At 60.6% G+C, this 532960-nt stretch overlaps 32 protein-coding genes, 1 long non-coding RNA gene and 2 other non-coding genes across 69 annotated transcripts; 19 read left to right on the top strand and 16 right to left on the bottom strand.

The window, feature by feature from the left end:
- Nucleotides 1–2318: 2318 nt before the first annotated feature.
- On the bottom strand, nucleotides 2319–34683 carry LOC103346677 (golgin subfamily A member 6-like protein 2). 3 transcript variants are annotated; one of them, XM_051827973.2, is made up of 6 exons: nucleotides 33020–34683; nucleotides 26952–27072; nucleotides 24725–24986; nucleotides 4558–4649; nucleotides 4083–4223; nucleotides 2319–3928 (listed from the first exon to the last, which is right to left on the bottom strand). In XM_051827973.2, exon 1 carries the CDS (start codon nucleotides 34650–34652, stop codon nucleotides 33582–33584), a length of 1071 nt encoding a protein of 356 aa, XP_051683933.2. In that variant the 5' UTR covers nucleotides 34653–34683; the 3' UTR covers nucleotides 2319–3928; nucleotides 4083–4223; nucleotides 4558–4649; nucleotides 24725–24986; nucleotides 26952–27072; nucleotides 33020–33581. The 3 variants fall into 3 exon arrangements, with proteins under 3 accessions (XP_051683933.2, XP_008251183.2, XP_008251185.2); XM_008252961.4 differs by lacking the exon at nucleotides 26952–27072 and adding an exon at nucleotides 26012–26136; XM_008252963.4 differs by lacking the exon at nucleotides 26952–27072.
- A 10794-nt stretch (nucleotides 34684–45477) lies between these two features.
- On the bottom strand, nucleotides 45478–48599 carry CFL1 (cofilin 1). Its single transcript, XM_051827941.2, has 4 exons — nucleotides 48370–48599; nucleotides 46329–46636; nucleotides 46162–46238; nucleotides 45478–46079 (listed from the first exon to the last, which is right to left on the bottom strand). Exons 1-4 carry the CDS (start codon nucleotides 48370–48372, stop codon nucleotides 45967–45969), a joined length of 501 nt encoding a protein of 166 aa, XP_051683901.1. The 5' UTR covers nucleotides 48373–48599; the 3' UTR covers nucleotides 45478–45966.
- A 2076-nt stretch (nucleotides 48600–50675) lies between these two features.
- MUS81 (MUS81 structure-specific endonuclease subunit) lies at nucleotides 50676–55532 on the top strand. The gene is made up of 16 exons (XM_070068367.1): nucleotides 50676–50947; nucleotides 51032–51161; nucleotides 51292–51395; nucleotides 51736–51897; nucleotides 51990–52058; nucleotides 52138–52223; nucleotides 53065–53202; nucleotides 53339–53434; nucleotides 53518–53639; nucleotides 53719–53816; nucleotides 54076–54192; nucleotides 54286–54381; nucleotides 54487–54615; nucleotides 54707–54810; nucleotides 55200–55283; nucleotides 55373–55532. Exons 1-16 carry the CDS (start codon nucleotides 50813–50815, stop codon nucleotides 55437–55439), a joined length of 1737 nt encoding a protein of 578 aa, XP_069924468.1. The 5' UTR covers nucleotides 50676–50812; the 3' UTR covers nucleotides 55440–55532.
- Nucleotides 55533–55721: 189 nt separating this feature from the next.
- On the bottom strand, nucleotides 55722–62203 carry EFEMP2 (EGF containing fibulin extracellular matrix protein 2). The gene is made up of 11 exons (XM_051827938.2): nucleotides 62032–62203; nucleotides 61649–61760; nucleotides 61384–61432; nucleotides 60687–60893; nucleotides 60116–60238; nucleotides 59700–59816; nucleotides 59464–59583; nucleotides 57992–58111; nucleotides 57791–57917; nucleotides 57359–57554; nucleotides 55722–56206 (listed from the first exon to the last, which is right to left on the bottom strand). The coding sequence occupies exons 2-11, from the start codon at nucleotides 61757–61759 to the stop codon at nucleotides 56045–56047; spliced, it is 1332 nt and encodes a 443-aa protein (XP_051683898.1). The 5' UTR covers nucleotide 61760; nucleotides 62032–62203; the 3' UTR covers nucleotides 55722–56044.
- A 5315-nt stretch (nucleotides 62204–67518) lies between these two features.
- Nucleotides 67519–72635, top strand: CTSW (cathepsin W). 2 transcript variants are annotated; one of them, XM_070068311.1, is made up of 10 exons: nucleotides 67519–67676; nucleotides 67905–67989; nucleotides 68828–68941; nucleotides 69320–69474; nucleotides 69567–69669; nucleotides 71493–71573; nucleotides 71644–71769; nucleotides 71912–71976; nucleotides 72049–72258; nucleotides 72337–72635. In XM_070068311.1, the coding sequence occupies exons 1-10, from the start codon at nucleotides 67590–67592 to the stop codon at nucleotides 72445–72447; spliced, it is 1137 nt and encodes a 378-aa protein (XP_069924412.1). In that variant the 5' UTR covers nucleotides 67519–67589; the 3' UTR covers nucleotides 72448–72635. The 2 variants fall into 2 exon arrangements, with proteins under 2 accessions (XP_069924412.1, XP_069924408.1); XM_070068307.1 differs by having other exon boundaries at nucleotides 71912–72258.
- On the bottom strand, nucleotides 72630–76271 carry FIBP (FGF1 intracellular binding protein). The gene is made up of 10 exons (XM_070068304.1): nucleotides 75894–76271; nucleotides 75613–75811; nucleotides 75402–75528; nucleotides 74551–74651; nucleotides 73923–74056; nucleotides 73593–73701; nucleotides 73456–73519; nucleotides 73134–73220; nucleotides 72952–73049; nucleotides 72630–72737 (listed from the first exon to the last, which is right to left on the bottom strand). Exons 1-10 carry the CDS (start codon nucleotides 75976–75978, stop codon nucleotides 72668–72670), a joined length of 1074 nt encoding a protein of 357 aa, XP_069924405.1. The 5' UTR covers nucleotides 75979–76271; the 3' UTR covers nucleotides 72630–72667.
- A 978-nt stretch (nucleotides 76272–77249) lies between these two features.
- Nucleotides 77250–78875, top strand: CCDC85B (coiled-coil domain containing 85B). The gene has a single exon (XM_070068341.1). It carries the CDS (start codon nucleotides 77403–77405, stop codon nucleotides 78009–78011), a length of 609 nt encoding a protein of 202 aa, XP_069924442.1. The 5' UTR covers nucleotides 77250–77402; the 3' UTR covers nucleotides 78012–78875.
- Nucleotides 78791–84360, bottom strand: FOSL1 (FOS like 1, AP-1 transcription factor subunit). Of its 3 annotated transcripts, none has more exons than XM_002709251.5 (4): nucleotides 84151–84346; nucleotides 81546–81743; nucleotides 80005–80112; nucleotides 78791–79727 (listed from the first exon to the last, which is right to left on the bottom strand). In XM_002709251.5, exons 1-4 carry the CDS (start codon nucleotides 84250–84252, stop codon nucleotides 79314–79316), a joined length of 822 nt encoding a protein of 273 aa, XP_002709297.1. In that variant the 5' UTR covers nucleotides 84253–84346; the 3' UTR covers nucleotides 78791–79313. The 3 variants fall into 3 exon arrangements, with proteins under 3 accessions (XP_002709297.1, XP_069924420.1, XP_069924426.1); XM_070068319.1 differs by lacking the exon at nucleotides 84151–84346 and adding an exon at nucleotides 83710–83865; XM_070068325.1 differs by having other exon boundaries at nucleotides 79533–79727; nucleotides 80005–80107; nucleotides 81546–81740; nucleotides 84151–84360.
- On the top strand, nucleotides 83776–84819 carry LOC108177955 (uncharacterized). Its single transcript, XR_001794646.3, has 2 exons — nucleotides 83776–83914; nucleotides 84585–84819. It is a non-coding gene; the product is annotated as an uncharacterized lncRNA (long non-coding RNA).
- Nucleotides 84820–100612: 15793 nt separating this feature from the next.
- Nucleotides 100613–102620, bottom strand: C1H11orf68 (chromosome 1 C11orf68 homolog). 2 transcript variants are annotated; one of them, XM_002709240.5, is made up of 2 exons: nucleotides 102430–102620; nucleotides 100613–101896 (listed from the first exon to the last, which is right to left on the bottom strand). In XM_002709240.5, the coding sequence occupies exons 1-2, from the start codon at nucleotides 102540–102542 to the stop codon at nucleotides 101140–101142; spliced, it is 870 nt and encodes a 289-aa protein (XP_002709286.1). In that variant the 5' UTR covers nucleotides 102543–102620; the 3' UTR covers nucleotides 100613–101139. The 2 variants fall into 2 exon arrangements, with proteins under 2 accessions (XP_002709286.1, XP_017202338.1); XM_017346849.3 differs by having other exon boundaries at nucleotides 100613–101988; nucleotides 102430–102559.
- Nucleotides 102621–102724: 104 nt separating this feature from the next.
- DRAP1 (DR1 associated protein 1) lies at nucleotides 102725–104743 on the top strand. Its single transcript, XM_051854862.2, has 7 exons — nucleotides 102725–102979; nucleotides 103165–103237; nucleotides 103321–103414; nucleotides 103505–103624; nucleotides 103716–103809; nucleotides 104188–104276; nucleotides 104519–104743. The coding sequence occupies exons 1-7, from the start codon at nucleotides 102938–102940 to the stop codon at nucleotides 104631–104633; spliced, it is 627 nt and encodes a 208-aa protein (XP_051710822.1). The 5' UTR covers nucleotides 102725–102937; the 3' UTR covers nucleotides 104634–104743.
- A 20795-nt stretch (nucleotides 104744–125538) lies between these two features.
- TSGA10IP (testis specific 10 interacting protein) lies at nucleotides 125539–134108 on the top strand. 4 transcript variants are annotated; one of them, XM_051854824.2, is made up of 8 exons: nucleotides 125539–125735; nucleotides 126757–126893; nucleotides 126995–127683; nucleotides 127784–127931; nucleotides 130360–130530; nucleotides 133382–133481; nucleotides 133602–133690; nucleotides 133973–134108. In XM_051854824.2, the coding sequence occupies exons 1-8, from the start codon at nucleotides 125607–125609 to the stop codon at nucleotides 134091–134093; spliced, it is 1584 nt and encodes a 527-aa protein (XP_051710784.2). In that variant the 5' UTR covers nucleotides 125539–125606; the 3' UTR covers nucleotides 134094–134108. The 4 variants fall into 4 exon arrangements, with proteins under 4 accessions (XP_051710784.2, XP_069924396.1, XP_069924395.1 ...); XM_070068296.1 differs by having other exon boundaries at nucleotides 125541–125735; nucleotides 133563–133690; XM_070068295.1 differs by having other exon boundaries at nucleotides 125540–125735; nucleotides 130363–130530; nucleotides 133382–133690.
- A 959-nt stretch (nucleotides 134109–135067) lies between these two features.
- SART1 (spliceosome associated factor 1, recruiter of U4/U6.U5 tri-snRNP) lies at nucleotides 135068–148067 on the top strand. Its single transcript, XM_051854812.2, has 20 exons — nucleotides 135068–135446; nucleotides 136624–136681; nucleotides 137983–138038; nucleotides 139023–139149; nucleotides 139237–139342; nucleotides 139599–139676; nucleotides 139758–139857; nucleotides 139941–140080; nucleotides 140203–140409; nucleotides 140986–141110; nucleotides 141192–141328; nucleotides 141405–141532; nucleotides 146012–146185; nucleotides 146273–146383; nucleotides 146472–146559; nucleotides 146935–147025; nucleotides 147135–147270; nucleotides 147518–147607; nucleotides 147692–147813; nucleotides 147983–148067. The coding sequence occupies exons 1-20, from the start codon at nucleotides 135134–135136 to the stop codon at nucleotides 147999–148001; spliced, it is 2406 nt and encodes an 801-aa protein (XP_051710772.1). The 5' UTR covers nucleotides 135068–135133; the 3' UTR covers nucleotides 148002–148067.
- Nucleotides 148068–155085: 7018 nt separating this feature from the next.
- On the bottom strand, nucleotides 155086–158111 carry EIF1AD (eukaryotic translation initiation factor 1A domain containing). 3 transcript variants are annotated; one of them, XM_051854871.2, is made up of 7 exons: nucleotides 157568–158111; nucleotides 156940–157113; nucleotides 156516–156624; nucleotides 156325–156433; nucleotides 156191–156241; nucleotides 155691–155835; nucleotides 155086–155374 (listed from the first exon to the last, which is right to left on the bottom strand). In XM_051854871.2, the coding sequence occupies exons 2-6, from the start codon at nucleotides 157024–157026 to the stop codon at nucleotides 155712–155714; spliced, it is 480 nt and encodes a 159-aa protein (XP_051710831.1). In that variant the 5' UTR covers nucleotides 157027–157113; nucleotides 157568–158111; the 3' UTR covers nucleotides 155086–155374; nucleotides 155691–155711. The 3 variants fall into 3 exon arrangements, with proteins under 3 accessions (XP_051710831.1, XP_051710838.1, XP_051710828.1); XM_051854878.2 differs by having other exon boundaries at nucleotides 156354–156433; nucleotides 157568–158089; XM_051854868.2 differs by lacking the exon at nucleotides 155691–155835 and having other exon boundaries at nucleotides 157568–158050.
- BANF1 (barrier to autointegration nuclear assembly factor 1) lies at nucleotides 157860–159448 on the top strand. 5 transcript variants are annotated; one of them, XM_070068288.1, is made up of 3 exons: nucleotides 157860–157937; nucleotides 158786–158924; nucleotides 159019–159448. In XM_070068288.1, the coding sequence occupies exons 2-3, from the start codon at nucleotides 158802–158804 to the stop codon at nucleotides 159163–159165; spliced, it is 270 nt and encodes an 89-aa protein (XP_069924389.1). In that variant the 5' UTR covers nucleotides 157860–157937; nucleotides 158786–158801; the 3' UTR covers nucleotides 159166–159448. The 5 variants fall into 5 exon arrangements, with proteins under 5 accessions (XP_069924389.1, XP_069924379.1, XP_051710861.1 ...); XM_070068278.1 differs by lacking the exon at nucleotides 157860–157937 and adding an exon at nucleotides 157989–158008; XM_051854901.2 differs by lacking the exon at nucleotides 157860–157937 and adding an exon at nucleotides 158076–158183.
- Nucleotides 159449–166240: 6792 nt separating this feature from the next.
- CST6 (cystatin E/M) lies at nucleotides 166241–167504 on the top strand. The gene is made up of 3 exons (XM_002709243.5): nucleotides 166241–166480; nucleotides 166930–167055; nucleotides 167355–167504. The coding sequence occupies exons 1-3, from the start codon at nucleotides 166241–166243 to the stop codon at nucleotides 167436–167438; spliced, it is 450 nt and encodes a 149-aa protein (XP_002709289.1). The 3' UTR covers nucleotides 167439–167504.
- A 10-nt stretch (nucleotides 167505–167514) lies between these two features.
- Nucleotides 167515–175744, bottom strand: CATSPER1 (cation channel sperm associated 1). Of its 5 annotated transcripts, XM_070068256.1 has the most exons (13): nucleotides 174926–175742; nucleotides 174073–174853; nucleotides 173205–173417; nucleotides 172474–172587; nucleotides 172204–172357; nucleotides 171914–172005; nucleotides 171513–171656; nucleotides 171374–171437; nucleotides 171188–171260; nucleotides 171026–171086; nucleotides 169940–170015; nucleotides 169663–169755; nucleotides 167515–169564 (listed from the first exon to the last, which is right to left on the bottom strand). In XM_070068256.1, the coding sequence occupies exons 1-13, from the start codon at nucleotides 175574–175576 to the stop codon at nucleotides 169084–169086; spliced, it is 2997 nt and encodes a 998-aa protein (XP_069924357.1). In that variant the 5' UTR covers nucleotides 175577–175742; the 3' UTR covers nucleotides 167515–169083. The 5 variants fall into 5 exon arrangements, 3 of the variants coding, with proteins under 3 accessions (XP_069924357.1, XP_051710737.2, XP_008271712.3); XM_051854777.2 differs by having other exon boundaries at nucleotides 174073–175743; XM_008273490.4 differs by having other exon boundaries at nucleotides 169386–169564; nucleotides 169663–169777; nucleotides 174073–175734.
- A 5581-nt stretch (nucleotides 175745–181325) lies between these two features.
- Nucleotides 181326–188233, bottom strand: GAL3ST3 (galactose-3-O-sulfotransferase 3). Of its 4 annotated transcripts, none has more exons than XM_051854845.2 (3): nucleotides 188137–188233; nucleotides 184914–185150; nucleotides 181326–182651 (listed from the first exon to the last, which is right to left on the bottom strand). In XM_051854845.2, the coding sequence occupies exons 2-3, from the start codon at nucleotides 185036–185038 to the stop codon at nucleotides 181475–181477; spliced, it is 1302 nt and encodes a 433-aa protein (XP_051710805.1). In that variant the 5' UTR covers nucleotides 185039–185150; nucleotides 188137–188233; the 3' UTR covers nucleotides 181326–181474. The 4 variants fall into 4 exon arrangements, with proteins under 4 accessions (XP_051710805.1, XP_051710789.1, XP_069924352.1 ...); XM_051854829.2 differs by having other exon boundaries at nucleotides 188004–188143; XM_070068251.1 differs by lacking the exon at nucleotides 188137–188233 and adding an exon at nucleotides 186832–186971.
- A 2177-nt stretch (nucleotides 188234–190410) lies between these two features.
- SF3B2 (splicing factor 3b subunit 2) lies at nucleotides 190411–208994 on the top strand. 2 transcript variants are annotated; one of them, XM_051854795.2, is made up of 22 exons: nucleotides 190411–190609; nucleotides 190727–190773; nucleotides 190887–190964; nucleotides 192391–192630; nucleotides 192798–192848; nucleotides 193722–193839; nucleotides 196397–196506; nucleotides 196805–196901; nucleotides 197112–197203; nucleotides 197595–197810; nucleotides 197919–198056; nucleotides 198198–198278; nucleotides 198421–198648; nucleotides 199081–199230; nucleotides 200269–200358; nucleotides 200450–200557; nucleotides 201267–201374; nucleotides 201615–201757; nucleotides 201862–201963; nucleotides 208152–208251; nucleotides 208332–208517; nucleotides 208789–208994. In XM_051854795.2, exons 1-22 carry the CDS (start codon nucleotides 190477–190479, stop codon nucleotides 208858–208860), a joined length of 2688 nt encoding a protein of 895 aa, XP_051710755.1. In that variant the 5' UTR covers nucleotides 190411–190476; the 3' UTR covers nucleotides 208861–208994. The 2 variants fall into 2 exon arrangements, with proteins under 2 accessions (XP_051710755.1, XP_051710759.1); XM_051854799.2 differs by having other exon boundaries at nucleotides 190428–190609; nucleotides 192801–192848.
- A 1005-nt stretch (nucleotides 208995–209999) lies between these two features.
- On the top strand, nucleotides 210000–366284 carry PACS1 (phosphofurin acidic cluster sorting protein 1). 3 transcript variants are annotated; one of them, XM_070068218.1, is made up of 24 exons: nucleotides 210000–210558; nucleotides 318114–318201; nucleotides 331634–331723; nucleotides 332282–332407; nucleotides 338174–338318; nucleotides 338492–338583; nucleotides 338660–338740; nucleotides 342630–342689; nucleotides 343484–343644; nucleotides 345174–345267; nucleotides 353363–353443; nucleotides 355498–355613; nucleotides 355706–355841; nucleotides 356657–356761; nucleotides 357255–357361; nucleotides 358714–358868; nucleotides 359070–359180; nucleotides 359941–360043; nucleotides 360383–360425; nucleotides 361968–362010; nucleotides 362235–362370; nucleotides 363513–363739; nucleotides 364954–365073; nucleotides 365161–366284. In XM_070068218.1, exons 1-24 carry the CDS (start codon nucleotides 210209–210211, stop codon nucleotides 365274–365276), a joined length of 2886 nt encoding a protein of 961 aa, XP_069924319.1. In that variant the 5' UTR covers nucleotides 210000–210208; the 3' UTR covers nucleotides 365277–366284. The 3 variants fall into 3 exon arrangements, with proteins under 3 accessions (XP_069924319.1, XP_069924334.1, XP_069924327.1); XM_070068233.1 differs by lacking the exon at nucleotides 210000–210558 and adding an exon at nucleotides 210780–211216; XM_070068226.1 differs by lacking the exon at nucleotides 210000–210558 and adding an exon at nucleotides 308066–308196.
- A 7931-nt stretch (nucleotides 366285–374215) lies between these two features.
- On the top strand, nucleotides 374216–382046 carry KLC2 (kinesin light chain 2). Of its 4 annotated transcripts, none has more exons than XM_051841492.2 (16): nucleotides 374216–374390; nucleotides 375008–375246; nucleotides 377220–377450; nucleotides 377537–377606; nucleotides 378475–378697; nucleotides 378849–378936; nucleotides 379048–379149; nucleotides 379238–379411; nucleotides 379524–379623; nucleotides 379823–379872; nucleotides 379965–380032; nucleotides 380375–380483; nucleotides 380565–380720; nucleotides 380777–380919; nucleotides 381073–381130; nucleotides 381260–382046. In XM_051841492.2, exons 2-16 carry the CDS (start codon nucleotides 375019–375021, stop codon nucleotides 381341–381343), a joined length of 1884 nt encoding a protein of 627 aa, XP_051697452.1. In that variant the 5' UTR covers nucleotides 374216–374390; nucleotides 375008–375018; the 3' UTR covers nucleotides 381344–382046. The 4 variants fall into 4 exon arrangements, with proteins under 4 accessions (XP_051697452.1, XP_051697451.1, XP_069924299.1 ...); XM_051841491.2 differs by having other exon boundaries at nucleotides 374972–375246; XM_070068198.1 differs by having other exon boundaries at nucleotides 374218–374390; nucleotides 380795–380919.
- Nucleotides 382047–382579: 533 nt separating this feature from the next.
- RAB1B (RAB1B, member RAS oncogene family) lies at nucleotides 382580–389070 on the top strand. The gene is made up of 6 exons (XM_051841497.2): nucleotides 382580–382729; nucleotides 384227–384299; nucleotides 384533–384628; nucleotides 384707–384802; nucleotides 387423–387554; nucleotides 387664–389070. The coding sequence occupies exons 1-6, from the start codon at nucleotides 382716–382718 to the stop codon at nucleotides 387856–387858; spliced, it is 606 nt and encodes a 201-aa protein (XP_051697457.1). The 5' UTR covers nucleotides 382580–382715; the 3' UTR covers nucleotides 387859–389070.
- Nucleotides 389071–389914: 844 nt separating this feature from the next.
- On the top strand, nucleotides 389915–394851 carry CNIH2 (cornichon family AMPA receptor auxiliary protein 2). Its single transcript, XM_051841496.2, has 6 exons — nucleotides 389915–390108; nucleotides 393233–393301; nucleotides 393697–393744; nucleotides 393866–393978; nucleotides 394059–394202; nucleotides 394295–394851. The coding sequence occupies exons 1-6, from the start codon at nucleotides 390028–390030 to the stop codon at nucleotides 394320–394322; spliced, it is 483 nt and encodes a 160-aa protein (XP_051697456.1). The 5' UTR covers nucleotides 389915–390027; the 3' UTR covers nucleotides 394323–394851.
- A 297-nt stretch (nucleotides 394852–395148) lies between these two features.
- YIF1A (Yip1 interacting factor homolog A, membrane trafficking protein) lies at nucleotides 395149–398773 on the bottom strand. Of its 2 annotated transcripts, XM_051841494.2 has the most exons (8): nucleotides 398521–398773; nucleotides 397399–397610; nucleotides 397169–397273; nucleotides 397007–397085; nucleotides 396255–396312; nucleotides 396005–396160; nucleotides 395794–395887; nucleotides 395149–395351 (listed from the first exon to the last, which is right to left on the bottom strand). In XM_051841494.2, exons 1-8 carry the CDS (start codon nucleotides 398549–398551, stop codon nucleotides 395205–395207), a joined length of 882 nt encoding a protein of 293 aa, XP_051697454.1. In that variant the 5' UTR covers nucleotides 398552–398773; the 3' UTR covers nucleotides 395149–395204. The 2 variants fall into 2 exon arrangements, with proteins under 2 accessions (XP_051697454.1, XP_051697455.1); XM_051841495.2 differs by lacking the exon at nucleotides 396005–396160 and having other exon boundaries at nucleotides 398521–398757.
- A 2753-nt stretch (nucleotides 398774–401526) lies between these two features.
- Nucleotides 401527–406058, top strand: TMEM151A (transmembrane protein 151A). The gene is made up of 2 exons (XM_051841498.2): nucleotides 401527–401775; nucleotides 403688–406058. Exons 1-2 carry the CDS (start codon nucleotides 401701–401703, stop codon nucleotides 405017–405019), a joined length of 1407 nt encoding a protein of 468 aa, XP_051697458.1. The 5' UTR covers nucleotides 401527–401700; the 3' UTR covers nucleotides 405020–406058.
- Nucleotides 406059–420174: 14116 nt separating this feature from the next.
- On the bottom strand, nucleotides 420175–422775 carry CD248 (CD248 molecule). The gene has a single exon (XM_008253749.4). The coding sequence runs from the start codon at nucleotides 422735–422737 to the stop codon at nucleotides 420446–420448; it is 2292 nt and encodes a 763-aa protein (XP_008251971.3). The 5' UTR covers nucleotides 422738–422775; the 3' UTR covers nucleotides 420175–420445.
- A 9267-nt stretch (nucleotides 422776–432042) lies between these two features.
- On the bottom strand, nucleotides 432043–438039 carry RIN1 (Ras and Rab interactor 1). 3 transcript variants are annotated; one of them, XM_051830624.2, is made up of 10 exons: nucleotides 437195–438039; nucleotides 436888–437068; nucleotides 436682–436796; nucleotides 436527–436599; nucleotides 436339–436430; nucleotides 435506–436246; nucleotides 435047–435352; nucleotides 434673–434804; nucleotides 434371–434522; nucleotides 432043–433652 (listed from the first exon to the last, which is right to left on the bottom strand). In XM_051830624.2, the coding sequence occupies exons 1-10, from the start codon at nucleotides 437278–437280 to the stop codon at nucleotides 433209–433211; spliced, it is 2322 nt and encodes a 773-aa protein (XP_051686584.2). In that variant the 5' UTR covers nucleotides 437281–438039; the 3' UTR covers nucleotides 432043–433208. The 3 variants fall into 3 exon arrangements, with proteins under 3 accessions (XP_051686584.2, XP_051686585.2, XP_069924254.1); XM_051830625.2 differs by lacking the exon at nucleotides 436888–437068; XM_070068153.1 differs by lacking the exon at nucleotides 436888–437068 and having other exon boundaries at nucleotides 436527–436796.
- A 140-nt stretch (nucleotides 438040–438179) lies between these two features.
- BRMS1 (BRMS1 transcriptional repressor and anoikis regulator) lies at nucleotides 438180–445492 on the bottom strand. Its single transcript, XM_051830628.2, has 10 exons — nucleotides 445355–445492; nucleotides 441945–442083; nucleotides 441777–441867; nucleotides 440717–440844; nucleotides 440552–440631; nucleotides 440375–440471; nucleotides 439694–439786; nucleotides 439029–439093; nucleotides 438827–438866; nucleotides 438180–438650 (listed from the first exon to the last, which is right to left on the bottom strand). The coding sequence occupies exons 2-10, from the start codon at nucleotides 442081–442083 to the stop codon at nucleotides 438643–438645; spliced, it is 741 nt and encodes a 246-aa protein (XP_051686588.1). The 5' UTR covers nucleotides 445355–445492; the 3' UTR covers nucleotides 438180–438642.
- Nucleotides 442090–445883, top strand: LOC103347314 (uncharacterized). Its single transcript, XM_070068171.1, has 3 exons — nucleotides 442090–442777; nucleotides 444891–445030; nucleotides 445281–445883. Exons 1-3 carry the CDS (start codon nucleotides 442215–442217, stop codon nucleotides 445835–445837), a joined length of 1260 nt encoding a protein of 419 aa, XP_069924272.1. The 5' UTR covers nucleotides 442090–442214; the 3' UTR covers nucleotides 445838–445883.
- Nucleotides 445749–447706, bottom strand: B4GAT1 (beta-1,4-glucuronyltransferase 1). Its single transcript, XM_002724345.5, has 2 exons — nucleotides 446519–447706; nucleotides 445749–446363 (listed from the first exon to the last, which is right to left on the bottom strand). The coding sequence occupies exons 1-2, from the start codon at nucleotides 447572–447574 to the stop codon at nucleotides 446172–446174; spliced, it is 1248 nt and encodes a 415-aa protein (XP_002724391.1). The 5' UTR covers nucleotides 447575–447706; the 3' UTR covers nucleotides 445749–446171.
- A 392-nt stretch (nucleotides 447707–448098) lies between these two features.
- TRNAS-GCU (transfer RNA serine (anticodon GCU)) lies at nucleotides 448099–448180 on the top strand. Its single transcript has one exon. It is a non-coding gene; the product is annotated as a tRNA-Ser (tRNA).
- Nucleotides 448181–455705: 7525 nt separating this feature from the next.
- SLC29A2 (solute carrier family 29 member 2) lies at nucleotides 455706–464537 on the bottom strand. Of its 3 annotated transcripts, none has more exons than XM_051830621.2 (12): nucleotides 464406–464537; nucleotides 464092–464173; nucleotides 463012–463172; nucleotides 460796–460935; nucleotides 460421–460555; nucleotides 459933–460030; nucleotides 459717–459801; nucleotides 458014–458150; nucleotides 457792–457897; nucleotides 457606–457706; nucleotides 457103–457302; nucleotides 455706–456575 (listed from the first exon to the last, which is right to left on the bottom strand). In XM_051830621.2, exons 1-12 carry the CDS (start codon nucleotides 464492–464494, stop codon nucleotides 456464–456466), a joined length of 1446 nt encoding a protein of 481 aa, XP_051686581.2. In that variant the 5' UTR covers nucleotides 464495–464537; the 3' UTR covers nucleotides 455706–456463.
- A 3618-nt stretch (nucleotides 464538–468155) lies between these two features.
- Nucleotides 468156–468262, top strand: LOC127484957 (U6 spliceosomal RNA). The gene has a single exon (XR_007912155.1). It is a non-coding gene; the product is annotated as a U6 spliceosomal RNA (small nuclear RNA).
- Nucleotides 468263–485520: 17258 nt separating this feature from the next.
- Nucleotides 485521–502026, top strand: NPAS4 (neuronal PAS domain protein 4). 2 transcript variants are annotated; one of them, XM_051854808.2, is made up of 10 exons: nucleotides 485521–485875; nucleotides 486175–487081; nucleotides 492672–496844; nucleotides 497524–497675; nucleotides 497852–497954; nucleotides 498047–498314; nucleotides 498496–498605; nucleotides 498896–499031; nucleotides 499152–500587; nucleotides 501280–502026. In XM_051854808.2, exons 3-10 carry the CDS (start codon nucleotides 496670–496672, stop codon nucleotides 501306–501308), a joined length of 2409 nt encoding a protein of 802 aa, XP_051710768.2. In that variant the 5' UTR covers nucleotides 485521–485875; nucleotides 486175–487081; nucleotides 492672–496669; the 3' UTR covers nucleotides 501309–502026. The 2 variants fall into 2 exon arrangements, with proteins under 2 accessions (XP_051710768.2, XP_051710766.2); XM_051854806.2 differs by having other exon boundaries at nucleotides 485521–487081.
- Nucleotides 502027–512279: 10253 nt separating this feature from the next.
- On the bottom strand, nucleotides 512280–514713 carry MRPL11 (mitochondrial ribosomal protein L11). Its single transcript, XM_002709252.5, has 4 exons — nucleotides 514499–514713; nucleotides 514092–514281; nucleotides 513861–514020; nucleotides 512280–512548 (listed from the first exon to the last, which is right to left on the bottom strand). The coding sequence occupies exons 1-4, from the start codon at nucleotides 514619–514621 to the stop codon at nucleotides 512443–512445; spliced, it is 579 nt and encodes a 192-aa protein (XP_002709298.1). The 5' UTR covers nucleotides 514622–514713; the 3' UTR covers nucleotides 512280–512442.
- Nucleotides 514714–532960: the final 18247 nt, after the last annotated feature.

Genomic DNA, 532960 nt, shown 5'->3' with positions numbered 1-532960 from the left:
GCGGGTGAGAGACCCACCTGGGGGACACAGCCATGATAATCTCAAAAAACTCGACTTGGAGCCGGCACGTGGCACAGTGTAGGGCAGGGCCTGCATCTCCTGTGGGGTACCTGGTTCCAGAGCTGGCTACCCCACTTCTGCTTTGGCTTCCTGCTAACGGCGCACCCTGGGAGGCAGCAGGCGGTGGCCCAAGGACTTGGGTCCCCGCCACAGACGTGGGTGACGCAGGCTGAGTTCCAGGCGCCTGCTTTCAGCCTGGCCTAGCCCTGGCTGTCACTGGCACTTGGGAGGAAACCAGCATACGAAGGATCTGTCTGTCTGTTCTCTGCTCTTCAAATAAAAATTATAAAATATATGTTTAAGAAATCAACTCCCTGTCACTCGTGACGAAGTGGGGCTCATGGTGGAGAATGCTGACAGCTTAGTGAAGCGCCAGGGCCCAAGCAAGGGGCACTGCTCGGGGCCAGGCACCAGCCCGATCCACCAGCGTCCTCCAGCCTCGGCCCTGCCGGCCGGGGGCCAGGGCATCCGCCCGATAGGCACGGCCATGGGCAGTTACAGGGTCCGAGCTTGCCTGCATCCCCGGAGGTCCCCAGCAGGCTCCGCCCAAAGGTGGGGCTTCTGTGGCACCTTGCGCCCGTCAGGTGAGCAGGTTAACCATTCCCCTGCTGCTTTGAAAAGCCCTTGTAAAAGTGCATCAGAGGAAACTGTTTTCACGCTACCTATTATTAGCTCCCGGAACGGCTGCCTGGGGGTGAGGAGGGACCGAGGGGCTGACCTGCCGTTCACCCTGCTGCTGGAGATAAGGCCGCGGCTGTCACACACAGGAACACAGGAATGACAGCTCCAACCAACAGCACCACGTGGGACAGCGCCCGTGGCGCCCTGTCTTTCTCGGGACACCACCTCCGGGCAGTAGACGGAGACCCTGGCGGGGGAATCTGGCCTGACCCCAGTGCGGTGAAGACTTGGGGGCACCCTCCCTGGGGCAGCTCAAAGTACTTAAGACTGCGCTCTTGGAGCGAAGGGAAAAGGCAGAGCCTTCTCGTTTCACCACGACAAACCAGCCACGAACCAGCCTCCACGCACCCCTCACACCGGGGGAAGGTACAGAGCTCAGAACGCGGGCTGGGCCTCGGGGCCACAGCGAATGAGAGCGACTTTGACTTTTCTGTCTGGGGCGGGTTGGTCCTCAACGCCTCCCGGGGGCAGTCCCTGGTGGTCTGACAGCTCAGAATGGTTTCCAGATGTGGGCTGACCTTGAACCCCCTGCTCTGAAAGGGGACCGAGGCACGCACTGCGTAAATAACAGACGCGCACTTGAGCAATTAGAGGAGGAAAGCTGTCGGCTCAGTGGTTTGGAAGGCTGAGGTGTGGTTGGCGGCATTCTGTGCATTTTCTCTGGGGCTGAGACGTGCACACAGTCACAAACAGGACTTTAATGAGCTTATAAATCTGGAGTGACTCCATCTCACACGAGCGGGGCTGCGTGGGCCCCGGGTTCCCTCCCAGAGGCCACCCGACCACTTCCCCTGCGCCTGCTCCGCCACGCCCGCCCCCCGGTTTATTCCTCTACCCAGCCAACTGCAGACAGCTTGACTCGCATCCCGAGCCTCACACCGGGGAACGATAATGACCGTGGCCAAGCACGCCGGCCGGCGTTCGCCCGGTTCCTGTGCTCCTTAGCTACCGGAAACGCCTGCTGAGCAGAGCTGCCGCCCGAGGCTCGCGCACGCTTCCCCAGGAGCTGGCTACTTGTCCTGGTGAACCTTCTGCAGCTCACGGTCCAAGCACGCTGACCTTGGCAGTCGCCGCTTGCTCTCCCGCTCTGGCTTTTTCTGTCCACACTATGTCTAAGCATGAATTCAATTCAGCTTCAAAGAAATTGGCACACAAACAGTGTCAACAGTGTCTTGCTGACAGGGTGAGACTAACACAGGAAACGCCCCCTGCCGCCGGCCCACGGCCCAGGCCCAGGGCCCACGCAGGACAGCAAGTCTGTGACCGCCTGCGGGCTGCTGGCAGCGTCCGCCCGGGGCTTTGTCCACAGTTTCTGAGACGCCTGTGGGGATGCCGCCTCGCCAGAGCCCGCGCCAGTCTGAAGGCCACACTGCAACAAGCCGGCAGCGGACCTCCGCTCGCCTCCACGGCTCGTCCTGCCTCCTTAGGTGCCCTAGGGCTCCGTGGTGAACAGGCCCGCGCGGAGGTCTCGGGCGGGGAGACCACTCCTGCAGAACGGCAGGGTCCCCCCCCCCCACCGGCAGAGATCATCTTTCCCCAGAATTTGCCTCCATCCCTTCCCCCACTTTCTTCTCATCTTTCTTTTTATTCCCAAAGTCTACCACCTACACTACAAAGAGGTAGACAGGGGCAGCCATTGTGGTGTAGCAGGTTAAAGCCCTGGCTGGTAGCGCCAGCATCTCATACGGGCACCAGTTCGGGTCCCGGCTGCTCCACTTCCGATCCAGCTCCCTGCCAGTGCACCTGGGAAAGCAGCAGAGGATGGCCCAAGTCCTCAGGCCCCTGCACCCAAATGGGAGACCCAGAGGAAGCTCCTGGCTTCAGATCAGCTCAGTTCTGGCCATTGTGGCCATTTGGGGAGTGAACCAGTGGATGGAAGACCTCTCTCTCTGTCTCTACCTCTCTCTGTAACTCTTTCCAATAAATAAAATAAATCTTAAAAAAAAAAAAAAAGGTAGACAACCATTTGTGTCCTGATGCATTGAGAATTCATTACGGTTTCACAAAAACAGGTACCTGTTACCAGAGTGCTCACATTGCAAGGGCAGCAGTGGAACCGGAAGCGTGCAGACCTGCGCGCGGGGGCTCGGGGACCCCAGCTCTGCCTCCACACGCAGGCCAGGTCTTCCTGGGGCTGCTGCCAGCCCTCTTGGGTGAGCTCTCAGGACGGAGAACGGTCGGCAGTCTGACTCGTGCACTCACAAAGGGCCGGCGTGTTTTCTCGGTCTCAGAACTCGAGAATGTCCCAGAAAACAGAGGCCACCGCTGGAGGCCTCCCGGCTGGAGTCCACACTCCAGCCTGCTCTCCTGGGACCACCAGGGCCACCCAGGAGGTCACTGACCGACCACCGCGCACGTCCAAACAGGGCTGTAGAGCAGCCCGGCCACAACTCCGCCCTGTTTCCACCCCACGTCACCTGAGACGCCTCAGCAGTAAACGAACGGAACTTCCCTACTTATTCTGCACGCGAGGTGGACAAGCAAACTGGCCCTTTCTGGATTAAAAAGTAATAATTCCAAAAGAAGATTTACGGTTAAAATTAAACCACGGTCAAAAGCCATTAGGGCCTGGACTTTGGACGCGTGCCAGGGAGGACAGCTCCGGGCACCTTCCCGAGCGAGCAGAGGCGCACCAGGTGCAGGAAACCCTGACCAAACGACCACATCAAAAACCTCAGTACAACGCTGAAACCTGTTCAGCCACGGCGCCTCGACGTTGGGAAAGCGAAACCAGCTGTGGGTGGGGTGGGGCCGCTGCCAGGCCGGCCTGCCCGGGACACTGCTGCGCCCACGTGAGACGTGAGGCCGCCCCGCCGCGCGGGCACTGCGCCTGCGGGGGGCCTGGGGGGCCGCCCCAGTTGGTTATTCCAGTGTGATTAAGGAACAATCATCTGGGAAAACAGAAGCGCATGTTAGTAGGGCAGGAAAAGCCCCCGGGGGCTGCAGCCCGGAGTCCGGAGTCCGGAGTCCGGGAGCCTTGGAGTAAGGGCGAGTCTGGCGGAGCGGCCCGCGGCCAGCTTCGCAGCGCCCCCTCCTGGAGGCGGGCGGGCGGTGCCGGCCCTAGCTTGCTGGCCGGCAGGTGCTTCCCGCCGGGGCGCGACTGCCCTCTGCTGCCCGCACGCTGCCCAGCCGTGCCCGACCCGGGCCGGGCGGTCCAGGCGCGACCATCAAGCCTCAGTCGCCGCGTCTGTGAAGTGGAAGAGACGGTGACAGGGTCAGTCCTTGCGTGCGCACGAATGCAGTGCCGCCGGGTCCCTGTTCCGCCCCGAGAGAAGCCCCTTCACCTCCCCAGGGGCTTTCCCTCCAGCGTCCCCGCACCGCGTGCACAACGATCAACACACCAGCCGTGCCCCTCTGAGCGCGCTTTCGGGGGCCTTATGACTTCGCCAATGCAACCGGACGAACATGTGAAAAGAGAAACGTCACAAACGTCCTGAACGTGGCTTCCAAAGCGATGTTTCTTACACGTACACATCATTAATCTGAAAGGAAGAGAGCGGTCTCCCATCGACGGCTGGTTCACTGCCCGAGTACCCCAACAGCGGGGCCGGGCCAGGCTGCAGCCGCGAGCGGGGGCTCAGTGCGGGTCTCCACGTGGGGGCAGGGCCCCGCTCCCTGGGCCGTCACCTGCGGCCTGCAGCTCCACACCGGCAGGGAGCTGGAATCGGGCACAGCTGGGCTTGAGCGCAGGCCTAACCACGCAGGCTGTGGGCGTCCCAAGCAGCGTCTCAGTGCCGCGCTAACCTGCTGCCCCATCATTTAGACTAACCTCCCGGCAATTACCCCGCCGACGAGTCCGCGGATGCGGGGACCGACCTGTCATTGCCACAGCCGTCTGGGGTGGCACCTGCTCCCCGGCAGGAGCTCGGAAGTAGGTGCTGCGTAAGCACTCCGATGAATCACTGGAGCTGGCAGAGGCCATCCAGAAACAGAAAGCACAAAATTAGATATGGGGAAGTCTGCTCCAGCAGGCCTAACAGAGCAGTCTAGAAACGGAAGGGCAGAGTGATGGAGGAGCTTTGAAGCCGGAGAGAAGTGGCAGTTGCTACTCTGAGATGGCGATCATACGGCATGTGAATTTCACCCCGACAGTAAAAGGGCAGAACTGTGATGTAGTGACTGTGATCCCCGCTGATTCGGACACTACGAATACCCAGTGACGTCACCCTAAAGAGGGTGACTTCTAGTGCGTGAAGGTTCACACAGATGTTCTCACAAGCCTCCCACAAGCCTTTGGACTTGCAGACAAGGAAAACGGGACCGCGGGTCACTGCACGACTTCTGCTCCTCACACCGGCCAGGCACACGCCCCACTGGAGGCGCCGCCCTGGACGACTTCCGGGAACAGCCACCAGCCCCTCTCAGGCCCTCTGGGCTCTGCCTCCCAGCCGCCCTATCAGAAAGGCACCGCTTGGGCCGGTGCAGTGGTGCAGTGGGTAAAGCCGCCGTCTGCAGTGCTGGCATCCCATGTTGGCGTGGTTCAAGTCCCGGCTGCTCCACTTCTGATCCAGCTCTGCTATGGCCCGGGAAAGTAGTGGGAGATGGTCCAAGTCCTTGGGTCCCTGCACCTGTGTGGGAGACCTGGAAGAAGCCCCTGGCTCCTGGCTTGGGATAAGCACAGCTCCGGCCATTGCAGCCATTTGGGGAGTGAACGAACGGATGGCAGACCTCTCTCTTTCTCTGTCTCTACTTTTCTGTAACTCTATCTTCCAAATAAATAAATAAATCTTAAAAAAAAAAAGAAAGAAAGAAACTATAGCACAGCAGGTTAAAACCCCAGCTTGCAGTGCCAGCTTCCCAATGGGCGCCAGTTCAAGTCCTGGCTGCTCCACTTCCAATCCAGCTCTCTGCTATGGCCTGAGAGAGCAGTAGAAGATCGCCCAAGTCCTTGGGCCCCTGCACCCACGTGGGAGACCCGGAAGAAGCTCCTGGCTCCTGGCTTCAGATCAGTCCAGCTCTGGCCGTTGTGGTCATTTGGGGAGTGAACCAGCGGAATGGAAGACCTCTCTCTCTCTCTCTCTCTCTGGCTCTCTCTCTCTCTGTAACTCTGTCTTTCAAATAAAAAATGAAATAATTCTTTTAAAAAATAAAAGAGGGCCGGCGCCGTGGCTCACTAGGCTAATCCTCCGCCTGCGGTGCCGGCACACCGGGTTCTAGTCCCAGTCAGGGCGCCGGATTCTGTCCCAGTTGCTCCTCTGCCAGTCCAGCTCTCTGCTGTGGCCCAGGAAGGCAGTGGAGGATGGCCCAGGTCCTTGGGCCCTGCACTCGCATGGGGGACCAGAAGGAAGCACCTGGCTCTTGACTTCGGATCAGTGCAGCACGCTGGCTGTAGCGGTCACTTGGGGGATGAACCAAGGGAAAAAGGAAGACCTTTCTTTTTGTGTCTCTCTCACTGTCCAACTCAAAAGAAAGAAAGAAAGAAAGAAGAAAGAAAGAAAGAAAGAAAGAAAGAAAGAAAGAAAGAAAGAAAGAAAAGCCCCGCCTTGTGGCGGTGTTGCCTGGTGGGTGGTGTGGTAGCGCAACAGGTTAAGCCGCGGCCTGTGATGCCAGCATCCCACATGAGCACTGGTGCAAGTCCAGGCTACCACACTTTCTTATTTATTTATTTATTTATTTATTTTTTGACAGGCAGAGTGGATAGTGAGAGAGAGAGACAGAGAGAAAGGTCTTCCTTTTGCCGTTGGTTCACCCTCCAATGGCCGCTGCGGCTGGCACACCGCGCTGATCCGATGGCAGGAGCCAGGTGCTTCTCCTGGTCTCCCATGGGGTGCAGGGCCCAAGCACCTGGGCCATCCTCCACTGCACTCCCGGGCCACAGCAGAGAGCTGGCCTGGAAGAGGGGCAACCGGGACAGAATCCGGCGCCCCGACCGGGACTAGAACCTGGTGTGCCAGCGCCACAAGGCGGAGGACCAGCCTATTGAGCCATTGCGCCAGCCTTATTTATTTATTTTTTTGACAGGCAGAGTGGACAGTGAGAGAGAGAGACAGAGAGAGAAAGGTCTTCCTTTGCCGTTGGTTCACCCTCCAATGGCTGCTGCTGCCGGTGCACCACGCTGATCCGAAGCCAGGAGCCAGGTGCTTTTCCTGGTCTCCCATGGGGTGCAGTGCCCAAGCACTTGGGCCATCCTCCACTGCACTCCCGGGCCACAGCAGAGAGCTGGCCTGGAAGAGGGGCAACCGGGACAGAATCCAGCACCTCGATCGGGACTAGAACCCGGGGTGCTGGCACCGCAGGCAGAGGATTAGCCTAGTGAGCCACGGTGCCAGCCGCTCCACTTTCTTTTTCTTTCTTTTTTTTTTTTTTAAACGGGAGTTCCATTAGTTTTTTGACTAACTTTCTTTCTTTTCTAAGATTTATTTATTTGAGGGGCCGGTTCTGTGGCATAGCGGGTTAAAGCTGCCACCTGCAGCGCTGGCATCCCATATGGGCGCCGGTTCAAGTCCTGGCTGCTCCTCCTCTGATCCAGCTCTCTGCTGTGGCCTGGGAAAACACTGGAAGATGGCCCAAGTGCTTGGGCCCCTGCACCCATGTGGGAGACCCAGAAGAAGCTCTTGGCTCCTGGCTTCGGATTGTAGCAGCTCCGGCCGATGCAGCCATCTGGGGAGTGAACCAGCGGATGGAAGACCTCTCTCTCTGTCTCTGCCTCTTTCTGTAACTCTTTCAAATAAATAAAATAAATCTTGAAAAAAATTATTTCTTTATTTGAAAGGCAGAGTTACAGAGAGGCAGAGGCAGAGAGAGAGAGAGAGAGAGAGAGAGAGAGAGAGGTTTCTTCCATCCACTGGTTCCCTCCCCCAATAGCTGCAACAGCCGGAGCTGCGCTGATCTGAAGCCAGGAGCCAGGAGCTTCTTCCCGGTCTCCACTTTCCGTCCAGTTCCGTGCTAAGGCCCCTGCTAAGGGAGAAGCCACAGAAGAAGGCCCCTGCCACCGTCGTTGGAGACCCAAATGAAGCTCTTGACTTCCACGCCCGGCCCAGCTCAGACCGTTGCGGCCATTCATGGAGTGAACCAGCGGATGGAAGACCTCGCTCTGTGTGTCTTTCTCTCCCTGCAACTCTGCCTTTCGAATAAATCTTTAAAAAGGAAGGGAGGGAGGGAGGGAGGGAGGAGGGCCCTACTACAAGAGCCCCAGCTCCACTCCCTCTCTCCTTACCTCGCTTGATTTTTCTCGGAATCCTCAGAACACACTGCATGTGCCCGTGAATTTCGGTGTGTCAGGGCAGGGCTACCTGTCAGTTTTCCTTTCTGTGAGAGTCCTGACATCTGGCGGGCGCCTGACAGATAACAGGCGCCGTGAAGCCAACGAAAAAGCGGTTGAACTCTCCCACGAACTGGGCAGCATCTTTTAGGGCTTTGAGACCGCACTACAAAAATGAAACTATAATGTGACTGTGGTAAATACCAGTTGTGAGCGCCGCCCCAAAGCGCTGCCTAGTCCCCGGGTCACTCCTGCGTGTGCTCCTCTCACGCCCAGCGCGGGGCATCTGTCTGCTGTGCTAACACCTGGGGGACGCACAAGGGCTTCTGGCAATACAAGCGAGCACAAAATAGCTGGCCGCAAGACACGTCCAGGTCCCGCCCGGGGTGTGTGCCCAGAGTTAGGCGTCTCTGAGGGGCAGAGGTAGGAGACTGTGCAGAGCAGGGCTCGGAGTCCAGGCAGCAACAGAGCGTGGCCTCCAAGAACCCAGAGCCTGGGTAGAAGTGGCTCCTGCCCCAAAGCCGTCTGCAGCGCTAACCCTGGAGGATCAGTGCGCGTGCCTGGAGAGCTCGCAGGGCTGGGCTCTCCTGAGCTGGGTCAGCGTGGTCCGCCTGGAGGGGTCACCTCGAGGGTGGACCGAGAGCCGCCAAGGCCCAGGGCCACTGCAGAGGAGTGCCCAGGGCCACCGCAGAGGAGTGCCCGGGGCCTCTGTTCACACCCCGCAGCAGCATGAGTCGGGCTGGAGGAGCCGTCCCCTGCAGCTCCGGCTCGGCTCGGCTCCTCGCAGCTGTTGGGACCTGTGTCCCTAAGGCACACACACTCACAGACTCAAACGTGTCACCGTCCATCTGGGCCGTCCGTGGCCATGGGGGGTTACTGTTACATCTTAAATAGAACAAATGTTCAATATGACAAATGTCTGCTTGCCAGCCTGGACTCCACATTTTAAATGAATAGCACAGAAACATTTTTCCAACCTTTAATAAAACATAACACTTTCTAGAACTGTCCTGAAACTCAATTTCTGTAGGAAACTCCAAGCTTTGTAAACTGTGGTCCATTCCCAGACATGCACACACACATTTTCCCCAAAACTTCCTTGTAACATGTCCAAAGTACATATCTCAAATTCAAAAGCAAATTTTTCATTAAAACAAATTAAACCAGCGGCCAGTGTTGTGGCATAGAGGGGGAAAGCTCCTGCCTACAGTACTGGAATCTCTTATGGGAGCTGGTTCACGTCCCGGCTGCTCCACTTCTGGTCCAGCTCCCTGCTTATGGCCTAGGAAAGCAGTGGAAGATGGACCAAGTGCTTGGGCCCCCGCACTCACGTGGGAGACCCGGATGAAGCTCCTGGCTTCTGGCTGCAGCCTGGTCCAGCCCTGGCCATTGTGGCCATTTGGGAAGAACTCTCTCTCTCTCTCTCTCTCTCTCTCTCTTTCTCTCTCTCTCTCTCTAGCTCTGCCTTTCAAATAAATAATAAATCGTAATAAAATTAATTTTTTTGACAGGCAGAGTGGACAGTGAGAGAGAGAGACAGAGAGAAAGGTCTTCCTTTGCCGTTGATTCACCCTCCAATGGCCGCCGTGGCCGGCGCGCTGCGGCCAGCGCACCGCGCTGATCCAATGGCAGGAGCCAGGTGCTTCTCCTGGTCTCCCATGGGGTGCAGGGCCAAGCACTTGGGCCATCCTCCACTGCACTCCGTGGCCACAGCAGAGAGCTGGCCTGGAAGAGGGGCAACCGGGACAGAATCCGGCGCCCCGACCGGGACTAGAACCCGGGTGCCGGTGCCGCGGGTGGAGGATTAGCCTGGTGAGCCGCGGCGCCGGCCCCTGTGCTTCTTTCAGGAACGACAGCCTCACTACCTCGTGGCCCTCCTCCCGTGGGGATTTCGCTTTTCTCGATTCCCGAAGTATGAAGCAAAAAGCATCCAGAGCCAGACGCAGCTAAAACTCCAAAGCCATCAGTGCAGGCCTGGGCGTAGCAGGGACAGCGCCTGGCGCAGCCTCGTGACCAGTGGCCTCGCACAGCAGAGATGCAAACTCAGGGCCCTGTGGAGGTGGCAGGGCCCCAGGAGCCAGCTGGGGCAGAGGGAGGGGACGCTCTGGCCGGGGGGAAGCACAAGTGCCCTGACGGGGGACCCCAGTGAGGGCATGCAGGGAGGGGGGCAGCTCTTCCGATTTTTTCAGAAAAGCCAGAAATCCACTTTTTATGTGAATGTTTAGATTTTTAAGTATCAATTGGTTCTAAAAATGGCTTAAAAATACTCTGTGGGGACTGGCGCTGTGGCTTAGCAGGTGAAGCCGCCACCTGCAGTGCCGGCACCCATAAGGGCACCAGTTCAAGTCCCGGCTGCTCCACTTCCGATCCAGCTCTCTGCTGTGGCCTGGGAAAGCAGTGGAAGATGGCCCAAGTCCTTGGGCCCCTGCACCCGTGTGGGAGACCTGGAAGAAGCTCCTGGCTCCCCGCTTCAGACTGGTGCAGTTCCAACTATTTCAGCCAATTAGGGAGTGAACAGCGGATGGAAGACCTCTCTCTCTCCAACTCCGACTTTCAAATAGATAAATAAATCTTTTTAAAATATACTCTGTGGGTGAGTGTGATGCTGAAGTGCCAGAAGCGTCACAAGGTGCTGCCGCCTGTCCAGGCCCCTGCAGGTCCCCTGCCCGCTGCCCCGCAGGCGGGGCGTCCCGGCACTTGGCCCTGTGCCGCCCCTCCCAGCTCAGAGCGGGTGCTCCCAGGGCCCGAGGGCGGATGTGCCTTGCATGAAGTGTGGGTTGCTCCAGCTGTCCCCCCTGTCCCCATCAACCTCTCCAGTCCACCGGAGCCCCCCCACCCCAGACCTTCCTGCCGCTCCCACCACCAGCTCTCCCTCTCCCCTGGCATCAGCACTGTCCCAAGGGAGCTGTAGCCGCTGTCAGCACCCTGGCTCTGGCCTGGTTAGCACATTGTAGCCCTGGGCCTGCTGAACTTGCCCTCAGAGGCTGGCACCAGGCTGGGCTCAGGGTGACACGGGGGACGGCGTGGAGGGCCGGGGAGCCGCTGGAACAGCTGTGAGGCCGGGGGCTGGCAGGGGCACTGGGAGCCCATGTGGACTCAGCCCTGGGGGTGGGAGCGGCGGCACACAGCCAGGGCCCACCCCGGGGCCACGCTGGGAGGGGCACAGAAAGCCCTTCGCTTGCAGAGCCCACAGGCTGGGAGCGAGCGGCCAGCGGCCAGCGGGGCCCGTCCCTGCCAGACAGGCCCAGAGGTTTACTGTGAGTTTTCTAAGCTTTGATGACGTGAAGCTCCAGGCTGAGGACGCTGCTGCACACTGCAGCGACGCAATTTTCGGTGTATGTATGTAATATTTAAGGTTGGAAAAAACAAATCTCAAAAGCAAAGATATTAACTCTTATTAGAAAAAAAGGACAAAAAAAAGCCAAAGCATGATGCGTTTTGTCAGCCTTAAGTGGGCTCCACACCTGCGCGGTGCCGGGACTGCCGGGCGGCGAGCGGCGGGGGGAGCGGGCCTCGGTGGGGGCTGGCGCTGGCGGGGCGGCTTCCCACTGCGTGGTTGGTGTGGATGTGAACGCCTACGCTTCCACTATGTATAAAGTGCTGTGTGATTCAGCTTTTTTTACTTGCATTTCTTTTTTGGTTGGCTCATTAACAAGACAAGGTGACACCATTAAAGCTGCCTCTGCCATTCAAAAAATAAATAAATAAATAAATAAATAAATAAATAAATAAATAAAATATACTCTGGGCTAGCACCATGGCTCACTAGGCTAATCCTCCACCTGCGGCGCCGGCACACCAGGTTCTAGTCCGGGTCAGGGCGCCGGATTCTGTCCCGGTTGCCCCTCTTCCAGGCCAGCTCTCTGCTGTGGCCAGGGAGTGCAGTGGAGGATGGCCCAAGTACTTGGGCCCTGCACCCCATGGGAGACCAGGGAGAAATACCTGGCTCCTGACTTCGGATCGGCGTGGCGCCGGCTGTGTCAGCCATTGTTGGGGGGTGAACCAACGGCAAAAGGAAGACCTTTCTCTCTGTCTCTCTCTCTCTCACTAACTCTGCCTGTCAAAAAAAAAAAAAAAAAAAAGCTATCAATCAATGATAGTTTTTAAAAAAAATACTTTGTGGGCTAAACACAACACGTTCATGACCCGAGGTGGCACCTGACTCTGAGCTCTGGCGGGCTGCAGGTGACTCCAGGGGGCTCCAGCCCCAGCCCCAGGACTCAGTAGCTGCTTCCTGGGGCGGTCACTCCACCTCCGAGTCACCTGGTGCTGGTAATGCCGGCAGCGGCAAAGCGGCCGCACAGGGAAGAAGGGTTCAAATCCTAGCTCCAGCACGTGCCGCCATTCCCCTTAGCTGAGGCGCTTCGACTGACCCCTCAGGCTCCAACCTCCTCACCTGCAAAATGTGGATAATAACGCAATCCCCCCATGGCGCTGCTGGGGGATTATGAGAGACAATGCATCCACGTGGGAGACCAGCACTGAGCCCTGGCTCCCGGCTTCGGCACGGCCCAGCCCTGCAACCGATCTGCGGAGTGAACTGGTAGATGGGAGATATCTCTTTCTCTGCCTTTCAAATAAACGAATACATACGGGCCGGTGCCATGGCTCAACAGGCTAATCCTCCGCCTAGCGGCGCCGGCACACCGGGTTCTAGTCCCGGTCGGGGCACCGGATTCTGTCCCGGTTGCCCCTCTTCCAGGCCAGCTCTCTGCTGTGGCCACGGAGTGCAGTGGAGGATGGCCCAAGTGCTTGGGCCCTGCACCCCATGGGAGACCAGGGTAAGTACCTGGCTCCTGCCTTCGGATCAGCGCAGTGCGCCGGCCGCAGCACACCAGCCACGGCGGCCACTGGAAGGTGAACCAACAGCAAAAGGAAGACCTTTCTCTCTGTCTCTCTCTCTCACTGTCCACTCTGCCTGTCAAAAAAAAATTTAAAAAATAAAAATAAAAAATAAATACATAGGTAAATGAGATAACACATGCAAAGTGGCCTGGCAAAGAAAGCAACTATGGGCCGGCGCCGCGGCTCACTAGGCTAATCCTCCGCCTAGCGGCGCCGGCACACCGGGTTCTAGTCCCAGTCGGGGCGCCGGATTCTGTCCCGGTTGCCCCTCTTCCAGGCTAGCTCTCTGCTGTGGCCAGGGAGTGCAGTGGAGGATGGCCCAGGTGCTTGGGCCCTGCACCCCATGGGAGACCAGGAGAAGCACCTGGCTCCTGCCATCGGATCAGCGCGGTGCGCCGGCCGCAGCGCGCCGGCTGTGGCGGCCATTGGAGGGTGAACCAACGGCAAAGGAAGACCTTTCTCTCTGTCTCTCTCTCTCACTGTCCACTCTGCCTGTCAAAAATAAAAAAATTAAAAAAAAAAAAAAAAAGAAAGCAGCTACGACACGGGCCAGCTATTGCTGTCTGCGTTCCCTGGTGCCTTGCTCACCGCTCAGTCACTGTCAGCCAATCCCTTAAACTCTTGGAATCCATCCCCTTTTTATTTTCACTCTCTCTGCCCTACTTTATGACCTTGTCCTCACTGCCGTGGACGGCTTTGTTATAACGATCCGTGACGCAGCTGTAGCTTGGATGTAGCTTGGTCCCCACAGGTCCTGTGATGGGGGCTTGGTGCCCAGGATAGCAGTACCGGAAGGTGGTGGGACCTGGTGGGGGGTCCTAGGTCGGTTGGGGGTGTGCCCTGGAAGAGGGTTAAGTACTTCTGTGGGGCCCTGGTTAGTTCTCATGAGAGGATTGTCATAAAAGCCGAGCCTGTGGCCTGCATCGTGGCACGGTGAGTGAAGCTGCCATCTGTGACGCCAGCATCCCATATGGGTGCCAGTTTGAGTCCCAGCTGCTTCATCTCCCGTCCAGCTCCCTGCTAAAGCGCCTGGAAAGCAGTGGAAGATGACTCGAGTCCTTGGACCCCTGCACCCATGTGGGAGACGTGGAAGAAGCCCATTACTCCTGGCTTTGGTCTGGCTCAGCCTTGGCCATTGGGAGCGAAACAGCAGATGAAAGATTCTCTCTCTCCCTTTCTCTGTAACTCTGCCTTTCAAATAAATTAAATCTAAAAAAAAAAAAAAAAGTCTGAGCCTGTCCCCGCCGGCAGTCTGTCTCTGGATTCTTGTCTGAGACGAGGTCCCTCACTCCCACCCTCGCTCCCACACCCCTCCCCCATCACCATCTGCCACAAGGGAACACAGTTGCGAGGCCTCGCTGGAGTGCAGCCAGGGCCAGCATCACACTTCTGATAAACCCCTTCTATTCCATAAGTGGCCTGCTTCACGTACCCTGCCGTAGTAACACGGGACTGCAACCCTCCCCGCCGCCTCCGCACGGAGCACCCTTAGTAAATCAGCTGCACCCAGCTCATTCCGCCTATCGACACGATAAGCTATCTACGTAATACACGGAGCCAAGGGTGTCATTCTTCCCGTCACGCACACAGCAAAGTCTGAGTCCAAGGCAGGCCCCAGCCTGGCTCTGGGCGCCCCACATTCACCCTCTCCCAGCGCCGGCAACAGTCTCTCGGCCCCACCCACACCGAGCTCCTCTCAGCTTTTCCTGAGCAGGCAGAGAACTTCCGGCCACCCGTCCCTGGAGTACAGTCTCTGCTCAGAAACGCCGTCCCCCACGCCGCCTGCTTGCCCCTTTCTCCCGCCTGTAGTGGACTCTCCCCTGTGAAGGCGTCCTACCCTCGCTGGTCCGGGCCGGCCCCCTTCCTCCAGGGCTCCAGCACCCTCAGCGCCCAGGGCTCTGCTGGCCGCACCTAGCATGCGGAGATGTGCTCGCTGAGACAGCAGGCCGGGGTAAGAATCTGGCCCTCCCTGTTGGTATCCCCAGCCGGCATGCCATCAGTGCTCAATGTTTGCTGACGCAATTAATGAGGACATTTTAAGAAAAGCAAAAAAAAAAAAAAAAAAAAAAAAAAGGTAATTTTTTTTGACAGGCAGAGTTAGACAGTGAGAAAGAGAGACAGAGAGAAAGGTCTTCCTTTGCCGTTGGTTCACCCTCCAATGGCCGCTGTGGCCGGCGCACCGCGCTGATCCGATGGCAGGAGCCAGGTGCGTCTCCTGGTCTCCCATGGGGTGCAGGGCCCAAGCACTTGGGGCATCCTCCACTGCACTCCCTGGCCACAGCAGAGAGCTGGCCTGGAAGAGGAGCAACCGGGACAGAATCCGGCACCCCAACCAGGACTAGAACTGGGGTGCCGGCGCCGCAGGTGGAGGATTAGCCTAGTGAGCCGCGGCACTGGTCCAAAAAAGGTAATTTTAACACATCCTGCTGCAAGAAGCAGAGCTCTTTGACCCCCCAGAGAAAAGATAGAACATGATAATAAAAATATATAGTTCTGGTTCTGGATCAAGATGGCGGGGTAGGGAGGGAGCTGCTGCTCCAGTCTAGAAGAAGAGAGTTTAACAAAAGTGGGGAGAGTGTGGTGTTAGGGAAACGCAGGGGAAACCCCACACAAATCAGAGGAGCACAGGGGCATACGTGGAGGGTGAGGACACACAGCGCAGGACCCCAGCAGCCGAGAGCCTCCACACAGCGTTGCAGAGTGCGGTGAGACCAGACTGCCGCAGCCCAGGCCACCGGCGAAAAAGCTTCAGGAAGAGCCCAGAGGGAATCCAGTTTGGAGCCCCGTGGGTGACAGTGTACCTGCCAAACTAGAGGAGAAAAAACAAAGTGGGGGGCACGTTTTCTCTCTCCCCACCACCCTGCAACTGCATCCTGTAACAAGCTGGCAGGGGCAGGTGCCATTTTGGACGTATGTGACAGCTGTGCCAGCTGTGCCAGCACGTGTCCACGCCCAGCAACCAGCCAAGTGGAGACTCCTGAGTCTGGTGGGGAGAACAGACGGGGCTGGGTGCTCCTGACTGTGGGAGGCTTGTGTGCCGGGACTGTGAAGACGCTGACGCGGCGTGGGAGGACTCAGGGTGCAGCTGGGACTTTGGGCAGTCACTGTGTGAGGTTCCACACGCTCAGGCTCCCTGGTTCCCCGGCGACGGACACTGCTGGGGAATCTGAGTTCACACTGAGGACCGCACAGATCCTTCCTGTGGTCCTGGGGCAGAACGGACGAATGATACACCCACTGGGGCTGGCACCCAGGAACGATACACCCACTGGGGCTGGCACCCAGGAACGATACACCCACTGGGGCTGGCACCCAGGCACTGGTCATCTTTTTTTTTTTTTTTTTTTTTTTTGACAGGCAGAGTGGACAGTGAGAGAGACAGAGAGAAAGGTCTTCCTTTGCCGTTGGTTCACCCTCCAATGGCTGCCGCGGCCGGCGCGCTGTGGCCAGCGCACTGCGCTGATCCGATGGCAGGAGCCAGGAGCCAGGTGCTTTTCCTGGTCTCCCATGGGGTGCAGGGCCCAAGCACCTGGGCCATCCTCCACTGCACTCCTGGGCCACAGCAGAGGGCTGGCCTGGAAGGGGAGCAACTGGGACAGAATCCGGCGCCCCGACCGGGACTAGAACCTGGTGTGCCGGCGCCGCTAGGCGGAGGATTAGCCTAGTGAGCCGCGGCGCCGGCCCATCTTTGAGGAGAGGAGCTCAGCTGAGTCTACGCCAACAGACAAGAACAAACCTCCCCTCTGATTAAAAAAAAAAGAGAGAAAGAGATTTGCCACACCGAAGCTGGGTGTGTCACCTCAGATGTGCCCCTCACCCTGGTGCACTGAGCAGAGCCCCTTGGCCACGCCTACCACACACTTGCAGGTGTTCCCTGAAAGCAGACATCCCACTAGTCCACATAGATATAGTCCAAAGATAAAAGCTGCCACAGCGAAAAAACAAAGAAGAAACCAATGAGTATCTCCACAAACGCCAAATAACAAACACCAATTCAAGAAACAAGAATAAGGAAGACAACATGACGCCCCCAAAAGAACGCAGCAGTTCAGTACCACATTGTGAAGATGATGAGGTGGAAGAAATGCCGGAAATGGAATTCAAAAAATGGATCATAGGATTACTTAGAAGTAATCAGAAGCAAATACACGAACTAATCAAATCCATACAAGACATGAAAGAAAATTTTTCCCACAAAATTGAGATCTTAAAGAGAAATCAAAATGAAATCTTAGAAATGAAGAATCCAATAAAACAAATACAAGGCAGTGGAAACAAATACAAGGCAGTGAAAAGCCTTAACAACAGAATTGGTGAAGCAGAAGAAAGAATATCTGACTTAGAAGACAAAGCACAGGAAATTACACAGTCAGACCAAACACAAGAAGAAATTAGAAACCTGAAAGCCACTGTTGGTAATCTACAGGATACTATCAAATGACCCAACACATGGGTTCGAGAAGTTCCTGAAGGCGTGGAAAGAGAGAAAGGATTAGAAGGCCTTTTTTAGTGAAATAATAACAGAAAATTTCCCTAATTTGGAGAAAGGGACATCCAAGTGCAGGAAGCACATAGAATTAATAGATATGACCAGAAAAGATCTTCACCATGACACATTGTAATCAAACTCTCCACAGAAAAACATAAAAAAAATTCTAAAATGTGCACGAGAGAAATGCCAGATTACTTTCAGAGGATCTCCAATTAGACTTCTCATCAGAAACCCTACAGGCCAGGAGAGAGTAGTGAGATACATTCCAAGTCTTAAGAGAAAAGAACTGTCAACCCAGAGGATTATACACTGTAAAGCTTTCATTTATGGGAGCCAGCGCCGTGGCGCACTAGGTTAATCCTCTGCCTGCAGTGCTGGTATCCCATATGGGTGCCGGTTCTAGTCCCGGTTGCTCCTCTTCCAGTCCAGCTCTCTGCTGTGGCCCAGGAAGGCAGTGGAGGATGGCCCAGGTGCAGCGCCGGCCGTAGCAGCCATTAGGGGAGTGAACCCGTCCAGCCCTGCAGAATATGCTTAAGGATGTACTGCACACAGGAATACAGAAACATGGTCATCACTACAGAAGAAAGTAAAGGAAGGAAATCTCCCAATAAAAGCACAAAGGAAATCCAAAGTAAAAAATAGGAATATTTATGGGAAAATGGCAGGGCATTTTATCAACAGGACTATTTATCAATAGTCACCTTCAATGTAAATGTCCTCAACTCTCCAGTTAAAAGACACAGACTAGGGGCTGGTGCTGTGGTGTAGTGGGTAAAGCCACTGCCTCCAGTGCCAGCTTCCCATATGGGTGCCGGTTCTAGTCCTGATTGCTTCACTTCAGATCCAACTCTCTGCTGTGGCCTGGGAAAGCAGTAGAAGATGGCCCAAGTCCTTGGCCCCTGCACCTGGGTGGGAGACCCAGAAGAAGCTCCTGGCTCCTCACTTTGGATCAGTGCAGCTCTGGCTACTGCGGCCATCTGGGGAGTGAACCAGCAGATGGAAGACCTCTCTCTCTCTCTCTCTCTCTCAGCTTCTCTGTAACTCTGCCTTTCAAATAAAAAAAGGCACAGACTGGATGAATGGATTAAAAAAACAAAACCCATCTATTTGCTGCCTACAAGAAACACATCTCACCAACAAACATGCATGTAGACTGAAAGTGAAAGAATGAAAAAAGATACTCCATGTTAACAGAAACCAAAAAAGAGCTGGTGTAGCCATCCTAAAATCAGACAAAATACACTTTAACACAGAAACTATTAAAAGAGTCAAAGAAGAGCACTATATAATGACTAAGGGATCAATTTAACAGGAAGATGTAACATATATGCACCTAATTACAGGGCGCCTGGCTATTTAAAACAAATGTTAAGGGATCTAAGGGAGACATAGACTCTAAAACAATAGTAATGGGGGATTTCAATACTTCACTTTCAGCAATAGACAGATCAACCAGCAGAAAATCAGCAATGAAACAGCAGAGTTAATCGATGCTATAGACTAAATGGATCTAACAGATATCTACAGAACTTTTCATCCTACAGTTACAGAATACAGATTCTTCTCAGCAGTGCACAGAACTTTCTCTAGGACTGACCACATGCCAGGCCATAAGTCAAGTCTCAGCAAATTCAAAAGAATCAAAACCATACCATGCATCTTCTTGGACCACAGTGGAATGAAGCTGGAAATCAGCAACTCAGGAATCTCTAGAGCATATGCAAACACATGGAGACTGAACAACATGCTCCTGAATGCACAGTGGGTCATAGAAGAAATCAAAAGAGAAATAAAAAAATTTCTGGAAGCAAATGAAGATGACAGTACAACGTATCAAAACTTATGGGATACAGCAAAAGCAGTGTTATGAGGAAAGTTTAGGGGCCGGTGCTGTGGTGCAGCAGATAAAGCCACTGCCTGCAGTGTGGGCATCCCACGTAGGCGCCAGTTCACGTCCTGGCTGCTCCACTTCTGATCCAGCTCTTTGCTATGGTTGGGAAAGCAGGGGAAGATGGCCCAAGTCCTTAGGCCCTGCACCATAGAAATAAAAAAGAATCATCAGAAATTACTACAAAGAGCTGTAGGCCAACAAACTGGGAAACCTAGAAGAAATGGAAAAAATCCTGGACACATACAAACTAACTAAATTGAGCCATGAGGACATAGAAAACCTAAACAGACCCAGTATCAAGGTGAAAATTGAATCAGTAATAAAAACCCTTCCAACAAAGAAAAGCCCAGGACCAGATGGCTTCACTGCTGAATTCTACCAATTAAAGAAGAACTAACTCCAATTCTTCTCAAGTTATTCACAACAATTGAAAGGGAGTGAATCCTCCCAAATTCTGTCTATGAAGCCAGCATCACCTTAATTCCTAAACTCGGAAAAGATACAACAGAGAAAGAGAACCACAGAGCAATTTCCCTGATGAACATAGATGCAAAAAACCCTCAACAAAATTCTAGCCAATTGAATCCAACAACACATAAGAAAGATCATTCACCCAGACCAAGTGGGATTTAGCCCTGGTATGTGCAGATGGTTCAACATCCGCAAATCAATCAATGTGATACATCACATTAACAAACTGAAGAACAAAAACCATATGATTATCTCAATAGATGCAGAGAAAACATTTGATAACATTCAACACCCTTTCATGATGAAAACTCTAAGCAAATTGGGTATAGAAGGAACATTCCTCAACACAGTCAAGGTAATTTATGACAAACCCATGGCCAGAGTCCTATTGAATGGGGAAAAGTTGGAAGCATTCTCAATGAGATCTGGAACCAGACAAGGATGCTCACTCTCACCACTGCTATTCAATATGGTCCTGGAAGTCTTAGAGCCATTAGGCAAGAAAAAGAAATCAAAGGGATACAAATTGGGAACGAGGAAGTCAAACTATCCCTATTTGCAGATGACATGATTATATAGAGAGAGGATTCAAAAGATTCCATCAAGAGTCTATTGTAACTTATAGAAGATTTTAGTAAAGTATCAGATATAAAATCAATACACAAAAATCAACAGCCTCTGTATACATAGACAATGCTACGGCTGAGAAATAATTTATAAAATCAATCCCATTCACAATAGCTACCAAAACATCAAATAGTTTGGAATAAATTTAACCAAGCATGTCAAAGATGAGAATTATAAAACATTAAAGAAACAGAAGAAGATACAAAAAATGGGAAAATCTTCCGTGTTCATATTTGGACGAATCAATATCATCAAAATATCCATTCTTCCAAAAGCAACTTATAGATTCAATATGATACCAATCAAAATACCAAAGACATTCTTTTCAGATATGGAAAAAATGAAATTTTTTAAAAGGGGGGGGTTGCTGGCATTGTGGCGCAGCGGGTTAAAGCCCTGGCCTGAAGTACCGGCATCCCATATGGGCTCCAGTTCTAGTCCCAGCTGCTCCGCTTCCCATCCATCTTTCTGCTATGGCCTGGGAAAAGCAGTAGAATATGGCCCAAGTCCTTGGGCCCCTGCACCCACATGGGAGACCCAGAAGAAGCTCCTGGCTCCTGGCTTCAGATCAGTGCAGCTCCAGGTGTTGCGCCATCTGGGGAGTGAGCCAGTAGATGGAAGACCTCTCTCTCTCTGTCTCTACCTCTCTCTGTAACTCTATCTTTCAAATAAAAATAAATATTAAAAAAAAGAAAAAAATGATGCTGAAATTTGTATGGAAACACAGGAGACCTCGAATAGCTAAAGCAATCTTATACAACAAAAACAAAGCTGGAGGCATCACAATACCAGATTTCAAGACATACTACAAGACAGTTATACTCAAAACACCCTGGTACTGTGGTACCAGAACAGATGGATAGACCAGTGGAACAGAATAGAAATGCCAGAAATCAGTCCAAGCATCTACAACCAACTTATATTTGACCAAGGAGCTAAAACCAATTCCTGGAGCAAGGACAGTCTCTTCAACAAATGGTGCTGGGAAAACTGGATTTCCACATGCAGAAGTATGAAGCAGAACCCCTACCTTACACCTTAGACAAAAACCCATTCAAAATGAATTAAAGACCTAAATCTACAACCTGATACCATCAAATTATTAGAGAACACTGGGGACCAGCAGGATACTGGCACAGGCAAAGAGTTCTTGGGGGAGGGCAGCGCTGTGGTGTAGTGGGTAAAGCCACCGCCTGCAGTGTCAGCATCCCAGATGGGCACCGGTTCGATCCCTGGCTGCTGCATTTCCAATCCAGCTCTCTGCTATGGCCTGGGAAAGCAGTAGAAGATGGCCCATGTGCTTGGACCCCTGCACTCACGTAGGAGACCTGAAAGAAGCTCTTGGCTCCTGGCTTTGGATTGGCGCAACTCTGGGTGTTGCGGCCAGTTGGAGAGTGAACCAGTGGACGGAAGACCTCTCTCTCTGTCTGCCTCTCTTTCTCTCTCCTTTTCTCTCTGTGTAACTCTGATTTTCAAATAAATAAATAAATCTATCTTTAAAAAAAGAGAGAGTTCTTGGAAAGACTCCAGAGGCACAGGCAATAAAAACCAAAATTAACGAATTAGGATTACATCAAATTGAGAGGCTTCTGTATTGCAAAAGAAACACTCAAGAAAGTGAAGAGGCAACCGACAGAATGGGAGAAATTATTTACAAACTATGTAACTGATAAAGGATTAATAACTAGAATACATAAAGAGATCAAGAAACTCCACAACAACAAAATAAACAACCATGTTAAGAAATGGGCAGGTGCTGGCTCTGTGGCTTAGTAGGTTAATCTTCCACCTGTGGCACTGGCATCCCATATGGGTGTTGGTTCTAGTCCTGGCTGCCCCTCTTCCAATCCAGCTCTCTGCTATGGCCTGGGAAAGCAGTAGAAGATGGCCCAAGTGCTTGGGCCCCTGCACCCACGTGGGAGACTGGGAAGAAGCACCTGGTTCCTGGCTTTGGATCGGCGCAGCTACAGCCGTTGTGGCCAACTGGGGAGTGAACCAATGGAAGGAAGACCTTTCTTTCTGTCTCTCCCTTTCACTGTCTGTAATTCTACCTGTCAAATAAATAAATAAAATCTTTTAAAAAAGGGAAATGGGCAAAGGACTTAAACAGACATTTTTCAAAAGAGGAAATCCAAATGGGGGCCGGCGTCACAGCTCAATAGGCTAATCCTCTGCCTGCGGCGCCGGCACCCCGGGTTCTAGTCCCGGTCAGGGCGCCGGATTCTTTCCCGGTTGCCCCTCTTCCAGGCCAGCTCTCCGCTGTGGCCAGGGAGTGCAGTGGAGGATGGCCCAAGTGCTTGGGCCCTGCACCCCATGGGAGACCAGGAGAAGCACCTGGCTCCTGCCATCGGATCAGCACGGTGCACCGGCCGCAGCGCTTCGGCTGTGGCGGCCATTGGAGGGTGAACCAACGGCAAAAGGAAGACCTTTCTCTCTGTCTCTCTCTGTCTCACTGTCCACTCTGCCTGTCAAAAAATAAAAAAAAAATTAAAAAAGACATGGAATCAACCCAAATGCCCATCAACTGAAGACTGGGTAAAGAAATTATGGGATATGTACTCTATGGAGTACTACACAGTAGTAGTATTTGCAACAAAATGGATCAATCTGGAAAACATCATACTTAGTGATATAAGCCAGTCCCAAAGGGACAAATATCATAGGTTCTCCCTGATCTGTGATAACTAATAGAGCACCTAAAAGGAAACCTGTAGAAGTGAAATTGACACTCTGAGAAGCAATGACTTGAATAGGCCTTGTCCTGACTGTGAAGGAAAGTTTTTTTCCTTTTTTCTCTCTTCTTCATACTATTTGTTGAACTCTTCACTTAACAAGTCCATTGAAAATAGATCTCAGTAAAAGTTAAGTGTGTGAATAAGAGAGGGAGGAGGAAGTTTACAACTGTTAAGCTGTATAGTTCTTCATACATTCCTACGGACTTACTTCTAAGGGTACAGTTTAAAAACTTGCCATGGGACCCCAAATTCCATTAAGCTGGGTGGTAAAAATGCCATATTAAGTGTTAAAGTGATCATATAGATAGGATTAAGCATTAAAGGGATCATATAAATAAGATCAGATAATAGTTAGAATTAAACAGGAGCATGTTCCAACACAGTAGGCTCATAGAATGACAACCACTTTATATAGCACTTTGACCTCAGAATCAACCCTTAAGGTATTCTGGTCTGGCTGAAAAGCCCATGAGAGCATTTCAGGTATGGAAAGCCAAGACACTGGAAAAAAAATGTCCTACAGGAAGGATCTCTGTGAGAGAGACTCCAGTGGAAAGAAGTGGCCATCAAAGAAAGATGTATTTTTCTCTGAAGGGAGAACTTCCACTTTGCTTATGGCCTTGTCTAAATACTGATGGAGACTGTGGATCCAAAATCTTCCATAGCCTAGGCAGCTCATGCCGAGAGCCTCAGGTGATCACTGACATCATACATAAGAGTGTTAATTATTAAAAACACCAGGAGTCACTGTGCACTTACTTCCCATGCAGGACTTGTCTTCAATGAGTTGTATTATGAGAATTAACCATAAAATTTGTTCTCAAACAGTTTTTTTGTGCGTATATGTGCAAATTTTTGAAATCTTTACTTAGTATAGAGTTGGTCTTCTGTGTATAAAGTTAAATGAACATGAATCTGAATGGAGAATTCGATGGAATGGGAGAGGGAGGAGGAGGGATGGGAGTGGGGGAGGAGGGGCGGGTATGGTGGGAAGAATCACTATATTCCTAAAGTTGTACTTATGAAATTTATACTCATTAAATAAAAGGTTTCTTTGGGAAAAAATATATATACAGCTCTTGGAGCAGGCAGTTAACTGTGGTGCAGAGGTCAAGCCACCACTGGAAGTGCCTGGAATCAGATCCTGCCTCTGCTCCCGATCCATCCGATCTAGCTCCCTGATAATGCACCTGGAAGGCACCACATGATCGCCCAAGTGCTTGGGTTCCGGTCACCCACTGGAAGACCCAGATGGCGCTCTTGGCCCTGGTTTTCTGGCCCAGCCCAGCCACCAGCATCAGGGAGTGAACCAGTCAATGAAGAGCTTGCTCTCTCTCTCTCTTGTTCTCTCTCTCCCTCTCATTTTGCCTTTCAAATACATAAATAATAATATTTTTGAAAAAAAAATATATATCTTGCTTCCTCTCTCCCCTTGTGATTCACACACACACCACCACCACCACCACCACCGCCACCACCACCAGCACGTGCTGCTATCTGCCATGTGGCCCTCACCAGAAGCACATGCAGGTGCTTAGATCTCCCTGATGGTAAGCTAAATAAACCTCTTTGCTTTTTAAGTGTAAAAAAATAAATAAATCATAAGTTCACTCAGGAGTCCTCAATTTGCTGGAATGTGTGCATTTTGGTTAATTTTAGTAGGAAAAGGTATTACGTACATAAAGCTCTAGCTACCTAGATCATTGAAAATCTGCACTTACGGGGCATTGTTACGTCTTGATCTTCACTTTTCTCTGTAGCCTCCGTGGACTGACTCTAGTATCCCCTCTAAGCGAAGAGCACATCTGATGGTTTGGTTCACAATTCGTAAACTGTGTGGTGCAATCGGAGAGACTTTCACACAACTGAGACTGCCCAGGTCTCGACCCCGTGCCCGTGCAGGCCTCTGTAAGTGATACGCCAGCTCCTCGGCTCTGAGTTTCCAGAGGAGGCTAGGAGTGATGATCTTGGGAAAGCAGAGATCTGGGAAAGAAAAAAGCATCATTGTTTTTTGACGTTTATGTTCTTAAAAGCTCACCGTGGAGGCACTCATCAACAAGCACTGGCTGGATGAATGGAAGGGTTGGTACGCAGCCCCACTCCCTGCCCCCAGACAGGCTGAAAGCCTGCTTTGGCAGGCCAAGAAAACTGAGTTCCAGGCCAGCACCGTGGCTCAATAGGCTAATCCTCCACCTGTGGCGCCGGCACACCAGGTTCTAGTCCCGGTCGAGGCGCCGGATTCTGTCCCAGTTGCCCCTCTTCCAGGCCAGCTCTCTGCTGTGGCCAGGGAGTGCAGTGGAGGATGGCCCAGGTGCTTGGGCCCTGCACCCCATGGGAGACCAGGAAAAGCACCTGGCTCCTGGCTCCTGCCATCGGATCAGCGCGGTGCGCCGGCCGCAGCGCGCCAACCACGGCGGCCATTGGAGTGTGAACCAACGGCAAAAGGAAGACCTATCTCTCTGTCTCTCTCTCTTACTGTCCACTCTGCCTGTCAAAAAATAAATAAATAAAAAAAATAAATTTTAAAAAAGAAAGAAAACTGAGTTCCAGGCTGGTTCAGGACAAATGGAGGGGGCAGTTAAGCTCAGTGGTTTGCACTGTGGTCCCTGGGTCAGGCTGACGGAGCTCAGGACTGGCCCTGGTAGTCTCTAGTTGGTAGAGTTGACAGAGCAACATGCAAATGCTAGGAGCTGCTAGCAGGATTAAATGATAGAGAACATGTAAACTGCTTGGCACTTCAAGTTACTCTGCTTAAGAGCTGCTCTGATTAGTGCGAGAATTCAGTGCCCATTAGCAATCCCCAGCATTGGTCAGAAAGACCCCACTAGCAGGCTTGAGCCATCTGCGCCTCTCCTCACAGCTCCTCCTCGCGCTCCCAACATCTCCACCTCACTGTCTAACCGCGGGATCCGAGTTCCCAGAGAAGGGACAGCCAAGCAAGCAGTCGACTCCCAGTCAATGCAGAAGCGGAAATGTCAGAGCGGGGGAGGAGACAACAGGCCACCTACACAGACACTGGCCGTGCCACAGCTCCCGCACCAAAGGAGACCCAGACTCCCAGCAGCCGCGCTGGAGGGAGGAAGCCAGGAGCGCATCTTCAAGCTGCAGAGGGGGAATTCGGTGCCTGGACACCCTGCAGGACAGCACAGAATGAAGACATTTTCAGGTGTTCGAGAATTGAAAAAGTGTGACACATTCTAACAGGAAATTATACAGAATTTTTTTAGTTTATTTCTAAAGATTTATTTATTTATGTGAAAATACATGCACACACAGAGAGAGAGAGAGAGAGAGAGAGAAAGAGAGAGAGAGAGAGATTTTATCCACTTGCCCACTCCCCAAATGACCACAATGGCTGGTGCTGGGTCAGGTCGAGGCCAGGGGTCTAGAACTCTGTCTGGGTTTCTCACATGAGTGGCAAGGGCCCAAGTACTTTGACCGTTTTCCATTGCCTTCCCAGATGCATCAGCAGGGAGCTGGATGGGAAGTGGAGCAGCCGGGACTCGAACTGGTGCTTATATGTGATGCCAGCATTGCAGGCAGCAGTGTGACCCACTATGCCACAATGCCAGCCCCTAGTACAGCAATTTGACAACAGATGTCAAATAGTATTGAGACCAGTAAAGTCACTAAATGTTATGGACTGATTCAAAATCTCTAAAAAATTTGAGAGGGAGGGAGGGAGGGAGGGAGAGAGAGAGAACTCACATCTTCTGGTTCACTCCCCAGATGCACTCAACAGCTAGCCTGGGTCAGGGCTGAGGCTGGGAGCCAGAAACTCAATCCAGGCCTCCCATGTGGGTGCTCGGACATCAACTACTTGTGCCATCGCTATACCTCCCAGGGCCTGCATTAACAGGAAGCTGGAATCAGGAGCAAGAGCTGGGAATCAAACCCAGGACATGGGGAGCCAAACCACTAGGCTGAACACCTGCCCTCAAAACTTACCTTTCAGTTTCATTTTCCACAAACTCTCTGAAGTATCCTCATATGTACTGTGCACCTACTGAGCTGGCTGCACACTGGACCAGAGCAGGCCACCACACATCACTGCCTTCATGAAAGTCACCTGCCAGTGGGCACAGATAGTAAACAATCACAGGAAAACTGAACAGACAGGGAGAACCCGGGGCCTCTAATCCCAACTTCCAGTTGAACAAATGCAGGAACTACAGTGATAGGAAACTGGACTACACACACGATTGGGCGTAGTCAAATGTGGGACACCCGTGAGATTCCCCTCCCTCCCTCTCTTTCCCTCCTTCTCTCTCTCTCTCTCTCTCTCTCTCTCTCTCTCTTTCTTTCCTTTTCTAAGCAGAGACACAGTGTCCCTACCTGCTGCTCCACTGCCCAAATGCCCACAATGGCTGGGACCGGCCTGGCTGAAGCCAGGACCCAGGAACCCAATCCAGGTCTCCCACGAGGCCAACAACAACTCAATTGCTTGAGCCACGACCTGCTGCCTTCCAGGATCTGCACCAGCAGGAACCTGGATTGGGAACCAGAGCCAGGACCCAACCCAGGTGCTCTGATCATGTCCCTGGCCTGAATTCTTAAAAGGAGTCAAAGATGCTAACAACACAACAAGAGGGTGGCTCATGTAGATTAAAAAGAATTAATAGGGGTGGCCCCCTGGCCTAGACACAACCTCAGCAACACGGTCGTGCGACCATCCCTCAGACACACAACAGGAGAATTCTCGGGAGAAACCAGAGTCCTGCAAGGTGGTCTACAGACGGGATATCCAGTGACCATCCACTGTTCCAGCGTCCACAGTGCGAGGCCCATCAGACAGACAGCCCCTCCCTCCAAGGGCAGAGGTTCCACTCAGCACTGCTTGATGCCACGCTCCTAACATGAACAGGCAGCCAAAGGTCAAATGTCCAAGAATAGTCACCCCATAACACACACATACACACAAAACAGAAAAAAAGTGGAAGGAAATTTAGGGAAAACGGTCTGAAAACACAAGATTTGTGAATGGGAAAAACCTCAGAACGCTGAGAACATGTATGTGAGCTAAGAAGTGTCATGTACATAAACAAGAAGCCATCAGTGAACAAACCAGTTAACATACAAAAATGCAGTATCAAGAATAAGAGATAAAGTTAATGAAATTGCTTAGGGAGTAGAACAGAGAGAGGGAAAAAAGGAGAAGGAAGGAGCTGTACGTCTGGCTCCACCCTGCCCTAGTAGAGCCACAGAAAACAGGGCGAGGATGCAGGCTGAGCCACCGAGAGGCAGCATGCAGGAAACTGCACAGAGCAGGAAAGTGGTACATCTGTAGGGTCAAAACTAAAACAACAAGTGGGGCGGGCACTGTGGCACGGTGGGTCAGACCCGCCTGGGACACCGGGCTCCCACATCACTGTGCCTGATGCAGGTCTGCTGCTCTGCTCCGATCCGGCTGCAGCTGGTGTGACCCTCAGAGGCAGCAGGTGGCGGCCAGATGCTTGCGTTCTTGCCACCAACATGGCAGGCCCGGGTGGACTTCTAGGCTTCTGGCTTTGGCCTGGCCCAGTTCTAGCCACTGCAGGCATTTGTGGAGTGAGCCAGCAGTTGTGAGGGCTTTCATTCTCTCTGTGTATCACTCTGCCTTCAAAATAAATAAAAATCAATTAACTTTAAAAAAAGGGGAACTGATATTGTAGCACAGCAGGTTAGGCCACTCCTGTGACACTGGCATCCCAAATGGGCACCGGTTCAAGTCCCAGCTGCTCCACTTGTGATCCAGTTCCCTGCTAATGCACCTGGGAAAGCAGAGGAAGATGGCCCGAGTCCTTGGGCCCCTGTACCCAAGTAGGAGACCTAGATGAAGCTCCTGGCTACTGGTTTTGCCCTGACCCAGCCTCAGCTCTTATGTCCACTTGGGGAGTAAACCAGCAGATGGAAGACCTCTCTTCTCGCTCGCTCTCATTCTCTCTGTAACTCTGCCTTTCAAATAAAGAAATATTTAAAAAAAGAAAAAGGCCGGTGCCATGGCTCAACAGGCTAATCCTCCGCCTTGCAGCGCCGGCACACCGGGTTCTAGTCCCGGTCAGGGCGCCGGATTCTGTCCCGGTTGCCCCTTTTCCAGGCCAGCTCTCTGCTGTGGCCAGGGAGTGCAGTGGAGGATGGCCCAAGTGCTTGGGCCCTGCACCCCATGGGAGACCAGGAGAAGCACCTGGCTCCTGCCATTGGATCAGCGCGGTGCGCCAGCTGCAGAGCGCCGGCCACGGCGGCCATTGGAGGGTGAACCAACGGCAAAGGAAGACCTTTCTCTCTGTCTCTCTCTCTCACTGTCCACTCTGTCAAAAAAAAAAGAAAGAAAGAAAGAAAAGAAAAAGAAAAAAGAAAGAAAAGAGGGGCTGGAGCTGTGGCGGGTAAAGCCACCGCCTGCAGTGCCGGCATCCCATATGAGCGCCAGTTCAAGTCCTAGCTGCTCCACTTCTAATCTAGCTCTCTGCTATGACCTGAAAAAGCAGTGGAAGATGGCCCAAGTGCTTGGGCCCTTACACCTATGTGGGAGACCCAGAAGAAGCTCCTGGCTCCTGGCTTCAGATCAGTCCAGCTCCGGCCGTTGCAGACATCTGGGGAGTGAATCAGCGGATGGAAGACCTCTCTGTCTCTGCCTCTGACTCTGTAATTCTGGCTTTCAAATAAAATCAATAAATATTAAAAGAAAAAAAGAAAAGCTCAGTACTACAAAACCACCTCCCAATAAAAAATTTTTAAAAAGGATAAAATTGCTTAGGGAGTAGAACAGAGAGAGGGAAAAAAGGAGAAGGAAGAGCAACACTTATAAGTTAATACATAATGTGGGAGGGGAAGCTGGTGCTGTGAATTAGTGGGTAAAGCTGCCACCTGTGGCACTGGTATACAATATGGGTGCCAGCTTGAGACTGGCTGCTCCATTTCTGATTCAGCTCCCTGATAATACACCTGGGAAAGCAGCAGATGATGGCCCAAGTGCTTGGGCCCCTGCACCCACATGGGAGAGCCAGATGAATCTCTTGGCTCCTGGCTTTAGCCTGGCCAAGCCCTGGCCATTGTGGCCATTTGGGGAGTGAACCAGTGGGTGGAAGTGTTCTCTCTCTCTCTCTCTCTCTCTCTCTCTCTCTCTCTCTCCTTCTGTCTTTCCCACTCCATAACTCTACCTTTCAAATAAATAAATCATAAAAAAAAGATAAAGGAGGCTGCCTTTAAAATTCAAGGGAGGGACCAGTGCTGTGGCACAGAGGGTTAAAGTGCTGGCCTATGCAGCACTGGCATCCCATATGGGCACCAGTTGGAGTCCCAGCTGATCCACTTCCAATCCAGCTCCCTGATAATGCACCTGAGAATGTAGCAGAGGATGGCCCAAATCCTTAGGCCCCTGTACCCATGTGGGAGACCTGGAAGAAGCTCCTGGCTCATGGCTTCAGATCAGCCATTTGGGGAGTGACAGCAGATGGAAAACCTCTCTCTCTGTGTGTCTCTACCTCTCTCTGTAATCCTGTCTTTGAAATACATAAAATAAATCTAGAAAAAATTCCAAGAGAAAAATATTTCCAATCTAGAATTTCATACCTAGCTAAACTACCAAATATGAGCAAAGAATCAATGTTTTTGGACAGACACAATGTCATAAAGCTTAGTTCTCATGATTAGTTTCTTTTAAAGCTATTGAACGATGCAGCTGACAAAAGTGAAGGATAAAACAAGAAAGGGGAAGAAGATCTAAGATCCAGAGAGAAGAAAATCTAACACAGAAGAATGGAAAGCAGTGGCAAGAAGCCCTAGGAGGCAGCTATGAGGCAAGTGCAGAAAACAACTCTTCCACATCAGATCCAGCGGAGGAAGGGCTCCAAGATGGAAATTATCACCACCACTAACAACAACAACAAGAATTGAGAGAGACCGTCTGTTAGATTTGACCAGATGCACAAAAACACAGCAAGGGGGTAATAGATATCTGGAAGGCTTTGGTGAAAATTAGCCAAAGGTATGTGGAAAACTTGACAATTAAAAACCATGAGGCTATTTCAACGTGATCTATTACTTGCGCTGTGTTAGGCTATGATCAATCAACTTTCTGCTGCCTGGAAATTCTGTGTGCTTTTATTAAAAGTACAGAATGCAAAAGGTGGTAAAGCTCTCCGATCATCCGCACTATTGACGACTTTCAGCCACCACTTCCCCCCCTCCACAGGAAACAAGCCCACCTAAGAACCTGAATCTTGACGTTGAAATCTTGACAGTAAGTACATCTTCCCAGGGATGACAGGAGACGGACTGCATGAGGGAAGCTTGGAAATGCACAATATCAGGATGAATAACTAGAAGTCAATGGAGTCAGCACTGTGACGCGGTGGGTAAAGCCACGGCCTGCAATGCCAGCATCCCATCCGGGTGCCAGTTTGTGTCCTGCTCACTCCATTTCCCATCAAGCTCCCTGCTAATGGCCTAGAAAAAGTGGCGGAAGATGGCCCCTGCCCCCCATGTGGGAGACCTGGATGAAGCTCCAGGCTTTGGCCTGGCTCAGCGGTGGCCACTGTGGCCATCTAGGGAGTGAATCAGTGAGTAGAAGATCTTTCTCTCTGTGTCTCTCCCTCTTTCTCTGTGATGCTGACTTTCAAAATAAATAAATGTTTTAAAAACAAAAAAGAAAGAAACTGAAGGATGGAAACACGCAGTACAAGCAACTGAGATAACTTCAGATGGGCATAAGCCATGCCAACCAGATGCAGACATGAGCGGACATTGTGGAAGTGATCACGGTTAAGTGATTAAAATTGCGGAGCTCAGAAATTATTCTGGACCCAATTATAGGGCTAGTGAAAGGAAAGATCAGTGAGGATGAGCTGGGTCCAGGTATATGGAAGGTTAATAGGGATCAACACTGTGGCACAGCGGGTTAAGCCACAGCTGGCAACACTGGCGTCCCACATCGGGGTGCCAGCTCAAGTCCTGGTTGCTCTGCTTCCAATCCAGCTTCCTGCTAATGAGCCTGGGAAGGCATAAGTTGATGACCCAAGAACTTGGGCACCTGCCACTCACATGGGACACCAGGACGAAAGTTCCTGGCTCCTGTCTTTGGCCTGATCCCAAGACCTGAATGCTGCGGACATTTAGGAGTGAATCCAAGGGAGGAACATCTGTCTGTATCTCTCTTCTCTCCACTCTCTTTGTTGCTCTGCCTTTCAAATAAACTTTTTTTAAGGACTTATTTACTGGGGCCCATGCTGTTAAGCCTAACCCTGCAGTGCTGGCATCCCATGTGGGCGCTGGTTTGAATCCCAGCTGTTCCATGTCCAATCCAGCTCCCTGTTAATGTGCCTGGGAAGGCAGCAGAGGATAGCCCAAGTACTTGGGGCCCTGCACCAATGTGGGAGGCCTGGAAGAAGTTCCTGGCTCCTGGCTTAGACCTGGCTCAGCCCTGCTGTGGCCATTTAAATAAATTTTAAAAGTTCATGAGAACACCTATTGTGAAAGAATGACGTGTGGGTTTCAAAGTTTTTTAGAACTAAAATAAACTTATTTAATTCCATTTCCCCATGAACTTTTTGAGGAACACTTCTGTGAATGCAGAGCCCTGCAAAAAGACATTAAGACTGCAAAACTGGCTACACAGGGGAGGAGTGTAAAGCATAGGCAAGAAAATAGTTTTAAAAACCAACAAACATGGCCAGCACGGCAGCTCACTAGGCTAATCCTCCGCCTGCGGCGCCGGCACCCCGGGTTCTAGTCCCGGTCGGGGCGCCGGATTCTGTCCCAGTTGCCCTTCTTCCAGGCCAGCTCTCTGCTGTGGCCCGGGAAGGCAGTGGAGGATGGCCCAAGTGCTTGGGCCCTGCGCCCCATGGGAGACCAGGAGAAGCACCTGGCTCCTGCCATTGGATCAGCGTGGTGCGCCGGCTGCGGCGGCCATTGGAGGGTGAACCAACGGCAAAGGAAGACCTTTCTCTCTCTGTCTCTCTCTCTTCTCACTGTCCATTCTGCCTGTAAAAAAAAAAAAAAAAGAAAAAAAAAAGAAAAAAAACACCAACAAACATAATTACCACGGTGGGATATGGCTTCTTACGGCTTTGTCTTCACTTCCTGTTCACTTCTCTCCTCTCGCTTTGTCACTTTGGAGGCTGTCCTTCCGGGTTCTCTTTCTGGAGTTTTGCTCACTTGAGCCTGCACCTGCTTCCACAACCCTCAATAGCGATCCTTTATCCGGCTGTGAGTCTCCATTTCTCACTGTGCGTTCTCCTACATCTACATCCAGCATGTTGTAGGTGAAATCTTTCTAGTCCCTTCTAAATGCATCTCTCAAATGCTGCCCTGCCAGCCCCTCAGCTGTTCTCCACTGATCTCCTTCTGCTCCCCGGGGCTCCCACGTCCTCCTGGGCACTCCAGCTACTCCGCCTCCGTCCTTGCGGTCCTCATGCCCTCTCCCTTCCGTTAGGCCCAGACCCCTTCCCTCTCCTCTCCACGGCTCCTGGCGCGGCAGTGGTGCTTGGTTCTAATCTCCCCTTTCCATCATTCAGTTCTTCCCTGTGTCTCCTTCCCTGTGTCTGCCACTCGTGGGCATCTTCACCTCTAGCGTCTCTCTCTTCCGTAGAAACAGACTCATCGCTAATCTCCGCGGGCGCCCAGGACCTCCTCCTCCGCTTCCGCCGCCCCCTCGGGCCCCTCCAGTTCTTCATCGTGCCCCGCACTTTCAAAAGGAGTCTCCATCTGGTCCTCGGTCACTGCGGGCCCCCTGCCACCGGGCTCCTCCTGCGCGCCCCCCGCTCTGGCGCCCTCCAGCTTCTCTCTGCTGGCCAGCTTCTTCCCATTGGATCCCAGCTTCTCATTTCCAGTGGCTCGCAGATCTTCTCCACTAATCCCCAGCTTCTCTCCACTGGACCTCGGCCTCTCTCCGCTTGGCCTCAGCTTCTCTCCACTGGACCCCCGTTTCTCTCCTCTGGACACCAGGCTCTCTCCTCCACTGGACCTCAGCCTCCCTCCACTGGACCCCCGCTTCTCCCCTATGGACACCAGGCTCTCTCCTCTGGACCTCAGCTTCTCTCCTCTGGACCCGCGGCTCTCTCCTGCACTGGCTCGCAGCCTCTCTCCACTGGCCCGCAGCTCCGTCGCATCCTGACCCAGTTTATATCCTCCGGGCCGCAGGTCCTCCCCGCTGGTCCGCACTTGGTCCGCAGTAGGCCTCAACCTCTCCTCGAACCCAGACCCGCTCCGAGGCCCGGCCGTTGCCCTGGCGCCCCTGGACGGGGCCCCTGTTGGGGGCGCGCCCGCTTGCTGTCCCCAGAGCCGCCGGGGGCTGCCCTTCTCCACGTCTGCAGGGCGCGTTAGCCTGGCGTCCATCCTCTCGGGACTGCGGCTCGCCTTCTCCCCACCCTCCGCCCTCCAGTCCTCGTCCCGAGGCTTCCGCGTGCTTCTGCCCAGGAGCTCCAGTCTCTTCCCGATCACGATGAGCCCGTTCCAGGGCACCCACACCCTATCTTTCGGCCGCTGTTTCTGCGCCCTCCTCCAGCACAGCCCCCGAGGGGAACGCCCGCGGGCTGTGGCCGGGTCGCGGGCCTCGTCGCCCGGCCTCGTCCCGCTACCCTGCTTGCCCCGCGGCTCCTTCGAGCTCTGGCGCGAATACCTCAGCAGGAGCCCCTTCTCCACCGACATCGCCCCTCGGCTGCGCCTCTGGTCCATCGCCCCCACCCCGGCTCCCCATTCCCCCACCCTCGCCCTCCCCGCCCGCCCCCGCCCGCCGCCCCGCCCACCGCCCGCCGGGAGCGCGGCTGGGCTGCTGCGCACGCGCGGGCGCGCGTGGCCGTTGGGAAGCGGGGCCCGGAGCCCAGACTCGAGGGAGTCCGTCCGCCGGGGGCGCGGGAGGCACGGCACGCGGCCTCCTCGCCTTTAACACCGGAGCCCAGCCCTCCGCCATCCCGACTCCGGGCGCGCTCTCGGCTGCCGGCTGCCTCTTACAAGCTGGGGCCCGGGCGCAGAACGACAGGCGTTGCAGCCAATGGCGACGCTCCCTCGACCTGGTACCCAATCAAAAGGCGCGGCTGCGGAGGGCCCGCCCCCGCCTCCGGGTGACTTCCCGCGCGGCGCGCGGGGCCGAGGCGGGGCGCAGCGTCTCCGTCCGCTGGGGAAGTCCCCGCGCGTGTGTGCGGCAGCGCGGGGGTTCCTGGGGACGGCGGGGAGTGAGGGAGGGCGAGGGGAAGAGGAGGACGTGGTCCGTGCGACCGCCGCCTCGGGAGGGCGAGGGGAAGAGGAGGACGTGGTCCGTGCCGGCCGCCGCCTCGGGAGGGCGAGGGGAAGAGGAGGACGTGGTCCGTGCCCGGCTCCGCCTCGCCCCTGGTGCCGGTGGCCGGGGCCTGGCACGGTTCCAGACCGGAGAGGCAGAGCGTGGAGTTTGGAGGGCCGGAGACACGAAGCGTGGCCCGCAGGGGAAGCCTTGGGATGCCCGCATCCGTGCAGGCCCCAGCGCTGCAGCAGGTGCAGTGTCCGGTCAGCGCTCTGGGAGGTGATGGGTCACGTGGTTGGGGCTCTGTCCCCCATGGGAAGACCTAGACTGAGTGCCGGACTCCTGGCCGCGACCTGGCCAGCCCTGGCCATCGCTGGCGTTTGAGGAGTGAACCAGCAGATGGGAGATCCGTCTGCCTCTCTCCGTGTCTGCGCTTTCAAATAAAAATAAATATAAACGTTAACAATATGTACACACATGTAATGCTTATAGCATATATACGAGAATATTTCAAAAAGTTCTTGGTGGCACAGCGGGTTAAAGCCCTGGCCTGAAGCACCGGCATCCCACGTGGGCGCTGGTTTGAGTCCCGGCTGCTCCACTTCCAGTACAGCTCTCTGCTGTGGCCTGGGAAAGCAGTGGAGGATGGCCCAAGTCCTTGGACCCCTGCCCCATGTGGGAGACCTGGAAGAAGCTCCTGGCTCCTGGTTTTGGATCAGCACAGCTCCAGCCATTGCAGCCATCTGGGAAGTGAACCAGCGGATGGAAGACCTCTCTCCCTGTCTCTTCCTCTCTCTGTAACTCTATCTTTCAAATAAATAAAATAAATCTTAAAAAAAAAAAAAAGTGCTTGGAATGGGCCCGCGTTGTGGCACAGTGGGTAAAGCCACCACCTGTGACTATGGCATCCAGCGCTGGTTCGAGTCCCAGCTGCTCCACTCTGATCCAGCTCCCTGCTAATGCGCCTGGGAAAGCAGGGGAAGACGGCCCAGTGCTGGGGCCCCTGCACCCGCGTGGGACACTTGGAAGAAGCTCCTGCATCCTGGCTTCAGCCTGCCCCAGCCCCAGCCCTAGATGTTGTGCCCATTTGGGGAGTGAACCAGCAGATGGAAGATCTCTCTCCCTGTCTCTTCCTCTCTATAAGTCTGCCTTTCAAAGAAATAAAATAAATCTTTTAAAAAAAAAAAAAGTTCTTGGAAAATGGAAATAAAAGGCAAATTTATTTTGGTGCAAAAATTGTTTAAATTCATGCACAGTTTCTCAGAATATGCATTTTCTGGTTTTCCTTAAGTTGTATTTATTTATTTTAAAGGCAGAGTGACAGGGAGGGAGGGAGAGAACATCGATCCGCTCTTTCATGTCCCAAATGCTTGCAATAACCAGGGCTGGGACAGGCCGAAGTCAGGAGCCAGAAACTCCATCCAGGTTTCCCACATGGCTGGCAGGGACCCAAGCTCTTGGGCCATCCTCCACTTCCTTCCCAGGAGCGTTGGCAGGAATTTGGATTGGAAGGGCCAGGACTCGAACCAGCACTCTGATATGGGAAGCCTGTGATGCAGGTGGTAGCTTAACCCATGGCACCACACACCAGCCCCGTGTTAGGACTCTCCTCATTATGAAATGCCCCCTTTATTTTGGTGGGGTTGTTTTTCTTCCCGCCTACTTTGGCCACAGCAGCTTTCTTTGGCAGGCTGTGCATGGTGTCTATTGTCCCATCATTTTATTTCAACCTTTTTGTGCCCTTATATTTCAAGTATGTCTCTTTTAATAGAATATAGGTGCTTTCTTTTCCAAAATACAGTCTGACCATTTGTTTTTTAATTGTAGGATTTAATTCACTCGTGCTATTGTAATTACTAATACAGCAGGCTCCAAACTTGCCAACTTGCTTTTTAATTTTCTCTTTGGCCCACTCAAGTATTTTATATTACTTATTTTCTCCTCTGTTATGCTTTTATTTCTTTTTCACTGTTCTTTTAATATTTCTATATTTAAAGGAGAACCTTAGCGAAGACAATGCTTAACTCAAAAGGTAAGTGGTTTTGGGGCCGGGGCTGTGGCATAGCAGCCTGCAGTGCCGGCATCCCATATGGGCGCCAGTTCAAGTCCCAGCTGCTCCAATTCTGGTCCAGCTCTTTCAAAAAAAAAAAAAAAAAACTTAAAAAAAAAAAAAGATAAGATAAGTGGTCTATCAGAGCGTGTGGCTTCTACGAAAGCCGAGGTATACCCATCATCTCTACAGCTCAGCACCCTGTATGATGACAGCAGTAGCAACAGCACTGATGTGATAGCCGACACTGTATTCACCGTATAGTACCTGCGGCACTGTTGCAAACATTGTATCTGAGGATACTTCAAAATGTTTGTGGAAAATGGAATGAAAAGAAAAGTTGGGGCGGTTAGCCTAGTGGTTAAGACACTGGTTGAGATGCCCGTATCTGATACGGGCGTGCCTGGGTTCCGTACGCAGCTCTGGCTCCTGACTCCAGTTTCCTGCTAACTCAGACCCTGGGAGACAGCAGTGATGGCTCAAGCAGTTAGGGTCCTGCCACCCACCATGGAGACAGAGTTCCTGGCTCCCAGCTTCAGCCTAGCCCAGCCCCGATCCTTCTGGGCCTTTGGAGAGCGAATCAGAGGATGGGAGCTTTATCTATCTGTTATTCTCTCTCAAATAAATACAGAAATGAAAGTTTTAAAAATAAGTTATTTTTGGGGTTGGTGCCGTGGTTCACTTGGTTAATCCTCCACCTGCGGTGCCAGCATCCCATGTGGGCACCAGGTTCTGGTCCCAGTTGCCCCTCTTCCAGGCCAGCTCTCTGCTGTGGCCCGGGAGTGCAGTGGAGGATGGCCCAAGTGCTTGGGCCCTGCACCCCATGGGAGACCAGGAGAAGTACCTGGCTCCTGGGTTCGGATCAGCGCAGCAAAGGCCGGGGCAGCCATTTGGGGGGTGAACCAATGAAAGAAGACCTTTATCTCTATCTCTCTCTCACTGTCTATAACTACCTGTCAAATAAAAAAAAAGTTATTTTGGTGCAAAAATATTTTAAATCCATATGCCCAGTCTTCATAAAGGTCATGGAAAATGCAATTTATGAGAGGCTGGTGTTGCTGCTGAGTGGGTTAGGTGGTGGTTAAAATGCCCCCATCCCATTCTGAGTGCCTGCTCGAGTCCCGGCTTTCAGATTCACAAAAGAGTGCCGGTTCGAGTCCTGGCGGCTCCACTTCTGATCCAGCTCCCTGCTAGTGTGCCTGGGAACACAGCAGATGACCCAAGTGCTTCAGCCCCTGCCACCAACACGGGAGACCAGAATGGAGTCTCTCTCTCTCTTTCTCTCTCTCTCTCTCCCCTCTCTCTGTCAGTTTGTTTCAAGCAAAAAGAAAAGCTTGTATGAACAAATTCCAACCAGATTACATAAATTAGGTGAAATGGATAAATTTTTTTGAAAAACGCAACTTCCCAAAAGTGAAACTGGAAGTAGAAAGATGTGGGTGGGGCTGTGCTGTGGCCTAGTGGGTTGAGCTCCTGCTTACGTGCGTGGGAGGCAGCAGGTGAGGGCCTAAGAACTTGGGCTCCGGCCACTCACACGAGAGGCCTAAGTGAAGTTTCGGAGGCCTGACTTCCGCCTGGCTGTTGAGGGCAATTTGGTAGTGAACCAGCAGATGGAAGACCTCTTTCTTTCTCCCTCTCCCTCTCTGTCACCCTGCCTTTCAAATAAATAGATCACTGCAACCTAGGAGTAGGGTTGGCATGGCGGCACAGCAGGGTAGCTGCTGCCTGCGGCACCTGCATCCCACATGGGCTCTGATTCAAGTCCTGGCTGCTCCGCTTCCAACCCAACTCCCTGCTAATGCCCCTGGAAAAGCAGTGGAAGATGCCCAAGTATTGGGGTCCCTGCCACCCATTTGGGACCCAGAAGAAACTCCTGGCTCCTGGCTTTGACTCTCTCTGCCTTTCAAATAAATAAATCTTAAAAAAAAAAACTAGGAATAAACACAACAAAATATGTGTAACGTTTTCACAACTACAAAATATTAATAAAAAAAGACACCGTTAATTGAAAAGCTATCCTATGTTCATAGATTGGAAGCTTCAATTTTGTAAAGTCTATTTGACCACATTGATTTATAGATTTAATGTAATCTCAGTCAAAATCCCAGTAGGTTTTTTGGGGGGAGTGGAAATTAACGTGCTGAGTTTATGTGGACATGCAGAGGATCTATGATACCCCATAGAAATGTAAAAGGGGTGACTGCGTTGTGGTGCAGTGGGCTAAGCCGCTGTTGTGACACTGGCATCCCGTGTGGGCGCCGGTTCGAGTCCCAGCTGCTCCACTTCCAATCCAGCTCCCTGTTAATGCACCTGGGAAGCCAGCAGATGATGGCCCGAGTGCCTGGGACCTTGCAACCCAAGTGGGAGACCCAGATGGAGTTTCAGGCTCCTGGCTTCGGCTTGGCCCAGCCCAGTCATTGTGGCCATCTAGGGAGAGAATCAGTGGATGGAAGATTCTCTCTCTCTCTCTCTCTCTGTAATTATTTCTTTCAAATAAAACAAATCTTAAAAAAAATAAATAAAAGGCTCTTTTACACCCACATGAAAAAGCTACAGGTACAAGCTTCCAGAAAACAGAATATCTTCATAACCTTGAGACAGGCAAAGCTTTCTTCAACAGGCTACAGAAAACCTTCACAGTAAAAGGCTGATGAGCTGAGTTGTAACATTTGGAACCACTAAGAGGGAGAAAAGCAAAGCCTATAGGAGGAGGAGGTCCTGGCAAAACTACAGCCTTCAGAGGCTCCTCTCCGGGAACCAAGAGTTCCTACAACTCAGCAGGGAAAAGATGGTCTGGTTTGAAAGAGGGAGCAGAAGCACTTGACAAAACCAGAGTGCAGGTGGCTGATAAGCAGGGAACGTGCCGTCCAACGTCGTTCCTCGCGGGTAACCCAAGGAGAGCCCTCCTCGCGGGTAACCCAAGGAGAGCCCCTGCTGCTCCGTTACCTCCCCTCCCCTACCGCGGCGAAGCAGGAGGGACTCACAATCGCAAGGCTCGCCGGGATGTGGTGCAGCTGGAGCGGCCGTGTGGTGCCGGGGCTCTGAGTGGGTTCAGCCACTTGGACGACCGTCTGGCAGCTTCCGCTAAAGCATCTTCCACACGCGCCCGCCCTGTGCCTTAGCGGTTCTCAGAGCCGTCAGACGTGACATGAGAATGTACCAGGCGCACACAGTGTTCACGCCAGCTTTATTCATAATACTGGAAATTCGAAATAACCCAACAGACCATGCTCAGTGCAGTGGATGCATAGATTATGACCTAATCATGTAATAGGACACGGTCTCCAGGTCCCTGCCGATGTGCCTGGGAAAGCAGCAGCAGATGGCCCAAGTACTTGGCCCCTGCCACCCACAGGGGAGACCAGGGCGGAGCTCTTAGCTCCTGGCTCGTCTGGCCCAGCTCTGGCTGTTGTGGCCATCTGGGGTGCAAACCAGCGAACGGAATATCTCTGTCTCTTCCCCTCTCTCTGTAACTTTTTTTTTTTTTAAAGATTTATTCATTTTGGGGCCAGTGCCATGGCACAGTAGGTTAATCCTTCGCCTGCGGCGCCGGCATCCATATGAGCGCCGGCATCCTATATGAGCGCCGGTCCTAGTCCCGGCTGCCCCACTTCCGATCCAGCTCTCTGCTGTGGCCTGGGAAAGCAGCAGAAGATGGCCCAAGTGCTTGGGCCCCTGCACCAGCATGGGAGACCTGGAAGAAGCTCCTGGCTCCTGGCTCCTGGCTCCTGGCTTCGGATTGGCACAGCTCTGGCTGATGCGGCCATTTAGGGAGTGAACCAACGAAAGGAAGATCTCCCTCTCTGTCTCTCCCTCTCACTGCCTGTAACTCTACCTCTCAAATAAATAAATAAAATCTGTAAAGAAAAAAAAATTTATTCATTTTATTTGAAAGGCAGAGTCACAGAGAGGCAGAGGCAGAGAGGCATCCGCTGGTTCACTCCCCAGAAGGCTGCAATGGCCGGAGCTGCGCTGATCCGAAGCCAGGAGCCAGGAGCTTCCTCCGGGTCTCCCACACAGGTGCAGGAGCCCAAGGACTTGGGCCATCTTCCACTGCTTTCCCAGGCCATAGCAGAGAGCTGGATCAGAAGTGGAGCAGCCAGGACTCAAACTGGCGCTCATGTGGGATGCCGGCACTGCAGGCGGCAGCTTCACCCACTATGCCACAGCGCCAGCCCCTCTCTGTAATTCTTTCAAATAAATAAATAAATCTTAAAAGAAAAATAGTGAATGGAATGGTTTCAGCAGCCCCCGGAGGGAGCCCCTCCCTGTTTAAGCCTGGAGAGGCAGCCAGCAGGGGCAGGGCTGGGCAGGTAGCTCAGACAGCATGCGGGCTGGGAATCAAGAAAGGAGATTCCCATCCGGGCTCAGGCCCTGGACCTGGCCCCGGCCTGGGCCCTCAGGAGGCGAGCACCTTGTCTAGTCTCATGCCTGACGCTCCCGACCTAGCCATCCTGCACCCACCATCTCATGTAAAACCAAGGACCCCTGAGCCCCAGCCGGGGTCTCTCCTGGAGTATGGGGTTGGGGGGCCGGGAGGCTGGATGGGGGCACGAGGCTCCCCCAGGCCCTCTAAGGCCAGACTTTGGGGCTTTGCAGAAGCTGCCAAGGCTGGGCAGTGGGACAGCTCCATGGCGCAGGAAGGCCTTACCACAATGAAGCAGGCGCTGGCCAAGCCCCAGGCCGCCAGGATTTCTTCCTGACCATCCCCCTGCGTCTGTTTAGGGGCCTGACCACTGGTCCCAGGACTGCTGAGCAAGACGGGAGTTGGGGGCAGGATCACAGCCAAGGAGGGCCCCCAAGCACCTGCCGCCCCTGCAGGGAGTGCCTGGCCACCTGGAAGACACCTGGGGCCAACCAAGTCTTTCTGTGGCCCAACCAACTCTGCGACAAGACCACGATTTTTTGGAATATGGCCAGGATGTGAGCTGCCCCAGAGGTCGGGGTCTGAGACGGGGGGAGGGGAGGCTGGGGTATCAGGGCTGGAGAAGGGGCTGCAGGTAGGCCCTAGACCACCTCAGGGAGCAATGGGAGGGGCTGGAGGGGCCCAGGCCTGCCCCCAGCACAGGCTGCATGTGCGGGAAGGAGTGCAGTAGGCGGGGTTCTGAGAATGGTGGTCTGCGGATGAAGCCTTCATCGCCAGCATGGCGGGGCTCAAGGGACACCCGGGGCCTCACATCAACAGCAAGAATTGAAGCCCAAGCTGGCTGGGGGGCTGGGGGAAGCTGGCAGCCCAGCCTGAGCAGGGCCCTGTGCGGCCTCCTCAGGAGGTGGGCGGCTCCTTTGAGCACAAGGCCCTCCCTGCCCGTGAGCAGGGCCACGTCAGGCACTCCCACGAGTGAATGCAGGACCCCCTGCCCCCTCTCTGCTGGTCCCACTCTCTAGGGGAAAGAGAGCAGGGAGTGCACAGGGCTGCCCACGGCCAATGCCAGGGGCAGGGCTTGACACGCAGTCCTAGGGGCTCTGAGCAGGTGTTGTTCCCCGACCGGCAACGCCGAAAGCCACAAAGATGGCTTCGCACCCCTTTCCCCCTTCACCCACCTGCAGTACTGGGTCTGCCCACGAGGGGTTGCTCCGTGGATGTCAGCTCCAGGGGGGAGGGCTACGGAGGGGGGCTTGCACTGGCCCCAGGCCCCTGCCCAACTCCTCCCCACTGCTGCATAGGTGCTCCCTCAAGCTGCCTGACCGCTCTGCAGGGCTGAGGGCAAGTACTGCCTCCCGGCCCGAAGGTGCCCCCAGTGAGCCCTGGGGGCCAGAGGAGGACGCTGCAGGAGTCCTGTGAGCCGACTGGTGGTCAGCACTGTGCCCTGGGCTCACCCTGCAGGCTGGTTTCACAGGAGTGGGGACAAGGACGCAGCGCCAGGTGTGTGTGGTGAGGGCGCTGGTTTCAGGCGCACTGCTTCAAGCTGTTGACATCCTGCCCAGGTGCACACTTGCCATGCCTAAGAAAGGCGCTGGTGGCCCCAATTGGTCCCAATCCTCCTGTCCCTTGGACCACATCTTTCCCTGCCCAGGGCCCTTCTAGAACCACCCAAGACACAAAGCCCAAAGTCCTTAGCTTGCACGGCGGGCCCCTGGCCACTGCCTCCCCTCTCTGCTTTGCCCAAGAGCCCTCAGGCGCCCTACGCACACCACACCTGCAAAGCCTCCAACTCCACCCCTGGGATCCAGGCCAGCTGCCGCTCAGGCCTTCCCCTGCCCACCACGTCAGGTGGTCCCCATGGTATCTGCCTGAAGATGAAGGCGGACGGACCTCCCACACCCCTGGCCCCTGCCTCCTGACACACAAGCTGGAAGGCCTGGCGGCCTCTGAGGAGCACCTGAAGCTATGGACATGACACGTGCAACTCAGGCAGCCAAGCTGAGGGGTGGCCCCAGGCAGCCTAAGCAGAGGCCCCTGGGATAGGACAGCAGTACCTGCGGTCACGGGCACTGGCTAACAAGTATGCCAACGAGGCACCAGGAACCAGGGGCGCCTCCAACACCGCTCAGACGGCCAAGCAGCCCCTTGGCCCCTCCAGCCTGTCACGGGTGACCACTTGCCCTGCAACGTCCACATACCTCAAGGGCTGCTGGACCTCTTCCCTCCGGAACCCTGCTGAGCTTGCACCAACACACCCAGGGGGGCTCCGAGGCCTCCACAGCTCCCCCAGGCACCTGTGTGTCCACGGCAGGGAGGGGCCGGCCACCCAGGAGCAGCCTCAGCCGAGGTCAGACCCGTCTTGGGCCAGTACCCACCCCTTTTCTCTGCTAGCCATGTTGCTGCCGTGGGGAAGACAGGGCAGGGGACTTCAAGGCCCACTCTGCAGACCAGCTCGCGGCTCCTCCACCACTCCCTGATCGCCCTAAAGGGGGAGCCTCGAGCAGGCAGACCCAGACACCAGACCTCCCTCCAGGACACCCCCTTCCCCCCAGAGGCCACTGCACACCCTCACCCTCAGCCCACTCTCCTAGACCAGGCCCAGGCCCACCCCTCCATAGGTGACAGGCCCTACGAGAGGAATAAACAGGGCAGCACAGGCACCACACTTGGCCACGGCCAGCAGAGCCCCTAGGGGCCTTGGCCTTGGAGTTCACTGCCACCCTCCTCACCCTCTGCCAGGCTACTGTGCAGGGTCTTGGCGACTTCCCGTTGGAGGTGGGAGGGGCAGCCCCCTCACCCGGGGCCGCAGGCTCCTTGTGCTGAGGTGCTCAGACACCAGGCCGTCTTCAAGGGTTGCTTCTACGGTGAGCCGGCCGCATTCACACAGATCCCCAATTCTCCAGCTGGGAGAACTGAACTCCGCCTGCCTGAGTGGTCAGGAGCCAGCTCCAACTCCAAGAAGCCTTTCAGTTCCCGTCCCTTCCGGGAGGGGAGGGGGTTCAATGGCTGCAGCACCGCACCCCACCCTAGGGCCGCACTTCTTGGCTGCCTTTGCCTGCCGGGCAGTGAAAGCCCAAAGTACAGGCTGCAGACAGCACACAGCCCAGAGCCCCGGCAACTCCCTTCTGATTAAACACAGGGAGGTGAGGCTTCCGGTACCCAGGTCTGAAGTCCTGAGCTCCATCTGACCAGCCCCACCCAGGATGGACTCCAGCCACCTGCACAGGGAAGGCCAAAGGCTCACCTTGGCCTGATTCACAGCGGCCATGGACCTGGCCCTCATCAATGAGTCAGCTGTGCAGGAGACAGGAGCCGGGCTGTGCGGTGGAGGAAGCAGCTCAGGCCCCCCGGGCAGGACTGGACAGCACACCAGAGTGGCCCTCACTGCCCAGCACAAGCTGCACAACCAACCAGGCCCGGCTCCAAGCCCCCTCGAGTGCGGGTCCTCACAGCGCCAGCAGCAGACACACCCTGGCCTCTGCCACCCCAGAATGGCCCACCCGGCAGCCCTAAGCCACCAGCACGAGGAAGGCGGCGACCGTCAGGCATCTCAGACCCTGGGGCTGGGAATGCTGTCATGGGACAAGGTACAGATGCCGCTCTGTCCTCGAGGTCCTGAGGCAGTCTGAGCCCTCTGGACTCCCACAGCCTGTTTCAGAGGCTGACCCCTTGCTCGTGTGCCTGGAAGACAGAAGTGGCTCCAGTCCGTGGGTTCCTGCCACCCATGGAGCCGCCTCGGATGGAGCTTCTGGCTCCTGGCTCTGGCCTGATCCGGCCCTGGCACTTGAGGAGTGAACCAGCAGATGGAAGATCTGTCTGCCTGCCTTTCAGATAAATCATCTTAAAAAAAAAAGAGAGAAGGAAACCCTTGTTGTTGTTTTCGTTTTTTTTAATCGAAGGTCCCTTACTGGTCCTGCTTCCGTGGACGTGAGTGGTCGAGTCGGGGGCGGGGAGGTCATCTCCACAACATTCCATTTATACACAGAACTACAGACGAGCACAGTCACTACTGTGGTTAGAAGTTGGCAGCACGGGAAGGGAACGGGATAGGCAGGGGTAGGGGTGTCGTTAAAAAAAATACAGGACTCCCCCAAACTGGGGTGCCGGGGGGGGGGGCTTGGTCTGTTTCAACCCAAGAGGAATCAGAAAATCAAAAGCAGTTTGGGGCGGCCAGAACCGTCAGGGATGGGAGGGGGAGGAGGGTCCAGGGGGAGGGGGGCTGTTTGGCAACTGGGGCGAAGGAATTGCCCTCCCCCTGCTGGAATCCCCCCAGCCCCTCCGGCCTGGCAGGGAGGGGGCAGCCTGCAACCCCCAAGGGCAGGTCTGGGGCTGTCAGATGCGCCGGGCGGGGGCTGGGGGCTCACAAGGGCTTGCCCTCCAGGGAGATGACGGCGCTGCCCCCCAGCTTCTCCGCCAGGGTGCAGCGGTCCTTCACCTCCTCGTAGCAGTTGGCTTGCAATTCATGCTTGATTCCTGTGGGGAGGGGGCATCTGTGAGCGGAGGCAGGGGCCGGCTCCCGGCTCCCGGCTCCCGGCAGCCCAGGCCCGGCCCTCACCTGTCAGCTTCTTCTTGATGGCGTCCTTGGAGCTGGCGTAGATCATTTTGCTCTTGAGGGGCGCACACTCGGGGGCCCTGGAGAGACACGAGGCAGGAACTCGCGGCCCGCACCGCCCCTCCCGGCTCCCGGCTCCCGCGGCGCCGCCCTCCCGCAGCCCCGCTCACCAGAAGATGAACACCAGGTCCTCCTTCTTGCTCTCCTTGGTCTCGTAGGTGGCGTCGTAGAGGGCGTAGCGGCAGTCCTTGTCGGGCAGCATCTGCACGAAGGTGGCGTAGGGGTCCTCCACGGTCTGGCCCACGTCGCCCACCAGGATCTCCTTGCCCTCCTCCAGCACGATGTTCTTCTTGTCCTCGCTCAGGCAGAACAGCACCGCCTTCTTGCGCTTCTTCACCTCCTCGGGCGTCGACGACTTGCGCACCTTCATGTCGTTGAACACCTTGATGACGCCGTCAGAGACAGCCACGCCGGAGGCCTGCGAACGGGCGGGGGGCGACTGCGTGAGAGGCCGGAACGCCGCCCGGGGCCCTCCCAGCCCACGCCCCGGGCGGTCACTCGGCCTGGACAGCCCAGCGCCCTTCCTGCTTTCCACGGCCCCGACGGTGAGGACCCGTGGGAGCAGAGCCTCTGCCGAGGTGCGGGTCCAGAGAGGGGCTCCGGGCCGCCCAGTCCTGCTCCCGGCACCGTCTCGGCCCTGAACAGAGCTGCCCACCGAGCCCGCCAGAGCTGAGAGGGGGCCCAAACACTTCAGCCCCCGCCTCCTCTTCAGGAGGCGACCAGGCCCCCAGGACGTCGGCAGGAGCGCCCACGGAGGCCCTGCCGTTCCAGCAAGTGGGTCAGACAGAATGCAGGCACCTGCTTCCCGACTGGGGTCTCTCCCAACCAAGGCAGGAACCACAGCCCCCAGCCTCTGCGGGTGGCCAAGGGCCCCAGAGGCCACGGGAACGAATCGAAGGAGTGCAGTGGCGGCACCCCACACGGGAGCGCTCGCTGCCCAGCCAGCTTCCTCCCTACGCCCGCAGGGGCAGAGGACGGCCCAAGTGCGTGGGCCCCTGCCACCTGCGCAGGACCCCAGGACGGCGTGTCGGGCTCCCGGCTCCAGCCTGGCCTACACCCGGCTGTGGCGGCCGTTTGGGGAGGGAACCAGCGGATGGAAGACCTCCCTGCCTTTCAGATAAACAAATATTAAAAAAAAAAACTTAACAAGCCAACTGCGGCGCCCCAGGCCCCCGAGAGCTCTGCATCAGGCCCGGGGCGCCCTGGCCAGGAGGGGGAGCGACTGTCCACGATGGGGAAATCTGCACCCCCCAACTGCAGAGGAAGCTGGCCACGTGACCCAGCCGCTTCCGGAGTGGGCGGGGAGAGGACACCGAGAGCCCCGGCCCTCTGCCCAAGAAAACCTCGAATCCGAGGGGCAGCGGCGCCTCCAGGGCCCTCCGTTCCCCGGAACCGCCAGCAGGGCCGCTGGCCTGCCGCCCAGGGCCGCCCCGGCCTGTCCGCCGCCTGCCCAGGGGACCTCGGTCCCCGCGGCCGTCGGGCCGGACACAGGATGCGGGGTGGTTTCCAGGCGGCGCCTGCCTGGATCACTTCCCTAAACTCGGCTCCCTCTTCCGGGCCCAGCCGGGAGAGCCGAAGCCCCGGTAGCCCAGGGGGGCTGCCGCGACCCCCGGCGGCCGCGACCGCGCGTGTGCGCACGCGCCGGCCGGCAGCGCCGCTCCAGCTCGCGCCCCGGCGGGACCCCGCGCCGAGCCGCGCGCCGCAGGCCCGCAGCCCCAGCCACCTGCTCTCGCCGCGGGAGGGGCGCGGGGCCGGGACCGCGCCAGGGTGGGGTGGGGCGCGCGCGCCTGCTGCCTCGCCGCCCCCGGGGCCGGGCTCGGGCGCCGCGTGCTCCGGAGGGGCGCGCGCCCCCGCGAGACGGCGCGCGACGCCGGCGGCTCCGCGAGGGGCGCGCGCCCGCGCCCCCTCCCCCACGGCCGCGGCCCGCGCGGGCGCAGCAGCGCGGTGGGGGAGGGGAGGCCAGGGGGCGCGCGAGCGACGTCCGAGCCGGCCCTTCGCGGCGCCCACGAGCGCGCACGCGCGTCCCGGCGCCGCCCGCCTCCCGGGGCGAGACCCCCTCATCCCGCCCGGGGCGCTCGGGGCCGGGCTGCAGCTCCCGCTCCGCCGTCGCCCTCGGCCGCCTCCCCTCGGCCGCCGCGGCCTGCCGCTCACCATGTTTCCGGAAGCGAGAGGAAGATGGCAAGGGGGCAGAAGGCGGAGGAGACGAGAGCCGCCGCAGCTGCTGCCTGGACCCGACTGAACGCGGCCTCTCCCGGCCCCTTCCGTTTAGTAGGAGCCGCACAATGAGGGGCGGGGCGGGCTTCCGGCGCTCCCTCGCGGGGCCGACGGGAAATGGAGTCCGCGCGGCCGGCGGGCGCGCCGAGTCGCCCGCCGGCTCCCTCGGCCGGCCCCGCGGTGCACGCCGGGAGGTGTAGGCCGGGGCCGCGAGGGGCGGGGCCTCCGCGCGCAGCGCGCGCCCATTGGCCGAGCGTCCCAGGAAAGGCGGGCGCGCTGGCGAAGTGACCCGAAAAGGATCCCTCAGAGGCTCCAGATCCCGGCGCGGGACGGGTGTCTGGAGACCTCGGGTCTGCGGCGGCCGAGGGTGGCGGGGGGCGTTGCTTTCCCGACAGGAAGCGGCTGTTCGCTGGGCTGGGACCCGGCCCTACACCGGGAGAATCGGCAAAGCTGCGCTCGTCCCCAGAGAAAAAGGCGGATGCGGCTCCCACGGCAAAAAGAATAGAAAACACAGGGGAAGCCGCGAGGACTCTGTGTGGTTTATTCATTTATTTTCAGGTGTTTTGCAAATTCAGGGCTGTCAGGCGGTGAGGAGAGGAAACGCGTGTGAGGCCAGACTTGGGCCTGGCTCTCGGGTGCACAGGTGCACGGTTTAACGCGGGCAGAGCCGAGGCGCGAGCGAGCGAGCGAGCGGGAGAGCAGAGCTCCGGAGGATGTCCTCGGCCCGGGCCCCCACCGCGGCCCCCGAGCAGGGGCGCCTGCCGCGGAGCTCCGGGGACCAGGCCGCGGCCGCGCCCCGCCACCCCCGGGCGCCCCGCAGCTTCCCGGGAGGGGGAGGGGGCCGCAGTCGCCCTGGAGACGCGCTCGCGGCCGCCCCCGGCCGCGGGATGCCCTAGATGTCCTTATTAGGACATGAGCCTGGCGGGGGCGGAGCCGGCCGCGGCGCCGGCTTCGGGCTCCTTATAAGGCCGTGCTGGGAGGGAGGCGGGCTGGGCCCCGGCGCCCGCCCCTCCGGCCCTCTCGGGGGGTCCCGGGCCCCGCACGCCCCTGCTTGGGGTTCGCCCGCTCTCGACCTGGGACTGCTGCGGACGCCAGCAGGGCCCGCTCCCCCTCCCTGCGCCGAAGCACCTGCTTACGTGTCGCTCAACCTGGGCCCACCGAGTTCCATCTCCAAACCTCGCTGGGGGAAGGGGGTCCCGCGCCTCCACCGAGCCCCCGAGCCGGGGAGCCTCAGCCCCGGAGCGGCTCACGTGCGCCCCTCTGGCCGCCACACCTGCCGGGACGCACACAGCGCCTCTGCTCTCACCCCAGTCCGCCCAGCTAGGGCTTCCGCCGCCGCACACCCCAGAGCCCCTACCCACAGAGGCACCTGCGCTCCGCTGTCCCCCGACCCCAGTCTCCTGGAGTCTCCTCACGCCCCCTCCCACAGATGCACCTGCGCTCCGCTATCCCCCGCCCCCAGTCTCCTGGACTCTCCTCGAGCCCCTATCCACAGATGCACCTGCGCTTCTCTGTCCCGCGCCCCCAGTCTCCTGGACTCTCCCCGAGCCCGTACCCACAGAGGCACCTGCGCTCCGCTGTCCCCCGCCCTTCCTGGACTCTTCTCGTGCCCCCTATCCACAGAGGCACCTCAGAGGCACCTGCGCTCCGCTGTCCCCCGCCCCCAGTCTCTTGGAGTCTCCTCACGCCCCCTCCCACAGAGGCACCTGCGCTCCGCTGTCCCCCGCCCCCAGTCTCCTCGAGTCTCCTCGAGCCCCCTCCCACAGATGCACCTGCGCTCCGCTACCCCCCGCCGCCAGTCTCCTGGACTCTGCCCGAGTCCCCTCCCACAGAGGCACCTGCGCTCCTCTGTCCCCCGCCCCCAGTCTCCTGGAGTCTCCTCGAGCCCCCTCCCACAGATGCACCTGCGCTCCTCTGACCCCCTACCCACAGATGCACCTGCGCTCCGCTATCCCCCGCCCCCAGTCTCATGGACTCTCTCTGAGCCCCCTCTCTGCTGCCCCGCTCCGCCGGGGTGAGGCAGGGCCTGGCGGTCCTCCTCGCCGCTAGGGGCGCTGTCCGCCCTCCTCCGAGGGCGCGTGGGGCCCCCGCTCTCGAATCCGCCGTGGGAGGAAGGGGCGGGTCGAGGCTCAGGGGCCTGGGCGGGGCGCGCCCGAAAAGCCGGCCGCGGCCGGGCGGGGGCACCGAGGCGAGAGGTGGCCGCGGCTGCGCTGGGCTCCGGCCACTGAGGGCCGCGCGGGGGCGGGGAGGGCGGCGGGAGGCGCCTCTCGGGCTGGGCCACGTGACTGCAGAGGTTCCCGCCCTCAGTCCCTACCCCGGCCAGGTGTTCGAATCCAGCCACAGACCTGGCGGCGGCCCGGCCCCGCGGGCGCCGGGGCTCATGGCGGCGCCGGTCCGCCTGGGCCGGAAGCGCCCGCTGCCCGAGTGCCCGAACCCGCTCTTCGTGCGCTGGCTCACCGAGTGGCGCGACGAGGCGGCCAGCAGGGGGCGCCGCACGCGCTTCGTGTTTCAGAAGGTGGGTGCCGGGGGCAGGTGCGGGCCGAGCCGGCAGGCGGGACCGACCTGCCCTGACCCGAGGCCTCCCGCCCGCCTCCGCCAGGCCCTGCGCTCCCTCCGGCGGTACCCACTGCCCCTGCGCAGCGGGAAAGAAGCTAAGATCCTGCAGCACTTCGGAGACGGGCTCTGCAGGATGCTGGAGGAGCGGCTGCGCCAGCACCGAGCGTCCGGCGGTGAGCGCCCGCCGCGATGGCCTGGCTGCGGGCTCGGGCTTCCGCTCGCCCCGGGGCTGGCGGGTCTCCAGGCTGCACCCCGGGACCCTCAGAGCTGCGGTGCGGGGCTGACGCTCTTACGCTCCCGCAGGCGGCGATGGCGATGGCGATGGCGATGGCCAGGGCTCACCGTCCGGAGCGAGGAGTCCCCCCGGCGAAGGGCCGCCCGCCCAGGCCCAGGCCCCTCCCGTGGCAGTGAGAAGGGGGGGGGAGGGCGCAGGGGGAGCCGGGCACTAGGGGCTTGGGGCGTTAGCAGGCCTGAGTCCGGCTCTCACCACGGCTGCCGGGCTTGGGGCGAATGACACCCTGTTAGTGCTTTAAGCTGTAAGTTGGGATGTTGGGAACAGCTGGCGACAGCTCCACGCTCAGCCACTTAGGGAAGCCACGGTGGGGTCCTTGCGCGGGCAGACTTCAGTGGGAGGGGGATCTGGGGGGCAGCAGGTAACTCCCAGCCCCTGCCACTGCTCCTGCCGCCCCCCCCCCGCCTCTGCCCCGATTTCTAGGGGGTCGACCCCCCTCCCGGCCCGTTTTACAGGTGGGGCAGCCGTGGCTTGGCCGGGGGCCTGGCTCCCTTTCCCAGTCCCCCTCTGCCTTTCAGGCCTCCGCGCAGCCCCAGGCCGGCGGCTCCGGTGGCTACTGGCCGGCTCGGCACTCAGGGGCCCGGGCGGTGCTGCTGCTGCTGTACCAGGAGCACCTGGTGCGTGCCGGGCCCCCGGGAGGGGGACGGGCACGGGGGCGGGCGCGGAGCAGCCGGCGCTGAGCCTGCCCCCGCGTGTCTGCTGGCCGTAGAACCCCGAGGGCCGAGGCTTCCTGACCAAGGAGGAGCTGCTGCAGCGGTGCACTCAGATGGCCGCCAGGGTGAGCCCAGGGCGCGAGCGCGGGGCCTGACCCGCGTGGCAGCGCCGCGGCGCTCTGAGCGTCCCCTCCCACCGCACAGGTCACTCCCGGGAGCTCGCGGTCCTGGCCAGCGCTCCGCTCCCTGCTCCACAAGAACCTGGTGCTCAGGGCGCACCAGCCAGCCAGGTGCGGGACACGGGAGGCGTGGCGGGGCGGGGGCGTGGGGGGCAGTGAGCATGGTGGGGGGGCAGTGGGCGTGGCGGGGGGGGACAGTGTGCATGACCCGGGCAGTGAGCGTGGCCGGGGACAGTGAGCGGGGCGGGGCAGTGGGCGTGGGGGAGACGGTGTTCGTGGTGGGTGGTGGGCGTGGCAGGGGCAGTGGGCATGACCCGGGTGGTGAGCGTGGCCGGGGACAGTGAGCGGGGCGGGGCAGTGGGCGTGGCAGGGGTGGGGGGGACAGTGTGCATGACTCGGGCAGTGAGCGTGGTGGGGGGCAGTGGGCGTGGCGGGGCAGTGGGAGTGGTGGGGACAGTGAGCGTGGTGGGGGACAGTGAGCGGGGCAGGGCAGTGGGCGTGGGGGGGGGCAGTGAGCGTGGCGGGGGCAGTGTGCGTGGGTGGCAGTGGGCGTGGGGGGGACAGTGAGCGTGGGGGGGCGGTGGGCGTGGGGGGGCGGTGGGCGTGGCGGACTCCCGTGGGCTCCCAGCAGTTCCCAGACCTGATGCGGCGGCTGGGGAGTGTGGGAGTGAAGGAGGCAGGGGCGGGTGAGGGCAGCGGGAGAAGCGGTTCGAAGGCCTTAGAGTGGTGAGCGGGAAGATGAGGGAGGAGTGCGTGCCAGAGGGTGCATTTCGCAGACCTGGGAAGTGGCACCGGGCAGGGGTGGGAAGGCGGGGGCAGGAGCGGGAAGGTGGGCACAGGGAGCCGCTGGGCTTGTTTGCGGGAGGCCAGCCCGGCGCAGCCCAGCGTGGGGCAGGCGAGAGCCTGCCAGGGGCCAGGGAAGAAGGCAGAGCTGTGTTGTGTCCCCTCCCAGGTACTCGCTCACCGCGGAGGGCCTGGAGCTGGCCCAGAAGCTGGCTGAATCGGGACCGCGCTCGGTGGACGCGGGCGTGGGGCCCGAGCAGCCTCCCGGGGAGGAGCCGGCAGTGCCAGGGGCGGCCCCGGCTGAGCTGTGAGCAGGGGCAGGGGAGGAGGGGGCCTGGAAATGAAGCCGCCGCCCCGCCCTGCTCTGTCGCCTGCAGCTGAGCCGGGGCGCTGGGGGCTCTGGCCTCCAACACCACCTCTCTCCCCCTCCCCCTCCCCCGTAGTGGCGCCAGCGCGGGGGGTGTCCAGCAGGCAGCGCTGGAGCTGGGGCCCGGGGAGTACAGGGTGCTGTTGTGTGTGGACGTTGGTGAGACCAGGGGGTGAGTGAGGCGGGGCAGCCTGGGAGCCGGCGGGGGGAGGGGATGCTGGCCTGCCCTGACCTTGGCCTCCTCTGCACCACCAGGGCGGGGCACAGGCCCGAGCTACTCCGAGAACTCCAGCGGCTGCGTGTGAGCCACACGGTGCGCAAGCTGCACGTCGGGGACTTTGTGTGGGTGGCCCAGGAGACCCGGCCCAGGGACCCAGGTAAAGGTGGGCAGGTGTCAGAGGCGGGGCCAGGCGGGCAGGGGACGCGCCCCCGAGACGCTCCCTGGCTTCTCCGCAGCAAGGCCAGGGGAGCTGGTGCTGGACCACATCGTGGAGCGCAAGCGGCTGGACGACCTGTGCAGCAGCATCGTGGACGGCCGCTTCCGGGAGCAGAAGGTTCCTTGGCCTCCGCACACCCCGCCCGTCCCTGCCCAGGGGCCGCCTCAGCGGGGTCAGACCCCCGCGGTCCCATCCGGACGCACGGCAGCAGCCCAGGGTGCCCAGCCCTGCGGTCTCCAAGGAACCAGGCCCGGCCGTCTGGGAGTGGAGTCTGACGCTGATTTCCACAGGGACTCCGTGGAGACCAGGGCAGGCGGAGAGGGCCCAGGGCACAGTGTCCATGTCTGACCCTCCCCGCCCCACCCCTGCCTTCCAGTTCCGGCTAAAGCGCTGCGGCCTGGGGCGCCGGGTGTACCTGGTGGAGGAGCACGGCCCGGCCCAGAACCTCAGCCTCCCAGAGAGCACGCTGCTGCAGGCCGTCACCAACACCCAGGTGAGCGGTGGGGGGGGCCGCCGGCCCGTGCCAGGGGCGCCTGGGCCCGGGGCTCGGGCGGGAACCTCCCTGCCTCTCCGTCCCCTCTGCTAGGTCATTGACGGCTTCTTCGTTAAGCGCACGGCGGATATCAAGGAGTCGGCGGCCTATCTGGCCCTCATGACTCGGGGCCTGCAGAGTCTGTATCAGGTGAGCTGGCCACCTGCCTGCCACTGCCCGTACCTGGGCCCCCACGTGCTGCGGGGCGCTGGTCCCTGAGGGCTGCCACCTGGCCTCAGTGCCGCCTTCTTCTAGGGCCACACCCTACGCAGCCGCCCCTGGGAGCCCCCCGGGGACCCGGGATCCGAGACCAGGCCCAGCCCGAACCCCCTGTGCTCACTCCTCACCTTCAGCGACTTCAACGCTGGAGCCATCAAGAACAAGGTACTGCCTCCGCGCACTCGGCTCCTTCTTGCCTGGCCCCGCCCCCCCGACACTGCCCCCGCCCCCTCTGACACCGCCCCCGCCCCCCCAGGCCCAGTCCGTGCGAGAGGTCTTTGCGCGGCAGCTGATGCAGGTGCGTGGAGTGAGTGGGGAGAAGGCAGCGGCGCTGGTGGATCGATACAGCACCCCGTCCAGGCAGGTGTCCACGAGGGCCCCCGCCCTCCCCACGCCCAGACCAGTTCAGCTAACACCTGGGGTTGGGAGGGCCTGGCTGTGTGGGCCGTGTAGACCCAGGATGGACGGATCCGGCTGACCCCGGGGATCTTGCAGTGGGCAGCGGGCCCCTGGGCGCTGGGGGAGGCCACGGGCGGGAGGGAGACTGGGTGCAGGGGGTGGGGGAGGCCGCTGTGGGAACTTTGCTGGTTCTGCCCCGTGTTCCCCAAGGAGGGGGGCAGGTGGGACGGAGCGGGACCTTGAATGCCAGGCGTGGGAAGCTCACAGCCTCCCGCCAGCAGGCCCAGAGCCTTCCCGGGTGGGCCAGCCATGAGGTCAGCCCTCGCCCCCTCCCCCCCCCCCCCCCGCAGCCTCTTGGCCGCCTATGATGCCTGCGGCAGCCCCAAGGAGCAGGAGATGTTGCTCAGCACCGTCAAGTGCGGGCGTCTGCAGAGGTGAGGCCAGGAGGCGGGGCGCGGCAGGGGCGGGGCGGGGCGGGGCTGCCCTGGGCCCAGGGGGCCCTCACCTGCCCCTCTTCCTGCAGGAACCTGGGGCCTGTTCTGAGCAGGACCTTATCCCAGCTCTACTGCAGCTGCGGCCCGCTGACCTGAGCTGCGCCGGGAGGCAGAGCCCCGGCTCCCTCCCTCCCTCCCTCCCAGGCCTTTTAACCAGGGCCTCGGGCCACAATAAAAATGAAGTCTGCAGCCTCGGTGTGTGGGGGGCGCGTGGGCCCAGCAGTCGTTAGAGCGAGTCCTCCAGGCCTGGGGCTCCCGGGCCTGGGGCCGCAGTGCGCGGCGACCTTGACCTGGTTTGCAGGAGCGGATGGTCCCTGAGCAGAGTCCCGCTGCTGCGAGGTTCTCTGGCTTGGGAAAGAAGAGTGGAAGACCACAGCAAGCAGTTGCCTCCTTTATAACTTAGAACACAGGCCCAGGGAGCGGCGAGGGCTGTCCGAGGCCTGGCCCGGAGCTGGGACTGGGCCCGTGGCGCTGTCCGTCGTGGGGGGGGGTGTCCGCAGGTCCCTGCAGGGGGCCAGCCAGGCCTACTGCACTTCAGTCTGCACATTCCCCTCCTTCCCTCTGGGGGCAGCCCCGCCCCTCCCCGGCGGCCTGGGCCAGCAGGGCTCCTCCTTTGTCCCTTTATTGCCTGTCCCTCTCTGCCCCTCACAACGGCATCTTGCACGTGAGCGGAGCAGTCACCCCGCGCCCCCACCCGCCCCTCAGAAGGCGTAGGCCCCCACGAAGACGGTGAGTCTCAGCACGGAGCTGGCCCGGTAGCTCATGAGGGAGTTCATGGTGACCATCTCCAGGTCCAGCACGTACTCCCGGGGGCCTGTCACCGGCCGGGCAAGGACCAGCATGGCGCTGACATTGTTGATTTGCTGCAGGGCACACGGGTTGGGTCAGCCTGGATTCCGGGACCCTGCTCCAGTCACCGTCTCCCCTCCCCTCCTGCCCTCGGGGAGCCACAGGTGCCCCCCCCCCCCCAGCCGGTTCTGTCCAACCAGGGCTCAAGGCCAGGTGTGACGCTGCGGGGTGGTGAGGCCTTTGGTGACTGGAGCGGGCAGACTCCCCTTTGAAGCACCCACTTCCCAGAAATAAAAAAAAAAAAAAACTGGCAGGCGCAGTGGCACAGCAGGTGAAGGCCCTGCGGGGGGCACCCGCGTCCCACAGGGGAGTGCCTGGCTCCGGCTCCTGCTAGTCCCCCCGGAGACCTGAGTGCACGGGTTTCTGCCGCCCATATGGGAGACCCAGAGGGAGTTCCTGGCTTCTAGCTTCAGTCTGGCCCCGCCCTGGCAGTTGCAGATATGTGGGGAGGGGGTGAACCTGCAGATGGAAGATTCTCTCTCTCTCCCTCTAACTTCAAATAAATAAAGTTTAAATAGCTGGCGTGCCGTAGCAGGAAAAACAGCTGCCTATGACGCCGGCATCCCATATGGGTGCTGGTTTGAGTCCCGGCTGCTCCGCTTCCAGTCCAGCTCCCTGCTAATGCGCCTGGGAAAGCAGTGGAAGGTGGCCCAGGTGCTTGGGCCCTGCACACATGTGGGAGACCCGCATGAAGCTCCTGGCTTTGGCCTGGCCCAGCCCAGTGGAATATCTTTTTCTCTGTGTGTCTAACTCTTTCAAATAAATAAATCCTTAGAGGGAAAAAAAATGAATAAGTAAAACCCAAGCACGGACCGCAGACACACCGCACACGAGGGCCCTGGCTTGAGACTTGCGCTGCTCTGTGGACCCCCTCACCTACAGCCCCACCAGCAGGGCTGCATCCTCTGGCCCCAGACCCCTGCACGAGCCCCCAACACCATTCCCTTGTTTTATGGGTGAGGAAATTGAGGTCGGATGGTAGACACCATACCAGGCCTAACCCCCTCCCCCCTCCCCCCGCCCCGGGGAGCAGCCCCACCTCCCTACAGAAGCCCCACCTCCCCGGGGGCGGGGCATGGCACGGAACCACGGGAACGTCTCCCACTCCAGGCCCACTCCAGGCTTCCGGAATTCAGCCGAGGGCTGGGGGTGAGGGAGAGCCTTACCCTGATGTAGAAGTCTCCCTGTGAGTTCCCGGCGCGGATCTGGAAGGCGTTGTAGGCGCCGGGGTAGACAGACGTGGCCTGGATCTGGAACACGTCGGCAGGGACGCTGCGCTCGGAGGTGATGCTCATGTAGCGGTGCACGATGGACGAAGGCTGCTCTCGACACAGGGGATTGGAAGCCGGACAGAGGCAGCGGCTAGAGACCCCAAGGCGCGGGACACAAATGAAGTCCTAGCTCATCTTCCCAGGCCCCCACCCCGGCCCCGAAACTTCGCCCACCTGCTCCATTCCCCTGGAACTGTGGGCAGGGTTTAGCCATGAAAGACTACAACTCCCATCAGCCCTTGTGGGCACTCATCCGCTCAAGCGGGCAGCAGTCCACCCCAAAGCCTTCTGGGTGTTGTAGTTTCTGCTGGCACAGCAGGGACTCACTTGTCTGACACTTGCACGTAGGGCTCCACGCAGCGGTTCGTGTCCACGCAGCGGTAACCCCCGTGGAAGTTAACACAGGTTTGGGCCTCAGAGCACTGGTGTGCACCGGACTCACACTCATCGATGTCTGCGGGGAGGGGGCAGAAGCGTCAGGCCGCCAGCCCCCGACGCCCCTGCCTGCCCCACCTGGGCAGGCCGTACCTTGGCAGAGGCGTGAGGCCATCAGCTGGTAGCCTTGCGGGCAGTGGCAGGAGAAGCGTCCCGGCTCGTTGACACAGCGGTACTGGCAGAGGTAGCTGGAGTAGCTGCACTCGTCGATATCTGCGGAAGGCTGGGGGTGAGGACCCCGGGCCCGGGGCAGGCCTCACGGGTCAGCCCCACAAGGCTTACTGCCAGGGCCCATCACGTGTCGGGCTGAACGTGGGGAGGCAGAGATGAGACAAGGCCCTCCGCCCCAGTAAAGGGCAACAGGGGTCACAGAAGGGCTCCCAGTCCTGCCCCTGGACGGCCCGGCCCCACGACAAAGAAGCTCAGGGCGTCTGCAGGCTCAGATGGACTTTGGGGAACCCCGCTTCCCCTGCCTTTAGAATGAGTGAATGAGGGGCTGGCGCTGTGGTACCGAGGATAAAGCCGCCACCTGCAATGCTGGCCTCCCATACAGGTGCCGGTTCAAATCCCGGCTGCTCCACTTCCGATCCGGCTCACTGCCAACGCCCCTGGGAAAGCAGTGGACGATGGCTCAAGTGCTCGGGCCCCTGCACCCATGTACGTGGGAGACCTGGGTGAACTTCCAGGCTCCTAACCCAGCCTGGCCCAGCCCTGGCTGTAGCGGCCATTTGGGGAATGAACAGCAGATGGAAAATCTCTGTGTATATACCCTGTGTGTGCATAACTGTGCCTTTCAAATAAACAAAAATATGTTTAAAAAACTTGCACAGGTCAGACTAGAGGGATCATGAGGGACCTAGTTTGCAAATCCTGAAACCCCCCAGGGGGCTACACATGCAGACCATTTTCTTTCTTTCTGTTTTTTATTTCATTTTCATTTTATTTGAAAGGCATAGAGACAGAAACCTTCCATTCGTAGTTCACTCCCCAAAGAGCTGCAACAGCCGGGGGTCAGGGAAGCCCAGAGCTCAGTGCAGGTCTCCCGTGTGAGTGACAGACACCCAGCTACGGCGGCTCCACCTGCTGCCTCCCAGGGCACCAATTAGCAGGGAGCTGGGACTGTGAGTGGAGCTGGGCTCGGACTCAGGTATTCAGGTACGAGGCATGGGCAGCTCAAGCAGGGTCTTCTCCGTCCTCTCCAACACCTGTCCTGGGCCCACGTTTCCGCAGGCCCAGGTAGGTAAGGAGGTGCACTGTACGGGGCAGGTTCTGGAGAAGTGACAGTTCGTCTTGGGGCACTGCGGCTTCCACTGTCCTCGTCCCACTTAACCCTTGAGAGGACCCCCCCTACGGCAGGGAAACAGGCTCAGACCAGCGACTGCCCCTGTGCGGCCTGACCCCCGTTCCAGCACTCCTGAGCCTCTCTGTCCTCCGTCCCAGGCTGGGAGTGCCCTGTGGCCAGCCCGGGGTGCAGCACCCTGCAGGGGCGCGCGTCCGTCCACAGTGGACGGGACGTGGGGGCACCCTGGCCGCCGCTGGGGGAGCCCGCGCAGGGCTGAGCTCACCGCTGCAGGAGAAGCCGTCGCGGTGCAGCTCGTAGCCCTGGTGGCAGCGACACAGGAAGGTCCCGTAGGAGTTGAAGCAGCGCTGCTCACACGGGGCGCCCATGTCGCACTCGTTCACATCTGGGGGTGCCGGGACAAAAGCAGAGGGGCAGTCTGGGCTGGCCGCCAAGGGCGCTCCCCCAGCTCATACCTCCCAGCCCCGGGGGCCCCAGGAGCCCGGCCTGGCCCAGCCTCACCCACACAGGAGCGGTTGTTGGGCCCCAGCTGGAAGCCCGGTTCGCACTGGCAGCGGAAAGAGCCGGGCAGGTTCACACAGCGGTGCTGGCAGTAGCGGTAGCGGCACTCGTCAACGTCTGCGACGGCGGCGGGGAGGGAGGCCGCGGAAGGCGCCAGTCAGTGGGGCCCCCACTCGAGGCCTCACTGCCCACAGACCCGGATGTCTCTGGGCAGCTGGACGGGGCCAGCCAGCCAGAGGACGCACGCACGCACAGGCACACACACACACACACATGCGCATGCGCACACACACGGTGTCCATGCAGTCCTCTGTGTCTGATGGCAGGAAGGCAGAGGGGGCCGGGGGCTGGGGTGACGCCCGGGGGTGGGCTGGAGTTGGGGGCTCAGGAACAGACAGGCTGCTGGCCGCACTCACCCACACACTCCGGCCCGATCTTGCGGTAGCCATCCGGGCAGGTGCACTCGTACGAGCCAGGCAGGTTGTGGCAGTCCTGGCTGGGCCGACAGTCGTGCAAGGCCTGCGCACACTCGTCCACATCTGCAGCAGACACCCCTGAGCCTCCGCCTGGGGTCGCTCACGCCATCCGGCGAGGCAGGCACCCAGCGTGGGAGGACGCAGTCCAGAAGCCACCACGAGGGCACAGGAGACCCCTCCCACCCGCCCACCAGCCTGGGAGGCAGCAGGAGACAAGGCTCTGTCCACACCCTCAGCCCCCAGCGACCCTGATCCCAGGACACCCCCCGCCAGGGCCCGCGGCTTCCAGGGGTGCAGTCCAGATCAAGGCTCCTGCAGGGTCTCTGCAGCACGTGAGGGGAGGGTCCCCTGGGACTGGCCCCGGACACAGCGAGGGCCTGGATGAGGGGCCGGGCAGCCCCTGGTGGCCCCCAGGAGCCATCAGTAAGGGCTTGGAGCAACGCAAGAACGCGAGCCCAAGTTGCGAGAAGCGTGGCGACAGCATGGGACGCCCGGGCCCAGAGGGACTCACCCACGCAGCTCTCCTGTTCGTCGGGCTCATAGCCTGGCGGGCAGGAGTTGGGGTGCTGAGCGGGGGGCACAGGCGGCGGGGGGCCCTCGCCGTGCAGGTCGTTGATGACGGAAGCGGAGCGCGGCAGACACAGGTAGCCCCCGTAGTGATTGATGCACTTCATCTCGCCCTTGCAGGCCTCGGGGATGGTCAGGCACTCATTCACATCTGCGGGAGGCGGCCTGCTCGGCACAGCCGGTCCCGGGAGGGGGGCCGGCCCCGGGCGGGGCGGGGGGGGCGAGGCAGGAGCCCGCTTGGCCCTCCCTGAGCTCCACAAGCTGAGGCAGCCTGGTGTACCCAGGACCCCTCCCCTCCACACGGCCCCGCCACAGGCTGGAAGTGGGGAAGGGGTTGCCACTGCTGCCCCCACGCTGCCTCCAAGGGGGTCCTGGCCCTGGCTCAGCCGGGCAGTGATCTGCAGCCCCCCCCCCCCCCGTGGACACCGCCCTCCCAGGTTGCGATGGGGCAAAGCCTTCCATGGGACCAGCTGCTCCGGGGCTCCCCCAGTGGCTCTCCCATCTACCCCGGGGGGGGGGGACAGGGTTACCGGGGTTCTTGGAGAGGGAGGGGCCGCCCTGCCCTGCTGGGCTGGGTAGAGCACAGGCCCCCTGGGCTCTGGTCCCTGCTCCTGGGGGGCTGGTCCCCCTGTCACACTCACCCCGGCAGTGCTGGCTGTCTGGGTCCCACTCATAGCCATCGGTGCATTCCTGGAAGGAAACCGGAGGCTGCAGTGGTCACCCAGGGTCCCCTCCAACTGGCCAGGCCAATAGCAGGGCCTGAGCCTGGGCCACCCTCCCAGTCTGTTCCAAACAACGGCCCCCAGCTGCTCTACCGGCCGGGCTGGGGGGGCGAATCTCCCCCAAGAACAGCCTCCGGGGACCCTGGTCTCCCAGTGGTAGGCCACCCGCCCCCGCTGTCCCCACCGTGTAGCTGTCCGGTTCCTCGGAGTCCTGCGGTGACGCTGCCCCCAAGAGCAGCAGCAGCAGCGCCCAGAGCAGCAGAGACCCAGGGAGGCAGGAGGCGAAGGGGAGCATCCTGCGGCCGGGAGGGGGCGGGCGGGTCAGGGGCCTCTGCCACGGCCGCCCCATCCCCCCGCACCGGGCCCCGGCCCCGCCAGCTCCGGCTCAGGTCCGAGCCTGGGGCCCTGCAGCCCCGCAGGACCCGGGGCCCACTCGTTTCGTAGGCCCGGGTTCCGGGCCCACTCCGCCCCCGCCCGGTTCCCTGGCGGTGCGGGCCTCTCGGCCCGGCGGCCGCCGACTCTGCCGAGACTCCGGCCCGCGCCCCCCTCCCACGGGCCGCCACTCACTCGGCCGCGACGCCCCCGCGGCTCCGGCGGCTCCAACAGTGCCTGCGGGCGGACGGACGGGCGGACGGCGCAGCTCCCTGGACGCGCGGCCCCAGGAAGCGCCCCCCGCCCGCCCGCCCGCCGCGGTGCGGCCCACCCCGGCGCCTCCGCCCGCCCTTCGGCGGATTCCTGAGCCCGCGCCAGGGGGAGGGACCCCGACCCCCCGCTTCTCCGCCCCCGGCCGGCGGCCGCAGGCCCCCGCCCGGTCCCCCGCGGCGCCTCCCGGAGCCGCCTCCCGGCGCCGGGCCAGGGTCCCCCAGCGCTCGATCGTGGTGCCATGGACCTGGATGCCAAGCCCCCAGACTCACTCGGGGGGGGGGGCAGGCCCTCATCAGAAACGTCATCCCGCGCACCTGGCTGCTACCTACGCGCGCAGAATTCCTTTCTGCGCACCCACTGCTCAGTCCCGCACCCCCAGACCCTCATTCTGAGCCTCCCCGAAGGTAGGATCCGAGGCCCCACCCAGCCCTGGGGCCTCCATCCCCTCACTCGACCCCCCCAGAATTGTATTCTGTGCCCCCAGACCGTCACTCCAGACGTCCCCAAAACTTCACCCCGGGCCCCCGACCCTCGCCCCGGCACGAGACGCTCCCGGGTCCCGGGAGCAGAGCTGCCCATCTCTCCCTTCTACCCCCCCCCCCGCCCCGCCATCTCCCGCCAGGTGGTCCCTGCGCTCCTGCACGGCCTCCCCCGCCCCCGCGCTCAGCCCTCCAAGCCGAGGTCGGGGGCGGGGGCGCAGGTCCCTTTTGGCCCCAAATGAATGGCAGGCCCCCGCGAAGCAGGGACAGGGTGCACTCGGGGGCCAGGGACGCCAGGCTCCGGTGCCAACGCCTTCGCGACCCTCCTCTCGCCCGCGCCCCCCACTCGGCTTCCGACCCCTCCCCCAGCGGAGGGCGTGGCCGGGGCGGAGCCCGGGAGGGTTCGACTCCCAGGAAGGGGCGGGGCTTCGCGCTGCCCACGTCTCAGGGCTGGGCCAGACGGGAAAGGGCCGCGTGTGCAGGGCTCCCGGCACCCCGCAGGCTGCGAGAGGGAACAGTCGGGTCTTCCCGTCCCTTCCCCATCCCTGCTTGACCCCCCGATCGCCCCCAACTGACCCGGTGGGGCTCAGGCTGATGCATTCCTACCACCTGCCCAGGGGCTGGGGCAAGAAAGCCCGAAGTCCGAATTCTTGAAAACCAAGCGTTCACGAGTGTTGGCGAGGGTGCGGAGAACTCGCAGCCCTCCTAGGCTGCAGCTGCTAACATCATCCGGCTGTGTCCCCAGATGTTACCAGGCAGGTTCGCTCCCAGGTATGCGCCCGGGAGACTAGACGGGCGACAGGTACACACCCGCCCCGGGAGACCGGACGGGCGAAAGGTACACACCCGCCCCTCCCCAGAGACTGGACGGGCGACAGCTACTCACCGAAAGTCTGCTCATAGCAGCACCGCGCTGCGGGCTTCAGAGCGCTGGAATGTAGCAGCAACCCCACCAGGGTCAGTCAACCAGTGGGTAGCACACCCCCACGTGGAGGGTTGTCCAGGCGTGAGCAGGAACCCAGCCCGACACAGGCTGCCAGGGGGCTGAGCCTTGGACACCTTGCACTCAGCGAGAGGGACCAGACAGGAGGGCCACACTGTCCACTTGTAGGAAGTGACCAGAACAGGCAAGTCGATCCGGACAGAAACCAGATTAATGCTGGTTGGGAAAGTGGGGGTGACTTGGCGATATACGACTTCTTTAGAAAGAAGGACAATGCTCTGAGTGTAGTAGTGAACGCTTGCATCCACGCAAATATACTAAAAACCCATGCACACTTCGTAGTGTGTGAATCACAGATCAACACAGCTGTTATTGAAACAGCACTAGCTCCTGGCCGTGGCGCCGTGGTGCCGTGGTCCCGCGGGTTAGGCCGCCCCCTGCAGTGACTTCAGTTCCCTGTGAGCGCCGCACCAGTTCCCGTCCTGCCTGCTCCGCTTCTGACCAGCTCTCTGCTGTGGCCTGGGAAGCAGCAGAAGACAGTCCAAGCGCTTGGGCCCCTGCACCTGTGTGGGAGACCCGGATGAAGCTCCAGGCTCCCGGCTTTGGCCTGGTCAGCCCCATCTGGGGAGTGAACCAGTAGATGGAAGATCCCCCCCACACACACACCCTGTAACTCTGCCTTTCTTTTTTTATTATTATTATTTTAATTTTTTTTAAAAGAATAATCCTTTTATTTTAAGATTTATTTATTTATTTGAAAGTCAGAGTTGCACAGAGAGAGGAGAGGCAGAGAGAGAGAGAGTTTTTTTGTTTTGTTTTGTTTTTTTGTTTGTTTGTTTGTTTTTGACAGACAGAGTGGACAGTGAGAGAGAGAGACAGAGAGAAAGGTCTTCCTTTGCCATTGGTTCACCCTCCAATGGCTGCCACAACCGGCGCGCTGCGGCCGGCGCACCGCACTGATCCGAAGCCAGAAGCCAGGTGCTTCTCCTGGTCTCCCATGGGGTGCAGGGCCCAAGCACTTGGGCCATCCTCCACTGCACTCCCTGGCCACAGCAGAGGGCTGGCCTGGAAGAGGGGCAACCGGGACAGAATCCGGCGCCCCGACCGGGACTAGAACCCGGTGTGCCGGCGCCGCAAGGCGGAGGATTAGCCTAGTGAGCCGCGGCGCCGGCCCTCTGCCTTTCAAATAATAAATAAATCTGAAAATAACACTAGATCCTGATTCTCAAGAGCTAACCATTCCAGGCAGCTGCACAGAGCTGGGGCCGTGGTTCTGCCAAGCCAGGGAAGGCACCAGTGTCCCGGCTGAGGGAGGCCGAGAGACCTGGCCCGGGGCAGAATCTGAACTCAAGTCTGGCCGACGCGGGGACTCCAGGGCTCTCTGCCCCAGGTCAGAGCATCGAGGGCACAGTCTGAAGGCGCACTGGGTGCTAGCCAGGTGCTCCACGAGGTTCCCCCCTCCAGGCCAGCCCCTCCTGAGAACAGCCACTGCCACTTCAGAGCTGGGAGCACAGGCCCAGCGGGAATGGCTCAGTGCACCGTTCATGACTCAGACTTGAACTTGAACCTCCATCTTGGTGCTCTGCAGGCCCAAGTGAGCCCACCTCTTGGAAGCGGCTCTGCAGAATGACCCTCCCAGGCTCTGGGGGCCCAGGGATCGGCCCCGCCCTCACCAGCTCTGCACTGGGCCCCTCCCAAGCCTCACCCTGTTGGGGGTCTCTCCTAAGAAGTCGGGCACTCCTCCTAGGTGGGGAGGCCTCTGGGTACCAGCCAGGAGCTGTGAGGGAAAGACTAAATTAGGGGCTGCTGCTCGGGCGTAGTGGGCTAAGCTTCCACCTGTGGCACCGGCAGCCCATATGGGCCTGGTTGCTCCTCTTCCGATCCAGCTCTCTGCTATGGCCTGGGAAAAGGAGTAGAAGATGGCCTGCCAGCACCGCGGCTCACTAGGCTAATCCTCTGCCTTGCGGCGCCGGCACACTAGGTTCTAGTCCTGGTCGGGGCACCGGATTCTGTCCCGGTTGCCCCTCTTCCAGGCCAGCTCTCTGCTGTGGCCCGGGAGTGCAGTGGAGGATGGCCCAAGTGCTTGGGCCCTGCACCCCATGGGAGACCAGGAGAAGCACCTGGCTCCTGGCTTCAGATCAGCGCGGTGCAGCGTGCCGGCCGCGGCAGCCATTGGAGGGTGAACCAAAGGCAAAGGAAGACCTTTCTCTGTCTCTCTCTCTCTCACTGTCCACTCTGCCTGTAAAAAAAAAAAAAAAAAAAGAGAGAGAGAGAGAGAGAGAAAAGAAGATGGCCCAAGTCCTCAGGCCCCTGCACCCACATGGGAGACCCGGAAGAAGCTCCTGGCTCCTGGTTTCAGAATGGCCCAGTTCCGGCTGTTGCGACCATTTGCGGAGTGAACCAGCAGATGGATGACCTCTCTCTCTCTCTCTAATTCTACCTAAATAAATTAAGAACTAAATAGACCCTGTGCTAGGCACCAGGGACCAGCACTGGCTAAAGGGACCAGGACCACCTGGCCTCCCAGAGCTCACGTTCAGGGGTGGGGGGGAGGGGATCACAGGGGACGTCTCCCGCACAAGACAGGTGGTAGGACGCTGCTCCAGCTCTGCAGGACGACCCAGGGCCTTAATCACAGGCCACACACAGCACCAGACTGGCTCGCGGCCTGAACCTGGCGTCTGGATAGAACCACGGGGCAGTCTACCCATTTCTTTTGAAAATTTTTATGTATTTACTTGAGGGACAGAAAGAGTGCTACCATCCCCAGGGCTGGGCTAGGCCACAGCAGGAGCCAGAGGCCCAACCCAGGTGTCCTGGTGGGCGGCAGGGCCCAGCTGCTTGAGGCGCCCCTGCTGCCTCGCGGGTGTGCGTCACAGGAAGCCGGTGCGCAGCCCGGGCACCTACGGGGGAACGCAGGCCTCTTCAAGCAGCGCCGTGACCGCTGAGCCCGCTGCTGGCTGCGCCCTGCCCCGGCACCCTTCAGCACAGGCACCCCTGCCTTTTGTCAAACAGAGGAGTCCCTCGGCTTAGGACAGGGCGCGCAGCCTGGCAGCTCAGGCTGGAGCGTCCTCCCCCTCCCCCCTCTCTCTCTCACCCGGGGAGCCCTAGGCAGACACCCATCTCTGCTGTCAGAGGACACTTCCCCCGGCATCCGCTTAGCACCAGCAGCAGTAACAGGTGCCCCTCCACGTGCTGCTCCCTGGACTTGCCCTTCCCTGGGCAAAACCCCTGACAAACAGCTCTGTCGACCAACGCCCCCACCCCAAGCCTGCTGCAGGCCCTGTCTCGTCCTGGGCACTCGGACACAGGCGTACTGGACACGCCGTGGCATGGCCATTGGGAGCCTGATGCCACACGGGCTATGCAGGTTACACTTGGGGAGCAGAGGGTGCAGTGGCGCAGCGGGTTAATGCCCTGGCCTGCAGTGCCGTCATCCCATACGGACGCCGGTTCTAGTCCTGGCTGCTCCACTTCCGATCCGGCTCTCCGCTGTGGCCTGGGAAAGCAGTGGAAGATGGCCCAAGTGCTTGGGTCCCTGCACCCACATGGGGGACCTGGAAGAAGCTCCTGGCTCTGGACTGGCTCAGCTCCGGCCATTGCAGCAGCCATCTGGGGAGGGAACCAGCGGGTGGAAGACCTCTCTCCCTCTCTGTCTCTCCTCTCTGTCTACTTCTCTGTCTCTACCTCTGTCTTTAAAATAAATAAATAAATTTCCAAAGGAGGCGGCCCTTGAGCTGACTGCACTGGCTGCCCGGGGGCCTCTCTCAGTTGTCAGGGGCCTGTTGGCGCTGGCAGCCCCCACACTTCCTGCCACTGCTGGCTTAGGATCTGCTTTCCTGGCCCCCAAAGGCAGCTTTGGGGTGTGGGCCGGGAGGAGGGGACAGGCAGGAAGGGAGGGGGGGCGGGGACTGAACAGCTCCTGTGCTCTGGGGTCCCCCCACCCCCACCCCGACCCCAGCCTGCCTCCCCCTTGGTGGTTTCCCCAGCTCCGCCCTCCCCACCTCTCTGACTTGGTCTGCGGGGCTTCCTGCCCAGGCACTCCGGGCTGCACCACCATGGCACCAGCTGCCCAGCTCCCCTGCTGCCTCCTGGCCCTGTGGGTGGCAGGCCTGGTCCAGGCCAAGGATGCCCTCGGGGCCCAGGTAAGAGTGCCCACCAGCCCTTCTCCCCCTCCCCCGGCAGTTCCATGCTTGGGGTCACCGCTCCAGGAACAACCAGGCTGCCATCCCTAGTCTTGGGTGGCCGAGGCTGCCTCGCCCGCTGCCCAGGCTCACGCAGGGGACGGAGGCAGCTGCTGGCTGGCCCAGCCCAGTCCTTGCAGGGCTGGGATCCCAGCACCTCACCCCTTTCTGCCCTCGGCTCCTCTCCAGGACCCCGGTCCCCAACCACTGGGGCTGAAGGAAGCCTTCACGCTGTTCCAGATCCAGTTCAACCGCAGCTACGCGAGCGCCGCAGGTATCCCGGGCACACACCTCCGGTCCGACCCTTCCCCCATTCAACAGATGGAAAAATCGATGCTCAGGATAGGGAACTGGCTGCGCCAAGGGCTCTGAGCAAGACGGTGGCAGGGCTGAGGGCGCACTTCCTGGTTTCCTGGACACACGAGTGGGTACAGGATGTCTTTGCTCTGAACCTGGGAGCAGGTGGCAGCTCCAAGACCACTTCCCTGTCACTCCAGGCCGGGGGAGGGACCACCACTCACCCATGCAGTCTCAGCGGACATCCAAGGATACCCATTTTGTCCTCAAGACGGGGACTTCCTTCTCCCCCAGCCCCCAAAATGCCAGCCCTGCTCCTGCCCTCTCACTGGATAGCGCCCCCACCCCGTAAGGGGGTCTGCGGGGGCTCTCAGTCCAGGCTGCCCCATCCTCCCCTCCCCCGCCAGGTGGGGGCTCACACCTGCAGGGAGAAGTGTGAAGAGGAAGCTGCCCACCTTTTCCTTTTAGTCACCCTGCCCCCATGCCCCCCACCCGCCTTAGCCGCAGGCTAGGCGACTCCTGCCTCTGGGAACTGACCCCGGGTGGGCTTGGTGCCCCTTCCTTAGCCTGGGCGTCTGCAGTGGGTGCTGTGAGGCCTGACCCCGGGGTGGGCTTGGTGCCCCTTCCTTAGCTGTGTGTCTGCAGTGGGTGCTGAGGCCTGACCCCGGGTGGGCTTGGTGCCCCTTCCTTAGCTGTGTGTCTGCAGTGGGTGCTGAGGCCACAGGAAAAGCCCCAGTGGGGAGGGCGCCCAGGCAGCGGCCACTTCCTGCCGCGAGGGCCCTCAGCCAGTCTTGCACAGCCCACATTTGGTCTAGAGCACGCTCGCCGCCTGCACATCTTCGCCCACAACCTGGCCCGGGCTCAGCGGCTGCAGGAGGAGGACCTGGGCACAGCTGAGTTTGGGGTGACTCGGTTCAGTGACCTCACAGGTACTGCGGCCCTCCTGGCCCACAGGTGGGGGGCGGGGAAGAGAGCCTCCCCCAGGGCTACCACAGATGGACAGAACAGGCCTTCTACCGTCGCTTCCCTGGGAGGGACCCTAAGGGCCAGAGGCCTGGGTGCTTGTCCCAAACCCCAGAGCGCAAGGGCGGGGACTCCGCTGGCCCGCTGCCCAGTGCAGCTTGGGGCCAGAGGCAGGAGGTGCGGGGAAAGGCCGGCCAGAACGTGGCCTCTCTAGGGCCACGCTTCTCGCCTTCCTGCCTCCCAGAGCATCATGGGACGGACCCAAGTGGCAAGGATGTGGCTGGCTGGAGAGGGAGGGACAGACTACGGAGAAGGGGTCAAAACCGTGACCTGTCTGTCCGCAGAGGAGGAGTTTGGCCAGCTCTACGGGCATCAGAGGGCAGCCGGAGGGGTGCCCAGCGTGGACAGAGAGGTGGGGTCTGAAGAGCGGGGGACGCCGTTGCCCCCCACCTGTGACTGGCGGAAGGCAGCCGGCGTCATCTCGCCCATCAGGGACCAGGTGTGTGCCCCCTGGCGGCCCAGCCCGACCTGAGGGGCGGCAGAGGGCAGGGCCTGGACGCCACTCCCCGGCCCCCTCCTCTTCCCCGCCAGAAAGACTGCAAATGTTGCTGGGCCATGGCGGCGGCGGGCAACATCGAGGCCCTGTGGGCCATCGGACACAGCCACAGCCACTCAGTGCAAGTGTCGGTGCAAGGTAGGGCGGGGCACGGTGACGGGGAGGGCGTGGGCCATCAGCCACAGCCACAGCCACTCAGTGCAAGTGTCGGTGCAAGGTAGGGGCGGGGCACGGTGACGGAGAGGGCGTGGGCACGTACACACAGCCACTCAGTGCAAGTGTGGGTGCAGGGTAGGGCGGGGCACGGTGACGGGGAGGGCGTGGGCACGCACACACAGCCACTCAGTGCAAGTGTGGGTGCAGGGTGGGGGGGGCATGGTGATGGAGAGGGCGTGGGCCATCAGCCACAGCCACTCAGTGCAAGTGTGGGTGCAGGGTGGGGGGGGCATGGTGATGGAGAGGGCGTGGGCCATCAGCCACAGCCACTCAGTGCAAGTGTGGGTGCAGGGTGGGGGGGGCATGGTGATGGAGAGGGCGTGGGCCATCAGCCACAGCCACTCAGTGCAAGTGTGGGTGCAGGGTGGGGGGGGCATGGTGACGGAGAGGGCGTGGGCCATCAGACACAGACACTCAGTGCAAGTGTGGGTGCAGGGTAGGGCGGGGCATGGTGACGGGGAGGGCGTGGGCACGCACACACAGCCACTCTGCAAGTGTGGGTGCAAGGTAGGGCGGGGCATGGTGACGGGGAGGGCGTGGGCACGCACACACAGCCACTCTGCAAGTGTGGGTGCAAGGTAGGGCGGGGCACGGTGACGGAGAGGGCGTGGGCCATCAGACACAGACACTCAGTGCAAGTGTGGGTGCAGGGTAGGGCGGGGCATGGTGACGGGGAGGGCGTGGGCACGCACACACAGCCACTCTGCAAGTGTGGGTGCAGGGTAGGGCGGGGCATGGTGACGGGGAGGGCGTGGGCACGCACACACAGCCACTCTGCAAGTGTGGGTGCAAGGTAGGGCGGGGCACGGTGACGGAGAGGGCGTGGGCCATCAGACACAGACACTCAGTGCAAGTGTGGGTGCAAGGTAGGGCGGGGCACGGTGACGGAGAGGGCGTGGGCCATCAGACACAGACACTCAGTGCAAGTGTGGGTGCAGGGTAGGGCGGGGCATGGTGACGGGGAGGGCGTGGGCACGCACACACAGCCACTCTGCAAGTGTGGGTGCAAGGTAGGGCGGGGCACGGTGACGGAGAGGGCGTGGGCCATCAGACACAGACACTCAGTGCAAGTGTGGGTGCAGGGTAGGGCGGGGCACGGTGACGGAGAGGGCGTGGGCCATCAGACACAGACACTCAGTGCAAGTGTGGGTGCAGGGTAGGGCGGGGCATGGTGACGGGGAGGGCGTGGGCACGCACACACAGCCACTCAGTGCAAGTGTGGGTGCAGGGTAGGGCGGGGCACGGTGACGGGGAGGGCGTGGGCCATCAGCCACAGCCACTCAGTGCAAGTGTGGGTGCAGGGTGGGGGGGGCATGGTGATGGAGAGGGCGTGGGCCATCAGCCACAGCCACTCAGTGCAAGTGTGGGTGCAGGGTAGGGCGGGGCATGGTGACGGGGAGGGCGTGGGCCATCAGCCACAGCCACTCAGTGCAAGTGTGGGTGCAGGGTAGGGGGGGGCATGGTGACGGGGAGGGCGTGGGCCATCAGACACAGCCACTCAGTGCAAGTGTGGGTGCAGGGTAGGGCGGGGCATGGTGACGGGGAGGGCGTGGGCACGCACACACAGCCACTCAGTGCAAGTGTGGGTGCAGGGTAGGGCGGGGCATGGTGACGGGGAGGGCGTGGGCCATCAGACACAGCCACTCAGTGCAAGTGTGGGTGCAGGGTAGGGCGGGGCATGGTGACGGGGAGGGCGCACACACACACACACACACACACACACACGTCGCCCCCTCCTGCACCAGAGATGCTCGACTGTGGCCGCTGTGGTGACGGCTGCAAGGGCGGCTTCGTCTGGGATGCGTTCATCACGGTCCTCAACAACAGTGAGTACCCGCCGGGCGGGGAGGGGCGGGGGCACGGGGGAGTCTCCCGCTCTGTCCCCTCCTCGTGCAGGCGGCCTGGCCAGTGAGAAGGACTACCCCTTCGAGGGCACCGTCAGAGCCCACCGGTGCCAGGCCAAGAGGTACAAGAAGGTGGCCTGGATCCAGGACTTCCTCATGCTACGTGACGACGAGCAGAGTGAGCGAGGCGGGCAGGCGGGCTGGCGGGCTGGCGGGCGGGGCCTGACGCAAGTCCTCACCGACAGGGGGCGGGGCGGGGCCGGGGAGACGCCCCAGCCGGGAGTGGGCAGGGCCTCACGCACCCCACCCTCTGCCCTCAGTAATAGCCCAGTACCTGGCCACGCAGGGCCCCATCACCGTGACCATCAACCGGATACTCCTGCACGTAAGGGGGCGAGCGGGGGGAGGGGCGCCCAGGACAGGTGGCCCCTTGCTGACCTCTGCTCCGGCCCCACAGCACTACAAGAAGGGTGTGATCAGGGCCACGCCCGCCACCTGCGACCCCCGGTACGTGGACCACTCTGTCCTGCTGGTGGGCTTTGGCCGGAGCACGGCGGAGGAGGGGCAGCAGGCGGAGAGGCTGCGGTCCCCGTCCCGCCCCCGCCCCCGCCACTCCATCCCCTACTGGATCCTGAAGAACTCCTGGGGGCCTGCCTGGGGGGAGGAGGTGAGCGTGATCGGGGGGGGGAGGGGGCGGGGCGGGGGCGGGGCAGAACCCGTGCCCTGACGTCGCCCCGCCTCCTAGGGCTACTTCCGGCTGCACCGAGGAAGCAACGCCTGCGGCATCACCAAGTACCCGGTGTCGGCGCGCGTGGACCGGCCCGTGAAGAAGCACCCGGTCTCCTGCCCTCCGTGACCCGCCGGCCGCCCCGCGCCTCTCAGCCTGCGGCTGCCCCTCCCCCGCCCGCCCGAGGCCCCGCCCCCCTCCAGCTTCAATAAAACCAGGGCAGCGCAGTGGGCACGCGCAGCGCAGCGGCTCCCTGGCCCCAGGTGCACACCCTGCACAGCCCGGGCTCCTGCCTGCGAGCCACAGCAGTCTGCAAACTCATGGCAACTTTATTGTCGGCGCCGGGGGCTCAGTCATGGTAGAGACGCAGGAGGCAGCCACGCAGGGTGCTCATGTAGCGGTCCCAGAGGGCCTGGTGCCTGTGACGGGACAGCCACAGGACAGCTGACGTGCGCCCCTCGCCCTGGACGCAGTCGGCCTCAACTGATTCATTATGGCCCCAGTTTACATACGGGATCAGAGGGGTTAAGTAACCCCCCCAAGGCCACACAGCCTCTCAGGGGCGGGGCTGGGACTCTGAGCCACAGAACTCCCACCCCCAGGAGGGCTGGGCCTGGGGCCAGGCTCTCTCACCGGAAGCCATCCAGGGAGTGGACAGACGCCGAATACTGGTTGAGGAAGACCCGCACGTCACTCAGCGGCCAGTGGTCGGAGCGGCAGGGTTCCACGAACTGTAGGCCCAAGGGAGTATTTGGCGCCGGGCAGGCCAGGCCAGGCCAGGCCGGGGGAGGAAGGCGCGGGCGGGTTCTGCTGACCTTCTCCACGAGGTCTACGAACAGGTCCCTGACGTCCTTGTTGTGGGTCAGCTTGGCGGCCACGTGCACCAGCCCCCGGGACAGGTTCTGTGGGCGGGGAGTCTGGGAGTTCTGCCCTCTGCCCAGGAGCTGGGGGCTGGGCACAGAGGCTGGGGGAGGGGCAGCCCCTCCCTCCGTCAGCCCAGTCCCGCCCCAGGAGCCGGGCCCCCGCAGGCGGGCAGAGCGCGCAGCAGCGCCACCTGCCGGTCCGTGTCGGACAGAAGCAGTGCGCCGCAGGCTGAAGACGCCCTTGCAAGGGACAGGGGCTGGGTGGGCCACAGACCTTGAAGTTGGCTTCCATCTCGGAGAAGACGCTGAGCTTCCCCCGGAGGGCGGTGCACACCAGGCTGCAGGACGACCGCGTCACGCCCAGGGCCACCGCAGCCCCCCCTCAGGCGCCGCCCGGGGACCCGGGGTCACCTCTTGTGCAGGTCCAGGAGGTCCTTGTCGGCCACTAGCACCTTGAGCTCCTTCAAGTCCTGGAGAAACTCCTTGTCCAGGTCCATGTCCATGTCATCCACCTGGGAGTCTGCGGGAGGCCCAGAAGGCAGAGATGCGGAGGGCGAGAGCACGCTGCGCCCGCCTCACCCCTGCCTCACCGCGGAGTCCGGGGGGGGGGGGGGAGGGGCGGCCCCCCGCGTGCGTGGGTGGGTGGAGGCTCCAGGACCGCGCGGGGACCTGGGGACCTTCGGCGGACGGCAGGCAGGGCGGCGGGCCCCGGCAGGTGGGGACCAGGGCGGCGGGGCTCACCGACGGCTCCGAGGGTCCAGTTCTGGATCATGAGTTCCGCACAGAAGGCGAAGTCTCCGAAGCTGAGATACTGCAGTTTCTTCTTCCCCGTCTCAAAGCGGTTGTTGGCAAAGAAGACGATGGCGGCGTAGTCCCTGCACGGAGCGCAGGGCGGTGCCCTCGGGGCTGCACTCCCTGCCAGCCCTCCCTGCCCAGGTCACTCCCTGCGGAGCCGCAGCCATGGCGGGGGTGGGGGACAGCATCAGACCCCCGGGGGCTCGGTCCGATCCAGAGCGCAGACCGGAAGTGGGAGCACAGCCAGGAGGTCACAGGTCACAGCCATGGCGGGGGGTGGGGTGGGGGACAGCATCAGCCCCCCGCAGCTGAACCCTGCTCGGTCCGATCCAGAGCGCAGACCGGAAGTGGGAGCACGTCCCCCAGCCCCAGCACAGCGAGGAGGTCACAGGTCACAGCCATGGCGGGGGGTGGGGTGGGGGGAGAGCTCAGACCGGAAGTGGGAGCACAGCGAGGAGGTCACAGGTCACAGCCATGGCGGGGGGTGGGGTGGGGGGAGAGCGCAGACCGGAAGTGGGAGCACAGCGAGGAGGTCACAGGTCACAGGCGGGGGGGGGGGGGGCTGGCCCCTCACCTGGCCAGGCGCTCGGAGACCAGGAAGTGCTGCTGGATGTTGTCCGCCAGGGAGCCCCGCATCTCCTCCACCACCTTGAAGACGCGCTTGAAGTTGTCGAACTGCAGGGGGCGGGCGGGCCGGGGCTGAGCGAGCCACCCACTGGCCCCTCCCCCCTGCCCCCACTGGCCCCTCCCTCTCCCCTCTGCCTGCCCCCACTGGCCCCTCCCTCTCCCCCTCCCTGCCCCCACTGGCCCCTCCCCCCTGCCCCCACTGGCCCCTCCCTCTCCCCTCTCCCCGCCCCGCCCATCAGTTCTTCAGTGAACTAGTCTCCGTTAGTTAGTCAGTCGCCCATCCACGGCAGGCTTATCAGCTTCCGCCGTCTGGCCCTGGACAAGCGCGGACCCGCTCCTGTCTGAGTTCCAGCCCACGGGAGACACCACGCTCCCGGCTAAGCCCCAGGAACACGGGGAGCTCACAGGAGACACCAGAGAGGCAGCGGAGGCCCAGGGGCAGGGCTCTCCCTGGCACGGCTGAAAAGGCCGTGGATCCTTGTCCCGGGTGTTCGTGGGCCGAGATCAGTGCCCTCCAGGGAAGGGCAAGGTGAGCGGGCTGGGGACGCATGCGTGGCCCGGACGACAGGCGAGCCCGAAGGCCAAGGCCAAGGCCGAGGCGGGCAGGAGGCAGTGGGAATCAAGGTACAGGGTGGCGGGAAGCCACCGTCAGACCCGGGCTTCCCTAAGGATCACCCTGGCCACAGGGTGGGGAACGGCTTGGAAGGGACAAAAGGGGGCGGGAGACGCCAGTGTGAGGCCGGGGCGAGGCCGCGTGGGCGAAGGCGGGGCGCACCGGCTATGGGGGTCGCTGCCCACCTGCCTGCGGCAGCTCTTCAGGGTGATGCCCGTCTTGGCGCTGATGTCATCCAGGTCCTTCTTGGTGCCCTTGGACAGCTTCTTGCCCAGAACCTCCCGCACGAAGGCCTCGTCGAAGGCGTAGTACCTTGTGTGAGCAGAGGGCACCCTGAGCCCTGGGGGGGGCTGGCAGGCCGGGGTCCCGCCCCTCTGCCTGGCCCGGGGCGCGCACCTCTCAATGAGCAGCGCCTGCCGCGAGGGCGGGATCTGGAAGATGAGCTGGTGCAGCAGCTTGGGCGGCGCGTGCAGCAGGCGCTCCAGCATGTGGAAGGTGCGGTAGTGGTCCATGGTGTCGCTCTGCAGCACGGCCGCCGTGGCGCCCGTCTGCTCCAGGATCCCCGAGCGCACCCGCAGGGCCACCGCATCGTTCACTGCGGACCGGGCGCCGGCATCAGCTCCCGCCCTGCCGGCCCCGACCTCCAAACCTCGGCCCCGGGCGGGCTCCCCGCAGACCTGAGTAGCCGTCCAGCCAGAGGCGATACACGTCCTCGTCGATGAGGGTCGTGTTGCCCACGAAGATGTCCAGCTCGCTGGTCATGGCGGTGCCCCGGCGGGCGCACGGGCCGGGCGCGCCCCCGCCGGGCCACTTCCGGGAGCGCCGCGATGACGCTCCGGGTACCCGGAAACTTAGCAGGGGACCACTTCCGGGGCGGAGGCGTTCCGGGCGGGGCGTGGGGCGGCCCCGCCTCCCGCGGGCTGGGCGAGTGCGGGGATGCCCCCGCGACTTCGGGATTTCGCAGGCGCTGGCCGGGAGGGGCCCGCGTCCCGCGCCCGGCCGCACTGCCCGCCCCGCGCGAGCCCTAGGCCGCCGCCGCGCCTCCCGGAGCCCCCTGGAAAGTTCTGGCGGCTCCCCACGCTGCCCGTGTCCGCGACCCTGCTTCCCCGCGTCCGAGACAGCCCCCACTCCCGCCGGCCGTCCTGGCCTGGCTCCTCGCAGGCCTCGCCCCCCCCCCCCCCCCCGCATTCAGTTCTGCCTCGCCGCCTCCTGCCTCCCTCACGCAGGCTGCCCCAGGCCCGGCTCTGGGCGCCGTCCGCCCCGCTCGCCCACGCCGCCGCCTCCAGCCCCTGCCGCAGCCTGAGCGATCGCTTTAAATGCGACTTCTCCAGCGTGACTCCGCGGTTCAGCTTCCGTGCCGGCCCGTGGAAGCGGCTGGCTTCCACCCCCCACCCCCCACCCACTTCCTCCACACCTGCCGTGCAAGAAAAACCAAAAACAACGTGAGGCCGCTCTCACGGTGCCAGGGCGGCCAGGCCGGCGCCCCCGCCACGGTGTCCTCTCTCTGGGCGCCTCGGGGTCCGTCTTCCGCAGGGCTCTCAGACCCCTCTGCTGGCCTTTTGCCCCCCGGGAGGGTCAGCGCCTCGGTTAAGCCAAGTCTACACGGACCTTGCACAGAAAGACGATTTATTGGACCAATAGGCGAGCCCCTGTGCGCCCCCTCCCCACCCACGGGCAGGAAGCGCTCCTCGCGAGCGAGGGGAGACTCGGGGTCTCCAGGACTCGGCAGCGGAGCTCCGCGAGCGCGGGGGGGAACCGGGAGGCCACCGCGTGGGGTTGCGCGGGAGTCGGGGACAGACGCCGGAGCCCAGGTTCGAGCTGGCGCAGAGACCCGGAGCTCGGAACGGAGAAGCGCCCGAGACGCCGCTCCGAGGGCGAGGGTCCCGGGGCCCCTCCTCCGCCGGGGTCGCCGCGCCGCCGGCCGCCGTGGGCGGGCGAGCCGAGCGCCGCGGCCCCGGCCCCGCCCCGTTCCGGGGAGGCGGCCCCGGATTGGCTGCCCTCCCCTGACGTAGCGCGGCCCCGCCCAGGCGCGCGCCCCGCCGCGTGCACACCCCCGGGTGGCTGCTGCAGCCTGCGCTGCCTCGGCCGCTGACCGCCGCCGGCCGAGCGGGAGCCGCAGCCGGGCCCGACGCGGGGCGCCTGGGCCGCGGCGGCCGGCGGGCGATGCTGCAGCGGCCCGAGCAGCCATGGAGGCCGAGACCGGCGGCCTGGAGGAGCTGACGGACGAGGAGATGGCGGCTCTGGGCAAGGAGGAGCTGGTGCGGCGTCTGCGGCGGGAGGAGGCGGCGCGCCTCGCGGCGCTGGTGCAGCGCGGCCGCCTCATGCAGGAGGTGAACCGGCAGCTGCAGGGTCACCTGGGCGAGATCCGCGAGCTCAAGCAGCTGAACCGGCGCCTGCAGGCCGAGAACCGCGAGCTGCGCGACCTGTGCTGCTTCCTGGACTCGGAGCGCCAGCGCGGGCGCCGCGCCGCGCGCCAGTGGCAGCTCTTCGGGACCCAAGCATCCCGGGCCGTGCGCGAGGACCTGGGCGGCTGCTGGCAGAAGCTGGCCGAGCTGGAGGGCCGCCAGGAGGAGCTGCTGCGGGAGAACCTGGCGCTGAAAGAGCTGTGCCTGGCGCTGGGCGAGGAGTGGGGCCCCCGCAGCGGCCCCGGCGGCGCGGGGGGCTCCGGCGCCGGGCCGGCCCCCGAGCTCGCCCTGCCCCCGTGCGGGCCCCGCGATCTGGGCGACGGGAGCTCCAGCACCGGCAGCGTGGGCAGCCCCGATCAGTTGCCCCTGGCCTGCTCCCCCGACGACTGAAGGCGCCGCTTCCTCCACGTCGACGCCCACCCGGGTGGCTTCGCCGAGCACCGGGACTGCTGCTGACCCCAGGAGCTGGACGCCGCCCCGGCTGCGCACCAGGGGCCTCGGGCGTGGCCCGAGAAGCCCCGGCACGGAGAAGGGCCCCTGGCTCTCGCTGGCGGGGCGGCAGGGGGACGGGAGGCCGGAGCGGAGGAGCTGGCTGCGGGTGGGGGGGTGGCTAATAAACCGGGACCGAAGCGGAGCCCGCCGCCTGGGCAGCGTCTGTTGGGACTCGCGGGGCTCGGGACCGGGTACCCTTCCCTTCCGACGCGACCGCAAAACTGAGGTGGCCGACTCCCCTACCCACTCGAGTTTGGGGTGGGAATGCGGGACTCTCTCCCCTCCCCCAGTCCAGTGCCGGGACAGACCGGGATCCGGCCCCTGAAGTGGCTCCTGCTCCCTTCCTGTGCAAGACAATGGGGCAGGAAGCAGGTGTTGGGGGCCTAGAACCCACTTGGCCGCGTCTTGAGGATGGACGCGGGGGTGGGGTGGGGGTGGAAGAGTGCCTCCCCCGTGGCACATGCGCCAGCTCTGTTGGCTCCCAGGGGAGAGGGACCGATAACCCCCCCACCTTCACCCCGGAGCACCCCGTTCTCTCCGTGCTGGCAATGAGGCGCCGGCGTCAGATAAGACAGGATCCAGAAGTATCAATTTGTCCAAGGTCACGGGGCCAGTCTGTGGGGCGGAGACCCACACCCAGGGCTGGCGACTCTGGGCCCAAGGACACACCCCCCAGACCAGAGCTTCAAGCCTTTTATTCCATGTTGGCAGGTTTGTATAAAAATACTCTCTTCTGGAAAATAAATAGCAGCTGCCCCTCCCTCTGGAGGCCTGGATTCCCTGGGGGCTAAAGGCTTCTCAGAGGGGGGCTACAGGTGAGCTCGTCACAGAAGCCCGTGGTACACACCTCGTGGACTGTGCGGGCCGGAGGGGTCGGCCCGTGGCCGTGCGCTGCTGGCAGTGGGGCTGGTGAGTTAGTGTTGTAGGCTGGGAGACAGGCTCCCTGGACAGTGTGGGGGGTGGGTGTGGGCTCCACAGGGCCCCTAGGGGGTCATACAAAGTCTCTCTGGGTTTTTCTGACAGATGGGAGATGTTTGGTCTGAGATTTGGTGCAAATGTGCTCGGTTTCACCTGGGGGGATGGAGAAGCGCGGCGAGGGCCGGGCGGTCCAGGCCAGCTGGACCTGGGAACGGGGCGGGGGCTGGCGGGGGAGGAGATGCCTTCTGGGGTGGCGCCTTGCAGGAGGGGGGCTGGGCTGCCTCACAAGGCCAGGAGGGTTGGGGAGCCCAGGGGGTCTGAGGAGGGATCCCCACTGCTGCTGCTGCTTTTGCGATGGGCGGAGGAGCAGGGCTCAGGGGTGCTGGGGTAGGTGAAGACCAGGCTGGGGGTGAAGGGAGTGAGGGAGGGCGTGGTCATGAGCGTGGGGGTGTGCAGTGCCTCGGGCTCCAGCACGGGCCCCGGGGAGAGGGAGATGCAAGGGACTGGGCGGCAGGGGGCGGGCGGGCTGCTGGTGCCGCCGGAGCCGCCTGGGTCGCCGCTGTCCTGGGCTGCTTCTGGGATTTTGCAGATGGGGCGGTGGGCTTCCAGCACCAGCTCCAGGCGCTCTTTCTGCTTCTGCAGCTCCTCAATCTCCCGCTGCAGCGCGGACTTCTCGTCCTCCAGCTTGTCCGTCTCCTGGAGAGGTGGCAAAGGGGAGTAGGGAGGGTGAGGGCGGAAGGCCCCGTGGCCCCCGCCGGGGTGGGGCGTCTCCAGCACGGCTGGACTGCAACTCCCGTGAGCCCCTGGGAAAACATGGGCACAACTCCCATGAGGCCTGGGGTGGCTCAGACAGGCTGCTGGCTGGACTTGGGCTCAGTGCTGCTTCTCCCAGGACTGTCCCGGGAGAGGGACAGCCAGGGTGCCCATGAGGCTCAGGGGGACCCTGGGTGCCCCCACAGGGGTCAGCGCTCACCGCCTGCAGGAAGTCGGTCAGTTCCTTCCTCCTGTTCCTGCACTTGGCCGCGGCCAGCTTGTTCCGCTCCCGCCTCACTCGGCGACGCTCCTCTTCCTCTGGGCTGATCTGGGGGGTCGGGGGGGAGGCGGCAGTGAGACAGACCCCGGGTCACTGCTGTGACCTTGCCCCCTCCAGGGGTAAGCCCCTGGCCATGTGGAGCCCCCCCACCCCGGTCTGTGATTTGAAGACCACTGCACCCACACTGGTTCCCCGTACTCGGGTGCTGCGTAGCAATGGCCAATTCCCACCTCTGCCCTAGCTCTAGTGCTCACTCCTGCTCCCACAAACCTCAGCTTCCAGGGCTCAGCTGGGCGCCCCGGGCTACAGGACACCTTCCTGCCCCCATTCCCTGGGGTGGGCTTTTCCCTTTGCAAGGGGCACCCATCCTTCTGTGTTCAGACTGCCACGTCTGTCCCCCAGGATCTGGAGTGCTGGAGGGGCTGAGCACCCACGGAAGTCGCAGCTTCGGGGGGACCTGACCTCTGTGCAGCTCAGCCCCGCCTTCCAGGTCAGGACTTGAAGCCCGGGGGCCGAAGGGGGCGGGGAGACATGACTTGCGTACGGTTCCAGCCACTGGGTGAGAGGCCAGTGAGTGGAGACCACGCCCCCAAGAGGACCCCTGGCAGCACCAACCTGGGAGTACCTAGGACAGGGCTGAAGGAAGCGGCCACGGGAGGGGTCCGCTGGCTGGCTTCAGCCCTTCTGTCTCTGGCCACCTGTTCCTGGCTGGTCTCACACCTTTCTCAGGACCCTGAGCTCCACCCCGGCTGCAGCGCGAGCTTTGCCGGGACAGCCCTCTCTCCACCGTGGTCCCATGTAGCAAACACCCAGGGAGAGGAAAGAGCCGTCTGTTCAAGCCCCTCCTTCCGTTCCTTTATTTGGGTGCGGACTCGGGGGAGGCGGACAGCTCAGCAGCCTCTACCTGGACCCTTCCCCGAGCGCCCAGGGAGACGTGTGGCCTGGTGGTCACAGCTGGGCAGACCCGGGCCGGTTCTCACTACTGCGTGATCTCGGGCAGGTGCCGGACACCTCCGTGCCTGCACTTCTTGGCTAAGGGATGAGGAGAGGCAGACACGCAGGAGGCAGAGGGTCCATGTCCGAGTTAAATGAGACGGGAAACAGATCCAGGGAGGAACTGAAGGGACCCCTCCCACTGCTGCTGCAGCTGCACTGCCTAAGCCCACCCTCTCCGTGCACGGCAGCCCATGGAGACCCTCTCGCCTTCCCCCCCTCCCCTTTGGCTCCTGCCAGCCCCTGTGCCTGGACTGTCCCTCCCTTCATCTCAGCACGTGCAACCCTGCGCCGCCTCCTCCAGGAAGCTTTCCCTGGTGCAGAGGTGACCTTTTTTGCCCTGCGGGCCTCCCCAGCAGCGCCCATCACCTCCTCCCCGGCAGTGGCCCTTCCTTCCCCGGCCGGTCTGAGCCCATGCTCTCCGCTGTGGCCAGAGCATGCCTTTGGCACACTGGCATGCCTGGGCACCCAGAACCAGCGCCCCTCACCTGTTCGCTGGGCCGGCGACGTGCTCCTGGAGGCGGCCCCAGAGCCTGGATGACTCCTGGCCTGGGCTGTGGGGGGCTGTACTGGGGGTAGGCCAGAGGCCTGGCGTAACTGCCGGGCCCCAGGAAGTGAGGCTGCACCATCCACTGCACCTCCTGGCTGCCACTCACAGCGTTGATGCTGGGCACGAGGTGGAACTTCTGGGGGAGAAGGAACGGAGGGCCAGGGTGAGGTCTGCGTGGCTCAAGGAGGTCCGAGCAGAGAGACTCTCCCGCCGTCCACCCTCCGTGCAGATGCCGGTTCTGGGAGACCAGAAGGAGCCCGGCTTGGCAGCCAGAGACACTGATGGGTGGCAAATCCCTGCTCACGAGCTGTGTGACTGTGGGCAGGGCACACAACCTCTCTGCTCACTGCCAGACACCTTCCTGGCCACAAACACTGACCCATGTGCTTGGCACAGCAGGGGCTCCATTTGCAGAAGCTGGGCTCTCGGCCCCTCCTGTACCCATCCCCCTGGGGGGACAAGGACAGCCCCGGAGCGCCTGCGGTGGCTGCGAGAATGGGGCGAGGGAACGGGGGAGACACTGCTCAGCTCTGCTCAGCCACTGACAGGGGACTCAGCGAGCTATTTCATCCCCGTGTGCCTCAGTTTCCCATTTTGCTGTTATCACAGAGGAGGATCGCAGCATTTCATTGATGCTAAGAAGTCTAGCAGCCGGCGTTGTGGTTGTGGACATAGTGGGTAAAGTCCCTGCCTGCAGTGCCAGCATCCCATACGGGTGCCGGTGCCGGTTCCGGCTGCTCACCTGGGAAAGCAGTGGAAGATGGCCCAAGTGCCTGGGCCCCTGCACCCATGTGGGAGACCCAGAGGAAGCTCCTGGCTTCAGATCAGCTCAGCTCTGGGTGTTGTGGCCATTTGGGGAGTGAACCAGCAGATGGAAGACCTCTTTGTCTCTGCCTCTCTATAACTCTCTTTCAAGTAAATAATTTTCTTAAAAAAAAAAAAAAAAAAAAAAAAAAAAAAAAAAAAAGGAAGTACCAAGCCGGCGTCGCGGCTCACTAGGCTAATCCTCCACCTTGCGGCGCCGGCACACCGGGTTCTAGTCCTGGTCGGGGCGCCGGATTCTGTCCCGGTTGCCCCTCTTCCAGGCCAGCTCTCTGCTGTGGCCAGGGAGTGCAGTGGAGGATGGCCCAAGTACTTGGGCCCTGCACCCCATGGGAGACCAGGATAAGTACCTGGCTCCTGCCATTGGATCAGCGCGGTGCGCCGGCCGCAGCGCGCTGGCCGCGGCAGCCATTGGAGGGTGAACCAACGGCGAAAGGAAGACCTTTCTCTCTCTCTCTTTCTCACTGTCCACTCTGCCTGTCCAAAAAAAAAAAAAAAAAAAAAAAAGGAAGTACCATCTAATAAGCTCTGAAATCAGACACACCAACTTAAACAACTTAGTGACACCAAATAATTGTGGATCTTTTACTCCACGGGGTCTTAGATTCCACGAAATACGGTAACGGAGGTGCCCAGTGCCCAGCGCCCAGCACAAGGCTGGCATGGCTGTCAGTGCTTCCAGTGCTAACTGGGACCCTTCTCTTTCTACCAGAAATCTGAGGACTGGGCTGGGATGGGGGCGCCTTGTTCTGGAAAAACTGGGTTCCAGCCCTCCGGACGGGCCCTGGGTGTGGGCGCCTGGTCGGCCGGGAAGCGCCCCGCAAGCCCAGGCAAGTCCTCGCAGTGCGAGCCCAGCGGCCCAGCGACCCCAGTTCCGGGCCCGCGGCACTGCCGGCGGCGTCCCCAGCTCCGGAGTTTGTCCGGGCCCGGGCCACTCGGGGCCAGGAAGGGAGGGGCGCCGCGGGTGACTCAGCCGCCGTGACTCGGCCGCCGTGACTCGGCGGAACGGACGCCGCGCCTTCCCTCCCCTGGCGACACGTGCTCGCCGCCCCTCGACAGGAAATGGGCACCTGCAGCTCCCCAAGTGCCCCCAGCCTGCAGTGGGCGCCGTTCGGTGCCGAGGGCAGGGGCGCGCGAGCTGTCCCTGGCGTCCGCCCCGGCACCTGGCCCAGTCTCTGTCTGAGTCCTTCCGCCACGGGGTGGACAGCCGGCCACCGGGAGCCCAGAGGGTCCCACCGCCCCGGAGCCCGGCTGCACCGCGCAGAGGAGGGGGCTGGAACCTGACGTCGCGGTAGACGGGGGCGGACACACAGGAGGTCACCGACAGATCCCGCCTTCCTGCTGCGTCCAGGGGTTCCCGACGTATCCCAGGCGCGGGATGCCAAGGGGGAGACGTCTGCTGACCGCCCGGGGCTGGGACATAGCCCGGACGTCATACGTCCCTTCCGAGGCGGGCGGGACGCACAAATGAGCAGTGGACCGCAGGTAAGAAAGAAGGTTCCCGGGAGGGAAGAGCCGGCGGCAGGGAACGAGGGGGCGGGCGCGCGTCCCTCTGGGTTCTGGGGGCAGCTGGCCCCCGGACTGCGGAGAATGGGCAGAACCCGCGGTCCCGGCCCCAGGCTTCGCCGCTTCCACAGCGGGGCGCGCGGGGACTGCCTCCGGGGTCCCAGGCGCCGTCCCCCCGCCCTGTCCCCAGGGACCCCGGTGTGCCTCCCTCTCACCTGCGGGGCCGCCGCCTGCGCCGCGGCGGGGGGCTGCGGGGGGCCTCCGTACGCGCCGCCGGCCCCGGAGCTCGGTCCGGGTTCCCCGAAGTCTCGGTACATGCCCTGGGCTGGCGGCTGCTCCGCGCGGTCCGCGTCGGAGGCTTGCGTTCTGACTCACGCGCACCTCGCGGAGTCTTCGTTTTATGAATGAAAAGTTGTGGGGCTGAGCCGCCGGGACCGCGGGGGGCGGGGCGTGCGCGGCGGCGCGGGTCCCCGCGGGGCTCCACCTCTCCGGACGCGCCGCCCCGTGCCTGGGCGCCCTGGGCGCCTCGACACCGCCCACCGTTCCGGGGGGAAGGGGCCGCCGAGGCGTCCCCCGAGCAGCCGCCGCGCCGGGGCCGCCCCTCTGACGTAGCTGCCCATACATGGTGCGGTTTCCTCGCCGCGCCCAGGTGCGGCCGAGGATTCCCCCGCGGACTTACGCACCTGCCGGGAGCCTGCGAACCCGCTCGACCTGGGCCGGCCTCGGCGAAATAGAACGAAGCCGACGCGTAGCAACCTTGCCACGCCGGGGAGGCTGGGATGAAGAACGTGGACCCGCTGGAAGCCGCCAAATGGATGAGAAAAAAAAAGAAAAAGAAAAAAAAACCACACGTGGTACCTAATTCTGGCTCTCACGATTTGCTGGAGGCCACGTGATGCTCCTCTGCCGCTGCTGTCCCTAGGCTCCAGGGGGTAAATGACAGGCCCCGCCGAAGTGGTGGGGTATCTTAACTCCCCCCCCCCCGCAAAGCAGCTAGCGCTGTGACCGGTCCACAGACAAAATGTATTATTTGGGGCGACCGCAGGAGCGACCACAAGTGTGGATCCAGAGCCCCCGCAGGCAGTGGGCGTCTCTCGCGGGACGCAGGTGTCTTGCGGGCAGCACCCGCTGCGGGCTGGGCGGGGGAGCCAGCCTTGCGTGGAGCGCTATGCAAGATCTGCCATGCTAGCGTCGGGCGTGCTTGGAAGAGAGGGTCAGCCATCACGCCCGGTGTTCCGAGGGGGAAGCCGGGACCGAGAACCGCCCACGGAGGTCACTGAGTGGCCATCGCCGTTAGCCCAGCTCGGCCAGGATTTTCCAAGGCTTCGCAGAGGCAGAATGTCAGTGCCAGGAGGAGCATCCCGACACACATTCCTGGCGTGCTCCCATTGTAGAGATGGGAAGACTGAGGCCGAGAGGGAGAGCGAGCGAGCGAGAGAGAGAGAGTGTGAGCAAGCGAGCGCGCTCGGGGCTGTCAGTGCCACGGAACTGGAGCCGGAGGACTGGGCTCTCCGGCTGTGCCCCCCGCTCATCAGCGGGCAGCTCTGCTTCTGTTCCCAGGCCTGCCTTGGGAACAGCGGCTGGGGGTCTACCGGGGCTCTCAAGGGCTCAGAACCAGGAGACCACCCTGGCCGGAGCGACCATTTTCTGTCTGGGATCCAGGAGCTGGCTCCACCGCCCCTCCCTCGCCCTGGTGCTACTCAACTCCTGGCTGCCCCTAAAAAGAAAAAGAAGCCACAGCCCCTTCCCAGAATGAGAAGTGCAGGTGTGTGTGTAGGGGGGCGGGGCGCAGGGTCTCACGGGGTCCCTGGGTTCTCCCCCTGGGTCACTCACAGGGAAACAGCGTGACTGCGTCTCAGGGCTGTTGGAGGTACAGGCTTAGCACCGCGCAGGGCGGGCGTTTGACAAACAGCAACAATGAAACGCGCGCGCCGCAGGTGACTGAAAAGCCCCAGGGCTGGGAGCCTTGGCACTCTGGTCACACACACACATACACACACACACGTGCGCCTGCACACACACACCGAGTGTGGACGGGTCAGGGGTGACAGCTGGCCGAGCAGGGGCTCAGGTCTCCGTGTGTGTGTGAGTGTGTGTACGTGACAAGTCTGGAAGTCCCTTCCTGCTCCAACGGTCGGTGGAGCCACAGGAGGGCCTGTGCGAGGAGGCGGCACATTCCAGGCCCCTCAGTCACCCCGCCCCGCTCTGGCCACAGAGACGTGCCCGCGCCCTGAGTTCACCAGCTCCTGCCCAGGGGAGCCAGGAGAGGGGGTGGGGGCACTGGGAGGCTGGGAGGAGGGGTGCACGGGGAGGCCCGAGAGGCCCCGCCGCTGTCTCTGGGCTGCCCCGCGGGCCTGGCTCCGTCCCTCTGTCTGTGGGAGCCCCGAGAATCCCCACCTCTTGGGGCTGCAGCGAGGTGAGGGGAGGCGACAGGGCGGGCGAGGCTGGGGCAGCCAGCAGGATCCGTGCCGCGGGGGGCGTGGCAGGCGATGTTTATGTTTTCCAATTCCCGTTCTCTTTTTAAATTGAAGTTTACTTTCTTAATGGAGGTCAAGTTCACATAACATACAATTAACCGCACTGCAGCGGCCATCAGGTTGTGCAACCACCACCTCTCTCTTGTTTCAAAACTTTATCGCTGCAGAAAAACACCCCGTACCTATTAAGTAATCGCTCCAATTTTCCCCGGCTCCCGTTCCCGGAGAACCGGGAACCTGGATCTGACGAGCCTGAGCAGCTCCTGTCAACAGAGCTGCACTCGGCGACATTTGGGGTCCAGCTCCTTCCAGCTAGCGAGCTGTCCTCAGGGCTCGCGAGTTGCCGCGTGGGGTCAGTGCTCGGCCCCCCGATGGCTGAGGGATGCTCCCCGCCACGTCTGTCACACGGTTCACTTACGCGGCTGGACCTTGGGTCTCCTTGTGGGTGGTGGTGACCGTTGGTACTGCATGGCCCCAGAGGCAAGCTGTCTGTGGCTCTGTGTTCAATTCTCTTGGGTGTGAACTTGCCGGCTCACATGGGGACCTTCGGCCAGGCTGTTGGAGAAAGCTCCCCACCGATGTACGTTTCCACCAGCAGCGGGTGAAGGTGTGAATTTGCCCAAACCTTTGCTCACCCTTATTATTTATTCCCCACGTGCTTCTTGGTCTCAAAGGATACAGTGTCTGTTTTGGACGGAGGTGTTCTCACGTCCTTTCCCATTTGTGATTGGATTTGTGTGTGTGTGTGTGTTGAGGTTGTATCAGCTGTTTATGTATTCTGGATAATAAAGCCTTAACAGGTATCTGAGTGGCAAATGTCCCCCCCGCTCCCCCCCCCCCCCACCGTCAGTAGGCAGTCTTCACATTTGTGACAATGGCCTTCAGGGCAGGAAAGCTGAATGTTGGGGCTGGTGTGCAGTTCCGTGGGCTACACCTCCACTCGAGACACCAGATCTCATATCAGAGCACCGGTTCGGGTCCCGGCTGCTCCACTTCTGGTCCAGCTCCCTGCGAAAGCGCCCAGGAAGGCAGCAGAAGACGGCTCGAGTACTTGGGCCCTGCACCCACGTGGGAGACCCAGATGGAGTTCTAGCTTCTGGCTTTGCCTGGCCCAGAACTGGCTGCTGTGACCATCTGGGGAGAGAACCAGTGGATGAAAGATCTCTCTCTCTCTCTCTGTTTCTTTTTCTCTCTTTGTCACTCTGCCTTTCAAATAAATAAATATTTTCACAAAAGAAAGTGCAAAGCTTAATTTTTATGAGCACATTATGTGTTTTTCTTATTATGTGACATTCTTATTTCTTTGAACTAATACATAATTGTACATGTCTGTGGGGTACAATGTGGTATTTCAGTACCCACACATGGCGTGTACTGACCAAATCAGGAATCAGCATTTTCCTCTACACATCATTTCTTTCTAAAAAGATTTTATTTATTTATTTGAGAGGCAGAGTTACGGAGAGAGAGAGAGAGAGAGAGAGAGAGAGAGAGAGAGAGAGAGAAGTCGTCCATCTGTTGGTTCACTCCCCAGTTGGCCACAATGGCCAGAGTTGTGCCAATCCGGAGCCAGGGGCTTCTTCCAGGTCTCCCACGGGTGCAGGGGCCCAAGGACTTGGGCCATCGTCTACTGCTTTCCCAGGCCACAGCAGAGAGCTGGATTGGAAGAGGAGCAGCGGGGACTGGAACCGCACACGCAGACGGAGGTTTAACCTTGTGCGCCGCAGAGCCGGGCCCAGATCACGAAGGCGGACCCTGTGCTTTCCTGTTTCCGGTGTCAGCTCCTAAGCTTTGGTCGCGGATGAACCGGGAGTGTGACATACGGTGACGCGCACCCAGCCACATGCTCAGCTCAGCGGCCTTTTCGGTACCTGTCAACTCACCCAGCCCCCACCACTGGCACCAAGACAGGGGGCTCCCGGGGCTGTGAGGGCTCCTTGTGCCGCCCCCGCTGTCTCCCCCACCCACAGCTCACCGCTAGCATCACAGCTTAGTCTTGCCTCTTCAATTTCATATAAATGGAACCTTCTGATTTAGTACTCTTTGGGGTCTGGCTTCTTCTTTTTAATGAATTGATTCATTTGAAAAAGGAGAGAGAGAGGGAGAGAGAGAGAGGATCTTCCATCTGCTGATTCTGTCCCCAACAGTTGTAGTGCAAGCCAAGTCTCTCATCTGGGTGACAGAGACCCAGGAACTTGGACCTGCTGCCTCCCTGGGGTCACAGCAGTAGGAAGCTGGAATCGGAGCAGAGCCGAGACCCAGCCCCAGGCGCTCCAGCGTGGGATGCGGACGTCTCGAGTGGTGTTTCAGCCGCTACCCCAGAGCCATTTACTTACCCCAGCAACACCCCTGTGAGATAGATATTATAATATTGTGCCCATTTTCAGGACTGGCACGTGGCGTAGTGGGTAAAGCCACAGCTTGCAGTGGCGGCATCCCGTATGGGTGCCAGTTCAAATCCTGGCTGCTCCACTTCTGATCCAGCTCTCTGGTACGGCCTGGGGAAGCAGTAGAAGATGGCCCAAGTCTTTGGGCCCCTGCGCTAGTGTGGGAGACACAGAGGAAGCTCCAGAATCCTGGCTTCGGATTGGCACAGCTCCAGCTGTTGCGGCCATTTGGGGAGTAAACCAGCGGATGGAAGACCTGTCCTTCTCTCTCTCTCTCTCTCTGCCTCTCCTCTCTCTCTGTAACTCTGATTTTCAAATAAATGAATAAATCCTTTAAAAAATATTGTACCCATTTTATAGACGAGTAGCTGCATGCACGGGGGAATCAAGCCGCCTCTCAAAGCCCCACAGCTGAGGAACAGAGCGCCCCGAATCCTTCACGTAGTCGTCCAGGTCTTCCCAAACCCGGTGGACCTTGGGTGGCCCTCCAGCCGCACCCTCGCTCTCTCTGCCCCAGCCTGGCTGGCTGTTGCAGGCAGTGCTCCTGCCTAGGCGTGCCCCCCTCCCCGCCAGCCCCCAGTGACCACAGCCAGGTAATCCCTCGTGCGGGAAATCCAGCCGGGTAATCCCTGGGGCTATGCAGGAGACTACCTCTTCTCCCTGCTCAGAAAAATTGTTAAAGATTGTACATTTTGGAGATAGAAGAGGAGTCTTTCAAAAAAAAAAAAAAAAAAAAAGGTCATGAGAGATTGACCAAAAAGGTAAATTTACCTTTGGTGCAAAACAAACGTTGAGGGGCCGGCGCCGTGGCTCACTCGGTTAATCCTCTGCTTGTGGCGCCAGCACACCGGGTTCTAGTCCCGGTTGCCCCTCTTCCAGGCCAGCTCTCTGCTGTGGCCCGGGAGTGCAGTGGAGGATGGCCCAAGTGCTTGGGCCCTGCACCCCATGGGAGACCAGGAGAAGCACCTGCTCCTGGTTTCAGATCAGCGCACTGTGCCGGCCATAGCGGCCATTTGGGGGAGTGAACCAATGGAAGGAAGACCTTTCTCTCTCTTTCTCTCTCTCTCTGTCTGTCTATAACTCTACTTGTCAAAAAAAAAAAAAAAAACAACAACTCTGAAATCCATGCCTGGGGCCAGCACTGTGGTGTAGCAGGTAAAGCTGCTGCCTGCAGTAACTGCATCTCATATGGGCGCCGGTTCGAGTCCCGGCTGCTTCACTTCCAATCCAGCTCTCTGCTATGGCCTGGGAAAGCAGTGGAAGATGGCCCAAGTGCTTGGGCCCCTGCACCCTCCTGGGAGACCCAGAAGAAGCGCCTGGCTCCTGGCTTTGGATTGGTGCAGCTCTGGCCATTGTGGCCAATTGGAGAGTGAACCAGCAGATGGAACCCCACCACCACCACCCTGTAACTCTGAGGGTCTTCAAAAAATTCATAAAAAACTATGCATGGATGTCAAATATTTCTTTGCCAAAATAACCTTTTTAAATTCATTTTCCATGAACTTTTTGGCTTTTTGAGGTATCCTCATGTCTGTGTGCGTTTGTCCCTACACCAGTATCTGTGTCTGTGTTTCTCAGCTTGGCAGCCATAAAAGGAAGTCAGGAGAAGAAATTCCTTTAGACACCAGCACTGTGGCACAGCCGGTAAAGCCGCCTTCGATGCCTGCATCCCATACGGTTGCCGGTCCGAGCACTGGCTGCTCCACTTCCAATCCAGCTCCCGGCTAGTGCTCCTGGGAAAGCAGTGGAGGATGGCTCAAGTGCTTGGGCCCTGCACCCATGTGGGAGACCTGGATGAAGCTCCTGGCTCCTGGCTTCAACCTGGCCCAGTCCCAGCTGTTACAGCCGTTTGGAGAGTGAGTGAGCCAACGGATGGAAGATCCGTCCCTCTCCCTCTCTCTGTAGCTTTGCCTTTCAAATAAATAAATTATTTTAAAAATCAATTCTTTTATATTTAAATTTTTTTCCTTTAGAATATTACCTTTTAATTATATCTTTTCAGAATTAATTAATAATTTTACTTGAAAAGCAGAGAGAGAAAGAGATATTTCTCATCCGCTTGTTCTCTCCCCAAATGCCCCCAACAGCTAGGGCCTAGAACTCTGTCCAGGTCTGCCCACGGGGGACAGAGACGCAAACACTCGAGTCTTCGTCTGCTGCCCCCGGGTGCCCACTAGCAGGAAGCCGGGACGGAGAACAGAGCTGGGACTGGAACCCAGGTCCTCCAATACAGATGCGGGCACCCGAGGGGCATCTATCCATGGTTCTAAACACCCACTCAAGCTTATTTTTAAAGGCTTAGTATTGATCTGAAAGATAGAGCGAGAGAGAGAGAGAGTGAGCGAGCGAGCGAGAGGAGAGTGGGGGGAGAGAGAGGGGAGAAAGATTTCTCTGAGCTGTTTCACTCCCCGGGAAGTGAAGCCAGGAACTCCACCAGGGCCCCTGGCTTTTTTTTTTTTTTTTTTTTTTTTTTTTTTTTTTTTGGGTAAAATGTAACATAAAATGCACCTGAGCCATTTTTATTAACATGTAATATTTATACACTTCCATGGTGTCGCTCCCCCTCTTCGTGGAGGAACGACACAGGACCCTGCGCTGTTCTTTTGTCTGCTCGGCCCTCCCCGGGTTTGCTGCTGGTTCTTCCCAGGTTGGCTACTGACCCTTCACCTCCGTGGAGGGGCGGGCCCCCTGCCACTTTCCCCGCTTCCGCGGGGGAGCGGCACACCGCCGGCCGGCTCTCTCGGGGGCTGCACAGGTGTTCCCTCAGATAGATGTTCCCCTTAGATGTTCCTGGTGCATGCCGTCTCTCTCCTCCTTTATAGTCCTCTTCCACCAATCCTAACTCTGCTACCCACACGCCGAGCACGCTGCTCTCCTCCAATCAGGAGCAGGATCAGCTCCTGCAGGTTATTGGCTGAACTGGAGGCAGCTGTGTAGAAGCTGTTTACTCCTCTCCCAGCGCCATATTGTGGGAGAGCAGATGCATAGAATAAGTCTTAATTCCAGTAACTTAGTCTAGTCCGAGTTGCTCCCAGTTGCTCCCCACACATGGAGACAGTGTAGCCTTTCACAAAGGCACCGAGCTGTGCCGGCGCCGTGGCTCACTAGGTTAATCCTCCGCCTGCGGCGCCGGCACACCGGGTTCTAGTCCCGGTTGGGGCGCCGGATTCTGTCCCGGTTGCCCCTCTTCCAGGTCAGCTCTCTGCTGTGGCCAGGGAGTGCAGTGGAGGATGGCCCAAGTGCTTGGGCCCTGCAACCCCATGGGAGACCAGGAGAAGCTCCTGGCTCCTGCCATCGGATCAGCGCGGTGCGCCGGCCGCAGCGTGGCGGCCATTGGAGGGTGAACCAACGGCAAAGGAAGACCTTTCTCTCTCTGTCTCTCTCTCTCACTGTCCACTCTGCCTGTCAATAAAATAAAAAAACAGAGGCACCGAGCTGTACTGTGCAAATCAAGTCATTAGCACTTTCATTTCCTTATTATTTTCTTAATATTTCAAGTTCCTCCCTGTATTTGAAATCTTTAATTGCATTTCTTATATATTTTAAGGTTTATTTATTTGAAAGGCAGAGTTACAGAGAGAGAGAGATCGAGAGAGAGAGAGAGATCTTCCATCTACTGGTTCACCCCCCAAAGTGGTCACAAAAGCCGGAGCTGAGCCAGTCTGAAGCCAGGAGCCAGGAGCTTCTTCCGGGTCTCCCACTCAGGTGCAGGGGCCCAAGCATATGGGCCTTCTTCTACCGCTTTCCCAGGCCGTAGCAGAGAGCTGGATCGAAAGTGGGGCAGCCGGGACTCGAACCCGCGTCCATATGGCATGCCGGCACTGCAGGCAAAGGCTTAGCCCACTGCACCACAGCCGGCCCCTTCTGCTGCTGCTGCCGCAGCCTGCTTGCAGACCTTGGGAGGCAGCTGTGGTGGCGCAGGGACCCGGTTTCTGTGCACAGTGGAAGAACCATACTGAGTTCCCCCTCTCAGCCTCCGCCTGGCCCAGCTCAGGCTGTTACGGGCACTGGGGAGTGAACCTGCAGATGGGAGCCTCCTCTTTGCCTTTCAGATTAAGAAAAAATAAATGTGTGGGGCCAGCATTGTGGCAAGTGGGTTAAGCCGCTGCCTGCAGCACCAGCACCTCACACGGGCGCTGGTTGAAGTCCCGGCTGCTGCACTTCTGGGTTCAGCTCCCTGCTAATGGGCCTGGGGAACAGGAGCAGATGGCCGAAGTGCCTGGGCCCCTGCGCCCACATGGGGCACCCGGAAGAAGCTCCTGGCTCCTGGCTTTGGCCTGGCCCAGCCCTGGTCATTGTGGCCATTTGGGGAATGAACCAGTGGATAGAAGATCTCTCTCTCTCTCTCTGTAACTCTGCCATTCAAATCGATAAAATAAATCTTAAAAAAAAAAAAAAAAAAAGCATTTTAAATGGAAACTGAGAATAGTGTATAACAGAACTCTCTGTCCTGTCTTTAAAAAAAAAAAAAAAAAACAAACCCAGAATTCACACGTGGTGAATGTTCTGGCCATATGTCTTCACTGATCTGGTGTTTAGCCCAGCAGAACTATTCCAATTAAGAGACAGAACGTTTTATCCCTCCCCCGCCAGCTTCTCTCCTGCTCCTCTGCCGTCATCCCCCGTCCCCACTGGGGAATCGTTTAACAACGTCTGTTACCATAGTTTTTTTGTTGTTGTTGTTGTTGTTTTTTTTAAATCAAGATTGATTTGGAAGTCAGAATCACAGAGAGAAAGAGGGAGAAACAGAGACAGAAATCTCCCATCCGCTGGTTTACTCCCCAAATGGTTGTAACAGCCAGAGCTGAGCCAGGTGGAAGCCAGGATCCAGGAGCTTCTTCCGGGTCTCCCACATGGGTGCAGGGCCCCAAGCACTTGGGCCATCTTTGGTTGCCTTCCTGGGCCATCAACAGGGAGCTGGATCAGAAGTGGAGCAGCCGAGCCGGCGCCGCAGCTCACTAGGCTAATCCTCCTCCTTGAGGCGCCGGCACACCGGGTTCTAGTCCCGGTCGGGGCGCCGGATTCTGTCCCGGTTACCCCTCTTCCAGGCCAGCTCTCTGCTGTGGCCAGGGAGTGCAGTGGAGGATGGCCCAAGTACTTGGGCCCTGCACCCCATGGGAGACCAGGAGAAGCACCTGGCTCCTGCCATCGGATCAGCGCGGTGCGCCGGCCGTGGCGGCCATTGGAGGGTGAACCAACAGCAAAGGAAGACCTTTCTCTCTGTCTCTCTCTCTCACTGTCCACTCTGCCTGTCAAAAAAATAAATAAATAAATAAAAGAAGTGGAGCAGCCGGGACACAGACCAGAGCCCATGTGGGACGCCAGTGCTGCAAGCAGAGGTCTTACCCGCTACGCCTCAGCGCGGCCCCCTGGGTTTGTTTTGTCTTCTTTAGAACCTCCCAGTGGTGGAGTCACACAGCCTGTGTGTTTGTGGCTTGTGCCTGTGAGCTTCCCCCTGGTGGCTGTGTGGTGGGCGCCACTTCCTGGTCACGGCTGGGCAGTGCCTCTTGTGTGGTGCAGCTCCGTGTCCGCCGCGCGTCTGAATCAACTCAATCCAGAGGGGAACGGCAGGTGAAGCCGCCGCGCGATGCCTGCACCCCGTGTTGGCGTGCTGGTTCTCCCGGCTGCTCTGCTTCCAGTGCAGCTTCCTGCTAATGCTCCTGGGAAAGCAGCGGACGGTGACCCAGTACTTGGGTCCCTGCCGCCGTGTGGGCGCTCCTGGACCAGCTGTTGTGGCCATGGAGGAGGGGATTCCTCCCAACTCGAGCGGGGTGAGTTGGGGAGGCTTCCTGGCAGAGGAGGACTTGAGGTTGGGAGACACGAGGGGCTGCGGACAGCGGACACAGATCCTCGGCGGGGGGCCGGGGCCTGGGGCACACGGTGGGGGTGTGCAGGGGCGGGGAGCTGGACGGGTGCGCTAGGAGCTCGCTGTGGGCGGGGGGGGGGGTGAGCGGTGGTGAACGGGGCAGGGGCTGGAGTCTGGGGAGCAGGGGCGGGCCCCCTGCTGGACGTGGAAGGACTTCCTGGCCTGGCCATCCAGGGCTCTGCAGGGCAGCTGGAGGATCTGTTTGGTGGATCCTGGGCTGACCAAGGACCAGGGGCCACGGTCGGCCTAGTGATGCTGCCGGACCCGGCTGTCACCAGGAGCCCATGGCTGCGCTGCTTCTGATCCCCACATGTGCCTATGCCTCAAGCCACCCTACTGACCCCACAGGGCCGAGGAGGACCCTGAGTCCAGACAGGGAAGGGGGGCTCCCCACTGCTCGTCTGGGGCACCCTGCCCTGCGCCAGCCACCTCTCCCACCCGAGGTGGTGGGGCCAGCATCACGGTCACGGCCAGGACTTCTGTTCTGCTACGTGAGTTTTGGGCAGTCCCTCTCACTGGGCGCGGGGAGGCTCAGATTCTCCGTGTTGGTCAGTGGTTCCTAACAGCACAGGCTTCCGGGCCGGTGATGTGGCAAAGTGGGTAAAGTTGCTGCCTGCAGTGCTGGCATCCTGTATGGATGCCAGTTTGAGTCCCAGCTGTTCCACTTCCGATCTGGCTCTCTGCTATGGCCTGGGAAAGCAGTAGAAGATGGCCCAAGTGCTTGGGCCCCTGCACCCACATGGGAGACATGGAAGAAGCTCCTGGCTCCTGGCTTTGGATCAGCTCAGCTCCAGCCAATGCAGCCATCTGGGGAGTGAACCAGCAGATGGAAGACCTCTCTTTCTCTCTCTCTCTCTGCCTCTGCCTCTCTGTAACTCTGCCTTTCAAATAAATAAATGAATCTTAAAGACAAACAAACAAACAAACAGAGGTTTCCAGGGAGACCCGTGAGGTGTGGGGAAGACCTGTATCTGCCACGGTCAGCACTCCGGGGGTAGGGTAGGTCTCCAGTGTGAGTTCTGCTGTCAGCTGGCCTGGGTTTGTTTTAAGGATCTATGTGTTTATTTATGTGACAGAGTGGCAGAGAGGGAGGGAGACGAGAGACAGAGAGAGAGAGAGAGGTCTTCTATTGCTGGTTCACTCTCCAATGGCCCCAGCAGCTGAGGCTGATCCGGGCTGAAGCCAGAAGCCTGGAACCCCATCTGGGCCTCCCGCACGGCTGGCCGGGGCCCGAGCCCTCTGCCCATCACCGCCCGCCTCTCAGGCGCATTAGCAGGGAGCTGGATGGGAAGTGGAGCAGCCGGGCAGTCTGATAGCGGATGCCAGTGTGGGTGCAGAGGCTTAACCGGCCGCTCACATGCCAGGCCCTGTTTGCCTGGGCTTGGTGACTTGGTAACCTGGGCGATGCCCCGAGCTTCGTGACTTGGCTTTGGCGTTTGAGAAAATGATGTGCCTGCTGGGGGGGGGGGGTTGTCGGGGGAGCAAACGAGGTAAGGCATGCAGAGCACTTAGCACGGGACGGGTGCAGCTGGGGAGCAGGAAGCGGTGGGTCTGTCCCAGGGGCTTCAGGAACCGGCTCTGTTCCGACTGCAGCTCCTCGGCCCTTGTGTGGCAGCAGTGGACAGCCGGGGTCCTCGGGTCCCCGCCGCCCACGTGGGAGACCAGACTGAATTCTCAGCCTGGCCCAGCACTAACCCTGGCCATCCCAGGGTAGTCGCAGCCTGTCGGCCAGTTCTCGGACGCCAATTGGCCCCTGACTGCGACTCCCCACCCTTCCTGTCCCCCAGGCTCCTGGCAGCCCAGCCAGCTGCCCTCATGGGTGCCAACTGCTGCCCTGGGCCAGGAGTGGGATGAAACGCTCATCCGGGGATGAAAGGCAGGCGGGCCTGGACTGCGCCAATAAACCGCCCCACCCGTGTTGGGAGGACCTCCAGGCCGCGGTGTAAACTGAGTCATGGGGGGCCAGGGTGAGTCACGCAGCCTGGGAGCGGGAGCCAACTGGGGCAGAGCTCGCCTGCGTGGGGCCCTGGTCACACCCCAGGGCGCCACCGAGCTCGGCTTCCGGCACCCAGCAGGCCCCTGGCTCAGGGCCCACGGTAGCAGGGCTTCCCCGGGCTCCCTGGGGGACAGGAGCCTAGCGGTGGCACCCCAGTGCCCGCGTGCGTGCTTATCTGTATATACACACACACACACACACACACGTACATGCACATGGGCGTGAGGTTGTGTGTTGAGGCCGGAGGAGGGGGGCAGACAGGAAAAGGAGGCTGGAGGGGGAGGAGGGAAGGATTGGGGTTTGGAGGGTGCTCCGCTGCCCCCTCCTGGCCTCCGCGGGTGTGGCGGGCTTCCCGCGGGCACCAGCCTCTCTGCCAAGCTCAGCAGAGGCCGGCCTGTTCCCTCTTCTAGGGTCCCCCCAGGAGCAGGGTTGGCACCCGAAGTTGGGGAACTTGTCCCAGGGAGGCCTGTGCCCTCTGTTTTGTCTAAACCCACTGCACGCAGTGCTGGTCCTTGATTAACTACTTTTTAAAAATATTTTCTGGAGCCAGCACTGTGGCTTAGTGGGTAAGGCCGCCACCTGCAGTGCCGGCATCCCATACGGGCACCAGTTCCAGTCCCGGCTGCTCCACTTTCCGTCCAGCTCTCTGCTGTGGCCTGGGAGAGCAGTAGAAGATGGTCCAAGTCCTTGGGCCCCTGCACCCACGTGGGAGACCTGGAGGAAGCTCCTGGCTCCTGGCTTCGGATTGGCTCAGCTCTGGCCATTGTGGCCAACTGGGGAGTGAACCCGCGGATGAAAAACCTCTCTCTGCCTCTGCCTCTCTGAAACTATTTCAAATAAATAATTAAAAAACAAAAACAAAACAAAACACTGTTTTCTGCCAACACCAAAGCGTGACAGGGCGGCCATCACTCTGCCGTCTTTCCCCGGGCAGCTGTCCCCGCCCTCTGCCAGCCTTCGTCCTGCGTCTCTCGGTCCAGTTTCACTTTACTCCACCCAGAGCCAGAACCCAAACCAGATGGGCTTGGTGGGTTTCTCATCTGGGTGCCCTCGAGTTTACCCCTCGGCACCGGGGGACGCGCGTCAGAGGACGGGGAGTTTCCCTCCGGGGCTGAATCAGCTGTGTGACCCAATCCTGGTCCCTGCCAGGGCCCCTCCCAGCCGGCGGGAGTGGGGAGCAGCTGCCCCGCGGGGAAAATCCCCCGAGCCCAGCCAGAGCTCCAGCCGCAGGCTTCTCCCACTCCGCTGTTTCCTGCCCCCCCCGGGGGGCTGGGGGTCCCATCCGGAGCTTGGGGTGTCAGGCAGAGATCCTCCCAGTCTCTGACAACCCCTCTGGGGGCCTCGGCCCTGGGGTGGGGGGTTCACAGTGTGTGACTGGCGGGGGGGTCCGTTGTCTTTTCTTGGTTCTACACCCTGGGGCCAGGCGGGAAGGGGCTGGCCCAACAGAGCAGAAGCCCCTGCCAGCCTGGGGTGGGGGGGCTGAGGGGTCCCTGCCGTAGACGCGGGAGAACACGGTTGCCCGGGCTGGCTTCGTTCTCTGCAGGGACAAAGGGGAGTGTCAGTGTCGGCACAGCCTCTCCCCGGGGTCCCGAGGACCTGGCCTGCCTGCTTTACAAGGCCGGCATTCGAGTCCCGGCTGCTCCGCTTCCAACCCAGCTCCCGCCTAATGCGCTGGGAAAGCAGCGGATGCTGAGCCCCTGCACCCACGTGGGAGAGCCAGACGGAGCTCCCGGCGCTGGCTTCTGCCTGGACCAGATGTTACAACCATTTGGGAGTGAACCAGCAGACGGAAGAGCGCTCTCTGCCTCATTCTGCTTTTCAAAGAAATACATAAAAAAAAAAAAAAAAAAAAAAAAAAAGGACCTAAGCCATTGCTGCACCCATTTATCTCTGCAGCCGCTGAGCCGGGAGCCCCCGATGCTTCACGTGGATGGGGAGCGGGTGGGCGGCGCATCCGAATGGCCGCGTGCACATGTGGGCTCTGCCACTCCAGCTCTGTGACCTCCAGCCAACGCGGAGCGTCTCTGGGCCTGTTTCCTCTTCTGCAGACGGCAATCACAACAGGGCCAGGGGAGCACAGCCGAGCCGGTGACGGAGCACAGCACAGCGCCCCCTCCTGGTTACGCACCAGAGGCGGACACCGGGCCTGCAGGCAGACAGCGACTCGCCCGCTCACTCATCTACCCAAGACTGTTTAGGCGGCACCTGCACTAGGCTGGGCCCTACACCGGGTGAGGAGGAAGCCCCGGAAGACGGAGCTCAGCCACACTCAAGGGCCCCCCCATACAGAGACGAGAGCCATGGTGGCCAGCAGGTATTGTGGGAGCCCGGGGGTGTGCCGGCCACCGTAGGGGTGAAGACACCAAGCCAGTGGCTCTGAGGCATGGACTCAGCCAGCCAGAGTCGGGCGTGCCAAGTCGGGGCTACAGCAAGAGCCAAGGCACAGTGACAAAGTGACAAAGACCAGGATGCGCAGGAAAACCACAGGCAGCTTGTGATTCTGGAACAAGGGTGAGCGGCCAGCGGGCAGCGAGGCAGGCGGGGCAGGCGGGGGCCGGGCCCGAGCTGTCAGTAGTTTCATCCGTTCTCTGGACAGGTTTTGGAGAGGCTGCGCTGGCCCCGCACTCCACTAGGCTCTGGGGATGGGGCTGAGGCTGACACACAGCCCCTGGCCATGTGGCTTCGGGGCCAGCAGGGACTGGCCCTCACTCGAGCGGTTCCGAGGAGCCCAGTCCTGAGTGACACTGCCTGGCAGGTGTCCAAGCACAAGGCGCAGGGCTGCATGCCTGGGGCTGTGCCGAGTGCCAGCTGGCTTCAGTGCAGTGGGCGCAGGCACAAACGGGCGCCCAAGGGAGACTGGGGGCCTGCCACGGAGGGCCCAGGAGAGTGGGCTTTGTCCTGCAGGCTGCAGGGAGCCGTGGGGGCCGGTGGGAGACTGTTGTGGGGGTCTGGAGATGCAGAGGCGTGGGCTCAGGCAGGGGACAGCGTGTGACCGGCTCATCATGGAAGCAGTGCTTTGTGGGCTGGGATCGCAGTCCGGTCAAGTGCAAGGCCCCCACGGCCCGAGGGAGGCAGGACGTCAAGCTGGCTCTAGGGACTTCCCAAGATCGGGTTGAGGGGGACTTGGCCTGGGGACAGAGTGGGTAGGAAGCTGGGGAGGGGGCTGAGCCAGGATCGCATGACTCAGCCACTTCCATCCAGTCAGCCCAGTGGCATCTCCGCGCCTCTGCTCCAAATTCCAGCTTGCTGAGGCGGCGGGAGGCTGAGTCAGCTCTGGCACAGTGTCCCAAGGGGCTCCTGGCCCCCGCCGAGGCGGGGCTGCAGCGTGGAGAGTGCTCCCAGCTCGTCGCAGCTCAGCAGGCAGGGCTAGGCGGGCCACGGGAGCGGATGCACGGTGGCTGAGGGGCTCACCTCGTGGGGGCACTCAGCGGGGTCAGGGCCTCGCTCTCGCTCTGCCGGACACAAGTCCCAGCGCCGAAGAGGCGTTCCCCTCCTGGCTCAGCTCCCCTGACCACAAGAGAGTCCACATCTCCCCGCGAGGGGCCGGAATCGCTCTGCGGCGGCCCGGGCTCCCACATCGCTGGCTGCCCAGGTGCCCAGTGTAGGCGCTGGAACCCAGCCCACGCCCTGCTCCGGCCAGGACTGCCACCACCAGGTGCCACACACAACAGCAGCCGGGGCTGGGCGAGGCTGCTCAGACCTGCCGGAAGCACGGCGCGCTGGCTTACTGGAAGCCACCGAGGGACTGGTTCTGCGGTTCTGCTCCGCTGGGGCTCCCGGGGGAGCCAGGGCCCGGCACCAAGGCCTACCGCGTCAACGGGGTGCAGGAGGGGGCGGGCGGGAAGGCGGCCAGCTGGGTATGTGCGGGTGGGGGGTGTGTGTGTCCTGGCCCCGCCGCTCCCAGCAACCACAGCAGGTAACCACCCAGGTTTTGGAAAAACACTCAGGACACAGACCCAGGCTGGGTTTTATTGAGATGCCAGGAGCAGGCACGTGTCTGGTAGCTGGGAAGAGAGGGAGGTGGCAGAGGGGGCGGGCCGTGTCCGTGGTGCACATCCCCTCTCTGCCCGGGGATGTGGGCGCAAGGACCCTCCTGGCTAAATGGCACGCTCACGCCTGCGGGCCCTGGCCCCCGCACTAGAGGCTCCACGGGGCGGGACTGGAAGCACTGTGTTCCCCGTGAGAGGGGGGAAGGAGAGCTGGCGAGTGCAGGCGGAGGGGAGGTGCGGCGGGGCTCTCTTCTTGGGTGTCTGCACCCACCCCGTGGCCCTGGGCTGCAGGGCGGAGCTGCGAGGAAGAGGGAGGCCCAGGCCCGCCCCCTGGGGGCCGGCGGCAGCCAGGGCACAAGTCCAAGGGGACCGGAGATGCAGGCGGTTGTTGGGCGACCTTGTCCTCAGAGCTGGGGGCGTGGCTTTCTCGGGACAAGGAGGACGAGGCCGGGCCGCCCGGGCGGGGGAGGCCAGGGCGTGGTCACCCCGCTAGGTCAGCTCCACGTTGTTGGCGCGGTCCAGCACGCGGGAGCCGCGGGCCCCGCCCCCGAGCTGGAAGCGGCTCTCGTAGAGCGTGGGGCACAGGTGCCAGCGGTTGGCGCGGTAGATGCCCAGGTAGGTGTACACATCGGGCTTGTAGGTGAGCAGGCACTTGATGCCCGCCGCGCGGATGGCCGAATCCGCCTCCAGGACGCCCAAGCGGTCCGTGAAGTCGTCCGTGTAGACGCAGATCACCTGGCGCCCCCCCTCCTTGGCGCGCGGGCTCACCTTCGCCACCTGCAGCCGGCCCTCCACGACGGCCCGGGCGACGCCGGCCCAGGCGTGGTCCAGCTTGAAGCCAGGGCTCAGGTGCATCAGCCACTTCCCCGACAGCACGCGGTGGGCGATGGCGAGCTGGCGCAGGGTGCCCGGCGTGACAGGCCGGCCGCTGCTCTGCAGAGCCTCCCAGGCCGCCTGCAGCCCCTGCACGTCGCCGGAGTTGGGGGTGTAGCCCTGCCCGTACACGGCGATCCAGCCCACGGGCTCGGCGTTGGGCGACCCGGGGTCCCCGTAGCGGGTGACTTGCGACGGCGGGTACTTGGCCAGCCAGGCATCCAGCTCGGCCGCAGGCGCGGTGCGGGCATCGAACACCAGCCAGGGGTCCATGTCGGCGGCCATGGCCTCAGCAGCCAGGTGCTCCGCGGTGAAGCCGTCCTCCCGGCCGCCGGGAGAGTCCTCCTCCTCCAGCTCCTCACCTGGCTCCATCCTGCCGGGAGGGAACCCCGTCAGAGCAGCGCCGCGCTAAACCGTGTGGCCGGCCTCGGTTGCCTCGTCTCTACAATGGGACAGCTGCTGGCTCTGCTGGGACAATCAGATGCCCCAGGTGGAGAACGCCTACCTGAGCCTCGGTGCCGGGGGCGCTACTACTCCCCTTGGCGCTCCCGCAGCACACCGGTTGCAGGGCAAGGGGCAGGGCCCACGCAGGAACGCAGGTGCGGGAGCTCCGGCCTCAGCTACCCCCGGCCAGCGGGGCCGGGCGTGGAGGGAGAGGCAGGGAAGAGGAGGTTCACGCAGCCCCCGCGGCGGGCCCTGGAAGGCCGGGCCTCCCTGGGGGCGTTACCGGGCCCACTTCGAGGCGAGGACCTCGAGGCCCCCAGACGGCAGTGACCGGTCGGAGACGAACGGGGCAGTGCTAGGACTCGAACCCGGGCCTGTCCGGCCAGCCGGAGGGGCCGACGCGCCCACCGCCCGAGTCGGGGCTCTGCCCCGGGCCCGCCCCGCTCGCCGCCCCGCAGTCACCTCCGGCCTTCGCTGCGTTCCGCGCCGGCCCAGCTCCGGGTCCGGTTCCGCTCCTGCCGGGGCTCCGCGCCGCCGCCGCGCCCCGCCCCCGCCACGGCCGCCGCCGCCGCCATCTTAGCGCCCCGCCGTCTCAACAACAACTTTATAGACAAGCGCGGCCACAGGGGCGGGGCCGCCGCGCCGCATCCGCCGCGCTGCGGGGCGGGGCCGGCGCTGCGGGGGCGGGGCCGACCCCGGGGCGGGGCGGGCCTGCGGGGGCGGGGCTAACGTTCGCAGCTGGGGCCTTGGGGCGGGCGGGAGCGGCGGAGACGGGAGACGCCTGGGAGACGCCAGGGGGGCGGGCGCTTGGGCGCAGCGAGCGGCGTTGAGCGGGCGGCGCTAGGACCCTGCCGGGGAGCGGCGGCGCCAGGACCCGGGGGAACCGCGGCGGGCCGGCGGCGAGCAGGCCCGGGCGCCCGGAGGCTGCGGGCGGCGGCGCGGGGCCCGGCGCGGCGAGAGAGGCCCGGAGATGCCGAGCAAGAAGAAGAAGTACAACGCGCGGTTCCCGCCGGTGAGCACGTGGCGGGGCCCGGCGCGGCGGAGGCTCAGGGTCCGGGCCCCGCCGCGGGGGTGTGGGGGGCGGGCGCATCGCGGTGCTCGTGGTGGTGGTGGGGGCTTGGCGCCCCGCCCCCTTTCTCCCGGGACCCCCACCCGCCGCAGCGGGCGGAGGGGGTCCGAGCGCTGTCCGCCCCGCAGGCGCGCATCAAGAAGATCATGCAGACGGACGAGGAGATCGGGAAGGTGGCGGCGGCCGTGCCGGTCATCATCTGTATCCTTGGGGGCGCCGGGCGGGGGGCGTGTGCGGGCGGGGGGCGGCCGCCCGGCGCCCGCGTGCTCCTTGACGCCCCCCAGCCCGGGCGCTCGAGCTGTTCCTCGAGTCGCTGTTGAAGAAAGCGTGCCAGGTGACCCAGTCCCGCAACGCCAAGACCATGACCACGTCGCACCTGTGCGTGGCCCCGGCGCCGGGGGAGGGCGGCGGGCGGCTGCGGGGGGCGGCCCGGCCGCGGCGTCACCCCCGGTCCGCCGCCTCCCGCAGGAAGCAGTGCATCGAGCAGGAGCAACAGTTTGACTTCCTCAAGGACCTGGTGGCGTCGGTCCCCGACATGCAGGGCGACGGGGACGACAACCACATGGATGCGGACAAGGCGCCTCGCAGGTGCGGGCCGGGGCCGCGGGGGCGGGCGGCGGCGGGCGGCGGCGGGCGGCGGCGGGGGACCTCTGGGCACACGGACCGTGCCTCCCCCAAGGGGCCGGAAGCCGGGCAGCGGCGGCCGCAAGAACGGAGGCGTGGGGAGCAAAGGCAAAGACAAGAAGCTGTCGGGCACAGACTCGGAGCAGGAGGTGAGCGCGGGCCCCGGCCTCTGCCCTGCCCTGGTCCCGTCCTTCCCCGCGGCCACTCCCGGGCCTCAGCTCCCCAGTGACTGCGGCCACTCCCGGGTCTCAGCTCCCCAGTGACCCGGGTCTCAGCTCCCCAGTGACCACGGCCATTCCCGGGTCTCAGCTCCCCAGTGACCGCGGCCACTCCGGGTCTCAGCTCCCCAGTGACCCGGGTCTCAGCTCCCCAGTGACCACGGCCATTCCCGGGTCTCAGCTCCCCAGTGACCACGGCCATTCCCGGGTCTCAGCTCCCCAGTGACCCGCGGCCACTCCCGGGGTCACAGCTCCCCAGTGACCCATGGCCCGTCCATGCCTTTGCTGGTCACCCCCTAACCCCCGCAGGATGAATCTGAGGACACAGATACTGACGGGGAAGAGGAGACCCCGCTGCCCCCTCCCCAGGCCAGCCACCCCCCTGCCCACTTCCAGAGGTAAGCAGCCCGGGGCACCGGAGGAGGCGCGCGGGTCCCCTGGGCTGGCTGTGGCGAATGTGGGGGGTGGGAGCACAGTGACCGTGGGCTTCAAGGCCAGGGACCCCAAGCTGACCAGGGGTGGTGGGCGGAGCCTGGGCAGCTCTGGGCCCGCCCCTTTCCCTGGGGCTTGGCCGCCATTGGTGCAGGGGGTGGTGGGCAGGGGCCTGAGCCGGGCTTGTCTACCCCGCTTCCTCCCGCAGCCCCCCAGCTCCCTTCACGCCCTTCGCCTCGGCTCTGCGCTTGCCGGCTGTGCCCGCAGTGCCCCCTGGCCCCTCGGCGCCTGGCGCGGAAGATGAAGAGGACTACGACTCCTAGCGCCCTCTGCCCCAGGCCGGCCTCCCCTTTTACTTGGTTTTAGTTGCTTTGGGGGGAGGGACAAGGTGGAGCTGTTCTTAAATTTATTAAAAAAAAAAATAACAAAAGGACTGTCTGTGTCGGTGGCAGCCTCTGTCTGGGGCTCGTGGCTGTCTGCCCGCCCGCCCCCACCTCTCTTCCCCTGGGCTGTGGCGGGGGCAGCAGCGGGCCAGGCAGTGAGTGGCAGAGGTCCAGTCTGGGGAGCTGGAGGGAGGCCGCCCGGCGAGGTCTGGGGCCTCTCGTGCTGTGTGGCCCTGGGCGTGCTTCTGCCCTCTCTGGGCTGCCGTGTAGGACCCAGCACAAGGGAGGGGAGGTGTGCGAGGCGGTGGAGGGCCTGGAAGGCAGCTCCTGGGTGGGACGGTGACGTCCTCTGTCCGTCCACGGGTATGTCTGAGCAGGCAGGGAGCTGTGGTGCCCACAGGGCCGGCGTGGAGGCTGTGGGGAGTGGCAGGTAGGAGTGGCTCGCCCAGGCCTCCTGGAGCATTTTTGTCCTAAAAGGCTGGAGCCGCCAGGCTGTGGGTCCGTCTGGTCTGGACAGGATCACCGCCTTCCAGGGAGGCGTTTGGAGCCTGGGGAGAACGATGGCGGCTTGACCGCGGGAGGGGCTGTGTTCAGGACACCCCCCGTCCCTTCGCAGTGGCTCTGCTGCCGCCAGCGGCCTCGCCCTGCTCGATGGGCTGTGGGGGTGCGGAGGGCGGGTGTGTGAGTCCGGGGCAGGTGACCGAAGGAGACAGAGCGGCCAGGCCAGGCCAGGCCACCCGGTTGTGCCGGGAAGGAGAGGCCAGCTGTCAGATGCTTGGACGCCAACAAGGAGGTGGTGGCTGGGAGCAGAGGTGCTCCGTGCTCCAGGCCTGGGCTCGTGGACGGGGCAGGCGGAAGCTCCCAGGTGAACAGAAGCAGCACGGGTGTTTGTTTTTAAAGACTTGTTTGTTTGAAAGGCAGAGTTACAGAGAGGGAAAGACAGAGAAGGGTCTGCCATCTGCTGGTTCACTCCCGAATAGCCCAGGACTGGGCCAGGCTGCAGCAGGAGCCAGGAGCTCCACCTGGACCAAGCGCCCGGGCCATCCTCCATTGCTTTCCCAGGTGCGTTAGCGGGGAGCTGGATCAGAAGTGGAGCGGCCGGGGCAGGAGCTACAGCTGGTGTTACAGGGGCAGCCTAACCCCCTGCGCCACGGCGCTGGCCTGCAGGGTTTTGTTTTTTAAGACAACAGAAATGCAGGCTTCTAGAGAGAGAGAGAGGGCCGGAGGGAGTGGAGTGGGTCATGAGGAAGGAGAGACAGGGAGTGGCTTCCGTAGGAGGCGGAGGTGATGAGTTATCTGGGGTGACGCTGAGGGCCGGGGGAGCAGATGGTCTAAGGCAGCGGGAGGGTGGACGGTGAGCGGTGGAGCGGCCGGCGGTGGCACTTGCTGGTGTCCCTGTGTCCTTCCCAGGCGCCCTCTTGCCTCCTCCCCCAGCCTGCAGCGTGTACAGCTGCCCCCACTCCAGGTCCTCAGCCTGGCCAATCATAGCATCCCTGCCGCGGGGATCTTGCCTGGGGGGCCTTGGGCGGGGCCCTCGGGGAAGGGTGGTGGTTGTTTTTTTTGTTTAAGGATTATTTGGTTCACTCCCCAGATGGCCACAGTGGCTGGGGGTGGGCCAGGAACTCCATCCGGGTTCTCCATGTGAATCCAGGGGCCCAAGCCCTTGAGCCACCCTCTGCTGCTTTCCCAGGCGTGTTAACAGGGACTTGGAGCGTTCTGATGGGGCGCACCCATGTCACAGGTGGCGGCTTAACCCACTGTGCCACACCGGCCCCTGGGGAAGGGTTTTGACAAGACCCCTGGCAAGGATGAGTGGCGGCCAGTCCGGCACAACATGGGCCAGAAGCTGCTGGAAGCCGCCCACCGGCCCAAGGGGGCGATCCTACCTGCAGACGAAGCCAGCTCAGGGCGCAGAGACGAGGCATTAGTACCTGCATCCAGTGTGGGCCGTGCGCGCACCCTGGGCTTCTTAGCCCCCTGAGCCGTTGGGTGTCTGTCGCTCTTAAGGGAAAGAGGCCCCGTGAACCCCAGGACCCCCCCCCCCCAGCCCTGGGAGCAGAGTTCTTTAGCACCAGGGGGTGGAGGGGTCCTTGTGTCTCCAGGGAGGAAATCTTGCCTAGTGTGCATGAGGTCAGGGTTGGGAGAGGAGACCCCGGGCGGGGAGGGGGCCTGTTGCTGGGCCGCGCAGTGGGGACTTGCACCAGGCGGGTCTCAGGTGGTGGGGGAAGGCCAGGGGCTGGCATCAGGCAAAGGCCCAGGGAGAAGAAACAGTGGCTGCGGGGAGCAGCTGGCCTTAGACAGAGTGTGTCAGACTGGAACGGCTAGAACTAGGCCCTGGGTTCAAATCCTGGCTCTTCCACTCAGCAACCTTAGGTGCCGTGGCTTCTGACTGCCACAAATGGAGCCAGTTGCTACCTACCTTCATCATATACAGACGGCCCTGTGGGAGAGCAGGCTGGGTACACCTGTAGGGGGCGTAGCTTGCTGATAGAACAAATATCAGGTTCAAGTGCAAGCTTGTATCTGGTCCCAGGAGGTTCATCTGATCAGCTGGGATCACTTCTCCAAGGGGACTTCAGGGTCTAGGTTCTTTTTTGTTGTTGTTGGTAAAGATTTATTTTATTTATTTGGAAAACAGATTTACAGAGAGAGGTAGAGACACAGAGCAAGAGGTCTTCCCGGGAGACCAGGAAAAGCACCTGGCTCCTGGCTCCTGCCATCGGATCAGCGCAGTGCGCCGGCCGCGGTGGCCATTGGAGGGTGAACCAACGGCAAAGGAAGACCTTTCTTTTCTTTTTTTTTTTTTTTTGACAGGCAGAGTGGACAGTGAGAGAGGGAGACAGAGAGAAAGGTCTTCCTTTGCCGTTGGTTCACCCTCCAATGGCTGCCACGGCCGGCGCGCTGCGGTCTGCGCACCGCGCTGATCCGATGGCAGGAGCCAGGTACTTATCCTGGTCTCCCATGGGGTGCAGGGCCCAAGCACCTGGGCCATCCTCCACTGCACTCCCTGGCCACAGCAGAGAGCTGGCCTGGAAGAGGGGCAACCGGGACAGAATCCGGCGCCCCGACCGGGACTAGAACCCGGTGTGCCGGCGCCGCTAGGCGGAGGATTAGCCTAGTGAGCCGCGGCGCCGGCCAAAGGAAGACCTTTCTCTCTGTCTCTCTCTCTCACTGTCCACTCTGCCTGTTAAAAAAAAAAAAAAAAAGAGGTCTTCCCTCTGCTGGTTCGCTCCCCAAATGGCCTCAACAGCGGGACTGGGCCAATCCGAAGCTGTGAGCTTCTCCCAGGCCTCTCACATGGGTGCAGGTGCCCAAGCACTTGGGCCATCCTCTGCTGCTTTCCCGGGGCAGGGTGTCGGGGGGAATTAGTAGGGAGCTGGATCGGAAGTGGAGCAGCCAGGACTCGAAGCAGTGCCAATGCCGGCACTGCAGGCGGGGGCTTTAACCCGCTGGGCCACAGGTTCTTAGGCCCTGTCGTCCTCAGCCCGTGTCTCCCACAGTCACTATGGCAGGGGCGAGCTCAGAGCCCAGGGAGGCGTTTGGGGGCTGGGACTGGAAGCAGTCCAGGGCCTCTGCCCCACTCCCACCCGTCACCGGCTAGGACTGACTGGTCACAGCGTCCCAGCCGAGCCAGCCTGGGGTGGCCCGCGGCCAGGTTCAGTGGCAGGACCTCGCAAGCCACTGGGACGTGCCCAGCTTTGGCACGTGTGGAGTTCGGCCTCCGGCGTCAGAGGGCAGGGGCCGGAGGAGACGGTGCACCTGCTTGGGCGGGGCCTCTGGGTGCCTCCTGGGAGTGAGGGAAGATGGCTTCTCTCCTGTAGCAGCCCTGGACTCGGGGAAGGCGCAGCCTCTCAGTGCCTGCTCTGTCGCGCTCAGCAGGGGAGCCCGGAGCCCAGCCCTATCTGAACATCCCAACAGCCCCGCGAGGCAGCCCCCAGCCCTGCCTGTGTGCGGGGTGCGGCCAGTGCGTGAAGTGGGCAGCTCTGGAGGCCCGGGCAGCAGCGAGGGACCGTGACCCACCGTCCCCTCCTCGGCCCCAGCAGCCCCGGGGCAGGATTCAGTCTGCAAACATTTGCTGAGCCCAACCGTGGTTACTCAGATACGCCAGCTCCGGGCCGCCCACCAGAAGCTGAACCCAGAAGGGCTGATGCCACTGGGTGCTGGGGAGGGGGCGGCCCGTGGCCACCTTCCCCCGTGGCCCAGTGATTCCACCGAGAGTACACACGGGGCCTCTGCGCTTGGGCTTGAAGCTCTCGGATGTCGCACGGCAGCTGCCGCAGGACCGGGAGCTGGCCAGGAGCGGCACGCAGGAGCCGCCTGGAAATGTTCTGTAGCTGGGACTGGGCGAGGGTTCCGGGTTTTGCACACTCATCACTGTGCTTTTGTAGTATGCTCATAAGAGGAGTGGTTACTTTGTATCTACCTGGCCCTCCCTCTGCTGTTGCAGACAGTGGCCATTCTGTGAACAAGACATTCTTGGAGTTTCTTTCTGAAAAGGGAGAAACATAAATAGGACAAAGCATAAATAGGACGTGGGATGGGCGCGGGGTGCTGGGGGAACGAGGCGTCACGCGGGAGGAGTGGGGAGACCAGGCCGGGAAGGGTGGTCCCGCCTTCTGTGCCAGGCTTGGGAAGACTCCAATGTGGCAAGATGAAAAAAAAATCTTTATTTCATTTATTGAGTTTCATTTTGTTTGTAAGGCAGAGCGACAGAGACAGACAGAGGGAGATCTTCCACCCACTGATTCGCTTCCCGAACGCCAGCAAAGGCCGGGGCTGGGCCACGCTGAAGCCAGGAGCCTGGAACTCCCCGGGGGCTCCAACATGGATGGCAGGGGCCCAGGTGCTGCGTTAGCAGGAAGCTGGACTGGGGCCCCAGCCAGGCACTCTGACGAGAGACGCAGCCACCATCCCGATCAATGATTCAAGCCACTGAGCCAGGTGTGGCGAGATTGGTGGAGAAACCCAGCCAGCGAGCGAGAGCAGGCCCCACAGCTCTGTGGGGAGGGGGCTCGGGGGCGGGACCAGCAAGGGCAGGGCCGGGGGATGGCACAGGATTCATCAAGTTCCTCTGGGGCTCCCCTGGCGCCGCTCCCTCACCCGTGTCCTGGGGCCCGACGCAGGAGCCGCCAGCCCTGGGTTCCGGGAGCGTCCATGGGGCACTGGCAGCCTCTCTGGGCCCCAGAAGCCTTGTGGAATGGGAGAAGGAGAAGATGTGGGGTTCCTATCACACCTGGTCAGGGTGCTGCCTGACTTGGAGGCCCCAGGGGCCAGGGAGGTGGGGGAGGACAGTGGAGGGAGGGGTGACTTGGCCCTGTCCCCGCCAGCTGGAGGTCAGCCATCTGACCGCCTGGCAGCTGCTCCAGGCTCTGCTTCTGACATCTGCCAAGTGGGGCTGTGCCGCCGCCCTGGGCAGAGGCCGGGTGCACCGTGCAGCTCATTCTCCTGCCCTTGGGAGCTCCCAGTGTCCTCTCTGCACCCTGTGCCCTCCTCTCGGTGGGGCGGGGTGTCCTCATCAGCTCCTCTATAAATGAGACCGGGGCTCCCGGAGCGCAGGGGCCGGCAGAGTTGGACACAGGTCTGTGTGTGCGTGAGTGGCGCACCCCCCCACTCCCCGTCTTAGGTGCAGGGGCGCTCAGCGCCGGGACATGGACCTAAGATCTCAAGTTCCTGCCCCTCTAGCTGCAGGTGCACAGTGGGGGATCCCTCACCCCCCGCCCCCCTGGGCGCTGCACCAGGCCTGGCCTCACCTCTCCTTGGCACAGGACCCTTGGTGACCATGTGACCAGACTCTCCTGGGGACGCCTTGTGGCGGGGGAGTGGGCTGGATGTGTGACCTCCATCTTCATTAGGAGAGCGAGCTTATCTTTTTCTCTGAACTTGGTGCCTTCCTATTCCATTGTGTGTGTGTGTGCACGCGGGCGGGCGGCAGGGAAGAGGTCAATGACAAAGGAAAGGGAGTTCCCCATGTCCCCTGCTCAGCAGAGGGGCAGGAGCAGAGGCCAGAGGCGGCCCTGCTGGTGAGGCTGTGGCCGGGGGAGTGTGGGTGCCTGTGGCCATTCCAGGGGAACTGTGGTAACACGTCCCTGGCCGGTCCACTCTGAGTACACCCCTGACAAGTGCAAAGACGTGTCCCAGAGTTGGTGACCCCCCCTAGGTGCCCACCACTGGGGAAGGCTGGGCCGGGAGCTGCAGGGGCTGAGCGAGAACCGTCCGAGGCAGATGGCACAGGCGCCGTGCTCGTCCCCAGCACCGGTGTGTTCTTGGGCAAGTGACTTACGCCGTCTCCAGTTTCCTCACCTGGACAAGGGCACCTGTAACTGTACCTCCCTCAGGGATGTGGTGAGATGAGGTGGGGCAGACGGCGGGGTGGGGGTGAGGTGGGGGCGGAGCGCAGGCCAGGGAAGTCAGCTTAAAAGAGAAGCTTTAAAAAAAAGATTAATTTGTATTTAGTGTGGAGAGAGATCTCCCATCCCAGGGTTCACTCCCCAAATGGCCAAAGCCAGGAGACTGGAACTCCATCCGGTCTCCCGCCCGGGTGCAGGACCCCAGGCCGTCTGCTGCTTTCCCAGGCGCATCAGCAGGGGGCCGGATGGGAAGTGGAGCAGCCGGGCCGTGAACCGGGTGCACCACGACCTCGACACCGGCTCCCCTGCCCAGTGAAGTCAGAGAGAGGCTCCTTGGGGCCCTGTGGGTGCGCGGAGGATTTTCTGCACGCTGTTAAATCCGCGTCTGTGGCCCGCTGCCTTCCGGGATGGGCTGAGTGCATTGCTGGTGTTTTCTGAGCACCCACTCTGTGCCAGGCCCCGTCTGGGCGGGGGAGGGGCGCATGGAAAAGCCCTGCTCCAGCCCTGCCAGGCGCACCGTGGACAGACGGGCGGACACGGAATGTTAGGAAGGAAATGACAGAGTGGGCACGGCACAGAGAGGGATGGCACCACTGCGCTAGACTGTTCTAGAAACCCAGGAGGCCAGCGTGGCGAGGCGGCAGCTGCTGCTGAGCCCCGCCCCTGTGCCAGCCTGGTGGTGGAGGGGCGAGGCGGGCAGAGGCCTTTTTTCTCTGCCCCCTGCCCCGGTACCCAGGGGTTGGGTTTTCTGGGTCTTACTTAGGCCTTTTTGGGGTTCCTGGCCTTCCCCCCACCCTTCTCTGGTTTTGTCTGGAGTCACATCCGACACCCAGAGGAGCCGATCCTCTTGGGAGACAGGAGCCCGGGCCTTGTTTCATCCCGCACCCCCGCCCCATGCCCCCGCTGCACTCGTGCCACCCCCACGGATGGCACGTCCGGCGCCCGGAGGAGGCGCGCACGCCGGCCGGGAGTCTGGGTCTCGGCGTCACTCCCTGTTTCAATGCTGTCGCCACCCCGGGGCAGTGTGTGACCTGAAGCAGCACCCCAGCCCCTGCGGGCAGCAGTTACCGTAAGGACGGGATGGTAATTACAGAGACCTGCAGGCTGCGGCCTTGGCAATCAGCGGTGAACGGCCCCCTTCTCCGGCGCCTTTGACCTCTGTTTTCCTGTGTCGTTACCGTGCGCACAGTCCGCAGGCAGTGGGCCCACCCCCACTGTTGGGTCACCAGGATGCTCCCAGCCCCCAGCCGGAGCTCCGAGCCGCACGACCCCCCATTCTCTCCTCCTCGCGGCGCCGGTGTGCACGGATCTGATGGATCTGAGAGGCGCACATGGGTGGATTCAGGCGTTGTAGCCCCTGTGACCAGCGGCCCAGACCATGTCTCTGTCCCCTTGACTCTGGGCGGCAGAAGCGGCAGAGGCGGGGGCTCCGGGCACCGGCAGGGGTCCTGTGCCAGCTGAGAGCAGTTGCTTGCTGCTCGGAGCCTGGTTCTCCCGCGTCGTTGGTGGGAAGGGGTGAGGTCAGTGCAGCTCCCTGCCTCGGCCCCGGAGCCCAGAGCCCCCCTCTGCTTTGAACTCCCCAAGCTGTTTTTTGGAAAGTTTATTTATTAGGGGTGGGCACCGTGGCGCAGTGGGCTAAGCTGCCCCCTGAAATGCTGGTGTTCCATATGGCGCTGCTTTGGGTCCCGGCTGCTCCACTTCCCATCCAGCTCCCTGCCAATGCACCTGGGAGAGCCGCAGCAGACGGAACAAGTGCCTGTGCCCCTGCCCCCGCGTGGAGACCCGGAAGAAGCCCTGGCTCCTGGCTTCAGGTTGGCCTGGCCCAAACCTGACCTTTGAGGCCACGTGGGGAGTGAACCAGTGGATGGAAGATCGATCAATCAATCGATCAATCTTCTACATATGCACACACAGAGAGAGATATATTTAGGAGTCTCTCACTCTGCCTTTCAAATAGATAAATATATATTTTAAAGTTTTTTTCTTAATTTTTTTTTTGACAGGCAGAGTGGACAATGAGAGAGAGAGACAGAGAGAAAGGTCTTCCTTTTGCCGTTGGTTCACCCTCCAATGGCCACCGCGGCCGGCACACCACGCTGATCCGAAGGCAGGAGCCAGGTACTTCTCCTGGTCTCCCATGGGGTGCAGGGCCCAAGCACTTGGGCCATCCTCCACTGCACTCCCGGGCCACAGCAGAGAGCTGGCCTGGAAGAGGGGCAACTGGGACAGAATCCGGCGCCCCGACCGGGACTAGAACCCGGTGTGCCGGTGCCGCAAAGCGGAGGATTAGCCTAGTGAGCCGCAGCGCTGGCTTCTTTACTTCATTTTATTTATTTATTTATTTACAGGCAGAGTGGACAGTGAGAGAGAGAGAGACAGAAAGTTCTGAAAGAGGGGCAACCAGGACAGAATCCGGCACCCCGACCGGGACTAGAACCCGGTATGCCGGTGCCACAGGCAGAGGATTAGCCTATTGAGCTGTGGCGCCGGCCCCATTTTATTTATTTTTAAATATTTATTTTATTTATTTAAAAGAGAGAGTGGGAGACAGAGAGATATCTTTCCTCTGTTGGTTCACTCCCCAAATGGCCACAATAGCCAAGGCTGGGCTAGACCAAAGCCAGGAGCCAGGAGCTTCTTCCAGGGCTCCCCACTTGGGCCATCCTCGGCTCCCTTCCCAGGCACATTAGCAGGGAACTGGATTGAAAGTGGAGCAGCCGGGACTAGAACTGGTGCCCGTATGGGATGCCGGCACTGCTGGCAGTAGCTTAACTGGTTAGGCCTCAATGCCTGCCCATATTTTATTTATTTATTTATTTATTTTTATTTATTTATTTTTTTGTTTTGACAGGCAGAGTGGACAGTGAGAGAGGGAGACAGAGAGAAAGGTCTTCCTTTGCCGTTGGTTCACCCTCCAATGGCCACCACGGCTGGCGCACCGCACTGATCCGATGGCAGGAGCCGGGTGCTTCTCCTGGTCTCCCATAGGGTGCAGGGCCCAAGCACCTGGGCCATCCTCCACTGCACTTCTGGGCCACAGCAGAGAGCTGGCCTGGAAGAGGGGCAACCGGGACAGAATCCAGTGCCCCGACCGGGACTAGAACCCGGTGTGCTGGCGCCGCAAGGCGGAGGATTAGCCTAGTGAGCTGCAGCGCCGGCCTTATTTATTTCTCTAAAATTTATTTATTCATGTTTGTTTGAAATGCCGAGTGACACACACACACACACACACACAGAAAGGGAGAGAAAGACAGAGATCTTCACTCCTCGAATGCCAGGACCGGGCCAGGCCAAAGCAGGAGTTACTCAATCCAGGTCTCCCACGTGGGTGGCCCCTTGATGTGCATTAGCAGGAAGCTGGGTCAGAAGCAGAGGCAGGTCTTGAACCAGGCCCTGGGATTCGGGGTGTGGCGTCCCCAGCAGTGGCTAAACCTGCTGGGAGCACAGCACCCCCCCCCGTGGTCTCCCCACGCCCTTCCCGAGCTCGGCTGAGGGTGAGAGTTGTGTGTGCGCATGTTTCCTCGCCCACTGACCTGACTGTCTCCAGGGCAGGACTTGTCTGCCTGTGGTCAGACTCTGGGTTCCTCCAGGCCGCCTCGAACCACAGCCCCACCCTTGGAGAACAGGTGTCTTTGCAGCGCCCGGTTCCCTCCCTCCCCACTGGTGGTCTGTCAGCGGTCTAGGAGTGGCCGTGGGACTCAGGACAGGACATGTCCCAGTCCTTCCTGGGGTCTCCTACATGTGGGAGGATTCCTCTCCCCACACCCGTGGCCAAGGGTAGCAACCAGGTGCCACCTGCAGCCGCGTTCCCTGGGACCCGATGACCACACAGCGCCAGCTGGAGGCGGAGTCACCCACCGCGGGAAGCGGCTGGGTCCCGTGACCCAGCCAACACTGAGGTCAGGAGTATCCCTGCCTTTTTAAGATTTAGTAAAATAGACTGACCATCTGTTGTATCTCTTTTGGCTTACGTTGTTTGTCCATCTAATGCCAAAGGGACCTGACTCCTACAAGGCGTCTCTGCATTGGCAGAACGACTGGAATTCATTTGCGTGTCTGCCTCTTTCCCAGACTCCCTGGTCGGCTTACAAGAACTGGAAAAATACAATACCATACCATACCATACCATACCATACCATACAGACGTGGAGTCTCAGGAATGAGCAACTATGGGGCCGGCATTTGACCCGGCAGTCAGCCGCCGGCTGGGGCGCCGGCGCCCCCTACTGGACGGCCTGGTCTCACACCCCGCTCTGCTCCCGACTCCAGCTTCCTGCTAGTGTGCAGCCCGGGAGGGGGGGGCAATGGTGAGGGCCCAACTGCGTGGCCGCTGCTGCCCACGTGGGAGACCTGGGTGGAGTGTCTGGCTCCCAGGTGCAGCGCTGGCCGTGGGCCCTTGTAGGCATTTGGGGAGTGTGGGAGCCTCCTCCTCAAGAAATAAAAGGGGCTGGCCGGCGCCGCGGCTCACTAGGCTAATCCTCCACCTGCGGCGCCGGCACACCGGGTTCTAGTCCTGGTCGGGGCGCCGGATTCTGTCCTGGTAGCCCCTCTTCCAGGCCAGCTCTCTGCTGTGGCCCGGGAGGGCAGTGGAGGATGGCCCAAGTGCTTGGGCCCTGCACCCCATGGGAGACCAGGAGGAAGCACCTGGCACCTGGCTTCGGATCGGTGCAGCGCCGGCCGTAGCGGCCATTTGGGGGTTGAACCAACGGAAGGAAGACCTTTCTCTCTGTCTATCTCACTGTCTAACTCTGCCTGTCAAAAAAATAAAATAAAATAAATAAAGGAGCTGGCACTGTGGTGCAGTGGGTAAAGCCGCCGTCTGCAGTGCTGGCATCCAGTATGGTCGCTAGTTTGAGTCCCGGCTGCTCCACTTCTCATCCAGCTCCCTGCTAATGCGCCTGGGAGAGCAGTGGAGGATGGCCCAGGTGCTTGGGGCCCTGCACCTGCGTGGGAGACCCGGAAGAAGCTCCTGGCTCCTAACGTGGCCTGGCCCAGCCCTGGCCGTTGAAGCCATTTGAAGCATGAATCAGCAGATGGAGAATTTCTGTCTCTTTCGCCCTCTGTCTGCCTTTCCATAAGTAAGTGAGTAAGTGCATCTTTTTTAAAAAGTGTGAAAATAGGAAGGAAATTAAGAGGAGGAGCAAGAACACACACACACACATAAATGTGCAACCATGAAGATCTGTAAGGTGCTTTACTAACTGAATATCAAATTAGGCTTTGAGCTTCCTGGCAGCCAAAGCAAAAAAGGGAGATACTGTAATGTGGCTTGTGTGTTTGAGAGAGAGAGAGAGAGAGAGAGAGAAGGGGAGAGAGGGAGAAGGGGGGAGAGGGAGAAGGGGGGAGAGAGAGAAGGGGAGAGAGAGAAGGAGAGAGAGAGAAGGAGAGAGAGAAAGAGAGAGAGAGAAGGGGAGAGAAGGAGAAGGAGAGAGAGGGAGAAGGAGAGAGAAGGAGACAGAGAGAGAAGGAGACAGAGAGAGAGAGAAGGGGGGGAGAGAGAAGGGGGGAGAGAGAGAGAAGGAGAGAGAAGGAGAGAGAGAGAGAAGGGGAGAGAGAGAGAGAAGGAGAGAGAGAAGGGGAGAGAGAGAGAGAAGGAGAGAGAGGGAGAAGGAGAGAGAGGAGAGAGAGAAAGAGAGAAGGGGAGAGAGAGAAGGAGAAAGAGGGAGAGAGAAGGGGGAGAGAGAGAAGGGGAGAGAGAGAGAAGGAGAGAGAGAGAAGGAGAGAGAGGAGAGAGAGAAAGAGAGAAGGGGAGAGAGAGAAGGAGAAAGAGGGAGAGAGAAGGGGGAGAGAGAGAAGGAGAGAGAGTGAAGGGGAGAGAGAGAGTGAAGGGGAGAGAGAGAAGGAGAAAGAGGGAGAGAAGGGGAGAGAGAGAAGGGGGGAGAGAGAGAGAAGGAGAGAGAAGGAGAGAGAGAGTGAAGGGGAGAGAGAGAAGGAGAGAGAGAGAGAAGGGGAGAGAGAGAAGGGGAGAGAGAGAGAGAGAGAAGGAGAGAGAGCAGGAGAGAGAGAGAGTACAAGTGGAAGCAGCGTCCACCTAGCTTGTACCTTCAGAAGGGGCTCTGAGAAGGGGTGGCTGAGTGGCATGGTGGAGGCCTAGCCCGGCCGATTGCCAGCCGAGTCCCCAGGGAGTCTCACAAGCGCTTGGAGAGCAGCCGGGGACGCACAAGGCCGGAGACCGCGGCTGCTGCTTCCCCGTCGGCCCTGCCCTGAGCCCTCGGAGCTCGTCACGGTCGGTCACTCCCTTCTCTTAGGAGCAGTTTCTCCTCCCGGCTGGGAGCCCCTGCTCTCTGGGCCGTCGCCTCTCCCACTGGCTGCTCTGCTCTGGTCCTAGGGCTGCAACTCCCTGACCTCTCACTCTCTCTCTCCCTCTCTCTCTCTCTAAGATTTATTTATTTGGGGCTAGTGTTGTGGTGTAGTAGGTTGAGCCTCCGCCTGTGGCGCTGGCATCCCATATGGGCGTCAGTTCAAGTCCCAGCTGCTCCACTTCTGACCCAGCTCCCTGCTAATGCACCTGGGAAGGCAGTGGAAGACGGCCCAGGTGCTTGGACCCCTGCGCCCACATGGGAGACCCGGAAGAAGCTCCTGATCCTGGCTTCAGATCGGTGCAGCTCCGGCCACTGTGGCCAGCTGGGGAGTGAACCAGCAGACGGAAAACCTCTCTGTCTATAAGTCCACATAGCAAATAATTAAATTAATTTTAAAAAAGAAATTACTTATTTACTTGAGTGACAGGTGGGGGAGAGAGAGAGAGAGATTTTCTTCATTGGTTCACTCCCAAAATGCCTGCAACAGCCACGGTTGGGCCAGACTGAAGCCAGGAGCCAGGAACTCCACTGGGTCTCCCGCATGAGAGACAGGAACCCCAGCACTTATGTCGCCTTCCGCTACCTCCCGGGCACTTTGGCTGGAAGCTGGAGGGAAGTGAAGTGGCCGGGACTCACGCCAGGCCCTGGGATACGGAAGGCAGGCGTCCCAGGCAGTGGCTGTGGGGGCCCCCAGCGCTGCCTCTCCCCAGCGCCTCCAGCGGCAGGCCCAGGCTCCGCCTCCCGCCTCCTCCTCCTCCTCCCCGTCCTCCCTGTCCTCCCCTCCTCCAGTCCTCTGGACGGCAGGTCCTTCCTACCCTGGGCCCCCACGTTGATTTCCCGCGGCTGCCTGAGGCGGGGAAGCCATGCCTGTTTGTGCCCCGTTTCGGAGGTCACTAAACATCACGAAACGCCCAGGGGCAGGCACCGTGTCCCTCCAGAGGGCCTGGGCCCCACCCCGCCTCCTCACCGTGCAGCTCCAACAGCAGGTGCAGACCCCGGGAGGGCGCAGCAACACGGAAACCTGGATTGAGTTCCTGGCTCCTGGCTTCAGCCTGGCTCAGCCTTGCCTGCCGGGGGCATCTGGGGAGTGACCCGATGGATGGGGGCTCTCTCTGTCCATCTGCCTATCCGTCTGTCCCCTTCCTTTCCAGTAAGTGAACACAAAACAAAAAGCCTGGTGTTGTGTAGAAGCCGCATCTCTGAACCTGACGTGGGAGGAGACGTGCGGTGGGGGCAGGGAGGACACGCGCGAGCCCAGGAGGCACCTCCGTGATGGACGCCTTCCGCGGGCTGTCTAACTCGTTGCTTGGCCTGCGGGTGTCCGAGGCTTCTCTGTGGATTCTTCCTCGACTCAACTCTAGGAAGCGGCTCTGGTGCTCCCTTGCTTGGCACTCGTGGTGCTGGGTGCCCCAGCAGGGTAACAGGTGCCCCCTGGGCAGCCCCAGGGCCGCCTGGACACCTCTCGCCAGGCTTGGGGTGAGAAGGCAGCCCCCAGACCTACTCCTGAGGACGCTGCCAACAGCAGGATTTCCTAAGTCAGCCTCGGCACCAAGCTCCCTTCAAAATCCACCCTCAACCCCCTCACGCTGGCAACGAGGGTGGTGACTCCGGAGTGCAGCCTGGGCCAGTGCTGTGGCGTAGCAGGCCCCGCCACCGCGTGCGACGCCAGCATCCCATCCATATCCGAGCGCCTGCGACAGTCCCGGCGGCTCCGCTTCTGATCCAGCTGCCTGCTACTGCGCCTGGAAGAGCAGCGGAAGATGGCCCAGTGCTGGGGCCTCTGCACCCACGTGGGAGACCTGGATGGGGTGCCAGCTTCCTGGGTTCAGCCCAGGGCCCAGCCCTGGCCATTGTGGCCTTTTGGGTGGTCAGCCACACAGAGGCGGGAGGGAACCGGACCCCTCCCCTTCCCGGTGGGGAGCTGCTCTTCCACTGCCTACACGTCACCTGCCCAGCTTCTCTGGTCTTTGGACTCCAGGATCTAAGCCAGCCTGCCTTCATTCCACTTTCTTTTTCTTTGTTTGTTTGTTTGTTTGTTTTTTAATATTATTTATTTGAAAGGCAGAGTCACAGAGAGGCAGAGAGAGAGAGGGGTTCCCTCCTTTTTTTAAGATTTACTTTAGGGGCCACCTGCAGTGGCAGTATTCCATATGGGTGCTGGTTCAAGTCCCTGCTGCTCCACTTTTTCTTTTTTTTTTTTTTTTGACAGGCAGAGTGGACAGTGAGAGAGAGAGACAGAGAGAAAGGTCTTCCTTTGCCGTTGGTTCACCCTCCAATGGCCGCCGCGGCTGGCGCGCTGCGGCCGGCGCACCGCGCTGATCCGATGGCAGGAGCCAGGAGCCAGGTGCTTTTCCTGGTCTCCCATGGGGTGCAGGGCCCAAGCACCTGGGCCATCCTCCACTGCACTCCCGGGCCACAGCAGAGGGCTGGCCTGGAAGAGGGGCAACCGGGACAGAATCCGGTGCCCCGACCGGGACTAGAACCCGGTGTGCCGGCGCCGCTAGGCGGAGGATTAGCCTAGTGAGCCGCGGCGCCGGCCCACTTTTTCTTTTTTAAAGATTTATTTGAAAGACAGTGTTACAGTGAGGGGTAGAGACAGAGAGAGAGAGATCTTCCACCCCCTGGTTCACTCCCCAGATGGCTGCAACGGCCAGAGCTGCGCCGATCCGAAGCCAGGAACCGGGAGCTTCTTCTAGGTCTCCCACATGGGTGCAGGGGCCCAAGGACCTGGGCCATCCTCTGCTGCTTTCCCAGGCCACAGCACAGAGCTGGATCAGAAGTGGAGCAGCCGGGACTACAGGGCTTTAACCCACTGTGCCACAGCACCAGCCCCCGCTGCTCCACTTCCGATCCAGCTCTCTGCTGTGGCCCGGGAAGGCAGTGGAGGATGGCCCAGGTCCTTGGGCCCTGCACCTGCATGGGAGACCAGGAAGAAGCTCCTGGCTCCTGGTTTCGGATTGGCCCAGCTGCAGCCATTGGGGTCATCTGGGGAGTGAACCCATGAATGGAAGACCTCTCTCTCTCTCTCTCTCTCTCTCTCTCTCTCTCTCTGCCACTGCCTCTCTGTAACTCTGCCTTTCAAATAAAATAAGGCAGAGTTACAGAGAGACAGAGGCAGAGAGAGAGGTTTTCCATCCACTGGTTCACTCCCCAGTAGCCTCAATGGCAAGTCAAAGGAAGTCTCTTTATAATCTTGAAAAACCAGGGAATGTTATAATAATTGCAAACTAGTAAACATAAAAGCTTAAGCGAAATGAACGCCTTTCTAGAAAATGGGAAAAGCCCAAACTGGCACAAAAATATAAAAAAGTCGGTGGATCCGTAGCCATTCCAGAATTCCAGTCTGGTCCGACGTGAAGGCGCCCAACAGAGATGCTGCTGTTTATGGATCTCTATCATTTTATTTTCAAGAGATTTATTTATTTATCTGAAAGGAAGAGTGACAGAGAGGTGAGGCAGAGAAAGAGAGAGACAGACAGACAGATCTGCTGGTTGACCCCCCAGATGGCCTCAGCAGAGCTGGCCAGACTGAAGCCAGGAGCCGGGAGCTCCATCCGGGTCTTCCACGTGCGTGGCAGGAACTCACGCACTTCAGCCCTCGTCTGCTGCTTCCCGGGAGCACTAGCAGGGAACTAGATGGGAGGGGTTTTTGTAAATTTTTTTTAAATTTATTTAAGGGGGCCGGTGCCGTGGCTCACTTGGCTAATCCTCCGCCTGCGGCGCCGGCATCCCATATGGGTGCCGGATTCTGTCCCGGTTGCCCCTCTTCCAGGCCAGCTCTCTGTTGTGGCCCGGGAGTGCAGTGGAGGATGGCCCAGGTGCTTGGGCCCTGCACCCCATGGGAGACCAGGAAAAGCAGCTGGCTCCTGGCTTCAGATCGGTGCAGCGCCAGCTGCACCCCATTTGGGGGGTGAATGAATGGAAGGAAGACCTTTCTCTCTGCCTCTCTCTCTCTCTCTCTCTCACTGTCTATCTGTCAAATAAAAAAATTTATTTAAGGTGTACAAATTTCAGGTACATCATATATACAGCCTTAGGGTGGACGGGATGTGTGACGGCGGGAATCCCACCAGCGCGCTGAGACAGGATGCGGCACGCTGAGCGGTGCCTTCGCCCGCTGCACCAGTGCCGGCGCCGCCGCGTTTTTAACTTTCATGTATTTGAAAGGCAAAGAGACCGACAGGTGAGATCACCCATGTGCTAGTTCACTCCCCAGAAGCCTATACCAGCCAAAGCCGGATCCAGGCACTCCGTCCGGGCCTCCTGAGTGGCTGGGAGAGACCCAAGGACTTGGGCCGTCGTTCGCTGCCTTTCCAGGGTGTGAATTAGCAGTGGGGCCGGGACTCGAACCCGGGCGCTCGGGTACGGGATGCGGGCTTCCTGAGCAGCTGCTGCCCCAAGCGCCCAGCCCAGAGAGGCTCCACCAGGCAGGCGTTCGAGAACAGGCGGTTCTGTCTCCTCGTGTTGTTGTTCTAGAAGCCAGAGAGCTTCCTCCTGCATCCAGTTCCTCCCTCGTCCAAACCAGACAGGAACAGAATCCGGAAGACGGAGGGATGCACAGCGCTCGCTACGGACGAAGCCGCCCAGCAGCAGAGGAACAGAATAAAATGCAGGCAAATGCTCCACCTAGGGGCGAGGCAGGGCCCCGGGAGCCTCCCGGAACACAAACCCCGGGGGAGCAGTTGTGGCTGGACGCCGTGGCCGGGAAGGGTTTCTGTTCCAGCAAGGCCCTCGGAGGCCATCGGGACAGCCCAGTGACTGCTTCCCAGAGACAATGCACTCCTGCAAATCAGTGCGGAAGAGACCGGAACGCAGCTGAGATGCGGCCCGCTGGGGAGCACTCGCCCAGGGAATCTTCAGTTACAGTTACAGTGAGGTTCCATCCCCCACCCAAGGTTTATGTATTTATGTATTTATTTATTTATTTGAAAGGCAGAGTTAGAGAGGCAGAGGCAGAGGGAGACCTTCCATCTGCTGGCTCATCCCCGATGGCTGCAGTGGCTGGGGCTGGGCCGGGCAAAGCCAGGAGCCGGGAGCTTCCTCCGGGTCTCCCACAGGGGTGCAGGGGCCCAAGCACTTGGGACATCCTCCACTGCTTTCCCAGGCTATCGCAGGGAGCCGGATCGGAAGTGGAGCAACCGAGACTCGAACCTGCACCCATATGGGATGCCGGAGCTGCAGGTGGAGGCTTAGCCTACTGTGCCGAAGCGCCGGCCATGAGTCAGATTTTCAGTGGGTCAAGATCACCATGTAGGGCCCGGCTTTGGGTTAGGACCCCTGCAGCCCTCACCGGAGTGTGTGCCTTCCAGCTCTGCCTCCTGATTCCAGCTTCCTGCTAACGCAGACCGGGAGGCAGCAGTGATGGCCAAGGCGGTGGCTCCCTGCCACCTACCTGGGAGACGAGCCTGTGTTCTCAGCTCCTGGCTTTGGCACCGGCTATGTGGGCATTTGGAGGGTCAATCAGCTGGCACCACTGGCAGAGGATTAGCCTAGTGAGCCACGGCGCCGGCCCAGTAAATATATATATACATATATATATATATTTTTTTTTTGTGGACAGGCAGAGTGGACAGTGAGAGAGAGAGAGGCAGAGAGAAAGGTCTTCCTTTGCCGTTGGTTCACCCTCCAATGGCCGCCGCAGCCGGCGCACCGCGCTGATCCGAAGCCAGGAGCCAGGGGCTTCTCCTGGTCTCCCATGGGGTGCAGGGCCCAAGCACTTGGGCCATCCTCCACTGCACTCCCGGGCCACAGCAGAGAGCTGGCCTGGAAGAGGGGCAACCGGGACAGAATCCGGCGCCCCGACCGGGACTAGAACCTGGTGTGCCAGCGCTGCAAGGCAGAGGATTAGCCTAGTGAGCCGTGGCGCCGGCCCAGTAAATCTATTTTGTAAAAAGAGAATCGTCCAGGGGCCAGCACTGTAGTGTAGTGGGCTAAGCCTCTGCCTGCGGCGCCGGCAGACCATATGGGTGCTGGCTTGAGACTGGCCACTCCACTTCCGATCCAGTTCCCTCCTAATGTGCCTGGGAAAGCAGTGGAGGGTGGCACAAGTGCTTGGGGTCTTTGCACCCACGTGGGAGACCTGGAGGAAGTTCCTGGCTCCCGGCTTTGGACTGGCCCAGCTCCCACCATTGTGGCATTTGGGGAGGGAACCCACGTATGAAAGACCTCTCTCTCTGCAACTCTACCTCTCAAACAAAAAACAGAGTCTTTTTTTTAAGATAATTATCCAAGTAGTTTATTTTAAAAATTACTTATTTTCACTTTACTTGAAAGGCGTAGAGACAGGAAAGGAGACAGAGTGATATTCCATTCCTGTTTTACTCCCTAAATCCTCAGAGCAGCTGGGGCTGGGCCAGGCAGAGGCACGCTGGGAGCCCGAAACTCAGTCCAGGTCTCCCACTTGGGTGGTGGGGATCCAAGCACTGGAGCCGCCAGCTCCCGCCTCCCAGGGTGTGCGCCGGCAGGAAGCTGGGAAGGCGAGCACAGCGGCGCCCAGGACTGGGTGCTCTGGTCCGGAACACGGGCGCCCGAGGCGGCGTCTGCCTGCGGCCAGATACCCGCCCCCCCCCCCCCGACTGAGTGGTGGGTATTTGCATCTGCACCAGGTGCCAGGGATCAGGGCTGAGATGTGCCCTGGCGGGAGGGGGAGGCAGCAGGTGCACCCAAGGCCGTCAGCAGGCTGCGCTGAGGGGGGAGAAGAGGGAAGACCGCCCAGACCTGCCCGCCGCCAAGGGGCAGTGTTCAGCTGGCCGGGGAAACCATGGGCCGAGTTTCAGAAGGGACTCAGCTCTGAAAAGAGAGCAGGCTACATGTGTGTCCTCCCCAGAGCCCCCGTGGGTGACATTCGGCGGAGACAGACGGCAGGGGGCATGGCTGGCCCCGCAAAGAGCGGACTTGGTGCATCCGGGTGATGATCTTCGTCTGCAGCACAGCCAGGGCCAGTGAACGGGTGTCCCGCGGTGGATGTGGTGCAGGACGGAATGAGAGCAGTCGAGGGCGGCAGTGACCAGGGTCCCCTCTCACGGGGCCACGCCCTGGCTAATTAGTACTAGCAACTCTTTTTTTAAAGATTTGTTTTAGGGGTTGGCGCTGTGGCGCAGCAGGTTAACGCCCTGGCCTGCAGTGCCGGCATCCCATATGGACACCGGTTCAAGACCCTGCTGCTCCTCTTCCCATCCAGCTCTCTGCGATGGCCTGGGACAGCAGTAGAAGATGGCCCAAGTCCTTGGGTCCCTGCACCTGCATGGGAGACCTGGAGGAAGCTCCTGGCTCCTGGCTTCATCAGTGCAGCTCTACCGTTGCGGCCAATTGGGGAGTGAACCATCGGATGGAGGACCTCTCTCTCTCTCTCTCTGTAACTCTGACTTTCGAATAAATAAGTAAATCTTTAAAAATTTTTTGTTTTATTTATTTGAAAGGCAGAGGGACAGAGAGGTCTTCCATCCACTAGTCCACTCCCCAGATGCCCGCAACAGCTGGGCTTGAGCCAGGCTGAAGTCAGGAGCCAGGTCTCCCGTGTGGGTGGCAGGGGCCAAGTCCCGGAGCCATCGCGGCTGCCTCCAGCCGCAGACCAGCAGGGAGCTGGATTGGAGGTGGAGCTGGGACGGGAACCCAGCAGACGCTCAGGTGATGGGAGCGTCTCAGGCAACCTGCCAGCCCCCTGCGCCACAGCGCCTGGCCGCTGTCCTCACCGCCGTGCAGCCCGCTTTCCCAAGCCTCGCCCTGTGATCGCGCAGCAGACCTCTGAGCCGGGCCCACGGCCCAGGTGCAGGAGCAGCAGTCACAGAGCCTGCAAGGCCGCTCCCGGGGGGCGGCGCGGGGGCCTTGTGGGGGTTCACATCCCAGGGCTTTGCTCGGCACTGCCGAGAAGGCTGGGGTCAGATTTCGGGGCCGAAATTCCTCCCAAGGCCTCCTCCCTGCAGCCTGCCTGGGCCTCCAGAGTGACCCAGTCCTGGGGTCCCTTTTGCGGATGGACGGGGAAACACAGGCCGAGGCTACGGCAGGAGAGCCGCTCACACAGGGTCCGTGGCGGCGGCGGGCTGTGGCACTGGTCCTGTGGGCCTCCAGGCCTGGGTCGCTCCTCAGCGTCCAGCTGAACTGTCCCCTGGCTGGCCGTGGTCCTCACCTACCCTGGAGGACCCCTCCCTGAGGTCCCTTTAGCCAGAGCGCTTGAGACGGGCTGGGAGCGGTTGCCGTGGAGATGGCCGGAAGGACAGTTCCACGCTGTGGTGGACGTGGGGGTGGGGACGGGACAGGACACCAACATGCTCCACACCCACCCACAGCTGGCCAGGCCCTCACCCGGGAGACCGGGCCAGGACCCTCGGTCTCAGGCTCCAGGGACGGCCACGAGGCTGCTTGACCTTCTGTCCAGCATCCCCCAGGCAGAGCAGGTGAGGGGCCCCGTGGGGGGGGACTTCCAACTGCCCAGAGGCAGGCGGGCACTGGGCTCAGGGGCCAGGACTGGACTGAGGCCCCAGGGGAGGGGTATGAGGGGGTGGAGGAGGGGCACAGGGTGACTTCGGGGTGACGGTGTGATCCAGGGGACATGGACCCCGCAGGAGAGACAGGTTTCCGGGATCGGACGGGACGTCAGAAGAGCTGTCCACTCGTTACACTGCTTCATCTGACGAGGTCTTTATTGCTTATTTAGTGTTCATTCTCTCAGTTTGTTCACTGATTTTTCAGTTTTAACTGAGATGGAATAATTGGGCGTGTTTCTGGGGCACACCTGGGCATCGGCACACCCACCCCTTAAACGGTCCTCATCCCTCTGCCTTGGGGACTCGTGAACTCCTCCTGGCTGGGGACAGATGGCACGGGGCTGGGTCCCGGCTCCACGGCTTCCCAGCCATGTGTGCTCACGGTGAGACCTGGGTCCCGGGCGTGGTTAGATGCGTTCTGCGAGAAAGGCCCGAGCAGGTGGCAGGAGCCTCATCAATGGCAGCCGTTGCTATTTTTTTCAAAGATTTATTTTATTTATTTGAGAGACAGAGTGACAGAGAAAGGTAGAGACACAGAAAGAGGTCTCCCATCCACTGGTTCACTCCCCAGATGGCCACAGTGTTCAGAGCTGCGCCGATCTGAAGCCAGGAGCCAGGAGCTTCTTCCAGGTCTCCCACATGGGTGCAGGGGCCCAAAGACTTGAGTCATCGCCCACTGCTTTCCCATTAGCGGAGAGCTGGATGGGAAGAGGAGCAGCCGGGACATGAACTGGCGCTCCTATGGGATGCCGGCGCTGCAAGGCAGGGGTTTAACCCACTGCGCCCCAGCCCCAGCCATTGCTAGTTCAATAGGAAGACTTGAGAGTGGTGATGGGTCTCAGAGGGGCCCAGTCAGGGTGTGCAGGGGAGGAGAAGGACTCCAGGGATGTGTAGAGGTGGCCTCCCCTCTCCCCACCCCGTCTTGGTCCAGGGGAACCCCAGGAGCGGCGAGGGCGCCCCGGTTCGCAGCCTGCTGCAGAGGTCTCAGAGCGCGAGGCAGACGTCCAAGAAGGACCACAGGCCCCGGCGGAGGAGCAAGAAAGCCCAGAGCTGCGCGGAGGCCGAGGAGTAAGGGGCAGGGGCGGGCTGGAGGGGGGCTGGCGGGTGGGCGTGGCTCGGACCCGGACCCGACCCTGACCCGACCCCCGCCCCGCCCTCTCCCTCTTCAGTGTCTTCGCTGCTCCCCGGAAACCTTCCTTCCCCTTCCAGTGGGCCTGGGAGAGCTTCATTACAAGTGCCTCCGCGGGGTCCCAGCCCAGCGGCCCCTCGGCCCCCGGCCCCCACGCCCCGCCCTTCCCCCAGCTCAGGTCCCGGCGCGGGTCCGTGGCCAGCCTCCCGGACGCCCTGGGCTTCTGCCAGAAGATGGAGGTGCAAAGCCCTGAGAGGAGGCAGCAGCAGCTGGGGGCCTGGAGCCCCTCGCCTCAGGGCAGAGGGGAGAACCCAGGGCTGGAGGTGCCCAGCGAGCGTGCCCTCTGGCCGACGGGGAAGCCGGCAGGACCCGCGCTGGAGTGGGAGGGGGAGGCCATGGGCGCCGAGGAGGAGCCCGAGAGGGACCTGAGCCCCCGCCAGCTGCCCCAGCTGCCCCGCAAGGGGCTGCTCTCCGAGGAGGACCAGTGCTCAGAAATGACGGAGGAGGACGAGGACGAGGAGCTCGGGGCCCCCCACAGGAGGAGGGCCGGGCCCCTGACAAAGGGGCAGCACCCTGGGGACCCGCAGAGCTGGAGCCAGAGCCGCAGGAGCAGCCCCAGCTCCGGCCACCTCCCCGGGGCCCAGAGGAGGAGGCGGAAGGCCCGGGAGCTGGAGGGGCCCTGGGACCTGGAGATGCTGCGTAGGCAGCTGCAGCAGAACCTGGACTGCGGTGAGCGAGCGCGGGGCTGAGCCCTGGGGCTGGGCTGGGGCTGGGCTGGCCCCCGCGGGCCGGGACGAGGGTGGGCCCTGATCTGGCCCCACCGAACCAGGCCCCCAGAGGCAGCCCTGGAAAGCTCTCCAGACCCCCGTCCAGGCCTCTGACCGCAGCGGGAAGGCACACGTGCTGGGAGATGACGAGACGTTCCCGTCTGCCAGCCTCCCCAATCGCACCTTCCACAAGCGACAGGAGGCCACCAGGTGCGGAGAAAGAGCGGGGAGGGCGGGGAGCCGGCAGGAGCCAGCTCTCCGGGAGCCCCCGGCCGTCCTCCCCGCCTTCGCCTCTTCATTCCCACCCTGTGTCCACCAGTCTTTCTGACAACCCAACCACCGTCGGCCATCCGTCGGCCCGCCCACCCACTGATGGCATCCAGTCAGCCACTCCCTCACCCATCTCTCTGTGAACTGTTTGTCCACACAGGCCGCTTTGCCTCCATCCCCTGCCTCGTCTTCCCGCCCTCCTTAACCCATGCATCGTGTGATTCACGCAACACAGACTGAGCACGCGCTCACGGGCCTCGGGGTTTGGAGATGGACTCTGGGCACCCAGGGCCCGGGAGAGAGGGCTTTGGGCAGTTATGTCCGTTCGGTCGGGTAATTGCTCCGCGTGGGCCTGGACAGGAGACTGGGAGCGGAGGGGTGTCCTGGGCTGTGAGGGGTGGTTGAGATGAGGGACAGGTGGGAGTGGCCATGTGGAAGGAGGGAGGAGGTGCCTCTGGGAGGGATTGAGAGGCGGGCTCACAGGCCCTGGGCACTGCCAGGGATGGGGAGAAGTCCCCGATTCTTTTTTTTTTTTTTTAATTTAATTGACAAATAAGAATTGCGTACAATTGCAGTGTACAGCAGGATGTTTGGAAATATATGTGCTGTGCATTCGTGGGAGATGCCGCTAATTCTGAGTGAACTCGCCCGCTTATGCCGCGTGTGCTGAGAACGGGGGAGACTGGCAGGTGCACGGGGCACTGCCGTTAGGCGCAGTCCCCCCCTTCTCCCGCACACTCTGCAGCTCACTCCCTGCCCACGGAACTCCTGCACCCTTTGGCCAAAGTTTCTCCGACACCGGCAACCTCTTCCGGTTCTGCTTTCTTGTCCTTGGTGTGCTGTTGTCCTGTGCCCGGCTTATCCTACTCACGTCATGGCCCAGAGCTTCTTCCATATCGCTGCAGAGGGCAAGAGCTCCTTTGCGTCTATAAATCACACTTTCTTAAGTTTTTTAAAAAAATGATTTTCATTTATTTGAAAGGCAGAGTGACAGAGTGAGGCAGAGAGAGAGAGAGAGAGAGAGAGAGAGAGGGAGAGAGAGATCTTGCTTCTACTGTCCACTCTAAAATGCCAGCGCTGGGCCAGGCCGAAGCAGGACCGGGAACCTCGTCGCCGTCCCCCGTGTGGGTGGCGGGGACCTCAGTACCTGAGCCGTCCTCTGCAGCTTCCCCAGGCGCGTTCGCCAGAAGCTGGATGGGAAGCCGAGTGCTGAGATGAGAGGACTCTGATGTGGGATGCGGGCGCCGCAAGCCACACCGCCGCCTCCTTCGCGCACAGTTTGATTGGGTCGTTCGACTCCTCGGTTTGCTTGCTGTGCCATAGCTTTCTGCTTTGAGGAAATCTCCTTTGTGTATTTGTGCTTTTGTTGTTTATGCTTTTGGGGACCATCTAAAAAATATCGTAACTTGGGGCCAGCACCGTGGCTCACTAGGCTAATCCTCTGCCTGCGGCACCAGCACCCCAGGTTATAGTCCCAATCAGGGTGCCAGATTCTGTCCTGGTTGCCCCTCTTCCAGGCCAGCTCTCTGCTGTGGCCCGGGAGTGCAGTGGAGCATGGCCCAAGAGCTTGGGCCCTGCACCCCATGGGAGACCAGGAGAAGCACCTGGCTCCTGGCTTTAGATCAGCACAGCGCCAGCCGTTGTGCCCATTTGGGGGGTGAACCAACGGAAGGAAGACCTTTCTCTATGTCTCTCTCTCTCACTGTCTATCTGTCAAATAAATAAAATATAAAAAAGATTTTAAAAAATGTGCAGCTTGAGATGGGAGATACCTGTGGGTAGTTAGGGACCGTGTCTCTGGTTGTGGCCTCCTTGATGGACAAGAAGGGGGTGAGCGTGAGGCTTGGGGAAGAACGTTCCGGGTCTGTCCAGCTGCTGTGTGCTCAACTGTCCACAACCTTTACCCATCCATGTGTTCTTCCACGCCCCATTTTGTTCTTATCACCCACCTGTCCGTCCGTCCGTTCATCCAACTTTGCCTCAAACGCAGGCACGACCCCCGCTCCCACGGGATCAGGAGGTCAAAGAGAAGCCCAAGATCTGGCCCCTGCACTCCAGGAGAGCTGCTTTGCCACGGGCCCAGGCTGCCCAGGGGCTCCAGGGCCCGAGAGGCTCGGAGTCGGGGCTCCCTGCTGGCCGGGTGGGCCGGAGGCTTTGGGAAAGTGACCCGGGAAAGGCCTTGAGCCGGGGCTGAGGGCTGGGCTGCCAAGGGCCACCTCTATGTCATCAGAGTTCCATGACAAACCCCACTCCCCAGAACCCGGGTTCTCTGGGCCCCCGGCCCCTGCTCCAGCCTCCCCCACGCCCCACCAGCCCCCTCTCCCCCTGGACGGCTCCTACCTTTCTCTCTTCCTTCTCCCTGCCCAAGAAGCCTGCTGCAGGCCTGGGAGCGGCAGCAGCAGGAGGAGCGGCGCCAGGCTGAGCTGCGGCGGGCCCGGGAGCAACGGGTGCAGCAGCAGGTGGCCCGCTGCCTGGCCACCTACGGGTCCCGCGCAGGCCGGAGGCCCTTGGCCAACCAGCGCAAACTGGAGGAGCTGAGGTAGGCAGCCTGGGCTGAGAGGGCTGGGTGGCGGGGAACGGCTGGGGCTGGTTGGGGGTCGGATTCCAGAACCCAGCGGACCCAGCCCTGACCACACCGGAGAGCAGTCTGATGGCTTCTAGTCAACTCTAATCCCTCCGCCGCCAAAGGCTCACGGTGAAAATCGTGTAGGCGCCAATGACACTTTCCCATCCTGTTTTCTGATCTGCAAGGCCAGATATGCTTGTCATAAAATATGGAACTGGTTACCGTGGGACCTGCACGGCCCCTGTCGCCCTACTCCTGAGCCAGCCGTTGCTCACGGTCAAGTGAGAGCCATCTGTTGTATTCTCTTCCTAGCTTTGTCTAAGAAGTGAACTCACAAGTCAGGCAAATTTTTATTTCCTTACTTGTCGGAGAGACAGATCTCTCATCTGCTGGTTCACTCCTCCAATGCTTCCAGCGGCCAGAGCGCTGGAGCCAAGACCCAGAACTCAGTCCAGGTCTCCCGTGGGGGTAGCAAGGACCCAAGCATTCGAGCCATCAGCTGCCTTCTCAGGGTGCACACTAGCAGGCAGCTGGAATTAGAAGTGCAGCCAGGATTCGGCCCAGGCACACTGATGTGGACGCTGGCTCCCAGGCGTTCTTAACCAGTGAGCTAAATGCTCACCCCGATTGTATCATTTTTAAAGGTTCACGCAAAAATGATTTCATTTTATTTGAAAGGCAAAGAAAGTGAGAGAGGGAGAGAGAGAGAATTTTCAATCTGCTGGTTCACGCCTCAAGTGCAACAGTGGGGCCGGGCCAGCCTGCAGGCAGGAGCCGGGACTCCCTCTGGGTCTCTTGTGGGTGGCAGGGACCTAAGTACTTACGCTGGCACCTGCTGCCTCCAGGCGCACACTAGCAGGAACCCTAACCCTAACCCTAACCCCTAATTATACCATTATTTTTTGAAGATTTATTTTATTAATTTGAAAGGCAGAGTTAGAGAGAAGGAGGGGCTGGCGCTGTGGCATAGTGGGTAAACCCACTGCCTGCGGTAGCGGCATCCCATATGGGCACTGCTTTGAGTCCCAGCAGGCACTCTGACATCCCAAGAAAGGTCTTAACTGAGACAAATGCTCACCCCTACAGTTATCTTTTAAAAAAAGGTTTGTTTTTTATTTACTTGAAATGCAGAGTTAGAGAGAGAGAGAGGTCTTCCATCTGCTGATTCACTCTCCAAATGGTTGCAACAGATGGGGCTGGGCCAGGAGCCAGGAGCTTCTTCCTGCTCTCCCACACGGGTATAGGGGCCCAGGCACTTGGCCCGTCCTTCCCCTGCTCTCCCAGGCCGTTAGCAGGGAGCTGGACCAGAACTGGAGCAGCCGGGTCCTATGTGGGATGCCGTTGTCACAGGCAGAGGCTTAACCTACTACACCACAATGCTGGCCCCTAATTATACCATTATTTTTTGAAGATTTATTTTATTAATTTGAAAGGCAGAGTTAGAGAGAAGGAGGGGGGGAGGGGCTGGCGCTGTGGCATGGTCGGCAAACCCACCGCCTGCGGTAGCGGCATCCCATATGGGCACTGCTTTGAGTCCCAGCTGCTCCACTTTTTTTTTTTTTTGACAGGCAGAGTGGACAGTGAGAGAGAGAGACAGAGAGAAAGGTCTTCCTTTTTGCCGTTGGTTCACCCTCCAATGGCCGCACGGCCGGCGCACTGCGGCCGGCGCACCACGCTGATCCGATGGCAGGAGCCAGGTACTTCACCTGGTCTCCCATGGGGTGCAGGGCCCAAGCACTTGGGCCATCCTCCACTGCACTCCCGGGCCACAGCAGAGAGCTGGCCTGGAAGAGGGGCAACCGGGACAGAATCCGGTGCCCCAACTGGGACTAGAACCCGGTGTGCCGGCGCCGCAAGGCAGAGGATTAGCCTATTGAGCTGCGGCGCCGGCCCCAGCTGCTCCACTTCCGATCCAGCTCTCTGCTGTGGCCTGGGATAGCAGTGGAAGATGGCCCAAGTCCTTGGGCCCCTGCACCCAGGTGGGAGACCTGGAATAAACTCCTGGCTCCTGGCTTCGGATCAGTGCAGCTCTGGCTATTGTGGCCAGTGGATGGAAGAAGACCTCTCTCTCTGTCTCTACCTCTCCTTCCCTCTCTGTGTAACTCTGACTTTCAAGTAAATAAATAAATGTTAAAAAAAAAAAAAGAGATCGTCAAGTGGCCTCACAGGGATGAGCCAGACTGAAGCCAGGAGCTTCATCCGTGGGTGCAGGGGCCCAGGGACCTGGGCCATCTTCTGCAGATCTCCAGGTGCATTGGCAGGGAGCTGGATCGGAAGTGGAGCAGAGACTGGAACTGGCGCCCATACGGGGTGTTGGCAGTGCAGGTGGCGGATGAACCCGCTGCGCCACAATACTGACCCCTAAATGGATCTTTTAATGGGCTTTTCCATGAACTTACTGAAGTACTTCTGTGTCACAGAGAACGCTAGCCACCTTCCCCACCCCCTGTGCAGCACAGTGAATAAAACTGAGCCCAGACAGGGGCCTTGCCCAAAGTCAACATCCACAGCTTCCGCCCAGAGCTGCCGTGAGGGGCCCAGGGCTGCGTGGTGGGGACAGGGAGGCTGTGCACACTGGGCAGTGAGTGCCAGCCCCTCCCTTGGGAGTGGTCTGGAGGCCATCCCAGCCCGGCTGTACAACCCACAACTTATGTCTGGCCTCGGAGGAGTCCCTGCACCTCCCCCCACCCCAGCCACCAGCAGATCGGGGCACTCATTCCTGCCCTGGCTGACCCGACTAGGCGCCCAGGGCCAGGCAGGAAGGCCAGGGCGGGGGCACGGGCCGTGTGCACGGAGAGCCGCCCCAGGCCCGTCTGTCCCGCAGGCGGCAGGAGCGGCAGCGCTTCACGGAGTACCAAGCCGAGCTGCAAGGCATCCAGCATCGGGTGCAGGCCCGGCCCTATCTGTTCCAGCAAGCCATGCAGGTGAAGGCTGTGCCGGGGCGGGGCAGTCGGGGAGCCCCGGGCCCTGGAGTGCAGACCGGGAGTCCCTCTCCGTCCCCCCAGGCCAACGCCCGGCTCACTGTGAGCCGGCGCTTCTCCCAGGTGCTGTCGGCACTGGGCCTGGATGAGGAGCAGCTGCTGGCTGAGGCCGGCAAGGGCGGCGATGCGGAGGGCGCCTCCCGGAAACCCAGGTGAGGCCGCGGGGCCAGGGCAGCCACGCTGAGGCCCAAGGGGCAGGGCCTCGCCCAGGGACACAGCAGCAAACAGGAGGCCAAGGCAGGCTGGGCGGGGGCCGCGTGGGTCACCCCACGTACACGGTTCAGGGCAGGGACCGTGGGCCACTTCACAAGCCAGCGGGGACTTGAGGAGGGGCGGTCGTCCACCCAGGGCCGCACGGGAAGCCAGGACGGCTGCCGGGCTGGGACGCACGTGGGAGTGGGAGCTGTGCTCAGCGGCCGCTGTCTGTCTTTAAGGAGCCACAGGTCCGCGGAGACGAGCAGGCAGAGCCCAAGGATGGAGCCCCCCGGAGGCCAGCCTGACAGGCACCTGACCCCCAGCGTGGACCTGGCGAGCGGTCCCCGAGATAAAAATTAAAGGTTTTGTGGCAAACTCAGCGTGGGGGTCTGTGGTGGTGGTGGGGAAGCCGCCAGTGGGAAGGATTGGCTCTGTCCCCACAGCCCTGGCCCTGCTCCCCAGTGGACGTCTCGAAGAGCAATGGCCGTTTCTCTCTATTCCATCTCCCCCATATGTCCTGGGGCCAGTTCACGAGTGACCAGGGCACAACGGACGCGGCCTTTAAGGCTACTTCCCTGAGCAGCTCACAGCAGAGGTTCAAAAACAAGGCCAGCACCGGCACCCCGGGTTCTAGTCTCGGTCGGGGTGCCAGATTCTCTCCCGGTTGCTCCTCTTCCAGGCCAGCTCTCTGCTGTGGCCCGGGAGTGCAGTGGAGGATGGCCCAAGTGCTTGGGCCCTGCACCCGCATGGGAGACCAGGAGAAGCACCTGGCTCCTGGCTTTGGATCGGCGCAGCACGCTGGCCGTAGTGGCCATTTGAGGGGTGACCCAACAGAAGGAAGACCTTTCTCTCTGTCTCTCTCTCACTGTCTAACTCTGCCTGTCCAAAAAAAAAAAAAAAAAAAAAAAAAAAAAAAAAAAAATCCAGCTCAGCTCAGCTCAGGGACCCGTGCAAAGGCAGCGCTCGCTGCTTACAGCGCCCAGAGGCTGGGCTGCCCGATGGGGCCGAGATCCCCGGAGTCCACTGGAATGGACCACCTGCCCAGGGCCGGCCCTGAGGGGCTTCCAGCTCCGGGGCGCTGGCTTAGATGGCCTCTAGGTCCCTAACATTCTGCGATCCCGTCTCCTCCAAGCTAATCCTGCGCCCGTAAGGGGCGCGCGCAGCGGGAAAGCCAGCGAGCTGAGCGCCGCTCGGCCCAGGGCTGGCCGCCAGAGCCCCGTCGGGATCCGAGCCCGTCCCCGCCTTCCCATGAGCCTCCGGGGCAAGCGCCAACGCGCACGCCGGAAGCGGCCGCTCTTGGTTTCCGGCAACAGGACAGCGGCTGCCGTGCGACCCGGAAGTGTTCCCATTTTGCGTCGTCGGGGCTCGGCGGCTGCCCGGCTCCAGGCGGACGGACCACCATGGGGTCGTCAAAGAAGCACCGTGGGGAGAAGGAGGCCGCCGGGACGACGGCGGCGGCCAGCACTGGGGGCGCCGCCGAGCAGCCGCCGCGCCATCGGGAGCACAAGAAGCACAAACACCGGAGTGGAGGCGGCGGCAGCAGCGGCGGCGAACGACGGAAGCGGAGCCGGGAGCGCGGGAGCGAGCGCGGGAGCGGGCGGCGCGGGGCCGAGGCCGAGGCCCGTAGCAGTGCGCACGGGCGGGATCGCAGCCAGGCCGAGCCCTCGGAGCGGCGCGTGAAGCGGGAGAAGCGCGATGACGGCTACGAGGCCGGTGAGGGGCGGGGCGGGGCCCCGGGAGCCCGGCAGTGTCCGCGGTGCTGCCCGGGGCTCTGGGCTCAGCAGTGAGCAGAGCCCCCGACCGGCCATTCGGGCCTGGGCTCGGCTTTGTCCGCTCAGCCCCGTGAGCACGCAGGTTCTCGTTTTGCGGGGTTCCGTGTTGGGTGGACGGAAGCGTGCGGTCTCAGCAGGTGGCTCGCTGGCGCGCGGCGCGCGTGGGGTTCGTGGTGGAGACCCCAGGCAGTGAGGCATGAGGTCGTGGCCAGAGGTCGGCAGGAGGGCTGGCGGGGGAGGGAAGCTGCCCCTGCGAGGAGGGAGTACCGGGACCCGGTGGTTGGGGGAGGGTGACAGAGGCGGGCAGGGGGTGATGCCCTGGGCTCTGAGAGTGCGTGGGGGCACCGAGAGGGTCTAGGAAGCCCCGGAAGCCCCCTGCGAGGGTGTGGCCAGCGGCGGGGCCAGGGCTTGGGGAGTGCTGGGGTTTTAGTAGCGGGCCCAGGAAGATGCCACAGAGGAGATGAGTCGCCCAAGGGTCGGGGACACCCGGAAGGCTCGTGTCGGGGTGCGTGGGGCGAGAGTGTGCTAGGAGGAGGGGGTGACACGAGGCGGGGGCCGGGGTGCAGGAGGCAGCTGTGGGGTAGAGGGGGAGGGTGGGGGGTGCGGGGAGGGCCGGCTCACGGTGCCCAGCTCCCTCCTCTCCGGGGTTCACCTGGGGCTGGAGGAGGCCCCAAATGCTTTGCGCCTGAGCCCCACATGCAGCGCAGAACAGACACTGTTTGCTCCTGACCGCCTGGGTGGCACCCGGGACACGGCCGCGTTGCGGCACCACCCCCGCCCCGTGGGGGCGGCCAGACCCCGACATGACTGCCCGTGCCGCAGCGTCAGGGCTGGTTGGTCTTGCCCTCGGTTACGATGTGGCCGGGGCAGGGGCAGGGGCACAGGGGATAGAGAAGCAGAGAGGGCAGAGGGAGGGAGGGAGGCAGGACGTGGCCGTCTTGGGTGAGGAGGGGACGTAGGAGCAGAGCTCTGGGAGCCCGCCGGGCCGCTGCCTTCTGCCGGCTGATAGACCCTGGGGCACGTCCGAGCTAGCGGGGCCGGCTCCTTGGCCCGGCAGCCCCCGAGCCCCGCAGCCCCGCAGCCCCACAGCCCCTGAGCCCCGCCGCTTGTCGTTCCAGCTGCCGGCTCCAAAACCAGCTCCGGAGATGCCTCATCTCTCAGCATCGAGGAGACCAAGTGAGAGCCCTGCGTCTGCCGCAGCCCTGGGCGGGCAGGGGCTCCCCCCCAGGGTGGGCAGGGGCTCTCCCCCTGGGCGGGCAGGGGCTCTCTCCCAGGGCGGGCAGGGGCTCTCTCTCAGGGCGGGCAGGGGCTCTCCCAGGGTGGGCAGGGGCTCTCTCCCTGGGCGGGCAGGGGGCTCTCTCCCAGGGCGGGCAGGGGCTCCCCTAGGGCGGGCAGGGGCTCTCTCCCAGGGTGGGCAGGGGCTCGCTCTCAGGGCGGGCAGGGGCTCTCTCTGGGCAGGCAGGGGTGCCCCCGGGCGGGCAGGGGGCTCTCTCCCAGGGCGGGCAGGGGCTCTCCTCCTGGGTGGGCAGGGGCTCTCTCCCAGGGCGGGCAGGGGGCTCCCCCTGGGCAGGCAGGGGCTCTCCCAGGGCGGGCAGGGGCTCTCCCAGGGTGGGCAGGGGCTCTCTCCCAGGGCGGGCAGGGGGATCTCTCCCAGGGCGGGCAGGGGCTCTCCCAGGGCGGGCAGGGGCTCTCTCCCAGGGCGGGCAGGGGGCTCTCTCCCAGGGTGGGCAGGGGCTCTCTCCCAGGGTGGGCAGGGGCTCTCTCCCAGGGCGGGCAGGGGCTCTCTCCCAGGGCGGGCAGGGGCTCTCCCAGGGTGGGCAGGGGCTCTCTCCCTGGGCGGGCAGGGGGCTCTCTCCCAGGGCGGGCAGGGGCTCCCCTAGGGCGGGCAGGGGCTCTCTCCCAGGGCGGGCAGGGGCTCCCTCCCAGGGCGGGCAGGGGCTCTCTCTGGGCAGGCAGGGGTGCCCCTGGGCGGGCAGGGGGCTCTCTCCCAGGGTGGGCAGGGGCTCTCTCCCAGGGCGGGCAGGGGCTCCCCCAGGGTGGGCAGGGGCTCTCTCCCAGGGTGGGCAGGGGCTCTCTCCCAGGGCGGGCAGGGGCTCCCTCCCAGGGCGGGCAGGGGCTCTCTCCCAGGTCGGGCAGGGGCTCTCTCCCAGGGCGGGCAGGGGGCTCTCTCCCAGGGTGGGCAAGGGCTCTCCCCCCGGGCGGGCAGGGGCTCTCTCCCAGGGCGGGCAGGGGCTCCCCCAGGGTGGGCAAGGGCTCTCCCCCCGGGCGGGCAGGGGCTCTCTGCCCGAGCTGACTGCTGGGAGAGTGTGGGGTCACCCAAGGGCCAGAGGGAGGTGGCGCTCACTGGTTGGGGCAGCCAGGCCTAGGGTCCCCGTTCCCTTCCCAATGCCCTGGACGGCCTGGGTCAGGCCAAGTGGGACCCTCAGGCTCACGCGTGCCCCCTTTGACGGCCGCTAACGCGTGTCTCTTGTCCTCAGTAAACTCCGGGCGAAGCTGGGGCTGAAACCCTTGGAGGTCAATGCCGTGAAGAAGGGTGAGTGCAGGGCGGATGCTGTGGCACAGCGGTGCCTGGGCGTGGCCTGGCCCCCTGGTGCCGGGGAGGCAGCAGGTGCTGGCCCACGCGGGGACGAGGATGGAGCTCCGGGCTGTGGCCCGGCCCAGGCCTGGCTGTTGCAGGCATCAGGGGAGGGAGCCAGCAGATGGAAGACTCTCTCTGTCTCTCTGTCTCTCTCTGTCTCTCTCTCTCTCTCTGTGTCTCTCTCTGTCTGTCTGTCTCTGTCTCTGTGTCTCTCTCTGTCTCTCTGTCTCTGTGTCTGTCTCTGTCTCAGTCTCTCTCTTTCTCTGTCTCTGTGTCTCTCTCTCTGTGTGTCTCTCTGTGTCTCTCTCTGTCTCTGTGTGTCTCTCTCTGTGTCTCTCTGTGTCTCTCTTTGTCTCTGTCTCTTTCTCTGTCTCTGTGTCTCTGGTTGTGTCTCTGTCTCTCTGTCTGTCTCTCTGTCTCTGTCTCTCTCTCTCTCTGTCTCTGTCTGTCTCTGTCTCAGTCTCTCTCTGTCTCTGTCTCTGTCACTCCGCCATTCAAACAAGTAAATGAAGTCTTGAGGAAGAGAGAGCGAGTGTAGAGCCGCCAGGGCTGACGGGGCCTTTAGGAGCGGGGAGGCCACCCCGCAGGGCACCTGAACAAAGTCGGGCGCTGGAGCAGAGTCAGCGCCCCCTGCTGGCCTGCCGTGCCGCCACAGCGGGAGCCTGGGCTTGGCTTGCGGGGGCAGCGGCCGTGGGTACTGTGACAGGGCAGAGGGACATGCGTGGTTGCCCCAGGCTGCCCGGGCCGCGGGAGGTCAGGGGTCCTGACTTGTTGTGTGGGTGGCATGGGAGGGGGGGATGAAGGGGGGTGGGGAATGAAGGATCCTCCCCTCCCTTGCCCCTCCCGGCCCCTGAGCTGGCAGGGGGCAGGGTGAGTGGCTCCCTCCTCTCCCCACCAGCCATGGGCAAGCATAGCCTCACGTCTGGGCCCCCCTTCCAGAGGCGGGCACCAAGGAGGAGCCCGTGACAGCCGACGTCATCAACCCCATGGCCTTGCGGCAGCGCGAGGAGCTGCGGGAGAAGCTGGCCGCTGCCAAGGAGAAGCGGCTGCTGAACCAGAAGCTGGGGTGAGGGGCGCCGGCCGGGGGCGGGGGCGGGCGGGGGCGCGCCGCGGAGCGGGCTTGGGCTCCCCCGCATCACCTGCTTCCCGCCAGGAAGATAAAGACGCTGGGGGAGGACGACCCCTGGCTGGACGACACGGCGGCCTGGATCGAGAGGAGCCGGCAGCTGCAGCGGGAGAAGGACCTGGCGGAGAAGAGGGTGAGCGCCGGGCGCCCTGGGGGCGGAGAGCGCGGCTCAGAGCCCAGCCCGTCCCGGCTTCTCAGCGGCTGGCCTGCAGGGCTTCCCGCCTGACGGGGACAGCCTGGCCCGGGTGCTTTCTGGGATGCGGGGCTTCCCGCCTGACGGGGACATCCTGGCCCGGGTGCTTTCTGGGATGCGGGGCTTCCCGCCTGACGGGGCCCGGGTGCTTTCTGGGACGCGGGGTGGCCTGAGGTCACGCCCCCCCGTCCCGCAGGCCAAGCTGCTGGAGGAGATGGACCAGGAGTTTGGCGTCAGCACCCTGGTGGAGGAGGAGTTCGGGCAGAGGCGGCAGGTGAGGCGGGGGCGCCACCAGCGTGGTGCGGGGAGCCCAGGGCGGGTGCAGCCCCCGCCTCAGCCAGCCCTCCCCGCTCAGGACCTGTACAGCGCCCGGGACCTGCAGGGCCTCACCGTGGAGCACGCCATCGACTCCTTCCGGGAGGGCGAGACCGTGATCCTCACCCTCAAGGACAAAGGTGAGTGGAGCGGGTGCCCGGCTGCCGGCATGGGCGCCGCGAGCCCGGGGCAAGCGTGAACGCGGCCCCTCTGCCCGCCGCAGGCGTGCTGCAGGAGGAGGAGGACGTGCTGGTGAGCGTGAACCTGCTGGACAAGGAGCGGGCGGAGAAGAACGTGGAGCTGCGCAGGAAGAGGCCCGCCTACCTGCCGTACGCGGACGAGAGCGTCGACGACCTGGCCCAGGCACGTCCCGGGGCCGGCGGGGCGGGGGCGGGGGCGGGGGCGGGGGCGGGCGTCTGAGGGGCCGTGGCTCTGTGGCTCCCCGGGAGCCGGGCTGGTCCCAGCTGGTGCCTCTTGCGTTGCAGCAAAAGCCTCGTTCTGTCCTGTCCAAGTACGACGAGGAGCTCGAGGGCGAGCGGCCGCGCTCCTTCCGCTTGGAGCAGGGCGGCACGGCCGACGGCCTGCGCGAGCGGGAGCTGGAGGAGATCCGGGCCAAGCTGCGGCTGCAGGCTCAGTCCCTGAGCACGGCGGGGCCGCGCGTCGCCTCCGAGTACCTCACGCCCGAGGAGATGGTGAGCCGGGAGGATGGCCCGGGGGCGGTGCGGGGTGTCTGGCTCTGGGGAGGAGCCGGGAGGGTGGCCCGAGGGCAGTGAGGGTGTCCGGCTTGGGGGTGAGCCGGGAGGGCGGCCTGGGGGCAGTGCGGGTGTCCAGCTCGGGGGTGAGCCGGGAGGACGGCCCGGGGGTGGTGCGGGGTGTCCGGCTCGGGGGGAGCCGGGAGGGCAGCCTGGGGGCGGTGCGGGTGTCTATGGAGCCTCTGCCGTCTGCCAGCTGGTGCCTGGGTTGAGTCACTTGGCTGGGCGCGGGTGCCCGCCTGGCCCGGGGGTGTCAGGAGCTGCTGCCTCGGGCTGCTGCCAGGGCGGCGGTAGCGCTCGGAGGGCCGCATGGCCGGGGCAGTGGCGCGTGGACTGTGGGCCGGCTGCCGCGTGTCAGCCCTGGCTCTCCCACTCAGGAGCTCAGCGACCCTGGCTTTTCCCCCACAGCTGCCCCACGCCCCTCCCGTGGGGGCAACATGTAGGGGCAGCCCTTTCTTGTCCCGGGCAGCCCTCCTCACCTGCCCTGCCTCACGGCTCGCTCCGCCCCGCCCACAGGTCACCTTCAAAAAGACCAAGCGGAGGGTGAAGAAAATCCGGAAGAAGGAGAAGGAGGTGGTGATGCGGGCGGATGACCTGCTGCCCCTGGGGGACCAGAGTCAGGACGGGGACTTCGGCTCCAGGTGGGCCGGGACCCGGGTCAGGTGCAGTGGCTGGGCTGGCCCAGGGGCGCCTGCTCACTTGCAGGGTCCTCCTGCCCCCAGGTCACGGGGCCGGGGTCGGCGCCGAGTGCCTGAGACAGAGGAGGAGGCCCCGGGGGAGGAGGAGGAGAAGGAGCCGGTGCCCCCGCTGCCGCCGTCGGACGACGCGCGCGTGGAGAACATGGACATCAGTGACGAGGGTGAGGGGCCGGCCGGGAGGGCAGGCTCGGGAGCCCGGGCCCCGGCGGCGCGCTGAGCGGCTTGTCTGTGTCCCAGAGGAGGGCGCCCCGCCCCCCGGCTCCCCGGTGCTGGAGGAGGACGAGGCCGAGCTGGAGCTGCAGAAGCAGCTGGAGAAGGGGCGGCGGCTGCGGCAGCTGCAGCAGCTGCGGGACAGCGGCGAGAAGGTGAGGCTGGGCCGGGCACGCGGGCACGCGCATCTGGGGCGGGGCAGCAGTGCCCGCGGGCACACACCTGGGTCGGGGGCGGCAGTGCCTGTGGGCACGCGCATCTGGGTCGGCGGCGGCAGTGCCTGTGGGCACACACCTGGGTCGGGGGGCGGCAGTGCCCGCGGGCACACACCTGGGTCGGGGGCGGCAGTGCCCGCGGGCACACACCTGGGTCGGGGGGGCGGCAGTGCCTGTGGGCACGTGCATCCGGGGCGGTGGCGGCCGTGCCCGCGGGCCCACCCCCAGGCTCTCCTGCTCCGAGCTGGGTTCTAGATTTCCGCAGCGGTCACCAGCAGGGGCTCGCTCATCGGCGGCTCCTCGCCGCTCCCCGGGCGACCGCTGGCCGAATGCCTGCCGTGTGCGTGCCGCTGAGCAGGACGGCACAGGCCCCTGGCCGTTAGCTCCTGGACTGTGGGGACAGCAGGGGCCCTGTGCACGCGGGGTGAGCAGAGTGGTTCCTGCAAGCGGCGAGAGAACCAGGGTGGGAGCGCACGGCCGGGGCTCGGGGGTCTCAGACCAGCATTCAGGGACGGACGTTGAGGGGTGACGTTTGAACTGGGACGTGTGTAACACAGGGGAGCAGCTTTGCAGTGACGTGGGTGGAGGCGGCGGGGACATACCTGGCTTCCCGGGCTGGAGCAGAGTGAGCGCGGTGGCGCTGTGAGCTGAGGTGTGGTCATCGCTGGCCTGCGTGGGCGCCCATGTGTGTCCACAGCACACCGTGGGAAGGGGCTGTCGCCTCTCTCATTGGGGAGGAGACGGCCACAGAGGTGTCGGGCCGTGCAGGGTTCCGTGGTGGGGGTCCTGAGCGAGACCAGGCTGGAGGGAGCCGCGGTGGAGGAGTCGGGGGCAGCAGCGAGGGCGACTTCTAGAGCTGCCGAGGGCGGCTCCTCCGTGGGGCCCTGGGGGCCGGGGGGGGGGTGCAGGTGGAGGAGTGAGGCTGGCGGCTCGGGAGGGCGCTTCCGACGGGGCTGGGCGGACTTGGCATGGACGCATCGGGTAGTGCACGGGAGGCCCGAGGCTGATGGCCGCGGTGGGGCCGCCGGGCTGCGCAGCCCGAGACGAGGCGCGGGCGAGTGCTTCTGCTGGGGCGAAGTTGCAGACGCCGGGACACGTCACTCTGCCGCCTGGCTCTGAACTCACGGTGTTGCCCTCGCAGCCGTGGCGCTGCGCAAACGCCAGCCCCACTCACCGCCACCCCAGCCGGCCCGGGAAGTGTCGGGCGGTCTCCGCGGGACCCGGCTGAGGTTCCGGCCCTCACGGGCATGTTCTTTGAGCGATGGAGATTCTGGCGTTTGCCGGTGCCAAGGCAGGAGAGGGACAGCTTCGTGGTGGGAGGGAGATTCGCAGGCAGGGGCGCGGGGACGGCGGGGCTGAGGCTGGGGAAGCTGGGGAGGCTCAGGTCAGCTTGTTCTGCTTCCCAGTGAAGACCTGGCAGATGGGAGGGGTGCGGAGGCGAGACGTGGCCCGGCCTGGGGCCTGGGCAGGGCTGGCGGGAGGCTGGGGGGGATCCCTGTCCCCAGGGGCGTGGGCCCACGTGCGAGACGCTGATGGCATTCCTGGCTCTTGGCTGTGGCCTGGCCCAGCTCTCTCCCTCACGCTGCTCTTCAAATGAATCTGTTTTAAAAAGAGGGGAGGGGAGGAGACGGGGAAACGGTGGGGTAAGAAGGGAGAGCCAGTGACAGGCTGGCCAGGGCCTGGGCGGGAGGAAGCAGGCGCAGGCGTGGAGGTGGTGACCGGAGGACGGCTGGGCCTTGGTGGGCGCACAGTGACGCGCAATGAGCAGAGGAGGCCGGGAGGAGCCCGTGTGACTTCCTGGCCCCCAGGGGGTGTGGCCAGCACCTCCAGGGGGCACTGTGGTCAGTGTCTTGGGGCCGCTTCATCAGGGCAGAGAGTGGAACACCTTGACCCCTGCTCTCTCCTGCCTCCCACACTGTGCTGACCAGGAGCTGGCGTGGGGCTGGCGGGGCTGGACTCTGCCGTCACAGCCCTGTCACTCCTGACGGCAGTCGGCAGCACCTGGAGCACGAGTCTGTCTCCCGCAGGCAGCTGTGATCCGGGCGAGGGCACGAGGGTCAGTACGCGCCGTAGCACCAGTGGAGGGCTGGGGCGAGGCAGAGGTCTTACTTGAAATAGGGTGGTCAGGGAAGGCCTCCTGGAGGAGGTGACTGTTGACCCAGAATCTAAGTGAAGCAGCCTCGTGGTATCCTAGGGGAGGGTCCACGCTGAGAGAGTGCCTTCGCTCCCCAAGGCTGGGGCAGGAGTGGCCATGCGGCTCAAGGAGCGATGGCCGGAGCGCTGTGGGTGTGCAGTGTTCGCCCTCATCGCTGTGGGTGTGCATACGCTGTCCTGGGCGGTCAGCACGCGGGGACCACACAGCCCCGGGCTGCACGGAGGAGCAGTCCGAGGCGGCAGGGGCGTCTGCACGTTCTGCTTTTTAAAGACCTGGAGACAAGGCAGGCATTGGGGACCAGCTGGGAGGCAGGGCGACGCCCAGGCGGGAGGCGAGGCCTGCGGTGTAGGCCTGCGTGCGGGGAGAAGTGCTGGGACCCGCAGTGCCCTGGGGGGAGGTGACAGTGTTTGCCCAGGGGTCACGTGGGGTGTGTGAGAGAAGCTGAGGAGGGTTCCCAAGACAGACTCGCACTGCTGGCTAACCCGGGCCCTTCCTGGGATGGGCAAACCTTCCCTGGGGAAGGTCAAGCGTGTGGTTTGGTCAAGTTCGCGAGGCCTCTCTATGGGGCAACACCGTGTAGGCAGACGGAACTGGAGGAAGGCAGGGACTGGAGTGCTGACCGCGTGTGCAGACAGCGGTGACGTGGGGCGGCTGGGACCAGGGCCGCGTGTCGGGCCTCGAGAGCGGCTGAGAGGGTAGGTGCGCCTTGTCCCTGTGTGCCTGCGCATAGGCTGCAGACAGACGGGAGTGAGTCCCTGCCTCGGCGCTGTCGCAGAAAGGGTTCTGTGTGACTCGCAGAGGAACTCACCGTCTAACCTTCAAACTTGGTATTTGAGAGAGAGCTCCTGCCTGCAGGCGCGCTCTCCAAGAACTTGGGGCTGGGCCAGGCCGAGGCCCGCAGTCAGGAACTCAGTGGGGCTCCCGTGGGGGCAGGGGAGGCCGCTGCCTCCCAGGGCGCAGTCGGCAGGAAGCTGGAGTCGGGCAGAGCCAGGACTCGGCCCCCGGTGCCCCAGTGTGGGGGTGGGCATCCCAGGCAGCATGGGAACTGTCAGGCCAGTGTCCGTGGTGGCCCTGGGTGGCGCAGTCCTCGTCCTCTGCTGCCCCGCCTCCTCGCCAGTCCCAAGCCCTGAGCCGTCCGCCCTTCCCCGTGCAGGGCGGCCCCGGGCACCTGTCCCTGCGGCTTTGCCTTCAGGGCTCTCCCCAAATGACTGCAGCGGCCCAGAGCAAAGCCGGAACCCAGAACTCCATCCGGGCTCGCCGTGGGCGGCTGGGGTGCGAGTACTGGCGCCTGCTCTGCCCTCGGGCACATTGGCAGGGGCTGGCGCAGCAGCAGAGCGGCCAGCGTTCTCACAGCTCTCGGATCCAGGCCGCCGGGCCACGGGGCAGTGCGCGACGCTGGCCCCGTTTTATTATTGAAAAGCTGTGCATGTGTTAGATGTGCCCTTTCATGTTCATGGTGTTCATTAAAAAGTAAACGTAGTGAGAGTGAAGGGGCCGGCACTGCGGTGTAGCGGGTAAGGCCGCCGCCTGCAGTGCCGGCATCCCAAATGGGCGCTGGTTCGAGTCCTGGCTGCTCCACTTCCCATCCAGCTCCCTGCTGTGGCCTGGGAAAGGCTCCTGGCTTCAGATCCGCGCAGCTCCGGCTGTTGCGGCCACCTGGGGGGTGAACCAGCGGATGGAAGACCTCTCTGCCTCTGCCTCTGTGGCTCTTTCAGATAAATAAATAGGTCTTTGTGGGGGGGAAGTGAAAGGAAGGGGGTGCAAAAGTGGATGTAGTGTCTAGAAGCTTCTCCGAGGAGTTTGTGGTCACGGGAGCTGGGGGTTTAGAGAGGGGAGACCCTAGGGGTCCTCCCTCGTGTGTGTGCGGCCGAGCATCTGCCGTGCCAGGAGGGGGGCAGAAGGTGTGGTGCCCAGGGTGGGAGCAAGAGGCCAGACTGGGAGTCGTGAGTGGCAGGATGGCCGCCGTGCGCCCCGGGGGGGGGGGGGCTCTGGAGGAGGGGCTGTGGGAGTTCGTCAGGGGAGGGGCGTGCAGGATCCTGGATTAGTTCAGCGTAGGCGGCCACGGAGGGCTGTGGCGCAGAGCAGCGGCCCGGTGCACAGGTGGACGGGAGGAGGTGCACAGGTGGACGGGAGGAGCGGCCAGTTGGAGGCGTGTGCGTGGTGGGAGTGGCCTGCTGCCATGAGGGCGGGCCTGTGGGTCCCTTGGTCTCTATGGCGTCACCCCAGGACCTTCTGGGTTTGCCCACAGCCGCTCCCTCCCCCAGGTGGTGGAGATCGTGAGGAAGCTGGAGTCTCGGCAGCGGGGCTGGGAGGAGGACGAGGACCCCGAGCGCAAGGGCGCCATCGTGTTCAACGCCACCTCCGAGTTCTGCCGCACCCTGGGCGAGATCCCCACCTACGGGCTGGCCGGCAACCGCGAGGAGCAGGAGGAGCTCATGGTGCGCCCGGGCCTGCTCTGTCCCCGGGAGGGGGCGGCCGGCGGGGCGGGGCGGGGCTGCCCGGCTGACCTGCACTTCCGGCCCCAGGACTTTGAGCGAGACGAGGAGCGCTCAGCTCACGGCGGCTCCGAATCCGACGGGGAGGAGAACATTGGCTGGAGCACGGTCAACCTGGACGAGGAGAAGCAGCAGCAGGACGTGAGGGCGCTGCCGGGGAGGGCGGGGCCCTGGGCTGGGAGGGGTAGGGGCCCGGTGCTCCGCTCACCCCCACCCCGTGCTCCCCCAGTTCTCTGCCTCCTCCACCACCATCCTGGACGAGGAGCCCATCGTCAACAGAGGCCTGGCCGCTGCCCTGCTCCTGTGTCAGAACAAAGGTGGGCCCCGGAGCTGGGGGGTGGGGCTGGGAGGCCCTGGGTGGCGCGGTCCTGTCCTCTGCTGCCCCCCCCCCCCGCCGCCGCCTCCTCGCCAGTCCCAAGCCCTGAGCCGTCGCCCTTCCCCATGCAGGGCGGCCCCGGGCACCCGTCCCTGCGGCTTTGCCTTCAGGGCTCTGTCTGGGAGGAACGGGGGCGGGGAAACGGCGGTGGCTTTGGCTTGGACACGGGTCAGCACCCAGGTGGCCGGTGGCCCTGGCACGGGGCTGTTTTCAGTTCTGTCTGTAAAGCGGGCCTGACGCCCTGACCCCCCCCGGCGCCGGCTCCCCCAGCTGCCCCGAGGCTGCCCGTCCAGAGCCTCACGGCCTCTGTCCGCAGGGCTGCTGGAGACCACGGTGCAGAAGGTGGCGCGGGTGAAAGCACCCAACAAGTCCCTGCCCTCGGCCGTGTACTGCATCGAGGACAAGATGTGAGCGGGCGGGCGCGGGGGCGGCGGCCGCGGGCGGGCGCGGGGGCGGCGGGTGGGCTGCGGGGGGCGGCGGGGGCTCACGCCGAGGCCCCGCCCCCGCCGCGCGCAGGGCCATCGATGACAAGTACAGCCGGCGGGAGGAGTACCGGGGCTTCACCCAGGACTTCAAGGAGAAGGACGGCTACAAGCCAGACGTGAAGATCGAGTACGTGGACGAGACGGGCCGGAAGCTCACGCCCAAGGAGGTGAGCGGGGCCCTGGCCCACGGGGTGGGGGTGACCCAGTGAGCTGTCGGGACCTCTGCCTTCCGTGGGCAGCGCTGGGTCCCTGCACCTGTTCGGCCCCACGCCCCCCCCCCACACCCCGCCTGGGTCCCCACGATGCCGGGGCCTCGCCCACCCCCTCCACAGCCTCAGCCCAGCGCGGGGTGGCCCTGTGCCTGTGGAGGCGCGCCAGGCCCCTGCAGCTGCCCGCCACGCCCTGTGTCCCCAGGCTTTCCGGCAGCTGTCCCACCGCTTCCACGGGAAGGGCTCGGGCAAGATGAAGACGGAGCGGCGGATGAAGAAGCTGGACGAGGAGGCGGTGGGTGCAGGGTGAGGGCGGGCGGCGGGCGGGCGGCGGGCGGGCCCCGCCCCGGGCCGCGCGCTGACCTCGGCCGGCCCACAGCTCCTGAAGAAGATGAGCTCCAGCGACACGCCGCTCGGCACCGTGGCGCTGCTGCAGGAGAAGCAGAAGGCCCAGAAGACGCCCTACATCGTGCTCAGCGGCAGCGGCAAGAGCATGAACGCGTGAGTGGGGCTGGGGGGCGGGGCCGGAGGGGCAGAGGGGGCGGGGCCGGAGGGTGGGGCCTGGGCAGGAGGGCGGGCGGGGCCAGGGCCGGAGGGTGGGGCCGGGGCGGGGCCGGAGGGCGGGGCCGGGGCACCTGCCCCTCTGCTGACGCGCTCGTTTCTCTCGCAGGAACACCATCACCAAGTGAGGCCGGCCTCCCCCCCCCACCCCCCCACCCCCCCCCGTAGTAAATAAAGCTCCCTCCTTATTTTTCCTCCCTGGTCGTGGTGAAGGTTCCAGGGCTCCGCTGGGCGGGGGGTGGGCCGGGCCGACCCCAGGGCGCAGTGTGAATTCCCCGAGCCCCTCCGCGCCCTACCGTGCAAGTGGGGGCTCCATGGACTCCCGCGTTTGTTCACGCATTCACGCGTGCACCTGGAAGCGAATGGGGCAGGTCCCCGGACCCCTGGGGTATGCAGTCTGGCCTCTGCCAGGGAGACCCGGCGGTCGGCGGACGCCAGTGTGAGAGCGAGAGAAGGGCGGGATCCCTGCTGGGCTCCTCCCCGCGGGGCCAGCCCGCCTTGGGGGTCCTGGCGCCCCCGGCCCTGCAGGGCCAGCTTTCTGCTACGGGGGGAGGGTGTTTTCAGACTTGGTGCCCCTGGCCTCCCAGGCTGCACAGGCACCGCCCAGTCACCCTGACCCGTGTCCACAGGGCAGCCCAGGGACTGGGCTCTGCGGGGCGGAGGGGCTTCCTCCCCCGCGGGGGTGTCCACCCACGGTGACTCCGCGAAGGGGTTCCTTGGAGCCCGGAGTCCACGGGCAGGTGACGGCGCAGACGCCCGTCACGGCCCTGGTGGTTCACCGCTCCCCGTTAGCACAGGCAGCCGGATTTGAACACGTAACATGTCGTCTCGGGATGGGAAGATCTGAGGACCAAGTGCGCGTCCCTGACAATGACGACTGGGACCGGGGCCCACTCTGCGGCCAGGTCGCCACTCGCACTCCCGGTCCCCACTCAGGCCTGCTGCTGCTTTTCCCGCCAGACCCTCCCTCGGTCTCGGGCCTGGCACCTGCTGGGTGTGCGTGGTGTCCAGCCGCGTCTCCAGCTGGGGAATTCGGTGTTGGGGACGGGCAGTCCTGGTGACCCTGGTGTGGCGATGGGCCCTGGCTGAGAAAGCCGAGGCCTGCCCTACAGCTGTGGTGGGCCCAGCAGACCACTAATGCCGAGGAAGCAAAGGGACTTCAGACACCTTCAGAGGCCCCCTCCAGGAAGCCCCCCCGGGCTGCCAGTGTCTGCTGCTTTCCACCTCCTGAGCCCCAGGCCAAGGACTCGCCCTACTCTGCCCTGAGGGACTCCAGGCAGAGCCTGCCCCTGGTGGGGCTAAGGACCACCACCACCGAGTGCACCAGGAGCCCGAGACCCCAGGGCAGGCGGGCCCCGGGGGCAGTGGGGGCAGGGCCTGGACAGGGCTGCCTCCTCGCCTCAGGAAGCGCCCCGGCCACAGAGTCCCGTGTTCTCTGCAGAATGGGCCGTGGACAAGGGCCCTGGACGGCAGAGTGGACTCTGCTCCTCACTGCTGACACAAGTGTTACTGAGTCCAGGGGCACAAACCAGCCAGGCCGCTGGGCCTGGGCCTGACAGGTGGGCGCCCCTCTGACCCCAGAAGCCTGGCCACACAGCTGCTTCCCACAGGCCTGGGTCCCCCTCATTGTGGGGTCCTGCTCCCTCTGGGCTGTGCCCCCCTCTGCCTGGCTCCCCCAGCCCCTCAAGCCCCAGTGGCCACACCCCAGCCGGGGGCTCCCGTCTGCTGTGGCTGACCCTCACGATGGAGTGAGGCCTGCTGCGCACACAGGGCGGGGAACCTGCCTTCACCCAGCCTGGGCAGAGTCTGCCCCTTCTCCCCGTGTAGGGGACCCGCATTGGGGTGCAGACCCAGCCCCTGGGGAGCACAGCCTGGGGCTGTCCTTAGGGTTGGCTGAGGTTGGCCCTGGTGAAGAGAGAATTCTCAGATGTCCAACACCTGCTGAGGGGTGTGAGGAAGGAGGGTGATGAGGGAAGCGACAGTCACCTTCCCGAATGCTGTGGAAGCCTCGGCTGGACACCCACCCCACCCCCCCCCCGCAGACCAGCAGGGCCTCTGCCTCCCGCCTCCCGCCTGGCGTACTCTCCCTGCGGGCAGCACTCCCATCCCAGCCCCTCCCCGCTGTAGCGTGCAGCTGCGGTGACTTGGGCCTGCCTCCCCCAGGCCTGTGGGGAGATGCTGAGCTGCAGGTCTCAAGGTTTCCAGTTGCTGCCAGGGGCTGCCGACACCTGGGGGCCCCTTCTCTGACTGGCGCTGTAGTGGCTTGGCAAACCCTCTCATTTCAAAGGCCGCCAGCCAAGGTGGCAGAAGGTTCAACCCAGGGGGCTGCAGCTGGGCCTCCCCACCTCTGGCCCCTTGCAGCCCCTGGGACTGGCCAGCCCAGTGGGGCGGAGTGGCCTCAGGGCAGCTGCAGGGGCGCCCGTGTCTCCGCCCTGCAGCGGGGACTCCTCCCTGCGCCTGCTGGGGTCAGTCCTTGCAGAGGCCGCAGCTGCTCCAGGTTAGACTGGATGGACGCTGAGTCCCACTCCAACCCCAGATAGCTGGGCAGGGCAGCGGCCTCTCCCCACCCCCGCCCCATTCTGGGAAGGGGTGCGTTCCCATGGCAGAGGGTTCTAGCTGTAAATGGACAAGTCTGGGCCTTTCTCCGTCCCCTCACGGGAAAGCAGGGGCGTGGACACTACAGAGCGCAGTGCCGGGGACAAGCAGCCCGCCTCCGTCAGGGTGCTGGGCTGCAGCCCACAGAGGCCACGTGGCGGAGAGACACAAGGGGAGGTTTTCTGGGGAAAAGGGGGTTTATTAGGTGAAATTCAGACTCAGGGCCAAGCTTCTAGATGCGGTGTCCAGTGAGGTGGGGACTCCGTCCTCAGAGGAAGGCGCACAGCCCGAGCACAGGAGACAAACTCCGTGACCGGGAAGACAGCTCACCAGGCCAGAAGCGAGCAAACACCCACCGGCGGGGGCTGCAACCCCAGCACGCACACGCGGCCCCCTACCTGCCTGCCTGCCGTGGGACAGAGCCCTGTGGTCAGCTGCGGCTCATCCAGCCCCCTGGCCCCAGCCCCGGCCTTCCTGACACACGGAGGGGTCCCCGTAAGGACCACGTGTAAACTGGAGCTCACAGAAAACAGCGGCGGAGCAGGCACGGAGACGACCGTGAGGGGAACAGCAGGCCGCGGCCAGCTCTGCCTGGAGGGGTCTGCACGTACAGGGACCCAGGGGAACCTGGGAACAGCAGGCCGCGGCCGGCCTGCCTGCAGGGGTCTGCACGTACAGGCAGCCCCCATGAGACTGCTCCAGAGTTTCATGTATGAACAGGTGATCATGGGATGACATAAATGACCAAACTTGACAGAAACCCTCAGTAGCCCGAATGCCACAGAATCTAAAGGCAGAGACCCGCCCCTAGAGAGGCCACCACCAAGCGCAGGTATTTTATAAACACATTCCTGCGCAACACACCCGCTACTCAAGCCTGAATAAACTGATGGAATGTCTAAACCATCTGCTAGGCCAGCATGAATGCCGACGTCGGTGACAGGACAGAGGGGCCGATGCTGTGGGTGGCACACTAAGCCACTGCCTGTGGAGCCGGCCTCCCACACGGATGCTGGTTTGAGTCCCGGCTGCTCCACTCGCAACCCAGCTCCCTGCCAAAGTGCCTGGGAAAGCGGTGGAGGGTAACAAAGTCCCTGGGCCCCTGCACCCACGTGGAGACCCAGAAGCAGCTCCTGGCTTCCGCCTGGCCCCGCCCTGGTCACTGCGGCCATAAGGGAAGTGAACCAGCACGTAGAAGACCCTTCTCATTTTCAAATTATCTCAAATAAATAAATTTTAATAAAACAGGAGAGGCTCGGTGTTCAGCTCAGAGGCTGCCGACCCCAGCCTGCTGTGACACACACCTGGGGCAGTGGTGATGGCTTGGCGACGGGTTCCTGCCAGCCATGGGTTTGCGTCTGGCAAGTGGCCCAGTGCGTGGAAGCTCTCTTTCTGCCTCTCAGATAAGGAATCAACTTTTCAAAACATGAAATTAGGGGCCAGCATTGTGGCTCAGTGGCTTAAGCCGCCACCTGCGACACTGGCATCCCACATGAATGCTGGTTCGAGTCCCGGCTGCTCCACTTCCGATCCAGCTCCCTCCGGTGTACCTGGCGAAGCAGCAGGTGACCCGAGTTCTTGGACCCTGCCACCCACAAGAGACCTGCTGGAGTTCTGGTTGTCTGGCTTCAGCCTCGATCAGCCCCTACTGCTGCACCATTTGGGGAGTGGACCAGCAGATCTTTGTCTCGCCCTCTGTCACTCTGCCTTTCAAATACATCTAAAAAGAAAACACTATCCATGGATTTCAAAAAAATTTTGCACCAAAATGAGACCCTTCATCTGCTGGTTGACTCTCCAAATGTCCATAACAGCTAGGGTTAGGCCAGGCCAAAGCCAAGAGGCTGGGACTCTCATTCAGCTGTCCCAAGTGGGCAGCAGGGGCCCAACCGCTTGAGCCATCATCTGCTGCCTCCCAAGACAGACACTGGCAGGTGGCTGGGTAGGAGGGGGGAGCCGGGACTTGAACCTGGCACCTCCAATCCTGCACCGAAAGCGCACCCCAGTCTTCCGTAACATCCGGAAGCACTCGTGTACACACACGCACTAAATCACACTAAGCAACAGGGAGTGGATGAGGCGCAGCTCGTCAGTACAGGTTCTTAGCACGCTGGATGCCAACACATCCTGTGGCGTGACCCCCAAGTCTGCCCCTCCCCCGAAAAGGCCAAGTCAAAATCGAACAAAAACCGACGACGTCCTCAGGAGAGCAAGGGGCAAGCTTCTGGCACCAGGGAGGAGGCAGACACTGCCGGCTTCAGCCGGTGCGCGACATCCCCGAGGCTGCTACCGGCAAGGGTTCTCTCCAGCGCTTTTCTTCCGGCTCAGAACACCACGAACCCACCCGTCCCAGAGGCCCAGGCCCAGTCCCACTGCAGCAGAATCAAGGCGGGGCAGGGCTCAGGCAAAAACGTGGCTCCTTGTTTTTGGCTACTTTTTTTTTTTTTTTTAAGATTTATTTATTTGAAAGAGTTACAGAGAGGAGAGGCAGAGAGGTCTTCCGTCTCATGGTTCACTCCCCAATGGGCCACAACGGCCGGAGCTGCGCCGATCCGAAGCCAGGAGCCAGGAGCTTCTTCTGGGTCTCCTACGCGGGTGGCGGGGCCCAAGGACTTGAGTCACCTTCCACTGCCTTCCTAGGCCACAGCAGAGATGGACAAGAAGTAGAGCAGCCGGGTCTCGAACCGGCGCCCATATGGGATGCCGGCACTGCAGGCCAGGGTATTAACCGGCTGCGCCACAGTGCCGGCCCCAAGGCTACCATTTCTTAACGACATGTGAGCTGCGGTGGGCACGACCCTCCACGGCAGCGGGATACGGCAGACGGGACGGAAGTTCTGAAATCGACACCTACAGGGACTGCGGGCAGTGCCGAGTGTCCTGCTCAGGCTGCTAATCCCGGACATGAGGTCGACTAGTGGCCTTCCAGCCTGGCGAGTGACTCGGGTGTGGACAGTGACGGGTTCACCCAGGGTCAGGGTTCAGATGACAGAGTGCAGGAGGCTGGGAGCAGAGGGAGTGCAGGAGGGGGCGGGGCACGGGGCGCAGTGGAGCGAGGCCGGGGTGGAGGACACACCGCTCAGGTGTTGTCGCTGTAGGGAACCCTCGGGGCTCCCGGGAGTGCCCAGGGCTGCAGGCAGCAGGCCCGACCAGAAGACAAGGGCCTTCCTTAGCGCTGGGCTAACAAGGACCCAGGGAGCAAACCGCTGGACGGCTCCGTCACGGGCGCAGAAAATGCACCAGCTGAGGTGATGGCCATGCTGGGAGGTGGACTTCAGTGAAAGAGCAGCGACTAGGTCAACGCCCGCAGGGCACAGCCACAAAGCTCTCAAAACGCGATCGGGGCCGGCGCTGCGCAGAGCAGGTGACACCACCGCCAGCAGTGCCGGCATCCTGTATGGGCGCCAGATCAAGACCCGGCTGCTCCACTTCCGATCCGGCTCTCTGCTGCGGCCTGGGAAAGCAGTGGAGGATGGCCCAAGTGCTTGGGCCCCTGCACCCCCTGGGAGACCCGGAAGAAGCTCCTGGCTCCGGATTGGTGCAGCTCCGGCCCTCGTGGCCACCTGGTAAGTGAACCAGTGGATGGAAGACCTCTCTCTCAAATAATTAAATTAAAAAAAAAAAAAAAAAAAGTGGGGTAACCTGGTTCACCGACCGCCAGTGGGCAGAGATGGTCTGAGTAGCCACAGGCGGCCTCTGACCCCGGGCCCCGGAGCTGAGGCGCCAAGTCCGTGAGTGAGGACGGCGCCGTCCTCAGGTGACAGCAAGTTCGCAGCAACATCAGGAGTGGGTGTGGCCACTGAGAGGGAGGCACCGAGTGGGTGTGGCCACTCAGAGTGAGGCCTGGTGCTACTGCGTTCAGCTGCCACCTGGGACGCGTGCGCCCGCACGGATTCCCTGGCTGCAGTCCGGGCTACTCTGCTTCTGACCCCACCTCCTGCCAAGGCACCAGGAGGCAGCAGCTAGCGCCCAAGCACCTGCGTTTCTGCCGCCCACACAGGAGGCCTGGCCTACCCGTAGACGTTGCAGACATGTGGGGAGTGAACCAGCAGATGGGGGTCTGTCCGCCTCTCCCTCCCCGACACTGCCTTTCAATCAACAAACCTTAAAAAAAAACAAAACAAAAAAAAAAAACACAGAAACAAAAAACCTTATGGATACAGAGATTTGCTGACCACACTACATGTTCTGAAGGTTACAGTTAAGGGTGGGACGAAGATGGGATCCAAACAGGGGATGTCCAAGGCACCATGGCCTGAGCGCTCGTGTGGTAAAATGGCCACACAGGCAGGGACGTGGCTCGCACGGCACCAGGGCGCTCATCCCGAGTGTCTCTCGGAGGCGGTGGGGACCAGCTCCTCGGGCCGCAACCCTGAGAGCCTGCATCAGTACCGGCGGCAAACAGCGCATCCAGTGCAGCCGGTCCCCGTGGTTACACGGCGCGAGGAGGCAGCGCCCAGGGCCTGGCGCTTTCTCAGCGTCCCAGGAGAGAGAACAGAGCAAATAAAGCCCTCAGGAGACTTCGGCCATTTGCCATTTCTTTCCCACCCAGCGGCCAGAGGGTCTCCCCCGAGACTGCATCCAGTCCCCCCCGGCAGAGAGCCACTCAGACACCAGTGCAGGTCACCGCCCACCGGGGGTTTAATTCGCCTGCGAGAGAATCGGTGAGAGAGGGCGCCTGCCTCTCTCCCATCCAGGGCACCTGGAATGTCCAAGCCCAGGGGAGCCAGGGCCTCGTCCCTGAGCAGCGGAGGGCGGTCCCTGGCCTCAGGCCGTCTCCTCGTCTTCACTCTCTTCCTCGCTCTCGTGGTACTGCCTGCGGTTGGTGTTGACGAAGAGGTCAGAGTCGTCTTCAGAGCTGGACTCCTGCGAGTGCGGCTCGGCTGGGAGTTCGGGCTGAGTCTGTCTGTGGGCGGAAGAGGACACTCAGCCCAACATCTTCGGGGAAAACCATTCTGCAGCCAAGAAGTCCCACAAAAGGAAGACCACCGGCCCACCAAAGCACAGTGCTGCCTTGAAGACCAAGGGGAAAGACGGGGTCACAGCAGCAGTGGGAAAACCCAGGGCACCTGGCTTCCCAACAGCGACACACCCACCTATCACTCCACGCATGTGGGGCTCTCCCCCAGCACCCCGTCACGGGGGAAAGAAGCTGTACTTTCCCTCAACAGCACCAGCGTGAACCCTGTTTGTTTCCCCCACCCTAAGGCTTGTCTTCTTACCCCCCGAGATTTATCTGAAAGTCAGAGCCACAGAGACAGACATCTGGTCACTCCCCAGATGGCTGCCGCGGCCGGGCTGGGCGTCATCCGGACTCCCACGTGGGCCACCTTCCACTGCTCTTCCCAAACCCCTAGAGGAGCTGCACTGAAGGGGAGCAGCCGGGACACAAGCTGACATCCATGAGGGGGGCTGCCCGCCAGGCCACACGGGAGGGGGCTGCCCACCAGGCCTCACCCCCCCCCCCCCCCCCCCGCCCACACGGGAGGGGTCTGCCCGCCAGGCCTCGCCCCCGCCCACAGGGGAGGGGTCTGCCCGCCAGGCCTCACCCCCCGCCCACACGGGAGAGGTCTGCCCGCCAGCTCACACGGGAGGGGGCTGCCCGCCAGGCCTCACCCACCCCCCGCCCACACGGGAGGGGTCTGCCCGCCAGGCCTCGCCCCCGCCCACACGGGAGGGGTCTGCCCGCCAGCTCACACGGGAGGGGTCGCTTGTTTCTCACCTGCTCCTGCTGTTGCTGTGGTCCTCCGCCACTGCAGAGAAGGCCTCCGGCCTGTGCCAAGGGAAGGACCAGGGTCAGAGCGGACGAGGCAACGTCTCGCCGGGCCCGTTCCCTAGCGCGGTGGCCCCGCCTACCATCGCCCCTCCCTCTGCAGGGAGCGCACGTGGTCCTTGCAGAGCACGAAGCAGATCTCAGCCTTCACTTTCTCGCCCTCCTCGATGGGGTCGACGATGAGAAAGTCTCCTGGGGCGGAGCAGGAGAGCCGTCAGTCCTGCCCCTCCGGGAAAGCCTCGGCCGGCTCGGCCGCCGCGGGGCCGCCCCTCACCTCTCTTGATCCAGATGTTCTTCCGGTACTTGGAGGGCATGCTGACCAGGAAGCGCTGCCCCTGGGCCGTCTCCACTTCGTGCAGGTTGTTCCCGGGGGTCCGGAGGACCTGGTCCGGGAAAGAGCAGGCACCAGTCTGCCTCACCAGAGCTCACAGCCCGCGAGCCGCACGGCGCCCTCCTGCACCCACGGGCCCAGGGCGGGGCGGGGGCCCAGGGCAGGGCGGGACGGGGGCCCAGGGCAGGGTGGGACGGGGGGCCCAGGGCGGGGCGGGGGGCAGGGCGGGACGGGGGGCAGGCCGGGGCAGGGGCCCAGGGCAGGGCGGGACGGGGGCCCAGGGCAGGGCAGGGCGGGGCGGGGCCCAGGGCGGGGCGGGGGGCAGGGCGGGACGGGGCCCAGGGCGGGGCGGGGGCCCGCCGCTCACCCTCACGATCTGCTGCTGCTCCGAGGGCACCACGGGCTCCCCCAGCAACTCCTTCACCACGTGCTTCCTCTTGGTGGCCTGAGACATGCTGGGTCCTGGCCAGGGCGGGCAGGGCCGCAGACAGCGCCAGATCCCCCGGACTGGCAGGCTCCGGAGCCAGGACGCGACGTGTTACTGAGGGGAGAGCGCCGTGGTGAGGGGCCCTGACGCCTACCTGGCTGCCTTCGCTTCCCTGGGCCCCAAGAGTTGGCTCAGATCGTCAGAGGGCGAGATAACGAAAACGGCCCGGAGCAGCCGCGGAAGGTGGACTCCTGTTCCCTTCGACGCCGGGATGACCACACAGCTGCGCGCGGGGTCCAGAAAAGCCATTCCGCGCCCTCTCCGGGCGGTGCCGTCCTCAGCACGCAGGCACGCCCCGGTCCAGCGCCGCTGGGCACGGACGAGGGGGCCGCGGCCCTGGCCAGCCGCACCTGCCGCACCTGGGAGCTGGCCAGGGGGCGGGTCCGGGTACCACGAGGCTGGGGGCACTCCGACCTCCGACGTGCCGCCTGCAGCTGCCGCCCTCCCCCCACCCCGTCTTCCTGCCCCTCCAGCTCGGAGGACAGACCCTCGGATAGACCAAGCTTACTTTCCGGCCCTCGCTTTCCGGGTGCTGTCCGAGAAACCCCCACGTCGCCAGGCTGGACGCCCACACTTCAACGCTGAGCCGACGAAAGCACACAAGCAGCAGCTGCCGGCCGTCAGACAGCGCCGTCCGCTTGTGCTCCGGCCCCCGGCGTCCCCGGTCCCCGCAGTCCAACTCAGTCCCTTCCAGGAACTGAACTTCCGCCGTTCCCCCGGAAGCCGTCCGCTCACCCGTCCCCTCCCTCGTCCGTCCCTCTAACTCTTCCCCTCGCCAGGTCAGTCAAGCCCAAGCCCTTGCGTTCCGCGTGTCGGGCAGCAGAGAGAAAGTCTTCCCCCGACAGTCCTCTCCCGCACGCCAAGGAGAGGCCCGAGAAGTGAGGCGGCGGGGACGAGCCGGCTTCCCGCGAGGGGGCGTTAAGGACGCCCTGCAGGCTCGGGACATGGGGTGGGGGGCGCGTCTCCACTCTGTGGCTCGGAGGGGATAGACGCGCCCAATTTGGCTATTTTTTAAGGCGGCCCCCGAGGCGACCCGGAAGCGGAAGTCGAAGAAAGTTCTAGTGGCTTGAGCGGCGGGAGCGGCCGGGTGGCGGGAGGAGCCGTTGCGGGAGCCGGAGCTGCCGGTGCGCGCGGGCCGCGGAGCAGGGCCGCGGCTGGGGGCCGGAGGAGGCGCGGGGAGGCGGGCGGGCCCAGGCGCCGCGGCGGGCCGGAGGACGCGGCCCCGGGCCGGCCGGGCCGCGCAGCGGGCGGGCGGCGGCGCGTGGGAGCCGTGGAGCGCGGCGGGGGCGGGGCGGCGCGCGCCGGGGGGCGGGGCCGGCGCGGCGGCGCGCGCGGCGTGGACGCTGCGGGGCTGCGCGTTCGCGCGGCGAGGGGGCTGCGGCGGCCGGGTGGGTCAGGGCGCGGCGTGCCACGTGACTGTCCGGTCCCAGGCGGGGTCAGCGGCTTTGCCCAGCCAAGGTCACAGGAGGAGTGGCAGCTCCCGGGCCCGGGAACCCGCGCGCGCCACCTGTTCGGCCGCGAGAGTGTTTCCTTCTGGGATGTCGGCAAACCCCGCTCCCGCGGGAAGTGGGCGGGGTCCTCTGGAGTAGTGGCAGAAAGACCCCCCCCGGACCCCCGTTCTCTCATCGGGGAGATGAGCCGGGGGGACTCGCCCCGCGGCTGGCCTGGCTGCCCCTCCGCGTGAGCTGCCCGCAGGCCCTAACCCGGCTTCTCTTGGGATTCCCAGATTAAGCCCGAGCAAGATGACGACGTCGCAAAAGCACCGGGACTTCGTGGCGGAGCCCATGGGGGAGAAGCCGGTGGGCAGCCTGGCCGGCATCGGCGAGGTCCTGGGGAAGAAGCTGGAGGAAAGGGGGTTCGACAAGGTGCGGGGTGGCCGCCGGGCCGGGGCGGGGCCTGTGACCCTGAAGCCGGAGGAGCGGCCCGGGGGCACTGGCCGTCTCTCCCTGTGTTTTGCAGGCCTACGTGGTCCTTGGCCAGTTTCTGGTGCTAAAGAAAGACGAGGACCTGTTCCGGGAGTGGCTGAAGGACACTTGTGGCGCCAACGCCAAGCAGTCCCGGGACTGCTTCGGGTGCCTCCGGGAGTGGTGTGACGCCTTCTTGTGAGCCGCCCGGGGAGCCCCCCGGCCCGGAGTCTGCAGCGGAGGGGGCTCGGCCCTGTGCGCCTCATGGGAAAAGGTTGTTCACCTGCGACGCCCGCCGCCCGCCCTCACCGTTGCCACGGCTCCGGAGCTCACTCCTGCATGCCGCTCCCCGCAGTCCCCTGCCGGTCCCACCGCGACCGCGGCTTCCCGCCCCTCCCGCACCTCCGGTCTGTTTGCCGTTTGGCTCCCTGTGTGGCAGAACCGTCACTGTCCTGTTTTTAAATCAATAAAGTCAGTGGCCTTCACCGTGCTCCGTGTGTCGCGCAGCGAGTGGGCCGGGAGCCGCGGCCCCCCGGGGGTTCGCTGGGTCTCGCACTCCTTATCGGCGAACACCGAAACTGGCAGCCGCCCCGGCCACGTGGGCCTCGGGCAGGTGCCGCCGAGTGTCCCAATCCCTGGGTGACGTGGGAGAGCGTGGGCTGACCTCTGCCTGGGAGTCAGACAGGTTGTGTCGGAGCAGCTGTCTGTCAACAGCCAGGCTCGGCAGCACCTGGTGGAAAAAGCAGTGGGAGTCGGGTGCCAGGGAGAGGGTGGACCGGGTGTGGGAGAGCACCTGCCAGTCATCACGGCACCCGCCCCAGCCTCTGTGTGCCCTGTCACCTTTAGGAGGGGAGCGAGTGTGGGCGTCACAGCCGAGTTATACTTGGACTGTGTTTCAGCCCTGATTATTTTTGTGGGGTAGGGGGAAGGTACAGAGATCTCCCATCGAATGGCCACTCCCTGAATGCCCCCAGCACCCAGGCTTGCGCTAGGCTGAAGCCAGGAGCCTGGAACTCAACCTGGGGCAGGGAACCAAGTACCTGCATTGTCACCTGGTGCATCTGTACAGACCAGCGGGGGACCAGAGTCAGCGGAGCTGGGGCTGGAGCGCTGGCCCTGTGATTCGGTGCTGGCATCCCAGTTGGCGTCAAAGCCAGTTAAACAGAGAGGAGAGGCAGAGAGAGAGGTCTTCCATCTGATGGTTCACTCCCCAGATGGCTGCAATGGCCGGAGCTGTGCTGATCAGGAGCCAGGAGCTTCTTCTGCGCCTCCCACATGGGTGCAGGGGCCCGAGGACCTGGGCCACCTTCTACTGCCTTCCCAGGCCACAGCAGAGAGCTGGATTGGAAGTGGAGCAGCCGGGTCTCCAACCAGCGCCCATATGGGATGCCGGCGCTTCAGGCCAGGGAGTTAACCTGCTGCGCCACAGCGCCGGCCCCAGAGTTATTAATTTTAAAGGCAGAGGGACAGAGAAAGGTCTGGACCAGACCTGAAGCTAGGATGTTTGTCACTTTCCAAGTGGCCACAATGGCCAGGGCTGGGCTCTGTCCAGGTCTCCGACACGCGTGGAGGGGCCCGAGGACTTGGGCCTTTCTCCGCTGCTTTGCCAGACGCGTTGGCAGACCTGTATTGGAAGCAGGCGGCTGGGCCGTGACCTGTCACTGATGCGTGCTGGCATTGCAGGTGGCGGCTTAACCCGCGGTGCCTCAGCGCCGGCCCCATGTGGACCAGACCTGAAGCTAGGGTGTTTGTAGACATCGTTTTCCTCCGCAGTGATGAGTTTTCTCATTTACAGGTGAGAGACCTGGGAACCTGGGACCCAGGCCAAATGATTTGCCCTGGACTTAGTGGGGAAGTAGACAGGCTTGGACTCAAGATGAGTCGGAAGCCCTGGTGCCTGGAAGCTTCTCAGCCTCAGTTTCCCCTCTCGAGGGTGGTTGTAGGGACCACATGGCACGCTGACTGCCAGTCGTGGCTATGCCAAGCCGTGTCTGCGAGGAGCGGCTTACCGAGTAAACAGATCAGGTTTCTCGTGAGGTGCGCGCGGTAGATACTAAAATCCAGTGTAGAGGCCGGTGCTGTGGCCCGGTGAGTTAAGCCACCACCTGCAGTGCCGCCATCCCATATTTGTGCTGGTTCAAGTCCTGGCTGCTCCACTTACGATCCAGCTCCCTGCTAATGCGCTTGGGAAAGCAATGGAGGGTGGCCCGAGTGCTTGGGTCCCTGCACCCACGTGGGAGACCCTGAAGAAGCTCTTGGCTCCCCTGTTGCAGCCTTTTTTTTGGGGGGGGGGTTTGAGGCAGCAGGTGGAAGCTGACTCACCTTTCTCTATCTCTCTGCCTTTCAAATAAATAAATCTTTTTTTAAAAATCCAAATATAAAAATCAGGATAAGTTTTAAATGCTTTTTAATAATATTACAAGAGGGATGAATCTGAGAGAGAGTTGAGATTGTCTATGAACGTCGGGAACTTCTGTTCACCTAGAACGTCACGTGAAGAGACAGCCCAGCGTGGGGGAGGATGTCTGCAGTGGGATCTAGACGGCCACATCCGGTCACAAGCGGAGCTTCAGCCCAGACGCAGGCGCAGAGTCCCTGGGTTCGAGTCCCGCCGCCGCCTCTTCCGTCCAGCTTGCTCGGGCAGCAGGTGACGGCTGGAGAGCCTGACCCCTGCACCCACGGGGCAGACGGGCACTGGGGTCTGGGCTCCTGGCTTTGACCTGGGCCGCCCTGGCTGTTGGAAGCATTTGGGTGGGGAGTGAGCCAGCGTGCTGAAGCGCTCCGTCTGTCTCTGCCGTGGAAATAAAATGAAGACAAGTGAAAAGGCAGGTAGTGCAATAGCAAAGTGGGGAAAGCGGAGACAGCCTGACAGTGATACGCAGGGGAGAAGGGTCGGTTTTTCGAGTAATCGAATACAGATGCCATTGACAGCCACCCCAAGCCACACAGCACCAGCCGTTGGTGGGAAATGGAGCAACAGGAACTGGGATCAGGTGGGAGTGGAAGTTGGTATGAGCACTTTGGGAAAACAGCCGGGTGTTACTTAGTAAAACAGACACACCCTGTGAGCCAGCAATTCCTCCAAGGAGCTCCTGAACACCTGCGCCGGGGCCCTGGGCGTGCTCACAGCCGCATTCCTCGGGCACCGCTGCTGACCCCCGGTGGGTAGCACAGCGGGCCTCCCAGTGGAGCTGCAGGGCCGGAAAGCGGCCAGGTGGCTGTCAGGGCATCGGGCATCTCAGCGGAGCGAGTGAAACCAGAGGGCGTCGCGGGGCCGACGCTGTGGCACAGTGGGCTAGGCCTCCGCCTACAGCGCTGGCATCCCGGTCCCAGCTGCCCCTCTTCCGATCCAGCTCTCTGCTAATGGCCTGGGAAGGCGTTGGGCCCCTGCACCCACATGGGAGACCTGGAGGAAGCTGCTGGCTTCAGATCTGCCCAGCTCCGGCCGTTGCAGCCATCTGGGGAGTGAACCAGTGGGTGGAAGACTCTCTCTCTATCTCTCTCGTAACTCTACCTCTCGAGTAAATAAATAAAATGTTCAAAGACAATGGCTTGGTGGCTTCCCATGAAGTGTATTCTTGCTTAGGGGTCCCTCCCTAGGTGATAAAGCTAACAAGGAAACGCGTTATTGCAAAAGTCAATAGTGGTGGGAAGAAGCCGCGATTCCCGTGGGGAGGGAGGGGCCGCGGGCGGAGGCAGCGTTTCCACTCTCCGCCTGCCGCTCGGGGTGGCAGCGCCGTCATCCTGTTCCGTGTCCTTTTCTAGAAGACTCTAAAGTGCAGTCCTGGGGATGGAACAATTTTGCACCAAGTCAGGAACTAGGCCTGTCGGCAGGGGGAGGGGAGCGCGGGGCTGGGACCCCCCGGGGATGCTGGCTCGTGTCCTGATGCTCCGGGGCTCCGGGGGTTCCACTCTGCGAGGCCATGGAGCACCCTCCTCCAGGAAGCCCACCTGGCTGCCTGGCCTTGCTCCTTGGCTGAGGCGCGGGGACCCTGTGGCACACTGCGTCTCGTGCCGCCTCTTCCTCCTGTGTCATCCCAGGCCCACCGCCGGGCCTGCTGCCTCGCGTCTTCTGGGCGTCGAGGCAGAGGCTGTGACAGGAGGCGCCCCACACTGTTCCTGGGTCAGTCCTGGGGCAGCAGGGGACAAGGGACATCTGGACTAGATTCTCAGGGCCAGCCCAAGCCAGCCTGTAGGCCAAAGGCACCACCGCCTGGAAAGCCGGCCAGGCAAGTGGGGCGGGTGGTGAGGCTGCCCAAGGGCTGATTTAAGCGTCGGCCGCAGTGCCACCGGCTCCTCTGGGGGCACGGGTAGGGCCAGGAAGTCAGCAGTTAGGGGCCCACCCCTCGGCTGCCCCAGGCCAGAGCGTGTGGCCCCTCAGCTTGTCTGGCAGTGGGTGCTCAGATCCCACCGAAAGCTTGGGGTGAACCCAATGCAGGCACTCGGGGGACCTGAAGGGCTCCCACCCTAGGAGAGGAAGCGGGGGGGGGGGCTGCCTGGACAACTCAAGCCCCAGACACCTCCAGACAGCCTGCAAGGACCCCCTCCCAGCATGGCGCTCCCTCGGGGACCGGGCTCTTCCTCCGGTCACTCCCAGCCTTGACTGACGATGACCTTGAAGACCCAGCCAGCCGTGGTTTGCGCGGTTCCTCCTCCACTCCGCAGGGGCCTGGGGTGAAGTTGGTTCAGAGCTGTGGGCGTCAGTCCCTGTCGGTGGTGAAGTTCCCACCGAGCCCCGGGCACTCGGGAGCCCCACTGCAGGGCGAGCGCTGTCCCTGTCGCATCTCGGCTGTCCTTGTCCCGAGGGGATGTGTCAGGACAGGAGAGGGAAGTGCCCTGTCTAGCTGAAGGCTCAAGGAAGAGGGTTCTAGAAACAGCAAGAAGGCCTGGAGGGCGGGGTCCTGGGGTTAGGAGGTGTCGGGGCGTCTGAGCCGCAGGTACACTGCCGAATGCGCCTGCCTCGAGCTCACGGCTGGCCCAGGCCGCCTTGCAGAAGCCAGAGCGGGCAGGGTAGGATGTGCCCAGCCCTGGAAAAGCACCCCCCCAGGACACCGTGCCCCCAGCAGACTCGCACACCAGGACGTTGCTGGCACATGGGTACCCCTGCAGGCCTCAACGCCACCTCCTCCCTGTGGGAAGAGGTGCCCATCACGGCTTCTGGGCTGTTGTGAATGGGGGATCTACGTGGGGGCCCCGGGGCTCAGCAAGAGCCTGGCGGTCTTTCGTTCCCGTCCCGCTGCTCCACGTCCTGCTGTGTGACCTCAGACAAGTGTCCTGACTTCTCTGTTCACCTGTCACCTGTCTCCCCCACCGCTTCCCCGGGTGCCATCCCAGACCTCTCGCCCTAGCCCGCCTCGGCTCTCAACTCAAGGTCCCCGCCTGGCCTCGGCCTCCCGGTGAAGCCAAGCTCAGGTCAGCTGTCCCACCGCCGGGGTCTGCTTTCACGACAGACACTGAACCCGCCGCTGGATGACAGTGACTGCTCCTTGGAATCCTCGGGAGGTGACGGCCTGTTGTCCATAGCTGGGCCAAGGAGGGCAGGGGGCAGGTGGCTGGACTCTGGGTCCCCATGGAGACATCATTTCCTGTTATGGTCCAGGGATTCCAAGTAGCCCAGGAAGGGGGGGGTGGTGGTAAACAGAGTGCCTACTCATGTCATGATGACAGCTCCGGCAGTTGTTTATCAGGGACTATAAACCACTGTCTCTGGCCCGCGCTGTGGTGTAGCCGGTAAAGCCGCCACCTGCAGTGCCGGCATCCCATATGGGCGCCGGTTCAAGTCCCGGCTGCTCCACTTCCGATCCAGCTCTCTGCTGTGGCCTGGGAAAGCAGCAGAAGATGGCCCAGGTCCTTGGGCCCCTGCACCCGCCTGGGGGACCCAGAAGGAGCTCCTGGCTCCTGGCTTCGGATCAGCACAGCTCTGGCCATTGTGGTCATTTGGGGAGTGAGCCAGCAGATGGAAGACCTCTCTGCCTCTCTTTCTCTCTCTATGTAACTCTTTCAAATAAATAAATAACTCTTTAAAAATAAATAAACAAGCCCACAGTCCCTTCCAAGCCCCAGTTAAGACCCCCTAGGGATCCAAGCACTGGTAAGATTTTCGTGCCCCGAAGATAAGAAACGTGTCATGAAATGCACAAGGTGGGACAGAGTGAACACACGGGCGGAGAAGTCCAACAAGGGCCAGACTTCGCAGGGCTGGTCTTAAAGAAGCTTTTACTCATTTTACTCATGCGGAAGTCAGAGGGAGGGAGTGAGGGTTCTGTCTCACGTGCTGGCTGAGCTCACTCTCCAAACGCCAGGCTGAGGCCAGCAGCAGGGGGCTCAATTCCGGTCTTCCATGGGCTGCAGGAACCGAACCCTGAACCATCACCTGTCGCCTCCTGGGTGTGCATGAGCGGGAAGCTGGAACTGGGCGCCGAGCTGGTGCCTGAACCCTCCACTCTGGCACGGATGTGGCTGTGCCGACTGCCCGCCCCCGCCTCCGATGCTGTTTTTCAGACGCTAATAGTGGGATTCTCCCCAAACAGCCGTGGGTTGCTGCTTTCCCGCCACCTCTGCAGCACACGCCGTGCGCCCGTGGGAGACCAGAGGCCGGGACAGGCCTGGCACCGCGCCTCACCCGTCCCAAGTCAGCGGGTGGCACAGCTGGCCTACAGCCCCATTCATCCCGGCAGCTCTTGGCCTGTGGGCACCGTCTGGTTTCGGCCACAGATGTCAGGGACGGCTGCCTCCGTGTCACCAGCTAGTGTCCCTGGGCACGTCTGCTCGGCGTCCCTTCTGTGTCCCGAGTGGGCGCAGAGGCGAGTCCCACGGCTGTAAACAGCCGGGCTCAGCAGGTGGCCTCTCCTACCCACCTGCTGCTTACGTAGCACCCAGCTGTATCAGCTCGTGGGGCGCTCACAACAGCCATTGTACAGTGAGCGGGTAGGGGACGCCCCCTCCCCAAGGTCGCCCAACTGGGACAAAGTGACAGCCCTCGCTGAGCCCCCCCCCCCCCCCCCCGCGGAGGCGCTTGTCCTCTTCCCAAAGAGCGGGAAAGCGTGGGGCATACGGGGGTCCCCCGGACCTAGGGTGCCCCCCAGGCCTCATCGCGCAGGGTCCCCTAGAGCCTGGCAGGACACGGACGCCCAGAAGGTGCCAGCAGCCTCCCGGCTCCCGCCCCCCCACCCCCCCGGCCTGCGGGGGCGCAACACGGGCGGCGGGCGGGGCCGGGCGGGGCCGCGGAGCGCGTAAAAGCCGCGCGGGCCGCCGGCAGGGCACTGACTCCGACGGCCATGGCGCGTCCGAACCTCGCACTGGCCATGGGCCTGGCCCTGCTCGCCTTCTGCCTGCTGGCGCTGCCCGGGGACGCCTGGGCCTGGCCCCGGGAGCGCAGAACCGGAGAGCGCCAGAACCTGTCGCCCAGCGACCCGCAGGTGAAGAAGGCGGCGCAGGCGGCCGTGGCCGGGTACAACATGGGCAACAACAGCCCCTACTTCTTCCGCGACACCAAAGTCATCAAGGCGCAGAGCCAGGTGAGGAGGGGCCGGTGGCCCGGGCCGGGAGGAGCCGGCGACCCCCGCGGGGGAGGGGCGCCCGAGGAGCAATCCGGCGCGGCTTTTCCTGCGCTGTTTAACAACAAACGCGTGCCCGACATCCACGGGGCGCGGTCTCCAGATTTCAAAGGCAGGCGCCAGCCCTGTACTGCACAACGGAGCCCCCCCTGCTCCCCCGAGTCCCCGGCGGGGTGGGCTGCGGCGGAGGGGCTGCAGACGGGGCAGTGGACAGCGCGCCCCGCACTGGCAGCCCAGGCTAAGGGAAGGCGTGCGCAGGTGCCAAGCCTCTGCCTTTCCCTCTGGGTACCCCCAGCAGCGCGCCCCCTCCCCAAGGCTGCATTGAGGCCAGAGCAGCCAGTGGGTCCCGGACGCTGGGAGGCCGGGGAGGGGGAGCGAGGTGGCCACTCCTGACCTGCGGCCATCCCCAGCTGGTGGCAGGCATCAAGTACTACCTGACCATGGACCTGGGCAGCACAGCCTGCAGGAAGAGCATGGTCACTGGAGACCACGTGGACCTCACCACCTGCCCCTTGGCTGCAGGGGTAGAGGAGGAGGTAAGAGCCCTAGCCCCCAGTGCCAGCCCCTTCGGAGCCCAGCCTGCCCTCGGCGTGTCCATCCTGAACTAGTCAGGCTGGCCAGGCCTGGCTGAACCTGTCTGACCCTCTGCTGACTCAGCCTCCAGGCCAGGATGGGGCTGGGGAGGCGGTGGCGGCGCAGTGGCTGGGGCTTCCCAAGGGTGCGGAGTGGAGGGAGGATGTGGGCTGTGCAGCAGCTGCAGACCCGGGGTCCTGGGGGCAGTGACTGCCGGGGGGCAGGGGAGGGCTGAGCCTGTGTCCCCGTGCTCGCTCCGCAGAAGCTGCGCTGTGACTTCGAGATCTTGGTCGTCCCCTGGCAGAACTCCTCCAAACTGCTGAAGCAGGACTGTGTGCCACTGTGATGGCCGCGGGCGGGCGGCCGCCGAGGGCAGCTCCGGCCCCGGCCACAATAAATCCCCAGCACGCTTCCTGCCTTGGTTTCTTTTCTTCTTCTTCTTCTTCTTCTTTTTTTTTTTTTTAAGGATTTTATTTATTTGAAGGCAGAGTTACAGAGAGAGAGAGAGAGAGAGAGAGAGAGAGAGAGAGGGGGGTCTTCCATTTGCTGCTTCACTCCCCAGATGGTCGCGGTGGCCAGAGCTGTGCTGATCTGAAGCCAGGAGCCAGGAGCTTCTTCTGGGTCTCCCACAAGGGTGCAGGGGCCCAAGCACTTGGGCCATCTTCCACTGCTTTCCCAGGCCACAGCAGAGAGGTTAGGAAGTGGAGCAGCCAGGACACGAACCGGTGCCCATATGGGATGCCAGCACCGCAGGTGGCGGCTTTACATGCTTTACAATGCTGGCCCTGCCTCGGTTTCTTCTGTGCACTGCGCGCCCCCACTCCCAGGGCTGGCAGCAGCCTGTGTCCTCTGCCTTCGGTCGACAGGGCACCCCCCAGAGGCGGTGCTGAGGGTGCAGCCCCAAGATCTGCAGCCCCTCAATCATTCCACCATCAGACGCACAGACGCCCAGGGGTCTCAGGGGCGGGGAGTGGGCACAGCTCGGAGGCATGAGGCTGGCTCCCAGCCTGGGAAGACTCCCTGCTGCCTGGGGCCCACCTCCGGTAGGCAGAGGGACCGGGAGAGCGAGGACAGCACCTTGCTTCACCCCAGGATGCCACCCCCAATACCTTATCCCCCTTAGGAGGGGCTTGATGGGGAGCCCCAGGGGGAGCGAGCTCCGTCTGCTAGGGGCAGGGGGGATGGGGGACAGACCCAGGCGAATGTCGCTTACAGAAAAAAAGCTGCAAGGTTGTGAACCTAAACTTGTGACTGCTGCCCCCCAACACAGCGCAGCCCCGCCCACCACCCTCAGCAGACAGACAGGGGCGGAGCAAGAAGCCCCCCAGGTCTACCCCCACAGCCTGAGGGGAGCAGGTGTTCACCCTCCAGCTGCCTTCACCGGGCAGTGCACAGGAAGGTGGACCTTCTCTGGGGAGGAGTGAACCCTTCAACACAGCAGTCAGACATACACAGACCCGCCACGGACGGGGACACGCACCCCCCCGCCACGGACACACCACGGGAGAGCGGGAGGTGTCGGTCAGCAACCCCACCCCACGTGCATTTCCTCTGGGCCATCTATTCCTGGGCCCTGGGGTAGCCTCCCCCCGGGGTGGGGGGGGGACAGGGTGTGGGGGTGCTGCTCCTGTCCTCCAGCCGGGAGGAGGGGACGGCAAGACTGTCCCGAGGCCCCACTCCTGCCTCTGGGTGGGCCTGCCCTGGAGGTGAGAGGCCAGGGCCCACCACGTGAGAGCCCTGCCCCGGAGGGGCGCCCCCAAGCCAGGGCTGGACCCTGCCTGCTGGGCAAGCCACGCCACCGCCATCCCCGGCCAAGGGCACAGGGGCTCTGGGCGTCCTGCCTAAGCTGGAGCTGTGAGTGGGGGGAGCTCCTTTAGGCCCTGGCGCAGGTGGTGCTGGGAGCAGCCCCCAGCCTCATTTCCTGCTGCTCCCTCTCCACGAGGCTGCCCCCGCCCTCCCTGCCAGCCTGTCCCCACTGGGGCTCTTGTAGTCTATGCCCAGGCAGGGCAGGGGCTGACCATGACCTCTGACCTCTGGGTCCGTGATATCCCTGGTGAGCAGCACCTTACACTGGATCTGGGGTCCTGGCAGGCCCGAGTTCCTGGGCTCTGAGCCCCCCCATGCCTGGGGCCCAAGACCCTGACAATCCTGCGCTGTGCCAGCCTGTTCCTTGGCTCCTGACCGCCGGGCAGGTTTCTGGCGTACCGCGCCTCCCAGCGCAGCCGGCCCTGGGCCTGGCCCTCTGCCTGCGTCACCCTCCCTCGGCCTGGCCAGTGAGGACACGCACAGCCACTGGGGCTAAAACCCTGTTGGGACTGTTGGGACGCCCGGCCTGGGCCTGCAGGGCCTGGACAATCGTGCCAGCAGATCTGGGACCCGTCCCGGCGGCCTCTGGCTGGGCAGCTTGGAGAGGCTGACGTCCATGTGTCGTGTCCCCCTGCCGGCTCACTTCCTGAAGTCCTCTTCTCCGGCCTGCAAGGGGAGGGGGGAGGGGGCTGAGCCAGGACTGCCCGCCCCAGGGCCGCCTCCCCTGACCACTGCTCCCCGCCTCCGGGGCCTGGCGGCCTCACCTCGAAGGCGGTGTCCACGATCTCATCGATGACGGACGCCTGGGAGCGGAACTTCTGCTGCTGCTGCTCCACGCCGGCCACCAGCTGCAGGAACTGGAACAGCAGCTGCCGCTGCCTGCGGGCGCGAGGGCCAGGGCTGGGCTTTCTCGCCCGCCGGCCGCCCCTCCCCCACATCACCCTAGACGCCCCCCCTCTTTCCAGTTGGTCTCCTTGGCCAGGGTAAGGAGGCCCCGAGCTGCCCCCGCCCGCCACGCCCTGGCACTCGCCCTGAGCTCACTTCTCGGTCAAGGTCCCGAACTTCTTCTCCAGCAGCTGCTTCTGCATGGTGCCTTCGCTCCGGATCTCCTTGGGCTCTGGGGGAAGGGCAGGGAGGCCCGTCACCAGCACTGTGACGGGAGAGGGGTGCAGGGAGACGGTGAGGGGACGCCGCTCAGCGGCAGGGCAGGTGCTGCTCGCGAGGGCACGTGGACAGCGGGCAGTCTGCACGTTCCTTTGCCCGTCCAGCTTCCCTTCCCTTGTCTTTGGGTGAAAGTGTCCCCGGTTTCCTTGGGAACCACCCTTCTACCCCTTCTCAGCCCTGGGGGACTGTGGCTAAGGGCTGGCCCAGCAGAGCGGCCCTGCAGGGATTGGCTCGGATCTGGTCATGTGATTCAACCGAGAGCCAGGGAGGGTCAGTTTCTGGGACGCAGTGAACCCTGTTTCTGCGGGGAGGGCAGAGCGGTAAGGAGCTCCAGTGCCGGTCATCACTTGAATCCTGGATCCAGCCAGTCCTGCAAGCCCACGCCCCATCAACTTGCTATGAACCTCTTTTCCAGTATCAGCTGGTCTGCGCTGGGTGTCCAGCCCAGGTGGAGGGCACGGGTGCGGGGCAAGGGAACCCCGAGGCCCTCGGGCCCCAACAGTCCTAACGGTGGGGTGCTGGGGTGCAGACTCTAGGGTCCTGAGACTCCCCAGGCAGGAAGCCAACCAACGGGCTCAGAATCAGAAAGTCAGCGTGTGGGAGAGTGAGTGTGTATGGGAACGCTCATCTCGGTGGAATCAGCCAGGCGACCCTGGACAGCGCAGCGGCCACAGGGCCCGCAAAGGCACCTGGCCCCATCCTGTGGCAGAGCACGCGCTGTGGACTTCACGAGTCATTGACGGAAATGGGTGGGGGCGGGGGAATCACCATCGGGCCAAGCAGTGGCTCACACATGGATCTCTCATGACCGGCTTTGCGGGCCTGGGGAGGGTCGCCCCAGAGCCCTGAGAAGCAGCTGGGAACTCCACTGTGTCTGGCTGTGGAAGGAGGTGGGGGGCTTGGAGAGACCCCGCTCTGCTCCCCAGTTGGACCAGGTAGGGCCGAGGCGGGGAGGGCTGGTACCTGCTTGGCGGAGCTCCGTCAGGGAGTCATCCAACAGGTTCTCCTGGATCCGGGCCGCCCTCTGGGGAGAAGAGGCCTGGGTCCTACTGGCCCCAAACCGCCCACCCCCCACGGCAGCTGGCCCCCTCCTTGTGCCCTCCCGATGGGGTCCCTGGGCAGTACCTCCTGCCTCACTTTCTCCAGGCCTTTGAGCAGAGCCATCTGGAAGTTGTCCACCAAGACAGCAATCACCAGGCTGCAGAGGGGTGGGGGTGGGGGACGTGCTCAGCAGGGAGAGGCCCGGCTCCTGCCCTGGGCTCCATGGGGCCCGAGGGGTTGGGGGGCCCGACCTGGGGGGGGGGCGCTCACTTGAGGAAGATGAAATACTGGATGATGATGTAGACCATGAGGATGGGGATGATGTACCAGGCGCCTGGGGCGGGAGACGGGGGTCACCTGCCAGCCGGTGGCCGAAGCCTCAGGGCGTGCCAGCCAGCCCGTCACGCACCCTGGGCCCGGTTGTCCATGTAGATGAGGGACCAGTCGTCCAGGGTGAGCATCGTGAAGAGGGTGAAGAGGGTGCTGAAGATGTTCTGGAAGCGCTTGGGGTCCGACTTGCGGAAGAGCGCGCGCAGGACCACGGAGAAGAGGACTGGCTGCTCAGGGCCACCGTGGCGCTCGCGGGCCCCGCCCCTTCCCCGCGCCCCGCCCCTTCCCCGCGCCCCGCCCCCAGCCCGCCAACCTGCCCCCAGCCCGCCAACCTGCGCACAGTGCTCACTCGGGACCTCCCCACCCCGCTCCCTGACCCCACCCCGCCAACCTGCCCACAGTGCTCACTCGGGACCTCCCCACCCCGCTCCCTGACCCCACCCCGCCAACCCCCGCCAGGCCGCCCACAGTGCAGGATACAGAGGCAGGTGAACATGAGAACGAGGATGGCCGTGATGGACGGCAGGGAGCGGGCCAGGGTCCCTGTCACCTCGTGGAGGCTGGTCAGGAAGCTGTGGGCACAGGAGGAGAGGGAGGCTGGGGCAGCTCGGGAGGACCCTCGAGTGGCCACAGCTGATTCTGCCTTGAAGATGAGGAGACGGGTGGGAGGCAGTGGCCTCCCCTCCCCCACCCCCAGGAGGGGCATCACCGATTCCCGGGGGCTCAGGCCGTGGGAGTCCCCCACCCCACCCCCGGCGGGACTGGCTGACCTGAGCCTGCGCAGGACCCTGATGGCTCTCAGGGCCCGCATGCTCTTGAAGACCTTGAGGATCCGGAATAGGCTTTGGTGGTAGAAGGAGTAGGAGAGGGGGTTGAGCTGCATGAGCGTGAAGTCCAGCACGGCCACCATCATGATGCAGAAGTCTGGGGGGCAGGGCGGGCACCTGAGCCAGGCCGGCTGCTTCCAGGGCCCTCTCTGACCCCCAGCCTCCCCTCCCCAGGCAGGTCAGCAGCCCCCTCCCGGCCCCCTCCTCACCCACCCAGGTTGTTCCAGAAGTCATGGAAATACGAAAAGCCCAGGGCGATGATCTTGAGCAGAGCTTCCACCATGTAGATGCAGAGGAAGATGCAGTCCAAGATCAGGAAGTGCCACTCTGTGGGGACAGCAGGGGCTCGCTCAGGGCCACTGCAGCCCCCCGCCCTCCCCCGGCCTTGGCCCTCACCACGGGGTCCTCACACAAGTCCTAGGCTTTCCCAGGCTCTGCCCTAAATTGCTGTGTGACTTAACCACTCTGTGTCTTGGTTTTGTCTGCAGTCCCCTGGGCAGACTTGGGTGTGGGCGGTGAACACATTGACACAGTGCCCAGAGCAGAGCCTGGGATAGTCGGCTTCCGGCCGGTCCTCTCCTTGACCAGTCCGCGGGGTGGTAGGGGCCAGCCCTCCCAGGCTGTCCACTCTTACCCGTGCAGGGCCTCCTCCTTGAGGGTCTCTGCCCAGACCCTGGGCTTCCCACCCAGAGCGGCCTTTTTCCAGAACAGGTGCGCCACCTGTTGGCCGCAGCCGCGAACGGCAAGCCTCCCGTTGGGCGGCGGGGTTTTTAGTTCTATGGCCAGGGAACCCTAACCAGCCTCATTGGAGACTCGGACACTCCTTCCCAGGGGTAGGGAGCAAGCAAGCCGGGCTCAGTCTCTTGGGACTGGGTCAGGCCTCAGGAGGTCTCGGAACAGCATCATGGACCTCCTGCACGTGAACAGGGCTCCCTGGCTCTTACCACCCCGGATCTCCACTTCGGCGAAGGTCTGGGCCACGAGCATGATGGTGTTGAGGCAGACGACCAGGAAGATGAACGTCTCAAAGGCCAGGCAGTGCGTCAGCTTCCAGAGCATTCTCTGGAGGCCATGGAAGAGGACTATCAGTTTCTCGTACCACCACTGGAAGCAGTTCTCCAGTTGCAGCTTCTTGCGGCTCCGTGGGGTCCGGCGGGCTGTATGGGGCCGGAGGAGCAGGTCTGTGCAGGCGCGCCCAGACGGGGTGGGGCCCAGTGTCGTTCCACTGTCCACTCCCTGGGGTCCTGCGCTGCTTTGGGGGCCGCAGGCTCAACCCCTTCCCATGCCTCATCTCAGCTTGTCTGGAATTTGGAATCAGCTTAAGCAGACTTGGGGGTTGCCACCAGCACACCTCCATGCCTGTCTTTGCCCGTGTGGCAGCTTTGGGCAAACCGGAGCTTCCAAGCCACTCGAAGCAAAGCCTCCCTCGCCCTCGAAGAGCCTGCCCAACCCCCGTCTCCTCGTGGCCGCCTCTCCTGCCTGCGGCCAGTGGGACCCTCTCCGCCCTCTCGGGAGACTTGGCCGGGAGCTTGTAGCCATCGTGGTTCCCTGTTCTGACGTGGAGGACCCAGGGCCCTGCCCCCAGAGGGCCTGTGACAGCCTAAGTGGCTGCTCCCAGCCTCAGGGCACCGTCCACTGGAACCAGCGCTTGTGAAGGGGACGTGCGGGCGAGCCAAGTGGTGAGAGAACGAAGGCACAGCTCCACTTAGGGCACAAGGGCCGGGCCGGCGAGCGTGGGCGGGACGCCTGTGGGGTCGGACCTCGACAGTTGCCGAAGGGGCAGGGGTGGCCCGGGGCGCAGCACAGACTCACTTTTGCGCTTCCGAAGTTGTTCGTTGTCTTCCGTGTAGCTCTCCGAGTCTTTGGAGGTGCTCTCCTGGGAGAACTCCACCTTGCTGGAGCCGGCCACGTGGGACGGAGCTGTGCTGTGGCCAGAGCTCCACCTGTGCACGTGGGCGTGGGGGGTGGCCGGATGAGAGAGGGAGGAGGAGCCCTGGGAGGTGCCAGGGACAGACTGGTCGGAGGGGCTCCACAGGTAGTCCCTGTGGCGGGGGTCGCTGTGTGGGTGGTCGTCGGGTTGCCTGGGACGCTGGTGCTTGCTTCTGTGGTGGGGCCACTCGCCGTGGGGGTGCTCAGGGGCGTGGTGCTCCCGGTGGTGAGGTGTGCCGTGGTGGGAGGACCCGTCCAGGGAGGTGCGGGAAACGTTGTCTCCGTAGCGAGGGTGCCGTCGGTGCGGGGAGCTGTCATGGTGGTGGGGCCTGGCGTGCTTGTGGTGGAACTCCTCTCGGTAAGAAGGCTCACCGTGGTGAGGCAGCCCTCCACGGTGGCCGTCCTCAACGTGGCGGTGGGGCCCACCGTGGTGAGGGGGCTCGGCGTGGTGGTGGGGCCCGCCGTGGTGAGAGGGCTCGGTGTGGCGGTGGGGCCCGCCGTGGGGGTCAGGCTCGGCGTGGCGGTGGGGCCCACCGTGGGGGTCAGGCTCGGCGTGGCGGTGGGACCCGCCGTGGTGAGGGGGCTCGGCGTGGCGGTGGGGCCCGCCGTGGTGAGGGGGCTCGGTGTGGCGGTGGGGCCCACCGTGGTGAGAGGGCACAGTAAGGTGCTGGGGCCCGCCGTGGGGGTCAGGCTCGGTGTGGTGCTGGGGTCCGCCATGGTAAGGGGGCACAGTAAGGTGCTGGGGCCCACCGTGGGGGTCAGGCTCAGCGTGGTGGTGGGGCCCACCATGGTGATCAGAAACGGCATGGTGATGGGGCCCACCGTGGTGGCCGGGCTCAGTATGGTGGTGGGGTCCACCATGGTGACCAGGCTCGGTATGGTGGTGGGGTCCACCGTGGTGAGGGGGCACAGTAAGGAGGTGGGGCCCACCGTGGGGGTCAGGCTCGGCATGGTGGTGAGGCCCACTGTAGGGAGGGGGCACAGTAAGGTGTTGACGCCCACCGTGGGGAGAGGACTCGGCATGGTGGTGATGCACCCTGTTGCCATGGTATTGGTCATCATCAGAGCTGTCCTCAGAGTAGGAATGGTGGGAGGGGGCAATGCTACGGGAGGGGCTCAGACCAAGGGATGTGGGATGGTGGGCCTCCCGGGGGGCATGATGGGAGAAGGCACGATCGTCTTGGTTGTCTTGGAACTCACGGGGGTGCCGCGGTCCGCCGTGAGGACGGGCTAAGCCGCGGTGCTGAGATGCTCCCCAGTGGTGGTGGGACTCGTGGTGGCGGAGGGCCCCACCGTGGCCTGGCCTGTGCTGTGGGGGTGACGAGTGGGGACGAGTGAACACACCCCCGCCGTCGGGGTCTGCTTCATTTTGACCCTTTTCAGACATTGAGCGCCGATCCGGGGCTCTGCTGGGACCTCGGCACGAAGAGAACTCAAGCCTGGGGTGCAGCAGGCCCCTGTCTGGGTTCTGCTTCTGTCGCCGTCGGTTCAATGCTGGCCGTGGCACGGGGTTCCGGGAAGACCTGACCACGCCCCCGGAACTCCGCCCTTTGTGATGTCAGCAGTAGGCCTGCTCCTGCAGGCCAGAAGCAAGGGTGACTGTGTTTGGGGAAGCGTCCTTCCCCCTAGGATCTGCAGCCGGGCAAGGATGTCTGCTCTCACCACTTTTTTTTTTTTTTTTTTTAAAGATTTTTACTTAGTTGATAGGTAGAGTTACAAACAGTGAGAGGGAGAGACAGAGAGAAAGGTCTTCCATCTGCTGGTTCACTCCCCAAAGGGCAGCCTCAGCCAGAGCTGCACCGATCCAAAGCCGGGAGCCAGGAGCTTCTTCCGGGTCTCCCACGTGGGTGCAGGGGCTCAAGCACTTGGGCCGCTCAGCACCTGGGAGACGGCCCGTTTCCCACAAGCCACCCACTCTATCCGGCTTCCGCTCCTCTTCCTCCTTGCCCTCCAGGGTGAACGCGTCCTTCTCGGCAAGCATCCGGATGGGGTCCCTCGTGAATTTCTTGGTCAGGTCAAGCACACGGGAAGGCGCTGTAGCTGATGGCAAAACTCCTGGGTGTTCCTGTTGAATTTTTGGAATGCATCCTAGATCTGGTCCTCGAATCCACCCCTGAACATTTCGTCAGCTTTACCCAATAAGACCTCCCTGAAATACTGGGGAGACAGGTACCTGTGTGAGGCACGCTGGACTTGGGGCCAGGAAAGCTCACCATGCTGGGGGCCTCCATCTGCAGCTTCTGCCTCAGCACACGCGTGCTGCCCCCTGCAGGTGTGTCAGGAGACACACATGTGATCTCTCATTGCCACGGCCACCTTCTGTGTCTGCTGGCCAGTGTTTTTTTTTTTTTTTTTTTTTAAAGATTTATTTATTTAAAGGCAGTGTTGCAGAGAGGCAGAGGCAAAGACAGAGAGAGGTCTTCCATTCACTGGTTCACTCCCCAAATGGCCACCGCAATGGCCAGAGCTGGGCCAGTCTGAAGCCAGGAGCCAGGAGCTTCTTCTGGGTCTCCCACGCGGGTGCAGGGGCCCAGCGACTTGGGCCATCTTCTTCTGCTTTCCCAGGCCACAGCAGAGAGCTGTATCAGAACTGAAGCATCCAGTACTCGAACCTGCACCCATATGGGATGCCAGCACTGTGGGCGGCAGCTTTACCCGCTTTGCCACAGTGCCAGCCTCTCTCAAAGATTTATTTATTTATTAGAAAGGCAGAGTTGCAGAGAGAGAGAGAGAGAGAGAGAGATCTTCCATCTGCTGGTTCACTCCCCAAGTGGCTGCAAGAACCCGGGCAGTGCCAGGCCCAAGCCTGGAGCCAGGAGCTTCTCCTGTCTCCTTTGTGGGTGGCAGGGGCCCAAGGACTTGGGCCATCTTCTTCTGCTACTTTTTCCAGGCCATTATCAGGGATCTGGTCCGGAAATAGAGCAGTTGGGACATAAACCAGTACCCATATGGGATGATGGGGTCACAAGTGGTAGCTTTACCCACGATGCCACAGTACCAGTGCCGGGTCAATTCTTGGTTGTGTGCCAGAATCAAGGACTGGGTGGCCTTAGATCCAATTCCATCTGCTGCATAATGGATTTGGCAAATGTGGCCACGTCCCCAGCCTCAGACTGGGCTTGAGTGACCACATCAAACCCTGGTACAGCGCTAGGGGGCAGAGTGCTTCTCCAAACCGCAGGCAAGGACCGTGGAGGAGGAACCTGGAGAGGCTCCTGTCACCAAAGCTGCCAACAGTCTCACTGCAGTGGCTTTTTTTTTTTTTTTAAGAAAGTTTATTTATTATTTGAAAGGCAGAGTGACACAGAGAGAGAGAGATCCATCTACTGGTGCCTTCCCCAAATGCCTACAACGGTCGGGGCTAGGCCAGGCTGAAGCCAGGAGCTACAAGGAACTTAATCCAGGACTCTCCACATGGGTGGCAAGAACCCAAGTAACTGAATGATCTCTGCTGCCTCCCAGGGCACGCATTAGCAGGAAGCTGGTGGACTGAAAGCAGGAGTGGGGGTGGGAGGGGGAAGCATTGTGTGTTAAGCCAAAGCCTGCAACACCAGCATCCTGTATGGTCGTTTGGTTCCAGTCCTGGCTGCTCCACTTCCAATCCAGCTGCCCGCTAATCTGCATGGAAAAGCAGCAGAGGATGGTCCATGTGAGAGACCCAGATGAAGCTCCTGGCTCCTAGCTTCAAGCTGGCCCAGGCCCGGCCATGAAGCCATTTTGTGGAGTGAACCAGTAGACGGAAGGTCTCCATCTTTCCCCATCTCTGTAACTCTGCCTTTCAAATAAAAATAATTAACAAAAAGCAAGGAAAGCAAGCGGGGCCAGGGCTCAAACCCAGGCGCTGATATGGGACGTGGGTGTCTCAAGTCGTGTCTTAGCCTGTGCAAAACAACGCCGGCCCCTTCCATTTGCTCCGGACCCTTCGGGCCGCACCCCTGTTTCTGGATGGAGACTCAAACAGACACGGTCGCACACGTGGGCCAACCCACACGTCTAAGCAGGACATGGAAGAACCTGGCGCTGGCGTATTTCTGCCAAGATGGCCCTGGCTGCCATCTTCACACCCGTATGCACTGTCTGTGTCTGGAGGCCCTTCCCTGCCTTGTTCTCAGCTGCTCAGGGAGCCTCGCCGGGCGCCGGGCAGTCCCTCCCGGCCTTCTCTTTGCTGCCCGAGGCCCTGCACAGCTCTGTCTGGTGGTAAAAGCCCAGGCTGCTGCTTGTGTTCCCTTCCTCAAACGCTTCATTCCACCTCCCAGACAACTCCAGTAATGGATGTGCTAACCCACACGCGTAAAACGCCCCGAAGAAGCCACAGGTGCCGCCTCGGGCGCACTTCCCTGCGCCAGGCCCTGCGCCGTGTGCCTCCGCTCAGCTCACACAGGGAAACTAAACTGTCCATTTCACAGGGGAGAAGGGTGAGGCTCAAAGGCCACGTTCAAAGCGTACCCCCCGGTAAGTGGCAGAACCAGACCCGATGGTGAGCCCTTGGAGGCAGGGACCACCTTTCACCTCCCACCAGAGCTCCGGAACCCCGCGGGCAGGCACAGAGTGGGCAGCACCAAGTGTGTGCTGGTGGCGGGAGCCCGTCTGCAGGGCACCGGGTGGAAAGGCCTGGACCCGGGAGTTCGGGGCCCCTGTTTGGCTTTAACGTCTGCTCTTGCTCCCGAGCCAGCCGGAAAGCCTCTCCCAGTGCCTGAGGCTGCCGACGGGCCCTGATGCAGATTCTTCTGAGTCCGGCGTCAGGTTCTTGCCGAACACAGCAAGGTTTAGAAAGGAGGGCCGGTCGGTGAGCCGTCCCGGAAGGCAGGAGTGGCCCAGGCCACAAGGGCAGAGCTCAGTGTCTCGGGTGGACCAGGGCGAGCTGAAAGATGTTGTGGCAGCCGCGGGGGCAGGGGTGGGGGACAGCGGCTGCCAGACCCCTTCTCGGCCTGCCTTTAGTTAGAGAACTAGCAAGCGTCTTTCCTGCCACTGAACGTCAGAAACCAGAAACTGAATCGCGCTTTCCGGTGCCCTCTCCTGGTGAGCAGCAGGGGGCCACACAAACAATCCCTTTTCTCGCACAGGGAGCGTCACGTGACCTGCCAGCCAACGAGGCTAAGTCTACTGCCCCGCGGGTCAGCCACTGTCTCTGCAAAAAGTAAGATGGAGGGCCGGCGTCGCGGCTCACTAGGCTAATCCTCCGCCTTGCGGCACCAGCACACTGGGTTCTAGTCCCGGTCGGGGCGCCGGATTCTGTCCCGGTTGCCCCTCTTCCTGTCCAGCTCTCTGCTGTGGCCCGGGAGTGCAGTGGAGGATGGCCCAAGTGCTTGGGCCCTGCACCCCATGGGAGACCAGGAGAAGCACCTGGCTCCTGCCATTGCATCAGCGCGGTGCGCCAGCTGCAGCGCGCCAGCCACGGAGGCCATTGGAGGGTGAACCAACGGCAAAGGAAGACCTTTCTCTCTGTCTCTGTCTCTCTCTCTCACTGTCCACTCTGTCTGTCAAAAAAAAAAAAAAAAGAAAAAAAAAAAAGAAAAGAAAAAAAGAAAAAAGTAAGATGGAGAGGAGCTGATCCAGTACCAGGACAGCTTCAGAGTCTGGGCTCCGTCGGGCTGCGCCCCTTTTGTTGTTGTTATTATTATTATTTTAAAGATTTATTTATTTATTTGAAAGACAGTGAGAGAGAGAGAGGGAGAGAGAGGATCTCCCAGCCACTCCTCCAATGGTCTCAGGGCCAGGCGCGGGCCAGGATGAAGTCAGGAGCCAGAGCTCCGTCTGAGTCTCCCAGATGGGTGGCAGGGCGCGGATACTCGAGGCACAGCGGCAGGGCGCTGGTAGGAGCGCGGGACTTGGGGCTCTCACCAGCACTCCGACACGGGCTGCAGGTGTCCGAACGGTGGCCCAAGCCGCTGTGCCACAACAGCTGGCCTATCAGCACCCTCCTACCTTAATGGCAAATGAGGGGCAGGCGCCTGGGCTGACAGAGCAGGGACGCTGTCTGTGGGACTCAGGCTCAGCTCCTGGCTTTGGGTCCCGAGTCCCACCACGGCAGACCCTGGGAGGCAGCAGTAACGGCCCAAGCGGCTGGGTTCCTGCCACCCGTGCGGGAGACCCGGATGGAGTCCCTGGGGCGTTATGTGTGCGTGTGTGTGAGCATTTGGGGAATGAGCCGATGGACGGGTGTGCTCTTTCTGCCTCTTTAATCAATAAATGGACATGTGAAAAAAAGGTCAAACCCTAGTGGCCTCTTTCTAGCTGTGTGGCCCTGCCGCCACTCATCCTCTCCAAGTTTCCGTTCCCTTCCCCAGAGAACGGTGCTCACCCCCTAGGATGTCTGAGCGGGAAACAGTGCCTGCACACAGACCGTTTTAGCTGTTTGTACCACTCACCCAGACCGTGAGCAAGAGGTCCCTGTCCCTGCTACGCTGAGGGAGTGAGACACCCGTGGGGACGTCGCGGACACGCAGGGGAGGCACGATTCCGAGTCCTCACCCCCGCACCGGAGTGGCCTCCTTCCAGCCTCTGCTCTGCCCAAGCAGCTGGGTTTTGCTGCAGCCCCTCCAGTCTGGCCTGTTCACTCGACCTCCCCTGGGAGGATGGAGGCCCTGTCTGTCTTGCTCACCTGCGCCCCACATTACAGTAGCCTATGAATGAGGAACAACTGGGCAGTGCCCGGCCAAGGGGATCCACCGAGGGGTGTGGGCCCCTGGGAGGGAGAGCAGAGGCGCCTCATGGGGTCTGGGCGCGTCCTCACGGCCACAGCTGCAGCTTCTCCTTAAGCTCAATCGTGGACAACCGTGCCCTCCAGGACAGACACGCAAGCCACCCACTTCAACGACGTTTTATTAAAAAAGAAAGAAAACCCAAACAAACAAACAAAAACACCCAACCCCAGAACTCTGATTCTGGGCGTCCGGGAGCAGCTTAGGTCTATGGGGGAGGGTAGAAACGTGGAAGAGACGGGGTGGGGTGGGGGGGCTCTGAGACCCCCGGGGAGCCACAGCCCGGCCAGGCCGACAGCGAAAGCTGGGTCTCCCCAGGGACCTGGGCTCAGCCACTTGGAGACACAGGTGACGAGGGCTCAGCCCCCCGGAAAAAGGCAAGGGTGGGCGGTTCTGGACAGCCCACAGAGCTCCCGTCACAGCCACCAACCAGCTGGGACGGAGCGGGCGGCCCTGGGCTCCGCTGGGCCTGGGGGCGTCCTCCGGGGAGGCGGAGGGCTAAGTGCTCACTAGGGAGGAGGACGCGCCCCCAGACTCTCGGCAAGGAGCCCCGATGGACGCTGCCCCAGACGGGACTCGGGGGCTCAGGGGCCCTGGGGCCCGCGGGGCAGCGCCCGGAGGGGCCGAGGCGGGGGGTGGTCCAGCACGGGCTCGGGGCGCGCGCGCGCGCCTCCCCGGCGCTTCTGCTTCCGCAGCAGGTAGTTCGAGTACTGCACTTCGGGCATGGCCAGCTTGAGGCAGGCCTCGGTGGCCGGGCCCGCGCCGCCGCCGCCGCCGGGCAGGTCGTAGCCCATGATGTCCACCTTGCGGCTGGGCTGCCACGGCTGCAGCTGCTTGGTGCGGATCTGCGCGGCCGGCCGCAGCACGGGCTCGTCGCCGAAGCAGCGGCGCAGCAGGCGCTGGCGGGCCTCGCGCAGCTCGCGCGCCTCGCGCTCCACGCACGCGCGGCCGGCGCGCGCCACGCGGCGCCAGAAGGTGGCGTTGAAGTGGTCGTAGAGGCCGGCGTCCAGCGCGTTCCAGGCGCGCGCCGCGCGCGCCAGCGCCGCGGGGATGGCGGCCAGGCGCGAGCTGGCGGCGCGCGCGTTGAGCTTGGCGTAGAGCACGTCGTCCAGGTCCCAGGCCAGCAGGCGCCGCAGCAGCACGAGCGACTCGTCGAAGTACTCGGCGATCATGACGAGCGAGAAGACCTCCTCCACCTGGCGGATGAGGCCCGCCAGGTAGGCGGCGTCGTCGCGCGGGCTGCGCTCGTTGTCGCCGCCCAGGTCGTAGGCCAGCGTGTTGTGCGCGAACATGGCGAAGTGCTCGCCCGCGCGGTAGTAGGCCTCGGGCGCGCGCAGGAAGGCCTCGAGGGACGCGTTGGGCACGCGCCGGAAGGCCGGGCAGTACTGGTTGTAGTAGCTGAAGAGCGACTCGAACATGGCGGCCGGCTCGCGCAGGATGGTGACATAGACCGTGCCGGGCGGCATGAGGCGCGCGAGCTCGGCGCGGTCGAAGCGCAGGTGGCTGGCCAGCACGTGCGGCGGCCGCGTGGCCGGGTGCACGAAGTGCGCCGAGAAGTTGCGCGGGTAGCAGAACTGGTGCTCGCAGCTCGGGTGCGGCAGGGCCACCGTCAGGTTGTGGCGCTCGGCGAAGCGGAACAGGATGTTCTGCACGGTCGTGCCCGCCGTCTTGTGCGTCTTCAGGAAGGCCACGGTCAGGTGCTTGGGGCGCGGCGGCGAGTCGCGCAGGGGCGGGCAGCTCAGGGGGAACAGCTTGGGGTACCTGCGGGACCCACGGGAGATGACAGGTGGGGTGGGGTGGCCGCCAGCGGTGCAGCGAGCCCCCGGGCGGCCCGTCCTGGCTTTACCCAGGGCCTGGGGGACACGGCCTCGCCCCCCGCCCCCATTCCCGCTGGCCTGGAACGCGTGCCCTTGCGACTTCCCCTCCCCTTGAATCTGGGGCTGTCGCGTCTAAGGAACAGCACAGGGCGAAAATGGCCGGACACCCCTTCCGAGATGGCGTCAGAAGACGGCCGTGGTTTCGAACTGGGCGCCTCTCGCCCTCCGCGGGCTAACGCATGCCGGGGAAAGCCAGCTGCCCTGCGGGGAGGAACCCCTCCCGGGAGGTCCCACGCCGCGGCACCCCCAGGAAGCTGGGGCCGTCAGTCCCGGACCCCGCGAGCCAGCCTGGACAGGGCGGACGCCTGGTCCGCGGTTCCCAGTGAGGCACACCTGCGCTCACAGAAGCTGCGAGGTGGCGAGAGTTTGTTCTCGGCTGCCCCGTAAGGGACTTCATTCACGCAGAAGTGGACACCAGAAGCCGCGAGGGCCCTCGGAGATCCGGGAGGAACCCTGGTTACAGATGTGGAGACTTGGCGCGCGTGGAGAGAGAGGCCACGGAAAGGCTGGGGCGGCTCGGTCACCGGATTCTCATTTTCACTTGTACTCCGGCACCGGGGGCTTTCTTTCTTTCTTTTTTTTTTTTTAAATATTTTTATTTATTTATTTATTTTTTGACAGGCAGAGTGGACAGTGAGAGAGACAGAGAGAAAGGTCTTCCTTTTGCCGTTGGTTCACCCTCCAATGGTCGCCGCGGCTGGCCGGCATGCTGCGGCTGGCGCACCACGCTGATCCGATGGCAGGAGCCAGGTGCTTCTCCTGGTCTCCCATGGGGTGCAGGGCCCAAGCACTTGGGCCATCCTCCACTGCACTCCCTGGCCACAGCAGAGAGCTGGCCTGGAAGAGGGGCAACCGGGACAGAATCCGGCGCCCCGACCGGGACTAGAACCTGGTGTGCCGGCGCCGCAAGGCGGAGGATTAGCCTAGTGAGCCGTGGCGCCGCCCACCGGGGGCTTTCGTTACCGGTTACGTGTTTCCGTGGTCACTGGACAGTTACTGGTGGCCAGGCACAGCTCCAGGCTCAAGGTCCAACCGTGTCCGCAACAGATAATGGCCCCAACCTCCCACCACTCTCCTGTCCCCCCTTCCTCAGACAAGCTGTTTGGGACCCCTGGTGACCTGCGGGGTCCCTGTGTGCTTTGCTCTGCTCTCCTGTTTCTCCCCCGTAAGGAGGCCAACTCTAAGCACACTGAGAACACAGAGAGCGCCTGTCTGGGTGGTTTGGGCTCGGGGCAGTGTCCACCGGACATCACTCACAGACCAGCTGGTCCTCCGGCGGGGGGCCTGGGCCCGTTCACGGCATTTTCAGGGGCAGACCGTACAGAGGGTGGGGAGACGGGGGCCCGGGGGTCTGCTGGGTCTGCACAGAGCCAACAGCAAGGTCAGGGTTCCCACGAGCCATCACACCGCACCCTGGCGCAGGGTGCCGGGCTGGGTCACACGTGCCATCATCCCGTTTTATAGAGGAGAAACTGGGGCCCAGAGGAGGAGCAGCCTCGCCTGGCGCCACAGAGGCAGGCGCCGCGAAGCCAAGGGAAGACCGGCTGCTGCGAGTCCCAGCCAAGTCTGCCCAGCCGTCTGCAGCCGGGAGCAGTCGCGTGGCCTTTTCAAGGAAGACCGGACACTGCCCGCAGTGCGCGTGGCTCTGAGGGTTGTGTGGGAAGCACTTTCGGAACAGGGGAAGCAGCAAAGTCCAGAAGAAGGCCTCTTCTGGAAAGTACCAGAATGGGAATGGCAGGGGCCGGCGCTACAGCGTAGCGGGTAAAGCCACCGCCGGCGGTGCCGGCATCCCATATGGGTGCCGGTTCAAGACCCGGCTGCTCCTCTTCCCATCCAGCTCTCTGCTGTGGCCTGGGAGAGCAGTGGAAGATGGCCCAAGTCGCTGGGCCCCTGCACCCGCGTGGGAGACCTGGACGAAGCTCCAGGCTCCTGGCTTCAGATTGGTGCAGCTCCGGCCGTGTGGCCATTTGGGGAGGGAACCAGCGGATGGAAGACCTCTCTCTGTCTCTGGCTCTCTCTCTCTCCTTTCAAATAAATAAATAAATCTTAAACAAAACAAAGCACGGGAAGGCCAGCTGCCAGTTCCGAGGCCCCCGCGGCCTGGAGCCCTTCCCTGACCCGTGACGCGGAGCCCCGGCCCACTTACCAGCTGAGCTGCGCCCCCTGGTGGATGAGGAGGCTCACGGAGCTGCACCCCAGCACCAGCAGCAGGATCTTCCTGCGACTCATCAGCTTGGTGGCCTGCTGCAGGCGCTGGAGGACGGGCGGCATGGTGAGGCGCTCGCCCCGGCACCAGCCAGGGCCTCGCTAGCCAGGGCTCCCTCTGCCAGCACTCATGGGGGCTCCTGGGGCTCTGGTAGCAGGGCCAGTGTTCCTGAGCGGCCTGGCAGGAGAAGGAGGCAGACAGGTTTGCCCTGGGCAGAGGAGATGGGCTCCGGGCCCCGGCAGGACTGTGGCGAAGGCGAGCTGCCGTGGTGGGGTGAGCGGAGAGGCCAGGGCGGATCGGGTTCCTCCCTCCCGTTACAAGACCCTGTCTCCTCCCTGCTCCAGATAACCTGGTCTTGGGTGGAATTACAGGGCTGGGGTGTGGCCAGCGCTCAGCCCCAGCCCTGTCCCTAACTCCTCTGTCTCCTGGCCATTGGTATCTGCTGCCCATTAGACTGGCCTCAACGTGGAGCTTGGCTCCGGGTCCCCTCCTCCGGGACTGACACAGAGCACACCTCCGGGTGCGGGCTTGCTGCATTTGCTGGGTCACTGCACGTGGAATCCCCAGCACACGCGTGACACGGGCGCTAGTCCCACTTTACAGGTGAAAGCGGGGCCCCGGGAGGCGAAGTCGCAGCAGAGCGGGGCCTCAGATCCGCTCTTGCGTCAGAGACCGTGCCCAGAGCCGTGTGCTGTTTTCATGGAGAACCGACCTCTGCTTCCCAGCCGGAGCCCCCCATCTGGGCTCTTGCCCTTGGAGCCCAAGATTGATAAGTCCACGAGAGAGAGAAAAAAGGGGGGCCCTTGAAATCCTGGAACTCAATCTGGATTCCCTCCCCAGACACCTGAAACCCGGGTGGCCCCGGGAGGTGCCCCGCCAAGCGATGGGCTGGCCGCCTGGGGCGGGGGCGGGGCGGCACAGAGGTGGCTCCTGCCAGCCGCCGGCCGGTCTCCAGGCGAGCCTTCCTCCCAGGTGAGTGGTGGTGTGGTGGGGGAGAAGGGCCCGCTTTCCGGCCGAGGCTCAGGGGAGCCCAGCCCTTGGCGGTCCAGGTGGAGGGTCCGCCTCTGCAGCCGTGCCTGGCCTGGGCCGGGGTGGGCTCTCGGCTCCTGCCGAGGGCGTTTCTCCTAGTCCCAGTCAGGTCCTCACACACACTCCTCTCCAAAGGGGAAGTAGGGCACCTGGGCCCCTGGAGGGGTGAGGTCACGTGAAAACCGTGACCGTCACCTTCCCCTGGGCCCTGGGCTTGGCTGCTTTAACCCCGCACCCCCTATTAATCCTGGATTACATTTAACCTGTTTGGGAGGAAAGATGTCCGGGCCCTGCCTTCCCTTCCCTCCAGGCCCCGCTGCCTGGACTTCTTCACCAGCCTGCAGACGAACTTAATCCGCCTGGAGCCCAGGGGCTGTAGGGTACGGCCACAGAGGGCGACCAAGGGCACAGCAGAGGAAGCCCCTGCAGGGCTTTCTGGGGCCATGGAGGGCTGACTGGCCTTGGGGGCCGCGGCGGGAGGAAGTGGGAGCTCTGGCCCTCGCAGGATGCACGGCTTTTCCCTTTGTTTCTCATCCGCCCGGTGGACTTGGTGAGCAGACGGAGTTTCCCGGGGAGGGGGGGGGCGAAGCCTGTTCCCACCTGTGCTAACCTTGCTGAGCCCACCCTGCTTCTCAGAGGAGCCTGGGCCAGCCCAGGAGGGCCGGCCTGTGGGCTGCACCCGCCTGTGGGCCTGCTGCCCGCCTCCACCCCACTCCTGGACCTCCCACACTCCCCTCTGTGGCTCAGCCCTGGGGAGCTGGCCGGAGACTGCCTGAGGTCCGCCTGGGAACTCCCTGGACACCAGGCCCTGCTGGCGGGCGCTGCTTACTGCCGGCCGTCAGCGACAGGCTGCTCCGCTTCTGTGTGGGCAGAGTTCTCTTGGGGCAGCTGGCACCAGCCCGCGGCTGGCAGTGCCCCTCGGCCGGCCCCTCGGCTCCCCGTCGCGCTGTTTCTGTGCTGCCCTCCAGGAGCACACGGAACATTTTCTCCATGACAGACCTCCAGGTATTCGGGAGCAGTAACCCTGTCTCTGGCTGGGGCCGACATTCCAGGTCCCCGGGGGAGGGGGGGCACTGCGTGGACGCTGGAGGAGGCCGGCCTGCCCTCTGCCTTCCTCAGCGAGCTCACTCCAAGATGCCTCTGTTGGAGATGCCCCGGGGACGGTGGCCACGGGGGGCCCTGGGGCTGAGTGGCTGGGCTGTGTGGGCCAGGCCTTGGAGCAGTGGCCCTGGGCTCGCGCCGGGAGACTTGAGACTACTCCATCTCCCGGGTTTTCTCCGCGCAGAGAGGTCCCTCAGCTGTCCCCGGCAGGTCAGGACGCCAGGCTCATCAGCACGCCTGTGCTAATTTTAGTCCAAGCCGTCCACCTCGGGCAGCCACCGGCTTTGCACATTGCTTCCTTTTTCTCCAGGGAAATAGGAATGGCCGGCCAGGGCTTTCAACACTGGCCTGGAAGCCCACCTGCTCCCAGATGAGCCCCTCCCACTCTGTCCAGGCCAAGCTCCGGGCATTACGGGGCGGGGGTGCCTTGGCCTGGACCACCTGAGCAGAGCTCTTGACCCGGACACTGCATCCCCACCTGACCGAGGGCACAGCCCGCTGCCCAGGGAAACTGACCCAGGGCTGGAGGGGAGGGGCCAGGAGAGCCGAGCTCCTTCCACCCCCATCCCTGGTCCCCAGCCCCCTCTTCCTCTCGACCACCCCCACATCTCCGCCTCCAGATCCCCTTTATCCTACTCTCTCCGTCACTACCCACCCCCACCCACCCCCTTCTTTCAATTGCATCCTAGCCTCCCCCAGGGATGCGGCCACCAGGATCTGGTCCCCTTAGGGGATGGGCTAGAGTCGCCCCCGAGCCGGTCTGCGGCTCTCCCCAGGGGCACAGCGCCCCTCCGCACGCTCCCCGGGCTCTCTGCCCCCACCACGCTCTCCCGCCTTCCTCACGGCCCCCATCCCTGTCCGGTCCTCGTCCAGCCCCAGGCCCGCCACTGCAGTACTCACGCCGCGCCTGCGGGCTCTGCCTGCGACCCGCCTTGCGGGTGGCCGCCGCTACCTCCCGCCCCTCGTCCCGAAAGCCGCACCGGGTCCGAGGGGGCCCGGGCCCTGCGCGCCGAGTGCCGGTCGCTCGGCTCACCGCGCCTGCATGGGATCAGGTGGCGGCGTCCGCTCGGCTCCGCTCCTCTCGGCTCTGCCCGCCCCCCGCCCCCCATCGCACACCGGAGGCGGGGCGGGGGCCGGGCCGCGCAGGGGTGGGGGGAGGGAAGGGGAGGGGGCTCCGTTGGCTCGTGGCTGCCAGTGAACACCCTGCGGGCGGCAGAATCTTTGCATGCAGGCGTCTTGCTCGGCCAGCGTTGTCCGTTGTCCGAGGTGGACAGCTCCTTTATCTCAGCAGAGGAGGGGACTGAGCCTGGTGGGAAGGTGTCTGCTCCCGCAGGGCTGCGCGTCCTTGGGTGCCGGTGCTCCCGGTGCGAGGGGCGCCCTTCTGCCGGCCGAGCTGGGCGCCGGTGCTCCCTGCAGAGCTGGGCAGCAGGTGCAGTCACGGGCGCTGTGCTGCCACCCTCCTCTCCTCCCCACACCTCCAGCCTGCTCTGGCCCTGTCCACCCCTCCCCTTCCAGCCTGTCCCCCTGACGCAGCTTCCTGCTGCTCGCCCAGCACTGCAGGCCCCTCGAGGACTCCTGACCAGGGGGTTATGCGCCTGGGACCCCAGCCCCGAGAGCCCAAGTTCAGCCCTGCTTCTCCGTGCAGCCCCGGGTGGACAGGCAGCACCTCCCCTGTGAGGGGCTGTGCTCTGAGCTGCAGGGGTGCTGAGGAGGCGCCACCTCTGTCCTTAGCTCTCCACCTGGGAGCGGCAGCAGCTCCCTGCAGGGTCGTGTGGTTGGTGTGGGCCCCTGCTTCCTCTTTTGCTTTGGGCCTGTAAGGCCGGGATCCTGGGCTGGGCTGGTTTCCCCCTTGCGGGCCCACACGGGCACTAGGAGAAGGGCAGAGTCAGATCGCCGTGGCCGCAGTTTGGCCCCGGGGACACGCACGTCAACTCCTTTTCGCCGCCCGCCCCTCCTCTCTGCATCCCGGGGCTGTTGGGGTAAAACCAGGCCGCCTTGGTGTGTCCCCCGGCCCCCGCTCTGTCACCAGCAGCCCTTCCTCTCCTGCCCAGAGATCCCCCTTCCCGACAGTGGAGGCACGTGGCTCCGTGCCTGCAGCCTCAGCCGACCTGCCCCGGTGGGCTCTCCGGTTACAGGGAGCAGAAAGAACCTTCCCTCAGGCCGGGAGGGGTTCTGCCTGAGTGGGCTGATGTGCCAGAGAGAAGGGCACCGCTTTTTTTTTTTTTTTTCCCTGTGCTGTTGTGACTTCCCTGGGACTGGCAGCAGGAGCCGTGGGCTGGTGACCTAGTGGGTGGGAGGGAGGGGTGTGAGCCAGGCTCCCCCGGCCCGGTGCTTTGCTCTGCCCCCAACCCTCACCTTCTGGGCTGTGCTCCCGGCTCCCAGGTATTTCTCACTGAGGACAGTTAAATGCAGCTGGGTGGAGAAAGGATCTGAGGGTGTGTGTGTGTGCGCGCGTGTGGTGAGACCCTTTCGTGAGTCTTCCTGTCACTCAGCACAAGGACTCACACAGGCCCTGGAGACGCAGAGCTGGTGGCACAGGTGGAAAGTGAAATGCAGCCGATGGGGCAGCGCAGTCAAACGTGGAAGCTGGGCAGGCAGGGTCCCCTGCTCGCCTCTCCGTGAGCTCGGCAGGGGATGCCAGCGGAGTGGGGCTGACCAAGACCAAAAAAGATAACAAGTGATGTCGCTGAAGATCCGCTCTTCCGGTCACCTTTATTGGGCGCCCCTTGCACGCCAGGGGCTGCAGCCGTTGGATCAAGCCCCGACTCGTCTTTTTCAGGCGGATGTAAGTGCAAAGACCAAGACTTGAACAAGATGGAGCAGATTTGAACGCATTACGAGAACTCCAGGAAAGCCGGAGAGGGCGGGCCTGGAAGATGTGAAAGGGGCTTGGGTGGCAGCGAGCGCTCCACTCCGTCCGTGCGGGCCCGGGCAGACAATCGGCCCGACCTTCCGCTCCCGCCGCGGAGCGAGTCCCTCGGGACCCCCTGGGAACGCAGGCACTCAGGCCTCTCACGCTTGGCCCGGGAGTCGAGCCAGAGGCTGGAAGCCTGCGCTCGGGCGGGCGAGACGCAGAAAGCACTCCCTGGGGCCGGGACTCGCCGCCCGCGCGGCCCCGCTCCGGGCGCCGCAGCCCAGGTCTGCGCTCCGCGTCGGAGCCGCGGCCTCAGTGTACTACGACTCCCAGAAGGCTCGGCGGCCTCAGTACTACGACTCCCAGAAGGCTCGGCGGCCGGCCGGCGAGTCACGTGACAAGCCGAGCTCCCTCCGCCGCCGAGAGGACGTGGCGTGCGGCGCTGCCGGAAGTTCCGGGAAGTAGGCCCCGAGGGCGGCCGGAGCTTCCGGGCTGGTCGCGCGCCTTCCTGTGGCCAAGATGGCGGCCGAGCATCCCGAGCCTCCCAAAGGCGAATTGCAGTTGCCGCCGCCGCCGCCTCCCGGGCACTATGGCGCCTGGGCTGCCCAGGAGCTCCAGGCCAAGTTGGCAGAGATAGGCGCTCCGATCCAGGGTGAGGGCTTGGAGGGGCCGGGAGGGCACCGAGGGTCCGTGGAGACGCGGAGCCCGGTTACCCGGGAGACTGGGGGCGGGGGCGGGCCCGCGCCGCTGACCCGAGCCTCGCCCGCAGGGAGTCGCGAGGAGCTGGTGGAGCGGCTGCAGAGCTACACGCGCCAGGTGAGTGCCGGCGGCCGAGGGGGCCCGCCCGGCGTCGTGGTGGCCGGCCCCGGCGCGGAGGAGTCTCTGGCTCCCTGGTGGGCCGCCCTGGAGCCTCGCTCTCTCTCTCGCAGACGGGCATCGTGCTGAACCGGCCGGTCTTGAGAGGGGAAGATGGGGACAAAGCCGCGCCCCCTCCCATGTCGGCACAGGTAAGGGGGCGCCCCCTTCTCTCGCCTGCGTCGGGCTGCCGTGCGGAGGTGGGAGCTCCGGGTCCGGCCCGCTTCCCGGCGTCCGCGCCTTCGAGTTCTGGCCCCGGGGGTTCCGCTTGAATGCGGCCCGCCCCGCGTGCTGCCGTGTCGACCTCTTGGCCCGCCCCGCGTGCTGCCGTGTCGCTGTGCGAGACTGAACGCGCGGGTGGACTCTGCAGAGCTCGCAGCGCCTGGCACGCCGGTTGTCTCCCGTCCGTCACTTATGCAGGATTTGATGCTTTTCCTCCAGAGAGTGCCTCTGACCCATGGCTCTGCACTCCTTCAGCGGCCTTTGTCTCGCTCTTTCTTTTTTTTGACAGGCAGAGTGGACAGTGAGAGAGAGACAGAGAGAAAGGTCTTCCTTTGCCGTTGGTTCACCCTCCAATGGCCGCCGCGGCCGGCACACCGCGCTGATCCGATGGCAGGAGCCAGGTGCTTCTCCTGGTCTCCCATGGGGTGCAGGGCCCAAGCACCTGGGCCATCCTCCACTGCCCTCCCTGGCCACAGCAGAGAGCTGGCCTGGAAGAGGGGCAACCGGGACAGAATCCGGCGCCCCGACCAGGACTAGAACCCGGGGTGCCGTTGCTGCAGGTGGAGGATTAGCCTAGTGAGCCGTGGCTCTTTTTAAAAGTGTCTCTTTTTAAAAGGTTTATTTATCTACTTGGAAGGCAGAGTTAGAGAGACGGAGGTCTTCCATCCGCTGGTTCACTCCACAAATAACTGCAGTGACTGGGGCTGGGCCAGGCTGAAGCCAGGAGCCAGGAGCTTCCTCTGGGTCTCCCACGTGGGTGCAGGGGCCCAAGCACTTGGGCCATCCTCCACTGCTTTCCCAGGAGCACTAGAGGGAGCTGGATCGGAAGTGGAGCAGCCAGTGCTCAAACCAGCTCCTGTAGGGGATGCCGGCACTGCAGACGCTGGCTTAACCCGCTGTGTCCAGCGCTGGTCCCTCAAGTGTCCTGGAGTCGTGTGGAGCAGCTGTGTTCGTGGTATTTTTCCGTGGAGACAGTCGGTAGCTTTCTTTGGATGGTATCCCAGAGAACTTCCCGTTCTCTTCCAGTGCACAGAGCAGTCTCTTACAGAGCAAGAAATCACGTCTCTGTCTTTTTCCTTGATTTTGAATATTTTTTTACTTATTTATTTGAGAGGAAGGTTTATAGACAGAGACCGAGAGAAAGGTCTTCCATCCGCTGGTTCACTCCCCACGAGCCTGCACCCATACGGGCTGCTGGCATCACAGGCGGAGGCTTAGCCCACTGTGTCCCAGCACCGACCCCAGGATCTCGTCTGACTTGGAATCCCAGTGCCTGGCTCAGAGCAGGCTCCCAGCGGATGCTGGCAGAGGGCGTGGGCGAATGCCTCCTGGCTCACGATCGCATTTTCTCCACAGCTCTCTGGGATTCCCATGCCACCGCCACCCATGGGGCTCCCTCCTCTGCAGCCCCCTCCACCCCCCCCTCCACCCCCACCAGGCCTTGGCCTTGGCTTTCCCATGGCCCACCCACCAAATTTGGGGCCCCCGCCTCCTCTCCGCGTGGGTGAGCCGGTGGCGCTGTCGGAAGAAGAGCGGCTGAAGCTGGCGCAGCAGCAGGCGGCACTGCTGATGCAGCAAGAGGAGCGCGCCAAGCAGGTAGGGCGGGGGAGCCTGGGCCTGGCCTCGTGGGTCCCTGCGGAGAGAGTGGGCTCGGGGAGTTGGCGCCGGGACCAGAGGCAGAACCAGGCCGCAGGCTGGCGGCAGAGCTGGGGCAGGCGGGCCGTGGGGAGTTGTGCTGGTGTGAGCTTGTTTTCTCTCTTAAGCAGGGAGATCATTCACTGAAGGAGCACGAGCTCTTGGAGCAGCAGAAGCGGGTAATGCCCCCCTTCCTGACCTTTGACCTCACGGTCCAGGCCTTGGCTGTCACTTAACCGTGCTTAGTGTGCAGGACGAGAGGCACCGTTCGCGTTTTCTTTGGAGGCTGCCTCATCCCCAGCTAAATTCCAGCATCTCTTGAAGAATTCCGTTGTTCCTCAGCCCACAGGTTGGCAAACCACAACCTGTGGCCTGTGTCTGTCTGAGCTGTGAGCTGAAAATTTTTTTCCTATTTGTAAAGGGTTGTTGTAAGAAAAGCCCAAATCAAGAATGTCTAGCAAAGTCCTCACAACAGCCCGTGGAGGCTGATGCCCACTGGTCCACCACTAGTCCACACGACGTCCCCTTAGGTGCCTTGGAAAGGTACCCTTTGCGTCAGACGTGGGGTGACTGGTGGACTAAGTTTGGGAGTGGGGGCGAGATCTCGGGCCCCAGAGGTGCGCTGTGCCAGGTGTTCCCCGACGGGTTGCTCCGGAGTGTTGGGAGATAAGCATGAGAAGCAGCGTAGGTAGGGAAACGGACGTGACGTGCTGTCTCTGCTGGTTGTACCGTCTCAGAGGGTGGACTTCAGAGTTCCTTCCGAGTAACTCAACTTTCGGAGATAAAACTCTTCACTGCGACAACGGGAGGCACTGTCGAGCCGACTGTTGACTTTGTTGCTAGGGGCCGCGTGTCCGGGGCTTTTCTTAGTGTTGTTTTCAGGGATTTCCCATCCTGGATCAGGAGCGTGGGGGGTGGAGGGGAAGTCAGACCCCAAGTGGTTTCTGAGTGCTCTCCGTGGGCCCCTGGCCCAGCCAGGAGACTGCCTGTGCCAGGGGCTGCCTGCCAGACAACGTCTCAGCAGCGTCCCCGCTTCCACCTCCCTGCCGTAGGCAGCCGTGCTCCTGGAGCAGGAACGGCAGCAGGAGATTGCCAAGATGGGCACCCCAGTCCCTCGGCCCCCACAGGACATGGGCCAGATGGGCGTTCGCACTCCTCTGGGTCCTCGAGGTAAGAACCGGGAAGGGGAGGACAGGAAGGTGATTTAAGAGAGGTTTCTTTCCTTTTTTTTTTTTTTTTTAATTTGTTTATTTGTGTGTCAAAGTTGGCGGAGCGGGGAAGAGGTCTTCCATCCGCTGATTCACTCCCCAGATGCCTGCATCGGCCAGGGTTGGGCCCCTGGGCCAGGCTGGAGCCAGGAGCTTTATCCGGGTCCCCCACATAGGTGCAGGGGCCCAGACACTTGGGCCGTCTTCCGCTGCTTTTCCCAGTCCATTAGCGGGGAGCTGGATCGGAAGTGGAGCAGCTGGGACTAGATCCGCTGCCCGTATGGGATGCCCGCGTTTCAGGTGGCAGCTTTACCCATTATACCACAGTGCTGGTCCAAAAAGTTTTTTTTTTGTTTGTTTGTTTTGTTTTGTTTTTTTTTTGACAGGCAGAGTGGACAGTGAGAGAGAGAGAGAGAGAGAGAAAGGTCTTCCTTTGCCGTTGGTTCACCTTCCAATGGCCGGCGCAGCGCGCTGATCCGATGGCAGGAGCCAGGTACTTCTCCTGGTCTCCCATGGGGTGCAGGGCCCAAGCACGTGGGCCATCCTCCACTGCACTCCCGGGCCACAGCAGAGAGCTGGCCTGGAAGAGGGGCAACCGGGACAGAATCTGGCGCCCCGACCGGGACTAGAACCTGGTGTGCCAGCCGCCGCAAGGCGGAGGATTAGCCTAGTGAGCTGCAGCGCCGGCCCAGGAGTTTTTAAAACAGTTTTTAAGGGCAGTCACCCACTTCATGAACACAGTCAGCCCTTTGTGTCTGCTGGTTCCATAACCACTTACTTGACCACAGATGGAAAATAACCAGGAAAAGTTTTGAGTGTCACTAAGCAATGTGTCTAAACAATACAGCAACAGTTTACGTAGTGTTTACATCATGTTACACGTTGTAAATCTTCAGAGATGACTTAAAGCACACAGGAGTCTGTGCATGGGTTACATGCAAATGCTACACCACTGTACGTGGGGAACGTCAGCGTCTGGCTTTTGGTGTCTGCGAGACCGCTGTGCATGTGACACAGAGAGGGCTGCTGTCGTGAGTGGGCAGTTCAAGGCGTACTCACAACCCGAATATACCCCCACAGCCCTGCCCGGACCAAAACCCAAACACCCTAGGCTCCCTTCCAGTTTCCCTGAAGGGTACCCAGCACCCTGACTTGTAGCAAGGAAATACTTCTTTTTTTTAAAGGTTTATTTTATTTATCTGAAAGACAGAGTACACAGAGAAGGTGAGATAGAGAGAGGTCTTCCATCCGCTGGTTCATTCCCCAGATGGCCGCAATGGCTGGAGTTGAGCTGATGTGAAGGTCTCCCATGTAGGTGCAGGGGCCCAAGCACTCAGGCCATCCTCTGCTGCTTTCCCAGGCCACAGCAGAGAGCTGGATCAGAAGTAGAGCAGCAGGGACTCAAACTGGCACCCATATGGGATGCTGGCGCTTCAGGCCAGGGATTTAACGCGCTGTGCCACAGCGCTGGCCCCAAGGAAGTCCTTTTTTTTGACAGATAGAGTTAGATAGTGAGGGAAAAGGACAGAAAGGTCTTCCGTTGGTTCATCCCCCAAATGGCCGCTACGGCTGGAGCTACGCCAATCCGAAGCCAGGAGCCAGATACTTCCTGGTCTCCCATGTGGGTGCAGGGCCCAAGCACTTGGGCCATCCTCCACTGCCTTCCTGGGCCACAGCAGAGAGCTGAACTGGAAGAGGAGCAACCATGATTAGAACCCGGTGCCCATATGGGATGTTGGCGCCGCAGGCAGAGGATTAACCAAGTGAGCCACGGTGCCGGCCCCAGGAAGTCCCTTTTTATTTGAAAGTCAGAGTTACAGAGAAGTAGAGACACAGAGAGAGGTTTTCCATCGCTGGTTCACTACCCAGATGGCCACAACAGCTGGAGCTGTGCCGATCTGAAGCCAGGAGCCAGGAGCCAGGGGCCAGGGGCCTCTTCTGGGTCTCTCATGCAGGTACAGGGGCCCAAGGACTTGGGCCATCCTCTACTGCTTTCCCAGGCCATAGCAGAGAACTGGATCATAAGTGGAGCAGCTGGGACTAGAACCGGTGCCCATATGGGATGCCAGTGCTCAGGCTAGGGCTTTAACCCGCTGCGCCGTAGTGCCTGCCCCAGGAAGTCCCTTTTTAAAAGTGTTTTGTTGGGCCGGCGCCGCGGCTCACTAGGCTAATCCTCCGCCTTGCGGCGCCGGCACACCAGGTTCTAGTCCCGGTCGGGGCGCCGGATTCTGTCCCGGTTGCCCTTCTTCCAGGCCAGCTCTCTGCTGTGGCCAGGGAGTGCAGTGGAGGATGGCCCAAGTGCTTGGGCCCTGCACCCCATGGGAGACCAGGAGAAGTACCTGGCTCCTGGCTTCGGATCAGCGTGATGTGCTGGCCGCGGCGGCCATTGGAGGGTGAACCAACGGCAAAAGGAAGACCTTTCTCTCTGTCTCTCTCTCTCACTGTCCACTCTGCCTGTCAAAAAAAAAAAAAAAAAGTGTTTTGTCTTTGCTCACGCTGAACTTTCTCCCCTCCCTCAGCTGCTGCCCCCGTGGGCCCGGTGGGTCCCACTCCAACTGTTCTGCCCATGGGGGCCCCCGTTCCTCGTCCTCGTGGTCCCCCACCGCCCCCTGGGGATGAAAACAGAGAGGTGAGACGCATGGTCTCTCTCGGGACAGGAGAGTGGGGGCTGGGGGGGCTGTTTCTAGAGTTTCCGAGGGGGATTCTGTGGGAAGAGGGGGACTTCAGTTGTTGGGGGAGGGAGAGGTCCTGTTCAGAGCATTGTGGGGGAGGGCAGAGGCGTCGGGGGCGGGTCCGGGGCGGAGTTCTGGGGTTTCCTCTGAGTGCAGCCCGTGTCGCCCGTCTACTGCCCACGTCACCTGGCGGCAGCCTTTCACTCAGGAGGTGGGCGTTGGAGGGCAAGGGCCCTCACTGGGTGTCTCCGGCAGATGGAGGACCCCTCTGTGGGCCCCAAGATCCCCCAGGCTCTGGAGAAGATCCTGCAACTGAAGGAGAGCCGGCAGGAGGAGATGAGCGCGCAGCAGGGTGGGTGCCGGGCCTTGCGGGGCGCAGCAGGGTGGGTGCCGGGCCTGGCGGGGCGCAGCAGGGTGGGTGTCGGGCCTGGCGCGGCGCAGTGGCGGGGCCTGGCCAGCGCGACCCGTCCTCCCTCCCTGCCCCTGGGGGGCTTGGTGCACGCCTGCACTTGGTAAAGAGGTGACTGAGCAGGGCCCTGATCGCCACCCTCCCCCCTTGCAGAGGAAGAGGAGATGGAAACAGACACTCGCTCGTCCCTGGGCCATTCGGCCTCCGAGACCGAGGAGGATGCAGTGTCCACATCCAAGAAGGAGGTACGGGGCGGAGCTGGCCTAGAAGCCGGGTGTGGGCACCGGAGCAGCCCCCGGCGCGGTGTCCAGTGAGGGCTGGCCACTGTTGTGGGTTCTGTCCTGAGCCTCTCCCGGGTCTTGTTCCATCGCCTTGCGTCTCTTGGGTTCCTCGTGTCTGCTCACTGTGCTTCACGGCTAGGGGAGCTGTGCCTCGAGGGTACAGGAGCGTCGCAGGGGCACGCAGCCTGAGCGTGGAGGGCTCTGGAGTCACTCTCCCGGCCTCTGCACCACGTGCCTGGGGTCGCCCCCTGGGAGAAGCCAGCCTGAGCTGCTGGGGGAACGGTGGGGGTCAGGGCTTGGGGGTCAGACATGGTGATTGGTTTTCTCACCTGGTGGCTTTTCCTCACCGTGATAGAAAAACCGGAAGCGCCGGAACCGGAAGAAGAAGAAAAAGCCGCAGCGCGTGCGGGGGGCGCCCTCGGAGAGCTCTGGGGAGCGCGAGAAGGACTCAGGCCGGCCGCGCGGCTCGGACGCCCCGGCCGCTGACGTGGAGATCGAGTACGTGACCGAAGAGCCCGAGATTTATGAGCCCAACTTCATCTTCTTCAAGAGGATTTTTGAGGCTTTCAAGGTAGCGGGAGCGGCGCAGCCGGAGGGGCTGGGCGGGTGAGACCGGGCTGGGAGGTCTGGCCGGGGCGTGGGCCCCGCACTGGCCGTTGGCGTCCTCTGCCCCCCCCAGCTCACCGATGACGTGAAGAAGGAGAAGGAGAAGGAGCCCGAGAAGCTGGACAAGCTGGAGAACGCCGCCGCCCCCAAGAAGAAGGGCTTCGAGGAGGAGCACAAGGACAGCGACGACGACAGCAGCGACGACGAGCAGGTCGGGGCCTGGCCGGAGACGGCGCGCGGGGCCCATGGGCTGACCTCTGCCCGGGCTCTGGGAGCGCAAGTCTTGGGGTGGGCTGGGCCCTTAGATTCCGTCCGAGGGCCTTGCTCACGCGTGATGACTGTTCCGTGGCAGGAGAAGAAGCCAGAAGCGCCCAAGCTGTCCAAGAAGAAGCTGCGTCGCATGAATCGCTTCACCGTGGCTGAGCTCAAGCAGGTGAGGCCGGGAGAGCGTGGGAGGAGGCCCAGGAGGGCGCGCGGGAGGCCCGGAGACGTGGGTGTGGGTCCTCCACGGAGGAGGAGGGAGAGCCTCGGACCCGAGAGCTGCGCCCCCAGAGGGCCTCGTGTGCGTTTTGCAGCTGGTGGCCCGGCCCGACGTCGTGGAGATGCACGATGTGACGGCGCAGGACCCGAAGCTCCTGGTGCACCTGAAGGCCACTCGGAACTCGGTGCCGGTGCCGCGACACTGGTGCTTCAAGCGCAAGTACCTGCAAGGCAAGCGCGGCATCGAGAAGCCCCCCTTTGAGCTGCCGGACTTCATCAAGCGCACAGGCATCCAGGAGATGCGGGAGGCCCTGCAGGAGAAGGTGAGGGCCTTCTCCAGAACTGGAATCCAGACCCCGCCCGCGGCCGAGGGTCCCTCCTCCAGCATAGGAGTCAGCACTGCACAGCGCGGGCGGGCGGCGGAGGGGAGGGAACGGGCCAGGCAGCTCCTCGCTTCCTCCCCGGGTCCTCACCAGCGTGCGCTTTGCGGCCGCACAGTCCTAGTGCGAGGGGGTGACTTCTGGCAGGGACAGCCAGCACGTGGCTGTGGTGTGGAGGCCCGTGCAGTGCTCGGCGGGCCTGCCTCCTGATGAGCTCCGTTCCGCTTCTCTCGAGCCAAGTCGTGAGCCTGGGTTCTTGGTCACGGGGCCCAGAGCTCAGGCGGCCTCGTGTGCAGCTTACCCCATGGTGGGGTTGAATAGAGAGGGTTTGCTGACTTTCAGATGAGACAGAGGGCGTCCTCTGCTTTCTCATAGGAAGAACAGAAAACCATGAAGTCAAAGATGCGGGAGAAGGTTCGGCCCAAGATGGGCAAGATTGACATTGACTACCAGAAGCTGCACGACGCCTTCTTCAAGTGGCAGACGAAGCCGAAGCTGACCATCCATGGGGACCTGTACTATGAGGTTGGGGGGCTGGTGGCAGGGCTGGGCCTTGGAGTCATGACTGCGTAACCTTCCGGTAGAAGGTGTTAGCCCTGGGTCGGTGGTGCCACAGTCTTAGTCTCAGATGAGACGGAATCTGAAAGTTATTTTTATGTATTTTTTACAGATTTATGTTACTTACTTGAAAGAGAGTTACAGAGATGGGGAGAAACAGAGAGAGGGATCACTCTTCTCTCTGCTGGTCCACTCTCCTAATGACCTCAACACCCAAGGCTGGGCCAGGCAAAGCCAGGAGCGAGGAGCTTCTGGGTCTCCCATGTGGGTGCAGGGGCCCAAGCACTTGGGCCATCTTCTTCTGTTTTTCCCAGGCCATTAGAGAGGGCTGGATTGGAAGTGGAGCAGTCGGGTCTCGACCTGGCGCCCATATGAAATGCTGGCACTGCAGGCGGTGGCCTTACCTGTTGTGCCGCAGCACCTGTCCCGTGACTTGCACTGCTATGGAATGCTGGCATCACAGACAGCAGCTTAACCCACTCTGCCACAAGCCTGGCCCACAGCCTAGCCCTGGACTTTGAACTTTTAAAATCAGGTCATTTGGTGGGAAAATGCAGACCATGTCTTTGGAGTGGTTATAGTTAGAGTGGTGTGTTGGCGTAGGGACAGAGGGGCCAAGTGGTGGGTGATTTTCAGGAATACTTAATGTCAGAAGTGTGAGAAAAGTTTTCTTCTTTTCTGGCCTTGAAGTAGCGATCCACAGTATGGGGGTTTTGAAGGCTTTTGGGCTCATCCTGTTTAAGGCCCTCAGATGGGTGAGGAAGGTGCAGGCTGGCCACGTTGTCACCGTGGTCAGGGAGGCCCTGAGCGTCTGGCCTTGTGCTTGTTTCTTGCCCTTGCTGGGGAGCGATGTGATGAGAGTCAGGGTGGGAGCGGGCAGCGGTCCGGCGGCCTGGGATTCTGTGTCTGACGTGGTTGGGGCTTCTCTGCTCTCCTGGCCTCTCCTGCCATGGAGCTCAGTGCGTGCGTGTGTCCCCGCAATAGCAGCCTTTGCTTGATTCCCAGGGGAAGGAGTTCGAGACGCGACTGAAGGAGAAGAAGCCTGGTGACCTGTCGGACGAGCTCAGGATTTCCCTGGGGATGCCTGTGGGACCAGTGGGTGTCGGTCGGCTGGGGGGCGGGGCGGGGCGGGGGCGGCAGAGCAGCGCAGGGTAGGCAGACGCTCCCCTGTTCTCTCATGCTGCAGAACGCCCACAAGGTCCCGCCCCCGTGGCTGATCGCCATGCAGCGGTACGGACCACCCCCATCGTACCCCAACCTGAAAATCCCCGGGCTGAACTCGCCCATCCCCGAGGTGAGTGTCGTCCCTTCTCGGTCTTGGCTGCCTCTGCTTGTCTGCTTGTCTCACGGAGGGGGTTTCTGTGTCCTTCTCCTCGTCTCCACTCTGGTTATAAAACAGAAAGGAAGTAACAGATTCTACTGGTTTAAAAAAGCGACACGCTCACGATAAAGTGTTCCCTCAGCATTAGCAGCCCAGAGGTGAGCCGAGCGGCAGGCTCGTCACCAGACGCGCCCAGGGCTTGTAGGACACGTGGTGAACTCACGGCCGTGCTTGTGCGGGCGCGCGCCGGGCTCCCCCGTCTGCTGCTGCGGCGAGCGCAGAAACAGCCACACCGACTGACCGAGGCGGCGCGTTCCCTGTGCCTCGCACGTGCGTCGTAGGCAGGCAGCTCCGATTTCATCTCAGCAACAGCATGACATTTCAAAACGGCAGTAAATTAAAAAAAAAAGTGAGGCCATTGAAGTAAAAAAGTGGCGTTGCTAAGCTTCAGATGAAATTGGAGGTACCAGTGCCGGAGGCCGCCCTCGCCTCGCCGTGCAGGGGAGTGTCCGGCCTGTGCTGTCTCTCTGACCGCCCTGTGCCGCCGTGGGGCCGCGGATTCGGTTCTCCACACTGTTTCCGGACTCCTGAGCGCACGTTCAGTCCTTGGAAGAGTGACTGCTCTAGGGCTGCGGCGGTCTCGAGCTCAGCGGTGGAGCTGACTGTGCCCCGCGTCTTGCAGAGCTGTTCCTTCGGGTACCATGCCGGCGGCTGGGGCAAGCCCCCAGTAGACGAGACCGGGAAGCCGCTCTACGGGGACGTGTTTGGAACCAACGCTGCTGAATTTCAGGTACGGGCCGGGTCCCCGCAGGCCTGAGGGTGCTGGCTGGAGGCAGCCGCTATAGCTCAGTACCCTGGTGCTGGGTGTTCCTCAGAGTGAAGAGGGGGCGCGTGTTCTGTGCTGCAGTGAGAGTGCGCTGTGCCCAGCTCGGGTCAGGGGCTGGCTACTTGTGCCCCTCCCACTCACGACAGCGTGGCACGCGGTAGCACTTAGTGAACCTTTGTCGAATGACTGAGTGATCTCTCCTAGACCAAGACTGAGGAAGAAGAGATTGATCGGACCCCGTGGGGGGAACTGGAGCCCTCAGACGAGGAGTCCTCGGAGGAAGAGGAAGAGGAGGAGAGCGACGAAGACAAGCCAGATGAGACGGGCTTCATCACGCCGGCAGACAGGTGGGCGCAGCGGCCCTGCGGGGTGCGTCCCCGCGGGCTCCCTCCCCGCGGGCTCCCTCCCCGCGGGCTCCCTCTTGGCCCTGCGCTGACTCCTCTCTCCTCAGTGGCCTCATCACCCCAGGAGGGTTCTCGTCGGTGCCCGCTGGAATGGAGACCCCCGAGCTCATCGAGCTGAGGAAGAAGAAGATCGAGGAGGCGATGGACGGGTGAGTGGAGCGGGCAGGCTGGGGCGGGGGGAGGTTTCTCTTCCTTCAGCTCTGGGCCAGCGGGCTGCCTCCGCCGCCCCCGCCCCCCCCCGCCCCCCCCCGCCCCTTCTGTCAGCGTCGTCGAACACCAGCTCTGGGCCAGGCTGTCTGTGGGCAGCGGGGAGGCAGCGTGAGGGAGGCCGTCGAGGGAGCCGGCCGTCGAAGGTCGTTTCAGATGTAGATGAGGGTGCTGGGGCCGAGGAGCCCGGTAGTGGCTGTGGAGGGGTGTGGTGGGAGGTAGTGGCTGTGGAGGGGTGTGGTGGGAGGTAGTGGCTGTGGAGGGGTGTGGTGGGAGGTGGACTTTGGGAAGACCTCATTGAGAAGGGGGTGTGGGAGCTGAGACGGCTGCAGATGGCCTGGGGCCGGAGGTGTGTGCTGAGGCCCCAGAAGCACAGCTGTGCACAGGCCGGGGTCTCGAAGCTCTGAGCTGTGGAGACGGAGTCCGAAGTCTTCCCCATTTGGCCCCTTTACCGAGAAGCGACCTCTCGGACCTCTGCGCAGCTCCCTTTGTCCTGTTTGTCTGCCTTTCGGGCTACTGAACAGTTTACTCCGCTTGGCTCTGTGTCACCTTTGCTGGCTGATGAGCTGACCTCTGTTGTGAGTTTCCGTGGTTGCTCATCGTTCCCACCCGCGTCGTCATCTGCCAGAGGCTCCGCACAGCAGGGCTGGCTTCTCTCCTGGCCTTTTACGCTGCTGTCGTATGTTTTACGTTACGTGTGCTATAAATCCTGTACTAGCACATGGCTGTTATTTCTGTTTATATGCTCAGTTACATTTTTTAAATATTGCCTTTTTAAAGGATTTATTTATTTATTTGAAACTTGGAGTTATAGAGAGGCAGAGGCAGAGAGAGAGTGTGAGATCTTCTGTCGGCTGGTTCACTCCCCAAATGGTTGCAACAGCCGGAGCTGGGCCGATCTGAATCCAGGAGCCAGGAGTTTCTTCTGGGTGCAGGAGCCCTGGGGCTTTGGGCCATCGTCCACTGCCCTCCCAGGCCACAGCAGAGAGCTGGATCGGAAGTGGAGCAGCCGGGTCTCGAACCAGCACCCATTTAGGATGCCAGCACTGCAGATGGTGGCTTTACCCGATATGCCACAGCACCGGTCCAATTTTATACTTTCTTTTTCTTTTTTTAGATATTTATTTATTTGAAAAGTAGAATTAGAGAGGTAGACACAGAGAGAGAGAAAGAGAGACAGATCTTCTGTTCGCTGGTTCACTCCCCAAATTGCTGCCGTGACTGGGGCTGGGGCTGAGCCAGGCTGAAGCCGGGAACAACTTCTGGGTGCAGGGGCCCAAGCACTTGGGTCATCCTCTGCTGCTTTCCCAGGCCTTTACAGGGAGCTGGATGGGAAGTGGAGCAGCTGGGACTGGAACTGTTGCCCATAAGGGATGCTGGCGCTGCAGGTCAGGGCTTTAACCTACTGTGCCACAGCACTGGCCCGTGGTCAGTTATCTTTTAGTGAGATTTAAATAACAACCATAGCAACCATAATTGTTGATAACATTTTCAATGTTCTTCCATTTCTTTGTGTGTATCTGGGTTTCTCTCTGGTATCATTTTCTTTTTCTTTTCTTTTCTTTCTTTCTTTTTTTTTTTTCATTTTCCTTTTAGTTGAAGGGTTTTCCTATAACATTTCTTGTTGTGGGTCTGCTGGTCACAATTTCATTCAGCTGAAAGAAATTTTTTTAAAAATAAGATCTATTTATTCATTTGAAAGGCAGAGTTACAGAAGAGAGGGAAAGACAGAGTTCTTCTGTCTGCTGTTCACTCTCCAAATGGCCGCAGTGGCCAGGGCTAGATTAGGCTGAAGCCAGGAGCCTAAACTCTATCCAGGTCTCCCACATGGGAGACAGGGACCCACGGACTTGGGGCATCTTCTGCCTTCCCAGGTGCATTAGCAGGGGGAGCTAGGTCGGAAGTGGAGCAGCTGGGATATGAACTAGTGCCCAAATGGGATTGCAGGTGTCACAGGCAGTGGCTTAACCTGCTGTATCACACACTGGCCCTGAAATCATTTTTCTTTATTGGAGATGCAGAGAAAGACACACATACACACACAAGATAGAGAATTCTCATCTGCTGTTTCACCCCCCAGATGCCTACAGTGGCCGAGATTGGACCAGGTGGAAGCTGGGAACTGACGACCCAGTTCAGGTCTTGTCTCCCAAATGGGTATCAGGAGCCTCATGATTTGAATTGTTTCCCTGCCTCCCACGGTCTGTATTCGCAGGAAGCTGGAGTCTAGCCAGAGCTGGAGCTGGGTAGCAAACTCGAGTATTTCAATTCGGATGCAAACATGTTAACTGTTAGGACAGGTACTTACCCCTCAGCTTTGGTAGTCTTGAGTTCTTTACTTGACCTTTTTCTTTTCTTTTAAAGATTTAGTTTACTTATTTGAAAGGCAGAAATGACAGAGAAGGAACAGAGCTCTTCATTTGTGGGTTCACTCCCCAAATGGTTGTGGGACTGGGGGGCTTGTGGGGCTGGGCCAGGCCAAAGCCAGGAGTCCGGAGCCTCATCCAGGTCTCTTATGTGGCTGGCAGGGGTCCAAGTACTTGGGCCATCTGCTGCTGCCTTCCAAGGCGCATTAGCAGGGAGCTGGATCAGAGGGGACTTGGGACAGTTGCTCCAGTATGTCACAGGTGGTGGCTTAACCCGGTGCACATCACTGGCCCCTTGACTTTGCTTTTGGCAGGTTGCCGCCAGGTCTAAGGCTCTGGGCTGTGTTTTCCTCTGCGTGCTTTCAGGATGTTGCTCTAGCATCTTGCATGGTTCAGTGTGGGGGAGCTCGCATCCTTCCATCAGTTCCTTTGTACATGACGCATTTTTCTCTGGCTGCTTTTAAGATTTTTTTCTTTTTCAAAAATTTGTTTGAGAGGTAGAGTTACAGACAGAGGGAGGGGGAGACAGAGAGAGTCTTCCATCTGCTGATTCACTCCCTACATGGCCGCAGCTGGGCTGAACTGAAGCCAGGAGCTGCCTCTGGGTCTCCCACACAGGTGCAGGGGCCCAAGCACTTGGGCCATCCTCCACTGCTTTCCCAGGCCACAGCAGGGAGCTGGACTGGAAGAGCAACTGGGACATGAACTGGTGCCCATATGGGATGCCGGCACCACCGACAGAGGCTATGCCACAGCGCCGGTCCCTGCTTTTAAGATTTTATTTCTGGGGCCAGCGCCGCGGCTCACTAGGCTAATCCTCAGCCTTGCGGCGCCGGCACCCTGGGTTCTAGTCCTGGTCGGGGCGCCGGATTCTGTCCCAGTTGCCCCTCTTCCAGGCCAGCTCTCTGCTGTGGCCAGGGAGTGCAGTGGAGGATGGCCCAAGTGCTTGGGAGACCAGGAGAAGCACCTGGCTCCTGGCTTCGATCAGCGCGGTGTGCTGGCCGCAGCACGGCAGCCATTGGAGGGTGAACGAACGGCAAAGGAAGACCTTTCTCTCTGTCTCTCTCTCTCACTGTCCACTCTGCCTGTAAAAAAAAAAAGATTTTATTTCTGGTTTGGAGCCTTGGTGTAGTTTTCTTCACTTGAGATTTGTTGAGCTTCTTGGATTTGTGAGTTTACTCTCATAGTTTTTTTTAAATTAATTTTGGGGACATTTGGTCATTATTTCTCCAAATACTTCTAGTGTTCTCTTTCTCCTCCTTAGGAATTGCAGTTAGACGTCTCTTGGGTCTTGTGAAGTTGTCCTACTAGACGCTGACATTCTGTTCACTTTTAAAGAAATAAGAAAATTTTCTTTAAATGTAGAAAGGTTTTTATTACTGTGTCTTCAAGTTTAACATTTTCTTCCATAATATGTATTCTGACATTAAAACATGTAACATTTTTCTTTTTTTTTTTAAGATTTATTTTATTTATTTGAAAGAGTTACAGAGAGAGGTAGAGAGAGAGAGAGAGGTCTTCCATCTGCTGGTTCACTCTCCAGATGGCTGCAATGGCCGGAGCTGCGCTGATCCAAAGCCAGGAGCCAGGAGCTTCTTAGGGGTCTCCCACGTGGGTGCAGGGACCCAAGGACCTGGCCATCTTCCACTGCTGTCGCAGGCCACAGCAGAGAGCTGGATCGGAAGTGGAGCAGCCAGGACCTGAAGCGGCGCCCATGTGGGATGGCGGCACTGCAGGCCGTGGCTCTACCTGCTGTACCACAGCACTGGCCCCTATGGGTTGCGTTTTCTTGTGTCTTTGCATGCGTGATGGTTTCTGTGAGATGCACCGTTGTTGGGTCTGGACTTCCGTGTTCCCATTGGCGTCTCACTGTGTCAAGGCCACACTGGATCCTCTTCGTAAGGGGCACATGTCTCCTGTATCTGCGGCCTCACACCCTGGGAGTCGGGTTTCCGTCTGGCGAGTGGCGCCAGCGCTCCTCGCATCCTGAGTGGGCAGCAGGCTCCGTCGGCACTGGTCTTTTCCGCTGGGGCTTTGCTTAGCCTGGTCCTTTCCTCGTGCGTGTGCTGGACCTCTGTGGGCCGAGTCCTCTCCCGTTCTCAGTCTTGGGGCCTCTGGCTGCCCTGGACTCCCTGGACTCGGAGCTCCATTCCCCGAGCTCAAGGGGTCCTCTTAGCTGTCCCAGGTCTCCTCTGGGTTCCGTGGCTGGAAGCTCAGGGCAGGTACCGGGACAGCCGAAGGGTTAACCTCGCTTGTTTCCTGTGCCGGGAGACTCTTTGGCCTTCACGGCTCCACGTCTAGTGTCTTGAAAGCTACTTGTGTTCATCTCCTTTTCATTATTAAGTGAAACGTACTAAGAGAAGAGGTTTATTTAGCGCACCGTTGTAGAGACCAAACGTTGCAGACCCAGCTGCCCATTGCTTCTGCCTCTGGTGAGGGCCTGAGGACGGTGGTATCCGGCGGGGCCGGGGTGGGCTTGGGGATCTCACTGCAAGACAGGAAGCCAGAGGGGGCACCGGGGGTGCGGCTCTGGCTTTTGTAACAGCTCAGTCTTTCCAGCGCTGACTGAGGGGTACTGCTTCATCTCTTCGGGGGGCAGCACCCCCACACCTCGCACTTTACCATTTCTATACTGCCAGACCAGGGACCCCGCCTCCTTGGGGAGCACACCACCACCAGGCTGTGCACCCCTGTGTATTTTGTCCAGTTTCTGGTGGTTTTTGGCATCAGCTTCGGGATAAATCTGGTGGCTGCTTCTTGTCGGGAGGCAGAAGTCGAGCTTCGCATGTTCAAGGAAGAAAGCAGACGGTGCTCTGGATAGCAGCGCGGAGGGATTTCCTAAGGACCAGAGTATGGACCCTTCAGGTCATGGTAGCATTTTTTAAAAAAAGATTTTATTTATTCATTTGAGAGGTAGAGTAATAGAGGCAGACAGAAAGGTCTTCCATCGCTGGTTCACTCCCCAAGTGGCTGCAGTGGCCGGAGCTGGGCCAGTCCGAAGCCGGGAGCCAGGAGCTGCTTGTAGGTCTCCCACGCGGGCACAGGGGCCCAAGCACTTGGGCCATCTTCCACTGCTTTCCCAGGCCACAGCAGAGAGCCGGATCAGGGGAGAAGCAGCTGGGCCTTGAACCGGCGTCCATGTGGGATGCCGGTGGCACAGACAGAGGCTTAGCCTACTATGCCACAGCGCCGGCCCCTAGGTCATGGTCACGTTTTATTCCATTGATAATCAGCAACCTCACAGGATTTGGAGCAGGAGTGCCAGGATCTGAATTCTGTTCAAGGTGTTCACTCTGGCTACTGTGTGGAGAAATCGTCACGCCTTCTGGGGGAGGGAGGTGGAGAGGCCGTGCTCGGGGTGGCGGTGGCACACCAACTCCGTGTTCTGGCTGTGACCCTGGCTGTGCTGTGTTGGCTGCCTGCGCCGTGTGCTCAGCTCCAGACGGTGCCCGCCAGCCTCTTCCCTGCCGCCAGCCTCCCTGCACCAGCCGCCAGCCTCCCTGCACCAGCGTTGCCTGTCTGATCCTCAGCCCCTTGGTGTGAGGTCCTGGGTCTGACCCCCTCACCTGGTCAGGGGCCTCTTGGTGCCTCCGCCCCTTCCAGGCTGTATCCCCTGGCATCGGCACCGCAGCCCCACCTCCGGTTCTTCTCTTCATGGGCCTCGGTGAACCTGAGGCTGTGCCCCCGTGTCAGAGCCCAAGGTGCCGTCCCTCCCTGAGACCCTCTAGCCCCTTTGCCGGGCTTGACTGCATTTTCCCCTGCAGAAGTGAAACGCCTCAGCTGTTCACCGTGTTGCCAGAGAAGAGGACAGCCACCGTCGGGGGGGCCATGATGGGGTCGACCCACATTTACGACATGTCCACGGTGAGCACTTGGAGGACACTGCTGGGGGGCTGGGAGAGGGGGCTCCGAGACTGGAGAGGACAAGGCCCCATCTCTCGTAGGTCATGAGCCGCAAGGGCCCGGCGCCTGAGCTGCAGGGTGTGGAAGTGGCCCTGGCGCCTGAGGAGCTGGAGCTGGACCCCATGGCCATGACCCAGAAGTACGAGGAGCACGTGCGGGAGCAGCAGGCCCAGGTGGAGAAGGAGGACTTCAGCGACATGGTGGCCGAGCACGCCGCCAAGCAGAAGGTGGGGCTCGGGCTGGGGCGGCCGCCGTGCGGGATGGTGCCCTCTAGTGGTGAGGGCGGGCACAGGCTTCCGTAGGCTCTGGCAGGCGGCCTCTAAGGATGGTGGGACCAGGCGGGAGGGCAAGGGTCCTGCACGTGGGAGAGGGTGGGACCGGGGTCCAGAGTAGCGCTCCTCCCACGGACTGCTGCCTGCGTCAGGCTGCCCACCCGCACCCGTGTGGTGGCCAGGTGGACGTGTAAGCTGCTGTAACCGGCTTCTCTCTCTCCTGTAGCAAAAGAAGCGGAAAGCCCAGCCCCAGGACAGCCGCGGGGGCAGCAAGAAGTACAAGGAGTTCAAGTTCTAGCCCCACCCAGCCCCCCTCTGGCCCTTTTTCTGGATGCCCGGCTTCACGCGTGGGTCCCTGCAGTCCCCAAGGGCTTGTCATTTCATGTTCCTATTTTAGACCTGTTTTGTAAATAAAGCTGTTTCCCAAGGAAAGAGATGACTGTAACACTGCTGATGCGCCCTCCCTCCAGGACTGAAATGGCCCCCTCCTGTAACCCCTGGGCTACCCGCCGCCAGGCTGCGCACCTGCACCAGGTGTTGCAGGTGAGACCATGAAGCCAGGCCTGTGCCGAGCGGTTTCCCAGCGCCCCTCCCCCCTGCAGGAAGGCTCTGGGCCAGGGCCTCCGGGTCCTGGTTCACCTTACTGCGTTGTCCTTGGGGAGTAAAAATAGGCAGCTTAGCGCCCTGGCGGACCGGGAGGTGACCGGGGTGGGAAGTAGGCCAGGTCAGGTGTGGCCAGAAGGCCGTGTGCTACCTGTGTCTGAATGGGCCCCGGGTTCCAGCGACCTCAGCGCTGCGATGGGGCAGGTGTGCAGGGAGGGCCGATCAATGGGTTTCGTGCTGGCGCAGCCCCTGGCCTGAGAATGCTTCCTAGGTGTGAGTGCAGGCTGCAGGCCGGGTCCTCGGCGGGTCCTCGGCGGTCCCTCGGGCACAGGGCGGCCAGCAGGAGCAGAATTCAGATCCACTAGCAGCGAGGCTCCTTCCGGGAGGGGAGCTGGGCCCAGCTGGAGAATTAGCCCTTGCCGGCCTCGGGGCGGGAGCTGCCCGGCGGGCGCCCGCGGTGGTGGCCGGCGGGCCTCGGGGCTGGGTGCGGGAGCCCAGGTGCGTGGCTCGGCGCCGGGAGAACCGGCTCCAGGGCGGCGCTCGCCCGCGGCGGCCTCGGTCCCCGCTGCGCACCCCCGGAGGGCCCGCGGCGCGCTCCCGCGGCAGCCCTCCCACCCCCGGCCGGGGCCGCGCCCCGGAAAAGCGGGGCTTCCGCTGGCGGGGCGGGGCGCGGCGGGCAGGAGAGCGCAGGATTGGGGCCGCCTCGGCCTCGCCGGGAGCGCGCGCAGCCCGCGGACCCGGGCCGCGCGGCGAGGGCGCGCGCCGGCAGCCCGCCCCGGCGCCCCGCCCCGCCCGGGCACGCCCACCCAGTGTCTCGGCGGCGCGAGCCGCAACAGGCGGCGGCGGGCGAGCGCGAGGACCGCGCGCCGCGAGGCCCCGCGCGTGCGTGCAGACTCGCTGGCGGCTCGCGCTCGGGCGGCGGGCTGAGGAGAGGCGCCGAGCCCCCGCCGCCGCCGCCGCCGCCGCCGCCGCGGGGGGAGCCCGGGAGCCGGCCCCCAGTCGCCTCGGTGCCCTCACCCCGCGCCGCTGCCGCTGGCCCAGCGATGGCGGAGCGCGCAGCCGCGGGCGGTGGTCCCGGAGGCGCCGGGGGCGGCAGCGGCCCGCGGGGCTCTGGGGTCGCCCAGTCCCCGCAGCAGCCGCCGCCGCCGCCGCCGCAGCCGCCGCAGCAGCCGACGCCCCCCAAGCTGGCCCAGGCCACCTCGTCGTCGTCCTCCACCTCGGCGGCGGCTGCCTCGTCCTCGTCCTCGTCCACCTCCACCTCCATGGCCGTCGCGGTGGCCTCGGGCTCCGCCACTCCCGGCGGCCCGGGGCCAGGCCGCACTCCCGCGCCGGTGCAGATGAACCTGTACGCCACCTGGGAGGTGGACCGGAGCTCGTCCAGCTGCGTGCCCAGGTGAGCGGCGGCGGGGTGGGGCCGCGCTCCGGTCCCGGCGCCCCGGGGGCGCCCGCTGCTCCCCGGATCCGGGGACCCGCCCTCTGCGGCCGCTCGGGGCGCCGGTCCCCGCCGGGGGCTGAGCGGACGCGGCCTCGCCGGCGCCCCCGGGCTGTCCGCGCGCGGCGAGGGCTGGTCTGGGTCTGGCTTCGCTGGTGTGCTCGGCGTGGGCCGGAGCGGCTGACCCTTCCGGCTTCTGGTTGGCCTTGGCCGCACGCAGCCAGCGCGGGACTCCCTGCGTTTGTAGTTTGGGGTCCTTTCGCGTACGTTTCTCACCGCCTGCTCCCGGTAGCAACTTGGTCACCGGTGCTTCGTGCGCGAGATCACGGCCTGGTGCCTGCGCGCCGGCCGCTCCCCGGTCGGCTGGACCCGTCTGGAGGGAGACTTTCCCGGGCCTGGGGACGCTGTCGCGTTGTCACCTCTAAGCCGCGGTGGCCGTGTTGCCTGGGCGGTCTTGGGCTCTCTCCCTGCTCTTTATCCGGCCTGGGCAGACGCGCCGAGGGGGCCTTGCCGCCTCCACCCTCGGCTGTGTTTTGCACGGTTATCGAGTGTAGAAAGGGAGACGCCGAGCAGTCCTGGGTCCACGGAGCCCCTCCCGCCGCCACTTCCCTTCGCGGAGGTAAACACTGCGCTGTTGAGCTCATCGGTTCCCTTTCTTCTTTTTTTTTTTTTTCTCCCAGCCCTCGTTTTACTATGTATATGCATCTCAAAATAGTATTTATTTCAGTTCTGAATGTTTTCTGAAGTTTCTATAAATGCTGTCGTACTGTCAGGTACCTCCGAAATGTTCTTGGAAAAAATGGAATTAAAAGATGATTTTGGTGCGAAAAACAATGTTGAAATCCATGCATGTGAGGAGTCTTCAAAAAGCTCATGGAAAAAGTGCATTCTAAAAACTAGATATTTGAACTTTCTTTTTGCAAATACATATTTAGATAGATATACATGAGGTTTGTTTATTCTGAATGGCAGAGTAACAGAGAGGGAGAGACGAGATCTTCCGTCCGCTGGTTCACTCCCCAGATGGCCGCCACAGCCAGAGCTGGGCCAGGCCAGCGCCAGGAGCTGCGTCCGGTCTCCCACATGGGTGCAGGGCCCAAACACCTGGGCCATGTTCCAGCTCTCGCAGGGAGCTGGATCAGAAGTGGAGCAGCCGGGATGTGAACTGGCGGCCGTATGGGATGCCGGCTGTACCTGCTGCGCTACGACGCTGGCCCCTGTTTGTGTGCTTTTTAAAAAGAAACATGAAGATATTCAGACTCTATTTTTTTTTTAATGTTTTTAATTTATTTACTTATTTGAAAGATAGGATGGAGGAGAGAGAGAGAGAGACAGAGAGAGAGAGAGATCTTCCATCTGCTGGTTCACGTCCCACAGGGCTGCAGTGGTCAGGGGTGGGCCAGGCTGGAGCCAGGAGCCAGGAGCTGCATCCCGGTCTCCCACACGGGTGCAGGGCCCAAGCACCTGGGCCGTCCTCCACTGCTCCCGCAGGTGCGTGAGGAAGCTGGCTAGGAAGTGGAGCAGCCAGAACTGGTCCTCTGATAAAGTGCTGGGGGCAGCTTAGCTCACTGTGCCACAGTGCCGGCCCCTAAATACATCTTTTCAATCTACTTTGCATGGACTTTTTGGAGTCCCTCGTGTGTGTTCTGTGACTTCAGTGTTTTCTGGTTTTTAATGCTGGGTCGGTGTTAAGCTTGTGAGTGACTGTTGTGTGGCAGCTGTGGTTTCACTACCGGGCAGTGTAGTGTGCAAGAACGGCTCACGGTTCGCAGGAAGGAACGTGGGGTGAGCCGTGGCCTGCGGGGTGCAGATCTGGAGGCTCCCTGGGCAGTGCCAGCCTCTCTCCTGCCTGTGGTCTTGTGTTCCAGTGTTCACTGATTGACACTTGGTTTTTCCTCTGCCCTTCCTCAGGGAAATCAGGATCCACATTTGTTTAGTTGGCTTTGGCCAGAGCCCCAGCACAACACCGGGCCCAAGGGAGAGTCACTGAGGGATGCCGTCCTGTGGCTCCCGAGAGCCTCTCTTTGTCCTTCTGTGTCCAGCAGGCCCGTTTGTGCAGAAGCGTCGGGTCCGACTCTCTCGGACATGAGACCACGGTGTCCCTTTGCCTGCGGGTCCCGGTCGGTCACATCTGTCTCTCTGGTGACATTTGGACAGTCGCCTCCAGTAGCATGAGCCGGCTGATAAGAAGTTGCAGCAGAGGGGCTTAGGTGACAGTCCCCAGTCGCCGCTGCCCTGAGATCCCGGTCACTGAGATCCCGGTCACTGCAATGGATTACCAGCCCGAGAAGCAGCCGGGGAGCCTGCCAAAGTGGCTGGTTGGGTTGCCACACGCAGGGAGCCTGCAGCTAGGGCACCGTTCCTGGCCGCCCCGGGGTGGGTCTGTGGTCCTGCTCTGCTTCTCCAGCCGGTGCCCGTGCCGCCCTTGGGCTCCCTGGAGCCTGCTGCTGTGTCTTCAGGATGGAACGGAGCGCCCTGCGGCCTGCTATTGGCCCTTCCGATGGTTAGAGTCTCCCGGTTGATTGCAGGTCTCCCGGGAGTACTTGTTCGCGTTGCTTAGACTCTGTTGGCAACTTGCAGCGCTCTGTGGGTGCAGGGTTGGTGTTCTCGTCCCGTGTAGCTGTAGCAGACACAGACGTGTGAGCAGTGGACACTGAAGGAGTGCGACAGGATTGTGGCCCTAGGGGCAGGTCCTATCCTGCCCTGTGCATCCTTATTCTATGCGTGCGGATGTTACGGCCGGCGTCTCTACCTGTGCCGAGAACTGGGCGTGCGCAGTCAAGTGTTAGGAAGGCCACTTTTCTTAGTGCCGGTAGAAATAGCATTTGCTTTAGGAAAAAAAAATACTGTTTCCTTTATTGGGTATTTAAATAAGGGAGGCCTGTGGCTGCTGCTCAGGTGTGCTTTCCTCTAACGTCTCCCGAATGCCTCCAGAATCACGCAGGTGCCGGGAATCACGCAGGTGCCGGGAATCACGCAGGTGCCGGGGCTCTAGGACTTGGGCAGCTTCTGCTGCTCTCCCAGGTGCATTAGGGAGCTGGATCGGAAGTGGAGCAGCCAGGACTCAAACCGGAGTCCATATGGGATGCCAGCACTTCAGGTGGCGGCTTAACCCGCTGTGCCACAGCGCTGTTCATTATTATTTTTAAGATTTATTTATTTGAAAGTCAGAGTTACACAGAAAGAGAGGCAGAGAGAGAGAGAGAGAGGTCTTCCATCTGCTGCTTCACTCCCCAGATGGCCATAACGGCTGGAGCTGTGCTGATCCAAAGCCAGGAGCCAGGAGCTTCTTCCGGGTCTCCCACGTGGGTGCAGGGGCCCGAGGACTTGGGCCAGCTTCTGCTTTCCCAGGCCACAGCAGAGAGCTGGATCGGAAGTGGAGCAGCCGGGACTAGAACCAGTGCCCATGTGGGATGCCGGCTCTGCTGGCGGCAGTTTTACCTGCAGCGCCACAGCATTTTAAAGTCTTCATAGGTGAATAGCAAACCACAGTCGTCTTAAAATAGCTGAACTATTGTATTCATTGCCGTTGTCACCAGCTTTTAAAATGAAAGATGAGCGCAGTGCCCTTGATCAGGAAGTCAGACACTTCAGGAGGAAGGCGAAAAGAAGCCGGTTCCGTCAGCTGTGAAACGCAGTTGGTGTTCAAGATTCTGGGGGCTGGCGCTGCGCTGCAGTGGGTTACAGCTCTAGCCCACAGCGCCAGCGTCCCATAGGGGCAGCAGCTCGAGTCCCGGCTGCCCCACTTCCGATCCAGCTCCCTGCTAACGCGCCTGGGAAAGCGGAGGACCAGCCCAAGTGCTTGGACCCTGCACCCACGTGGGAGACCAGAGCAGCTCCTGGCTTAGGTCTGGCCTAGCTCCAGCAGTGCAGCCATTTGGGGAGTGAACCCGTGGATGGAATCTCTCTCTCTCAAACTTTGCCTTTGAAATACAGGAGTGAAACCTTCCTGGGCAAAAGCGTTGGGCCTCTGGAAGGTGGGCGTCGCTGAGTGAGGGTGCGGGGAGGTACTTCCCTGAGGGCTGCCGGGGGAGCAGGACGGCACCAGCAGGCCAGGCCCAGGCGTTGCTCTGTGTTCCGGCTGCTCACCAGGACGGGCTCTTCCTCCTCCTTGTTTTTGCGTTGATGAAGCAAATGTAAAACAGGATATACGGAGGCAGTGGAGAACGCACTTCTTAAATGAGAGCTACAGAGTAAGCGTAACGGAGGCAAGAAGAAAGCTGGTGGCCTCTCTGTTCTTTCCCCAGCAGTGAAACCTTGAGAGCATGTTTGTGCCTGAGGAGATCGGAGTTTGCGTGGTGAGCGTTGTGATGGCATGGCCTCTCTGTCAGGGTAACGCTATCCTCTGTCCCTGCGGACGCTCAGATTCCGCAGGTTAGAATGACTTTGGCAGAGGCCGTTTCACACGTATTGACTTACAGATCTCCTGGACACATTAGTGGTTATGTGATTTCTTTTTAAGCTGGTTTTCCAATTTTTTTTTTAAAGATTTATTTATTTATTTGAAAGGCAGAGTTACAGAGAGGTAGAGTCATAGGTGGGGCAGGGGGTAGGTCTTTCCTCTGCTGGTTCACTCCCCAAATGGCCACATCGGCTGGAACTGGGCCAGTCTGAAACCAGCAGCCAGGAGCCGCCTCCAGGTCTCCCACATGGATGCAGGGGCCCGGGCCATCTTCTGCTGCGTTCCCAGGCCACAGCAGAGAGCTGGATCAGAAGTGGAGCAGCCGGGACTGGAACCGGCCTATGTGGTTTGCTGCACCACAGCGCTGGCCCCAGAGTTTTCCAGTTCCTAAGCTAGGCCGTGAGCTGCCAGTGGGAGGTGTGAGCTGGAAATGTGTGGGCCCCCCCCCTCAGGCAGGTGTCCCTGTGTTGGCCTGGACGTGCAGGTATCGTAGGTCAGGAAGGTGTGGCGGGTCCTCGGCCTGGCTGTGTCTGTCCCGTCCTGGACGCCTCCGAGGGTCTACCACTGTCTGAGACTGACATGCAGTGAGTGTTGGCTGGTTTCCCAGCACGAGGTTTAGAGTGGAATCCAGGGCTTCCAAGTAAAATCAGAGTTTGAAGTTGGCCTTTCAGAGGCCTGCGCAAGGTGGTTGGGTTCTAGGTTGGGGAGCGCCGTCGGGACCCGCCTTCTCTGGCGCAGATCGGAGAATAACCAGGACAGCCCTCGCTCTTAGCCTCGGCGCGGAGGCACCGGCTCCAGGCGTCGCCCCTCACAGACGGATGCTGCGCAGCCTGCCCGGGGGGGGGGGGGGGGAACCAGGGAAAGGCCCGAGTCGCAGCTTGGGGACTCCCCTCAAGGGCGGCTTCTGGCTTCTTTACCTGGGAAAGCCCAGCAGAGAAGCGAACAGATGACAGGTTGTTGTTGCTTAGCTTATATAACTTGTGGAGGATAGTTTTGTTTTCTTTTTAAATGCTCCTTTGGACCTTTAGTTGTGCGTTTTAAAGCTGTGCTGTTGGAGCCAGCGTTGTAGCATAAAGCTTGCACCTGCAACAGTGGCATCCCATATGGGCTCTGGTTCGAGACCCGGCTGCTCCACCTCCAGTCCAACTCCCTGCTAATGGCCTGGGAAAAGCAGCAGAAGATGGCCAAAGTGTTTCGGTCCCTGCCACCCACGTGGGGGATACAGATGAAGGTCCTGGCTTCAGCTTGGCCCAGTGCTGGCCATTGCTACCACTTGGGGAGTGAACCAGTGGATGGAAGATCTCTGTTTCTGTCTCTGTCTCTCCCTCTCTGTCTCTGTCACTCTTTCAAAATAAATAAATAAATCTTAAAAAAAAGATCTGTCTAATACAGTAGCCACTAACCACCTGTGGCTGCTTAGATTAAGTAAAATAAAACTTTAAATTCACTTCCTCAGTTGCAGTAGCCCCAGTTCACGTCACATGAGTGGCATGTGGCTAGTGGCTTCCATTGCATGCACTCTCTCTCTTTTTTAATGTTTATTTTCATCTACTAGAAAGGCAGACTGTCAGAGATTTTACATCTGCTGGTTCACTCCCCCGCATGCCTGTAGCAGGCAGGGCTGGGAGAGCCAGGAGCACCATCCAGGTCTCCCACGTGGGTAGCAGGGCCCAGGTACTTGTTCCATTACCTGCTGCTTCCCAGGTCCATTGGCAGGAAGCTGGATTGGAAGTAGGGTGGCTGGGGCTCAAACCAGGCACTGTGACAGGGATGCAGGCGTCACAGGTGGCGACCTAGGCTGCTGTGGTTGGCTCCCACCTGGGCCACAGGAGGCCCTGTAATACCTCACTGTTAGGAGAGAAAATGGCCCGCGTGTTTCTTCCATTAATATTCGTGGTTTCTGGAGAAAATATCTGCAAACTATTCATCTGACAAGGGATTCCTATCTAGAACGTATAAGGAACTCAAACCACGTAACAGCGGAACAAATAGTCTGATTAAAAATGAATACACATTTCTCAAAAGAAGACATACAGGTGGCTGGCAGGTGCACAGAGAGACGCTTGACATCACGGTTGATCGGGGAGATGCAAGCAGAGCGCACAGGGAGACGTCAGCTCGCCCGGTCACCAAGGCTGTCATGCAGACGACAGTGTGGCAAGTGCTGGCAAAGGCGGGAGAAGGGGCCGCTAACCCACGACCGTTGGATGGTGAATTAGGGTGGCCGTCTGGAGAACGGTGTGAAGCGCTGGAAGTGGAAGTGCCGTGACCCAGCAGTCCCGCGAGTGGGCGTCTCTCCGGGGGAGGGGCTCAGCCCGTGGAGACGCCCCACTCCCTTGTGGTTGCAGCACGGTGCACAGCTGCCGAGGAGGGAATCAGTCCAGATGGTCATCAGCAGGTAGAAGGCCGAAGAGAACCTGCTGTACACGTGCAGCGAAGTGTTCCGTCAGGCAAGAGTGAAATTCTGTCATTTGCAGCAGAATGGATGAAATTGGAGGCTGTTATGTTGCGGGAGAAGTTGGGCAGGGAAAGACAGATACTGCGCGTCCTCACTGCCATGTGGGAGCTGGAGAAGTTGATCTCGGGAGCAGTGGCTGCGAGCTGGGGGGTGGAGGAGAGGGAGGGAGGGTTAACAGGTGCCAGGGTGCAGGTGGGTAGGAGGAGCAACGCAGCAGAGTAACGGCGGCCTACAACTGTTAAATACAAGTTTCAGAAGAGAGGCCTTTGAATGTTCCGAACACAAAGAAATGGTGAATTTAGATTAAGGTGGGGATATGCTAATTTACCCTGCTCTGATTGTTACACGGTGTATACATGTGTCCATGCCACACCATGCCCAGTAAATAGGTACCATTGCTATACATCTGTTAAAAACTGACTCGCTCTGTCTTTCCCTCTCTCTCTCTAACTCTGCCTTTCTTTTCTTCTTCTTCTTCTTCTTTTTTTTTTTTTTTAAGATTTATTTATTTACTTGAAAGTCAGAGTTACAGAGAGAGAGAAGGAGAGGTAGAGGTAGAGGTAGAGAGAGAGAGAGAGAGAGAGAGGTCTTCCATCCGCTGGTTCACTCCCCAACTGGCCATAATGGCTAGAGCTGGGCCAATCTGAAACTAGGAGCCAGGAGCTTCTTCTGGGTCTCCCACCTGGGTACAAGGGCCCAAGGACTGGAGCCATCTTCTACTGCCCTCCCAGGCCACAACTGAGAGCTGGATCTGAAGTGGAACAGCCGGGACTTGAACTGGCGCCCATATGGGATCCCGGCACTGCAGGCGGCAGCTTTACCCGCTACACCATAGCACCGGCCCCTTTTCTAATTCTTCTTCTTTTTTTTTTTTTTTTTTTTTTTTTTAAATTTGAAAGAGCTACAGAGAGAGAGCGAGAAAGGGAGAGAGAGAGCCTCTATCCGCTGGTTCACTCCCCAGATGGCCACAGTGACTGGGGCTGGGTCAGGCTGAAGCCAGGAGCCAGAAACCCCAGCCAGGTCTCCCATGTGAGTGGCAGGGGCCCAACACCTGGGCCATCCTCTGCTGCCCTTCCTAAGCCACCAACAGGGAGCTGGTGCAGAAGTGGAGTGGTCAGGACATGAACTGACACCCACATGCGATGCTGGCATAGCAGGCAGCGGCCTAACCCACTGTGCCCCTAACTCTGCCTTTTAAATGCATACATCCATACATATATACATTCATACATACGTGCCCTGAAAGAGTTGTGGGAGTTTTGTGTGTTTCTTTTTTTAATTTTTTTTTAAAGACAGAGAGGGGGAGGGGGAGGGGGAGGGGGGGGGAGGTCTTTCATCTGCTGATTCACTCCCCAGTTGGCTGCAACAGCTGGAGCTGTGCTCATCCTAAGCCAGGAGCCAGGAGCTTCCTCCGGGTTTCCCATGCGGGTGCAGGGGCCCAAGGACTTGGGCCATCTTCTGCTGCTTTCCCAGGCCATAGCTGAGAGTTGGATTGGAAGTAGAGCAGCTGGATCTTGAACTGGCACCCATATCCGATGTCGGCACTGCAGGCGGCAGCTTTACCCGCTACGCCACAGTGCTGGCCCCCAAAATGATTTTTTAAAAAAGATTTGTCAGACAGTTACAACAGCTGGAACTGGGCTGATCTGAAGCCAGGAGCTTCTTCCAGATCTCCAACATGGGTGCGGAGGCCCAAGGACTTGGGCCATCTTCTGCTGCTTTCCAGGTGCATTATGGAAAGTGGAGCAGCCCGGACTCGAATCAGTGCCCGTATGGGATGCCGACACACCAGGTGGCAGCTTTACCCACCACACTACAATGCTGGACACCGAAATTATTTTTAGATAATGGGATTGTGTGATTTTAATGTTTGTCCTCATTTTTTGGGGGTACTTTCTTTTCTTTTTTCTTTTTTTTTTAAGAAGAGACAGAAAGGTCTTCCTTCCATTGGTTCACTCCCCAAATAGCTGCAATGGGTGGAGCTGTGCTGATCGGAAGCCAGGAGCTAGGAGCTTCTTCCTGGTCTCCCACGCGAATGCAAGAGCCCAAGGATGTGGGCCATCCTCCACTGCTTTCCCAGGCCATAGCAGAGAGCTGGATCAGAAGTGGAGCAGCCGGGACTAGAACTGGTGCCCATATGGGATGCCAGCGTCGCAGGCGCAGGATTAACCTGCTGTGCCATGGCGCTGGCCCCAAGGGGTAATTTCTAAAACTTGCGTAATAGCTGTATTGCAGACTAGTAAGTTATTTTTACAAGACTTATTTATTTGAAAGGCAAAGTAACGCACACACATGCGCACACACACAGTGACACACAGGTTGATCTTCACACCTGCTGGTTATGCTCCAGATGGCTGCAAAGCCAGGTCTGCGTCAGGCCAAAGCCAGGAGCCTGGAACTGCACCGGGTCTCCTGTGTGGGTAGCAGTGGCCGTAGCACTTGGGCCGTTCTCTGCTGCTTTCCCAGGTGAATCAGCAGCCGAGGCGGCTCCGGGGTGGGGTGGGGTGGTGGTGTTGGAAGTGCGGCTCACCCTGCTGCGTCGCTGTGCCGGCCTCGGTAAACGTTGTTTTACGGATCTTGACTCTGAGCACAGCACACTAATCACAACTGAGGTGTCATTCAGAGCAGTGAACTTTATGACTTTCAGGTTGTAATAAAGCTGTAAAAAAGTGCGTGTTGAATGAACACTGGGTGGGTGAGAAACGGGACCAGATTTGCACTGCGTTCACCGTCGTCTTCCTGGGTTCTGGAATTGCTTGTTCATCTTGATTGATAGTGAATGGAGAGTGTCCTGGACATTCTGCCCTGTGCATGGGTGATGACAGTGCGTTTGACGGTAGATTTATTTGTTTAATGGTTATGCAGACTGTTTTGAACTGTGAAGTTTTTTAGGTGGACTAAAGGTTAGAATATTCTGGGTTTAATTCTGTCTTCTGTTTCTCTGAGCCTGGGCACTGTCCTTCCTCCTGTCAGAGACGTCTCACCCTCGCTCTCCCAGCCGAGCCTGGGCGCTGTCCTCCCTCCTCTGAGAGACGTCTCACCCTCGCTCTCCCAGCCAAGCCTGGGCGCTGTCCTCCCTCCTCTGAGAGACGTCTCACCCTCGCTCTCCCAGCCGAGCCTGGGTGCTGTCCTCCCTCCTGTCAGAGACCTCTCACCCTCTCCCAGCCGAGCCTGGGTGCTGTCCTCCCTCCTGTCAGAGACCTCTCACCCTCGCTCTCCCAGCCGAGCCTGGGTTCATCCTTCAGCCCGTTCAGTACTTTGAGCTCTGTGAGCTGGAGTTGCACGAGGCTGTACCGGGTTATCGGCAGAAACGCTCTTTAGAACTGTGTGCGCCTTAGAGATTCACTCTGTGTTTTCCAGTGACCGGGTATGAAGGAGGGGCGGGTCACCCTGGTTCCGCCGTGACGCTACCCCTGGCTCGTGGACGGTGTCCGTGCGTCTCAGAGCCTCGCCGAGAGCAGGCTCTCCCTGGCACACCTTGGGAACAGTCGGCAAATCAATTGTCTCAGGGATTTTAGACTGGTTTCTGTGCTTAGATTTAGAAAAGCGTTTTTTCAGTTGTTCAAAACGTGTTTGTGTGTATTTCAGTTTTCTTTTGTTAAAAACATTCTTAGTAGAAGCTTTTTTAAAATAGTTTAAAACACAAAGGGCTTAGGCCATCAGTCATCGTTTGTTAGATGCCTCCCTTCCTTGTTTAAACACTCCAGATGGCTGAAGGGCTTAGGAAGCTTTTCTCCTCTGTTTTCTGGCACCTCCCACACACACTGCATCTACCAAAGTACTACAGAAAGTTCATGGAAAAATGGAATCCAAAGGTAAGTTCATTTTGGTGCCAAAAAAAGAAAGCATCCTCGTCGTGCATCTGCCGTCCTCTGCCGCCGGTCTTGCAGAAGGCAGCGCCCGGCGACGGTGGAGAACAGGTCACATCTCCTCTCCTTCTCCCCATGACCTTTCAGCCAGCCAGCAGGTGCTGGGGTGTGTGCCCGTGAAGCCCTTGATTTCGGGAAGTTCACGTTAGGGGCGGAGGGGGAGGGGATAGGAGAGCCGTCAGACAGCTGTCCGTCACGCTCAGGAGAGCATCGCGAGGTGGCCCCTTAGCTTCTGCTGCCCGCCCTCCTGTCCTGGGCTCTGCGCAAGCTGTGCATAGGCGTGGTGCCCTGCCTTAAGGTTTTTTTTGTTTGTTTGTTTGTTTTTTTAAGATTTATTTATTTGAAAGGTGGAGTTACAGAGAGGCAAAAGCAGAGAGAGAGAGAGAGAGAGAGAGAGAGAGAGAGAGAGAGATATCTATCTATCTATATCTATCTTCCATGTGCTGGTTCACTCCCCAGATGGCTGCAGCAGGCAGAGCTCGGCCAATCTGAAGCCAGGAGCCAGGAGTCTCTTCCTGGTCTCCCATGTGGGTGCAGGGGCCCAAGCACTTGGGCCATCCTCCACTGCTTTCCCAGGCCACAGCAGAGAGCTGGATCAGAAGTGGAGCAGCCAGGTCTCGAATTGGCACCCATAAGGGATGCCAGCACTGCAGGCAGTGGCTTTACCCAGTACGCCACAGCGCCGGCCGTCTGAAGGCTTTGGCACTTCCCTCTATCTGGGAGGTTCTTCCTGGATCGGCACGTGGCTGCCCCCGGGTGTCACTCAGATCTCTGCTGGCCTACCTGCCTCCAAGGAGGGCTGGCCTCACCTGCACAGCCCATGCTGGAAGTCCCTAAGGCTTCTTCATGTTACTTTTCATTGTCTGCAATAAATGTGTTCATTTATTTAGTGACTTCAAGTACACTTGTCAAATTAGTGACGCTGATTTTTCATACGGTGCCTGTTTGTCGTGGTTGTTGAACAGGTATCTTCCCGTTCATCCATTTCAGGAATGTGTGTTGAGGTCTCCGTGCCCAGCACTGATGCGGGTGCCGAGCAAGCAGAGACAGACCGATGAGAATGTGCGTTCTCTCCCAGAGTCTGTGTTCTGGCGGTGGCAGCCAGGTGGTGGACAGGCAGGTGGTTAGGTCTGTGCTGAGTGGCCGGATAGGAGGACAGAGTGGGGAGGGCTCTGTGGATGGGGCTGGTGGGGGTGGCATCTGAGCTGATGCCCAGCGGGCTGAGGGCTGCAGTCTCCGTCAGGGGCGGGTGCTGCGAGTCCCCCTCTCAGAAGGGGAAACCGAGGCCCCAGGAGGGAAGACAGTTTTGTTAGGACCACACAGCTTAGAGGTGCGTGGAGCTGGGGCTTGTGTGGCACCCCAGGTCCTGTCTGGTTCTCGTGGTTGAGGGACAGCGTGCAGGAGCCTTGGTGAGCTGCTGTGTGCCCTACAGGCGGGTGGAGGCTGTGGGGCGCAGTGGCTGAGAGCGTGGCTTCTGAATCCACCGTTTGACATTTGTGTGACCTTGGGCAAGTTACTGAACCTCTCTGACGCGTCCATTTTCTCCTCTATAAAGCGGACACAGTGACTACCCCATCTCAGGGTTGTCATCAGGATGAAGTGAGACTCAGACGTGGTGGCTGCGTATGCGGCCCGCAGGAGCGCTGAGTGAACATTAGCTGTGACTGCTGCTGTCTTTCCTGCCAGTTCCATTTCTCTGTCCCCCCCCCCCCCCCCCAATGAAACCTGCTTTCTAGGATCAGGGAGATCAGTCACAGGCTCATCTCAGGCACGGATCCTGCCACCCCCAGGCCGATCAGACCAGAAAGTCAGAGCGAAATATTTTGGTTTTGTGAAGCAGCGCCCGGGCAGGATCCTGTTTCTACATCCTGCTGCTTTGTGAGCGGAAGCCCGGTGCAGGTCCCGCCTGCAAACCACAGCTTTGTTTTGAGCCGGCTTCACATGACAGCGTCCCTGTCGCACCTGCTGACTTCTTAGCCCTGCGTCGGCAGCCAGAGAGCAGCGGAACTGCCTCCCAGCCGCTCATTGCCAGTGAGAGCTGACAGCTCTTGGAAAGCGGATACTCAGAGTTGGTATCTGTATCGTCTTTTCTCAAGTTTTTCTTTTTGTGCCTCAAAAACTGGTATTCCACTCTCAGAGGAGAAATGCGAGGCGTTTACAACCCCACCCGAAGCGCGTGGACTTCTGCGTGTGTGCTTTCTCCTCTACAGATGGGACTGCTCGTCTGCTCATGAGTGTGTAAACCCACGTGCCTTCCTGGGAGTCTGGGTGTGATGAGGAATGGGGTCCTTGGTGTGGATGTTGGGGCTTAGGGAAGAATGAGGCATGTGGGATAGAATGACTTACTTTTTTTTTTTTTTTTAAGATTTATTCATTTATTTGAAAGTTAGAGATACAGAGAGGAAGAGGCATAGAGAGAGAGAGAGAGGTCTTCCATCTGCTGGGTCACTCCCCAGATGGCCGCAACAGCTGCGACTGGGCCAATCCGAAGCCAGGAGTCAGGAGCTTCTTACGGGTCTCTCATGTGGCTGCAGGGGTCCAAGGACTTGGGCCATCTTCCACTGCTTTCCCAGGCTATAGCAGAGAGCTGGATCGGAAGAGGAGCAGCCGGGACTCAAACCAGTGCACATGTGGCGGCAGCTGGAGGCTTAACCTAAAACGCTGGTCCAATGTTTACTTTTTTACTTCTGTTTTTCTTTGCCCGAGTTGCTGTCAGCGTGCTCTCTTAAATGGACGGAAGAACCTGATAGTTGAAAATGTTAAGAAGGAATTGGGGGACGGTGTTGTGGCCCAGCGGGTTAAGCCGCCACCTGCAACACTGGCATCCTATATCAGAGCGCCCGTTTGAGTTCTGGCTGCCCCACATCAATCCAGCTCCCTGCTGATGTGCCTGGGAAGGCAGTGGCTGACGGCCTGAGCGCGTGGGCCTTTGCCACCCACGTGGGAGACCCACATGGGGTTGCTGACCCCTGGCCCGGCCCTGGCCCGGCAGATGGAAGAGCTTTCTCTCTCTCCCCCTCTCTCTTTGTAACTCTGCATTTATTTCCAAAAAATGAAAGTGAGTGGGCCCTGAATATGAGGCAAGAAGTAACCAGCAGAATAATCTGAAAGCTTTAGGGTCAGGGTCAGGGGTGTTTTTGGGGTGAAGAAGAAAAATGCTTGCTTTTCTCTTGGTCTGGATTTTGCTGTCCTGGTTGGGCCCGGGAAGGTGTTTAATTTCTGAAATCTTAGGGAGTCAAAAATCCTGTCGAAGAGACATTGAGAGATACAAAGCAAGTTTTGTGTTGGGGTTGGAGCGCTGCAGTATGCCTGGTTAAATTTGGTTGAGCCCCTGTGGGCAAGTCATTTTTTTCCCCTGATATTTTAAAGTGAGGATACTTAGTTTTTTTTTTTAACCTCACTGATTTGTTATGAAGGGAAGAAAACGCATATAAGGTATTGGAGCATGTGTTCATGGAAATCACTCACATCTTTGGGTAGTGTCAGTGAAACCATGAACATGACAGTGTATATTTCCACCACAGTAGCCCTGATTCTTATTAGTCATCATTTGTGTTGTCTTCACAAGTAGGTTTTTTGTTTTTGTACTCTGAGCTCATAGACAATGGAATGTGCCAGTGTATTATACTGTAGGCCTATTGTTGAATAAAATTGACACCTCAAAATGGAAAAATGTGGAATGCAGTCCAGCATTCTGTCCTCTCTGGCGTGCACCACTTTTACTGTGGATGAAAGTGCATAAGCAGCTCTGAGACCAGGGTCCTCTGGGAACATGGACACTCTTGTGGCTGTTAATGGGTTTAATTGTACTTCCTCTCTGCCACCAAAATGTGCCATAAATTTGTTTATGCCCTTGCCTTTAATGGGGAGAACTGTTCATGGAATGTGTGTAATAGTATTATTGCTTTGTTTCTATTACTTGGAGACTCCTCTGTCTTTCCCTTAAAATAAACACGGAAAAGGATTGCCCGTTAATCCCTTTGGCCGAGTTTCCCTTCTTTGGAGAAAAAGGAAGGCATCATCTCACTGCGGACGCGAGCTGGGGCTGGACGCGGGCACGGCCTCCCCCATCTCGGCTGGGGCCGTGCCCTGTTGACTGACGTCCACGAGGGCTGACCGGTCGGGCGGCCTCAGTGTGGTGAGGCTTCATGTTCTTAAAGTCCATTTAAGTGAACATTGTAGGAGAATGTTTAGGGTGAAGGCTCCATCTGGTTTTTGTCCTTTATGTATTTCCTCCTATTATTATAACTGCTGTAATATCTTTAGATGCCAGAAATGCCTTGACTTTAACATTTGATTTCTCATTTGGCCTTACCCCTCTGTCTGGGTTTGGATAAGGCCGTGCAACTTCACCTCCCTCTGCCTGGTTCACTCGTTTAGTCAGAAGACACTGAGCATGGACGGGTTATGTGCCAGTCACTGTAAAATGTGCCGGAAACAAAACGGGCAAAGGAGCTTGCCTCCTATGGACCCAGCCGGTGGCAGATAGTGAACGAGTGAGTGAGCCAATGGTAGGGTGGGGTCGGTGGACAGGAAGTGAGAGTGTTACAGTTTTAAACAGTGGTCTAGAAAGCCCTCAGAGACGCTGGGCAGGCCACATGGGGACGTGTTTATGCCAAGTGCATTTTATGGGAAGGACCTTCTTGGCAGAGAGAACAGGAAGCGCTGGTGGGTTCCAGGAACATCCATGAGGCCACGTGGCTGAAGCCAAGTGACTGAGGGAGAGGTAACAGGAGATGAAATCAGAGAATTAAAGGGACAAATCTTGTAGGCCGTTAGGGGACTCTGGCTTTGACCTTGAGTTAGACTAGAAGCCACTGGGGTTCTGAGCCAAAGAAGAGACGTGACAGCATCTTCCATCTTGCCTGCCGCCTGGGCTGAAAGCCTGTGGGATGGGTGGCTGTTGTGATGAGCCCAGGGGAGCTGAAGTTGGCCTGGGAGGGGTGGGTGGAGCCGACAGAGTGGTCAGATCCAGGGTAGGTTTTCAAGCCTAAAGACTTTGCTTATGGACTGGATTTTTTTTTTTTTTTTTAAGATTTATTTATTTTGAAAGAGAGAGAGGAAGAGACACAGATAAAGACCTCTGTTTTCTGGCCACAACAGCCAGCACTGGGCCAGGCTGAAGCCAGGAGCCAGGAGCTCCATCCAGGTCTCCCACATGAGCGCAGGGCCCCAGATACGTGGGCCACCTTCCGCTGCTTTTCCCAGGCGCGTCAGCAGGGAGCTGGGTTTGAAGTGGAGCAGCTGGGACTCGAGCGGGTGCCCATGTGGGATGCTGGCGTCACAGGCGGCAGCTTTACCTGCCACGCCACAGCCCTGGCCCCAGCGAATTGGATTTGAGGTGTGACAGAAGCCAAGGATTTAAGGGTGACTCCAACATTTCATGTCACTTCTTTGTGTCTATTTTCTGTTTTCTTGTTAAAAATCATTGTCGACTGTTGTCATCTTTTTGTCCTGGTGACTTTATGTGGGAACAGGATCTGTCCAGCAGAGCTCTTGAAGGAGTTTGTTTCCACTTCGGCTAAGTTGTCATTAAGTGCAAATAAATTTGAGAGTTCATCGGACGGTGAAATGACCGATAGGTTGGCTTCTGATCTGTTGAAACCTAAGTGACTGGTTCTATGCTGCAAGCCGTGACGGAGCTGTCGGAGCAGCTGTGTCGGCGTCTCTGGTTGTCTGCTGCTGCCCTTGCTCTCTGCTGTCTCCTCTGGTCCTGGCTTAGTTGACGGCTTTGGAAGAGGGATCTATTGCAAGAGCCACTGGGTACTGTAGCCTGTGTCCTTTGCCACCCAGTGGAATTGGAGAGTCAGATCCACACTAGCGAATGGCTGGCTAGCTGTGGTGGACAGACCGTCTGCGCTCCCCAGGGGCTGCTCGGTAAGGAGGAACCCTGCTGCAGAATGATAGGATTTGTGTAATCTTGAAGGTGGAGCTATTTTGAAAAGTGACAAAAATAATGGAGCGCTTTGCTTGTGAATGCCACTCGGGCCCCTCTGGATTCAGAGGGAGAGGAGGAGGACCCGGATTCCACTTCTGAGCCGTCTTTCCCTCTCGTTCTGCTCCCCGGGGCTGCGTCGAGCCGCCGGTGGATACACGTAGGTGATTGCTCTTGAAAATGGCGCTGGGTTCGTGTTCTCACGGTTTAGCGGTGTGTCGCTTGGGAGTCGGATGATGTGAGCAGCATGAAAGGACAGTCACCAAGTTCCAGAATTAGCGTCCTCGTTACAGTTTTCATGCTGGGTCGATGGTTTGTAGCTGATTCTCTGTCTTACAAGATCCAGACCCTGTGGCCCCTTTTCTGTCCTGAAACGAGTTTCCCAGATAATAAAACAGAGTGCCGTCCCTGCGACGTGGAGGAAGCCGGAGGGAGCTGCGATACCTCCCTGCGACGTGGAGGAAGCCGGAGGGAGCGTCGTGTGTGATAAAACCTGCGTTTCTGTGTGTGGATGCTCCCAGCATGCTAGCACAGCCGTAGCTTTTTCTCTGAACACGATGCCATCAGTAGAGACTGACACAGGTACGTCGCGTCGCTGACTCGGAGAACGTGGCAGCACCGTTGGTGGCGGAGTGGTTTTCTAAAATGGCAAATGAGTCTTCTTAAAGTTCTGTGGAAAAGCAAGTGCCGTCTCTCACGATGCACGTCAGTGTGAAGCAGTGAGACAGTGCTGTGTGTCCCGGGAAAGGCTCGCAGGTCTAGGCTGAGATCACTGAGAGCCGTGTTTACTCCCTGTGGGTCTCCTGCTACAGAGCTGAGGAAGCCTAAACGTCAGGCTCTTCATTGCATAGGCTCATTCTTCAGTCCTTTTTTTTTTTTTTTAAGATTTATTTACTTATTTGAAAGGAGGAGTTGGAGAGAGAGAGAGAGAGAGAGAAATCTTCCATCTTCTGGTTTAATTCCCAAATGGCCACAACGGCTGGAGCTGGGCTGATCTGAAGCCAGGAACCAGGAGCTTCTCCTGGTCTCCCACCTGGTACAGGAGCCCTAGCACTTGTTCTGGCTTCTGCTGCTTTCCCAGGTGCATTGGCAGGGAGCTGGATTGTAAGTGGAGCAGCCGAGACGCAAACCAGAGCCCATACAGGATCCCAGTGCTGCAGAGGGCAGTTACCCTGTTCACCGCCAGCCCTTCCGCCGTATTCCTGTAGAAACAAAGGCAACAGACGTCCTGTTAAAGTGTCATGTATGCTCAGGAGAACACACATGGTAAATTCAGCTTGATGAATTTTTATTAAAGATTTTGTTTTTATTTAAAAGGGAGAGAGGGGAGAGACAAATCTTCTTTCCCTTGGAGCTACTGGTACCCCAAATGACACCCATATGGGACGCTGGTGCTGCAGGTGGAGGCTTAACCCGTGGTGCCACAGCGCTGGCCGCAGGAGCCAGCATCTTAGAGCTCCATACAGGTCCCCCACATGGCAGGGGCCTAAGTACTTGGGCCATTGCTTGCTGCTTTCCCAAGTGCATTAGCAGGGACCTGGATTAGAAGTGGAGGGGCTGGCGTTGTGGCATAATAGGTTAAGCCTCTGCCTGCGGTGCTAGCATTCCCTGTGGTGGCCGGTTCAGGTCCTGGCTGCTCCTCTTCCATCTAGCTCTCTGCTAATGGCTTGGGAAAGCATTGGAAGATGGCCCGAGTGCTTGGGCTCCTGCACCCACATGGGGGACCCAGAAGAAGCTCCTGGCTTCAGATCTGCCAGCTCTGGCTTTTGCAGCCATTTGAGGAGTGAACCAGCAGATGGAAGATCTCGCTCTCTGTCTCTACCTCTCTCTGTAACTCTGCCTTTCAAATAAATAAATAAATCTTTAAAAATATAAATAAAGAAGTGGAGCAGCCAGGATTCAAACCAGTGCCAACCACAGCTTGATGAATTTTTACAAGTTGAGCATACGCAGCACCCACAGCAGGAGACAGAATATCATCCACACTCCCAGCACATGACTGCCCCTTTCTGATCACCGCCTCTCCTTGACTCCCAGGAGAGCTAGCACCCTCCCTCCCAGCAGCTCGAGTCACCCGTGCCGCGCTTGGACTCGGTTCGGTGTGTGCGTTTGTGGTTCGGTTCTCTTGCTCCGCGTCGTGTTTATGGGGCCCGTCCACGCTGTAGTGCGTAGTTGTGTTACGTGTGGTTGTTGCTGTGTACCATTTCACGGAGTGACCAGACTGCAGGTCCTTCAGCCTCGGCTGACGACCAGGCGGGAGACTCCAGCGTGGAGCCGTTAGGAATGGTGCTGAGCCGCACCCTCTTCCCGTGCCTGCTGCCGGACCTGAGCGCGCCTTCCTCCTGAGTGGGTGTCGGGAGTGGGTTTGCCGGGTCCTGGGTTCTGCAGTCTCAGGGGGTTCCTGTTGCCCCCCGCCTCTCCTTTTCACTCCTGTTGGGACAGCAGGAGGGGTGCTGCGTACTTGCTGCTCCGCTAGCTGTCTGGAGAGCCTCTCCCGTGAGTTGTCTGTCGGGGGCACGTGCCCAGTTTTCTCTCTTAGGTCGTCTTCCTTTTAGAAGTTCGTTTCCCCATACAGATCTTCTCAATCTGGCGTTTTACGCAGTGTGCTGCTTTATCATTGCCTGGCAGAGTCTTGGCCCTTTATGCTTCCTCAGAAATTTTAGAGTCAACTTTTCAGTTTCCTTAAAAACGTTTTTTTGGTGGGGATTTTATTCAGGATTGCATTGGATCATGGAGTGAATTGGAGAGGCAGTCTTGAAGGTATTGGGTGTTTCAGTGGTAGTTTCTTGTTTATCGGGATCTCTGTAACCGGGTTTGTGCTTTGGAGTATGGACATATGCTGTATCTTTCTCTAGATGCTTCCCTAGTATCTCGTATTTCTAAATACCAGAGCTGATTTTGTAGCTGTCATTTTATATGCTTTTTTTTTTTTAAGATTTATTCATTTATTTGAAAAGCAGAATTACAGAGAGGCAGAGAGAGAGAGAGAGAGAGAGAGAGGTCTTCCATGCGCTGGTTCACTCCCCAAATGGCCACAATGACCAGAGCTGGGCTGATCGGAAGCCAGGAACCAGGAGCTTCTTCTGGGTCTCCCATGAGGGTGCAGGGGCCCAAGCACTTGGGCCATCTTCTACTGCTTTCCCAGGCCACAGCAGAGAGCTGGGTCGGAAGTAGAGCAGCCGGGTCTTGAACCGGTGTCCATACGGATGCCGGCACTGCAGGTGGTGGCTTTACCCGCTACGCCACAGCGCTGGCCCCTGTATGCTCTTTCTTAGGGAGAACACTTTTAACTGTCGTGTGTTCTTTAGGCCCAGTGAAGCCTGATTCTGTCCCTGGGAGGAATTCTTTCACTCACGTGGACGCGGGAAGTCACGTGGGAAGCCCATCATGCCTTGGTTGTGCAGGACTTGGGGGCTGCACACCTGCGGGGTGGCTTTTCTTGCCGCTGTCTGCCCTGTGACCGTGCGGGAAGTACCCGGAGCCCTCACCACCACCCTCCTGCGCCTGAGATCTGCTCAAAGACCTCTCCCCTTTTAGAGCCCACAGGTGTCTGAGTGTCTTCAGCAGTGTGCGCTTTGCAAGCCAGCAGGTTGGCCTGTTGCTCCCTTAACCTCCCCGACTGTAAGAGCTGGCTGAAGACCGCTCCTCCCTGACTTGCGTTTGCAGGCCTCTTGGGAGCACAGTGGAAACAATCGGAGGCAGAGGCTCGAATCCTCCCTCTAGCAGGGAAAAGAAAGCTTTGTGATTTGGGATCAGTCACCTTTGAGCCCCGTCTTCTCACTAGACTGGAAAGAAGTAAAAGTAACTGTCTAACTGTGGGTGGGACACGTGCATCCTCTCAGAGTGCGTGGTTCAAGTCCCAGCTCTGCTTCTGATTCCAGCTTCCTGCCAAAGTGCACCCTGGGAGCAGCAGGCGATGGCTCAAGCCGTTGGGCCCCTGCCACCCGCGTGGGAGACCCAGTGGAGCTCCTGGCTCCTGGCTTCGTCCTGGCCCAGTCCTAGCCGCTGTGGGCACATTTGGGATTGAACCAGCAAGTAGGAGCTCTCTCTATCTCTTTGCCTTTCAAATGAAATAAATAAAGAATTATAAAAGAATGACTGCCTGGCTGTGACTCAGTAGTTGGGAGGAACAGAAGTGCCTTGGTGTAGTATTTGCTGGGACTGCCCGAGAAAATGACCAAGGTGAGGCCTGGGCTGCCCGGCGTGCAGCCACCCAACCCGCAGAGCGCAGTGTCCCTCAGAGTGTGAGTGCTTGTAGGAAAGCAACAAGAACGCGCTGTTGGGGTTCCTGTGTCTTAACTCTGGTTTTGCACATGAAAGCAGGCAAGCCACTCACTTTCCATTTCGTTCATTGTCTTACTGCTAGAAACGCTTTGAAGACTAACGCGAAATCACTCAGCAGTTTACCTTCCGTAGTGAAAGGCACCATGAATAGGGGGATGTGTTCCTGTAATGCATTCCTCACCGTTGTTCATTCATTGTGGCTTTCCCTGCAGCCACTGGACTGGGAACCCCTGGCCTGCTCGTGGATAGAAGGGTGAGGAAGGGGCTTGCTCTCGTTGTGACTTAAAAAAAACTTTTTAAAATTGTTTTGTTTTTTATTTATTTGAAAGAGTGAGAAGCAAGTCTTCCCTTTTGTTCACTCTCCAACTGCCCACAACATTTGGAGCTGGGCCAGGCTGAAGCCAGGAGCTCAGAATGCCATCGAGGTCTGCTGTGTGGGTAGCAGGGGCCCCAGTTACTTGAGCTGTCACTGCTGTCTCTCGGGGGTGCATTCGCAGGAAGCTGGAGTTGGGAAGGAGCCAGGACTTGGACCCAGGCTCTCCGAGATGGGATGTGGGCATCTTAACTGCGGTGCCAAGTGCCTGCCCCCATTGTTTATATTTTCAATTAAAGCTATACCAGCGTTTTAGGGAGTAAGTAGTTCAAGGCTTATTTAGAAAACTGTTTAGGGGCCGGTGCTGTGGCACAGTGGATTAATGCTCTGGCCTGAAACGCTGGCATCCCATATGGGTGCTGGTTCTAGTCCCGGCTGCTCCTCTTCTGATCCAGCTCTCTGCTATAGCCTGGGAAAGCAATAGAAGATGGCCCAAGGGCTTGAGCCCCCGCACCTGTGTGGGAGACCCAGAGGAAGCTCCTGGCTCCTGGCTCCTGGCTCCGGATCGGCTCAGCGTTGGCCGTTGTGGCCATTTGGGGAGTGAATCATCAGATGGAAGACCTCTTTCTCTCTCTCTCTGCCTCTCCTCTCTGTGTAACTCTTTCAAATAAATAAATAAATCTTTTTTTTTTTTTTAAAAGAAAACAGTGTTTAAATTATTTGCTGAAATTCTAGCTGTGAAAGCTTGGCTTTTTTTTTTTTTTAAAGCATTGTCCCATTCTCCAATATAACTTTGGTTAGGTTTATTATAGTTTTTATTGTTATTATTATTTTCCCCAGAAACCTTTTATTTAAGGTATATAAACTTCATGAATTTCATAAATACAACTTTAGGAACATAGTGATTCTTCCACCCTACCCACACTCCCAACCTTCTTCCTCCTGCCTCTCCTATTCCCATTCTTATTTTTTACTAAGATCTATTTTCATTTAACTTTATACACAGAAGATTAGCTCTATACTAAGTAAAGAGTTCAACAAATAGTGTGACAGAAAAAAAAAAATTGTTCCTCAACAGTTGGGTTAAGGGCTGTTCAAAGTTGTCACATCTCAAAGTGTCAATTTTACTGCTACAAATTGCCTTTCAGGTGCTCTGTTAGTTATCACAGATCAGGGAGAACATACGGTATTTGTCCTTTTGGGGCTGGCCTATTTCACTAAGTATGATGTTTTCCAGTTGCATCCATTTTGTTGCAAACAACAGGATTTCTTTTTTTAGCCGTTGTGTAGCATTCCATGGTGTACACATCCCATAATTTCTTTACCCAGTCTTCAGTTGATGGACATTTGGGTTGACTCCATACCTTAGCTATTGTGAATTGAGCTGCATGTTATTATTTAAATATTTATTTTATGTATTTGAAAGGCACAGTTAACAGAGAGGGAGGGAGGGAAGAAGGGAGAGAGAGAGAAAGAGAGATTTTTCAAAACCCCCCAAATGGCCACTGTAGCCAGGACTGGGCCAGGCTGAAGCCCAGGAGCCAGGAGGGTCTTCCAGGTCTCCCACGTGGGTGCAGGGGCCCAAGGACTTGGGCCATCTTCCATTGCTTTCCCAGGTGCATTAGCAGGGAGCTGGATTGGAAGTGGAGCAGCTAGGACTTGAACGGGTGTCCATATGAGATGCCAGCATTGCAGACAGTGGCTTTACCCGCTGTGCCACAACACTGGCTTCATGTTATTAGTGTGAAAGGCAAGTCACTGGGGAGTCCTGTAGAAAATGGTAATTTTTCCTTTCCTGACCAACTTTTTATTTTCCCTTCCATTAATAATTAGCTTTTTGGTTGTGTTTAATAATAGCTGATATTAATTGGGTCCATATGTTCCAGGCGCTGATCTAGTTGGGTGTTAACTCGTTTAGTGGTGAGAGAGATGCGGAGGTCCAGAGAGGTTAGCTGGCTTGTCTAGCAATGCAGCATGGCCAGAGATCAACCCTTGGCGGGGCAGCTCCACCTGTGAGCTCTTAACTGCTGTTAGAGCCAAACTCTCAGGGCCGGCGCTGTGGCACAGTGGGTTAAAGTCCCAGCCCACAGTGCTGGCATCGCACGTGGATGTCACTCTCATGGATGCTGGTTGGAGTCCCGGCCGCTCCACTTCCGATCCAGCTCCCTGCTGCTGCGCCTGGGAAAGCAGCAGTGGATGGCCCAAGTCCCGGGCCCCTGCACCCGCGTGGGAGACCCAGCGGAAGCTCCCGGCTCCTGGCGTCAGCCTGGCCCAGCCCCGGCTTTTGCAGCCATTTGCGGGTGAACCAGCAGATGGAAGGGTCTCGTCTCTCCCTCTCTGTCTCTCTGTAACTCTGCCTTTCAAATAATAAATCTTTAGAAAGAAGAGCTTTTTTTAAAGAAAGCTAAACTTTGAGTTTTCTATTAATATGTACTAAAATATTGTTTATTGAGGCCAAATTTAAGTGCCCTGAAATCCACAGATCTTGGGTTTATACTTTGATGAATTTTGACAAACATGTACATCCCTGGAACACACACACACACACACACACACACACACCCCACCCTGCTGTTCTGGTTTCTGTTGCCACAGCTTAGTGTTGTCTGTCTTGGACTTGGGGGAGATGGGATTGTGTCTGTGTTCTTGTGTGGGCGTTCTCTTGCCAGTTTCATACGTGGTGTCCTGTGTGCCTATTCTGCGTTCTTTTATATTCCCAAACAGGAGTCCTGGTAATAAACTCAACCGTGGGTTTAAACCATATGAGGTTGTTTGCGGCTTCTGGCTTCTGTGAACAGAGCTGCGAGCATTCTTGAACAAGTCTTTGTATGAATACACATTTGCTTCTTTGGGGTAGGTGTGTAGGAGTGGAATGCTGGCTCTCAGAGTAGGCGGGGAACTGCCAGTTTATTCAGAGTGGTTTTATCGGTTTACATTCCGGCTAACTGTGGTGGACAGATCCCTACACACTTCTCCTGGTGTTCAGTATCCCGTCCCCTGGGTGTGGGTGGACCTGTGGCTTGCTCCTTACCAGTGGCGAGTGGCAAAGGTGATGGATAGACATGGGTCCCATCTTGCAGGCAAACGCTCCCGGCTGGTTTTGGGGAAGCAGGTTGCTGTGTTGTGAGTTGCTGATGGAGACGCCGTGGGTCAGGAGCGGAGGGCAGCTTCCAGCCCACAGCCACAAGAAACTGTGGCCTCAGTCTAGCAGCCCTCAGGAACCGAGCGCCACCGCCGCCATCTGACCTGGGAAACAGGTCCTGCCCTGCCGAAGCCTCAGAGGACCCACGGCCCCCGCACCTCACCAAGGATCCAGCTCCGCTGTGCCCAGCCTGCTAACCCACAGAGCCTGCGAGGTAGACAGTGTGTGGTTCTGGGTGCTGGTCAGTTTGTGGTAACATCGTTACGCAGCGGTAGGTAACTAATCCTGATGCAACGCCCAAGTTCCCGTTGCTCGGTGTCTCCGCCAACACCTAGTTTTGTCAGGTTTTTTGTTTTTGTTTTTGTTTTTTGTTTTTTTTCCATTTTAGCTGTGCTAATAGTTCTGAGATGGTAGCTCCTTGTGGCCTTTTAAGGTTTATTTATTGAATTTGAGAGTGACAGGGAGATGCAGTCCACGTGCTGGTTCCCTCTCTGACTTAGGCAGGACTAATGCCGGCAGCTCCAAGTCCGGTGAGGAACAGGATATTGGCATAACCTCAGAGTATACAAGATACTCACCAGTTACCAAGGGGAAACAGTGACCTTACCTGGGAGAAAAGCATTTGCTGGCTGGACGCCAGGGGCTGCGCCGGCTGAGGCTGAGGTCCCAGAACTCACCTGGGTCTCCCACGTGGGTGGCAGAAGCTCAGGGACTTGAGCCTCCTCATGAGCGTTAGCAGGAAGCTGTATTGAAACAGGAGTAGCTGAGGCCGGCGCCGCGGCTCACTAGGCTAATCCTCCACCTGCGGCGCCGGCACCCCGGGTTCTAGTCCCGGTCGGGGCGCCGGATTCTGTCCCGGTTGCCCCTCTTCCAGGCCAGCTCTCTGCTGTGGCCCAGGAAGGCAGTGGAGGGTGGCCCAAGTGCTTGGGCCCTGCACCCCATGGGAGACCAGAAGCACCTGGCTCCTGCCTTCGGATCAGTGCAGTGCGCCGGCCGTAGTGGCCATTTGGGGGGTGAACCAACGGAAGGAAGACCTTTCTCTGTCTCTTTCTCTCTCACTGTCTATAAGTCTCTCTCTCTCCCTAACTCTGCCTGTCAAAAAAAAAAAAAAAAAAAAAAAAAAAAAAAAGAGAGAGAGAAAGAAAGAGGACTTGAACTCTGCTTCAGCATGGGACGCGGGAGTCCCAAGGGGTGGTTTAACTTGCTGTGCCACATGCCCACTCCTCTCTGTGGCTTTATTTTGCATTTTCCTAATGACCAGTGGCACTGAAGACCCATTGAAGGGCTATTTGGATATCTTCTTTTGTGACATATTTGTCCAAGTTTTCTGCTATTTCTGAAATTGGTATGTTTGCTTTGTTGTAATCTGGCACATTCCACACCAGGTTCCTTATCAGGTAGGGGTGTGGTGCCGGTGTGTGTGCCGGTGTGTGTGCCGGTGTGTGTGCCGGTGTGTGACTGGGAGGAGCTTCCATATCCCCCACACGCCACACAGGTTCTCAGGCTGCTGCCATTTCCCTGTTCCACGTTCTTCTTTCTAAATTAGTTTTTCTGAGCCATTTGAGAACCAGTTACACACGTGGTGCCCTGTTACCCGTCAGGATGTTGGTGTTTGTCCCCCCGTCAAGGGAGCGCTCACACGGTCACTGTGTACCCTCTTAGTTAGCAGCAGTGAAGCCCTCTGGGCCAGAGCAGGCCTGGCTCCGAGGTGAAGACGCTGCCTTGGACGCCCACGCCCGCGTTGCAGCACCAGGGCTCCAGTCCCAGCTGCACTCGCACTTCCAGCTTCCTGCTAATGCGTGCCCCGAGAGGCAGTGGGTGATGGGTCCCTGCCACCCACCTGGGGCACCCGGACTGAGTTCCTGGCTCCCAGTCTCGACCCCTGGCCGGGAGCCATGGCGTTCATTTGCAGGGAGTGAACCAGCACGTAGGAGCTCTCTGTCTGTCTCTGTTTCTCTCTGCCTCTCAAAACACAAACCCTGGGCTGACGGTGTGGCGTAGCAGGTTAAGCAGCTGCCCGTGATGCCAGCATCTCCTATGGGCACCCGTTGGAGTCCTGGCTGCTCCACTTCCAATCCAGCTCCCTGCTAATGCACCTGGGAAAGCAGTGGAGAATGGCCCAGGTGCTTGGGTGCCTGCACCCGTGTGGGAGACCTGAGGAGGCTTCCTGGCTTCTGGCTTCCCCGTGGCTCAGCCCCACTGTTGCAGCTGTGGTTGGAAGATATCTGTGTCTGTCTGTCTGTCTGTCTGTCTCTCTCTTTACTCTGCCTTTCAAATAAATAAATCCTATATTTGAAAAATATTTATTTATTTGAAAGGCAGAGTTACAGAGAGGCAGAGAGAGGGAGGGAGGGAGGGAGGGAGGTCTTCCATCTGCGGGTTCACGCCCCAGATGGCTGCCACATGTGGGATGCAGGCACAAACGCCTGCCCTCCTGATTCATCTTGACGATTAAACCACTCCAGATCTGGCCATGGGAGCCTTGCAAGCTGTGTGTTTCTCTTTTACATGTGATTGTCCTTCTTGGAACACCTCCTAATGTTCTAGAACAAGGCATTCTAGTCTCCTGTTTTCCTCGCCCAGGCTCTGGAACGAGCTCTCTGTCAGCCAGTCCCGGGCCTCGTGGTGCAGGATGGCGCTTAGGAAGCAGTGCCTGGAGTTTGTACGCTCACTGCTGTGGGCGCTCGCCTTCCAGGTGTCCCATCAGAAGAAGCTAGAAGATGCAAGTCTGTGTGTATACTACGGCACACACCTACGCATGCTGACCTCCCTGTTTCTGTGTGTATCTTTACAAACCATGCTAACTGCCGTCTTCAGTTCCATTGTAACACTTGGGGTTCTCTCCAGCCTTACCCCCTTTTGTGTTCGTAAGTATCTTTTCCGAGAGAGAAGGCTGGTGTTGCTTATCTGCAGTATGGCTAGTCTGTGTGGTCATTGAACCTGCTCTTCCAGCCCCCCTGCTCCCCTCCATCTGCCCGCAGCCCCCGCCCCTACCACAGCACCCTGCGGTTGCGTCACAGCAGGTGGGACCCCATGAACTTAACCGTCGGGGTCTCAGTGAGAAGTGAGAAGCAATCCAGTTTACTCTGCAAAAATCTTTTTTTTTTTTTTTTTTTTTTTTGACAGAGTGGACAGTGAGAGAGAGCGACAGAGAGAAAGGTCTTCCTTTACTGTTGGTTCACCCTCCAACGGCCGCTGCAGCAGGCGAGTTGTGGCTGGCGCACCGCACTGATCCGAAGCCAGGAGCCAGGTGCTTCTCCTGGTCTCCCATGGGGTGCAGGGCCCAAGCACTTGGGCCATCCTCCACTGCACTCCCTGGCCACAGCAGAGAGCTGGCCTGGAAGAGGGGCAACTGGGACAGAATCCGGCGCCCCGACCGGGACTAGAACCTGGTGTGCCGGTGCTACAGGTGGAGGATTAGCCTATTGAGCTGCGGCGCCAGCCGCAAAAATCTGAAACCATGTTTGTCCCGTTATCCGTTGTATGAGATGCCTCTCCAAGGCTCCTTCACTTTACAAGGATGGCCGTGTTCCGTGTTCCAGCTGCAGTTTGGGCGCAGCTCAGCGAAGACCTTCACTTCTCCCTGCCGCCCTCAAAGGCAGGAGGAGTGGCTCCAGGACGGGGGCTGGACTCCGCTGCGGCTTGCGAACTCTCCTGGGCCTGGCAGCCGGTCATCTCACGATGCTGGCTGTTGACTGACGTCCACTAAGGCTGTGTCTGAACATGCGCAGGGACCTTTCTCTGTGACCGTTTGGCTTCCTCACAGTATGCTGGCTGGGTTCCCAGGGCAAACACCCCAAGGAGAGAGAGTCGGATGGAAGCTGAGTCGCCTTTTCTTGAGGCCGCGCCGTGCCATTCCCACTGTGTGTGCACTTGGTGGAAGCAAATCCCTCGGGCCGGCTGCATTCAAGGGAGGGCAGGTGTGTTACCACCTTTCTGTGCTGACTGTTTAATAATTTGTGACATGTTTTAAAGTTGACGCAGTGTTTTCAGTGAATTTGTGAATGGGTGGAAGATTCTTTTGTTTGTACAGTTGATTTGTTGAATACTTTCAGTTTATTTGCTTTTTTTAAGTTACAGAGAGGCGGAGGCAGAGAGAGAGAAAGAGGTTTTCCTTCCGCTGGTTCACTCCCTAAATGGCCACAACTGCTGGAGCTGTGCCAATCCAAAGCCAGGAGCCAGGAGCTTCTTTCGGGTCTCCCACATGGGTGCAGGCACTTGGGCCACCCTCCACTGCTTTCCCAGGCCAGAGCAGAGAGCTGGATTGGAAGTGGAGCAGCTGGGACTCAAACTGGCACTCATATGGGATGCTGGCACTGCAGGTGGTAGCTTTACCTGCTACATCACAGCGCTATCTCTCAATTTATTTGCTTTTAAAAGTTTTAAAGCAGGGTGAGTGCCATGGTATAGTGGGCTAAGCCTCCACCTGTGATGCTGGCATCCCATAAGGCTGCTAGTTCATGTTCCGGCTGTTCCACTTCTTCTTCTTCTTCTTTTTTTTTTTGACAGGCAGAGTTAGACAGTGAGAGACAGAGAGAAAGGTCTTCCTTTACCGTTGGTTCACCCCACAAATGGCCGCTGCAGCTGGTGCGTTGCAGCTGGTGCGTTGCGGCCGGCGCGCTGCACCGATCTGAAGCCAGGAGCCAGGTGTTTCCTCCTGGTTTCCCATGCAGGTGCAGGACCTAAGCACTTGGGCCATCCTCCACTGCCCTCCAGGGCCACAGCAGAGAGCTGGACTGGAAGAGGAGCAACTGGGACAGAATCTGGCACCCTGACCAGGACTAGAACCTGGGGTGCCGGCAGCGCCGGCCAACTTTTTTTTTTTTTTTTTTTTTTTTAGAATTATTTTATTTATTTGAAAGAGTTACAGAGGGAAGTAGAGCCAGAGAGAGAGAGAGAGGTTTTCCATTTCTCTGGTTCACTCCCCAAATGACCGCAAAGGCCAGAGCTGAGCTGATCCAAAGCCAGGAGCCAGGAGCTTCTTCTGCATCTCCCACATGGGTGCAGGGGCCTGAGCACTTGGGCCATCTTCTACTGCTTAGGCCAGAGCAGAGAGCTGGACGGGAAGTGGAGCAGCGGGACTCGAGCCGGCACTGATATGGGATGCCGGCACTGAGGCTGGGGCTTTAGCCCAGGCTGAGGAGGCGCCCACGCAGAATCAGGGAAAGTGTGCAAGTGAAGGGCTGTGGCCATGTCTGTGGAAGGGAAGTTGAAGCATGAGTCAGGGCAGAGAGACCTCATGGGATTTTCCAGTGAGGATGGCCTTGCGTGCCTTCCTCTGTTTCGGGTTAACAGTGTGGGAGTGGTTGGTTTGGACCACGTAGAACAGGGTCTGCAGGAGCCGGCATTGTGACATAGCGGTGCTGGCATCCCATATGGGCACCCGGTGCCTGCGCCCCTGCACCGCAGGGAGACCCGGAAGAAGCTCCCGTCTTCGGATCGGCGCAGCTCCGGCCGTTATGGGTGTTCGGGGAGTGAACCAGCAGATGGAAGACCTCTCTCTGTGTCTCTGCCTCTGCCTGTCTGTAACTGCCTTTCAAATAATAAATAAATCTTAGAAAAAAGAAAAACAAAAACCAGGGTCTACAGACTGCTCTTGTTAGCTGGTGCTTTCTGGACAGAGCTACTCCTGTTCCTTTGCACCATTGTAGACTTGGAACACAAAGTCCCTGTGACCTGCAAACCCCAAATATTTACTATCTAGCCCTTTATAGAGAAAGTTTCCTCTCCCTGATCTAGAAGAAACCGGGCCCTGGGTTCAGTGCTGTCAGAGGAGCTACGTTGAATGTGTTGAGTAGAAACAGCATGGTTTTGTGATAGACAGGAGTCAGAAGCCGAGTTTTGTTTTGCTTTGTCTTTATCAGGAAGTCAGTCCCTTGCTTAAGATTCTCTGCTTGTTTGGTTATCAGCTGATCTGATCTCTGTGTTGTCCCTTGTATCTTCCCTCCCTCCCTCCCCCAACTAGAAAGCAAGCTCCACAGAGTTGAAGGTCTTTGTCTCTCTCTCTCTCTCTCTTTTTTTTTTTTATACAGGCAGAGTGGACAGTGAGAGAGAGAGACAGAGAGAAGGGTCTTCCTTTTGCTGCTGGTTCATCCTCAAATGGCCGGCGTGGCCGGCGCACCGCGCTGATCCAAAGGCAGGAGCCAGGTGCTTCTCCTGGTCTCCCATGCGGGTGCAGGGCCCAAGCACTTGGGCCATCCTCCACTGCACTCCCGGGCCACAGCAAAGAGCTGGCCTGGAAGAGGGGCAACCGGGACAGAATCTGGCGCCCCGACCGGGATTAGAACCCGGTGTGCTGGCACCGCAAGGCGGAGGATTAGCCTAGTGAGCCACGGCGCCAGCCCTTTGTCTCTTTTGTTCACTACCCTCTAGCCAGGGCTTGGGCCAGTGACAGAAACACAGTAGGTACACAGAGAACAGCTGTCGCATAAATAAGTGAGCAGTCTTCTTGCTCCTCTCCTGCCTTAGCCATGCGGGGAGCTTCAGAAAGCAAGCCTGGCGTGTTTGTAGGTGTCGATGTCACGCTGTAAATCTGTTGTCACGTGCCCCTAAGTTGGGAGAATTGTTGGGTGAGTGCAGTGGAGCGCTGGGCAGCAGTGAGAAGCAGAGGTCACGCGGGTCGGCCCCGTGTGGGAAGGTGGTCGCAGTCTGCCTCTGAGGTGTGGGTGAAGGTGGACGAAGCCGGGGAGATCTCGCGGAAGTGAAATCGTTGTTTTAAGACGGTGGAGTTTTGGGTAGCTTCTCCTCTCCGAGATTTCCTTTAATACTAGTGCTTACTCACCTTTTCGATAGTGATTTTAAAAACCATGTAACCTTTCCGTGCCTCCCCCCCATTCTGTATACCACACCGGGACCATAACCTTCCCTGCGGACGACTGGGAACAGCCACCGCGGCGACGCGGGGAACGCGGTGCTGTTTCGCTTTGTGCTGTGACGCATGCCTGTTAGACTCCCAGCAGGGAGTGTGCAAAAGCCCTCTTACTTGAGATGGAAACTGAACAGACGCAGAGGCAGGGCTGGTCTGGGGAGAACGTGTGATAGCTGGGCTTTCTCAGAGCAGCGTTCCCCCCTGCCATCCGGCCGGCGTTTCCCTGGTGCCCTATAAAGGCAGCCTTTTCTAGTGAATGCAGTCACATTTGGTTTTCTTCCCATTTTTTTAATTTTATTTTTTGAGAGGTAGAGTTCTCACTGCTGGTTCCCTTCCCAAATGTCCTCATGGGGCCGGGCGGGCTGAGGCTTCAGCTGGGAGCTGGGGCTTCAATCCAAGCCCCCGTGTGGCTGGCAGGGGCCCAGCTGCTGCTGCCTCCCGGGTCCGCATCAGCAGGAGTTAATCAGGAGTGGGACCTGGTGTCCGGCCCAGGCTCCTGAGTGGGTGCAGGTGTCCGGCCCAGGCACCTGAGTGGGTGCAGGTGTGTGTGTGTGTTTTTCTTTTTTAAAGATTTATTTATTTACTTGAAAGGCAGAGTGACGGAGAGAGGGACAGATAGAGAACTTTCATTTGCTGATTCACTCCTCAAATGGTTGTAACAGCCAGGATTGGGCCAGGCCAAAGCTAGGAGCTAGGAGGAGCTTCATCTAGGTCTCTCCTAGGGGTACAGGGACCAAGGATTTGGGCATCTTCTGCTGCTTTCCCAGGTGCATTAGCAGGGAGCTGGGTTGGAAGTGGAGAGGCTGGGACTCGAACTGGCGCCCTTACGGGATGCTGACCCCAGGGGTACTCGATTCCCCCTTCAGCAAGAAAGGACAAAAACATCTTTTCTTCCTTCTTCCGTGGCATATCTGAGGTAGTTTGGAGAGTTCAAGAAAATGTTTTGAGTACAAAGAACAATAGATTAGCACAGAGAATGCTGCAAGTTTTTATTTACTTATTGGTTGGAAAGGCAGCGTTAACAGAGAGGCAGAGAGAGGTCTTCCATCCACTGGTTCACTACCCAAACGGCTGCAACAGCCGGCTCTGGGCCAATCCGAAGCCAGGAGCCAGGAGCTTCCTCTGGGTCTCCCACGCAGGTGCAGAGGCCCAAGCACTTGGGCCATCTTCCACTTCTTTCCCAGGCCACAGCAGAGAGCTGGATCGGAAGTGGAGCAGCTGGAACTGGAGCAGCACCCATATGGGATGCTGGTGCTATAGGCCAGGACTTTAACCTACGATGGCACAGTGCCAGCCCCTGCAGCCAGTTTTAGAACAGTCCCCAGGGGCCGGTGTGGAGCCACGTTAGGTACCCAGGTCTCGTAACGAGTGTCTGTCCAGTGCCTGGCTCTGCTACTGACTCGGGCTGCCTACTCGTGAAGACCCTAGGAGGCAGCTGTGATGGCTCAAGTAATTGAATTCTAGATTGAATTCCTAGCTCAGCTCCAGCCGTTACAGGCATTTAGGGCATGAACCAATGGATGGGCATGGTCTGTCTTTGTCTCCCTCTCAAATCCACAAATAAGAATAATAAAACAATCGGCCTCACAGTGTATGACTCGACACACACCTCTCGGCACTACAGCACTCACACTGGACGCCAGGTGTTCTCTCTAGAGCTGCAGACAGGGCAAGGTCTGCCCCAGTCCTCTGAAGCTAGAGTTAGGTTTCTCGTGACTCGTGGACAGAGCAGGACGTGGCTTATAAAACATGTGAGCAGGCTAGTTGTGAGACTGAACCTATTCAAGAGTTACTCTGTGGGGCCAGCGCTGCGGCGTAGCAGGTAAAACTGCCGCCTACAGTGCCGGCATCCCATATGGGCGCTGGTTCGAGACCCAGCTGCTCCACTTCCGATCTGCCTCTCTGCTATGGCCTAGGAAAGCAGTGGAAGATGGCCCAAGTTATTGAGCCCCTGTACCCACGTGGGAGACCTGGAAGAAGCTCCTGGCTCCTGGTTTCGTATGGGCCCAGCTCCAGCTGTTGCAGGCATTTGGGGAGTGAACCATCAGAGGGAAGACCTCTCTCTCTCTCTCTCTCTCTGTAACTCTTTCAAATAAATAAATAAATCCTTTATTAAAAAAAAATATTTATTTATTTATTTGAAAGAGTTACGCAGAGAGAGCAGAGGCAGAGAGAGAGGTCTTCCATTCGATGGTTCACTCCCCAATTGGCTGCAACGGCTGGAGCTGCGCCGATCAGGAGCCAGGAGCCTCCTCCAGGTCTCCCACGTGGGTGCAGGGGCCCAAGGACCTGGGCCATCTTCTACTGCTCTCCCAGGCTATAGCAGAGAGCTGGATTGGAAGTGGAGCAGCCGGGTCTTGAACTGATGCCCATATGGGATGCCAGCACTTCAGGCCAAGATGTTAACCCACTGCACCACAGCGCTGGCACCAGTAAATCTATTTTTTTTTTTAAGAGTAGCCCTGTAAGCAAGCTTGTTTTGATACTTGCTGCACCCTCTGTGCCAGGTTTCTCTGTCGTTCTTGGTATGCAGAACGTGAACTCCGCTGCTGTCTCAGTCATATCGAGGAAGAACCAGGAGAGGATTTGTGGCAGGCTGGTTTCATGGAGAGGGTAGGAGGTTGTCGGCAGACGTACCCACAGCTCGCCGCGAGCAGCACGTCGAGTCATCGCATGTGATGGGGGAGGGGTGGTGCTCCTACAGCTCCGGCCCAGCCCTGCTCCCCACTCCTTCCTGTGTTCAGCAGAGGACTTTTCATGCCCCATTGAAAGCTACGGATTTTTTTCCTGGTTTTCTTTTCCTTCACAAGTTAGGTTGAACCTTTGGTTTCTCTCTGCACCTCCTGGCCTTCCGCAGAGGCGACTCCTGGTGCTAAGTGAAAGCTGTTCCTGTCGGAGCCCACTGTTTGCGGCTAATAAGGGACACGGGAGGGAAGTTGTCAGGCAGCACTGGCACGGGTTCTGGAACCGCAGTTACCGTCAGCGTTCTGCGAGGTTCCCGCTGTGTCAGTGGCACAGGGAGACGTCGTGGCTCCGAGGATTCCTTACACAGTACGCCAGTATTTCTTTTTCCTTCTCAGGGGGATACAAATAATGTTAAATTAAGTCTGTTTTGGTTGCCATTCACTTTGAACCCATCTGGTTTTCCTGCGGGTGCTCAGCTGTGTTTCTGCGAGTGGACTGCTTTCTCTAAGCGCGTGGAGGTGGAGGGAGGAGCCTTTTCCTACCTTAGGCTCGTTGGTGGTTCACGGTCTTGGTCTTCAGGTACTCAGGAAGCACGCGCTACCTGCCTCACTGCTTCATGCTGCCTTTGCTACTACCAGCACGCCAGCCAAACGCATCCTGATTCTACTCTTCTATAGTGACGACGACTGTCCTTAGTTTATTTTAGTTTTTATTTGAGAAGCAGAGGAGAGAGCTCCTATCGGCTGGTGCCCTCTCCAGATGCCCCGTAGCTAGAGCTGGGCCAGGCTAAAACCATGCGCCGGGTCTCAGAGCAGGGCTCCCACAGGGGTACCAGGAGTCAACCCTGGCCGCTCTGGTGGAATCTGGTGCCCCACCTGTCAGGCCAGATGCCGCCTGACCTTAATGGCATGTCTGCTCCGGAGCACGGTCCACAGAGAACTGCGAGTCCGGGGGTGTTTCCTCTGATCCTTCTCTCTCTCTCTCTCTCTCTCTCTCTCTCTCGCTTCTTTTCCTAGACAGTGTTCTCTGAGGGTTCTCGTCCTCGAGCTGTAAACTCTGCAGGTGGGTGACCTGCTGGCGTGCAGGTTGACTATTTTCAACGGCTTTTATAGTTGCGCACTGGAGGCTTTTAAAAGGTTAGAAATGCCTTTTGCTGTTAGCCGCCTTCTGGCTTTTTATTCCAGGCTTGCTTGTTCATTCTTGCATCTTTCCTGTGCCCTCCATCGAGCGCTTGCTGCGCGTTCCCTGTGTGGCTGGGTCGTCTTGACGGGCCTCGCGGACTGTCTTGTCTCCTCCTTTGCCCATCCTCACGGGAGTGCTTTCTCATGCCGGTAGTGAGGTCCGTTTCCCCGGCTCTGGAGTTTGGCACGGCTTGGTCTGTCACAAAGGCCATTATTAAAATGGGGAGTAAGGTGATCCCCTCCCCTTTCTCGTGGTGACTGCAGAAATGGGGGCCTCTGGACAGTGCAGTTCCACGAGATGGGAGAGGGCCCCACCATGGCCGCACTCAGAAGCGGCTTACTGAGATGTGATTTACGTTCTACGCCGTCCGTCCGTTTAAAGTGTTCACGTCTGTGGTGGTTAGAATATTTGTGGTGAGGCATATGTACTTTTGAGTTTTCGAATACATTTTTTATAAAGATAAAATTAATGTTAGTGATTTGTTTAAAACACATCTAAACTATTTCAAAGTAATTAATATGATAATTTTCCACTGCTTCAGTTTTTAAATTTAAGTTCATTAAAATTAAACAAAATTAAAATAATTTTTTTCTAGTCACCCTAGTGTTCTTGTTCTGGGCGCACTCACCACACCTGGCCAGTGGCTGCCCTGCCAGACTGTGGCTACGTAGTGCGTCAAGAAGACTCTGCGGCCGGCGCTGGTGGTGGGCGCTGAGTGCGGGTTTGCCCACTGGTGAGCAGTCTGTCTTGGAACATGCGTGTCTCACAAGCATGTGCACAAGCGTGGCTGCTTCTGGGAACGGCAGAAGAAGATGTGAGATCTCGCGAGTCCTGAAGAGAACCACGGACTGGGGAAACGGACCTCACTACCGGCAGCGCCAGCTGTCGCCGTATGAGAAAGCACTCCGTGAGGATGGGAAAAGGAAGGAGACAAAACAGTCCACCAGGCTCCGTCAAGACGACCCAGCCACACAGTGATGCTAGGTGGAAGGACACAGGAACCGCGGGGGAGGGCGGGCAGCAGCTCCCCGGTGGTCTCGGGCTCCCCAGGACCCGCACAGTCGTCCCCAGTACCTGGACCCCTGAGTTCATGTCAGGCACTGGGTCCTCTCATTCCGTGGAAATACGCTAATGTTGGCTTTCGTGTCTGGTTTGTCCAGTGGAGCCTTCCGGTGCCTTCCAGGCCTAGCCTGCTCTCTGGCCTCTGTGTGCTCATCTTTTCTTCCAGAAGCTGCTACAGACAGCTGGCACGTCTGAGAGGCAGTGGCAGCTGGCGGTGTCCAGAGACGGCAGGGTGAGGGCGCAGAGCAGACCCGCTCGACTGGAGCTGAGTCCCCACCTGAGGCCCACCGTGGCGGCATCTGCGGCTCTCGGGCAGTTTTCCTCTGAGGCTGAAGATCATTTGTTGTCTTTAGATGCACAGTGGATTCTCTTAACGATTTGTTTACTTATTTGAAAGGCAGAGAGAGGAGAGACAGAGAGTGGAGAGCAAGCTCCTATTCCCGTTTCATGTCTGCACACACTCGTTACAGCCAAGGAGAGGCCGGCCGAAGTCAGGAGCCTGGAACTCCGTCACCTTCTGCGTGAGCAGCTGGAACCCAAGAACTTGGGTCAGCACCTGCTGCCCCCAGGTGCGTTAGCCGGAAGCTGGCCTAGCAGAGCAGCTGGGACTGGGCTAGCAGTCCCTGTGGGTGCAGGCGTCCCGGGCAGCACCTGCTTTTGCCGCCCCATCAGCCAGGGTCTGAATGTGTTTAGGTATTTGGCTTACTCAGGATATCGCAGAGCAACTCCCGCTCACTTGAGTGGAAAATTGGATTAGCGAGGCTTTGAAAACCATTAGGCTAAAGTGGGCCTCAAGAGCTTGTGACCCCCACCTGCCTTCAGGGTTGAGTTCAGACTGCTCTTCCCGGGGTTCTCCCTCTGGCTGCGGACCTCGGGCTCCTGTGCCTCTGCTGCCGTCAGGAGTAGCAGGGCCCAGTGCCGGGAGCCTGGGCTTTAGTGAGGCTGCAGCATCACTCCTAGTAGCTACCCGGTGGAAGTAACAGAAATGATAATTAGCTGATGCGGCAGATACACGAAATAGGGTCCATCAGATGGTGAAGTCTCATTTGGCTTCAGAAAGGAACGAACCGCTGATGTGTGCTGTGACGTGGATGAACCTTGGAAATCTGTGCCACGTAGAAGGAGCCAGACACACCTCGTCTCATGCTGCTGTGGGAATTGTCTGGAACCGCCAGATCCGTAGGGTCAGCAGATGAGCTGCTGCGTTTGCCGGCGCTGGGAGTGACCGTGGGGACGGGGTTTCTCTTTGGGATGATGGGGCTGCTCTAAAATGGCTTGTGGTGCTGGTTGCACAACTCTGTGGATGCACTAAAAATGACTGAATTGTGCATTTTAAGTGGATGAATTGTATGACATGCCAATTACATCTCGATGAGATTGTCTTTTAAAAAAGAACTGGCAGGCAGAAGTGCTGGGCAAGTTCTCGGTAATGTTAGTTCTCTTCTCCATGTTGGTTTTACCTGCCCTTTCTTCATTGCCTTTCAAAATTAAAAAGAAAGAAAAGGAGCTGGCGTTGGGGCATAGCAGGTAAAGCTGCCACCTGCAGAGCCAGCATCCCACATGGGCACCAGTTTGTGTCCCGGCTGCTCCCCTTCTGATCCAGCTCCCTGCCCACGGCCTGGGAAACGCAGTGGGAGATGGCCCAAGTGTTTGGAACCCTGTAGCCCCTTGGGAGACCAGGATGAATGAAGCTCTTGGTTGCTGGCTTTGACCTGGCTCAGCCCTGGCCACTGCGGCCCTCTAAGGAGTGAATCAGTGGATAGAAGGGATAGTCCCTCTCTCTCTAGCTCTGTCAAATATATCTTTAAAAAGAAACAAAAGCTGTATTTCTCTGTATTAGTCCAAATATCAGCTCTTTCCTGACCAGTCTAACCAATCATGCTTAGCATTTTAGAAAATTATTTATTTTCATTTTATTAGAGAGGAAGGGGGACTGAGAGATCGTCCATTGCCGGTTCACTCCCTGAATCTCCGCGACAGCCAGGGCCCAGCCCGACTGAAGCCAGGAGCCTAGAGCTCTGTCTGGGTCCCCCACATCGGGGGTGGAGTCACAAGCGCCTGAGCCATCATCTGTGCTTCCTCCCAGGGTCTGTACTGGTCGGAAGCTGGATCAGAGGTGGAACAGAGCTCTTGGTTCTGCCCTCGACTCCAAAACACCTTTTTCCTTCCATGTGACCATCTTAGTAACTGGTACTATCAACTACCTCCTTGTCTACGCCAGTCTTTACGACTTACCCTAGAGTTCTGCCTTCTATTCCCACTCCGTCCAGTCCCCGCACAACTGTTGATCCTAACCCTTCCCCACCTCCCGTGTTTCCTTTGCTCTCCCTGTCTTCTCCCAGCCGCCCCACGCCATCGCCACGCATGACCTGCCCCCACCCTCTCCCTCAGTGCTTCCTTGCACACAGCAGGGTGGACTCTGATGTGCAAGCCTGCTTGGTTTACTCTCCTGCCCATACCCTCTCTTCCTGGCCCGTGACATTCTGTCCGGCCTCTGCCCTCCCCTCTGCGCCGTGCCCCTGCACTCCTGTGACATGCCCTGTTTTCTGCTCCTGGACTAGAAGTGCAGTCCCTCCTGGGCCTCGCACTCCCTTTGCACGGATGCCTTGATCTCAGTGAGTTTCGGAGCTGCGTGCTGGGTGCCACTCGGGGCTCAGCTCAGACGGCTCAGACAGGCCTCCGGTCACGCCCTCCTGACTTCCCATCGCGTCCCCCTGAGATGACCTTGTTTGCTTGTTTTGTTTGTCCCCCTCCAAAGGACGTAAGTTTTATAGGGAGGGGTCGTCACCCTGTCCCCGGTACTTGAACTCTCCCTGGCATGTGGCAGATTCTTAGTCTGTCTGTGAAGCAAGTGATGGCTTTTCCCCGTGGGCCTGGGCCCCTGTGGAGGGCTGGAGCTGCGTGAACTGAGGGTGCGTGGGTACTGTTGAGTTAGGAAACACAAGTCATCAAAGGCCTGCTGACAAACTTGAACATAATATCCAGAAACTATCCATGAGCACACTGTGGCCATACAGTGGAATATTATTTAGCCACAAAAAGGAATGAAAGACTGATATGTGGGTATGGTGTGGATGAGCCTTGAAAACATTATGCTAGGTGAACGAAAGCCTTACACAAAAGAGTATATACTTAGGATTTCATTTTATGGAATTCCAGAAAAGACAGATTTAATCTATATCAGCAAACTGACAGAGAAGTGGTTAACCAGAGCCAGGACAGGAGAGGATTAATGGGGATGGAACACAAACTCTCAGAGTTGTAGAAATGTTCTCTCTCTTGAATGTGGGAGTTGTACAGCATATGAATTTATCAGAACTTACTGAATGTAGGATTAAGATGGGTCCATTTCATTGTAAACTGTATTTTTTGGCCAGTGCTGTGATGCAGTGGGTTAAGACACTGCCTGCAACGCCATCATCCCATATGGGCGCTGGGTCGAGTCCTGGCTCTGCTTCCCACCCAGCTGCCTGCTGATGCACCTGGGAAAGCACTGGCGGATGGCCCACGCCTGGGGAGACCTCGATGAAGTCCTGGCGCCCTGCTTCAGCATGGCTGGGCCCTGGCCGTTATAGCCACTGGGGGAGTGAACCAGCAGATGGAAGATCTCTCTGTCTCCCTCTTTATAGCTCTGCCTTTCAAATAAATAAAATATATCTTTAAAAAAAAAACCCTACATTTCAGAATTTAAAAAAACCCTGAAAGCAGCCCGGTGCGTTGAGCTGCGCCTTGGTTTCCCTCTGCCTGCCTGCCTGCCCACCTGCTGACTCGCCCAGGACCTTCCTGCGTTCCTGTCTTCCTGTTGGTGCCCTCTCCCCGGTTAGCAGAACCTCTTCCTGGTCGAGGTGTTGCTGCTTGTCTTCAGGTGCGCGGTGGGAGCTTGCTGTCGAGGCTGGTCGGGTTTCAGTACCAAAGAGTAAGAGCTTCCCACGGAAGTGCGGCAGTTCTGCAACAAAACAAGAAAAAAAGTGTGCAGTGCATAGAGCTTCATAGGAAGATGTGAGAAACGTACGTTGGTGAACTTCCAGCCTTTTGGGTAGGGGATTTGCCTGCTGTGACGTTCCTGTCCCTTCAGAAACCTCGGCTCTAGACTCCTGTTGTCCTCGTGGGAGCTGCGCGAGGCGTCTGCGCTGTGGTGGACGGAGCTGTGGCTGCGTCCGAGCAGGTTCGCACCCGGCATTACAGCTGATTGGTGTGAAGCCCAGCTTTCACCTTCAGACTCCCCTCCTTTGCTTCACGTAATCATCCCGTTCCTTCTTCCCTTACCGGGAGGACAGTGGTAGGTGAACACAACCTGGGGACATTCTCAAGCAGGGGTCGGGCGTGCCTGGGGTCCACTCCTGACCCCAGGCTCTGACTCCAGCTTCCTGCGGTGTAGACCCTGGGAGGCAGCAGTGATGGCTTAAACGGCTGGGTTCCTCCCACTCACGGGGGAGACCTGGGGTGAGCTCCCAGCTCCCAGCTCTGACGTTGCACGCATTTGGGAGTGAACCACTGGGTGGAAGATCTGTCTACCTGTTTGTCTCTTAAAAAGAAAAAAGACAACTCAGCAATACGTAAGGTATAACGTGAACATTCCCCTGACACTCTCCAGTCCTCTCCCCTCCCCCATGGTGCAGAGTGAGCACAGACACACACAGCCTCCCCCACCGTGCAGAGTGTGACACACACACACAACACACACACAGCCTCCCCCACGGTGCAGAGTGAGCACAGACACACACAGCCTCCCCCACCGTGCAGAGTGTGACACACACACACAACACACACACAGCCTCCCCCACGGTGCAGTGTGACACACACACAGCCTCCCCACAGTGCAGGGTGTGACACACACACAGCCTCCCCACAGTGCAGGGTGTGACACACACACACAGCCTCCCCACAGTGCAGAGTGTGAACACACACACAGCCTCCCCACAGTGCAGGGTGTGACACACACACACAGCCTCCCCACAGTGCAGGGTATGACACACACACACAGCCTCCCCACAGTGCAGGGTGTGACACACACACACAGCCTCCCCACAGTGCAGGGTGTGACACACACACACAGCCTCCCCACAGTGCAGGGTGTGACACACACACACAGCCTCCCCACAGTGCAGGGTGTGACACACACACACAGCCTCCCCACAGTGCAGGGTGTGACACACACACACAGCCTCCCCACAGTGCAGGGTGTGACACACACACACAGCCTCCCCACAGTGCAGGGTGTGACACACACACACAGCCTCCCCACAGTGCAGGGTGTGAACACACACACACAGCCTCCCCACAGTGCAGTGTGACACACACACACAGCCTCCCCACAGTGCAGTGTGACACACACACACAGCCTCCCCCACAGTGCAGGGTGTGAACACACACACACAGCCTCCCCACAGTGCAGTGTGACACACACACAGCCTCCCCACAGTGCAGGGTGTGACACACACACACAGCCTCCCCACAGTGCAGGGTGTGACACACACACACAGCCTCCCCACAGTGCAGGGTGTGACACACACACAGCCTCCCCACAGTGCAGGGTGTGACACACACACACAGACACAGCCTCCCCACAGTGCAGGGTGTGACACACACACAGCCTCCCCACAGTGCAGGGTGTGACACACACACACAGCCTCCCCACAGTGCAGGGTGTGACACACACACACAGCCTCCCCACAGTGCAGGGTGTGACACACACACAGCCTCCCCACAGTGCAGGGTGTGACACACACACAGACACAGCCTCCCCACAGTGCAGGGTGTGACACACACACAGCCTCCCCACAGTGCAGGGTGTGACACACACACAGCCTCCCCACAGTGCAGGGTGTGACACACACACAGCCTCCCCACAGTGCAGGGTGTGACACACACACACAGCCTCCCCACAGTGCAGGGTGTGACACACACACACAGCCTCCCCACGGTGCAGGGTGACACACACACACACGCAGACACAGGCACACTTTGCATAATGGGGATCCTGCAGCAGCTCAGCTTGTGCTTTTCCTGTAACACCACGTCCTGGGGTTTTCCCCGGCTGCACCTACTGGTCTGTTTCACACTGTTACAGGCTCTGTTGTGTTCTGTAGAATGCGTAGCAGTGTTTTTTTTTTTTTTTTAATTAAAAAAAAATTTTTTTTTAGCTAAAACCACTAAGTGGACATATACTCTATTTTCTGTTTGTCACTGTCAAAAAGTGAATTTAGACTAATGTAAATAATTTGTTTTTGAAGTTTGCAGTTTCTTATTCAGTTATATAATTATTTGTACTACATTTTATTTATTTATTTATTTTTTTGACAGGCAGAGTGGACAGTGAGAGAGAGAGACAGAGAGAAAGGTCTTCCTTTTGCCGTTGGTTCACCCTCCAATGGCCGCCGCGCCAGTGCACCGCGCTGATCCAATGGCAGGAGCCAGGTGCTTCTCCTGGTCTCCCATGGGGTGCAGGGCCCAAGCACTTGGGCCATCCTCCACTGCACTCCTGGGCCACAGCAAAGAGCTGGCCTGGAAGAGGGGCAACCGGGACAGAATCCGGCGCCCCGACCGGGACTAGAACCCGGTGTGCTGGCGCCGCAAGGCGGAGGATTAGCCTAGTGAGCCGCGGTGCAGGCCTGTACTACATTTTAAACAAAATACATAGTATTGAGACAGCACTGTGTTTGGGGAGGAGGTTGGCTGTGAATCCCTGTGGTCGTGAGCTCTGTCGCCCATGCCCCGTCAGGGCTGTCAGGTGTGGGCATGCACTGCAGAGGCCCAGGGGCGTCCCACGGCCTGGACCTGAGTCCCACCAAGAAGCCTTGCTCCTGGAGGCTGCAGCCCAGAGCTGGCGTCGACAGCTGTGCTGGGGGCGCTAGGGCAGCCCTGTCCCGTGGACTCGGGGGAGTGTCTTCCTTCTCTCAGTCTGAAATGCTGTTGGTGCGCTCCGCTGTGGGGCTTCCTGCTAGCCTCTGCCGGTGTCCGGCTGTTGCTGGTTCATCACACTCAGAGTGCTGGAAACAAAGCAGCAGCCGGCTTCTCAGGTTGTCTTGCGGCGTTCCCGTGGAGACCGTGGATGGGGGATTCTGAAGGCTAAGCAGAGTTCGGAGCTAACTTCAGGCACGCGGGTTGAGTGGCTCGGAAGCCCACGTGATAGAATGCATTTCCTCACTCAGCGTTCTGGCGGATAGTGGGGGTGTGGGAGGCTGACATTCGCTGTAACCGCAGCAGAAGGGCCGGAGCTGCCTTCCTGTTGGGTCTGGCTGCTTGCTGAGTTATGAAACAGTCTCACCCCGTTTCCTGTCCCGCAGCCGACCTCGGCGTCAACCTCCCTCCCCTCCTCCCCTTCTTCTCTGGGCTCTGGTCTGCCTTTGCAGTCTGTGCACCTGCCGCAGGAAGGTGTCCCTGCTTCTCTGAGGTTTAGGTGTCTGGCTTTAAGCAACAGAGGCAGCCTGTCACCTCTGAGCGTTATCCTTCTGATTTATTCTGCTTAGGTGGATTTTCAAAAAAACTTTTCCTCTATTTAAGAATGGTCTTGGCAAGAAGTTGGAAATCCCAGAAGCCCATTGCAAAGGAGGGAAGACGTCTGCGTGGGGGCAGGGAGAGCCTCTGTCGTCCTTGGCGTGTGGTTAGACAGCAAGGCAAGGCGCCAGGGGTAAGGTGGAGGGGCCCAGCGAACGCGGGGGCCTGGGCCCTTGATTCTGGCCACTGACTCCTCTGTCTCATGTCAGTCAATAGAAATCAAGTTTCCTGTGTGTCTGAGTGACACTGTGTGATAGAAGGGTCCCAGGGCCCACTGGGAAGGTGTTGTTAATTATGTAGCATCGCCTGTTGCCTGTCTTAAACGCGACAGATCCTGGAAGGGCTGCCTTGCGTGGGTCTGGGAGTTCGGCTCCACCAGACCTCAGAGCGGCAAACAAAACCGAGGAGCATCTCTGTCCTCGTAAGCTTAGATGCTAACTGAGGACAATTTCGAGGCTGATTCTAAGACGATGCAGTCTGTAGTGTATTAGTGACAAATACTGGGCGGGAAAGTAAACAAGACAGGAAGTTTCGCGCTGGGCTGTGGCTTCATTGTTATTGTAACTGGCTTCCTTTTAGAAAGGGCACATATGAAGGGGGGAGCATTTGGCCTGGGGTGGGCCACGCCACTTGGGACGCCCTCCGTCCATCATCCGAGTGCCTGGTTAGAGTCCCGGCTCTGGGTCTGCTCCGGATCCAGCATCCGGCTGATCCACACCCTGGAGGCAGCTGGATGCTCAAGTCCGTGGGTCTCCACCGCCCACATGGGAGACCCACCTGAAGCGCTGGAATCCTGGCTTTGGCCTGGCCCAGCCCCAACTATGCTGGGCATTAGGGAGTGAGCCAGAGGGTGGGAGATCTCTGTCTCTCGTTTCTCTTTGCCTTTTAAATATATTGGAAAAAACTATCATTTTATGTGTTTGAAAACATTTTTCTGAGTAGGATTCCAGACAAAGAGACCCCAGCATAGAAGAGATAGAAGAGGGGGCGGGCGCTGGGGTGTACTGGGGAAAGCCACTACCTGCAGTGCTGGCATCCCGTATGGGCGCCGGTTCTAGTCCCAGCTGCTTCACTTCCGATCCAGCTCCCTCCCAATGCACCTGGGAAAGCAGCGGAGGATGGCCCAAGTGCTTGGACCCCTGCACCCTTGTGGGAGACCCAGATGAAGCTTCTGGATCCTGGCTTTGGATTGGCCTGGCTCTGGCCTTTGCGGCCATTTGGGGAGTAAACCAGTGGATGGAAGATCTCTCTCTCTCTCTCTCTCTCTCTCTGTCTCTTTCTCTAACTTTGCCTTTCAAATAAATAAATAAAATCTTTTTAAAAAAGAAGAGATAGAAGAGGATCATCCCTCCAGCCCTCTCCATGATTAAAAGATATTTCTCTCCTCTTTTATGCTTCACGTGGTAATAATGTGGTAGACTTTCCCACACAGAGTTTCATATTGTATCCAGTACTCTTTTTTGGGGGTTTTCTCTAAATTATATGAAGCCATCATTCACTTTGAAGGCTGGCGTTTGTGGGGGGCACTTTTTGCATGTTTGTTCTGCAGAACCCCAGGGTACCCTGTCGCCGTTTTGGAGATTCTGTGGTCTTTCTAAATTTGTGTTCAGAGCGTTCCTGCTGAGTTAGTGTAAACAAGATAATCAGATGCCTGGCCTTGAGGAGGGTATATGTAGAGAGAACAGACTGAGGGGTGGTGCGTGTTTATGGATGAACAGTGTAGATTGTAAACAGATGCAGGAAGTGGGTGAGCCCCTGCTTTAACCCCTTCCCTGCGTGCCACCGAACTGGCCATCAGGACCCTGAGCTGACGCCTGGTGTCTGCATAGAGCTAAGAATCCTGAGTTGATGTGCTTTATTTTCCTTGTCAAATAATTTTTAAACTATTTAAAATTTTTATTTATTTCCTTTTTTAATTATTTATTTATTTGACAGAGTTAGACAGACAGAAAGGTCTTCCTTTTTTTTTTTTACAGGCAGAGTGGACAGTGAGAGAGAGAGACAGAGAGAAAGGTCTTCCTTTGCCGTTGGTTCACCCTCCAATGGCCGCCACGGCCGGCGCACTGCGGCTGGCGCACCGCGCTGATCCGGAGCCGGGAACCAGGTGCTGCTCCTGGTCTCCCATGGGGTGCAGGGCCCAAGCACTTGGGCCATCCTCCACTGTACTCCCGGGCCACAGCAGAGAGCTGGCCTGGAAGAGGAGCAACCGGGACAGAACCCGGCGTCCATATGGGATGCCGGCGCCACAGGCGGAGGATTAACCAAGTGAGCCGCGGCGCCGGCTCCTTTATTTTCATTTTATTTGAAAGACAGATGCAAAGAGACACAGAGGGATCTCCCGTCTGCTGGTCCACACCCCAAATGCCACAGCAGCCAGGGCTGAGCCAGGCTGATACGGAGTCCAGAATTCCTCTGGGTCTCCCCACGGAAGGCAGAGACGCGCATGCTTGAGCCATCATCTGCTGCCTCTCGGCGTACGCACTAGCAGGAAGCTGGATTGGGAGTGGAACAGCCAGGATACAGGCATCCCAAGTGGTGCCAAACCCCGTCCCTCAAGTGCTCTTTTCTTTCTTCCTTCCTCCCTCCCCTCCCTCCGGAGATGCTGGATCCCTCGTGGGTAAGGTACCAGTAAAAGGGTCTCCACGCGAGCTGTTCCTTCACGTGGCCTCGAGGCTGGAGCGGCTGTGCGGCCTTCATGACATGGAGGTTGGGCACGTTCTTGTCCGCCAGCTCTGGGTGCCCAGGCAGGTGCACATCCTTTTTAGCTACCGTCACCCTCTTCTTAAAGAGGAGTTCATAAATGGCAAGACGATTCTTCCTTTTTTTTTTTTTTTTTTTTGACAGGCAGAGTGGACAGTGAGAGAGAGAGAGACAAAGAGAAAGGTCTTCCTTTGCCGTTGGTTCACCCTCCAATGGCCGCTGCGGCTGGCGCACCGCGCTGATCTGAAGCCAGGAGCCAGGTGCTTCCTTCTGGTCTCCCATGGGGTGCAGGGCCCAAGCACTTGGGCCATCCTCCACTGCACTCCCGGGCCACAGCAGAGAGCTGGCCTGGAAGAGGGGCAACCGGGACAGAATCCGGCGCCCTGACCAGGACTAGAACCCGGTGTGCCGGCGCCGCAAGGCGGAGGATTAGCCTAGTGAGCTGCGGTGCTGGCCATCGTGCCCTCATTTTCCTTGGCTGTCTCCTGACTCGATAGTATGTCTTTGATTTAATGTAGGGCCAAACTCTCTGGCCCACTCCCTGTTTTGTGTAGCCCATAAGGCATACCTTTCTAAGTGGTTTAAAAAGGTCCAAAGAATAATAATATTTGGTGACATGTGAAACTTACTTGAAATTCAAGTTTATTGGTCCATGAAGTATTGGAATGCAGCAGCCACACACAGGTTTGTGCATGGTCTGTGGCTGCCTTCTCCCAAGGGAAAGCAGTCAAGCCGTTGACCCCAAGATCTGATGGTCTAAATATTTTGGCCGTTAGTAGAAAGTTTGTGGATTCCTGCTTTAATGCTTTCAATTCCTTACTGAAATGCAGGAGGCCAAAAAGTGATTGTGGTCAAAAGGCCTGCATGCAGTCTGTTGTGTGTAGTTAGCTGGTGGCAAGTGACGCACAGGCCGTGTGACGCTTCTCTCCTCGCTAACGTGCAGCGCGAGCACACAGCACGGCGGCAGGCATTCAACTCTGCCTTGTTTTGTTTGATTTGAAGATAGTGTCGAGGAGTGTTTTAATGTTTCTCAAAAAAGAGTATCTGGTACGAGCCAAGATGATTCCGGAATGTGTTTGGCAGGAGAGTAGGAGACACAAGGTCCTCCAGGCCTGGGGACTGTGAGCGGTGAAGGACACAGGCCCTCCTGAGCCTCCCTGCAGGTGTCTGTAGCTGGCGGCGCTGACCGGGGACGGCGCTCGACCCCCCCAGGTAGCTGTCAGCTCAGCAGACGGCTGCAGGTGCGTGGGGCGGGCTGTGTGTCGGTCCCGGCCCTGCCACTTTGCCCCAGTGACCTTGTGCAGCTCATCTGAGTGCTTGGGGTGTTGTCAGCGCATCTGAAAGTGTGGCTATAAAAATGACCTCATAAGAGTGAAATGAGATCATGTTCTTAAAACTCTTGGCACTAATAGGCATTTAATGTAATATAACTGAAAATTATTGTTTGTGAACTTACTGTATATCATAAGGCATCTTAAAAAGCAAAGATCTCCCCATTGTTTTAATGAGTGATTAATAATAGTCCTTTGGGGGCCAGCACCTGTGGCTCAGCAGGTTAATGTCCTGGCCTGAAGCGCAGGCATCCCATATGGGTGCCAGTTCGAGTCCCTGCTGCTCCTCTTCTGATCCAGCTCTCTGCTGTGGCCTGGGAAAGCAGTAGAAGATGGCCCAAGTCCTTGGCCCCCTGCACCCGCTTGGGAGACCCAGAAGAAGCTCCTGGCTCCTGGCTTCAGATTGGCTCTGGCCGTTGCGGCCAATTGGGGAGTGAACCATCGGATGGAAGACCTCTCTCTGTGTAACTCTGATTTTCAAATAAATAAATCTTTAAAAAAAAAATAATAGTCCTTTGGAGTGGGTGTTGTGTTGTAGCAGGTTAAACGTCCGTTTGGGATGTCTGCATCTCACATTGGAGTGCCGTTTCAAGTCCTGGCCACTCTACCCCCCCCCCCTTTTTTTTTTGACAGGCAGAGTGGACAGTGAGAGAGAGAGAGACAGAGAGAAAGGTCTTCCTTTGCCGTTGGTTCACCCTCCAGTGGCTGCGGCGGTGATGCACTGCGGCTGACGCACCGCATTGATCTGAAGCCAGGAGCCAGGTGCTTCTCCTGGTCTCCCATGGGGTGCAGGGCCCAAGCACCTGGGCCATCCTCCACTGCACTCCCTGGCCACAGCAGAGAGCTGGCCTGGAAGAGGGGCAACTGGGACAGAATCCGGCGCCCCGACCGGGACTAGAACTGGGTATGCCGGCGCCGCAGGCAGAGGATTAGCCTAGTGAGCCGCGGCGCCGGCCCACTCTGCTTCTGATCCAGCTCCCTGCTGATGTGCCTGGAAAGGCAGCAGAGGATGGCTTCGGCCTGGCCCAGCCCCAGCTGTTTGGGCCTCTGGGAAGCAAACCATTGGATGGAAGCTCCGCTCCGCCTTTAAAATAAACGTTTTTAAGAACATTAGGACAGCCATTCTATTTTTTTTTAAATGGCCCGTCAGTTGTGATTTAGTTCATTTATGTATTTGCTGGTAACTGGCTTCCACTCTAGCTGGTAAGTTCTAGCTCATGTTTTAATTTGAATTAGCATGTGGATCCTAAGTCTGGCTTTGCAAGCACATTCGTCATTTTGCTGTGCTGTGAGCAGGTGTCACGGGGAAGAGCGTCATGCGTTACCTCATCTTCCCTCCGTGCTGACTGCTGTCTTCCTGTCTCCCCGTTCAGTGACTGAGTTGTGTTTGGGTAATTGTAGTTCTCCACTGGCAGGTTCAAGTCCATTGGAAGCATAGTTTTGATGAGAAGGCAGACTAAGAAGTTCTGTTTGCTGAACACAGTTTCTGGTGGTTTAAAGGAAACATGCTTACAGACAATACTGGATCATTAGAACACAGTAATTTTTATTTTTGAGTAATTTTCTTTGATACCCTTTATACCAGTGTATTGAATACCAATTCTATATTTTATGAATTTTAAGCAAATTCAACTTATGAAATATTAGTGTGTATGATTTACTGGATGAAAAATGACATGGGGTTCCTAAAATAGCCAGCTTTCCTGATAGAACCAACATAATACTGCATTCCGTGCACCTGTCCAGGGTCGTGTCCACGCATCGCAGGCTGGGCACTGTGTTAGAGGGTGGGCTTTGCAGCCTGCAGTTCAGAGCACGGCTGTGCTACGTACACACTAGGTGTGTGCTCTGGGCCTGCCCGTGTCTCGTGGGGATAATGACAGGGTCGCTGTGAAGTTGTTGGCCTGGTGCTGCGGCACAGGAAGTGCTCCCTTGTGTCCGTTGCTGGGGGCTTAGACGGCCATGCAGGGCGTCACTTTCTGTGGATGTGGGATTGAACCTTCCCGTCTGCCCAGTTTTTTTCTCCTGTCTGATCTCCTATTGCAATCATAGTGAACCAGTAGTGGTCCCTCGAAGGTTGTGTGGCCTGCTTCCCCTCAACACTGTCTGCCAAGGACACCCTTCTCTGTTACGTGCTGTGTCCGCCAGGCTGTGAGCTCCTGAGGGCCGGCGTTCGGCTGTGTGGTGGCAGCCACGACGGAGCAGTCTCGGGGCAGTGCCGTCCGGGGGAAGATAGCGGTGCGCACAGTGCCCTCTTTGTCACCGCTGTCTGTCTCCTCCAGGCCTGAGAGATGTCGGGTGGGAGGCAGCTCAGTGAGGCGGGGAGGTGCCCGCAGGTTCAGCCGCTCGCTGCTTCCGTTTCCTCAGTTGCAAAATGGGAATAAAATAAGCACTTTCTTTTTTCTTTTTAAAGATTTATTTATTTACTTGAAAGAGTTACACAGAGAGAGAAGGAGAGGCAGAGAGAGAGAGAGAGAGAGAGAGGGAGGTCTTCCATCTGCTGGCTCACTCCCCAGTTGGCTGTGACCGCCGGAGCTGCGCCGTTCCAAAGCCAGGAGCCAGGAGCTTCTTCCGGGTCTCCCCACGGGTGGGAGCAGGGTCCATCTTCTACTGCTATCTCAGGCCATAGCAGAGAGCTGGATTGGAAGTGGAGCAGCCGGGCCTCGAACTGGCGCCCTTATGGGATGGTAGCACTGCAGGCAGCGGCTTTACCGGCTATGCCACAGCCGACCCCCAAATAAGCACTTTCATAGACTGGTGTGAAGTAGACTGTGTCTCAAGCTGTCAGCTTCTAACCGGCGTTTCTGAAGTGAAGCAAGACCGCGTTCCTGGGAATAACTCCTAGGTCCTTGTTCTTTATCTGTCCTAAAACCATTGTTGTGTTTGAAGGACAAGGACAGTCTTTTGTTTTGCCTTCTCACTTCTTCATTCGTTTTGATTGTAAAGATCAGATTCTGCCTTTCATTGCTAAGTTTCTCAGTGTATCGAACTGTGTCGGTCCATAAGCGTTACCAGCTAGAAGACTGTCGTCATCTTTGAGAAACAGAAAAGCCAGCCCAATGACTTAAACACACAGACATTGATTAGTCCAGGTAACTGGAAGTCTGGGGTCGGGTGGTTCCAGGGCGGGGTAATTGAGCAGATTAGCAAAGACAACAAGGGCCCAAGTCGGTGTCAGCTTCCTGCCCCGCTGTTCTCGGTTCAGGCTTGTCCTGGCTGGCTCCCACGGTCTCGGGCCGTCTGCTGTTGCACTTCAGGTGTCACGGGCAGGCTGCGGAACCTCCAGCTGAGAAGAGGACTTCTTCCATACCTCTCTGTTTCTCTGTCGGCATGCTGTGGTTTCCACCCCTTAGCCACTGTGACTGACCCCGCCTGTGCACACTGGGGTCTGGTCAGTTCTTTTCTGAAGGCAGCATTGCTCCGTAGACACACAGACCTTGTCGCACTCAAGTTTCTGTTTATAGCGTCACTTGCTGCAGTGAAATTCTAATATTTGAAGTATTTTGAACTTCTTGCTTAGCATTTAGTAGCATTTGATTTCATAGTAAAGAAAGTATAGGGGCTGACCCTGTGGTGTAGTGGATTAAACCGCTGTTTGCAGTGCCGGCATCCCATGTGGGTGCTGGTTTGAGTCCTGGCTGATCCACTTCCGATCCAGCTCTCTGCTGTGGCCTGGGGAAGCAGTGGAAGATGGCCCAAGTGCTTGGGAGACCAGGAGGAAGCTCCTGGCTCCTGGCTTCAGATTGGCGCAGCTCCAGTTGTTGGGGAATGAACCAGCGGATGGAAGACTGACTCTCTCTCTCTTTGCCTTTCTGTAGCTCTTTCAAATAAATAAATAATTTTTGTTAAAAAAGGAAAGAAAATATAAACCAAAGAAGTAAGTGGAATCTGAGAAATCGTTCTGTCCCGTGCAGTCCGCAGAGGTTCTGGATTCAGATAGTTTCCCAGGGTCGGAGAGCCAAGTCATTGTAGGTAATTCACAGTGAATGAGTGTACATGTTAGTCACGGATTCAGGCGGAGCCACCCTGCGTCCTGGCCTCTGATCTCAGCGCTAGCCAGTACCTGACGGGGCCTGTGTCAGCACAGCGCAGCCAGCTGGGATGGTCTCGGAATCCAAGCACTGAAGAAAATTACCCTCGCTTGAACTCGCTGGGCGGCTTTCGCGCGCTTCTCGGGTGTTTGCCTCCCTTGCCCTCTGTGTGTGTCCGTGTCCAGACCTGCCAGGCGCTCTGTTTCTCATGCTCTGCTTTCTGACCACCGTCACAGCTGCAGTCAGTGGTCGCGGGGGGACACAGCCGTGGCCTACTGGGAGGCACCCCCGGTCTGGGGCTTGCTTTGCCCTTGCCTGGGGTAATCGGGGTGTTTCTCGCTCTGAAACACGTTTGTGTTAGTCGGGACGACTCAGCGTTGGCAGACAGGTAATCCCTGAGCCGGTAAATCCCAGTGCAAGCAGAAAACTGGGTCTTACTTTCCTTAATTGGAGCCTGGCTTAGAATCAGATATCGAACGGCAAAGAAAGCATCAGCCATTACAACAGGAGCTTAAATCACTGGTCTGTCCATATTTAGAATTTCCTGCAGTCACTTCCACTCTATGTGACACCGAAATCCTTTGTGGTTGTCTGCTGCCGAAATGAATCTGTGACCCAGCAACTGTAAATGCCTTTGATGCCACAGGAGAGTCTGAGAATTCTTAATTTAATGTGTGCTTGTCCTGGGGGGGGCGGGGGTGAGGGAGCGCTGTGTCCTTCTGCATCAAAGGTTTGTTGCAGAGGCCTTTGCTTCTGGGACTTGGGTTTACTGGCCGCGATTCTTGGCAGAACAAGTGTCGTGTTGGAGCTTTTATCTGGAGGCGGGAGGACAGAGCGGGGCACAGCGGTGCGCGGGAGGGAGGTGGCCGGCAGCCGGGGGCCCATGCTGCAGGTGCGGAGGGCTGACTTCCTCGGCCCCTCTCGGCGACAGCGGCAGGCCTGGCCTTACCTGTGAGGAGGCTGTCCTTGCCCAGCCCAGACACCACGGGCGTCTCTCTTTACTGTAACCGATTCTTGTTTTCTTAGTCATTATGCAGCAGTGTCCTGGCACAGAGAACAGGTGGTCACTTTATCGGGCCCGCGGGCTCCCGTCTGCACTGACCAGGGGCCTTTCTGCGACAGGCTCCCAGTGTGCAGACGCACACCTCCCTGGAGGGCAGGGGGCACTGAGTGGAAGTTCTCCTCAGCCTTCCGAGTCAGCGGTGATTGCTCACTTCGGATTCGCTGCTGCCGTTTCTTCCTGTTGGGAAGGGCTGCTGCTCACTGGAGGGAGGCGGTGAGCGATGAGAGACCGATGGCGGAGGTGGAGCAGGGCCTCTCCCTCAGCGGTCCCTGAGCGCCACCGTGCAGGGCACCTTGGGGCGGGTTGAGTGGAGGTGTCCACTGAATGTCTCCTCCCAGGGAGTCTGACGTGCAGTGTGTGAGTGTGTAACCAGATGAGTGACAGGTGTGATGTGCCGGCACAGCCGTCCCTCGATGGCCGGGGATTGGCCCAGGACCCGCAGAGGATACCAGTCTGCAGATGCCCAAGTCTGTGTATGGCCCGTGCCGTTTCCCACGTTTCTACATCGCCCGAGGTTACTTATACTACCTAACGCCACAGAAAAAGCTGGATAAACAGTTCTGCATTCTTTAGGGGATGGTAGCAGGAGAAAAAGTGTACATTTTCAGTAAAGACATGCAATTTTTTTTCTGAATATTTTCAGTATGCAGTTGGCTGAATCCTTAGGTGTGAAACCCACAGGCGGGGAGGCTGGCTGTGTTTCAGACGGTGACCCGGGGCGTACTCGTCCCTTTGTAGGGACAGGGTGGTCCAGAAGCAGCCTGCTGAATGGGGCTTGATGGCCTGTGACGCTGTCCCGTGTTATATGGCCCTACCATAGTGAACCAGGAGTGCCTATTGTCGGTTGACTGGGGGAGAAGGGGAGTATTTTTCAGAAAGAACGTGGGACGTTGCACATGTGTCCTGACAGATGGACACAGTGCCAGCCATGCAGCAGCCTCGCTGATTAAAGTGGACCCCAAACCTGGTAGATCCCCTGGGTCCTGCCGCAGAGTTACAGGAGGTGCCAGGGACAGAGCCACGGTAAAGGATTTCTTAGCCAGTTGCCAACGGCACGAGCCCCCTGGGACACACCAACCAGCGTCTCCATAAATAAATCACAGCGGGGCGTCTTTGTAGATGAAATAGACTTAGGAGGTGGATGAGCCGGTAGTCACAGGCGGCTCAGATTCAGGGAAGACGTGAGGCAGAAAGTGTGGGAAATGTAGATGTGGATGTTGATGGCGTTACAACACTTAGTGTTAATTGTTGTACTTGCGGAAGTGGCCCGCCGCCGTGGCATCCGCATCAGAGCACCGGTTCCAGTCCTGGCCACTCTGATCCCACTCCCGCTCCCTGCTGATGAACCTGTGGCTTGGTGTTTGATTCCCTGCCGCCTGTGTGGGAGATCTGGATGGAGTTCCTCGCCCCTGGCTTTGGCCTGCCCCAACCCTGGCTGTTGTGGCCATGGGAGAGTGAACCCAAGGATATAAGCTATCTCCCTCTGTTTGTCTCTGTTTTGGGGGTCCCATCAGTGGTGGGAATGTTGCATGCTTTTACCGCAGGGTGGTTTTGTGGGAGTACATTGAAACTCACCAAACTGATCATTTAAAACAGGTGTACTTAGCCGGCGCCGCGGCTCACTAGGCTAATCCTCCACTTAGCGGCGCCGGCACACCGGGTTCTAGTCCCAGTCGGGGCGCCGGACTCTGTCCCGGTTGCCCCTCTTCCAGGCCAGCTCTCTGCTGTGGCCCGGGAGTGCAGTGGAGGATGGCCCAAGTGCTAGGGCCCTGCACCCCATGGGAGACTAGGAGAAGCACCTGGCTCCTGCCTTTGCCAGCCACGGCGGCCATTGGAGGGTGAACCAACGGCAAAGGAAGACCTTTCTCTCTGTCTCTCTCTCTCTCACTATCCACTCTGCCTGTCAAAAAACAAACAAACAAACAAAAAAAAACCAGAAAAACCACAGGTGTACTTTATTACGTCATTATACTATAATACTGATTTATTTATTTATTTATTTATTTATGGGGCCAGTTCTGTGGCTCACTTGGTTAATCCTCCACCTTGTGGCATCCCATATGGGTGCCAGGTTCTAGTCCTGGCTGCTCCTCTTTCAGTCCAGCTCTCTGCTGTGGCCTGGGAGTACAGTGGAGGATGGCCCTGCACCCACATGGGAGACCAGGAGGAAGTACCTGGCTCCTGGCTTCGGATCGGTGCAGCACCGGCCATAGTGGCCATTTGGGGGGTGAACCAACGGAAGGAAGACCTTTTCTCTCTCTCTCTCTCACTGGCTATAACTCTACCTGTCAAATAAAAAAATTAAAAAGAAAGATTCATTTATTTTATTTGAAAGGTAGAGTTACAGAGAGAGAGAAAGAGGCAGAGGCAGAGAGAGAGAGAGAGAGAGAGGGGGACCTTCCATTTGCTGGTTTACTCCCAAAGTGCCTACAACGGCTGTAGCTGGGCCAATCCAAAGCTAGGAGCAAAGAGCTTCTTCTGGGTCTCCCACGTGGGTGCAAGGGCCCAAGGCCCATCCTCCACTGTTTTCCCAGGCAAATTAGCAGGGAGCTGGATCGGAAGTGCAGCCAGCCAGATCTCGAATCAGTGCCCAAATGGGATGCCGGCACCACAGGTGGCGGCTTTACCCACTGTGCCACAGCGCCGGCCTCTATAAAGTTGATTTAATGTATTGAAATGTCATATTGTATTCCCATACATGTGTACAATTATTTTGTGTCAATTTAAAAAACATATTTATTTATTTATTTGAAAGGCAAAGTGACAGAGAAGTGGGGGGGGGGGGGCGGAGAGACACACGGAGAGCGAGAGAGAGAGAGATATCTTTCATCTGCTGGTTCACTGTCCAAATGGCAAGGTTGGGCCAAGAACCTGGAAATCCATCCAGTCTCCCATGTGGGTGGCAGGGGCCCAAGTACTTGAGAACATTCAATGGCTGGCTCTTAGGATGCACATTAGTAGGAAGCTAGAATTGGGAGCGGATCCAGGACGTGGGCCTCCCAAGCATTGTCTTAGCCACTGCACCAAATGCCCACCCCCAATCTTTTCTTAAAAAAGCAGATATTCTTTTAAAAAAATTCTGAGTATCTGAGTAAGAAGGGTTTGTGTTTTGTACACGTGGTATCGAATTGGTCACTTCTGAGTTTGGTGGTTCCAGCCCTGCCAGGCAGCAGGCATTATCTGACTCGGGCTGCCTCCCCCTCCACGCCCCCCACTCCACGTAAAATTTGCCTTCATTGTTCTCACCTCCGACTCTGCTGCCAGTGTCTCCAGCGTGTCCTCGCAGCTGTAAAGCCGACGTGAATTCTGTGAGATGTTTCTTTAAGCCTCTGTCATCCTAGAGGCCATGCATTTTGATGGGAGGAGACATGCTGTCAGGCAGACACCTCCCATTTATAATGTTAATTTATTGAACATTTGTGTTGTAATAGTCAAGATCTAAGTTGAAAACGATTCAGTTAGATTCTAGTTTGTTTGTTTGTTTAAATCTTAATCTGCCAGCCAGCCAGCCAGCCAGCCAGCCAGCATTTGTTGCATTGGTCACTGTGCGCAGAGTTCTGGGCTTGTGAGGATGCGTGTGGTCCAGTCCCAGCCCGAGGATGACGGTGGCCGTGTGTGCAGAGCGCCGTGGCAGAGGTGGTGCAGCAGCCGGAGGTGGCGTGTTTGTACCGTGCGTCCCGAGGCTCCCTTCCTTGCCCGACCGAATGCAGCGGTCCCCAGGGTGTGAGGCAGTGTGGGAAGGAACCTTCCTGTCGCCCCTGTAAGTGGGCCTTTGTCTTGCAGATCTCACGTGCCCTTGCGCTTTTCCCACTCTTCGTTTCATGGAACACTGCGTCGGCTTTGCGAGGCCCCTCTCGGTTTACTGTTCCCACCACTGTCGTTTCCTTCTCTCCCACCACCCGTCCACGCCCCACTAGCATCTTCTCTGATCGTTAAGTCATCCTTGGGTGTGCGTATCCCTGTGGGTGTTCTCTGTGAGTTCATATAGGTAACGTAATTCTCATTCTGATCCTTTCTGATTTAAGCTGTCACTTCTGTTTCTGTTGTTTCTGTGTTGGCTAGTGCGTTGTGCTGTGCACCTGCCTGTCCGTCCCCCAGTGCTGTGGGGGGAGCCTCACCCGCGTGCCCCTTGTCCCTCTCACTCACCTGCCTGCCCGTCCCCTAGTGCTGTGGGCGGAACCTCACCTGCCTGTCCGTCCCCCAGTGCTGTGGGGGGAACCTCACCTGCCTGTCCGTCCCCCAGTGCTGTGGGGGGAGCCTCACCTGCCTGTCCGTCCCCCAGTGCTGTGGGGGGAACCTCACCTGCCTGTCCGTCCCCCAGTGCTGTGGGGGGAACCTCACCTGCCTATCCGTCCCCCAGTGCTGTGGGGGAACCTCACCTGCCTGTCCGTCCCCCAGTGCTGTGGGGGGAGCCTCACCTGCCTGTCCGTCCCCTAGTGCTGTGGGGGGAACCTCACCCGCGTGTCCGTCCCCTAGTGCTGTGGGGGGAACCTCACCTGCCTGTCCGTCCCCTAGTGCTGTGGGGGGAACCTCACCTGCCTGTCCGTCCCCCAGTGCTGTGGGGGGAACCTCACCTGCCTATCCGTCCCCCAGTGCTGTGGGGGAACCTCACCTGCCTGTCCGTCCCCCAGTGCTGTGGGGGGAGCCTCACCTGCCTGTCCGTCCCCTAGTGCTGTGGGGGGAACCTCACCCGCGTGTCCGTCCCCTAGTGCTGTGGGGGGAACCTCACCTGCCTGTCCGTCCCCTAGTGCTGTGGGGGGAACCTCACCTGCCTGTCCGTCCCCTAGTGCTGTGGGGGGAGCCTCACCCGCGTGCCCCCAGGTGCCTGCAGGAGAGCTTTCCTTGCCGAGCAGCAGCTAGTGTCGCTGTTGGCCCACAGGGTGTGCGCCTGCTTCGTTTCACTAAGTGCTGCTTGGGTGGTCTGTTTACGTTCCCACACCAAGCGTGACACTTCCTACCTGGCCTTTAAACTTGTCAGTTTGGCAGGTGTGCAGCGTGTTGCCTTGTTTGAGCCCGTTTGTGTCTCAGTGAGGATGAGGATTTCTGTCTATACTAGTTAGTCTTTGGACTTTCCTGCCATATTCTTCCCCGTCTTCCTAATGGAGCTCCCTCTCTGTCCTGGCGAGCAGCCGGGCCAGCCGTGGGAGCGGCAGATGTCTTGTCCCAGCCCCCACCTGTTGACTCTGTTCAGTGTCCATCCTCTGGTCCTTTTTGACACCGGCATTTACTCTGTGCTTTCTTGATGTCTTATGTAAGAAACATTTCCTTGGGACTGGGAGCGTGGTACAGTGGGTGAAGCCCCGACATGCGATGCCAGCATTCTGTATCCGTGCTGGCTCATGTCCCAGCTGTTCCACTTAGGCTCCAGCTCCCTGCTAGTGTACTGGGGAGAGCAGCTGGAGGAGGCCTAAGCACTTGGAACCCTGCCCCCGTGTGGGAGACCTGCTTCAATCTGGCCCATCCGCAGCTGTTGCGGCCATGTGGGGGGGGGGGCAAGAGATGGGCTTCCTGATCCCTCACCCCGACTCCACCACTCACTCACGCACTCTCGGTTTTTCTGCCTTTCAAATAAAATGGAATCTTTGAGAATCCTTTCTCGTTCTTGGGCACTAAGACGTTGTCCTGTTTTCCATCGAGTTAGGTTTGTATGTGTCTCTCACACGTACATCTCCAGCTTGTTCTTCCAGTGATGCGCAGAATTGCTCGCCCACTACCCGCCTGGCACCCTCACCTGCACATCTGGTAGATGTCTCAGGCTTGGCAGACTGACACAGGTCTCTCTATCCTGTCCCTTCTCCATTAAACAACTGTTTTTCTGCCACTTAACATTCTGCCAAGTAAATGGCACCACCGTCCGCCCAGCTGCTCCGTCAGAACCTGGGCATCGTCTTTGCTGCTTTGCTTTTTCCTGTCCTCCCTGCCCAGTGCATCAGCAGGTTCTGTGCGTTCCCACTCCAGAGTGTCCCGTGCATGGCACCCCACTGCCACCTGATGCGCCCCTGACCCCACCCCACCACCTGTGCTCAGCTCCAGCAGACGCTTCCTTCCTTGAGCCCCACAACCTTTTACTTGTTAAAGATTTATTTGTATTTATTTGAAAGGCACAGTTAAGAGTTCAGAGAGAGAGAGAGAGAGTGAGAGTAAGAGAGGGGCGGGGGTGTATCTTCTGTCTGCTGGTTCACTGTTGTGGGCCAGGGCCAGGCCACAGCCAAGAGGCCCGGCCACCGCCTGGGTCTCCCGTGGCAGGCGCCCAGCTGCCTCCCAGGATGCGCGGGAGCAGGAGTGCTGGCGCGGAAGTGGAGCCAGGACGTGAACCTGGGCACTCCGATAGATGTGCAGCACCGTAGCCCACTGGGCCGCTCTTCCAGCCCAGCTCTGTGAGCGTTAACGCACGGTAGTCAGAGAGCTCCCCTTTCTCGCTTAGAAGAAACCTCTGGAAATCTCCAGCCACAGAATACAACACGAGCTCCTGCGTGGCCTGTCCCTGTGTGTCTGTCCAACCTCCTCTCGCTCTGCTCTGGCCACATAGATCTGTTCTGTAGCTCACACCAAGCCTGTTTCTTTATTATTATTATTATTAAGACTGACTTATCTGAAAGGCAGAATAACAGAGGGAGAGAGACATAGAGATCTTCTGTCCTCTGGTTTGCTTTCCAAATAGCCGCAAGAGCCAGGGGCTGGGCCAGGCTGAAGCCAGGAGCCAGCAACTCCATCCTGGTCTCCCACAAGGATGGTAGGGGCCCAAGTCTTTGCGGCCATTAGCAAAAAGCTAGATTGGAAACTGAGTAGCCAGGACTTGAACCAGCACTCCAGTAGGGGATGCTAGCATTGCAAAAGTGGCTGTGTAACGCAGCCACCGTGCCAGGACACCTGCCACCCCCAACCTGTTTTTCCCTCAGGGCATCTGCTTGCAGCCCCTGGACTGGAATGGTCTGCTTCTGGCTGTTGCTTTCTGGCTCTTTCTCGCATCGGTGTTAGTCCCTCCGTGCAGCCTCCCTGACCAGTCAGAGTGAATGAGGACCCCCTCTGTCAGTCTGTCTTGTGTTTGCGTGATCATTGGTGTTCTGATGTTAATTCAGTCCGTGGCCGCCTCGCGGCAGCTTTGCAGCCAGCCTTGTAGAGCTGGGCAGTGTGTCTCCCGTCCTCGATGTGTCGGTTCTTGGTTCTTGCACAGCACTGTGTCCGTGCAGGGCTGGGTAGCCGATGGAGGGATTTTGAGGGAGGGAGTGGTTTCAGAGGCAGTGCCGCCCGCCCGGGGAGAGCCGCTCCCTGTTCCTCAGTGCATTTCTGTTTTGGATTTGAATTTGGCTCTGCCGGTTACCGGTTAGAGACCTCAAGAGTCACTTACCTTCCCTAGATGCGATTGTTTTCACGTGCGGAGTGGAGATAATAACACATACAGGGCCAGTGTTTGAGGAGGAATCCACGAGGGGGCAGATGAAACTGCCCCAGAAATGCAGCCGGCACCTGTATTCTTTTTTTTTTTTTTTTAAGTATTTATTTTCTTGAAAGTCAGTTACAGAGAGGCAGAGGGAGGGAAGGAGAGAGAGAGAGAGAGAGAGAATGAACCAACTCCATCCTGTGGTTCACTCCTCAGATGGCTGCAACGATCAGGAGCCAGGAGCTTTCAGGCCTCACGCTAGCGCCCAGACCCGAGCACTCGGGCCATCCCCCACTGCTTTCCCAGGCCATAGCAGAGAGCTGGATCAGAAGTGGAGCAGCTCGGACCTGAACTGGCGCCCACATGGGATGCCAGTGCTACAGATGGCGGCTTTACCCACGACGCCTCAGTGCCAGCCCCAAGACGCCCTGTAAGCCTCGCCCAACCCTCCCTAAATTTTTTTTTTTTTTTTGACAGGCAGAGTGGACAGTGAGAGAGAGAGACAGAGAGAGAAAGGTCTTCCTTTGCCGTTGGTTCACTCTCCAATGGCCGCCGCTGCAGCCGGCGCACCGCGCTGATCCTATGGCAGGAGCCAGGATCCAGGTGCTTTTCCTGGTCTCCCATGGGGTGCAGGGCCCAAGCACCTGGGCCATCCTCCACTGCACTCCCTGGCCATAGCAGAGAGCTGGCCTGGAAGAGGGGCAACCGGGATAGAATCCGGCGCCCCGACCGGGACTAGAACCCGATGTGCCGGCGCCGCAAGGTGGAGGATTAGCCTATTGAGCCACGGCGCCGGCCTCCTCCCTAAATTTTGAGCACTCACTGTCTACCCTGGGCCAGCTCCTCAGCACCAGGGGTCAAAGCAGAAGCAGGGCCAGTGTGTGGCACAGCAGTTTAAGCTGCTATTTGTGACACTGACACTCCATGTCAAAGCACTGGTTCGAACCCTGGCTGTTCCGCTGCAGTCCAGCTCCCTGCTAATGTGCCTGAGGAGGACCCAAGTGCTCGGACCCCTGCGACCCACTTGGGACTCCTGGATGGAGTCACAGGGGTCCAAGCACTTGGGTCCTCCTCAGGCACATTAGCAGGGAGCTGGACTGAAGTGGAACAGCCAGGGATTATCCTTTAACAATGGAAGTCCAGTTGATCTTCTCCCGAACCTTCTCCCAGTGCCATTGTCCTGACTAACGGTGTCCCCAGACGGCCTGAGAGGAAGCCTGGCCACCGCGTCGTCTTCCTCTTGCCCATCTTCTTGGGGAGTCGTCCCCTTCCCACTGCACCCCCTTGCTCCTGCGATCAGCTCGCGGTGCTGAGCTGATCCTTTCTTATCCCCTTGGTGGGTTTCTTATTTCCTCTGTTTATTGCCCTCTCACCTCAGAAATGCCTTGTTTTGCCACCCCGGTCATCCTTTCTGTTTTGAACTAAAAACATTCCCCAGGGGCTGGTGCTGTGGCATAGCGGGTTAAGCCACAGCCTGAAGCGCCGGCATCCCATGTGGGTGTCAGTTTGTGTCTCAGCTGCTCCACTTCCAGTCCAGCTCCCTGCGAATGTGCTTGGGAAAGCAGTGGAAGACAGCCTGGGTCCCTGGGTCCCTGCACCCACGTGGGAGACCTGGAAGAAGCTCCTGGCTCCTGGCTCTGGCCTGGCCCAACCCTGGCTGTTGGTGTGTTGGTGGCCTTTTGGGGAATGAACCAGCAGATGGAAGACTTCTCTTTCTAGCCCCCCCCCCCCCCCAACTAACTCTGTCTTTCAAATGAATCTTTAAACAAACAAACAAACAAACAAACAAAAAAACCCACAGTCATGGCTAGGAGGTGTTTAGTGTACGGAGGAGAAAGGAGTCGCTGGATTTGGAGGAAATGAGATGCCGGAGCCGTGAGCGGCGGGGCGTCCTGCGGGGTCCCCAGCTGTGCCCCTCTGGGCCTTCTCCAAGGGGACTCGGGTCCTAACAGGTTTTCCGTTTTCTCTGCTCCGTGAGGGACTCGCGTCCCCGTGGTGCTGATGCCTGGTCCTGCCGTGTGCCGTGGGGCCGGCAAGTGCTGCCAGGCCACGCTCGCCACTGCTGCCGCACTCTGCCCGGCTGACACACCATCGAGCTGCCGGAATGCAGCCCGTTGAGGTGGGATTCTTGTAGTAGTTCTTTGTGCTTTTAAACACATACCTGGACGGTAGTGAGAGGTGTAGACGCGTAGACATCTCTTGTGGATCATGTGGCTTTACAGCCGACAGCTGTACCGCCGAGACCCCGTGCCTAACCTGCAGCCCTGACTGCTCTCTTGCACAGCTGTGCTTTTGCTTTTCATAACTGAGGAGCCTAGCAGAGGAGCGAGGATGACAGGGACTGCCTAACCCCAGCACCGCCAAGAAGCTCAACACTCTGGAGTCGGGTGCCATGACTCAGCACGGCACCCGTGCCCCTCCCCCAGCCCCGCCCCAGAGTGCACTGGGCTCATAGAAAAAGTTAAGGATGATGCGCACCGTGGTTTCCGGCCTTTCTGGAGTGGGAGCTTAGTGAGAGCTTATTTGATTTCCTGTCCTAGACTTGATGTGTCTTTGGGATAGAATTGCTCAGTTTTAGAGTCTGAAGCAACCTCAGCAGTGGTCTGTCAGGCACAACCCATCCTCCACGTGCTGGCCGTCTAGCCTTGGCCAAGTGCTTGCACTCAAGAATTCTGCCGCTGCATCTGTGGACTGCTCTGATGCTGGAGAGTCCTGCATGTGCAGGTGAAAATGGACTCTTGGGAACTTCCGTGAGTTCTCCTTTAGCCAGGTCTGAGCCAGACCGAAGCCAAGAGCCTGGAACTCCATCCAGGTCTCTTACGATGGTTACGGGGGCCCAAGTACTTGAGCCATCCTCCACTGCCTCCCCCGGTCATCAGTAGGAAGCTGGATTGGAGGCGGAGTTCTCCAGGTAGCACTGTGACATGGGATGCCGGCATCCCAGGCAGTGACTTAGCCTGCTGCACACAGTGTCAGCCTCCGGCTTGGTGTTTCACTCCCACTGGGATCTTGGATGGCAGCTCCCAGCCTCCCCGTGTCTGCAGGACAAGTTTTGCGCATTTTCTCTTGGCTTATTGAGCTTGTTTCTTCTCGATTTTGGAAGAGGGTGTGTGTATATATATATTTTTTTTCTCATTTTACATGCTATAGAGATCTTCCTCCCTCGGGTTCACTCCAAATGCCTGCATCAGCTAGGGCTTGACCAGGCTGGGATCCAGAACTCAGCCTGCCCTCCCATGAAGGTGGTGGGAACTTGGCTACGTGGGCCAGTGTGCACTGCTTCCCCGGCACGCTAATGAGGAGCCGATTGCCAAGGCAGTAGCCGTCATTCCTGAGCTGAGAGTTTGTCTCAGTTTTAAATTTGTCTTCAGGGCTTGTTTATGGTGGTGCTGGTCTTGCCTTTTTTTCTTTTTTAATTTTTAAAGATTCATTTATTTGAGAGAGAGAGAGAGAAAGATATTCACTCTCCAAATGGCCACAATGTCTGGGGCTGATCCACGCTGAAGCCAGGAGCCTGGTGCTCCATCCAGGTCTCCCGCAAGGGTGGGTGGGGTCCAGATACTTTGGGCCATCTTCTGCCACTTCCCCAGGCACATTAGCGGGGAGCTGGATCGGAAGTGGAGCAGCTGGGACTCCAGAATGAGGTGCCAGCATCACAGGTGACTGCTTACCCCTCTGTGCCGGCGCTGACTTTTCTTTCATTTTTGTTTTAAAATATATTTATTTATTTGAGAGGTAGAGTTACAGACAGAGAGGAGACACAGAGAGAAAAGTCTTCTGTTTGCTGGTTCACTCCCCAAATGGCTGCAACGCTGGAGCTGGAGTGATCGGAAGCCAGGAGCCCAGAGCCCCCTCCGGGTCTTCCACGCAGGTGCAGGACCTTGGGCCATCCTCTACTGCCTTCCCAGGCCACAGCAGAGAGCGGGATCAGAAGTGGAACAGCTGGGACTTGAACCAGCCTCAATATGAGATGTTGGCACTGCAGGACTTGGCTTTACCTGCTACACCATAGCACTGGCCCCCTTACATAGATTTTTTTTTAATTTATTTATTGGAAAGGCAGAGATAAAGAGAAGGGGAGAGAGAGAGAGAGAGAGAGAGAGAGAGAGGTCTTCCATACGCTGGTTCACTCCCCAAATGACCTTAACCGCTGGGGCTGGGACAGGCTGAAGCCAGGATCCTGGAGCCTCTTCTGGGTCTCCCACAAGGGTCAGGGGCCCAAGCACTTGGGCCATCTTCCACTGCTGTCCCAGGTGCATTAGCAGGGAGCTGGATTGGAAGAGGAGCAGCTGGGACTTGAACTGGTACCCTTATAGGATGCTGGCACTGCAGGCGGAGGCTTAGCCTTCTATGCCACAATGCCATCTCCTACATAGATTTTTTTTTCTAAAATTTACTTATTTATTTGAAAGGCAGAGTTACAGAGAGGCAGAGGCAGAGAGAGAGAGGTCTTCCATCCATTTGTTCACTCCCAAAATGGCTACAACAGCCAGAGCTGGGCTGAAGCCAGAAGCCAGGAGCTTCTTCCGGGTCTCCCACGTGGGTGCAGGGGCCCAAGGACTTGGGCCATCTTCTTCTGCTTTCCTGGACATAGCAGAGAGCGCTGGATCGGAAGTGGAGCAGGCGGGCCTGGGACGAGCACCCATGGTGGGATACTGGCACTATAGGCGGCAGCTTTACCTGCTATGTCGCAGCGCTGGTCCCTGGATTTTTTTTTTAAATGTTTGTTTAAATCTTTGACCCATCTGGAATTTGTTTTGATATAAGATGTGAGGTAGGGGTTCAAATTAACATTTTTTTAAGCTGGCTACCCAGCGACTCCAACACTCTATTGAATTACTCACTTCCTCTCTCCAAATTCAAATGCCATTTTATTAAATTTATGACATACTTTTGGATCTATTCCCAGAATTTTTCTTATGTTTTGCTGCCAAGCAAGTTATCACACTGTCTTCTATTTCTGTTATTGAAAATTTTAGCCCCAGTGTAAAAATGTTTAGCCTGGCGTCTGGTCACACCTTGGTCTGCGACTTCTCACATCAGCTGCCTCCTCCTTTTTGCCTGATGCTGGTTGATGAAGCCTGATGACCTCTGATGTCATTGTCCAGGTCATTAACTGAACAAAAAAATGACAGAACTGATGGCCAGTGTAGGGCTGTCCTTTGGACCCCAGTGGTGAGCCGTTTCTCTTTCCCGTATTAGAAACACAACACAGTACGTTAAGGCTTAGGATACCAGGTTCAGTGGCAAGACTGAATTTGGGCATCCCTTCCATTCCTTGTTTCTGAAGCTTCAGTGTGGATGGGAGTCACCTGTGAACCTTGTTAAACTGCAGATTCTAATCGAGCAGGTCTGGAATTGGCCGAGATTCTGCAATTGAAGATTGATTGATTGATTGATTGATTGATTTAAAAGGCAGAGTTACAGAGAGGGAGGTCCTCCATCCACCAGTTCACTCCTCAGATGGCTGCAACGGCCAGAGTTGTGCTGATCTGAAGCTAGGAGCTGGGAACCAGGAGCCAGGAGCTTCCTCCGGGTCTCCTACATGGGTGCAGGGGCCCAAGGACCTGGGCCATCCTCCACCGCTTTCCCAGGCCATAGCAGAGAGCTGGATCAGAAGTGGAACAGCTGGGACACTAACTGGCACCCCCATGGGATGCCAGCACTGCAGGTGGCCGCTGTACCCTCTACGCAAGAATCTGCAATTCTGATAAGGGCCTGGGCCATTCTGTTGCTGCTGGAGCCCCCTAGAGGCATCTTGAAGGACTGAGGTGAAGGTGAGTTAGAGGAGGTGCCCTGGACGTGGAGTGCTCGAGACAGCACAGGGTCTGTGCACCTGCTGGCTTGCCTCTTCCTGGTCTTAGCTCTTAGGTTATGTTTCCTGCAGTTGTGGAATCACTGTGGGGAACCTACTAGATAGGGTGCAGGGAGGCCAGCTCCTGCTCTCTATATTTTTATTTTTAATTAAAATTTTTAAAGGACTTCTTTTTTTTTTAAGATTATTTATTTATAAGGCAGAGTTACAGGAACATAGAAGGAGAAACAGAGAGGTCTTTCATCTGTTGGTTCACTCCCTAAATGGCCAGGAGCCATTCCCAGGTCTCTCATGTAGGTTCAGGGGCCCAAGGACTTGAGCCATCCTCTGCTGCTTTCCCAGGTACACCAGCAGGGAGCCAGATCAGAAGTGGAGCAGCTGGGACTTGAACCCACACTCGTATGGAATGTTGGCATTGAAGGCGGCGGCTCAAACCTCTGCACTGTGACGCCGGCCCCTCTCTGCATGTTTAGACTGTTCGCACCTGCTCCTGAGGCACAGGACCGCATGAGAGGCACTGAAAAGGAGAAGTTGTGACTTTCGGATTGATTTCCTCAGTAAGTCCTGTTGTGAAACCAAAGCTTACGGCATGAGGGCTTTATAGCACTGTTCACCTGTAGGTTTTGATTTGCTTTGGATAGTAGTGGCTAAGCCCAGTATCGGCAGTGGTTACTCAAGTGGTGCCAAACCGCAGGAAAATCCTGCTTGCATTTGATAAAACCAGCTCCTCCTCTGTACCGAAGACAATGGTAATGCGGTTTTCACTCAAACTCCAACTGTTTTGTGTAGTAAAACTGTAATTGAAACTACACCATAGGCCTGTGCTTTTCAGACTCGTGTGTGTGTGAGAATCTGAGCTGGGGGCGTGGGGATGGTGTTCGGCACAGTGGTTCAATGCCCACTTCCACAGTCCAGCGCTGTGATGTAGTGGGCTAAGCCTCCGCCTGCAGTGCCGGAATCCCACACAGGTATCAGTTTTTGTGTACCGGCTGCTCCTGTTCTGATCCACCCACGTCTCTGCTATGGCCTGAGAAAGAAGTGGAAGACGGTCCAAGTCCCTGGGCCCCTGCATCCACGTGGGAAACCCAGAAGCAGCTCCTGGCTCCTGGCTTCAGATCAGCTCAGTTCTGGCCATTGTGGCCATCTGGGGAGTGACCCAGGGGATGGAAGACCTCTCCCCCTTCCTTTCTGTAACTCTGCCTCTCAAATAAATAAATAAATAAATTCAGTCTTAAAAGAGAAAAAGAAAACACCACTGTGATCCAGTGCTTGGTTCCCTGCCACCTGTGGGAAAGACCTGGGTGGGATTCCTGGTTTCTGGCTTCAGGCTGGTTCAGCCCCTGGCTGTTTGCAGGCACATGGGGAGTGGACCAGTGAATGAAAGACCTCTGTCTGTCTCCCTCCCTTTCAGATAAGATTAAAATAAATTTTAAGAAAATTTTAAATAGCAATAAATTATATATACATAAAGGAATCTCCTAGGGACCTTACTAAAATGCAGAGTCTGACTTGGTCTGGGCAGAGCCTTGGCCTGCATCCTGACAAGCTGTGGGTGCTGAGGCCACTTCAGGTCGCAAAGGCAAGGAGACTGTCTGCTGGTCTCAGGTGGAGTATCGGTGTTCTGGCTAAGGGTGCTTGGAGAAGTTCTTCCTGGGTTTTTCATCAGCAAACAGGAAAGAATGCTTTGTGCGTGCCTGACCCAGTGCGGTGACACGGCCTGTGGTAGATTTGGAGCATCAGCAGCTGCCGCGCAGGCACCGCTCACGCTGTGCAGTGAACAGTGCGCGGCTCAGAGAGGACAGCTAGGAGAGGCAGAGAGCTCCAGGTCTTCCATCCACTGGTTCACGCCCCAGATGGCTGCAGTGGCTGGAGCTGTGCCGATCAGAAGCCAGGAGCCAGGAGCTTCTCTCAGGACCTTCTCCCACGCAGGTGCAGGGGCCCAAGGACCTGGGCCACCTTCCACTGCTGTCCTGGGCCACAGCAGAGAGCTGGACAGGAAGTAGAGCAGCCGGGACTCTAACCGGCGCCCGTATGGGATGCTGGCACTGCAGGCGGTGGCTTTACCTGCTGTGCCGCAGTGCCAGCCCCTTCTGTTTTGTTTCTTAGAAACCCGTGGATTGAGGTGGGTGGCGCAGCGCCTGGGCTGCTGCTTGGGACACTTACCCCTTAGCAGAGTGTCTGGCTCGAGTCCTGGCTCTGCTTCCATTCCAGCTTCCTGTGAGTGTGCACCCTGGGAAGTAGCAGGTAATGGCTCATGGACTTGGCCCCTGCCACCCACGTGGGAGACCCCGGTGGGGTTCCTGTGGCTTCCTGGCTTTGGCCTGAGCCAGCCCCAGCTGTTGTGGTCATCTGGGGAGTAAACCAGCAGACGGAAGCTCTCTGCCTGCCTGCCTTTCTGTTTGTATCTCTGTCTCTCTGCCTTTCAAATAAAGTAAAAATAAATTAAAAGTTTTTGTAAAAAAATGAAACTTGTGAGTAGGCAGTACATTAACATGGTTCAAAAATGAAAAACTGGGCAGGCGTTGTGGCACAGTGGGTTAGGCCCCTGCGTGGGATACCGCATCTCACATTGGAATGCTGCTTTGAGTCTGGGCTTGTCTGTTTCCAGTTCAGCTTCCTGCTAATCCACCTTGAAGGCAGTGGATGGTGGCCCAGATACTTGGGTTCCTGCCATCCCGAGTGGGAGACCAGGATGGGGCTCCTGGCTCTGGCCTGGCCCAGGCCTGGCTGTTGCAGGCATCTGGGGAGTGAGCCAGTGGTTGGAAGACCTCTCTCTCTTGCTCGCTCTCTTCTGTCACTCTGCCTTTCAAATAAATAAAGGAATCTTTAAGAAAGAAAAAATTCAAAGATATAAAAATGTAAAAAGTGAGTCATGACTTCACCTTAATTCCCCACTGCTCAGTTCCTGACCTTCCTTGACCTTAACCCTACCAAACCAGTGAAGTGCTTTGTTAGCTTTTTGTGTGTCTTTCCAGATGTTTTTATGCATAGGCGAAGAAATATGACTGTTCAGTTGTGCTTCAGAAAATTCATGGAAAGTAGAGTTTAAAGATGTTTGTTTTTATGTGGAAAAAAAAAACCAAAAAACAAAATCCATGCATATAAGAGTCTTCAAAAAGATCATAGAAAAATGAGTATTGTGAAAAAATACGAGGCCAGAGTCGCGGTGCAGAGGGGAAGCCAGCACTCGCAATGCCAGCATCCCACACTGGAGCACTGGTTCCAGTCCCAGCTGCTCTGCTTCTGATCCAGTTCCCCGCTGATGCACCTGGGAGAGCATCGGAGGATGGCCCAAGTGCTTGGCCCTGCACCCACATGGGAGGCCCAGGTGGAGTGCCTGGCTCCATCATCCCTGAGCCGGTTTTTGCCTGGCCCAGACAGCTGTTGTGGCCATTTGGGGACGAAGCAACAGGTGGAAGATCTCTCTTGGCTCTATGCCTTTCTAATTAATAAATCTTTCTAAAAAAGAAAGGGAATAATGGCCATCAGATGAAAACATGAGGTTTTTCTCGAATTCAGAGCTGTAGACGCAGAGTGGGAGTGGGGCTCCTTGGGGGAAAGGGGCAGTCCGGGCAGCTGCCACCCAACACTGCTTCTCCCGTGAGCACAGCCCGATGAATGCCGTCCAGGGTTTTACCTTGCATACGCTTACACATTAGCCACCTTCCCTGGAAAAACCCAGAATCCATTGATGGTGTCTGTGCCTGGCATGAAAATGAAGTGTCGCCCACGACAGCAGCTGCGCCGTCATTCACAGGTGGGCCAGATGGGTCCATCTAGGAGGCGGACTGAAAGAGGCCGGTTTTCCAGATGCAGCCTTCCGAACCGAAGTCAGGTGGTGCTGGTAATGAAAGTGCCGAGCAGGAGGAGTGAGCTGCCTCCCAGGCGCTATTAGATTAGGGTGTTGTCGGGAGCCTTGCAATTGAGTTACCTCCTTGAAATCCATCCCGCCTTATCAGTGAACTGTACCTGTAATGGACTGGGCTTGGAGAGACTGTCTGGTGTGCATCTGTGGTGTTTTCACCACCGCCCCCCCAACCCCCCGGGCCAGGAGGGGCGTCCCTTACTCCATGTCTTGAGGCTGCGTGGCTGTTTTGCTTTCCTGGGAAGGTGTTGGAGACCAGGCACAGCGCAGAGGGTCATGGTGGCTTCCTGGCCAGTGTGCCATGTGTCTGTTGTGCTGTCATGAGCCCGGGGGAAGAAATGATTGGGGACGTTTGCCCTGACTTGATGGGCAGTGGCCTGGGAAGCTGTTTGCCGTTGAAGAATTCTGGGGGAGGGAGTTTAAACTTTAAAGGTTTATTTATTTGCTTGAAAGGCAGAGTTACAGAAGGCGGGGGGGAGGTCTTCCATCTGCTGGTTCACTCCCCACATGGCCACAGTGGCTGGAGCTGCGCCGATCTGAAGCCAGGAGCTTCTTCCGGGTCTCCCACGCAGGTGCCGGGGCCCAAGTGCTTGGGCCATCTTCTGCTTCCCCAGGCCATAGCAGAGAGCTGGATCGGAAGTGGAGCAGCCAGGACTTGAACTGGTGCCCATATGGGATGCCGACCCTGCAGGCGGTGGCTTTACCCACCACGCCACAGTGCCAGCACCCCCTCCCCCTTTTGGTTGATTTTATTTATTTGAAAGCCAGAGTTAGAGATCAATCTTGTTTGCTAGTTCCCTCCGCAGATGGCTGCAATGGCCAGGGGTGGGCCAGACTAAAGTCAGGAGCTCCATCCGGGTCTCCCACATGGGTGCAGGGCCCAAGCACTCGGGCCTCCTCCACTGCCCTCCCAGCCATTGGCCGGGAGCTGGATCCAAAGTGGAGCGGCCAGGACACGGTGCCCACAGGGGATGCTGGCATCGCAGGCAGTGGCTTTACCTCTCTGCCACAATGCCAACCCCAGGAAAAAAGCATTTTAAAATGTTTCTTGAGTGCTGTTGCAGTCCGTTTAGGGCGGGTTGTGTGGAATCCATGCTTTGCCACAGCTTAGAGTGTCACCATGGTAACAGTATTGAAAAATGCCTTTAAGTTTTTGAGGTGCACAATCACAGAACTCTTTAATGAGTCAGGAAGTCTTGAACATGGTTCCTGTTGGCCTCTTGGACAAGTGACTGTGTTCGGCTGCTTCTTGGGCTTGGTCTTCATGGAAGAAGAGCACTGATGTTAACAGTAGAATCTGCCTGCTGGATGTCGAGAGCTGGACAGAGATGTGTGCACTTGCAGGAGGGTGAGCTGCCGGCCTGAGCCGCTTCGTCACAGAGAGCGATTGTGTCACGTTGAGGGAGTGAACAAGGGCTTTCAGGGCAGGGAAAAGGGATCCTGGGTGTGTTACTTGTACGAGTACTCGTGGAAGGCTGGCGGCTGACCGCCTTCCCTCGGGCTTGGCAACAGCGTTCATAACTTCTGGCGACTTTACATGCCAGCCAGTAGAGGAAACACAAAATAGTCGAGCAGTTGTGTTTTTTCTAAGAATCAAGGCAAAACCCTCTGGCGCTTAGATAAGACTTGAAGGAAACAAAGGCACTTGGTTTTTCCCACCTGGTAACGTTGTTTCAGCCCCTAAAAATGTTCTGTTCTGCTTTCTCAAGACCTGGAGCGCTAGGCGGAATGGCTCGGGAAGACAGTGGTGTGCAGTGTTCACCCTCTTCACCCTGGGGTTGGCCGCGCCGTCGGCCGTGTGAGTGACGACGTGCCGGAAGAAGGAGGGGGACTTAGAATAGCCGAGGACAGATTAGGATCCTTGCCGAGTGAGAAGGCTGGCACGTCGCTCCCCCAAGCCAGCAGTACCAGGCAGCACTATCACACGGCCGTCAGGGGCTCTGGAGGTAGAGCGTCTATGCAAGCTGCAAAACTGAAAGGCGTTCAGCACGAGGAGCCGTGAGCTACGGGTGAGAGTAATGGGGACGTTGACAGTTTGTATTACATAAAAAACATTTTATATGAAAGGCAGAGCAACAAAGTGGGGCAGGGAGAGAGAGACGGAGACGGACACCTTCCATCTGCGCGTTCACTCCCCAAATGGCCACAGAGACGGGGGCTGGGCCAGGTGGCAGCTGAGAACCTGGAACTCCGTCTGAGCCTCCCACGTGGGTGACAGGGGCCAAAGTTCTGAACCATCTTCCGCCACTCTCCAGGCACTCCCAGGTATGTTAGCAGGGAGCTGGATGAGAAGCTCAGCGGCCAGATCTCTGACCAGCCCCGCATGCACCGTGCTGGCCCCGAGTCTGCTACTCCTGCCTGGGGTTGCTCCCATCTGCTCTTGCGGTAGGCGTGTCACGGCGGTGCTGGCCACGAGAGCGAGGCGCTTGCCTGCCGGCGGCCGCTCACTGGATACGGAGCAGAGACAGACAGCCCTTGCCCAGCCGGCACTGCAGTGAGAGCAGAGCCTCAGTGGCAGATGGATAAGGAGGCCGGCCTACCTGGTGGCCTGAGAGATGGTCCCAAGAGGGTCAAAGCAGCTTAACACAGATCTTAGAAGTCCGACAGCCACAGAAGGATTTGCAGAGCTGTGCACACCACCCTGGCTGTCACATATGCCCTAGGACGGAAGAAGTGCCAGCTGCCCACGTATCCCTGGCTGTTGAGGAAGCCGCGTGAATGCGTAAAGGGGGTGCAGAGGGCCCTCCAGAAGTTAAAGTTGGAGTAGGCCTGAGGACCGCCTGACCTGTGTGCTCCCCAACCCCGGCACACGTGGGCAGATTGGAAGCCTGGCACACTCGAGATGTGTGAGGGCAGCCCTGAGCCACTCCCGGGCTGACTGTTAAGCTGTGTAGACACAGGGACAGGCCCAGCAAATCAGGCGTAAGGAAGAAGAGGAAAGAAACTGAGCAGCCTCACAGGGCCACGCCGGGGTCGGGGGAGTAGGTGCTGTGGATTTAGGCCAGGCAGGGTCCAAAACAAACACAACCAGGGCCTTCACGCAGCGTTGTAACCCAGAGTTGCTACGACAGTAAGACTTCCAGCTTTTAACAAAAAAATTATGAGAGAAATAGGAAAAAGTGATTCCTATTCAGGGGAAGTAATCAAGGAAAACCGTCGAGTCTGGCTGTTGGACTTAGCAAAGTCTTCAACACAGCGATTAATATATTCAGTGTTTAAATATTTAAAGACTAGTATAATGACAGAGACTCAATAAGTAATATCAATAAAATGGAGGCTGTAAAAAAGGCCCAGATGCAATTCTGGAAGGGAGGAAATCGCGGTAATTAAAACGAGAAACGTGCTCCAGGGATTCAGCAGCATGTTTGAGATACAGAAGAAAGAGGCGGAAAACTCAGAGATCTACAGAAATTATCTAGTCTGAGAATGCAGAGAAAAATTCTACAGGCCTCAGAGATGTGTGTGACCTTGTGCCACCAGCATTTGTGCTGTGGGAACCCCAGAAGGAGAAGAGAAGAAGGGGTAGAAAAAAACAGAAGTCATGGCCGGAGAGAACCCCAGGTAGGATTACTACTGTGCAGTCACAACGAGTTACTGAACGCAAAGACAAAAAGAGTGTCTGGAAGGCTGACTTCTTACCAGAAACAGTGTAGCACAGAGGCAAGGGAAGGACATTCACAGGGCTGAGAGCAAAGGCAAACCCGGGCATTCCCAGATAAGCAGACAGAGAACTTGTTACTAGCAGGTCTTCAGTTCAAGAAATAATGAGAGGTCCTTTTGACTTAGAGGAAAATTCTGCCTGTGGGCAGTAATTTAAATCCACAAGAAAAAATGAAGAACACTAAAACTGCTGCATATCTCAGTGAATGTTAAATCAGTAGATGGTGCGTAAAACTAGCTGAGGCTGCGCTGTAGCTGAGTGTGGTTGGCATAACCCATTTGAAAGCCAGTTGTGGGGCTGACGCTGTGGCATAGCAGGTAGAGCTGCCGCCTGCAGTTCCAGCATCCCATATGGGCACCGGTTCAAGTCTTGGCTGCTGCACTTCCGATCCAGCTCTCAGCTATGGCCTGGGAAAGCAGTAGCAGATGGCTCAAGTCCTTGGGCCCCTGCACATGTGTGGGAGAACAAGAAGAAGCTCTTGCCAGCGCCGCGGCTCACTAGGCTAATCCTCCGCCTTGCGGTGCTGGCACACCGGGTTCTAGTCCCTGTCGGGGCGCCAGATTCTGTCCCGGTTGCCCCTCTTCCAGGCCAGCTCTCTGCTGTGGCCCGGGAGTGCAGTGGAGGATGGCCCAAGTGCTTGGGCCCTGCACCCCATGGGAGACCAGGAGAAGCACCTGGCTCCTGGCTTCAGATCAGCATAGTGCGCTGGCCATTGGAGGGTGAACCAACGGCAAAGGAAGATCTTTCTCTCTGTCTCTCTCTCTCACTGTCCACTCTGCCTGTCAAAAAAAAAGAAAGAAAGAAAGAAAGAAAGGAAAGAAAGAAAGAGAAGAAAAGAAAAGAGAAGAGAAGAAAAGAAAAGAAAAAAAAAAGGAAGAAGAAGAAGAAGAAGCTCCTGGCTCCTTGCTTCAGATCGGCGCAGCTCCGGCCATTGCAGCCAACTGGGGAGTGAACCAGCGGATGGAAGACCTCTCTCTCACTCTCTTCCCCCTCCCCCGCCTTTCCTTCTCTCTCTCTGTAATTTTGCCTTTCAAATAAATAAATAAATCTTTAAAAAAGGAGCCAATTGGGCAGTAGTCATTATAAATGTGTTTAATCCTTCAGACTTAGCACTTCCAGCTCTGAGAATTTATGTGATGAATATACTCAACCTCCATTTTAAAAAAAGATTTATTTATTTATTTGAAAGGCAGAGTTACATAGAGGCAGAGGCAGAAAGAGAGGTCTTCCATCTGCTGGTTCAGTCCCCAAATGGCCACAAAAGCCTGAGCTGCGCCAGGAGCCAGGAGCTTCTACCAGGTCTCCCATGCAGGTGCAGGAGCCCAAGGACTTGGGCCATCTTGTACTGCTTTCCCAGGCCATAGCAGAGAGCTGGATCAGAAGAGGAGCAGCCGGGACTTGAACCCGCTATGCCACAGTGCTGGCCCCTCAACTTCCTTTTTTATTTTTTTAATAATTTTTTTAAGATTTTTTTTTTATTTGACAGGTAGAGTTATACACAGTGAGAGACAGACAGACAGAAAGGTCTTCCCTCCACTGGTTTACTCCCCAAATGGCCGTCATGACTGGAACTGCGCCGATCCGAAGCCAGGAGCCAGGTGCTTCTTTCTGGTCTCCCATGGGATGCAGGGCCCAAGGACTTGGGCCATCCTCCACTGCCTTCCCGGGCCACAGCAGAGAGCTGGACTGGAAGAGGAGCAACCGGGACAGAACTGGTGCCCCAACCGGGACTAGAACCAGGTTGCCAGCGCCGCAGGCAGAGGATTAACCAAGTGAGCCACGGCACTGGCCCTCAACCTCCTTTTTTAATAATGAAAAACTGTAAACAAGTCACTTGTCTATTAGGAACTGATTACGTGGCCACATACAGCAGGACAGGCCTTGTGGTACAACCAAGTGCCTGGGTGGATGCTGGGGACACCCACGTCCCATGTCAGTGCCGGCTCCTCCGCTTCCTGCGGATGCACGAGTGCTTGGGCCCCTGCCACCCATGTGGGAAACCCAGTTGGAGTTCTGGCTCCTGAAAAACAAAGTCAGTCTATTATCTTCTAATGTGGAGAGTTGGCCAGTTAATGTAAATTGCAAAGCATGAGTAATATAACCCACGTGTTAGAAAGATGGAGAAGCAAGAAGTATACGTTCCAAAGTCAGTACAGATAGAATGCACATACAAACCCTCACTCTCACATGCCTGCACACACATGTATACTCTCCCCCACACTCTCCCCCACATACCCGCACCCCTCCACACACACACGTGTAGGTACACACACAGACACACATTCATTCTCTCACATGCCTGCACACACATGTATACTCACACACACTCTCCCCCACATAGCGCACCCCTCCACACACACACGTGTAGGTACACACACAGACACACATTCATTCTCTCACATGCCTGCACACACATGTATACTCTCATACACACTCTCCCCCACATAGCGCACCCCTCCACACACACACGTGTAGGTACACACACCCCTCCACACACACACGTGTAGGTACACACACAGACACACATTCATTCTCACATATGCCTGCACACACATGTATACTCACACACAGTCTCCCCCACATAGCGCACCCCTCCACACACACACGTGTAGGTACACACACCCCTCCACACACACACGTGTAGGTACACACACACATTCATTCTAACACATGCCTGCACATATACTCACTTCTTTCCCCCTGAGATCTGCTGTGGGGGGTTATAGTTAGGGATTCTTCCACTCTATTGTGTATTTCCAAAATAAATGACTGCGACAGCCGGAGCTGGGCCAGGCCGAAGGCAGGAGCCTGGAACTGCATCTGGGTCTCCCACGTGAGTGACAAGGACCCAGGCACTTGGGCCGTTCTCAACTGCCTTCTCAGGCGCATAAGGACGCTGGATTGGAAGCAGAGCAGGGGCAACCTGAATTGGCCCTGATAGGGGTGCTGGCCATGCACGTGGCGGCTTAGCCCAGCGCGCCACAACACTGGCCTGCCCACACACACTGTTGTTGTTTTTTCTTTGAAGATTTATTTATTTATTTGAAAGGCAGAGTTAGAGAAGCAGAGAAAGAGACAGACATAGAGACAGAGAAAGGTCTTCCATCTGCTGGTTCATTCCCCAAATGGCCACAATGGCCAGAGCTGAGCTGTGCCAATCCAAAGCCAGGAGCCTGGAGCTTCTTCCAGATCTCCCACGTGGGTGCAGGGGCCCAAGGACTTGGGCCATCTTCTACTGCTCTCCCAGACAATAGCAGAGAGCTGGATCAGAAGTGGAGCAGCTGGGATTTGACCTGGCACCCATATGAGATGCTGGCACTGCAGGCGGTGGCCTTACCTGCTACACCACAGCACTGGCCCCAACACACATGCATTTTTAAGCAGCAGCTCAGGGCCAGCGCTGTGGTGCAGTGGGTTAACGCCCTGACCTGAAGAGCCAGTATCCCATAAGGGCGCCAGTTCGAGACCTGGCTGCTCCACTTCCGATCCAGCTCTGTGCAATGGCCTGGGATGGCAGAAGATGGCCCAAGGCCTTGGGCCGTTGCAGCCACATAGGAGACCGGAATAATCTCCTGGCTCCTGGCTTCAAATCAGTGCAGCTTCGGTCGGTCGTTGCGGCCAACTGGGGAGTGAACCAGCGAACAGAAGATCTCTCTCTCCCTCCCCACCCCCTCTCTCTGCCTCTCCTCTCTCTGTAACTCTCACTTGCAAATAAGTAAATAAATCTTAAAAAAAAAAAAAAAAAAAAGCAGCGGCAGCTCCTAGCATGACGCTAGTTTCGTGCTTTTGAATTGTGAGCTGAGTAGATCAGATTCTCGGCCCATGAGCAGATGAGTGGTTTGCATCTGCTCCACCTCCTGCGTTGCTCCTGCTCACTTTTGTGCCTCAGTTTGTTTACATGTCTTTTTAGTGAATTGTGAAATCCTTGGGGAGAAGCCTGACCTTACTCAGTGCTCTGAGCCCCCTCCCGTCCTCTCTGCTCCTCTCGTGTACTGCTTTGCACACAGCAGGCCATCGCAAATATCTAGACCTAACTAGAAACATAAAGCGGCAGATGTCCCGTGCAGTCGCTGGAATCCAGTACCGTAATGTGCAGTGTGGCTGGAATCCTGTACCGTAATGTGCAGTGTGGCTGGAATCCTGTACCGTAATGTGCAGTGTGGCTGGAATCCTGTACAGCAGTGTGCAGTGTGGCTGGAATCCTGTACAGCAGTGTGCAGTGTGGCTGGAATCCTGTACAGTAGTGTGCAGTGTGGCTGGAATCCTGTACCGTAGTGTGCAGTGTGGCTGGAATCCTGTACAGCAGTGTGCAGTGTGGCTGGAATCCTGTACAGCAGTGTGCAGTGTGGCTGGAATCCAGTACAGTAGTGTGCAGTGTGGCTGGAATCCAGTACAGTAGTGTGCAGTGTGGCTGGAATCCTGTACAGCAGTGTGCAGTGTGGCTGGAATCCAGTACAGTAGTGTGCAGTGTGGCTGGAATCCTGTACAGCAGTGTGCAGTGTGGCTGGAATCCTGTACAGCAGTGTGCAGTGTGGCTGGAATCCTGTACCGTAGTGTGCAGTGTGGCTGGAATCCAGTACAGTAGTGTGCAGTTGCTGGAATCCTGTACAGTAGTGTGCAGTGTGGCTGGAATCCTGTACAGTAGTGTGCAGTGTGGCTGGAATCCTGTACAGTAGTGTGCAGTGTGGCTGGAATCCTGTACAGCAGTGTGCAGTGTGGCTGGAATCCTGTACCGTAGTGTGCAGTGTGGCTGGAATCCAGTACAGCAGTGTGCAGTGTGGCTGGAATCCTGTACAGCAGTGTGCAGTGTGGCTGGAATCCTGTACAGCAGTGTGCAGTGTGGCTGGAATCCAGTACAGCAGTGTGCAGTGTGGCTGGAATCCTGTACAGCAGTGTGCAGTGTGGCTGGAATCCTGTACAGCAGTGTGCAGTGTGGCTGGAATCCAGAACAGTAGTGTGCAGTGTGGCTGGAATCCTGTACAGCAGTGTGCAGTGTGGCTGGAATCCTGTACAGCAGTGTGCAGTGTGGCTGGAATCCTGTACCGTAGTGTGCAGTGTGGCTGGAATCCTGTACAGCAGTGTGCAGTGTGGCTGGAATCCTGTACAGCAGTGTGCAGTGTGGCTGGAATCCTGTACCGTAGTGTGCAGTGTGGCTGGAATCCTGTACAGCAGTGTGCAGTGTGGCTGGAATCCAGTACCGTAGTGTGCAGTGTGGCTGGAATCCAGTACAGCAGTGTGCAGTGTGGCTGGAATCCAGTACAGTAGTGTGCAGTGTGGCTGGAATCCAGTACAGCAGTGTGCAGTGTGGCTGGAATCCAGTACCGTAGTGTGCAGTGTGGCTGGCTGACCTCCTGACACGTGCTCCTTCTTTTTCCTTCCCCCAGAATAACCATTGAAATCATCAAAACAAAAGCAAAACAAAACAAAAAAAAAAACTCACTTTTCTCCTCTCCTCCGGTCGTAAGTGTAGAGTAGATTGAATTCTGCTGACTTCCGGACGGGAAGAATTCAGTTTCTAGGAACAGAATTGCTGTTTCTGGCTAGACTACTCTTCTCCTTTCAGTTCATGTTGTTTCCTTTTCGTTAAGAAACAGTCCCAGGCCTTTCTGCCTTTGCCGCATCACTTTATGAGGTGCAGTGTTTGAATTGGTTGACATAGTAAATTTCTGGGTAATTAGGATTTTGCCACTGAGGTGTTTTTGTTCATTATTTTAAAACTCTTATTGTTTTAAAATGTTCTGTGTATACTACAATGCTTTTTTAAAATGTTATATTTAAAATTCTTTTAAAAAGATTTATTTATTTATTTGAAAGAGTTACAGAGAAGAAGAGAGACAGACAGACTGACTCCATCCACTGTTCACTCCCCAAGTGGCTGCAACGTCCAGGCTGGGCCAGACCGAAGCCAGGATCCAGGAGCTACCTCTGGGTCTCCCACGTGGGTGCAAGGGTCCAAGTGCTTGGGCCATCTGCATATGCTTTCCCGGCTGCATCAGCAGGGAGCTGGATTGGAAGTGGAGCAGCCGGACTTGAGCTTGTACCCATGTGGGAGGCCAGCACTGCAGGTGGTGGCTTGGCCCATTATGCCACAACAACACAAGGTTGTTGTTTTTCTTTTTTAAATCCAAAAAGTAAAATTACTTGTAAATTGCTTTCAGTTGCATCAGAGGAAATTTCCAGAAAGGGAGGTAGAAGTGGTTTCCCACAGTAGCAATTAGAAGATCCGGACAAAACACCAGGAACAACTAACAGCCTCTAAAGCCCTCCAGAGAACCTGGAGAACGTACTTCTAAACACCGTCCTCCGGAAGCCCAAGAATCGCAAGCTTGGCTTGCTTTTTTTTTTTTCCTGCAGGACAGTATGCTTCACGCCCCAGGGTGGTGCCGTGGAATGAAATGACTGTGCGAAACTGCAGCTTCACAGGCGAGGGGTGCCAGGGAAGAGGTCAGAAATGGGAGAGCAGCTGGAAGTCCCCCGGGGGACTCCTTGGAAGCAGCGAGGGTGAGGTCCAACATCTGGGGACAAACCGCCCACGTCCAGTTCACTCCAGACGTCTGGGGAGGACCCAGGCAGGCAGCGCTGCGAGTCTGGTGTTTCCTGCACGGAGCTCAGCTCAGGTGCTGGCAGGCAGGCGGAAGCCCCCCAGCTCAGACCTGCACCTGGCAGAGCAGCCACAGAAACACAAAACCGCAGCGTGCGGGCCCAGATCCGAGTGTCCTGGGCCCCAGTCCTTGGCTGTCTGCCGCATTTCACAGGTAGGGGAGCCCCCCCCGCCCCGCCCCCCAGGCTGGAGGAACCGAGCAGAGGTGTCCGCTGCACACGCAGAGAGTGAGCGAGCAGAGAAAGCATGGAGAGACGTGAAGGGGGATTCGGGCTGAAATCCCCTGAACCAAGGACTTGGGTGCTCCGCAGCGGTGGTGAAGGAGTGATAGGGAAGGAGGGTGTGCCGTACGGGGGTCGGGGGTCGGTTCTAATGCTGTGCAGAGGAGAGCGGGAAGGAGACTGGGAGCCGGCCTCAGCGCCTGGAGGCTGATGGAAGAGGAGGAGCAGAAAACCATATTCAAAGAGAGGAGAGTCTGGGCCTCTCAGATTGGGCAGGAAGCATTAATTTAGAGATTAAAAATCCATTGAGGTTTAAGAACAAAGAACAAGCACACCTAGACACATTGCTGAACCCGTGGAGTCCAAGGCAAAGTCTGCAAACAGGAAGGTGATGCATTCCGGGCTCGGGCGCGGGCACGACTGGCCGACTCCTCAGACGCTGGCAGCCAGAGATGCTGGGCGAGGTAGGCAGCTGCCGACACGAGGGCAGCACCCGCAGAAACCCTTCAAAAATGAGGGCTAAATGAAGACGTGCTGAGATAAATAAAAACTAAAAGAATTCATCACCATCAGGCTTACTAAAGAAAGCGTTTGGAATGAAGGGAGAAGACACCAGACCATGGTTTGTGCCTTCAGAAAGAGCCGTTAAGCACATAGGAAAATGCATAAGATTCCATGTATTTCTTCTCTGATTATTTTGAAGTAAAAACTGTAGTGCAGAGTGTACAAAATGTGGAGGGAGTTCAAAAAGCTCATAAAAATGCAATTCAAGAATAATGCCTATTTTCTGAAGACCCTCTGTATGGACAGATGGAAGTACATGACAACAGTAGCTCTGAGATGGAGCGGGTAAATGGAAATTTATTGGCATAAGGTTAGTATATTTTACCTACTTAGAAGAGACACAATTTGGGGCCAGCATTGTGGTGTAGTGGAGTGGCTATCCTGTATAGACACCAGTTCGAGTCTCAGCTATCCCTCTTCCAATCCATCTCCCTGATAATGGCCTAGGAAAAGGCAGCAGGAGATGGCCCAAGTGCTTGGGCCCCTGCACCCACGTGGGAGACCTGGATGAAGCTCTTGGCTCCTGAATTCAGCCTGGCCGGGCCCTGGGCAATGAGGCTATCTAGGGAGTGAACCAGTGGGTTAAAGATTGTCTCTCTCTGTAACTCTTTCAAAGTAAATAAATGAATCTTTAAAGAAAAGAATAACACAATTTAAATATAAAGATGCATTTGGGTTGAAAAGTAAGATATATCAGTACGTACAAGAACACTGGAATGGCTGTATTCACATCAAACAAGATAAATTTCAAGACAAAGAATATTACTAGAGCTAAAGCAGCGTACTTTATAATGATAAATAGGTCAAGATCGGGGTCTGGCACTGTGGCATAGCAGGTAAAGCCACTGCCTGCAGTGCTGGCATCCCATATGGGGTGCTGGTTCAAGTCCCAGCTGCTCCACTTCCAATCCAGCTCTCTGCTATGGCCTGGGAAAGCAGTCGAAGACGGCCCAAGTCCTTGGGCCCCTGTACCCGTGTGGGAGACCTGGAAGAAGCTCCTGGCTCCTGGCTTCAGATTGGTGCAGCTCCAGCCGTTGCTGTCAATTGGGGAGTGAACCATCGGATGGAAGACCTCTCTCTCTCTCTGCCTATCCTTCTTTCTCTGTGTAACTCTGTGTAACTTTCAAATAAATAAATAAATCTTTTTTTTTAAAAGTAAACATCTCAAAGAGATATTAAAATCTTCAATGTGTGTTCTAGTAACAGAGCTGCAAAATATAGAAGCAAAAATTGACTTAAAGGGAGAAATAGACAAACACGCAATTATAATTGGAGAATTTTTAAATGAAGATTTATTTATTTAAAAGGCAGAGTTGCAGAGAGAGATGGTGAGACAGACAGATCTCTCATCCACTGGTACACTCTTCAAATGACCACAGCAGCCAGGGCTGGGCCAGGCTGACACCAGAACCTGTAACTTCATCCAGGTCTCCCACGTGGGTGCAGGGGCCCAGACACTCAGGCCATCTTCTCCTACTTTCCCAGGCACATTAGCGGGGAGCTGGGTCAGAAGTGGAGCAGCCAGGACTTCAACTGGTATCTGTATGGGATGTGATGTTGCGGGTGGCTCAACCTGCTGCACCACAATGCCGGTAGGTACCATAATTGAAGATTTTTAATATTCCATCCTCAATATTTTATCTAAAAAACTAAACAAAAATCAGTTGGGATGTAAAAGATGTGAATGACACCATTACCAACTTAACCTAATTGCCATTTATAGTGCACTCTATGAATATTTTATTTGTATAGGTACATAAAACATTAACCAGGATGCTACGCGAGGCTGGGTCCTCAAACAGCTCTCAGCAGAATTAGAAAGTGCTGCACAGGGCGGCTGTTTGACCCGGCAGTCAGGACGCCCCTGCGTCCCGGATCAGAGGCCCGGTTGCAAGGCCCAGCCCCCTCCTCTGGTGTGAGCTTCAGGCTGTTGGTTCCCTGCCACCCATGTGAGAAACCTGCGTGGAGCTCCTGGCTCCCGGCTTGGCCTGGCCACGTAGGTGTTGGGGGAACCAGTGGGTGAGAGAGCTAGCGCTCGCCCTCACTCTTGTTCTTGCCCTCCCATTGTCTCTCAGATGAGTCAGTGGCCCTTACAGGGTATGTTCTCTGGCCCCAAGAGGAATTATTAGGGGGCCTGCACTGTGGTGCTGTCACTGCCTTCACAATCGTTGCCTGTGGCTTCACTTCCCATACAGAACCTTGCTAATGCACCTGGGAACGCAGTGGAGTTTGTTGCCCCAACAGAGCACGCGATTAGGAAGTGTTAGGACGCTGATGAAATGTTTCAAAAGCAGCTGGAGAAAGAAGTCGCCTGGAAAGGCCCTGAACGTGTGGCTTGGACCGTTCACCAGCGTGACGGACGCCGGAAGATAACAGCACAGGGCCCGCTAAGGGCGATGGGCACGTTTCCAGTCTCTGATGCTCAACCAGATTAAGTCAAGAGAAGTAAAAATGTTTTCAGAGACACAAGGTTTCGAGGCGTTCACCTGCTGTCTGCCTTTTCTCAGAGCATCTAGAGGACGTTCAGGACTAGAGTGGAGTAGGACAGGATGGACTGGCACCAGGAAGCAGGGTACCGGGGCAGCTCAGGGTGCTGGGAGAGCAGGGCCTAGCAGAGCAGCCAGGCCAGGTTGGAGCGGATGGCCCTGGGCTCCGGAGCATTGAGGGACTGCACTGAGAGGAAGTTTGGAGTTCTGCTGGGGGATTTTCAGAACAAGAAGGCGGTCTCCAAGAAGCTGCATAAGGAAGAAGCACAGTGATAGCATACCAGACTGACCCGGGCAGCGTGTCGTCGTAATGATGCAAATACTGGACATCAGTGTAACGGAATATTGCCATGAGATGTGTGTGTGCATTGCTTGGTGCCAGAGACCTATTTATGTCAGCCAATTCAAGTAACACATGAAATTGAGGAACTTGGCTATAAGATTTGTTTGAATGCTTGTGTCTTTGGATTATTAAGTGATTGTTTAGACTCATGGAGGCAGGTACCAGAAGGCTGGGCGTGGGAAGGGGCGAGGAAGCAAGGTTCTTTGCTGATCAAGCCTCTTGTCAGCATTTGGTCTTTCGAGTTACATATGCCTGTTATTTTGAAACAAACAACAGTCACCTGTTAAAACAAGCGCGCTAGGAAGAGGCCTCACTTCTGCCGCTGGGTGTGGGTGTTCAGGGTGCCCAGGACGTGCCGGCCACAGCGCACACCCTCGGGGTCGGCGGGTCCGACCCCTGCCCTTTGCTCACCTGTTCGGAAAGCACAGGTGAGTTCTGCGGCTGCCCCCGCTGGCGTGTCTCGTGGACTCGCGCTCTCCAGCCGTCGCCATCGGTGCTTCTCCGGGGCTCGGATCGCACGTCATTGGCAGCACCTCCCTTCAGAGCATCCAGACTGTGCCCGTGCCATCGAAAAATCTGGGGGTTTCTTTTTATTTATTTATTTATTTGAAAGGCAGGACAGACAGAGCTTCTGTCTGCTGGTTTACTCCCCAAATGGCCCCAGCGTCCTGGGCCAGGAGCTGGAGCTTCTTCTGGGTCTCAAGGACTTAAACTGGCACCCGCATGGGACATGGGTGCTGCAGGCGGCAGCTGGCCAGCTACACCACAGCACTGGCCCCCAAATTTGTTTTTTTTTTTTTAAAGTTTATTTATTAGAGAAAGAGAGAGTATGCGTGCTGCCATCTACTCCCCACATGCCCACAGGAGCCGAGGCTGAGCCAGGTTGGGGTGCGGGGCAGAATGCAGTCGGGGTCTCTGTAGGAAGTGGAGACCCAGGCACCTGAGCCGTCACCTGCTGCCTGCCAGGGTGTGGTTTAGACGGAAGCTGTAATCGGGAGGTCTGCGGAACCGAAACCAGACACTCGGCCGTGAGTGGCAGGTGTCCCGAGAGGCATCTTGATCACGCTGCCAAATGCTTGCTCCTTGTTTTCCCTTCAGTGAAAACTGGCCTTGTTACTTTCTGCAGATCTAGCAGAAACATACGGTCCTCCTTTTCCTCCTGCTTTTACGTGAATGTGTACCTGCACTGGTGGGTCTCCAGCAAGTTCGTGGAAAATGGTGCATTATGAAAAAACTGCCTAGAGTGTGAGACAATGTGCTTATTGTTTCATCGTATTTTTCGAGAACTGCTTGCAGCCACCCGTGCGGTTCTGCGGGCTCTCTCACCCAGCAACTTGTCTCAGAGATCTTTTCCCAGCACAGAGAGCTGCTCTGTTGCCCAGCTGCGTAGTAGTCCATTGCGGAGGGGTATTTGGAGTTTTCCAACCATGTCGTTATAAACAATGTGTACATTGAGTTCCTGGAGTAGACACGCCAAGTCGTGGAGTTTATGGAAGGTGGGCAGGGTTGAGCACTGTGGGCTTCTCCCTCCACCAGCGATGGATGAGTGCCTGTCTCCCCACAGCCTTGCTAAGAGAGTGTTGGGTGGGGGTGCTCATCTGGTCAGTGAAGGGTAGCGGCTCTTCTGTGTTGGTGAGCGTGCCCTCGTGAGACTGGCCTGGACGACTGCCCCAGTCTCAGGCATAGTGGGAAAAGTCCAGTCTCTTTACATTGAACAGCATGCAAGGAAATGCTACCAGATGAAGTAATTAACCACAGGACCTTAATTAGAAAAAGATCTGGCAGTGTGCCCGGCTCATCCAGTGGCAAAAGGAGAAAATATTCTGCATTTGTGACACTGTTTGGAAAGGGGTAATTTAAATGCCCTCTAATCTGGGCCACTGTTGCTCAATTAAGCAGTCCGCCTGGAATGGAAACACTGGAGTGTCTAGTACGTGGTGTGGTGAGCGAGGCAGATTTTGTTCTTCCGTTACTATATTTACATTGAATCGTTTAATTAAGCTACACGCTCCCGGTTTTCTTTCAAGCCGCTGTGCCGGGAGCTGAGGGTTGAAGCAGGAGTCGGCACGGTCTCGTCCTTCCCGCTCGGTGTGTGATGACTCTTAATGTAAGGAAGAACGGACCGAGTGCTTAAGAGATAGGAGCGGCGTGGGCCTCGGAGGATAGGTCCCTGCCTGGTGGTGGGGAATCGGGAGCGGAGGGGGCGCTTGGTGTTCGAGTTGTCTCGTGTCTGGGTTGGGCTACAGGACGGGAAGCACAGATGTTCTTGGCATTGACGCGTTCTTGCAGAGTCCGATTGGCCTGGACACTGACGTGTTACACGTGGGCGTGACTCAGGCAGCCTGGTTTAGTTCACACAAACTCTGATTGGCACTCACGAGCCCTGTGACCTCCGTCTTCTCATCATAAAAGACCACGAGGGTGGGCGTTCATAGCCCAGGGCTTCCAGTGCCAGTTAGGATGCCCGTGTCTCGGACTGCAGGGCCGGGGCTCAGTGCCCCTCCAGACCCCAGCTGCACCTTCCTGCTAACACAGGCCCTGGGAGACAGCAGTTACGGCTCAAGAAATTGGGGGCCTGGCTGCCAGCTTCACCTGGTCCAGATCCAGCCGTTGGCGGGCATTTGGGAAGTGGACCAGGGGATAGGACTAACTCTCCCCCTCCCCCAAGTCACAAGTTAACAATATTTTGATGAGGGTTACAGTCGTTGCGAGCACTGAGTGAGTGAGTCACATGTAGTGGTGTCTGGATCATCGCGCCACATGCTTGCCATTGTCATTATGTTGTATCCCACAAGTCAGCACTTGAAAAGTCATTTCTGTGATTACAGAATTCATGCATGATCCTTGCAGGGAAAGTGAGATGTATAAAAAAGCATCTTGGGACACTCCCCTGGGACCTCGGCGTCCCCAGGGCAGCGTCGAGTCTGGCAGTCACCCCCGGCGTCTTCCTCAGCGGGATGGAGAACACGGACTCGGGAGCTCGTCTCGGCCTCCCCGGGTCCTGTTCTGGTCCCGTTGTTTCCTGACCTCTTCATCTCTCTGCTCATCTAAGATGCAGGTAAGAGCACCCCTCAGAGTGAGGACAGAGTGAACGTGGCGCGTGTGGAACAGTGCCCGGCACGTTGGTGTCAAGTGCGTGTCAGGCTGCTGCTCTTCTCTCTGTGTCTGACGGAGGTTTAGACAGATTCTGTCAGCCTCACAAATAGAGGATTCAGATATGGGTAGGGGGCAGATGAGTGGTGCAGGGGGCCAGCGCGACAGGAATACACACGCACACACGTGCGCACACACACAGAGTGTGGGGGGGGCTTCAGGAAGCTCATGGAAAATGCACTCCATGAAAACATTCTGCATGTATTTTTAACTTTTTTGTACCCAAGTGAGTAACTTTCTGACCTTTCTGAGTTCCCTCGGACGTGTGAGGTGCGTGATGTGGCGGCAGGGGCGGCTCACAGAAAGCACCAGAGTGAAGAAAAGGAGCTGACGGCCACGCTCGGCCAGAGGGGTGGGGCTGGGTTAGATGTTGTCTTCGTTCGCCCGAATTAGGTGGGAAAAAGCGGGTAAATCCATGGTTTCAAACTTCGGGGAGGGGCAGGTGTTGGGCACAGCGGCTAGCACAGCCTTGGGCTGCCTGCATCCCACGTGGGAGTGCCTGGGTTCAAGTCCGCCCCCAGCCCAGCTGTGCTGCCGCAGTCCCAGGAGGCAGAGGTGAGGGCTCAGCAGCTGGCTCCCTGCCGCCCAGTGGAGACCCAGACCGAGTTCTCGGCTCCCTGCCCAGCCTGTGGCGGGCATTTGGAGGGAGGCCCAGCAGAGGAGAGATCTCTGTGTCTGCTTCTTTCTGCCTTTCAAGTAAATTTAAAAAAGAAAAGCAGCAACAACTCGAGAATAAGATAGGAATGTCAATGTTATGGGCAGCAGTACTAATAAAATTACCCTGTTAATCTAATTCCACTGGGACAGGGAATAAATTCCCAGGCAGACAAAGCTGAGACTCAGTTGGAGAAGAAAAACAAACATTTATTCTGATGTGCAAGTTGGATAGATTCAGGAGCCAGCACTCACGGCATTGGCGGTTCCCTGTTGACTTCCTGTGAATCGCAGCCTCTCTCGAGTCAGGTTGGATTCTGGGGAGATAGGGTAAGAGGCCGACGCTTGCTGTTTTGGGAGCCCAGCCAGACGGCTGTTAACCAGCAGCGTGGGAGTCCTCAGAAAGATACAAGAGTCCTCAGAAAGTTCATGGAAAATGCACATTGTGAAAAAAGAATTCTTGGGTTTCAAACATTTTTTTGCTCAAAAATAAGTTTATCATTTAATTCCATTTTTCCATGCCGTTTGTGAAATACTCGTGTATGTTCCAGTACTAAGCCCGACATTTGGAACTGTGACCTCCTTCGGCACGAGGGTGTTTGAAGATGAAATCTTCCTGCATTTAAGGTGGGCCCTGAACTCAATTCCATAGGAACAGAGAGGGAGGTTTGAGATTCCCAGAAAGGTGAGCGCCAAGGGGAGGCCCCGTGAAGACAGGCGGGGGGGGGGGGGGGGGGTGAGCCCAGGGCGCCGTGAACTGCCAGAAACTGCCCGGTGCCTCTGGAGGAGCCCCTGGGCTTGGGACTGCTGATCTCCTGAACTCAGAGGGGTGCAGTCTGCGGTCATCGTTGTAGCAGCCACCAAAGACAAAAATGAGGCAATAGGAGAGAGCCTTTATGTACATGTCCGAACGTGTATTTGCCAAGACGTGTGAGTGTGGAAACTTAACATTCTATAGGCAGTAACTTTGAGGCGGGAGAAGTCCAAGATCTCGTCTTAAGATATAGGTAGTCCTGGCCGGCGTCGGGGCTCACTAGGCTAATCCTCCGCCTTGTGGCGCCGGCACACCGGGTTCTAGTCCCGGTCGGGGCCCTGGATTCTGTCCCGGTTGCACCTCTTCCAGGCCAGCTCTCTGCTGTGGCCCGGGAGTGCAGTGGAGGATGGCCCAGGTGCTTGGGCCCTGCACCCCATGGGAGACCAGGAGAAGCACCTGGCTCCTGCCATCGGATCAGCATGGTGCGCCGGCCGCAGCGCGCCAGCCGTGGTGGCCATTGGAGGGTGAACCAGCAGCAAAAGGAAGACCTTTCTCTCTGTCTCTCTCTCACTATCCACTCTGCCTGTCAAAAAAAAAAAAAAAAAAAAAAAAGATATAGGTAGTCCTAATGGTTATAATAAAATATATTTTTTAAATTATTTTATTTATTTATTTGAGAGGTAGAGTTACAGACAGTGAGAAGGAGAGAGAGAGAGAAAGGTCTTCCATCTGCTGGTTCACTCCCCAGTTGGCCGCAACGGCCAGAGATGTGCTGATCCGAAGCCAGGAGCTTCTTCCAGGTCTCCCACGTGGGTGCAGGAGCCCAAGGACTTGGGCCATCCTCCACTGCTTTCCCAGGCCGTAGCAGAGAGCTGTATTGGAAGTGGAGCAGCCGGGACTTGAACCGGTGCACATATGGGATGCTGGCGCCTCAGGCGGAGGATTAACCTACTGCGCCATGGCACCGGCCCGTTATGTTATGTTATGTTATGTTATGTTATGTTATGTTATGTTATGTTATGTTATGTTATGTTATTTGCAACCCTCAGAAAAGTTGGAGAGAGGGAGAGAATATGTTTGTGGCAAATTTATAAGGCCATCTGTTAAATTACTGGAGTGTGACTGACTAAAAATGACCCATGTTCTACAGAACAAGCGTGCTGCCGTGTCCCTGGACCCTGGCTGGTGGAGTCTGGTGACTGACCTCAGTCCCCTCCTCACACACCCAGCTCTGAGACTGTGCCTAGTGCATTTTCACACTGCCTCTAACCAACCTCCCTCCCTCCCTCCCCACTCCTTCGCAGACAGACACAGATAGAAAGCGCACTCCCACCTTCTGGTGCACTGCCCCAGATGCCCACAGTGGCTGGGGCCAGGAGCCAGGAACTCAATCCAGGTTTCCCACGGGAGTGGCAGGAACCCCAGTCACTTGAGCCGTCGTCCTGCCTCCCGGCTTGTGAGCTGAGCGCTGGAGGCAGTGCCAAGCCCGAGCGGGGCAGCGTGGACCTGAGGGGGCGTGCTGACCAGCGTCGCACTCGCTAGGCCAGATGCCCACCCCCGGCCGGCGTTGCTGGTGCTCAGCTGAGTGGTTAATTCAGATCATGCTCTGTACGCTGGGTCTCAGCGATGGGCGCCTCGTCCGTATCCCCCGTCGTCCTTTTCCAGGTGCACTCGGGACAGGCGGCTGTGATCCGAGGTGTTGTTTGTAGCCCGTGGCTTCAGGCAGTGAGACGGTGGTGTCTCCCCTCCTGGGCAGTGCTACGGGGCTGTGCCGTCCCCTCACCCTGAGGGCAGGTGTGGGTCCTGCCTCCGGGTGGAGTGGACAAGGAAGATGATAGAAAAATGGAGTTATCTGCAGACATGCAGAACCAGCTGGTTACGCAGCACTTCAGGATGGGCCCTTTCAAGGTAAAACGGCAAGCAGGCTCAGCTCCCAGCATGCCCTGCTTTTTACAGCTGTTAACTGACCTTGTAGAGAAAGACAGCTTCAATTCAAATCACGCGTTTCGCTTGTTTAAACGCCGAGCGAGTCTGTCAGAACCGAGCGTCTTGGGGGGGGGGACTGGGGCCGGGGGGAGAGGGCAGAGTGCTGAGCTAGCGGCCCGGCCTTGCTCGCTCCGCCGGGCAGGCCCTGGAGTGGCAGGGCTGGAGGCCCGGGAGGCCGCCGCGCGGGGAAGCGGGCGGAGGTCTCTGCTGAGCCTCTTGCTGCCGCTGTGCTTCCTTAGACGTCTCAGAGTTGACGCTTTCTCCGACCTGTGTTTCCAGTTTGTCATTCCTGGCTCACTGGAGATCGGCTCCTCCCCCGGCTGCCGGGATAGCGGTGTGGCAGGCACGACGGAACCTCTGGGCCCTTTATGCTGCATCATTTTGTGTGTGTGTGTGCATCGTTCTGGAGGGGCATCAGAGCTGTGTTTTACGTCTTCTAATTATAACATTTTTTTTTTTTAACTTATTTGAGAGGCAGAAAGAGAGACATGGGGACAGGCAGAGGAGGAGAGATAGAGAGAACTCGCACCCACTGGTTTACCGCTCAGGTGCTTGCAACAGCGAGCGCCGGGCCGAGACCAAAGCAATGAACTCAAACCAGCTGTCCACACGGGCGGCAGGACCCAGTGACGCGAGCCATTGCTGCTGCCTCCCGGGGTCCGCGGTACCGGAAGTTGGAGTCAGGAACCACCACAAGGACTTGAACCCAGATGTCCTGATAGAGGACGCAGCTGGAACTTCCCCTCTCTGCCAGCAGCTGGAGCCTGAGACCCACAGGGGAGGTAGAGGAGACCGTGTGGTCACGGCGTCTTACCGAGCCCCGAGTGCTGGACTGGCTGACTCGGTGGACGTGTGTGCCAGTCAGCGGGGGTTCCTGGGACTGCACCACCTCGCTCGTTGCAGCCTGAATTCTTGTTCTCCGTGCTAACTCCGCTGGCAGCGGCCTGGAGCTCCTTCCTGGGGAGGAAGAACCCTCCCACGCGCTTCCGTTTCTCCTGCTCTCTGCGGTGCCCAGCGCATGGTCGCCGCTGGTCTCCGGGTTGCCGGGTGCGGTCTGTGCGCCCCGTCCCCGGCTTCCCCGCTGCCTCGTCCTGTGCGCATCGGCTGGAGTGAAGGCACATCAGGACCCTTCCCCACTGGCCGCTCTGCTGTCGCTTCCTGGGCCTTCCTCCGCGGCAGCGCCCAGTGTCTGTCCACTGGCTCTCTGCCTCGCCTCCCGGGTCTGTTTCTAGCCCGATCTGCCCTCGGGCTCGGGACTCACACAGTGGCTGCCGCCTCTGATGTTTTCATGTGAGTATTCAAGGTGCCTCAACTTTCGTACGTTCCTGACGCCTCTTGGCCTGTCCATCCCCAAATGAGCCCTGGTCTCCTCCGTCTCCTTGAACAGTTCCGCCTCTGCCTACCGTGATGCTCAAGCCAGAAACCCGGAAAAGCCTCTGAGTTTTCTCTTGTCCGTGTACCCTGCTTTCACGCCATCAGCAAGTCCTGTCAGATACAGAATGTTCCAGAACTCCGCTCGTTCGCTGGCTCTGACTTCTTCAGAGCAGGCCTTCCTCCGCACCACCAGGACCACCACTGCAGCTCCCGCCGCTCTCCCTGCCTCCACCTCCCCGTTCTGTGGCTGCACTCACCCAGCAGGGGTCCTGCGTGAATCCTGTCTTCGGCGTGTGTACGGTTCTCGGTGGCGTTTCCATCAGGAGCAAGTGCAGGTCTCCCCTGCGGAGTCTCGCGCCCCGGGCCGCAGGCATTCCTGAAGCCTCCTTCCCATCAGCCGTGCCAACCTTGTCCTGTTGACGTGTTGCCCTCTTGAGAGGACACGCACCTCCCGTGTATCCCTGCACGCCTGACAGCTCACCGTCGCTTGGCAGCCTGTTTCTGCTCCCGCAGTGCTGTGGGCTGAGTTCATTCCTCTCCCGCTGCTGGCTAGAATGTGACTGTGTGGGTCAGCGCGGGTAGTCCTGACAGTGTGCCTTTGGGTTCCGAGGAGCGGACTGCAAGTAACGTCTAGTGTGGAGGGCTTCCTGCGGGCGGGCGGCGTCCCCACGTGGCCCTGCGTAGGCCCTGCGTAGGCCCTGTGGTGGGTGTGAGTCCGGGCTCACGCCACAGAGGAGCCGCAGGGCGTGGGGATGGGAGCCCACCAGGGCCACCTAAGAGTGGGGGAAGTTGCTGGCCGGCGGACTTCACGCAAGTTCTGCTCCGTAGGACGACGGCCGTGCTGCCCAGAGTCCCCGATGCACCACGCCGTCACCCACACTTAGCTGTGCCGATTTTGTGGGTGTCAGTGGTACTTTCATTTCAGTTTGCATCTGCCTGGTTCCTAGTGAGGTGAACATATCTTTGTGTATGTTTCAGCCATTGTTGTTTCCTCTGCTGGAAACACGAAGCGCTGATCCTGTGGTTTGCCCAGCTTTCCCTGGGCTTCTCTCTCTCCCTTTCTGAGTTAGTTATTTGTTAGTTTGTTTATTTTTGGCTTTCTAACTTTAAAATTTTTATTAACACAATATACACATTTATGGGGTACAGTGTGATATTCTAACACATGTAACACAGTGTATACTGATCGAATCAGGGTAATTAGCATTTCTATCTCTCTTTTTTTAAAAGATTATTTATTTGAGAGGCAGAGTTAACAGAGAGAGATAGAGAGAGGGATCTTCCATCCACTGGTTCGTTCCCTTAATGGCTGGCCAGTCTGAAGCCAGGAGCCAGGAGCTTCTTCTGGGTCTCCCACGTCGGGGCAGGGGCCCAAGCCCTTGGGCCATCTTCCACTGTTTTCCCAGGCCACAGCAGAGCTGGATCGAAGTGAAGCAGCCAGGACTGGAACCAGCGCCCGTATGGGATGCCGGCACTTGTCAGTTTGTGTGGCATACCTTTTAAAGCTGTTTTCACCAAGTTACGTGGACCTGGAGTTATCTTCCTGATGAACTGATGATTCTAATTCTGGAAATGCTGCTGTCTGTGTTACTAAGATAGCTATGCCATCTGTCATTTGATGAACTATTTACTTGCTGTAACTTACAGTCTTTTATTTTAGATGATCTGTTAGGATGCCATACAGGTTGTTTGTTTTTAAAATTGAATCTGTCTGTATCTTTTACCTTTTTTAAGAGGTTAATAGTTATTGTGGTTATTGGTACAGTTAGGTCTTGTCCCTACCATCTTCGGTTATTCTGTCTGCCTCTTCTGTTCCAGGTGGTTCTTCCTTTAACACTTTTTATCTCTTTAATTGGTTGATGGTTGTGTTCTCATTTCATTGTTCTAAACTATGAGTTTGAAAAGGAAGGTACTAGGCCGGCGCCGCGGCTCACTAGGCTAATCCTCCGCCTAGCGGCGCCGGCACACCGGGTTCTAGTCCCGGTCGGGGCGCTGGATTCTGTCCCGGTTGCCCCTCTTCCAGGCCAGCTCTCTGCTGTGGCCAGGGAGTGCAGTGGAGGATGGCCCAGGTGCTTGGGCCCTGCACCCCATGGGAGACCAGGAAAAGCACCTGGCTCCTGGCTCCTGCCATCGGATCAGCGCGGTGCGCCGGCCGCAGCGCGCTGGCCGCGGCGGCCATTGGAGGGTGAACCAACGGCAAAGGAAGACCTTTCTCTCTGTCTCTCTCTCTCTCACTGTCCACTCTGCCTGTCAAAAAAAAAAAAATAAATAAATAAAAAATAAAAAAAAAAAAAAAAAAAAAGAAAAGGAAGGTACTCAGTGTTTATTTTCTTCACCATTACTCTCAAACTTTGAGGGTGAATACTTTGAAGTTAGCTTCCTGTCTCCTCTGAGATAAGTAGGGGTCTTGGAGAAGGGTTCAGCTTCATCCAGCCCCTCCCACCTAGTGCGCTGTGGGTTTACTCTGGGCTCAGACATTGTCTGTTGCTTTATGTTAGCAATGTGTGCTTAAATTTACCTTCACTGTTGCGGTTTCCTTTGTCCACAGTCTCTTTGTCCATCCTTGAGCTGCTTTCTGGGACCATGTCTTAGTTTGTAGTATGTCCTCGAGTCAGTGAGGTGAGTGGTGACCAGCCTCCAAGGCGTCCCCAGTCACTCTGGCTCTCCGGATTCATTATTTTTTAAAAAAGATTTATTTATTTATTAGAGAAGCAGAGGCAGAGAGAGATATCGTCCATCTGCTTGTTCACTCCCCAGATGGCCAGAACCACCAGTGCTGCGCTGATCCAGAACCAGGAGCTTCTCCCGGGTCTCCCACGTGGGTGCAGGGCCCAAAGACTTGGGCCATCGTCCACTGCTTTCCCAGACCATAGCAGAGAGCTGGATCGGAAGTGGACCCACTGGGACTCGAACCGGTGCCCACATGGGATGCTGGCATTGCAGGCGCAGCTTTACCCACTGTGCCACAGCGCCAGCCCTGGTATTCACTCTTGTGTCGTTCCCTCCCACACTAACCGTTAGAACATTGCAGTGGGTGGAGCGTGACTTCCCAGGCTAGGTCATAAAACACATTGCACCTTGTGCTTGCTCTCTGCTGGACTGCTCACTCTGGGGAAGCCTGCCGTCACATCAAGAGGTCGTCAAGTAGCCTGGGAGGAGGCCATGTGGAGAGGAGCTGAGGCCAGTAGGAGCTTGTAAGTCAGCCACCTGGGAAGCAGATCCCGTGGCCCTGCCTGACGTGGCTGCAACCCTAGCCGATGCCTTTTTTTTTTTTTTCCCACTTTTTTATTTTGAAAGGTGTAGAGATAGAGACAAAGTTGGTTTACCCTCCAAATGCCCACAACAGCCAGGACTGTGCCAGGCTGAAGCTAGGAGCCTGTTATTCAGCCCGGGTCTCCCACATGGGCAGCCATCGCCCCCTTCCAGGCACACATTAGTGGGAAACTGGTTCCGAAATGGAGCCAGAACTCTAACTCAGGAGTTACGTTAGAGGATCCGAGCATCCCAAGTAATGTCTTTTTTTTTTTTTTTTTTAGATTTATTTATTTATTTGAGAGGCAGAGTTAGAGAGAGAGAGAGGTCTTCCATCTTCTGGTTCACTCCCCAAAATGGTCGCAACAGCTGGAGCTGGGCTGATCCGGAGCCAGGAGCTTCTTCCAGGTCTCCCACGTGGGTGCAGAGGCCCAAGCACTTGGGCCATCTTCCGCTGCCTTCCCAGGCCATAGCAGAGAGCCGGATCGGAAGTGGAGCAGCCGGGACTCAAACCGGCCACCCAAGTGATGTCTTAACCACTGCCCCAAACCCCTCAGTTTTGTGTGTTGAATGTGTTCATCACTTGTGGGCTCTGAGTTTCGTGTCAACTTAGTTAAAAAGATCTTCTCCCGGGTGAAGCTCCGCCTTCGGGGCTGGCATCCCGGCTGCTGCACTCCCCATCAGCTCCGGGCTCTGGCCTGGGAGAGCAGTGGAGGACGGACGGCTCAGTGCTTGGGCCCCGCACCCACCCTGGAGACCCAGCGGAAGCTCCTGCTCCTAGGTCTGGCCTGGCCCAGCCTCAGCTGTGGCAGCCATTTGGGGAGTGAGCCAGCAGATAGAAGATCTCGATCTCTCTCTCTCTCTCTCTCTCTTTCTGCCTTTCAAATAAATAAGTCAATCTTTAAAAAAAACTCAGGATTTTTAAAAATTATCCATATTTTCTGAGATTTTATGGCTTCCTTTCCTTTTTTCTACTTAAACCTTTCATTCATCTGAAGTTTGCTTTGACGTAAGGAGTAAGAGCCCCGTCTGTGCGTCCCTGTGCCGTGTGCTGCTTACTGAGTTGCCCACTTCTTGCGTGCAGTAAATATCTGGCCTCATTTTGGACTCTGCTCCCTGCCATTGGTCCCTCTCTGTTCTTTTCCTAATAGCAATGTATTGTAATTACTTTGGCTTTTGCATACATACTAATAGCCCATGGTGGAAAGCCCTCTTCCCCTTTTCCTCCGAAGGTCATCAGCTCTTTTAACTGTTAATATGAAATTTTTAGCAACCTACAGGGAAGAGTTTAATGAACTCCTTTACTGTTCAGCTCCTAAACTGAACATTTGTTAACATTTTGGCATTGTTGTTTGATCTGTTTTTTTCCAGAAGTATTTGAGGTTTTTACAGAATCATTTCTCCCCTGAATACGTAATGTGTACCTTTATTTTCCACTTACATCTTATTACTGATTATGATTTGCATTAAGGAAACACTTGATTTTTGTATATTTTATTTCGACATTTTCTTAATGCTTCCCCTAGGTTTTTGGCTGGCTTTCTTGAGGTCATGTATCTGCAGGACAGGAGTGTCCTGTTTCTTTCTTTTAGCTTTTATACTGCTTATTTCTGGTCACTTCAGCTGGTTTTCCGGATAAGTTTTATGTAAGTGCCAGAGATAGGTCTTCATGTGTTCCTGTTTTCAGAAGCAATGTTCTGGTCTCTCATTGTTAATTCTGATGCTGACTATTGAAGGAACGTGTATATTTTTAAAATTTATTATGGAAGCATTTTTCTGTTACTTTTTTCCTAAAAGATTGATTTATTTGAAAGGCAGAGTGATATGGGTGCGGGGGGGCAACGCGGATCCCGATTCACTCCCCAATTGCTCGCAGCAGCCAAGGCCGGGCGAGGCCAGAGCCAGGAGCCCCACCCAGGCCTCCATGGGGTGGCGGGGCCCGCATCCTGGGCCGTCTTCTGCTGTCTCCCAGTCACGTTAGCTCCTCGGGAGGGCGGGGGTGGGCGTTGATCCCAGGCACTCCGATGCGGGACGTGGGCTTTCGGGGTAGCGGCTTCACCTGCTGCGCCTCGCCTGCCTTCCTCAGCTCCTTCTCTGTGAAATTGGGGACGGGTGTTGAATTTTGTCAAGTGCCCTTTTTAGCATCTAGTAGTACCATGTTTTGGAGGTACTGACCTGCTAGTGTGCGTCGGTCAGTCCCTACGAGCCCCATTCTTGCCTTGGGGTCTCCCTCGGTGGGATGCGTTTTTGCGTGGCTGTGGCCGCTGCCCACTTGCTCTCGGTGGATCTGGAGGGTTTTTATTTGCGTCTTTGGTTCTGTTCTGCCCACACACTCACCCCCCGCAGTCAGTGGAGTGAGACAGGAAGTGGCTGTGATGAGTGCTGGGGCCGCGGTGAGGGAGGGCGTCGGAGCCCCTGGTGCGCCGGCCGGCGCGTGCTCAGGGGACCCTCCCACGTGTTTCAGTTCTCAGAGACGGAAAGCCCACGTTGAAGTCTTCTCCAACACTGAAGCAGCTCCGTCAGACAGAGAACGTCGTGTCTGGCGTGGGAAAGCCGTTTCCATCCAGGACCTCAGACCGTCACCAAGGAGGTCACAGGAGGGAAAGAAGCCTTGTCAATCCTGTTGTCTCCTGCCACTAACCGGCATTTACCCGCAAAGACAAAGACGTAAGTGAACGTGGAGGTTCTGTGTGGCGTAACGTTCCTCTGCTTCATAGAAACCGTGACCTGTGACCAGGAACCAGATATGCCCAAGCTGCGCCCGGCTTCGGTTCTGCGGTTTGGGCCTAAGGATTTTTTGCTCCTCATTTTCTGCAGTTTCTGGTTCAAACGCTTTCACCATAAAAGTGTGCTGTGCGGGCCCCAGGACAGGAGGGGCACAAGGCCGAGATGCGTCCTGCTGACCACTGCGCGGGCCCCGGGACAGGAGGGACACGAGGCCGAGATGCGTCCTGCTGACCACAGTGCGGGCCCCGGGACAGGAGGGACACGAGGCCGAGATGCGTCCTGCTGACCACTGCACACGCCCCAGGACAGGAGGGGCACAGGGACGAGATGCGTCCTGCTGACCACTGCGCGGGCCCCAGGACAGGAGGGGCACAGGCCCAAGATGCGTCCTGCTGACCACAGTGCAGGCCCCGGGACAGGAGGGACACAGGCCGAGATGCGTCCTGCTGACCACAGTGCAGGCCCCGGGACAGGAGGGACACAAGGCCGAGATGCGTCCTGCTGTCCACTGCGCACACCCCAGGACAGGAGGGGCACAGGCCCAAGATGCGTCCTGCTGACCACAGTGCAGGCCCCGGGACAGGAGGGACACAGGCCGAGATGCGTCCTGCTGACCACTGCGCACACCCCAGGACAGGAGGGGCACAGGGACGAGATGCATCCTGCTGACCACTGCGCACGCCCCGGGACAGGAGGGACATGAGGCCGAGATGCGTCCTGCTGACCACTGCACACCCCCCAGGACAGGAGGGGCACAGGGACGAGATGCGTCCTGCTGACCACTGCGCGGGCCCCGGGACAGGAGGGGCACGAGGCCGAGATGCGTCCTGCTGACCACAGTGCGGGCCCCGGGACAGGAGGGGCACAGGCCCGAGATGCGTCCTGCTGACCACAGTGCAGGCCCCGGGACAGGAGGGACACAAGGCCGAGATGCGTCCTGCTGTCCACTGCGCACACCCCAGGACAGGAGGGGCACAGGGACGAGATGCGTCCTGCTGACCACAGCACAGCCCCGGGACAGGAGGGGCACAGGCCGAGATGCGTCGTGCTGACCACAGCGCGGCCCTGGGACAGGAGGGACACAGGCCGAGATGCGTCCTGCTGACCACAGCGCGGCCCCGGGACAGGAGGGACACAGGCCGAGATGCGTCCTGCTGATTTGCAGTCCGTGCTGCTGATGGATACTGTCTGGGAAGAAGACAGCTGCTCCTCCCCGTGTTACCCCTAAGGAACAAAGCAGGGAAAGCGACTTCCCCGGGGTGGGACGAAGGTGTGATCGGTCATTTGTCTTGTCCTCGTGCGCTGACTGCGGCCTCGGAAGGGCCGCGGTTTGGTTCAGAGACTGACTTGCATCTTCATCTCCTGCGGGTCTTGTTCTCCTCCCCTGGTTTCTGTCCAGAGCGCGGCCCTGCCCTCTGCCTGCATCCGCTCGGGAAAGAGGGCGCAGCTGAGCCTGTCCGGCTGACGCAGGAGTGCTCCCAGCAGCCGTTTCGTGAGTCGAGGCTGTTTTCCGTGACTCCTGCAGAGGGAATGACGGGAGGATTTCGAAGGCTCTTGTTACATTCTTGCTCTGCTGTCTGTGTTTATCAGGTAGACAGCCCGAGTCTTTCAGACTTGGTCTGATGGGATCTAGAGAAAACACTTTCTTGAGAATTTAGTTGTGCTCAAATAACACGTCCTCACTGGGCTGGCGCTGCGGCTCACTAGGCTAATCCTCCGCCTTGCGGCGCCGGCACACCGGGTTCTAGTCCCGGTCGGGGCGCCGGATTCTGTCCCGCTTGCCCCTCTTCCAGTCCAGCTCTCTGCTGTGGCCCGGGAGTGCAGTGGAGGATGGCCTAAGTGCGACTCTAGACCGTCAGTGGCGTGTGACCTCGCTGAGCCCCCGCACGTGGCAGAGTCTAGACCGTCGGTGGCGTGTGACCTCGCTGAGCCCCCACACGTGGCAGACTCTAGACCGTCGGTTGTGTGTGACCTCGCTGAGCCCCCACACGTGGCAGACTCTAGACCGTCGGTGGTGTGTGACCTCAGTGAGCCCCCACACGTGGCAGACTCTAGACTGTCGGTGGTGTGTGACCTCAGTGAGCATCCCCCGCACGTGGCAGACTCTAGACTGTCGGTGGTGTGTGACCTCACTGAGCCCCCACACGTGGCAGACTCTAGACCGTCGGTGGTGTGTGACCTCACTGAGCCCCCGCACGTGGCAGACTCTAGACCGTCGGTGGTGTGTGACCTCGCTGAGCCCCCGCACGTGGCAGACTCTAGACCGTCGGTGGTGTGTGACCTCACTGAGCCCCCACACGTGGCAGACTCCAGACTGTCGGTGGCGTGTGACCTCGCTGAGCCCCCACACGTGGCAGACTCTAGACCGTCGGTGGTGTGTGACCTCACTGAGCCTCCGTACGTGGCAGACTCTAGACCGTCGGTGGTGTGTGACCTCGCTGAGCCCCCCACACATGGCAGACTCTAGACTGTCGGTGGTGTGTGACCTCACTGAGCCCCCACACATGGCAGAGTCTAGACCGTCGGTGGTGTGTGACCTCAGTGAGCGCCTGCACGTGGCAGACTCTAGACCGTCGGTGGTGTGTGACCTCGCTGAGCCCCCCACACGTGGCGGAGCCTTCCTGATCCGCTCTGTGAGGTGTCCTTGTCCCTTCCGTGTCTCTGATGCCTCTGAGTTCCTGGGCTCCTTGGCTGTCCTCTCCTCGCGTGCCCGTTCTCAGTGACCTGCAGCCGGCATCCCTAAACCCCTTGCTGGGCCCTTGCACGTCGGTGTCTGTGCACCCAGCGCCGAACCCACACCCCTGTCTGTGCTCTGTTTGTGTGAATGCCCACATGGCCACCACGGGCGCTGTCAGTTACCCCACAGGAGCCCCTCGGGGCCCCTCCCAGTCAGTGCCCCGACCTGCTCAGTGCTCCCCTGGCCCCCCGCACTGCACTGGCCTTGCCTGTTCTTGAACTTCATGCGTATGTAGACTCTTGGGTCTGGTTCTTCGGGTCATGGTCGTGTTCCTGAAGCTCACCCACCTTGTCACCTTTATCAGTCGTTTGATCCTTTTTGGGTCATGCATTTTGCTTGCCCATTCTTCTGCCCGTGGACAGCATGCTTGTTCCAGCTCGGGCGGTTAGGAGTGGAGCTGCCTGGGCCTGGGCCTTCATTTCTTCTGTTGGTTCTCTTGGAAGCTGGGGCTTCAGAGGGGCGTCCGGTGGTTCCCCTGGGTGGCTGTGCCGTTCTGTGTCTCTCCAGCCATGAGTGGAGGTTCTGGTTACTCCACGTCTTCACCAGCGCTTGGATCATCAATCTTTATAATTTGAGTGTAAAACTATTTTCTGCTGTAGAAAAACTGATGAAAACAAGGAACATCAGCGGGGAAGGGCCCCTCCCTTCAGCCGTGGGTGCATGAGAGGCGCCGACAACCAACAAAACCCAGGAGGGGCTCCCCGGCCTCTCCATCGTGAGACGCCGTCGCTCGCCACGTCCCTCCCGCTCCGCCCCAGTGTGGCTCGCTGTGCCTGGGAGTCCTCCTCCAGTTGTGTGTGAACCTGGGCTCTAGGAGAATGATCTTCGTTCTTACGTTTAGGGCAGAGTTTTCCTGTTACACTGTATTAAGGTACCTGTTGAAAATGTTGACTGTTGAAATGTCTCCTCCTAGTTTTCGAGTGAATTGCCTTGTACCAGCTGAAATGGGACTGTCAGATCGGCTGCGTTCTGTGTGAGCCTAAGCAAGCTTCCTTTTTTTTTTTTTAATATTTTTTATTTATTTTACTTGAAAGAGTTACAGAGAGGTAGATACAGAGAGAGAGGTCTTTCATCCGCTGGTTCACTCCCTAATTGGCCACAATGGCCAGAGCTGCACCGATCCAAAGCCAGGAGCCAGGAGCCTCCTCCAGGTCTCCCACGTGGGTGCAGGGGCCCAAGCACGTGGGCCATCTTCCACTGCTTTCCCAGGCCACAGCAGAGAGCTGGACTGGAAGTGGAGCAGCCGGGACTAGAACCGGCGCCCACATAGGACGCCGGCGCTTCAGGCCAGGGCTTTAACCCGCTGGCACCACAACGCCGGCCCTTGACTTTTTTTATTCTTTGAAGAATTCAGTAAATTTGAGTCCCCAAATCCATTTGATTCATCATTAAAAACAAACTAAAACAAAAACAAAAAACCCTGTTGAACTGAAGGCGTGAGATCTTGTGGCATTTGGTTCCTAAGCAAACACTGAAAATGGCCGGTCTTGCCGCTGTTTTACCCATGGTACTAACTCATCCTTGACTTTCTTCACCCAAGGTACTGTGGCATAGTCAGTTCTTCTTAAATTTATTTTATTATTTGAGAAACAGGGAGAACTCCTGTTCTCTTGTTCACTCCCTAAATGCCACAGTGGCCAGGGCTTGGCCAAGGCCAAGAGCAAGAGCCAGGAACTCAGCCAGGTTTCCCACATGGGTGGCAGGAACCCAGCTACTTGAACCATCAGCTCCCACAATCTGCATTAGCAGGAAGTTGGAGTCAGGAGCTCAACCCAGGCACTCCAGTGCAGGGTGCTAGGCCAAACGGCCAACCCAAGGTTTGTGCTTTATCCGAAAGTCCTACTGGAGACACATATTCGGCACAGTAGCTGAAGGGGGAGGCAGCAGCACTGTGGTGTGATGAGTTGGGCTGTAGCCTGCAATGCCAGCACCCCGTACGGGCACCGGTTTGAGTCCCAGCTGCTCCATTTCTGATTCAGCTCCTTGCTGGTGTGCCTGGGAAAGCAGCTGAGGGTGACGCAAGTCCTTGGGCCCCTGCCACCCACATGGGAGACCGGAGGGATCTCCTGCTCCTGGCTTCAACCTGGCCCAGCCCTGGCCACTGGGGCCATCTGGGGAGTGAACCAGTGGATGGAAGATTTCTATCTCTCCCTCTCTCTCTTTATAGTTCAGCCTTTCAAATAAAATAAATCCTTAAAGAAAAAGAGAAAAAGATGCCCTGGGGTCGCCTGCCCCTGTACCGCGGTGACTGGGCTCCGGTCTCGGCTGCTCTGTGGACTCCAGTGCTGCTGCTACACACCCTGGGGGCAGCAGACGACAGCTTAAGTGCTCGGGTCCCTGCTGCCCACGTACGAGACCCACACTGAGTTCCAGGCTCCTGGCTTCATTCTGACCCGGCCCCTGCTGATGCACGCATGCAGGAGTGAACCAGTGGACAGATGATGCCTCTCTTTCCCTGTGGCTCTCTGCCTTTGAAATAAGAAATCAGTCAATCAGTCAGTCAGTCAGTCAGGGCCAGCACTGTGACACGGTGGGCTAAGCCTCTGCCTGCAATGCCAGCGTCCCATATGGGTGCTCCACTTCTGATCCAACTCCTTCCTAGAGCCTGAGAAAGCAGCAGGAGATGGCCCAAGTCTGTGGGCCTCTGCCACGTGGGAGACCCAAGTGAAGCTCCTGGCTTCTGTCCAGCCCAACCCTGGCCCCTTGGGAACCGGGAGCTGGAAGCTCTCTCTCTCCTCCCTCTGCCTCTCCCTCTCCCTCTCCCTCCCTCCCTCTCCCTGTCTCCCTCCCTTTCTCCCTCTCCCTCTCCCTATCCCTCTCCCTCTCCGTCTCCCTCTCCCTGTCTCCCTCCCTCTCTCCCTCTCCCTCTCCGTCTCCCTCCCTCTCCCTGTCTCCCTCCCTCTCTCCCTCTCCCTCTCCCTCTCCCTCTCCCCCTCCCCCTCCTTCTCCCTCTCCCTATCCCTCTCCGTCTCCCTCTCCCTCTCCTTCTCCCTGTCTCTCTCTCCCTCTCCCTCTTTCTCCCTGTAACTCTGCCTTTCCAATAAGTCTTAAGTAAAAAATTAATGCTTTGAAAATGTATTGGTCTGTGCTGTGTTTTCCTTCTAACACAGTTCTTTCCTGCTCTAAGAGGAAGGATGGCCCAGGGCCTTAGGAGACCAGGAGCAGGGGATGCGTGTGATGCGGGTCGTCGTTTGTCTTCCCCGTGGGCCCTGTAAACCATGTCCACGCCAGCACAGCTGGTGCAGTCCCTGCCCGGGGCAGGTGCCGCGTGCGGGAGAGACGCGGGTCCTGCACAGAGGGGCACGTGTGTCTGACTGACCCCTCCGAGTCTTCTTCTTCGTGGGTTTGTTCAGCACCAGCGGATCACATGAAGACGGGAAGCCTTTGCTTGGAAACAAAGAAAAACCCAACCCAGAAGAGGCGCTGGCAGCCTCAGACGAGGCCGAAACCCAGGCGCTTCCCATCCTCCCACCGCTCTCCCCGTCCGTGCCCTTTCCTTTTAAGCCATCAAGGCTCAGAATCGGACGCTGCAGTTTAAGTACACTTCTTTCCTCTGTTGAGGCTCACGTCTATTTAGTTTGTTTACTCAGAAGGCAGAGAGAGAGCCGGGCACACATGGATCTCCCATCCTCCGTTCGTCCCCAGATGCCTGCAGCGCCAGGGCTGCGTGCTGGGAGCTCGCCCAGGACTTCCCTCTCAGTGCAGCGGCCTCGACCGTGCGGGAGCTGTGCTCACCTTGTTGTGTCGGGAGAGACGGTGAGATGCGGCAGTGGTCGGTGGGACTTTTTTGAAGAGACGGCATGAGCCCAGATGCACACACGTGGCGGCAGTGAGCGCAGGTGCCCGGCTGTGGCCGCTGCCGGAACGGGCGGCTGCAGTCCGCACACTGGTGTTCCGGGTTGTCCAGGTGAGCCCGCAGTGGCTTCACTGGGTTAGTCCAGGTGTCCTCCGGGCCGCGTCCACTTTCTTGCCTTTTCCAGCTCTAGAGGCGCGTGGCCACCCCCCCAAAGCAGCACAGCATGGCCGCAGCTTCTGCAGTGGGGGTCCCCCTGGCCCCGGCCTCGCGGCCTCCCACTGAGATTCTCGAGATTATGTAGGGCACGCCCAGGCAGGGCAGGGTTCAGGGTCCTGACTTGGCGATGTCCTGCAGAGTCCCCTTTGCCGTGGAAGGGACGCGTTGCACAGGCTCCAGGGGCTGGGACGTAGACCTGCTAGAGGTGAGTGTCATCTAGTCCAGCACAAGGAGACTGGAGTTCATGTCCACTCTGCCACGCAGAGTGTGTGCGTTTAGGTGCCACCTCTAGCCCGAGATCTGTCTTCTGCCACATGGGTGCAGCGTGGGCCCCAGCCCCAGCACACTTACCCAGGGCCCTGTGAGTTCTGGTGGGTGGTTCTCCGTCATGTACCACAGTGGAATGCACGCGTGACGGTGGCCCCGCTGGAGGCTGTTGCTGGCGACATCGTGGCTGGCTGAGTGATGCCGCACGACCTGTCGCTGTGGGGAGCAGTGCGCGGCTGGGGAGGCCTGGCAGGCTCTCCCGCGCTTCAGCGAATTCCGATTCTGACGGGAGAGAAATATCTCTGTGTCTTTTCCTTTGTGGTAGCGGATCTGAGAAAGCACTGGAGTGAGGAATTCAAAACCAGAATTCAGTTCTGTTGATCGGGATTTTTTCCTCCTCTTTCTTTTCTTTTTAAGATTTATTTATTTATTTGAAAGTCAGAGTTACACACAGAGAAAGAGAGAGATCTTCCATCCGCTGGTTCACTCCCCAATTGGCTGCAATTGCCAGAGCTATGCTGATCCGAAGCCAGGAGCCAGGAGCTTCTTCCAGGTCTCCCACGTGGGTGTAGGGGCCCAAAGACCTGGGCCATCTTCTGCTTTCCCAGGCCATAGCAGAGCGCGGGATCGGAAGTGGAGCAGCCAGGTGTCGAACTGGCACCCATATGGGATGTTGGTGCTTCAGGCCAGGGCGTTGACCCACTGCTACACAGTGCTGGCCCCTTTTCCTCCTTTTTCAAAAATGAAATCCCAGGGCCTGTGTTGAGGTGCAGCAGGTTAAGCCGCCACGTACAACACCGGCCTCCCACACGGGCACCACGGGTTCCATTCCCGGCTGCTCCACTTCCAGTCCAGGGCCCGGCTAATGTTGTCTGGGAAGCAGCAGAAGATGGCTCAGGTCCTTGGGCCCCTGGCACCCATGTGGGAGATCCCAGTGGAGTTCCAGGCTCCTGGCGTCGGCCTGGCCTGGCCCTGACCATTGCAGCCACTGGAGAGTGAACCAGCAGATAGAAGATCTCTCTGTCTCTCTCTCTCTCTCTCTAATTCTGCCTTTCAGATAAATAAATAAACCTCTGTAAAAGTGAATTTCTTCAGTGTTTTCACACGTGTGTGTTCATCTGGTTTGAGGCCATTTTAGGGAGGTGCTAATTCCACGTGACGAGTGTGTGCTGAGCCACTAGGCGCTCGGGAGACGGCGCGCTCGCGAGAGGCTGTCAGAGGCCTGCTCCCGGCCCTCTCAAAGTCCGTCTCCTGTAGAAGTGTTGGGGGACGGCCTGGGAGAAACGTGCGGCCCAGGGGCTGAAGGCTGAGGAGGCGCGAGCCGCCAGCCGCGCGCTTGGGCTGGGGCCGGACAGGGCACGGTGTTGCTGGCGGAAGAAACGGCAGCGTTTGAAGGCCCGGAGGACGGTGGTGGAAGTTCAGTGTGGCTGGAGCTCAGGACGTGAGGAAGGCCAGGGAGGGCCGAGGTAGCGTCGGGAGCAGCGCAGGAGAGCCGGGCCCACGGGAGGAGATCCGGGCACAGTTCCGCCCGACTCAGGACTGCGCGGACTCTGGTCAGCTGTGTCCCTGCTTCCCCGTCCTGAGAGCCCCTCCCAAAGCAGCTGCAGGAAGGCAGTGTGCAGACGCGCTCCCAGCTCCAGGAGAGCCCTGCCGTGGTCGGGGCCACGGTCGGCTCAGATGGGAGCCCCTGAGACTGCAGGGTAGGGGACAGTCCTGTCGCTCTTAGCTGCGGGGACTTTCGTGATCTGTGGCCCTGCAGATTTTCTGCATACTTGGAGCAAAATTCAGCGGAAATAGAATCCGTGGCCGTTTGCACCGTGTCCTGCCCGTGGTGGCCGTGGGCTCTGTGTGGACAGTCGCCCCGTTGCTAAGGATCTGCGTCTGTGACTTAGTGTGTGCCGGGGGAGGGTGGAGGAGGCACCGGGTGAGCAGGCAAGCACTCCGCCCTCCCCCAGAAGCCTCCTCTTCCCACGGCCCGCACACGTCACCCCGCACGCTGCTGGGACTAAGAGGCAGGCGGGTTCAGGCTGGAGACCCGTGAGCCCCCGCGTCCCTTAGGTCTGACAGCCTCTGTCTCCCTCCAGGCTGGAGACCCGTGAGCCCCCGCGTTCCTTAGGTCTGACAGCCTCTGTCTCCCTCCAGGCTGGAGACCCGTGAGCCCCCGCGTTCCTTAGGTCTGACAGCCTCTGTCTCCCTCCAGGCTGGAGAGCCGTGAGCCCCCGCGTTCCTTAGGTTTGACAGCCTCTGTCTCCCTCCAGGCTGGAGAGCCGTGAGCCCCCGTGTTCCTTAGGTTTGACAGCCTCTGTCTCCCTCCAGGCTGGAGACCCGTGAGCCCCCGCGTTCCTTAGGTCTGACAGCCTCTGTCTCCCTCCAGGCTGGAGACCCGTGAGCCCCCGCGTTCCTTAGGTCTGACAGCCTCTGTCTCCCTCCAGGCTGGAGACCCGTGAGCCCCCGCGTTCCTTAGGCTTGACAGCCTCTGTCTCCCTCCAGGCTGGAGACCTGTGAGCCCCCCGCGTTCCTTAGGCTTGACAGCCTCTGTCTCCCTCCAGGCTGGAGACCTGTGAGCCCCCCGCGTCCCCTAGGTTTGACAGCCTCTGTCTCCCTCCAGGCTGGAGAGCCGTGAGCCCCCGCGTTCCTTAGGTCTGACAGCCTCTGTCTCCCTCCAGGCTGGAGACCCGTGAGCCCCCGCGTCCCTTAGGTTTGACAGCCTCTGTCTCCCTCCAGGCTGGAGAGCCGTGAGCCCCCGCGTCCCTTAGGTCTGACAGCCTCTGTCTCCCTCCAGGCTGGAGAGCCGTGAGCCCCCCGCGTCCCTTAGGTCTGACAGCCTCTGTCTCCCTCCAGGCTGTTCAACCTGACGCTGAAGAAGCTTGTGGTGCTCAAAGAAATGGACAAAGACCTGAACTCCGTGGTCATCGCTGTGAAGCTGCAGGTGCGCGGGGCGGGTTGGTGTCCAGGGCCGGGAGCGGGCTCACCCGCCACTACACGGCCACAGCATCATCTCTGCCCGCACAGGGCGGCAGGGCCCGGCGCCAGGTGTCCAGGGCTGGGAGCGGGCTTACCTGCCACTGCACAGCCACAGAAACGTCCCTGCCCGCACAGGGCGGCAGGGCCTGGTGCAGCGAAGCAGAGCCAAGGAAACCCCGTTTCTTTACGCCTGATTGCCCCCGCCCCGCCTATGGAGATTAGCTGAGGATCGAGGGACGCAGGTGCTGGAGCGTCTTGCAGCTGCTCAGCAGGACGCGGTGTGGGTGGGCGATGCCTGGGTGGGCGATGCCTGGGTGGGCGGTCTCGGGAGCTTTCCACCGTGTGGAGAATGCTTACAGCCTAGGACTTCGGACTTGGCGATCTACAGAGCACCGGGGCAGTCGTCCTCTGAGCAGTCCCTCACCTAGTTCCTTACGCTGCGGCCTCTTGGCCGATGCAGCACGCTTCCCGACCGTGTACTCTGAGTATTCCTGAGTCAGGGAAGGAGGTGGGGGAAGCAGCCTCAGACGGAAGCGTTCAGTTGCCAGCCAGTTACCGAGTGGCAGAAGTGGGCAAGTGGGTGGTTTCTGTTAACTCAGACCCTACTACCCGTCTGTCCTTAACTGGTTAGCGCCTTCCTACTAGACTCCCTGACCCTTATTGCGATTCTGAAATGCATTGGTGTCAGTAAACAGTGGTCACTTTCTTCAGCCTGAGGTTGGAGCATTTATTTATTTATTTTTAAAGATTTATTTTATTTATTTGAAAGAGTTCCGTAGGGAGAGAGAGAGAGGTCTTCCATCTGCTGGTTCACTCCCCAGGTGGCCGCAACGGCCAGAGCTGCGCCGATCCTAATGCCCTGGCCTGAGCACCAGCATCCGGTATGGGCGCCAGTTCTAGTCCCGGCTGCTCCACTTCCAATCCAGCTCTGCTGTGGCCTGGGAAAGCAGTAGAAGATGGCCCAAGTCCTTGAGCCCCTGCACCTGCGTGTGAGACCCAGAAGAAGCTCCTGGCTTCGGATCGGCGCAGCTCCAGCCCTTGCGACCATCTGGAGAGTGAACCATCGGATGGAAGACCTCTCTCTCTCTCTCTGTCTCTCTCTCTGTCTCTGCCTCTCCCTCTCCTCTTCTCTCTGTGTAACTCTGACTTTCAAATAAATAAATAAATCTTTAAAAAAAAAAGAAAATAGCAAACTGTAGGATAACTCCCTCCTAAGCAGAGTATTTTATTAGCTGGCTCACTTATTTTTTTTTTTTAAGATTTATTTTATTTATTTGAAAGGCAGAGAGAGAGGGAGAGACAGTTCTTCCATCTGCCAGTTCACTCCCCAAATGGCCGCAATGGCTGAGGCTGGGCCTATCTGGAGCCAGGAGCCTCCTCCAGGTCTCCCACATGGGTGCAGGGTCCCAAGCACTTGGCCATCCTCTGCTGCTTTCCCAGGCACATTAGTGCAGAGCTGATTGGAGCAGCCAGGTCTCGAACCTGTGCCCACATGGGATGCCGATGCCACAGGCAGCTGCTGTACCCGCTGTGCCACAGCGCTGGAGCCGGCTCACTTATTACGGAACAGTCTGTTGCCTTAACGCTGGCTTCATTACAGTCCGCCTCCAGCACTCACGGTGTGCAGATCACACACTGGGTCCTCTGGTCTCGTCCCGGGGTGAGCACTTCGTGACTTCAGTCCTCAAACGTGCAGCGTTTCAATGACCCCTGTGAATCCCTGTATGTCCCATCTCGTGTTCCAGTTCCCTCCTCATCTGTGTGCATGATGGCTCCCAAATCTGTGAAGTGTCCGCGGCCGCCGTGGGGCAGTGCCGTGAGGTGCAGCTCTCCGTGCCGTGCCCTCCTTTCCCGACGCTGCCCCCATTTCTAGGCCACAGGCGGTGCCCCCGTTCTCAGGCCGTTCCCTGCGCGGAAGGCTGTCGCTGTCCCCTGCACACACTGTTGAGTGGTTTTCAAAATTCGCTACTAGTGAGCCACCCCTACAGTTAAACGTGTTTACCCAATTGAATAATTTCTTTTATTTTCTGATGAAGTATTTAACACTTTCTAAAATTATACCAAACACAATTATCCTAGATTTTTTTTCATTACTTCTGAGCATCTGGAAGTAATTAGGAAAATAATCACATTTGGGGCTGGTGCTGTGGTATAGTGGGCTAAGCCTCTGCCTGCAGTGCCAGCATCCCACATGGGCGCTGGTTCAAGTCCCGGCTGCTCCACTTCCGATCCAGCTCCCTGCTAATGTACAGTAGAAGTTGGCGCAAGTGCTTAGGACCCTGCAGCCACCTGGGAGACCCAGAGGAAGCTCCTGACTTCAGATTGGCCCAGCTGCAGCCATTTGGGGAGTGACCCAACAGATAGAAGACCTTTTTCTCTGTCTGTAACTCTACCTCTCAAATAAATAAGATCTTAAAAGAGTTTGTAAATTATCTTCTAAAAAAAAGAAAAAGTTGAGCCGGCGCCGCGGCTCACTGGGCTAATCCTCCGCCTTGCAGCGCTGGCACACCAGGTTCTAGTCCCGGTTGGGGCGCCAGATTCTGTCCCGGTTGCCCCTCTTCCAGGCCAGCTCTCTGCTGTGGCCCGGGAGTGCAGTGGAGGATGGCCCAAGTGCTTGGGCCCTGCACCCCATGGGAGACCAGGAGAAGCACCTGGCTCCTGGCTCCTGCCATCGGATCAGCACGGTGCGCCGACCGCAGCGCGCCAACCGCAGCGGCCATTGGAGGGTGAACCAACGGCAAAAGGAAGACCTTTCTCTCTGTCTCTCTCTCTCACTGTCCACTCTGCCTGTCAAAAAAAAAAAAGAAAGAAAGAAAGAAAAAGAGTCAGGTTCACCTGCTCGGTCGTCTGGTAGTTACCTTCCGGGCGTCTACTACAGGCCTGCTGTAAGCAGCCCGTCAGCGCAGGATGCGGTCCACGGCCTCGAGGCCCTGCGATGCGTCTGCTGTCGGGGTGAAACCCCCGGGGCATCGCTGACATCCTCTCCCGGTGGCTGTTTGCTCTGAAGGCAACAGTGCTCATTCTGTGCCGCCTTCGCCCAGACGTGCCCAAGCAGCCGGCTGCAGCTGTGACCACGACCTGCTGAAGGGGAGAAAAGCAGTGTGGCTGCAGAATGTGCTGGAGAGAGCAGTGAAGACGGTGCCCGTCTCTGCAGCCCTGTGTGAGGAGGTGGTCGTGTGCACGAGCATTCCAGCTCCACAGGGCACGGGCTTTGTCGCGGGGGGGTGCCGGCGCTGGTGCCCATCCTCTGGCGCAGCCGCCGCTCCCGGAAGCGCTTTGGATGCTCTGCGAACTGATTTTCTATGGTCGGAAGCTGAACTCTGGAAAATGAACAACCTGATTCTGTCTCTTAAAAAATATGTATTTATTTGAAAGCAAAGTTACAGAGAGAGGGAAAGAGAGAGAGAATCGTCAGTTCCCTGGCTCGCTCCACAAAGGGCTGCACAGGCCTGGACTGGGTCAGGCTGAAGCCAGGTGCCTAGAACTCCATGCAGGTCTCCCACGTGGTGGCAGCGGCCCAGGCCCTCGGGCACCTGCCTGCGGCCTTCCCAGGCGCACCCGCGGGGAGCTGGATTCGAAATGCCACCCCAGGTGGCACTCCCTGGGGTGCGGACGCTGCAGGCAGAGGCTTCGCCCCTGCACACGGTGCCGTCCCTGTGCCGCGCCTTCAAGGAAGACAGCGAGCGTTTGCTGCCCAGGATGAGTAAAAGCTGAGCCTTCAAGTGGAAACCGTTTGGGGGAAACGTCTCTGCGCTGTGCGTTTAGCAGCTTCCCGGTTCTTCGTGGCTTTTCTGAGCAGATCAGAGGCGATGTTAATGTTTCTAGCTTGTTGGGTTGACTAATGGAAGATGCACCTCCGGCGTATTTGCGGAGCTAACCAGTGCCTGAGATTTCAGGATTATGCTGGGTAAGAGATCAGTCAACGAGTAAAGTGGGCCAGTAGATTGAATTCTGCTTTTCACTTGTATTTTGAAATAATTTTTAAAATACAGAAAAGATGCAGGAATAGTACAAAGAGTTCTTGTTTATCCCTGGCCGTCTTCCCTCTGATAACGTCTTCGATGACTCACTCATGAAAACGAAGATGTCCGCCTGGGTGTGGCACCGTTAACCAGATGGCCGCATGCCTTCAGACTTCAGGGTGCTCCACTCTGTCTTCCTGTTAACTGATCGGACTTGGATGCGTGAGAGTGTAAATGTAAAGCCTCTCTGACATGGTTAGAGGTCTGTGAAGCCAACCTGTAAGGAACTAACACTTGCAGCGTTGTGGTGTATCATCCCAGAATTTCCATGATTATCTGAAGACGCTGTCAGATTCTCTCCTTTCCAGTGACATACCTCCCTGAGACCGGATTTTTTTTACATATACTCAACCAAAACAGTATTTCGGGACAAATTACATACAGAAACAGGTAGATTCCAGCTGTCTGATTAAGCCATACATCTCCCTCACACACTGCTGATGGAACTGTGAAATGGGGCAGCCCTTTGGACCTCAGATCTTACTGCTGGCTGTGTAGCCGAGAGAAGTGAGAACACAGAACCTAGCCCGTAGATGTTCACAGCAGCAGGGCTCGCCACAGCCAAAGAGAACAACTCGGGACAGCCCATGAGTGACGAATGAAGGTTATCCAGAGGGCAGACTATCATTCAACAATTTAAAAAAATGCATGCATCCGTCCACAAAGATGAACCCTGAAAACCTTGTGCCAAGTGAAAGAAGTCAGTCACCAAACACCTTCCTAGGGTTTTCGTGAGCTGCCCACAGCGGGCAGGTCCCTGAAGGCGGGAGATAGGGTCGTGGGTCCGAGGGCAGGGGCCGGGGCGGACACGTGGGCAGGTGACAGCTAAAGAATGTGCTGACAGCAGCTGCTGACGGCGGCACAACCCGAATGTAACAAAAGCCATGTAGCTGCCTGCTTGGAGCCAACTGTGTGGTGGTTGGAGTCTGTCCTGGTACAGCTGTTCTTTAAAAAAAAAAAAAAAAAAAAAAAAAAAAAAAAAAAAAACTGCTGTTTTCTCACTAGGTTGTTTTGTTTGAGAAAACATCTTTCATCAAAGATGTGCATATGTAAACATGTAATCAGTTTGTCATTTTGGGGGTTTTTAAGATTTTTTTTTAAAGAGAGAGGACTTGCATCCACTGGTTCACTCCCGACAGCCACAACATCCAGGCTGGACCCGGCTGAAGCCAGGAACCAGGAACTCCATCCTGACCTCCGGCCCGGGTGGCAGGGCCCGAGGACGTCCGTCATCTGCTGCTTTGCAGGGTGCGTTGGCAGGGAGCTGGGCTGGAAGCAGAGCAGCCGGGACGGGAGCCGGCACTGGGGTGCGGTGCCAGCCTCAGAGCGGCCGCCGTCCTGCTGTGCTGCAAGGCCGGCCCCGTGGGGCCCCCGTTACTGTGAGTGAGTTGATGATATTTTCAAGTATCTGTCTTAATTCCTAACGTGATGAGTAGCAGTAGCTACACCTGGAGAAACAAAACCTGTTCGGGATCCTTCGCAGTTTTTGAGAATGTGGAAGGTCCTCAGAGCAAAACGTTAGAAGTCGTCGTAGCAGAAGGAAAGAGACAAGCAAAAGAAAAGAAAATGCTGGGATGCATCCTTGAGAATACGCTGATGGCAGAAGCTGGGATTCCCGTATTTAAATGGGGAAAACACATTTTCAGACACCCGGGAGAGCTCGGGCAGGTCCTCAGCCGTCACTGCAGCGCTGCTAGGTTTCTGCAGGACAGAGCACCGAAGGCGTTTAACTTTAAAAAGAAGCGTTTGAAACACCAGGAACCTCGGGGTGAGTTTTGGCCCATCAGCTGAGGCACCGCTTGGGATGCCGCATCCTGTGTCAGAGGGCCTGCTTCCAGGCCGGCAGGTGATGGCTCAAGTACTTGATCCCTGCCACCCACGTGGGAGACCTGGATTGGGTTCCAGGCTCCTGGCTTTGGCTTGGCCCAGTCTCGCTGTTGCAGGCGTTTGAGGACTGAGCCAGTAGATAGAAGACTGATCTCCCTTGTCCCTCCTCTTCTCCTTCCCTCCCCCTTCTCCAGCCTTTCTGCCTTTCAAGGAAAGCGAAAATTAATTTAAAAAAGTAACTAATACACTCAGTGGTGCTACCTTTGTGTTCTGTAGTGATAATATTAGATAGATTGTTTTGCCTCTGTGCTGCAAATACAAAGATATTCTGTAATATAAACAAAGGACATGAGACGATACTAAAGGTAATTTTTAGATTGGATGCAAGTGGCAGGGTCCCAGGCACCAGGAAGAAACAAACGCTAGGATGCGTGAAACCTGCATCTCAGGAAGGGGTAAAGACGATGCCTGCGCCGGGCTGGGCACGGGCCAGGCCTCTGATGCCTGCACCCGCGTCCTGCTGCCTCGCACATGCAGAGTCCTCTCCACTTGGGATCGAAATGTGTACAGACACTCACGGCGCATATTTGGATGGAGAGATTTTGGACAGTGGGAGGTGATGTGTCCTGTGGGGAAAGGCATAAGATAAAGGGGCTGGTGCGGGGCTGATGCTGTGGTGCAGTGGGTTCAGCTGCCTCCTGCGATGTGCACTTCCCAGATGGGCACAGGTTCAAGTCCCAGCAGCTCCACTTCCAATCCAGCTCCCTGCTAATGTACATGGGAAAGCGGAGGAAGATGACGACCCAAGTGCTTGGACCTCTCCGCCCGTGTGGGAGACCAGGGTGGAGTTGCAGACTCGTGGCTCCAGCCTGGCCCGGCCCAACAGATGGAAGATCTCAGTCTGTCTCTCCCTGGCTCTCTGTAGCTCTGCCTTTCCAATAAAGTAACGTCGTTAAAGGGGGATAGAGAGTGCTGGGGTGGAGGAAGTCAGCAGATGACCGGCGGGGCTCAGGGCTCAGGGCCGAGCTCATTGAGAGAGACTGCGAGGGGAGGGCTCAGGGCCGACCTCATTGAGAGAGACTGCGAGGGGAGGGAAGTGAGGGAGTGAGCCAGGTGTGGTCTGGGAGAAGAACCTCCAGGCAGGGGAAGCAGCCAGTGGGGGGTTGGGGGGGCAGGGCCCCGGGGCCCCAGGGCAGGCATGGCTCTGGCAGACTCGGGAGGAAGAGGGGCAAGCATTGAGGCTGGGAGGAGGGGGCGGGGGTTGGGGGCTGGATTATTACACGGCCTGTGGCTTTCATTCTGTGGGAATGGAAGGTTGTGGACAGAGAGTGAGAAGGTTCTCTGGCTGCGATAAGTCTAAGTCAGAGGAAGGAGTCAGTTAACCGGTGCTGGAGGTGAGAGCCCAGGCCCTCCTGCCTGCACGGTGAGAGGACACCAGAGGACAGCGGTTCTGGGAGCACCTCGCGGGCAGCTCAGTCAGTAGCCAGGGAGAGGTGTGGGCGTTCAGCCTAGCGGTTAGACACCCGCGTTCTACCCAGGGAACCTGAGTCGGTCCCAGCTTCTGGAGGCAGCAGGTGATGGCTGTAGTGCTTGGGTGCCTGCCGCAGCGTGGGAGACTCCGTCTGGATTGCGTTCTGGGCCCCTGGCTTGAGCCAGGACTCAAAGCTGGGCCTCCGAGCCGGGCACTCTGGCAGCGGGTGTGGGCGCCCACACAGCCTCTCCACGGCTGCCCCTGACTGGTTTCTTCAGAAGCCACAAAGACGAGGCTGGTCCCGGGATCCACGGACGGAGGCTGCTGGAGACGGGAAGGCTGCTCGGCTGCATCTGCGCGGAGACGTGAGAGGACTCGAGAGCAAAAATAGACGCTCCGGAGGCTGTGCTGTGGAGGGGCAGCCTGTGGGGGAGCTGGCAGGGCCTGTGGGACGAGGAAAGGGACGGTTCGGAAGGCGAGGGGAGTTAATGATGTAAGGGAGGAGAGGTGGCAGGCGAGTGAGAAGAGCTGGGGGCCCTGGGCCCGTGACTCTGGCTGGCAGCGGAGGCGTGTGCGGGAAAGCAGCAGGGAGTGGGGTGTGCGCAGGTCCAGCGGCAGCGTGTGTGGGAGGCGGCTGCCTCCCCTCAGGAGGAGGGATCGGGGTCATCCGCTTGGAGTGGGGGATATAAGGTGCTGGGGACTTGGGAGCAGTGCAGTCATCGTCCGCAAGGAGAGTGGGAAGTGAAGGGACTTGGGGGTACAGCGGCTACCGGGCCATGCTGCAGCCCACTTTTTATTTATTTATTTTTATTTTGACAGGCAGAGTGGACAGTGAGAGAGAGAAAGGTCTTTCTTTTGCCGTTGGTTCACCCTCCAATGGCCGCCGCGGCTGGTGTGCCGCGGCCGGCGCACCACACTGATCCAATGGCAGGAGCCAGGTCTCCCATGGAGTGCAGGGCCCAAGTACTTGGGCCATCCTCCACTGCACTCCCTGGGCACAGCAGAGAGCTGGCCTGGAAGGGGGGCAACCGGGACAGAATCCAGCGCCCCGACCGGGACTAGAACCCGGTGTGCCGGCGCCGCAAAGCGGAGGATTAGCCTACTAAGCTGCGGCGCCGGCCTGCAGCCCACTTAAGATTGGGGTCATCAACGCCAGGTCAGACGGCTAGCCTGACTGCGCGTTTCTCTGCAGGCCTGTTCCACTGCTGCCCTTGGACTGAAACAGGGCCGTGATTCACCAAGTGAGCGTGCCGGAGGTGGAGCAGCGCAGGGCGGTGGAGGCCGGGAGTGTGCAAGGGCGCGTCCTAAGGACCACGTGGGCAGGGCAGGGAGGAGGGGGACCCACACCAGGGCACGGGGACCGTGAGAAGAGGGGAGGGCCGCGGAGTGCGGCTGCTGGGGCTGGAAGGATGGCTGTTGGCGAGCGGGAGTGGGAGTGGGAGGCACGGGATCGAGACCGGGTACTGGATGTAACGCGCAAGGCCCAGCTAGGACCTGGGGGTGAGCCAGGCCGTTAGGAAGAGCATACTGAAATCACGGGGATTTACAAGTAGGGGAGCACTGGGGGAGCAGTGAGTCACTCGGGAGCTAAAATCTAGGCGTGAGCGGGGGTGACTGGCGGTTACGGAACAGCAGCCACAGGAACGGGGAGCTGAGCCGATGACGTCAATTCCGAGTGGGAAGTAGGAGGGAGAATGTTCCAGAGCAGGGAGAGCACCTGCCCGCCAAGCCCTGTGGTTTGTGGCTTGTGGGAGAAAAGCAGGCACGTGAGAGGGCGGCCCCCAAGGCCGCGTCTCCAGGGAGGACTGGGCTCCTGGCCCAGCTGCTGTTGGGCCTGTGGCCACATGGTTCCCTTTAGGGAGCCGCCCTGTGCGCTGTAGAGTGGCCAGCAGCACCCCCGGCCCACGCTGCAGATGCCAGGACCCCGCTACCCAGTGACAACCAGAAGTGTCTCGGGTGTTACCACGTGTCCACCGTGGGGCAGAATCACGCCTGGTTGAAAATCGCTGTCCTCCTTTGGCTGCGTTTTCTGTGCCCATTTTTCTGGAGATTCCCCAAGGCAACAGCCTGACCGCTCTGGGGCCAGAGCTTCTGAAGGCCCAGCAGTCGCGGGCGTCTCCTGCGGTTCTGGTCGGTGCAGTGAGATGTTACTCCAACTAGAAGCATTCTCAAATGCTGTAGCCAGGAAATTTTCTCGCCTGCATTAAACAAAATGAAAGTTAGAGGTGGAGAAGAAACCTAAATGTAAAAACTAAAGTTACAAAACTTCTGTAGGAAAGTGAAGCAGAAAAATGTCCCAGCCTTGGAATAGGTGAGGGTTTCTTAGGAGCCAGAAAGCATAGTCATAAAAGAAAAAATAATAACACAGACTTGATGAAAATTAGCCTACATCATCAAGGGCCACCACTAGGCAAATAATTAGCAAGAAAATATGTACAGTGTGTCTATCTGACCAATGACTTCTAGAAAACGGAAAAAACCTGCAACTCAAGACAGATAGCCCTGTCGTTTTAATGGACAAAGAAATTCCATTGGGCACCGCTTAAGTGGAGATTCACACATGCCCGCTGAACTGTGGGATTCGTCTCAGAGAAGTGCACCACCCAAGACCCAGCAGCTCGACCCCAGGGGTTTACCCAGCATAGAGCAAAAGCCCGCGCAGGATAGCAGCGTTAGCCGCAATACCCAAGATCTGGGAAGGACCCTCGTGTGAACCTGCAGCCACGGAAGAATGGATGAGCCAGGGTGGGGCTTTCCGCTCAGCCGAAGCAGGGTGAGCTGGTACCGCAGGCAGCAGGCTGTGCGCCTCTGGCAGTCCTGTTGGGTGAAGAGGCCCAGCAGAGCGCTGCACACCGTGCGCTTCTGTCTGAGAACTCTCCCAACAGAGAAACAGCAGAGAGCAGTGCTCGCTGTGTGAGACGGTGTGGGCTGAGCGGGAAGACCCTCGCCGCACTATCTGGAGCACTTGAGGGGATCCTGACTTTATCCAGGGGTGGGTCCCGCAGGTGTGTATATGTGGCTTTTGGGGCCGGTGCCGCGGCTCACTAGGCTAATCCTCCGCCTGCGTCACCGGCACCCTTGGTTCTAGTCCCGGTCGGGGTGCCGGATTCTGTCCCAGTTGCCCCTCTTCCAGGCCAGCTCTCTGCTGTGGCCCGGGAGTGCAGTGGAGGATGGCCCAAGTCTTTGGGCCCTGTACCTGCATGGGAGACCAGGAGAAGCATCTGGCTCCTGGCTTGGGATCAGCGCGGTGTGCCGGCCGCAGCAGCCATTGGAGGGTGAACCAATGGCAAAGGAAGACCTTTCTCTCTGTCACTCTCACTGTCCACGCTGCCTGTCCAAAAAAAAAAAAAAGTGGCTTTGGGGGCCGGTGCTGAGGCTAAAGCCGCCGCCTGCCGTGCTGGCATCCCATATGGGCACTGGGTCGAGTCCCGGCTGCTGCTCTTCTGATCCAGCTCTCTGCTATGGCCTGGGAAAGCAGTAGAAGATGGCCCAAGTCCTATGGGAGACCTGGAAGAAGCTCTTGGCTCCTGGCTTTGAATCAGCACAGCTCTGGCCGTTGTGGCCAACTGGGGAGTGAACCAGCGGATGGAAGACCTCTCTCCCTCCCTCTCTGTCTCTCTCTCTCTGCCTCACCAGCTCTCCACCTCTCCTTCTCTGTTTAACTCTGACTTTCAAATAAATAAATCTTTAAAAAATAAAATAAAATTTAAAAGTGGCTTTTGCTCAGGCCTCCTACTGATCTCTTCTTACAGTTTAAGAATAATTTGGCTCACCTTAATTATTTTGAGATAAATTTATTGACTGCTATTATATTGTGATTTCTTCTGTAGAAAACAGTCTATCACTTATAATTTTCTGAGTTTAATAATGCCAACTGGGACAGGCATTTGGTCACTTGGGACACTCACATCCCATATCAGAGTGCCTGATTCACGTCCCCGCTCCTCCACTTCCAATCCAGCTTCCTGCAGTTGTGCGCCCTAGGGGCAGCAAGTGATGGCTCAAGTACGTGGGAGACCTGGAGTTACTGCGGCACAGTTAAGCTACATTTGTCATGCCACCATCCTTGATTAGAGTGCTGGTTCAGTTCCAGCTGCTCCACTTCTGGTCCAGCTTCCTGCTGATGTGCCTGGGAAAACAGCAAAGAGGGCCCAAGCACTTGGTGCCCTGCCACCCACGTGAGAGACCTGGGTAGAGTTCTTAGCTGCTGGCTTCAGCCTGACCCAGCCCTAGCTGCTTCAACCATTTGGGGAGTGAACGAGCAAGTGAAAGACTTTCCTTCTCTCTCTCCCTCCCACCCCTTCTCTCCCCGCCCCCTCTTTCTCACCGTCACTCTGCCTTTCAAATAAATAAATAAATAAATACATAAATATTTTTTTAAAAAATATTTATCTATGTACTTGAGACACAGTTACAGAGAGGGAGAGACAGAGATCTTCCATCCACTGGTTCACTCCCCAGATGACCACAATGGCTGGAACTGGGCCGATCTGAAGCCAGGAGCCAGGAGCTTCTTCCAGGTCTCCCACGCAGGTGCAGGGACCAAGCACATGGACCATCTTCTACTGCTTTCCCAGGCCATCAGCAGCGAGCTGGATAGAAAGTGGAGCAGGGGCCGGCTCTGGCGTAGTGGGTAAAGCCACCACCTGCAGTGCTGGCATCCCATGTGGGCTTCGTTTCTAGTCCCTGTTACTCTAATTTCTATCCAGCTCTTTGCTATGGCCTGGGAAAGCAGTAGAAGATGGCCCAAGGACTTGGGCCCCTGCACCCACATGAGAGACCCAGAAGAAGCTCCTGGCTCCTGGCTTCAGATTGGCGTAGCTCTGGTCATTACAGCCATGTGGGGTGTGAACCAGTGAATGGAAGGCCTCTCTCTCTCTCTCTCTCTCTCTCTCTCTCTCTCTCCCTCCCTGTCTCTCTCTCTCTCTCTCTGCCTCTCTATAAGTCTGCCTTTCAAATAAATATTTAAAAGAAAAGAAAGAAAGTGGAGCAGCTGGGACTCAAGCCGGCACCCATATGGGATGCCAGCACCCAGGCAGATGCTTAACTTACTACACCACAGCACCAGCCCCCGAGAGAACCATTGCAGCAGAAACACTGGCTGGACAACTGCGCAGTTCTTGCAGAAGGAGAAGATGAGATCAGCCCCTCGAGAACATGTTGTTATTATGAATAGGGATTGGAGAGCCTGTTTTCAAGTTCTGGCTCCTTCCCAAATCCAGCTTCCTGCTAACGCATCCCAGGAAGCAGCAGGGGGCAGCTCAGGGAGTCGAGTCCCTGCCACCCACGTGGGAGACCTGGCTGGGGTTCCAGGCCCCTGGCCCCAACCTGGCCCAGCTCTGGCTGTTAGGGGCATTTGGGGAGTGAACTAAATCAACAAATGCATTTTTTTAACGTGATTTCCTTGGAGTTCACTCTCTCGGGCCGTCCTGTGCGAGTGTAGATAGTGCTTTGCTCCCTGGCTGCTTTCCGGAACGGTTGCTCTCACTTCGCCATCAGCAGGGGACGAGTGCAAATCTTGCCACCACATCCTTACCCACCTTGAATGTTGTAAAAATTTTTTTTATTGTTGCTACCAATTTTAGAGCTGTGATTTTTTTCTTCTTAGACAAATGTTTTAGCGTCATTTATGTACCGGCTGTGATTTTCTGGAACCCGTGTTGAACAAGACAGCTCTGTGTCCTAGTGAGATGCGCTAACAGCACTAGGGCATCTAACCCAGGCCAGGTTGGAAGGGGAGAAGACGCTCCCTAAGCTGAGACCTGAAGCAGGCCCGTGAGCCGTGCGCAGCAGCAGCAGAGGGGAGGCGTGAGGGGCGGCCCGAGCGGAGGGTCCGTCAGAGGGGAGAAGGGCAGGCTGCGGTGGGGGCCTGGGCGACCTCAGACGTGGTCCCAAGCGTCTCTGAGCACCGCCCCCTGGGGAGAACCTGCTGTGTACCGCTCGGAAAATCACGCCTCTGACCTTGAGCCGAGTGCGGCTGAGACGAGGACGTGCGTGGACGGTCACAGCGCGTCTTCCTGTGGCCTGACTCCTGGGGACGCAGCCTTGACAGATGTTATTTGTTTTCTTGGTTTCAGGGTTCAAAAAGGATTCTTCGCTCCAACGAGATCATCCTGCCAGCCAGTGGCCTGGTGGAAACAGAGCTGCAGCTCGCCTTCTCCCTCCAGGTAGGAACGTGGTCCCAGACAGTCCTGCAGCCTGCAGAGCGTGCTCCCCCGAGGGCAAGACGAGGGAAGGTCCCGAGCAGTGCCCCTGCCGCCCCCGAGGGGCACCGAGACCTCCCGGGCTGCCGGGGAGCCAGCTGCCCCCTCCCCCTTTCCTGGCTGAGACCACCTGCCGGGGCCCCTCGTCCTGCCACGCTCGGCTCTGTCCCCTCCTTCCGGGTCCTCAGTGTGTACCCCACCCATGTGATCATCCCCTTCCTTCTCTCCCTTCACCCCCCTCCTCCTCCTCTTCCTTCTCGGATGTATCTCATCCTAATCCCGGCAACCCAAATCGAAATACCTGGGATCACACGGCAAAGCCGTAGTTTCTGAACACCCGTGGACCCGGAGCTTAGCGGAAGCCCCTCCGGCCGCGTCTCACCCACGTCTCTGCCACACCTGACCTCCCCTTTCTCAGGGAAGCTGGGGCGGGGGACGACTGTGTGTCCCGAGCCGGGACCAGAGCCCAGCAAGGCCCTGCCTGCCGAGTCACCACCCTTGGCCCTGTCTTGTGCTCAACAGTACCCTCACTTCCTGAAGCGAGACGCCAACAAGCTACAGATCATGTTGCAAAGGAGGAAGCGCTACAAGAACCGGACCATCCTGGGCTACAAGACCTTGGCTGTGGGGCTCATCAACATGGCGGAGGTGAGCAGGACAGTCCCCGCGTGCCAGCCCTGCATGCGGAGCCGAGGGCGACGTGGGCCAGCCGGCGCTCCCAGCGCAGGCGATTCTGTTAAACTTTATTCTGTAAACTCATTGGTCAGAAATTCAGAAATGCCTCTTTCTATCAAGTACCTGTTCCTCACGTTTTTTCTTTTTTATTTTTTTTTAAAGATTTATTTATTTATTTGAGAGTCAGAGTTACACAGAGAGAGAGAGAGAGACAGAGAGACAGAGAGAGAGAGAGACAGAGAGAGGTCTTCCATCCGCTGGTTCACTCCCCAATTGGCTGCAACGGCCAGAGCTGCGCCGATCTGAAGCCAGGAGCCAGGAGCTTCCTCCAGGTCTCCAACACGGGTGCAGGGGACCAAGGATGTGGGCCTTCCTCCACTGCTTTCCCAGGCCACAGCAGAGAGCCAGATCAGAAATGGAGCAGCTGGGACTAGAACTGGTGCCTACATGGGAGGCTGGCACTGCAGGCCAGAGCGTTAACCCACTGCTCCACAGCGCCAGCCCCCACATTTTTTCTTTAACTTTTTATTTGGGGGGTTTTGTTTTTGAGGGAAAGACCTCTCCTCCACTGGTTCATTCCCAAACACCCACCCCTGTCTAACTTTCTAAAAGACAACTTCAGACTGAGAGAAGAGCAGTTGGGACCCTGTTAGGAATTTCCGGCCCCAGGTTCGCCCCCGCCGTGCGCTCGGCGTGTCGCCGCACGTGCCTTGCAGTTCTCGCTGTGTGTGCGCTTGGGCACACGTTATGCTCTTTGCTGAGCCAATTGAGAGCGAGTTGCCGGCATGCGGCCCCCTTACACGTAAATACTGCACCATGTCGGCTTCCTAAACACGAGAACACTCCCGGCCTACCCTGTGCCCCCACGAAGGTCAGCACACTGACACCGACGGCGCTCCTCCGTCTGCGCCGCGTCCCCGTGTCTCGGCTACCTTGTTACCTTTGTTTGTTTGTTTGTTTTTAAGAGATTTATTTGTTTAATTTGAAAGGCAGAGAGAGAGAAGGAGAGACGAGATCTTCCATCCACTGGTTCACTCCCCAGATGGCCACACTGACCAGGGCTGGGCCAGGCTGAAACCAGGAGCCAGGAGCTTGTTCTGGGTCTCCCACGCGAGTGCAAGGGCTCAGGCACTAGGGTCATCTTCGCTGCTTTCTCAGGCGCAGTAGCAGGGAGCTGGATTGAAAGTGGAGGAGCCAGAACTTGAACTGATGCCCATACGGGATGCCAGCACTGCAGGCCATGGCTCAACCTGCTGCACCACAGTGCCGGCTCCTCTCGGTGACCTCCGGGCCGGGATCTGGTCCAGGGTTCTGAGTTGCGTTTTGTCGTCCTGCCTCTGGTCTCCTTCGGTGTGCCGCAGCCCCCAGATTTCCTTGTCCCTGTGACCTTGGCGTATTTCAGGTGCACAGGCTGGAGAGTTTATTGAGCGTGGCTCAGTCCGGGCTCATGTGGCGTCGTCACGAGATTAGCTTTAGTGTGTGTGTCCTGGTGGGATGACGCCAGGGGTCCCGCTCTGCTCCTCCTGGAGCGTATTGAGCGTGGCTCAGTTCGGGCTCGTGTGGCGTCGTCGCGAGATTAGCTTTAGTGTGTGCGTCCTGGTGGGGTGACGCCAGGGGTCCCGCTCTGCTCCTCCTGGAGCGTATTGAGCGTGGCTCAGTCCGGGCTCGTGTGGCGTCGTCGCGAGATTAGCTTTAGCGTGTGCGTCCTGGTGGGGTGACGCCAGGGGTCCCGCTCTGCTCCTCCTGGAGCGGCCTGGTAGAAAGCCGGGTTCTTCCTGACGTTCTTCGTGACGTTCACTTTCACCACTCGCACAAGATGGTGGCTGCGGAGTTTTCCGGTTGTGTGATAAGCATTTCGCATCCATTAATGAACAAGTACTTCATGGGGAGGTGGTGTGAGGTTACTCAGTGACTCATTTCCCGCCTTTCCCCAAGTAGTCTCAGCAGCTGTAGATGATTCTACCTAACTCGGTTGTTATCTGATGCTTGCCACTCGGTGAGTTCTGCATCTCACCAGTCTGCTGTATTTGCTCATTGGTTTCCTTTCTGGTCACCACAGTGACCAGGGCTGGGTGGATCTGAAGCCAGGAGCTTCCTCTGGGTCTCCCATGCAGGTGCAGGGGCCCAAGCACTTCCATTGCCTTCCCAGGCCATTAGCAAAGAGCTGGATGGGAAGTAGAGCAGCCGGGACCCGAACTGGTGCCCACATGGGATACCGGTGCCGCAGGAGGAGGCTTAGCCTGTGCCGCAGCGCCGGCCCCTCTTTCCTTCTTTCAGGATTTATTTATTTATGTATTTGAAAGCCAGAGTTAGAGAGAGAAGGATCTTTCATCCCCTGGTTCACTCCCCACATGACCACAAAGGCCAGGGCTGGGCCAGGCCAAAGCCAGGAAACTGGAACTCCATCCAGGTCTGCCACATGGGTGCAGGGGCCCAAGGACTTGGGCCTTATTCCTCTGCTTTCCCAGGCCACAGCAGGGAGCTGGAGTGGAGGTGGAGCAGCCGGGACTTGAACCAGCGCCCACACTGGGTGCCGCTCTTGGAGGCAGCGGCTCAATCTGCGCGCCACAGCTCCGCCCCCTTCTTGGTTTTCTGTTGAGATGGAGCGTTCCCTTTCCCCGTTTACTGCCTGGCTCGTTTATGGGCATCGGCTGTGGACCGGTGGATTCCGCTGTTCCTCAGCTGAGTTTAGTCAGTACTCGAGAAACAGCCGTCTCGTCTGCGGGTTCACGCACCAGAGGCCTGCAGTGGCCGGGGCCAGAACCCGGAGCGGGGACTCCGTGCAGACCCCCCACACCCCGGGGTGGCAGGTGCCCCACCGTCTGCTCCTGTCCTGCTCGCTCCCAGGGTTCGCAGTACAGGGAACTAGGATTTGGAACCAGAGCCGGATTGAACCTGGGCACTCTGAGATGGCACGTGGTGTCTTAGCTGACTTAATTACTGCCATCTTTTTTTAATTTTGATATTTAAATTGTCTCAGATGTGGCCGCCGGAAGCCACTAAGCCGGCCTCTGGGTCCTTTTTGGTTCACACTTTCCTGCTTCCTGGAACAGAACATTCCAGGTGCATGTGTGCTTTGTGAGCCAGCCTTGGAATGCGCAGGCAGAGGAGCCCTGGCTCGCTCTAGTGGAGCGTGGTGTGGGCCCCAGAACCCCGGAGTGCCCACTTCCCGCTCTGCTCCCTCAGCGGGCAGAGCCGGGACGGTGTGAGGAGCAGGACGCGGGGGTGCGCGAGCTTCCTGCCCACAGCTGTAGTAGGACGTAGAGGTGCGCAGTCGCCCCCGCAGGCACCGCGCCCTCGGCTCTGAACCGAGGCCGTGTGGGCCCAGGCCGTGGGGGTGCGCGGGCGCCCTCAGCTCTGAACCGAGGCCGTGTGGGCCCAGGCCGTGGGGGTGCGCGGGCGCCCTCGGCTCTGGGCCCAGGCCGCGGGGGTGCGCGGGTGCCCTCGGCTCTGGGCCCAGGCCGTGGGGGTGCGCGGGCGCCCTCGGCTCTGTAGCCCCAGCACACCTTGATCCCCGGTTCTCACCCTGGCTCCTCCCCTAGCCTCTCTGTAGGCCAGTTCACCTATGGATCGGGTCGGGTATTTGCTCACCCGTTCTCCAGCCAGGCGGATCCTCTCCTCCCTCGTGAAGGGGATGATGGGAGAAGCCATCCAACAGGTGTCCAGGCGTCTGTGTCCTTGAGTGCGTTAAACGGGAAATATTTTGCGGCCACAAGAGAACGTGTGAGTCCCACCCTGCCCTTCTGTCCCCTTGGATTTGCATCAGGGCAGAGGGAATGCAGGTTCCCGGCTGTCAGGCCCCGCCCTTCTCCCGTGTGCGTGGCTGTTTCTCATTGCGAGACAGGTGACCCTGGCCGCAGACCCGGCCTCTCCCAGGCTGGGAACCTGGGTCTCTGGGAAGGACCGGAGCTAGAGGTCGGCAGTCATTTTCTGGGTGGCTGGCTGAGCACAGGCGCAACGGGAGGGGGTTGGCGCTGTGGCGTGGCAGGTAAAGCCGCCACCTGCAGTGCCGGCATCCCATATGGGCACCGGTTCAAGCCCTGGCTGCTCCTCTTCCACTCCAGCTCCCTGCCATGGCCTGGGAGGGCAGTGAGTGTTTGGGCCCCTGCCCCCACATGGGAGACCCAAAGGAAGCTCCTGGCTTCAGATCAGCCCAGCTCCAGCCATTGTGGCCATCTGGGGAATGAACCAGCAGATGGAAGACCTCTCTCTCTGTCTCTCCCTCTCTCTGTCTGTAACTCTACCTCTCAAATAAGTTAAACTAAACTTTTTGAAAAAACAAACAAGGCGCTGGTGCCGCGGCTCACTAGGCTAATCCTCCGCCTTGCGGCGCCGGCACACCGGGTTCTAGTCCCAGTCGGGGCCCCGGATTCTGTCCCGGTTGCCCCTCTTCCAGGCCAGCTCTCTGCTGTGGCCAGGGAGTGCAGTGGAGGATGGCCCAAGTGCTTGGTCCCTGCACCCCATGGGAGACCAGGAGAAGTACCTGGCTCCTGGCTTCGGATCAGCGCGAAGCGCCGGCCGCAGCACGCTGGCCGCGGCGGCCATTGGAGTGTGAACCAACGGCAAAAGGAAGACCTTTCTCTGTCTCTCTCTCTCTCACTGTCTAACTCTGCCTGTCAAAAACAAAACAAAACAAAAAAAAACAAAAACAAAAACAAACAAAAAAAAGGCACTGGGAGGGCAGAGGCGTGGATCTGGAGCGGGAGAAAACGTGTACTGGGATTGCCATCGTCATTGGCTTCAGCGGCCAACACGGAGACTTCCGGGACCTCTGATGGCGTGGGGTTCCTCCCCACCAGTGAGCAGCGGACACCTGCTGGGTGTCCCCAGACTCCGTTTAGTCCTGACAGACACTGACCGCCTGGAGGGGGCCTCACAGCCCTCGGTTGAGGCTCGGCCGCCTGGGCTTCAGGTGCCGGCCGCAGGCCCCAGACCGTCTGACCTGCGCCTGGCTGTTAGTTAACCTGCTAGAGTGGTCACAGAATTCAGAGGAGCACTTTCGAGGGCCCACCAGCTGTTACCAGAGAGACCACAGAGGCTGCAGATGAGGAGACACGTGGGGAGGGCACCCTGTCTCCAGGCGCCTCCATGTCGGAGCCCCTGTGTTCTCTGTCCGAAAGCTCTCTGATTCTGCCCTTTTGGCGTTGGTTATTTATATATGTCTTCATTTATTGTAAAGGCGAAATGATGGAGGAGGAGAGAACTAGCTTCCATCTGCTGGTTCACCCCTAAATGGCTGGGGCAGTGGAGCTGGGCCAGGATGTGCAGCCAGCAACTCCCTCCCCGTCTCCCACATGGGCTGCAGAGCCCAGGCACTGAGGCCTGCCTCCCGGGTGCGTCAGCAGGGAGTGGATAGGGCCTGAACCAGCGCTCCCATGTGGGTGCCCGGGTCACAGGTGGTGACTTACCGCTGGCCCCGTTGAGGTTTTGTGGAGTCTTCTAGCGTAAGCATGGCTGAAGCAGGGATAGCCATGCTGAGATGCAGCCGGACATGCGGGCGCGATCCATGCGAGTGGACCGGCCGGGGAAGCCGGCAAGGCGAGCTCCGCACAGAAACCCGGGGGGCATGACAGCTTCTGTCTGCCACCTTGGGGAAGAGTTCGCCTGACCCACTGTGCGGGAGGACTTACAAGCTGGGAGCCGCGGGCAAAACCTAGAGTGGGCGTCGTGGTGCTGCACATGCTTTCCTGGGCTGACAACAGCAGCCCTGGGGCTGCGGCCCCTGCCCTTTGACCCTAGGTGATGCAGCACCCACACGAGGGCGCCCTGGCCCTGGGCCTGCACAGCAACGTGAAGGACGTCTCCGTGCCCGTGGCGGAAATAAAGATCTACTCGCTGTCCAGCCAGCCCATCGACCACGAGGGGATCAAGTCCAAGCTGTCGGGTGAGACGGGCCTAGTGTGTGCAGAGTCCCTGGGCCGGGGGGCCCTTCCCCACCTCCATCCACCCGGGGAAGGCCGGGCGAGGCGCAGAGCCCCTGCAGCGCGCCAGCAGGGAGAGCCCTGGTGCAGCCCGTCAGGCGCCGCCCGGCGGGGCTCACCGAGCTGTCTCCCCCAGACCGCTCCCCGGACATCGACAACTACTCCGAGGAAGAGGAAGAGAGCTTCTCCTCCGAGCAGGAAGGCAGCGATGACCCCCTGCACGGGCAGGTGACTCCCGCGGCCCTCGCGTGGCGTCGGGGACGCTCCTGGGCTCCCCCGCCTCATCCCACCCCCTGCCCATCAGGACCTGTTCTACGAAGATGAGGACCTGCGGAAAGTGAAGAAGGCCCGGAGGAAGCTGACCTCGGCCTCGGCCATCACGCGGGTGAGCTGCCGAGGCTCGGGGGTGGCTCGCCCGCTGTCTTCAGCTCGGGTTAGGATGGGGCCCGCGTCTCCGCACTCACCATCCGCGCGTGGCCGTCCCCGCCACACCCTGTGTGCCCCATTCCGAGTCACCCTGGTGGGGACCGGCTGTCACTGACAGGTGGTTGCAGGGTAGAGGAAAGGCGGGGAGCCCTCGTTTTAGAGTTGAGCAGGTGGCACGTCCCCAAGGAGAGAGCAGCGGCTCAGACACCTGTGTGCCTCAGGCGCCGCCCTGAATCCCGCTGTCCGTGACCGAGGAAGCCGGTCCGTCCGGGAGCGCCGCACGTCGTGGTCGCTTGTTGAACTCGCCCAGGAGTAACGAGCCAGCTCTCGGGAACTCGCTGGCCCTGGGCTCGATGGGGTCCGGTTGCCATCAGCAGAGCTCCTGCTTCTGCCTTGGTGGTCCCGAGCCTCGCGGACAGGTGCCTCTGGAGCACCCTCTGGCGTGAGGCTTCCGTGAGTCACTGGTTTCAGGTTTAGTCACTTATTTGAGAGGCAGAGAGAGAGAGGTCTTCCATCTGCTGGTTCACTCCCTAAATGGCCGACAGCTGGAGCTGGGCCAGCCAAAGCCAGGAGCTTCTTCCGGGTCTCCCACACGGGTGCAGGGGCCCAAGGACCTGGGATATCCTTCACCTGCTGTCCCAGGCCACAGCAGAGCTGGATCAGAAGAGGAGCAGCCGGGACTCAAACCGGCGCCCGTGTGGGATGCTGACACCGTAGGCAGCAGCTTTACCCACTGCACCACGGGGCCGGCCCCAAGACCCGGATTCCTGAGTGAACCTTAACTGAGCCTGGCGTCCCTGTACTAATGGGTGGGGAGGCCGGATGTGCTGGAGCCCCTGAGAAGGGAGGTTCGCGGTCTGCTTCCTCCCAGCGCTGTGGGTGCAGGCGGAGCAGCCCGTCCCCTCGGGGTGAGGCGTGGGCCGACCTGCCCACGGTGCCCCACTGTGAAGCAAGCCGCTCTCTCGCCTCCGACCCCACGGTGTCGCTGGACTGCAGCGGAATCTCAAGACCAGGTGCTGATGGCCCCTCAATCAGCGAGCAGGGGCCATGAGAGCTGTTGCCTCCTGCCCAGTGTCCACCCTCGATTGGCTCCAGAGAGCTCCGGCAAGGCCACAGGGCCTGCAGCTGCACCTCCCCCTCGCACCTGCACATGGACGGCGGCTGGAGCCCCCTCTTGCCGCCCGCTCTTCCCGCTGACACTTTCCTTTTCCTGCCCTGTGACCACAGAGAAGCCCTGTTTCCTTCCCGGGGTGCCCCTGGAGCTCCGCGAGTCCCCCTCCCCTCCCGACAGGCAGCCCGCGCCCTGCGCCCTGCTAGCATCCACTTCCTGGGGCTTTTTCATCCAGGCTGCAGGGACGCGGCAGCTGTGTTTCCACACTTCCGTGTCTGCCTCCTCCTAACACGCGTGTTCGACCCTCACCCCCGGGAACACTTTGTTCCTGACACACTGCTCTCCTTGCTGTTCTCACGGTGCCATGCCGTCTCGGTCACGGACCTCGAGCCTCTGCCCTGCCCGCGGGCCCTTGAAGGCCCGTCAGTGTGACTGGCAAGTTAGTTGTTCCATGCCCAGATGGCGAGTCCGCTATTCAGGGGAGAAGTGCTCATGGCCACAGGCTAAGCCTTGTGCCAGGAGGTGAGGCCGGTCCTCGCCTCAGGAGCCCAGTATCCGGTGACAGACACATCTCAGCAAGCGGCTGCAGCAAAGGGCGGGGGTGGAGGGGCACGGGCAGAGTGTGTGCGGGAGGCAGACAGCAGGAAGGAGGAAGTGGCCTCCCGGGGCCTGGACCACCAGGCCAGCTTCATACAGGAGAGGCCGGGAGACAGGGACAGTGAGAGCTCTCATCAGCTGTTCCCTCCCCTAATGCCCACGCCAGCAGGAGCTGGACCTGTCTGAAGGCAGGAGCCAGGAACTCAGTCCAGATCTCCCTTGTGGGTGACGGGGACCCAAGTACTTGAGCCATCGCCTGCTACCTCCCAAGGTCTGCGTTAACTGGAAGCCGGAGTCGGGGCAGAGCCAGCACCGGGCCCTGAGAGGGGTGGGGCATTCCAAGTACCCGCCCTGGGGCTGGCACCGTGGTGCAGTGGGTTAAGCCACCGCCTGTGGCATCGGCATCCCATACGGGCGCCGGTTCAGGTTCCCTCTGCCCCACTTCCGGTCCAGCTTCCTGCTAATGTGCTGGGAAGGCGGTGGGTGATGGCCCAAGTGCGTGGTCCCTGCCCCCCCCCCCGCCCCCCCGTGGGAATCTGCTGGAAGTCCAGGCTCCTGGCTTTGGCCTGGCCAGCCTTGACCGTCACAGCCATTTGCTGAGTGAACCAAAGGTGGAAGATCTCTTTGTCATTCTGCCTTTCAAATAAATAAAATAGGGAAAAAAATTTTAAACTTGCCCTGAGGGTTTTTTGTTCACTTGTTTTTTTTTTATGATTTAGTTGTGTATTTATTTGAATAAATAAATATTTATTTGGCAGAGAGAAAGGGAGAAAGAGACAATGAAGAGATTTTCCATTCATTGGTTCACTCCCCAGGTGGCTGCAACAGCCAGGGCCGAGCCAGGAGCCAGGAGCTCCGCCAGGTTTCCCAGGTGGGCGACGGGGACGCACGTCCTTGAGCTGCCATCTGCTGCCTCCCAAGTCCCAGGTGGGCGACGGGGACGCACGTCCTTGAGCTGCCATCTGCTGCCTCCCAAGCTCATCGGCAGGGAGCTGAGTCAGGAGCTGGGCCTCAAACCAGACTCCCACGGGATGGGGCGTCCCACGTGGCTGTGCAGCCCACTACACTAGGGTGCCCACCCCCTTGCCCGAGGTTTTTAAAGATAGAACTTTGCCAGATAGATCTGGGCGGAATTTATCAAGACAGGAGATCCCAGAGAAAAAGGCCCGGTGTCAGAGTAGCACCATTCAGGTTTTTCTATTTATTTGAAAAGCAGAGTGACTCCTGGTGGGGGGAGGGGCTGAGAGCGCTCTCATCACTGCTTGACTGCCCCGTGGCCGCAGCAGCCCCCGTCCCCAGCAGCTGTCCCTGACTGATGCTCCTCCTTTAAAAAACTATTTTTTATTTATTTGAAAGGCAGAGTTACAGAGAGAGGAGGAGAGACAGACAGACAGATTTTCCATTGGCTGTTTCCCTGCCCAAATGGCTGCAGTGGCCAGGGCTGGGCCAGGCCAAAGCCAGAAGCCAGGCGCTTCATCCTGGTCTCCCACATGAGTGCATGGGTCCAGGGACTGGGCCATCCTCCACTTCTTTTTTTTTTTTTTTTTTTTTTTTGACAGGCAGAGTGGACAGTGAGAGAGAGAGAGACAGAGAGAAAGGTCTTCCTTTGCCGTTGGTTCACCCTCCAATGGCCGCCGCGGCCGGCGCGCTGCGGCCGGCGCACCGCGCTGATCCGATGGCAGGAGCCAGGAGCCAGGTGCTTTTCCTGGTCTCCCATGGAGTGCAGGGCCCAAGCACCTGGGCCATCCTCCACTGCACTCCCTGGCCACAGCAGAGGGCTGGCCTGGAAGAGGGGCAACCGGGACAGAATCCGGCTCCCCGACCGGGACTAGAACCCGGTGTGCCGGCGCCGCTAGGCGCATCCTCCACTTCTTTCCCAGGTGCATTAGCAGGGAGCTGGATGAGAATTGGAGCAGCCGGGTCTTGAGCCGGCACCCATATGGGATGGCGGCATCACAGGCAGAGACTCCGCCTTCTGCGGCACAGTGCCAGCCCCTGGTGACAGGTTCTGGGTGCTGGAGGGGAGAGCTCCCAGTGTCCTCTCACTCCTTACAAGAGCGGCCTCAGGGTCTGTGTTGGCCGACTCGGGCTGCCCGCTAGTCGACGCTGCTTGAGAACCGCTGTGCCGTTTGTCCCGTAGCAACCCAACATCAAGCAGAAGTTCGTGGCCCTCCTGAAGCGGTTTAAAGTTTCTGATGAGGTACGGCCCCTTGCCCCCGAGACTGAGGGTGAGTAGAAGTCCCTGGGTTCTGTTCCTGTCCCTGTGTTGCCCTGGGAGGCGGGATCCCTGCAGCACAGTTGCCTGCCCCGCTGTGCGTCCTTAGGAGGCTGTGTGCTGTCCAGAATGATGGAGCTGGCCGTGGTCTCCTTTCCTGGTGCCCACTCCTGGGAGAGGCCCCGGGGAGAGGGTGGCTGAGGAAGGGCGTGGGCTCCTGGGCGGGCAGACGGCTGGGCTGTGTGCACGGTGCTCAGGAGTTTGCAGTACTGGGCAGGGGGGTCGCACAAGTATTGACACCAGACGCGGGGGTGGGACGCCAGTCACAATGCAGGTGTGGTGCGGTTTGCTTGTCTTGGATCCCAGGGGGCGTCTGTGGTGCAGTCGCCAGGGACCGGCGCTGATGGGACAGCACTGTCTGGGGCTCCCGGAGGCTGGCAGCTTGCTCAGGCCCTCAGCGGCTGAGGAGGGGAGAAGGTGGAGTTGCTGGGAGAGGCTTTGTCTCCGTGGCGCTGGCCCTGGCCTCTCCTGGACCTGTCTTGGGGGAGGCCCGGGGGCATCTGGGCTTTTTACCCAGCAGGTGCCTCTGTGGAGCTGAAAGGAGTGGGGGCTGCGAGGGCCAGCTGCAGGGAGCGCGAGGGCCTCCCGGGTGACGCCAGGGCTCAGCCTCTAGGGGCGTTTCACGGGGCCCAGCTGGCGTCTGCCCAGGAGAAAGGACTCTGGTCTGCTGCTGCGGCTAGCAGGAAGAACTCCAAATCCGGAGACCCTTCCCTCTGCAGGTGGGCTTTGGGCTGGAGCACGTGTCCAGGGAGCAGATCCGAGAGGTGGAGGAGGACTTGGACGAGCTCTACGACAGCCTGGAGATGTACAACCCCAGTGACAGCGGCCCAGAGATGGAGGAGACCGAGAGCATCCTCAGCACCCCGAAGCCCAAGCTCAAGTGAGCCAGCCTCCCCCGTCAGACTGCCTCCCCGACCTTCCTCCCCAAGCTCAAGTGAGCCGGCCTCCCCCGTCAGACTGCCTCCCCGACCTTCCTCCCCGAGCTCAAGTGAGCCGGCCTCCCCCGTCAGACTGCCTCCCCGCCCTTCCTCCCCGAGCTCAAGTGAGCCGGCCTCCCCCGTCAGACTGCCTCCCCGCCCTTCCTCCCCGAGCTCAAGTGAGCCGGCCTCCCCCGTCAGACTGCCTCCCCGCCCTTCCTCCCCGAGCTCAAGTGAGCCGGCCTCCCCCGTCAGACTGCCTCCCCGACCTTCCTCCCCGAGCTCAAGTGAGCCGGCCTCCCCCGTCAGACTGCCTCCCCGCCCTTCCTCCCCGAGCTCAAGTGAGCCAGCCTCCCCCCGTCAGACTGCCTCCCCCCACTCCTCCCCAAGCTCAAGTGAGCTGGCCTCCTCTGTCAGACTGCCTCCCCACCCTTACCTCCAAGTCAAGTGAGCTGGCCTCCCCTGTCGGACTGCCTCCCCCCACTCCTCCCCAGGCTCAAGTGAGCCAGCCTTCCCCGTCAGACTGCCTCCTCCGACTCCTCCCCAGGCCATTCCTCGTGCGACTCCGTTGCCAGAGGGTCTTGGTCCTCCCTTTCGGGACCCCAGCCCCTGGGTGAAGGTCACTGTCGACCCTGAGTCCCCCTGCCTGGCCCCAGCTGAGGGCAGTCGGGGATGGGGCCCTCACCTGCCCACTGTACCCCGTAGCTCTAGGCATGCACTTCCGCTCGGCCCCTGCTCAGTGCCCCCTCGGTACCCCCTTGTCCCCTGCTCGGTTCCCCCCGGCCGCCCCCTCGGCCCCTGCTCGGCCTCCCCTCAGCCCCCCCGGCCCCTGCTCAGTGCCCCCTCGGTACCCCCTTGGCCCCTGCTCAGTGCCCCTCGGCGCCCCCCGGCACCCCCGGCACCCCCTCGGCCCCTGCTCGGCCCCCTTCTTGGTCCCCCCCCGGCACCCCCTAGGCCCCTGCTCGGCCCCCCCTCAGCCCCCCCAGCCCCTGCTCGGCACCCCCTGGCCCCTGCTCAGTGCCCCTCGGCAGGCGTGCGGAGGCCCGGCTGTCCGTGTCTGGAGCCCGGCCCCTGCTCAGTGCCCCTCGGCGCCCCCCGGCCCCCCCTGGCACCCCCTCGGCCCCTGCTCGGCCCCCTTCTTGGTCCCCCCCCGGCACCCCCTAGGCCCCTGCTCGACCCCCCCTCAGCCCCCCCCCGCCCCTGCTCGGCACCCCCCGGCCCCTGCTCAGTGCCCCTCGCAGGCATGCGGAGGCCCGGCTGTCCGTGTCTGGAGCCCGGCCGCCCCCTCGGCCCCTGCTCGGCCCCCCCCGGCCCCTGCTCGGCCCCCCCTCAGCCCCCCCCGGCCCCTGCTCGGCCCCCCCCGGCCCCTGCTCAGTGCCCCTCGCAGGCATGCGGAGGCCCGGCTGTCCGTGTCTGGAGCCCGGCCCCGCCTGGCCACCTGATGCAGAGCCGAGGGTGGTGCGCGCTGACCCGGCCCTGCTTCCTGCCGCAGGCCCTTCTTCGAGGGGATGTCGCAGTCCAGCTCGCAGACGGAGATCGGCAGCCTCAACAGCAAGGGCAGCCTGGGGAAGGACACCACCAGCCCTGTGAGCAGCCCGGGGGGGGCCTCAGCGCTGCTTCGGCGGCCCCGCCTCCCCGTGGGGGCAGGGCGGCTGGGGGGCGTGTGTCTGGCTCTGCTCTTCTTTTTGGCCTGTGCCCACCTGGCAGGGAGTCCCCCGCACACACGTGTAGAGCGGGCGTTCGGCCAGTGGGAAGGGAGTCTGCTGCGGGCTGGGGCAGGAGCAGGTGAGACGGGGCAGGGAAGCCCCTGGCGTCTGTCCAGAGACGGAAAACGGGCTTCAGCGTGGAGAACGCAGGGCACCGTGCCCTGGAAGGGGTCAGGGTCAGGGTCAGGTTTCCATTTGCCTGGTGAGCAAGAGGGGAGAGCTGCCTGCCGAGACCTAGGGCCCCTCGCCGGGGCACGGGCCGTGCCTTCCCTTCCAAGGCAAGTGGACGCTGTGCGTGGTTTACTGTTGAAAGCCAGAGTGTGTTTCTGTGGATGAAAAGCCAAATCCTGTAAGTCCTACTGTTCCTGCTGCTTCAGCAGCAGATGAAGCCGCGTCGTCGTTTGCTCAGCAGAGGGAGTAGAGCCTGCCCTGCAAGTAGGTGTCGCGGGAGCAGGTGCTGTGGCGGCAGCTGGTGCTGTCCTAAGTGTGCGCCACCCTCAGCGCCTGCTGGGCGTCCCGCGGCTGCAGTCCTGCCTGCCGCCACCAGGTGGCGCCGTCTCCCAGCCGCTCGCTTCCCGGTGCTGCAGCGCAGGCCCAGGCCCGCAGCGTGCAGACCCGCAGCCGGGGTCGCGGTGACCAGGAGCTGCGGCTTCTCGGACTTCAGTGTTCGCGTTTAGGAGGTCGCCTGCAGCTGGCCTGCAAGGGTGCTGCTGAACCGTCCCTGTAGGCAGGGCCCATCTTGACTTCTAAGGGACAAGCGCGTCTGGAAAGCAGCGGGGGGGGGGGGGGGGGGCTGCGGGGGGGCCGCCAGGGCTCTGGAGCGAGTGCCGGGTCTAGAGGACGGTCAGCGCGACAGCTGGCTCGCTGTGAACGCCGGGGAGGCTTGGGAAGCCTGCAGCCTGGGGGGCGGGGCCGGCGCCCTGGGTGGGCATCCGGGCCCCAGGTGGACTCTCTCTTCCTGCCAGGGAGACCTGGGGCGAGCAGAGGCAGGGGGTACCCCCCAGAGCTAAGAACGCGCAGCAGAGGCACAAGTGCAGTGCACACGCGAGGGCAGGAGAGTGACTGCATTCACGCGTGCGTGTGGGCAGCCCACACAGAGGGACGCCTGTTCCCAGTGGGCCGGAGGGCTGCCTGTGAGGGGGCGGGGGGCCAGGGGAGGACCCACGAGGGCAGGAAGCCGCGAAGCAGAAGGGCCATCCCACGTGGAACCGTCCCCTGTGCAGGGTGGGGTCGCTGCCCTAAGGGGTGCGCAGACGGGGTGGGGTCTGGGGCTTTCCTGGTGCGTGTGTGCCATGACGGCGTCTGGTGCATCATGGGAAAGTGAGCGTGCTGGGTTGACAGGGAAGGGGTGGAGTTACAGTGCAGAGCTGGCGGAAGTTGTGGGGAGTCTGCCAGCTCTCTTGTTGCGCTCTGATCTCCCTGCCCCCCCCATCACTCCCTCGCGAGGCAGGGCTGGGTTCTGTCAGAGCAGGGGTGGTGCTCAGGACAGGGCCTCATGGCAGTGCACGTGGCGGGCTGCAGGAAAGTATGGTGCCGTCTGGTGCATGACGGAAGCGGGCTTAGCTGTGTGCTGAGGAGAGGGTGTGCCAGGCCTTGGGCCGTGTTCGGGCTGCACAGAAGGTGGAGGCTGGGCCGTGTGCATGGCTTGGGTGGTGGCCGTGCTCAGCTCCGCGCCCCTCACCCCTGCCTGCCATCCCGTGTCCGTCTCTGCTTCTCACCCAGCTCCTGCTGCTGCCTGGGCCGCGGCGGGTGGAGGCCCCGGCACTCGGGTTCTGCCGCCCCCACGGGAGACGGGTGGAGTTTCAGGCTCCTGACTTCAGCCTGGCTCAGCCCCCAGCCCTTACAGGCATTTGGGGAGTAAATCAGCAGATGGAAGCTCTGTGTGTGTGTGTGTGTGTGTGTGTGTGTGTGTATTTCTTTCAAAGTAAAAAGAAAATGAATTTAAAAATTGAGGGGCCGTTGCTGTGGTGTAGTGGGCTAAGCGTGCGCCTGCAGCTTCGGCATCCCATATGGGCACTGGTTGGTGTCCTGGCTGCTCCTCTTCCGATCCAGCTCTCTGCTGTGGCCTGGGAAGGCAGTGGAGGATGGCCCGAGTGCTCGGACCCTGCACCCGCGTGGGAGACCTGGAGAAGGCTGCTGGCTCCCGGCCCAGCTCTGGCTGCAGCAGCCACCTGGGGAGTGAGCCAGTGGGTGGAAGACCTCTCCCTCCGTCTCTCCCTCTCTCTCTCTAACGCTGCCTTTCCAATAAATAAAAAGAAATCTTTTTAAAAAGGCAGGTTTAGAGAGAAAGCACCCTGACGCTGAGTCTCGTGGGCTTTATTTGCAAGGTAAAGGTGTTGGCGCAGGAGCCCAACTAACTCCAAAAGTCAGTCTTTACAGGGCGATGGCCTGAGAACCCCCGTGGGGGCAAGAAACCACCGAGGGCAAGGCGGGGTGTCTGAGTTTGAATCTCTTCATATTTTTGTAAAATACCGACTTGACTTATTTGAAAGGCAGAGGCTCGGAGCAGAGATCTTCCATCTGTTGGTTTCTCCCCAAGCGGCCACAACAGCCAAAGCCAGGAGTCAGGGACTCCATCCCGGGCCCCAGTGTGGCTGCAGGGGTCCAAGGACTCGGCCACCTTCCTCTGCTTTCCCGGGCCACAGCAGCACACAGCAGGGAGCTGGATCGAAAGTGGAGCAGCCGAGAGGCTCAGACTTGGTACCCAGCACTGCAGGCGGTGGCGTAACTCCCAGCGCCGCGCCCGAGTGTGGACCCTGCCTCTGCCTCTCCCCGACCGGGAGCTCGCCAGGCCTGCATTTTCCTCATCTGCCGAGCGCAGCCAGGTGCCACCCAACGCCACCCCCGGCCCCGGCAGGCCTCGCAAGCACACGGGGCTTCAGGGGGTTCCTGGAGAGCATGGTGAAGCGATGACTGTTTGGGTTCAGACATGTTGAAATCATGTATACGAGGGGCCTCCAGCACCGGGGACACACAGCGAGGACGCGGCCGGGCCTCCAGCACCGGGGACACGCAGCGAGGACGCGGCCGGGCCTCCAGCACCGGGGACACGCAGCGAGGACGCGGCCGGGCCTCCAGCACCGGGGACACGCAGCGAGGACGCGGCCGGGCCTCCAGCACCGGGGACACGCAGCGAGGACGCGGCCGGGCCTCCAGCACCGGGGACACGCAGCGAGGACGCGGCCGGGCCTCCAGCACCGGGGACACGCAGCGAGGACGTGGCCGGGCCTCCAGCACAGGGGACACGCAGTGAGGACGCGGCCGGGCCTCCAGCACCGTGGCGCCTGCGTGCCGAAGCTGGGTGCTGGGAGCCTGCATGTTCTGAGAGCTGTCTCAGTTCTGGACTCCGAAAACTGATGGAATCTAGATTTTTTTTTTTTTTTCAGATTCTGACTTTCAGAATCTGATTCCCTTGGCCAGATTTCAGACTCGTGTTGCTGCTTGTGTGCTGGCATTTCTATTTTGAAGAGCCCATATGTCTTGATGTGGGTGTGAAACTTTGAATCCTTGGGTACAAGAGGCGCCGCGGGAACAGAGCAAGGCTGTGCCCTCAGAGGAAGGACTTCCGCAGGCAGGGCCCTGCCGCCCAGCGTGGGGCCTCGTCCCGACACCCTCGCGGTGTCACTCAGTTTCCCTGAATCTTCCTGTCTGTCCCCCAGATGTGCAGAGGGTTCAGTGTGTCGCTAGGAGCAGGAAGAATTTCAGCCGATACGAACGGCTGCCACGGTTGCATTGTGCCGAGACCCAGGCACAGAGCGGCGCCGCTGGCTGGTCCTCCGAGCTGCTCGCCGTAGGCCTGACGGGGCTCCAGTGTCGCTGGCTGGGCCTGCCGCGGCTCGGAGCTGCTTTTCCACCGCACTGTCCCCGGTGTGAGGGAGGCCAGCTTCATAGCAGCTGGAGCCTGCAGATAGCGCCGCTGGCCCCCGTGCGTGAGCCTGCTGGGCAGAGGTCCCCGGAGCCCGGCCAGGGTTCCGGGCTGGAGGTGGAGGGCCCCAGCACTGCTGAAAGCAGGACAGAAGCGTGGGAGAGTGGGCCTCGGCGCCCTGGGGATCGTCTGGGTCACTGCAGGGCTCAGTCAGTGGCCAGCAGTGCCCTCCAGTTCAAGGCAAAGATGAGGGTTTTTTCAAATTTATGTATTTATTTGTTTATTAGTTTGTTTAAAGATTTATTTAGGCCAGCGCCATGGCTCACTAGGCTAATCCTCCACCTGCGGTGCCGGCACACCGGGTTCTAGTCCCGGTCGGGGCACCAGATCCTGTCCCGGTTGCTTCTCTTCCAGGCCAGCTCTCTGCTGTGGCCAGGGAGTGCGGTGGAGGATGGCCCAAGTGCTTGGGCCCTGCACCCCATGGGAGACCAGGAGAAGCACCTGGCTCCTGCCATCGGATTGGCGCGGTACGCCGGCCGCGGCGGCCATTGGAGGGTGAACCAACGGCAAAGGAAGACCTTTCTCTCAGTCTCTCTCTCTCACTGTCCACTCTGCCTGTCAAAAAAAAAAAAAAAAAAAAGATTTTTTTTTTTATGCCGGCGCCACGGCTCACTAGGCTAATCCTCTGCCTGCAGCACCTGCACCCTGGGTTCTAGTCCCAGTTAGGGCACCGGATTCTGTCCCGGTTGCCCCTCTTCCAGTCCAGCTCTCTGCTGTGGCCAGGGAGTGCAGTGGAGGATGGCCCAAGTGCTTGGGCCCTGCACCCCATGGGAGACCAGGAGGAAGCACCAGGCTCCTGGCTTCAGATCGGCGTGATGCGCCGGCCAGAGCGGCCATTGTGGGGTGAACCAATGGCAGAGGAAGACCTTTCTCTCTGTCTCTCTGTCTCTCTCTCACTGTCCACTCTGCCTGTTGAAAAATAAATAAATAAAGATTTATTTATCGAAAGGCAGAGTTAGGGAAAGAGAGCGCTCTTCCACCCGCTGATTTACTCCCCAGGTGGCCACGACGGCTGGGGCTCGGCCAGGCTGAGGCCAGGAGCCAGGAGCTTCATCCCAGCCTCCCACGTGGGTGCAGGGCCCAAGCACTTGGGTCATCCTCCACTGCTTCCCAGGTGCATCAGCAGGGAGCTGGGCTGGAAGTGGAGCAGCCAGGACTCAAACCAGTGCCCATACTGTATGCCAGCATTGCAGGTGTTGCCTTAACCCATTATGCCACAATGCCGGCCCCAGATTTGTATATTTATTTTAACTCACAGATAAAATTGTGTATTTGTCATGTACAACTGATGTTTTGAAGTCAAAGATATCAAGAGAGAGATATATTAATTACCTTAATCATTTCATAATGTATACATGTATCAAAATACCATATTACACATTGTAGGTATATACAACTTTTTAAATATTTATTTATTTCAAAGGCACAGCAAAAGAGAATGAATCTTCCATCCACTGGTTCACTTTTTTTTTAAGATTTATTTATTTATCTGAAAGAGTTACACAGGGAGAGAAGGAAAGGCAGAGAGAGAGAGAGAGGTCTTCCATCCGCTGGTTCACTCCCCATTTGGTTGCAACGGCTGGAGCTGTGCTGATCAGGAGCCAGGAGCTTCTTCCAGGTCTCCCATGCAGGTGCAGGGACCCAAGCACTTGGGCCATGTTCCTCTGCTTTCCCAGGCCATAACAGACAGTTGGATCGGAAGTGGAGCAGCCGGGACCTGAACCAACACCCATATGGGATGCTGGCACTGCTGGCAGTAGCTTAATCGGCTACGCCACAGCGCCGGCCCCTGGTTCACTCTTGCAATGGCTGCAACAACCAGGGCTGCACCGGCTGACCAGGGGTTGCAAACTCCCTCTGGGCTTCCCTGTGGGTGACAGGAACTCAGGTACTTGGAGTGGTCATCTGTGTTTTCCCAGGTGCCTCAGCGGGAAGTCGGGAATATGGGAAGCAGAGCACCTGCATCCTGAGCTCGATGCGGGATGCTGTTTGCAGAGTGGCCCGAACCCGCTGTGCCACAACGCTGGCCCTTGCAGTTTGTGTTTGCCAGTTGTACCTTGTAACCAGGGCGGGGAAGGGTTCCAGCGCACATCCTGACCCTGCTGTAGCAGCAGTGCCGCGGCCGTCCTGGGGCCCGACCGCAGGCTCCTGGACACCTCCCGGCACCACAGAGATGGCACCTGCTCATTTTCTGCAAAACGTGCTGCGTCCATTTGTCACGCTGAGATCCAAAATGAGTGAAGCCGCCGCGGCTCCTCCAGGAGTCTAGACTCTGTGAACATCGGCTAATCGTGTAGACAGTGTGTAAATGAGCTAGCTGGGCGCTCTGGGCCGACTCCAGACGTGGGGTTGCGGGTGTGGCCAGGTGTGTCGGCAGATGGCTCTGAGCGGTGTTTTCAGCTGGGGTTGGTTTTGCCTCCCAGGGTACATCTGGCAGCGAGTCCAGGCGTGTTAGGTCGTCCCGAATTCTAGGGGTGTGGGGGCGGGGCTGCCATCACTGCTGGTGTGTGGTAGGAGACGCGGGGTCACCACTGAACACCCTGCAGTGCACAGGACTGCCCAACAGCCGAGAATGAGCCATCCCAGACGTCAGCGGGGAGCCTGCTCATGGGGTCTCCGTTTGCCTGTGTCACCCTGAACCTGGTCGCCTGTCGGCCTTCAGTGTAGAAAGTCTTTGAGTTTGGGCTGAAGTGGTGGGACTTCCTGCTTACCTTTTTATTCCCTTGGTTTCCTACGAGGAACAGAGACTCACTAAGGCCAGTGCTTCCCTGCGTCCAAGGCCCAGCCCTCAGCTGCCTGTGACTGGTTTTGGGGTCTGCACAGCCAGAAGCGATCTTAGCAAATTAGGAAAATCTAGCAGTGGACCTGTGGTACAAAGTAGATTTTTAAATATTTATGAGATGCTAATAGTTAGGAACAAATGGAGACTTAATTTTTTAAAGATTTTATTTATTCATTTGAGATGTAGAGTCACAGACAGATGGAGAAACAGCGAGAAAGGTCTTCCATCTACTGGTTCACTCCTCCAAATGGCCACAGCACCCGGAGCTGAGCTGATCAGCAGCCGGGAGCCCCTTCCAGGTTTCCCACGCGGGTGCAGGGGCCCAAGCACTTGGGCCATCGTCCACTGCTTTCCCAGGCCACAGCAGAGGGCTGGATCGGAAGAGGAGCAGCCGGGACACAAACTTGTGCCCATTTGGGATGCGGGTGCTGCAGGTTGGGGCTTAGCCACGGCGCGGGCCCGGAGACTTCATTTCACACTGAGGGGCGGGTGTGAGGCACAGCGGGTTAAGCTGCCCCTTGGGGCACCTGCTCCCCTACTGGAGTGCTGGTTTGAGTCCTGGCCACGTTGCTTCTCATCCACCTCTTCGCTAATGTGTCCTGGCGACACCAGATGATGGCGCAAGTGCTTAGGCCTCTGCCAGCCACCTTGGGAGACCAAGGTGGGCTCCGGGCTCCTGGCGTTGGCCTGGCCCAGCCCCAGCTGTTGTAGGCATCTGGGAGTGAACCAGCAGACGCAAAACTCTCTCTCTCTCTCTCTCTCTCTCTCTCTCTCTCTCACTCTCTCTCTGAGTGTGTGTATGTGTGTGTGTGTTGCTCTGCCGTTCAAGTAGATGAAACACTGGGTTTAACACGAGGGGCCTTTTCCCTCCTACTCTGGTGACAAATGCACTAGGCCACATGGACGTCTTCAGTCTCAGAAGTCAGACCCGAGCTGTGAGGTCCTTCTCTGTCCCACGGGCCTCCGGCCAGGGGCAGCTGCCCCCCAGGGTGGGGGCGGGCGCGGACGTGGTGGGCCCAGCAGCAGAGCTCTCTCGGCCTCAGGCTTCCTGTGGGCGCCAGGATTTCTGGGTTCCTGTCTCACTGTGTTACTGACCTGGTTATTACAAAAATAGCTGGCTCCTGCGAGCTTAGTTATGGTTTGTAAGAATACGGCCCTCCAGGGACGGAGGCCCTGGGGACGTCACGCGGGGAGGGTGGAGTGGCCGGGGAGCAGCCAGAGCGGTGGCCGCGTGCAGCAGCGCCAACTCATCGTTCTCGTTTTTGCAGATGGAGTTGGCTGCTCTAGAAAAAGTCAAATCTACTTGGATTAAAAACCAAGATGACAGCTTGACTGAGACAGACACTCTGGTACGTACGTTCCAGCTCCTGCTTCTGCTGTTTCAGAGAGCGTTTGTGCCTTTATAAATACAGTTCAGAAAAGGCCCTCAGGACCGGCCTGGGAACTTCCCCAAGTCTTCAGGCTCGTGAGTGTCCGCGTTCCTCCTCCTAAAACCCTCACTCGTGGGAGGTAGCCCACCCTGGAGCCAGGCTTCTCCCAGACTGATGAGCCAGAAATGTCCCCTTCTCTCTAACGAGAGCTGATCAGGAGCTGGCTTGGGAATTGTCCCACTTCCTGTCACTGTCACCTCCAAAAGCCCTGCGTTCGCCCTTGGGTGTGGCCCAGTCGGCGGCCCAGTGCCACAGCTCCCCTGCCAGCTTCCCACTGACCTGCACACGGGGGCGTGGCTCTGTGGGGGCCAGGGCGGTGCAGGGGATGCAGGCTGGGAGGGGACGCCTGAGCTGGCTCCCTGTGGTCCGGGAAGTCTGTCCAGTGGGACTGGCTGCTGGACACAGGTGCTGGTGGGAGGGAAAGAGCCCTGCGCGGGATCCCACCTCGGGGTGGCTGAGCGTGGGCCTCGTAAGACCTCACGGTTGAATGGAGTCTGTAGTTATTTTTGCCTTATGTTTCCTTCAGTAAATAATGCTACGTTACGGTGTTGTATGTAACTTAACATTGGGCTTGACTCCAGTCCGGTTAAAGCTTGCCGTGCTAACTTGAGCTCACAGCTCACCAGTCACCTGGATGGCTCGGCCGTCACTGCTGCTCCACTGGTCCACGCTGCATGTGACAGCGTCCATGCTCAGACGCCAGTCGGGTCCTTCCCTGGTGAAAGCCCTCAGATGCTTGACCAAGTCTCAGGGACTTAATGTTGTGCAGAGAAGCCCCCCCCCCAAAAAAAAAGCCATCAGACTGTTGTGAAATTCACAGACAGGAGAGCTCAGCCACGAAGGCGACGTCAGGATGCCTGCTGCCTGTGAGCGGGGAGGGCCGCGGGACCCCTCGGGGTGCCGGCGCGTCTGGTGGTCGGTAGCCTCAGAGCGCATGCTCACCTTGAAGACTCAAGTTCAGATCTTACATTTGTGCACCGACTCTGGAGACTAGTCCCCAGTACACAACTCAGAATGGCAGATACAGGGACACAAGCGGGCACACAGCACGTGTGGGGAGCAGCGTCTTTCGGGGGGCGAGAGCGGGAGAGAGCTGCCGGCCCCCGGGGAGCACTCACGGGGAATTAACTTAGGAGGGCAGGGCTGGGTCCCGGAGGGCGCGGCCCCGTGTGTCAGAAAGACAGCCGTGGTCTGCGCAGGGAGGATGGTGAGAACGCGGCCATGAGGCTCCTACAATTTTGGAAGGGATCTGAGGGGCTGCAGCCGGCGACACCAGCCGCCCGTGTGAGTGCTGGTCCGTGTCCCGTCTGCTCTGCTTCCAGTCCAGCTCCCTGCTAATGTGCCTGGGAAAGCAGTGGGCACCGGCCGCTCAGGTGGGGGACCCGGAAGAAGCTCTGGCTCCTGGCTCCTGGCTTCGCCTGGCCCAGCCCTGGCCATTGTAGCCATTTGGGGAGTGAACCGGCACATGGAAGGGATATCTATCTCCATCTCTCACTCGCTCGCTCACTCTCGCTCTCTCTGCCTTCCAAATAAATAAATAGATCTTATAGCAAGTTATCTGAGAAAAAGGCAGCAAAGCCTGGACTGGAAAGGTGGGAGAAGGGGTGGATGGGGGAGAGTGTGGAGGATGGGTGGCGCTGGCATCTCGGTGAGGGAGAAGACCACGGTGGGTGCAGGGCCAGGGTGAGGAGTGCGCGGCAGTGCTCGTGGGCTCCCCAGGCCTCAGGGCCAGCCCTGGGGGGTCCGTCCAGGCCCGTCAGAGGGCCAGGGAGGGCGTGGGGTGCCCTGCCCTCTGCAGCTCGCTGAGCAGTGGACTGCGGCGATGGTGCCCAGCCAGCAGGTGCGCTGGGTGAAGTTCAGCAGCAGCCGGCTCCCCGTGGGGAGGGAGGAGCCGTGGGATTGTGGGCAGGAGCGAACAGCTGCCCTGGCCATGGTGATGGGGCCTGCCGGTGACCCCTGCCTCCCCCTGGCAGGAGATCACTGACCAGGACATGTTCGGAGACGTGAGCACGAGTCTGGTGGTGCCAGAGAAAGTCAAAACGCCCCTGAAGTCCAGCAAGACGGACCTGCAGGGCTCCGCCTCCCCCAGGTACCCGCCCCCCCCCCAACAGGAGCTGAGGGCCCTCGCGCAGGCCCCGCCGTGTAAACACCTCCTCCCCCGCCCCCCCCCCCCCCCCGCAGCAAAGTGGAAGGCGCGCACACGCCCCGGCAGAAGAGGAGCACGCCCCTGAAGGAGCGGCAGCTCTCCAAGCCCCTGAGCGAGAGGACCAACAGCTCCGACAGCGAGCGCTCGCCGGACCTGGGCCACAGCACGCAGGTACTTCCCTCTCCCCCTTTGAAATGCTCTCAGTGAAAGTCTTGAAAGGCCCAAACGGGAGAAGTACAGGAACCGGGGGCAGGAGAGAGCGCAGGAGCCCATGTACCTCCCCCCCCTTCCACCCCTACACGCCCGGCCTGAACCCCTGAGCCGCAGCCTTCAGTGCTACGGGGGCTCGGCCGGGGGGGAGGGGGGGCGCGAGCCAGCCGTGAGCGGTGTTGGAGCGTCGTGAAGGGAAGGCGTGAGAGTGGGCTGGGGAGGAGGTGGGGAGGACTGTGTTCTCTGCTCCTGGCGGCTGGGGTGGCGGGCTGTGGGCACATTTCGCAGGAGGCAGCGGGTCTGTGCGATTCCCTGGCAGACACCGGTGAGGGGGAGTGTGTGTCAGTGTGGCTTCCGGAGTCTGACGCTGGGGCAGAGCTGAAAATGCGCCCGAGACCAGAATAGTCCAGGGCCCGGGGCGCGGCCTTGTCCTCGGTGTTCATCACTGCTCCTGAAATACCCTCGCTCCCTTGGACTGCGGCCCCCGCGCAGCGCTGGCTGCCACTCATCACGTCTCCCCACACCCTCACTGCCACTCTCCTGGGCGCCTGCTGCTCTCGTCCTCTCCTGCCGGCCTGGTGCCGATGCCCCTCGTGGGATGCCCCCCGCGGGCCAGCTGCCATGACTGCACGCCCGCAGAATCCGTGCGTTCTCTCGGCCCCCTCCTCTCCTCTCAGGTCCGGCCAGCAGGCGGCCGAGTCTCCCCCTCAGCTTCCCGGTACCTGTCTGCTCTGACCGTGCCCCCAGCTGCTGCCTAACACGTGGTATCCCTGCAGGTCCCGAGGAAGGTGGTGTATGACCAGCTGAACCAGATCCTGGTGTCCGACGCAGCGCTGCCGGAGAACGTCATCCTGGTGAACACCACCGACTGGCAGGGCCAGGTGAGCGGGCAGCCTGCGGGGGCGGGGCTTGCCGCCGTGGTGGTGGTGGGGAGCAGGGGTGGGCCCTGAGCGCTCGTCCTGCCTCCCTCCTGCCCAGCCTGGGGCCGCAGGTGAGAGCTTTCTGTGCCTCAGTGTCCTTATCCCTCCCAAGGCAGGAGGAGCCCCTGTCTGACCGTTGCCTGTGCCCACACGGAATTCAGAGCAGGGGCGCTCAGAGGGGCGCCAAGTGCTGGGCCCCCAGGGGTGCGCCGGTTTCCATGGAGCTCATCCTGCCCGTTCCGCCCTGTGTCCTGGGCCAGACGCCAGTGCCGGGAGCACCCGGAGTGCGGGCTCTGGAGCCTTCCCGTCCGCCCCGCCTCCGCCCTTGGCCCAGCTGCGGTCTGAGTGACGAGGATGGGGCTCTGCGGCTCAGGCTAGGCCTTGCCTGCCCTCGTGGTGCCTGGAGGGGGGCAGCGTGGCCTCACCTGCGTCCCTGCCCCTGCCCCCCCCCCAGTACGTGGCCGAGCTGCTGCAGGATCAGCGGAAGCCTGTCGTGTGCACCTGCTCCACCGTGGAGGTCCAGGCCGTGCTGTCCGCCCTGCTCACCCGCATCCAGCGCTAGTAAGGGCCCCAGCTCCCCTCTCCTGCCCCTCGGGGTCCCTCTGACTTCCAAGCAGTGTGAGGATCCACGGGCCGTAGTGCTCAGTGGCCCTGGTGGCCCGGAGCCAGTCGAGTCAGTGTCCACCCCAGGACACTGGAGGGGCAGAGTCCCCTGCTGTGTGACGGACGCCCACCACCAACCCTGCACACCCAGCTCTTCTCATAGGCACTGATTTGCCCCTCCCCTTTTTAGGGTCGATTTACTTACTTGAAAGAGTGACTGAGGGAGACAGGAAGAGCCTCCATCCTCGGGTTTACTCTCCAAACGGCCGCAGCAGCCCCGGCTGGGCCAGACTGAAGCCAGAAGTCAGAACTCTACCTGGGTTTCCCACGTGGGTGGCAGGAATGCAAATACTTTCTTAAAAAATTATTTATTTGAAAGGCAGAGTTAGAGAAAGAAAGAGAGGGAGGGAGACACGGAGAGAGATCTTTGATCCTCTGGTTCCCTCCCCAAGTGGCCGCAACTGCCAGAGCTTCCTCTGGGTCTTCCACGTGAGAACAGGGACCCAAGCACTGGGCCATCTTCCGCTGCTTTCCCAGGCGCATTTAGCAGGAGCTGGATCGGAAGTGGAGCAGCCGGGACTCGAAACAGCCCCTTATAGGATGACGGTGCTGAGGGCAGGGCATTAACCCACTGAGCCACAGAGATGGCACCACGCTGCTCCACTTCTGATCCACCTGGGAAAGCAGCGGAGGACGGCCCAGGTCCTTGAGCCCCTGTACCCGCGTGGGAGACCCAGAGGAAGCTCCTGGCTCCTGGCTTTGGATCAGCTCAGCTCTGGCCATTAGGGCTGTTTGGGGAGTGAACCAGAAGATGGAAGACCTTTCTCTCTCTGTCTCTACCTCTTTATCTAACTCTTTCAAATAAATAAAATAAATCTTAAAAAAAAAAAAAAAAAAGAAGTGGAGCAGCTGGGACTTGAACCAGTGCCCATGTGAGATGCTGGCGCTGCAGGTGGCGGCTCCACTTGCTGTGCCATGGTGCCAGCCCCAAGTAGTGCAAATACTTGAGTCATCATTGGCCGCCTCCCAGGCGCACTTGTAGGGAGCTGGATCGGAAACAGAGTAGCGGAATGTGAACCAGCACCCCAGTATGGGATGCCGTGTCCCAAGCAGCAGCCCAACCCCTGCCCACCGTGCCCGCCCCTGACCCGCCCTCTTATTTCTGCATATTCTCTTCCCTGCTAAAGTCCCCTGGCCTCCTGCCCCTCCCCACCTTCTGTTGATTGGTTTGCTGTGTGTAGAGCGGGGGCCTTGCCCTGGGCGGGACCCGGGAGCCCCGACCGCAGGTGCAGCTCTGCCCTTCCCCCCAGCTGCAACTGCAACTCCTCCATGCCGCGGCCGGTCAAGGTGGCAGCCGTGGGCGGCCAGAGCTACCTGAGCGCCATTCTCCGCTTCTTCGTCAAGTCCCTGGCCAGCAAGACCTCCGACTGGCTGGGCTACATGCGCTTCCTCATCATTCCCCTTGGTAAAGTCGGGCAGGGCCTGGAGCGGGGAGCGGGCAACAGGGCCCGGGCAGGGCCTGGAGCGGGGAGCGGGGAGCGGGGCCCGGGCAGGGCCTGGAGCGGGGAGCGGGGAGCGGGGCCCGGGCAGGGGCCGTCAGGGAGGCCGGGCCCGGGCACTCCTGCCACTTCATCCCAACCCGCTGGTCTTTGCTGGTTTGCCGCAGGTTCTCATCCTGTGGCAAAGTACTTGGGCTCCGTGGACAGTAGATACAGCAGTGCCTTCCTCGACTCTGGCTGGAGAGACCTGTTCAGTCGCTCAGAGCCCCCGGTCTCAGGTAGGGAGCAGGGGTGAGGCCTGGCTGAGGGAGAGGCCGAGGGGCCGGCTGCTCCTCCGCTTTGGCCTCTCCCCGGCCCCCTGCACACTCGTCGTCCAGTAAGTGTTCTGTCGGTGGGGGCTGGTTACTGCGGTGTCGGCCTCCGCTCCCACACATCCAGAGCGAGGAGGGCCGTGGTGGGGGCGGGCGGGCCGGCTCAGGGAGCAGCCCTGCGAATATTGCCCGGACGCGGTAGGCATCAGGGCGCGCCAAGGCCGAGCACCAGGCGGAGTTCTGCCACCCGGCTGGGGTGGGTGTGAGCCGGGGGCACGAGGCCCCCGGGGAGGGAGGGGCCGTGCTCTGGTTCTGACTCCCTCAGTTCAAAACAAGGGGGTCTTGAGACCCTTCTCCACCTGAACGCCCCGGGGCCTCTGGCGGGAGTGCAGGAGCGGCCCCGGAGGAGGGCTCGGGTTGGCAGAGCGGCCCCGGAGGAGGGCTCGGTTTGGCAGAGCGGCCCCGGAGGAGGGCTCGGTTTGGCAGAGCGGCCCCGGAGGAGGGCTCGGTTTGGCAGAGCGGCCCCGGAGGAGGGCTCGGTTTGGCAGAGCAGCCCCGGAGGAGGGCACAGTTTGGCAGAGCGGCCCCGGAGGAGGGCACAGTTTGGCAGAGCGGCCCCGGAGGAGGGGCATGGTTTGGCAGAGCGGCCCCGGAGGAGGGGCATGGTTTGGCAGAGCGGCCCCGGAGGAGGGCACGGTTTGGCAGCTCTCCCGTGGTGTTTCCGCAGAGCAACTGGACGTGGTGGGGCGCGTGATGCAGTACGTGAACGGGGCAGCGGCGACGCACCACCTGCCCGTGGCCGAGGCCATGCTGACCTGCAGGCACAAGTTGTGAGTTTGGCTTTGGGGCGTCTTGAAGCAGCTCAGTCTCCTTCGCTTTCCTGTGTTTTCCTCTCGCCCCGTTTGCCTCTGCAAACCCAGCAGGGTGAGCGTGGGCCTCCTCCCTGGGCCTCCCATCTGTACTCCAGGAGACGCGGGTCCCTGTGCCCGCCCTCAGCGCAGAAGCGGCCGTCCTGAGGCCCAGATAGGGGAGAGTCAATGGCAGTCAGCTGGGGGCGGGCAGGGGAGGAGCCCCGCAGACCGCGAGCCGCTCGCTCCCGCCCTCCCCACCTCGCCCCCGACCCTCCACTCCGGGCGAGCACTGACCCTGAAGCTGTCCTGTCTCTACAGCCCCGACGAGGACTCCTACCAGAAGTTCATTCCCTTCATTGGCGTGAGTACTGCCCCAGGCCACGCAGCCGCGCGACACTCGCCCACAGCCGTGGATCCTGGGCGCTGGGGAGGGGGCTTCTGCCAAGGGTGGGGGTGCCCCGTGACAGCACTTCCTGCACGTGCACACACACCGTGGCGTAGGGCAGGGGAGGCCCAGGCCTCCTGTCCGGCTGGCCTCTGGGTGTTGTCCTTTTGCGATCCTGGACTGTCCCGACCCAGTGCTGCTCTCTTGTGCACTGCCCCGACCCCGGGGCCTGGCGTCCAGAGCGTGGCTTCTGCAGCCCCCGGGGAGGAGACACTCAGACACGGCTAAGGGTGACTCCCTAGCGAAGCCTGGGACTCGAGTCCGCCTTCCGGTCAGAGGAAGGGGCTGTGTGCTTGTCTGTTCAGCCGAGGAGTTTGACGGGAAAGGCACAACCTCTGGCGAGCCTGGTGTCTGTGTGCTGCCCTGGTCTGTTCAGTTGGCAGTGGCTGGGCCGCAGGGAGCAGAGCCGCAGAGCCCTGCCCCGGACTGGAATGCACGCTTGTGTTTATAGACACAGTTAGCCCCCGCGTCATCGCTCTCTTGTCTTTTCGGGGATCCTGGAGGAGAGACGGCTTAGCTCCCCGCTCTCCCTGCACACCCGAGGTTCTGTATGTCTTGGGTGAGCTGGCGACACGTGGCCGTCCCGTCCTGCGGTGTGGTCGGTCCCGGCTCACCCCTGCTGTGGGCCTCAAGACCACTGCCCACTGCCTGGCCCAGACGCCTAACTCCTGTATCACGAGACCTGGGTTGCTGCTCGCTCTGACTTCACAACCAAGATTTGAAAAAGAAAATGTGTTTGGAGAAACCAGAGGCGCTCACAGCCCCCACAAAATGCCAGGGGAGCAGGGGAGAGGGGGTCGCATCCAGGAAGCCCCGGCGTGGATTTATTCCTCTCCAGAAATCAAAACAAGTGTGCAGAGCACTGGGACAGAATTCTGTGCGGCCTGTGTTGAGGGGGGCCCTCGGTCCCCACGTGGTCGCCACTGCCCATGCGCTGAGTCCAGTGTTCCTCCGGCCCTGATTGGCCACAGGTGCTGGGACACAGGACACTGCAGCCGCACAGCCCTGTCACAGTCACAGTCTGTCTCCAGCTGGCCTTGGCTGGCCACTGGGGGGCCCCCTCGACCCTCTCCAGGATTCCCTCCAGGGAATCTAATTCCTGAGAATTCTGGGAACGCCAGGAGCGGCCTGGTGTCGGCACCCTCACGTGTTCACGTGTCTCACAGCTCCTGTGCCCACGCTGCGACCCTGGGCAGAGCCGTCCTTCTCGCCCCGTGTGGTTTAGGAAGGAGATCAGTGCACGGGGTGGTTCCTGCGGTCGGGGCTGGGCGTCCCCCTCCCCCCTCCCCCCTCCCTCAGGGGAGTGTCACAGGCTCCCATTGGCCTTTAGAACTGGCGTTCACGGCACCGCTGGGGACCTGGGCTGCTCCCGCTTTGTGCAGGTGTTAAGTAAAAGAACGGGGGGCTCGGTGACTGTGCCGGCCTCGATGGGGCTGACGGTGCTGCTTCCTTCCGCAGGTGGTGAAGGTGGGTCTGGTGGAGGACTCTCCCTCCACTGCCGGTGAGCCCGCGCTTCCTTGGCTTCTGGGGCGAGGGCGGCACCTCCTGGGGGCCAAGGCTGGAGATGCTGCTCTCAGTTTCTGGAGCCCAATGATGCAGCTGGGGGCAGCAGGGGTGCTGGGAGGAGGGAGAGGAGGGAGAGGCCCAAAAGGAAACAGGGCTGCCACCAAGACGGGTACCTCCCCCGTGCCACTCCTCCGGCCGACGGCATCTGTCCCCTGACAGGTGACGGGGACGATTCACCCGTGGTCAGCCTTACCGTGCCCTCCACGTCACCACCCTCCAGCTCGGGCCTGAGCCGAGACGCCACGGCCACGCCCCCGTCCTCCCCGTCCATGAGCAGCGCCCTGGCTGTCCTGGGGTAAGGCCGCTGCCCGACTCCTTCCTGCTGCACCCTCCATCCCAGGGACGGGCACACGGGGCGAGAGTCCACAGCAGAGGCCGGGGACCAGGTCGGGAAGTGGGTGGGCACGTCCTGCACTGTCTGTCTCCACTGCGGGCCCCAGTGAGGCAGTGTTGCGGAGGAGGGCCGGGCACGTGTCTCACGGCCCCTGTGCTCGCTTCGTCTGCTGGGGAGGCCGGAAGCGCAGTGGCACAGGAGCTGGGAGGGAGCCTGGAGCTAAAGGGACGGGGGTGTGGCTCTGAGGTCACGGGCTGTGATGAAGGGCAAGCGACTTAAAGTTTAGGTCAGGTGGGCTGGGAGCGGCTTTCCCACTGAGGCCTGCGTGGGGGGAGAGAGGTTCCCCGCGGCCTGGAAGTGAGGCAGGGTGGGCCGCAGCCGGGAGCAGGAAGGAGTGAGTGCCTCCTACCCGCCCCCCCCCCCCTTCCTCTCTGGGTAGCAGCAGAGTGGGAGGCCTTGGCCGGCTTTCCCGGGGCCCCAGTGAGCGGCTCACAGCCCCTGGCCGGGGTCCTCCCTGTCCCCCCTCCTCTGCGCATGGGCCCTCTCTCATTGCAGACGCGCCCTGCGGGAGGCGGGGACGGCCCTCTGCCCCGCCGCCCTCCTTCCGTCCCACCTCAGCTTGGTTTTTAATGGAACCGCTGAGAGGAAGCGGAGAGGGACAAATCAGATGACTGGCGGAGCTCCTGTGCCTATTGTGTCTGACGCCTCCTTTCAAGAAAACATCAGCCCTTTCTCCCCCGGCAGCTAAAATTATCCCTGAGCTAAAAGCGCCGTGCTTGAGAGACAGCGCAGGTCACCCCCGGCCCCCGCCCGCCGCCTCGCTCCAGCCCTGCCCTCATTTGGGCGCAGGCTTTGTGTGCCGGGCGGGCATGTGCACAGGCGTGTGCGCGTCCGTGTGCACCTGGCGTGGTGCCCTGTGGTTCGCTTGCGGTAATCGGCCCTCCGTCTGCTCCTGGCTCTGTCCTCGGCCGCGCTGACTCCAAGAGGGCGAGACCACAGAGCCGCCGCTGGCCCCACTCAGGGCCCGGCCCCTCTCGCCCCGGCGGGCCCTTGGTGCTGGGCCCCGGGGCAGAGCCACCCTCTCCTTTCCTCTCCCTCCCCAGGAGCCCCAGCAGCCCGTACGGGGACGTGATTGGCCTCCAGGTGGACTACTGGCTGGGCCACCCCGGGGAGCGCAGGCGGGAGGGTGACAAGAGGGACGCCAGCTCCAAGAACACCCTCAAGAGCGTCTTCCGCTCGGTGCAGGTCTCCCGCCTGCCCCACGGCGGGGAGGCCCAGCTCTCTGGCACCATGGCAATGACCGTGGTCACCAAGGAGAAGAACAAGAAAGGTGAGTGCGGCCGCGGCCAGGGCGGGACGGAGCCGCCAGGCCTCCCTCCCCTCTGCCCACCCGCAGCCGGCCTGGGCCCACCCAGGGAACAAAGCCGGTCCCATGGGGCAGGCAGCCGAGGCCCCAGCAAGACGCTGAGCGTCAGTGCCCCCGGCACGGTGATGAGGCCGCTGGCTGCTGCCCAGTGCCTGGGGACGGACTGCAGGCCCGGGGACAGCTCCGCACCGCAGCCACGGTCGCCACGACCCGGAGTCTGGGAGGCCGCTCCAAGAGGCTTCCTGAACAAAAGGACACAGTGTGGTTTTTCCGCTTCAGTTTTCAGTGCATTTATTTCTTTGAAAGGCAGAGAGAAACAGACTTCTGCTGGTTCACTCCCCAGATGCTGAAGGCAGGAGCCTGGAGCGCAGCCCAGGTCTCCTGTCGGGTGCAGGGGCCTGAGCACGTGGGCCATCATCCGCTCCTCCCCAGGGGCTCAGCGGGGAGCCGGGGCAGAAGCAAAGGCGGCACTTCAGCATGGATGCCGGTGTCCCACGCAGCGTCTCAGCCGCCACACCAAACGCCTGCCCCCCAAGTGCCCATTGAGAACTGGGGGGACACAGCCCCTTCCGGATGAAAGGAGCAGCTTAGGGCCCTGGAGGCAGAGTCGGAGGGTGGTCCTGGTCCTGTGCTCGGGGGCAGCGAGGCAGGAGCCCCCTCAGCCGGGCCCATGCTGGGCGCCTGCGGCTGACCCCAGGCCCTGCCTGTTGGGGGGTGCACCCATGCGCGGGTCCCCTGCGGCCCCCAGCAGCTTGTGCAGTGGCTCAGACTTGAGGAGGGGCCGTCCACTCAGCAGTGCCCTCCCTGTCCTGGAGCAGAGCCAAGTGGTGTGGGGAGCCCTCCCCGCACGCAGGGCAGGCCACGTGGGCCCCCCAGCCACAGCACGCCCAGACAGGGAGGCAGGCCTGCCCCGAGGCCAGCTAGCACATTCTGCTGGAAGGGACGTGAGAGACCATCTGGCCTGTCCTCTCTGTGCAGCTGAAGATACCGAGCCCCAGGCGGGGGGTGGGATCTCAGCCAGAGCCACCCAGGGACCTGAAGGCCCTGCCCCGCGGCCTGGAGCCGGGAGCCAGGGGACGCTGGGAAGGGGCTGGCTTTCGCAGACCGCCCCCCTGCAGCAGGGGGCGGGGCGGGGCGGGGCGGGGCCCTCACGGAGGTCGTGCCTGCTTGCTCTGCAGTCCCCACCATCTTCCTGAGCAAGAAGCCGCGGGAGAAGGAGGTGGACGCCAAGAGCCAGGTCATCGAGGGCATCAGCCGGCTCATCTGCTCCGCCAAGCAGCAGCAGACCGTGCTGAGAGGTGCGGGGCAGGGCGGCGCCCAGGCCCCGGCGGGGCCCGCGGGTGCTGCCCGCAGCCCCGCTCACCTCCTCTCCCTGTCACCCTCAGTGTCCATCGACGGAGTGGAGTGGAGTGACATCAAGTTCTTCCAGCTGGCGGCCCAGTGGCCCACTCACGTCAAGCACTTCCCAGTGGGGCTCTTCAGTGGCAGCAAAGCCGCCTGAGGCCTGCGTCCTGGCCACTCTCCCTCTGGCACTGCCACGCGAGACGCTGCCTCCCCTCCACTGCCCAGCCTGCCCTCGGCCGCGCCTCCTCGCCTCTCCCTCCCCCCCATCTCCTCCCCCCTGCTCCAGGCCCCAGGCAGGTGGGCTTTGCCTCCTGGTGCCCGTGGTCCCTGGCGTCAGGTCCTCTGGGCCGTCCTTCCCAGGACTTGCCACTCTCCCCGCTGTGGCACCAGCGCCCGTCCTGGAAGCAGTAAACCTGGAACTCTGGTCCACAGTGGAGAGCCCACCCCCCATCCCCCACCACCACTGCCAGGATCTGGTTTCCCGTGGCCACTGTGGCCTGGCTGCACCTGCGCCTGCAGGACCCCCCCGCGCTCACAGGGGCAGGAAGCACTGCCTGCAGCCGGGGGCATGGGTCTGGGGTGGGGGCCTGCCCGGTGCCCCCATGCATGACTTCCCAGCATCCCCTGCCCCTGTGGGTGCCACGAGTCCTGAGCGTTTCTTCGGTTCTCTGCACGGCCGAGCCTGGGGGTCGTTCCGTGGGGCCACCCCGTGCACCGGCTGTGGCCGCTTCCTTCCTCTGCCCCCTCCCCCCCAGCACAGCTCTGCCTGGATCAGAGATGGAGGTGGACCCCTACCAGCACGTGCCCTGCCAGCTGCCCGGCCCCCTGCCCTGCCCCCCACCCCCGTCTCCCTCCAGCAGGCTCCTTCCCTCCCTTTGGCCACAGACCAGGGTCGCAGCCCCTCCCCGGCCTCCGGAGAGGCCAAGGACGCGGGCCAGATCCCGGCCCGGCCCCGTGGCTGTGGGCCTCCAGGGCTCCCCGTTGCCCCTCGCCCCTCCTAGAACTAGGTTTTTGAAAGTGCTCTCCTCGTCCTCACCTCCCCTGGCGCCTCCACCTCCTCCGCGGCTCAGCCCTGCCGGGCATCTCTGGGCAAGAGGAGGGGTGCGGGAGATGGGGTTGAAGCTGGGGTTTTCATTCAATAAACTGGTGATTTCTTAGCACCTGCGCTGGGCCTCTGTGCCGCTCGCTGTGTCACTGGGGCGGCCCAGCCCGCCCTCTGCTCCCCTGCCACGCGACCTGAGGCCACCCGGAATTAGCCAGGAACCCGCGACGAGGGCGCACGCCCCTTCCCCCTGTGGACAGAGGCCAGAGGCAGGAAAGACGCCGCCCCCAGCAGGGCGCACGCAGGGTGGCCCCCTCTTCTGATTGGAGACCGGTAGGGGGTGTCTGCCCCCGACAGTCCGCCTGGTCCTGCTGCAGGCTGGGAAGCCGATGAAGGGCGAGGCCAAAATCGTTGCCTGTGCAGATGGAGGGGGCGGCTGGGGGACATTCAGTGTGTTTTCCTGCCCGCCACTCACCGTGGAGATGGGAAACGGCCGTGGCCTGGGTTCCCCCAGCAGGCGTGCCCAGCGGTGAAGGCTTGGGCGTCCTTGTCCTGCGGGCGGCCAAGTAGCGGAGCTGTCGCTGGCCTAGCAGAGAGGCTGTGGGCCTGCGTGGCCTCCCTGAGCCTGGAAGATGGGAGTGATGGCCGCCACCCCAGGGGGAGAAGCCAGCACAGCTGCAGAAGTGGCCCAGAAAGAACCAGGGCTCCCTGTGCGTGAGCGGCACTGAGCAAGGGTCCGTGGGGCCGCCAGTGAGCAGGGCGACGGGCAGAGGGAGGAGCTGGGAGGCCGGGAGCTGCGGGCCCGCGCAGGATCTGGAAGCAACAGCACAGGTGGGCGGGGAGGTGAGGGTGCAGGTGAGGAGGAGCCGGGTCTCGACGCCTGCCTCCCCTGGCCTCCACCTGCCAGGCTGGCCCTGCTCCCTGAGGGCAAGGCACCTCCCAGGAACGGCCCGTCTCCCACTCCCTTCGGGCATCTCTCTCAGTGCCAAGGTCACCGGGGACCTGGGCTGCCCAGACCCTCCTTCCTGGCCTCCCTTCCGGCCCCGGCAGAACTCATGGCCTGGTGCCCACGTCACCAAACCTGGCCTGGCGGTGTGAACCGGACCCCCCAGTCCTGGAACCCCCAGCCCTGTGCTCTCCCGCCCGGCGCCCGATCCTCAGCAGGCCCCACAGCCCCTCCCTTCCAGAGCGTCCAGACCCAGTGGTCCGGCGCCCTGTTCTGCCGTGACTTTCCCGCTGGCTGCAGTCTCCTGCAGGACAGGGTTCTGCGTCCACCCTGTTCTTCCTGTGTTTCTGTCCACACCGTGCCAGAGCGCGTGGCCAAGGGCAGCTCGTGTTAACACTGACCCAAACTGTCCAGTGGCTTCCCGATCCCTAGGAACAGTAACCAAACCCTCGCGCTAAGCTCCACAGTCTGCCTGGACCCGACTCCCAGCGCCTGCTTCATCCCACTCCTCTCCCTCTCCCCTCCCCCGCTGGCTCTCAGACACCAGGCATTCCTGCTTCCGGGCCTTTGCATGAGCCGGTCATCCTGCTCTGCTACCCCCCGCCCTCATTCTAGGCCAGGCCTAGACTCTCCTCTCTGCCCCTTTTCTGCCTCTCCTCGGCACTTGGCATTTAATCATTCATTGTTTGTCTCGCACTGAAACGTAAGATCCAAGAACGGGAACGCCCGCCCCGCCATATCCTTGGCGCCCAGGGTGCTGCTTGGCCCGTCGTACACAGCAGATACTTGCTGACAGGCTGCCGGAAGGCGGTCCCTAAACCACATGTGCCACTCCAAGCGCTGTCCACGCCTCAGCCCGAGGCCACCTGCCTTTCCTCCCGGGCCCTGGGTGACAGGATGGACGTGGATGGACGTGGCCGAGGGCTGTGTGGCAAGGGCTCCCAGGACCCCAGGCGCAAGGCAGCTCGGGAAGGCTTTGACTTGGGCCTTGACACGGCTCTGCACAGTCCCTGAGAGCCACGGCCAGACCAGGGCAGAACTGTCCCAGGGCCACCAGAGGCTTTCTCTAAGGCCCAGGGCTGGCATGTGGTGCCAAAGGCGGAGGGACGGTATTTTACCTGCACATCAACTTAAGACTGCCTTTTTTTTTTTTTTAAGGTTTATTTATTTGAAAGATAAAGAGCTTCCATCTGCTGGTTCACTCTCCAGATGGCCACAATAGCCAGGGCCGCATGAGGCCAAAGCCAGACCCATCCAAGTCTCCAGTGTGGGTGCAGGGGCCCAAGCATTTGGACCATCTGCTGTGGCTTCCCCAGGAGCATTAGCAGGGAGCTGGATTGGAAGTGGAGCAGCCGGGACTCGAACCGGCGCCCATGTGGATGACCGTGTCCCAGGCGTGACTGAACCCACTGAACCATAATGCTAACCGCTGAACTGCTTTGTCTTTTTAATTTCAGTCGCTTCTTGGCTGCTTTTTTTTTTTTTTTTTTTTTTTTTGACAGGCAGAGTTAGACAGTGAGAGAGAGGGAAAAAAGTCTTCCTTCCGTTGTTCACCCCTCAAATGGCTGCCGTGGCCGGTGCAGTGCACTGCGCCGATCCAAAGCCAGAAGCCAGGTACTTCCTCGGGGTCTCCCATGCGGGTGCAGTGCTTGGGCCATCCTCCATTGCCTTCCGGGGCCACAACAGAGAGCTGGACTGGAAGAGGAGCAACTGGGACAGAAACCGGTGCCCTGACCGGGACTAGAACCTGGGGTGCCGGCACTGCAGGCGGAAGATTAGCCTAGTGAGCCGCGGCGCTGGCCTAGCTTCTTGGCTTTGACATAGCTCTGTGTGCCCATCCCCAGTGTGGTCTCAGTGGCATGTCACGTGCAGGAGTCAGCAGTGACACATCGCTGCTACCTGGAGTCCGTGCCGCGCACAGGTTGCCTTTGCCGCCCCCCGCCCCCGCCCCGTGTCCCTTTTCCCTCCAGAATCCCATTCAGGATGCTCACTTACCTGTGTGTGTGTGTGGCAGAGATGCAGGGAGAGGGAGAGACGGGGGGCGGGGGCACCCATCCGTTAGTTCGCTCCCTGGGTGCCCACAATGGCTGAGGCTTCGCCAGCCTGAAGTCGGGAGCTGGGAGCCCGGTCCAGGTCTCCCATGGCGGGGGCAGGACCCCAGCTCCTGGAGCCATCACCACTGACCCCCAGGATCTGCATGGTGGGAAGGCAGGACCAAAGCTAGACGCAAACCCCGTCGTTCCCACGTGGGACGAGGGGTCTTCACCACCAGGGCCCATACCAGCCCCGGGAGCCCGTTCCTCCACCTGGCCCATCTGAGTCGCCATCGCAGCGGCATTCACTTCCCGCCAGGTTAGCTCCCACGCTAGGCACTGCTGATACAGGGGGGCACGGCAGCTGGAAGGTCAGCCCGGAGCAGGCGCCAGCGTGAGAGTGTGCAGAGGAGCACGGGCAAGGGGCTGTGCAGGTGGATGCTCTGGGCGCAGGAAGCAGCGAGCCACACACGAGAGGGAGCCCGAAGCGCCCTGGGACCGCCCGTGGCTCAGCGTGGCTGAAAAGGCCCCGAGGCCCTCGTGGCCGCGGTTGCCTCCACCGTGTGCGGAGCAAGGGCCGTGCGCTTCGTGCTGCGAGGCCGGAGCCGGAAAAGGGCTTCAGCCGAGAGCGAGGGTGGCATTCAGGCAGCTGGCTCTGCCACGACACGTGGAGGACACGGGCCTGGCCCTCGGCCCCGGAGGTGAGCAGGAACGAGCACACATGAGCGATGAGCACAAGGACCCAGGGGAGGGCAGAGAAGTGGGCGGGCCCCAAGAGCGGATTAAGACAAAACCCACAGGTTTGGCAGGTTAGAAATGGGACGGCAAGAGGCAGGAGGGCAGGCGCTGTGGCATAGCCGGCAAAGCCCCACCCGCAACACGGCATCCCACAGGGGCGCCGGTCTGAGTCCCGGCTGCTCCACTTCCAGTCCAGCTCCCTGCACTGCCACTGCACTCGGGGAGGCAGCGGAAGGTGGCCCAGTGCTTGGACCTCTGCCATCCAGGAGACAAATGGAGCTCCAGCCAGGGCCAGGGTGGCCATTTGGGGAGTGGACCAGCGGATGAATGGAAGATGGCTCTGCCTCTCCCTCTCTGTAACTCAAATAAATAAAGCCTTTTTAAAGGGGGGGGGGGCGTTGAGGACAGGGACTGGCCAGCAGCCCTGCGAGACGGGCAGGTGGTGGGGCGTTCTGCGGGAGATTTGGGTAGGGGATGGCAAGCCGGGTGAGGACAGAGGGTGTGCGTTCTACTCCAACTTGGAGGTGACCGTCTGGGTGTGCACGGGGCTCAGACGAGGGGTGGACACGGGGGCTTCCTCTGGAGGTGGGAGAGCCAGCCCAGAGCAGGGCTGACCTCTCTCCTGACCCCGTGGGCACCTGCTGCGCGCTCTGCTGATTGCGCTTTCTCTCCGGCCACCCTGTGTGTCCCCCCCTCCCCCTCCCCAGCACAGGGTCTGTCCGCCAGCCTGGCTAGGAACAGTGTCTGTTAGGCACGAGGCAAGCTGCCGAAACCCCACACCATTTATTCGGTCTCTTGTGACCAGCAAGGTGGGTTTTGAGAAACCCTTTGTGCAGATGGGCAAACAGATGAAGTGACCACGCATGCCTAGAAAGCACGCCGCTGGCAAACGGGCAAGGCTGGCTTTGAACCCCCGAAGCCTGAGCAGGACGAGGGACCCTGCCAGCCAGGCTGGGACACGGCAGGGAGGGAGGCTGCGGCTTCGCCACGCGGCTGCCAGGACAGCGACCGAGAGCCGCCCTGCGTGGACGCCGCGCAGACTTGGTGTGTGCCCCGGCGGCAGGAAGAGCGGCCGTCACGGGTGTCCTCAGGAAGGGGGAAGTCGTGGCCTTGGAGGAGCTGCCAGCCTTGTGGGAGAGCAGCTGCCACTTGGGGGACGGGGGGGGGGTGAGACCCTCAGAGAAAGCGCCCCCCACACACCGCAGAGGAGGGAGTGGAAGAGAGCGGGTCCCAGGGGGCAGGTGCTTCTGGGAACCCGGAGCGGAGAGGCGGTTTTCCGGGAGCAAGAACAACGCCCCCGGTTGGGGCGGGGGTGGGGCTGCCCTTATTCTCCACTGAGCACCCATCGGCAGCCTGGCAGGGGCCCAGAAGAGCGGGGTGCAGCACCAGTCCCTCCCCTCGGGAGACAGGGCACACAGAGTGATCCTCAGAGACAAGCCAGGGCCTGAGAAGGAGGAGCACTTGCAAGGTCAAGCACCAGGAGCGAGATAAGAGGCTGGGGGGGCAGCCTCCCCCAGCCCGGGGCACATGCGGTGCAAAGCAGGGCCAGCGGCCTGCCTGCGGGAGAGCGAGGAGCCTCCGGAGCCATACTCGGAGACTGCAGCTCCCTCTGTTCCCCTGGGAAAGGGTGGTTGAAGGGGGCGCTCCCTGCCTTGCCTGGGGCTGGGCCGGCCTCTGGTTCCAGGTGGTGGCTGTGTGTGTGTGTGTGTGTGTGAGAGAGAGAGAGAGAGAGAGAGAGAGAGGGGCCTTTCTCTCTGGGTCTCCGTGTCCTCGGCTGTAACACGGAGTTCGGAACAGCGGCTGTCAACGTGCAGACAGTGCCCGGGACGCACCCTGGCTGGCCCCAGAGATCCCACAAACCTCGCTAAGCGCAAAGGCGCCCTGGGCTGCAGAGGCCACTTCCTCCGGCCAGCAAGACCAGCCAGCGGGTGGGGAGTGCGGTCCCGTCGATGGGGTCTCTGCACATGGCGGCTTCTGCAAGACAGGGCCAGTGTGAGGGCCGAGGGACGGCAGACCCCAAATGCAAAAGGCCTCAACCATTCGGGCCCCAACCTTGGGGTGAGCTGAGGGGCTGACAGCGGCCGAGATGGAGACGGGCTCAGCACTGAGGCAGTGACAGAGGCGGGGGACGCGAGAAGCTGGCGACAGCAGGCGCTTCCGGGGAGGGGAGCCTGAAGCCCGGGACAGTGCCCAGGGAGAGAACTACACCTCCCTGCAACGTTTTAAGAGATGGATTTATTTGAAAGACAAGCTTGCAGAGAAGGAGAGAGGAGGAGCTCTTCCATCCCCTAGTTCACTCCCCAGTGGCCGTGACAGCCAAGACCCTGGAACTCCATGGGGGGGCTCCACGTGGGTGGCGCCTGCTGCTGCTTTCCTGGAGGGTTAGCAGGGAGCTGGATCAGTACGGGAGCAGCCAGGCTGGGAGCAGCCAGGCTGGGACTGAAGCTCGCGGGGGTGCCCGCTTTGTGCAGTGGCATAGCCTGAGCTACAGCTCTGGCCCGGGCACGCCTTTTGAATGTTGCACCAAAATGAAAGTTTCAATCCCAGTAGCACCCCCTTATCTGTAGGGGCAGCACCCCCTTATCTGTAGGGGCGCATCCCAGAGGGGGCCTGCAGCCACTGAAGGTATCAAACCCTATCTGTATGTTCCCCCTCTGGATACATTCCTATAACAAAGTTAATTTCTTTTTTGAAATTTATTTGAAAGGCAGAGTTACAGAGAGGCAGAGGTAGGGAAAGAGAGAAGAGAGAGAGAGAGAGAGAGAGAGAGAGAGAGAGAGAGAGAGAGAAAGTCTTCCATCCACTGGTTCACTCCTGAAGTGGCTGCAACAGCTGGAGCTGCACCAATTTGAAGCCAGGAGCCAGGTGCTTCCTCCAGGTCTCCCACGCGGGTGCAGGGCCCAAGCACTTGGGCCATCCTCCACTGCTGTCCCAGGTGCATTAGCAGGGAGCTGAATCAGAAGTGGAGCAGCCGGGACTCAAACTGGTGCTCACAAAGGACGCTGGCACTGCAGGCAGCTGGTTAACTCCCTGCGCCACAGTGCCGGCCCCTAAAGTCTAATTTCTAAATTAGGCACAGTAAGGGGTTAACCGGCAGAGGAAATGTAACGCTTTCGTGTGTAAGTTATTTGAAACGTACGAGCTGTGTATTTCTAGGATTTTCTATTCAGGAACTTTGGGCTGCAGCTGACTTGGGGCCCCCTGAAGCCTTGGGAGGCAAAACCGCGGGAAAAGAGGGGGGTTGCCCTGTCTCCAGGCCCCAGGCCCGGGCTGGGGGTGTGGGCATGACCCGGCCCGGCTGGCAGCAAGCTCCCTGAGGGAGCACCCGCTGTGCTGCGCAGCTCACTCCCTGGCGGGGGCCCCGGGGCCCCATGCAGAGTGGCAGGTCCAGAGCAGGCCCCCAGCCACAGAGAGGGGTCAGGATGGGGAAGGGTCAGACCAGCCAGAGAGAGCAGTCACCACCTCCAAGTGCCTCCATTGGCTGAAAGGAGCCGAGTGCTTCCCAACACAGCTGCAGCCGTAAGGGCTGGGTGGGGCGGCCGAGGGAGACCTTCCTGCCCCTGGTATCCAGGGGAATGGGAGCCCCGAATCCTGAGGATACCCCAGACCCCTGGCGCACAGCCTCGGTCCCTTGGGGTGGCCATCCTGCTGTCACCGCCTAGTCCCACCTCCTAGAAGCAGTGGCAGCAGGGACGGGTGGACACCGACCCAGGGTTGGTTTTTCGAGGGGCAGAGAGCCCCCACCTGCTGGTTCTCTCCCCAAACGCTCACAAGGGCTGGGTGAAGTAGGGGCCAGAGCTCAGTCCAGTGGCAGGAACCCAACACGGGCCATGGCCACTGCCTCCCAGGGCCTGCACCAGTGGGGAGCAGGAGGCAGGCATCCAATGCAAGGACGCCTGGACGCCCTAACCACCAGGCTAACCACCCCTCCCCCTGCCGGAACGAATGGATGCTACTGCACCCCCACCCCCGGGAGTCACCCTGGGAGTGACAAGACAGATCCTGGCCTCCATCAGCCGCAGCACGTGCTGTGGTGCACACGCCCCAGCGCAGACGTGGTCAGCCCCAGAGGAGCCCAGAGCACCGACACACACCCCGAAGCGCCCACTGGGGGCCCGGCCTCCTCCCGTCGTCCTCGCTGGCCGCCGCGTGGGGCGCGTTCGGGCTCAGGGCCCCCGGAGTAGGTCCACGCCTGGCCGAGGACCTCGCGGGCGGCCCCGGGCGAAGCCCCGCCCCTCCAGCCCCGCCCCGGGCTAAGCCCCGCCCCCGGCGAAGCCCAGCCCCGCCCCCGAGCAGCGCCCGCCGGCTCCTTTAAGGCGGCGCGCGGCGGAGAGGCGCCGGTTTCGCCCCCTCCGACGCCAGCGAGGTAGCAGCTTCACCTTTAAGGCGGCGCGGGGACTGCTGGGAAAGCCGGCGGGATGGAGGCTGCGGGGCCGGCTCCTGGCTGCGGGTCCCGGTAAAGCGCGGCGGGAGCCGAACCAGAGCGGCAGCCGGGCCCGAGCAGGAGGCAAGGTCGGCGCGGGCCGACCGGCCGAGAGAGGGGCTCCGGCTTCCCAGGGGAGGGCGCCGCGGACCGGCCTGGGGGAGGGGTCGTCGTGGGCGCGGCCTGTGGGAGGAGCGGGCGGCCCACCGTGAGGGGCGCGGTCCCGGGGGCTCGGCCTGTGGGGGGGTCGGCCGCCGGGGGCTCGGCCTGGTGGGGGGGGGTCGGCCGGCCTGCGGGAGTCGGGACCCCTGGACCAGCGGTTCAGCGGGCTCGGCCTGCCTGTTGGGGAGTGGGCTGCCGGGGGCCTGGGGCTCCCGCACGGGAGTGAAGCCCCCACCGCGACCCCCGTCGCGCGTGTCGCTGCGCCCTACCCTAAGGGGGTCTTCTGGGAAGCCCGGAGCCTGGGCCGCCCAAGCCGGGGGTCCGGCCTCGCCGCCGGCCACACCGCATTGCGTCTCCCCGGCCGACACGGGCCGGGCGCGCCCCCTGTAGGCTGAGCGCGGGCCGCGAGAGGGCCGTGGGCCGGGGGCCCAGGGCGCCCCCCGGGACCCAGGCGTCCGGGGACCGCCGGTGCTTACCTAACCCGCGGGGGACGGCGGTGTGGCCGCAGGCCCGGCGCCCGCCCGCCCGCCCCGCACCTCCCCAGGCGGCGCGACCATGGCCACGATGGTGATCCCGCGGGAGGAGAAGCTGAGCCAGGACGAGATCGTGCTGGGCACCAAGGCCGTCATCCAGGGACTCGAGACCCTGCGCGGGGAGCACCGCGCGCTGCTGGCGCCCCTGGCCGCGCCCGAGGCCGGCGAGGCCGAGCCCGGCTCGCAGGAGCGCTGCGTCCTGCTGCGCCGCTCGCTGGAGGCCATCGAGCTGGGGCTGGGGGAGGCACAGGTAGGTGGCCGCGCGGGGCGGGGCCCGGAAATGTCCGCTGGGGAGAGGAGTACTTTGGAGACCCCAGCCCCTCCCCCAGGACACCCTGGTCACCGCCCCCCCCCAGTTCCGATCCTGGCTCCCCTCTAGCCAACAGACTGGGCAGGAAGGGAGAAGGAGACCGTGGCGCTCATTGACAGGTTAACCAAGTGCCCCTGCTGGGCCAGGCCCTGTGTGGGACTGGGCAGGGTCCCCCACATCCCTGCCCAGTCCCACAGGGCAGCCGGAAACACAGATGCGGGCAATTGTATCCAATCCGTGGGGAGCTTTCAAAGACCAGGGTCGGTGGCAGCTTGTAGTCCTGGTCAAACACGATTCCCCGGGGCCTAGCAAGACCAGTGTCCAGCAAGGGGAGGGAGGAGCAGCATGTGCAGGGTCCTGAGGTCAGAAAGACCCCCCGGGGTGGGGCGGGGCGGGGGAGGAGCCAGAGCAGGCCTTGCTGGTGTGGGTTTTAGTCTCAGGCTCAGGCCTGTGCAGGGTTGGACGGCGTGTGGAGCTGAGACGCAGGGAGTGAAGCACGGGTCCGAGTAGGAGCAGGTAGCCAGTGGTGAGGAGGCCAGCGCTGGCCCTCCGCTGGGAGATGGCCACGAGCGCCGAGACCAGCGCCAGGACGGGGTCCACGAGCGCATTTGAGAGTCTGGGGGCTCAGGGGTTCTCTCTCCGCCTCCCAGAGGGGGCTCCGGGCAGACGCGGGCTGCCGAGGCCTGTGCGCCCTCCGCCACCCTGGGCAGGCTGTGTCACCTTGGCCCCGTGTCTGCTACCAGGCTGCTCAGGGAGCTTGTCTGAAGCGAGCGGCTGTGAAGACGCCTGGCCCCCCTTTGCTGTCCTGCACGGCCTGGCCTTCTCGGGGGGCCACGTGGTGTTGGCTCATCCCCTGCCAGTTGGCTGTCAGGTCGGAGATGACCACGGGGGCCTAACTCCTGGCGGTGCACACGGGGACAGGACGGCGCAGAGGACGTGGGCACCGAGACTGGGTGGGGCTGAAGCCAGGGGCAGGCGGGACCGGGAAGAGGGGCCTCTCTGCAGAAAAACCCTGGACCGTGAAGGCTGGAGAAAGGAGCGGGAGCCGAGGCCAGGGCCCCAGGCGACACGAGCCTGGGAGCTCAGAGCTGGGGAGGGGACAGCGTCAGACGGAGGCCCGGATGGAGAGGGGACAGCATCAGATGGAGGCCCGGATGGAGAGGGGACAGCGTCAGATGGAGGCCTGGATGGAGAGGGGACAGCGTCAGATGGAGGCCTGGCTGGGGAGGGGACAGCGTCAGACGGAGGCCTGGCTGGGGAGGGGACAGCGTCAGACGGAGGCCCGGATGGAGAGGGGACAGCGTCAGACGGAGGCCCGGATGGAGAGGGGACAGCGTCAGATGGAGGCCTGGCTGGGGAGGGGACGGTGTGAGATGGAGGCCTGGATGGAGAGAGGGGACAGCGTCAGATGGAGGCCTGGATGGAGAGAGGGGACAGCGTCAGACGGAGGCCTGGGTGGGGAGGGGACGGCGTCAGATGGGGGCCTCTGCCAAGGTGCCGCAGGCCCCCGCGGCGTTGGGACGTGCTGCCCTCCCCTACCTGGGCGCCCCAGAAAGCAGGGGCCGCTGTGGACGCACAGCACAAGCCAGGATGGCCTTCAGCATCTCAGGGTTCTTTGGCCACTGCTGGCCCTGGGCAGGGACGCTGCGACCCTCGAGAGAGATGGACGGTCACTCGGGAGCACGGCACCCGGCCAGCCCTCCTCCAGGGTCCTCCTGACCCCAGAAGGAAGCAGTCAGGGACCCCCCACCTCCTGCGTTTGAGCCTTGGACTGGGATTGTTTGGGGTGTCGAGGGGAAGCTCCTTGAGGGTGGGAGACCCAAGGCCTGAGGCCCCGCAGCTCCGGCCGGGCAGAACCAGGCCCGGCGCTTCCTGGAGAGCCGCGCTGACGCCTGTCCCGGCCGCCTGCACAGGTGATCCTGGCGCTGTCGAGCCACCTGGGGGCCGTGGAGTCGGAGAAGCAGAAGCTGCGGGCTCAGGTGCGGCGCCTGGTGCAGGAGAACCAGTGGCTGCGGGAGGAGCTGGCGGGGACGCAGCAGAAGCTGCAGCGCAGTGAGCAGGCCGTGGCCCAGCTGGAGGAGGAGAAGCAGCACCTGCTGTTCATGAGCCAGATCCGCAAGCTGGACGAGGACGCCGCGCCCAGCGTGAGCCCCGTGGGGAGTGGGCGGGCGGGCAGCACGGAGCCCCCGCGCCCGCCCCGCCCCGCCCTCACACGCTGTCTGCCCCCCAGGAGGAGAAGGGGGATGCCCCCAAAGACTCTCTGGACGACCTGTTCCCCAACGAGGACGAGCAGAGCCCGGGTGCGCTTGGGCAGTGGCTCTGCATGAACTCCTGGGCCGCGGGACCCCGAGGGCACAGGGAGCAGGGCCGAGCAGCCGGGGTCTTTCCTGCCTCTGACTGGCGTGTCCCAGCGTGCTGGAGCTCCCGGGGTGGGGGGGTCTCCACGGTGCTCCCCTCTCCCTGCTGGAGCTCCCGGGGGTGGGGGTCTCCACAGTGCTCCCCTCTCCCTGCTGGAGCTCCCGGGGGGGTGGGGGTCTCCACAGTGCTCCCCTCTCCCTGCTGGAGCTCCCGGGGGTGGGGGTCTCCACAGTGCTCCCCCCTCCCTGCTGGACCTCCTGGGGGGGTGGGGGTCTCCACAGTGCTCCCCCCTCCCTGCTGGAGCTCCTGGGGGGGTGGGGGTCTCCACAGTGCCCCTCTCTCCCTGTTGGAGCTCCTGGGGGGTGGGGGTCCCCACAGTGCTCCCCTCTCCCTGCCTCCCGGCCCCCGCCCCTCTGAGGAGTACACATCCAGGTAAAAGCGCTGCAGAGCCAGGCCTGGCTTCCTGTCCTGCGGTGTGTGTCACCAGCCCCTGTGTGCGCCCGGGAGTTCCCCCTCTCCCAGCCTGCTCTGTTTGGAGCACAGGTACTCAGCCGCTGTGGGCCAGGCCGCACGGGCTGTCTCCTGGCGCTGAGCATGCCGCAGGTGCAGACCTGAGGCTGAGAGGCTAGGCACTAGCGGTGGGACACACAGCTTCCGCCCAGTTTCCTGTGGGTAACCAGACCTACTCTCCAAATAGGGAAACTGAGGCAGAGTGGCTCGTGGCTTGCCCAGGGCCACGTGTCAGGTGGGGCAAAGCCATTGGCCAGCCCGGCGGGCAGGTGGTACATCTGATCTGTCCTGACCCCGCAGCCCCCAGCCCTGGAGCAGGGGATGTGGCCACCCAGCATGGGGGCTATGAAATCCCGGCACGACTCCGCACGCTGCACAACCTGGTGATCCAGTACGCGTCGCAGGGCCGCTATGAGGTGGCCGTGCCGCTCTGCAAGCAGGCACTCGAGGACCTGGAGAAGACGTCGGGCCACGACCACCCTGACGTGGCCACCATGCTGAACATCCTGGCGCTGGTCTACCGGTGAGGGCCCAGGGTCCTGAGTGGGAGGCGGACGCCCTGCGAGGCGAGCTGCCCGGAGTGCCCGAGCGCCTGGAGGACAGGGGCTGCCCAGGCCCACTCCCGCGCAGCCTGGGGTTGGACGGTGATCCTGACCGTGCCCACCTGCTCCCAGGGACCAGAACAAGTACAAGGAGGCCGCCCACTTGCTCAATGACGCCCTGGCCATCCGTGAGAAGACCCTGGGCAAGGACCACCCCGCCGTGAGTGAGGGTCGGGTCAGGAGGGGCCGCCTCCCATCCCCTGCAGCTCCTGGGTCCCCGCGTCCCTGCCCAGCGGGGCCCTGCGTGAGGAGCCTCCGTCCCCGCGCCTAGGTGGCCGCGACGTTGAACAACCTGGCAGTTCTCTACGGCAAGCGGGGCAAGTACAAGGAGGCCGAGCCGCTGTGCAAACGGGCGCTGGAGATCCGCGAGAAGGTGGGCGCAGGGCGCCGCGGGGCTGGCGAGCAGGGCAGGCAGGGGGCCCGCAGCCCCCGCCCAGCCGCCGGCTCCCTCCCCCCCGCAGGTCCTGGGCAAGTTCCACCCCGACGTGGCGAAGCAGCTCAGCAACCTGGCCTTGCTGTGCCAGAACCAGGGCAAGGCGCAGGAGGTGGAGCACTACTACCGGCGGGCGCTGGAGATCTACGCCGCGCGCCTCGGGCCCGACGACCCCAACGTGGCCAAGACCAAGAACAACCTGGTGCCTCGGGGCGAGGGGCTGGCGGCCGGGCGGGGGCGGGGGCGGGGAGAGGGAGGAGCCTGGGCTCCCCCGCCCCCCGCCGCTCACACCGCCCGCACGCTCGGCCCCGCAGGCGTCCTGCTACCTGAAGCAGGGCAAGTACCAGGACGCCGAGACCCTGTACAAGGAGATCCTCACGCGCGCGCACGAGAAGGAGTTCGGCTCCGTCAACGGTGAGCCCCTGGCGTCCGGCCCTGGACGCCCTGTGCCCCGGGACACAAGCCCCGGCCACACGCCTGTGCCTCGCTCGTCCGTCCAGCGTCCGAGATGGGTGGAGTCTGTTTCCTGGCCGTTCGACAAAGCCGTACCCGGTCCCCCCGCAACCAGGAGAGGCCTGTGTGGCAGGCTGGTGACGGCGTCCTTTCTCCCCAGGGGACAACAAGCCCATCTGGATGCACGCAGAGGAGCGAGAGGAGAGCAAGGTAGATGCAGGCCGGGCGGGCAGGTGTCAGGGAGGGGTGAGGCTGCGCGTGGGAGGAGCCTTCTCCCACCTCCCTGGCCTGCCTTCCCACAGGATAAGCGCCGGGACAGCGCCCCCTACGGGGAGTACGGCAGCTGGTACAAGGCCTGTAAAGTGGACAGGTGAGGGGCCGGGGCCGGCCGGGCGGGGCTGCTGGTGGAGTTGGTGGCAGCGGAATGGCATTGGGTCACCCTGAAACCGCTCCTCTCTGCCGGCTCCCCTGTCCCAGGGAGGTTTTCTGCACTGGCCGCCTGTCGCCCCGGGTCCTGCAGCTTCCGCAGCCCGTGGCAGCGTCCCACGAGGGCCCTGGGGTCAGGACAGCTCTGGGGTGACTCCCTGAGGACCGCAGAAGCCGGGGGGCCTAGCACAAAGCTCGCCACCCAGCGGGGGCTAGTGTGGGCTGGGTGCCGGGGGCCTGGGTTCAGGGAACACGGAGTCTGAGGTGTCCGGCCACCCCACCGCAGCCCCACGGTCAACACCACCCTGCGCAGCTTGGGAGCCCTGTACCGGCGCCAGGGCAAGCTGGAGGCCGCACACACGCTGGAGGACTGTGCCGACCGCAGCCGCAAGCAGGTGGGGCTCCTCGCGAGGGCGGACAGGCGCGTGGGCCTGCGTCTTCCAGCCGGGGCCTGATGCCCCCTGCCCCTCCCCCAGGGCCTGGACCCCGCGAGCCAGACCAAGGTGGTGGAGCTGCTGAAAGACGGCGGTAGCGGGCGGGGAGACCGCCGCGGCCGGGATGTGGCCGGGGGGGCCGGGCCTCGCGCGGAGTCGGACCTCGAGGAGGCAGGGCCTGCGGCCGAGTGGAGCGGGGTGAGTCTGGGGCTGGGGGGCCGGGAGCCGGCGCAGCCGGCGCAGCCTGGAGACAGCCTGGTGCTGTGCCGCAGGACGGCAGCGGCTCCCTGCGGCGCAGCGGCTCCTTCGGGAAGCTCCGCGAAGCCCTGAGGCGGAGCAGCGAGATGCTGGTGAAGAAGCTGCAGGGGGGTGGCCCCCAGGAACCGCCCAACCCCAGGTGAGCCCCTAACCGAGCGAGCCCCTCAGGACCACCCTGCTAAGCCCCTTGAGCCCCTGCCACCCGCCCAGGCCCCACCCCCGGCGCCAGGGCGGCTCCCCTCCCCCACCCTGCCCCAGCTCCCCCGCAGACCAGGGCGCCCTCTTCCCTCAGGATGAAGCGGGCCAGCTCCCTCAACTTCCTCAACAAGAGCGTGGAGGAGCCAGCCCAGGTAGGGGCGGGTGGCCGTCTGTGCCCCGGGCGCGTCCCTGCCCGCCTGCTCGGGCCTGTGCGACGGTGGGTGCCAGCGTGCACGCAGCCCTGACCCGCAGGAGCTCACCAGGGCCCCCTCTGTCCGCAGCCTGGCGGCGCGGGGCTCTCTGACAGCCGCACCCTCAGCTCCAGTTCCATGGACCTCTCCCGACGGAGCTCCCTCGTGGGCTAAGCCTGAAGGGGCAGCCAGTTGCCAGAGCCGCCCCCCGGCACAGCCCCAGCGCTCGCATGGGCCCGCTGCTCGTCCCGCCTGCCCAGCCCCAGGACCCCTGTCTTTTCTGTTCAATCTCAGGGTAACCTCCCCGCGTCGTCCCAGCCTGAGCCCTGGAGGCCGGCCTGGCTGCCCAGCGCTGCCCCGTATTTATTCTCTCCAGCAGAGCCCCTTGCCAGGCCCGTGGGAGGGGCTGGCTGCTCGCCTCGCCCAGATCCGGAGCCCGGAACACTAAGCCCCGCCCTCCCCCGGCCGTTGCTTCTGTATATAGAGAAATAAGTTATTGGCCGCGCCCCTGCCCTCCGTCCCGGTACTCCCGGCCCTTCTCTAGTGGTACCGCCCAGGCCTTAATCACCCCCATCGCGCGCGGAGTATCTCCCGCGAGCGGCGCCGCCCCGCAGGGCTCCCTGACCTGCTCCCGCCCCTCCCGGCCTCCAGGGGACGCCACCAGCTCGCCATCGCCCGGTGTCCCGGGACGGAGAGCCCGGAGCCCTCCTCGCCCGCCGGCCCCGCGCCGCGCCCGGCCTTATGCACTGCCCCGCCGGGGCGCCGCCTCCGCGCCTGCAGCTTCCCGCCGGGGCCGGAGGGCTCCCCAGCTGGGGTGGGGTGAGGCGGTCGCGCCATTTTCAGATGTAACTGGAGAAATAAAGACGTTTGAATCTGTGCTGGGCTTGTTTTGAGACGGAGGCCGCGGGTGCCCCAGGCTGGGATGGGTGGGAGAGGCTGCGCGTGTCTCCCACGGGGGCCAGGCCCTCTGCCCCAGCCCAGTTGTGGGGGGCGCTGCTCGGCTCGGGGTTTCTTCGAGAGCCTTCGCTCCTTCGCCCCAGACGGCCCGGTCTTTAACGAGATCGGCCGTCCTCGGGTTTGACCTTGAGCGAGTTTCCCGAGCCCCGGTTTTTTTTTTCCACCTATAAAACTAGTGTGAGGACATCCTCCTGGGCCCGTGGCTGTGCGTGAGGAGCTCTGACTAGTGCATGACCGGCGCCACCTTCCCACGCAGAGCTCCCAACCTGGGAGCCGAAGAGGGAGAAGGCGGGTGCGCCAGCCCGAGCCGTCCTCGGCCCGCGGCTACCAGGAAGCGGACTACAAGCTCCAGAAGGCAGTGCGCGGCAGGACAGGCGTGGGCTCGCAGCGACGCCTGCGCCGTGGGGGGTGGCGAGTCGGGCACCGTGGGGGACTACAAGTTCCAGTAAGCAGCGCGGCGAGGCCCCTGTCGGGACCGTGTGCGCCTGCGCGTCGCGGGCGGGGCCTCAGGGGCGGAGCGGCCACCATCTTGGAACGGGAGGCGGAGCAGAGCCGACTGGGAGCGACCGAGCGGGCCGCCGCCGCCGCCATGAACCCCGAATAGTGAGTGAGCCCCGCCCGCGCCGTCTGGCGCAGCCTCGGTCCCGAGTACGGGGCTGTACGCGTTCCGGAGTTGTCTGGCCCGGGTCAGGACTGTGCGGCGCCCCCACATCCGGGTCCCTCTACCACTGACACCCCCCCCCCACACATACACACATCCGGGTCCCGCCCCTCCCCCCGGGGGCCCAGGACCCCGTCTTGACACCCCCGAGTCCTCGAAGCGGGGGCCCGAAGCGGCAGCCCCAAGGGCAGCGCTGGGAGCCGCGCGGCCGGCGCGCAGGCCTCCGCGGTCAGGTGACCCGGCAGCCCCGGCGTCCCCAGGCCTCAGTTTCCCCGGCTGTGCGGAGCCTGTCACGCCGGTTTCTGGGTTCAGACTCGGCTCTTTTGGGTCGGGCTCTTGGCGAAGAAGAGCAGCGCCTGGGGTGTGGAGCTTGGCGGAGAGGGGGCTCAGAGCCCTGGAGGCAAGCGAGAAGCGAAGTCGATTAAGCCCCGCAAAAGTGCGCTCGGGCGGGATCCGAGCGGCCCAGCCCCTGGGCGCGGGGCGGTGGTCCTCCGTCGTCTGTCTGAACCGAGAGGTGCGGCTCCCGGAGGATGGGCAGGGGGCTGCCCGGGAAGGCGGGGCGCGGGCTGTCCCGGCGGAGTCGGGATTCCGGCGTGGTGGAGGAATTCCTGGAAAGCGTGGGGAGCCCGTGTGAGCCCCCTGCGGCCGTGAGGATTTCGAAGGTGGCTCGGAAGGCCGGCTTCCACGTTGTCTCTGCGGCCCCTGGAGTGCAGGTGTGCCAGCCCTGGGGCCCTGCCCGCGCCCGCCTCCCCGGTCTGGGGCCGAGGCTGGCCAGGCGCAGGGCCCGGGGCGGCGCTTGGTCCCGTCTCCCGCGCCTCGCGCTCGCGGGGTCTCCCGCGCCTCGTCCCGCCTTTGCCACCCTGCTTTCGCTGTCCCGCTGCTGCCGGGCCCGGGCGCCGTGGCGCGGCCTTTGCCTCGCGGCGCCGGCTCTGGGCCTCGCTGCCGGCTCGGCTCTGCACTCGGACTTCCCCGCGGTGCGCTCTGCTTCCTCTCTGCCGCTTCCCTCTTCTGCCCCAGCTGGAGGCTGCAGGTTTCCCCGGGCAGCGCCCCCCGGGCCGCGGTGCGGGGTGGGTGAGACCCCGCCTTGGGGCCCCCTCGCAGCTCAGTCTCCTCCCTGGCCTGGGGTCTCTTCGTGGCGACTTCAGCTGTGCGCGCAGCTTTGTCACTGAGCAGGTTCCGGGCTGAGCTCAGCTTTCCCTCTGGGGCCTGCCCTGCCAAGCCACTGGACGGGCCGGGAAGGTCTGGAGTCCTGGGAAAAGTCCCAGCGGCGGCACCGGGCTCTGGTTCACAGCATCCCGCCCTTCAGCGCCCGGCGCCCTGTCGCGTCCAGGGCAGCGCTCCCCCAGCCAGGCCTGGCGGGAGATCTGGGGGGCCGCGGCCGCGAGCCCAGGGTGGCAGCAGTGCGCTGCCTGCCCTCACACTCTCTCTTCTCTTCCCAGTGACTACCTGTTTAAGCTGCTTTTGATCGGCGACTCGGGCGTGGGCAAGTCGTGCCTACTCCTGCGGTTTGCTGTGAGTAGAAGCTCCCGTCCCCCAGCCTGGGGTCCCAGCTGGCAGCGGGGGGAAGGGCCCCCCAGAGCACAGTGGCTGCGAGACCTGGGGACCCAGGGTGAAGTCGTGGGACCCACCAGTCACACATCAGACTAAATGGCACAGGGCCCAAACGTTGGGGTGCTGAGAACTGGGGCTCCCCTGTGCCCCACTGGGGCCCCGTGGCTGAGGCGCTGCGCTGGCCCCGGCCCTAGGATGACACGTACACGGAGAGCTACATCAGCACCATCGGGGTGGACTTCAAGATCCGCACCATCGAGCTGGACGGCAAGACCATCAAACTCCAGATCGTGAGTGTCGCCCGAGGGCCCCGGGGAGGGGGCTGCGGCCTGGGCCGCGGGCCGACTGTGCTGCTCGCTTGTCTGCAGTGGGACACAGCCGGCCAGGAGCGGTTCCGGACCATCACCTCCAGCTACTACCGGGGGGCCCACGGCATCATCGTGGTGTATGACGTCACCGACCAGGTACTCCGGGGCTCCCTGTCGCCAGCTGTGCCTCCCTGCCTTAGTCCGAGATTCGCACGTCATCCTGGCCTCTGCCCTGACAGGGGACTGACTGTGTGCAGGCTCACGTGCAGGGAGGCCAGCCTTCCAGAACCCTGATGCAGGGGCTCGGTGGGACCAGGCCGCAGCTTCCCCTCCGCGCCAGACTCGCCCCTCGGGGTTTTAGTCAGCTGGGTGGCCGCGGTGCTGGACCTGTGGCTTCCTGTGTGAGACAGGGGCGGCACTTGGAGGGCCCTTGACCAGGAGGCCCGGGAGCCCGGTGTGAGCAAGAGCCCAGGCTGTGCGTCTGCTCTCACGCCGCTGGCAGCAGCCGGAGACGGTCTGTCCCCTTGCGACACTCATGCGAGGGCTGTGTCCCAGGAGGCCGTGGGCTCAGGACGGCGGGGGCCCTGGGCGAGTCCTCCAGCTTGTGGAGGGCAGGGGCAGGAAGCGCAGTCTTTCCCTCCCCCCCCGCCCCAAACCTGCCGCTGCGTGGGGTCCAGCCCCAGGCGGAAGGGGTCCCTGCTCCCAAGGGCAGCTGCTCTTTTTTTAAGACTTATTTATTTATTTATTTGAAAGACAAAGTTGGCAGAGAGAGAGAGGTTTTCCATCCGCTGGTTCACTCCCCAGATGGCCGCAATGGTAGGAGCTGTGCTGATCCGAAGCCAGGAGCCAGGAGCTTCTTCTGGGTCTCCCTTGTGGGTGCAGGGGCCCAAGGACTTGGGTCATCTTCCAGTGCTTTCCTGGGTCATAGCAGAGAGCTGGATCAGAAGTAGAGCAGCCGGGTCTCGAACCAGCGGCCATTTGGGATGCCGGCACTGCAGGCGGCGGCTTTACCCTTACGCCACCACGCCAGCGCTGGGCTCTGGCAGCAGCCGCTTCTGAGCTTGCCACCTGCCTGGTTCTGGACAGCAGGCTGGGTGAGCCGTGTGCCACTCCTGCCCTCTGACTCCACCCTCCTCTCCCCCCGGGGAGGTCGGTGTCCCCAGTGTCCCGTGAGGGCTTCTGACTCGGGGGCTCTTCGCTGGCTCACACGGTGCTTTCCCCACGGCCCCCCCTTGTGCCTCCCAGCTCAGCCCCAGGCCTCCACCTCACCCCTCCCTGCATGCTTCTGGCCCCTTCCGTGGTCGCGCTGCTTCCCGTGGGCTGTGCCGGCGTCGCGTGGCCCCTGCGTGTCTGGGTCTGCGTTCGCCCGTGCACTCGCCGCTGGGGTCCGGGTTTTGCGCACGAGGAACCTGCCTGCAGAGGCCCAAGTGGCTTTGCCTGCACTCGCGGTCAGCCAGGGCGAAGCCGTGTTGGGACCCAGGGCTCTGCCTTTCGGGCAGCCCCTTTCCTGCCCACAGGCAGCCTCTCCCGAGCCCCACCCTGGCCTCGCCAGCTCCTCCAACCCCATCCTCGTAGCCAGATCCCTGCTGGCCTGACCAGGAGACTTCCCTCCCCCACGCAGCCAGTCCCAGGCCCCTCATAATGGCGCTGATGAGGATAATAGCCGCTCTGGCTAATGAAGCGCTTGTCACACAGGGCCGCGTCCCCGCGTCTCTCCTGCTGACAGCGGCCCTGCTGGGAGGTCCCATGCAGACGGAACCTCCCGGAACCTGAGGCCCGGAGGGGGCGGGTGGTCTCCCAGAGACCCGGAGGGACGGATTGAGACGCACTTCAGCCAGCACAGCCTGGCTCTGAGCCTGTGCGCCTAGCACCGCGCTCCCTGGCTAAGGGCCCCTCGTCCCGGCCCTGGGTTAACCCAGGCACCCTCAGCTGCTGACCGTCTCGGCGTAGCTGCGGGCACTCTTTCCAGAACGCAGGTGTGAGTGGTCCTGCTGCTCCTGACTGTCCGAGACCTGGCCGGGCTGAGGCTCCTGATGTCCTGGGTGGCCCCTCGCCCCGGCCAGGGCCTGCCTCCCAGCAACATCCAGCGTCTCCCCTCCCCACAGAGTCCTGCTCTGTGACCTGGCACGCGCTGTCTCCCAGCCTGCACCTTGGCTGCGCAAGGCCAGGGCCGCTGAGGCAGAGGTGGTCCCGCGGTCCCCTGGCCCTGCGTGCTAGACGGCCTTGCCGTCGCGTGCGTCCTGACCTGCCCCTCCATGTGCTGGATGCTGTCGGGCAGCGACCAGCACAGGGCCCAGTTCGGGACACGGCGGGAAGCGTACGTGTGACCCAATGTGATGTCACCAGGCCTCTGACCCCAGGGAAGGAACAGTGGCCGGGGCTGGAGCGCTGTCCTCAGATCCGTCCTTTAGCCAGCTGCTGGGGAGCCTGGAGGTCGCGTGATGGCACCCTTGATGCCAAAAGTGGGGAGGTGGTCGGCTCTGTGCGCAGCACGCCTGTGCGCCTCCTGGGCTGCCTCCGTGAGGGCTCCCACTGCCCCCGGGGCCCTGTGGCCACCGCGGGCACGCCGTGATTCTCGCCGTCTCCCTCTGGTGCCGTTCGCTCCCCGCATGCCTGGGCCTGTGAGCGGCTCGCCAGGAGACAGCTGCGGACGCAGAGTCGGCTTCTGGTCCCTGAGCCCAGGGCTGCTGGCTGCCCTCTCCCCTTCAAGGGAGCCCCTGCTGCCCAGCGGGGGGGGTGGAAGTTGGGAACAGTAATTTGTGACCCTGGCCCCCAGGAGTCCTACGCCAACGTGAAGCAGTGGCTGCAGGAGATCGACCGCTACGCCAGTGAGAACGTCAACAAGCTCCTGGTGGGCAACAAGAGCGACCTCACCACCAAGAAGGTGGTGGACAACAGCACGGCCAAGGTGAGCGCGGCGGCCGGCGCGGCCCCCGCCCTGCCCTCCCCTCCCCTCCCCTCCCCTCCCCTCTTCCCTCTCCTCCCCTCTCCCCTCCTCTCCCCTCTCCTCTCATCAGGAGTTTGCAGACTCTCTGGGCATCCCCTTCCTGGAGACGAGTGCCAAGAATGCCACCAACGTGGAGCAGGCGTTCATGACCATGGCTGCCGAGATCAAAAAGCGGATGGGGCCTGGGGCGGCCTCGGGGGGCGAACGGCCCAACCTCAAGATCGACAGCACCCCTGTGAAGGCGCCTGGCGGTGGCTGTTGCTAGGAGGCACACGGGGTGGGACTGGAGGGGCACCTGCAGATGATGCCCCAGGGGGGCAGGAGGGGCCTCCCTCTCCTGGGGTAGTTGAGTCTGTGGCTCTGGGGTGTCCTGGGCTCCCCATCTCCCTCCGGCCCATCTGCCTGCTGCCCTGAGCCCTGGTTCTGTCAGGGCCCCCGCTGGAAGACACCCAGGACTGGGGCTGGGCTGGGCTGGGGCCTGCTCCGCCGCTGCCTCTGGGTCACCGAAGCTGCCCCCGCCCCTCCCCGTCTTTGGAACGAGGGCTCGTCTGTCCGCCCCACCCCTGTATGCTGCACTGGGTTCTCCCTCCCCGTCTGCCTTCCGTCCCCTCTTCCAGAGCCCAGGGCCTCCCTGGCCTCTGCTGCCCCAGACGCAGTCAGAGCCCGGGGGCAGGGAGTGTGGCCAGGGGATCCAGGCCCTGGGCCCTGGGCCGGACCGGACCTCAGGACAGGCATGAGGGCCCAGCAGCCCGCCCTCTGCACTCCCCCTGCCTCGCCACCCCTCCCACACTCACAGCTCCAGCCGTCCAGCTGCGGTGGGGTCTGCGCACATCCGGGGCAGGTGGGCGGGCGGCTGTGCCAGGCCTGTGTCTTGAGCTGCGAGGGAGCCTGCTCCTGCCGCCCCCTGCCCTGCCGGAGCCAGGCCCTGCGCTGCCTGCACACCGTTCCCCTTTGTCCTCACGGCAGGCGGAGGCGGGAGGCCCACCGTGCCAGAGGCCAGGCACCAGCCTTAACCCTCACCCTGCCGGCACCCCTCCCTCTGCCGGAGGCGGCACATCTGGCTTACTCTGCCCTTGCTGCCCTTGGAGCCTACGAGGGCAGATCCCCGTCCCCCACCGCCACTTCTCTGGGGGTTCTGAGCGCAGCCCAGGGTGGGGGGGGCTCTGCCCATCTCTGCCGCCTTGGTTGTAGCCCCCGCCTTGTGGCACAGCTTCTGCAGAAAAGCAGACCTTGGTCTCCACGTAAGAAGCCATGTCCCTGTGCTGTCCACCTAGCCCGCCCCTGCCCTGCCCTCTGACGTGTATTTAACGCCCTGGGCTGCCCTGCGGGGTCTGCCCTGCCCCCGGTTTCCCTCTGGTGTCATGTCAGGCGTTTTGCTAGGAAAAGCCACTTGGGGAAAGATGGAAAAGGACAAAGGAAAAAAAAAATCAATAAATTTCCACCGGCCCTCGGGTGAGCCGAGGGTTTTTGCAAGGAAGTTGTGGTGGCTGAGCGTGGTCTGTGGTCAGCCCTGCGGGGGGTGCTGGGGGTGGGCCTGGAGCCCTAGGCTTGGTGGGTGCAAGGGTCCCGGCTGGGGGCTGTGTCCTAGGGTTGCTGGCAGAAGCCCTTGACCCACATACTGGGGCCAGGAGAGCTGCGTGCTGTGCTGCCGCCGTGGTCTGTCCCCAAGGGCCCAGCATGATTCTGGCAGGGAGGCCGGCAGGCGGGCGGCCATCAGCGAACACCTGGTGAGCCACTGCCAATACCCACGAGGGCCGGGGCCGGGGCCGCGTGTCTGGTAGCATCAGAGCCGGGGGGCCGCAGGCTTGCCCCTTGGTACCTGGCCCGGGTCCCCGGTGCCATCCCTTCTCTGTGGCTTCAGGCCAAGTGCTTTTGCCCACTGGGACGGTGACAAGTGTTTGGCACTTTGAAGGCCTCAGTCCAAGCTCCCGCCTGGGTGAGGCGTGGTGTGTACCCGTCCGAGCCAGCTGACCCAGGGTGGCTGTTGGGGCCGGCGGGCCTCGCTCTCCGTCCCTGTCTGCTTGTTCCTAAAGGTGCGCCGCCGGGGTTCCGCGGGGTGGGAGCCAGGGGGCGGTGCCCGGGGTTCGGAGGGGAGCACAGCGCCCAGCCCCGCCCGAGGCCGAGCACACGGCGGCCCCGCCCCCGGCTCCGCCCCGCCGGCTTCGCGGGCTGGAGAGCGAGGGAGCCGCGGGCGAGGGATCGCAGGATGAGCGGTCGGGGCCGGGGCAGCCGGCAGCGGACGCGCCCCCCGAGCCCCCCGGCCCGCGCCCCGCGCCCCCCACGGCCCCGCGGCCCCGGTCCCGGCCGCGCCGCTCGCGTTCCCCGAGCCCCGCGGGCCATGCCCGGCCGGCCCTAAGTGCGGGCCGGGGGGGGCGTCCCCTTGCGCCCGGGCCCCGCGCTGGCGCCCCCCGGGCCGCCGCCCGGCGCGGGGGCCATGGCGTTCACCTTCGCCGCGTTCTGCTACATGCTCACCCTGGTGCTGTGCGCCTCCCTCATCTTCTTTGTCATCTGGCACGTAAGGCCGGGCTGGGGCTGGGGGCGGGGTGGGGGGCCGGGGGCGCGCGGAGCGGGAGGGGGCCTGGCGGGTGGCCTCTGAGCCTGGGGAAACTTGGAGCCTCCTCTCTGCTATCCCCCACCGGTCGGCTTCGGTTCGCCCCCGTTAACACCCCCATCGTCGGTCGCCTTCCTGGGGGCCCCCCTTCCTCCCGCCGCCGCCCCCGCGTGTCTGTGAGTCTGTCGGTTGGCCCCTGCCCTTCTGCCCCGTGCAGCCCGGGGGTTGGGGGAGGGGTGCAGAATTCTTTATTTCTTGTCCTCCTCCTCTTCTCCTTGCAACCAGCCGCCCCCATTTGTCCGTCCGGCAGTTTGTCTGTCTACTGCTCCCCCCACTCTTTGTGGGTTTTTCCAGCCAGAGTGATGGAGCCCGTTGCTATGGCAACTGCATCTGTTTACAGGACCCACATATCTCAGAACCTATTAACCCATTCCCTTCCCAGCCCCCTCCCTGACCAAGCAGCGATTGGCTCTAAGCCGCTCCAGACCTGCCCCCCCCCCCCCCGCGCACCTGGAGTCCCCCGCCCTCTGGCTTCTCTCCTAGCCCTGCCCCCACTTTGCTCTGTCTCCCAGCCTCTTGCTCTGTCCCTCACTCTGGGCTGCCCTCACCCCTGCTTCAGAATGTCCAGTTGTACCCCTGGAGCTCCCCGGGTCTCTGTCCCCTCCCCTCAGCCAGCTCCAGCTCCTATCCCGAGGCCCTAGCCCTTCACTGCCCTCCCTCCCCGCCCCGCCCCACCCCCACCAGCTTGCCAGGTTGCCCGGCTCTTCCTCTTCGCTGTGCTCACACGTCCCCTGTGGGAGTCCTCACCTCTCCCCCTCTCTCCCTGACCCCTCTTCTCCCTCCCTCGCCTCACCTGCTCCCTCCTGCTCGCCCACCTCCTCTCCTCCTGGGACTGCCGCCAGTGCTTTTGACCCACGTCTGCTTGGCCTGCTTGGCCGTTCCCTGCCGCCTTTCTCTTTTCCGTGGCTCCGTAGGCCCTGCACCCCTACTGTGTGAGCAGAGAGCCCCACAGACCCTCTGAACACACCCCCCCCCCCATGCCTCTGTCCTCTGCCTTTGTTCCTTGCTTCTCTCAGTGGCTTTGGCTTTTCTCTCTTACTCTCCCCCTCCCTCCATCCCCCCTCTCCCCCTCCCTTCTGGACCTCTGGGTCTCCTGTCCCATCCCAGGGCCGTGGACAAACCTGGGGGAAGGGGCCAGGGACTGGAGGGAGTTGGGAGCCACAGGCTCCGGTGCAGCTTTTCTCCTGGGGGAAAGGCTCCCGGAATTCAGGAAGCTCCACGGAGGACCCCTCCCCACCCTGTGGGGTCCCGTGTCCTCCTGTGTCTGCACAGACTCTGGGGGGCTCGGAGGGCATCGGGCCGGCGGGGCGAGCACCAGGAGGGAGGGCCGAGTGCCGGCTTCATCCGCCCACCGCTTATGGAGCACTTACTACAAGCCGGGCCCGTGGCAGCCCGGCCGTCCGGCTGGGGGATCTTAGCAGCCGGGCTGCGTGCTCACTGCTGCGGCAGGCTAGTCGGTCCCAGAGTGCCCAGAGGGAGGCCTGCTGAGCGGGGCAGGGCCCAGGAGCTATGGTCCTCTGTCCAAAGCCTGGTAAGAACTAGAACCTTCCAGGGCAGGACCCTAGATGCAGCCCAGGCCTGGCTGGTCGCTAGGCAACCCTGGTGCTGAGTGACGTGTGTCAGCTGTCACTGTGGGGGATTGTTTGTTCCGGGCTGGGGGGGGGGGGTGTGTGCTGAGTCAGCGCCAGGCAGCCTGGGGGGTGGGAGGCGCGACACCCGCCGGCTGCTGGTGGTGCCAGCTCTGGGGCAGACAGACGGCACCCTTCCGTTCCCTGCTGGCCCCTCGCGCTGCGCCTGTCAGCCAGGCGGCCGCCCAGAGTCAGTTGTTGGGGGGGAGCTCCAGATGGCTCCGGCTCCCCCCAGGAAGCCAGTGTTCTTTCCCTCCGAGCCGTCTGGGGTCTGGGATGCCTGGGGGTGGTGGGCCTGCTGCTTCCTGGGGGCTCTGCTAACAGCCCATCCCCCAGGCCCCGGGCCATCATCCCCTCAAACCCTGCTGCCCTTGAGAGTTGCCCACCTGTAAGGACACTGCCATCTGCCAGGCCGTGGGCTCCCTGCCTCCACTTCCCGGCCACGAAGCTGCGCACACCTCCCATCTGCGCCCCACTCACCCCCCCAGACACCTCGGGCGGCTCCCCTGGTGCCCGAGCGGTCCCCTCTGTGGGCACAAAGTGGGATTTTACCGCTGGAGTCAGACCGGGCTGGAATCCTGGCGTAGCACTAGCTAGCTGTGTGGCCTGGGACAAGACGCTTCACCTCTCTGTCTTGAAACTCAGGGCTCGCCACAAAGTGAACAGAGACGGCATCTTATTCCAGAAACTCTGCATGGACTTCGAAAGTTCTTTGCACCGAATAAACTCACCTCTAAATTTTGTTTTCCACAACCCGTCATCGTACCGGTTCTTGTGTCAGTAGGCTGTTGCAAGCATTAAGTGAGTCAGTACAGAGCCTGCTGGCAGAGTGAGCGCCAGGGCCGGCTCGGCCTAAGACGCCAGCCCGACCCTCAGCTGCCTCGTGGCCCCCCGTGGCTGCCCTCCGTGCTCCCCGCCGCACTGGGTCTGCCCTCCGAGGACACCGTTCTGCCTGAACTTCCACACTAGCTTTCCTTCCTGCCCCCGCCCCCTCCCACGTTCACGCCAACCCTGGCACTCCCCGAATGCGCCCCCTGTGCCTTTGTGCCTGCTGCTCCGCTGCTTGGACTGCCACCAGACACCCACTCGGGTCAAGCTGAGCCCGCGTCCCCCACAGGCTGGGATGCGTTCAGAGTCCTGCCCCATGCCTGCAGCGCAGCGCTCAGCACAGGGCCCAGCAGAGAAGCCGCCGCGTCTGGGGAGGCTTTGCAAGGGGGTGCACACGGACACTGGGGCCGGAGCTGGGGATCGCGACATGGGGCTGCTCCAGGCCTTGCTCTCGCTGGGCCCGCTTCTCCACTTTCGCCACAAGCGGCTTCTGGCCAAGTCCCCAGAGGGCCGGGTAGGGAGAGGCCACAAGCTGCGACCCCAACCCTGACGAGGACCCGCCCCTCCCCCAGATCATAGCCTTCGACGAGCTGCGGACCGACTTCAAGAACCCTATCGACCAGGGGAACCCAGCGCGGGCAGTAAGTGATACATGTGCTGTGCCGAGGTGTGTCCGTCCGTCTGTCTTTCGCTCTGTCGTGGGTGGGCGTGCGGGCGAGGGGCGGGAAGCCCGGGTGTGGTGCGCGGCCGGGCCCCTTCCTCTGTCCCCGCCCCGAGCGAACACCTGGCGCGGGCTCCGGGGCTCGGGTTCCTGCGGGCGGGGCGCCGGTTGCCAGGCTCCGGGCCGTTGCCGTGGAGACGCGGGTGAAGGCCCCATGGTGACGGTCGCCATGGGGACGGCGCGGCTGCTTCCCTGCCGCGCCAGCAGCGCCGTAGGGACCGCTCTGGCGCCCCCTGGCGGCCACGCGCCCGCGGGGAGCGCCCGGCGCCGGCCCTTTCGCCTCGACCATCGCGGCCCTTTGCTCTTCCCCTACAGCGCGAGCGTTTAAAAAACATCGAGCGCATCTGCTGTCTCCTGAGGAAGGTCAGTGTCGGGCTGCCGCAGGGCCTGGCTCAGCCCTCTGCCAGCCCGGAGCGAGGGCGAGGCCGGGGCCCCAAAGCCCAGCCCCTCCACGCCCTGGAAGGCGGGTCTGTCTCTCCCGCAGCTGGTGGTCCCAGAGTACTCCATCCACGGCCTCTTCTGCCTCATGTTCCTGTGCGCGGCGGAGTGGGTGACCCTGGGCCTCAACATCCCCCTCCTCTTCTACCACCTCTGGAGGTGAGGGCAGCGGCGGCCGGGCGGGCGGGCGGGGCGGGGGGCTGCCCTGGCGGGCGGCACTCAGGCGCTGCCCCTGCCAGGTACTTCCACCGCCCCGCGGACGGCTCTGAGGTCATGTACGACGCGGTCTCCATCATGAACGCCGACATCCTCAGCTACTGCCAGAAGGAGTCCTGGTGCAAACTCGCCTTCTACCTGCTCTCCTTCTTCTATTACCTGTACAGGTGAGCCCCGCCCCGGCACGCGGCCACGGGGGGGGGGGGGGTGCGGGGGGCCGGCTCGCTCAGGCCTGGCTCCCGGCTCCCTCTCCCTGCAGTATGGTTTATACGTTGGTGAGTTTCTAAGGGGGAAGCCGGCCAGGGAGCAAAGCCCAGAACGGACCGGACGCCTGTGCACCCCCAGCCCTGCCCCTTGGCCATGGAGGCCTCAGCCCTGGGGAGGGAGGGGGCACTGGTGCCCCCAGCCTCTCCAGCCCCCCCCAAACTGCTGCTGCGGGAACCCCCCGCCTTCAGAGCCCTTGCCCTTGGACTGGGGCTGGGCAGAGCTCTAAACACGGGCGGGGCTCCTCTGCCAGCCTTTGGGCGTGGCAGTCCTGTGAGGGGCGGGACCTCCGGCCTTGTCTATTTCGGGGAAACCTTGGGCCACCACCCTCGACCCCAGCCTGAGGCTCCCCCTGCAGGTGGGGGGGCACCCACACCGGGAATGAGCGGGCTCAGCAGGGGGCAGCCCCATCCCTAGTCTGCCCTCCCCCCAAGCTCTCCACTTGCCCCGCCCCCGCCCCGCCCCTTGGACCCACTTTCTATGTCACCTGGAGGAGTCCGGCACCCCCTCCCCGGTCATTTGTGACAAAACACGAATAAACTACTGCAAACACGTGGGCCCAGTCCTGCTCCTGAAAGCCCTGGGGGGCTGCGTCGGGACCAGCCCAGAGCTGTATCCCCGACGGCTGGCCTCAGCCCGCCACCCTGACCCCACCAGGGCCCGATGCACCAGACTCCGGCTCTCCCCGCTCGGCTGCTGGAGCCCTTCCTCTGCCTTTCCAGGCAGTATCGGGGGGGGGGTCCCCCCTCTGCCTAGACAGCCCCCAGCCTGGGCCCCTGGGCAAGGCAGAGGTCCAGAGGTGGCTGCACCGCCCCCCGCCCCAGCCCCAGGAACAAGAGTCGGACAAAGTCAAGGAAACCACGTTTTCAATGTTCGGAAAAAATCAGTGCCATGTGGGGCCGGGGTCACCGCACCAGGTGGGAGGTCAGCCAGTATATGATGAGGGGCTGGAAGGCGGCGGCTCCCAGGGTCAGGTAGAGCTGGAGGCGCTGCCGGGGCGCTGAGGCCCCCACACTGTCGGGGCCCAGGGCTGCGGTCCGCAGGGAGCGCACCTGGAGGAGAGCGGAGAGGAGGCGGGGCTTGGGGCGGGGCGGGGCCTAGGGCTGCGGTCCACCTGGAGGGGAGGGGAAGCGGGGCCCCGGCCTAGGGCTGCAGTCCGCCCGGAGCCCACCTGGAGGCAGGGAGCGGGGCGGGGCCCAGGGCTGCGGTCCGTTAGGAGCGCACCTGGAGGAGAGCAGAGAGGGGGCGGGACGCGGGGCGGGGCGGGGCCTAGGGCTGCGGTCCACCTGGAGGCAGGGGGCGGGGCGGGGCCTAGGGCTGCGGTCCACCTGGAGGGGTGGGGAAGCGGGGCCGGGGCGGGGCCCAGGGCTGCGGTCCGCCAGGAGCGCCCCTGGAGGGGAGGGAAGGCGGGGCATGGTGGGGCCCAGGGCTGCGGTCCGCAAGGAGCGCCCCTGGAGGCAGGGGGCGGGCCGGGCCGGGCCGGGCCGGACTCACCGTGAAGTACACGAGCGCACACGAAGTCCAGGCCAGCGCCACGTAGTAGCCGTCGCTGCCGAAGAGCAGCCCTGTGAGCACACTGAGGATCATCCTGGCGGGGGGAGGGGAGACAAGGCTGCTGGCCCCCAGGGTCGGCCCCGCCCGCCCTCAGACCGGCCCTGAGGCCCCGGGGTTCCCTGTCCACACCAGGGCGGGGCAGGGCGCTCACCCCACGTATTTGTAGCCGCTGTAGGCCAGCAGGTGGAAGGTGCTCAGCTCGCTGTGCACCGTGGCCAGGTAGAGGCCCAGGAGCAGGGCCAGCACCTCCACGACCACCCACACGAGCGCCGTGCTGGCGCACAGGCCCAGCACCTCGGGGGAGAACCTGCGGGCGGAGGGGGCGGAGGGGCCGTCAGAACCTCGTGGCGCGGCCCCCTGGGGCGGGGACGGCCCGGAGGGAGGGCGGGGCAGGCACCAACCTTTGCTGGATGCCCAGCGCCATCCCGGCCAGCAGGACGTAGGTGACGAAGGCCATGGCTGCCGAGAGCAGAGGGAGGCGTCAGCCAGGGACCACGGTCAGCCTGGCGGCCCCGCAGGAGCAGCACGCGGGCTCAGCGGGCAGGCCGGGCTGTGCCAACACAGGGGCCATGGGGACGGCCCCGCCGCAGCCCCCATCTGGTCAGCACCAGCTGCCTTCACAGCACGGCCAACGCCAAGGGTAACTGAGGGCTCCCGGAGCGCCCAGAGCCAGGGACCAGGCCTCAGCGCAGCCTTCGCCAGTCCGTCCTGAGCCCCCTGGGAGCGCTGGACCTGACGGGCCCCCCACCAGTGGGCACCTGGAGCCCAGAGCCAGCCCTGCCCCATCCACGCTGTGCGCCCTCGAAATCCTCCAGTGCCTCCGAGTGGGAACCCAGAAGGGGGCGATGACTGGCTCAGGGAGGCAGGGAGGGCTTCCTGGAGGAGGGGGTATGGCACAGGACGGGAACAGCTAACATTTACTGCCGCTCCCCGTGTGCCGGCGCCACGCCGCGTCTCCAGCACGGCCTGAGGCGTGGGCTGCTCCCATCGCGGGAGCTGCAGGAAACCCAGGGCTCCGCGACACGGTCTCCAAGAGGGGCCCTGCAGGCACAGGGGGGCAGTGCCCTCCTGCCCCCGCCAAGTCCCACACAAACCACGTGAGCAGCTCCAGAACCCCCCCGCACCCCCAGTCCCGAGCCGGGCGGAGGCTCACCGGGGATGTAGAGGTCAGGGGCGTTGAGGTCTTGCCGCGGGGGCAGAGGCACATCGCGGCTGTACCGCAGCTCCCAGTTCTGACAGAGAGGAGAGGAGGGGCTTGAGGTCTGGGCGTGGCAGGAGGGAGAGCGGCCCGCCCACCTGCGGGGGGGGGGCTCACCTGGTGCGTGTAGGGGAAGACCAGCAGCCCTAGCTTCTTGGCCACATAGGCTGTGTCCACCGCGAAAAAATACTTGAGTTTGTTCATGGACACAAAACGGTGCAGCTGGGAGGGCAGAGAGCAGGCTGTGGGCCCAGGGCCTGGCCGCTGGGCACGCCGCACGCCGCTCAGGCTCGAGGCCCAGCCCTGGCCAGGATGCCCGCCCCCCCAGCCCCGGGGGCAGGCCACACCTCCTTGTGCACCATGTCCTTTCCCTGGGACGCGATCGAGCTGCCGTAGGCCATGGCCACGTTGGCCATGGGGTCGCCGAGCAGGTGGTTGACGCTGAAGGCCACGTCGGCCCCTGAGGCCGCGTAGCCCCCGGGCTGGCTGGGGTAACCGCCACTCGTGTCGTCGAAGAGGGCCGGGGCATCTGGGGCTGTCCGGACCCTGTGCTTGGAGCCTGCAGGTTTGGAGGTAGCTCCCGAGGTTGACAGATACCAAGCCTGAGCCCAAACCACCCTGGGCAGCCCCGCGTGCGTCCTGGGGGCACCAGGAAACCCACTGGGGAGACGGGCTGGGCGAGGGGCCGCTAGCTCAGAACTCCAGCGACGGATCCTTCGCTAAACACAGAAAAGTAGCCGGGGCCAGGGTGGCGGTGCAGCGGGTTCAACCACCACCTGCGGCACGCCCAGCCCGTGCGGGGTGCCCAGCTCGCTGCTAATACGCCCCGGAAAGCAGTGGAAGATGGCTCGGGTACTCGGACCCCTGCAGCCATGTGGGAGACCCGGATGCAGGTCCAGGCTCCTGGCTGTCGCCTGGCCCAGCCCTGGCCGCTGGGGTCACTGGGGAGTGAACCCGAGGATGGAAAATCCCCCCCCCCCCCGCCCCTGCCCCGTCTCTCTGCCTTTCAAATAAATAAAACGAATCTTTGACCAGAGAAGCAGCCGTGAGCGCTGAGGCGGCGCCGGGAAGTGGTGGCCGCCCGGGCATTCCCGGCGGCCTGGCAAGTAAAGTGATTTGAGCTGAACCGCGGGGAGCGGGTAGAAGCTGGCTATGTGGACATCATTAGGAGGGCGTCCCTGCCAGAGCACGAGTGGGGAAGCCGACAGCTGGCCACGCGGAGGCCCTGGGCAGTGGTCAGGGTCACGGTAGGGAAAAGAAGTCTGCAGCCGGACCCCGTCGGTGCCCGGCACCCTGATCCCAGCTGTGCAGTCACCGGCCCGAAGGGGCGCAGTGGAGGGGTCTCGCCGGGCAGGACCCCGGCGGACACCCTCGCCCCGGGCACGGGACTCGGCCGCCACTCTCCCTCACGGGCTCGCCTCCGGCCGGCCCGGCCAGGCCGCGCCCCGCCCGCCCCGCACCCCACGCACCGTGGGCTCCGTAGCCCGAGTGATAAGCCATGGCCGCGACGCTCGCGCTCCCCGAGGGCCTGCTGTGCCGCCTGGCGGGTACGAACACTAATAAGGCACTTGCTCCGCTCCCCGGGCACCGACCGAGGCTAGCCGGCAGCCCGACACGTCCCCGGGCTGGGCGACTTCGGCCGCCATATCCTTAGCGTCACCCTTCGCCGCCTGCCATTGGCTCTTCTGCTGCACGGACTCTCTCACCCCCTCTCCTAATTGGCTACTGGCGTGCCCTTGCCGAAGCCAATTCGGCAGTAGCTAACTTCCGGAAGCGAGGTGGGCGGAGCGACCCGAGGCGCTCTCGGATTGGATAATGGGCTTGCTAATTCGCCCCGGGGAGCAGCCAATAGGCGGGAAGGTGCTGGGAATTATTTCCGCGCCTGCGCAGTGTGGCACTTGACGCTCGCCCTGCCACGACTACACCCGGAGAGCGGCGGCCGGCGTCAGGGCAGAGAAGTTCGCTGACGGGACGCAGCCCGGGAGGGAATGGCCAAGCCTCGCCCCGCCCTGTCCGGGTTCGCTTTCCTGCCCTGTCCCCCACGTCTCACCCAACCCTGGAGCGGAGCCTCGGCAGACCCGGCCGGGCGAGCCCCGCGATGCGGCCTCTCCCGCCTCCCACGCCTCCTGTCCGAGAGGGCTGCTGTCCACCGTCTGGTGCTGAACATGCGCTCCCGCCCCCGCCGCCCTGCGCAGACCCCCGGGGCCCGTCGCTGGAAGGGCCCGAGGGCTCCGCCGCGCGCTCCCGCGCACTGCGGGTGGTGCAGGTGGGGCGGGGTACTGCCCCCGGCCTGTCCAGCCTCGCTCAGGGTCCAGCCGGTTTGGGGGTGCAGGTGTGCTGATCCGTCTCCTGAGCTGCAGCCAGAACTCCTGAGTCATCGCCGGTCCTGTGGGCCTCAGGGGGCCCCTTCCTCCCAACCCAGGTTCTGACCGCTGCCACCCTGCCCGGAGACAGAGCCCAGGGGCCGCCATCGCACAGACTTCCGGCCGCGGCTTGCTGGAGGGCACCATCAGCGCCTCTGCGACCTGCCTAGTGTCCGGCTATGCCGGTGACCCGGACCCCCAAACAGCTCGCGTGGTCCCCTCACGGTGGCTTTGCTGAGACAGCGCCTCCTCCCAGGGTGCCCTCTGCTCTCGTGTCCACACGCCCAAAGCCTGGTTATCCTTTAAATGTTGGTTTATTTATTTGAAAGTCAGAGTCATGCAGAGAGAGAGGTCTCCATCCGCTGTTGGCCGCAACGGCCAGAGCTGTGCCAGCCTAGTTACCTTTTAAAGAGTCAGCTCAGGGGTCGGCGCTGTGGAGTCGCAGGTGTAGCCACTGCCTGCAGTACCGGCATCCCATATGGGCTCAGGTTCGAGTCCCGGCTGCTCCACTTCCGATCCAGCTCTCTGCTGTGGCCTGGGAAAGCAGTAGAGGATGGCCCAAGTGCTTGGGTCCCTGCACCCACGTGGGAGACCAGGAAGAAGCTCCTGGCTCCTGGCTGCAGCCAACTGGGGGGTGAAGCAGCAGATGGAAGATCTTTCTCTCTCTCTCTCTCTCTCTCTCTCTCTCTCTCTCTCTCTCTCTTTCTCTGCCTCTCTCTCTTTCTCTGCCTCTCTCTCTCTGTGTAACTCTGACTTTCAAATAAATAAACAAATCTTAAAAAAAAAAAAAAAAGTCGGCTCGGCTCCTCTCTCGCAGAGGGACAGGGGTCAGCAGCCTGGTTCTGGACACTCCCTGAGCACACCCAGTTCTGCTGGGCGTGCGTTCCAAGAGGCCGGGACCTGCGTCTGTGTCGCTCTACACTCCTGCTCTGTACTTGCATATAGAAGACACTCAGTAAGCATCTGTGCCCTGGAAGTAAGTAAATGGCTGGAAGCCTGGATTGGTCCCAGTGATCTCCTCTTTTTAAAAGAATTAGTTTATTTATTTGAAAGGCAGAGTTACAGAGAGAGGTAGAGACACACACACAGAGGTCTTCTGTCTGCTGGTTCACTCCCCAAACGGCCACAACGGCCGGAGCTGAGCTGATCTGAGCCAGGAGCCAGGAGCTTCTTCCTGGTCCCCGAGGCAGGTGCAGGGGTCCAAGGCCTTGGCCATCTTCTACTGCTTTCCCAGGCCACAACAGAGAGCTGGATCAGAAGAGGAGCAGCCAGGACTTGAACCATTGACCACATGGGAAGCCAGCGCCGGAGGCCAGGGCTTTAACCTGCTGCGCCACAGCGCCGGCCCCCAGTTACCTCCTCTTGAGATGTGCGGAAGAGGGTGCTTCACCAGATGGCCTTTGAATTGCCCTTCACCCAAACACCCACAAGGAACGGAACCAAAGAACCCACCCAGCCATGGCAGCTCCCTGTGTCCCACCCCCCGACTGCCTTGCTGGGGGGAGGCCCAGATCCAGGAGCACACACCTGGGAGGATCTGAGGCCCCGAAGGGCCAAGGAGCAGCACGGGGCCGTGCACTGTCCCTGGGAGGCGCTCATCCCGCACAGGGCAGGCCCACTGCCCTGCGCGGCTGGATGGAGTGCTTGTGAGTCGAATCTGATACCTTTCCGTTCCCATTTCTCATATGGGAAAACTGAGGGCACACAGCCGAGGGTCCCCTGCCCCAGCCGCCAGCCCGCCTGCCCTAAGCGAGCCCAGCGCCGCTGTCCACCGTGTGCGGCCCATCAGCCCGCTCTGGGTTGTAACTGGCCCCTTCCACAAGGGTCCCGGGTTGGGGTCTGGGTGGGCTTGACTCGGGCCTACTCCCTAGACGTGGGGCCGCCGGCGCCCACCCCCTCCAGGGTTCTCTCCATTTTGCACCCGGGAAACAGGCGGGCGCCAGACAGCGAGGACTCGCCCAAGGTCGCCCCGGCCAGCGCGGCCCGGGGGAGGACCCGGGCGCCCCGCCGCGGGCCGGGGCTTCTCCGAGGGCGGGGGCGCGTGCGGTGCCAGGCGCTGCCGGCGGCGCCGCCGGTGCCGCGGGGGCGGGGTCAGCGGAGGGCGGGGCGCCGGGCACCGCGGCCGCCAACGCCGCCGCCGCCGCGCTCCGCCCGGCTCCCGCTCCGCGCACTCCCTCCGCGGCCGCCGAGCCAAGCGGACGCCCCCGGGGCCGCGCTGCCGCCCTCCGCTCTCCCCCCTATCATGCCCGGGGCCCGGGCCGGGGCCGCCCAAGCAGCCAGGACACCATGCCCGAGGGCGGCGGCGGCGACGGCGGGGAGGTGCCCGCGCTCATCCCGGACGGCGAGCCGCTGCGGGAGGAGGTACCGGCGCCGGGCGGCGGGGCCGGGGCGCGGGCTGGGGCGGCCGCGGTGTGTCGGGGGAGGGTTCGGGAGGGAGGTCCCGGTCCCTCTGGGCAGTGACGTCATCGGGGTGGTCTGCGCCCCACCGGGGGTCCCTGGGCCTTGGGGCCCGTGCGGGGGCCGGAATCGAGCGGCAGGGCAGAGGGATGGGGGCGACTCCTGACCCTGGCACCCCTCAACCTCAGCGCCCGGGAGGTGACGTCAGCGCCTGGCCCCCACGCGCCCCGTTCCGCAGCGCGGCCAGGGATGCCGCCCGCACCCACGCCCAGGGCCACGGGGTCAGGCCCCCAGCCCTGCCCGGCGGCTCACGAGGTGCCGGTCGGCGCCTGCAATGCAGCAGCAGTGGCGGAGCCCCGCGGGTGGGGGCAGGGAGAAGCGGGAGGAGGCAGGCGGCCTCTGGCCCCCTCCCCCTTCTCCCCCACCTGGGGACTGAGGGCCCCTCTGCTGGCTGGGACCCCTAGGACGACCCCTGGTCAGCCTTAGGCAGGAGGGCGTGCAGGGTTGGGAGCCCTGGTGGAGCCGCTGGGGTAGGGCGGCGGTGAGGTCTATGCAGGGGGCTGTGTGTCCCCTAACCTGGGGGAGACACAGGTCCGGTGGTGCAGTGAGGGTCTGGTGTGGCCCTTGGCTCTTCACCCAGTGGTGTGTGTGCGTGTGTGCGTGTGTCCTGCTGTGGGTGGGTCCTCCCCATGGAGTGGGGTGTGTGTGGGTGTCAGGTTGCAGCAGGGGTGGGGGAGGGGCGAGGTGCACTGTGGACAGCTGAGGGTCTGGTGTGTTTCTGGGCTTCAGTGTGTACGTGAGTGTGTGAGTGTGAGTGTCCCGCAGTGGATGGGCCTGTGGGGCAGGTGTGTGTCCCTGTGCACCTTGCTGGTGCTCCCGGGGCAGGTGAGATGGGCAGCTTGTACCTGTGGGGGGGGCGGGGGCGGTCAGTGATTCGATGATGGACAGGTGTCGGGGCGTGTGCATCTGACTGGCCCGTGCAGGTGGGGAGGGGGCAGGGTGTGCGCCTGAGGTGGGTGATGGCAGATGGGGCTGCCCAGGCTGGTGGGGCTGCCGTAGAAGAGGCGCCCCTTTACCCCACCTCCACTGTTCCCACTTCCTTCTCCCCCTTCAGCTCGCCTCTCCCCAGCCCCTCCCCACAGGCAGTGCGTGTGTGTGTGCATGTGTGTGTGTGTGGCCGGCCAGGCCACCAGCCCTGCCAGCGAGGGTGGACCAGGGAGTGGCCCCTGCTGCCCAGCCTCCCCGCCCTGCAGATGGGGAGTGGAGGAAGGCCCTCCATCTGCTCCCCCTCCCAGCTCTCCCCCTCCCGCCCTCCCCAGGGAAGGAGTTCCAGGATAACCATGGTTGCATTCATTCCCACACCCAAGCCCTGTGCTAAACCTCCCCACTGACTCCTCGGCGCCACCCAGTGCACAGAGGGCGAAACTGAGGTGGCCGGAGGACCAGGGATGTGCCCACAGCGGCCCGGGGTTCTGGGCAGCTGGGCTCCCAAGCTGGGGCTCTGAGCCCTCCGACGCCTGCCACCTGGCCCGCGGCACATCACCGGGAGCAGGCGTCCAGGCCGAGAGAGGGCGGGGAGACAGCCGAGGGCACCCAGGAAATCAGGGCCCGCGCTCCGCGCGTTCTGGCGGGCAGCGTGTGTGCGTGTGCGACCCCGGCCCTCGCGGGAGCTGGGTCTGTTGTCCCAATGGCCCCCGCGGGCAGAAGGCAGCGCACGGAGGAGGGCCGGCTCGGGGCAGGTGGGCCCGGCCTGAGCCCCGCGGCGGCCGCGGGAGCTGCTGGAACCGCAGGGCCGGGAGAGCTCTCGAGCCGCTGCCCCCGCGCCCACGGGCCAGGCCCGAGCCTGACTCCGCCCCCTCTCTCCGCCCGCCCGCAGCAGCGACCCCTGAAGCAGTCCCTGGGAAGCTCCCTGTGCCGCGAGTCGCACTGGAAGTGCCTGCTGCTCACCTTGCTCATCCACGCCTGCGGCGCGGTGGTGGCCTGGTGCCGCCTGGCCACGGTGCCGCGCCTGGTCCTGGGTCCCGAGGCCGCCCTGGCCCGCGGCGCCGGCGGCCCGCCGCCCACCTACCCGGCCAGCCCCTGCTCCGATGGCTACCTGTACATCCCGCTGGCCTTCGTCTCCCTCCTCTACCTCCTCTACCTGGCCGAGTGCTGGCACTGTCACGTGCGCTCGTGCCAGGCGCCGCGCACCGACGCCGGCACGGTGCTGGCGCTGATCCACCGGCTGCAGCAGGCCCCGCCGTGCGTCTGGTGGAAGGCCACGAGCTACCACTACGTGCGCCGCACGCGCCAGATCACGCGCTACCGCAACGGCGACGCCTACACCACCACGCAGGTGTACCACGAGCGGGCCGACAGCCGCACGGCGCGCGGCGAGTTTGACTATTCGGCTCACGGCGTGCGCGACGTCTCCAAGGAGCTCGTGGGCCTGGCCGAGCACGCGGCCACGCGGCTGCGCTTCACCAAGTGCTTCAGCTTCGGCAGCGCCGAGGCCGAGGCCTCGTACCTCACGCAGCGCGCGCGCTTCTTCAGCGCCAACGAGGGCCTGGACGACTACCTGGAGGCCCGTGAGGGCATGCACCTGAAAGACGTGGACTTCCGCGAGTCGCTCATGGTCTTCGCCGACCCGCGCAGCCCGCCCTGGTACGCGCGCGCCTGGGTCTTCTGGCTCGTGTCGGCCGCCACGCTGTCCTGGCCGCTGCGCGTGGTGGCCGCCTACGGCACGGCGCACGTGCACTACCAGGTGGAGAAGCTGTTCGGCGCCAGCTCGCCGCCGCCCGGCGCCGCGCCCAGCGGGCCGCCGCTCGCCCGGGTGGCCACGGTGGACTTCACCGAGCTGGAGTGGCACATCTGCTCCAACCGGCAGCTGGTGCCCAGCTACTCGGAGGCCGTGGTCATGGGCGCCGGCTCGGGCGCCTACCTCCGCGGCTGCCAGCGCTGCCGGCGCTCGGTCAGCAGCAACTCGCTGCCCCCGGCCCGGCCCAGCGGGCCCCGCCTGCCTTTCAGCCGCAGCCGCCTCTCGCTGGGGGCCGGGGGCCGCGCCACGCCGGGGGTCTTCCGCAGCCTGAGCGGGGGCCCGCTGGGGCGCCGTGGAGAGGACACGGAGCCCCTGGAGAGCCCGCCGAGCTACGAGGACGCCCTGTACTTCCCGGTGCTCATCGTCCACGGGGACAGCGGCTGCCGGGGGGATGGGCAGGGGCCGCTCTGAGCCCCCGCCCCTGCCGGAGCAGCCCCCACCCCGCCAGCCCACGGGGCGGGGGGCGGCTTAGATGCCTGAGCAAGTGTCCGCAACAGGAGGGCGAGCGCCCGGCCACTGCCGGGGGTGGGGGTGGGGGTGGGGGTGGGGTGGGGGGACAGGGCCTCCCGGGCCCTCTGTGGGGAGTGGACGCGGCCTAGGTTGAGACAAGCGTCCCCAGCATGGCTCCCCTCCGTCACCACCACCACCTGGCACTCCCTGCGACAACGCACCATCCGGCGGGGGCGGGGAGGGGCTCCCACACTGGGCAGGGGTGGAAGCTTCCAGAAAGACAGGGCAGGGGAGGAGTCCTGGGGACAGCCGCTGCCTGCGGCAGACCCGCAGCTGATGGGCTCTTCCCTGCGGGGGCTGAGGCCACAGCAGGAGCCCCGGAGCAACCCAGAAGCACACAGTGGTGGTTTGGGGCCACGCCCTGCCGGGCTGGCCTTCCGGAAGCTGAAGAACTGGTGGTGGGGCCTGCAGCCTGGGCCCCGCCGCCTGCCCGCCCGCAGCTCCCAGGCACCTCCCCTGCTGGCCCCTCCCTGCCAGCCCCCTCGCCTCTGCCCTGGGCCCTGGGCCGGACCCCGAGGTGCAGCCCCCTCCCCCGGGAGCCTGGTTCTGGAGCACAGCCTTGCCGCCGCCCACGCCGAGCTCCCCGGCGCCCGCGGCACCCTCCTCCCCGTCCAGCTGCCCCTGCTCCCCGGCCCCGCTCCCCAGCCCACGCCTGCCCCGTCACGGCCCTGGCCTTGTCCTCGCATTGCTCCCCGGACTTCTCTGCTCTCCCCGCCTCCCTGATGGCCACGGGGCCGGGGCCGCGGGGCATCCGAGGGGCGCTGGCCTTGGCCGCAGCCTCTTGGACGATGCCCTTGCTCCTGCCACCAGTGGGGCCTGGCCCTCACCCGGGGAGGAGAGAGGGGTCCCTCCCCTTCCCACGGGGGCTTCCGCGCCCTCCCAGGAGTCGGCTGGGGAGGAGGCAGAGACGCTGCAGACTAAATAAAGGTGTGAAACGGAAGCTCTTCTCCCATCATTCCTGTGCGTGTGCATGTGCGTGTGTGTAAGGGAGGGCGGGGCAGGGCCGCCCCTGCGACACTATGGGCTTCGTCATCCCCGGGAGCAAAAGGTGAGCAAGAGGGACCCTCCCTGCCCAGCCGTGGCCTGCAGCTGCTTCCGCTGGACTCGCGGGTCCCTTGCAGGGGCGTGTCCTCTCCCATCCGCCCTGCAGCTGGGTGGCCTGGGGCCCAAGGTCAGCTCCTCAACAGCTGTTGATGGGACAGGTCGGGCTGGGTGCAGAGCCAGGAGCAGCCAGGCCCAGGCCCGGGCGGGCTGGCGTGGGCTCCGGACAAGGAGCACGAGGGGCGGAGAGGGGGGACCTCGCTGAGGGGGCCTGGAAGAGGTGCTGCCCTGTGTGCAGGCAGGCGGGGCTCCGGGCTGAGGGGCAGAGGCGGGGTCCCAGCCCGTGGGTGGCCCCTGAGCCCCGGCGTGGAGCGCCCACTCATGCAAGGACAAGATGCGGCCAGGACTATGGTGGGCTTAGATGGGTGCTGAGAATGGGCGGGACTTCCCCTGCGGGCCGCGCGCGGTCCAGGCGGTGGCTGATCAGAGGCGGGAAGCTGAGCCGGATGGAGGCGGGGGGGGGGGGGGGAGCCGGCTGAGGCCTGCAAGCCCATCTCTCAGTGAATTCGTTTTATTTGAAAGGCAGAGAGACAGACTGACTTCCCCATCTGTGGTTCCCTCCTCGGATGCCCACGACGGCCAGGCCTGGGCCAGGCAGGCAAAGCCGGGTCTCCCGCGTGGGAGGAGGGACCAAGGACTTGGGCCGTCACCTGCTGCCTCCCAGGGCGTGTATCTGCGGGGAGCTGGGATTGGTTGCAGCCCAGGCTTGGACCCAGGTGCGCCGACGGAGGAGGTGTGTGTCCCAGGTAGCGTCGTGGCTGCATGCCGAATGTCCACGCTCTGATGCATCTGTGACCTGGAGCCAGGGACGCTGGTTACCAGGGAAGTGAGGACGCCTGAGCCGCACGCTAGGATCGTTAGCAGAAGTCCAGGGAGTTCTCTCAGTGACTTCTTCACACAGCAGCAACCCCATGGAAAGCCGTAGGCGCCAGACACCATGCAGGCTGCGCCGGGTGGGGAGGCCAGCGTGCTGCTTCCAGCTCCTCCCCTGGGGAATCCGTTCAGTCTGCTCTGACGCTGTAGCCACCAGCTACCCACTGGCTGCCGCCCTTTCTCGCCTCTCTCTCTCACTAACAGGCAGAAGGCAACATTGCCAACCCCTTGCTCATAAGGCGCGACTGACTCAATTCTAGTCGTGACCTGTAAACAATGGTGTTGGGAGGGATCTCCAGCAAGGCTCCCTGCATAGAAGCAATGCTGGTGAAGGCCATTTTTGTCCCATTTGCTGCATTCTGCATCCCACCTGGACTGCAGATGTGATAGCTGGAACTCCGGCAGCCATCTTGGCTCAGAAAGTGACCTTGAACGTGATAGCCACTGGAGAGGTGGTGACCATTGTGTTTCTCCTTGCTTCTGGGGGTCAAGAATGCAGCCAGTGCTCCTTGGGGTGGATTTTCTCTGCCGCATGGTGCTGGGAGCCTCCGCTAGAAGACAGGACCCCGTGGCTCCCCGGGGCTGTTGGCTGGGACAGCACAAGGCCTCTCCGTGGGGCCGGGTTCCAAAGACAGGCGCCCCAAAAGGCTGGGAGCAGTGCTGACCTATGCGATTTCTGCTTGGAAGTGCAGCATGGTTCCTGCCCTGCACTGGGGTCAAAGCCGTCATGGAGGTCTGCTCGGGTTTGGTGCTCGGGTTCAGGGGGTTGGACCAGACCAGACCGTAAGACCCCGCCTCTCCTGGCAGCCGGGTCGGTGTGTGAGGACGGCTGGGGGATGGGCCAGTTCTCAGTGGCCCAGTGGACAGCGTTAGGCCTGGCAGTTAAGATGCCGGGGAGACGCCCACGGCCCACACGGCAGTGCCTGGGTTCCACGCCCAGCTCTGGCTTCCCGCTAACGCAGATCCCGGGAGGCCGCAGTTCTGGGTCCTGCTATCCGTGTGGGAGAGCGGCTCGGGTTCCCAGCCCTCGGCTTCGGCCTGGCACGATTATGGCCGCTGTGGGCCTTCGGAGAGTGACCAGTGGATGGAGTGCTCTCTCTTCCCCACCTCTCTCTCTCTCTCTCTCTCTCTGTGTCTTTCTGTCTTTTTGGCCGGTAAAGCCAACACCTGCAGCGCCGGCATCCCATATGGGCGCTGGTTCGACTCCCGGCTGCTCCACCTCCGATCCAGCTCCCTGCTGTGGCCTGGGATAGCAGTGGAGGATGCCCGAGTGCTGGGCCTGCACCCGCGTGGAGACCCGGAGGAAGCTCCTGGCTCTGGCCTGGCCATGGCAGCCACTTGGGGAACAAACCAGCGGATGGAAGATCCATCTCTCTCTGTCTCTGCAGCTCTGCCTTTCAAATGGATAAATAAATAAATCTCTAAAAAATAAAAAATAAAAAAAGAAAGGCATCTTCAAAGGTCAGCACGGCCATCCCAGGGTGCAAATGACAGGAGGCGCGGCAGGGCTCTGGCTGGGGGGGGGGGCGTCGGATGCCGATCCCTGGGGCGCAGGGACGCTCCGGAGTCGCCTGGGGGCCACGTGGTGCCAGGAGCTTTGCGACTCAACAGGTAGACTCTGTTCCGCTCCTCCCACACTTGCTCTGACCACGCCCCGTGGAGGGAGGAGGCGGGCAGCCTCGGGGGCTGGGTCTCAGGAAGCTTTGCCCTGCCCTGCCCTGGGACCCCTGCGCTGGGCAGGCAGCCGCGTCAGATGCTTCCAGAACACGCGGCGGACCCCGGCCCCACCGCCCAGCCCCGGCTGAGCCGCAGGTGGCCGAGTGACCCGACCCGGACAGGCGGCTTCCGGAGTGGGGAGGAGTGCGAGGTCCGTGTTGGTTTCCGCTCCCAGATCTCAGGGTGGTTTCTGGTATGCAGTTCCCTGCTGGCTGGTACAAGGGCCTGGCCCCTCTGCCACACCTGGGGGAGGCGCCGGGCCTGCACGAGGGGCAGAGAAGGGGCCCGGGAACCCCAGTGTCTGCGGGGCAGGTCCCGCCTTCGGGTCTCCTGGCCCCTGTGTGCACCTTCAGGCTGTCCCGTCCTCACCATCCGTGGGGGAGCTAGTGCCTGAGGGAGGGCCAGCCTTGCTCCCCATCCCAGAGGCCTCTGCCTCTGCTCCCAGCAGGAGCCCGAGTCGGTCTGCACACCAGCATGGCCAAAACCAACCTCCAGTGTCCGCCCCCAGCCCCGCCCCGCCCTCCGCCTCCCAGCCTGGCCAGTGGGGCCGCCAGGGACCCGGCTGCTCGTGCCGGACGCCTGCGTGACCATCCCCTCCTTCACCTGATTATGTAAATGGCAAAACCACGAAAGTTGAGAGGTTGGGGCATGGACCCCACTGTCCTCAGCACCCAGGCCGCGGCCATCAGCACCCAGGGCACTCTGCTTCGTCTGCACACAGCACCGCTTCTCCCAGCTGCAGCTGCGTTATTTTAGAGAAGGTCTAGGAGTTGTTGCATCGCACCCATGAACACTCCTGCACCCCTCAAGAGAGGCTACCCACATGCACTGCTCTAAACTGCCACCCCCAGCGCCTCTCCCTCCCGGGCAGCCAGAGCTCCGAGGGCTCCTTGCATCTCACTCCCCGTGTGTTTCCTCCCCGCTCTGTAAGCCACGGCTGTCTTTCCTGGTGGATGCCGGAGCTTCCCTCTTATCTGGGTCTTCTATCAGGGTAAGAGCCGTTGTAGAGGAAGCCCACAGAAGCAGACCCCCGAGTGCGATGGATGTCACAGCGCCACTCCGGGGGGCGGCCCCGGGCGAGTCACTCATCCCTGTCTTCCTCCTTCTTTCTTGTAATATTTTTTTAAGATTTATTCATGGCCGGCGCCATGGCTCACTAGGCTAATCCTCCACCTTGTGGCGCCGGCACCCCGGGTTCTAGTACTGGTCGGGGCGCCGGATTCTGTCCCGGTTGCCCCTCTTCCAGGCCAGCTCTCTGCTGTGGCCCGGGAGTGCAGTGCAGGATGGCCCAAGTGCTTGGGCCCTGCACCCCATGGGAGACCAGGAGAAGCATCTGGCTCCTGGCTTCGGATCAGCAAGGTGCGCCGGCCGCAGCGCGCCGGTCATTGGAGGGTGAACCAACGGAAGGAAGACCTTTCTCTCTGTCTCTCTCTCTCACTGTGTAACTCTGCCTGTCCAAAAAAAAAAAAAAAAAAGATTTATTTGTTTATTTGAAAGGCAGAGCTACAGAGAGACGAAGAGACGGGGTGGGAAGTCTTCCATCCGCTGGTTCTCTCCCCAAATGACCGCAACGGCCAGAGCGGGGCCGATGCAGAGCCAGGAGCCAGGAGCTTCCTCCGGGTCTCCCACGCGGGTGCAGGGGCACAAGGACTCAGGCCAGCTTCTACTGATTCCCCAGGCCACAGCAGAGAGCTGGATCGGAAGGGGAGCAGCTGGGACTTGAACTGGCGGCCATGTGGGATGCCGGCACTGCAGGCCGCGGCTTTACCCGGCAGGCCACAGCGCCAGCCCTGCCTCCCTCTTTCTTCTCATCTCCCAAACAGAGCAGACTGCTTTCCTGAGAGGCCGTCGCGGGACCTGGCGAGCCACCCTTCCTCCTCGCCCCTGCCGTTACCATCAGTAACGATGTTATCAGCGCGGCCGCAGCTCGGCGTTCCCGCTCCAAACGCTCAGGACAAAGGCGGTCCAGAGTTCGGATCTTTCTTTTTGGATCCGGGAATATTTGAACCTGCATAATGAGAGATCTTGGGGCGGAGAGCCAAGTCTAAGCCCAGGGTTCATTGATTTTTTTTTTTTTTTTTTTGACAGGCAGAGTTAGAGAGAGAGACAGAGAGAAAGGTCTTCCTTCCGTTGGTTCACCCTCCAATGGCCACCATGGCCGGCGTGCTGCGCTGATCTGAAGCCAGGAGCCAGGTGCTTCCTCCTGGTCTCCCATGGGGTGCAGGGCCCAAGCACTTGGGCCATCCTCCACTGCACTCCCGGGCCACAGCAGAGAGCTGGCCTGGAAGAGGGGCAACCGGGACAGAATCCGGAGCCCCAACCGGGACTAGAACCCGGGATGCTGGCCCTGCAGGCGGAGGATTAGCCTAGCGAGCCGCCGCGCCGTGTTAATACAAATGCAGTCCGTGTTAATACAGTCCACGTTTTTTTTTTTTTTTTTTTATATTTTTGACAGGCAGAGTGGACAGTGAGAGAGAGAGACAGAGAGAAAGGTCTTCCTTTGCCGTTGGTTCACCCTCCAATGGCCGCCGCTGCAGCCGGCGCACCGCGCTGATCCGATGGCAGGAGCCAGGATCCAGGTGCTTTTCCTGGTCTCCCATGGGGTGCAGGGCCCAAGCACCTGGGCCATCCTCCACTGCACTCCCTGGCCACAGCAGAGAGCTGGCCTGGAAGAGGGGCAACCGGGACAGAATCCGGCGCCCCGACCGGGACTAGAACCCGGTGTGCCGGCGCCGCAAGGTGGAGGATTAGCCTATTGAGCCACGGCGCCGGCTTAATACAGTCCACGTTTTGACCACAACCGGCCACACGCGTGCAGGTGCGGGATCTTCTACTGTGGCATCATGGTGGTGCTGCAAGTCATTCCAATTTCGCAGCTTTTCAGATGTGGAGGCCTGTAATTGCAAACGGGCACTCCGACTCCGCACACGCACACACACACACGCACACATACATGCACACACATACACACACTTGCACACTTCCCAGCAGCCAGACAGAGCCTGGGCAGCACTAGACACCGGGGAATGGGTGCGAAGCGAGTGATCCCGGGCGCCTGCCAGCCCGCCCAGCAGCCTGGGGTTGGCTGAGTCCCATAGGCTGACCACCAGAGCTGCTTACTCCCCGCCCCGGGGGCAGCCAAGGGAGCCGCCATCCCGCAGAACATGGAGTGTGCTCCTTGGGTCCAGGCCCTGGGCGGTCGGAACCCCAGGGCTTGGCCCACTGGCAGGCTCCTACATCTCCCGTGAATTTCATCCCTCCTCCTACGTCACAGCCACTCCCTTCCGTCCTCCGAGCGCACCTGTCGAAGTCACCACCAAGAGGCCTGGGGTGCACCGGGAAGGGGCAAGGAGGGTGGACATCAGGGTGGACAAATCCTGGACATGTCTGGGACTGGCGCTGTGGGGGAGCGGGGTGCGCTGCCTCTTGCAATGCCTGCAGCCCATGTCTGAGTGCCGGTTCGAGTCCCGGCTGTCCCACTTCCAGTCCAGCTCCCTGCTCATACACTGGGAAGCCAGCAGAAGATGGCCCGAGTGCTTTGGCCTCCGCCACCCACATGGGAGACCCAGAAGAAGCGCCAGGCTCCTGGCTTCGGTCTGGCCCAGACCCAGCTGTTGCAGCCGTTTGTGGAGTGAACCAGCAGTGGAAATTATCTCTTTCTCTCTCTCTGATGCTTTTGCCTTTCAAATACATATATCTTACATTCTTTTAAAGATTTGTTTATTTATTTGAAAGACAAAGTTACAGAGAGAGAGAGAGGGAGGAGTGGGGGAGAATCTGCTTCACTCCCCAATGGTCGCAATGGCCAGGGCTGGGCCAAGCTGAAGCCAGGAGCCAGGAGCTTCTTCTGCGTCTCCCACATGGGTGTGGATGTCAGGTCCAAGCCCTCGGGCCGTCTTCCGCTGCTTTCCCGGGTGCATTAGCAGGGAGCTGGGTCAGAATGCAGCGGCTGGGACTCGAACCGGGGCCCACATGATGCTGGTGCTGCAGGAGGCAGCTTAACCCACACCACAGCACAAGCCCTGTAAATAAACCTCTAAAAAAAGAGGACTTGGACAGCCCTGAGGAGTGGGGAAGGTGTGTGCTGCCTTTGCCAGACGTAAGCAAAAACCCCCCGGAACTCAGATTCAACAGGAACCCAGAGGAGCCCAAAGTGCGAACCAGAGACCCAGGGCCAGCACTGCAGCTCCCCAGGAGCTCAGCAGAGACCAGGGCAGCTGCTTGCCAGTGGCTCCAAAAAACCCGTCTGCCTTCTCTCTGCCTGCTTTCTCGAACACCTTAGTCAAGGAAACTGACCAAAATTACAGCAGTGACCTTCTGGGGCCAGCGCTGTGGCATAGCGGGTTAAAGCCCCGTTCTGCAGTGCCAGCATCCCATGTGGGCGCCGGTTCGAGTCCCGTCTGCTCCATTTCTGATCCAGCTCTCTGCTACGGCCTGGGAGAGCAGTAGAGGATGGCCCAAGTCCTTGGGTCCCTGCACCCACATGGGAGACCCAGAAGAAGCTCCTGGCTCCTGGCTTCAAACCAGCGCAGCTCCGGCCATTGCGGCCATCTGGGGAGTGAACCAGCGGATGGAAGACCTCTCTGCTTCTCTGTAACTCTGCCTTTCAAATAAATAAATATTTTTTAAAAATGGTGACCTTCTTCAGTAGAACAGCTGCCATTTATGCGTTATAAAGGTATTGTAGAAAGGGGCCCGGCGCTGTGGCTCACTTGGTTAATCCTCTGCCTGTGGTGCCGGCATCACATATGGGCACCGGGTTCTAGTCCCGGTTGCTCTTCTTCCTGTCAAGCTCTCTGCTGTGGCCCAGGAGGGCAGTGGAGGATGGCCCAGGTGCTTGGGCCCTGCACCCCATGGGAGACCAGGAGGAAGCACCTGGCTCCTGGCTTCAGATTGGCGCAGCACCGGCTGTTTGGGGGGTGAACCAATGGAAGGAAGACCTTTTTCTCTCTCTGTCTCACTGTCTATAACTCTACCTGTTAAAAAAAAAAAAAAAAAGCATTGTAGATTAAAACCCCAGGAAGGACGTGGCATAAAAGCCTGCCGGAGGGAGCAGGCGGTGCCGCTTGGTTAAGACGCTCACTGCTCAGTGCTTGGTCACTGCTTGGCCGAGTGCTGGGCTGAGCCCCAGGGCCCGGTCCCGACTCCACCTTCCTGCTAACCCAGACCCTGGGGGGCAGTGGTGATGGCTCAAGCAGCTGGGTCCCTGCCATCCTTTGGGGGACCCGGCTTGTGTTCCCCGCCCCGGCTCTGGCCCCGGGTTAAGCCTCAGCCATGGTGGGCGTCTGAGAAGTGAACCACTGGGTGAGAGCTGCCCTCCCGTGTTTGGTACGTTTAAGACAATAAAGGCATAAAACCTAAATATTTTCATAAAGAAAATAGGAACGTTTTCATAAAGGAAATTTGAGGCTCAGTCTGAAAAAACTTATGAATGGATGCAGTTGTGAATTGCGTACAAGAGGCAAACGTTCTGGAAACCGCCTGGGGCGGGTTCCGTGCCGGGCAGATACTACACAAACGTGGTGGCGGCGGTGACACTGTCCTGGCCGTGTGAGCTCCCAGAAGAAGCAGGCCCCCCCCACCCCTGCTGCCAGCGTTCAGGAGAGGTTGTTAGGCAGCACACAAGCACCACGGACTTCGGCCGCGTGGACGTCCACGAAGCGGGGGTAGCAGCACGCCTTGTCCACGCCTTGCTCCGCGTGGTCTGGGTTGGGGTTTGAACGTGTGCCCCGGAGTTCATGTCCAGACTCGTCTGCTGATGGTGTTTGGGCTGGGTCCTTTGAGAGGTCATTAGGGTTAGTTGTGGTCGTGGGGGGGGGGTGGCACAATGAGATTGGTGGCTTCATAAGGCACCGCAAGAAGACCCCTGCCAGGCATTGGCACCTTGATACAGCACTTCACAGCCTCCATAACTGTGCACTGAACAAACGCCTACTGTAGGGCTGGCGCCGCAGCTCACTAGGCTAATCCTCCACCTGCAGCGCCAGCACACCGGGTTCTAGTCCCGGTCGGGGCGCCGGATTCTGTCCCGGTTGCCCCTCTTCCAGGCCAGCTCTCTGCTGTGGCCAGGGAGTGCAGTGGAGGATGGCCCAAGTGCTTGGGCCCTGCACCCCATGGGAGACCAGGAAAAGCACCTGGCTCCTGGCTCCTGCCTTCGGATCAGCGCGGTGCGCCAGCCGCAGCGGCCATTGAGGGGTGAACCAATGGAAGGAAGACCTTTTTCTCTGTCTCTCTCTGTCTCTCTCTAACTCTGCCTGTAGCAAAAAAAAAAAAAAAAAAAAAAAAAAAAAAAAAAAAAAAAAAGCCTACTGTTTAGAAACGACCCAGTCTGTGGTAGCAGGAACAGACTAGGGCCCTAGACAATCTACTCTGTACTCTGCTGACCAAACTGGGCCATGGGCTGGCCAAGGGCGGGCAGCGTCAGGACGCCCACGCCCGAGGCGACAGCTCTGGGTGCTCCTGGGCACATGCAGCAGTGTCCTCAGCCTGGAGCCCCGGGCTTGGGTGTCCAGCGGCTTTTTTTTTTTTTTTTTTTTACAGGCAGAGTTAGACAGTGAGAGAGAAAGAGAGAGAGAGAGAGAGAGAGAGAGAGAGAGAGAAAGGGCTTCCTTCCGTTGGTTCACCCCCCAAATGGCCGCTATGGCCGGCGCTGCGCCGATCCGAAGCCAGGAGCCAGGTGCTTCTCCTGGTCTCCCATGCGGGTGCAGGGCCCAAGCACTTGGGCTGTCCTCCACTGCCCTCCCGGGCCACAGCAGAGAGCTGGCCTGGAAGAGGGGCAACCGGGACAGAATCCGGCGCCCCGACCGGGACTAGAACCCGGTGTGCCGGCGCCGCAAGGCGGAGGATTAACCAAGTGAGCCGCGGCGCTGGCCCCAGCGGCTTTCTTGAGCCGTCCACTAGATGACCGCCAAACACTGCAGGTCAGCCAACCCCAGCCGTGTCAGCCTGCTCTGTTGCGACGGTGGAAGTTTATGACAGGGTCTTATGGAACTTTGTGTCATGGTGGAAAGCAGAGGGCGAGCAGGTATGGGGGAAGAGGGAGAGCACGGGGCCACCCTGCTCTGTTGGCGGAGGACCCAGTGCTGGGAGAGTGAGCCTCACCCTCCAAATCCACTCGGGGTGCTCCCCCCAGGCCCAGACACCTCCCACTCAGCCCCACGTCAGAGTTCGACTTCAGTGAGCTTTGCCAGGGCTCAACCACATGGAGAAGACACACTGGCCCGTCACCTGCTCCCAAGGCGGCGCCTCCGGCGTCTCTGTCCCGGAGAATGGCCCCGAGACGAGCCAGACCCCGGCAGCTGCCATCGGCTCCCTCCCGCCTCTCCGCCAGCGGCTGGGCGTCCCGGGTCACGCCTGTCCATCAGCCACCTCTCAGCCTCCCCAGCGTCCCCCACTCCATTCCACCCGGCCCCAGCCTGCTTCAGGTCACATCTTCCCGTGCCCGGGTCCCCGGTCCCCAGGGGAGTCTCTGATGCCGAGCAGGGGCTTGGAGGCCCCTGTGGCCCCTGGGGTGCAGCAGTTAAGGCGGCCGCCTGTGGCACTGGTATCCTACATGGGCTCTGGTTCAAGCCCTGGCTGTTCCACGTCTGCTCCAGCTGATGCAGCTGGGAAAGCAGCAGATGGCCCAAGCTGCACCCGCGCGGGAGACCTGGACGAAGCCCCTGGCTCCTGGCTTCGGCCTGACCCAGCCCTGGCTGTTGTGGCCATCTGGGGAGTGAACCAGTGGACGGAAGACCTCTCTCCAAAACTCTGCCTCTCAATAAATGAATACACCTCGAGAGGAAAAAAGATAGCCTGCTACTTCATGACTTGGAAAAGGTAGTGGAAATGCACATTATGAAAAAAATGCATGGATTTAAAAAATTTTTTGCACCAAAATAAATTTATCTTTTAATTCCATTTTCCATGAACTTTCTGAAGTCGGCTCATATACCCAGCTGGTCTTTTTTTTTTTTTTTTAAGATCTGTTTATTTATTTGAAAGGCAGAGTTACAGAGAGAGAGAAGAGATTCTTGAATTCACTGATTCATTCCCTAAATGGCCACACAATGGCCAGGGCTGGGCCAGGCCAAAACCAGGAGCCCAGAGCTCCATCCAGGTCTCCCACGTGGGTGCTTAGGGCTGTGGGGTGCAAAGTCTTGCATGAGCTGGAGAGCCAACCCACTTCAGAGTGGTAGGGAAAAACCTCCCAGACGGGTGAGGGGCTTCCCGGTTCCGTGAGGCTGCCTCTCATCTGGGCACATCACCAGGACCCCAGGGTCAGCAGCCCAAACCACAGTGGACCGGCCCTGGCTGCAGGCCTGGGCGCCCTCCCCAGTGGCATCGGCCGCCCCCGGAGGCGGGCACTTTCTGGCCTGCGTGGCCCGAGCCTGCTGTAGGGGTGAGGAGCCAGGGACAGGCCTGGGTTCACCCCTCCGCTTTCTGGGCCGGGCACTAGGGCAGGGGCTTTCCCTCTGGAGACCGTGTCCGTCCACAGGGATGTCTTGGATCCGAGCTGGGTGAAGACTGAGCAGGGCTGCGCGTGGATGTGCTTCGGGCGGCCGCTCTTACTTTCCTCCTGACTTAGTGCAGCAGCCCGCTCCTCGCTGGGGCGGGGAGGGCACCGGGGGTGGAGCTTTGCCTGCAAAGAATCCCACTCCCCAGCACGGAGTGGGCTAGCAGGGGCCGGGGGCGAGGCCGGCAGCTGAGCTCCATCCCAGGTCTATGGCGGGGAGCAGGCACCCGGCGCACCGCGTGGGGCCTTGGTTCCCAGCTTTCTTAAGGGCTCCCAGTCCGACCCAGTGACGCAAGCAAAACCTCTCACCGAGCCTGGAGCAAACCTCCCTGGGGCCCGGCCAGCTGGGCGTGAGCCCCCATCAATCGCCCCCCCCCGAACTAACACTCCGGCTCCCAGCCCCAGCTTCTGCGCCCAAGCCCCCCGCAGGGAAAGTGCCCACGCTCTGGCTGCGCCTGCTGGGGAGAGGGGCAGCTGAGCTCAGGGGTGGGCTTTCCCCTGGGAACGGGACAGCAGGAGTCCCAGCAGCCGCTCGAGAGCAAGGCCGGGGGAAGCCCCCTTGGGGCAGCCGAGGGTGCGTGCGCGGAATCTGCCGGTGGACCTCTCGGCGGACACTGATAAACCAAAGATCAGCGAGCAGTTAGTGTGCGTGCGGACAGCGGCCGGACGGGGCCTCCCGGCGGCTGCAAGTCCGCGGTGTCGAAGGCAGGTGTCGCCAAAGGCCCGCTCGCAGACACCACGCGTCTGGCCCTGCGCGCTGTCCCGGGCCGCGTCCAGCAGGAGAACCTGGACAGATGGACCACGGGGAGAGAAAGGACAGGCTCGCGAGCACCCCGGCCAGGGCCCGCACGCTGAAGGCGGTGAGCGACCCAGGCACCGAGCGAGCCGGACTCGCGTCCCCTGGGGGCGGAGCCTACTCGTGGGCGGGGCTATGCAAACCAGGGGCGGAGCCTGACGGCGAGGTTGCTCGCAGAGTCCCGAGAGTGGGACGCTTTGGGGGCGGGACTTAGGGCCCGTCGGGGGCGGGGCTTGAGGCCTTCCTAAGGGGCGGGGCTAGAGGGAACTTGACACCGCCCCTGGGGGGCGGAGTCTGCAGCTGTCCCGGAGTTGATATCTAAGGAATTCCCTGCAGAGCCTGGGGCAGCGTGAAGGGGCGGGAGTCGCAGTTCTTTTGAGAATGTGTAAACTCTGGGTGGAGTTCATACCTCGGGAAGTCGATGCTCAAGCGGTCGGTGCCAGCCGAGGGGGCGGGGCATATGGTCTCGGGGCGGGGCCAGGGCGGGGCTGGCGGAAGGGGCGGGGCAGTCGCCCTGCGGGAATCTGAGCTGGCAGGGGGCGGGGCTGCAGCTTCGGGGGGCGGGGCCTCTAGAGGGCTCCCGAGGGTCTCCAGCGGTGGGCGCGCACAGATCACAGCTCCGAGGGGCGGGGCCGATAGCGCAGGAGTCCGCGCGGGCCGGGGCTGCGCCATGAGAAGGCGGGGCCTGACGGTCCGTGGGCGGAGCCCGAGGGCGGCTCCGGGCCTGGGCGGGGGCTCTGGCCTGGGAGGCCGACTGTTTAGGCCCGCACGCAGCTCCGCATCTGGTGCTCATTACTGGATGACAAAGAGCCGGCTCTGGGCCCCCTTCCCCACTCCCCACCTCCCTCCGACTGCAGCTCATTTAACCCCTTCCTGCCCTCGCGGCGCTCCAGGTCCCCTTACCGGGGTCCCGGGATTCAGTTCCTGGCTCCCACGGAGACCCTGTCACGCCCCGTTCCGTGCCCGCACCTCCTTCCCAGCCCCAGGAGCCCGTGCCGCCCCGCGATCCCCACTCCCGCCCAGCAAGCCTCCCCGGCGGCGTCCGCGAGGTTAAAAGCCGGCCCGTCTGGTTTGGGTTAGAGGAACGTGAGAGCAGGGCACGGGGGCGGTGCGTGGCATTCCCTCCGCCCCCTCCAGGACCCCCGCGTTCCTCTCCAGCTCCGGGCCCACCGCTCCCGGCCGCCCAGGCCAACCTTCCTGTCCGGACCCCCACCCGATCCCTGGGCCAGGGGGTGACATAGAGGAGGGGGAGCTGGGCCAGCCCTCCTTGCCTGTCCGGGTGGTCGAGGCGGCTCTGCCCCATCCTAATTAGAGGCCCAGAGACGCTGCAACCAAAAAATTACAGTGGCGGTGGCAAGTGGCGCCTGCCCGGCCTGGGTCCCATCGGCTGCCCCCAGAGGCAGTGGGCCCAGGACTAAGGGAGGTAACCGCCCCCCCCCCCAGGCTGTGACCTTTCCCACCGGAGTCCTCTGGTTCCTGGAACCCCCTCGGCAGCTCTGCCTAGGGGCTGTGGAGCTGCCTGCGGCCCCACGGGGAAGCCTGGCTCCTGAGGTTGCCCGGGGACTCGGCTGCCTGCTCCCCCAGGCCCAGCCTTCTGCTCCCCAGAGCAAGGGCAGGAGGACCTCCCAGGGCAGTGAGGACCCTGGGGGAGGCAGCCCCTCTGGGTCCCCTGACCCCAGTCCCCGAGGGTGCACAGGGAAGAACCTGGAGGAGGTTAGGAGACCCACCAGACGGTGCCCTTCCCCCCACCGAAAACCCAGCCCGAGCCTACCTTTGACCCGGCACCCCAGTGTGGCTCAGGTTCAGCAGAGGCCCGCATTCCGGGCGCCTCCGCGGCCCCATCTCCTCGGAGTTTTGGTGGGAAGAGGCATGAATGTGGAGTTCAGAGCCCTGGGCCGCGTGCGGCCCCGCCAAGGCCCTGCCTTCTCCCGGCTCTTCCCCGACAGCCAGGGAAGCGAAATGTCCTCCTGCTGTCTTCCCTTCCCCTTGGGGGCCCAGACGGGCTGAAGGAGGAGCCCCTTCGTCTCTCTGAGCCCTCCCAGGCCCTCCCCTCAGCCGCCAACGGGGGTCAGGAGATTTTGGGTGAGGTTGGCACCCCATTTATTGGAGAAGACCCCAGCACCCACCCACTGAGGTCCTGGGGGGGCCTTGGCGTGTCTTTCTGTCCTGAGTGCTGGGCCGGGGAGCAGAGTTCCCGAGAGCCAAGTTTGGCTGAGAGGAGCCTGGCTGGGCCCGGGGAGCAGGAAGCCCTGTGTCCAGGCGGGAGCTCCCGTGGGTCCCTGGTGCAGCCCCAGCCATGTGTCCAGCTTGGCCCCGTCCCCCTACCCCGCAGGGGGTGCTCTGCCCGTCACACGCTGGTTCTGCAGGTCTGTACCCCTGGGAGGCTGCCCCGGGGGGGCGCGGGTTCCGTTGGGCCCTTGCTCCCAGCGTGGGTGACCCAGCGATAGCAGTCGGTGACACGCTTGTTGGGCGCGTGGGGGCCACAGCGAGTGCAGTACACGATGCCCAGTGCAAGGAGGACCACCAAGAAGACACACGTCGGCACCAGGAGGGCCACCAACAGCCACCGGTCATCTCTCTGGTGCTGGCCCACCAGCCCGGCCTCCAGTAGGGCTGTTGGGGCTGCAGTGGGACTAGGGCCGCCTCCCTTGGGGACTTGGGGGGCTCTGGGATGGGGCTGCGTAGGGCTGATGGGTGAGGTCTGGTTAGTGGGGCTGTGAGGGGGCAGGGTGGTGGAGAGGGCTGGGGGCTGGGTGGCACCAGGCACAGGGACCGGATGGTCGGGGGCCCCAGGGGACCTGGGGATGAGGGGCAGGGAGGACTGGGCGGTGGGACTGGTGGGGAGCTGGGTGGCCTGGGGCCTGAGGACTGGGACGTCTGGGATCAGAGGGGGTTGATGGTCACCAGGGGAGGTGAGCCGGGGGGTGGGATTAGCGGGCACTCGGGGCAGGTGAGTGGTGGTGTGAGTGTCTGGAAACACAGGGGCTTGGTGGGCAGGGGGGAGTTTGGGGGGGGATCTGGCTGAGACGAGGGGGGGCCGGGGGGCAGGGGGCTGTGCTGGGTGCGTGATGGCGATAACCGGGGGCTGGTGGGCGGGGGGCAGGTCTGGAGAGTCGGCTGAGATCACAGGGGTCTGCTGGGGAGGGGGCACAGGGGGCTGACGGGCAGGGCTCGAGGGTGGGTGTGTGGCGGAGATAGCTGGGCGCCGGCGGGCGGAAGGTAGTGTGGGGCGTATGACAGAGACCCCCCCGGGCCGGGTGACAGAGAGCACTGCGGAGTGGTAGGGGGCCCTGGGGGCACTGAGCGGGGGGGGCCAGGTGGGCTCCGGGTAGTGCCTCGGCGGTCCGCCGTCCTCCGAGAAGCCGGGTCCGTACGCCAGGCCAAAGTCGGGCAGCTGCGTCGACTCCATCCACAGCAACCCGGGCCCCTCCGTCCAGGTGCTGTCGAAGCCCTCCCAGGCCTCCTCATCCTCCTCGTCCTCCTCGTCCTCATCCTCGTCCTCCTCCTCCTCCTCCCCGTCCTCCAGCAGCTCGTCTTCCAGGTCTTGGGAATTCCGGGCGCCCATGGCCCCCGCGGGGCTGCAGCTGATACCGTCCGCCTCCAGCTCATGACCCTCGCTGCAATAGCACTCGAAGCCACCGACGTAGTTGACGCACATCTGCTGGCACACCCCGGCGATCTGGCACTCGTCCGTGTCCACGCAGCGGTGCGGCTCGTCCTCGGCCGGCCGGAAGCCCAGGCGACAGTGGCAGCTGTAGCCCTGTGGCCCCCCGGGCTCACACTGCTGCTCGCACGGCGCCTGGGCACAGGGGTCCTCGCAGCTGTGCCCGTCCGCCGCCAGCTGGAAGCCCTCGGAGCAGCGGCAGGACACGCGGCCGTCCTCCTCCTCCACACACTCGTGCTCGCAGCCCCCGTTGCCCGGGCCGCAGCCCGACCCTGGGCACAGGGGCCCGGCCTGGGACCAGCCCACACCACCGCCAGGCTGTTTCACACAGAGCAGCGACGCCCCCCTGCCGGCCTGGCACTGCACAGCGGCCACCGAACCGAAAGGCAGCCACTCCAACTCTGTGGAGACCAGGTGGAAGGGCGTGGTGTAGACGGCAGGGCCGGCCTGGCCCGCCTCGGCTGGCAGTGCCGGGCAGGCGCCCTCAAAGCCAAACTGGCACAGGTAACCGTCCACGGCCAGCGTGCACGAGCCCTCGAGCCAGCGATGCCCACCGCTCGCCTCCAGGGCCGCGCAGCGCTGCGCCGGGCAGGGCCCTCCCGTGGCCGGCTGAGCCCAGTTGGTGAAGGCCGTGTCCTGGTCTCCCGTGGTCCAGGTGAAGCCGCGCAGTGGGCGCTGTGGCTGGCACTGCCGTGCCGGCCGCTGCAGCCCGATCCACAGCAGCCGGCTGGCCGGGCCGGCGCCCACCAGGCTGTCCACGCGCTGGGCCTCCTCAAGGGTTCGTGGCGTGGCCAGGTCGCCCCCCAGCTCCCGGCAGGCCCGCCAGGCCTCCAGGAAGGTACGGCGGTGTGGGAAGAGCGCGTAGCAGCTGCCCGGGCCGCAGGCAGCGCGGGGCTCAGCGGCCCAGGGGGCCTGGCCCAGCGCGGGCAGCGCGGGCACCGCGGCCGCCCAGGCCAGCAGCAGGCGCAGCAGCATCGCGACGCCCCCCGACTGGCCGGGCCCGGGGCCCGCGGCCGCTCTTGACAGGGGGAGGGACTGCGGCCTCGGGCGGGCGGGGCAGGGGGCGGGCCCGGGCCGGGCTCTGGCCTTGTAAGGAGTGGGCTGGGGCCGCTGCCAGCTCCCTGCTCCCACTCCCCCGGGGCCGCCAGAGCAGGAAGCAGTGGGGTGGGGGTGTCGGGGTGGGGGGCAGAGGAGGGGAGGAGGAGCAACTAAGGGCCGCCCCAGGCCCCACAGGGCTGGGAGTCAGGGAGCGGGCCGGGAACGCCTGCCCGCGGAGGCGGCCCCACCTCGGAAGCCTCGGGCTCAGTCTGGGGCTCAGGGCCGCGGGGTGAGGTGGCTTCCCAGAGCCCAGACCCCGGCGGGGCAAGCAGCCAGGCCCGCGCGGGCCACATCGCGGGCGACTGTCCCCACGTGCCTCGCCGAGCAGCCCTCCTCCCACACCCTGTGTGTCCGTCTGCTGGCACCGACTGGCCGAGGTGGGCCTTACCAGATGCCCACCTGGACCTGCAGGCCTCCGGGCACACGTTCTGACCTGCTAAGCCCTCGGATGCACACAGAACCCGTGTGGCCTGCAGCTCGGGCTGACACTCACGTAGGGCCGCCTTGATCTGCAGGCAGGCGCTCCTCAACCCCTCACCCACCCTGCCCCCAAGCTCTCGGGCTCCAGCTGGGCCCGCGGTGGGGGCCCGGGAGCCAGGGGAGCCAGGGGCTGCCCTCTCCTCACCCCTGCTCAGCCTGGGGCCCTGGGAACCTGGACTAGAGGGGGAGGCGGAGGCCCCCAAACAGGAAATGCCTCTCTGAGCTCCTGCTGCAGGAGGGCTGGGTGTGTGGGTGAGGGGCCGGGTGGGGGCTGGGCTGCGCTCAGGGTGGGGGTAGGGGGCGGCCGTGAGGGGACTGGTGCAAGGCCATGTTTGGGCAGGGAGCACACAGTGACACACACACGTGTGTGTGACACACGCGTCACGTGTGTGGAAGCTACCCCATCTCCAGGGCCTGCTGCGTGGGCCTGGCCAGGGTCCTCTTCCCGCCCCCTCGCAATGAACACAACACCCAGGCTGGCCCCTGGGGAGCCGCCTGGCAGATGAACTCGCGCACACCCACTGCACCCGCTGCAGACGTTTGAGCTGGGGGTGGGGTGGGGGAGGAGAGGTCTGCCCCGCTGGGCACCGCGCCGGCCAGCCAGCTCCCCACACTGATCTGCTTGCTGTGTGACTTTGGGGAGGTTAATGGCCCTCTCTGGACCACACTGGTTTGCTTCTCCACAGCGTGGGGGAGGGTGGCCCAGACTCTGAGGGCAGCGCAGGAGCGCAGTGAGCTTGTCTCCCACGGCCGCCTCGCAGTGCCCGGGCTGACCCCGCGCACGAGGGCGGACGCCAGGAGAGCAGTCAGTAGGGGGCAGCTCAGCCTTCCCCTGGCTCAGGCCCAGAGCCTTGAGCTCATCCCTGACTCCTCTCTCCCACACCCCTCGGCCAAGCGCTCAGCAAATCTGTTGGCTTCGCTTCCAAAGCGGATCCGGAATCTCGCCACTTCCTGCCACCTTCTGCGCCCCTCACCCGGGCCCGTGCCACTGTCCTCCCCCATCCGAGACCACCCCTCCCCATGCACGACCCCCAGCCTCTCCCCTGCTCTCTCTCCTGCCCGAGGGATCCCTTTAAACCTACATCAGACCCGGTGAGCGCTCTGCTCAGAACCCGTTGGGATGGACGGCCCCTCTGGCTCAGAGGACAGGCCACAGTCCTGCCCCAGCGTCCATCTCCCACCTGCTCCGCCCACCCTTCCTCTTCACTCTGGACTGGAGGCTGAGCCAGTCCTTGACCTTGGCCGGGCCCCGGCCAGAGCAGCCGCCCCACCCGCGGTAGCCACTTGCTCTACTGCTTCACCTCTGCGGCTCTCACCTCTGGGTGAGAAGCCCTGAACCACCCCCTTCCCTGCCGCCCCCCACCCGCTCCCCAGGGTGGGCGGGCTTCCATCTCCTCCACTTCTCCCCTCAGTTCCAACCCGCTCTCCGACTCCTTTTATTTTTAAAGATTTATGTATTTACTTGAAAGGCAGAGTTACAAAGAGGCAATGGCGGAGACAGATGGAGAGAGAGGTCTTCCATCTGCTGGTTCACTCCCCAGATGGCCGCAATGGCCAGAGCTGCGCTGATCCGAAGCCAGGAGCCAGGAGCTTCTTCCAGGTCTCCCATGCAGGTGCAGGGGCCCAAGCACCTGGGCCATCCTCCGCTGCTTTCCCAGCAGAGAGCTGGATTGGAACGGAGCAGCCGAGACTTGAACCAGCGGCCATATGGGATGGGGGTTACGCCACAGCGCCAGCCCTCACGGATGTGTCTATTTGCTTACTGATTTCCGGCAGCCGGAAGCCCCCATCCAAACTTTCTCATCCTAGGATTAGTGGTATCCAGGGCTGGGTGATGATGTAAGGACTTCCCTGCATGGAAGGACGTTTGGCCCATCCCTCGCCTCTGCCTGGACGCTGGTGGCGTCCTTCCAGTTGTGATAGTGGCAAACGTCTCCAAGGGCCAGCAGGTTCAGCCGCCGCCTGCGACACCAGCATCCACGTGAGCCCTGGTACCTGGCAGGGGAGAGACCACGATCAAAGTTCCAGCTGAACACCTCCCTTCCAGCGCCCTGCTAATGCAAGTGGAAAAGCAGCAGGAGATGGCCCAAGTCCCTGGGCCCCTGCCACCCACACGGGAGACCCGGATGGAGCTCCCGGCTCCTGGCTTCCACCTGGCCCAGCCCTGGCTGCTGTGGCCACCTGGGGAGTGAACCAGCATCCAGATGGAAGTTCTGTTTCTCTCTCTGTAACTCTGCCTTTCAAATAAATAAATAAATACATAAATCTTTCTTTCTTTTTATTTGACAGGCAGAATTGGACAGTGAGAGAGAGAGACAGAGAGAAAGGTCTTCCTTTCATTGGTTCACTCCCCAAATGGCTGCTATGGCCGGTGCTGTGCTGTTCCGAAGCCAGGAGCCAGGTGCTTCCTCCTGGTCTCCCACGCAGGTGCAGGGGTCCAAGCACCTGGGCCATCCTCCACTGCCCTCCCGGGCCACAGCAGAGAGCTGGACTGGAAGAGGGGCAGTGGGGACTAGAACCCGGCACCCATATGGGATGCCGGTGCTGCAGGCAGAGGATTAACCAAGTGAGCCAAGGCACCGGCCCCAATAAATACATCTTTCTTTTTAAAGACTTATTTTATTTATTTGAAAGACAAAGTTAGAGAGAGGCAGAGGGAGAGAGAGAGGTCTTCCATCCACTGGTTCACTCCCCAGTTGGCTGCAACGGCCGGAGCTGCGCCGATCCAAAGCCAGGAGCCAGGAGCTTCTTCCAGGTCTCCCACGTGGGTGCAGGGGCCCAAGCACTTGGGCCATCTTCCACTGCTTTCCTGGGCCACAGCAGAGAGCTGGATCGGAAGAGGAACAGTCGGGGCTAGAATCGGTGCCCATGTGGGATGCTAGCGCTGCAGGCTAGGGCGTTAACCCGCTGCGCCACAGTGCCGGCCCCAATAAATATTTTTTAAAAAAGAAAGAAAGAAAATGAAAATGTCTCCAGCCATTGCCAAATGCCATGTCCCCTGAGGCGGCACTGTCCCCAGTGCAGAACTTCTGCCCGGGGCTGGACCTAGAAGGCTCCGGGTGTTGCAGAATGAATGAATGAATGTGGCTCAAGTCAGCGAAGAACTGATGTAGTGGGGGAGCTGCGGTTCTTCCTGGAGCCCACGTGCTGCTCACGTACTGCTTACCCCGGCAGTCAGCCCTTTTGTCAAGGGGAGACTGACGCTCAGGCAGTCTCGGCGGGTGCGCAGCCGGGCTCCGCGGGGTCTCATCCCAGTGGCCTCTGGCTCTGAGGGTCAGGGAAGGAATCGGGCACGCAGGAAGGGAGGAAGGCAGGCCAGGAAGCATGACTTGGGGAGGGGGGCCCGGAGATGCGAGGTGCCCCTGGAGTATACCAAGGGTCCCACGGGGAGGGACGTGGAGGGCGCGGTGAGCAGGAGCGGAGACTGGCGATCGCAGCAGAGGCCTGGCCCAGAAGGTGTCCAAGCTGCACGAGGCTGAGCCTAGCCGCGGAGGAGCCGGCTCCGGGGCTGGCGTGGTGGCCGGGGGCCAGTCAGGAGGCTGTTGCAATGGTCTGGGAAAGGAGGGGGGCTGGCTGGAGAGCTGGGCAGCAGGGCGGGCCGGGCGGGGGACGCAGCCTCTGGGGGCTCCTTAGGGGCGGTCCTGAGCCGGCTCCAAGGGTGTGGCGGGCCCAGTCATGATTCAGGCGATGGCCAGTGCTGGGGCGGCTAAGGGGAAGCTGCAGGCCGTCTGGCAAGTGGGTGGGTCGGAGCAGAGGTCAGGACCCCGGCCTCCTCCGTGGGGGTGAGGGGTTGGGGGACAGGCAGGGGAAACAGGAGGAGGAGGGGCAGAGGCCGAGTTCCAGATGTGTGGGTTGGGCCTACTTGCAAGTGGAGGGCAGCCTGAGCCAGCAGGGGGTGCTAGGGAGAGGACGGAGCGGGCACCTGTGTGCCCAGCAAAGCCAAGAGTTGGATGGACAGACTGAGGCCCCGTGGGTCTTGCGCTTCCTGCTCCTCTGGGTGTCCCTCACTTTTCTTGGTTCATCCACAGCACAGAAAATATGCTAATCGGGGGCCCGAGCTGTGGCACAGCGGGTTAAGTGTCACCTGCAGTGCCAGCCTCCCATAGGGGCACCGGTTCGAGTCCTGGCTGCTCCACTTCCCATCCAGCTCCCTGTCAGTGTTCCCGGGAAAGCAGCAGAAGATGCCCAAGTCCTGGGGCCCCTGCACCCACGTGGGAAACTCACATGGAGCTCCCAGCTCCTGGCCTTGGCCCTGCCCCGCCCAGCCCCAGCCATTGCACACATCTGGGGAGTGAACCTGGGATGGAAGACCTCTCTGTCTCTCCCTCTCTCTCTGTCACTGCCTTTCAAATAAATAAATTTTTAAAAAGAAAAAAAAAAAAACAGAAAAGATGCTAATTGACACAATAAGGGTTTGAAGGTTGGTCGGGGGATTTAAAGACACATGCGTGCATGGACGCGAAGCAGGGAAGGCCACAGGTACACAGGCAAGGGTGGCCGTGTGGACGGATGAGTGGCCACACGGAGAGACGGATGGGTGCTGAATGGAGAGGTGAGGGGTGTGTAGGTGAGAAGCTACGCACAGCTGTGGTAACACGGGGTACAGGCAGAAGGGGGGTGTCCTGATTCATAGCCGGCAGCCCGTGGGATGAGCAGTGCCGGCCAGGAAGGCGGGACAGCTGGGCCCCGGGGCCAGGGTAGCACCAGCCCAGTCTCCCCTGGGGCTGGCGCTCAGGACCCCAGGCTCAGCTCACACGGAGGGCCGGGGCGGGGCTTGGGGATTCCCCTGCTCTGCCCCTGGCCCCTGGTGGAGAGGGGGTGAGCTCCTCTCCAGGGGGGCACGAAACAGAAGCCGCGCCCCGGAAGGAGGCCTATCTTGCAGCAAAGGCAGATGGCGGTCCTGGCGGCGGCGTGTGGGCCCCTGGGTGTGGGGAGACGGCCGGCCGGGGTGGAGGGGGGATGGAGCGTGATTGGGGGGCGCCCCCCGGGCAGGCGTCCTGGGGAGCCTTGGCAGGCCGCTGAGCTGAGCCAGCACATTGCTTTGTGTACAAATCACCTCCCTTCCTCCTTTTCCTTCCCTCCCATCCCCCACCTCCCTCCATGTCTAAATTCTTCCCAAACCACCCCAGCCTTCGGGCTGCCGGGTGGGTGGGAGGTGCCTGTCTTGGGTGGGAGCCGGAGGAGGGGGGTGGGAGAGGTCCCACCCAGGGCGGGGGGGGGGTGGAGTAGAGCAAGCACAGCCGCTGCCTCCTGGTCCCTAGCGGTGGCGCCGCACCCCGAGAACCTCTGGATTTCTGGATGGAGAGCCCTGCGGTGCTGGGGTGCTGGGGATGGGCAGGGGGAGAGCCTGTGGGGAGGGGGAGCCCAGGAAGAAGGGAGGGCCCCTCTCTGCAGCAGGTAAAGGGTTCTGACAGCTGGAGGTGGACAGTGGCCGCGTGTGCGACCGTGGGTGCACCAGCAGGTGTGTGCGCATACGTGGGGGTTGCACGGCTGCGTGGCGCGTGCACGTCCCCGCGAGCCCACACCTGCGCCCACAGCTGCGAGGGCGACATAGCTGGCTGCCCCGGCATTGCCCAGCCTGTCCAGCTGGGCCCCCAGTTCCCGCGCCAGGCAGATGCGTGCCCCGGACATCTGGCCACAGCTGCCCCCAAGAGAGGGAATCTCGGGGCTGGGATCAGAGTTGGAGGGACGGCGGCCTCCCCCTCTTCCAGGACGCAGTGGCTCAGCCGTCCGAGGGGCACCTGTGGGAGCGGAGCCCTGCCCGCCCCCTGGAACTCTGCACCGTGGCCTCCTCTGCCACCCAGTCTCAGCCTCCCCGCCCCCGTCTCTGGAATTTTCTCCTGGGCTCTCACTTTTCCCTCTCTTCCGGTCCTCTTCCTCCTGCCTCCTCACCATCCCCAGCCAGGGAGCGCTGGGTCTGTCTCTCAGGCCACCGACCAGACCAACCGCGGGATTTCTGTGTTCCTCCCCACACCCCTCCGTGTCTGGGGTCTCCCTGTCCCCGGGACTGGTCTCGGCAGCCTGTCCCTTTCTGTCTCGTCTGCAGGGTCGCCCTGTCTCTGCCTGGCCACCACCCCTGGGTGGTCCATGCCTCCCTCCTTCTCCTGGCACTGCCCCACCCCCACCCCCGGGGGCTGGCTGGGGCGGGAGCCAGGTCCCGGGCTGTGACCAGGCTGGGAAGGGGAACCCAAGCAGACATGATATTTATGTTAGGGACTTCAAAGTGGAGCAGAGGCCTTGGTGCGGGGTGGGGGTGGGCGGCAGCACCAGCGCCCTCAGGTCAGCTCCCGCCCCTCCCTGCCGGGGGTCTCCTTGGTGACGCACGCCTCCCCCCGTGGGACACTGAGACCCAGAGTAGGGACAGAGTGGGCTATTTTGGTGCCGAGTTCCAAGAAAGGCACTTCCTGTGCCCCCGCCTGCCCCCAGTCCGGGTGTTTCTTCCTGTCGCCTGGGCCCCACCTCCTCCACGCATCAGCGGGCTCTGGGGGTGGCAGGAGCAGAGGGTGAGATCTCAGCAGCAAAACATCCCTGGCGCTGGGACAGCCGTGCGCTCGGCAGAGGCCTCGCCCGGGCAGGGCCGTGCAGGCTGTAACCCTGTCGGCACCGACCGGCCCACCGAGCGCCGGGCCCCTCGGGGCCTCCGGGGTCTGCCGGCCTGAGGGTCCGAGGGGACAGGATGGTCTGGGGGGGTCACCCTGTCCCGGCCCCAACCTTGGCTTCACCCTTGCGAAAGCAGCCCAGCTGCTGGGGCCAGGGGCCTGCGGGTGGGGCGGGGTGGGCCGGAAGAGCCGATTCTCTCATCCTGCACACAGCCCGGGGGGCCCAGAGCCCCTTCCGGTAGCTGCACCCAACAGGCATCTCTCAGGCAGGAAGCCCCCTGCCCACCCTGGAGGCTTGCTCGGGGCCCTCTGGTCCAGAGCCCACCCCCAGCCCCTGGGACAGTGCCCCCCCGCCCCCCCAGGCTCTCCCGTGAATCACTCTGGCTGGAATCTGATGAGCTCAGGCCACCCCGCCCAGCGCCGCCGCTGCTGCCTCCTGCCCGGCCAGGGGGGTCACCTCAGCCCGAGCAGGGGTTGTCTTGGGAGACGCTGGGGGCTGGGCCTGGTGAGTGAGGCAGGGGCAGGCCAGGGCGAGCAGCAGAGCCAACAGGAGAAGGGCTTGGACCTCTCTTGTGTGTGCTCAAGTGTGCACGTGTGAGCACGCATGCGTGTGTGCATACGTGTGTGTGTGCGTCCCATGTCCCTGTCCCTGTCCTTGCGTCCACTGTGCCTGTGTGTGGCAGGGAGTCACACTCTGTAGACGGAGGTTGAAGAGAACCCCGGCGTGCACCGTGTCCGCTGCACAGGGCACGCGTGGCCAGCGCGGTCAGGGTGTCCCTGTGGCAGGGCTGGGTGTCAGACTGTGGGTCAGGGTGTTACTGTGTGCAGGACCGAGGGTGTGAACACGGGTCACGAGGCCATGGTGGGGTGTGACACGCGCTGTGTTGACGGTGGGTGCGTCTCAGTGCCTGATCTCCACCCCACCCTTCCCAGGCCATCTCACAGGCCCTGACTCCTGGGCCTGGCTGGGCTGTGCAGCCCGGGGGGAGCCGGCCCGTCCCTCCCCGTCCCTCCCTCGCCCGCTTCCCGCTCCCCGCTCGCGGGACCCGCGTAGGCAGGACGGCCCAGAACCCCACTGAGGGCTCCCCCTGGCACTGGCAGGGTCCCTGGAGTCCAGAGTCCCCTGGCCGCCTTCTCCGCAAACAAGTGACTCTTCGCGCTGTTGGCACCGAGGTGCGCTCGCCCCCTGGTGGCAGCGGCGGAGAACGTAGCCCCCCGCGCTCCAGGACCGCGGAGGAAACTTTGGGGCGGAGCCTGCCCTAATCCATCACTCCACAAGGATCCACCAAGTGCCCAGCAACCCGGGAAGAAGGCCCGCTGGACTCTGGCATTCCGGGGAGTGGGGGGCGGGCAGATAAAAAGCAAGCACGTGTAGGACAATGGTGACTGCAGCGGTGACAAGTGCGACATCTCCAAGTGAGGGAAAGATGCAGCCCGCGGCCCCTCAGCAGAGCCAAAGCCCAGGTCAGGGCTCCTGTCCCACACCGCAGCAGTGGAGGATGGACAAGGGACATCGCCCCTCGGAGCCTCGGCCTCCTCTTCCCAGGGACAAAGGCGGCGGCAGGGGCTGTGGTGAGGATGGCGGGATCTGACCTGCTTCCCTTTGGGTGGGGCTGTGGGTGCTGGGTGCTTGGTGGAGAGCAGACACTTGGCAAACTCCAGGGCACGGACGTTGGCGAGCCACTTGGCCGGAGCAAGCCTCAGCGCGTCCCCATCTGTAAGACGGGCGTGGGGAGGCCCAGCCCTGCCAGCCCTGCGCGTGCATGGTGGGGGCACTCCTGTGTCGTGACCCTTGGCTGGCCCTGGCCCATAGGATCTCCTGAGAAGATGACCCGGGAGTCCCAGGCAGGGTGGGGGCCTGGCAGGGCTCCCAGGAGCCATTGCTGCATTCCCAGGGCCAGGAATCCGCAGGGGGCGGGGGGGGGGAGGGCCTGCGGAGGCCCAGAACGCTTGTTCCCGTGAGACGAAGCCCACATCCGGTCCCTTGGGGTTCTCTGAGCACCCCTGTGGCCGCTCGGGGCCCTTTCTCTGATTCCCACGTGCAGCCCTTGCTTGTCTGGCCTGGGGCCCCGCCTCACGGCCCCTCCCTCCTGCTCATCGAACTCCAACCAATGGACAACATTTATTGGGTGCCTGTGGAGTGGGGCGCTGGGGCGGGGGTGGGACACACACAGTAGAGGGGGCTTCCTGTCCGCGAGAGGCTTGTGAGGAGCGGCGGGGGCCTGGCGAGAAATCTGGGAGCCCCACGCACCGGGGCTGTGTCTGGATCGTCGGAGCCGGTGCCCGCCGTGTCCACCTCCCAGCTCCGCCGCGTGGGCTGACAGCCCAGGTGGGCGCCTCCGAGCTTGCCGAGGGGGGCAACGCCTTCCCGGGGTAGGGACCCCAAAAGGCGGCCTCGCCCAGACTTCTGACTCACAAAGACCTCAGGGCCAGCAGCCTCCAGCCCCGCGTTGTCCCCCAACTGCCCTGCGCTCCTAGGAATCTGAGGTGAGTGGCCACAGCCCTCCCCTCAGGGTTGGCCGCTTCCTGCGCCGTGCGCCCCCTGGTGGTTGGTGAGCAGCAGTCTTTGCTCCGATTTGCACCTGCCCTGGGCTCCCTGCCTTGAGAGCTGATTGTTTTGGGAGGGAGACGCTGGAACCCGGCTCACCCCATTCAATCCCCAGGGAGGGCCTGGGAGGACTTCCGATCTTGGGGAAAGACCGGGATCGGGTGCTTTCTCCGCAGGGAGTCGCCTCTCATGGGCCCAGTCGGCACGCAGCCGTGGGCAGAGACTCCGGGGAGACAGCAGGTGGGGGCTGCTGACCCGGCCTCCTTCCCGCTCTCTCCTAACCTTAGCTCTGCTCTGTAGCAGATCCTCCCGAACACTGGTGGCGAAGGGCACGTCTGGTCCAGGCCTCGCAGGGCCCTGAGGGCCCCCCACATCCTGCAGCTGGTGAGGGAAGCTGCCAGGCCCGTCTCCGCCCCCTGGCCACCGGCTGGGCACTCACCCCTGCATGCTGCCTGGTGGGAGAACACGGGGCAAGGACCCCAGTCCCCCTCACGTCGCTCCAGCCCCTCGGCTGTGGCCAGCCCCCGCTCTCCCGTAGGTGGGGTCGTGGAGAGATCAGACGGGGTGCCGGCCTGCGAGAGGGCTGGGGTGGGGGTGCCCAAGGAGGCTGTGGTGCTGACGGCTCTGAAAGGCCTTCCCAGAAGGCTCGGAGCCCCTGCCCCAAGTGATCCTCTGGCCACTTCCAACTGCCCCTCAGCTTCGGGTACGCCCCGGCTTCCAGCTACCCCTCGGCCAGCTGGTCTCCCTCTGCCTCTGGCTCCGCTGGCCGCCCGGGGCCTCCGGCGGCCCCAGCCTCGGCCTGCTCGGCACTGCTCTCACGCTCTCCCCCCGCGTCTCCAGGGCCTCCTTTCCCTTCCTCCGGCCTCCCTGCCGCAGGCCGCCCATTGCCCTGCTCGTGGGCAGCAGCCCCCTGGGATTCAGGCCGCTCTGCCCGGCGGTAGACGAGGTAGCCGGCGGCGGGCAGCCCGCGGGCCAAGGCTCCAGGGGGCAGGCGGTGGTAGCCCTGCTCCCTGTACAGGAAGAGGCCGAAGGAGTCGGGCTGGGCCACTCGGAATTTGGTGGCACAGAGCTGGCTGAGGGTGGCGACTGAGGCTTCCGGGGGCACGGCCAGGGTCTTGGATGTGCACCCAGTGCTGGGGTCCTGGTAGGCGACTCGGAGAAGGTGCTGTGGGGAGGAGAAGCCCAAGCAAGCGCTCAGCCTGCCTGCCACGCGTCCACCTCGAAATCACCGGCACGGCCAGTGCAGGCCACGCCGGCATGGGGCAGGGGCGCCGGCCCATGGCAGACCAGTTGGGAGAAGCTGTGGGTACTCCCCGGGGCTCTGGGGCGGGGAGGGGTGTGGCCGGACGGGCGGGCCACAGCTGCATGTGCAAGGCCAGGGCAGCGGGCACCCCACAAGCCTAATGAGATGCCCACATTGGCCCCCATATCACTCCCAGGAGGTGGCTGCTGCTACCCCCTTCTGTAGAGGAGAAAACTGGGGCACACGGGGGTTCAGTTAGGGGCCCAAGCTCAGAGGCCCCCAAGCCGGAACTCAGAGGGGAAATGGGAGGGCGAGGAGAGCGGGGGCGGAAGCCTGGGCCGGGAGAGGCACAGCCCTGGCGGGTTCAGGGCCCGAGCCGGCCGCCTCTGTCCCCTTCCCTTGCTGTGTCCAGCCTCAGTTTCCTTATCTGTACAACGGGGAGAACCGTGGCCCTCCTCTGGGGTTTCTGGAGGCCACCCCGGAGCTGGGCAGGTGGGAAACCCTGGCTCGGCTGGGCTGGACTTGATATTTGCCAAGGGCGCTGCTGCTACTGCACGGTGACACCAGCATGACTGCCCCCCACCCCCGCCACACTCCGGGCCGGGCCAGGCTGGGGTGGACGGTGCAGGGGGCCTGTTACCTGGAGGCTGTGGGTGGCAGGCAGGCGGCGCTGTTCCCAGAGGCTGAGGGAATGCTGCAGCTCCTGGGAGGGGCTCCGGGGCAGGGCGTGGGCCTGGCTCAGGCTGCTCAGCAGGGCCAGGCTGGCCGACAGGCTGGTCAGGTAGTAGCCACCTGGAGCACAAGAGGGGAGGACTGCAGCTCCCTCCGGACACGGGGACAAGGGACACAGGAAGCACCTGCCCGCGCTCACGCGCGCTCCCAGCCCCGCCCCCACCCCCGGCTGGCAGGTGCTCCGTGCGGGTGTGCTGGGTGGTCCCTCACCCTCCCCCGTGAGCAGGGCCGGCTCCAGCAGCTCGGACATGTACTCGGCCTCCAGCAGCAGCTCGGGGAGGTCGCACTGGGCCAAGACGAAGCTCAGCAGGGGCAGGAACTCATCAGCGCCGGCACCCTCGCCTGCGGGGACGGGGAGGCGGAGGCTTCAGGCTCCCCCCGGGGCAGCCCAGCGGCCCAGACCCATCCTCGGTCAAGATCTGTCCTCTGCCTGCCCAGCCCTGGGCGGTGCCACTGCTGTAGCGACCGCCCGAGTTGAGGGGCTACAGAGAGGGGCCGCAGCTCGCTCGGGTCTCAGTTTTACCATCTGTGAGATGGGAGGGCTGACCGAGCCGTCATGCATGCTGTGTCGGGGGGGGGCTCACCCGCGTGCGTCCTCAGGGCCACGTACAGCAGCTTGCAGGCCTGCAGCAGCCGCTGCACCTGGGCACTGGGGGAGTAGGTGCGGAGCAGCTGCAGCAGCTTCTGGCGCACCTGCTCCGTCTCCACGGCGGACGGCAGGCTCAGGTGAGACCCGAAGGCCCCGGGGCCCTGGGCCCGGGCCAGGCGGAGGCCCTCAGCCAGGCGGCCCAGGGAGCCATCCGCGGAGAGCCGGCGCCGCAGGCGGGCTGCCAGGACAGGCCGCAGGGGTTTGAGCACGCAGCGGTGCAGCGACTTCTCCAGGACCTGCTCTGCAGGAGGAGGGTGGGGGAGGGCGAGGAGGTGAGGGAGGCGGGCAGGACAGCGGCGAGGCGGGGCGGGTTTGCAGGGCAGCAGACGCGCGAGGGGCAGGGGCAGACACAGCCGGGGAAGGGCCAAGCACCCAGCCCCGGCCAGGGCCTCACCCAGCCTCTCGGACGGCAGCAGCTTCTCGGGGCCCAGCTCGGCGCTCAGCATGGCCCTGGCCCGGCTCAGAGCCTGGCGGACGCCCTGCAGTTCCTGCGGCTCAGGCCCGGCCCGCACCTGGGTCAGAAGGTCCTGCACCAGCTGGCCCACGGCCGTGTGCCTGTCCCGCGTGAGCGCCCTGGCCGCCCGGCCCACCTGCCGCTCGGGTGCCAGCAGCGAGCAGAAGGCGGCACTCATGGAGCGCAGCAGGGGTCGCCGGCGGCCCAGCTGGGGCGAGGTCGCTGGGCTCTCCCGGGACTGGGGCGCCCCTTCCTCCTCGGAGCTGCTGGGGGAGCCGCAGTCCACCTCCTGGAGGGAGGGCAGCGGGGGGACGCCGGGGCCAGCGCCCCCGGGCACGCGGTAGCCCGTGGAGCCCTCCCTCCGCAGCAGCTGGCGAGGGGGCACCCTCTCGGCCTGGCTGGCCGCTGTCGCCGCCGGCAGCTCCGGCACCGGGGGAGGCGGCACGGCCGGCGGGGACAGCGGGCTGGAGGTCTCGGTGGACACGCGTACTTTGAAGCTCCTCTTGAATTTCTCCCGCTTGGTGGGGCCCAGGTCCCCCGGGAACAGAGGGTTGAAGAAGCACAGGGCGGCCCCGGTGCCCTGGTCCAGCTCTTGAGGGGAGCGGGCCTTCAGCCGGGGCAGCCGGGCGCCGTCGGGCGGCCCCTGCTGCGCCTTGGTGTTGAGGGAGGAGCTCCAGAACTCTAGGGACAAGCAGAGGCTAAGGCTCCGGGCTGGGTGCTCCCTCCCCGCTTGGCCCTGGCGGGTCCAGCTAGGCAGCCAGCAGGGCCCTTACCCATGCCCAGGTGGGAAATGGCTTCCAGCTCCTTGTGGGTGGCCGCCTGGTGGATGGCTCTGGGGAGCCGCAGCGGGAGGAGAAGAATGTCCCTGAAGCCAGAGAAGGAGCAGACTGTCAGGGGCGGCACAGCCGGGCTGGCCTGGCGTGGGGGGGCAGGGGGCAGGGCCCCAGGGCGGCCGACTCACCGGGCCCGGCAGTAGGCACAGATGAGCTGCACCAGGTCCGGGAACACGAGCTCCGAGCCCTCCAAGGAGACGCCTGCGAGAGCTGGGAGGTGAGGCCGACCTCTGGGGACACCCCCTCCCCACTGGCTCACAGCCCGGCAGGCCCCGCCTCTCACCGCCTGGGCGCTCCTGGATGTAGTGGCTGGAGACGAAGGAGGGGCCGCTGGCCTCGGGCAGCCGCACGCACAGGGCCTGGCACTGGTGGGTGTTAGACTTCCGCACGAGGAACGCCTGCGAGTGGATGGGTGCGGGAGGCTCAGGACCTGGGTGCAGCCCCTCTGCCTCCAGCCCTCAGCGGCCGCCAGGGGTGGGCGGGACTCACCCCCGGGGGCTCGGTCCTCAGCACGTGCAGGGCGGCCGCAGCGTTGGCCCGCAGCTGCAGCCACACGGGCCGGGTGAGCAGCAGGCGCTCCCGCAGGCTCACGATGCGCCCCGGCTGCTGGGGTCCCCCTGCCTGTCCCCCGCCGGCATCGGGCACGTCGTACAGAGGGTCCTGGGCGGGCCTGGGGGTGAGCACCCGGACTTGAGTGGGTGTCTGTGGGGGAGGGGGGACCCTTGCCTGCTCCTTCCCCCCACCTCCTCCGTCCCTCCCCGCCCCACCTGGCCGCCCTTCCAACTTCAACACTAACTTTTCTCTCTCCTGGTGGCCAGGAGGGCAGCTGGACAGGCTGGGGGCTCCGAGAGGGGCTGCCTTGGGCGCCCCCAGGGCTTCCATGGCTGGGAGCTCCTACCCGGCTTCTCCTGGGACTCAGGAAGAGAATCCAGCCCCCAGGCACAGGCGCACACATTCCCAGCGGTGAGTAACACTTCCTGAGGGCGGTGCGCCCTGGCACACCCCGCCAGTTAACTCTTGTGCGTCCACTCTGCTGGCCGGTGCCCTGCTTCCTCTCGCTTCTGGACTCGGCTCAAGGGGCAGGGATCCCCCTCCACGCCAGCGCCACTCCTAGGGTCCCAGCTGTGGGGGGCACCACCTCCACACGGTGACTCCTGCAGCCGTGCTGGTCTCCTTATAGCACGCGGGTGGGCAGGAGGGGGTTAAGTGGGGCCCACTCAGTCCCCACAAGCCCCGCCTTTGGGGCACCTTCGTCCTGCTCACGGTCAGTTACTCAGCCACCTCTCTGTGGTCAGCAGTTGAGAGAGCACCCCCTGCTGGTCACAGATGACTCACTCCTGGGCCCAACCTGGGTTTGGGGGATTTCAGGTTGCCATGGAGAAAAGATGCCACATCTCCATGGAAACCAACCCCTTTGCTTAACTGGGGTTCTGGGGGTGGTTCCGACACGCGCTAAGCAGGGGGAGTGTGGCTGTGAGGTCGGCAGCGCATGGCGCTGCTGCCGGCTGCCTCCCACGCACAGGCCCTGCCAGCCTGCCTTGCCCATCTGCCGAGCGGCAGGGCAGGTGCAGACACGACCCAGAGGCCGGGCCCAGGCTCCAGTCCCCTCCGCTGGCCACGCCGGGTGCTCCACACGCTCTGCCGGCCCCTTTCCCAGCCCGCACCCCAGCCCCTGCTGGGCAGTGGGGGAAGGCACCAGCGCAGGGTCTGCCTGCCTGGGGCACTGCCCGCGGACACCGGATCCCTCCAAGGTCCATCAGACACACACAGGACGCAGCAGAGCCCTAGGAGAGGTTTTAATCCAGTCCTGGCGAGTGGGAGGCAAACACCAAGAACCACCTGAGAGAACCGGGGAGCCGGTGTCTCACCGCCGGCTCCGGCCTGGTGGGCGCACAGGACACCTGGCTCAGAGTTCCCGGGCAGTGGGGCCCGCTGCCGTGGCCCGGAGGCTGCAGAGAGCCAGGGCCCGAGGGGCGGGCAGGATGCTGCTTTGGCTTGAGTCAAGGTCCTTCTTCGTGGCCAGGGGCGGAGGTGACAGTCTTGCCTGGCCGGTCAGCTCTCGGGCCACAGCTGTGCAGGCCCTAAGGCGCAGGAATGCAGACCAGTGCAGGCCAGAGGGGGACGTCCCGGCAGCACTGCGGCCACCCCGGGGGGCTTGTCTGTCTGCCTCGCCACAGCAAGAGTACGCGAGGCCTGCGTTCAGTGCCAGCTGCTCCGGGAACCCCCTGGCTGGGGGCAGCAGAGTCATGGCCCTGGGGAAGTGGGAGGGAAAATCATCGCTGGTCAGAGGCAGCCGGACGCAGAGGCGCGGAGGGCACCGCCCGCTCCCCGGCCCCCAAACCCCTCCAACCTAGTAAGGCTCTGCCACCGCCCCCTCTCCCTGGGCACACGGGGGATGGGAGGGGGCGAGGCAGACCCCCACACTTACCATCCGCTTTCCTCTTCTGAGGGGACACAGCTGCCCGCGCCTGCGTGGGTGAGCACAGCCCTGAGGACGCTGCCCTCCACGCATCAGAGAGCGGGCCAGGGCGGGTGGCACGACTCTTCCGGGTCTGGATCTGCCCAGCCCGGCTTCCCACCTTCCCTCCCGCCCTCCCCCGGGGCGGCCTGCAGCGGGGCCAGGCACCCACCTTCTTGATGGCCGTCCAGTCCTCCAGAATGTCGACCTCCTGCAGCATGTACACGATGTAGGGGCCTGCGGCAGGGGTCAAGGAAGCAGGACCGGCGCGCGGTGGCCATCTCGGCCCCACACCCAGTGTCCAGCAGAGGCGGTGCAGACAGTGCACGTGCAGCTCCCAGGAGCCACCTCCTACCTCGGAGTCCCCTGGTCCCCCGTGGTGGGGAGGGGGACTCGGGGCCTGGTTCACCCAGTCCACGGAGGGCACCAGGCACCACCCCTACCCCCCTCGCCCTCACCTCCTTCCTCCAGGCCGGCCGGCCGAGCCCAGTCGCTCCTAGGGGCCTCCCCACCAAAACCACAGCTCCCTACCTGGCGTCCACGCCCTCACCCCCTCCGCCCCACCCCTCGAGTCACTGCCTTCCGGACCCCTCTCTCCGCCTGTGCCCACTCTGCCACCGGTGGCCGCAGACCAACACCACCAGCATCCGGGAGAGCCAGGGAGGCCTCGAAGGCCTCACCGCGGACGCCGCGGGGCTCACTGGGTGCGGGCAGTTGGCTCGGCCTCGCCACGGCAGTCACCAAGCGAAGGTGGCCGGTCTGCGTCCCCTCCACCCGCCCACTCCCAGCTCGGGGCTGACACCTGCCTGTCTCGGGCCCCCGTGCGTGGAAGGATACCGGAAACCAGAGGTGCCTTCTTCCTCTTGCTGGGTGGCACCGCGTCCCAGGTCTTCGCGCTGCCTCTGGCGTGGAGTTTGTCATCCCACCACTCTGTGCCCCCAGACCCAAGTCAGGACCCCGCAGGCCGCTCCCACACGCACCCTTCGCCCTGGACACCGGCCTCCTGGACCTCCCCTCCTCCCTCGGCACCCAGGGTGGGGACGGGACCCCGGGCTGGGGGCCGGAATCCCACTAGGGCTGCTGAGGTCCTGAATTCCTGAGTGGGCAAGCAACGGACAGGGGCCACCGCACTTCCACGAGCCTCGGACCTACTGCTCCGTGGGCGGTGGGGCAGTGACCGCACACGGGGAGGGTGGCCACTGTACACGTGGGCCTGCCAGACAGCTCACCCCTGGTCTTTAAAGGGACACGGACGGGGACGGCAAGGGGACCACGGCTCCCCAAGTCCCCGCTGCGTGCCAGGCACTGGGTTTGCTTTTCCAGGCCCGGTCTCATGCTGTCCTCATTGGGACCCCGGGACACCGGCACAGACTCCACCCTGCGCGGACTCCACCCTGCGCGGCAGGGCTGCCGAGGCCCGGGGGCTGCCCTCACCGGAGCCCTCACAGGGACCCCAGGACACCCGCATGGACTCCACCCTGCGCGGCAGGGCTGCCGAGGCCCGGGGGCTGCCCTCACCGGAGCTGAGGTCCAGGCTCTGGCGGTCCTCCTCCAGCCTCTGGATCCGCTCCTGCAGCTCCCCGTGCAGCGTGTCATAGAGCAGCAGCTTCTCGCTCTGCGAGGCAGCAGCGGGGCTGAGCGGGGTGGGGGCAGGCCGCGCCCCTCGCCCGGCCAGCCCGCCCCCGCCCGCCTCACCTCCAGGTGCTGTCTGGCACCCTGCAGCTCACACTCGTACTTGTTCCTGATCACGTCCAGACAGAAGCCCTTGTAGATGCCTGCGGAGGGGAGAGGGGCCTTGCCTGGGAGCCCCGGCGCCCGAGAGAACGGGGCGGGGCCGCGGGGCGCAGGACGGCCACACACCTGCCACCTGAATGCGGATCTTCAGGCTGCGCTGCAGCCCCCCAAGGGGCTCCATGTACTCAGGGGCCGTCTCAGCCCCCACTTCCTCCAGCCGCAGGCGCAGCTGAGTCAGGCGCTCCCTGAACAACCTGGGAAGCGGAAAAGGCCAGGGAGCAGCCTCTGCTCACCCACCACACCTGGGCAAACAGGGGACGGGCCTGCCCCCCCAAGACCCCACAGGCTCCCCGGCCCCGCCCCTGGCCCTACAGACCCCCGCAGGCTCCCCGGTCCTGCCCCTGGCCCTACAGACCCCCGCAGGCTCCCCGGTCCTGCCCCTGGCCCTACAGACCCCACAGGCTCCCAGGTCCTGCCCCTGGCCCTACAGACCCCACAGGCTCCCCGCCCCCCCCCTGGGCCCCACAGACCCTGCAGGCTCCCCAGCCCTGCCCGGGGCCCCACAGACCCCCCCCCAACAGACCCCACAGGCTCCCCGGTCCTGCCCCTGGCCCTACAGACCCCACAGGCTCCCAGGTCCTGCCCCTGGCCCTACAGACCCCACAGGCTCCCCGCCCCCCCCTGGGCCCCACAGACCCTGCAGGCTCCCCAGCCCTGCCCGGGGCCCCACAGACCCCCCCCCAACAGACCCCACAGGCTCCCCGGTCCTGCCCCTGGCCCTACAGACCCCACAGGCTCCCTGCCCCCACCCTGGGCCCCACAGACCCTGCAGACTCCCCAGCCCCGCCCGGGGCCCCACAGACCCCCCCCCCACAGACCCCACAGGCTCCCCAGCCCCGCCCCTAGCCCTACAAACCCTGCAGGCTCCCTGGCCCCAGCCAGGGCCCCACAGACCCCACAGGCTCCCCGCCCCCACCCTGGGCCTCCCAGACCCCGCCCCTGGCCCCCTAGACCCCCCCGGCTCCCCGCCCCTCACCCTGGGCCCCCCGGCCCCGCCCCTGGCCCCACAGACCCCACCCCCGGCCCCCCGGCCCCGCCCCTGGCCCCCCAGACCCCCCCCCCCGCTCCCCGGCCCCGCCCCTGGCCCCCCAGACCCCACCCCCGGCTCCCCGGCCCCGCCCCTCACTTGTCCTTCAGCTGCGAGAACTGCTTCTCCAGGTCCAGCATCTCGCTGACGCACTCGCTGCGGCGCCGCTCGTAGTCCTCGTCGTCCATCTCTGGGACGAGAGGCCGGTCAGGGCTGGCTCTGCACGGGGCGGGCGGCCACCGCGCTGCCCGCGCACCTGCGCCTCACCTGAGCTCTCCTCCTCCGACTCGGTCTGGCTGCCGCTCCGCTCCTCCTCGCTCTCTTCCTCCTCCCCGTTCATCTCGGCAGCCGAGTCGCCCTCCGCTTCCATCTCTTCCGGGTCTTTGCCGGGCGGCTGGATGGGCATCTGGGCTCTGGGGGGGGGGGGCAGGCGTCACTCCACTGCCCACGGCTCAGGGAGCGCAGGGCAGGGCAGACCTGGCCCCTGAGGCGGGCAGCAGGGCCGGTGGAGCCACGCCCTGCGTGGCAGGGGTGTGGATGGCTGGGTGCGCCTCTCACAGGAGCTGGGCGCTGTTGGCGGTGCCACCTACGACCCACAGGCAGGTGGCCCAGGCCGCCCAGGCCCCTCAGCCTGCCCCGGAACCAGTCCAGCTCCTGCGCCCGCCTTCCTCTGCCCGCGGCGTGCCCTCAGCATCTCTTCTGGTATGGTCCTCCGTCCTCGGCTTGGCTCCCGCTTCCTCTGGGGCCAGAGAGGCCTGGCCTCCGTGGGCCAGTCCCTCCTCCTGGCCTCCGTGGGCCAGTCCCTCCTCCTGGCCGGTGCACTGTTTTCAACGTCTCCCAAGGTTCATGCGTCAGGAACAACCCGAGGCGACAGAGGCGATGAGCGCGTGCGCTGGCGGTGTCCCTGCGGGCGGCTCGGTCAGCACCGGGCAGGTTCCGATGGAAGGATGCTTGCCCCCTCCCCTCTGCTCTCGCTCGCCCTCCTGCCCTCTGCCAAGAGACGATGCGGGTGGCCAGACGGGGGGCCCTCGACGTGGACTGTCCGGGCCCCAGAACTGTGAGAACCACGATTCCTGCTCTTCACTAAGTGCGAGGCTCAGGTATCGCCGTGGAGCGGCGCCGCGCTAAGACGGCAGGCTCCGCCCGGGGGGCTTCAGCTCGGGCGCCTTCTCCCGCTGAGAAAGCAGGAACCGAGCCCCACCCGCCTCACTCAGCTGCACTTTCCAGCTCCACTTCTCAAGGCCCGCACGCTGGCTGTTCTTACCCTCTTAAAACTAGTTTTGGGCCTGCGCTGCAGCTCACTAGGCTAATCCTCCGCCTGCGGTGCCGGCACACCGGGTTCTAGTCCCGGTTGGGACGCCGGATTCTGTCCAGGTTGCCCCTCTTCCAGGCCAGCCCTCTGCTGTGGCCAGGGAGTGCAGTGGAGGATGGCCCAAGTGCTTGGGCCCTGCACCCCATGGGAGACCAGGAAAAGCACCTGGCTCCTGCCTTCGGATTGGCGTAGCTCTGGCTGTAGCAGCCATTTGGGGGGTGAACCAATGGAAGGAAGACCTTTCTCTCTGTCTCTCTCTCTCACTGTCTACAACTCTCTCTCTGTCTCTCTCTAACTCTGCTTGTCAAAAACAAACAAACAAACAAACAAAAAAAACTAGCTTTGCTATTTAGCGGAGGGGCAGAGAGGGCAGGCCTCCGTCCGGTGATGTACTCCCCACCTGCCAGCAATGGCCGGGGCTGCTCAGGCAAAGCTGAGAGGGGAACTCCAGCCAGGCCTCCAGGGTGGGGGGCAGGGACCCAGCGCGCAGGGGTGTGCGCCAGCAGGAAGCTGGGACAGGGCACTCCAGTAGGGGGCCCGGGGGCTCCAAGAAGCATCTTCACCCTAAAGCCCACCCCAGGGTTCTTCACTTTCACCTCCGGCCTGTTCCGTGTGCTGCTGCACCTGTCACTCCCCGGCCTGTTCCGTGTGCTGCTGCACCTGTCACTCCCTGGCCTGTTCCGTGTGCTGCTGCACCTGTCACTCCAAGCTGAGACTGAGCCTGCAGGGGCTCCCGGCACCCCGGAACACTGTCAGTCATTCCTCCCGTAGTCACCACCTCACATTCACGGAGCACCACCCGGGGACCGCTGGACCCTGCAGGTGCCAGGGGCCAGGCCACAACTGTGACAAAGACATCCCCGACCTGGAGGAGCTCACGGTTCCTGGCAGAGAGGGGCAACGCAGCAGGCGGGGGCGGGGGGCGGCTGCAGCTGGGCACTGGGGCGTCCAAGCAGGACCAGAGGACCAGGACAGACCGCGAGCTGAGCGTGCCGGGCAGTGAGTCCCAAGTGCAAAGACCCAGAAACGAGAGGGCCGGCCATCAGCACAGCGCCAAGCTCTGCAGGCCAGGGCAGAGGGTGCGGCCGGCAGAGCGAGGCCCTCCACGGCGTTCCCGGGCCACAAAGCGGCAGATGAGGAGACCGCCACAAAGGAGGAAGACGCAGGACAGCACCAGCTGCCGCCGAGGCCCCTGGACAGGGGACCCCGCGGGCCTGGGCGGCAGGCCGGCCCTCTGCCCTCACTGTGCTGTCTTCCCAGCGACGGTGTAGACACGGCTCCCGGGGCCGGGGAGGGGGCCGCTGCTTGTTTGCATCCTAGTCTGTCTCCTGTTGCTAATAACAACACCACAGACTGGGTGCGTTACACAGAAAACAGATTTATTCGGGCTCACAGTTCTGGTCCAAGGCTGAGGGGCGGCACCGGGTGACTGCAGGGTCGCCAGATGGCGGCACCATCCCGGGGTGATGGACAGGGGGGTGGGGCGCACGCGTCTCCTCCGGTCCCTCTCCAGGGCCTCACCCTGCCGACACCGTCTAATCCCGACCTCGTCTCAAAGGCCCCCCCACCAACACCAGAGTTGGATTAAGTTTCTGCCTTTTAAGCTCCAATGTGAGTGCTGGGGCGGGTGTAGACAGCTGATACTGAAGCCACAGCCTCGTCAGGGCGAAGGCTGCACACCTGCCTCCTCCCCCAGCAGAGGCCTGGCCAATGTAAATTAAAGCAACGGTCGCCGGGCAACACTTAGCCTTCACTTCAAGGTACCCCGGTCCCGGAGGTGGCGGCCACTTCCCCCCGACACCGATCCCAGCAGTGAGCAGTGCCCGCTGCCTCCGCAGAGGTCAGCGATGAGCAAGGCCGCAGCCTCCTCTTCCGCACTCTCACGCCTCGGTTCCCGACAGGTGCAATGCCTCTGCCCTGGCCAGGGAAGCCTCCGTTCTAAGACTCGGCCCCGCCCTACGAGCTCCATCAAGCCGCACCCTCCACTTGCAAAAAGAGAAAGCTCACTCCCGCTCCGAGTGCTGGAACGATCGCCAAGGCGGTAAAGCGCTGCGCGAAATCAATTTGTCTCTGCGGACTGAAGCTCCGCCAAGGCCGGCCACCCCCACCTCCCGGGAGGCAGACCCCTCCCCACTCCCGCAGCCTCTCCGAGGCGTCCTGGGAGCCTCCCGCCCTGCTCCACCCCGAGATGCGCCGACGCAGCCCGAGAGAATCGCCTGCGCTTCTGCGGCCCCGCAACCCCGCAGCCCCGCACGCGTCAAGCCGGTTAAGTCTCCGCTTCCGCCCCGCAGGAGCAGGAGGTCGTGCCGGCTCCCGCCGATTGACCGGAGGCGCAGAACCGGGCGCCGGACGTGACAATACGCACCGCGGGCAGTGCGGCCTCTGGCCTCACGTCCGAGTCTCCCTGGGTCCGAGTCACAGGCTGCCGGCGATGGACCCCGCGGCCGAGCTTCCGGAAACTCTATGCAGTCCCTCTCCTCCGGGGGGCGGGGCCTGCCGGTGCTTCCGCGTGCGTCATCAGGAGGCGCCCGCCGGGGGAAGCTCACCATTGGACCGCGGGGGCCGAGGCATGCTGGGATACCGCGGGCCGGTTTCCATAGCGACGGGCGGACCGTCTCGCAGGCCTTCCCCGCGGGGAAGGCCGCTCGTGGGTTTCCGGCTGAGCAGCGGGCCGCCCTCCGCCCGCCGTCACCTCCCCGTGGTGTGCGGGGGGAGAGCCCGCCCCCGCCCCCAGCTCGGGAGAGTAACGGAGCCAGCCGTGGGTGTGAACACGCGTTTATTTACACTTCCCGCCTCCCGCGCCCTCAGGGGCGGAGGCCAGGGGGAACCTAGGGGAACTGGATTCTAACTCGTTTTTTCCTTAATAAAAAAAAGCGCTTTTCGCCGGGTCCTCGGCCCCTAGCCCTGCCGGCTTCACACCGTTCGCCCCGGATGGTTAACAACAACAACAACAACAATACTGTAATAATAGTAACGACACTTCACAGGTGCACGAAGCTGACGTTTCACGCACAGCGTCTCCTCTGAGCCTCGCAGCGGTTCTGTGAGGTAGGCGCCCTCACCGCCCTTCCGGACAAGGGGGCGGAGGCTCAGAGAGGTAAGGGACTTTGCTCAAGGCCACACAGCTCGAGAGTGGTGGGCGCCCCGCAGTCGAGTCCAGCGCCACCCCGGCCCCGCGGGGCTCAGCAGCGGCGGGGCGAGCTGGGGTACTTGGCCTTTAGCTCCTGCTTGAACTGGCGGTAAAGGATCTTATTGTGCTGGTTCTCGGCCTCCTTCTGCGGGTGGAACTTCAGAGCCTCTTTGAAGCCCTTGTGGACCAGGAAGCCTTCGTTCAGCACCTCGAAATCAAACCCCGCCACGTGCAGCTCGCAGGCCTGCGGGGGAGAGACGGGTCAGCGAGGCTGGGGGAGGCGGAGGCGGACACCCCGACCATGCTCCAGCGTCCTCACCCCCCCAGGCACCCCTCCTCACCCAGCCCCTGCTGCTGCACCACCCCTGTCCCCCAGCCCACCCCGCCCCCCGCGGGCACCTGGCTGATGCGGTTGAAGCCGTACTGCCGGAAGCGCTCGTCGAAGGTGGGCACCTTGCCTCCAGCCACGTAGAATGGCTCCCAGGGGTCCTGCCAGGGCACCACGTAGGCCGGCCTCAGCAGGCTCTCTTCCGGGAGGTTGACCCAGCGGGAGTAGTTGGTGGGGGCCTGGCAGGGCGTGCACAGCCCGTAGTAGAAGGGCCGCACCTCGCCCACCTGGTAGAGCTGCAGCAGCTCCGTCTTGCTCATGGGCATGCGGCGGGCCCGGCGGATCTCGAAGGCGGGCACCACCAGGGCCGTGCCCCCCCACTGGCTGCTCTGGTCCAGCATTTCCCGCAGGCCTCGCCACAGCCCCTCGCTGGGCACCATGTCCACGTCAATCACCAGGGCGTAGTTGGCCCCCTCCCGGGCCAGATTCCTCAACAGGTTGTTGGGGTAGGAGACGTTGGTGCCCAGGGCGTAGTTGACGCCGGGCTGGGCCACCCTGGCCAGCTTGTCAAAGACTTCCTGGCACGTCCGCAGTAGGGCAAACTCCCCCGGCTCCCGAGGGTCGGGCACGGCGGCCTCGTAGCGCGAGGGACACACGAGGTGCATGGCGACCCGGGCCCGCATGTCGGGGCAGTGGCTGCTTAGCGCGTAGGCCAGCACCGTGGCCAGCTGCGCCTCCTCCTTGGTGGCCGCGAACACCGACACGGACAGCGGGCCCTCCCAGCGCTCCAGCAGGCCTGACAGGTGCAGCAGATTGTCCACGCTGGCGTGCGTGGCCAGGATGACATCGTTGGGGTCCATGGTGGTCTTGAGGAGGCCTCGGTAGACGCGGTAGTCGCCGCTGGCATCCAGGACGCCTCCGGAGGCCAGCGCCGTGCGGAGCTGCGCCTTGACCTGGTCCACGGAGCGCGGGGACGGCGGGAAGAACTCGAAGTACTGGTCTTGCTCCTCCTGGCCGTGCAGCCCGGACAGCAGCGACAGGTAGAGCAGCTGCAGCATCGCCACCAGCATGAGCGCGGCCAGCAGCAGCTGGTAGAAGGCGCACCGGATGGCGTAGGACATCTGCATGGCTCTCGGGGCTCGGGGCGCGCGGCAGGGACCACCGGGCCGCAGCTTCTGCCGGCCGCCGCAAGCCCGGATCTACCGCAGCGTCCCGAGCGCAGCCGAGGCGAGCCGAGGCGAGCCGACCCCGCGCCGCCCCGCCCACCGCCCGCGCCGGGAGCGGGAGGCGGAGCAGCCGCCGCGGCGCCGCGCGCTCCGCGAACGCCGGAGCTGGCCGCCGCGGCCGCGGGCTGCCCGGGACGCGCTCCCCCGGCGGAGCTCGGGTCGGCGCGCGACCCCCGGGGCCTGAAACCCCGGCGCCCCGGCGCGCTCGTCCCGACCCGGGGAGGGGGCTCGGCGGCCGCAGCGTCGCGCGCGGGCTCCCGGCAGAGGCGCGCCGACGGGAAATAAAACAGCTCTCCTGTTGTGTCCCCCCCGTTTCTCCCCGCCTCCGGTCCCACCGGGTCGACGCTGGGGGGGGTGCGGTCGGGCCCGGGACGCGCGGAGGAGATGCGAGATAAGGGGATGCGGGAAGGAGTTGGCGCCCGTGGGACGAGGTGGCCGAGTGGTTAAGGCGATGGACTGCTAATCCATTGTGCTTTGCACGCGTGGGTTCGAATCCCATCCTCGTCGGCCCTGTTTTACAGAGGGAGAGCGCGCTTTAATTTTCTACACTCTGCCTGTGGGGAGCAGCGAGCTGAAGAAAACGAGGGTGCAAAGGACTGGGGTCCAGGTCCGGGCTTTCTCGCCTCCTCCCACCTGGGTGTGCCCCAGGTGTCTGAGCCCTGTCTGTGCGCCCCGGGGCGAAGGTGTGCGCTTCTTTCTCGCCGGTGCCCGAGAGAAGACCCCAGCGGAGGCGGAAGCGGGTGGGGGGCAGTGGTGTCTGATGTTTAAGTTGTTAGCGGAGTCGGCCTCCTGATCCCCCCACCCCAGGGTGCAGACCCAGCACCACTTGCTTGGCCTCGTAGGGCGAGGACTTGGCTGTGCATCTTGGGCAGGTGCAGCCGGGGGGGGGGGTGCGGGGGGGCGGCGTTCCCCATGCTCTCCCCTGACCCCCCCACAGGAGGGTGCTGGGGGTGTTGCCTTGAGGAGGGGTTGGGGAGCCACCTTCTGCAGCCCAGTGCGGCGCCTCAGCCCCTGTCCTTAGGGCTTCTGGGAGGAAGGCAGCTGTGGCTATGGGGCTGGATTCCCGCCCCCTCAGTGTTTTCCCTTACGGCCTTCACCTGACCGGATGAGGCCCACCCACATTGTGGCAACGTGATTCTGCGATGTAAGGAGTGTGTATTGGGGGCCAGCGCTGTGGTGTAGTGTGTTAAGCCTCCCCCTGCAGTGCCGGCATCCCATATGGGCACTGCTTCCTGTGCTGGCTGCTCTTCTTCCTATCCAGCTCTCTGCTATGGCCTTGGGAACGCAGTAGAAGATGGTCCAAGTGCTTGGGCCCCTAGACCCACGTGGGAGACCTGGAAGAAGCTCCTGGCTCCTGGCTTCAGATTGGCCCAGCTCTGGCCATTGCAGCCATCTGGGGAGTGAACCAGCGGATTGGGGACCTCTCTCTCTGTTTCTACTTCTCTCTGTAACTCTGTCTTTCAAATAAATAAAATAAAAAGGTTAATCTGGCCCAAAAAGGACATCCGCAGCCACGCTTACACTGGTGTTTGATCACGTGTCGGTGCCACAGCCCAGTCAAACCAACACACGAGGTGAGCCAGGATGAGCCAATACTGCTGATTCCACCCAGACTCCCCAGCCTTTTTTTTTTTTTTTAATTTGTTTATTTGAAAGGCGGAGTTACAGAGAGAGGGCAATATCTCCCATCTGCTGGTTCCCTCCCCAGATGGCCACAAGGAACTGGGGCTGGACCAGATAGAAGCCAGGAGCTGCATCCGGGTCTCCCACGCGGGTGCAGGGGCCCAAGCACTTGGGCCATCTTACGCTGCTTTCCCAGGTGCATTAGCAGGGAGCTGGATCGGAAGTGGGGCAGCTGGAATGGAACTTGAGCCCATACGGGACGCTGGTGCTGCAGGCAGCGACTCAGCCCACTACGCCACAGCGCGGGCCCCCAGGTCCCATGTCTTTCCAGACTGGTCTCTGCCGTCTACACCCAGCACCATTCCAGCTCCCTAGAACGGAGTCGGTTCAGCCGCATATCGTGTCATTCACAAATGACTTTCCCCAGCTGCCAATTTCAACCGTGTTCTGTCCCCAGTCACATCAAGCCCGGCGCGGGGCCTGGAAGTCAGCTAATTGGACCACTCCGCTCCAGAGGAAGGTCAATGGCTGGAGTTTTCCACCCCCGAGTTCTCCCAACAGCCCCTGGGGCGAGGTCTGCCCACTCCCGACCGATCATTCTTCCCCGACTCTCAGAGAGCTCTCATCCTGCCCACCCTCCCCAAGTCCTCAGAGCGTGGCTCTGGAGCCCCCGGGCCCACCCCCAGGAGCTGGGAGCAATGCTTTGCCTGAGCCAGACACAAGGACGCTGGCTGCTGTCCACTGCCCCCCATGCACCCCGGGGCAGCCAGAGCCACTTTCCTTGGGAAGCAGCGCAGGCAGAGTGGGTGCTGAAGATGGAGGTTTGAGTCTGTGGTCCGGTCTTGAGCCAGGTGCCTTTTTTGTTTGCTAATTTTTATGTATTTATTTTGAGAGGAGAGACACTGAGAGCCAGAGCGAGCCCTCAGCAGACCCCTGCTAAGCTGAAGCCAGGAGCCAGGAGCTCAGCCCAGCTCTCCATGTGGGAGGCAGGCGCCCAGTCACTGGAGCCACTGCCGCTGCCTCCCGGGGTCCGCATTAGCAGGAAGCTGGAGCAGGACTCGAACCTGGGACTCCAAATGGGACACAGGGGTTTTGACTGTTGTCTTCACCTGGCTGAATGCCTTCCCCAACAACCACCTGCTTTAAAAATTTTTGTTTTTGGCCGGCGCAGCGGCTCACTAGGCTAATCCTCCGCCTAGCGGCCCCGGCACACCAGGTTCTAGTCCCGGTCGGGGCGCCGGATTCTGTCCCGATTGCCCCTCTTCCAGGCCAGCCCTCTGCTGTGGCCAGGGAGTGCAGTGGAGGATGGCCCAGGTGCTTGGGCCCTGCACCCCATGGGAGACCAGGAAAAGCACCTGGCTCCTGGCTTCTGCCATGGGATCAGCGTGGTGCACCGGCCGCAGCGCGCCGGCCGCGGCGGCCATTGGAGGGTGAACCAACGGCAAAGGAAGACCTTTCTCTCTCTCTCTCTCTCTCTCTCACTGTCCACTCTGCCTGTCAAAAAAAAAAATTTATTTTTATTTTATTTGAAAGAGTTACACAGAGATGGGGGGAGGGGAGAGAGAGGGAGAGAGAGAGAGAGAAATCTTCCATCAGCTGGTTCACTCTCCAGATGACTGCAACAGCCAGGGCTGTGGGCCAGGCCAAAGCCAGGAGCCAGGAGCTTCTTCTGGGTCTCCCACGTGGGTGCAGGGGCCCAAGCACTTGGGCCGTCTTCTGCTGCTTTCCCAGGAGCATTAGCAGGGAGCTGGATCAGAAGTGGAGCAGCTGGGACTCAAACTGGTGCCCATATGGGATGCTGGCAATCTGCTACACCACAGCACTGGCTCCTGAATCATTTTTTAAATTAACTCCGGCCAACATATTTAAGAAAAAAAAGTATTTTTTTTTTCATTTGAAAGGCAGAATTATAGAAAAAAGAGAGGGAGAGACAGAGAAATCTTGTACCCTCTGGTTCACTCCCCAAGTGGCTGCAACAGCCAAGGCTGGGCCAGGCTGAAGCCAGGAGCCAGGAGCTTCTTCCTGGTCCCATTTGTGGGTGGCAGGAGCCCAAACACTTCAGCTATCTGCCGCTGCTTTCCCAGGTGCAGTAGCAGGGAGCTGAATTGGAAGTGGAGCAGCCGGAACTTGAACTGGCGTCCATGTGGGGTGCCGGGCACTGCAGGCTGGGGCTTTAACCCACTGCACCACAGCGCCTGCCCCTGGGGAGTGGATCAGTGGATCCCAGCGTGTCCGCGCCTGCCCCTGGGGAGTGGATCAGTAGATCCCAGCATGTCAGCGCCCGCCCCTGGGGGGTTGGATCAGTGGATCCAGCGTGTCAGCTCCCACTCCTGGGGAGTGGATCAGTGGATCCCAGCGTGTCAGCGCCTGCCCTGGGGGGTTGGATCAGTAGATCCCAGAGTGTCAGCGCCCGCCCTGGGGGGTTGGATCAGTGCATCCAGCATGTCTGGTATTTGCCGCAGACCCCAGAGGACTGCCGAGTTGCCTTCCGGGTTCCGAGAACGCCCTCTGAGTAGAAGCTTCCCTGTTCTGAGCGAGACCTCAGCAAACACAGGCAAGTGCCCATCGTCGGCCCTCGGGTAGCCCCGGCCAGGCCACACGGAGACGAAGGATTCTCCCAGAGCTCTGCTCCCGCGGACCCAGCAGTGGTGTCCCCCTGGGAGCGCCTTCTTCCCAGCCACCAGCTCCAGGAGGGGAAGGAACAGGGCAAATGGAGCGCCACAGGCTCTCAAGCATTTTTTTAGTCGTCTCTTTCTTGATGTGGTGTTCGCCTGTTTATTTAAACCCTGGACTATCTGCCAGAGCTCCAGCAAAGTTGGTTCCAAGAGTTCTTGCTCATTTTTTTCAGTGCCTCTTTGGCAGGATGGGCCCTAAGTCGTTACTGTTGCTAACATGGTATCCTATTTGCCCCACCGAGCCTCGGTTTACTCATCTGTAAAATGGGCACATCAGTGCCCAACAGATTGGTTCTGCAAAAGGAAAGGGGAGTCCAGCCACGTGACCCAGCTACAGTGGCTTTGCCAAGAAGCTCTGAGACACCAGTGCCCCCAGATCCATCGAGAATCCATTCGATGATGCGGGGACACCCGTGAGCTAGTCATTCTGATGTGCAAGTGACCTCAAGAGCCCCCCCCCCACTTAGCATTTTGGTTCTTCCAAGACATGTGAGCTGATTGGCTCCTGTCTCCAGGACACTAGCACCAGGCCACCTCATAGGCTGCAGACTGGCCAATGGGAGCCCAGCCCTGGTCCACCCTGGTCCAATGGCTGTGGCCAGAGATGCATTCCCCTTGCAAAGCCTGAGAGGCCAAGACCCCGGGGGTGGAGTTGGGCATTGCGGCCACGCCCCAGTGTGACCAGCGCTGCGGTGTGGTGGGCAGAGACCTGTCACAGATGTCAAACGCGTCTCATCAGCGGATTCCCGCCAGTGCTAACCCCGCCTCCCCATAAGAGAGTCAGCAACTGCGGTCCGACATTGGGCTTCCAATGACTGTGGCTCTGCTTGGAGCCCGGATTGCGCCCCCACCCCCAAGCCAGCCCCGAGCCTGCTGATTCTGAGGGGCTCTGGGCAGGGCTGTGCGGGGCTGGGCAGCAGGCTTCAGGAGAGGGCCAGGCAAGGACAGTCCATCAGGCCCCGTGTTTGTTCCCAATCTCAAAGGCCAGCTGCAGGGCCGGCACTGTGTCCTAGAGGATAAAGCCCCCACCTGCAGCTCTGGCATCCCATATGGGCACTGGTTCAAGTCCCGGCTGCTCCACTTCCAACCCAACTCTCTGCTATGGCCTGGGGAAGCAGTGGAGGATGGCCCCAGTGCTTGGGCCCTGCACCCCCTTGGGGGACCCGGATGGAATTCCAGGCTCCTGGCTCCTGCCTGGCCCCGCCGCAGCTGATGAGGCCATTTGGGGAGTGAACCAGCGAATGGAAGAGCTCTGTCTCTCCCTCTCTGTAACTGTCTTTTCAAATCAATCAATCTCTCAGCTGCATCCCGATCCAAGGCCAGGAAGGAGCACGGGAAGCTGGATTCCAGCCGCACTGCCCTGCCCAGCTCACTCCAGGGAGACCCCAGGGACTGAGTTCTGGGACCGCCTGGCCTGCAGGGAGGTAGGGTCTGCCTTCCTGGCCCCACATGGGTCTGGCAGGTCTAGGGGCAAACGCTGGTCCTGTCCCTGCACAGCCAGGCCTCGCGATCCTCTGGGCCCCCCACTTTTCTGGGGCTCTGGGCCAGGCAAGGCCAGGTTCCCAATGCTCGTACGGAAAAGAATCATTCACCCCAGGGTGAAAGGGCCGCCCTGCTACCCCCTGGCTCTCCTCTCTCTAAGTGGCCATTTGCCATGACCGCTGCTTCCGGCCCTTCCTTCCCTCCAGGGCTTGGACCTCGGGCCGCCAGCAGGGTCTCCATAAAACACAGATCTGACCGGGTCAGTCCAGCTAAAGTCCTGTGTCTCAGGATGGAGCGCAGACCCTTTGGCCCCGCAGCATCTGTCCCCAAGCCCCGCCCCTGCCTCATCCTCTCCCCGTCCCTCCTTCAACCCCCAGAGCTCCCTCCTCCCTTAAGTCTCTGCTGTATGCTCCGGGTTCGTGCCCTCCACACTCTGGTACCTCCAGCTGGGGTGCCCCACCTCCACTCCAGCCCAGCAAGAGAGGCAGAGGCACAGAGAGAGGGCTTCCATCCACTGGTTCACTCAAGTGGCCACAACGGCCAGAGCTGAGCCGATCCAAAGCCAGGACCCAGGACTTTCTTCCAGGTCTCCCACACGGGTTGCAGGGGCCCGAGGACTTGGGCCAAGGTCCACTGCTTTCCCAGGCCACAGCAGAGAGCTGGATCGGAAAAGGGGCAGCCAGTACACGAACTGGTGCCCACATGGGATGCTGGTGCGGCAGGCAGAGGCTTAGCCTCGTACGCCACAGCGCTGGCCCACTTCTCACAGTCGGCCTTCCTTGGCCATGGAAGCGTGTTTCAGGGTGTGTAGACCAGCCAGGCCTGGCCCACAGCAGGTGTGGACAGTGATCAAAGCACTGAACCCACTGCCGGCGCTGTGGCGTAGTGGGTTAAGACGCTGTCTACAGCGTTGGCACCCCAGCTGCTCCACTTCTGATCCAGCTCCCTGCTATTGGGCCTGGGAAGAGAAGATGGCTTAAGCGCTTGGGCCCCTGCCACCCTCGAAGGAGACCAGGGAGAAGCTCCTGGCTCTGGCCTGGCCCAGCCCTGGCTGTTGCAGCCATTTGGGGGAGTGAGCCAATAGAGGGAAGACCTCTAATTCTTTCAAATAAATAATAATAATAATAAAAGCTCCGAGCCCTGGCGTGGACATGCGGCCTGGTGGACGTGAGTCAGCCGGGACGTCCCACGTGGGAGGGCCTGGGCTCGAGCCCTGGCTCTGCTCCAGATTCCAGCTTCCTGCTAGTGCAGACCTAGAGGCGCTGATGGTGCCTCACGTAACCGGATCCCCACCACCCACGTGGGAGGCCTGCAGAGTCCCGGCTCTCAGCTTCGGCTGGATCCACTGTGGCTGCTGGGGAGTGAACAGCGGGTGGTACACCTGTCTCTTTCTGCTGGAGGAAGGAAAGATAGGAGGAAAAAAAAGGAAGGAGAAATCTCCCTTTGCCCTGTGGCTTCTTTTAGTTACTACAGTCATGTTGTGTGTCTTTCTTCGCTCTCTTTCTAAAGATTTCTTTTTGTTTATTTGAAAGGCAGAGTTACAGAGAGAGGGAGACAGAGAGCTTGGTCTATCCACTGGTTTACTCTCCAAGTGGCAGCAACGGCCAGGGCTGGGCCAGGAGCCAGAAGCTTCTTCCAGGTCTCCCATGAGGGTGCAGGGGCCCCAGCTCTTGGGCCATCCTCCGCTGCTTTCCGGGCACATTAGCAGAGATCTGGATCAGAAGCGGAGCAGCTGGGACTTGAACCGGCGCCCATATGGGATGCCGGGGCTGCAGGCAGTGCCTTTACCCCGCTGCACCACAGTGCCAGCTCTCACCTTCTGCTTTGATATCAACAGAGCCACTGCCTTCGGAGCAGGTGCCCTGTGCTGGCTTCAGCACCTCACATGTGAGGGGTGCTCAGCGAGTGTTGACGGGAAGGCAGTGTAGACGCAGGTCTCCCTCTACCTGCCTGGAGAGGCACCAGCTTGTGGAAGCCCTGCCCAGGCTCACTGCCCTCTGAGGCCGAGTTCTGAATGGGAGCAACCAGCAGAGGGCGCTGGTGAGAGCCAGTGGAGAGGACCAGCACAGGTGCTCTGCCCAGGACCACCCGATGCATGCCGGTCAGCTCCCCCCAGAGAGCCCAGCACAGGGGGTCCACCCACCGCTGCCCCTCTGAGGGCCCCAGTCATCCCATCTGTCAAGTGGGTACAGTCACTCCCACTGTATCCAGCTGAGGCCAACTTTGGCAATAACGACTCAGGAAACACATCGTACAAACAAACGTGGCTGTTAACAGATCCAGGAGCAGAAAGGTGGGGCAGTGCGTGGGGCCCCAGCCCTGAGCCCCCGAGGAAGAGGAGCGGGCAGGGGGCAGGCAGAACAGCACCTGCAGGAGGTGGGGGCTGGGGTGCAGTCCTCCCCTCTGGACCTGATTTCCCGCCTGCACGACGGTCTTGCTCTGCTCCCTCCCCGGCCTCGGGGAGGCTGCACAGAGAGTGGGGTATGCAGACACTGGCCAGCTGTAAAGTGAGGTGCCCACGTGCAGGCTGACACGGTGCCCAGAGCCAGACCCAGGGAGAGTGAGCGTTGGCAACGGGCAGCTGGAGGCGCAGGCCCCAGTCCACAGAGCACCCTCGGAGCCTCAGCACCTGCTCCCCCTCCACTCTCCCAGCATCCTTTGCCCCCAGCTTGGAGAGACTTGATCTTGGGGCCGGCTGAGGCCTGGAGGGAGGAGCACCTGCCCGGCCCCACCTCCGACTCTGAGCCCAGGGCAGGGCCCATGTGAGCAAGGCCCCCTTGGCACTGACATGCAGTCTCACGGTGGGCAGCGCCACGGTCGGTTGCACTCTCTTGTCCCTGCTCCGTTGAGTGGGTCTTCTACAAGGCCCGATCCGTTCCTGGGTGCGAGTGACCCTCGGTGAACTTGACCTCGCAGCACCCCCAGTGAGCGGCTCCCGGCCCTTCCTGCACGGCCTGAGCCCGGCTTGTCATTCCCCAGGGGCTGGGTGGTCTCAGCTCCACAGGGGGCTTCAGAGCAGGGCCTTGAAGAGGAAGGAGAGGGAGGCCCCGCAGGAGAGTCCGAGGGCCAGGAAGAAGGTCATGAGGGCGCCGGCCACCTCCCTCTCATGCGCCAGCACCTGCCTGGAACACACCAGAACGGGAGCCCTTCAGAAAACGCCGGCTCCGGCCAGGCTCAGCCCCGGAGGGCTGCCTGTCCCCGTGGTCTGTGCCAGGCTCCGGCCGCACGCCCGGGTCACTGTCACCAGGCCGTCACCCTCCTGCCCCACGGTGTGAAGCTGCCAGCCCAGGATGACCCCAGCGTCCCAGGGCTCCGGCTCCCCCTGAACGTAGGCCCCGCCCCAGACCTGTCACCTTCCCTCTGCCCGGATGCCCGGAGCAAACATGAACACTGCCTTTAATCAACACCCCAGCTCCCCTTATCCACCGATGGAGAAACTGAGGCAGAAGAGGATGCCCCAGAACCCGTGCCTGGGCTACTCCACCAGGCGGGCACCTCCCGGTCTGTCTCCTCTGCCTAGCTCCTGGCCTGACCACAGGGGGGCGCTAGCGAGGCCTGGGGCCAGTTGGGGCTGGGCTGGCCAGAGCAGAAGGGGCCTCCTTCGTGGACGCTCCACCTCCCCGCCCCGGGCCCCACCGCACCCCCTGACCTGGGTGCCAGGCACATGGTGAGGGACACCAGGTAGCCGTTGGAGACGGCGAAGAGGAGCATGAAAATGATGAAGTAGGCATCCTGGGGGAAGAGGATGGGCAGCCGGGCACGCTGGGGCACATGGCACAGCATGAAGAGAGGCACGAAGAGGAAGCGCAGGCAGACCAGCAGGGGCAGCAGCCGGCTGTTCTCCACGGGCTGGGGCAGACGCGGGGGTGAGCACGCGCCCTGGGGCGCCCCGGGCTCCCGCCTTGCACACGCACCCAGCGGAGCGACCCCTCAGCCCACAGCGGCCGCCCGATCTGCAGCGTGCCCTCTCGGCGGCACAGCTGGAAGAGGCCCACGCTTTTCAAACACGCGTGGCTTCTGCTTCCCAGGCCCTGGCCTGCACGCCCCCCATCGCCCCGCGGCTGGCTGTCCCCTGGCGGGATCCCTGAGTGCTGGGACACGCCCCCCTTCCCAGCTGCTTCCTGATTGGTCGGATCCCACAGGCGCGCTCACCCATAGGAAGTAGGAGGTCAGGCTCCGCCCCAGCCAGTCCATGACGTTGAAGAGGAGGAAGCAGCAGATGGGGTTGAAGAACTCACCTGGGAGGGAGAAGGCTGGGGGCTCACCCTGGGTCCAGCGCCCCCTCCCTGGCTGCCCTGCGCTCCCCCCGCCTCGCCCCTCCTGGCGCCGCACACTCACTCCACTTCCCGGGGCTGGTGGAGCTGGTCACCATGGCAGTGATGGCGGGGAAGACCGACAGGGTGACTGTGAAGACCAACACAAGGCACAGCGCCGTCAGCCAGATCTGGGAGCCGGAGGCAGGGGTGTGAGCAGGCGGGCACACCCCGGCCCGCTGCCGCAGCCCTGCCCAGAGCCGGGTGCCCGGAGGGGGTCGGGGGCGGGGACGGGGCCCAGCCAAACCTTCCGGAAGACCACGAAGACCGAGGGTTTTCCCGGATCCCTGGGCTCCGCAGGCTCCAGCTCCGGCTCCTTCTCAGGGTCAACATCCGAGGTCAGGGCCGCCTTCTGGGGGCTGCTGGGAACCCCGTTCTTCTCATCTGGGGCCAAGGCAGAGGGGAGGGTCGTGCCTGTCACCTGCCGGGTTTCCTGACACCATGCCCTGCCCCGGAGGGAGGTCCCCTGCGGTTCCGGCCAGCGTGCCGGAGGGAACCGGGGTGGCGAGGCGCGTGGCTGCTCTGTTAGGCACACAGGGTCCTGTGCAGAGGATGAGAGGGGCCGTGGCCATTGGCACGTTGCAGCCAGTGCATCACACGTGGGGTGACGTGGGCGTAACCAGGCCCACGCTGCCACTCCTGTGACAGCACAGCAGGGCCACAGAGAGCTCGGTGGTCCCGAGATGAGCTCACGTAGCATCAGTGGAGCCATCTTGGTCTCTGCAAGTAACGCCCTGAGATGTCCACGCAACCACAGCACCGCCCGGTCAGGACCGAGCTGTCCTCAAGTGACCGTACGTGATACCCAACCACAATGCTGCTGGTTTGTATGTTTATGAGCCAGTACATCTTGTTGTTATAAATATATCCCTGGGGCTGCCACTGTGGGGCAGCGGGTTAAAGCCCCAGCCCGCAGCGCCGGCATCCCATATGGGCTCAGGTTCAAGTCCTGGCTGCTCCACTTCTGATCCGGCTCTCTGCTGTGGCCTGGGAAAGCAGTAGAAGATGGCCCAAGTGCTTGGGTCCCTGCACCCACATGGGAGACCTGGAAGAAGCTCCTGGCTCCTGGCTTCAGTTTGGTCCATCCTTAGCCATTGCAGCCATTTGGGGAGTGAACCAGCCGATCAAAGATCTTTGTCTCTCTCTGCAACTATGCCTTTCAAATAAATAAATATTAAAAAAAAAAAAAAACAAACACAAAAGTTGACTATAAAACAGCCACCGCAGGAGGCCGTGGTGGCTTCTTTGTGCCTCGCTCACCGCGTCTCGGGGTCGTGTCGGGAGGCCGCGCAGTGACGCACGTGGCACCAGCAGGAGGCAGCCCCATCATCACGTGACACACGACCACCCGTGAGCCTCTCCCACTGCCCGTGGAGACCCTGAGGCCCAGCAGGGCTGAGGGGCTGCGTGGCTGTGTGAAGCCAGGATTCAGGCTCAGAGGTCTGGGTCCAGAACTCACACACATGCAGCACAGCTCTGCCCTGCACGATGGGGAAACTGAGGCCGGAAGGGCAGTGAGGGGGATGACTCCAGTTCTACAGACTTCTTGGTTTTTAATTTAGCCAAGTGATTTTCACCCTCATTTTATCTGAAAGGCAGAGAGACTGAGAGAGAGAGAGGGAGAGAGAATCTTCCATGTGCTGATTCACCCCCCAAATGCCTGCAACAGCTGGGGCTGGGCCGGAGCCTGGAGCCCAAGTGGGCAGCAGGGAGCCGAGTCCTTCAGCCACCACCGCTGCCCCCAGGGTGTGCTGTAGCAGGAAGCTGGATTGGAACCCAGGCGCTGTGATACGGGACGGGGCGGGGCTTCTCTCTGTGATTTCCTGCCTCTGATGCACAAGGCCACGTGGTGCGGCTCCGGCGGGGACCAGAGGGGACCGCGTCGCGGGCAAGGGGCTCCAGCCTCCTCTGGGCCTCCCCTGCCCTGCAGGGGAGGGGCCTGCAGCTTACCACACTGGAGGAGCTCGGCTTTGGTCTCCAGCTCTTGGGTCGGGGCCTGCGATGGTTTCTTGGCCAGGTAGTAGCGGGCAAACTCCTGCAGGATCAGGAAGTGTTGGCCGTAGCTGACGGGACTGAGGGGCGGGCTCCCTCCCCGCGTGCTGCTGGCCGACTCCTCCGCCTCCCCAGGACCCGTGGAGAGCGGGGGCCCCGTGGTGGCAGGCTCACCAGGTGCGGCAGGCTCAGGTAGCACACGATGGACAGGACGATGCCCACGCAGGGCGTGAGGAAGTACCCCAGGGCGGAGGTCTGGGCATCCACACCACCTGCGGTGGGACAGGGAGCTGTGGGGGTGGGGAGGTCCCACGGGCTCCCGCAGAACCCACAGGCCAGCCCTTCCCTCCTCTCACTCTGTGGGTGAGGGCCTTTGTCTCCCTGCAGTCAGACCAGGACCGAGCGGTCAGTAGCCTGGGGACCACGACACACGGAGCTTCAATGCCTCGGTGTCCCCATGTCTCTGAAGCCCGCCAGTGCTGGCCCCAGCAGTCCCGCCCCCGGTGGGAGGTCAGCCCAGTCCTCATGGGCTAACCTTCTCCCTCACTGCAGGGCCCCCGCCCCACCTCCCCCCAGAACCCAGCCACCTCCTTTCCACAGGCCCTGTCTGCTCTGCAAACCCCCAAGCCCGCCCCGCCCTGCGGCCACCCAAGCGCACTCACTGGCCATGGACGTGAGCATGGCAAGGGCAGCAAAGATCCCGGCCAGGCCCTGGCCGCTGAGGAAGAGGGTGTTGTACGTGGACGGCATGGTGCCCAGCTGCCCGAAGAGGCTGCCCTGCAGAACTGCGCAGAAAGCTGCGGACGCACAGGGATGGGGGCGGCTGCTCAGCCACACAGGCCTGGGGGGCTCCCTGGAGGAGGTGCCGGCAGGGTGCACACACTCCCAACCAGGCGGGGCAGGGATCCGCTTCCCCAGCCCCCCTCCCAGGCACTCTGGGCAACACCCCCCTCCATTCATTCCTTGGCTTGGAACAGGCCGGGCTTGAGGCCTGTGTGGGGTGGCTGGGGGGGGGGGGGTCGGGCAGAGGTGCTCACAGTTGATGAACCAGACGGAGGCCATGGTGATGGAGAAGAAGGGCCCAGGGCTCACGTCCACCTTGACCAGCGCGGCCGTGAGAGCGAAGAGCAGCAGCATGGCCAGCAGGCTGCCCAGGATCCTAACGGCCTCCGGGACGCTGCTCGGAGGGGCGGGGGGAGCATCAGCCGGGGAGGGGAGGCAGGCAGGTGCAGCCGGGGCTGGGAGGGTGGGGGGTCCTCCAGGTGGGGGCGGGGTCTCCCCACTGGCACAGGAAGGAGTTGAGGGGGGCAGGTGGGGGGAGCATCAGCCGGGGAGGGGAGGCAGGCAGGTGCAGCAGGGGCTGGGAGGGTGGGGGTCCTCCGGGTGGGGGCGGGTCTCACCACTGGTACAGGAAGGAGTTGAGGGGGGCAGGTGGGGGGAGGGGAGGTAGGCAGGTGCAGCCGGGGCTGGGAGGGTGGGGGTCCTCCGGGTGGGGGCGGGTCTCACCACTGGTACAGGAAGGAGTTGAGGGGGGCAGGTGGGGGGAGGGGAGGTAGGCAGGTGCAGCCGGGGCTGGGAGGGTGGGGGGTCCTCCGGGTGGGGGCGGGTCTCACCACTGGTACAGGAAGGAGTTGAGGGGGGGCAGGCGGGGGGAGCATCAGCCGGGGCTGGGAGGGTGGGGGGGTCCTCCGGGTGGGGGCGGGTCTCACCACTGGTACAGGAAGGAATTGAGGGGGGGCAGGCGGGGGGAGCATCAGCCGGGGAGGGGAGGCAGGCAGGTGCAGCCGGGGCTGGGAGGGTGGGGGGGTCCTCCGGGTGGGGGCGGGTCTCACCACTGGTACAGGAAGGAGTTGAGGGGGGGCAGGTGGGGGGAGGGGAGGCAGGCAGGTGCAGCAGGGGCTGGGAGGGTGGGGGGGGTCTCACCACTGGTACAGGAAGGAGTTGAGGGGGGGCAGGTGGGGGGAGCATCAGCCGGGGCTGGGGGGGGTTCTCCGGGTGGGGGCAGGTCTCACCACTGGTACAGGAAGGAGTTGAGGGGGGGCAGGTGGGGGGAGCATCAGCCGGGGCTGGGAGCATGGGGGGTCCTCCGGGTGGGGGCGGGTCTCACCACTGGTACAGGAAGGAGTTGAGGAGGGGCAGGTGGGGGGAGCATCAGCCGGGGAGGGGAGGCAGGCAGGTGCAGCAGGGGCTGGGAGGGTGGGGGGGTCCTCGGGTGGGGGCGGGTCTCCCCACTGGCACAGGAAGGAGTTGAGGGGGGGCATCAGCCGGGGAGGGGAGGCAGGCAGGTGCAGCCGGGGCTGGGAGGGTGGGGGGGTCCTCGGGTGGGGGCGGGTCTCCCCACTGGCACAGGAAGGAGTTGAGGAGGGGCAGGCGGGGGGAGGGGAGGCAGGCAGGTGCAGCCGGGGCTGGGAGGGGGGTCCTCCGGGTGGGGGCGGGTCTCACCACTGGTACAGGAAGGAGTTGAGGGGGGGCAGGTGGGGGGAGGGGAGGCAGGCAGGTGCAGCCGGGGCTGGGAGGGTGGGGGGGGTCTCACCACTGGTACAGGAAGGAGTTGAGGGGGGGCAGGTGGGGGGAGCATCAGCCGGGGCTGGGGGGGGTTCTCCGGGTGGGGGCAGGTCTCACCACTGGTACAGGAAGGAGTTGAGGGGGGGCAGGTGGGGGGAGCATCAGCCGGGGCTGGGAGCATGGGGGGTCCTCCGGGTGGGGGCGGGTCTCACCACTGGTACAGGAAGGAGTTGGGGGGGGGCAGGTGGGGGGAGCATCAGCCGGGGCTGGGAGGGTGGGGGGGTCCTCCGGGTGGGGGCGGGTCTCACCACTGGTACAGGAAGGAGTTGAGGAGGGGCAGGTGGGGGGAGCATCAGCCGGGGAGGGGAGGCAGGCAGGTGCAGCAGGGGCTGGGAGGGTGGGGGGGTCCTCGGGTGGGGGCGGGTCTCCCCACTGGCACAGGAAGGAGTTGAGGGGGGGCAGGTGGGGGGAGGGGAGGCAGGCAGGTGCAGCCGGGGCTGGGAGGGTGGGGGGGTCCTCGGGTGGGGGCGGGTCTCCCCACTGGCACAGGAAGGAGTTGAGGAGGGGCAGGCGGGGGGAGGGGAGGCAGGCAGGTGCAGCCGGGGCTGGGAGGGGGGTCCTCCGGGTGGGGGCGGGTCTCACCACTGGTACAGGAAGGAGTTGAGGGGGGCAGGTGGGGGAGGGGAGGCAGGCAGGTGCAGCAGGGGCTGGGACGGTGGGGGGTCCTCCGGGTGGGGGCGGGTCTCACCACTGGTACAGGAAGGAGTTGAGGAGGGTGAAGAGCAGCAGAGGCAGCTGTGACAGCAGTGTCACCCAGTTGTTGAAGTTGAAGGCGTCTGTGGGGCCCGTGTGGTTGGTGCTCAGGGCCCCGGCTGTGCCGTTGGCCCCCGCCAGCCGCCCCTGGAAGTACTGCCGGAGACAGAGGCAGAGCAGGGTCAGGAACCCCCTCCCCCCAGCCTCCCCCAGCTCTCCCCCACGTTGTGACTGCCTGGCTCGTGTCTGTGGGGCCTGCTGGCCCTGCCCTTGCACGGTCCCCAGCACCTGGCCCACAGCCGGAGCTCCAGGGAGATGTGCTGAGCTCAACTTTGGGACACAAGGCAAGCCTGGGAGCCGCCGGCTCAGGGCTCGCTCCAGATCACCCCTCCCCTTCAGCGTCCGATCCCAGCTGCTCCACCCTGCCAAGTGCCAGCGTGTCAGGCTCTGGACCTCACCTGCCTCGGTGCTCCTGCCCAGCTGCCACCTCCCCTGGAGTGTCCTCTTCCCTCCTGTCCACCCCCACCCCACCCCCACTCCGCCTACACTACTCCCAGCCTGCAAATGCGTCCCCTGGGGCCCCGGAGAACTGCTCCAGGCTGGGAATGCACACGTCGTGTTACGGTATTAATAGCCCCAGGTCCCTGCCTAGCTCAAGCCCAGGGCTGATTATCACGAGGTCTCAGGGCCAGCAGAGCCAGGTCCTCCAGGGACCCCTGCAACGGAGCTGCACACAAGCGAAAGGAGCAACCCCACCCCAAGGGGCAGCCTCCCTCTTTGCGCTGTATTCACAGTGGGTGCCCATTAAATGTGCGAGAAATGAACGAATCTGATTCGCGGCCCAGTCTAGGAGTGAGCGGCCGGGGACGGGGTCCGCACAGAGGAGGTGGTGGGCAGCTCCTTTGCTGGTCACAGACCCCCGGGGCCCCCTGAGACCGGGGCATTTGGGAAAGTTTGGCTTTCCTGGCCGTGAGAGAAGCGAGCCCGTCGGACGCTCCGCGCTTCCGCCGAGCCCAGGGGACGCGCCTGCTAAGCCCCGGTCCCAGGCATGCACGGAGTTGGCCGCGTGTCTCACCGGGATGGCGGTGATGAAGAAGTTCCAGGGAAGGAGGGTGCCCAGCCCCAGGATAAAGAAGCTGATCCCGACCAGGTGGTAGCTGCGGACGTCGGCGAGAAGGTCACCCCGAGGACGCGCGCCCCGGCCGCCCGGGCCTCCCGCACCTCCCGCGCCAGCGAGCGGACCACAGCGCTCACGTCCCCGGCTCGGGCGGCCCCGGGAGTCGGCTGCTGGGAATTGTAGTTCAACCCGGTCTCGGCAGCCCGGGGAGCGGCTGGCGCTGCGCACGGCTACCTGGGCCCGGAACGCAGCCCACCTGGTCCCCAGCTCACCTGTCCCGCGGGGCGTCTCCTCGCGCCATGGCGGCCGCAGCGGAACCCGCCGGGACCGGGGCGGGCTGGGGGAAGCTGCTCCTGCACATGCGCCCGCCTGCGGGCGGGAACGGGCTGCGAGCCCGGCGGGCTCCCGCGGGCTAAGCTTTCCGCAAGATCCGGCCTTGGCTCCGCCCCGGGGCGGGGACTGAGAGCCGCACCCCTCCTCGCCCCCCACCCCCCACCCCCAGCTCCGCGCTGGCTGCGGGCTCCGGGGTCCGATCTGGTCCAACCTCAGGGTCTCCGGACCCCGCCGGCTCCCCTTGGCTGGAAGGCGGCCGCCGCGGAGGTCACCGGCGTGGTCACCCTCGTGGCTGGCGGGGCGCTCCCCAGATCGGACCTCTGCAGCGGTCCCTCTGCCCTCTCTGCCCGCTCGCCCGCTCCCCGGTGGGGCCGGAGCCGTGCTGGTCTGGTGCCCCCTAACGTCGGAGCCCCGGGAAGAGGCCCTCCCAGCCCCGGCGTAATCTGAGCCGGGCGCGCCCGGGAGCAGGTGCAGCTTCAGGCGGGCGGCGCCGGTCTGGCTCCCTGGCAGGCCCTGGAGAGGGCCGGGGCGGGGAGGGGGAAGCGGGAGGCCAGGCCGACCGTTCGGGTAGCCGGTCGCGCAGCCGACCCCTTGTGAAGCGCGAGCTCCCCCAGGGCATCCAGGAGGCCTTCTCGGTGGAGGTGAGGCCGGGCTGCATCCAGAGGGACCCCGGGGGTGAGCCCCGTGGCTGTGGGTGCTTAAAAGCAAACACAAGTCACCCAGACTTTGAGCGAGCGCAGTGACATCCTACCAAGTGCATTAGGATGTCGAAGGCTTTGAAAGGCTGTGAGCCGGTAATTCTGAGTTTGCTCCGACTTTCAGATTTTCTGAATGAATGCGCGTGATTCTCAGGGATGCAGGTGTAAAACCACAACTTACTTTCATAAAGAATAAAGTGTTTAAAAAGAGTTATTTATTGGAAAGGCAGAGTTGCAGAGAGGAGGAGAGAGAGGTCTTCCATCCACTGGTTCACTTCCCAAACGCCCACAACAGCCGGGAGCTGCCTCTGGGTCTCCCACGCGGATGCAGGGCCCCAAGCACTTGGGCCGTCCTCTGCTGCTTTCCCAGGCCACAGCAGGGATTGGAAGTGGAGCAGGCGGGGAGGGGGGGCAAGATGCCAGCCCCTAATGAGATTTCATAGCCCCCAGCTATGGAGGCCTCTCCAGCCACTGTGCCGGGCCTGTGTGTGGGGTGACAGCTGCATCCGGCCCCACTGCCTGCGGTGACAAGCAGGTGACTTTAGGGAGAGCAGGGACAGGGTGGAATCACACACACAAAGTTACACCTTTTCTGTTTTCTTTCCAGCCCTGGGAATGTATCAAAGCGGAAACTGTCCTGGAGGCTAAGGCATCCCCAACACCTCTTAACCTTCCTCTGGCCTCAGGGTGTCTGCTGACTATGTTATCTAAATGTAGGTTAACAGCTTTCTCTTTTGATCTGTGTTTGCAGTTTATATTTAAGGTTAAGCCTCTGCCACCTGCAGCCCCACCCCATCTCATACGGTCACCAACTTGAGTTCCGGCTGCCCCACTTCTGATCCAGCCCCCTGCTAAGGGGCCTGGGAAAGCAGCAGAAGACGGCCCAAGTGCTTGGGCCCCTGCACCCACGTGGGAGACCCGGATGACGCTCCTGGCCGCTCCTCGCTGTGGGGGCCACTTGGGAAGTAGGTAGAAGAGCGCTCTCTCTCCTTCCTTCTTTCGCTGTAATTCTGCCTTTCAAGTAAATAAAAAATAAATCTTTTGTAAAAAGACTATTCATGCCAGCCTCCTGTTTTTGATAGCGATAGAAGCTTTTTTCCGCCCCCAGAAGGATTAAACATGGGCCCCTCCGAGGGGACGGAGTAAGTGGGCCAGCTGACCGGGCACAGCGTGGCACGAGCTGAGCAGGGAAGAGGGAAGGTTCGGGGTGCAGTGTGGCTGTTGAGGCGCTGAGCGGAGAGGGTGGGGACGTTTGGGGAAGAGGTGAGGCTGTCCCGCGGCTGGGACGGCAGCGCAGAGGTGGCTTCGGCTGGTGGCGCGGGAGCCTGCACAGCAGAAGGGCAGGGTGGGATGGGCCGGAGGGCCGAGGAGGGCCTTTGGGTTCTATTTCAAAGGAGAGGTTCTCCGCTCCATCCTGCTCACCGCAAAGACTGTGTTGCTGTCCAGCAGCGAAATCCCTGTACCACAAAACCTACATACACATGGCAAGTTTTACCGTCAACGTGATGGCCTGAGTGTGCGGCACAGGATAAACACAACAGGACTTGCAAAAGTTCCTGGAAAAATGGAATTATAAAAGATAAGTTTCCAGCCAGCGTGGCACGGGGGCTAAGCCACTGCCGGCAACACCAGCATCCCGTAGCAGAGTCTTCTAGTCTCCGATGCTCTGCCTCCAAATCCGCTCCCTGCGCGTGTGCCTGGGAAGGCAGTGGATGATGGTCCAAGTGTTTAAGCGCCTGCCACCCAAGTAGGAGACCAGGATGGAGTTTCTGGCTCCTGGCTTCATCCTGGCCCAGCCCTGGTCATTGAGGCCATTTGGGGAAGTGAACCAGCGGATGTTAACTCTTTCTTTGTCACGCCACCTTTCAAACAAATAAATAAGTCTTTCTAAAAGGACAAGTTTATTTCAGTGCAAATATTTCTGAGATTCATGAATTGTTTGTTCATAATATAAAATGTCTGTGGATGCTGGCATTGTGGGGCAGTGGGTTAAGCCTCTGCCTGCCATGCCGGCATCTCATGTGAGCACCAGTTCAAGTCTTGGCTGCACTGGATCTGATCCGGCTCCCTGGTATTGCACGTGGGAAGGCAGCAGAAGACGGCCCATATACTTGGGCCCCTGCACCCGTGTGGGAGGCCTGGATGGAGTTCCAGGCTCCTGGCTTTGGCCTGGCCCCGCCCAGGCTATTGCAACCATCTGAGAGTGAACCAGCAGATGGAAGATCTCTCTGTCTTTCCCTGTCTCTGTAATTCTGTCTTTCAAACCAACAGCCAATCTTTTGAAAAAGTCTGAACATTTTTGGTAATGAAATAAGAAGCATTCGGACATGGCCATGCTTAGGCACGTGCAGAAGTGGGATGCGTGGCCTCTGTTCATGAAGCCGCGTCCAATGTTGTGCTCACATCAGCCCCTTCGGGAACTCTGCTCGGCTGGCGGGACGGGATTCGGGGCAATGCAGGGAGCAGCTCTGGTGCAAGTCGAGAAGGAAAAAAGTGACCAAGGCCGGCGCCGCGGCTCACTAGGCTAATCCTCCGCCTGCGGCGCCAGCACCCCAGGTTCTAGTCCTGGTCGGGGCGCCGGGTTCTGTCCCGGTTGCTCCTCTTCCAGTCCAGCTCTCTGCTGTGGCCCGGGAGTGCAGTGGAGGATGGCCCAGGTGCTTGGGCCCTACACCTGCATGGGAGACCAGGAGAAGCACCTGGCTCCTGGCTTCGGATCAGCGCGGTGCGCCGGCCGCGGCGGCCATTGGAGGGTGAACCAACGGCAAAGGAGGACCTTTCTCTCTGTCTCTCTCTCTCTCACTGTCCACTCTGCCTTTCAAAAAAAAAAAAAAAAAGTGACCAAACACAGCAAAGCCCACCTGCCCCTCTACATACTGAAAAATTTATCTGCATATTCAAACCTTATCAATAATCCATGGTGTCCATATGGAAATTGGCTTAGAGTCCTGGCTCAGAAAATTATCCAGATGGCTTTCAAAAATAAATGGCCTGGTGCTCGCTTCGGCAGCACATATACTAAAATTGGAACGATACAGAGAAGATTAGCATGGCCCCTGCGCAAGGATGACACACAAATTCGTGAAGCATTCCATATTTTAAAAAAATAAAATAAAAAATAAAAAATAAAAAAATAAATAAATGGCCTGGGGCCAGAGCTGTGCCATGCAGGATAAAGGCACCACCTTCGGCACCAGCAGGCCGTATGGGCGCCAGTTTGAGTCCCGGCTGCTCCACTTCCAATCCAGCTCTCTGCTAAGGCCTGGGAAAGCAGCAGAGGATGGCCCAAGTGCTTGGGACCCTGCACCTGCATGGGAGACCCAGAGGAAGCTCCTGGCTTCAGCCTGGCACAGCCCCAGCCATTACAACCATTTGGGGAGTGAACCAGCAGATGGAAGATCTCTCTCACTCTTTCTCTCTCTCTCTCTCTCCCTCTGTAATGCTTTCAAATAAATAAAAATAATTTTTATTCTTATTTTTTATTAGAGGGAGACAGAGATGGACCGACAGTGGGGCAGGGGCAGGGAGAGGAGAGAGAGATCGGTCACCCCTCCAATGTCTGCAATGGGCGGGCCTGGGCCCAGCTGAAGCTCGAGCAGGAAACTCAGTCCTGGCCTCCCAGTGGGTGGCAGCGCCCCAGCCTCAACCCACCACCTGCCACCTGCCAGGAGTGGAGCTGCAGCCGGGACTCGAACCCCAGCACGCCAGGCTGGGATGCAGGCATCTTCACTGCTAGGCCAATGCCCACCCTCGACTTTATTTTTCGTACACTTTCGGTATAGAATATGTCAGCAGACCGTATGGATATACCCCCACCCCACCCCCACTTTCCCCTTCCATCAACGTCTGGCATTGGTCTGGCACATCTGTTGCCATCAGTGAGCCGCTGTTGGTGCACTGCTGTCAACCAAAGGCCACAGCTTACAGAGAGGTTCATTCTGTGTGGTCCCTTCTCTGTCTGTCTGTTTAAAGACTTATGTATTTGAATGCCAGAGTTATAGACACACACACACACAGAGAGAGAGAGACAGAGAGAGAGAGACAGAGAGAGAGAGAGAGAGAGAGAGAGAGGGAAATCTCCCATCCGCTGGTTCACTCCCCAGATGGCTGCAATGGCCAAAGCTGGGATCTAGGAGCTTCCTCAGGGTCTCCCACGCGGGTGCAGGGGCCCAAGCACTTTGGCCATCATCCACTGCTTGTCCCAGGCCACAGCAGGGAGCTGGATTGGAAGAGGAGCACAGGATCAGCGCTGTGGTGTAGTGGGTAAAGCCACCGCCTGCAGTGCCGGCATCCCATATGGGCGACAGTTCAAGTCCCAGCTGCTCCACTTCCGATCCAGCTCTCTGCTGTGGCCTGGGAAAGCAGTAGAAGATGGTCCAAATGCTTGGGCTCCTGCACTCACGTGGGAGACCTGGAAGAAGCTCCTGGCTTCGGATTGGTGCAGCTCTGGCCATTGCAGCCATCTGGGGAGTGAACCAGCGGATAGAAGACCGATCTCTCTCTCTCTCTCTCTCTCTCTGCCTTCAAATAAATAAATAAATCAGGAACTGGCACCCGTATGAGATGCTGGCACCCCAGGTGGCTGCTTTACTCTCTAGGCCACAGCGCCAGTGCCCCCCCCCCCGACACCGTTCTCTGGGTTTTGATGTATCTGTCACTGCAGTGTCACACAGTGTCATTTCAACCTCCCCCGCCCCCACCCCGAACCCCGACACCCACTGAGACTCCACCGCCTCCACAGCTTTGCCACACAGCTGGAATCTTCCGGTCCAGACTGGCTTTCCTGGAGTCTGGGTAGCTGCGTTTCCTCAGTACCTTCGCACAGCTTGCCTCATCACCGGACGGCTTGCCGCGGTCACGTTCCCATTCACCTAGTCCGGAGTATCTTCATGGCCTCCGGTTTCTGGTGATCATAAATAAAACCGCTATCCACGTGTGTGTAGCCAGGCCTGCAACTCATTTGGGCAAATACCCAGGAACCTCACTGCTAGGTCCTATGGTAAGACTGCTTAGTGTTGTAAGACTGCCACGCCGGCCGGCGCTGCAACTCACTAGGCTAATCCTCCGCCTTACGGCACCAGCACACCGGGTTCTAGTCCCGGTCGGGGCGCCGGATTCTGTCCCGGTTGCCCCTCTTCCAGGCCAGCTCTCTGCTGTGGCCAGGGAGTGCAGTGGAGGATGGCCCGGGTGCTTGGGCCCTGCACACCATGGGAGACCAGGATAAGTACCTGGCTCCTGCCATTGGATCAGCGCGGTGCGCTGGCCGCAGCGTGGTGGCCATTGGAGGGTGAAACCAATGGCAAAGGAAGACTTTTCTCTCTGTCTCTCTCTCTCACTGTCCACTCTGCCTGTCAAAAAAAAAAAAAAAAAAAAAAAAAAAAGAAAAAGACTGCCACGCCGGCCGGCATTGTGGTGTGTGGTGCCGGCATCCCATATGGGCGCCAGCGTGAGTCCCGGCTGCTCCACTTCCGATCCAGCTCCCTGCTGTGGCCTGGGAAAGCAGTGGAGGATGACTCAAGTCCCTGGACCCCTGCACCCACGTGGGAGACCCAGAAGAAGCTCCTGGCTCCTGGCTTTGACCTGGCCCAGTGCTGCCCATTGCGGCCATCTGGCGAGTGAGCCAGAGGATAGAAGACCTCTCTCTCTGTCTGTCCCTTCTTCTCTCCCGGTTCACTCCCTGAATGCCCCAAAGGCTGGGGCTGGGCCAGGGACTACAACTCAGTGTGGGCCTCCCATGCGGATGGCCAGGCCCCACCTACCTGAGCCGTCTCCCAGCGTGTGCACCAGCGGGAAGCTCCAGCTGTTCCCTATTCCACAGGGAGCAGAGCCGGGACGTGAACCCAGGAGCTCGAGCAGGGGTCGCCAGCATTCCAACCAGCACCTGAGCGGCTTGGCCAAATGCCTGCCTCTCCTTTATTGCTAATTTTTTTATAACTACACGGTGATTGTACAGCTAAGCCCGAATTTGTTTGAAAAATGTTTATTATTTTTATTTGAAACACAGAGGCACAGGAAGGCAGAGACAGATGGAGAGAGATCTTCTACCTACTAGTTCATGCCCCAAATGCCCGCACCAGCTGAGACTGGGCCAGGCCTAAGCCAGGAGCCCAGGACTCAATCCAGGTCTCCCACATGGGTTGCAGGCACCCACGTACTTGAGCCAGGGTGCGCATTGGTGCGCATTGGCAGGAGGCTGGATCGGGAGTGCAGCTGGGACTCAAAGTCAGGCTCTCAGATAGGAAATGCAGGGGTCCCGAAAGCCAGCTTCACCACCAAGCACCTGCCCTAAACCAGCATTTTTTTTTTTTCTTAAAGATTTATGTACTTCAAAGGCAGAGTTAAGGGGGGAAGGCAGAGACAGAGAAATCTTCCATCCACTGGTTCATCCCCAAATGGCTGCAACAGCCCTGGTCTAGGCCACACCAAAGCCAGGAGCCAGGAGCTTCTTCTGGGTCTCCCACATGGGTGCAGGGGCCCAAGCACTTGGGCCATCTTCTACTGCTCTCCCAGGCCATAGCAGAGAGCTGGATCAGAAGTGGAGCAGCTGGGACTCGAACTGGCACCCACATGGGATGCCAGGGCTGCAGGCAGCGGCTTTACCTGCTACACCACAGGTGCAGATTATGTCCAATCTTCTGCTGTAAAGAATAATGTTGGTGGCGCCGTGGCTCACTAGGCTAATCCTCCGCCTGCGGCACTGGCACACCGGGTTCTAGTCCCAGTTGGGGCGCCGGGTTCTGTCTGGGTTGCCCCTCTTCCAGTCCAGCTCTCTGTGGTGGCCTGGGAGGGCAGTGGAGGATGGCCCAAGTGCTTGGGCCCTGCACCCGCAAGGGAGACCAGGAAAAGCACCTGGTTCCTGCCTTCGGATCAGCGTGGTGTGCTGGCCCCAGAGACCATTGGAGGGTGAGCCAATGGTAAAGAAAGACATTTCTCTCTGTCTCTCTCTCACTGTCCACTCTGCCTGACAAAAATAAATAAATAAAAAGAGAATAACGTTGCAGTGAACAATCTTTGGAAGTGTGCCATGAGCTAATTTCCTAGGGGCGGAAGCTATTCTGAGGACAGGTGCATCTACAATTTCAGCAGCCCTTGGTAACCCCTCCTGGAGACCACTTCACACCTCCTGCCAGCTCGGCTGTGTGCGTTGATGCACACTGAGCCTGTCCCGGCCAGCAGGGTGTTCTCAAACTTTTGTGTTCTTAACCAAACTCTAAGTAAAAAATGGTGTCTTTGGGGCCAGTGTTGTGGCACAGAGGGTTAAGCTACTGCCTGTGAGGCCGGCATCCCATATTGGAGCAGCTGGTAGTCCCATGATGCACCTGGGAGAGCAGCAAATGGTGGGTCAAGTGCTTGGACCCCTGCCACCCACATGGGAGACCCAGATGGGGTTTCTGGCTCCTGGCTTTGGCCTTGCCCAGACCTGGCTGCTAAGACCATTTGGTGAGCAAACCAGTGGATGAAGATTCTCTCTCTCTCTATCATTCTGCATTTAAAATAAATAATCTTTTCTTAAAAAGTAATATTTATTTACTTATTTGAAGTTAGAGGAATAAAGAGGAAAGGAGAGAGAGAACTCCTGTCCCCTGGTTCACTCCCCAGATGCACGCAGTGGCTCTGACTCAAACCAGAAGGCAGGACCCCAGTCCGGTTCTCCCACGTGGGTGCCAGGAACACAGCTGCTTCAGCCATCCCCTGTTGGTGATCGATGCTGGCAGGAAACTGGAGCTAGGAGCCGGGATTTGGACCCAGGTAGGGATGTGGGATGTGAGAGTCAGCCACTCGCCTGTCCCTGAGTTTGCCATTTTTATATGTCAAAATCATCGATGCTGGTAACTTTATGTGGCTCACACGAAGGTATTCTAGTTTCTCATATGATGGGCAAACAGGGAATGAGCTGTCATCCACCGTTTCACTCCCCCAAACCCCACCACGGTCCTGAGCTGGGTCAGGGTCAGGGTCAGGGTCAGGGCCAGGAGTCCAGACCGCAACCCAGGTCTCCTATGAGGGTGTCAGGAACGCAGGAACCCAACCACGAGCCCTGTGCTGCCTCTCAGGTGCGCACCAGCAGGAAGCTGGAGTCGGGAGCCGGAGCTGACTTTGATCCCTGCCAAGTTTATCCAGCGTACGACTGCGCTATTTCCCCTCCCATAAAGCAGGGCGAGGCTGAGCCCTCCCGCCTGGGGGGACTGTCCAGGTCCGGCGTCGGCACCTCGTCTGGAATTCTGGAGTGAGGGTTCGTGTGTTCCCCCCTGTTGATGCAGTTATGTACTTTTATCCGCATGCACTCATGTGCAGACGTGTCTGGAGCCAACGTTGGTGCCAAGAGGTCTTTCCAGCCGGCGCCGCGTCGCTGTGCCCTGCTTGAGGATTTTCGGCTTTCCGGCTTGGGCTCCCCCCGCCCAGCCCCGCGTCGGCCATGCTGCCTCCCTGCCAGGAACCCGCTCCGGGCTCCGCGCGCGGCCCGCTCCCGCCCTGCGAGCGCGCGCCAGGTTTTCTGTTCTCGTCTGAAAACGCCGGCCCCTCCCGAGCGGGTTCCTTCGTGAGCCGGCGCCCTCGCCCACCCATGGCCTCCCGCTGCCCCCAGCTCGGGTCTGCGCAGGCGCGGGCGCTGCCTGCTACCCACAAGGCCCTGCCTCCTCTTTCCCAGCCTGCCTTGCGGGTGGGCGTGTCCAAGCGCTAAGTTGCCTGCAGTTTTGTTGTTTTTTCAAAGATTTATTTATGTATTGTGAGTGAGTTACAAAGAGAGGGAGAGAGAGGGAGAGAGAGGGAGGGAGAGAGAGAGGGAGAGAGAGGGAGGGAGAGAGAGGGAGGGAGAGAGAGGGAGGGAGGGAGAGGTCCCCCCATCCGCTGGTTCACTCCCCAATGGCCACACGGCCAGGGCTGGGCCAGGCCAGAGCCAGGACGGGAGCTTCTTCCCGGGCTCCCACGGGGTGCAGGGGCCCAAGCGCTCGGGCCCGCGTCCGCTGCTCTCCCAAGCGCGTTAGCAGGGAGCTGGATGGGAAGCAGAGCGGGACTCCTGCGTGCGGGGTGCCGTGTCGCAGGTGCAGCGCCGGCCCCTCCAGTGCAGTTTGGAGGGCACGTGCGGCCCGCCTGCGCGGGCCTCGGCTAGTCCCATGCCTGCTCCGCTCCGCCAGGCCTCGGCCCACCCGAGAGCTGCAGCGGCGTCGCCTGGGCTCAGGGATGCTGCGTGCAATGGCGTGCGGCGGAGCTTCCGCCGCGTGGCTCCCACCCACCAGTCAGAGGACAGCGCGGGCATCTTTGGGGTCAGCAGCCACGCCCACCCCAGTGGGACTCCTTCCAGTTCAGCGCAGCTGCTTTCAGAGGCACGAAGCGGGAAACAGGGACAGCTTCCAGTGCGGGCCCAGCACCCGCGTGGGAGACCCGGATGCAGCTCCAGGCTCCTGGCTTTGGGCTGGCCCGGGCCTGGCTGTTGTGGGCATTTGGGGAGTGAGCCAGTGGACAGATCTCTCTCTCTCTCTGTCAAATAAATCAAATGAATAAATAAAGCTAATGTAATCAAAGCAGTGGAGTATGGCTCGGCCGTGAACAAATCAATCTGAGTCCCAAACAGATCAGTCACGTGCAGGGAGCTCTAAGTGTTATACGGAGCGAGGGTCACTCTGGCGTGCGCTTTCATCACCTTTGCCGAGTGCATAGGTCACGAAAGCGCGACGCAACGCATCAAGCACAGTTGCAGCGCCCAGGGAGACCCTCACCCGCTCCACTGTGCAGTCAGCGCCTCTTCTTAACCCCACACCCTTCCAAACACCTGCTCTGCCCCCCCCCCCCGGACGTCTCCCTCTGCCAGTGTGGAGGCTCTGGGGTCTGGCTGCATTCACTTAGCATCATGCATCTGACATTGAAATGACATTTGGGTCATACTTTTTTTTTTTTTTTAAGATTGATCTATCTGTTTGGAAGGCAGAGTCACACCGGGAGGGAGAGACAGAAAGAGAGAGAGAAGAGAGGTCTTCTGTCTGCTCATTCCCTCCCCAAATGGTCACAATGGCCATGACTGGGCCAGGCAGAAGCCAGGAGCCCAGAGACTCCTCTGGGTCTCCCATGCGGGCCACCTTCTGCTGCTTTCCCAAGCACATTAGTAGGGAGCTGGATTGGAACTGGAGCAGCTGGGACATGAACCGGCGCCCACATGGGATGCTGGTGTCACAGGCAGCGGCCTTACCCGCTGCACCACGGTGCTGGCCCCCCAGGTGTTGTGTCTTCGATCAGAGGCCCGGGATGCCTGTCCCATCAGCAGCGCCAGACAGCAAGAAGTTCCAGAAGCTGCTGAAGTCACGTTAGGAAGATCTCAGAAGCCAACTTGCAGAGGCCGACTGGGGGTGACCGGAGCTCCAATGTGAACACGGTTGTATAGGATGGAACCCAGCAAGTCAGGCCATCGTGACACAGTGGTGTCGCTTCATTTTATTTCTAATTGACAAATAATAATCCTATGTATGTATGGGGCATGATACGATGTTTCTGTACATGTATACATTGTGGAATGATAAAACCAGGGTAATTAGCATATCTACAAGAATAATTTTGAAAAGGTTTATTTATTTGAAAGGCAGAGTGACAGAGAGAGGGAGAGACAGAGAGGTCGTCCATCCCATGGCTCACTCACCAAATGAAGGCAACAGCTGGGGCACTTAAAAGCATTTGGCTTCTCCTCACATACAATTTATTAAGCACAAAGAGATAAGCTTTATAGTGGAGAAATTTAGAAGCTCGGCCTTAACCAAGTATCAAGGTGAAAATCACGAGTAATAAAACATTGCTATCATGTACTCAAGCGTGGAGCTGGACTCACCAGACAGAGGAGGCACAAAGCCTGGCGGGTCTCCTTGGATTTTATTTATTTTTAATCTTTTGTTGTTTATTTTTATTTATGGGGAAGGGAGAGAGAGGAGAGAGAGAGAGAGAAACCTTCCATATGTTGATATACACCCCCAAAACACACAGCAGCCAGGGCTGGGCAGACCGAAGCCCAGGCGGAATTCAGTCCAGGTCTCCCAGGGGCCCAAGCACGTGAGCCATCTCCTGCTGCCTTCCAGGGTGTGCGTTAACAGGAAGCTGGACTTGAACCTGAACCCACGCGCTCTAACGTGGGATGTGGGCATCCCAAGCAGTGACTAATCACCACACCAAGTGTCCACCCTCACCCGGGGGTCCTGATGGCGGCCATGGGCCGTCCCCTATGTCACAGCACAGCTCTAAGGATGTGGAGTCTTTCACGCATGGCTTGGTGCCCCACGGAGGGCGGTGGGAGCTGGCCTGGGTCCTGCCTCTGCCACGTGAGGACGGAGCGTCGAGGGCCCTGTCTGGGAAGGGAAGACTGAGCCCTCACTGCCCACCAAATCTGCGACTGCCTTGGTCCTGGTCCTGGGCCTCCTGGCACCCATGACAACCATGCCGCAAGGTGGAGGATTAGCTTAGTGAGCCGCGGCGCCGGCCCTACACTCTTTTTTTTAATTAAAAAAAAATTTTAATTAAAAAAAATCTGTTTAAAATTCAGAAAGTCATAGACAGAGATCTTCCACCTGCTGTTCACTCCCCACGTACTTGCAACAGCCAGGGTTGGCCGGCCACATCCAAGAGCCCAGATCTCCATCCAGGGCTGCCACGTGGGTGCCAGGATGTGACCAGCAGGAAGCTGACACAGAAGCAGAGGAGCCAGGACTCGAACCAGGCATGCTGATACCCCGGTGCTAAAGACCTGCCCTTTGCCCTCTGTCTAATCCCCAGCCCTGGAGTTTCCACTCCCGACCCTGCTGTACTTCTCCTCCCACAAGCTCGGGGACATGTCCTCGCACATCGTGGCTCCCCGTCTGGAGTGCGAGCCCCGCAGGGGTGCAGATCTTCGTGCGGCTTGCACGTCACTGTGTCCTCGGGGACGCGGGCGGGACCCAGCAGGTGTCTGCCCGGTGGATCAGTGTGCGACGTTTTCCCCCTCGATGACGGCGAGTTCTGTTCGTGTGTGATGCTGACGGTGGCTCTCTGTCTCCTTGGGATCCGGGGCCTTGGAGAATGGTCTCCCCCCATCCTTCACGCCACCCCCTGCTTCTCCTGCGACGGGCCAGCCTATGAATTTCTTATGTATCTATAAAGGCCATTCTGTAGTTCAGAAAAATGAGGCACTGTGTCTTTCTTTAAAATTTTATTTATTTATTTATTTATTTATTTGAAGGGCAGAGAGAGAGAGAGGTCTTCCATCTGCTGGTTCACTCCCCAGATGGCTGCAGTAGCCAGAGCTGTGCCAATCCGAAGCCAGGAGCCAGGAGCTTCTTCCAGGTCTCCCACGTAGGTGCAGGGGCCCAAGGACTTGGGCCATCTTTCACTGCTTTCCCAGGCCACAGCAGAGAGCTGGATCTGAAGTGAAGCAGCCGGGACTCGAACCTGAGCCCATATGGGATGCCGCCACTGCAGGTGGTGGCTTTACCCACCATGCCACAGCGCCAGCCCTGGTACTGTGTCTTTCATATTTTCCTGTCCAATTATTTTCTCTATTCATTGGTAATGACAGTTACCTTGCATTGCATTATAAGTTGTTCCTGTCAATCATTTCACGGTGTTCTGTTTTAGGAATGGACACAACACTCGATTCCAGCCAATTTTGTAGGGGAGAGCACTGGCCAGGATTCTGGCAGGACACAGGTGCTGCACTGAAAAATAGAACAACGGGGCCAGCTACAAATACGCGGCTTCACTCGAAAGGCAGAGAAGCAGAGAGGTCTTCCACCTGCTGGTTCACTCCCCAGATGCCCGCAACAGGCAAGGCTGGGCCAGGCTGAAGCCAGGAGCCTGGAGCTCCATCCAGGTCTCCCACGTGAGTGGCATCGACCCAGGTACTGGAGGCGTCATTTGCCGCCTCTGTGGGTGCATTAACAGGAAGCTGGAATCCGCAGCAGACCTGGGACTGAAACCCAGGCCTCCCGAATGCCAGCCCCAGAGATGTGGGTTTGGAGAAACAAGGGGCCGGCCATCAGCATCGTGGGCCATCCCCACGCCCAGCCTGACCCCAGGGAGGGGGCTGCGTGGAACTCTGAGCTTTGAGAGGGGAGCACCCAGGGGCAGTGACACAGCTCAGCCACACACACACACACACACACACACACACACACGGCGGGAAGCGACCAGAGAAGCGGGGTGCAGAGGGGAAACGTCCAGCCCCGGGGAGTCTTAGGGAGAAACTAGGAACAGAAAGACCCGCGCTCTCTTCCCCTCTGATGGTGTCCCGGGGTGGAGCTCCCGCTGAAGAAGCCGAAGGGAGAGGTGGGCTGGGGCGTCCCCCTCCGCCTCACCGGGCCTCGGCCGGCCGGGGGTTCTGCACACGGGCGCCCCCTGCTGGCATCTTGGGCTGGTTTCTGTCCCTTGCAACTGAACACGGGCTGCTAATGAAGAAAGTTCTAGAGTTCGTTTTTGTGTTCATGGAAGGCACCTGTGAGACCTAATAATAAAATTCATAACCCATGAAGCACACGTGGGTGACATTACAGAGCAGGTGTTTATCCCACTGGTCCCGACATCAGAGTTCCTGGGCCCCCACTTCCCAATACCTGGCTTCAGTTCCCAGCTCCAGCCCCTGACCCCAGCTTCCCACCAATGTAGACCCTGGGAGGCAGCAGGGATGGCTCCAGTAACTGGGTTCCTGTCACCCATGTGGGAGACCTCAGCTGAGTTCTGGGCTCCCAGCATTGGCCCTGTTAGCTCCTGCCACTGGGTGCCTTGTCTCTCTGCCTCTCAAATAGTTAACTAAGTGGCTGCTCCACTTCTGATCCAGCTCTCTGCTATGGCCTGGGAAAGCAGTGGAAGATGGCCCAAGTCCTTGAGCTCCTGCACCCGCGTGGGAGACCTGGAGGAGGCTCCAGGCTCCTGGCTCCAGATCGACACAGCTCTGGCTGTTGCAGCCAACTGGGGAGTGAACCAGCGGATGGAAGACCTTTCCCTCTCTCTGCCTCTGCCTCATAAATCTTTAAAAAATATTCTTAGCTTTGCCAGTGGAAACCAGAAGTGTGCAGGGAACTTTCCCACAGTGTTGCAGTGGATTCATTCTGAGAGGAAGAGCATGGTGGGGGCAAGAGGCACGGAGTCACCACACAGACCCCGGGATTCGGGTGAAAGCAGGCCAGAGGCAGGCTCATTTATTTCAGTTGGTACAGCAGCTTATATAGCCAAGGCAGCCAATCTGGTCAAGTGGTGGTTTATGTCCTAACCAATCACAGCCTGTTGCCAGGCAGTTTCTGAAACCATCCAATCACAGCCTGTTGTCAGGCTGCACTGTCATGTGGTTTCCGAAGCCCTCCAATCACGGCCTGTTGCCAGGCAGTTTCTGTTGTCAGTGGCCATCTTGACATGGCCTTCTCATTCCACCACATTTCCCCCTTTTCGTTTTTGAGCAACAGGAGGCATGATTCTTGGCCATACCATTGTTGACTCCGTTTCCATGTGGTCTCCATACGCGGCTGTGCCTGTCTTAGGTTGCCCCCCAGGGGATCTTACCCGTCATTGACTAACCAGCGTCAAAACGAGAGACCACAGGAGTGCTTGCTCAGATGGGGGTAGGAATGAGGAACAATGGTAATCAGGAATGGCATGACCACACGCAGGCTGTGGGCCATTTGAGTGGCTGACCAGAGCTGGTGGGGTATAAAGCAGTAACGGATGTGGCTATGGGCAGTTTCTCAGGGTAGGATGATAGGGCAGGTGCATCTGCTAACAAGGCAGACTCTCATCTTGTTCAGCTGGTTCTGGTTGGCTGTCAGTTGCAGGCTTGATGTTCCTGGCTGGTACCCAAATGGGCTGTCCCGCATTCTCTGGAAAGACACAAGCATACCCTCGGCCCTTGGTTAGCAGAGGGTGTGGTCCCTTCCATTCTCCTGTCAGGGGGTCTTTCCACCTAACCACAGGGGCCGGGGTTTGGGATGGAAAGGATCCCCAGTGTTTATAAGCTGGGCTGATCCCTTGGGAATCAAAACTAAGAAAATTGATAGTGAAAAGGACCTCAGTCAAAGCAAGCTGTGGGCCTGGGGGCATATGATTGTTTTTCTGTCTTTGTAAGAGATCTTTAATCGTCCTATGAGTTCTTTCAATGATTGCCTGTCCCTGTGGGTTGTATGGGATACCTGTGGCAGACTGTATGTTCCAGGATTTCAGGAAGGAATTAAATTCCTGTGATGTATATGCTGGCCCATTATTAGTCTTTATGGTCCAGGGGACACCAAGGACCAGCATGGCTGATTTAACTGCCTTTATCACATTGCTTGCTGACATATAAAATTTTTGGTATAGAATATGGGCTTGTTCTAGGTGTCCAATGGAAGCCATGTTGCAGGAGATAAGACAATCAACCTTTCTGTTGCCTTGGAAAATAAAGCCAGGTAACCCAGTATGTGATCTTACGTGTGAGATATACCATGGGTGTTTTCTGTTCTCAGCTCTTTAAGTGTTGTGAACATCTGGTCAATTGGCTTATTGGTTCAGTTAAAGACTGCAAAAGGGATCATCTTTGCTACCTGTACCAAGTATTTGCTGTCGAAAATATATTTACCGGTCCATCCTAAGGAGTAGAACCTTGACTACTGCCCTTATTTCTCCCAACTGTACTGATCCCCCGTGATGTTTTGGATAGTCTATTTCTAAGGTTTGTAGTGTCTGGAGTAGCTGGCAGGTGATTGTCAACCTGTCCTGGGAAATTTATCATTAAAGTTTGAAAGAGCGTGCTATTCTGCATCAATGTGGACAGTTCTAATTGTGATAGTGGTAGGACCACTATGTCTGGCTCTGTGCTAAATATCTTGTTGGCATAATATCTTAATTTAAGTCCCATCATAAGGAGGGCATCTACTTTGTTAACTATTTTATGTCACTCGCTCCAGGCTGTGTGCACCCAAAAAAGTGGTCCGTGTTGTTGCCAAATAACTCCTAAGGGGGCCCTGAGGGTAGATATGGTTATGGCAAATAGAGGCACCCAAGGGTCATATCTAAAGGTTTTAAAATGTGACAACTGGGTGTTGATCTTTTCTATAGTGGGTTTGGCTGCTGGTGTCCATGTGATTTTTGAAGAAGGGCTGTTCCCCTCAGTCAGTAAATCGTGTAACAGTCTAAGTTCTGCAGGTGTTAGGGGAAGGAAGGGCTTCAGCCAACTGATTAGGCCACATGGTTGCTGAAGTTCATTAAGTGAGTATTTATGCTTGACTTTTAGGTTTGGGCCCATTGGAGATATATGGGAGGAGATTTGATAAGCCAGGAATTGAAAGGGAGGAAAATGTTGTACCTTTTCTGCGGCAATAGACAAACCCAGGAATTGTAAATGTCTTACTGTCTCACTTAGACAGGCCTTCAGAGTTGCTGCATTCTCGTGAGCAAGTAAGATCACCCACACAATGCATGACCAAGCTCTGATCTTCAAGTGTGCTGCTCGCATGGGAACCGTGTCTTTGGCAAATGGCTGGGCTATTTTTCAGGCCTTGTGGGATACTGTCCACTGGAATCTTTTTGCAGGGAGCTGGGAATTGGGCTCCCAGACTGTAAAGGCAAAGTAAGCCTTATCCTGCTCTGCAATGGGAATGGAGAAGAAACAATCTTTGATATCAATGGTAGCTATGTGGTCTCTGTTAGGAATGGCCCCTGGAGGGGGAATGCCAGCCTGGAATGTTCCCATCTTTTTTATATTTTTGTTAATAGCTCTCAAATCCTGTAGTAGCCTACATTTTCCCTGTTTCTTTGGTATCACAAAAGTGGGTGTGTTGTGAGGGCTAGTGGAGGGCTCTATGTGTTCCTTTTCCAATTGTTCCTGCACCAGTTCTCTAAGGATGCCAAGTTTGGGTTGTATTATTGACCACTGCTCTAGCCAGATGTTTCCTGTTTTTTTTTTTTTTTTCCCATTCAATGGGGATTGGGCCTGTCTTTTGTATGAGGTGAGCAGTGGCCCCTAGAATTGGGGGTGAATCTTACTTGTAGGCTCTCCATTAAAGTTGTTGGCTTGTGGAGATTTGTGATCCGTGGTTAGGACCGTTTGCATGTGTGAGAGCACATCTCTCCCCCATAAGGTCATGGAAACCTCAGCAATTAGTGGAAAGATGGTTCCCGCATCTCCATTGTCCTCTCTCCACGTTACAGGCGTGATGACCTGACCAGCCAATTTTTAATCCTCCACACCTTGGAGGTGAGGCCCGGGCGCTGTCTTCCAATGTTGCTTTTTCCTTGCATCCCTAGCTTTTAAGACAGTGGCATCTGCCCCCATCTCAGTTAAACCCACAAAGGCAATGCCATCTGAGTATAGGGCCAATTTTGGCCTCAGATTGAAGATAGGCATCGACCAGTTAACGGTGGTGGGACTCCCTCTTGCTGGGCTGAGGGCCGCCCCATGGGAGTTTAAAGGCTTGACCTTACAACCTTTGGCCCAGTGAAAGCCTTGTTTACATCTGGGCTGGCCTTTTGGGCTGGCCCCGTCTGTCAGCGTTTGGGCAGTTTTGCTGTAGGTGTCCCGTTTCCTGACATCCCCAACAAGCTGGGGGGTCATTAGACTTCCTTGTGTTCAGTGTGTTAATGGCTGCAGTCAGGGCCTGTATGGGAGTATCGGCAGGGTTGACCTCCTTTGTGGCTACTATCCATGTAGAAATGTCTTCATTACGGACTGGGGCGATTGCAGCTTTTGCCTCCTTGGTAGCACCTTCCCAAACTAATTGTTTGACCAAATTGTCTTGATCGGGGCCAGGCGGTAATCTTTTCTCTACTGCCTCCAAGACTCTGGCGAGGAAATCAGGGAACCATTCGCCTGGGCCTTGAACTAGGTTTCTAAAGAGCTGACTATAATTAGGGGGATTTATATTTTTTAAGGCCCTAAGTGCCGAATCTCTGACCTGATCAAAATAGGCAACTACTCCAATGCGGGCCTGTTCCTGAGGATATATGTAGGTGCCACGGCCTGTAAGCTCATCAAAGGTCACTGCTGTTCCATAGGCAGCATCACTCCTCGCCACAGTTTCAGCCTCTTCCTGAGAGGAGGTTTTCCACTGTAAGAACTGTGGTCTCGACAAACACGCTTTGAGCAGTGCAACCCAGTCAAAATATATTTGAAGGGTCACTGCCCATGGTGTGAGCACCTGTTCAAAGTAGGGTGAGTCGGGACCTGACTCCTGAGAAGCCTTTTTTAGCATAGTGAGGTCACTTACGGGCGTTGGGATCCAGGGCCTGAATCCTGCATCCGCTCCTACATTGACGGCAAACATGTGGGTGGGATGGGGGTCTAGCAGCTGCCCTGAGAGCCTGGGGTGCCCAGGGACTGCCACAAATGTGGGGGTCCTCACTGGGTGCGGGTGGGATGACCTCGCATGGGTTATTATTAACTGGAGGTCGTCTAAGTTCATCCCACAGGTATGTGGGGGTGGCTGACCAGGCATTGCTGCGTTGTCTGCTGTCATGTCATTGTCACCGTGGGAGCTCTCTCTCCCTAAGTCATCAACTGTTGCCTGTGAGACAGACACCTGGAGTGTCAGGCTCTTAGCACTCACAGATTCACTGTGTTTAGTAATCTGTGTGGGCTGCTGAGAGGGGGGTATCTCTCCCACGTCTGAGCGCTTAAGAGCGGCACGCCACGCCAACTCTAGTCAAAGGAAAGACACGCACAGCACTGCTGCCAGAACAAAGCAAATTCCTAGCCCTCAGCGGCTGATGGCATTCTGCAGGGTTCCCTACGTTAGACGGACAGTGGTGTGTCAGGTCGTCCGTATGTCCTGTGCTTAGTGGGGGACCCCCTTGGTTCCTTAGGTCAAGCCGTGTGCCCACACGGTGACTCCGGGGCGTCACCTCTCCCGAGTGAGGGAAGATGACTTGGTCCCGAATTCTGGGAATGATCAGTCCCTTATGTGAATTTGCCGGGCGAACCCAAAGTAAAAGGGGGAGCCGAGAAGCGACATAAGCTTCTGGGCGGTGTGTGCCTAACCTGGGGTCACTTAGACCGAGGACAAGGACAAGGAAAGGGGCGTAGGAGGGGGTTCTGTGCTCACCTCACAGAACCGGACAGCACACAAAACACTGAGGGGCCTTCTTGCTGAAATCCAGGGGGGACCTCACCGAGTCCGACACACTGTCTCTCTCAGTCACGTTGGCGCCAGATGTTGAGGTGGATTTGTTTCTGGGAGGAGGAGTGTGGTGGGGGCAAGAGGCATGAAGTCACCACACAGACCCCGGCAGTCGGGTGAAAGCAGGCCAGAGGCGGGCAGCCCACACACTCATTTATTTCAGTTGGTACAGCTGCTTATATAGCCAAGGCAGCCAATCCGGTCAAGGGGCGGTCTATGCCCTAACCAATCACAGCCTGTTGCCAGTCACGCTCTGTTGCCAGGCAGTTTCTGAAATCATCCAATCACAGCCTATTGTCAGTCAGGCTCTGTTGTCATGTGGTTTCCGAAGCCATCCAATCACAGCCTGTTTCCAGGCAGTTTCTGTTGTCAGTGGCCGTCTTGGCATGGCCTTCTCACCTTCTCATTCCACCACACCACGGGTCTCAGATGGCCAACCCGGATGCCTTCCTGTCCAGGCACAGACAGGCTCAGTGTACACGGCCTTGTGAGAGCGATGCTGCGGTGCTGGCCAGTCCCGGGAGACAGGCCCCCCAGGTCGCGTTTGGGGACGTCAAAACGTGGGTCACTTCTGGATGGGCTTTTACAGCCGTTTCATAATGGCCGTGGCGTCAGGAAGGTCTCCCGGGGCTGTGCCCGGCTCCCCCGGCCTTGACTCCCCGTCAGAGGCCTGGGCTGCACCTGCCTGCCTGCAGCCTCCCACAAACCGCTTCACTGCTCTGAGCCTCAGCTTGCTCATCTGTAGAATGGGCATGACTTTAATTCGCACTGCCTCGCTCATCTCAAGGGAATGAGAGGCAAACCCAAAGACACCATGGCTCCCCAGCACCTTCCACACCGTCGCGCGTGGCTCTGCCCCTTGCTGCTGTGGGAACTCAGGAAAAGTTGCCACGAGTGGCAGCCTCGCCTGCTCTCGCCTGTAAAACGGCAAGAATAATATTCTGCACTGCAGAGTGGCCGCGATCCCGAAAGGAAGCGTCGCGGGAGGAGCGCCCAGCCCTGTGCCTGCCCTCCACGTGGACTACGATGTAGCTAGAGGCCGCAGTTTTTATTAAGATTCTTGCGTGGCCTGCGGAGTCCTTCTGTGCAATTCCCCTCGCGAACGCCAGAGGGCGACCTAGACGGCAGCACGCCCGCCACACGCACCCCGGGCGCAGCGCCGTCGTCGGCCGCGCGGTGGCGCTAGGCCACAGACGGTGCGCTCCCCGCAGCGCAGAGCGCACGCCGTCGCCATGGAGCCGTGATGCGGGCGAGGGGCGGGGGGCGGAGGGAGGGAGGCCCCGGTGACGTCCGCGCTGCTCGCGGCCCCGTCTCCCGCGGCCTCCCTCTCCTTGCCTATTTTGGAAGAGATGCTGATGCGCGCGCGCTGGCGCCTTTTTAAGGCAACCGGCGGAGTGGCGGCTCCGCCAGAGCCCGCGCGCTGCCCCCGCCCCCGAGCGGCGAGCCCGGCGCGGGGCCCGGGCCCGGGAGCCCCCGGCGGCGTCCGCCCCATCCCCCGCCCCTAGTGCCCTCGGCCCCCCGTGGGCCCCCTCCGGCCGCCGGGACACGAGGGTGGGGGGCTGCCCCGCGCCCCTCGCCCCCTCCCCCTAGGAGCCCCGCGAGGAAGTTCGGGGACCCTCTCTGGACCAGGTGAGGACGGCAGCAGCCTCGGGGCTCCCCGGGACTCAGCCCACCTGTCTTCAGCCCAGCCCTCACCTTGCTCCCCTCGGGCCCAGTCTGGAGCCAGATCACGACCCTAGGGAAAGCCGGTCCACCCTTCTCCTTAAACTGGAGCCTGCGGGAAGAGCCGTGATTGGCTCGGGCCAGTGGCCACTTCCCGGACAAGCAGGGGCCAGAGCCCGGTGGGGGGCCGGGGAGGTCAGTCCCCTGGGCCTCAGTGGTGAGGGGAGCTGGCACAGGGACCTCCCTGGCCCTGTCCCGCACCCCAGGGCGCCCGGCGGCCTCCCCCCGACCCAGTGCGCTTCGGGCTCGATGGCCACCCGGACAAACTCGATGATCCTGTGGACGCTGTCACCGACCAGCCGCTGTGCCCCGCTCTGCTTCCATCGAAGGCTTCCTGCAGCCCGGCTGCTCTCTGGAACCCCACTTTGCCCAGACGTCAGAGTGTGCACCTCGGGGTGGAGGTGTGGCTGCCGGGCCCCTGCAGGGGCTCCGTGGACCCAGCCCCCCGGAAGCCTGCGTTCTCCCTCCATCTCGTGATGTGCCCAGGAGCGCTGGGAGGTGCCTGGCGTTCCCAAGGAGCTGTGGGGGGGGGGGGGTCTGGACGTCTCTGGGCCCCTGCTCTGGACGAGGACTGGGGATCCAGAGGTGGACCCGATCCAGCGCAGCACCTGCGGGCTCGGTGTCTGCGACAGCTCGCCCTGGAGCCTTGAATGGCACTTGCCAAGGACACCGTAGCCAGGCGGAGCACAGATGCGCAGGAGTGGAGACTGAGGCACCCTCGGTGAGACACGATTCGCCAAAGCCACACAGCAGCCCGGGGCCACGCCCCCAGCCCCGCCTCCTGCCCGGCACCTAGACCAGGGCTCAGTCCTCGGTCAAGTTCCCTGCGCCAGGAGCCAAGGACCTGGTGCGGTGGCCGTGTTGGCTGTGTCCCTTGGTCACCTCCTCCCCTGCTCTGATGACCTCTCAGGGGCCCCCACTCCAGCTGTGGGTCTGGGGTCCTCAAGCCCGGCCCTGGGGCCCCTCCGTGTCTGGCTGGGAGACCCCGGTGAGGGGCGTCTGCCTCCCGCCAGATGGAAGCCAAGGATGACAGCCACAGGCAGTGTGGACGACTTTGAGGATGCCCTGGGGGTCTGTCTCCTGCACCGCGGAGCCCACCGGAGCCCTCCCACGGTGAGTCCCCTGCTGCACTCGGCACCGACAGTGAGAGTGGCCGCTGCGGGCTGGTGTCCCCGCGCCCCTGTCTGCACACGGCCCAAGGTGGCTCTGCTCCCCGGGGCTGAGGCCTCAGGCCTCCGGGAGACTTAGGCCTACGTGGGCCTGGAACTGGGCCTCAGAGTGCCGGGCGCTGGCCTCAGAGATGCTGGGCGCTGGAGGTGCCCTGGCCCTCTGCAGAGAAGGGGCTGTGTGGGGACGCCCCCCACAACAGGAGGCTGGTAGCAGGGCAGGACTGGAGCCCACGGGGCCTGAGCGCCCCCCCAGCCCGGGACTCCTGCCGCCTCCTGCACGCTGACCCCCGATGGAGCCCACTCCCCTTCTCCCTGCACCCTCCACACCTGTCTGGGCCTCAGGAGCTCCCATGCCCCTGGAAGGAAGAGCCCCCTCCAAAGCCTCCTGGCACCCCTCCCCCACACACTTCCCGGTTCCAGAAGCCACCCCACCCCTGGGCTGCAACCCCTGCCCCCGCTTCCTGCGCCGGGGTGGGGGTCCTTGTTCTCCCTGCCCTTGGGGGTCTCTTCCCCCTTTCTCCTAGGCTCAGGCTTTCTGGTCATCTCTGATCACCGGCCTCTAACAGTCTCTCTGGGGGCCGCCCACCCTGTCCACTTCCCCGGGTGGGGGTGTCCCCTGAGGAAGCCCCTCTGTTGGCCCAGGCAGTGGGAGGAGTCACAGGTGCTGTGAGCTCTGACTGAGAGGCTGGCGTAGCAGGCGCGGGTGAGGCTGCGTCTGGCTGTGGCCTCCGTCGCAAGGTCGTGCACGTGACACAGGGAGACGCTGGAGGCGGGGGCCTCGCGCGGCCGAGGCGTTGCTGGGCACGAGGGGAAGGCAGGAGGCGCCACCAGGAGGGCATCTGGGTCACGGGAGTCACAGGAGCCAAGGGGCCGCTACCCTGCGGCAGGAAGTGGTTAGACGGCTTCCAGAAACCTGCTGAGGGACCTTGGCTGCTGAGCCCGTGGGGCCTGGCCTGGGCTCTCCACCCCTGACCTGGGGGAGCGAAGTGGATGCCTGCTGATGGCCAGGGAAGGGCTTCCCAGGGACCCCAGCCAGGCCTTTAGCACCCCGTGTCTCCCTCCACTCCCCCCCCCCCCGTCGTCTCCACCCTCCTCTTTGGAATGGCTGCACCCCTGCCTGGCCTAGCCCATAGGTGGCTCAGAGCAAGCCAGCCCCAGGGCTGTGGGGGGAGGCCCTGCTTCCACACTGGCCGGGCCAGGGCCGGTGCCATCGCCCGTGGCAGCCCATGCCCTCCTGGCACAGCCTGGTGTGGGGTCCTAGTTCTCGTGAAGTCAAAATAGTGGGGACCCGGCCGGCGCCGTGGCTCACTAGGCTAATCTTCCGCCTAGCGGCGCCGGCACACCGGGTTCTAATCCCGGTCGGGGCACCAGATTCTGTCCCGGTTGCCCCTCTTCCAGGCCAGCTCTCTGCTGTGGCCAGGGAGTGCAGTGGAGGATGGCCCAAGTGCTTGGGCCCTGCACCCCATGGGAGACCAGGAGAAGTACCTGGCTCCTGGCTCCTGCCATCGGATCAGCGCGGTGCGCTGGCCGCAGCGGCCATTGGAGGGTGAACCAACGGCAAAGGAAGACCTTTCTCTCTGTCTCTCTCTCTCACTGTCCACTCTGCCTGTCAAAAAAAAAAATAGTGGGGACCCGTGTCCCCCCTCCCTGGCTCCTCCCTTGAACGCGCTTACTTCTTGTAGCAGCCCCTTGAGACGGGGCGGTTCCTCTCCTCGAATCTCGGTGGAACAGCCGCCAAACCGAGCCGCAAGAGAAGTCACGTGACCGTCCGGTTCTAACAGTCACTCTGCATTGCTTTAACTGAAACCCCCAGAGGAGCTTCTTGGGGAAGAAAAAGTTAGCTTTGGCTTGGAGGTGCCAGTTCAGCCTTGGGCAGCCGTGTGCTCAGGGGTCCCTGGAGGCTGGACACAGTGGGTACAGAGGAGCGACCACGTGGAGAGCCAGGAAGGAGAGAGAGAGAGAGAGAGAGAGAGAGAGAGAGAGAGAGAGAACAGCAGGCGGAACTTGAGCTCCAACACGAAACCTCACTGACCCAGGGCACGGCCCCCAGGGACCTGAACCCCGCCCACCACTCCCACCTCTCGGGCGCCACCTCCAGATCAAGTCCATCCTTAATCCGTCAATACTGAGGCATTGGCATTGGTCCTACTGAACCCGCAACACCCATGGCGCAGAGGCGGGCTGTGAGGGGTGCAGGACCCGGCCCAGAGCCTCTTCCAGCCTCGCTCAGCTCTGCCGCAGCCCCAGGACCAGACCTGCTCCCGCTGCCTCCCCACGGCCCTCCAAGTGCCTCAGGACGTCAACCATGCCCTGCAGGCCGCCTCTACCCCTTCGGACTTTGTAACGTTTCTGACAAATTCTTAGGGTGCACCTTATTCCACGCGGAAGGGTGCACGGTGAGCAAACAGACCCAGTCCCGCCTGGTGGCTGCAGTGTGGGGGCAGGGACGGGAGACCATCAGCCACCAGAATAAAGTGTGGCATAGCTGTCACTGTGACGAGTGCTCACAGAGGCTCGGGGTGCCTGGTGACCCATAGTGGGGACTCGGCCTTGCCAGGGAGGCCAGGGAAGGCTTCCTGGAGGAGGTGACATCTGAGCTGAGATCTCTAGGGAACAGGGGGTGAACAGCGCCCCCCCCCCAGAGGAAACGGCGTGTGCAAGGCCATTGCGAAGGGAGGGGGAATGCAGGGGCAGCAGTGAAGGAGGCGCCTGTAGCTGGGGGGGGGGGGTGGTGCGCACGAGGCCAGGCAGGCTGGGGTCAGCACAGCCAAGACTCGGGGAGGGGTCTGGTCATTCCTCGTGGCTCCCCGTGGCCCCTCACCACAGCTTCTCCACTCAAGGCTGGGCCTGGGCACCTTCATCTGGGTCCTGTCCTGGCACAACTCCGGGGGCCAGACCTCCTGGGCCAGGTGGGGAGTCAGCCCATTTAGCACCACCTGCCCCCGGCACACACGTGGATACGGCCGGCGGCGGGGCTTACCATGCGGAGCCCACGCTCAGTCCATGGCGCCCCAGCCACCCACCCTACACAGCAAACCCAGCCAGCAGGGTCCTTGCCGCCCTGCCCACTCCCTGGGCCGGGTCATCCTTTCTTCCCACAGCGAGGGACGCCAGCCTGGACAGAGGCCTCACTTTCCCACCAGGCTGGGGGCACCGAGATGCGGCCAGGCCTGTACGCTCACCACACTGTGCCACCGCTGAGCCTGGCGCACGCTCAGCCCTCACGTACAGTTCCCCACGGGCCTCGCATCCCTGAGCCCCTGCCCCTGCCCCTGCCGGCCCTATAACACAGAGCCCCGGTGTGGCCGCTGGTGGGGGATGCCAGCAAGTGGAGGCAGTGCAGGGGGACAGGCTCAGGGATAACTGGGGCGGGGGTAGTGCACCAGCTGGGGAGGGGCTCTGACGACGTGTGGAGGGTCTGTCTCCTAGTGCGGACCCCTAACTCCCTGAGCACGGGGCCCAGACCCTCCACTCCTGCCTTCCACTGCGTGCGGAGGAGGCTGGGTCCCCGGTCTGCATTTGAAAGTGATTTTTGGATTTTGTGAATTGATTTTTCTTCCTCCCTTGGAGCATGGCTGGTCTAACAGGCTCCCTGCCCAGGAAAGCTGTTTCTTTCCCCTCATTGGCTGCACACCCACCAACCGCCATGGCTCCGCCCCCTCACCCGGCTCTGACCGCCTCCATGTGTGGGTGCCAGCGTACCCTCTTCACATGAGACTTGTTGATTTCATAACCATAAATAGATGAAATGTTCTGAATGCTTCCATGTGCGAGAGGCGTTGAGGAAGTGAACGCGTAATGAAAAGGCCTTAGGAGAGAGCAGAGCCTGCCAGGAGGCAGTGCGGACCAGCGGGGGCGCGGGCTGATGTGTGCTTGGACCTGAGTGGTCAGCGCCCCCGACGCAGACCTGGGGGACCTGCTGAAGGCCTTTGCATGGTTTGAAACCCATCAGTTCAAAGGAGCAATGGTTCAAAAGAGCAATCCAGTAAAACCGACAAGGAAGCAGAAGTCGGAATCTCCGCTTTCTGGGTTTATCTAGTTCTAGCTGTGTGACCCCGGCCAAGGAACTCAGCCATCCTGAGACAGTGTGCAGAGCTTCTTGCCTGGGTTAGACTGCAGGCTCCAGGAAGCCAGAGGCCCCGGTGTGGCCCCATTTTGCTTCCATAAGGAAAGTTTGTCTTCCAGACAATATCGCTCTCGCCCACCATGGGTCATCCCCTCTCCCCAGAATGGAGCCCTGAGGGGCAGGGTTGCGGTGGGCATGTCGTGGGGGGCCCTGCCTCTCCATGATGGCTGTGTTGCTATGGAAACAGGATGCAGAGCATCACTTCTGCCTGGGGTGCTGCATCTCCACGGCTACAAACAGGCTAGAAGCTAATCGGAGACTGTCGCAGGGGGCTTCCCAACCTCCCCCTCCTTAAGGCGCCCCATGGCATTCGAACAGTAAAGGGAGGAAAAATAACAGTTTGCTACATCCTGGCCTAGAGAGCTTTCTGAGTGAGAACAAGAGAGAAGCGAGTGGAGGTGCTCATGGGGAGGTGCTCTTCTCCGAGCATGGCCAGGGTAGAGGGTCAGTTAGTACCTGCAGCCACTTGGCTCTGCCCCGTGGAGGGAGCACAGCCACGGACGATGGCAAACCAGTGGGTGCGGCTGTGTCCCAGAGAGACTCAACTTACAAAAAGAGGTGCGAGTCAGAGTGTGCCCTGTGACACAAGGGAACCAGCCTGGGCTGGGCGGCAGGAGCTAGGTGCCAGGCTAAGCATTGCCACTGACTTGCTGTGTGCCTTGGAAGCCGTTGTCCAATCTCTGAGCCTTCATCTAGCAAGTGACACCCCATCAAACCTGAGTTTCCCCTTCTAGCAATTGAGCATCGTGGCATCAGTCAGACAGGTCGTAAGAATCTGCGAGGTCAGTAAATCTGAAGTCTTGTGATCCCCCTGTGGGGAGCTGCACCCCCAGCCGGTCCCACCGCTTGTCTGCTGAGGGGGGCAGCAGCCCGCCAGAGGGGGAGGCGTCTCTCTCCAGAGTTGGGTTCTTGGTCTGTCTGTCCAGCCTCCAGCCCGTTTCTGTTGCAAGCTGAGCGCAGGAGTAAACGAGGAATCCCTTCCTTTCCACCACCCGGCCACTTGGCAGGAGGCTGCAGTTCACTTGAGAGAGTGATGTGGCTGCAGTGGCCGGGGGCCAGGCTTTGGAGGAAACCTTTGGGACTTGGGCCGGGACGAGAGCTAGGACACGTGACCACCAGCGCTCCCCTGGCTCATTCGCCTATGACCTCAGCTGCTCCGGGTCCCAAGTCCAGAGGCCACAGCTGAATGCTGGTGGGGATCTGACCTGCCGCACCACCAGCTGCATGGAGGGGCCGTTGTCCCGCCATCTTGTCCGCCTGCCTGATCTGAGGACCCCTGAGAGCTTCACCAGTTGGCGTCTCGCCATCTTGGAAGCCCCATCAAGTCTTCACTCATTCATATCCTCTCTCCCCCCTTTTCTCTACTCCCTTCCTGCCTTTTTGTCACATTTTCTCTTTATCATAAAAGCGTTTGTCCGGAGCAAGACAAGACACACACTTTGACATCCCTCAGTCGAGATCCTGGCCCCAGAAAATCTCCAGGAACGTGGAGTCTCCGTGCGGTTCTGAAGAAGTGCATTCTCCATTCACCCTCCAGTGCCTCCCAGAACCTCCTCCTCTCCTCAGAAATCTCTGGAAAGGACGCGGCTCTTCTCCAATCGAGGCTGAGGGTGATGTCCTCCGAGGTCCCTGAAAAACCCATGCAAGACAGAGGCAAGGGATCTCATGGCCTGTTCTTGCTATAAAAGGGCCTTTTTCGGAAAAAATAATAAAGAAAGGAATCAGCCAATCCCTCCTCGATGCCATCACCTCTTCTTGGTGATTTTTCGGGGAAGGAGTGGGCGAGTTGCCATGGCAACAGATGCGCGCTCTGCTCAGTAAAGAAGGGACCTTGATATTTTTTCTCTCTCATTCTCTCAGTTGTGTCTGTGTGTGTGTGTGCGTGCATGTGCGTGCTACACATGCCTGTGCCCACACCAAGAATTTTTTTTATTTAGAACTAAAGAAAGCCCTTCTCTTCTCTCAGCTCCCCAAATATGGAGTGATGGAAAACCACTTACTCCTGCAGGCCAGGGAGGATTCAGAATGGCTCCAGAGAAGGGGGGGGGGCTCCTGTGGGGCTCCTTTCCTTCATGTTTTCTCGAGAGGATGCATGCAACAGAGCTTTGTAAATGCTTAGGGACCAAGGGCTGGAAATAGGGCAAAGATGCTGGGTGGAGAGTGCAGAGGACATGTGTGCACGAGCCCAGCGAGTGGCATCAGAGAGGGCACTGGGAGACACAGTGAGTCTGCAGAAGCCTGCAAATCCATCCACATACACCGTCAGATGCAGAGAGGAAAGGCCCGAGCAGACATGGACACACACACACACACACAGTGTAAACATAAATACATACAGACACAGCACAGGAAGTTGGAGACCTAAAAAAAAAAAAAAAAGACTGGCCCAGATGCAGGCACAGACAAATGCATACTAATGCAGGGACATGGACAGATGACAAGATGCATGCAGACAGCTACACGGACACATAAACACGTGTAGGCAGACAGGCTCAGATGCAGACACACAGCTACATACATGGACAGTGACAGTCAAGTGAGCACACACACACACAGAGTCTGGCTCCCTCCCATCAACTGCCCAAATGCCCCCCGCCAGGGAGCACACTCACCTGGCAGATTTGGCTGGGGGGGGCCTGCCTCCTCTGTTCCTTCTACACACTCACCCCCGATGCCCCTCTCCCCATTCATCCTTTTGCCCACATTCTCAGAGCCAGCAGGCTCTGACGCCTCCCCCATCCCAGGCTTCCAATTCTGTGCCTGTTCTGCCGCTGCTGCTGCCGCTGCCGCCACTTGGGGGGAGAGTGGGGTGACTCAGCCAGGCCAGGATGACTCACACTGGCAGTATTTTTAGCAGCGGCCAGGAGCTCTCTAGCGTGCCAGCCGCCCCCCTCCTCCTGCTTGCTATTTCGGAACCGTCACTGGTGATATAAATAGCTCCTCTCCCACGGCCTGAAGCTGCTGCCAAGCTATTTTTGGTTCTACACAGTTAAAAATAACTTGACGGAGGTGGGAGGCAAGGGGAGTGGGAGCTGGCCTGGAGAGAGGAGACATTGGGGCACAGAGAGCTTCTCAACTCGAACCCAGTGGGTAAACTAGGCTGAGCCCCCCCCGCCCCTCCCTTGTCCCTCTCCAGACCCCTTCTTCCCTTCTAAGGTGTCTGCTCAGTGCATTCTCCTGGAAACCCCAAGGTCTCTTCCCTCGAGCCCCGTTCCCCCCCCTCCTCTGCCCCTGCAGCCCAGGAGCCTTTGCTCTTTGCAAGCCCCCCATTCATCCTCAGAGAAGGGGAAACCAAAGGGTTCCCTGAGGTCTGCGTGGACCCCAAGCCCTATTCTGATGCCCCAGGCAGGCCATAGCCAACCTGACTCCCAGGGTGGGTCTGTCAGGACCACGGACAGCAACCCGTGCCCTATTCTTTCCCTGGGAAGCTGCTCACTTTGCTGGAGCCAGGGCTGAACAGTAAAGATCAGACAGAGGTGAGAGGAACTGTCAGGGTTAGAAACAGTGGGAGAACCTGCTGACCCTAGGAAGCCCCCAACCTCATGTCACAAGATGGCAGGATAGCGCCCCCTAGCCATGCACCCCTCTTCTGAGGCACCCTTGTTCTCAGAGGCCTCTTCCCCTCCCACTCTCCCTTGAAGAGCGGGAGACCTTGACCTCAACATTTTCTTCTTGGTGTCAAAGTTCGGCTCCACTCTTCCTGTGTAGCTTCCTACTAAGAGGCTGGTCTCACATCCCCGTTTTTTTAAGTGGCCTAATTTCCAGGCCCTCAAACGATTTTATGCACACCCCCCAGCCCATCAAATGATATTTCAGGTAACAGATATTCCCTAGCCCACTGCCTCTGCCTTTGTGGGACACTATGGAAAAGAAAGCCCCCACCCCACCCCATGCGCGCCCCGGGCGCCCACCGCAGAGATCAATCACCTGTGTTGAAAAGAGATCGATACAAGGGGGGGCGCCAGGGCCAACGGAGACACAGCCTGACGGCGAGAGGCGGGGGGGTTAGGGGACGCACCACGCTGAGCGAGATACCAGGCACCCAGTGAGACGGACTAGAGATAGCGAGGAATCCCGGCAGAAGACGGGGAGGGGGTCGGGGACAGAGAGGAAGGCAAGCAGCCTGGCGGCGTTGGAGGGTCCCCGGCGGGTGCAGGGGTCACGGAGGGTCCCCCCGCCCAGCACCCTGGCTTCTCTGCAGCTTCCCCATCTTCGCCGCCGAGCCGGGGTGGGGGGGCGGGGAGAGCTCTCGGGAGGCTGCGGAGGCTGCAGGGCCCCGCCCGCTGCGCGCCGCGGCCGCCGCCGGAGGATTCCTGTCCTAATATGGAGCTGGGATTCCCCCGGCCCCGCCCCCGCCCCCCGGCCCGCGCGGAGACTCCAAGGCTGGTAACAGGGCGGGGGTGGCCGCTCGCTCTGGGGACCGGCAGCAGCTGGGAGGGGTGCCAAAGTGAGGATGCATATCCTCACGGTGCCCCGGGCCCCTGCCTCAGTTTCCCCCCTCGGCGGCTGAGATGAACGAGTTGACAGGGGAGGGAAGCATCGGTTGAGGTCCCTGTTCTCGACTGTGGGGAACTGGAAGCAGGGCCAAACCTTGCTGGTCCCCCTCCCACAGGACCCCCGTTTGCGCACCATGAAGGGACATGGTTCCTTGTGGAGCCCCTGATACACTGCCAAGACTAGGGTTGGGGGACAGGGCAGGGGGATTGCTCTGAAAATGGCCAAGGGAACCCCAGATGGTGCAGTCCCCAGAGGGGAGCCCAGCTGTGACCCACTCCCCAAAGGCCAAGGAAGGTCCGCCATCCCTGCACGTGAACGCAACCTTTGGTAAACAGCAGGGGAGTGCGGACAACCCTGCAGCCCCCAGTCCCTTATCTCCTCCGAAACCTCCGTGGGGGTACCAGCATCTCCCTCCCTCCCTCCCTGGACTGTCCCGCCGGGGCTCCCAGTGTCCTAGCCATGGCCGCGTCCCTTCCTCGCAGCCTGGGTCCCCATGCGCCCTTGCAGTCTTTCGGAGCGCAGCGCGCGCCTCCCTGCTCCGCTCCCGCCGGCGCGGCCCCCTCCGCAGCTTCTCCCCCGTCCCCCTCTCCCCCCCCCCCGCTCTCGGTCCACGTCACGCGATGACGTTGGAGCCAGGGAGGGAGGAGGAGCCCCCCCGGCCAGCGGCTCCCGCTGCAGCTTGCTTAGCCCAGCCTATCGCTTTCTAGCCCTCCCCACTCCAAAGCGAGCCCCCCACGCCTGGCAGGAGCTATATAAGGCGGAACGAGGCAGGCGAGGGGGCAGCGCAGCCGAGCAGAGCCCAGGAGAGGAGAGAGGCTGAGCGAGAGCCGGGCAAGCAGGAGGAGCAGCCGGGCGTCGGGACGGGCGGCAGGTGTCGGGGCGCCGAGCTGGGACTCCGCAGCCGGCATCATGTACCGCTCCACCAAGGGCGCCTCCAAGGCGCGCCGCGACCAGATCAACGCCGAGATCCGCAGCCTCAAGGAGCTGCTGCCGCTGGCCGAAGCGGACAAGGTCCGGCTGTCCTACCTTCACATCATGAGCCTCGCCTGCATCTACACTCGCAAGGGCGTCTTCTTCGCTGGAGGTGAGCAAGCTGGGGCGACCGGAGACAGGGGCACGGGAGGGATCCTCTGGGATTGCCTCCTGCCCAGGGCAGCGCGTTGGCGAGCTGAGAGGGGACCCGGGCCGCTCGGGACTTTCTGCTTCTCCCTCTGAGCTCTGTCCAGCCCTCACCTTGGTCCTGGAGGAGGGGTTCCATAGCCTGGCGGGGGGGTCCCCAGGACCAGATTCATGAGAGGGTACGAACCAGGAGAGAAGGGGCCCCGTCTCCACCAGCGCGGAGGCACTCCGGGAGCACGGGGGATGGCGTTGCTCACGCCCGGGGAAAGGCAGCCCTCGGTCGGCGGTGCCTAGAGGGTTTCCCGGCCGCCTCCGGAGATCTGTCCGCGGTGCTGACGGCGCTCCGGCTTCGCGGGCGCTGTCCGCGGTGCTGAGCACAGAACCGCTTTGGGAGCGCTGCCCGCGGTTCTGGAATCCAAGGCGACCGGGGCGCCCGCCCCGCTTACAAGTGGAAGGGTTCGCTGGCCGGGGAGCTCCAGCAACAGGTTCCCTGGCCGAGAGCTGCGGGCAGTGGGTCAACAGGTGTTTGCGAAGGCAGGCTCATGGGGATTTCCCTTGATTACCTGAAACTCAGACCTTGCGTTTCTCACTTCGGCTCTGCCTCCCTGTCTCACCCTGACTCACCGTGTCTCCTCTCTCTGCAGGCACTGCCCTGGAGGGTCCCACAGGACTCCTCTCAGCTCAAGAGCTTGAAGACATCGTGGCAGCACTACCTGGGTTCCTGCTTGCGTTCACAGCCGAGGGGAAGTTGCTGTACCTGTCTGAGAGCGTGAGCGAGCACCTGGGCCACTCCATGGTGAGAACGGAGGGCCCTCTCAGCCCAGACTGGGGCATGGGTGGGGGCACAATAAGCTTCCCATTCCAAGAGTTACGGGGGAGGGAGAGAGGGACCATGCCCTACAAGACACCGTGGGCCAAAGACAGGTTCTTGCTGGCTCCACTAACGGTCATCTCCTCTAACCCTTCCTCCAGGTGGACCTGGTTGCCCAAGGTGATAGTATCTACGACATCATTGACCCAGCTGACCACCTCACCGTGCGCCAGCAACTCACCCTGCACTCTGCCCTGGACACTGGTAAGGATGCCTCTTCCTTCCTCAGTGCAGTCTCTCCTCTGCTCCTCCATATGCATCCACCCTCTTAAAGGTTTTCCTCTTTACTCACATAGATCGTCTCTTCCGCTGTCGCTTCAACACCTCCAAGTCCCTCAGGCGCCAGAGCGCAGGCAACAAACTGGTGCTCATTCGAGGCCGATTCCACGCTCACCCGCCTGGAGCCTACTGGGCAGGAAACCCCGTGTTCACAGCTTTCTGCGCCCCACTGGAACCAAGACCTCGCCCTGGCCCTGGCCCCGGCCCTGGCCCTGCCTCACTCTTCCTGGCCATGTTCCAGAGCCGTCACGCTAAAGATCTGGCCATTTTGGACATCTCTGAAAGGTAGGTGTGGGATGTCCCGAACCCAGAAGGCAGGCAGGCCAGCCATGAGGGGACCCTAGATTCTGGAGTCAGGGGCAGGGAGGATGGGGCTCAGGAGGGCAGAGGACCTGGGAGGGAGTGAGATGCACGGGTATCGAGCAGGGAAAACAGAAAGCTGACCTCAGCCTTTCCACTTTCCCAGTGTCCTAATCTACCTGGGCTTTGAGCACAGTGAACTGCTCTGTAAGTCGTGGTACGGACTGCTGCACCCCGAGGACCTGGCCCATGCGTCTGCGCAACACTACCGCCTGTGTGAGTGTCCAGAGAGGCCGGGGACAAGGCAGGGAGATGGGAAAGGGCGTGGCCAAGAGTGGGGACATGCTAGAGGCCGACAGCTATGGATGGTGCAGGGTGAAAGTCAGGGTGAGGAGTTGAGGCAAGAACAGACTCAGAACTGGGGGACTCGAGCTGAGGGCGCATGTCAGGGTAGTCAGAGGGAGAACATCACAGCCACCTCCGCACAGTGGCGAGGGGCAGGGTGGGGAGTCCAGGTGGTGCCGCCTGGTGGGCATCCTAACTCTGCTTCTCTTCTTCCTCCCCAGTGACTGAGAGTGGAGATATTCAGGCGGAGATGGTGGTGAGACTGCAGGCCAAGTCTGGAGGCTGGGCGTGGATTTACTGCCTGTTATACTCAGAAGGTCCGGAGGGGCCCATTACTGCCAATAACTACCCGATCAGGTGAGCGGCAAGGCAGGGTTCTGGGGATCAGCTGAGATCCGCACGGAGGAGACACAATCAGGGAGCTGCTCGGAGAATGGACACCAGACCCTTACCAGCTGCCTCTTGTGTTCTCTCCAGTGACTCGGAAGCCTGGAGCCTCCGCCAGCAGCTGAACTCTGAAGACACCCTAGCATCCTACATCCTGGGCGCCCCGGCCATGCCGCCCTCGTTCCCTGAGAACATCCTCTCCCAGGAGCAATGCTCCAGCCCTAACCCGCTCTTCACCCCAGCCTTGGGGGCTCCCAGAAGCACCAGCTTCCCCGGTGCTCCTGAACTGGGCGTTGTCTCCACATCAGAAGAGCTTCCTCAAGCCCCCAAAGAGGTGGACTTCAGATACCTGACGTTCCCTTCCGGGCCTGCGCCTCCTCTCCAGGCAGACCTGAGCAAGGACCTTGTGTGCACGCCGCCCTACACGCCACACCAGCCCGGAGGCTGTGCCTTCCTCTTCAGCCTCCATGAGCCCTTCCAGACCCACTTGCCCGCCCCGTCCAGCTCTCTCCAAGAACAGCTGACTCCAAGCACCGTGACCTTCTCGGACCAGTTGACGCCCAGCAGTGCGACCTTCCCGGACCCACTCACCAGCCCACTCCAAGGCCAGTTGACCGAAACCCCAGCCAGAAGCTACGAGGAGCAGCTGACTCCTTGCACCTCCGCCTTCCCTGACCCGCTGCTTCCGGGCACTGCCACCTTCCCGGAGCCCCTGGGCAGCCCTGCCCGTGAGCAGCTGACTCCTCCCAGCACAGCATTCCAAGCACACCTGAGCAGCCCCAGCCAGACTTTCCCGGAGCAACTGAGCCCCAATCCCACCAAGACTTACTTCGCCCAGGAGGGATGCAGTTTTCTCTATGAGAAGTTGCCCCCAAGTCCTAGCAGCCCTGGTAATGGGGACTGCACACTCCTGGCCCTAGCCCAGCTCCGGGGTCCCCTCTCCGTGGATGTCCCCCTGGTGCCCGAAGGCCTGCTCACACCCGAGGCCTCCCCAGTCAAGCAGAGCTTCTTCCACTACTCCGAGAAAGAGCAGCATGAGATCGACCGCCTCATCCAGCAGATTAGCCAGCTGGCTCAGGGCATGGACCGGCCTTTCTCGGCGGAGGCTGGCACCGGCGGACTGGAGCCACTGGGAGGGCTGGAGCCTCTGGACTCCAACCTGTCCCTGCCGGGGGCTGGCCCCCCGGTGCTTAGCCTGGACCTGAAGCCCTGGAAGTGCCAGGAGCTGGATTTCCTGGCTGACCCTGATAGCATATTCCTGGAAGAGACGCCCGTGGAAGACATCTTCATGGATCTCTCCACCCCAGACCCCAATGGGGAATGGGGCTCCGGGGATCCTGAGGCTGAGGGCCCGGGAGGGGCCCCATCGCCTTGCAACAACCTGTCCCCAGAAGACCACAGCTTCCTGGAGGACCTGGCCACATACGAAACCGCCTTTGAGACAGGTGTCTCAGCATTCCCCTACGATGGGTTTACTGATGAGTTGCATCAACTCCAGAGCCAAGTTCAAGACAGCTTCCACGAAGGTGAGTCCAGCCAGAATCTGTCTCACCTCCCTGTCCCGCCAGGGAGGTTCTGGGGTGGAAGGGGGGGGATGAGGTGAATCAAGTCCCCTCCCTGTACCCCAGTTTTATGAAGGGGATGCTGTTATCTGCTGCCAGGCGTAGCAGAGAGGATAAGGAAGAAAATGAAAAATTTAGCTGGCCAGTTTTGGACAAGCGGGCCCAGCAGGCAGAGGTGAGGGCTGTGGCATCAAATGCCAGAGAACCCTTGGTGGCCGCTTGTGCTTCTTAGCTCCATGGGACCTAGATCAGTGCTCTCCCCCCATTCTACAGACGGGGACAACCAACGGCCCGGGGTTGAAGAAACTCCCCTGTGGCCACATAGGTTGCTGGGACTGTTAGAGCTACGCCCCAGCGTCCTTGTCCTCAAGAGGCTATAGACCGAGAGTTTACGGGGAGGAAAGATAGAGGGTGAGGCTCAGCCCTTGGGCCTGGTGCTGTGGGCCCTGCTTGGGGCCCCATCCTTGCCACAAACACAGCCATGACTTCATCCCATCTGTCCAAATTCTCCCCTTCTCTGCTGAGCCTCTGGGAGGTCCTCTGGTTGCTGGGCCTGTGTAGTTGAGGTCCCGTCCCCACCACGTGCCTCAGCCCAGGGCCCTTTTCTAACAGACCAGGCTGACCGTCTCCCTCTGCATCTCTCTCTCTCTCTGCAGATGGAAGTGGAGGGGAATCAACGTTTTGAATAAGTCTGTGACTTAACGTCGTCAAGTATGGCATATTGTCATCAAGACGTGGAGCCGCTCTCCACCCCCCCGGGACTGTTGGGGGGATTCTGGGGGCCAGAGGGGGGATTTGTCCGATTCCCCAGGCCCTGCAGGATTTTGGGGGGGGGGAGGTGGGAGGGCAAGGGAGGGAGCTTCTTTTTAAAACCAAGAGACTTCCAGTGATCTCAGTTTCCAATTCAATCTGTATTCACTCGTAGTGAGTTTCCTTGAATGGGATTTCAAGCGGAGAATGGGGGAGTGTCACTTCCCCGCCGCGCTGCCCCATGGGCCTGGGCCAGTTCTCCACTCCCAGGGGCCAAGCACCCCTGGGCCTCGGTGGGGGAAAAGCAGGGCCCACCCGGGCGAGCCTGTGCCCCGAGGGGCTCTTGACACTCACGTAGAATTCTCTACACACCAGTAACGGGATTTCAATTCCGACGGACTCGGCCGCCCCGGCGGCTCTTCCTGTGACTTTTGCGCCCCGTGCCTGGAGTGGGGGGCGCGAAGAGACGCTACGTTCCTTTCCGATGGAGGAAGGCAGACCTGCCGCCACACGTGCGCTTGCACGAGTGCGTGTACCTGGTGCGGGACTCACCCGGCCGCCAGACCGCCTGGGCCTGCCCGGGCGGCCACCTCGTGGTGCTGCGGTGACTTTGTAGCCAACTTTATAATAAAGTCCAGTTTGCCTTTTTGGTACCCTGGTGTCACGCACTGCTGTGGGAAAGGGGATGGCGGTGGGGCTGAGAAGGTCGGGAGGCCCAGACAGGAACCTGGGCGTCGGGAGTTCAGTCTGGACCTGCTCACAGCCCTGGCATTCCTTCATTCCCTCATCCCCTCATTCATTCATTCATTCATTCATCCGCTCAGCGTGTGGCCGGCACCATGCAAGAGGCTGGAGAGCCTGGCGCTGGGCAGGAGGGGGCAGAGGGCCTGGGGACGGGCAGGGGGCTTCTGCTTGGCATTGGCCCTGGACATGGGTTGGAAGCTTCTGGGCAGGGGTCTGCCTTGGCCTGGTCCTGGCGGGAGTGGCTTCCTGCTGGGGTGCGGGTCTTCCCGTGGCACAGGGCTTTCAGCCAACAGACGCTTCTACCTCCCTCATTCCCGGCAAGGAAGGCCCTGGGCAGGCGTATCAGCCCCATTCCACGGCTGTGGAGACGAGGACCACAGGCACAGGTGCTCCACACCCTGTAGGCGGTGAGAGGCGCAGGTGGGCAATGCACCCACCTCACCTGCGACCCAGCCCTGGGCTGTCTTCCTGCTCCTGACACTGGTGAACCGCATCATCTCAAACAAGCCCCCAAGGGCAGGCTTGGGCCAGAGCAGGGTCCTCTTCCCCAAGTGGGGGGCGCAGAACCCCCTCTTTTCGGGCCCTCCATGTCTGTGAGGTGGAGCTCATGGGATTGAGAAAAGAAAGTTCCCCCAAACGCTGTCTTCCTCCAAGCTTGAGTGCCCAACAGGCCCAGAGTACGATGCAAATGAAGACAGACCAAGACCTGGATTCCAATCCCACCTCCAGCAGTGGCTGGCGGGGTGGGACCTGAGCCCCAGGGTCTTCACAGGGGATGCAGGGCTGGCAAAGACGGCCCTGGGCTCCCCAAGATGTGGATAGGACTTGCGGGGGTGCAAGAAGAAGGCAACAGACTTCACGGTGACCCTGCAGGCTTAGAGGAGGTTTCCTGTGCCTTTTTAAAGGATGTATTTCTTTGTTTGAAAGGCAGAGCTACAGAGGAGAGGGAGAGAGATCTTCCACCTGCCGATTCACTCCCCAAATGACTGCAACGGCCAGGGCTGGGTCAGGCTGAAGCCAGGAGCCAGGAGCTCCTTCCAGGTCTCCCACGTGGGTGGCAGGGGCCCAAACACTAGGGCCATCCTCTGCTGCTTTATCCAGGTGTGTTAACAGGGAGCTGGATTGAAAATGGAGCAGCTGGGACTCGAACCAGCACTCATATGGGATGTCGGCGTTGCAGATGGCAGCTTAACCCATTGTGCCACCAAGGAAATTTCTTTCTCAAAGAAGGGGAGGAACTTCCGGGCTCCAATCTTGCATTAGTGAAATATAGGGTCTGGAATGTGGTACTGAGAAATCCCCCGGACCTTCCTCCAGCTCAGGGCCATACCATTCAGTGGGCCCCACGGGAAGGGAGACACCCCTGAGGGCCTGTGACCCCTTTCCTGCCTTGGATGGGGCATTAGGTGAACAAGAGGACAGGTCTTGTCTCTGGCCATCTTCACACATCTGTTCCTAAACTTGGACAAACTTGGGCCTCACCTCCAGGAAGATACGGTCTTGCTTCTGCTCCATCCCTAGCGCCGGAGAAAGCACGGACGTTGGTGAACGGTAACCGTTGTGACGAGGGGACCCTCTGAGTGTAGGATGCTGGGGCTGTGTATGTGGGGCCCGGGGGCTCCGACGATCTTCCCGACTTTCCTAAATCTATCCTAAAATAAAATGTCTCTTTGGACAATAAAAATAAACATTGAAAAGATCGCAAAGTGGCTCCAAATCAGCCGCTCTCTGGGATTTGGTGGTGGGGAGAGTGCTGGTGGACCAGCCAGGCGGGCAGAGAAATCTGGAGAGCTCGTGGCGCCACCTGCTGGACAGAGAGGGGACTGCGTCTGTTCCATTCCGGCCGTGGCTCCGTGGGAAAGGACAAGACCTGCCCAGTGGCTGCTGCAGCCCGATCTGACTCCCCGGCCCGGGCCACCATCACCCACATCGCTGCCCTGGGGTCAGGATATACGAGAAAGGGCTGTTTTGGAGTCATTTCTTCACATGCTGAACAGAGCGACATCTGCACGGGCCAGGAGCTGTCCTGGGTGCTGCGCCCTGGGCTCGGAGCTCACGCGGGGAGATATAACCAAAAGCAAAATAAATCGTCTAAAAGAGAGCAGCGTGAGCAGAACGCCAGCGCGCCGGGGGCGGGGGTGGGCTCTAATTTCGAGCGAGGGGTCAGAAAGCCTCTCTAAGGAGGTGACATGGAACTGTGACCTGGGAGTTAAGAAAGGGGAAGAGGGGCCGGCAGACGCTCCTGGCTTCAGATCAGCACAGCTCCAGCCCTTGCGGCCGATTGGGGAGTGAACCAGCGGATGGAAGACCCCTCTCTCTCTCTACCTCTCCTTCTCTGTCCGTAACTCTGCCTTTCAAATAAATAAATCTCTAAAAAAGGGGGGGTATTTGGAGGAAAGGAAGACGACCCAGGGCCTTTGGGCCCCGATAAGAACTTAGATTTCATGCCACGCTCGGTAGGAAGTCCCTGGAGGAGTCGGCAGGGGTCGCGGAGGGGCCGGTCCTGCTCACGCCCCAGCCCTGGCAGGAGGTGGGGAGGTGGCCCCAGAGTGCCTTTAGCAGGTGCCCTGGAGGTAAGCCACACAGATCTGGAATACTTCAGAGACAGAACTGACAGAGTTTGCTGACGGATTTGGAGAGAGGGGACTTCTAAGTTTAGTACCCGAGTGAAGAGCTGCTGTTTAGTTGAAAAACACCTGAGACGCGATGAGCTGAGTCTCGGCGCCTGCAGACCGGGTCGGAGCCTCCCTGGGTGAGGGCAGCGCAGCCAAGCTGTGGACGGGGCTGGCGCGGCGGCGCAGGGCTGGGCCACCACTTGCAACCCCGGCATCCCAGATCAGAGGGCCGGCTTGAGCCCAGCTGCTCTGCATCCAACCTGCACTCTCGCCAATGCACCTGACAAGGCAGAAAGCATGGCCCAAGGACTCGGGCCCCTGCCACCCGTGTGGAGCTCCTGGCTCCTGGCTTTGGCTTGGCCCAGCCCTGGCTGTCGTGACCGTTTGGGAAGTGAACCAGCAGATGGGAGATCTCTCTGTCTCTCTGCTGCTACCCCCCTCTTTGTCTCTCTGCCTTTCATATAAATAAAGTTTTTAAAATATTGTCAAAGGCAGAACACAACCAAAGACAACAGGAGCTCGGGAAGCCAGGAGACAGCACGAGCGTGAACAGCCGAGGGGTGCAGACGTCACTGTGGGGTCAGTCAGCCGCTGACTGGAAAACAGTCGCACATTTCAAGATTCAAGGAACAAATTACACACTTAACAATACCTGCAGAGAGCACGAAACTGTAAAAGTGGTAAAGCAGATTCTAAAAAAAAAAAAAAAAAGAAGCTTCTAGGCATTCAAGACTTAATTGAAAAAATGGAGAATTAGAACAGCCAATGTATGTGAGAGCCTTATCTGACATATTTTTATTTTTTAAAAAAAGATTTGTTTATTTGAGAGTCAGAGTTACACAGAGAGAAGAGAGGCAGAGAGAGAGAGAGAGAGAGAGAGAGAGAGAGAGAGGTCTTCCATCCGCTGGTTCACTCACCATTGACTGCACAGGCCAGAGCTGAGCCGATCCGAAGCCAGGAGCCAGGGGCTTCTTCCAGGTCTCCCACGTGGGTGCAGGGACCCAAGGACTTGGGCCATCTTCTACTGCTTTCCCAGACCATAGCAGAGAGCCGGATTGGAAATGGAGCAGCCGGGACTTGAACTGGAGCCCACATGGGATGCCGGCACTGCAGGGGCGGCTTTACCTGCTACGCCACAGCACCAGCCCCTGACTTTTTTTTTTAAGATAAAGATTGATTTATTCATTTTGAAAGAGTTACAGAGAGAGAGAGAGATTTTCCACCCGCTGGATCCCTTCCCAGATAACTGCAGCTGCCAGCACTGGTCCAGTCCAAAGCCAGGGGCCAGGAGCTTCCTCCAGGTCTCCCACGTGGGTGCAGGGGCCAAGCACTTGGGTCATCCTCCACTGCCTTCCCAGGCCACAGCAGAGAGCTGGATTGAAGGAGGAGCAGCAGCCAGGACACAAACCGGCTGCCCGCGCGGGATGCTGGCACCGCAGGTGGAGGCTTAGCCAGCACCACACCACAGCTGCGGCTCCTGTAGTCTGCAAACTGCCTGCCTGTGAGCCGGCTGTCTTAATGGAGCACAGTAGCATGATACATAACACATAACATGTAATATAACATATAACACATAGCATGTAATAGGCCGAGCTTTAGGGGAAACGCACCATCCGCAATGTTATCTTCTGTGTTAGTGACCTTGAAGGAAGGGAACACGCCCTCCCAGTGTGACGGAAGCGTGTCATGAGCCGCCGTTTTTTTTTTTACAGGCAGAGTGGACAGTGAGAGAGAGAGAGAGAGAGACAAGGGTCTTCCTTTGCCGTTGGTTCACCCTCCAATGGCCGCCGTGGCCGGCGCGCTGCGGCCGGCGCACCGCGCTGATCCGAAGCCAGGAGCCAGGAGCCAGGTGCTTCTCCTGGTCTCCCATGGGGTGCAGGGCCCAAGCACCTGGGCCATCCTCCACTGCACTCCCTGGCCACAGCAGAGAGCTGGCCTGGAAGAGGGGCAACCGGGACAGAATCCGGCGCCCCGACCAGGACTAGAACCCGGTGTGCCGGCGCCGCGAGGCGGAGGATTAGCCTAGTGAGCCGCAGCGCTGGCTAAGCCGTCAGTATTTGAAGCAAAAGTTGCCAGCGTCTCTTCCGTACAGACACTGCCGTGCCGCGTGCGGTTGAGTTGCGTGCTGTGGTCACATTGCTGAATTCAGCTTGCACGGGCATCCTGGAGCTGCGGAAACAACCAGGACCAGAGGAACTGGAGTCCAGAAGCGGCAGAGCCGGATGCCCTGCAGCCTCTGCTGGGGGTGGGGTTTGAGGTGCTCATGGGGGCTGCTGTAGGGAGCTGGCGCGGGGGCACGGCCTGTTCCCCCACGGAAGAGTCACCAGGTTGTGGAATGCGGGGGAGTCTGGGAGCGGGGATGAAGGCTAACTGGTAAAGTAGAGTCTCACTTCCTTCCATGGTGCTGAGCGAGAAAGTCACCCAGAGGCAGAGCCTGCAGGAACCCTCGTCCCTGGACCACAAACTCACGGCCAACCTCCCCTCCAAAGGCGTTTGCCTGGTTTCAGTGGTGCACCGGGACGAATGCTAAGCTCAAAGCCTCGGAGAGGCAGAAGCGGATCCCAGAGCCGTCCAGGGCTGAAGAGAGACTCGCCAAGCCCCCGGAGGGAAAGGGGACGCGGAGAGGTGGGTCGATCTTCATGTAGTCACAACTCAGCCTGACTCAGGCGAATGCTTGCTGGGAACGAGATGGTCACTCCCTCGCCCCGTCCCGCACTGGACGAGGGAGGCTACTCCGGCTCCCTATACACAACGCCCAACGTGCAAAGTGTACCAGAACCTGGCGGGGAGAGGTGAAGGTCACTGATAATCAGAGCAAAGGAACCAGCAGAGCTGGGCATCACAGTGCAGCGGGCTAAGCCACTGCTGGGGATGCCCCTGCCTCACCCCGGAGCGCTGGCTTGAGTTCCGGCTCCGGCGTTCTGGTCTAACCTGGAAGGATTATGGCCCGAGTGACTGGGCCCCTGCCACCCATGTGGAGACCTGGATGGAGTCCCCCACTCCCAGCTTTGGCCTGGCCCGGCCCGGGATGTTGCAGCCAATTGGGATTTGAAACTGACTGTGATTAATGTTTTTTTTTCCTGCTTTGTGAGATTTATTACTTATTTAAAAGGTGGAGTTACAGAGAGCGGGACACAGACAGGTCTTCTGCCCGCGGGTTCACTGAGTTCAACTCGGGTTGGAGGGGCCGAGTGGCCGCCACGGTGCGAAGCTGGGTCCCGGGCCCACGGCAGGTGCCGGACGATGCCCCTCGAAGCCGTGTAAGCGGCCCGAGGGCCCTGGGAGGCGGGGTCCTGCCCAGAGGGCGTGGCTGGCCCTGGGAGGCGGGGTCCTGTTCTATGATTAATGTTAAAGAAAATAGAGAATGGGGCTGGCGCTGTGGTGTGGCAGGTTAAAGACCCAGCCTGCAGTCCCGGCATCCCATGTGGGCGCCAGTTCTAGTCCCGGCTGCTCCTCTCCCGATCCAGCTCTCTGCTGTGGCCTGGGCAGGCAGTGGAAGATGGCCCAAGTGCTTGGATCCCTGCACCCACGTGGGAGACCTGGAGGAAGGTCTTGGCTCCTGGCTTTGGATCGGCATAGCTCTGGCCATTGCAGCCATTTGGGAAGTGAGCCAGCAGATGGAAGATTTCTCTCCTTCTCTCTCTCTCTCTCTCTCTCTCTCTCTCTCTGATTGTAACTTTCAAATAAATAGAAACACAAATTGAGGCCACAGTGGTACATCACTTATAAGAACAACTTAAAAATAGAATATCAAGTGCTGGCAAGGATGCAGAGAAACTGGATCACTCGTATGTCGCTGGTGAGAATTTAAAATGATGCAGCTACTCTGAAAAATGATTGTAAAGCTTCTTAAAACATTAAATACTTACTTACATATGACCCAGAAATTACACTCCGGGTGTTCATCCCTCGTAGGTAATGAAAACCGCAACTTTCAAGAATGCTCACGACAGCTTTATTTGTAATATCCCCAAAGTGGGAATACCACTGGGTGAATGAACAGATGAGTAGGTCCACACCAGGGAAACCAGCACGTAGTGACAGGAACGACCAGGGGGCTGGCGCTACAGCCCAGGTTTAGCGGCCACATCCCATCTGAGGGCTGGTTCAGGTCCTGGCTGCTCCACTTCTGATTCTCCTCCGTTAATGCACCTGGGAAGGCAGTGGAAGACGGCCCGAGGGCCTGGGCCCCTGCACCCGCGCGGGAGACCCGGGTGGAGTTCTGGTTTTGGCCTGGCTCAGCCATTGCGGCTATTTGGGGGATGAAACAGCAGAGGGAAGATTCTCTCTCTCTCTCTCTCTCTCTCTCTCTCTCTCTCTCCCCACTCCTTTCAAATAAATAAATCCTTTTTTTAAAAAGGGAGTTGGGAATGAACTGTTGATACACATCAGCGACTTGGAGGGATCTCAGAGTCCTTAAGCTGAGCGAGGAAAACTCGCGAGGACACACACTGCAGTTTCACTCACTCTGGAAGTGAGAGCAGAGGCCAGGTTGTTAGAGATGAGAACCCACCAGTGTTTGCCAGGGAGTACGCGTGATGGGGAGGGGGCTGTGGGGTGGAAGTGGCCGTATCTTTTTTATTTTTATTTGAAAGGCAGAGTTACAGGGAGGCAGAGGTAGAGAGAGGCCTTTCACCTGTTGGTTCATCATCCAAATGGCCACAACAGCCGAAGCTGAGCCGACCTGAAGCCAGGAGCCAGGAGCTTCTTCCGGGTCTCCCACGTGGGTGCAGGGGCCCAAGGACTTGGACCATCTTCCACTGCTTTCCCAGGTGCATCAACTGGGAGCTGGACTGGAAGTGAAGCTGCCGGGACTTGAACCAGTGCCCATGTGGGATGCTGGCACTGCCGGTAGCAGCCTTACCCACTACGCCACAGCAACAGCCCTGGCAGTATGTGGTACAACCTAACCTCAGAAGTCACACATTCACACTTCAGACATTTCCTGTTGGTGACATGGACCAACCCTGGCACAGAGTAGGCGGGGAGGTGGGGATCTTTCTGGACCACTTGGAGAGGCTACGATGTCAATGAATGCTGTTATATAATGACATCCAGGGGCCAGCGCTGTGGCATAGCAGGTCAAGCTCCGCCTGCAGTGCCGCCATCCCATATGGACGCCAGTTCGAGTCCCGGCTGCTCCTCTCCGACCCAGCTCTCTGCTATGGCCTGGGAAAGCTGTGGAAGATGGCCCAGTCCTTGGGCCCCCGCACCCTCATGGGAGACCCAGAAGAAGCTCCTGGCTCCTGGCTTTGGATCGGCACAGTTCAGGTCATTGCGGCCAGTTGGGGAGTGAACCGGCGGAAGGAAGACCTCTCTCTTTCTCTAATTCTTTCAAACAACCAAGGATGCTCCACACCAAATCTAGGCGGGAGAGACTGGCGCAGGTGTGTGTGTAAGACGCAGGCCTCAGCAGCTGCAGCGTGGGAGGCGAAGGCGAGTGTGGGCCCAGCTCCTTCAGGGCTCACAGCGGAGGAAAGCAGACGCAGGTCACTGCTAGAGGGAGGCGTCCAAGAAGCCCCTTGTTTTTACCGATACTCGAGTGTGCACTTGGGCTTCAGAACGTGACCCAGGAAGAACGGCCGCCACGCACTGAGGACTTGCAACACGCCAGCCTCGCACGCCTGAATTCACTTGATCTTCACAGCCTGCTGAGGTGAGCACCATCCCCCTACTGGACAGAGGAGGGGGCCAAGGCATGGTTAGGGACCTTGGCCAAGAGGACACAGCGAGGGAGCATGGAGCTGGGATCTGGACCCAAACAGCTGGGACCACTGCACGCCAAGTGCACCTGGGGGAAACCAGTGACAGAGGAGGCCGTGGTTAAGAAGTGGAGGTGGGGTGGGGGGTCGCTGTGGCGTAGTGGGTAAAGCTGCCGCCTGCAATGCCGGCACCCCCTATGGCACCGGTTCGAGTCCTGGCTGCTCCACTTCTGATCCAGCTCCTGCTAACGCATCTGGGAAAGCAGCAGAAGACGGCCCAAGTGCTTGGGCCCCTGCCACCCACATGGAAGACCCGGAAGAAGCTCCGGCAGTTACAGCAGTTTGGAGTGAACTTGTAGATGGACGATCTCTTTCTCTCTATAATTCTGCCTGTCAAATAAATAAATAAGCAGGGAAGTGCAATGCTCCGGGGTGGAGGAGGCACGCAGAAACGGAGCATCCCTCGCGCGTCACAATTCCGCCACGTGCAGCTGGTTCGCTCTCGTGGTGGGCAGACCCCAAGCTTGTCCAGTGGTCCCCAGCTCCTGGTGTTTTGTGCAGTTCCTTATCCATGAATGGCAGTAGGGCCTGTGACCTCCTTTTCTTTCTTTTTTTAAGACTTATTTATTTTCAAGACAGAGTTCCAGAAAGAGAGGGAGAGAGAGAGAGATCTTCCACCTGCTGGCTCATTCCCATTCAGGCTGCCAACGGCCAGGGCTGAGCTAGGCCAAAGCCAAGAGCTTAGAACTCCACCCAGGTCTGCCATGTGGGTGCAGGGGCCCAAGTACTCGGCCATCCTCCACTGCTTTCCAGGTGCGTGAGCAGGGAGCCGGATCAGAAGCGGAGCAGCCAGGACTCAAGCTGGTGCCCACATGGGGAAGCCGGCGGCACAAGTGGTGGCTTAATCTGCCCTGCCACAACGCCAGCCCCTTTTTAGTTTTCTTCTAGGTCTCCTCCATGCCGTGCAGCTGCTCTCGGCACATGCAGAAGTGCTGCGCCGGTAACAGACGCCGGTCACCCGGCTCACTCCTAACAGCCCTGCTCTTCTGAGTGCACAGAAATCTGGTGTCTGCATAGCGGGGAGAGCATGCGGCCCAGGGCTCCCCCGGGCTTCTGCCTCCGGCCGGTCCCCACTGACGCTTCTGCTGGTCTGCAGCCGTGACCCTCACAGCAGTTCACATCCAGCAAACATCTGACGCGAGTGCCGTGAGGGGCCAGCAGCAGCCCCGGGCCTGTTTCTGCTGAGGTGGCCAAGTCCCCCGGAGGTGGAGACGTGCAGCAGGCCTCACGCCAGCGCCCATGGCCCTCACCGAGGGGAAGGGTAAGAGCCAAAGCTTTCAGGTCATCGGGTCTGGGTTCTGCACCTGTTCGGAGCCTGGGCACTGTGGTCTGGGTGTAGCTTGAATGTCCCCAGGGTCCCCGTGTGGAGGTGCTGAGCTGGCAGGCAATGCGGTCACAGGGCTCTGCCATCGGTGCTGGCTCACGGGACAGGCGGGCACACAGGAGGGAGTCGGCCACCATCAGGCAAGGCTGCCCCACACGCTCGGCCCCTTCCCCCTGCCCATGACTCCCTTTGCTGCTTCTCTGCCACAGGTGACGCTCGGGGGCCTCACTGGACGCCAGCGCCATGCTGTTGGACCCTCCACTTACCCGGATCGTGTGCCAAATAACCTTTTCTCTCGGTGGTGTTTAGTCCCAGGGATTTTGTTACAGGAACAGAAAATGAGCTAAGGCGTGGGCCAAACCACTCTGCCGGCTGAGCCTCGGTTTGTGTCCCAGGAGCCGCGTGAAGACCCCTGCCCACCCCAGGGCTGCCTCCCTGGGTCCCAAGACAGAGGCTGAGAATGGTGACAGAGACATTTATTCAGGCCTGACGCAGCCATGAGCGTAGAAATACATAATCCAGTCAGGAGAGTCACAATGAGGGTGGCGCGGTCGCCCTTCCTCCCCCTCGGCACAGGCCCCGCCCCAGCCGTTTGCCTCAGAACTGTGGGTGTGCGAGGCCGGGTCACTTCTTGGCGGCCTCTGCCTGGGCTGCCAAATCCGCCTCCTTCTGGGCAGCCAGGAACGCGGCTCGCTCCTTCTGGAAGGCCGCCAGCTCCTCGGCACTGAGGCTGCAGGTGGAGAGAGACAGACGGACGGACAGACGGATGGAGAGATGGACAGACGGACAGACAGACAGATAGACAGAGACGCACAGACAGGCAGACGGACGGACGGACAGATAGACGGGCAGGCAGGCAGACGGACGGACAGAGACGGACGGACAGGCAGGCAGGCAGACAGAAACGCACAGACGGACAGACAGACAGATAGATGGGCAGGCAGGCAGACAGACGGGTGGACGGATAGACAGAGACGCACAGACAGGCAGACGGACGGATGGACAGATAGACGGGCAGGCAGGCAGACAGATGGACAGATAGAGACGCACAGACAGGCAGACGGACGGACGGAGACGGATGGACAGGCAGGCAGGCAGACAGATGGACAGACGGATGGGCAGGCAGGCAGACGGACGGACAGAGACAGACAGGCAGACGGATGAATGGACAGGCAGGCAGATGGACGGACAGAAGGTGGACAGGCAGACAGACGGGTGGACGGGTGGTGAGCAGCTGCCACCCGGTTCTCGGGGCCCGTGTCCCCGTGTCAGAGTCCAGCTGCTCGGCCCCCAGCTTCCGCACTCCCTCGGCCAGAAAAGCCGCCCGCGGCCTTTTATCCTCTCACTAAATCGCTACCCAGCCGGGCTCCAGTCCAGTTTAGCCGGCCTCGCCCTGTGCCCCAGGAAGCCGGGGGGGCTGTGCCTGTGTCTCCCCCAGAGGACCGGGCTTACTCATCCCTGCGTCCCAGCAAAAGCTAAGACGTGAGCAAGGCCCGGTCCCCCTCTGCCCCAGGCTGCGCCCGCGCTTCCGGGAAGCGACCGTGAGCCGCGGGTGGGGCCTGACTCGGCGGCAGAGGACACGCAGGGCTCCTACTCCCCGGCCCGCCCCCGCCTGGGCCCGACACCCCCAACTCCCTGAGCTCACCTGAAGCCGAGGAGCAGGCCTCCCTCCTGTCGGCCTCGGGTCCACACCCTCCCACCCTGCCCGGGGGCTCTGCACCCAGGCCCCCCGCCCTTCCCGACTCCACGGAGATCTCCGTCCTTGGACCGTCTGCCCCAGCCCTCGGTCTCTTCCCGGCTTCTGCTCAGATGTAGCCCCTCCCCTCACGGACACTCCACGCCCAGCCAGCAACCCTCCTGGCTGCTCTGGTGACCCCGGCCCCAACACGCACCCGTGGGTCCGCGCGGCCGCCACACGGACGTGGGCCAAGCAGCGCTGCCCCCGCCTAAGCCGCGTCCCACATCCAGGACGACACCTAACACGCAACAGGTGCACCGCCCCCCCCCCCCCCCAGAACCCGAGAGGCCCCCTCCGCACTCACTCTTTGACCACGCGGATGCCCAGTGACCGCGCAGAGCCGATGATGGAGCGGACGACGGAGGACAGCGGGACGTCCAGCAGGGCGAAGGCGTCGTCCTTGGCTTTCACCAGCGCGATCTCATACACGTGCTTCAGGGTCACCAGGCCCGCCACCTCCTGCCCTGGGAGCAAGGGGCACGCGCGCTCAGGCGCTGGCCGCCGGCTCCTCCCGGGCGCCCGCCCCGGCCCTCACCTGGCCGCCGCGCTCCCTTCTCGATGCCCGCGGCCGCCTTCAGGAAGTAGGACACGGTGGGCTGGCCGATCTTGATTTCAAACGTCCTGTCGGGCTTCACCAGGATCTTCGTGGGCAGGGGGATGCCTTCTTTGATGTCCTTGGTCTTCTCGTTGAACTCCTTGCAGAACTGGTTGATGGAGACGCCTCGCTGCGGGAGCAACACGGCGGTCAGCGGGGCCGGCCGCGCCCACGCGGCCCCTCTCCTCCACCCACACTCGACTCCCGCTCTCTGCGCCACAGACTTCTTTGTGTGTCCCCCCCACGGCCTGCTGCGGAGGCCAACACGCGGGCTGGAAGCGTGCACGCGGCTCCGCGACCATCCCGGCCCTCCGGCGCCCCGCGCCGGGCTCCGGCCAGGAGCGCACCTGACCCAAGATAGGGCCCAGGGGGGGCCCGGACATGGCCTGGCCGGCCCGCACGATGGTCCGGATCACGCCGCCGGCCTCGGGCTTCCTGAGGCTTCGAGAGACCCGGCTTAGTTTCGACATGCCGCCGGCCGTCTGGCTGTGGTTCACCTCAGCGAGAGCTACGCCCTGGGCGCCGCCATCTTGGGCCAGAGGTCAAGGGGCCTCACGAGGGGCTAGGGCAGGGGAGGCCAACAAGCATCAGCCTGTTTCAGTCTTAACGGGTAAGGCCGGGAGAGTAAGAGAAAGGGAAAAAAAAGAACCTCCCCACTGGCCTGCTGCAGAGAGGGGGAAGGACCCGAGCGGCTTCGCTACGCGCATTCTTTCAGGAGCGCATACAGGCACTGCCTCGGACAGCTAAGCACGACGGCGGGCCCTCGGTGCCGCAAGGCATTGTGGGTGCGGTAGTTTTAAGGCCCCTCGTGCACGTCAGGCGACCTGGTGCGCTGGAGCGCCGTCTGCTGGACATCGTGATAACCGCACCTGTTGCTCAGAGCGGGCGTCCGTACTAAATCCTTGTTTCTCATCTAGTTGGGGTCGGGGCTGCGGCGTAGCCGGTAAAGCCGCCGCCTGCAGTGCCGGCATCCCGTATGAGGGCCGGTTCGAGTCCCGGCTGCTCCACTTCCGGTCCAGCTCTCTGCTATGGACTTGGGCCCTGCACCCACGTGGGAGACCCAGCTCCGGCCATTGCGGCCGCTTGGGGAGCTAACCAGCAGATGGAAGACCTCTCTCTCTCTGTGACTCTGCCTTTCAATAAGTAAAATGAATCTTAAAAAGAAAGTGCCTCTCTCATAAATTAATTAATTCATGGTGGCCGGGGGGAGCAGGCTGGGTCTGATCCATCTCTGTGTGCCTGACCTTCATTCACAAGTTTATTTACTAATAAAGAAACAAATCCTTCCTGGGTGAAGCCATCAGGTAGCTGACCGGCACAATCAGGGAGCCCAGGGCGAGCCGGCGGCTGGCAAACTCCACCTGGGGTCAGTGGAGGCACAGCTGGGATGATTCTGATTACCGGGAGGGACCCCTGGAAATGCCTCAAGGTCGCGTGTGAGGTTCAGAGGCAGTGGAGGCGAGGGGGCGGGACCAGGGGTTGGGGGCCAGGTCTTGCAGCCCTGGGTGGGGGAGGAAGCCCTCGAAGGGTGCTGGGCATGCATTTGCATCATATTTGCATTTTGAAAAGGTCACCCTAGCTTGGAGGAGGCAGGCAGAGGGCTGGGCCAGGTGGTGGTGGCGTGGCCGGGAAGCGATACTTAGAAGGTTGGCTGGAAGACGTGTCCAGCAGATCCTCGCCTATCTTCGTGAACAGAACCCGTTTCACGGACGGTGAACCCGGAGCACAGAATAAAGGGCGGGGACTTGAAACTCTTCATTTATTTGTTGTTTTTATTTTACTTGAAAGGACACAGACACAGACTGTGTCCGGTCTGCTGTCGTTCCTGGAGGGAGCTGGGCTCAGCTGGGGCCTGATTCCCCCTTTCTCACTTCCTTTCTCTCCCACTCTGTTCCCACAGCCCCAGGAAGACCTGGTTCTCGCCTCCTCCTAACCCTGGGGCTTGGTTCCCTCTGCCCCTCTCCACTTCTCTTTGAAGATCTACCTATTTATTTGAAAGGCAGGCACATCAGCAGGGAGCTGGATCAGAAGCGGAGCAGCTGGGACAGGTGCCGGCGCGCCCGTGGGATGCTGGAGCAGCTGGGACAGGTGCCGGCGCGCCCGTGGGATGCTGGTGTCGTAGGCGTCCAGGCGTCGGCTTAATCTGCTATGCCACAGAGCCCTCCCCTCTCTCTTCACTTTTTTAAAAAGATTTATTTATTTGAAAGGCAGAGTTACAGAGAGGCTGAGGGGGAGAGAGAGAGAGAGAGATCTTCTATCCTCTGGTTCACTCTGCTAATGACCACGATGACCAGAGCTGGGCTGATCTGAAGCCAGGATCCTAGAGCCACCTGTGGGTCTCCCACATGGGTGCAGGGGCCCAAGGACTTGGGCCATCCTCCACTGCTCTCCCAGGCCACAGCAGAGAGCTGGATTGGAAGTGGAGCAGCCGGGACTCGAACCATCGCCCATGTGGGATGCCGGCACTGCAGGCGGCGGCTTCACCGGCTACGCACACCACAGCGCCGGCCCCTCTCTTCACTGCTTTAAGTGCTGAGCTCTCTCTCCTTTTCCTTGTCCCCACAGCCATCTCACCCCAGGCCCCCGCCTCTGCGACTGTCACCTTTGGTGATCCAGGGGCCAGGACTCGGCCGTGGGGCTGTGCCCGCGTGAACAGGTGAATGCCATGAACTTGGATGAACCTGGGAGCAGGGTCGAGCTCGGTCCCCACTCGCTTCCTCTTGCCCTTCCCCCGCCTGGCGCGGGATGATGACATCAGCCCCCATCGGAATCTTCCCCAGGAACTGTCGGACCAGGTGGACCCAGACCCGCTGCTAGGAGGCGGCGTGCTCCGACTGTGAACGCAGACGAGGCCCCGAGGCTGCCCCCAAATCCGCAGAGCTTAGGGCTTGGTGGGGCATCCCTGGAGGGGGCGGGGGAAGCGGGCAGCACGGCCGTTGCTCAGGTTCGGGCACATGAATGGTCCCGCCTTTCGCCTTCGGTGTCGGGACCCAGCTCTTTGCCGGATGAGCTGGGCTGGGGTAGAGGGACCGGCCTGAGCTGGAGACAGCAACGCTGGCTCCTGCAACGTGGACCCTGACAGTCGCCCAGACCAGGGCCTGGGGTAGGGTGGCCCCGGGGCTGGGGAAAAGATAAGAGAGCTGAGTTTGAGGGAAAGGAGGTGAGACGGGGGATGGGGCTACACCTGAGCCCACGCCCCCAGCAAATGGAGGCGACTGGACAGAATCTTTGCAAAGGCAGGGCTTTGTGGACCCTGGGTGCACGCACTGCAAAGATTCGCTGGGCTCAGGTGAGTATTTGCTACCCAGGACGCCCACACCCCACGTCAGAGTGCCTCGTTCAAGTCCCAGCTGCTCCGCTTCTCATGCAGCTGCCTGCTAATGCACACCCTGGGAAGCACCGGGTGATGGCCTAAGTACACGCGTCCCTGTCCCCCAGGCAGGACATCTGGATTTAGGTCCTGGCTCCTGCCTGCAGCCTGGCCCGGTCTTGGCTGTTGTGGGCATTTGGGGAGTGAACCAGCGGATGAGAGATTTCTCTCTCTCTCTCTCTCTTCCTACCTTTTGAATAAATTAAAAAAATAAGATAATAGGAAATAAAGGAAACAAACCTGGTTTCAAGGAGACAGCAAGGGCCGGTGCTGTGGCGTAGCAGGTAAAGCTGCCACATGGTTCGAGTCCCAGCTGCTCCACTTCCGATCCAGCTCTCTGCTGTGGCCTGGGAAAGCCGTGGAAGATGACCCAAGTCCTTGGGCCCCTGCAGCTGCGTGGGAGACCTGGAAGAAGCTCCTGGCTCCTGGCTTCAGCCTGGCCCAGCCCCAACTATTGCGGCCATTTGCGGAGTGAACTAGTGATTGGATGATCTCTCTCTGTGTCTTTCCTTCTCTCCCTCTCTCTTTAACTTTAAATAGATCGTTAAAACAAAGCAAAGCAGGGCACAGAGGAAGGAGGGGGTGGGGTGGGGGGAAGAGAGATGTCAGAGGGCTGAGCTGGGATGGCAGGTACCTGCCGTCCTGGGTGGGACAATGGATCCCAGAAAGGTGGCTATGGCTGGGGCTTGGTGAGTGGCTGCTCCCATTCCCGAGGGAAGCAGCAAGACCCAGGGGAGGGGACAGCTTGTTACGGCTTTGGAAGGCCCGGCAGAAGTGCCTGTGTCCTCGTGGGACAGAGGAGAGATCAGAGAAGCCACCCCCGGCCTGAGGGGAAGGGCCAAGGAGGCAGAGGTCCCCTGGGGACGCAGCAGGCCAGGATGGGACACGCTGTGCGGACGGACAGCATGGGGCGCCCGAGGGGTCTCAGCGGGGGAAGCCACAGGGACTCCAAGTCCCCGCCAACTGGAACAGAATGGGAGCTGAGGCAGAGGGGAGCCAGCTCCATGGAACAGTGGGCTGGGGTTTGTATCCATCGCTGCCACGGTCGGCCCCCCGCCTGCTGCCGGGGGTGGGGGTGGGGGGCAGAGCAGCAGGGGCGAGCGCACACAGGACAGCAGCTACAGGCAGGACAGAGGGAGACGGGGCTCTCCCTGGCCCCTCCCCACCTTCCGCGGGTCACCAGTCCTGCCAGCTGTCCCCACAGCTCCTGGCCACCTTGCCCTCCCTCTGTGACCATTCCAGCCTGCGGAGAGGCAGGTTCTGTAACTGCTGGTGGACACACACCTCGCCCTCACTCCCCGACCTTGGGAAAGTCTCTGTGCCTCTCTGAGCTTCTGTTCTCTCAACTCTGAAATAAAAAATAGTGCCAGACCGGCACCATGGCGCACTTGGTTAAATCCTCCGCCTGCGGCACCGGCATCCCAATTGGGTGCTGGGTTCTGTTCCGGTTGCCCCTCTTCCAGTCCAGCTCTCTGCTGTGGCCAGGGAGTGCAGTGGAGGATGGCCCAAGTGCTTGGGCCCTGCACCCCATGGGAGACCAGGAGAAGCACCTGGCTCTTGGCTTCAGATCTGTGCAGTGCACCGGCCGTAGAGGTCATTTGGAGAGTGAACCAACGGAAGGAAGACGTTTCTCTCTGTCTCTCTCTCTCACTGTCTAACTCTACCTGTCAAATAAAAATAATAATACTAATGCCAGTTACTGCCACAGAAGACTGTCGCGAGAACTCAACGAGATGACCCAAGGAGGTGCTGGGCCCAGGGCTGCGTCTGCCGCATGCACAGGCCCAGGCTGCTACTCCCCCCCCCCCCCCCCCGCAGGTACTAAAGCCTGCCGATTCTCCAGTCCCTTACAGAACGTGGTGTGGGATTCGCACGCACACCCTTCCATATAATTTATATACTTGAGAGACAGACAGACCCACAGAGAGCTGTCACCTGTCAGCTCACTTCCCAACTGTCTTGAACAGCTGGTGCTAGACCAATCTGAAGCCAGGAGCCAGGAACCCCACCTAGCTCACCTGGGCCAGGACCCACTTGGGCCATCACCCACTGCTGTCCCAGGCAGGGAGCTGAATCAGAAGCAGAGCGGCTGGGACTTGGACTCGGATGCCGCACCGCACGGCAGCCCCAGGCTTGGTCATGTCTTGTCTGGACACTCGGGCAGCCCCTTGATGACCTCACTGCCTGCGTTCTTGCTCCCTTCAGACTATCCTCGCAGTGGCTACGGGCTCTGTTCTGCAAGGGTGGGCCTAGATCCATGTGAAGCACAGGTGACCATGCAGCTTCCTCTGTCCCCTCCAGGGACCCGTCACAGTGCTCCAGGCAGGACTCACCACAACACAGTCTACACTTAAAGCCTCCCAGGTCTAGCCCTGTCAATCCCTCTGCAACCTGCTACCCCCTACCTCACACCATATCCATCACAGCTCAGACTGCTCTCCCTTACATGTGCTTGCACTAGCCTCCAGCTGGGAGAAACCCTAGAACGTAAACCCTATTTTATAGGTGTTGGCTATCTCACGTAATTTATCGATACATGTTCCCAAAAACTGCAGGTGTCCAATAAACCCAGCAGTGGCACAGTGGAGGGTGTCGGGTCCTTACCCTCCGAGCACGTGGCTTTCTGGGAGCCACTGCTGTCCGGGATTGGATCTGATTGCACATCATTAGCCTGGAAAAAGATCAAAATTCAAAATTTGGACAAAGTACGGTTTCTCACCAATATGCATGGCTTCAACATCACTGTAAAGTCAAAACATTTTAAGCCAGGCCAGTGTTAAGTTGGGGGCCATGTGAAGGGAGGTCGTCTCCACGCGTGGCATCCGTGGAGAACTTCACACGTGTCCAGCAGCTGTCTCCTTCAGCCACCTCTCCTGTTAGGTCAGGGCTTTCTTTTTTTTTTTTTTTTTAAGATTTATTTCATTTATTCAAAAGAGAAAGTTACACAGAGGCAGAGAGAGAGAGAGAGAGAGAGAGAGAGAGAGAGGTCTTCCATCTGCTGGTTCACTCCCCAGGTGGCCAAAATGGCTGGAGCTGGGCTGATCCAATCCGAAGCCAGGATCCTAGAGCCGCCTCTGAGTCTCCCACGTGGGTGCAGGGGCCCAAGGACTTGGGCCATCTTCTGCTGCGTTCCCAGGCCATAGCAGGGAGCTCAATCAGAAGTGGAGCAGCTGGGATCTGAACTGGCGCCCCTATGAGATGCCAGCGCTTCAGGCCAGGGCATTAACCCACCGTGCCACAGCGCCGGCCCCGTCCCTACCCTTTCAAATTGCAGTGAGGGACGTCTGATGCAATCAGTTCATCTTATTTTTAATCTTTTAGTATAAAATATAATCAACAAAAATCTTATACAGCACAAATGCACAGTTACAACACTACCATGCAACAGGCACTCACTGGGGCCGGCACTGTGGCAGAGAGGGTCGAGCTGCCACCTGTGGCGCCAGCATCCCGTATGAGCGCGGGTTCGGGTCCTGGTTGCTCCATTTCCAATCCAGCTCCATGCTAGTGCGCCTAGGAAGCGGCAGAAGACGCCAGAGTGCTTGGGCCCTGTTACCAGCCCCGGCCGTTGTGGCCACTCAGGGAGTGAAGCAGCAGCTGGTAGACCCCCCCCCAACCCCCCTTCTCTGTAACTCTGTCTTTCAAATAAATAAATAAATAAAATACTTTCTTTTAAAGAAATAGTCATGTGGCTGCCACTCAGTTGGAAACCGAACGGCGCCTGGAGCAGTTCCCCCTCCCAACTATAAACCCCATCCTCATCTTGGTCATGTCTTGTCTGGACCAAAAAAAGTATTTGAGAGACAGAGACACACAAACACAGAGACAGACAGAGGGAGCCCTCATCTGCTGGTTCATTCCCCAGATGCCCACACAGCGGGGGGTGTGCTCAGCCAGAGTCAGGAGCCCGGAGCGCCATCCAGGCCTCCCACATCGGGGCGGGAGCCCAACTACTTGAGCCGTCACCACTGCCTCCCAGGGGCTGCCTTAACAGGAAGCTGGGGTCAGGAGCCCGGACTGGGACGAGATCCCCTGGGTGTGAGATGTGAGTCGTCACTAGCATCTTAGCCGCAGGCTGAATGTCCCCCATCCTGATTCTTAACCGTGGTAACTTCCTAGTCTTCAGCTTCACTGCCTGGATTAGTTGGCTTTTTGTTATTTGAAAATACCGGGGAGATGCTATTTAGGAAGGAAGGCTGATCTGGGCTTCAGTCTGGAGGTCTGCAATCAGGTGTCCCCTTCAGTCCCGTGTCTGATGAGGCTGGTGGATGGCAGGGCCCGCACGGGGGAGGGGTCACAAGGCAAGCCAGGATGCAGAGAGGGAAGCCAGGCTGAACCCTGCTGAAATAGCCAACTTGGGGCCCGCGCTGTGGCGCAGCCTGCAGTGCCGGCCTCCCACATGGGCACCAGTTCAAGTCCCGGCTGCTCTACTTCTGGTCCAGCTCTCTGCTATGGCCTGGGAAAGCAGTAGAAGATGGCCCAAGTTCCTGAGCCCCTGCACCCACATGGAGACCCAGAAGAAGCTCCTGACTCCTGGCTTCAGATCGGCTCAACTCTGGCCATTGCAGCCATCTGGGGAGTGAGCCAGTGCATGGAAGACGCCCACCCCTCACTGGCTCCGCCTCTCTGTAATTGCCTCTCAAATAAATAAATAAATCTTTTTTAAAAACTAAATAACCAAGCCTCCCCCAAGGACCACCTTCTGAGGGCAGGTGCCAAAGGCCTAGAGACTTCCCACTGGGTTCACCCCCTGGACACTGGAATCAGATGGTCTCTGCCCTAAGTTAATCAATTATTCTTATTAATCCATTAGCCACTAACAAAGCCTTTGGAGACCAAACCCCAGTGTATGGTCCTTTGGGGGACACTCAAAACTATTTTCCAGACCAGAAACTGCCCAAGTGTGCAAAGCGAACGAGCTTAGTTTGGGCTGCTTTACAACTTGACATAAACGGAATTGTAGGGCAGTTTTCTAGTTTTGTTCAACATTATGGGTTTTGGCTGTATTTTTTGTGTTTAGTAATAACTCCACTGACACAGCCACAGGTATTAAAGTGTATAACCACGTGGGCTTTAGCATTTTCACACATCTACGTAAGCATGAGCGCAGTCAATCTTGGTGCATTTTCATAACCCCCAAACCAAACCTATACCCTATAGGCACTGCCCCTCATCCCGCCCTCCCTCCCAGCGCTATGCACTCACCTGTTTCCTGTCTCCGCAGGTTTTCCTGTTCTGACGCTCACACAGACGGAATCATACAACGTGTGGTCTCCTGTGCCCAGCTTCTTCGACTCAGCCTGATGTTTCCAAGATGGTGGCACACATCATCACTCTGCTGTCTACCGTGGCTAAGTAACTCCATTGGATAGACAGAGCGCGGTCTGTTCATCCACTCGACAGTCAAGGAACCTCGGCTGTGCCCACTTGCTGGCTATCAACGTTGGTGTGCAAGTTCTCACGTGAGCCTGTGTCTCCGTCTTCTTGGTTATGCACCCAGGAGCGGGCTCGCTGGGTTACAGGGCAGCTCCATGTCCAGGAACGCCGTGATTTTCCAAGGTCACTGCCCCCTGTCTGGTCCCCACCGCCGTGTGCGAGGTTCTAGCTGCTCCGGATCCTCCCCGAAACACACCTGCTTTCCTCCCAGTGCCGGTCATGTGTTGGCGCACCTTTTCACGTCTTGTCATTTCTCATTGGAAGCTGAAGATTTTACAAAATACACAAGAATCGTAGCCACTTTGGGTACTGCTCTGCTCACCCAGTCCAGGGCTGGTTATCTTTTTTTTTTTTTCTTTTTGACAGGCAGAGTGGACAGTGAGAGAGAGAGAGACAGAGAGAAAGGTCTTCCTTTGCCATTGGTTCACCCTCCAATGGCCGCCACAGCTGGCACGCTGCGGCCGGCGTACCGCGGCCGGTGTACCGCGCTGATCCGATGGCAGGAGCCAGGTACTTATCCTGGTCTCCCATGGGGTGCAGGGCCCAAGGACTTGGGCCATCCTCCACTGCACTCCCGGGCCACAGCAGAGAGCTGGCCTGGAAGAGGGGCAACCGGGACAGAATCTGGCGCCCTGACTGGGACTAGAACCCGGTGTGCCGGCGCCGCAAGGCGGAGGATTAGCCTAGTGAGCCACAGCGCCGGCCCATTTTCTTGTTTCTTGACTGCAGGGACTGGTTTGGAGAAAGTCTATCCCCTCCTCCCCACAGCCAGAGTGTGAAATATCTGCCCTGCTCACGGGTGCAGCCTTGGGCACCCACAGTCTCTGCCCTGCTCATGGGTGCAGCCTTGGGCACCCACAGTCTCTGCCCTGCTCACGGGTGCAGCCTTGGGCACCCACAGTCACGCTGGTGTGACATGGTTTGGGGGGGCTCTCTCTGATGCTTTCTCTGATCACACCCAGCCGCTGGGCTCCAGTAGTTGCTCCTGAGCTCTGTCATTTTCAGCAATGCTCCAGGGTATAGACTGACCCACAGACTGATCCAATCAAACTGGGACCCTGGGGAGGAAGTCCTGAGGCCAGAGTTTGGGATTCATTCCAGCCTACAATGTAAGCTATGCTGTGTCTCCAGACTCTACCAGCCACCTCCCAAGTGCCTTTCTCCACAACCTCCACCGTTTTGTTTTTAAAATTTATGTGATTTATTTGAAAGGCAGAGTTACAGAGACATAGATCTTCCATCTGCTGGTTTACTCCCCAAATGGCTGCAATGGCTGGGGTTGGGCCAGGCCAAAGACAGGAGCCAAGAGCTTCATCTGGGTCTCCCATGTGAGTGGCAGGGCCCAAACACTCAGGCCATACTCTGCTACTTTTGCAGGTGCATCAGCAGGAAGCTGGATCAGAAGTGGAGCAGCTGGGACTCGAAACAGTGCTGATATGGGATGCCAACATGGGGCCAACAGCTTAACCTGCGGCACCACAATGCCAGCCCCTGCCACTGTTTTTTTCTTTTTTTAAGATTTATTTATTGTTATTTGAAAGTCAGAGTTCACAGAGAGAGAAGGAGAGGCAGAGAAAGAGAGAAAGAGGGAAAGAGAGAGAGAGAGAGAAGAAAGTCTTCAATCCACTGGTTCATTCCCCAGTTGGCCACAACGGCTGGAGCTGTGCCAATCTGGTAACCAGGAGCCAGGAGCTTATTCTGGGTCTCCCACGTGGGTGCAAGGGCCCAGGGACTTGGGCCATCTTCTACTGCTTTCCCAGGCCACAGCAGAGAGCTGGATCAGAAGTGGAGCAGCCAGGACACAAACCGGCATCCATATGGGATGCTGCACTACAGGTGGCGGCTTTACCTGCTACGCCACAGTGCTGGCCCCCTCCCTACTGTTTTTGAGAGTGAGTGCCTTTAGGCTTGAACCTGAACTTTGGTAACCTGTGGCACATGAAGTCAGTTCCTTTGGGACACTCTTTTACTACTCCCCTCTGTTCCCAGGGCTCTCTCTGTGACAGCAGCAACAATGGTGTATCTCTTGAAGTGACACCCCACGTTAGGATCTAGGGGCTTGGTGAAGAGGGGTGCACCAATCCTACTAGATTCCCTTTTGGGGAACCCCACCCCCTAAGCTGGAGCAAGGGTGATCCTCAGCCGTGCACCCCCAGGGCTGAGCATCCATCCTGTGGTGGGGGCGGGGGTGGCTCTGGGTGGAAGAAGCCCCTGACTCTCCGCTGCACTGGTGCTGAGCTTGGTGTGAACCACAGGCGGCTGGCACTGTGCGGGAGATGCTGCCATCCCGCCTCCCAGGGAGAGGCGATGGCCCTGCAGGTGGGGGCTGGGGGAGAGGTGCCCCTGTGCTCCTGCCTGTCCCAGGGTGAAGTGGACCTTCCATCTCTTCCTTCTTACACAGCCAGAAGTGGGGAGCCGGGAGTGGACTTTGGTGTAAATACCACAAATTGTTCTCACTGAGTTTTAATAGATTTTCCCGAGTAAGCATTTCTTTATTTGCTGTATGCTCTTACGTGGAGACATTTTTTAAAAGATTTATTTATTAGGGCTGGTGCTGGTGGGCTAAGCCTCTCCCTGTGGCACTGGAATCCTCTTTGGGCACCAGTTCAAATCCTGACTGCTCCTCTTCTGATCCAGCTCTCTGCTGTAGCCTGGGAAAGCAGAAGATGGCCCAAGTCCCTGGGCCCCTGCACCCACGTGGGAGACCAGGAAGAAGCTCCTGGCTTCTGGCTTCGGATTGGCTCAGCTATAGCCGTTGCAGCCATCTGGGGAGTGAACCAGTGGATAGAAGACTTTCCTCTCTGTCTCTCCCTCTGTCACTCTACTTTTGAAAGGCCGAGTGACAGGCAGGAGGGAGAGATCTTCCACGCACTGGTTCACTCCCCAAATACCCAGAATATCCAGGGTTGGACCAGGCTGAAGCCAGGATCCAAGAAGTCCATCTGGGTCTCCCAGGTGGGTGAAGGGATCCAGGCTCTTGGGCCATCACCTGCTGTCTCCCAGGTGAATTAGCCTGGAGCTGGATCAAAGTGTGGAGTAGCTGGGTCTCAAACCAGCACCCTAATCAATATGAGACGGAGACATTCCAAGCAGTGACTTTACCTGCAGTGCCACAACACTCATTCCTCAATTGTGTGTGTGTGTGTTTCAGTTACATACCAATGCTACTTTTTCTTAAAGATTTACTTATTTATTTGAAAGCCAGAGTGACAGAGAGAGGGAGAGAGAGAGGTCTCCCATCTGCCAGTTCTCTCCCCAGATGGCCACAAAGGCCAGAGCTGGGCCAGGCTGAAGGCAGGAGGCAGGGACTTCATTCCAGTCTCCCGTGTGGGTGGCCGGGGCCCAAGCACTTGGACATCATCTGCTGCTTTCCCAAGCACTCATGTAATCTGCTGTGCCGCAACACAGGCCCCTCCATGATGAGGGTTTGTTTGTTTGTTTGTTTTTAAGATTTATTTATTTGAAAGACAGAGTTACAGAGAGGCAGAGAGAGAGAGAGAGATCTTCCACTTGCTGGTTCACTCCCCAAATGGCCACAATGGCTAGAGCTGAGCCAATCCAAAGCCAGGAGCCAGGAGCTTCCTCCAGGTCTCCCACGTGGGTGCAGGGGCCCAAGCACTTGGGCCATCCTCCACTGCTTTCCCAGGCCACAGCAGAGAGCTGGATCAGAAGTGGAGCAGCCCGGACTCAAACAGGCATCCATATGGGATGCTGGCACTGCAGGTGGTGGCTTTACCCAGTACGCCATGGTGCTGGCCCCCAATGTTGAGGTTTTAAGATTAACCCATATTCTTGCAGCTGACTATAGTTCATCCATTTTCATTGGTTCATTACATCAATATACATAATGAATTTACTACTTACCTTTTTTTTTTTTTTTTTTGACAGAGTGGACAGTGAGAGAGAGAGACAGACAGAGAGAAAGGTCTTCCTTTGCCATTGGTTCACCCTCCAATGGCCGCCACAGCCGGCGCGCTGGGCCGGCGCACCGCGCTGATCCGATGGCAGGAGCCAGGTGCTTCTCCTGGTCTCCCAAGGGGTGCAGGGCCCAAGGACCTGGGCCATCCTCCACTGCCTTCCCGGGCCACAGCAGAGAGCTGGCCTGGAAGAGGGGCAACCGGGACAGAATCCTGCGCCCCGACTGGGACTAGAACCCGGGGTGCTGGCACCACAAGGCGGAGGATTAGCCTAGTGAGCCGCGGCTCCGGCTACTACTTACCTTTTTTTTTTTTTTTTTTTTTTTTTTTGACAGGCAGAGTGGACAGTGAGAGAGAGAGAGAGAGAGAAAGGTCTTCCTTTGCCGTTGGTTCACCCTCCAATGGCCGCCACGGCCGGCGCGCTGCGACCGGCGCACCGCGCTGATCCGATGGCAGGAGCCAGGAGCCAGGTGCTTTTCCTGGTCTCCCATGGGGTGCAGGGCCCAAGCACCTGGGCCATCCTCCACTGCACTCCCTGGCCACAGCAGAGGGCTGGCCTGGAAGAGGGGCAACCGGGACAGAATCCGGCGCCCCGACCGGGACTAGAACCCGGGGTGCCGGCACCACAAGGCGGAGGATTAGCCTAGTGAGCCGTGGCGCCGGCCTACTTACCTTTTAACAACTGATCAGAGCGCTGAATGCCTTATAACCCGTAGATGGGCAACCTTTAAGTCAGGTGTCCACCTGTGGTCCAATCAGATGTGAGGGAAGAGGGGCGGGTCACTCAGCACAAACCGCGCCCTGGGCAGGAGGTCTGGGTGGGCGGAGTGGTTGTCAGTTCTGTCACATTCCTCTCTTCCAAGCCTGGCGCCCAAGCTCCGCCCCTTGGCTCCTGTCGGTCGGGCCTGGGGCTGCTCTGATCCAGAGAGCAGAGCGGAAGTTTCACTGTGGCATTGGGCTCTTGGCCATTTGTTTGGGAGACTCCAGCTGCCATGGTGCGGGAACAGTCCTCTGGGGAGGGCTTCGAGGAGAACCGAGGCCTCCTGCCAGTAGCTGCACTAGCTCCCGGCACTGGTGTCAGCATTACCGGGAGAAGATGCCCGGCCTCGAGACCTTCTTAGGGCTGACGCCTCGGCTGACCTCTTCGTTGCAACCCACAAGAGCGACTCTGGACCAGAGCAGCCCAGCTAAAGCGGACAGGTACGAACTCATCCAGCTTGTTCCAGGATCAGTAACAAATACTTAAAAATGTGGGCGTGGCTTTGGACCCGAGGGGTGAGCAGGGCTGGGAAGAGCTGAAAAGCTCCCATCGGTTACTCCCAAGATAACACAGACAAGGTGTTATCACCCAACAGACATCTGTCCCGCAGTTTCTGGGCAATCGGGAGCCCAGGCATGGCTAAGCAGGGTCTCTCATGGCCAGGGCTGGGATCTCCCCTGGGGCTCAGCCAGGGAAGGGCTCCCTTTTGCTGGCAGAATTCAATTCCTTGGGCAGGCGCCTTGGCTCACTAGGCTAATCCTCCACCTAGCGGCACCGGCACACCGGGTTCTAGTCCCGGTCGGGGCGCCGGATTCTGTCCCGGTTGCCCCTCTTCCAGGCCAGCTCTCTGCTGTGGCCCGGGAGTGCAGTGGAGGATGGCCCAGGTGCTTGGGCCCTGCACCCCATGGGAGACCAGGAGGAAGCACCTGGCTCCCGGCTTCGGATCAGCGTGGTGCGGCGGCCATTGGAAGGTGAACCAACAGCAGAGGGAAGACCTTTCTCTCTGTCTCTCTCTCTCTCACTGTCCACTCTGCCTGTCAAAAAAAAAAAAAAAAAAAAAAAGGGCTGAAGAATTCAATTCCTTGAAGCTCTGAGCCTGAGAATGGCCCCTTGTTTCTTCAAAGCCGGCAAGGAAGTGAGAAAGACGCCAACGAGAAATACCAGAAAGTTCTGTAACATGGTCACGTCCATGTGAGCCCGCGCCCCTCGTCACCTTGGCCATCTGCTGTGGGCCACGAGCAAGTCACAGGTCTCCCATGCTCAAGGGCAGAGGCCTGTGGGCGCCGGAAGGTGAGGACCCCAGGGCTGCCTTGAGCGTCTGTCTGCGTCGGCCTTGATGCTGTCAGGAGGCGGCTGACGGCCTTTGAAAAGGCTGATGGTGGGCCGGCGCCGCGGCTCACTAGGCTAATCCTCCGCCTAGCGGCGCCGGCACACCGGGTTCTAGTCCCGGTCGGGGCGCCGGATTCTGTCCCGGTTGCCCCTCTTCCAGGCCAGCTCTCTGCTGTGGCCCGGGAGGGCAGTGGAGGATGGCTCAGGTGCTTGGGCCCTGCACCCCATGGGAGACCAGGAAAAGCACCTGGCTCCTGGCTCCTGCCATCGGATCAGCGCGGTGCGCCGGCCGCGGCGGCCATTGGAGGGTGAACCAACGGCAAAGGAGGACCTTTCTCTCTCTCTCTCTCTCACTGTCCACTCTTCCTGTCAAAAAAAAAAAAAAAGAAGAAAAAAAAAAAGAAAAGAAAAGGCTGATGGTGAAGGCTGGGGAATGTTACTGGATCTCAAGTCACGGGTTCTCAACACACGTGGCAGGACAGGAGCAAACTGTCACCCGTGGGAACAAGAAAGAACGCACCCAAGGAATCGCCCCGCCTCGCTGAGACCTCCAGGCAACACGTTGAAGGCACCGCCTCACTCCTGTTCCTGCTTAGAGGTGATAAACAAACACTGTCAGACCAGAGGGAGCAGGACCCATCCTCTCCAAAGCGCCCACCCTCTCCAGCCAGCAACAACGCTACAACTGAGAAAGCTTCCTGTGGCCGGTGTGTGGGTAAGCCACTGTCGCGTCCCACACCGCAGTGCTTCCCAGAGTCCTGGTTGCTCCACTTCAGATCCAGCTTCCTGCTAATGTGCCCCGGGGAGGCAGCAGAAGAACAAAATACTTGGAACCTGCCGCCCAGGGCGGGGCCAGGATGGAATTCCTAGCTCCTGGCTTTGGCCTGGCCCAGCCTTGGCTGTTGCAGCCGTTTAGGGAATGAACCAGTGGATGGAAGATTTCTCTTCCTCTGTCTCTCCTCTCTCTGTCACTTTGCCTTTCAAATAAATAAATACATAATTTTTTTTTTTAGAAAATAAATCGCCTCTGGGAAAAGATCAAACACAGGACGCTGTCAGGAAAACACGATACAAGGTTGACACCAAGCATGTAGCTAAAAATCTCATCTAAGCTCATCCTCATGGGATTTGTCTGTCAGCAAAGCCCCAGGTAGGGAGGGGCTTATCTCAAAGGGACTCCTGGGTATCGCCTAAGGAGTGAACGGCAGTGCGATTCGCAGAACTCCACGAGCTCTTAAGAGAAGTGTACTGGCAGGGACGTTGGCAGCCTGGAGAAACAGAACAGAGGCATCGGTGTCCTGAGTTTCTGCAGACAGGATCAGGCTGCCTTGGGAGGGAACGATGACCCAGGAGGTAGAACTCAGCGCCAGAGCCCGAGCCCAGGGCTGAGGACAGTTATTCCCAGGCCTCAGAGTCTTAATCAAAGGCCAGACGCTGTGTGCCTGGCTGGGTTCCACAGGCACAGTGCACACGTCCCCATGTCCCACTTTTTGAGCACAAGGGAACACACAGCAGGTGCCTGGCCACCACCGTGCACTGGGCATGCGAGGAAGACAGGGCTCTTCAGTTCCTAAGTTTCAGGTGGGGAGGAATTGGTTCTCTGTGCCCAAGGAGGTACCTGAGTCGCCTCACACACGCCCGGACCTGGCTGAGATGATGAGACTTCCGGCTGATGCTGTCCTGGGGGAGGGAGGTTGGGAGAGAGGAAGAATTTTTAACACAGAAAGAGATTCAGAGGGCGGACCATGCTGGACCAGCGCCCCTACCTCCAGATACCCCCAGCCATGGTGCTGTCTGGCGTTTGAGGACAGGTTTAAAAAAAGAAAGAGAGAGAGACAAGGTGCCTTCTGATTCGCCCTCTTGGTCACTCACTTTGCGGGAAGCCAGTGCCCTGATGTGAGCCCATTCCAGAATGCCAAGGAGAAAGCTGGGTGCAGAGGGTGGTCAGCCTCCCGCCAGCAGCGGCACTCACTTGCCGGGAACCGGAGAGCGCCCCGCTGGGAGGGAGGCCCCCAGCCTCTTTATGCTCAGGCTGACTGACGTCTGCCAGCAGCCTCATCACCTTGGCCAGGGCCCTCAGCCAAGCTGCTCCGTCTCTCACTGTCAGACTAAAGTAAAGTTTACAGTGTAAGCCACTAACTTGGGGGGCGATGTGTTATGTCTGGATAGGCAACTAACATGAGATGTGCAGTTCATAAACGCCACTTGGCTTAATGCTCCCAATGGCCCTTGGGGTACGGGGGATCAAGAGTATCACACATGCAACCATCCGCCCCTTCTTTATAATAGGGGCACAGGTCACAACTTCCGTCACTTTCTGGAACAGCAATCGGGGCCGGTGGCTGGTGGTGTTGGGGAGCCCGGCTTGGAGCTCTGGCTCTGCTTCTCCGACTCTGCTAACGCACGCCCGGCAGGCAGCAGGCAGTGGCTCGAGGAGTGATTCCCTGACATCCGCCTGGGAGAGCGCACCGGATTCCCAGCTCCCGGTTCCAACCTGGCCCCGCCCCTGGCTGATGAAGGCATTTGGGGAGTGAGATGGGAACTCTCTGTCTGTCTGCCTTTTTCTGTCTTCTCTGCCCTTCAAATAAATGATCAATAAACTCAAAACAAAATGCATTTACTTATATGGTTTATTTATTTGAAAATGTCATTTTTTTATTTTTATTTTATTTTATTTTATTTATTTATTTATTTTTTGACAGGCAGAGTGGACAGTGAGAGAGAGAGACAGAGAGAAAGGTCTTCCTTTGCCATTGGTTCACCCTCCAATGGCCGCCGCGGCTGGCGCACCGCACTGATCCGATGGCAGGAGCCAGGAGCCAGGTGCTTTTCCTGGTCTCCCATGGGGTGCAGGGCCCAAGCACCTGGGCCATTCTCCACTGCACTCCCTGGCCACAGCAGAGAGCTGGCCTGGAAGAGGGGCAACCGGGACAGAATCCGGTGCCCCGACCGGGACTAGAACCTGGTGTGCCGGCGCCGCTAGGCGGAGGATTAGCCTAGTGAGCCGCGGCGCCGGCCCCGGTTTATTTATTTGAAAGGCAGAGAGACAGACAACAGCGATGTCCTATCTGCTTCTTCATTCCCTTTTTTTTTTTTTTTTTTTTTTGACAGGCAGAGTGGACAGTGAGAGAGAGAGACAGAGAGAGAAAGGTCTTCCTTTTGCCGTTGGTTCACCCTCCAATGGCCGCCGCTGCAGCCGGCGCACCGCGCTGATCCGATGGCAGGAGCCAGGATCCAGGTGCTTTTCCTGGTCTCCCATGGGGTGCAGGGCCCAAGCACCTGGCCATCCTCCACTGCACTCCCTGGCCATAGCAGAGAGCTGGCCTGGAAGAGGGGCAACCAGGACAGAATCCGGCGCCCCGACCGGGACTAGAACCCGGTGTGCCGGCGCCGCAAGGTGGAGGATTAGCCTATTGAGCCACGGCGCCGGCCTCTTCATTCCCTAAATGCCTGCAGCCGCCAGGGCTGAGCCAGGTCAAAGCCAGGAGCCAGGAACTCCATCCAGGTCTCCCATGTGGGTGCAGGGGCCCAAGCACTTGGGCCATCCTCCACTGCCTTCCCGGGCCACAGCAGAGAGCTGGATCGGAAGTAGAGCAACCGGGACTAGAACCGGCGCCCATGTGGGATGCTGGTGCTTCAGGCCAGGGCTTTAACCCGCTGCGCCACAGTGCTGCCCCCCTTGTATTCTTTTTTACACCCAGTCCTCTTGGGTCTCTGCCCTCTGCAATTCTCTGCTCAGAATGGGCTCTCTCGTCGGAGGAGACCTCGCCAGCATCTGGTAGGAGGCAGAGGCCTAGGGACCGGCATCCCAGGAGCCTGGCTGTCTCCTGAGCCAGCTTCTAGTGGCATACCCACGTCTTTCCTGGTCTCTGGCTGTCAATCCAGGTGCCCTGAGCCACCCTGCGATCAGCTGTGAGACCCCTTAGGACCCACCAGCCCTGTCTCAGCTCTGCCATTCACAGGTCAGGGACTTTCCCGAGGTCAAGGCTTTCCGAGC

This window comes from Oryctolagus cuniculus, chromosome 1, assembly GCF_964237555.1.
Source record: "Oryctolagus cuniculus chromosome 1, mOryCun1.1, whole genome shotgun sequence".
NCBI classification, from domain to species: Eukaryota; Metazoa; Chordata; class Mammalia; order Lagomorpha; family Leporidae; genus Oryctolagus; species Oryctolagus cuniculus.
Note: the sequence above shows the minus strand (reverse complement) of the source record. Positions and strands in the feature narration are given on the sequence as shown.

Excerpts from the sequence above, each read along its gene's own strand:
- LOC103346677 (XM_051827973.2), bottom strand. The coding sequence starts at position 34,652 with ATGGACCAGAGGCGCAGCCGAGGGGCGATGTCGGTGGAGAAGGGGCTC.
- CFL1 (XM_051827941.2), bottom strand. Across the intron at positions 46,239-46,328 it reads GACCTGGTGTTCATCTTCTG|GGCCCCCGAGTGTGCGCCCC; the intron begins GTGAGCGGGGCT and ends GTGTCTCTCCAG. Across the intron at positions 46,080-46,161 it reads CATCAAGAAGAAGCTGACAG|GAATCAAGCATGAATTGCAA; the intron begins GTGAGGGCCGGG and ends CCCTCCCCACAG.
- MUS81 (XM_070068367.1), top strand. The coding sequence starts at position 50,813 with ATGGCGGCGCCGGTCCGCCTGGGCCGGAAGCGCCCGCTGCCCGAGTGC. Across the intron at positions 50,948-51,031 it reads CGCGCTTCGTGTTTCAGAAG|GCCCTGCGCTCCCTCCGGCG; the intron begins GTGGGTGCCGGG and ends CGCCTCCGCCAG. Across the intron at positions 53,203-53,338 it reads GGGGCGGCCCCGGCTGAGCT|TGGCGCCAGCGCGGGGGGTG; the intron begins GTGAGCAGGGGC and ends CCTCCCCCGTAG.
- EFEMP2 (XM_051827938.2), bottom strand. The coding sequence starts at position 61,759 with ATGCTCCCCTTCGCCTCCTGCCTCCCTGGGTCTCTGCTGCTCTGGGCG. Across the intron at positions 58,112-59,463 it reads CGACGGCTTCTCCTGCAGCG|ATATCGACGAGTGCAGCTAC; the intron begins GTGAGCTCAGCC and ends AGCCTTCCGCAG. Across the intron at positions 57,555-57,790 it reads TACGTGCAAGTGTCAGACAA|CCGCTGCCTCTGTCCGGCTT; the intron begins GTGAGTCCCTGC and ends TGGGGTCTCTAG.
- CTSW (XM_070068307.1), top strand. The coding sequence starts at position 67,590 with ATGGCACCAGCTGCCCAGCTCCCCTGCTGCCTCCTGGCCCTGTGGGTG. Across the intron at positions 67,990-68,827 it reads CAGCTACGCGAGCGCCGCAG|AGCACGCTCGCCGCCTGCAC; the intron begins GTATCCCGGGCA and ends CATTTGGTCTAG. Across the intron at positions 71,574-71,643 it reads CATCACGGTCCTCAACAACA|GCGGCCTGGCCAGTGAGAAG; the intron begins GTGAGTACCCGC and ends CTCCTCGTGCAG.
- FIBP (XM_070068304.1), bottom strand. The coding sequence starts at position 75,978 with ATGACCAGCGAGCTGGACATCTTCGTGGGCAACACGACCCTCATCGAC. Across the intron at positions 73,702-73,922 it reads CTGGACCCTCGGAGCCGTCG|ACTCCCAGGTGGATGACATG; the intron begins GTGAGCCCCGCC and ends GGCCTCCCGCAG. Across the intron at positions 73,520-73,592 it reads CTCCTGGACCTGCACAAGAG|CCTGGTGTGCACCGCCCTCC; the intron begins GTGACCCCGGGT and ends GTCGTCCTGCAG.
- CCDC85B (XM_070068341.1), top strand. The coding sequence starts at position 77,403 with ATGGAGGCCGAGACCGGCGGCCTGGAGGAGCTGACGGACGAGGAGATG.
- FOSL1 (XM_070068319.1), bottom strand. The coding sequence starts at position 83,865 with ATGACGTCCGGGCTATGTCCCAGCCCCGGGCGGTCAGCAGACGTCTCC. Across the intron at positions 80,113-81,545 it reads GTCGCCGGCCCAGCGAACAG|ATCAGCCCAGAGGAAGAGGA; the intron begins GTGAGGGGCGCT and ends CCGACCCCCCAG. Across the intron at positions 79,728-80,004 it reads TGACCGACTTCCTGCAGGCG|GAGACGGACAAGCTGGAGGA; the intron begins GTGAGCGCTGAC and ends CCACCTCTCCAG.
- C1H11orf68 (XM_002709240.5), bottom strand. The coding sequence starts at position 102,542 with ATGGCGGCGGCGGCGGCCGTGGCGGGGGCGGGGCGCGGCGGCGGCGCG. Across the intron at positions 101,897-102,429 it reads GAACGCAGCGAAGGCCGGAG|GATGGAGCCAGGTGAGGAGC; the intron begins GTGACTGCGGGG and ends CCCTCCCGGCAG.
- DRAP1 (XM_051854862.2), top strand. The coding sequence starts at position 102,938 with ATGCCGAGCAAGAAGAAGAAGTACAACGCGCGGTTCCCGCCG. Across the intron at positions 102,980-103,164 it reads ACAACGCGCGGTTCCCGCCG|GCGCGCATCAAGAAGATCAT; the intron begins GTGAGCACGTGG and ends TCCGCCCCGCAG. Across the intron at positions 103,415-103,504 it reads ACCATGACCACGTCGCACCT|GAAGCAGTGCATCGAGCAGG; the intron begins GTGCGTGGCCCC and ends CGCCTCCCGCAG.
- TSGA10IP (XM_070068294.1), top strand. The coding sequence starts at position 125,607 with ATGCTCCACACCCACCCACAGCTGGCCAGGCCCTCACCCGGGAGACCG. Across the intron at positions 125,736-126,756 it reads GCATCCCCCAGGCAGAGCAG|GGGAACCCCAGGAGCGGCGA; the intron begins GTGAGGGGCCCC and ends GTCTTGGTCCAG. Across the intron at positions 127,684-127,783 it reads GCAGCAGAACCTGGACTGCG|GCCCCCAGAGGCAGCCCTGG; the intron begins GTGAGCGAGCGC and ends CCACCGAACCAG.
- SART1 (XM_051854812.2), top strand. The coding sequence starts at position 135,134 with ATGGGGTCGTCAAAGAAGCACCGTGGGGAGAAGGAGGCCGCCGGGACG. Across the intron at positions 141,111-141,191 it reads GACGGGGACTTCGGCTCCAG|GTCACGGGGCCGGGGTCGGC; the intron begins GTGGGCCGGGAC and ends TCCTGCCCCCAG. Across the intron at positions 147,026-147,134 it reads TACTGCATCGAGGACAAGAT|GGCCATCGATGACAAGTACA; the intron begins GTGAGCGGGCGG and ends CGCCGCGCGCAG.
- EIF1AD (XM_051854868.2), bottom strand. The coding sequence starts at position 157,026 with ATGTCTCAGGCCACCAAGAGGAAGCACGTGGTGAAGGAGTTGCTGGGG. Across the intron at positions 156,434-156,515 it reads GAACATCTGGATCAAGAGAG|GAGACTTTCTCATCGTCGAC; the intron begins GTGAGGGGCGGC and ends GCTCCGCCCCAG. Across the intron at positions 155,375-156,190 it reads CACAGCAACAGCAGGAGCAG|ACAGACTCAGCCCGAACTCC; the intron begins GTGAGAAACAAG and ends TTCCGCCCACAG.
- BANF1 (XM_070068278.1), top strand. Across the intron at positions 158,925-159,018 it reads AGGAAAGGGGGTTCGACAAG|GCCTACGTGGTCCTTGGCCA; the intron begins GTGCGGGGTGGC and ends TGTGTTTTGCAG.
- CST6 (XM_002709243.5), top strand. The coding sequence starts at position 166,241 with ATGGCGCGTCCGAACCTCGCACTGGCCATGGGCCTGGCCCTGCTCGCC. Across the intron at positions 166,481-166,929 it reads TCATCAAGGCGCAGAGCCAG|CTGGTGGCAGGCATCAAGTA; the intron begins GTGAGGAGGGGC and ends GGCCATCCCCAG. Across the intron at positions 167,056-167,354 it reads CTGCAGGGGTAGAGGAGGAG|AAGCTGCGCTGTGACTTCGA; the intron begins GTAAGAGCCCTA and ends CTCGCTCCGCAG.
- CATSPER1 (XM_051854777.2), bottom strand. The coding sequence starts at position 175,576 with ATGTCTGAAAAGGGTCAAAATGAAGCAGACCCCGACGGCGGGGGTGTG. Across the intron at positions 172,358-172,473 it reads TGACTTCTGGAACAACCTGG|ACTTCTGCATCATGATGGTG; the intron begins GTGGGTGAGGAG and ends CCTGCCCCCCAG. Across the intron at positions 171,657-171,913 it reads TCTCATGTTCACCTGCCTCT|TCCTCTTCTCCGTGGTCCTG; the intron begins GTATCCTGCACT and ends CTGAGCAGCCAG.
- GAL3ST3 (XM_051854845.2), bottom strand. The coding sequence starts at position 185,038 with ATGCCGCCCGTCCTCCAGCGCCTGCAGCAGGCCACCAAGCTGATGAGT. Across the intron at positions 182,652-184,913 it reads CAGGGGGCGCAGCTCAGCTG|GTACCCCAAGCTGTTCCCCC; the intron begins GTAAGTGGGCCG and ends TGGGTCCCGCAG.
- SF3B2 (XM_051854795.2), top strand. The coding sequence starts at position 190,477 with ATGGCGGCCGAGCATCCCGAGCCTCCCAAAGGCGAATTGCAGTTGCCG. Across the intron at positions 199,231-200,268 it reads ATGGGGACCTGTACTATGAG|GGGAAGGAGTTCGAGACGCG; the intron begins GTTGGGGGGCTG and ends CTTGATTCCCAG. Across the intron at positions 208,518-208,788 it reads AGCACGCCGCCAAGCAGAAG|CAAAAGAAGCGGAAAGCCCA; the intron begins GTGGGGCTCGGG and ends TCTCTCCTGTAG.
- PACS1 (XM_070068218.1), top strand. The coding sequence starts at position 210,209 with ATGGCGGAGCGCGCAGCCGCGGGCGGTGGTCCCGGAGGCGCCGGGGGC. Across the intron at positions 331,724-332,281 it reads AGCTCGCCTTCTCCCTCCAG|TACCCTCACTTCCTGAAGCG; the intron begins GTAGGAACGTGG and ends TGTGCTCAACAG. Across the intron at positions 362,371-363,512 it reads AGCGCCCTGGCTGTCCTGGG|GAGCCCCAGCAGCCCGTACG; the intron begins GTAAGGCCGCTG and ends CTCCCTCCCCAG.
- KLC2 (XM_051841492.2), top strand. The coding sequence starts at position 375,019 with ATGGCCACGATGGTGATCCCGCGGGAGGAGAAGCTGAGCCAGGACGAG. Across the intron at positions 375,247-377,219 it reads TGGGGCTGGGGGAGGCACAG|GTGATCCTGGCGCTGTCGAG; the intron begins GTAGGTGGCCGC and ends CCGCCTGCACAG. Across the intron at positions 379,412-379,523 it reads CCAAGACCAAGAACAACCTG|GCGTCCTGCTACCTGAAGCA; the intron begins GTGCCTCGGGGC and ends TCGGCCCCGCAG.
- RAB1B (XM_051841497.2), top strand. Across the intron at positions 384,300-384,532 it reads GCCTACTCCTGCGGTTTGCT|GATGACACGTACACGGAGAG; the intron begins GTGAGTAGAAGC and ends CCCCGGCCCTAG. Across the intron at positions 384,803-387,422 it reads TGTATGACGTCACCGACCAG|GAGTCCTACGCCAACGTGAA; the intron begins GTACTCCGGGGC and ends CCTGGCCCCCAG.
- CNIH2 (XM_051841496.2), top strand. The coding sequence starts at position 390,028 with ATGGCGTTCACCTTCGCCGCGTTCTGCTACATGCTCACCCTGGTGCTG. Across the intron at positions 390,109-393,232 it reads TCTTCTTTGTCATCTGGCAC|ATCATAGCCTTCGACGAGCT; the intron begins GTAAGGCCGGGC and ends CCCCTCCCCCAG. Across the intron at positions 393,745-393,865 it reads TCTGCTGTCTCCTGAGGAAG|CTGGTGGTCCCAGAGTACTC; the intron begins GTCAGTGTCGGG and ends TCTCTCCCGCAG.
- YIF1A (XM_051841494.2), bottom strand. The coding sequence starts at position 398,551 with ATGGCTTATCACTCGGGCTACGGAGCCCACG. Across the intron at positions 396,313-397,006 it reads CCCTGACCTCTACATCCCCG|CCATGGCCTTCGTCACCTAC; the intron begins GTGAGCCTCCGC and ends TGCTCTCGGCAG. Across the intron at positions 396,161-396,254 it reads GCGCTGGGCATCCAGCAAAG|GTTCTCCCCCGAGGTGCTGG; the intron begins GTTGGTGCCTGC and ends CTCCGCCCGCAG.
- TMEM151A (XM_051841498.2), top strand. The coding sequence starts at position 401,701 with ATGCCCGAGGGCGGCGGCGGCGACGGCGGGGAGGTGCCCGCGCTCATC. Across the intron at positions 401,776-403,687 it reads GCGAGCCGCTGCGGGAGGAG|CAGCGACCCCTGAAGCAGTC; the intron begins GTACCGGCGCCG and ends GCCCGCCCGCAG.
- CD248 (XM_008253749.4), bottom strand. The coding sequence starts at position 422,737 with ATGCTGCTGCGCCTGCTGCTGGCCTGGGCGGCCGCGGTGCCCGCGCTG.
- RIN1 (XM_051830624.2), bottom strand. The coding sequence starts at position 437,280 with ATGGAAGCCCTGGGGGCGCCCAAGGCAGCCCCTCTCGGAGCCCCCAGC. Across the intron at positions 437,069-437,194 it reads GGCCACCAGGAGAGAGAAAA|GCCCGCCCAGGACCCTCTGT; the intron begins GTTAGTGTTGAA and ends GCTCACCCCCAG. Across the intron at positions 434,805-435,046 it reads GGCCCTGAGGACGCACGCGG|GCGAGGGTGCCGGCGCTGAT; the intron begins GTGAGCCCCCCC and ends CCGTCCCCGCAG.
- BRMS1 (XM_051830628.2), bottom strand. The coding sequence starts at position 442,083 with ATGCCCATCCAGCCGCCCGGCAAAGACCCGGAAGAGATGGAAGCGGAG. Across the intron at positions 439,787-440,374 it reads GAGCCTGGACCTCAGCTCCG|AGTGGTGGGATGACAAACTC; the intron begins GTGAGGGCAGCC and ends CTGGGGGCACAG. Across the intron at positions 439,094-439,693 it reads GAAGGCACCTCTGGTTTCCG|GCCCCTACATCGTGTACATG; the intron begins GTATCCTTCCAC and ends CCCCTGCCGCAG.
- LOC103347314 (XM_070068171.1), top strand. The coding sequence starts at position 442,215 with ATGGCTGGGTGCGCCTCTCACAGGAGCTGGGCGCTGTTGGCGGTGCCA. Across the intron at positions 442,778-444,890 it reads TCACTAAGTGCGAGGCTCAG|GTGCAATGCCTCTGCCCTGG; the intron begins GTATCGCCGTGG and ends GGTTCCCGACAG. Across the intron at positions 445,031-445,280 it reads CTGGAACGATCGCCAAGGCG|GAGCAGGAGGTCGTGCCGGC; the intron begins GTAAAGCGCTGC and ends TCCGCCCCGCAG.
- B4GAT1 (XM_002724345.5), bottom strand. The coding sequence starts at position 447,574 with ATGCAGATGTCCTACGCCATCCGGTGCGCCTTCTACCAGCTGCTGCTG. Across the intron at positions 446,364-446,518 it reads GCTTCAACCGCATCAGCCAG|GCCTGCGAGCTGCACGTGGC; the intron begins GTGCCCGCGGGG and ends TCTCCCCCGCAG.
- SLC29A2 (XM_051830621.2), bottom strand. The coding sequence starts at position 464,494 with ATGTGCAGGAGCAGCTTCCCCCAGCCCGCCCCGGTCCCGGCGGGTTCC. Across the intron at positions 460,936-463,011 it reads AACTCCTTCCTGTACCAGTG|CGTCCCGGAGGCCGTTAGGA; the intron begins GTGAGACCCGCC and ends CCCTCCGAGCAG. Across the intron at positions 456,576-457,102 it reads ACCATGTGCCTGGCACCCAG|GCAGGTGCTGGCGCATGAGA; the intron begins GTCAGGGGGTGC and ends GGTGTGTTCCAG.
- NPAS4 (XM_051854808.2), top strand. The coding sequence starts at position 496,670 with ATGTACCGCTCCACCAAGGGCGCCTCCAAGGCGCGCCGCGACCAGATC. Across the intron at positions 498,315-498,495 it reads ATTTTGGACATCTCTGAAAG|TGTCCTAATCTACCTGGGCT; the intron begins GTAGGTGTGGGA and ends CCACTTTCCCAG. Across the intron at positions 498,606-498,895 it reads TGCGCAACACTACCGCCTGT|TGACTGAGAGTGGAGATATT; the intron begins GTGAGTGTCCAG and ends CTTCCTCCCCAG.
- MRPL11 (XM_002709252.5), bottom strand. The coding sequence starts at position 514,621 with ATGTCGAAACTAAGCCGGGTCTCTCGAAGCCTCAGGAAGCCCGAGGCC. Across the intron at positions 514,282-514,498 it reads TGGGCCCTATCTTGGGTCAG|CGAGGCGTCTCCATCAACCA; the intron begins GTGCGCTCCTGG and ends TTGCTCCCGCAG. Across the intron at positions 514,021-514,091 it reads GAAGGGAGCGCGGCGGCCAG|GGCAGGAGGTGGCGGGCCTG; the intron begins GTGAGGGCCGGG and ends CCTTGCTCCCAG.